The sequence below is a fragment of the Podarcis vaucheri genome (assembly GCF_965113315.1).
Source record: "Podarcis vaucheri genome assembly, chromosome: 12".
In the NCBI taxonomy this organism is placed as follows: Eukaryota; Metazoa; Chordata; class Lepidosauria; order Squamata; family Lacertidae; genus Podarcis; species Podarcis vaucheri.
Window position 1 is genome coordinate 14,611,253 of NC_138750.1, and position 576,716 is coordinate 15,187,968.

Genomic DNA, 576,716 nt, shown 5'->3' on the forward strand with positions numbered 1-576,716 from the left:
CATATCTAGTTCTGTACAGGTTCATATATTTTTTCCACTCTGAGCTGCATTCTGTACTTTTCTCTTGCGAAAGCAATGTCGTGCCAAAGAACGGTCCGGTGATTCAGAGATTGCATCTCAAATTTTCTGTTTGAGATATTGTTATTCAGTGTATTTATTGCTATCTTCGTGTATTACTACCTGTAGATTAACAGAGATGCATTTTCTTGGTCCACTCAGATATATTCTGGTTATATCTCACAGCGAAGGGACTTTATCCATGAGAGGGTCAACTGAAGACTCTGTGACCCAACTGTTGCTTGACATTTTTTTATTTAATAGGCTATTTCTGTAGACCTTTTCTGTAACATTTTTGATGGAGAAGTCATGGTCAGACAATAGATAAATCCTCCCAGAAAACACAAAACAAGGTATACTGACATAATGCATTTTAAAATTACTCATGTTCATACTGATTGAAAAACCTATATTTATATTTTCATTTCAGATCCTTACCACTCATTGCTTTCTGTTTAACTGCTTTTGCGTCATTCCAGTGCCCAGTCCGCTAACCAGACCCAAGCATTGTTCCCCCAAAATACCTAATTTACCGTTTATACAGAAAACCTATGATAAAAATTAGTGATGTTTAGTCTCCTACCTATCTTAACCTGCACAAAATGATAGCATTGAATGTAAAATATTAACCAGAGTAAATTGAACTACAGTGGTATCTTGGTTCTCAAACCTAATCCATTCTGGAAGTCCGTTCCAAAACCAAAGCATTCCAAAACCAAGGCACACTTTCCCATAGAAGGTAATGCAAAATGGATAAATGCATTCCAGACTTTTTTTAAAAAAAACCTAAAACAGCAGTTTAACATGAATTTTACTATCTAATGACACCATTGATCCCTAAAATGAAAGCAATAATCAATGTACTGTACTATAAAATGACTAAGACAGTATGGAAGATGATAAAATTTAAAATTATTTTTTTTTCTTACCTGCACTGATGATAGTCATTGTTTGGATGGGGGACTTCTATCCATTTCTGCAGTCACACAATCAATCAGTAGCCGAACTGGGCTCCACACAGTCACAAAAACAAATGAACCGAAAAGCCTCAAAAACACAAAATAAATAGTAAAAACAAAAGTGCCAAACTTAATCCATTCTGGAAGTCCATTTGACTTCTGAAATGTTCAAAAACCAAGGCACAGCCTCTGACTGGTGTAGGCGCCCTGGAAACAATAGACGACAACAGCACAAGACGTTTGGCTTCTGAAAAATGTTTGAAAACCGGAACACTTACTTCTGGGTTTTCGGCGTTTGAGAACCAAGGCGTTTGAGAACCAAGGCACCACTGTACAGTGATCTGCCATTTTGTGCAGTTGCTAGTGATCCGTCAGTACAAAGCTTGCTGGACCCACACACTCCAAGGTGGTGGTGGGTGATGGTATCTTTCCCTTGGAGAAAAAAGATTCCCCATCCGTGATAAGCCTAGTGATTTAGCTATCCTTCACCTATTAAACCACCCCACCTACCTCTCACAATGTCCTCCTCCTTCCCCCATCCTCTTCCTCTGCTGCTGTAACCATCGTCTCCTGGGTGACTCTACAAACACCAAGCTCCAGCACTGCCAACTGTAACCTTCCCACTTATGCTCTCTGTTGACCATTGATATACTTCTAGCCCAGCATCAGCCAATCACGCTGTTCAATGAGCATTCTAAACCCACGTGCACCAATTGAAACAGTCCAACCAACCGTTCTTTTGCATACTGAGAATTTTAACCCTTCTTCACAGCTTTTGGTTCAGACCCAAGTGACAGTTAAACTGACTTTCAGCAGACCAGGCAGAGATCTCCCTACATCAAATACATTACAATGTACGCTACAATAGAGAGAAGACATGGCACAATGCCCATTAAAACCTGATTCAGATAAACAGGACTCCTTTGCAGTGCCCTGTGCGACTGAGTTAAAATGATTCAACGGCATATCCCTCTCTTTTGGGAATGTACCGTATTTTTCGCTCTATAACACGCACCCGACCATAACACGCACGTAGTTTTTAGAGGAGGAAAATCCGTAGGCATGCCACCCGTAGGCATTCCCTCCATAACACACACACAGACATTTCCCCTTACTTTTTAGGAGGAAAAAAGTGAGTGTTATGGTGCAAAAAATACGGTAATTCTTTGAGCAGCGTAGGAAACCTTGATGAATAAAATAAGCTTTCATTGAGGAATGCTCAGGAAACTGCAAAGGAATGTAAAAGAAGACACAAAAGACCAGCTGAACAGAGAATCCAACTTCCCCAAAATGCATTTACAGTGGTGCCTCGCAAGACGAAATTAATCCGTTCCGCGAGTCTCTTCGTCTTGCGGTTTTTTCGTCTTGCGAAGCACGGCTATTAGCGGCTTAGTGGCTATTAGCGGCTTCGCGGCTATAAACGGCTTAGTGGCTTAGCGGCTTAGTGGCTATTAATGGCTTAGCGGCTTTAAGAAAAAGTAAACAAACTCGCAAGAACTCGCAAGACGTTTCGTCTTGTGAAGCAAGCCCATAGGGAAATTCGTCTTGCGGAACGACTCAAAAAATGCAAAACCCTTTCGTCTAGCGAGTTTTTCATCTTGCGAGGCATTCGTCTTGTGAGGCACCACTGTATTTACCATGTATACAGAAAACCTACGATAAAATACTACATTCTGAGTCAGATGTAGCATATTAGCAAAGTTACCTATCTAACCTCTCCAACAAAATGACTAAAACTTTGAACTAACTTACACTATACCTATAGAAATAAAACAAAAAATCAAATCCTACCTGTGAATGTAATTCACTTAATTCATTCTGGAGGTCCATTCTTAACCTGAAACTGTTGTTAACCTGAAGCACCACTTTAGCTAATGGGGCCTCCTGCTGCCGCTGCACCGCTGGAGCACAATTTCTGTTCTCATCCTGAGGTAAAGTTCTTAACCCGAGGTACTATTTCGGGGTTAGCAGAGTCTGTAACCTGAAGCGTCTGTAACCTGAAGCATCTGTAACCCGAGGTATCACTGTAATTAACCAATTCAGATTAAGTGAATAGTGGACATATTCCAAAGCCACAAAAATATGTTCCTCAGCTATCAAGTGGCTGTTAGGAATGAATACCAAAGGCTGCTACACATGAGGAGCAGCAACTGAGATGGCATCAGAACATTGTTGAGCAACCATCATTGTGACCTCAGAGGTATTCTGCATGCATTTATTTAAGGGTATATAAGCCTACAACAGTCTGTTAGGCAGCTTGGAGACGTCAAAAAAATATCACTGCCATAGATAATATTTTTGGTTGACTTGGCTTTGGTTGTCTCCTGAGCCAAGAGAGGCAGACCCCAACAGAGGTGGTCTGAAGAGGCAGGAGGTGGAGTTAGCACTTAACAGGACAGCCCGAATTGGCCCCCTCAATATGATCAAAGGCTGAGCTTCAAACCCCAAACTGAGACTGACTCCAAGTAATTCCAGCTGACCTAATTGCTGTGGAAGCCTCTAAAGAGCGATCAGTCAACAAGACAAGGGGTGAGAGGTGGCAGGAGGAGGCAGGATCTGCCTTGAAGCCAAGCTGTAAGCTAAGCGCATTCATTCTTGGCAACTCATTTCCACAGCTGCTGCTCATAGCGATCACTGGCTGTTGCCCAGACCCCATTTGGGTATGGCTGCTTGCTGTAGCCTTCAGGCCCTTTCCATGCTCTTTATCTGCAACAACAATCTTTTCACCAGTTCAATCTCTTTCATATATATATATATATATATATATATATATATATTTGCTTTCGTAGATTTTCACGGGTACAGGAATGCAGGTTTTGGTGTCTTCGGGTGTCTTCCCGTGTAAGAGTCGGGGTGTCTGTGCGACGTTTCGACAAGGTCTCACTCGTCATCTTCAGGCTGGTGCTTTCGGCTTCTTGTTACTGGAACAGAGCAGAGTCTGGTGTTTGAGTTCCTATAAATACTGTTGAGGGGTGTGGTGTATAGCCTCCAACGTTCTGGGCAAAGAGGAAGTCTGCAAAGTCTGCCCAGCCACGTACATTGGACAAACAAACAGACGAATAAATGCACGTATCGCAGAACACAAGAATGCCGTCAAAAAAGAAGAAAAAACTTCCTCTCTTTTCCAACACATGAAAGAAACAGGACATGAAATTAATTTTGCAGATTCCAAATTGCTCTTTAACATGTAACATCACCACAAGAGAATAATCATGGAAGCCATCGAGATAGAGAAACACCCTCACAACATGAACAAGCGTGACGACACGTCCCGCCTGCCAGACATCTGGAAATTAGCCCTCCCCACAAAAACCGACACCAGAACCAGAGGCACACAGAACGCCGTCACCAATCAACCACACCAGACCCAAACCCAGACCCTCTCCACAGACATATTACAGACTCCATCCAGTAGCCAAACTATAGTGGCACCTCCGGATGCTGCACCCCCCTGCAATCCCTACACAGATCTGGCTGGCACAAGGCACAAAACCATAGCTCGCCCCTATACACGAAGCCAAGCCAGAGCACAACTAAATGCAGCACAGCCATCTTCTCAGAAAAACTCTTCACAAGCTCAAGAGGTCAAGACACGAAAGCTTTAGCAACTAATCTACACTTAATGACCCACCCAGTGATATTCTGAATATCACTCATGAAATCACCCAAGATATCCCTCAAGTAATTAAGGAACAAAAGAAGAAAAGGCACACTAATCTAGGAACTTCCTCTTTGCCCAGAACGTTGGAGGCTATACACCACACCCCTCAACAGTATTTATAGGAACTCAAACACCAGACTCTGCTCTGTTCCAGTAACAAGAAGCCGAAAGCACCAGCCTGAAGATGACGAGTGAGACCTCGTCGAAACGTCGCACAGACACCCCGACTCTTACACGGGAAGACACCCGAAGACACCAAAACCTGCATATATATATATATATATATATATATATATATATATATATATATATAATTTTCAGTTTTATACATTTCACTAATTTTAAAATCATTTTAACATTTCCAAACTTGACTTCAGTTAACAGTTAACAATTCAGTTAACAATTCAGCTGTTTATTCACTGATTTTCTCAACAGTACCTCTTCTAGTAAAGTGGTTTAGTAGGAGAAAGTAGACCGAGAGAAACCCCAATGGTTGGCCACATGTTTACACCTGAACCTCAGAATATTCTTCCTTAGACGCATGACTGACAAGCGTTTCCATTCCCTATGGAAAAAATGCTATGCATGTGGACACAGCCCATTTCAGACTGATACTGATCACGTGTCAGCCAGGAGGTGTGGCTAATACGCACATTGGGATCTAGTGGGTGTGGCTGGCCCTGCTAGATTACAGAAGTTTTTAATGTTTGATGTTTTATTCTGTTTTTAATCTGTTGGGAGCCGCCCAGAGTGGCTGGGGAAACCTAGCCGGATGGGCAGGGTATAAATAAAATAATAATAATAATAATAATAATAATAATAATAATAATAATAATAATAATAATATAGTTCTTTCATGTATTCAATGTGCTCATGTACCATATATCTGACTAGAGCTACTACTATTGCATCTTACGAATGTTTCCCTTCGCCGTCGCCCCCCCCCCTCCCTGCTTGAATGAAGAGAAGATGGGTGACGGGCCAAGTTTTAAAATGCAACTACAGTGGTACCTCTAGTTACAAATTTAATTCGTTCTGTAGGTTCCGTTCTTAACCTGAAACTGTTCTTAACTAGAGGCATGCTTTCACTAATGGGGCCTCTTGCTGCTGCTGTGCCGCCAGCACACAATTTCTGTTCTCATCCTGGGGCAAAGTTCTCAACTCAAGGTAACTCTTCCAGGTTAGTGGAGTTTGTAACCTGAAGCATTTGTAACCTGAGGCACCACTGTATCTGGGTTTCGAAATGTGAAGACCTGCAGAAGACTTTGGTTATAAATTTACATACTGTTCCACTGCATGAAGTAACACAGTAAAATGAAGATGTCAGCTGTAAATAACTAAAACACAGGAACTGCCTTCTGGAGCTATATATTGTCTTCATCTTCTCTTATTGGAATTATTATATGATAGGGGATGTTTAATGCAACCTCTAATCTTGTCAAAAAGTGCAGCTTTCCTATGGAAAAAAAGAAACCATATAAACCAATTTACTCTTTGCAAATTATATTTTCAAGCACCTGCACATAACTCCCACTCATAGCAGAACTAATAATTCATTTCTATTTTAAAACCACAAACTGTGAATACATTTTATACACAATAAGATGGTGAATTATCTCAGATTTCTGTTTCCCAGCTCCACCTGCAAGTTAACTGAGGACACATCTACATTGCCCTCTTGGATTAAGGGGAGGGAACTGGGTGCAATTAAAGATGCAAAGTTCAGAAAACCACACCTGAGTTCAATTCACATTAATGCTTGCCTGTCTGCACTAGAGATAAGAAAATTGGGAGTGGAGCCCAATGACTGCAAAGCCTTTGCAGATGATCCAGATCTCACACAATCAATTAATAATACTTACATTTTCTTTCTGTACGTCAGGATCGAGATAGGAAGTGCTTCTGTTGCAGGGATATTGCATTTTCCCAGCACTCAAACAGCAATAATTTCTGGCTTGGAAAACATAATTTCCCCCAGCAGACGCATTCACAACAGTCACAAGTCCCATGTAGAATGTGGCTGCATGAACGCAACAGAAGAAGAGGCAACTTGTCGCCAAGTGATCAACATGCATATACATTAAAAGTTCACATATTATGGAGTTCTTGTGAAGGATTGTCACCAAAGATTGACCTCAAAGGAACAATGTATTATTGTGCATGGATCTTTCCCCAATCATGTCTATGCCGTCCAAAAAATAAAAAATAAAAAGGACCTCTCTCTCTCGGAGTATTCTCTACAATTTTATATGATTACACAAAGAGAGGCAATAAATATGGGTTGCACATTCTGCTTCTTTCACAATAGTTCAGAAATGGGGCTCTTTTGTTTCATTGTGTTCTTTATCTCTGCTTTTATCTAAAGATAGTATTGTTGTGGGAAGGGGGAGGACACTCAGAGACCAAAATAAATTGGCAATTCTGCAGCACGGGCTGTTGTGAAAGAGTAACAGCATCATGCATGAATGGTGCTAGTTTCTGGGCTGGTTCCAGGTCCAGTTTTGTTTCTTGTTAAATGTGGTGTAAACAATAAGTGCTGATACAAAAGAGGCCTGATGGAGGGTTTGGGGGTGATCTGATTGCAATTACTGAGTTAAATAGATCTGAGAAAATTGATGGGGGGGGCGGCGAAATAAGCTCATCAACGCTTGCCCATGGAAACGTTGGAAGAATAATGAATGGTATCATTTAGAAAGTTCTGAAAGCCCATCTATTAGGGGTTTGGTCCCACTACATAGACATTTTATAAAGTTATCTGGTGCCAGAAATACACACAATGTCACTTGTCTGTTTCCACGTGCCAGTTTTGAAGAACAGGGTTGCCCTAATTCCTGGTATCATTTGATTAAAATCCAATGGAGCTCTATTACTGACACAACCCAGTGTACTTTCCTAAAGTTGCAAGACATTCTGAAAATACCAACACGATTAAGAATACTACACTGTAATGATATCGAATGGATTTGGCTGTTCTTTTTTGCACTCAGTTTGCCTTCGTTCTGTATGTCTGCCATCTGGTTGGTTCTCTAAGGGCACCTCTCTCCCATATGCTCCCAGTTGGCAATATATCAGCATATCAGCATATGAATAACTTCAATAAGTGGGGGGCCTACCTGAGCCCAGATGCTGGCACGAAGTAGGTTCATGCAATCACTCTTTTTGTGTAAAGCCAGAGGGAAGAGTTATAGTTAAGTAGTTCTGAAGGAATGGGTTTCTGTGCAGTCAGTTTGAAAGGGGACCCAAAAACCCCTTTTCTTCTTTCTCCAAGGGAGCATTTCTAAAATGCATTAACTTGAGCTGTTGAGCAAATGCATAACAAGAACACAGCTGTATAAACAAAGCTCTCTCCTTTATCAGTCACGGCAATGGATGACCTTGGCTGTTCCAGTGGAGTAGGGTTGACATGTCTGGGTCTTATCTAACCACACTCTGATGCACAGACCTAGTCTGGGAACAGCGCCAGAGTGTGTTCTTGGAGTTGGTGACCTCTTGCTCCAAGATAAGAGTATAGGAACAGGAATACCCTTTTATGGTCAGAAGTACAGGAAGGAAAACCCTTTTATGGTTAAGAGTACTGGAGCAGGAACATCTGTGATGTCAACCTCCGTGTACAAGCTGATGTGACTGGATTCCTGGGGAAGGAGGGAGAGGGTGCCTGGAGGATATATATACTGCATGAAATTTCTCATTTCTTTGGACTTGCTGTGAGCTGACCACACAAGTGCCTTCTGCTATCTGGAGAGCAGAATAAACTCTTTCTCTGAACAGTATAGTGTTGCATATATCAGTGAAGTGCTATAATATGGATAGCCACACAGGTCACTGGCTTTCCAAGGCATTTCCACTTAGAAAATGAAATATATCAAAAACTAAAGGGAGGAAATCAGAGGCTACTCTCTTCTTGTACTGGTGTGGGGAATCTTTGACATTTACTAATGGACATTGTTAGGCTACGACCGATCATTTAATTTCTTTTGTTATCGGATTGAACAAAAGTTTCTTCTTTGCTTCTCATTTGGAGTTAATTTAGCCATTGTTGCTTTCAAGCCATGAAGAAATATGCGTTCTCCATCATGGTGGTGATCTCATTTGATACACTCATCGTATGAGAAGCAGTACTAAGGATTGGTTCTTAACAATAGACTTCTTTACTCACAGCATATTCAGCTCCCTTCTTTTTGTTTTGACCTCATCCTCCATGACAAAAGCCGATGGATTTAAAAGAGCAACAGATTTGTTTGCTGACACCAACTCCTTTGAAAATATTTCAGCTGGCAAATGAAAACGGCGGTCTTTCTTATTATGGAGAATAATTTAACTGTTTAAAAAAACCCACAACTATTTTCCCTGTGACCGAAATCAGAAAAAGCGATCGCTTGCAAAATCTAACCTTCCTGAAACTACTACTTTGTCTCTCAAGTTTGCGTCCTATTCATCAGTTGCCAGAGCACTTGGGGTTAAATGCACATGATTGGCAAGCTATGCTTGAATTTTGGCCCTGTGACCAGCACTGAAATTCATATGTTTGCCTGCTTTCTCTCCCATATTCTTCAGTAATTAAAGATCAGAACTTCCTCCAGCACCACTGTGCAAATGTGTGGGATCATCTAGCCTTGTCCACCCAAATGTGCCTGTCTGAACACTGAAATAAAACAAACAAATTCACAATAACTATTAAATAACTGAATTGTATTTATTTATTTATTTAACAGAAGTTTTATACTGCTTAATTGCAAATAATAATAAAAATTCTAAGTAGTTTACTTATGTGGATCTTGTCACTTGTAATGACAGATATTGCCATTATAAAGGTAAAGGGACCCCTGACCATTAAGTCCAGTCGCGGACTACTCTGGGGTTGCAGCACTCATCTCGCTTTATTGGCCGAGGGAGCCGGCGTACAGCTTCCGGGTCATGTGGCCAGCATGACTAAACCGCTTCTGGTGAACCAGAGCAGAGCACGGGAACGCCGTTTACCTTCCCGCCGGAGCGGTACCTATTTATCTACTTCCACTTTGTGCTTTCGAACTGCTAGGTTGGCAGGTGCAGGGACCGAGCAACGGAAGCTCACCCCATCGCGGGGATTCGAACCGCCGACCTTCGGCAAGTCCTAGGCTCTGTGGTTTAACCTACCTCACCATCCGCGTCCCTTTATAGCTTTCATCAAATGGGTGGGGGGAGAAGAGAAAAGATGAACATAAGATGGCAAATGGATTCAGAAATATTACAGCCAGCATGGTGCTCCAATATGTGCTTATGACTGAAACATCCTCACATTAATGCACCATAATGTTGGTTTGAGATCATACAGAATGAAGCTTGATCTGTTATGGAGCTTCACACATGCATACAAGTATATGCTTTCAAAATTAAACTGACACATAGTGTACTTGTTTGTGTTGCTTCTTTCCTGCCATAGAAAAATCCAGCCTTTCGCACCCCAGGGACCTCATTATTTTGAAAGGGCTCTTTACCAATATCTCTCTGTAGTTGTTTCTATATGCTTTCTATTAAAAATGCGCTTTGGCTGAGAACCTATGTTCCCCCCCCCCTTTCCAACCCAGTCATTGTTTGTCGACCCCCTGAACTTTTATTTGAAGTATCGTATTTTTAAACAGGTGTTATCACATCAGGCATTGGGGAAGATGTAGCTTTATTGTCAAAGCATTTAGAGCGTCACCTTTCAATCTTTTTCTGAGCAACTGACTTTCTAACTCGCTGTTGCATTGGGTGCACCCAAATCATAGCTGTCAACTTTTCCCTTTTCTTGGGAGGAATCCTATTCAGAATAAGGGAATTTCCCTTTTTTTAAAAAAGGGAAACGTTGACAGATACAACCCAAATGCTATGAAAATAATAATAATTACAGACCACAGTTCAGTGGGAAATCACACAGAAGGTCCCATTTTCTTTGAAATCTCCATACAGGACTGAGGAAGTCAGTTGTCCCAAGCCCTGGAAAGCCACTGCTAGTAGACAAAAAAAGTTCATATGCCATCAGAGAGCAATTGATGGAGGACGTCTCTGCCTATGGCCACGGAGAATAATTGCCAAACAAAGTAAACTGTACAGGGTTAGATAGGTTAGTCTGAACTGCCATAAGATTGCATGCACACAGCACATGTAAAGCACTTTCAAAGCACTCTCACCCTCTTTGTAAAGCATTGCTGAGAATTGTCACTCTGTGAAGGGTAAATGACACTGGCCAAAATTATTTGGGGGGGGGATGTACTTTGAATGTGTTTTCAAAGTACAGTATATACTGAGACAGCATTCATAGCATCATAGAATTGTTGGAATAGACCCCAACGGTCATCTACTAAAAAGGTAAAGGTCAAGGACCCCTGGATGGTTAAGTCCAGTCAAAGGTGACTATAGGGTTGCGGCACTCATCTCGCTTAAGGCCAAGAGAGCCGGCATTTGTCCACAGACAGCTTTCCAGGTCATGTGGCCAGCATGACTAAACCGCTTCTGGCACAATGGAACACTGGGACAGAAGCCAGAGTGCATGGAAATGCCATTTACCTTCCCGCCACAGTGGTATCTATTTATCTACTTGCACTGGTGTGCTTTCAAACTGCTAGGTTGGCAGGAGCTGGGACAGAGGAACGGGAGCTCACTCCTTCGCGGGGATTTGAACCGCCAACCTTCTGATCGGCAAGCCCAAGAGGCTCAGTGGTTTAGACCAGAGCACCACCCGCGTCCAACACCTTGCAATGAAGGAATCTCAACTAAAGTGTCACACTCTAATTGAAAACTTCCAAGGAAGGAGAGTCTGCCACCTTCCAAGGGATTCCATTCCACTGTGAAACAGCTCTTATCCTCAGAAGTCCTTTCTGATGTTTAGTTGGAATCTCCTTCCTTGTACTATGAATCCAATGAGAAAATACTTGCTCCATTTTCCATGCGAGAGCCTTTGAGATATTTGACGATGGCTATCATATCACTTAGGGACGCGGGTGGCACTGTGGTCTAAACCACTGAGCCTAGGGCTTGCCGATCAGAAGGTTGGTGGTTCAAATCCCCACGACGGGGTGAGCTCCCATTGTTTGGTCCCTGCTCCTGCCACCCTAGCAGTTCGAAAGCACGTCAAAGTGCAAGTAGATAAATAGGTACTGCTCCGGCGGGAAGGTAAACGGCGTTTCTGTGCGCTGCTCTAGTTTCACCAGAAGCGGCTTAGTCATGTTGGCCACATGACCCAGAAAAACTGTCTGCAGACAGACGCCGGCTCCCTCGGTCAGTAAAGCGAGATGAGCGCCGCAACCCCAGAGTCGTTCACGACTGGACTGAAGTGTCAGCAATCTTGATCATTCCATAACATCTTCAGATCTTAAAAAATGCCAACCCTGTTATGAATTTAAAAAGTAAGAATAAGAATTTGCATTGCCGGGGCAGAAAATCAAGAGTCTTCAAATAAGCTGTTCAAAGGAGATGTATAGTCAAACTGGATCTCGCCCTCTCAATCTCTTGTTCTGTGCTGTCCATAGTACTGAATATGGGGGGATTTTTTTTTAACAGCCAGACAATTCAGAAGTAAAGTGAGAGAGAAGTATTATGCTAACCTGACTAAAGATGGAAGGGAAGAAGGAAGGAAGAACTCTTTTTCTAATATCTGATAGTCAGAGGTTTGTAGAAATGACTTATAACTTACCTCTCACAGTTGTTTCAGTTGGCTAAGAAATCTATTGTCCTTGTTCTTTATCCCAGTAGCTCAGTGTCTCACACCTGATCCAAGTTCTCAGGGCCATAACAACACAACAATAAGAGCTGTCAAAAAGTTTTATTCAGCACAAGCTTTCATTGTCTATCATTTGCCTTTTCTTTTGCTACAACAATCTATAGTGCAGCCTGCTGAAAAAGGAGATACATTTGTGGAGACTCTAAAGCATATCCTCTTCTGGGTTATAATGTCAGCAGGAAATAGAATTTTCCTACTTGAAAAGAACCTCATAGTACCTTATAGTATTCATGGATCCTTTTTGTGTGTGCCATTGTATAGACAACCCTACCAGATATATCTGACAGGCTGTGCTAAATACTGACATGTTTTAATCTCTCACAGGTTCATGTATAAGATTTAGACTGCCATCCTATACCTTGGAGTAAGTCATACCAAATTCACTGGAACACGCATTTGAGTAGATATGCATAGGACTGTGTTGTTAAAGTCATTTTGTTAAATTTCCATGCAGGATTTGCTTACAGATGTGATCATATGGATGTAGCTATTTTTTATTGCTGTTAATTGTTTACTGAAGCAATCCTTTGCATTCTATTTGTTCATTAAACAGCCCGATAAGACTATATAAATTAACTGAATAAATTATTAAATTATAATAAAGACATGGTATTCATTTCATTTTGTCTCCTTTTGTTAGGTATTAAACCAATATAGTAATTCTTACACAGCGGCCTAGGGAATCTGGTGAATATCCCTCATACATATTAAGAAATTAGGGATGATTTGATGTTTACTAATGATGAAAATTAACTCACTAGGTTTCCCTAGATCTTTTTTTTAAGCATGAACATAACAGAAAATGATAAAATATGTAAACTACAGGAATAAAGTGCCAAATTGCTGCAAGCAATACAGTCCATCATCTGTAAAAACAGGACACCGGTTCTTTGATATTATGCCTTCAGAAGGTGGTGAATGCTTTAAAGCTTGAATATGTATGCCTTGGAGTTTACATTTATCCACATGACAATATTATTTATTTATTACAATTGCATCCTGTTCTTCCACAAAGGAGCTCATGCATAATTCCGCCCTTTTATTCTCATAGCATCACTCTAAAATAGGTTAAACTGGTTGCTGGTAATTGAACCAAGGTCATCTGACGAACTTGTTGGGCCTCCTCAATGCTACTCCAACATTTTACATGCTACACCACCCTGGTGATCAGTTTGGCTCCCATTTCAGTCACAGCCTTGTTCTCCTCCCACCCACTCCCCAAGTGTAGCTCAATGAATGCCGGAAACAATGCTAAAGCTAAAACAAATATCGAAGACACAAGATTTACTCACACTGGAAGAATGGCAGATGAAGGTGATGGACTACATGGAACTGGCAGAAATGACTGGCAGAATTCGAGACCAGGGAGAAGAGGTGGTGGAAGAAGACTGGAAGAAATCTAAAGACTACATGCAGAAATACTGTAAAATTAATGAATGTTAAAGGGATGTTGGATTGAAAATAAGCGGTATTGGTAAAAAGATTAACAAGAATATGTAAATATGGATTGATAATGGTGGAAAATATATATTTATAATAGGTTAAGATGTTGAGCAATGATAGAGGGTAAGGACTTGCTGAATTAAATATCTGAACTGGAATACAAAAAGGGAGGAGGTCAGGAAACTAGTAAATGAAGTACAAGATATGAAAATATTGGGGTTTTTTTTCTTTTTTCTTTTTGTTAACTGCTTTCTATTTTGTATTTTTCATGTGTTTTGTTTTTGTACCTTTGTAGTTCTTTTTTTCTTCTATTAGGGTTATTCTTTGTTCTTATTTTTTATGTTTAAACTTTGAAACTTTTTATTGTTTTTAAAATTTCAATAAATATTACTTCAAAAAAATAAATAAAGTTAAAACAAATATCAGCTTCTACCACAGAAATTGGTTTCTACTATGTAGCAGGCCCTATCATGCTCCAATGTTGACCTAAAGAACTTGGTGCAAACTGCTCAAGGTTGAGCTCGCCGGCTCCCACAGTGCAAAATGAATACTTAAACATGATGAACATAATTACCATATTTTTCACTCTATAAGAAACATTTTTACCCTCCTAAAAGGCAAGGAGAAATGTGTGTGCGTCTTATGGAGCGAATGCAGTCTCTGCAGCTTTCACTAAAGCCAGGAGAGCAAGAGGGATCGGTGCGCATTGATCCCTCTTGCTCTCCTGGCTTCGCTTCGCTGGAGAGGCACTGCGCAGCTTTCTCTCTCTGCGCAGCGCCCCTTCAGCGAAGCAGGAGGAGAAATGGAAGGGGCTCCTTTTCCCCTGCCGCTTCGCTGAAGAGGCACTGCACAGAGAGGGAGAGAATATTTATTTTCTTATTCTCCTCATCTAAAACTAGGTAAGTCTTATGGTCGGGTGCATCCTAGAGAGTGAAAAATACAGTAATCACTTACACATATGTGAGGGGCCAAAGCTTTCCAGAAGGTGGGGTCTCATTCTAGGTTGCATTTGAAGAGAGTGTGAAAGAAAATTCATGAACAGAAAGGTGGGCAGATTGCACGGAATTATGTAGAGGGGGCGACTGTGAACTTCAGGGCGTATGAACAAGCCATAAATGAACTTGGAAGTTTCTATTACTGAATTTAAAAAACATAGGTTGTCTTTTGTCAAGTGATAGGCTCTGTCTTACCCACGAACAGAGGACGCTCGATACCTTATCATTTGTGTACAGTGGCACCTCGGGTTAAGAACTTAATTCATTCCAGAGGTCCGTTCTTAACCTGAAACTGTTCTTAAGCTGAGGTACCACTTTAGCTAATGAAGCCTCCTGCTGCTGCCACGCAGCCACCGCACGATTTCTGTTCTCATCCTGAAGCAAAGTTCTTAACCCGAGGTACTACTTCCGGGTTAGCGGAGTCTGTAACCAGAAGCATCTGTAACCTGAAGTGCCTGTAACCCGAGGTACCACTGTACCTATTTAATGTCATGTTCAACTTAATATGGAATGTTTCCTGATTTTTTAAAAAAATTAATTCTCATCACCATTTTGAAATGGTTATATCCCAAGGAATCGTTGTTTTTCTAGTAGTGAAACTGAGTGCCCTTCTTCTGGGACCTCTCCTCAATTTTTGATTGGACAGTCAAAGCCAACATTAGTAACACAAAACAGTAGCAAGCTCTACAACTCGGGTTACACTCAACAAAGTGGTGCAATGCCATAAAGAGACAAACACTGGCAAACCTATGGGTACTGGGAAAGGAATGGGAACCAGATCTGCTCTGCAAAAGTCCCCCCCCCCTTTGAATCCTATCCAGTTAACAGTATGCATGTATGATCACAATAGATTACTATATCCTATCTTCATGACAATGTTGGTTCCTGGACCTTCTGCCCACTGTATATTGTTTTCCTACTGTAGATTTTGAACCTTCTAGGCTAGTGGTTCTTTACCTTTTTTGGGTCATAGACTGCTTCGACAATCTGATAAAAGCTATGGACCCCCTCCCAAGGGGGCAGAAATGCATAAACAGCATTTATTTGATTGCAACATTTCTTTTGCACCTAGTTCACAGGCCACCTGAAGACCATCCATGGACCCTCGAGTTGTCCATAAACCACAGGTAAAAATCCCTGTTCTAGGCAGTGGTGTCTGGTGCCTGTTGGGGACTGATGAGGCAGAAGGCAGGGAGAGCACCAGTAGGTGGCGCTGTTAGGTTTCTGTTTTGCCACTGTGCAGTGCTTGGAGTCACAAGACTCTGTTTACATTCCAGAGATTCCAGACTGTTGGAAGTCTCATGGGAGACGGGAGATGGATGTTGATATTACTGGTTTCCTGTTTCTTTGTACCAGTTGCCTCTCTGCTCTCACAGAGAGAGGATGTATATTCTTTTCTGTCTGCATAGTTAGAAATAAAACTCTTAGCGATGTAGCTCATATTTCTCGTCCTTCTGCTGCTGCTTGTATACTCTGCGTAATGGGAACGTGCCTGGAGCCTCATCAAAGGCTCAGGTCGTTAATCAACATCGGAGGAGATTCTGGAGGACTCGACCGGAGGAGCAGCTCAGTCGTACGGAATTCCGACAGGCCCTACAGTCAATGACAGGGCTGTGCTACGCCTTCATTGGTTGTAAGTAAGCAGGCAGGCAGGTGGGGGCTCTCTGAGGGCAGACTGAGGTTTTGGGGGCAGTGGCCCCACCCCCAATGGAGCAGCCTATACTGCTTCTAGGCACACATCATGTTACCAGAGTTTTATTATCAGAAAGGTAATCAATTTATTCCTGCGGCCAATCAGATTTTTCAAACAAAAGTGCAAGCCCAGATATTCTATGGAATCCCGCTATGGATTCAAGCATATAACAGTGATTTAAATAAGATTCACTCCAGCTTTCTGAGACGTATTCTTGGACTCCCAGCTGCGATCAAATATGAAACAATGTGTGCAGAAATAGGCATACACACAATGGAATACTGGGCCTGGTCCACCTCAATAAAGTACTGGTTACGCTGCCATTTTCGCTGCTCTCCATCAAGCCTGCTCGCTGATCTGCTCAAAGACTCTTATAAATCAAGATGGTATCAGTACCTCGAAAAAAAGATTGAATCTTTAGGCATCGAGCTGGAGCCCCTGTATAATTCTAATGAGCAATACATTTTCCATAATATCCTAGCTAGACTAAAGGATGTGGAGAGACAAAATATTATGGCAGCTGTAAACAAAATTTGCTCCCCCATATTCTATGATTTAAATATCTTAGATAGCAGAGTCAATTACGTCACTAAATTAATAATCCCAGCCCAACGTAGGGCTTTTATGCTGGCCCGGTTGAATGTCTTTCCCTCAGCATTTGTCTGGGGAAGATATCAAAACATCCCTAGAAACAAGAGATTCTGCAGATGCTCTATGAATGTCCCGGACACTGTAGAGCATATTCTCTTTCATTGCCCATTGTACAGTACGCTCCGTCAACGCGTGCTGCCCCCTCTTTTGGGTGGTCTGGAACCCCAGCAAGGTGAATGTGCGGGATTCTGCCTATCCGACGTTGACCAAAGGGTAACGGCGGGGGTAGCCGAGTTTTTGGCTGCAGTCCTCCAAGGAGCAGGCTAACAAGGAAAACCACTGATTTTATATGTATATATATATATATATGATTGTAGCCAACTGCTGCCTTTTTATATATATTTCAAGGCTTTTACATGTTATTTTCCTTCTTACGGTTTTTATTTGCATAATGCCTAATAAAGGTTTGATTTCAAAGTTACCAGAGTAGCTTTCCAGCACCCACATCTAAGATGCTAAGATGCCAGTGTGGTGAAGCAGTTAGACTGCTGGACTGGGACCTGGGAAACCTGGGTTCAAGTGCCCCCTCAGCCATGAAGCTCCCTGGGTGGGACCTTGGGCCAGTCACTCACGCCCCGCACAGGATTGTTGTTGTAAGGAAAAGATGGGGAGGAAGCAGAAGGGGAATTATGTACCCCACCCTGAGATCCTTGGAGGGAAGGTGGAATATAAATGTAATAAATAAATGGATAACTAAATCAGCACGGACATAAATCTGACATCAAGAATCACAAAACAGAGAAACCAGTAGGAGAACACTTCAATCTCCCAGGACATTCTATACAAGATCTCAAAGTAGCTGTTTTACTACAAAGGAATTTCAGAAATAGACTGGAAAGAGAAGCTGCTGAATTGCAACTCATTACCAAACTCAAAACCATGGAGAGACCTGGTCTGAACAGAGACATTGGATTCTTATCTCATTATACATGACTAAGCCATTTCTCACCTCCTCACCCCTTGCCTTTTCCTGTAAGACCTATTACAGTCGTTAAGAGTCGTCAACAGGCTCATCTCAGCTATCTGCCAATCTCCCATTCCCACCACCCTTCTGAGTAATACCCCTCCCCACCTTCTCACTATATAGAAGGGTCTGGCAACTTCTGTTTCAGTGTATCTGAAGAAGTGTGCATGCACACGAAAGCTCATACCAAGAACTAACTTAGTTGGTCTTTAAGGTGCTACCGGAAGGAATTTTTTTTATTTTAAATCAGCAGTGGCAGACTCTGGGCTTTAAAACTTCAGCAGCGTCCTGCGCAGCGCCAAAATTCGGTGACACCTGCACATCTTGCCTTCCATTGTTTGGCAGCTGCCCTTGGGGTGGGCAAATTGCTGACACATTCATAAATTCACCTCTGAAATGAGTGCGGTGTAGCAGAAATAGATAAGATGGTGCAGTGGTTAGAGTGTTGGACTAGGACCTGGGGGAACAGCATGCCAATCCCCATTGAGCCACGAAGATCACTGGGTGACCTTGGGCCAGCCTCCGTCTCTCAGACTAACCCACCTCACGGGGCTGTTGTGAAGATGAAACGGGGAGGGGGACCATGCGAGCCACCATAGGAGCCAACTCATAGGGGCTGAGGTCCCTTCAGGGGCCCCCGATAAAATATTTGAGGGTTATTATGGGCCCTCCAAAGTTGATGGGCATTTCCATTCAAATGGTGTGTATGCGCCGCATCCTGTGATGGATTATGTGGGGTGGGGCTTACTCCCCCCCATATTAGGGGCTGAGGTCCCTTCAGGGACCCCCAATAAAATATTTGAGGGTTATTATGGGGCCCCCCAAGTTGATGGGCATTGCCATTCAAATGGTGTGTATGCACCACATCCTGTGATGGATTATGTGGGGTGGGGCTTACTCCCCCCCATATTAGGGGCTGAGGTCCCTTCAGGGACCCCCCAATAAAATATTTGAGGGTTATAATCCCCCCTATAATTGAGGGTTATTGAATGGGCATTGCCATTCAAATGGTGTGCATGCGCCGCATCCTGTGATGGATTATGTGGGGTGGGGCTTACTCCCCCCCCCAATATTTTATTGAAGTTGGCACACCTGCCGGCCACCTTGAGCTCCTTGGCAGATATAAAGGTAATTAACTAATTAATTAGTGGAAGGACTAGAAGAGGCCCCGCTGTCCCCCCTCCCCAAGTTCTCCCTCACTCAGCAGCGTATCGCCTCTACCCCGCAGCTCCTCTCCCGCGTAGCGTCTCGGGAGGAAAGCGCAGCGTCTGCACTGGCAGCCAAAATCGCTCTGGAGCCTCTGAGCACTGAGCGAGGGCAGCGGGCGAAGGAGCTGCGCCAAGCAACTTCCTGGGTAAAAGAAAAGTTCGAAACACAAAGGGACAACCGGGCGAGTTCAGCGAGACTCCCTACACCTATCCGGGGCAGAAGGAGAAGGTAAGCGGGTATTTTTTCTTGGAGAGGACCAGAGGGAGGGGTTTTCTTTTCTGGAGATGTGAGCCCAGGGCACTCCGGAGTTTCCCTTTTTGCGGCGCTGCGTTTCCAGGCTGCAGAACCGCTTCCCCCTTCGACCTCCCCCGACAGACGGACGGGAATCCAGCGCTGGGATCGATGCCTCGCTGCGAGATCCCCTGGTCCGCCGGCGGCGCCAGGGCGGATCAATGGGCGGGCGCCCGGCCCCGGGACTGTTTGCTCGCTTCTTAGCGCCCTGAACCCGCCCGGGAAGGAGGCGAGGTTTCAGCCGCGCGGCTGTGTTTGCATTTCTCTCTTTCCTTTTTTTAAAGCGACGGGTAAAAGCCCCGTCCAGGCACCTCGGGGCTCTAGCGAGCTTCCAAGCAGCACTCATGGAGAAAAGAGCCCTAGCTCCGACGAAGGGGGTGTCCGGTCCCCCGTCCCAGGTTTCAGCCCTCTTAGCCCCGGAAGAACCGGGTCTGAAACCCTGGGGACGAAGGGAAGCCACTCCCTATGTACCCCATAATCCCTCTCCCCTCCGACGTGGACCCCAAAAAGTTGCACGATCCGGACGGGGAAGCCTAAAAGCCGAAAGTCAGGACTTGGCTGGGGCTGGTTCAGCACCCTGGAGAGCTCCGCCGTGGGCAAAGGATGGCGACGAAGCGGCCAAGTTTATTATTATTATTATTATTAAAATAAAAAAATTCCTTCCAGTAGCACCTTAAGCTCATGCACACGAAAGCTCATACCAAGAACTAACTTAGTTGGTCTTTAAGGTGCTACTGGAAGGATTTTTTTTATTTTGACTATGGCAGACCAACACGGCTACCTATCTGTAACTGGAATTATTATTATTATTATTATTATTATTATTATTATTATTATTATTATTATTCCGCCCATCTGGCTGTGTTTCCCCAGCCACTCTGGGCGGCTTCCAACAGAATGTTAAAATACAATAATCTATTAAACATTAAAAGCTTCCCTAAACAGGGCTGCCTTCAGATGTCTTTTAAAAGTCTTGTAGTTGTTTTTCTCTTTGACAATATTTATTACTACTACTACTGTACCTTGTCCTAGCCAAAGATTATTGACGTTGTCCTCCTTGCTCATTTCTGCTTTCTGCTTATTATGCTTATTATTATTGGTGGACTTCTATAGAATTGGGACCCCAAGGTTCATCTAGTCCCCCCCCCCTGCAATGCGGGAATCTCAACTAGATCATACATGATAGTTGGCCATCCAACCGCTAATTAAAAACCTCCAAGGAAGAAGAGTCCACATCCTCCGGAGGGAATCTGTTCCACTGTCAAGCAGACCTTACCGTCAGGGAGCTTTCCCTGATGTTTAGTCGGAATCTGCTTTCTTGTAGCTTGAATCCATTGAGTCCTACCCTCCAGAGCAGGAGAAAACAAGCGTGTTCCCTCTTCCATGTGAAAGCTCTTGAGATATTTGAAGATAGCTATCAGATCTCCTCTCAGTCTCCTCTTTTCTAGGCTAAACATACCCAGCTCCTTCAACCATTCCTCATAAGGCTGGTAGTTCGAGCTCACCTAGGGATGGCTGTGGGCAGGATTCCTGCATTGCACTGGGTTAGAATAGATGATTCCCAGGGTATATTTCAACTATAATTCTATGACGCTATGTCTTGCAGGGGGGCGGGTGGCCGTCATCCTTTCTTTGCCCCCCACCCACCCACTTCTGAGATCCCTTCCTGCTCAGTAAAGAGTCTATTACTCACAGCTTCCCATACTTCACTGTCTGGAATTTTATTTCATTTTTTAAATTAAAAAGTGGAAAGGGTTTTTGAAAGGAATCAGGAAACAACCGGTGCTCACCTGGAAGCGTTCCATTCTTTTTGTTAACCATTGATCGCCGTGGACTTCCTTTCCACAACATTACAATTACGTCTCAGTGGCAGATCTTGGAGACTCAGATTTCAGCAGCATGCATCCTGTTTGATGCCAAAATTCAGCACCACCTGCCTCTTACATTCCCACTGCAACCGAACCAGTAGCTTGTGCCCTAAATCCACCTCTGCACATCTGTATACATTTTTAGGCTGCCAGAGGAGGAGGAGAAATGAATCAGTCCAGTTGGCATCAATACTTTCTTAGATAACTATTATTAAACCCCTCATGCAGCAGATACAACCAGAAACCATTTGTCTTCAGAGTAGTCGCTTACCATTGGACCCAGACTAAGTTTAACTCCCCCTGAATTCAATGTGGCTTGGATTAAATCATGGAAATCTCACTCTGGATTCCAAACCATAGGCTACAATGGATCAGTCCCACATATACTAGTTGGAGGGTGAGTGGCAGACAATATATGTTAATATTCATCAGCTCAAACTGGCACACAGGTTACCCATCAAACCCCAAATGGTGCTAGGCCATAAGACATTTAATTTATATAATTAACATAAGGTATATATCAACTGGGTGGCGCTGTGGTCTGAACCACTGAGCCTAGGGCTTGCCGATCGGAAGGTTGGCGGTTCGAATCCCCGCGACGGGGTGAGCTCCTGTTGCTCGGTCCCAGCTCCTGCCAACCTAACAGTTTGAAAGCATGCCAGTGCAAGTAAATAGGTACTGCTCCAGCCGGAAGGTAAATGGCATTTCCGTGCACTGCTCTGGTTTCGCCAGAGGCGGCTCAGTCATGCTGGCCACATGGCCCAGAAAAACTGTGAACAAACGTCGGCTCCCTCGGCCAGTAAAGCGAGATGAGCACCGCAACCCCAGAGTTGTTCATGACTGCACTTAACTGTTGGGGTCCTTTACCTTTACCTTTTTATATATCACTTGATTGTAAGAAAACCTCTGGCCAGTTTACAAAAAAAGGCACAATGTTCAGCTTTACAAAGCACACATTGTGCAGAACTCTTTTAGCTTCTCAAAAAAGCCAAAAGAACAACCCACCCTATATTATTAGAGAATAATAATAATAATAATAATAATAATAATAATAACAACAACATCAGCCATCACATTACTTTGGGAAGTTCCAATGAATTTGGTACAACTTGCAGCAAGGGTAGCCAATATGGTCCTCTACAAATGTTGTTGAGTTACAACTTCTATCAGCCTCAGATAGAATGGTCAGGGGTCAACAACATTGAAAGGACATCACATTGGCTATTCCTTGCTCTTATAGATCAACTGTAAGTAGCTTGTTGTTCTTCTTAAGATCACAAGACAAGCCATGAGTAGTTGTTTCAAATGTGAGCACCTGCAGGATTCCACGGAGTAACAAGACTGCACCCCAGACTCCCAAATCATTTGTTTGGTTTTGATAGTCCAGGGGCTGTTAACAAAGTGACCTCCAGATGTTACAGATTACAGTTCCCATCATCCCTGACCACTGGCTATGCTGTCTGGGGCTGATGGGAATTGTAGTACCCTGGGAGGGCCCCATGTTACCTGTTCCAGTGTTAGATTGTGCACCCAAGTGAATCTGTTTAAGATTGCAGGCTGGTGAACATATTCAGGAGAGAGAGGTGGGAGGCACCATAGGATTTAAAGCAACAAAAATGCTAAAACTATCACATTTAAACCTAATCTTAACCCAAACCCTATGCATATTTCCTCAGAAGTAAGTTCCTCTGCGCCCTTTTAGACTTATTCCCAAGTGAATGTGCATAGGATCACAGCCATGCAAAATTTAGGATTGTGCTCAGTTGCTTTGGCTGTGTACCTGTGAAAAGACTTGGATGCCTAATCAAGATAGCTTCATTAATTCTAGTTGCCGTTCACCACAGCTCTGCATTAAAGTCACTCCAGCAGTGCCCCTGAATTAACGTCGTTCTCATTTCTTCTCTCAATACATAGTCAAAGTCCCTGCAACATTGCTAGGCAGAAGTATATGTCAGGGAAGCAAAGCCCTGCTTGCTGCAGAGACAGAACTGAACCCTTTTGTTTGGCAACTTCTCCCACCCCCCAACCCTAATACAAGTGCCTTTCCTCCACCCATACATTGGAGTGCGTGGTGCTCCCATCCTTGCGTCAGAGCTGTGCAAACAGATGACACTGGACCAGACTATTTAAGGGGCAGCACTGAAGGGCTCAGCTACAACCTCTAGCCTGCCTCTGTTCTCTCGTGCACAGCTGCAACCTGCACCTCATTTAGAAGGTAGGAGATGATTATTTCACTGAGAAACTGCTTTTAGGATGTGTGGGGGAAGGAAACAGCTGGTGGCTGGCTTCTTTGCTTCATTTTCTTTGTACTTAAGGGTTTCTCAGACTGCACTGAGTTTTTCTTAGAAACTGTAAGAATGAAATCAGCGATGGTCTTCCAAACTGTTGCAGGCAGCTTCACAGGCACTTTGAGTTTAAAAACTGTTCCTCTCTGCCTTTCTTAACCTTTTACTAAACATGTACAGGATCAATTCACTGCATTTTGAGGAAGCATCTTGGGCAACAAAACCGAGTTTTCAGGCTGTTGCTGTTTTCAGTTACAGCTCCTGCTGGGTGGTGTTGCCTGTGCTAAACCAAGAGGCAATGTTACAGTAACTTTTTATATGGAGCAGGCTGTGAAATCTCTTTGAAAACCCAAACCCAACATTTATCAGACAGAATTCAGGTGTCTTTTAAAAATCTGAATGGCATTTCTACATGCAGTGAAATCCTATACATGCTTACTCTTCAGAAATAAGCCACATTTAATTCAATGAAACTTCCGGGTAAGTGTCTATAGGATTTTAGTGGCATATGTGTTATGGATGGGGAGCTGGAAAGGTTGTATAATTTGAATTTTAGTCTTTACACCATAATATTAGCAGCTGGGTTATTTAAGTAACACTTTTTTAATTTTCTTTTTTCGTATCTCACTTACAATTTGTTACTTGGAGATTGGATGTTGCTACCTTTTTTATCATCACGGCAGCTGAGTCTCTGCTGAATGATTTTGGGGCTGTAATTTCTTTTTAAGTTTAAGGAGCTTGGTGATTTTAGCATGTAAGAGACATCTTGACACATTCCAGCCCAATGCAAGCATTTATGTTTTCTTGCTGGGTTAAACCCAGGATGATAAACAAATGGGACTTATTTTTAGGTGTACCATATTCTGATTTCTCAGATGTATGTGAAACAGGTGTTGTATTGAAACCTGTAATGCATGTGAATTTAATAGATCTGTCAAGTTGTGGGCTCTGCACAAAATCAAGTGTTCACTTTACATTTCTTACCCTCTCACAAAAATATCTTCAGACGTGTCTACTTCACTCCCTCAAAGCATCCTCACTCACTCACTCACACGCACACACAGCAAAAGCATTAGTTGTGTATTTCACACACATGTATTCTGAAGGGACACATAGCTAAGACTGCTTTAATGGCAATCAATACCTTTTATTCTGAAATCTTATGCATGTCTACTAAGAAACAGGTCCTGATGAACTCGGTGAGACTTATATGGGATTGCAGCCTCAGTTGCTCTGCCCGATTCACAGCCAGGATGCTGAATAAAAGTTCTCTTTCTCATAGGTGAATTTGGCTTTTCTAGTTTTCTACTTACCAGAGTGCAAACCTGGAACTGGAACAGCGAGTATACATTTACTCCAGATAAATTAAGGCAGGGTGCAGAAAGTGTGATCTTGTGGTGTAGATCCATGCATTCACATTATCCAGGAAGGAAGTCAACACCTCTTTGTATTTTCCCCCTAAGATGTAGAGATGATATTCAGTGACTCGGAGCAACCGTAACCATGCTAATATATTAAATATTTCGTTGCCTTTCCAAAGCAGAACATCTCACTTTCAAAAGAGGGGAAAGCGCTTTCCCCTGCCAGCACTGCAAAAGGGAAAGCAAGGAATGGTTTTCAGCTGGTCAAAGCAGTTGGTCCCCCACCCAGTGATTAACTGGTTATCTTTGCTCAAGCTATAATCAACCAAGGGCATGGATCTCTGTGGTCTTTAGTCTCCACGGGCAGTTAACTGCATCTCTTCCTTGTCTAATTGAGCTGCCAGAATATTTGTTGGTTTGGAGGTAGACTATGGGGGGGGGGTTTGCGTGTGAAGGAGCCTTTTAGCATCTTTGACAATCTCTTCTCCCTTTTCCTCTCTAGCTATGTACAGTGGGGTCTGCATCTGCCTGCTCCTGGCTGCGTTGTCCACAAGCTCCTTGGGGCAGCAGACTTCAGGATCCCACAATGCCAATCCTGTGGCTACTGATCTCGAGAAGAGCTTGCTGGAAAACTACCGGCATGTCCGTACTCCAGGCTCTGGGAAATCTATCCAGCAGCTGGACGGCAACGTTGACCCAAAGGCTAACCTGGGAGCTCTGCTGGCCAAATATCTCCAGCAAGCCCGAAGAGGTATCTTTTGAATCATTTTTCTACCCAAGTGCACTATGTCAAAGAAATACCCCTGTGAAAATTCAACATGTGAATAGCTTCAAATGGAAGGCAGGGTGACCTCTCTCGTCATGATCTCCCCCCCCCCCTGCAAAGCCCAGGCAGTGAGGTTGCATCTTGTTAGTCCAGCCAGTGGAAAGGGATCTTGTTGATTAAACAGGTCAATTCTTCAATGCATACAAGAGTGGCTGGTGCCTTTAAAAGAGGGGTGTACAGGTTTCACCTACTCCGACAAGCCTTATCACACCCTTGCTCAGTTTCACCTGAAGAAAGTATCAAGCCCTTCCGACCAGCAAAATAGAACCTCCTAGTGCAGCAGCAGTCTATCTCTAAAGATCAAACGCTAGAGAGAGGAAATAGGGCAGGGTTATTTCCTTCATGCCAACGGAGTACAAAGCAGAGACATCATCTGAGTCCAAATGACTCTCTTGAAGTTTCATTTGCTGTCGCAACATTCATCCTAACAAAGGCAAACTAGAATTCTAGAATTGTGGGAAGGGACCCTGAGGGTCATCTAGTCCAACCCCCTGCACTGCAGGAATATGCAGCTGTCCCATAAGGGGATCAAACCTGCAACCTTGGTGTTATCAACACCGTGCTCTAACCAACTGAGCTATCCGGCTGATAAGGCAGAGAACAAGCAGGCTGTTATGTAAGCAGGCAACAGGGCCAGCCCAAGATATTTTTCCACCTGAGTTGAAGGATGAGATGGTGCCCCCTCCTCGTTCTGCATTCAGTAGCTGACTGGACTAGCAGTTGGAAATGGGCCGTGCGGCAAAAACAGCTCTGTTCTCCAGCAAAGGGGAATGGTCCCTCTAACTTTTGCCACCTGAGGCAGTCGCCCCACTTTGCCTAATGGTAGGACTGTCTCTGGCAGGAAGCAGAGAATATGGGAAGGGGGTAATATGGCAGCTAAGAGGTAGCCCAGAGAAGGGTGGCTGCGGGTGATGAAAGGTCAGAGAAGACCTCTGTCTGGGCATGAGGTGTCTACCCCTACCTTGTGGAGCAGATCAACTTGCCTTCCCCTTGTCTGGAAGGCTCTGTCCTTCCTTCTTCTTCAGATAACTCCCTCTGGAAACCACTGCCCGGCAGATGGTGCTTAAACTGCCTGGAAAATACCTCGGGGCTTTCCCCGTCTCTGCGGTGCCATTAGGTAATTCTAGACTCAGGACTTAATGGCTGTGCCTGTATTAATTCACTTGCTTCAAAATGTGGCAAGCCAGCCCTGTGTTCAGGACAAACCTCCAGGGCTTCACACAGTACGGGGAGCAGGAGGAGCTTTGACAACAGCGCAGCCCTGGACTTGAGCAGTTGTCTGGCTCTCATTGAGCAAGTGAGCCTCAGTCCTCAGAGTTGTGCTGTTCCAGAGTGTGGCAACCAACCTCCCAGTGTAAAGAGGGCTTGGACCAGGCACACAATTTAGGGGATGCAACAGGCAACATCCAATGTCCAGTGGGTTAGGCAGCCTACGTCTTATCCTTATTTTGCAAAACTGTTCTACATTCCGCACAGAGATGCTTCTACAACACTGGCCCAAACTAAACTAAACTAAACTAAACTAAACTAAACTAAAAACTAAACTAAATCTGCTCCTTCCTTCTTGACCAGATATGTGTATTGCCTGCATGGCTACAGATAGTAATTAGCATCTTGGTTGTGGTGCTTTGCCGACAGAGCATCATCTGGCATGGGATAGACCAGTATGCTCCCACATCCATGGGCTCGATGGCTCTGATGGGTAAAGGCCATAGATCAATGTTGGAGTGAATACTCTGGATGTAGAAGGCTTCATTCATGGCATCACCAGAAACTTGTCTGGAACCCAGGCAAGAAACTCCTGGGCAGTGTAGACAGCCAGCCAAGGGCTCCCTCTGTTGGTAGAGCATGAGACTCTTAAACTCTGGGTTGTGTGTTCGAGTCCCACGTTGGGCGAAATATTCCTGCAGTGCAGGGGATCGGACGAGATGATACTTATGGTCCCTTCTACCTCTATGATTCTATTATTCTAATACAGAGCTAGCTGTGACTTTGTATACTCAACGTGTTCCTTTACCTCAGCCCAGTTTTGTATGTGTTTAAGGCACCACCCCATAGTCCCTGCATATACAGTGGAACCTCGGTTGTTGAACGTCATCTGTTCCGGAAGACCGTTCGACTTCCGAAACATTTGACAACCGAGGTGCAAAGGGCTGCCAGCAAGTTCAGTGGGGGAAATTGAAAAACGCGCCTTGGAAGCCATTCGACTTCTGAGGTGCGTTCGAAAACAGAAGCAATTACTTTCGGGTTTTCAGCATTCGGATTCCGAATTATTCAGCTTCCAAGACGCTAGAAAACCGAGATTCCACTGTATAGAGATGAGGAGCACTATTTTTCTGGGGAAAGGGATGTCAGAACCCACCACAAACACCTCCCTCGTTCTCTTAGAATGGTAATGACGCCCACTTAAGAGGTGCCAGAACTGAGTTCTGGCAAATTCTGGCTGCAAGACTCTTTTGTTGTTAGAGTGTGTGTACCTCTATTATTTCAATAGTGAGCATGTACTTCCATTTCTTTATTTTCTTGTTTTCCCCAAGGTGCTTCTGGAAAGGTCTCTGTGATGGGATTGCAGAGTTTTGACCCGACGCACAGAATAAGAGACAGAGACTACATGGGATGGATGGATTTTGGACGCCGGAGTGCTGAAGAATATGAGTACTCTTCTTAGAGAGCTTCAAACTATGCTCAAAAGAAATGAAAATCAAGTCCCATTTCTGTACAGGGTGGGGGGGAAATTATCATCCTTTTCGAATCAGTGTTTTAAAAGAAAACATATGTATTTGATGTAAATTTGTCTGTAAAACTATACAATGCAATATATATTATATAAACATATGCAGAATTTTCCAGAAAAAAAATACTATCTTTCTCCTATAGTTTCTTACCACTCGGTTGTAGACATATTAAAAAGTATTTCATTCATCCCTCTGTTGTCTGATCGCCAGAATTGTTGATGTGTGTCACAATCACTGCAGAAGGAAAATACCCTCACATCTTTCATACACTGTTAATTTTCCAAAGGAGCACATTATATAAACCAAAAAAATTTCTACGGGCATTAAAAGGCAATCTGTCCAGATATCAACATGAAAAGCATTTTTCAATGGTTATGAGAATCCATTTCAAATTCAATTCTGACAAATCTCTGGTGAAAAGAATGAGCGCCTCAGCAGCAGCTAAGCATTTTCACCTTTAGGTTCTATGCCCAATTTTCAATGCAAAGGTGATACTGATGTTAAATTTCGGTGTGGAAATCTTGGATATGACATATCTTACTAAAATAGCTGCTTTTTGCATATGGTTTCAGGGGGTTCAAAGTCTACCCCCATTTTATTTAATTAGAGCAGCGTTGGACACGGAACTGATTTCTGATTTAACATACGTGAGGATGGTTCGGTTATTTTCTTTTGTGAAGTGAATGTGAACATTCTGCTACAGTGATTAATCCTGGAATAAACAAAACATTCCTTGCCTCATGGTGACTTATACATTTGTTTCGAAATACGAAATGAAGATTCTGCACCTCCCACCCCAAATACGGTTAGAGTGATTACGGTGAAGCTCATTCAGTAGTTTGCAGTGCAATCTTACTCAGAGGTAAGCCTCCTTACATTTAATGTGACTCACCCCCCCAGGTGTGCAGGATTGCAGTCTTAAGTATGAGAACCTTCTTGCACTGGGAGCAATCAAAATGGTTATTAAAAACAAGAACAAACAAAAAACAGCTTTAATTGACTCCAAACATGAGCAAGGTATTATAGGCACACTTATTTATTTATTTTATCATTTATTTATTTTATGATTTCCCACAGGAAAAAATGAATTTAATTAATAGGGCAACCTACTGCCCCTCAAGAGATCAACAGTATCACAGAGAAGCATGACAAATTTAAGGAGGAGAATATATGTTTGGATTCCGGGGGACAACTCACTTGTGTTAGGGAAGAAGCCAAGGGAGATACTAACCCATAATATTTTTCACTGGCATTCAAAGTATAAAACAGTTTCCAGTTGCTGCTGGAGTAACTGCATTGTGGAAACCTACCTGCTAGAAGGGCGTAACAACCCAACGCTCTTCTTTTTGGAATCTCATTTGCATCAGATATAAATAAGCAAAGCACATATACACCTGAGTACTTTCGTGCTATCGGGCAATTTTATAGCACTGAAGTGCCTCTGGCTTCAAAATCAAGGAGAACCCAGACGTGGCGACGGCAATTATTTCGCTAAAGAGATTTGTCTTGTCCATTACAGAGTGGAATTCAACAGAGGGTGATCTGCTATCGAACAGCTGTGGGCAAAAGGTGGCTCAGAATCTACTGGTAGATTTCTGGGAGACTTGAAGATCAACAAGGATTTCTGACTCCCCAAATGTCTAACACTGACAACAAAATGACTCCCCTTCCCTTAATGATGTGCTGAAATGAAGAAAGCTGGGGGTGGACTGTATGACAAGGAGTGTGCAGATCGAATGTGAGTTGTGTTTAGTTCTGGTACTCCAAACAAATCCTCAGGCCCCAGGTTCTGTGATTGTAACTGTATTTCTTTCACAACAGGCTCCATCTTGGTGTCCTAGTAAAAAGCAAGTCCTAGTAAAAAGTAAATTAGATCCTGCAGCCTGGCATGAACCCATCCTTACAGTAGCAGAGGGGATTTTAAGAGACATCACTTCTCCTACATGATATGCAGTACCTGCTGAAATTCCCGCTTTTACATTCCATATTTTTCGCTCTATAAGACGCACCAGACCACAAGACACACCTAGTTTTTGGAGGAGGGAAAAAAGAAAAAAAATATTCTGAATCTCAGAAGCCAGAACAGCAAGAAAGCAGCAATCCCTCTTGCTGTTCTCGCATCTGTGATAGCTGCGCAGCCTGCATTCGCTCCATAAGACACACACACACATTTCCCCTTACTTTTTAGGAGGGGAAAAGTGAGTTTTATAGAGCAAAAAATATGGTAATTACTAAAAGGGTGAGGGAGGCAGAAATCCATATATTTGGGTGGCTTAAAAAGTGTCTATTTGGTGCAGGCCCCTCCAGAGAGCAGGACTGAACCATATGTTCACCAGCATTCTTGGTGGGGGGGGGATGTGCTAATGAAACCCACCTCTGAAGAGTGCAGGATTGAACCCTCCACTTGTCAGATGATGAGCAGAGAGTTCAGTCCTGCTGGGTGCTGCTTCACCAGTCGAACACGACCAATCCACCTTCTAAATCCGGCCCACGGACAGTCCGGGAATCAGCGTGTTTTTACATGAGTAGAATGTGCCCTCTTATTTAAAATGCATCTCTGGGTTATTTGTGGGGCCTGCCTGGTGTTTTTACATGAGTAGAATGTGTGCTTTTATTATATTTGTGGGGCATAGGAATTTGTTCATTCCCCCCCCCCAAAAAAAAATACAGTCCGGCCCCCCACAAGGTCTGAGGGACAGTGGACCGGCCCCCTGCTGAAAAAGTTTGCTGACCCCTGGTCTATGGAGATCAAAAGTGGCATCTCTTTCCCCCTTTACATTGCATGCCACTCCCCATTTCACACATGCAAAGGCATGGCTCCGCCGGTGTCACAATTGACCCTGAATGAAAGAAAGCAATTCCTGGGCAAAAAAAGCAAGCACATAACACAGAGAGCTTAGGAGAGAAGTTTCTTTCCAGACACATCTTGATATACACAGAACTCTGCCTCATAATCTGCATGTCTTTGTATTTCGCTGCTTTTAAAATTCTGCCGTTCGTTCACAGACATTCAAACAAAATGCGAAAGCTGCTAAAATATCAACAGCTAGCTGGTTCTTCTAATTATTTCCAGACCTTTTGGTGCTCGGTTTGTGCCAAAGTTTGCCTAGGGTTGATCAAAGCAGGCAAGCAGACTAGATAGAGCCACAAAGGGCTTTGCATTGACTCATCTACAGCCAAAATGAAATTGGGAGAATATATTGAACTCATTAACTCGTTACTTATTAAAGTATCTTTCAGAGGTCATGACAGAACAGTATACAACTAGTTCCCCCAGCTAATCAGCATGAATATTTGCAGGGGAAGGGATGGTGTTACTTGCGATACCCAATGAAGGCGAGGGGCTAATCATCCGTTCTGCTGCTCCAGAGAAGATAACCCTTTATTATTTCTGTTGAAGCAATAAAAACTCAGCACTGTAAATGCGAGGTTCTCAAACCCTGGAACGTTAGCGGGTTCCTCAGTTGCACCGTTGACGGGCATGCGAGTATAATTTTTAAAGGCACAAAGGATTTTCAGCAATTCTTTGCAGCAAAAAGAAATTTATTAGCTCTCAGGTTATTGGAGAAGCAAATCATTCCCCATAACCATCGCTCCTGCCTCCCCAGTCCCCTACACGATCTCTCAAATGTTTCACAGTTGGGTGTTAAGAGTTCATTATTGAGGAGAACTTTTGCAGCGGGGGGTTTTCTTCCTAGGCTGTTTATATATCCTGGTATTGCTTGGTCAAGCTTACTCAGATGTTGAGTAATCTAGACAGCAACGGGTAACAGATCCAATGGGACAGGCGCTTGTAGGCTCAAAGCTGATCCCTGTCACACAACTTCTCATGGACCCAGAAATATTGTCCCACTTCTAGCAGTGCCGGCACCCAATATAAAACCTGGAAAAGTTGGGGAGGTTTTTTTTTATATATAAATGTTTTATTAGTTTTTTAACATATCATTTTCAACAGTAATTAAACATACTTTTATATCTTATTCAATTTTTTTGACTTCCATTAATCCTGTCTGAAAATTTTCCAGTCTAATCTCTTAGTATGCATTTCTTATCTTCCCTATTACATTTCAAACTCATAACCAATATATCTATCTTTTTCTACTTTGTAAGACTTCATATATTTCTCCTTACAAAACTTCTTGTAGTCCTACTAGCGTAATTTGTTGATTACAGTTGCTCTTCAAATAATTCATGTACTTCTTCCAATCTTCTGTAAATCTCTGGTCCCGCAGGTTTCGAATCCTTCCTGTCATATTGTCCAATTCTGCATAGTACATTAATTTCGTCTGCCGTTCTTCTTTCATCAGAATTTCTTCTTGTTTCCATTTCTGGGCTAACAATACTCTTGCTGCAGTTGTTGCATATAAAAACAATTTAACATCCTGCCTATTAATTTCTTGACCTATAATACAAAGTAAAAATGCTTCTGGGTTTTTAAAAAATGCATACTTCAACATCTTTTTCATCTCATTATATATCATTTCCCAGAAGTGCTTCACTTTTTTACATTCTTCATTTTTTTACATTCCCACCACATATGATAAAATGTTCCTTCTTTTTCTTTACATTTCCAACATTTGTTACTTATTTTATACATTTTAGCTAATTTCGCTGGTGTAATATACCATCTATACATCATTTTCATCATATTCTCTTTCAAAGCATTACATTTGAGTTTTTATATTGTGATTTTATGTTGTGAACTGCCCTGAGACCTGCGGGTATAGGGTGTCGTACAAATTTAATTAATCCATTAATTAAGTAATGATAAATGTGGTCATGGTGTAGAGAGCTATATTTAAGATCAGATCTATACTTTATATACTCTGTTTTCCTATATACTAAAGAAGACTATCAGCAACATAAATTAATGATGGGTTTCCCTCGAGTATGGAAACTGATTTATGCAAATAGGTTAGACAGGCAGCTCTGACCCAGATAAGGAATAATTTTGTTTTATCAGGCTTTACTTGACACATGCACCCCTCCCGCACAAAATTGTGGTTACACTTCACCATCCTGTCTCTGGCATGGTAGCTGAAGATTGCAGCAGTGAGCCACGACTGATAAGGTGTACCCTTGCAAAGAGTCAGAAAGTTCAGCTAGATTTACTGACCATGAATGCATGCAGAATTCATGCCATGATGTAGCCAACTTCCCCCATGTCATTCAGTGGCTTACAATTGCAATAGCATAAGCAGCGGCTGCTATTCTGTAGCGGGCCACCCAAAAAAAGAAGCCCACGTTCTTCACTCCCAGAATCCTATAACTAAGCATTTATGATGGTGATGAGCAATATTCTTGCACATTTCCTGATTGGCACTGCACGTGTTTTTTGGAATTAGCAGGCAACAATTTATTTCTCGTTACATTTCTTTATTCCCAAAAGGTAGGAACTGAATCACCACCAAGTATGCTTCTACAGGTGGTCTAGACAGGGCTGCGTTCTTTTACATTCAGTGGCTGGTGTTTCCTTTTCCTTGGCAGAGGGACGCGGGTGGCGTTGTGGGTTAAACCACAGAGCCTAGGACTTGCCGATCAGAAGGTTGGCAGTTCGAATCCCCGCGACGGGGTGAGCTCCCATTGCTCGGTCCCTGCTCCTGCCAACCTAGAAGTTCGAAAGCATGCCAGTGCAAGTAGATAAATAGATCCAGCGGGAAGGTAAACGGCGTTTCCGTGCACTGCTCTGGTTCGCCAGAAGCGGCTTGGTCATGCTGGTCACATGACCCGGAAGCTGTACGCCAGCTCCCTCGGCCAATAAAGTGAGATGAGTGCTGCAACCCCAGAGTTGGTCACAACTGGACCTAATGGTCAGGGGTCCCTTTACCTTTACCTAAAGTAAGGCAGACCTCCACAGCTTGTGATGCACCAAGATGCTGCACAGTCCACCCACCATATACTGTGGTCTACCAGGTAATTTTCTCCATTGCATTTATATTCTAAGGTAAAGGGTAAAGGTAAAGGACCCCTGGACGGTTAGGTCCAGTCAAAGGCAACTATGGGGTTGCGGCGCTCATCTTGCTTTCAGGCTGAGGGAACCGGCGTTTGTCCAAAGACAGCTTTCCGGGTCATGTGAGCAGCATGACTAAACTGCTTCTGGCACAACGGGACACTGCAATGGAAACCAGAGTGCATGGAAACACCATTTACTTTCCCACCACAGCGGTACCTATTTATCTGCTTGCACTGGTGTGCTTTCAAACTGCTAGGTTGGCAGGAGCTGGAACAGAACAACAGGAGCTCACCCCGTCGTTGGGATTCAAACCACCGACCTTCTGATCCGAAAGCCCAAGAGGCTCAGTGGTTTAGACCACAGCGCCACCCAGTGTCCCAAGAGCCGAAGGTGACATACACACCCCTCTTTTGTTTTATCCTCACAACAAACCTGTGTGTTGGGTTAGGCTGAGAGCTGGCGATTGGCTCAAGGTCACCCTGTGAGTTACATGGCAAAGTGAGGATGCAAGATTGGGTCTTCCACATCCCCTAGTCTAAAGCACAAACCGCTGCATGATGCTGGCGGGCTGAAAACAGGGGAGGTTATCAAAGTATCTGGCAGGGAGTGAGCACAGGCGGTTGGCTGGAAGAAAGATTAGGAAGCAGGTTGCTTTCTAAGGGAGAAAGCTCTGAAGTGTTTCTGCTGTAGTTCTAGTCTTGCACAGGTCCCAAAGCGCCCTCTTGTGGCACAGTGAAGGTGTAGCGGAATGGACCCAGCTAAAACACATTACATCTAAAATAATTTACAGATGGTATTTAACTCTGAGTGGACTTGCTAAGATGTACAGTGGTACCTCGGGTTAAGAACTTAATTTTTTCTGGGGGTCTGTTTTTAACCTGAAACTGTTCTTAACCTGAGGTACCACTTTAGCTAATGGGGCCTCCCGCTGCCGCCGCCCCCCGATTTTTGTTCTCATCCTGAAGCAAAGTTCTTAACCCGAGGTACTATTTCTGGGTTAGCGGAGTCTGTAACCTGAAGCGTCTGTAACCTGAAGCGTCTGTAACCCGAGGTACAACTGAATCAGATAAGTGCTGGAGATGTAATGAAATCAAGGGTACTTTCTTTTATATGTGGTGGGCCTGTAAAAGGGTAAAAGAGTAACGGGAAATAATTTATAATGAACTGGGGAAAAATGTTTAAAAGCACCTTCTCCCCCCCCCCAAAAAAGAGTCCTTTTTGTTGGGGATAATTCAGATGGAAATTCCCAGGTGTCAAAATATTTATGTACACCACTACGGCGGCCCGTGTTCTGTTAGCCCAAAAATGGAAAATGAGTGAGGTCCCAACCAAAGAAAAATGGCAACTTAAACTGTTGGAATATGCGCAGCTTGCAGACTTAACAACAACAACAAGAAGAGAACAAGAACATACATTTAGAGAACATTGGAAAATGTTTATTGAATATGTAGGGGGAGATTATGTAAACTTGAAAACGTGGGCAGCATTAAGATAAATTCAACAGTGTAAATAAGTTTTGAGGGAAGTAACAATGGAATACTGAATGGTTTAGTTTATATACGCTATGCAAAAGGAACCATGGAAAGAGAAGAAGTGATTGATATTTTGAGGTTGTCTAAATGAATATTCTAAATTGTAAAAGAATATATATTTGTGTGTGTGTGTAATTTTACATCTATACAAAAATGCAATGATACATTATTATGCATGTGGCCACTGGCAGATGGGATTGGCTGTAGCCCCCAATCACATGTGTACAATGTGAAATGTGTTTGCCTCTGCCCAAAGTATGTGAAGTAACTTACTTTAGGGACAAAAGTCATAGAATCATAGAGTTGGAGGGGACCCTGAGGATCATCTAGTCTAACCCCCTTGCAATGCAAAAATATGCAGCTGTCCCATACGGGGATCGAACCTGCAGCCTTGGCATCATCGGCACCAGGCTCCAACTAGCTGAGCTATCCAGGCTGACCCTGCTTTCTTCAAAATTCCACTGGTGTTAAAAACCACCTTTTTCATCTCAGCGTCTCCCCATACCTGCTTTCCTTATTACGGTTACTGTTTAAAACAGCCACTCTCCTTTTTAAACAACATTTCCCCATCTCTCTCTCCTCCCCCTACTTCCCACCCCTATCCACCTTATCGCTTAAATATTCGTTCCATATTTCTTCATATTTATCCATTCTTATTTCACATCGACATGCAATTCGTTCGTATGTAGCTAATCTGTCCATATTATCAGTCCATGTGCTCAATGGAATCTTTTTGCGGCTCTTCCAATTCATCAAAACAAGGGTTTTTTTTTTGCTTCTAATATAGCACGGTACATCCAATTTTTTTGACCACTTGAAATCTCCCATGTTTCAGGAATATAATTTAGAATTAAATTCAATTCCCCTAAATAACCATTTCTTTTTATTACTCTTGCTATAAATATCCTCACCTCACACCATCGTTAACAAAGGTGTAGTCATAAGTATATCAGTGTATTCAAATCTGAATCGTCAAATTGTGTTATTATTGTTGTTATGGTTTTTGTTGTATGTGTTTTTTGCGGTTGTTGTTTGTATCGAAAAAATGATTAATAACAATTATTTTTTTAAAAAACCAGCCACTCCCCGCCCCCTTTCACCCTCTCTCCCTTCAAATTGTACTCAGAACTTCTCTTCCGTTCCTCAACTGTCTCATGTGAGAGAAAGGATGCAGAGATCTCAAATATTCCATAGTATGGAAGCTACCTTACACAAACTTCTGCCATTGGTCAAAACTCTCATTCTCCTCTCATTGCCTCCAATTCGGCTTTACTCAAAGTTCTGCCAATCTTTTAAACTATGACTTCCCTCCCTTTCTCCCTTTTGGCTCCCATGCCATGGTCTATAATGAAGCTGTTACTTCACATTGAGATACTGGTACATTCTGAACTTCTTTCTTCCCCTTTCCTGTGATGGGTGATCAACTCTGCACAGCCAAATGCAATCAGCTCGACAATCGCCACCCATCTCCCGGGCTTAAGAAATAATCAAATCCAATTCCAGCAGGAGCTCCTTCTGGAGGGCAGTGCACGCATTTGAACCTTAATTCTTAGTTTATTTCCTGCTTCCCCCTAAGGATTAAATCAGGAGTCCCTCATAACTGCATTGAAAGTTATATAAAGCTTCTACAGGATTATAAATGCCCTCTCCAGCAAATCAGGCACGTTTGCAATCCGACTGTTGCTCTTCTGAGTTTGTTGTCCAGAGTTAGGTCAAAGCAGGAGAAAACACAGGAATTTTCCCCCTTTACCTGGCCAGCCTAGGAAAGCAGCAATGTATCTCCGTAAATTCATTGATCGGGCTTATTACTGATATATTGAGTTCTGTAAATTCATTGATCTGGGCTTATTCCAGTGAGAAGAGTGCTGGGAAATATTCCCAAATCGTATTTAGCTGGCCTGAGAGGGGAAGGGGAGAGAGTCTCTCCAGAGCACATCTGGGTCTGGGTTCGTTTGGGGGAAAACCTGGCCTATTTGTGTGTGCAGAGAAAAACGGGTTAGTGGAAGGTGTGTGAATGTGTGACTCTGTGGAGGAGCAGGGCTGGTAAAAGCCAGTCTTTCTGGGCTTCTTGTCTCTCCAAATGAAGGCAAGCTTCCCTCCACAGGTGACAAGTCGTTGCATTCTGCTCTGCTTCCCAGACAAAAAATTATTTGGAATCTGGCATCCAATTTCACAACTGAAGTAACAAGTATTGGAAGACAGAAACAGGGGGGAAATGCAGGAAACACAAATCCAGAAAATAATCCACAATATAACCTTTATTGGTTTATTCAATTGTGAATAAAATAGAAATGTAATTCTTCAATGCCTTGTGACCCGATTTTCCAGTGGTTAGACACCTTTATTGGTTTATTGATATTCAATTGTGAATAAAACAGAAGTGTAATTCTTCAATGTCTTGTGACCTGATTTTCCAGTGGTTAGACACCTTCTTTTATTTAAAAAGAGTAAATAATAATACTTTCAACTTCATTGTTGGGTTTTTACCATTTTATTCCACAAATGAGCTCATGGTCTCTTGGTACACGAAAAGGTCCTCATACATTCGTGATTTATTTTTTTTCACCTATTCAAAATTGTTAATTTATTGGTTGTCTTAAGATACATTCAGATAAAAAGATTTAAGTTATGTTCTTGCAAATTGCAATTAAGTGCACACAGACAAACAGCAAGTAGAGGCAATGAGGAAGTGCTAAAATGTCGGTAGAATAAATAGAAATCTAGAAGCCCATGCACTCGCTAATGATCCCCTCCCTTGCTGTCCTCTGACATTCTCAATATTCATAGCAGAATTGCAACTAGCTAATAACAGATAACCGGGCTCATCTGTCGCTCATAAAAAACGACAACCGCACAGTTCCACTACTGCAAATATTTATCAGTGCTAATGATTTAGTAACAGTCTGGCACAACGGCAATGCACGGTATGTAGTGAGGTACTGGCAATAAATAAATAAAGTGGGTTTGGTTTTAAATCAAGTCAAGAACAAGCCACCCACACAACTAGGCACACCAACTGCTTCAAAACATAAGCTCAAAAATAAACCTGACCTGGGACAGGAAGTTCTGTTGAATAAGCCCCCCCCCCAAAAAAAAAACCCAATGGAAGTTGCACAAGAATGCTCTGGCCAATCTGCCATCTTCTTGGCAGAAGAACTTAATGGTGCCTTGTGCCCCTCGTTTGTTTTCAGTTCTTTCCAGATGTTGTTTCAAGTTTCTACGTACTGGGTCATTTTGGACGCAATGCTACAGCGCTAAATTATGATTTAGCGTTACATGAATGAACCTTGGATGCAGCCTCAAGGTCACAAACATCTGCTTCCACTTTCAAACTAACCAGAGCTCCCTGTGAAGTCCAAAGTTAGGGAAACTCTTTCATTAGTTTATCATTATGGTTAGTGAACAAGCCAGGATCATAAACCAGTCTGATCCTGATTTGTGTGAACGAACCATTAAAAAAATATGTAATACTAAATAATGAACTAGCCTTACAATTAGAAAAGTCTTTGGGGGAAGAAAAGTCCAAATACTGAAGATTTCCAAAAGGTATTAGGGCGGAAGATGTAAAACCATTTGCTAGTAGCTCTATCACATGGATCGGATGGAAACAGATATGTATGAAAGACAATTATAACGTCACTTAAAATAGCAATGGTCTAACCCTGTTTATGAAGTGATCCACTGGGTCATTTTAAATACCTCAAAATCTGGAGGTAAAGAATAGATGGAAATATTTATCCTTCACTTGTACCACTCTTACTAAGCTATTTTTGAAATTATTCTCTTAAGGACACATCTTTTGGCAATACTGTACTACATTTGTTTAAATTTAGGCTTTTAAACATACCTACAATCAACTCTTTCAGTGACTTTGGCTCCTCATGAAAGCACGATACAAGATTTTGTTTTGTTTCTGAGAGGTGTGTGTTTTCAGTGTCTGCAACAAAACAATATTTAAAGCACTTTTCCTTCCACATTCCAGTGCAGCATTGAAAATAATATTAACACAGGACATGAAACAGCAGCAGTAGAGGTGTGTTTTCTTCCTGGCACCTAGCAGACTTAGCAGTCACTCTCAACACATTATTACTTCAAGTTTATTTTGTAAGAAAAAAGATCCTTTGAATATTCCCCCTCTCATCCATAAAGGCAGAATAAGATGTTCAAGATGCTAATCTACTTGCTTTGATGAACTACAAAAATTTCTTGTGTTTATAGGGGTTACTATGTGTGCTGATATCCCACAGTTTGGAAAGCATGATCTGTAACCCTTGCTAGATGAGGCTAGTTCCAATATCAAGCTAGGCTAACTAAGAATTCTTTATTTTTATTTTTTCTATCCAAGGATTGCTCTTTTTTTTTTCAGTGCAAAGAAAAACAAAAAACACCCTTTCCAAAAGGTTAGCATGTTAAATTGTCAAAACAGTGTCATGATTCACTTATAATACATCTGGTACATATTTACATCCTGTACAAAGTTTACACTCTTTCCCCCCACCCCCACCCCCATTAGGCACAAAGTTGATTTGTCAAACTCAATGGTAAATGGAAGAAGAAAAATCTGTTGTTGTTTCTTTTTTTAAAAAAAATGTCTGAAGAAGGAGCGCTTTCGTTGTCTCCTTTACAAGTTCGGCCGCATCTTAAGCCATTCACCGTAAGCTGGTTTGCTTAGGAAGCTTTGCTCCCATCAATAGGCCAGGAGTAAAAGACGATGGCGCTTTCATCTGCATGCTGGAACCCACCATCGTTGGAAAACTTCGGTTTCTCCTAATGCCGCTGTTCAGCTGAAGACCCCCAATGGCACTTGTTACAGAAGGACCGCCCAAGGCCAGGTCTTCTGGTACCAGGCTCCCAGGAGCAAAGGCTTTCATTGGTCTTTGTGCCCCGGGAAGAAGAGGTCCTTGCATGTCCGCCAACGCAGGGGCTTGCGGCTGCCCCGAGCTCACCGCTTTGGCAATCCCAAACTTTTTCACTTTGTCCACGAGGTTGAGGTTCGAGACGGACACGTCCGTTTGGCTCTCGCTGCTGCGGATGTTCTTTTTCTCCCGCACCTCCTTCAGAATGGAACTGGCCGGCTTGGAAGCCAAGAAGTTGTCGTATGGGGGGCTGGTGCATTTGAACTCAAAAGATGGCGGGGAGGAAGAAGGCGTCTGCATAGGTGAGTTGGGGGGAGTGGAAGGAATGACGGCCATTCTGGGAGCGTAGGTGCTCAGGAGGGAGCTCCTGCCAGCGCGGTCCCAGCTCTGCGGGTTATACACTGCTGCCGATATCCCACGCTCTTTGAGTAGCCACACCAGACCCAAGGATGTGCTCATGGTGGTGGTGGACTCCCGGAGGTTGGTGAAGGATTCGACCAAACTCAGGCGCCGTGGGGTGCACGGCGTGGCCACCGGGGTGCCTTTCAAATTGCCAACGCTGCTACAAGCTGGAGTAGGTGCTGCGTTAAGGCTGGCAGGGGGAAGAGAAACAGAAAAACAAGTCAGTGTCTTCATCGGAATACTGACTTTCAAACTGCCACCATTTGATAAACCCACATATAAAAACGTACTTGGTACCGATTCAATTGCCTCAGATTAGTAGGTCAGCTAGAGAGACAAGGTAGCAGGAAAAATAGTTCTCAACCACCATTCTCAGGAATGATTTGAGTACAGTCGCACCTTGGAAGTCGAACGGAATCCGTTCTGGAAATCTGTTCGACTTACAAAACGTTCGAAAACCAAAGCACGCCTTCTGATTGGCTGCAGGAAGATCCTGCAGCCAATCGGAAGCAGTGGAAGCCCCATTGGACATTCTGTTTCCAAAAATAGTTCGCAAACCGGAAAACTGACATTTGGGCATTTGCGGCATTCGGGAGCCAGAACATTCAAGAAATAAGCTGTTCGAAAGCCAAGGGACGACTGTACAGTGGTACCTCGGTTTTTGAACATCTCCGTTGACAAATGTTTCGGTTTTTGAATGCCATAAACCCAGAAGTAAATGCTTCAGTTAACAATCTAATAATAGGATTGCAGCTGTTTCTAAGTGTACCAACAGAACTTAAGGGAGCTACACAGACAGAACATATTCCAAACAGTTATGCTTTATCACTAGCTGTGAAAAAGGAATGCCTGTCTTAAACTCCCTCCTTCTGAAAATTTTAATGTTTGTTTTATTTTTTGTAAACTACCTAGATTCTCCAATTACAAGCAAGAGGTACATTAGTTTTGTTAAATAATAAAAAAGAGGTGGAAGGAATATATTCACTATTTTATAGCAGATGTTATGAAATGCAAGCTTCCTGCAAACAGGCCACATACTTGTGAATCTAAAACAAGGTTTCCCAAACTTGGGTCTCCAGCTGTTTTTAGACTACAACTCCCATCATCCCTAGTTAGCAGGACCAGTGGTCAGGGATGATGGGAATTGTAGTCCAAAATGACCCAAGTTTGGGAAACCGTGGTCTAAACCCTAGTCTACTGTGCACCTTTCCGGATGATATTAAATTTGGAAAATTCTTATAAAACCAAATGCACATTCTAGATGATGCAAATTGGCAACATGATGGTTGAGGAAACGGGGGGAAACTCCAGACAATGTGATCATGTACAAAAGCTACCTTAGTCTTGTGGCTTTTTGTTCTCTATGCACAATGGGGCAGCAACATTATATCAATTTCTTTCACCAGCTTATTTCCATTTAACACACAGCAGAAAGGAAACCCCACAACTAAGCAAGTATGTGTACAGAGACCAATGCTTACATTTTTTGCTCCTACCCACCTAAAAGAGGTCTGGTTATTATTAGGGGAGACTGCGAGCTCACAGCTTCTCACACACACCATGCAATTGTTTGATCAACTGCTGATTAGTTGTTTTATTTTATTCTACCTTCTGATCCTACCAGGTAAACTCTGAACAACAGGTCAGAAAATAGCCATCAAACGCCATTCCCATGAAATGATGCAGAGCAGGCAATATGCACACTGAAAATGCATGCGGCTTTACCTAGACGCTTGGTCAATTTTTGCAAGTTACAATAGCTGCTTCTTCCTCTAACAAGGGCAGATTTAATGAGGTTTCCATTATCAAGACATTCTGATTACAGTGATGGGAAGAGAAACTGTGCAGAAGAGCATGAATTATGACGCTCACAAATCCCACTACGTAAATCTCTGCCATGAATACTTGCTACAAAACAAAATTGCCACTGAAATCAATAGCTGTATTCCCGCTGACTCAGTTTCATTTTGGAGCAAATATAAAATTGGGGAGGGGGGGCCTTTAAAAAAGAAAGCAGTACACTCTGTTGATACAAAGTATATTGGTGAGAATTCATTTGGGGAGCTATAAGACTAGTGTGAGCAGATTGTCGTGGGGTCCGCTCACACAGCTGCTGTTTCGGCATGGGTTAAAGAGGGTCTTGTAAAAAAAAAGTAATAATTCTACCCTGCTATAATTCTGCCATTGAAAACTGGTGTGGGAGGCTTGTGAGGGAGCTAAAAGAACATTTATTTGAGGTGTAATCCCATGCACCGGCTGCTATGGGGCCATTACTGAAATTATGGTGTAGTTAAAGCACACTTTATGAACATTCAGGGACACATCCATATCACTGCATGTGATACATGGCGACATATCCCAAAAAGTCACGTTGATTGGGCTGTGTGTTGAACAACTCATGAAGCCAGTTCAACATATGCACCTATGTGTATTCTTCCCTCCCTAATAATAAATAATAATAATAATAATAATAATAATAATAATATTGTCATGAGAAGCTACCTCGGGAGAAGCCAAAGAGAGTACACAGAACTTACTCATCACAGCAGCGTGCTCCCTGCTGCATAGCAAATATCCCCTCTTGCGGCTGTAATTCCAGTTGTTTGATAACAGCCAACCAACTTGGTTAAGAGCGCTAAGGGACAATTATCCACATGGCTTGTTTGACATGGCAGCTGGGGTGGAATGAACTCATGTCACCACCATATCGTACACATGCAGGGGAAAAGTGGCAGAAAATATTACATTTCCCCCTCAGGTGAACAGGAAACCAACATCCTTTGTGCTAGGCCAGGCATAGGCAACCTTCGGCCCTCCAGATGTTTTGGCCTACAACTCCCATGATCCCTAGCTAACAGGTACAGTGGTCAGGGATGATGGAAATTGTACTCCAAAACATCTGGAGGGCCGAAGGTTGGGGATGTCTGTGCTAGGTGCTCTCAACAAGTGAATGTCACTACAAGTCACTGCAAACTGCTGCAGCCCTGGGGAAATGTTTTGTCACTTGTGAAAGCATTGCACATGAAAAATACAAACGTGTGCCTGCAACAGTGAGTATGTGTTCGCACACAAATGTTTCTTTTTATAGACATTGCCTATGATCTTGCCCTAGGTTTAGCGACTTATAGGTCTTGTGGCTCTTGAATCGGTCCTTTGTGCAGAAGGAAAGTTTAACAAAATCTGCTCTAATGTGCTAACAGAGAAGCTTGTCCATTCTCACCCATTCCAGGCTTAAAATACTCCTTGATATTAGTCCTAGGCTAGGGCTGGCAGGTAGACTGGAGCATTTCTGCAGCAGTTACTGGAAGGGAAACATGATAGCTTCCACATAATCCCACACTTGGAAGGAGCAGGCAGTTTCTTTTGCATATAGGAGGAAGCAACAGAACCCAAGTGAGTCACTAAGGAGCCTGGAGATAACCATCCCATTCTATTTTCAAATAAGTAACTTGCAAAAACTCTTGGGCATGTGATGCTGTATAAGATTCACAAAAGAGAGCTGACTGTGTTCTAATATTCCAGGAAATCCTGATTTACTTTGTTTCATGAATAAAAATAGTTGGACTAATTTAAAAGGGAGTATCACATCAAATCTGGGATAAAAAAGGTCCTTTTCTGTTTAGTATCTGTAAATGGCTGCAGCCTTTACCCTTGTCTTTTCTACCCCAAAATGGATTTATGGATTAGTCTTCCTGATCAAGCAATATACGTGCTAACTAGGTGCTTGGGAAAGAAGTTCATTTTGATACCTCCATAAGAGTTGCTGGGCATCTGGACTGAATCTTACCCTCTCTAACCTTTGCCAAGAGTAGCCTGTTCTCAAAATCTTTAAGAATGCCTACTTAAGAGTAGGTTACTATACTCATATTGCCTGTGCAAGGGGCATTTATGTCAGATTCACTAGCGCTCAAGACCTGGAGCAGGAGCTACCAAACATATCAGATTTAGCAAAGGCTTAATTTTAAGGCAGGTGCATAAACATTCCCTCCCAGTAAATATTTATATAGCCTTAACACATTTTTTATTTCCTGTACTTCTTTCAATCACCACACTCCCCAAGATAAATTGCTAACTACTTTCAACTGCAAACTCCTTGGGACCAGACCCTGGAATGTCTACCTGCACTCTTCTCCACAGCATCAAATAAGCTGAGGTTGCTGCACAAACAACAAAAGGTACATTTCAGAGACCATATAACACTGGTCCTGAAAGACCTACATTGGCTCCCAGTACGTTTCCAAGCATAATTCAAAGTGCTGGTGCTGACCTTTAAAGCCCTAAATGGCCTCGGCCAGGTATACCTGAAGAAGCGTCTCCATCCCCATCGTTCAGCCTAGACACTGAGGTCCAGCTCTGAGGGCCTTCTGACGGTTCCCTCACTGCAAGAAGTGAAGCAACAAGGAACCAGGCAGAGGGCCTTCTTGGTGGTGGCACCCACTTTGTTGAACACCCTCCCATCAGATGTCAAGGAAATAAACAACTCTCTGACTTTTAGGAGACATCTGAAGGCAGCCATGTTTAGGGAAGTTTTTAATGTTTAATATTTTATCGCTGCATTATTATTATTATTATTATTATTATTATTATTATTATTGAAGTTGCCCAGAGTGGCTAGGGAAACCCAGCCAGATAGGTGGGATATAAATAAATTATTGTTATTATTATTAAGATTATTGCAACAAGCGTCCCTACGCTAAAGTCGACCAACAAGACAATGACAAGGGGGGAGGTGCCAGATGTTTCCAAAATTGGTAATCGTCCCTATGCTAACAAAAGCAGGGCCTTGTTAGAGGGAGGAAGGCAGGATATTCAAAATGTGTCCTGAAAACAAAGGCCAAAAAAAGAGAGTAACTGTGCTTTCAAATCAGTGTTAAAACCAGCACTTCACTATATGGAACTTATAGTGTTTTGGTTAGAATGCCACCTTGTGTTAGGATGTTAGGTTAGAATGGAAAGAGGGAGGTGGGACTGATCAGAAGTCTTTGAGTTAGCTGGTGCCATAAAACACTAACATTCCTTCTACAGGACTCTGCCAGCACAGAGGCTGCTGGCAGCGCTGCTCACCCCCCGTCACGCTGGTCATATTGTGTGCCCTACATCTCCTCTCAGCACAAGGTGACATAAAGCAGTCTCATCGTCTTCCTCACATGACCTGTGAAGAAGCATCATTCAGAGTTTAAGGAGCTCCACTACTCCATCCCCTTGCATTGGTAGCACTTTGGTTCTGAATCCACAGTGAATGTCACAGTACCGTATTGGCCTGAATATAAGCCTCACTCTCCCCCGCCCCGGGAGGCGCTGTGGGTTAAACCACAGAGCCTAGGGCTTGCCGATCAGAAGGTCGGCGGTTCAAATCCCCATCACGGGGTGAGCTCCTGTTGCTCGGTCCCTGCTCCTGCCAACCTAGCAGTTCAAAAGCACATCAAAGTGCAAGTAGATAAATAGGTACCACCCTGGCGGGAAGGTAAACGGCGTTTCCATGCGCTGCTGTGGTTCGCCAGAAGCGGCTTAGTCATGCTGGCCACATGACCCGGAAGCTGTACGCCGGCTCCCTCGGCCAGTAAAGCGAGATGAGTGCCGCAACCCCAGAGTCGGCCACGACTGGACCAAACGGTCAGGGGTCCCTTTACCTTTACTCCCCCCCCCCAATTCCGACCGCGAAAAGTTAAAAGTGCTGCTTAAATTCACCACATTACAAAATTGGCTTTTACGATACCGCTGCTGAAACAGACCTACGGTAAAACGGAATGGGTGTGAGTGCCTGCAGAATTTTAAGGGAGCGGCTTATATTCCAGTATTGTTCCCCTCTCCTTGAATTTTAAAGGTGCTGCTTATATTTGGGTGCGGCTTATATTCAGGCCAATACAGTAAATAAAAGAGACAACCCCCACCCCACCCTGGCCATCAGAGAGAGCCCACTATAGATATCAGGCTAAGCTAAGGGAAGTAGCAAGTGCGCTTTGCAATGAAATTAATGTCACAATAAAAATTCACATCTTAAGCAATAGAGATTTCCGCCAGAAGTTCAATAGGGAAGATGGAGAGGGAATTGCAGCTATCTCTGTAGCTTTTTGCAGCACCTCACAGCATGGGATCAATGGCAAAATTTATGCGGGCTGGGGAAATAAAAGGGTGAGGCAGAGCAGGAATTCCAGAAACTGAAGACAGTCCATGTGAAGGAATTAACATCCTATCCTCTGGCTTGTTAGGACAGGTGCCCCTCGTAAAGTGGGGCAGTGGCAGGTTTCATCATGGTATGTGTTAATATTTCTTCAATTTCTTCGTTAAGGCATTCAAAAGACCAGCCTTATTTTTGCATGAAGCAAGGCTCGACAACATTTTTTAACGTGGAGTCAGCCGGCCATGCTTTCTTTCAGAAGGCTCTATTCCAGGTCTCCATGGGACTTTGGAATAGAAAAATCTATCAATTTATTAACTCTTTAATTTTACCTTGTGTCGTGGTGCCATTTAAACTGCTACAAAAGAACTGTGTGGACGACTGTCTATTGTTATTACATGAGTTTTTGATAATGATAACTCATTTCAAACCCTTGGACATATCTATTTTTAGGAACTTGAGGGACTTTAGTGTGCAATTACATTTAACAGACAACTGTAGTACTTAAAAAACAACAACAAAACTTCACACCTGGCTAATTCTTACTGTTAGGAATCCCTCTCCTCAGATTCGTAGATGATGCCAATTTTGCCACACTAATCTACAGTGGTACCTCGGTTCCCAAACGCCTCCATTGTCATACGTTTCGGTTCTCAAACGCCAAAAACCCAAAAGTAAATGCTTCCGTTTTTGAACGTTTTTCGGAACCCAAAAGTGTGATGTGGCTCCCGCTGAGCGCAAGAAACTCTTGCAACCAATCGGAAGCTTTGCCTTGGTTTTTGAACGTTTCGGAAGCCGAGCAGGCTTCCAGAATGGATTATGTTCAAGAACTGAGGTACCAGCATAGTTTCAACTATTTGAAGACTTGACTACTGTTATCTTTCTTTGACTGTAAAGCCACTGGCTTTATTAAAGACTCTGAGGCACAAAGTGACATTAATTTCATCGTGTCCTCCTTCCATGGACATTGACATTATTACTCTCCACAGGAGCTGCAATCAGCTTGGGAGACATGCTAGATTTCTCGGATGATTCTGGAAAAATAAGTGCCATGAGCCTACGACTTGCCGATCAGAAGGTTGGTGGTTCGAATCCCCATGACAGGGTGAGCTCCCATTGTTCAGTGCCGGCTCCTGCCAACCTAGCAGTTCAAAAGCACATCAAAGTGCAAGTAGATAAATAGGTACCGCTCCGGCGGGAAGGTAAACGGCATTTCCGTGCGCTGCTGTGGTTCGCCAGAAGCGGCTTAGTCATGCTGGCCACATGACCCGGAAGCTGTCTGCGGACAAACGCCGGCTCCCTCGGCCAATAAAGCGAGATGAGCGCCGCAACCCCAGAGTCGGCCACAACTGGACCTAATGGTCAGAGGTCCCTTTACCTTTACCATTTATATTTAAGGCAAGCTGGTGATGTGATCTGATGGGAAGTTTAGAAGGTGCCGGACCTTGAAATATATGCATCTCTCCAAATCCCCTTGCCTTCTAGGCTAAGGCACTCCCCTGCCCCAGGGAGCACGACAACTCTCTGGAAGCCCTTACCTTGGAGTGACTCGTGTGAGCTCATCGGAAGGGTGCAGAATGCGGCAGGTGGTGAAGGTGAAGGTGGAGTTGGTTTGTGACATGCACTTCCCAGGATGATGTACTACATCAAAAAGAATAGAACATTCTTTGCATTTATATATAAAAGGGGGGAGAAAAGAAAAGTTCTGTGCACTCAAACAGATGGACAAGCGATGCGATACTTCTCGTGGGATCGATGCAGGGAAGGTGAAATATACCAGGTATCGGATTTTATTCACTTCCTTTAACACAAAACTCTCCAGGAGGAGAGTTCATCATCAGAGCTAACGCCTTTTCGGTTCTTGTATTCTTTAGGGCTCAAAAACAGGCTCTGGTGCCTGAAGGATTAGGAAGCCCAGTTCTCCTAGCAAGTTTAAGTAACTAATGTGCTCACAGACCAGCTGAGTGGCATGGTAGCTCCTCTCTCGTGGTGGCTTATCATTAACCCAGACTGGTGGGTGGGGTATAAATATTTATAAATATAAATTATAAAGTTGTTGTTGTTGTTGTTGTTGTTGTTGTTATTATTATTATTATTATTATTATTATTATTATTGAACAGCAAGATCATTTGAGAGGGGCTAGTGATGTGGTTACTTAATATGCCGCCATTTCCCCCAGTAATCACATTGCCAACTTTTCCCCACTGATTTAGTTGTTCTAACACTGCCAAAGTTGCTGACAGAGGAGCCACGGTAGGAGTGGTAACCATGCCGCGACCGTAACTTTAAGAATTGGTCACAATATCCATTTCCACATTTGCCTTTTCTGAAGAGGCACCGCAGGTAGGAGATTTAAACAAGTCCAGCCGATAGACAAGACCTTTGTGGCGTGTGAAAGAAATCAGCAAAGCCCGGAGTGATTACGCATTTCAACTTCCCCCATATTGATCCGGGCAAAAGTATCCCGTCATCTTTCGTTTCAGTAATGGATCCCAGTAGAGAGGCAGCAATAAATATTATGTACATTAAAATATGTACATAACAGTACACATGTGTTTCTTTTTGTGCCCGGAGACTGGTGTAACCATTTTGGAACCACTACTGTCCATCTGCGACATTTCCTTGCCTTTCCCCCTCCTCCCCCATCAAAGACAGAACCATCTGCAGCTGCACAAGATAGCAATTATGTCATATTAATTCATAAAAATATTGCCATATGTTAAGCAGAAAGGGAAATATATTTGCCGTAATTTTTCAGTGCTGCAGCAAGACACATTTGCCGGCACCCTAGATCATAACAATATTTTTAGTTTATTTAACGAGTCCTTAATTTGTGTTTAGAAATTGCTGTAGAGTGCATCTGTAGAACGCAAACTGGAACTAGCCATGAAGTATGTCACACTGTTTAAGATTCTCTTAACCCCTGTCCACATTTTAACACAATGCGTATTCTTACATACATTGTAAAAACATGCCTTTGTATTTTGTCAAGCCTAGAAAGATGTGTGAGAGAGCGAGGCAAGCACTGTGTAGTTCTCTACTATCCAATCTAAACAGATATTCTGCTGGATCCAGAGTTCCAGGAGTAAAGTTCCATGCACGGAATGGGATATCCTGCGGTCAACAGAAGACCAGTTATTCAGAAGACCAGTAGACCTTCAGTATGGGAAATGGTGTAGGGAGCTACAGAGGGAGCTGGAGAAAAAATCCCCCACCCCAATTTGTGGAAGCCTCTGGCGGGTCCAATTTTCTCTGTGAATGGAAGGAGCGCTTTTTGGCATTAATGCTCTACATCAGCCTCGCGCATAACGAATGCAATGTAGCCTTTTTTCAACTTGGGTCTCAAGGTGTGGCGGGACAAAACTCTCACCATCCCCACCAATGGTCAGCGAAGATGGGAGCTACAGTTCCAACAAAATCCAAAGAACCGCAGGTTGAAGAATGATGATATAAAGAAAGCTGCAAGTCTTAGGGCCCGCCATGTGGAGTAGCAGTTTATATCATCTTCCAGGGGTCTATTTCCTACATTGCATGCCTCAGAATATAGGCTGGGGTGCCAGGTGTCAACTCACCTGGACAAATGCACCCTGGCCTCAGTAATTCATGCTCAAATGCACTACAGTGGTGCATTTTTTTGTGGCTGTTAACTGGACTGAGCATTACAGTTATGTCACCCCCTGTGACATATTGCTTTGAATCCAGGCTCAATGCAAAGAGCTCTTTTTGGCCTTTAAACAAACCTGCGCATGACTCGGGATCAGGACGCTCGAGGAACTGTTTGTCTCCAGATGTGCCTGCCTATAAACCAAAATCCTCAACAGAGGGTCTTTTTGGGGGGTTCCCTGTCATCTGAGTGGTGGCAAAGTGGCTACTGGGCAAGACCTTCTTGGTGGTGGCATCTTAACTATGGAATGAATGCGCTCTCCCCCCAGGGAGGGTCATCCAACTCATCTAACACCTACTTTGATGTAATTTCAAAATCAGGCAAAAACAAACAAACAAAAATCTCTATTTTCCCAGGACTTTAAATGTGTAATTTTAATTACTGGGAATGTGCTTAAGGGTGAGCATCTAAAGTCCTGAAAACAACAAAAAATTAACACACACCCTGCTGTATAGGGCTATGTGCATGCCTGTGTGTGTCTTTATAGTATGCAGGACAAATGCAAGAAAAAAATGGGAATAGAATTTGAGAATAGGGAAGCAAATATGTATTCAACACAGCCACGTGAATAGAAGATGGCATACGAGGAAGGAGGATTAAGGCAATTTAGAATTTATATGTATGAGACGAATGGGGAAAAGGAGAGTACTTGTTGGTATCTTGAAAGCATGGGCTGTGGCAGAGAAGCCGTAAGGGTGCCGCCACATTTTAACCAAGACCACTTCCACACCCCTTGTGTCCTAGGCTGCTGGAGCTGTGCTAATTCTCCCCCTTCTGCCACGTGACATACTTTATGGTTAAGTCCCTTTGTTGCAAAGCGATTCAGAAATTCGAAGGACGTGCATCCAAAATGTTCCTTGAAGTACAACCCATTTTGTTACGACAGCAAAGATCTCATGATTACATAGGTTCTGATTCACTAAACAAGCCTTAGTAAGTTAGTGGTGTTAAAACATGCACAAAAAAACATGCCAGTGAGGTTTCCTGTGACTGTTGATCTTCCTCCTCCTTCTCTCAACATTTAACACGTCCCCAAACACATAGTTTAGGGTGAAAGGACATATACAACGGTTTGACACATGGTTTTGAACAGAGACATCACATCCACATGCCACTCCAAACTTCTAGAGAGGCTGAGAAAACGCACAAGATCCTTTTCTCTTGTCACTACCGTTTAGTGTATGACTTGAGGCATGCACACACAACACAACTAAGAAGACTCATGTGTAGCTATGCAGGCCTTGGAGAAGGAGAAGGGAAACTTTGGCCTTCCAGATGTTTGGCTACAACTCCCACCAGCCTTTACTGTTAGCCACAGTGGCTGGGGTTGATGGGAAATGTAGTTCAGAAACACCTGGAGGGCCAGAGTTTCCCCATCCCTGCCTGAGAGAGGAATTGCCTGGATGAAAGTGAGACAGCCTGACAAGTGAAGGGGCCTACGTAGGTGAAGAGTGACTCAGGATTTGCCCCATCACACACAGTGTTATGAATTCTATTAATGGTTAACACATAGATCTCAGGACAATGTTTTTTTAAAGAAATCTCTACATCACCTCTAGAACTGATGCTGATGCTTCAGGGATTAGGGTAAGCAAGGTAAATTAGTTAATATATAAGGGAGGGAGGGAGGGACTGGGCCTAGCAATCATGATTCTCTGTGTATCATGGAGAATAAGCAGAAGGTTAAAACATGCTGGAGAAAATCTCAAATAACCAAAATGGAGAGGAAAAGTTATTGGAGAAAAGTATCTGAACACTTGAGATGTAAATTAAAGTAAGACAGGAAGCGTAGCACTAGATGACAAATTAAAATAGACCAAAGCAATGCAAGTTTTAGATTAGGTGATTGTTCCAGCTGTGAAATGCAGAGACTGTTGTCCCCGCAAGATCCACTTTATAAAAGACACCAATTTTGTTTTCCCGTAGAATTATATTAGAAGAATTCCAACTGCCCTGATAAAAATTAAATTAAAACTCATTGTTATGAATGAATAAGAAAGATAGGAAAAGGCTGCTAAAAGTAGCAATTGAGCCCAGTAAGAGGAGTGTAACATTGAGAACCAAAGGGAAATCAATTTCTAGAGCTCAAGGACGGATCCTGCAAATATACCACTAGGGAAACCTTGAAAAACAGCATCCTCCAGCAGTCAACAGCGGAGCTTTTCACATGTCCGTAGCATTCTCTGTCCTTTGAACACAATAGGAAATAGTGAGCTTCCTGTAAATTAACAGTCTTTCAAAAAGAAAAAGAAAAGAGACAACCCAAAGGTTTCATCCTATGCAGTCCACAAAAAAACACATCTTATTACAAGGTCAGCTGCTATAAAACAGGCAAGGAGAATCAGGTCTTGCCATTGTGATTTGAAAGACAAAGCACAATAAAGAGCTAAACATCGGTCAAATGAACAGTCACAAATCTGTTGCATAGAAGAGAACGAAACACCTACTTTTGTAGTATTAAGATTCTGGACAGGCCTATACAGATACGCTAGCCAGGGAGAAGCATGTGAGTCTCTGCACTGGCTAGGATACTCAGAAGAACAGACACCCCAAGTTCTCCAGGAACCGCCGAGAACTCAAAAGGCCATCTTAAGTGCTGCTCCAAAATCTGAAGCAGGTACAAACTTCCGTCTACTCTAAAAGTTCACAATGTCATGAGACACCCCCTCTCAAGTCATCAGGCGCAGGCAGAGGATTTGGGGGAAGATCTGATGTGCTGGGATTTGCAGCAAGCAGAATCAGTGCAAAACGACACCTGCTTCACCTGCTCAGTGCAACTGAATTAGCATACACAAGGGCCGATGAAAAGCACTGGGGACTTTCAGATTCTACGATGTGTGTGAGGAAACTAAAAAGCAGCAGTCACACATATTCTTCAACTGACACAAACACTTTCTGATATACATTTCATATCTGGGCAAATAACGTTCATTCTGTGGAAGCAGCACTCGATTCTGAAAAGAGCTGTGCACTGAACTACAGTCTCACTCACCCACCCAATAATTTTATGGCTTAAGGCCACAACTTGATTATTATTTCAGCTAATTATATAAGCTCAAGACCTGAAGGGTTTCCCTGAGTAACAAGATACATCAATATTCCCCTATTTAAAATGTATTTTGGTTTGTGAATTAAATAATAATAATAATAATAATAATAATAATAATAATAATAATAATAATATATTTATACCCCACCCATCTGGCTGGGCTTCCCCAGCCACTCTGGGCAGCTTCCAACAAAATATTAAAATACAGTAATCCATCAAACATTCCCTAAACAGGGCTGCCTTCAGATGTCTTCTAAAAGTCTGGTAGTTCTTGTTCTCTTTGACATCTGGTGGGAGGGCATTGAGAGTACTGTTTTATTCCAGAACAGTTAAAACTATCAATCTTCTCAGACAGGACCAAAGTTCATGTTATAAGCATAGAGGCATGGCAGCACAGAAGTGAAAATTCAGTTGCCCAACACCAGTTCTCCTGCAAAGTGCCTTAAGGGGGCACCTTCTCCTGTTTTGGTCTGACAGGAAAGTGGCGAGAAACCCAGTCTTGGCACTACAGAATTATTTCCCCTTCCAAACCCAAACTCCTTAAATATTGGCCCCGTCAAATACCAGCTGAGGGTGCTGCCAGGACAGCTATGCTAGGAAAAGTTATTTTAAAAAAGCCTTCCAACCCAGACTGAGGCTCCCACCAGCGTGCAAAAGCATTATATGTACAGTGGTACCTCGGGTTAAGTACTTAATTCCTTCCAGAGGTCCGTTCTTAACCTGAAACTGTTTTTAACCTGAAACACACTTTAGCTAATGGGGCCTCCTGCTGCTGCCGTGCCGCCGGAGCATGATTTCTGTTCTCATCCTGAAGCAAAGTTCTTAACCTGAAGCACTATTTCTGGGTTAGCGGAGTCTGTAACCTGAAGCGTATGTAACCTGAAGCGTATGTAACCCGAGGTACCACTGTGGTTAGAATCAGAATTGCCGAGTTGGAAGGGACGACAAGGGTCATCTAGTCCAACTCCCTGCAATGTAGGAATCTTTCATCCAATGTGGAGCTCAAACACACAACCCTGAGATTTAAGAGTCTCATGCTCTACTGAGCTATCCCTCAGTTGAGTCCTAAGGAATAACTGACCTGGAGGGACCTAATCCTACATACTGTATTTTTCGCTCTATAGGACACACCGGACCATAGGAGGGGGAGAACAGGGGAAAAAAATTCTCCCCCTCTCTGCTCAGCGCCCCTTCAGCGAAGCGGCATGAGAAACAGAGTCCCTTCCATTTCTCCTCCCGCTTCGCTGAAGGGGCGCTGCGCAGAGAGGGAAAACTGTGCAGCGCCTCTCCAGCGGAGCGGAGCCTGGAGAACAAGAGGGATCGGTGTGCACTGACTTCTCTCGCTCTCCAGGCTTCAGGCGGCTATCTGCAAGCCTTTGGAGCGCAGCGGGAACTCCTGCTGCACTCCGAAGGCTTGCGGATAGCTGCCTGAAGCCCCCGGAGTGCAGTGGGAGTTCCTGCTGTGCTCCGGGGGCTTCAGGCGGCTTCAGCGAAAGCAACGCGAAGCCAAGGAGCGCGGGGGGAGCTCTCCCTCTGCGCTTCGGAGGCTTCGTGTTGCTATCGCTGAAGCCAAGGAGCCTGCATTCGCTCCATAAGACACACACACCTTTCCCCTTAATTTTTGAAGGGGAAAAAGTGCGTCTTTTAGAGCGAAAAATAGGTAAATAATGAGACTATGCTTATGTTCAATCACTAGGTCCTGTTTGCTTCCTCTTGCGATGAACAGCACTTCAAGAGCAACTTAGAGAAATAATATAGGCGCTGAAACCCAACTCCTGCTTAACAACAACAAAAAATGATGTTTTTTTTAACACTGTAGCTTCCATGTGGACACATGTATATGCAGACACGCAACACAAACATCTCTTCTCTCGGGACCTTAATTGAATCACATTTAGCAGCCTTCTCTTATCAAAAAAAGAAAACCCAAAATGAACCATGCACTTTTTTTTTTAAGTACAGCAAAATCAATGATTTGTTAGAAGCAATCATTTTGGAAATGGTCTCGTGTTAATTCCTGAGCACACGATTGTGCAGAAGCTACACATGAAGCAACACTATGGATGCTGCTCTGGAGAGACGTGAGAATGGCCCAATAATCGACATCCTGCAAACACGGCAGTTGTGCTGGACTTAATGAGGTTCCCTCACCAGACCCCTCATCATCGTCAGTCGCCGGTTCCTGCATCTCCTCTGGGGAAGCCTGAGAGCGACTTGGGGGATTCTCGCTGTCTGAAACAGTCCCTTGCGCTTGTGACCTCTCACCTGAGGTCTCGGTGTGGTGCATCGACGGCGAGGTAGTTAGGCCCTTGTATGTAATGTCACCTGACTCGTCTTCTTCAAAATCGTTAAGGCAGTATACTTCGTCCTGGTCGAGGTCAAGAGTCCGGAAGCCCTTAGTGACAACCCCGGGCCGTGGGTCGAGGATGCCCCCAAGGTGAGGCTGCGCAAGCTGTTGCCAGTGGTGCAAAGTAGCAGAACCTTACGGGGAAACAAAACAACAGCAGAAAGTCAGGATATTTGGGGATTTCCCGTTGTGAACTAGGCTGCTTAAGGACATCGCCACATTAAATCTTCACTTGCTTCAAACTCCCCAAACTCAAACTTGTTCTGTAAGGTAATTATAACAATGGGAAAGTGCATGTTAAGGTATTTCTTATGTACTTACTAAAAGAAAATTAAAAAATACTAGTGGGTGAAGAAATGGTTTTTGCAAAAACCCTTGCCAAAGGGAGAGACTGATGTCATTCAGGTATTTTCAACAAGATTAACGCTAACTGTGTGTGTGCACCTATTTATGAAGGCCTATAACCTAAAAGGGAAAAAAATAACTCCAGGTGCAAGGAATAAGGTGCATTCCTGATCTGTCAAAAGTTTTAGGGAGCAAACCTTGTACAGGGGCATGATTCTAGCAGTAACCCTGAGATTCAAGCAACACTATAGGACAGGAGTCACTATGAGATTACAGTGGACGCTCGGGTTGAGAACGTGATCTGTGTGGGAGACATGTTCGCAACCCACAGCACCCGCAACCCGCAGCGCCGCGTCCGCGCACGTTGCAATTTGGCGCTTCTGCACATACGCAAAGCGCAATTTAGTGTTTCTGCGCATTGCCAAGCGCCAAAACCCAGAAGTAAACAGTTCCAGTACTTCCGGGTTTCAGCGCGTCCACAACTGGAAAATGAGCAACCTGAAGCATCTGTAACCCGAGGTATGACTGTATTTTACAGTGTCTTGTGCTAGAAATGTGCCCCTGAGGAATTAATTTTTCCTGAAATGCATTGGGCCTGAAATAAATAAACACCTAGAATTTGTTCTTTTTTTGCTTTCTGATTTGTTTCTTTGTTGCCACTTGTTTTTGTGGTTGGCTTTTTGCCTTTAACCTAAAAGCAGCAATAAATAAATAGTAATATAACCTAGCAAAATAAAAATGGAACCAATATGAACATTTGTGGGGAAATGGCATACTAAAACCCATAATGGGAAATAGTCAGAAAGTATGAACATCAAGTATTTCTGGATTAGTTTGTGAAGACTGAAGGGTTGTGAAAGAAGCTAAGCAGTGTGCTATGAGAGGGTTCTAGAATTTAGCACTAGATGCTAAAAGGGGAACTGCTACACAGAATGGTGCAAACTACATCAACTACAAATATCTTTTAAAAACCCACACCATAATATCATTTTCTACTTGCAAGACTACCAAACAAACTTTTTTTTTTTTTTTTTGCACAGAAAATATGTTCCACTATACCTGTAGATTTGTCCTTGGACTGGAAATATTTTGAGTGAGGGGGGGGGAAATGTGCAATATAAAGAATATCAGTACAAGTATTTTATTTTCTACTAAGATTATAATTTCTGGTGTGGGGCTAAAATTCTGGTTAAGGAAAATGGGAAAATGACTGCTGTGTAGCCTCACATTAGGAAAAGGCTGAAACCCCTGTATTATATGAAACTCTGCAGATTCTACTAAAATTGGCCTCAGAAAAGATAATAAATTTGGTGATATTACTAGAAAAAATGAAAGGGTGGCCACATGAGCCAAATGCAGCTGTTTTGAGTCAGTATAATGCTAAATACTTTAGACTATGGGTAAAGTCTCCAGATGCTGTTGGACTACAACTCCCATCATTGCTAACCACTGGTCATGCTGGCTGGGACTGATGGGAGATGAAGTCCATTAACACTGGAGAGCCAGAGATTCCAAAGCCCTTCTTTAGATACATTCACAGTGCAATCTTATGCATTTTTACATGGAAGCACGGCCAGCCAAGGTCAATGTGGCTTACTTCCAAGTAATCATGGTTGGGTGGCAGTCTTAGTTATTTCGATTTTTAAGAAGGAAGGGGAAAGATTGCTACTTTTTTGCATTTGTCCAGAATAAGGATGCCTATATAGGTCTAAATAAATGAATAAACTCAGGTGATTCTGTGTGCCCAAGGGGAAATGTGGGCTTTGTGTTTCAAATGTCTTTTGAAAGTTTCAAATGTCTTTTGAAAGTTTCAAAAGCAGTGTGGGACATAGCATGCATATCTGCCATTCAAAAGACGGGGAACCTTAAGAATTTTACTGGGCTTCCTAAAGCCATTGGCCATGTAATATGAGACATTCAACCGCTCTTTAATACACAGATTTTGCTGCAGAAGGCAAAGAGATAAAAATTACCTTAATATCAAAAACAAAACCCAAATGAAACAAGCCATACAATTCCAGTGTGCTCCTGCAACTTTGAAAACCGCCTAATCTCTGCTGGCAATCAGTTTGAGCCCTTAATCTATATACTTCTATATAATCTATATAATCTATATACTTCTTATATAAGACAGTTCTTCGCTATTATTATGTCTCCCTAAAAAGGAACAAAACTCTTTCCTTTGAAAAGAAAAACTGGAAATACAGAATGAAGGTTGCAATCCTATACACACTCACCTGGGAGCACATCCCAATGAACTTAATGGGGCTTGCTCTGCAGTAGATGTGCATAGGATTGTAATGCTAGGTTTTTATTAATCAACATCAGTTTGAGGGTTTGGCAATCATAGCGCCTGGCCCACTCGGCCTGAGCTTGGCTGGCGGAGCTTCGGCGGCGGCGCCACAAGCAGCAGAGACCCGAAGCAGCCCGAGAGCCAGCGCACACGTGGCACCGCGCCTTCGCCAGGCAGACCCGGGACTGCGCCGCCATGGGCAGAGGGGTGAGCAAGCCAGGCGCCGGTGGCGAGGGAGGGAGGGCAGTGTTGCTTATTGGTGAACAAGGAACAGCAAAGGCTTTCAGGTAACCATCTCAATTTAGCAAAACGACCCAAACGCATGATGACCCAAGCTTACATAATCCCATGTTCAAACATGTACGTGAGTGACGGATACTTTCTATATGTTTCTGATGCTTTAATGGCGACTCTAGTTTCTTCAGCATTGCTTGTAAAGGACCAGGAGAGTCATCACAAAGATCACTAATGGCTATGGAACTTAAGCTGTCATATTTGACACCAGAGTTATGGCATCAGCTGGCAAACACTGCTAAAGCAAGGGCAACATTATTCCCTTACTTTTGCAGGCATTGTTGTACAAACTTTTTAGATGGTATAATATGAGTTTCGGAGAGTTGGAGGGGCCCATAAGCAGTTTCCCAAGCATGTCATTCTCATTCAAGTGTCAGTCCAGTTTTTTGTTTCGAGACAGTGAGACAATGGTGGAGGAAAAAAATCAGAGTTCCATGCAGAACATTCACTTGAACAGGAATTGCACCAAGAGAAACTTGGCGTTTTCCCACGTATGGGGCTGTGGCAACTGAGAGCCTAATATTTATTCAGTGTCTATAAATATGCAACCCAGTTTCATAATTTATAAATAAATATTTGAATAAGTATACAATGATCACTGGACTGATAGGTACCTTTCTACTGACTTCATTATATAGTGCCTGCAGTTAAGTAATATTATAAAAAAAACAATTATGCATGGCTTTTGGAGATGATGGTGGGAGGGAGGAAGCATGTTTAAAAGACAATATTAAAAATGTTAAAATAATGAAAACTTCTCTCATAGAATCATAGTTGGAAGAGACCCTTAGGATCATCTAGTCCAATCCTCTACAATACAGGAATATGCAGTGGTCCCTGACAGGGATTTTTACCTATAATAAAAATGGAACTAAATAATCCACTACCACTAATAAAAATTAAAAAAACAAAACAAAAACACCCCTCACTGAATTTGTTTTTGTTTGCTGCTGTAAGTATTTCCTTAAGAAACTGACAGGAGTGAAAAGTAATAAAAAGAAGCGTAATGAATTGCAGTTGGGTGAGAAAAGGTCCGTGTTTCTTCCAAATTACTTTCCCTTCTTCTCTTGCAAATTTCAATATCATTTCCTCCCAAAATAAATGTTTTTTTAAAAATTATAAGGGCTCAATTCACTCCTCAACAATGAATGCATGGTAAATATTTTTTAAATGTGAAAGATGGCCAGTAATATGAATGATCTATACAAGAAGAAGAAGAAGAAAAGGTTCAATACACAAAGGGGGGTGGAAATAAAGTGAAAAATCAAGAGAGACAGAGAAAATGGAGACTGAAAGTTTATTGAAGAAGAAAGCAGAGAGATAAGTGGATGACAGAAACCTATTACAATGATAAGAACCAGTAAAATGAAGGTTGGTTGTCTGGAGAGATTTAAGAATTTTATGTGGGCATCTTAAGAAAGCTACAGAGGGTATTTCTTTCTTGACTTATTTGAGCTGCAAGCACATGCTACTTTTATGCACACACACAAAAATTATTTTCTCACATAAAAACGAAACATAGTAACATGTTCTATGTTGTCAGACTGGTCAAAATAAGATTGATATTGTTATTGACCTGAAATAGCTTATGTATTAAAAAATGAAAACAAGTAATGAGCAGCTTTACTTAAGTTAGAAACCCCATGACTGCAATTCAAATACACAACTAAGCATTTCTGTGCGACCTTCAATTAAGTGGGACTTAAATTTATACCGGACTGCAATATAAACGTCTCTCAGTGCCTTGAATTGAAAGAATACTGACATCCTAGTCCTGAGTTCAGCCTGACAAACGCTGTGAGATTCGTTTGTAACAGCCACTCTGAAGGCAGCAAAACAACTCGGATACAGTGGTACCTTGGTTCTAAAACGCTGAAAACCCGAAGTAAGTGTTCCGGTTTTTTAATGTTTTTTCAGAAGCCGAACATCCAAAGTGGTTGTCGGCTATTGTTTCCAGGGCGCCTGCACCAATCAGAGTTTTTGAACATTTCGGAAGTCAAATGGACTTCCGGAGCGGATTAAGTCTGGTGCTTTTGTTTTTGCTATTTATTTTGCATTTTTGTTTTTGAAGCTTTTTCGGTTCATTTGCTTTTGTGACTGTGTGGAACCCAGTTCAGCTACTTACTGATTGATTGATTGATTGATTGATTGTGTGACTGCAGAAATGGATAAAAGCCCCCCATTCAAACAAGGACTATCATCAGTGCACGTAAGGGAAAAAAATTCATTTTAATTTTTATCATCTACAATACTGTCTTGCTTATTTTATAGTACAGTACATTGATTATTGCTGTCATTTTATGGATCAATGGTCTTGTTAGATAGTAAAATTCATGTTAAACTGTTGTTTTAGGGGTTGTTTTTAAAAGTCCAGAAGGGCTTAATCTGTTTTGAATTACTTTCTATGGGAAAGGAATGCTTTGGTTTTGGAAGGGACTTCTGGAACAGATTAAGTTTGAGAACCAAGGTGCCACCGTGCAAGTGATTTGGAACTGTTGCCTAGACACCTACTGGTAGGACTACCGTAGCAAGTAATTGAGTAGCTTGCACAGAATGTAAAGAAAAGAAATGGTCTTCTACAAGTTGCAGTTTAATGAATCACCACACGCCTCTACAGGTCTTCTCCATATCAGTGCTACTTCCCCCACTCTGCAGTGTTCTACAAATATGTGAATGAAACTAGGAATTCAAATGCCATTTACTGAACTATAAAAATATACCACTGAAATATCTTAAGAGTGTACACAACACACTTACTCCAGAGATTGCTTATTCAAAAGCAACAAAATCTTTTTCTCAGAAGAGTTTAAACAAGCAACGTGGATGGCTGTCTCTAAAGTAAAATGAGTATGTGTTACAAAGATTTCCCGCTTCCTGCTGATGGAGAAGAGACCATAGAAAGTCACTAAGGAGAACAGATAAAGGCCTAGGCGCTTTGTTATCACCTTCTAAGGGCTTCACAATCTGAAGCTTCTCTGGGAGGTAAGAGCGACTGCTGATGGACATTCCTGAATAGCCAGTAAATTCGGAAAACCTGGAGTGAGTTCCCAACGACATGATACTCTCCGTTGGAGTGATGGAGCCACTGTGGAGTTCACCCTTCTCGGCCAGTTCCCTCAGCTTCCTTTCCTGCTCTTCTTCAAAGAACCTCCTCTCGGACAGGTAGTTCTCCCTCCGAAGAGACAGCCTTCGAAGTGCCGTTTCCAGGTCGCTAGAGCCAGGGGTTCCTGGGGTTCCAGGTTTTTTGTTCTTTTCTTCATTTCTAAAACAAGGACAAAACACACTTAAATTTACACTGTGTGTACAAGCAACAGGAAGGGGGGGGGAGACACCCAAAATTCCAATATTTGAAATGCCATCAAAACTGCTCTGAGCTCTCCGTAGCCAATTAACTGCTTCACCAGCAGAATATAGTAGTCTAGATTTGAAAATATAAATGGCAGGCCTAGGAATGTGCGAGGTTGACATCTTCATAGAGCTATGCGCTGTATTTAGCAATGTGTTTCTCAAATTCTTTTTAGCATCTCTTATCTGCTTGCATTTTTTTTTTGTTCTCTAAAATTGTCATCAGAATTTCAATTTTGCAGCTATGTAAGCTAAACACACACACAATATGGATATAAATATAGATCTCCATGTATGCGAAAGGTAGGTCAGGCATTTCCAAGCACAGAAAATCATTTTGGGGATTGCACACATTTCAAAGTAACCAAATCAAGTTGTACTCGGGGCTCAATGTGGATGATGGACAGATAATTAGAGAAGGAAAGCCTCACAGTTACAAAAAAGTCAAGAATTACAAACCCCAAAAATGATTTAAACAATTCTCTTACTAGCAGGGCGATGTGTCAATAACAGAAACCAGTTAACAGCAATTGTTAAAGGAAATATAGTCATTAACACAAACATGATTTGCCTGAACCATACCACACTGGTGTTAAATTAGTGAACATTAGTTTGCAAATTTTAAGGTGTCCAGTAATTTAAGACAACCCAATAGAGTTCATTTGTCCTGTGTTAGGAGGCTGCAGCACAATAATATATGAAAATCAGGTTTCTTCTGAATATCTCACTCAGATATAGCAAAATTGATCCTTCTTACAATGTTAGGCTAGCAATATTGAGTATCCTCATAATGTACGGATAGTATAGCAGCCAACATATAGCACAAGTCACTGAACAGAAGAAAAGAATTAGGAAGTTCTTGTTCTGGAGATACAGCTAAACTCTAAGTATACATTACTGACCCAGAGTCAGTAGAGTCAGTTTCTAGGATGATGCTATTAGTCTTGTTGTCTATCACAAAACTGGAAATGTCTCCTCCATAGAAGCTGGATCGCGGTGTGCTGACACAGCTAGAAATGACCGAGTTCATTGCCGAAGACTGGTTAGACCCAGGGATGTTCATTGGAGAGGGAGTTAGAGATCTCTGCTTTACCACTTGGTTGATGTTTCGCACGGTGTCAAAGACTCTCTTGTGATGGCTGACAAAAGACACAAGCAGTTAGTAACCAGCAAAATAAAACCCACCGCAGAGAAATTGTCTGGGGGGACATCATATTATATTAAGCTCAGCTTTTGTAAAAGAAAAACATGGTCTCAGAGATTAGCTTTGTGATTATGATCAAGAGAGAACAAAATCGGACAAATGGTTAAAAGTCGTTCTACGGAAAGGGGAAGAGCTGTAAGATCCTAAAGTTTCCCCAAACAATACTTCCCATTTTCCAGATCACTTACTAAATGACCCTGCTCTCTTGAAACTTGGCCAAGACTGTACCCCAGGATGAAACGGGGAATAATTATTGGGCTCAAATGCTTACATGCTCCATACCAACTATCCTGAGAGAAAGCAATTAACCGAACCGGAAGATCCTGTATTGATCCTGGGATCTCTCTTACCCTGCAGCATAGCTCTGGTTAGAAAAGCAGGTTTTGAACAGCCAGGGAGATCCTCTATGGAAATAAAATGTCCTATACTCGTTGCATTCTCCCTGTAGCAACAGTAACATGCAGTAGTGGTTTGGGGTTTCTTGTTTGGTTTTTAAGGTAAAAAATGCCCACAAAATGCGCTTGTGCATAAAACGATACAGCAGTAGGCGGTAGGCAGCTTGGTCAACTATTGCCAGCAATGACAAAAATCAAGCATTTTCTTGTGACTTCAGGATAAAGCAGATGTTCCCACATCACAATTTTAAATGGCTGGCAGCACATGGTGAGCATGATTATATGAACTTTATATAACCAGCACCACGTGGTGAGCTACATGCATACTGCAGCTTTGCCACATGGATCAGGAAATTTTTTCTAAGCTATCATAGATATTTTAGGGACCATTTCCAGTGACCTGATCCTGTGGTCAAACACTACGGATACCACCACACAGCTGCCTCTGCATGCCAGCCAAAGCATATGCAGTGGTCCTGAGCTACTTCAATGTTGTATGAATAAGCACATTTTTCATATCCTGCCTTTGCTCCAGGGACCTCAAGGAAGTACACAATGGACTCCCCGCAGTTTCCCATCTAAATACTGATCTGACACCTGTAACTTCAGCTATACATCATGTCTCTTGAGATAATGCTACTATAAAGTTGTCTAGTGTGTCCACATATACAAGCTTAAGCACTCTGACACTTAGCAGCTCTGTTTTGCTATTTGTGAGTTCCACTTTCTTACTTGTGCAGAATAAACATAGGAAGTTTTTAATTATTTCCCCCTCGCTATTTAGCTTGCAGATTGAATTTTCATCTGTGCTAAGAAGACGGATAACGAAAATAGTGATTTAACTATTGCAAATAGCTTGTTTATTTTTTCAATTTCAACTATAATGCTTCTGAAAAACATTTTATTTAACTTCCCCAAAAGCTCCAAAATCCTTTAAAAATTGGCCTTTAAAATATCCCTCAGTTTCTTCTCAATTGCTTTCCTCTCCAACAGAGAGAGGACCATTTCTAAGTAATGAGTTCAGGTCTACCTTCCTCGCTAGAAAGAAATGAGATGGCATTCTTAATTTGGGGTTGCATAAAAAGGTTTGATTTCTACTTTTCTTATTAAAATATCACAATGCATCAGTCATACGTTAAGTCAGGGCTGTCAGGATCATCCAGATGCAGTTCTTTTCGCATTGACCCTTCAATTTCTGCTGCCAAGGAATCCTGTTAAGACAATTTTAAATGGTGTCACAGCATGACATTAACACGTGTGTTTATTTTCGTAGTATGCACGGATGCTGATATACTTAGGGCTTCTTTTATGGAACAGAAAGGAACCATTTAGCTAGTCTTCCCCTATTAATAGCTCCAGCCATTGCTTGCATTTCACTATATCACCAATACTAAAATTATTTCCAAAGTGTGTTTAGCAGCACCCACAACCTCAGACCCTTCTTCTGTTTAATGGAAGATTCAAGGCAATGATCCAGATTCTCCTCTCAATATGTGCTGAAATTACCGTATTTTTCGCTCCATAAGGCGCACTTCTTTCCTCTTAAAAACTAAGGGGAAATGTCTGTGCATCTTATGCAGCGAATGTGTGGTCCCTGGGGCTGGGTGGGGGGAACCCGGGCTTCCCCCACCAGCCCCGCAAGCTCCGGGAGCAGAGGCAAGACTGCGCGCAACCTTGCCACTGCTCCTGGACCTGTTCTGGGGGCTGGGGTCGGGGGAAGCTCGGGCTTGCCCCAGCCCCGCGGCTAAAAACAAAGCCACCCCGCTCCACCCCGCTCGCTGTCTTGGCTTCTTTGCTCTTTGGGGCTGAGGGGGGGGGGCTGGCTTCCCCTGACAGCCCCAGGGGCTCTTTGGGGCTTGGGGGGGAAATAAGATTATTTTTCTTGATTCCCCCCCCCTAAAAACTAGGTGCACCTTATGGTCCGGTGCGCTTTATGGAGCGAAAGAAAAGGTAGTTTGGGGATCTATTTCCTAATGCTAATCAAACTTGCGGCACTGCTGGCATAAGATGTGTTTCTCAGAAATGATTTTATAAGGTTTATTACCATGGGGAAAAGGCCTAAGGAGTGGTAACGGCGTGATATGGCATTTGGCATCGTCTTGTTCCGAAGGTTCTTCAGCTCTTCCTGCGCCTCGTGAAGCATCTCCATGCACTCTGCATACTTGTCTTCCAGCTCTCGTAACTGCAATGCACACAGAATGGAAATTATTTCCAGGAACCTTGGGCTAGCTAAAGGCTACAGAAAACTATGCAAATGAGGAGGGGGACACTTTTAAATAAATAATAAAAAGCTAAACATCTATGAATTGTACGTTCCACATGTACGTTTAGTTCTGTCTGTATCTATTTTAATTATGGTCCCAGCAATTTGCCATTGAAGAGACTGGGATTCCGTTGGGCTCTACAAGCTGAACAACTGATGCAAATTGAATAGAATAATCGTCTTCTTGCAAAACTTATTAGATAAAAAGCTCCGCAGAGCCCAGAAGAGCCATCACTTGATCATGGAGACTGCACAGGTTTCTTTCGGCCTTGCAGACAAATTTTAAAGCTGTCCATCTGGCAATGAAAGACTAGCGCCTTACTTTTAAATGAAAAAACAGAGAACGCAAGAAATCAGAGTCTATCCTTACATACACACACTTGGTTTGGAACTCTCCTAGGGCCATGTTTTCAAAGAGCGAAGTCCAAGGATTGAACAGTTAGAAGAATATACAGCTTGATGCTGCGCCAGGTTAAGTGTACTGAAAGACCACTGACATCTCTGGGCTTAAGCATGCTCACATCTGCACAGAACTGGCTGCAAGCTATCCACTTTTACTTACAATTCTTACAGCAAAGAATTACATACATATTTTTTTGGAAGTAAATCCCATTGTGTTCACTGCAATTTACTCCTATGTATATAGGATCACAATGGATGTGGGCGGCGCTGTGGGTTAAACCACAGAGCCTAGGACTTGCTGATCAGAAGGTCGGTGGTTCGAATCCCCGCAACGGGGTGAGCTCCCGTTGCTTGGTCCCTGCTCCTGCCAACCTAGCAATTCAAAAGCAAGTCAAAGTGCAAGTAGATAAATAGGTACCGATCCGGTGGGAAGGTAAACGGCGTTTCTGTGCGCTGTTCTGGTTCGCCAGAAGCGGCTTAGTCATGCTGGCCACATGACCCAGAAGCTGTACGCCGGCTCCCTCTGCCAATAAAGTGAGATGAGCGCTACAACCCCAGAGTGGGTCACGGCTGGACCTAATGGTAGGGGTCTCTTTACCTTTTATATAGGATCACAGCCTTAGTGTTTCTTTTGTTTTGCAAATCCATTTATCCTGGAGATCTGTGATCCTTACTTAATTCATAGCACAGAAGGCTCAGCCGTCAGAGGCCTGTCTGGGTGTAGGCCTAATCTTAAAAGTCAAAGGCTTGCACCAAGGAAATAGTCCATTGCCAAGTCTACTTCTATGCTCAGTTTCTTATCCAAAATGCCATTAAGCTTTCCAAGGACAAAAAAATCCTTGCATATATCAAAGAAGAGGTTTTTTGATTTCAGATGAATACTGTATTTAAGGTTTTAAGCAATTTCATTCCTATAGGTCTGAAAGGACACTGTGTAGACCCAAGGAAACTGAATTCAAAAGCTATCACAAATATGCTCATCTTTTATTCAAATTACCGTATTTTTTGCTCTATAAGACTCACTTTTTCCCTCCTAAAAAGTAAGGGGAAATGTGTGTGCGTCTTATGGAGCGAATGCAGGCTGCGCAGCTATCCCAGAAGCCAGAACAGCAAGAGGGATTGCTGCTTTCACTGCACAGCGATCCCTCTTGCTGTTCTGGCTTCTGAGATTCAGAATATTTTTTTTTTCTTGGTGCGTCTTGTGGTCTGGTGCGTCTTATAGAGCGAAAAATATGGTATTCTTCTGCCATGAGACCAATGCAACGAGGCTACAGCATTTCAAGGCTACTGATATCAACTGAACTGAAAGCATCTCCCTGCTCCACAACCACATGACTATTAGAGAGGCACACTCACTTCTGCTGTGAGCTGTCTTTGGGCATCTTTAGCAGCTCCCAGATGTTGGACGAGTTCTTCATTTTCCACCGTACACTGAAAAAAGACAAACATCACAACAGATTAGCCACCCCATGCTTTCTCTTCCTTTAAAAATATTTTAACAGGCATTGGAACAGAAGAGGCTCATCAGAAAGGTGGCACTACATTAGCTATTTTGCTTGTTACTTTAATGAACCTTACAGCTTTTGCCTTTTTCTGCAAATCCACTATCTGAGAGAGAAGGTGAGTGATTTCCTCCTGCTGTCGGGCAGCGTCGTCAGTTTTCTTGGCCAACTCTTCAGAGATACTTGCAATCTGGATGTTCGCATCTCCTTAAATAATTAAGAAACAATTGTAAGAATGAGCTGGCATGGAAAAATATTTGGCATCGCAATTGCTTGCTAAATCAATATAAACAAGGTACTACTATAAGCTAAGAGGGACACGGGTGGCGCTGTGGGTTAAACCACAGAGCCTAGGGCTTGCCGATCGGAAGGTCGGTGGTTTGAATCCCCACGACGGGGTGAGCTCCCGTTGCTCGGTCCCTGCTGCTGCCAACCTAGCAGTTCGAAAGCACGTCTAAGTGCAAGTAGATAAATAGGTACCGCTCCGGAGGGAAGGTAAATGGCGTTTCCGTGCTGGCCACATGACCCGGAAGCTGTACGCTGGCTCCCTTGGCCAATAAAGCGAGAGGAGCGCCGCAACCCCAGAGTCGGCCACGACTGGACCTAATGGTCAGGGGTCCCTTTACCTTTACCTTTACTATAAGCTATCGTTGAACAGAGAGGCAGAGAAAGAGAACATGCAATCTGGCATTAGGAAGGTTTTTCCAACTGCTGCAGAGCCACATAGAAAAAGCCATTGCCATAAATATTGTTGAAGTGTTACTGCAATTGCAGGGTGGGTTTTCTCAATATACAAGAAGTGTAAGGGAACAGGGACAAAACAGTTCTGAAACCAAGTGTTGTAGGTGCATTAGTTCTCAACCCAAGTGCTGGGGCTGCTGATAACTTAAAGCAACACACACCAACTCCCTTGCATTGCACACAAAAATGGCACAAACTCCAAAAGAAAACCCTTGTATCAGAACATCCTGATTATTCTGTCAAAAAGCAAGGAAAGAAGAAAACGTACTGAGCTCCTTTACACAGTCGTTGACAAGCTGCTGTTCTTTCTCTTCAAAAGAAATGGTTTCGGTCTGCAGCTGGCAAGCCTGTATTTTTAAAAAAATAATAATCCAAAATTAGCATTGTGTTAACTTCTTGCTGGATCTAGCCTTGTAAAAAGGGGAGAAACTTTCAAGAGCAGACCACAATTCCAGGACATCAGCAAACACAGCCTTTCTCAACCTTGGGTCCCTAAATGTAGCCAGCATGGCCAGTGGTCAGGGATGATGGGAATTGTAGTTTAAAAACGCCTGGAGATTGAGAAAGGCTGAGCAGGCAATTCATAGTCTCCCACATCCCTCTTGTGACTATGTGGAACAATGACTCATCACGACCACTAGGTGTCATCATTGATTTTTGATATATACATAGGCAAAGCTTAAAAGATTAACATCAAATTTAATGGCTGGAAAACATATTCAGGGGAAGAGTTAAATGTTCACTATTAAAAACACACCCCAAACACAACACACACAAAAAGATTCAATAGAAACACAAGTCTGTAACATACTTTGGTAAATAAAGCTCAAGGGAGGTTTGTACTTGTAACTTCCAGCCTGATAAATAGCTTCTTAACATTTACGGTGCTAATCTTGGGAGCAATGCTTAGTTAAGAAGCTATCACAATCTTGACTTTTTCAGCATGACTATCAAATGAGTGTCCCTACTTATATCAGATGCTGTGCATTACAACGTGCTCATTCCGGCTCTCACAGTGGGGAAACTGTTTTCAAAACTTTGCATGAACAGGAAAACTCTTTCCTGGCCATGAAATGAACAGTAACCTTGATATACTAAGGGGAATTCCAAAGGGGAGCAGGCTAGGTCCATAACACACACTGAAATAGTCTCAATTTCCACTGGTGCAGGATACATCTGCCTTGTGTCTTTAGGTTTATGGAAATGTAGGCCTTCAGACACAGAGCGAATCACCCTTAAGCTAGTGTACACAAACAGATGGGGTGGCAAAGCCATTTGTAGATTCAGTATGGGTGGCAAGTTTTTCGGGGGGGGGGGAGAGAAGGACCCTGTCAGGACAATATATCTATTCTGTGCTCCTTCTTCTCCTCACTGGTCTCCACTCCCCGACCCCCAATTGCTCATAGTCAGTGGTAGTTATTCCTCATTCTTGCCATGATTGCCATTGGGGTCACTTGTTCTCTCCCGAGTGATGATCACAGCCTGGAAGAAAAGGAGACCAGAACCAGCGGATAAGCCAGCAGATCCCTTCATCTCACCCTCATAATTAGTTGTCCAGTGAGAGAGCAAGAGTGAGTGGAAGCAGCACAGAAGATGAACTACTCGCTTCTTTTGCCCTCTCCTTTTGGGTCCATTGAGGCAGAGAAAGAGAAGGTAGGTGCCAATAGCAGGATGGTGGAGCAAAAGAGCCAGGGGCCTTGATGGAGCCGACCCAAAGCCAGCACTGCTTGGACTGTAATGATTGCAAGGGGAGCTCCAAACATGTAACCATCACCACCATCTGTAGCCTGCAGTCAAGGAACGATCTTGCCACCTCACTTACTGTTGGTGTCAGGCTTCATAAACACCATACATTTAAAGCACACCCCACCCCCAGGAATCCTGGGAACTGAGCTATAATTCTCAACACCCTTAAACTACCGTTCCCATGACTCTTTGAAGGAACGTGCTTTAAATCTACGCCTTAGACAAGGGTCAATACTGTCACGCAATATTTGCAAACATTCATTAGGGAAGCAGGGTGGGGTGGAGAGAATAATCTAGAGATTACACAGAATTTGTGGAGTAAAAGCTTACTAATCAATCAGTCCTGATTCCCGTGGGAAAAGAAGCAAACTTATGGTAGGCAAAATACTGGGATATGTTTTACCTCTGATCTAAGCACAACGTTCTCCTCTTCAAGGTCCTTAAGTTTCTTTTGAAGGGAATCTAAATGAAAATAGTTCTGGACAGATGAAGACGACTCATTCCTCTTCAACCTGGTAAGAGGCCCATTAGACACGTTTATTTTTGCTCCCTTTTGTTTGCAGTTTTGCAGCGGAGCTGCACAGCAAAAGTTCCAACACCCAGAGCCAAATGAGATCTAGCATTTTCATAGGTTGTCAGAGAGTTAAAAATAAAGAAAGAAATGAAGCCATTGTGTTTATTCTGCCCATTTCTAACGGAGACCTTTAGCTACAAAATGTGGGGGGGGGGGACTTCAGCTCTCTGAAGGAGATGGTTTGCAAAAAAGTAATCTTATGATTCCATGACTGCTACAACACATTAAATAATAAAAAGCTGCAGCAGCAGAGGCACAAAAAAAAGCAAAGTGGCAAGCAGGGATTGTAATGTACTGTTAACCGCCTATGAAACAAGACTTTGGCTTTTCGTTGCTCAAGAACTGATTTGAACTGCTGATCAGTCTTTGTTAACATGCTGTTGTGTTGCTGAACAAAATTCTTCAAAAGGACAGGATTTGGTTCAAAACTTTGTCCCTGTTGGATATAGCAAAAGTGACATATTACTGAACTAAGGAAGAACTTCCCTGTCAGGGAGGTAGACTGGTTATCCCATTTCTTAACTGGTGTGAGCCTGCTATGAATATCAGGTTCTGAACTGGATCTTGTAGCTCAACACTGGACTTCCATATTGCTGCACAGATCAGTTGGGTCTACTGTCAGTCAATGGAAGCCCGAAACATCTAATGCTGGTAACCAAACTGTGTGTATGCTGTATTTTTGCACTATTTACCAGAAAGGTCCAAATGGAGCAGCACGTTACAGAATGAACCCAAAAGGAGACTAGTAAAACCACAGCTGAGTACTGTTGGTAACACCTACTCATGATCAAGAGTGGTGAGATAATACAGACATGATTTGACCATTTGGTCCTTTCATTGGGAGCTGAGGCTCACCTGCAGCCTGGATGCAAAACCCATGTGGTGATGCCAGATGCTGAATACAAAAATCATGTGGCTGTGCCAGATGGGGCAGAAGGATGCAAAATGGACAGTATAGCATGACCTATGTTTCCTGGCCCAAACTTACGGAGTTGAACAGATGGATTCCGGCTCGCTCTCTTCAGCAGCACTGGTGTAAAACTGAAGCAGCTCATCTTTCATGGACAGCTCATGACGTAACTGAGAAACCTGAACAAATGAAGGGGGGAAATCTGTCATACATTTGTTTTCAAGCTCATCTTGGATAGCAAAATTGCATGTTGGGCTTTGTGTGGTTCTGCTAGCCAATGGATCTACTTCAAAAAGGACATAGGAAGATTCCCTCTGTTGGAAGAAAAACACAGATCAAGAATTCCAGTGCCTGCTACGATTAAAGGAGGGTTACTTCTCTGTATCTTTTTCATTTCAAAAGTTGCAAATTCATCACTATTTTATCATAAGTGTTGTTAATTAAATAGTAAGACACCAATGGAGAACTCAGAAACCTGGTAGTGAATCAAACAAGAGGACTTCAGCCACTTCAAGCAAGATATAACAAAACGCCATTCCTAGCTAGACACAATCTAAGAATGTAAGTTGGAATCCTTTCCCATTTTTGGAAGGGAAATGAGGATGACTCTGAGGTTGCGGCGCTCATCTCGCTTTATTGGCCGAGGGAGCCGGCGTACAGCTTCCAGGTCATATGGCCAGCCTGACTATGCCACTTCTGGCAAACCAGAGCAGCGCACGGAAATGCCGTTTACTTTCCCACCGGAGTGCTACCTATTTATCTACTTGCACTTTGATGTGCTTTTGAACTGCTAGGTTGGCAGGAATAGGGACCAAGCAACAGGATCTCACCCCGTTGCGGGGATTCGAACCACCGACCTTCTGATCAGCAAGCCCTAGGCTCTGAGGTTTAACTCACAGCGCCACCCGCTGGTGCTTGAACTGATAATACTCAAGGATGGGCAGAATGCTTTTTTGTTTTGTTTTGTTATGTATTCACAAAAGGGTATTGCCGAGAATAGATGAAACCTTTAGCCATTAAAGCAAGACAACAGACATCAAAATCATATGGTCTCCTCTATACTAAACCAGAATGAGAATTTATTTAATAGAAGCTCCTATATCATATTTCCAAAGGAGACAGGATCTGGTTCCAAAGACTAATGATACCCCTCAGCTAGATACTTAAATACTGGAACATAGCAAAGACCAGCAGTATTTGCTAAGATGATACATTTGCTTTTGCTATTAGAATGAGCATTTCTTCTCACAAAGTCAATTTACAGAAAAAAATAATCCATTGCAATCCACAACTCAGAGACTATGTCTGAAGCAGTGAAATGTTGACTCCAGTGCACTCACCTCGTTTTCTTTAGTGCCTTACACTGCGTCTGAGTCTCTGTTTTCATAATTTAGTACTACTGGAAAGAGTTGCATAGGGTAGAAGTTAGTAGCAATTATTTGAAGTTGGGAAAGGGGAAAGGCTCTGTCCTTGAGACAGAAGGAAAATCAGATTTAAGTAGGTGGTAAGGGAACACAGAAAAGCATGATGCCACAGGATGAAAAGGAAAGTTAGGTTTTTAAAAACTAAGCAAAAGGAAGCAGAGGGAAAAGTTAGGTAACTGCACTTCTGGCAAACATCTGCCCCATGGGGATTAAGATGCCTACCCAAGGACATTTCTAGCCTTGAATCAGAAAATTCAGTCAAATTAGAAAATTCAGCAAGCTGAGCATGGGAAGGCAACCTTTACTTATAAGCCCAGTTGATATACTACACTAAAGCATGATTGATTTATAAAAACATTTATACACACACACACACACACACACACACACACACACACACACACTGCCTTTCAGCCTATATCAGCCCAAGGCAGTATAATAAAACACAATCTTCATACAGGAGAGAGGAGGGCAGAGAGGGAGGGAGGTAATAGTAAAACCACTGTAAAAACAAAAGTAAAAACCGGCTAGCAAAATTTAGGGTACAGCAGAACCCGTTACAAGCCTGGTGGAATACAATTTTTTTGACTGCCCGTCTAAAAGCCCTCCACAAGGAGTTTGCCAAAGGAAAAAATGTTCCACAGTCAAGGTGTTGCCACTAAGAAGGCCTATGTGTATGCCTTGGGCACAAGCCTGAAAGAGCCAGAGTCAAGTGTTGGACTTGTGTGTTTTCCCTCCCAATCTTCCTCTCCTACTGCCAAAAGGAGAACCATACTGTACCGCTCAACCCCCCCTGATTTAAATGGGACATCCTGGAATAATAGAAGCCATCCGGGCTTCTGCTTGGATCCCAGAACTTTCTGCCTTTTGGTCCTGTGCTCTGGCGCAAGCCAGCTGACACATGCCAGAGTGCTGGACCACAAAGTGCTCATTTTGGGTTGAGCACTCGGTGCAGGGGGGGAATCAGCTGAGATATTTGAGATACTGAGAGTGGTTCATATTTAGATACCTGGAGCTCCAATATCATCCTCATCAGTTTGTTTCTTTTTTAAATCCCATGGCAACTAGAAATCACCATTTTCAATTACTGAACTGAATAAGTTGATGTGAAGCAACATACTGTATGTCCTGTTAACTGAAGCGCCAATATTACATAAAAGGATCAATTGAGTTCACCATTACATTTATGGATTCACCTGTTAAAATTCTCCCTCTTTCTCTCAGATTCTTTTTGTGCAATCACATGTGCAGATTCATTCATTATGTCTCCCTCACATGTTCTGAGACACATGATCCTAACACCAATCTTCACATTCTAAAACAAAATGCTGTAAAATAGCAAAGTAGACTTTTACAATTCCTAAAAGAGTGGCAGTAGTCTTTGGTATTCTATTTTCTTAGCACATTTTTCCTTGCAGCAACAAAGTCTCTTTATAATGCTTTTGGATGTGGTCCACAATTCAATGCAAGTGTCAATCCCAAGGTGAATGGATATAAACGATACCTCATTCTAAACTATTGCAACATCTTTTGGGCAAGCAATCCCGCTGATAGCACATGAATATATGATGCTACTGAGGTACACAAAGCCAGAACAGTAGGTTGTGTCAATCAGGAACAAAGAAAATTTGTGTGATTATGAAAAACCCATTCTTAATTAGGCCGTGTGATGAAATATTTGATCTATAAAGAAAAGCAAAGTGTTAAGAGTTTTTTTCTTTTAAGAAAAAACCCTAGGGACAGCTGTAAATTAACAGCAATATATAATTGCAAAGACAGTCCAAACAATGTTTTAAAGAGATGATGGAAAGTACAAATGCATGTTAGGCAAGACTTAGTTCAACAAAACAAGTAGCCAACCAAGACCTCTCTAGATTACACTGATGGAAACTGCAAACTAAGATGCAAAAGACAGGTGAAGAATAGGCCAAGGTTAGAATCATCACAAAAAATCTTGTCCGAGAACAGCACATGAAGAGGATTTTGCTTTCCAGTTATACTTTAGTATACAGTGGTACCTCGCAAGACGAATGCCTCAGAAGACGAAAAACTCGCAAGACGAAAGAGTTTTTTGTTTTTTGAGTTGCTTCGCAAGATGAATTTCCCTATGGGCTTGCTTCGCAAGACGAAAACGTCTTGCAAGTTTGTTTCCTTTTTCTTAAAACCGCTTGAAGAGGTGCAGTTGCGACTTGACCGTGCTTCGCGAGACAAAAAATTCGCAAGACGGAAAAACTCGCAGAACAAATTAATTTCGTCTTGCGAGGCACCACTGTACTTGCTTTTCCTGTTCAGTAGAACATGTGGATAATGAAGGAGGAAAAGGCCTGATACTACAGGAAATTGGGGTTACAGTAGCAAAGACTCCAAAGAACACAGGTAGGAATGGGGGAGCAGGTGACCAAGCAACAGTCAACATCCGTAAGGTGTCAGGGTACCTTGAGAGGCGAAGGGGTGGGGAAAGGAAAGAGAGAAACAAGGAGAGTGCTGGAGTCCCGGAAAAGTGAGAGAAGCAGCAGAAGTGTGGGGTGAAAGAAGGATCTAGAAGGGCTCTGTTTTAATACGCTGCCTAAGTTTGAAGCCCACATAGTGCAATTATTATTATTATTATTATTATTATTATTATTATTTTATTTTTTGTACTCTACCCATCTGACTGGGCTTCCAATAAAAGCATAATAAAACATATGGAACTGACAAGGAAGAAATGGCAAGATACAAGGGCAAATAAAACCAAACAGGTTGGGCTTAGGGCAGTGGTGGGATGAAGTTTACTGAACTAGAAACATGTCAGTATTAGGCCCATGTGGATGCCCTCACCTCTTCCCTGATGTGTTCTACTTGTTCTTCAAGGAGTTCATTTCTCTCAGTCAGAGTCTTATTCTTCTTTAACAAGGACTGGCCAATCCGAGCAGCTAATTCTAAATCCCGCTCTTTCTGTAAAAAATAAAAGGGACAAAAAACCACAAAGGGTCTCAATTATTGGCTCATTTAGAAAATGACTACTTTCTGAAAGCACATGTACGTTCAATCAGTGTTCTAGGTAAGACGAGAAAGTCTGCTTTTCAAAACGAAGAAACCCATAATTTGTGCTTATTTCCTTTTCTTTGTACTGCAGAGGAAACACCCACATCATCTGGGAGACCTGCTGTGTACAGTATTTCAACTATGCACAGGAAAGTACAGCCCAAAGTTCAAGTGTGAGAAAGTTAACGAAATCCAGATCTTACTCCTTTATTTGAAAACTGTCAGCGAGGGTGCAAATATAAGTGGCGTACATTTTGCAAAGCGCTGCGCAGGGAACATGAGGATATTGCTACTTGATGCCTTTTAACAACACTTAGTATTTATATACAAAAATAAAGGCAGCAAGAAAAATTCTAATTATGTCAACAAGCCTGATGAAGAGTTCTAGAGAACTCAAAAATTTGCACGGAATTTTGTAACATATACAGGTATTGCCCTAATATGAATGTAAGTATATAAGAGGCATTCTTTCTAAGTGGTCAGTGTGTGTCATCTACTCAGGGCAGGCACCCCCAAACTCGGTCCTCCAACTGTTTTGAGACTACAATTCCCATCATCCCTGACCACTGGTCCTTTTAGCTAGGGATGATGGGAGTTGTAGTCCGAAACAGGTTGGAGGGCCCAGTTTGGGGATGCCTGACTCAGGGTTTCCCAAACTTGGGTCTCCAGCTGTTTCCGGACTACAACTCCCATCATCCCTAACCATAGAATCATAGATTTGGAAGAGACCACAAGGGCCATCGAGTCCAACCCCCTGCCAAGCAGGAAACAACATCAGAGCACTCCTGACATATGGTTGTCAAGCCTCTGCTTAAAGACCTCCAAAGGAGGAGACTCCACCACACTCCTTGGCAGCAAATTCCACTGTCGAACAGCTCTTACTGTCAGGAAGTTCTTCCTAATGTTTAGGTGGAATCTTCTTTCTTGTAGTTTGGATCCATTGCTCCGTGTCCGCTTCTCTGGAGCAGCAGAAAACAACCTTTCTCCCTCCTCTATGTGACATCCTTTTATATATTTGAACATGGCTATCATATCACCCCTTAACCTCCTAACCACTAGTCCTACTAGCTAGGCATGATGGGAGTTGTAGTCCAAAAAGAGCTGGAGAGGCGGCAATACTTACCAGTGCCCTGTGAAATAGGCTGGTAATCATCCCAGCACCATAGGTGTAAAATTGAGGCTAAGAGATAATGAATAACACCTATCCAGTTAAATCCTGTGGGAGTGGAATACAATACAGTGACTAAATGCAACAAGAAGAAAATGATCATGCCAAGGAGACTGAACGACCTGGAAGAACTGTGGTAAAATGGAAGGCATGTCATCATCTGGGGGTGGAGGCTCTGCAGCAATTACCATGTAAGAAGCCGTATAACTGTTGCTGTGTTTTGCTATGTAAGATAAGCAGCACTGTTGCTGGTCTGCCCTTCCTACAGAGCTTGCTCTTGCCACTGTTCCTTCACCTTGGACTTAAAGATGGGGGAGATATCACTGGATGGAACCTTTGCATATTGTAAAGGTGGGCTGTCATCCTGGCACAGACGACGATGGTAATAGTAATTTTCAAAACGCCACTCAATCAGCTTTATAGTTCCATATTTCAACCTCCCCGCTAGATTGATATACACTGAAGTCTCCCATGGTTTCAATACTGATGGCAGCAGGGTATTACCAATTTCCATTCGGTCTCAGTGAAATAAATGCCACGTTTGCTGTTGCAAACATTCCGCCTAGTTGCTTTAGTTGGTGTTAATATACTTCCCTACCCAATTCACTGAAGACCCTCTGGCATCACCCAGTACATGACACCGGGGGAGGAATCATGGCCAGCAAGGGTGCAATGAGCAGCAGAATTCTGCTGTCCCCTACATATATAAATGCAATGGGTGAAAAAGGCTCAATTAACAAGGCTGAAAGTAATAGTTTCTGAAGATGACACACATTCCCCAAGGCACATATTGCTACTATTATTCAATGATAAGATGGCATACTTGCCTCTTCAAGAAGACGTGTAACAGCATCAATGTCATTGTATGTTTTAGTCATCTGGCCCACTCTTTCAGCACATAAAACTGGAAGAAAAAAGAAAGGGGGGGAATCAGTTTTTGTCCACTGTATTAAAAAGCGGTGCTTGATATAAACATAAAAGACGGGGAGAATTTAATGTTTCATCAAATAATCACTGTATCACTTAGCATAAGTACCTGCATTCTACACATGCTCACCAAGTGTGTTCAGTGAGGATCGGTCGCAAGCGTGCATAGAATTGCTGTCATTTGCTTCCAAAAATATTTAAAGGGCTCTGAAATTAAGATAACAACTCCCTTCTATACAGCTGAACGTAGTGCTTGCAATATAAATGAGGTCAACATGTGACTCCTTACAGAATTTTGTTTTCTAAAGTCTACAGCTTGGATCCTAAGATATGTTAACTTAAAGAAGTTCATGGAAGGAATACTGACAGGGGGCTGTTTGGGAGAGGAAATTCACTCAAAATTTGGCATGTCATTTTTTGTTTGTATGGCTTCAGCAGTCCCCACCCTCCATCAAATACTGTTCAGGAGGACTCCCCCCCCCCTTTCTGGAGAAGCTTGGGGCAGGGAGGGGGACACAGCAATGAGGAGCAAATGGGAAGCTTTCCTTTCATAAGCTTCCTTAAATTAACATCTTAGGATCCAAGCTGGCGAGTTTATGTATATAATGCTATAGATTTAAAGGTGCCAGAATTTAATTAAGGTTTGGGGGCGTCAAAGCTAATTTGCTTGGGGGAAGCAGCCAGACCCAAGTGTGTATTTAAGCTAGTAAGGGGAATGATGGACCCACTGCTAAGCCTCTGTTCTTAGAAGATGTAAAAGCTTCCGAGGCTGTGTACTGGACATTGTAATCCCAGCCAAATCAACAAGTGTTGATGAAATCAGGCAAGCTTTACTGTGAGGTGACTGCCTGGGGTGGGATTAACCATTAGGAGTTCAAAGTGTCAAAGGAAATAAGTGTTAGAATGCAAATGACAGGAGTCCTCCCTTCCACTGTAGATAAAAGGGAAAGGGGTTGGAAGTGATGTACTGTGTCCAGGAAGAAGAGAGGAACAGTTGAGCTGGGATGTGCCCTGCAGAGCAAGAGAAGGGGCAGAGAAACTACTATGGAGGAAGCTGGTGAATTTTGAGGTGCTGCTACTGCGAGATCCTTCATTGAAAAGCTTCAGGTTATATATACAGTGATACCTCAGGTTACAGACGCTTCAGGTTACAGACCCAGCTAAGAGTTAAGAACTTTACTTCAGGATGAGAACAGAAATTGTGCGACAGCGCAGCGGTGGGAGGCCCCATTAGCTAAAGTGGTCTCCAGGTTAAGAACAGTTTCAGGTTAAGAACGGTCCTCCAGAACGAATTAAGTTCTTAACCCGAGGTACCACTGTATGTGTAAATAAACCATATATCATAAAGACACGATAGCCTCTGTTGTGCCTGATTCTCTAAAGGAAATACAAATCCTGGTTAAGTGCCGAGACCCCTGAATTCTCGTACACTGCTCGGCGAAGATTGGGGTGGCCTGTAACTGTATGTGGTCCAAAACGCAGTCCTGCTATTGTTCCGTGCGAAAGTTCTCTTCCTTGTTTTTGCATCGTCAATAAAGCAAGATTTAAAGTGTGCTGATTTACTGGTGCCTTTCAGAAATGTTGGGAACAGCTCGTGCAATGGCTCTCCAAAGTACTGGCCCTGACTTATCAATGGGAGTCAAAGGTAAGAGCTTGTTTAGCTTTCATTTCCACCAACAGAGATTGTCGCCAAGTGCATAGAGATCATGAAAATCAATAGAGAAGGAGTCTCGGTCAGTATACAGTAGTGAGCCACAGAACACGCCTTTCCTCACTTCTCTGGTTGTTGCCATGTGGCACGACCTTCACTATTTATTGACATTTCATTTTATACATGAACGTCCTGGCGCTGTTTCTTCAGAACTCATTATGCAAACATGAAAAGGAACAGCAGCACATACCAAGGCTTATCCATTTTATCCCAGGCGAATGGCCTTGCGCTGCCCAAGGGAGTGTCACTTCTGTAGTCATTGTTTGAGTTGTGCCTATCAATGATTAAAGCATTGGCATTTCTAATAAAAAAAAAGTCTAGCTGCCACGGCTGGACTGTGTCCTTGTTATTCAGTGAACTGCCCTGAGATCTTAGGGTGAAGGGTGGCACAGAAATTTAATAAATAAATAATAATAATTTAAGTAGAAATTGCTGCTGATAATCCAAATATGATTATTTTTAGGTGTAATTGAAAATATTTGGGGGAAAGAACGGTGAGGGGGAAGAAGAACACTGAAACCAGGAAAGCAGTGTCAGAAACTTTTTTTTTTTTTAAAAAAAGAAGCATTTACATTCTTGGTATGCACTTACTCAGAATACTTTGTGCAGATAGGCTTAACCAAGTACCATAAAATGTCCAGCTTCCCACTTGTTCTCCAGTTTACTTCAACTGCATTAGAATTTTCAGTATGTTAGGAAATTCCATGCAACCAATGTGAGCAATGGCCATGTCTGACAACTGGCATGGGGTTTAAAACCCCCCTTTTCAAACACTGAACTGTATGTCCAAGTAGGAATTTTGATCATCTTTGAATGAAACAGCCCCTACTTCAGTGGCGGTGATTGGATTTCTAATATGGCTAGCCAAGCATTGTGAAGAGTTTAAAAGTATTTTAAAATAAAAGCCATAATGACATGAAAGGATAGAAACTGCTTCTGGGCTGTGTCCGGGGCTTCCCAAATATCTGCTAAGAATGACTTGTGTGCATGATTCTCTTGCTCTGTACAGCTGGCAGTGTGACCCAGGTGGTCATGCTGTTCTCTGTATTTGTCTAAAAAAAGAAGATCAAAGGCTACAAATGTGTCAACAAAAATTAAAATCAATACAGGCAGTGCTTTCCTCTACGGACATGAACTTTTGCCATTTTTAGCTTGGGAAAACAACAAAATGCCTTGGGACCCCATTTGTCAGCAGCTATAATGCGAGCACGCCACTGGCACTGAATTTCCTCCGTCAGTGAATCACCACTTAAGATATGGGTGGCTAACCTGCGGGAAGATGTGGGCAGCCTCCTAACTCCCAGAACCTCTAGCCAGCATGGTTATAGGCCAACCACATCTGGCTGGGTACAGGTTGGCAGCTTCGGCCTGAAGACATTTCAAGTGGTCAGGGACAAGTAGGAGTAACAAACTACTAGACTGGTCACGAAAATGTTCTCTTAAGCCACAGTCCACACGTATAACAATCCTTAGTGGAATAGCACTTGATAATAAATTACCATTTGCAGAGGATGAGAGTGGCTGGGGTATAAATAATGGCATTATTATCATTATTAATACCCCACACCAGCTTAACAGGTGTTACCAGTATACCTGAAGGAGCATCTCCACCCCCATCGTTCTGCCCGGACGCTGAGGTCCAGCGCCGAGGGCCTTCTGGCGGTTCCCTCATTGCGAGAAGCAAAACTACAGGGAACCAGGCAGAGGGCCTTTTCGGTAGTGGCGCCCGCCCTGTGGAACGCCCTCCCATCAGATGTCAAAACGATAAACAACTACCTGATATTCAGAAGACATCTTAAGACAGCCCTGTTCAGGGAAGTTTTTAATGTATGATATTTTAGTGTTTTTTTGGCTTCTATGGAAGCCGCCCAGAGTGGCTGGGGAAACCCAGCCAGATGGGCGGGGTACAAATAAATTATTATTATTATTATTATTATTATTATTATTATTATTATTATTATTATTATTACCATATTATACATTCCTGCTAAGAAATAAGTTGAGGATAGCTCCCAAGTAAGCGGCTATAGGACTGCAGTCTAAATGAAAACACCTTCAGTGCTCTTTGGTCTTCTGGAGACATGTTACTAGAACCTCAATGTGTTAGGAAGAGTGCAACTGAAATATTTCATTTGCATCACTGTTAGGCCTGGGCGATATATCAATATGTGGGCGCAGACCGCGATGACAGCTTCACTCAGCGGTATATCACTGGTGAAACCATCACCGCTCTAGAGTCCTTCTGCCTCCAGCGTGCTGAGGGAGAAACAAACCCGGTGGAAACTGGAAGCAGAGGGACTCAAGTGGCAACGGTTTCACCAGCGATATACTGCTGGTAAAACCGCCATTGCACTCTGCCCCGGCAGAGGGAGAAGTAAGCTGAATTGGGGAGCCAATACAGCTTGTTCCTTCCTCAGCTTCTTTAAACTGCTTGACTGAGGAGTGCACAGCTGCCCTTGCCTCAGCCAAGCAGTTTTACGGAGCCCCTGACCCGCCACCGGCTTCCACAAGCCAGTGGTGGGATGGGGGCTCTGTTAAAGCGCTACCCCTCCCCAGCTGAGAGAGTTCCGACCCTGCTCCTGATTGCACACGAGTAGGAGCGAGAATGGGGCTGCTCAGCTGGAGACCCCGCCTGGCTGCCTTCTCTGGGAGCGTGGGCTGTGTCTTTTGTCCCAGAAAGATAGAGCCCAGGGGCGTCTTACCCAGAGATGTTAGTGGCGCGAGGCACCGGGGCACAGGCTGAGTGTCCGGGAAACAGAGTCAGGGCGCGCTCCCTTCCCCGCTCTGGGGCAGCCCGTTCCTCTCCTCTCAGCCACCCATTGGAGTGTGCTGCATCCGGCTCAGGGAAGCCCCTTCGTGTCCCCTCCTGCTGGAGCACCTAATGGGCGCGACTGGGGGTGGGCGCAGGGTGCCCCTCTCTGGCCGTGTCGCTGCCTGCACGCCTCCCTGGGGAGTCTGCGAGTGGAGCAGGGAAGTGCCCTGTGCGATCCCGGTGCCGAGCAAAGATGGCACAGCCGGCAAGCCACCTGATCTGCTTGCCGGCCCTCCTGTGGCGCAGACTCCCCCAGATGGGGGCAGGTAAGGGGCACTGGGCGCTTAGAGGGAGGCTTCGCAGGAGGCCATCTGGGCTGCGATTCGGGCACCTCTTACGTGTAGCACCGAGCGTGCGTTGGACCACGTGATGCAAACGAGCCGGACCCAAGTCCCCCCCCCCTTAAAAAAGGTTGACAACACTGGGAAATGGTGGGCCGTCAGGCACTGGAGAGATATTTGCACCACGGCGCCGGATACGCTTAAGACAGTCCTGATGGAGCCCACACTCCTGGTGGAAGGCAGCCAGGCATTGTAGGAGCTCTTTGATGCTACTGGCGGGCCCAGAACTTCACGTTGCAGACTTCACGTGGGAGGGTGGCGGGCTGCATCATACCTCCTGGGGTGAACAACCCCCCACCGGAGGAAAATGATGGCGCAAAGGCCATCAAACGCACAGAGCCTGACAGGTCCCTTGCACTTGGCTACTGCCGCTTGGTCCATCTTTGGGGAGCTGGGGGCAAGAGGGGAAGGACAGCTCGCCCGCCCCCCATGCCAGCAAAGGCAGAGGGAGCTTGGTCAAGGAGTCCCAAGGTCCTTGCTGCTCCAGCCCAAGCAGCAGGGGACACGGGGCCGGCTCTGCTGGGAGCAGGAGCTCTCCTGCCCCCAGCGGAGCCTGTCCAAGGGGCCTCAGGTCTCGCTCAGCTGGGGGCAGCAGCCTTTCCACACACACACACACCCAGCTGAGCAGCAGGCTGGGGCCAACTGTATTGGCCACAGCCTGCAAGGCACTGGGGTGAAAGCACCTCAGCTCACATGATGAGAACTGTGGCAGTTTTACTTGGCATCTCACTGGCTGGGTCCAATGCAGCTTTTTTCAACATCACAGTATATCACCAAACGACAATGTTTGGCTGGCGATACATCAGAAGAAGAAGAAGAAGAAGAAGAAGAAGAAGAAGAAGAAGAAGAAGAAAAAGAAGAAGAAGAGTTTGGATTTGATATCCCACCTTTCACTCCCTTTAAGGAGTTTCAAAGCGGCTAACATTCTCCTTTCCCCACAACAAACACTTTGTGAGGTGAGTGGGGCTGAGAGACTTCAAAGAAGTGTGACTGGCCCAAGGTCACCCAGCAGCTGCATGTGGAGGAGCAGAGATGCGAACCCGGTTCCCCAGATTACAAGACTACCGCTCTTAACCACTGCACCACACTGGCTCTCAACATCATGATGTTGAAAACCCAACATAGCCCAGCACTAATCACCATTTCCCCCACCCCTTTATGAGGCTCAACTAATTTGAATTTAATTTGTATTTAATGCATTAAAGTGTAAACATCACTGATCTTTGTTTTCGCACCCCAACATTAACTGAAACTTTGTAAAAGATAATTTCAGTTCAAACAACTGCTTGCTTTACAGCAGTCTTGGTGATCAGAAAACAATTTAATCAGCTACTGACCAATACAATTTACAATTCCACACATCCCTGAAAGGTGTTTGGCAACCATAAAATGCCAGAAATCTGTCCCAGGCAAATCTGTTTTGGCTTGCTGACTCTTATGTGCTAACAAATACTCTTCAGATACACGGAGTTGTTCCAATGTTGCTAGCTCTGCAGTAAGCATCAAGCCTTTAGAATACACCAAACTTTAGCACCTACCACCGCTGTCAGTTAAGGAAAACTTTACTATCAAGTGCTTTAAGTATAAGCTGATACAGTAACGGGAAATTAAGGGTACAATATTAAATTGCCACTGGAATAACAGCCACCCTAATTTCTGCCAAAATATTAGAAAAAACTGTCCTAAGAGTCAATAAGATAGATGCTATTCCTTCTCCCTCAATATCCAGCAGCATCATCAGAAGTTCTTTAAAAAACAAAAAAACCTTCATGCTTAACACAAATTACACAGTTTGTAAAGGCTCATCACAATAAAGAACAACTTTTTAAAAACACTGTAGTTGTTTTCATTTGCTTCCCAATCTTAAAATAACGCTGCTACTGCAATTTCTGCTTCAATAGTTTGCATTTAGGGAGGCCCCAAGATTAGATATCATGCTTCATGATTGGTGATCTCAGTCTGCCAGAAACAGGAGGGCTTGAAAACAATAAAAAGAATTGCATGAGTCGTGTGTGTGTGTGTGTGTGTGTGTGTGTGTGTGTGTTGGTGCCATTAAGCAGGAACATTGTTATGGGGCTGTTCAGAGGACAGCCCACTTTTTTGCACTGGACCCTAGATCTCCTGGCCCTTCCCTTAACAAAATTAAGGTGGCAGGTTGCTGGGGTCCCACCAGGGCTATGCTTTGCAGCATAGCCACCCTGCAAGCGAAAGTAAGGGAAGAGAAATATAAAGGAAGTCCTTCCCATTCATGCTTGCTAGGCTATGGACAGGTGGGAGCAGAGCGACCATAGACAGCCATGGGGGTGATGGGCTGAGGGTGCTTATGTGGCCTTGAGGCTTACAAAGTGCCCTTGCATATACCCCGCAACTGTCCTGCTTTAAGTGAGACATCCCAGTTTGGGGCGCTGTGTTTTCAGCACGGTGTCCAAAAACATGCAAGATCTTGACCTTGTACGAGATCACAAGAGCATTTTCTGGCTCCGTGATCTTCTGCATCTTGCCCCAAAACATGCGCTTCTGCTCCGTGATCTCATGTGGGTCACGTGACCCACACAGGAGTGGGGCTGGGAAGATGCGTGTCCTGGTTTCTGGCATTAACTACCTCATCAGGGTTGCTCTATGAAATTAACATTTTGGACTCACAGCTGTCCATGGAGGCACAGGTCAAATCTGTGTCCAGGGCAGCTGTTTACCAGCTCCATCTGGTACGCAGGCTGAGACCCTACCTGCCCACAGACTGTCTCGCCAGAGTGGTGCATGCTCTGGTTATCTCCCGCTTGGACTACTGCAATGCGCTCTACGTGGGGCTACCTTTGAAGGTGACTCGGAAACTACAACTAATCCAGAATGCAGCAGCTAGACTGGTGACTGGGGGCGGCCGCCGAGACCATATAACACCGGTCTTGAAAGACCTACATTGGCTCCCAGTACGTTTCTGAGCACAATTCAAAGTGTTGGTGCTGACCTTTAAAGCCCTAAACGGCCTCAGTCCAGTATACCTGAAGGAGCGTCTCCACCCCCATCGTTCTGTCCAGACGCTGAGGTCCAGCACCGAGGGCCTTCTGGCGGTTCCCTCATTGCGAGAAGCAAAGCTACAGGGAACCAGACAGAGGGCCTTCTCGGTAGTGGCGCCCGCCCTGTGGAACGCCCTTCCAGCAGATGTCAAAGCGATAAACAACTACCTGACATTCAGGAGACATCTTAAGGCAGCCCTGTTCAGGGAAGTTTTTAACGTTTGATATTTTATTGTATTTTTGTTTTCTTTGGAAGCCGCCCAGAGTGGCTGGGGAGGCCCAGCCAGATGGGCGGGGTATAAATAATAAATTGTTGTTGTTGTTGTTGTTGTTGTTATAACATGTGCAAACCATGATCATTGCCCTGAACTCCTTGGCGAATGGGCAAGATAAAAATGTCATAAATAAAACCCAGTAAGTTTACAAGTGGGACTTAAGAATAACAGCACGCCCGTTGTTTGTTCCTACCATCTGGCATTCAGAAAGCGAGAAGGCTGTTTGTGTAAAAAAATCCCCCAGGCTTTTAAAAGAATATTTTTACATTTCTCCGTTCTCAAACACAAGTGTTGAGTTTTCATCCGTAAAATAGGCAGATGGTTTCTGCATAGACTTCCACGTGCTTAATTCCTTTATGATGTAACACACACCAAGTGTGGGCTGACTAACTTTTTTGAGGTATCTAGTCAACATATAGTGCATTTTCTTGCTTTCCCGTTGTTTTGATCTGTGGTTGCCAGTTAACATGTGTTTAATGGGTACATGCAATAGATGGATTGGGGGGGTTGCAGGAGTGAGAGAGGGAGATGTCAGATGTTGAAAAAAAACCCGTTTTTACTTTGAATATGTATATAAAAGCAGCAGTCATCCCTGCCAACAGATTCTATGTAGATTTGGCCTTCTACCCCACCTGCAATGTAGAAAGCCCTGTTAGCACCTAAAAACCTCAGTCAGCCTTGCAGCAAAAACCTACATTTGCCTGGAGTTTGGTTTAAATTCGAACATAAGCATCTAACTAAGCATGTACAAATGTACCCTGAGTTTTTAAAGTACCTAGCGATGTTCCTGCCTTTAAGTTGGTCATTTAACTAAAAAAAAGAAGTAATCAAACAGAATTTTAAAAGCCACAAAGCAAAACAGTGAGGTGCCAAACAAGCATTGCTGTTCTAACTCTGGCATGGTTGCCAATAAATAATCACCCATCTCTGAACGGGCAGCTTGTTTATCAAATCTCCACAGACAAGGCTTAACAGAGAGATAAGAATTACATGAGAAATATTAGAACAAGCAATTTGGCCAGGAGATTTGCCCTTTGTACGATATAAAGTACAGCTCCCAACGTGACACTTGACACGTACTGCGTTTACAGTTTGAAACTACAGTTCAAACTAAGTCAGAAAATGCATTTAAGTCAAGAAGGGAAATGACTGAAATTCTTCAAGTATGCATTCAGTTCTTGGTCATATTATCATTCCCCCACTGCCACCACACACGTTTAATATTTTACTGATTTTGTTTAAAAAAACAACAACCCACAAAGAAGAAAAAATGTAAAATAAAAATGTAAACCATAAAGTGTCACAGACTGCAAGGGCAAAAGTACAACGATACAGGGCAGCTCCAAAGAATAATAAAGAATTGACTCATACAAAGATTCCTTTTACAAATAACCAAGATATGTGCAAATAAGTATTCCCCACCTGTGAGTGCCATCATTATTCTGGATGAAGGTTCTAGAAAGTCTTAGATGAGCCAGACATTTGCATATATGAGCAAACTGCATAATAAATAAAATAATGCAGGACAGCAAAACAAAAAAAAAGGACACTAGAGCTCTCCACTTCAGATATTTTTTAATTTATGAGATATATTTTCAAGAAGGGCTATTTGCCAAACCCTGGAGTACCAGCAATCCAAATTGTTAAGACTGAAAGTCTTCCAGGATTTGACAATGAAGCCTCAGGCTGCTGTTAAGAGATGAGAAATAAAGTTGTTTACTTTTCAAGTCCCATTCTGTTTCCAAAAGCACCAGGTGTAAAGATGGAGCAATAGCTTGTTTAGTTATCAAAAAGAGCTCAATGAACACCTTACTGAAATTCTTTAAGAATAAATTAAGTTATTGGTGGTGGTATTATTCTTATTCTTATTATTTTACTAGATGATTTTACCCTACAGTTGTCACGCTTCCCCAGCACATCTGGAATATTGGCTTCCATCACTTGTGGCAGTCTTTGGAAGAATCTCTTCAAAAATAATGGTTTCTCCCCCACTGAAACAGATTGTGGGCTTACGGCAAAAAGAAAAGTCACATTGGTTGGCAGGTACCAACAAGTGACAAGAAGGTGGGGCAGGGCAATGTTCACTTATGGAGTTCCTTAACATACAAATCAAAGGGAAGCTTGTGAAAAGAAAGCAGAGTACACCCCCCTCCTTCGGCAACTGAGCGTGCCTCCCCAGGTTTGTTGTTGTTATTCGTTTAGTCGTGTCCGACTCTTTGTGACCCCCTGGACCAGAGCACGCCAGGCACTCCTGTCTTCCACTGCCTCCCGCAGTTTGGTCAGACTCATGTTTGTAGCTTCGAGAACACTGTCCAACCATCTCGTCCTCTGTCGTCCCCTTCTCCTTGTGCCCTCCATCTTTCCCAACACCAGGGTCTTTTCCAGGGAGTCTTCTCTTCTCATGAGGTGGCCAAAGTATTGGAGCCTCAGCTTCAGGATCTGTCCTTCCAGTGAGCACTCAGGGCTGATTTCCTTCAGAATGGATAGGTTTGATTTTCTTGCAGTCCATGGGACTCTCAAGAGTCTCCTCCATCACCATAATTCAAAAGCATCAATTCTTTGGCGATCAGCCTTCTTTATGGTCCAGCTCTCACTTCCATACATCACTACTGGGAAAACCATAGCTTTTACTATACGGACCTTTGTTGGCAAGGTGATGTCTCTGCTTCTTAAAAAGTCCCCAGGTTTAGTAGACCTCAAAACCATAGAAAAGGCACAGTGATCTATCTGTACTAGGGAAAGTGTGATAATTTCTCTCCCACTTCCCTTAATCTCAGCACACCCTAGTGTAGTTGTCCCTTTTGTTTTCCTATCCTACCGGAGATGTCATCGGATACGCACAAAGAAGCAGGCAAAAAACAGCCGTTTCCAGTGTATTGCACCCCCTCAAAGAAAGGGCAGCATGCCGGAGAGAGAAGTCTTGAGTCAAGTGGGAACTGGTGTGAGGTTGGGTGGGACAGGAGGTACATGTGGCTGAATTCGGGCAGGCAGGAGAGTTTGTAGGAAGTGGGTGTCTCTGCATAAGGATCGCAAAAGAAAATGGGCTGAATACACAAGCTAATTGCTTGCTGAGGGGGCAGGGTAGGATGAGATGGATAGCAATATGCTTTTGCAGAGAACATATTTAATCTAAGGGAAAAGGGACAAAGAATGAAGGGGTAAGGAGATAACGAATTAAAATAAGAAGCCCCAGAGAACCAAATATGAACAAGAGAGCTAAAAAAAACAAAACCCCAAAGGCCTGCTTTTGAAAGCAGAGGCATGCTACTTCAACATACCTCTGAAATCCCCTCACTAATTTATATTCCCATTAAAACAAGCATAAATTAAACTCTGAACTGCACATCTTTAATGAGTTCAGTGAGTATCTCACACTGGACTTTTAAGTTGAAAAGAATGAGGCCTTAAACTAGCCCCCTTCTCTGCATAAGCTAGCATTTACATGTTTGTTTCCTATTATTCTTACTTGGTAAATTGGTGTTGTAAATTCTGTTGGCTTGGACTGGCTTGGTAGGATGGCCTGCAGCAGTAGCTACTGTGTGAAACAGAATCAAGCTAGCAAGTGCCTTAGGTGAATTAAAGGAGTGGGGAACTATTTTGGCACTGGGGACCAGATTTTTATCAAGGTAGGGCAAACTTTGCCAGGTGAGTGGCGCCATCCACCTATCACATGACACAACTATGACATCACATGACTGACAAATTGGCTACTCTGCCCACTTGCCAAAATCCTTTGCAGTCCCAGTGATCAATCTACCCCCCTCTCTCTGTGTGTTTGTGTGTGTGTCTGTGTGTGTGTGTGTGTGTGTGTGTGTGCATGCATGAAGGAGAGCGAGAAAGGGCCTGCCTCATCAGGCCACCAGTACGTTGCCAGCCCTGTCAGTATATAAATACATAAACAAATCCACAGAACAGCTATGAGATACGGAGAGAGCCCCAGGAGAGAGCTGTTCTGCCAGAACCAGTTTGGAATCTGAAGCAAGTACTTAGGAGAGAAGTTGTGTTCCCTCAGACATGCATTTGCTTGAAGATGCCCCTTGTCTTGCCAGTTTCTGTTGCATCTGGGGAACACACTTTCAGTAACCTTAAGATTATTAAGAACTACCTGCGGTCAGCAAACCATGCTATCATGCTTTCGCTGGAGAATGCAGTCGCAAAGCTAATAAATTATGCTGATGGAACTGATGACTTCGCATCTATGAAGGCAAGAAATACATTCTTTGCTTAGAGTTGCAATTCCTTTTGCACACACCTAAAGCAAGAGCACCAAACTTTGCTCTCATTTTGTTGTTTACTTCCTAACTTTTAATAAAAGTTTACCTCTCCGAGGTAAATTGTGCCAATTCATCACTGACATAGAACATGATTATTCTACTGCAGCCCCAATACATAACTTAAGAACAAAGTAATACCCTCCGGCATGGTTTAAAAGGCCATAGATTGTTTAACTGGCCAAATGCCTGGGAGAAGAGGAATGTTTTTGACTGGCACCTAAAGAGATGCAAGGAAGGCACCAGGCGAGCTTCCCTGGGAGAGCATTCCAAAATGGGGAGCCACTGCAGAAAAGGCCCGTTCTCACACTGTCACCCCCTGAACATCTCACGGAGGAGGCACATGAAGAAGAACCTCAGTTGATGATTGCAGAGTCTGGGTTGGTTCATATGGGGAGAGGTATCCTTGAGGTATTGTGGTCCTGAGCCATTTGAGGCTCTATAGGTCAAAACCAGCCCTTTGAACTGGGCCAGGAAAGTAATTTGCAGCCTGTGCTGTTGGGCCAGGGTCGGTGTTATGTGCTTAAACAGACTTGCCCCGGTGAGCCACCTGGCCGCTGAATTCTGCACCAGCTGAAGTTTCCAAACCATCTTCAGAGGCAGCCCTACGTATCACGTGTTGCAGTAATCTAACCTAGAGGTTACCAGAGTATAGACGACAGAAGTTAGGCTTTCCCTGTCCAGATAGGGGCACAGCTGGGCCAACTAGCCGCAGCTTATGGAAGGCATTCTGTGCTTACTGACGCCACCTCAGCCTCTGGAGACAGGAAGGGACCCAGATGTACCCCCAGGCTTTGTACCCACTCCTTCAGAGGGAGTGTACGCCCATCAAGACCAGGAAGCCCTCCAGCCAACCAGCCAAGGGAACCACCCACTAACAGTGCTTCAGTTTTATCTGGATTGAGCTTTGGTATTTAAATAACTATTAAAGATACAGGAGTCTTCCTTTTCAAACGTTGGCCCCCTCTGCCTCAGCACTTGTTAAAAGAACTCTAGTAGCTCATGAAACTGGGTAGAAATTGTTCGTGGCCCTTTCCACTGAGAACATTTATGTGCCTTCTTTTTAAGAGTCTGGGTAGTTTCTGACCAAGTCATACTCTGCGTAGCCCCAGTGGAATCAATGAACTCAAGTCCGGCATGGTTGACTTAAGTCCATTTACTTTAATGGGCCTACTCTGACTCAGAAGGTAGAGGGTGGTTTCCGACTATATGCTTCTTAACAATGGATCTTTGTTAAAGAGGCTTTTGTGCTGTTTGATTTGCTCTTCCTTTCCCCCAGCTTTTGTGGAACTGTTAGAGCCCTGGTAAACTTTTCTTCTTCTTTTTTTTAAGCTTGCGTGCTTTTTTGCCCTTTGCATAGCAATGAGCATGGCTGGTAGTGGGCAAGGCCATTAAAACGCAACCTATTTAACACAGAGACAAGCAAAATTATTTTGCACTGGAACATTTGCATTCCCAAGATTATCACAATATTGCTATGCAACACAGCTACACACAACACTATATTGATTTGATTGGGGGGGGTTTACACCTTATAAGCAGAATGAATGCAGTACATTTTTTTATAGCACTTCCTTATGGAAACAAGAAAGAAAGAGAAAAAGAAAACCTGATTTACCATGTGCGAGTAAGGCAGTAGCAGGGATTGAGATTCACCAAATGTTTACTGAAATGAGAATCACTGGCTTACAAACATTAGCAGCCTGTCTCGGGAGTAATCTATTCTTCCCATGCCATATGTTGCACTGTTCAAAAGAAACCACTTTTTAGTGCTCCTTGCGTAATGAACTTTCAACCCCAGCTCCAAGGATCATCTTACTCTATCTTTCCTTTACAGCTGCGGAAAGAAACGCAGTCACAATGTATTGCCCATAACACATTCTGTGTTAGGGCTACAAGGAGCACAGAGGTTTGTTCCTCGCTACTTCCATTACCCATGTTATCTATACTGCTCCAGAAAATGCACCTAAGTAGCTGCCTCCTGCTACTGTCAGTTTATGGATCCCTTTACGTTGTTCACTCCCACAATCATCGGGTTGCGGAGCGACATAAGAATCATTCTGCGAAGGGTTAAGTGTCCACTAACAATGTGAGAGTGTGCATCACATGTGCAAAGCTACAACTACAGCAGCACGTAGAGCTTGGCAGAAACATGTCAGATAACACCACATCTTGTCAGGCAACCCAAAATCATGCTCAAACCCAACTCATAAATGATACTCTAAGAAGAAGAGTGGTGGAATTCAGAAGGATCATCTTCTCTTCCTTGCCCCTACAGAGCATATAGCTATTTTCTCTTGTCTCCTCTCTTACGCTCTTCCCAAACTCCAGGTACACAGGGGAGTGTCTGTCTGCTTAGGGACCACGGAACCCAAACGCTAAGGAGCATGTGGTACACTCTCAATTTGTGCTGGGATTTGTCTCTTGCCAAAGATAACCTGCTCCTACACAGAAGCCACCCACTGCTATCTGATTATAAAAGACAAAAAAAGCACCTGGTCTTCAGTTCACAGGAGCGTCAGACAACCAAAGGACTAAATATTCAGTCACATATTTCTATAACTTATTGGTACATATTCCGCTACTCACTCTCTCTCTCTCTCTCTCTCTCTCTCTCTCTCTCTCTCTTCTGGCCAAGGTATGTGTTTCACCATTCAGAGACAAATGATCCAATAATTGAGAGAAAAGTTATAATTGGCCCTTAGAATGTAGTCCACCTAGAGTGAACTACCAGAATTAAACTACAAGTAAACCACAAGGTACACGTAGCATCAAATCAGAGAATATTAATACTTTAACATTTCAAGGCAATAAAAGTTTCATTTTACAGGCTAAAACCACAATCTCTGACAAAACGTCTGAATAAAGTTGATTTGAAGAAGACTGAAAAGAAGACTTTTCTTTACAATCCCAGTGCCAAAATAGTGTGATTGGGATAAACATATTGAGACAGAAAACCAATTTCATGCATTAAAATATAAGTAGCAGGTAAGTAGTACCTTCTTCCAAGATATCAAGGTTGTCGCAACATCTGTGCTTGCATTCAGCGACATGATCATCGTATTCAAAGCTTTCTTCTTCATTTATTGATTCGTTCAGTGACATGGCTAAAATCATCCTTGAGAAGGAGCCCTGTAGTCTAATGCCCTGAAAAGGGACAAGCCATCTTCACGGAGGCTACATCCACAGAGCAGTTCAATTAAGGTTTCCACAGAGCAGAAACCAACCTCCTTGCTCAACATACTCCAACTAGAATGGTGAGTTAAGTCTGCATACTATGATCACCGTAACACAGCTGGAGAAAATAATACAGAAGGATGGGGGTTGGAGAACCATCTGTCTAATTGATACTAGGAGTAATCCATGCACTGTTTACAAAACCAGATTAGACTCCAGTTACATTTCTTTGGATGCAACTGTTTCAACACAACAAAATCAACTGCTAAGCAAACTCTCCCTTTAAAGCAGTATCTGCTTAAACCTGTCGTATTTCCTCCCCACGCCAGACACAAATGGTAGTTTCCTACAAGTTTCATAGCAACCGTACCAGGAAATACACACAAATAAAAGGAATGTTACATGTCCTGGTGAAGGTAGGGAGGGCGGGGGAATTACCTTTGGAATACATTGCCTAACCTTCAAACGACAGATTTCTAAAGGGAGGAAACAGGAACCACGTACAGGTGCAATTTGGGACTTAATACGATGCAGGGCTTCAGAATATGCCAGACTGAAACTACTCAATAAAGAATCTACCTTTACATTATCACTATGGTTTCAAACTATCATGGGAATAAGAAACTCCAGAATTTATGCTGTTTTCTACCACATCTTACATATATAAGTGGCCACACCCCTTTCTGTCATTTTTTCCCCAAGAGCTCAATGTAACTTCCTATTTTTTCTCCTGGAAGTTATATTCAATTAAAGACTACGGTGCTTAAAATTATTCTATGTAGCTGTCTTAACCTGGGCCACTTCTCCTGCAGAATGAGGAAACTCTTCCACAAATTATCCAGAAGGTAATTAACATGATTGCTACAGGTGAACAAAATAAGCAAGTCTGCAGAATCAAAACTCATTTTTTGACATAACTACAGGAAGAAATAATTATAAAGTCTTGGGTGCAAAGAACTACTTAGCTACTTTAGGCAAGCCCAAAAGCTTGGGCATGCACCGTGGGATTTCTGAAGTATTTGACTTAAATGGAAGACTCCTATGCTGTCACAAATTACTTTTGGAAGTCTTCTCGCGTGCAAAAATGGTTTGGCATGCGGCACGGCTGGGCTTCTGTTTAAGACATGTGAATGCAAAATTGTCTGGGGTTGCATGGTTCTTTGTATCTGGGTCTGAGTAAAGGCAATGTAACCATGCAGACTTTTTTTTACAGATTTTCAACAAGAGTTGCTGGCATTTTGTTTTATATTCTGTTTTAAAAGCTTCTCTCTTACTTTTCTTCTTCTAAGACACTCAAAACAACAAGCAGGATAGAAATACAAGAGAGATCAAAACACCACAGTAGCACTATAATGATAAAATCAGCTGTCAGAACAGGTAACAACAGTAAAAAGTAAAAATCCAGTTGCTCAGAAGTTTGGGAACCTATCTTTCGTCAAAAGGCAGCATATATTTTTATTAAATAAAAAAATATAAAGGCTTTGTGCAATATTTCATTGTTTGTTTGATCCAAGCGCTGTTTGCAAAGCTCAACACAGCAGCAAGTGAAGCAACAAGGAAACTGGTCCATGACACCAGCAGAGGAAATTCAAATATATGCACTTAATAGACTGTTAACTTTCTGTAAAAAGAAATGTAGTAAGAAATGGAAATCTTTCCAAACAATTGCACTGCATTATGTAGCCCAGCTCTTCAAAGTATTTTGTGCAGCCACCCACGTCCTTCTGTTTAGCTCTTAAATAAGATAATGGGTGCTTGTTTCCCTGTTACTGACACACCTTCTTTTGGTATGTGTAGAGGATGTTGTTTGCTTAGTGCTGTCCCCAGTGACGATTTGCAGCTTCATGTACCATGTAAATATTTCATTATTTGAAAAGATAAGCAAAGATAAGCCATAAACTTTCCACAGTTTAATACCGAAAGAGACGACATTCAAGAAGCTGGAAATAGCACGTATGTCGATCATATGTACACAGAATCATAGAATTGTTAGAGCTGGAAGGGACCACAAGAGTCATCTAGTCCAACCCTCTCCAATGCAAAAATCTTCGGCCCAGTGTGGGGTCAACTTGAACCCATGACCCTGAGATTAAAAGTCTCATCTCGCCCTTCTGAGGGAACGCTGCATATTTCAGGTTACACCATTTTATTCTCACAGGAGTCTTAAGAGGAAGAGATAGCATGATTTTTCAAAAAAGGAAGCTTAAAAACACACACACATACAGCTTGTGAACTATTTCAAATTGACACTCAACACACACTGCAATGGGTGACATGAAGGCCTCACATCACTCCCTTGTCAGTTCCACAGCTCTGTAAGCAAAAGATTAAACTGCAAAGTTTATCATTTAAATGATGGTTCCAAGATTCTGCACAGAATTGTCATTTCCTGCAATTTTCTTGAGGCAGATGGCTGATATCTGAAACAGAGTCTTTCTGTGGTGGTACAGAGATTGTGGAATATATCCTTCCCAAGGAGGTCTGCTGATGGTTGATGGTTGTTGAATAATTTTTGTTTGTGATTGTGTCTTGCAATTTCCTGACTGAGGTTTCTAAATCTGTGACTCATTCACATGCTCCACTGTTAATTTTTTGTTTGTTTGTTTGTTTGTTTGTTTGTTTGTTTGTTTGTAAGTAGTGCAATATTAATGTTTTCGTTAATTTTTGAAACCACTTTGCGGTCTAGTATGACCAAGGAAAAAAACCCCAGCAACAATGTGGGATAAAAATAAATAGATCCCGGTGGGAAATGACAGTTGTAAGCATGGGTCAGAACCATCATTTCAAGTTGTGGAGCTAGACAGCAACCCGACTTGCCTCCTTGGGAGTGGGCTGGACTCTTTTATACCCCTGTTTCTCTTCCTTACAACCGTGTTTTCTGGAGTGAGAGTATCTAAAAAAAAGCCCTTGAGGATTTTCAGCCATTTGTAAGGAATGATCCAAAACCTCAGGTGGCTGTGAGTCAAAAGGTGGAGTGTTTTCCTATCTCTGTTGTGAGGAAGGAGAGACAGAGAATAAGTGTGGCAGGCCTACCTTGGATACAAGTAAAAAAATTCCTTCCAGTAGCACCTTAAAGACCAACTAAGTTAGTTCTTGGTATGAGCTTTCGGGTGCATGCACACTTCTTCAGATACATTTCGTGCATGCACACGAAAGCTCATACCAAGAACTAACTTAGTTGGTCTTTAAGGTGCTACTGGAAGGAATTTTTTTATTTTGACTATGGCAGACCAACACGGCTACCTATCTGTAACTTGGATACAAGGTGAGGAAAGGCAAAATGCAGAGTTGACGGAATGCAAGAATGAAATAAGATAGGCCACCTAGTGGGATTGAGAGGTCTGAACCTAAATGTGCCTGCTCCAAGCCCAACACTCAAACACCACGAGCAACAGTTTAATGTACAAACTCAATAAGCATTAGCTTTAGTAGTGTGTTGGATAGCTCTGGTGCAGATATGCTAAGTATCCAAACTGGAGAAAACAGACAAATTTGTTTGTCTCAGAGGATCCCTCTGAGGTATGTAGGAAAATCAGGCAAACCTGGCTGGCTGGCTGCTTCCCTTCAATCTAGGTTCTATTGTGTATTGTATTCAGAACACATATGCCCTCAGGTGGATTGGAGAGGAAGGGTAGACATAAATAATAATAATCCTCCTCTTTGCCTCTACCTCTTCTTCAGGTATGGGACAAGGCCAAAAAAAAAAAAAAGGCACAAAATACAACAAAGCCTAATCTTCTTTTCTGAAGGCCTACACGTTAACATGATTTAAAATTTATTCATAAAACCCCATTAGGCAAGAGTTGCATTTTATCAACTGCCTCATGTACAATTCTGATAGAGATCTGTTTTAAACACTATATTGTATATTTAAATTGTTGTCACTTACCTTAGGACCTCATGGTAAAGGACAAGTAATAAACAGAATAAATGATAGCAACAACAATTTATGACACAACAAATATGAAAGTTTGCTTGTTTGCTTCCAGATGTCACATCAAAGAAAGCTTGATATCTGGCTACAACAGTGAAGTTCTTCTTGTCTGAGTGCCATGAGACAGGAAGACAGTTTTCCTTATATTCATAGATAAGATAGTAACTTGCCAGTAAGTGTGTGTCAAGCAAAGCATGCAAGAATTACCTAAATCCACTAGGCCTGAAAATGTCCCCGGGTCAAGTAAAATTTAGTAGGTTATCTCAGAGAGTTGAGCAAAGTGATCTGAGCTACATGTCACATAGGAGGCAGCAAAAAATTCAAAAACAAAAGGAACTTTTTCAGCATCAGTAAACATATGAACCTTGGGGAAAACAAAACCCATCTGCTCTGCCTAGAGAAATATATTTAAAATAGTTCTGACTGCAGTGAGATGAAAGTGTTGAAGAGAAAACTTAAGATATACCGTAACTGAATTGAAATAATAAAAAGTAGGAAAGTAGAATATTATCTTCCTGTTCTAGGGCAGGGTCCTGTGCCAACCAGTCCTTTCCTAAATTTCACAAGTAATTCAGAGTAAAGATTAACACAGGATTAGCTCACCTTTCAAATTCTGACACATAATAATATATGAATGGGTGTATAGAAATGTATGGAGAAAGGCTGGGCTGATGAGAACCACCAGTATGGAGGTCCCTGCATATACAACTTGGTTTTTGCTAGATTTTCTAGGGAACTATGTATGTTACATTTAAGGATTTGGCAGTGTTCCAGCCCACAAAAGAGGGAGCAAACAAAATGTATCACACATGCGTCAGAGAAGGCAGAACGAAACCAAGCAATGGTGCAAAGCCACAAGCCAAAGGAAAGGCAAAAGAAATGCTACAGTTGTGCGCCCAGAAGATCATCTGCCAGCAGGAAAGAACACAAAAGCTGGGACAACTGGGGAGAAGGTTTTCCTGTTTCACTCCACCTGGGCCTTACTCCCGTAATAACTACCATTGAAGGCAAAGTTGGCAGGAGAACCCATACCCACTGCTTGATTGCCATCAGCCAGCCTGAGAAGGCCAGAACGTGAGTGGCAGCTGCCCTGAACTGTCCGCTCTAGATGGGGTTGCATATCTGTAGCTTCTGAGTTTTCCTGAATTCACTGCTATCTTTGGAGGCACAGGTGGCCTCAGTGGTATGGAGTGCCTTCTACAAGCTATTTCTCGCCTTTAAAATTCAAGTGATCTTTATATCATTTTCACCAAGTCATACCATATTTTGAGCACAAGTATTCTGGCGTATGTGTACCACAGTGCTGCAAATCTGAATTAATGAAGAAATCATTTAAATGGAAAACTGATGGTTCCTTGGACATCCCTAAATAGATGCATTTCATCATGTGCATTTGAAAATTAGGTCAAACTCCTATTCTTCAAAGACAGTAGATACAATTCATGAAGCCAAACTTATTAAAAAGAGGAGTTTGTCCTTTTCTCTAATACACGAGACTTTTGAAGCTATTAAGATTTCGGGGGGACCCTGACCAAAGTTTTGTTATCCATGGCACACTAGTAATACGTGCCATTTATAATGTCTGTATAAATTCCTTTACTAGATATATATTTTGAATTGTTTAGTAAGCATTATGGAGGGTGGAAGAAAGACAATCTGTTCAAGAGACAAAACCATAACCCTTGGCTGGGCCAGTTTAAAACCAGCAAAGTTGCAATCCTACTAATCCTCCACCCTGTAATTTATTACGCCTATCGCCCAGCATACTTTCAATTAACAAGTTCTACATGGTCAGAAATTCTGAAAAACAGGACAGTGTAATTTTGACAACAAAACTGTTGTAGTGAGATTTAAAATAGGGAAGAGTTCACGGTTTTATTTCAACAGCATCAGCCATTTCACTTTCAGTTTATTTCACCTAAAATCTCTCAGAAGGTTTCTGAAAATCAGCTTAGCGATGTGAATGGAGAGCAAAGAAAAGGAAAAGTGTAGCTGTCAGAGTATTAAGCATTCAAAACAAGGCCAGTAAACCATAAGAAATTATATCAGCCAGATTAACTCTTCAAAGGACAAATTCATAGAGAAAACAAATGATATAACAAGTATTTTCCCCTCACATATATGCATTCTAGGTATGGATCTTTTGCAGACATTGAATTTAATATTGACATGAGGAGCTCGTCAGTTTCTCAAGGCTTGTAGGCAGAAAGGTTTTTTTGTGAAATTTAGGCTAGTACTCTTAATATTTTACCTGTGTATTTGAAAGTTAGCTCTTATCCTAGACCACGCTAGATCTTTGCACTGAAATGTAATTCCTGGTTATTGATATGCTCATCTCAGTCACCACCTTGCCCTCGCTATAATCATGGTCCTCCTTTATTAAAACTAATATCCAGGCCAACAGCACAGCAATACCTTTGTGGCCTCTGTATCTCCATCCTGGGCTCCCATTCAGTTCTGTGGCCAGAATGAGAAGATTTGACTTTCCGGCAAGGCGGGTGGTGCAGTTCCAGCCCCTCCTCCTCACACCCACCTTGATCACGAGACTCATGATCACATCCAGGGTTATGAAAAAGACACTGCCATCCTGGCAGAAAACGGAAAGTTCGAGAGGAGCTGACAAAGGAGACCTGACCCCGACGTTCAAACCTAACGATTTAGGCAGAAGCAGTTGCTCTAATCATTTCCCACAATGAAGATTTTATATGCGAAACTAAGCTGTCTCTGCCTGGCAGCCTTTAATATATGCCGTGCATCTTGCCACATCTCACAATATGATATGTGCCTGTTATAATACAGGCTTCCCATTCCCACTCAACGTAGCAAATTGAGTGTGTATTGAAGCTTGAGCTGTAGTAGTGGCAATCACAATAAGCATTTAGCAGTCATTTTCTTTTGCTGAAAAGATATTCCAGTGCGTATGGACTGCTGCCACTCCCACTGGCAAAAAGCCCTACAGCAGTCTCCTGTACCATGCCTTCAATGTATGATAGGAAACGCCAAAAGCTGCCTACCTTAGCTGCACAGCCCCACAGCCGTTCTCCCAGTATAGAAGACAGAAAGACATACATTAGAAGGTAAAGCCCCCTATTCACAGGCATGCCATAAAGAGCAGATAATTACCATCCGTACATTCCTCATAATACCAGTCCAGCTCATAGTAATCCGCTTCAATGAATTTCTGCATAGTCCGCTATCTCCTTGGGCAACGTAGGAGAGGAGATTTTATACAGATGCTACAGAGGTCAAGTGAAGCACAGCCATGCCTCCCTGCCTTTGCAGAACTGCATTCTGCCAAGGAGCTGGGAGACTGCCGGCGAGAGGCTGGACATCTTCAGCCCGAAGCAGGAGCCGAAACGGAAAGGAACAGACAATGAAAAGGAGAAAATAAAAACTTCGAAAAATAAAAAGGGAGAGGTTTGTTGCAGCAGCTGCACCAGTGCCTGCTCTAATAAAGAAGGCTTTACACAGGAGCTGGGAATGGGAGTTAACAAAACCGTCCTATCAAAAGGCTCAGACTCTGACGTTGGAGACACACAGCACCACTTGGGGGTTCCTAACTCATTCCTTTCCCGCTCCACTCCTCGCATCTCTTTCGGTCCAATATGTTGCCATGGAGACCAGTTGGCTCCGAAAGAGATGCAGCGATGGAGGGAGGAAATGCAATTCTGCTGTTTCTTACTACGCTGGCTAGGATGTGTCTCACCAGAAGACACAAAACAGAGAGAAATGCTTCCCACTGCTATAACACAAAGAGATCCAAGTTAAGCTCCAACTAGTTACATGGCAACTTCAGGTTTTGATCACTTAACACATCACCGTATCTTAATATGTACACCTAACACAATGCTGTAACAAACCGGCGTGGGTTGTGTGTGTGTCCCACACCCAGAAATGTGGGTGACTAAAGCTCTTTCCTTTGAACCAGTGATCCATTTTATCAAGTGCCTAACTTCTGCGAGAGCACAAAAAGGATTACAGCCAACTACAGCCATTTTGTACAAACAGGAATACAGTAATCACCTCCTTCCTCTCCCTTCTCTCTCGAAATATTCTTAAAAATCTAAGCTTTCCATTAGTTTGCAGATGAAATTAGGAGCACGCATCTGTTCAGATATGCAAACTGATGATCTGTTGCAGGAGATTAAAATAGAACTTGGATAAGCAGATGAATAAACACATCCTGCTGGACAATATAATGAAGTTCTTAACCTTTAATGTTGTTATATACACTCTGTGTTTATTTGGCTTTTGCTACAACACTCCGCCCCTCAGTAGTTCGTGTGTGTGTGTGTGTGTGTGTGTGTGTGTGTGTAGATTTCACAATCATCTGGAGCGTTTGCTCTGTTTAGATGCAGAAGCAAAGAAACCCAAACAGATCCTTTTTTGATATACAGTGGTACCTCGCAAGACGAATGCCTCGCAAGACGAAAGAGTTTTTCGTTTTTTGAGTTGCTTCGCAAGATGAATTTCCCTATGGGCTTGCTTCGCAAGATGAAAACGTCTTGCGAGTTTGTTTCCTTTTTCTTAAAACCGTTAATACCGTTAAAACCGTGCTTCGCAAGACGAAAAATTCGCAAGACGGAAAAACTCGCAGAACGAATTAATTTCGTCTTGTGAGGCACCACTGTACAAACAGAACAGGCAGAAGCAGAGAAGAAGCCAAAGAAGCACCGTGGGAACAAAGGCGGAGGTGGAAGTGGCAAAAAGGAAAAAAGCAGTGGCAAAAATCAGACTAGACTTGACAGAAGGATCAGGGTAGGGCTGCCCAGAGAAGTGCTCAGAAATTGGGTGGTTGGATACTCGTAATGGTGACCAGAAAAATGAAAAAGGTGATGTCTAAAATGACAAAGGAGCTGTGCAGTTTAATCCTCTTCTCTCACATGAAACTTAAAAAGAGAGGGGAAGGAATTGGAACAGATAGGGGAATTCTAACAGTGCAGGCAGAGTGGTTACTAGAGGAGCGAATGATGGGCTGTGACTGACTGCATGTGACATGTTGTGAAAGGCGTGGCGAGCCACAGACCCCACTCCCAATTGCTGCTTTCCTGTGATGGGAAGAAGCCACAGCAAGGCTTTGACTAATGTGCATCCTCTTCCGGCACAGCCACAAAGGATTTGGAAGGTTTAACATTTGGTTTCTCTCTCTCTCTCATATTATTATTAACCCCAGTTTACCTTATAGCCAACCCCTAAGTGATGGCTAACAAAGCATAGTTACGATTAACCACAGACTGTCCGGTTCCGAAAAAACGGCAGGTGTGGTTAATAAAAACCGAAAATGAAAGTAGCTGTGCTGGAGGAGGAGAGGGAGAAGCCCAAGTGCACAAGGCTCACTGCAGCTTGCTCCTGCCATTAATGTGGTTGTAAATTGTAGGGACACGGGTGGCGCTGTGGGTTAAACCACAGAGCCTAGGATTTGTTGATCAGAAGGTCGGCTGTTCGAATCCCCACGACGGGGTGAGCTCCTGTTGCTCGGTCCCTGCTCCTGCCAACCTAGCAGTTCGAAAGCACGTCAAAGTGCAAGTAGATAAATAGGTACCGCTCTGGCGGGAAGGTAAACAGCGTTTCCATGCGCTGCTCTGGTTTGCCAGAAGTGGCTTAGTCATGCTGGCCACATGACCCGGAAGCTGTATGCTGGCTCCCTCGGCCAGTAAAGCGAGATGAGTGCTGCAACTCCAGAGTCGGTCACGACTGAACCTAATGGTCAGGGGTCCCTTTACCTTTACCTTTTGGGTCCATTGAGGCAGAGAAAGAGAAAGTGGGTGCCAATAGCAGGATGGTGGAGCAAGACAGTCAGTGGCCTTGATGGAGCTGACCCAAAGCCAGCACTGCTTGGACTGTAATGATTGCAAGGGGAGCTCCAAACATGTAACCATCACCACTATCTGTAGCCTGCAGTCAAGGAACGATCTTGCCACCTCACTTACTGTTGGTGTCAGGCTTCATAAACACCATACATTTAAAGCACACCCCAGCCCCAGGAATCCTGGGAACTGAGCTATAATTCTCAACACCCTTAAACTACAGTTCCCATGACTCTTTGAAGGAACGTGCTTTAAATCTACGCCTTAGACAAGGGTCAATACTGTCATGCAATATTTGCACACATTCATTAAGGAAGCAGGGTAGAGTGGAGAGAATAATGTATAGATTGCACAGAATTTGTGGAGTAAAAGCTATGGAGATGAGCACCGCAACCCCAGAGTCGGCCACGACTAGACCTAATGGTCAGGTGTCCCTTTACTTTTACCTTTAAATGTAGACTTTATACCATCTTAGTGTGATAAATAAATATAACTATGTGTTTAAAACATGTGTCAAGTGTCCTAAAACCTGTGTCACAGTCAGCTGCAATTCAATTAAGTATTCAGTGTAGCAAACCTGCACATCGATTTCTAAAGAGCAACTAGTGCTCATCTGGCAAGGATAGGATCTCCATATGCCCTTTACACTTGCCCTTTTTCAAACAATGCAGCTGCCTCCAGGAATAAAAAAAAAAGATAAAGCCTATGAAATAAATTGAGACGATAATAACACCCACTAAAAATTATGAGCTGCAACAGTGTAGTTCCGATTCTTACTCCACCCCTCCCCAAAAAGCAAGAGAGGATATACAATTATTTTAGGAAGACATATTTGCTGCTTGCTTGAGTATGCAAGTGAAAGCCCAATGTAAAATCCCTTCTGTTCTTCCTGCCCCTACCCCCAAATTCTGGATTTAGATCATGATTTCCCAAACCTGGGTCTCCAGCTGTTTTTGGACTACAATTCCCATCATCCTTGATCCTGCTAGCTAGGGATTACTGATTGATTGATTGACTGACTGACTGACTGACTGACTGAATTTATATACCGCCCTATACTTGAAGTTCCAGGGGGGTTGTAGTCCAAAAACAGCAGGAGACCCATGTTTGGAAAAACCTGATTTAGATTATCAGACTTCTTCAGGCACAGATTTCTCTTTTTCCAGTTCTCTTTGAAGCCAGCGGGAGTAGCAGTAGCAGAAATAGTGCAGTACTTAAACCTACTAGCAACACACTTGCATTTGGTGCAGGTTAATACAGTGGTGCCCCGCAAGACGAATGCCTCGCAAGACGAAAAACTCGCTAGACAAAAGAGTTTTCCGTTTTTTGAGTCGTTCTGCAAGACGAATTTCCCTATGGGCTTGCTTCGCAAGACGAAACGTCTTGCGAGTTCTTGCGAGTTTGTTTCCTTTTTCTTAAAGCCGTTAAGCCGTTAATAGCCGCTAAGCCGTTAATAGCCGCTAAGCCGCTAATAGCCGTGCTTCGCAAGACGAAAAAACCGCAAGACGAAGAGACTCGCGGAACGGATTAATTTCGTCTTGCGAGGCACCACTGTATTATCACCCCGCCTTGCCAAGAAGGCAAGGGCAATGAGTCATTCGCATCAAATTCAATTATTTGGAAACCTATCTTTAAAAATGGCATGACTAATTTCTGGGATTCAAGCCTACCTGGATGCAAAACCCTCCCACCCTGAAGAGTTTGTTTCCTGTTGAGGCTGGTTTCGGTGCTAGATCACTTTATTTCCGGGTTAAGGCCTAGTTTTGGTGCACAAGCTGCCTTGGTCACCTTTGCATGGTTACCGTTGGTCAGAGAGAGGCAGAAGGAATGTGCCCCTGTTAATTCTCCTTGATCTCCTACCTATCAAGCACAAACCACACTGCTCCTAAAGGAACTGCACTAGCTGTCTATATAAGCTACTGAGCCAGATTCAAGGTTTTAGTTTCAACCTTTCTCCTTACTCCCTCTTCAAGCACTGCAGCTGAGGAGAGTCTCTTGATTGTGCCATAATCTCCATTATTAGCAGCAACCAGTGGCAGGGCCTTCTCTCTAGTGGCCCCCATTTAATGGAACTATATATTCTCTGACCAGTGACAAATGCCAACAGTGTTCAAAACACACTCACGTACTCAGGTTTTCTGGAATTTTATCAATGGCAACCTTTGAGCAACTAACTGCATTTCATTTATTACTTTATGGTGTACTTTTTTCTTTTCATTTTAATTTGTTTTATTATTTAGGTATATCATGGATTGTCATAGACAGCTTATACAGTGGTGCCCCGCAAGACGAATGCCTCGCAAGACGGAAAACTCGCTAGACGAAAGAGTTTTCCGTTTTGGAGGTGCTTCGCAAAACGAATCTCCTATGGGCTTGCTTCGCAAGACGAAAATGTCTTGCGAGTTCCTGTGGTTTCCCCCCCTTTTTCTAAGCCGCTAAGCCGCTTATCAGCTGATCCGTAAGCCGCTAAAAGCCGCTAATAGCGCTAATCCGCTAATCCGTTGATGGGCTTGCTTCGCAAGATGAAAAAACCGCTAGACGAAGAGAATCACAGAACGGATTCTTTTCGTCTTGCGAGGCACCACTGTATGTATTTTTTGTAAACAAATTAAATATCCATAGAAAAGGAGCACCTACAAAAAAAGCTACTAAAGACTAACATTCCACACAATCCTTTACATGCTCCAAACTGACACTCAGTTGTTTTAACATTAGAAAACCAAAGTAGAGTGAATTGGGAAAGGACTACTTAGCAGTCTTTGGTCCCATCATGGCATTTAGTAGAGTTTAGCCATTTATAGCATCTGAGGGTGTCACACTAACTATTCCCAGCTCAGATTTTCTCACAACTGGGGGGGTGGGGAGCCAATTCAGATTGTGGAATGCAAAGGTTAAATGCTTGATGAGCTAGAATAAGTAGCTAAGCGATCACTGGACTTTGCTTCAGTTAAGAACTAAACAAATGAAGAAGTTGGCTGCCTTCTAAGAAGATTGTAAGCAAATGTTACTTTCTGAGGTCTAATGAGACTAACATTTGCTTTTGTGAGTGAATTAAATGCACTACTAAAAGATCAAGTACCTCTTTCAAAAGGGCATATATGCTGCCTGGGTTTAGCTTTTGTTAGCTCTGGTATAGGATGAATTTACTAAAATATCTCGTCATCTATTACAGCACACTGCTATTACACCAAAGCTTTCAGATGGGATGGATATTGAGTCAGATTCTCAAAGGTTCAGAGGTCCTTCTGTGTGAGCAGACGGCACATTTGCATGCACAGTAGGTGAATATCTCTCCAAATTCTGCAAATCATCTTCTCAGCTGCAGCCTCAGGCCCATATCCCATTCTGTTTCAGAGGGTCCTCCAACTCTCAGAATTGGCTTTTCAGAGGGCACAAGTGATGGAAAAGCCCCACTGCATGCTGAGAACTCCACTTGTTTCACTGGGCAAACTCAAGAGGAAGAAAAACTAATATTTATACAGAAATTCTTAAGACTATTGGTAGTCTTATCTTCACATAAATGATATGTAAAGAACAAAAAAAAATCACCAACACATAATTTAAAAACAGTTGGAATTGCTTCACCCTCAAGACATAGGGTGGCCCTAAATGGCCTTTGCTAGAAGTTACTTGGGCAGCAGCCACTATCTTTAGAAATGAAGGATCAGAGGTGAAACAATGCACAATTCAGAGCATCACTACGGCTATATATACAGTGAAGTTAAGATACCAACTTTTAAATGAACCTTTAAAAATATTATCTAACACACAAGCTCCATGAAAAAGCTAAGCAGCAATAAATATATTTACACAGATTTAGTCAAAATGAGCGGATCAATATTTCCATAATTAAAAAGGAGAGAGGGAAGACCAGGTCCTATTTATTTGAAAAGTAATAGTTAATATACGTAAGGCCAAACAGTATTTTAGAGCACTCCATATACAGGAGAAACGTCATTTTTCCTTGCTGCAAAAGACAGGCATTTATTTAAAATAGCTCTTCTGAAGCATGGGAGGCTTGAAATAGATTACTCAATTGATTCTGACTCACTATGTTGATACATCTTACATTGCTTGGAGCAGGGGTCAGCAAACTTTTTCAGCAGGGGGCCAGTCCACCGTGCCTCAGACCATGTGGTGGGCCGGACTATATTTTTTGGGGGGGCGGGCGGGGGGGGGAATGAACAAATTCCTATGCTCCACAAACAACCCAGAGATGCATTTTAAATAAAAGCACATATTCTACTCATGTAAAAACACCAGGCAGGCCCCACAAATAATCCAGAGATGCATTTTAAATAAAAGGACACATTCTACTCATGTAAAAAACACACTGTGTCCGTGGGCCAGATTTAGAAGGCGATTGGGCCAGATCCAGCCCCCGGGCCTTAAGTTGCCTACCCATGGCTTAGAGTCTGCCATCTTGCATGCCCTGTACTATACACCAGTGTTTTTCAACCTTTTTGGGCAAAGGCACACTTGTTTCATGAAAAAAATCACGAGGCACACCACCACTGTGTGCGGAGAGGGAGATGTCAGAGCCCCGCTGCTCTCTATGGGGAATCGGATGAGAGCGGACCGCCTGTCCGCTCTCATCTGATCCCATCCGATCTGATCCCCACCCAGGACGGATGGAAAATAGGGTGGACACAGTCCGGCGCCCGCCTAGTGGGCGAAAATTTGACATTTATTTTTTTAAAAATCTTTCGAATTTTTCAATTTTTCCCACGGCACACCAGGCAACATCTCGCGGCACACTAGTGTGCCGCGAAACAGTGGTTGAAAAACACTGCTATACACAACTGACAATGGCACAAAGATCACAAAGCACAGGGCATACAAAGTTGTGCAAGGAAAAAAACCTATTTAGTGGCAAACAGAAGATTTGACTGAAGTTGCAATTCTTTCCAAAGAGAGACTCTGCCAAACTCCTGCAACCATACGGCGGGGATGTGGCACTTTGCATGAACTGCTGCTAATATTTTAGTAGACATAGGGAATCCAGTGGAACTTCAGTAGAAGTAATAATTCAATTAAAGACAGAAGGCATGTAAGCTAAGCAAAGTGAGCCTCTTCCCTAACCTTATGCGCTCCAGACATATTGGACTACAGAGGTGTGTGGATTAAGCTGATGGCAATTGTAGTCCAAAATGTCTGGAGGGCACCAGGTTAGAGAACGCTGCTTTTCAACAGTAGCGGTAGTTAAGAAAAAGAAAAAGAATTCCACATTTGTAGCGGGAAAGGAGGCAGCTGTCTCCATTCAGACCCAAATTAATTAGCGCTTGACTGCTGGATGAATTGTAATTTAATTATTCTATGCTGCAGCCTCCTCTGAAATTCCTTTCTTCATGTACGGCCATCTTAAAATCAGTGGCAAAACGTTCTTGTAACATGAAACATTCTTCTATTGGTTTATGAAATATTAAAAAGTAGCAAAATAAAGAAAACTTAGAAAGGAAGTAGTCAACTCTAAGCTAAAGTAAAAGATCTACAATGTTGAAAAATAGTAGATGAAAAGTGATAAACCATTCTACAAAATCAGCATAACAATATTATGTAACACAAGAGCCTTAACAGCGCTTTGACAAACCAATAACCTACTTGGTCAAAGTTGTAGAATTTATTTTTGTGCAGATTTTCAAATGGACAGCTTCTCAACATTTGTCTGGTACAGAACAGCTTAGAAAATTCTATTGCTTCAAGGGATCAGACAAAAATGACTCATTAATTCTCTTTACAGCCGTATAATTCTGTTCAGATACTTCAAATGCCACTTATATATTAGATCATCCAAGGATACAGCTACATGATACAAGGAACCTGTGACTGTCACACACAAAAACCCGAAGTGCTTTTCCAAATTGTCCCCATCCCTCTTGAACATCTTGCCTTCTTCCCATTAATGTTTCTCAGCATGCAGGCTGCAAAGCTCCACCGATCATCAGTCAACCTGTCCCAAGTCTGGATCCTTGTCCTATGCCAAGACAAACTGTCCTATGCAAGTTTTACCCCCCACCCAAAACAAAGCCATGGCCATTTTTAATCTATATCCTGTTTAGGTACGATTCCAGCTCTCTCTGCTTCCACTTACCCTAAGGATGCAAGTTGTACTTGAAGTTATGGAGGAAGAAACACTGAAATAGTGAGGCATGTGACAGAGGCTAATGGAAATTAACAGTAGTCATGTGGCTTTCAGTATTCACTAAACAACGCGTGACAAGAATCATGCTAGCAACAGTTATGAGAACACCAGCGAATCTTTTTTTTTAAAAAAAAAAAATTTTATTGGTTTTACAAAGCTTTTTTATAACATACAGACAAATAAAAAGACAAACAAACAAGCATTATTTCATAATGTTCTTTCATAAACTTCTTTCCTCGGACTCCCCCATACCTCCCCTTTCTGCATCCTCATGTCCAAATTTTAATAGCAACTTATAAATGTTTTTTCGGCCCTAATTCATCATAGTTCTTTTTTAATCTGATCTTATATTGCTGCAACCCTTTCTTTCTATAAAACCTCGACATTCTAACATTCAGTAAGTTTATAATAGTCCTTAAGATAAGTCTTGAATTTCTTCCAGTCTTCTTCCGCAGTCTCCTTTCCCAGCGAATCTTAATGCATTTTTTGTTCTTGCTTCTGAATACAATACAATGTTATCAAACCAACATAAGCAGAAAGTGCTTAAAGGTAAAGGTAAAGGTACCCCTGACCATTTGGTTCAGTCGTGGCCGACTCTGGGATTGCGGCGCTCATCTCGCTTTACTGGCTGAGGGAGGGCGCGTACAGCTTCCGGATCATGTGGCCAGCATGACTAAGCCACTTCTGGTGAACCAGAGCGGCGCACGGAAACACCGTTTACCTTCCCGCCGGAGCGGTACCTATTTATCTACTTGCACTTTGACATGCTTTTGAACTGCTAGGATGATCCCTGAAATACCTTATTTTTCCATGTATAAGACTATATTTTTCCCCACCTTTTTAAAGTTTAAAATTGGGGGTCGTCTTATACATGGGGACGTCTTATAGACAGAAAAATACAGTAAATAACAGCAACTATGGATGAAACAGCGGCTGTGGATCAGCGACCTGGAAGCAGTTAATGCCAGATTTAGATTATTTTCCTTAATGCAGACTATTGGTAGCCCATTGGCAGCCCATTCGCTGTCAGTTACTACACAATCAAGGATTATATCCACCACACCCATAGATTATTATTATTCAGCCAATCAAAAGATGTAAAACTGCATGGAAAACATCACCTACTTCTCCAACCCCACCACAAAATGGCGACATTTTAGGTGCTTGAAAAAACAACATTGTCATAACATTAAAAAATGCAATCTTGGGAAAAGATGTGTACCCAAAAGGCAAGCAAATGAACATACATTGGGCAGGAGGAGTTGATTGTACAGGCCCACACTTCAAATCTAGGTTTAATCTCTTGGTACTTTTCTCTGAAAGTTTAACTGACCCACTTACAAAAGGATAAGACATTGTGTGTGTTTAAAAAACTGTGCTGATATTTTAAGGGTATTTCTTAATGTCACAAGACATTAAGCTGTAAAGTATGGTACTATTTAGCCATATTCAGTCCATCTGAACACAAATTCAATGAGTCAAAAAACACTTTATTTAAGGTAGATAAGGACAAGATGAACTTAAACAATTAAATATAAATATAGATGGGAAACAGCTATGTATTGTGAGTACTTATCTACTTTAAAAAATTTTCACCTATGATCTTTTTCTTTTACTTCTTTATTTTTTCTTTGTTCTTTTTTTCTTTTTTTCTGATATCTTATCTTTCATTTCACGCCTTTATTGTGAATAGCATTTTACAGAGGTATAAATAACTGTAAATATGAAAAGAGACAAAATATTCTCTAATTTTTTCCCCTTGGTTATATGTATTTTCTTTTTCTTTTGTATTTTCTTTTGTTGTAAATATGTATGTTTTCTAATTTGTACTTAATAATTTTTTTTTTAAAAAAAAGAGAGATTTTTCAAGGCCACTCCAATTTTTGCTTTAATTGAAGTTTGACTCCCATTTGCTTTTTGGTCACCAACTGGGTTGCGATGGCTTGCAGGTTAGCAACCTATGCTGCTGTTTTTCATTCCCACCAGAGCCAACTAGAGTTAAGCAGCTTGCCTGTAGGACTGCAGCCTCAGCATCTTAGCTTGCCGCTGTATTACAAGCCAAAGGAAAGTCATGCACTTCAAGGAAACTGACATATGCAAGCTACATTCCAAATGCTTTTAGCTGGGTTTAAAATGTCACATACAGCCTACAACAGAAATGTGATTATGAGTGGTATATTTTTCCCACTATGTTTTCCACCTGCTTTGCATATATTATGCAGTGCTTCACGGAAGGACCAGATACACACTCATGATTTCTATTGTACCAGTGACAGTTTTCAGGGTGATCCATCCCACATATTGCATTATTTATCCAAGAATAACTGCTAAACTGAGGAAATTTGGGGTACATGGGGAGAAGGCAACTCATAAATTCTACAGGTAATTGCATTTGAGGACAAATGAATACGTTTGGACTTACGGAAGTATTTCAGCGTCTCTTCTATTTGCTCTGTTGTTAAATCAATATTAGCATCAGGAGAAAGGAGAGGTGTATGAAGCCAGTCGTCGTGGTCATAACCATAGATGGTGTCTGCTCTTAGCTTGTAGTGTGGTAGCTGCTCTTCAAGCAGACTGATGATTTCAACTTCGGGAAGATTTGTACTATTGCACACATCTAAAGAGAGGGGAAAGGCAAGCACAGAAACTGGGTTACACCGCTTTCAAAATAAAAATAGAAACACTTGTGATTTAATACAAGCCACATCAGCAAAATCCCATCCAACGCATTCCATCATTTCCAGAAAAATTCCATCAGAAAGAGGAGGGTGTTGCATTGCTTAGAAGCTCTGACTAAACATTTCGTAAGAAACCGAATAAGAAGCTTTTGTCTCAAAATGTGGGCATTTCGCTGTTTATGAGCTACAACTACAGAAACCAGAAACTATAACATTAAGCATTTCTGTCAACAGGCTTTGCTTCCATGCAAGTTTGCCTACTGGAACGCTTGCCCAAGATGTAAAGCTATTCCATGTGCTTTTTTTTTGGTAAACAATATTTATTCAATTTTCCATTTTAACAATCCAATCAAACCACACTAAACATTCCAAATTATTCAAATTATCCAGTAATCAAACAATCCAAATATTATGCCAAATTATAAATTTTTGGGTGGACTTCCCATGCTCCGAAGTCGGAGTGTGTGTGTTTCTATATCATCTCATATTTCTGCTATTCTATGTGCTTTAGACAAGAAAAGATTGACCAGAGACTTTAAACTCTGATGCTATTATTAGTATGTACATATGGGCTACCTGTTTACCAGCATTAGCTGTGAGCTTTTTGTTTCTGATAGAAGAAATGTATTGCAATACTCCTAAAGGTTTGCAGTCTATTTCATCCACAGCAACCACACCACAAAAACCAGCACCACACAGCCTTGCTTTCCAGGAGCAAGATGACAAGCAGCTGCTAATATAAATTGCCTAGTAATTGCATGCTATTTGTTCCTGTTTCATCTCTGGTTCAAGGCTTTTATCACTTCTACCCCAGCATTACTAGGGAAGAAGTCTCCCTCATCCTTTATGACAAAGCAATGTTGCTGGGAATCAGTGATCTCATTGCCATGTGACTCAAGGAAGCCTCAAAAGAAAAACGTTTTACAAAAAATAGCTCCCATGTGCTAAGACAGGGAATGAGAAAGATGCCAGGCATTATCTTCAGCTAAAACACTTTACTCATTTTGTTGCATTTTTTTTTATTCCAAAAGCCTACATTTCAAAATAAAGCCATCCCACTGAAGCCAGTTACATGTGCTTTTATGGAGCTACATTTTTTAAAAGCCTAAATGCATTGACTATAAATACATGCCAAGGGTTGACAGGATGTGTGTCATAATTATTTTAGCTCTCAATGCACAAAACCTCTCCCCACTGTGCCTGGGTCTTTTGTGAATGCCAAGAATACTGCACCAACGTGAATGAAAAACGGAACCATGCTTGTGCTACGATTTTGGTTTCACTGTCAAATTAGATATGCTGGTAGTGGACTAAGAGAGAGAACTTGCCAACACTGATTTACTATGAATTGGGGAACAAAGTAAATTTAGTTTCATGATCACAAAAAATCCAGTTAAAATATTACTAATAATAATAACGATAATGATGAAGATTATAAATCTTAGATTTGTTTGTTTCCAAAATAACCAGCAATACCTGTACTTTCCCTTGGATTATTTAAAGCTTTCTTTGTCCGTCCGTCCCCCGCTAAAATGCTCATTGCGGCATACATACTTCTCTACCCATCCATTTCATTCTTACAACAACACTGTGAGGTAGGTTGGGAGTTCATGACTGGTTCAAGGTCACCAGGTGACCTGGAATCTGAACTTGGGCATCCCTGTCCTGAGTAAAACACTGAACTATACTCCATAGTGACTCTCTCACCCAAGATGGAAGCACATTTTTCTAGGATATCTTACATCAGCAATTGAATTGAGTGGGATAAAATGTATGAATGCAGCAGATATAAATGGCATTAAGGGTGCCTCAGAGCAAAGGACAAATCTTCCTGGATTCTCAAAAGTGTGCGACTCATTCACAGTATCTGCACCCTGGTCTCTTAACAATGCCTATTTGATAAAGAGTCTCGCTGCTTGTCCTTCCGTGAGCTCATTACACCTACCGAAAGCTTCTTACTTGACTTATTTTCAGCCCAAAGAGAACAGCCAATTATCTTAATAAGGAAAGAAAGAGCTATCGGATTTGTTGAACTGTGCAAAGATCAGTTCTGGTACTTGCTATCACATTCATCCTTCATCCCATTAATGCTTACTGAAGCTTTCACTAGTCAATTAAAAAAAGATTTTGCACAAGGGGCACAGATACAGCACATGGGTGCCAATTCTCAATGAAAGCCATGGCTATGTTTTCTACTGCAAATAATACAGCCTTTAAAACAGCGTTGTTGGGGAGAGCTATTAACACTGCCCAGTAACCAGAATCCTAAAGGGACTTAAAGCTTTTTGAAGTTTTAATTTGAAAGACTGTTTAGAGCCAGCAGGTTGCTTCTTGGGATTAGGGGGCAGGAGAGAGAAGAGATAACCCTCCCTTTCCAAACCAAACAGCTTACCAGGGGAGCCAAAGTAAATGCAGGATGTTTTAAATGAACACCTTTCCCCCTTGTTGAACATCTCATGTTATTAGTACTGTACTGCTGTGTTAGGAGGGTAAGCTAGTGCCACCTGGTGCTCAGTAATCTCAATGACTCAGAATTCAGGCACAAAAATGGTCCTCTATAATAAAAGTTGCATCCTGGACCAGAAAGGCAGCAGAAAGGAGTAGGGAATGACACAGATCTGTACACCTGACAATTAATGGAAGCCCCACCACTGCTTGAAGTAAAGGTAAAGGGACCCCTGACCATTAGGTCGAGTCGCAGACGAATCTGGGGTTGCGGCGTTCATCTCACTTTATTGGCCGAGGGAGCTGGCATACAGCTTCCAGGTCATGTGGCCAGCATGACTAAGCTGCTTCTGGCAAACCAGAGCAGCGCGCGGAAATGCCGTTTACCTTCCCGCCAGAGTGGTACCTATTTATCTACTTGCACTTTGACGTGCTTTTGAACTGCTAGATTGGCAGGAGTTGCGACAGAGCAACGGGAGCTCACCCCATTGCGGGGATTCAAACCGCTCTGATCGGCAAGCCCTAGGCTCTGAGGTTTAACCCACTGCTGGTGCTTGAACTGATAATACTCAAGAATGGGCAGAATGCTTTTTTGTTTTGTATTGTTATGTTATGTTTTCACAAAAGGGTATTGCTGAGAGTAGATGAAACTTTTAGCCATTAAAGCAAGACAACAGACATCAACATCATATGGTCTCCTCTATGCAAAACCAGAATGAGAATTTATTTAATAGAAGCTCCTAGATCATATTTCCAAAGGAGACAGGATCTGGTTCCATAGACTAATGATACCCCTCAGCTAGATACTTAAATACTGGAACATATATAGTGTGTGTGTGTGTGTGTGTGTATGTGTGTGTGTGTGAGAGAGAGAGAGAGAGAGAGAGAGAGAATATATATATGTATACTAACAAGGTCCTCTGAGTTCCTGAGAAACGCATTAGCACGTAAAGGTCAAAGGCTTTGCTTTTTCACAGCAAAACATGGCCCCACCAGCTTCTGGAGGACGTGGGCCCCAAGGTTGCAGGAATATCCATCGTTATGCAGGACCCTCCCTCCTAACCTGTAATACTCTGTTCTAAGCTTAGGGCACCATTATCAGTGGCGTAGCGTGGGTTGTCAGCACCCGGGGCAAGGCAAGTAATTTGCGCCCCCTAACCCGTGGATTTGTGCCCCCTAACCCTAACCCCCAGATGTTGCGCCCGGTGCGGCCAGGCCCCCCTGCACCCTCCATGCTACGCCACTGACCATTATTATTATATTTATTCATTTAATTAATTAATTTCTATACCACACTATACCTGAAGATCTCAGGGCAGTTCACATAAAATAATCAAATACTGTACATAAAATCAAAACAAAACCAACAACTTAATAACCCCACCCCACCCCACCCCACAAAGAGCCAGTATTTTTAAAAAGGGCATAGGATGACGATTGAGTCAAGCAAAGGCCTAGTTGAAAAGGAATGTTTTTTGCACCATGAAAGTGACATGCACGCATCACTTTTTCAGTGACGCATCAGCTGCCACAATGAACTTCATGATATGCTCCACTTCTCTTACCCACTTAAGACAGCGTGCACTAATTTGCAGAGGATAGTGACCCTTTGCAAAAAGGAATGGAAAGAGCACCTCAACAAGCTGGCACGTGAGGAGGAGATTTGTAGTTCAATTAACATTTCCATTAAATCATTTTCAAAAGACAACTAAAAGGGCTTTTAAAGAGAAGTAGAAAAGTGAATCATAGAATTATAGAGTTGGAAGGGACCATGAGGATCACCTAGTCTAACCCCCTTACAATGCAGAAATATGCAGCTGTCCCATACAGGGATCGAACCTGCAACCTGGGCATCATCAGCACCATGCTCTAACCACCTGAGCTATTCAGCTAAAGAAAAACCACCCAAGATGGGCTACCCAAAGCAGACCTTGGGCGAGGGTGGCCATGCGTCTTTCTTTCCAGAAAGCAATTCTGCATTTGAAGCGCTTCCTAAGTGCAATTTAAAGATAAAATAGTCATAAGGAGCGAGACTTGAAGCACTTGGCAGCAAACCAAGCAGGCTCACAAATCGCCTCACCACAATCTTCCACACTACGGTGAGATGTACTATATTTCTAGTTAAATTATAGTAAGTAACAATTTCTAATTTTGTTTCGACACATGTATATTTGTTGTTGTTGTTGTTTAGTCATTTAGTCATGTCCGACTCTTCGTGACCCCATGGACCAGAGCACGCCAGGCACTCCTGTCTTCCACTGCCTCCCGCAGTTTGGTCAAACTCATGTTGGTAGCTTCGAGAACACTGTCCAACCATCTCATCCTCTGTCATCCCCTTCTCCTTGTGCCCTCCATCTTCCCCAACTTCAGGGTCTTTTCCAGGGAGTCTTCTCTTCTCATGAGGTGGCCAAAGTATTGGAGCCTCAGCTTCACGATCTGTCCTTCCAGTGAGCACTCAGGGCTGATTTCCTTCAGAATAGATAGTTTTGATCTTCTTGCAGTCCATGGGACTCTCAAGAGTCTCCTCCTTCATGGATCACTGCCTTGTTGTGGCGAAGGGGCTTGAATAACTCAGAGAAGCTATCAGCTATGCCATGCAGGGCCACCCAAGACAGACAGGTCATAGTGGAGAGTTCTGACTAAATGTGATCCACCTGGAGCAGGAACTGGCAAGCCACTCCAGTATCCCTGCCAAGAAGACTCCATGGACAAAGGCATGTATATATTAAAGGTAAAGGTAAAGGTACCCCTGCCCGAACGGGCCAGTCTTGACAGACTGTGGGGTTTGTGCGCCCATCTCACATTTATTGGCCGGGGGCCAGCGCTGTCCGGGGACACTTCCGGGTCACGTGGCCAGCGTGACATCGCTGCTCTGGCGAGCCAGAGCCGCACATGGAACGCCGTTTACCTTCCCGCTGGTAAGCGGTACCTATTTATCTACTTGCACCCGGGGGTGCTTTCGAACTGCTAGGTGGGCAGGCGCTGGGACCGAACAGCGGGAGCGCACCCCGCCGCGGGGATTCGAACCGCCGACCTTTTGATCGGCAAGCCCTAGGCATTGAGGCTTTAGCCCACAGCGCCACCCGCGTCCTGGCATGTATATATTAGCATATGCTAAAAGAGTTTTTTTTTGGGGGGGGTGTTAGGAGATGCATATCATATCTCTTTTTTTGGTAATGTCCATCCTACTCTGGGCAGCTACTTTGACATAAGGCAAGATGAAATTAGGGTGGGGGTCTTCCTTTCCTAAGGGATCTCTGTATTGCCAAAAGCTGCCTACTGTCATGGGAAGGGGGGGGGGAGAAGTCCGCCAATACATTGGAGGGGGGGAATGAGGCAGATTGGTCTTGCTATTAACTGATCGGTAACCTGACAAGTGAGAAAGGCCATCTGTTGACAAAACAAAGTGAAGTGAGGAGACATATGGACACCACCATTCTTACAACAGTGGCTTTGTTACTAGAATCTGCTGTATACTGAGCAATTACAATAGGAACTGACTTTTTTATTTTTATTTTTTTAAAAAAAACCTTCCAAGAAGTATACCACACTTCAGTGCACTTGAGATAAAAGCTACTTTAAAATAATCTGGAAAAGACTGGTGCACAATATATTATAAAATCAAAAAGATGTCAGAATAACATGCAGGTATACTCATTAGTAGGGTTTGTTTTCCACCAATATAGATCTTCACTCCAGTCAAAAGGAAATAGAAAAGTTAAACAGCAAACCCAGAAAGAAAAACAAATGGTGCTTTTTATCACAGTTCCTCTTCTGCAATAACAAGACATATTCACCAAAAAAATAAGATTGCACCATCAGAAAGAATAGAGGTTTTTGTTATCCCCTAATACTTCTACAACCTACACTGTCCAGACAGATGGATGGAGACGCTGAAGAAGCAAGACGCTATTCATAGAAAGCGAAGAACATAACTGTTAACAGTGAGCCTTTTGTTCATTTACCATTGTAATTCAGCATTTAAGCTGAACCACAATACAATTAAATATAAACTGTATTAAAAGATTAAAAAGCCGTCTTGGAAATCAAAAGTAAAAATGATTATGATTTTTTATAAAGCACCTAACAAATCCACAAATTCATTGTGGTTTATATCTTTTGATATTTTAGAAGTTCCACAAGAGTCTCTCTCTCTCTGTCTCTCTGTCTTTCTGTGCATATGTGTGGTCCTCTGGAATCTGTCACGTGTCAAGATAAACGTATACTATACTGAACCCTGCTTTGAAAAAAAAAAGGCTTGCACCTCCAGATTTGGGCTATTTGAACAAGTAGCCTACTTCATGGCCAGGGCATCCCTCCAAAATTTCTCCTAGAAGTAGAAAATCACACTGAAGGCAATAACACTAGATGGTGCTATAGCTTCATATCATCAACTTGTCACCTTCTAATGCAAGGCAGAATGCAAATAGAGCAACTTCCAAATAGAGACAAAGGAAGTAGCAAACAGGTTAGAAAAAGGTATATAAAAAGAAACAGTGACAAATATTAGTGGGAGGAGAGGACAAGGTTAGGACAAGCATTTAATGCGCTCCATTCATTAGCGCTCCTTAGCCATATCAAAATCATTCAGCATATCAATAGAGTTAAGCTTCATTCTACTTTCCCACTGAAAGTCTGATAGAAAATCCATACCTCTCTCAGTGAGTGAAAACATTATGGACCAGCCAGCAGACTACTTTTTTTGCTGGGGATTATGGGTTCCCAATTACTCACAAATGCGGAGTGCAGTTGAACCTGGACACTGAACTGTTTTGCGGTAAATAGTAAGCACATTAAATGAAAACTATAATGTGAAACATTTAGGAGAATATGTACCGTATTTTTCGCCCTATAGGACGCACTTTTCCCCCTCCAAAAATGGAGGGGAAACGTGTGTGCGTCCTATGGGGCGAATGCAGGCTTCAGGAAGCTCTGCGCAGAGCTGCCTACATTCTGAAGCCTGGGGCGTGCTGAAGAGCGTGCCTGGGCTTCGCGCAGCTCTCCGCAAGCCTGGGGAGACTAGCGCGACTTCCCGCCAAGCTCCCTAGGCTTGCGGATAGCAGGCTGTTCTCGGGGCTGGGGTTGGGGAAAGCTTGGGCTTCCCCCACGCCAGCCCTGCACCTGGGGGGGAAATAATTTTTTCCCCTTTATTCCCCCCCCTAAAAAAAACTAGGTGCGTCCTATGGGGCGGTGTGCCCTATAGGGCGAAAATACGGTATTTGGAGCCTCTCAGCATGCTCCAACATGGGGTGGGGGAATGGCTATTCAACAAGACTTCTAAGTGGAGACATTTATCCAATTGTTATCTATACTGGATCTACATTTATTTCATATGTGAATTGTTGTTCAACATTGCCTTCATACATGCAAATGTCTTAGAAGTTTTTATATATGAAATTCTTCTATGCATGGTTTTTACTGCATTATAAATCACATAGATACACATCCCGGGAATAAATAAATGAAATTAACCACAACAATAATTATTTATGCGTGCTATTTTTATAGCGAGATAGATCTACATTTGGAAATTGTGATGCAGCTCTAACGCAGCATCTCACGAGCTAAGTGCTTTCCATATATCTGGCTCATTCCAAGTTGCTGGGGAAAGAGAGCTTTTAGGTGCTTCTGGCTACTAATTACATGACAGACTGTTCCCGTCACCAATGAGACAGAGAGTCAAGTTGCAATTGGAGCTTAGAGAAAGTGATGGTTCAGATAAGCTTTCCCTAAAGGAATGGGACTTGGGGAGATACTGGCAGAAGAAGCAAGGGACATGCAAAAAATGAGGAATTTGATCTAGACACACTGAAGAGGATGGTGGCAATAGTCACAGAGGTAGATTGCTACCCCTGCCACAGTCTGAAGTGGTACAATCCAGCAACAGACACAGCAGCCACCATTTGAGGCGGGGGGTTGTAGGAGAGATTGACAGTGTTAGAATGAGAAGAGTTCCAGGAGGCCAGTCCAAAAACCAGTGAGAGAGAACTTTTAGTAGAAACACTGGGAAATAAGTGAAAAGAGGGAAATTCAGTAAGAGGCAGTGCAAGTTCAATAGTGCAAAAATCATTGTGTATAACACTGCTTAAGTAAAAGAAGTTGGTTCTTGCAGATTTTGCAGAAGGAAGAAGCAATATAGATATGACAGTCACCTGGACGTGGGGAAAAAATGAAAATCCCAAGAGAACTGCAAACTGAGAAACAAAGAAATTGCTTAAAGAATGGTGGTGTTGGACAGAATGCTCAGGAGATTATTTATCAAACCAATATAAATGTTAGCCCTAAGGAGGTCAGATTTCAGTTATTTAACAGCACATTTATAATTTGGCTAAAAAGTTTCATGAAAACCTTGTGCTGAGGACCAAAAGATAGTCCAGTGTAGGCTTACTGTGTGTCCCCCTATTTTGTACAATCTGTATCAGTCCCTGAATGAACCTCCATTCAAGGATTCCCTGCAGGATGTTATGAAAGAAGGAAGTGTATAAAATAACACTGATTTTAGCTTATTAGGCGGTGAGAGAATCAAGAAACCTGCATTTCTGTTATATGGCACATTATCAAGAGATAATCTGTGGTCAGATGAGCTGCTCTGACACTCAAACAGAAGGAGGATATTGAGTTAAATTCTTCCTGATCTTGGAATACTTAGAAAGAGGAGTCATAAGCACGATTTTGTTGCAACATGCCCAGCGCACATGTTTCCTGTAAGAAATTCAGTTTCTTGATGCTGTTTACCTGCAAACTTTTTAAAGCAAAACAGAAATGCCTGAATCATCACAGGGATGTTTGGGGCGCACATAACCCCAAATCCCTATGCTTGAACTGAATCCCGATGAGATCCAGTCAGGACCTGCAAAAAAATACTGAATTCAAGATTTTTTATGGGAATATGCCCGCTACTTTTCAACGGCCTGAACAACCTTTAAGAATAAAAAGAAAGCAATTGCAGCCAAAGACAGTAACCACAAGCACCTATTAAAATTCCAGACTTTTACAATTAATGGAGACTGCATCACACTTGGAGAGAAACATTCTCCCCATCACTCTCAAACATCCATGTGCCTTCCAACCCAGGGAGAACTTACCTTGCGAAGTCAAAAACAATTATTTCATTCCACCCAATCACAAAAGTGAACTCGTGTGTGTGTGTGTGTGTGTGTGTGTGTGTGATAGGGGTGTACATGGTGTGGCGAAGGCGTGTCCTCAGGAAACAGTTCTGTGTATGCTCAGACTGCCCCTCTCAGCACCCCTATGAGGTCAACACTGAAGCTGCTGGTTCGCCTCATGACAACAGATGGAGCATAAGCCTTCATACTGGAGCTGACTTCTAGGCAGTCTGATCAGTCACTTGTTTTCTTCTGCTCAGAGACATATGAGAGAGCCCTATCTGCCCTAGGTATACTTTTGATTAGGACTGGCTGAGCACTGCAGAGACCTTCCTGGCCAGAGAACAACAGATTGACAGTAATGTATATTGGACAGGAAAGAATTTGTGGCTTTGAGATCTTGGGGGATTATTTATTTATTTATTTATGAGGGTGGGGAATGAATAAATGAATGAAATGAAATATAACAACAGCAACAATAACAACCACCACATCATCATCATCCTTGGGAGGGCTGTGCCCCAATAGCCCTAATGGAGCAGCCCCCACCATCCCCCACAATAAGGTCACGTGAACGTAATTTCAATATTGAAATTAAAATACTTTATTGCCACTTGTACAACTTGTATACAGTGAGATTACACAAGCACCTCCCACTCAGCTCTCTTAGTCTTAATTCCCCTCGTTTACTGACGCACACCCACCAGACCCGAAAGTCAGTTGCCCTGTTGTTATCTTTTCCTTCAGCAGCCTAACAGCCCACGGATAGAAGCTGTTCTTTACCCTGTTGGTGCGACTAATCATGCTTCTATATCTTCTGCCTGAGGGCAGGAGATCAAGAAAGTGCCAGTCAGGGTGTGAATCATCCCTGAGAATTTCCCTCACTCTCCTGAGGCAACGTTCTTCGATGTTATCCAGCAGATCCACGGGACAGCCCATAATAAATTGTGCTGTATTCACCACCCTCTGTAGGCACTTACTATCAACTGATGTCAAACCAGTGTACCACACCGTGATGCAGTATGAAATATGTAACGCAAAAGCTAACATGTATGATTTGTTCTAGAATCTGCTCCTCAGACAAGGGCAGGTTTTTGCTTCCTGTTCTCTGGATTAAATCTGAATAAAGTTTCACTGAGAATACTAGAGTTCCTGTGCTTGTCTGCATGAGGCATTCCCATAAGAGAATCTAGAGCTGTGTCAGTAGCCCTGCAAGAAGATGAATCTTTTCTGGAATCTAGTCAAGTATGCCTAATTTTAGCTCTGCAAGAAGCAATGTTGTTGGCTTCTGCAGAAGAGGCAGGCTATTACCTCCAAGGAGATAGACAGAATAGCCAAGTCAACAGCCAACTGGTCAACAACCTACCAGTAATGGTGCCAGCATCTCTGTACTCCCTGTAGTCTGATGGGTCATTTTCCACGGCTTCGCTTACATAGTGCTCTTCATGACAGGCTAGGACTGCATGGTCGGTTGTCTCAGGAAAGGGCACAGTGGCAGCCAAAGTGCAGTCGTTCAAAGCTGTGGCGTCCAGCTTGGCAGGTTTTACAGGGAAGTGCCAACTGCCATCAGGGGGGCCAGCGCTGAAGACTGGGTCTGGCAGAGGTAGAAAATGCAACCTTCCTTCTTTGCAGTAGTTGGCTTCCTTGGGAGGTCTGTAAAACATACACCGGACAGAGAGAGAATGTGAGCAAGATTCAGGCAATCACAATAGAGTTAATCAAAACAGAACTCTTAAGCTGTTTGCTCTTTTTCAGCAATTCTAAAGTACATGGCAGCTGTCGGCGTACAAACAGTCTCTATTTTATTCTTAAATAGATGCATTTGAAGGTTAGAGCCTGGGGATAAAGTCAGAGGTTGAGGAAATCCCCAATTTCCAGTTTCAAATATAAACAAACAGAAGAACCCATAAGGGTGCCTAAGACCGATGAATATGATGCAATAGCATCTTATCATTTGCCACATCAATGGGAGCCCAGGCTCAGGTGCCATAACCAGCACCACCTGTTGTCCAAGATTTTATTTATTCACACATGAAAAAGGCCGGAACTGCCACCAATTAAAATGAAGATTAAAGCATGGCAATGGCTGGCAGGATTAAACCAATTATGGTGTTCGCAAGCACAATCACTACATCAATTCCTGCCCTAGAGACATACCCATTTTCAAAAGTGACTATGGCAGTCAGTCAAAAGTCACATTTTCTCCCCCAGTTCAGCTATATATCAGGCACTCCATTTACTACTGGGTACTTCTTGCATGGCAAGAAGAAGCCAAAGACCTACAGCATACACTGATGTCCCTTAAAGCAAGCTGACTTTTATTGTGAGCAACAACCCACATGCTCAAAAATATCTCTCTGCCAGGTCATATCCTTAAATACACTGAATGCATCAAAGGGCATGTCTAAATGACTCCAACTCATATCAGTCTTTCAATAACCACAGTCCAGACATTCTTCAGCCCACAGTGGCTCCCAATAGTCTGTACCTCTGCGGATTACAGTGGTGCCCCGCAAGACGAATGCCTCGCAAGACGGAAAACTCGCTAGACGAAAGAGTTTTCTGTTTTGGAGGTGCTTCGCAAAATGAATCTCCTATGGGCTTGCTTCGCAAGATGAAAATGTCTTGCGAGTTCCTGCGGGGTTTTTTCCCCTTTTCCCCCTTTTTCTAAGCCGCTAAGCAGCTTATCAGCTGATCCGATAAGCCGATAAGCCGCTAAAAGCCGCTAATAGCGCTAATCCACTAATCCGTCAATGGGCATGCTTTGCAAGACAAAAAAACCGCTAGACGAAGAGACTCTCAGAACGGATTCTTTTCGTCTTGCGAGGCACCACTGTACCAAGTTCTCATTGTGAGAAAATGTTTTAGAGAGAAGGCAGCCTCATCCTCATCATAGAATACTTCCTTAACTCCCATGTATTTTTCTGTATGGAATCGGAAGCAAATGTTGTATGGATCTTTAAAGCTTTACTCCATTATACAAAGTCATTGGGAAATGAGTCCAGTCCTCACCAAACACATGCTAGAAATCCTTTGACCAGATTAATTTGACTTCCTGATTGGTCCTGATCCACCACTTCAAAGCACAGCTTCTATAAGTAACCAACACAAAAGAAGGGACATTTAGTCCTTCTATTTGAGGAATGGACACACTTTAGGCCTGTTGGGTCTCCCCTGTTTTTTGTGGGGGTTTTTTACTAGAACCCAAAACCTACCAACACAAGAGTCAGGTGCAGAAAACATGTAGTAAGGGTTTTTTTGAAACATGCAGTAAGAATTAAAGGGCATGGTACCTCTGAGCATATACTGAGCCTAATAACTTGTTTTCTCTTCACAAACACACCAAAAGTCCGCAACTAGTTAGCTTTCTTCATTTCAACAGCTTCATTTAGCTGTGAAAACTTGCTTAGTTGTTAAAGGTATTTAGGAGTCAGAAACCTTTGATGATCTACTGCAAATTGTCCAGAAATCTACTAGATTTCAAACCTACCTTCTAGCCACTCCTGTTCTGCAGAGTACGGTTAGCCCTTGTGTGGGGCACACTTTGATGAAGCCTGTGACTTGGCTTCTTTAAGCTGGGTACATGCGTCAGCCAAACAACATGAGTACTGCAGTGGTCACATTCCTTTCTGCCTTGGGAGGGCAAAGCAAAAATCCCTAAGCCTAAAGCTTTGGGAGGAGCTCATGCTTTGAATCTTCCGCATGTCAAAATCAATACAGTTTTTAAAGTGCCATCACTGACTCAACAGCAGCACTGACTCTTCATGTTAAGCCAGTAGAATGGGAAACAGTGGTACAACTGTTGCTCTCCCATTACTGTTTACCTAGCCTTAATCTTCTGCCCCAAGTGAAACCAAGCCTAAGCAAATGCAGCTGGTTTTGCTAATATTTATCCACTGTAAACTGTTGTTCCCCTTCCTCTGTCACAACTTAGGCAACCACTGCACAAGCAAGGACATAATATCTGCACAGCCAGAGGCAATTTTGAAGGCCTGTATCACAGCCAGTCCTGGTGCAATGAGCAAGCAGCTTCTCATTTCTTCATGTCTATTCAGAAATAAGTCTTACTGCATTCACCCCAAGGTGAATGGCGTTAGCAATGAGAGGCATTCTGCCTCCTCTTTTTGTGCTTTGGAAATGGGCTGCAAAGTGTATTGTCTTGCACAGGTGCAGCATATATAATCTGAGCGTGAGGTATCATGATCCGTTGACATTTGCTGCCTGAGTGTGTCTGTATGTGTGCACATGTGCGTAACTGATTGAATGCAACCATCAACAAGGCATGTGCCCCTAGGTGAAAATTTTTGCTGCCTGCCCAGTGAGCTTTCCAGGTATATTCCGGTGCTGGTGCTCGCTCCATCTGGAGTTCATCCAAATGGGAATCTGGAGTCAAAGAACCTTGAACAATTTGCTTACAAAGACTCATTCGCTGAACTAGAAAGTTGTTCTCTCCTTCATCCCTCCCACAGACACTACTGAGAGAAAAGCTAGTTGTGAAAGTATTGGCTTTAGGGACTTGATGCTTAACATGATTATCTTAAACGTTTCTTTTTATTGTGTATGTTTTCTTTCATAAGTATCCCTCATGGTTGAACTTCAAAAGTAAAGAGATCAGGGGGTTTTTTTAAAAAAAGTTTCACCTCTAAAGCTATAGAGAAACCAGATGTGGCACTGGAGAACTTACATAGGTGTTTTGTTTTGTTTTAATTACTGCATAAAACTCATCACTTGTGAGTTCAGGGAGAGGAGGGCAGCAGTGCAGACGTTTGCCCTCTACAGAATAATTTGTACATCTGCCACTGGGTGCCGGTACTCATAACTTGATAGAAGTGCGATGGGTGCCATGACTGCAGCAAAAGAAAAAGAGGTGAGATCCATTACAAAATGAGATCTATTATAAAATAAACCCTGGAAGTAAATAATAACTTACTAAATCTCAGCTGAATCATTTATGTCCATTACAAATTTGTCTGACAAAACCATACATTTAAAACATAGCTCTGCTCACACTTTTTCTCTCTTTAGTCACAATCCCTGCCAGGCAACAAGACAATTGTAGTCTAGAGAACAAATCGCATATTTAAAATGTCAACGTTCTAGACAATAATATCTTACTGCATCCCTTCTGGACCCTCATTTTTAAGGTTATCTTTCTTGAATGGTAGGAAGCCACCGTTTGAAAGTCTCATGTTCTTAGATTCCATATCTTTGTTTAAATTTCTTTCCTGTCCCACCCATAGGCAGGGGTATATCTTTTATTTGCTCAATTACTATAGTAACTCAGCCAGTCCTTCAACTCAAAATACATACATGAACAATAGAGGGCCTTGTGGCTGTCAGATATATTGTGGCACACACAGTAGGTGTGTACACACACACACACAGAGAGAGCGAGAGAGAGCGAGCAAGAGAGAACATTTTTACAAGAAGCCCAGCAACGCAAGACAGAGAGAGGTGTGCCACATTACTATGTACAGCAAAAACAAAAATGAGATTCAGTCAAGAGTGCATATACATCTAATGACCAAGACAACATATTATACTGTTACATATGGCTCAATATTTTATTGTCATTTGATTAAGAAAATTAATTTTTAAATTGGATTTAAAGGGATCTAGTGCTACCCATTTCTAACTAGTTATGAGTTGGCAAGCTAAGAGGAATTCTGTACGTAAACATCTGTGGGAGGACAATTATCTTATCCTCTGGCTGTTATTCGCCAGCAACAACCCAGGACTTTGCTTCTGCCACAAATCCTGGTGTCAACTCTGTCCTCATCTCTAATCAAGGGAAACTATCATTAACAACGTTTGCCATGCTATCAGGAGCTCATTAACTTGCACATCTTCCAAAACAGCATATGCTGCCATATGCCAGCAGTGCCCTTCTGCCATATATATAGTCCAAATCAGACAGACCCTCTTTAGATGTTTGTGTTCCCTATATCTGTGCCTGCTTACTATTTTGCCACCAGTTGGGAGTCGGTCACACACATTCTTGATTGAATCTTTTACTCTTTTGAGCTCTGCCCTGTAATCTTTGGTATTATTCAGCCTTAAACATCCCTACACCTCCTTCTCTCTATTTCCACATATTTTATCTCATTATCTAGCCATATCTATCTATAAAACAGTCTTGAGAAATACAATTAACAGCCATAAGCTTACTGATTACTTTCTTAAAAAAATATCTAATGTTTTATGTGCTGTAAGCCGCCCAGAGTGGCTGGGGAAACCCAGCCAGTTGTTGTTGTTGTTGTTGTTGTTGTTGTTGTTGTTACTTCTTCACATCATCTTTTTTCTATGACCCCGGTTCACATGTAATACTAAGCCAAATCATGTCTACCTAGGTGTGAACATGCAGGCATGCAGATACTCACAACAACAAATCATAGCAGCTTCATTCCTCCCCGTCTTGCTGTTGCTGTGCTATTTGGAGTTAAACTATGGTTTGACTTAGTGTTACATCTTAGTGTTTTGCTCCAGAGAAACCATGAGCTGCAGCCAAAGCTTGTTCTTAGCTTACCACCAGTCATTTTCTGGGAGCGAGGCAAAGCAGAGCCCAGGTTTGCATGCAAGGCTTAGCTCTGGATAGCATAGAAGCAGGAAGTGATGCAGCTACAATTTTTGCTCCAAGTACACATTCGTTCCGTTAGCCATGGTTGGCTTAGCATTGTATGTGAACTGGGCCTCTATCTCTCATATACAACAATGTTGCAAATGCAAACCTTTTTTTTAAAAAAAAGAACCATCAAAGAAAGGTGTTCATAGGATTTGTATAGATGACTATTTAACAGCCGTTCTAATATTGCTTACAAACCACAGCTGCAAGCTAAGTCTCTGGGGGCGGTTTGATATCACTCCACCAAAGCACACAGCAGCATTTCCATGACAAGCTCAGATGGAAAAAGAACCATCACCAGAACAGTTTGCATATCTTAGAAAGGTCTGTGATATTCACTCCTGTAACTCCAAGCTGTTACCATATGCATAGAAGCACTAAAAGGCTGCTTAGGAAGGTTTAGGCAACTAGTCTTGCTAACCAAAATTGCTACCTAGATTATTCCCTGACCACTAGCTGCCTGGTCATGAACATGGTCTTTCAGTAACAACTGTAATTATATTTAAGTGTGTGTGTGTGTGTGTGTGTGTGTGTGTGCGCGCGCGCATGTGCATGCGCACAGACCCTACAAGATAAATTGTAGGGCTGAGCTAAAAAGGAAGTGTTTGATTAATCCTTACATGGAGCAGCAAATTAAGTTTAAGTGCAAATACAAATGTAGCATGGCCCATTCCTTAACCATAGCAAATTTCTTTCCTCAAGGAAGTCAGAGATGCATACATGGTCTCTTCTGCCTACTTTAGTCTCATAGTAACCCTTCCAAGTTTTATTAGGTTGAGAGATCATGACTGGCTCAAGACCTCTCAGCAAGTTGCACATCCATCAGGGATTTGATCCTAGGTCCCTACATTTTAAGATGAAGGAATGGGAGTAGGTCACAGATTGCATGCTCCCAATCCATCTTCTTGTTTTTCAAGGACTTAACTATGGTTTGGTCCTATTGTTACACCAACTTGTTTTGAAGCGATTTACAATTCCTGATTATGCATTAACCATGGTGAACAGTGTACAGAACCATGAACCATATTTCAGAGTTGGGAGAATTCATGCTTAAGTAGGAAGGCAGAGTGTGATAACACATCATGTTCCTAAATTCTAAAAAATGCAGCTGCCATAAGAGGCAGCATGTTCACATCCAGCTGAAAGATCAAAGTCCAGGAAGAGTGACTAGAATTATATTCAGACCACCTCTGGATATGAAACTGGACTCAAGAGTTTCCTTTGCAAATAAAACAAGCTCAGTTTTCTGATTGGTGATGCCTCTGTGAAGGAAGTTCAGTTTAGGACACAAAGAGGGACAAGGAAAACAAATGATTAACAAAATCTGGAAACAGCTGTACCACTGAGAGTACGGAGAAAGTTGTGTGCCTAATGGATGTGCATACACAAGTGCACAAAAACAAGTTGACTTAAAAACAAATTAAATGAACAGCACTGTGTGAGAAACAGTGGAGGTTCATTTTTTAGCCACCTACAGAGGAACTTGATGACACTTCTTAACTATAGAAATCTGAAATGTAATCATATGTTCAGAGCAACTGAGTAAAGTTACACAATTTTACATAAAAGATAGCACAGGTGAAAGTGAGACCATGTACCACAAAGGTTAGTGAAATTATCTGGGTGTGATGAAATATAGGTAACAGTAAAAGTAATAATCTATTGAAGGGATTACAAGAATGCTTCCTTCCTTCTTGAAACCTAGAGATGTTATTTCGGAATCTGTTTCATTATTTCTTTCATATTTTCATAGTGACTCGTGGAAAAGGATGATTGTTGGTAAAATCTGCAGATTTAAGCAAATCGGTAGGGCTCATGGAGAGAATGAAAGTGGTTATGCAGGATGACTCGTGCAGTAATAAAGTGGGGTGAAATTGAATGATACAGAGCCATACATTAGAGAATTATAAAAGTCATCTGACGTGACAGATGCAGGATCAAATCCAAGCAGCTTTAGTCTTTCGAGGTGGTTGGAAACAACAGCACAACTCAAAGTGCTGGTGCTGACCTTTAAAGCCCTAAACGGCCTCGGCCCTGTATACCTGATGGAGCGTCTCCACCCCCATCGTTTTGCCCGGGCACTGAGGTCCAGCGCTGAGGGCCTTCTGGCAATTCCCTCCCTGCAAGAAGTGAAGCTATGGGGAACCAGGCAGAGGGCCTTCTCAGTAGTGGCACCCACTCTGTGGAACACCCTCTCATCAGATATCAATGAGATGAATAACAATGTAACCTTTAGAAGACATCGGAAGGCAGCCCTGTATTGTGAAACTTTTTAATGTTTAATGTTTTATTATGTTTTCATATATGTTGGCAACCACCCAGAGTGACTGGGGCAACCCAGTAAGAGATGATGATGATTATATTGTTTTTCAACACTAGATCCAATCCAGTGTCAGAAATACAGTTTAGGGAAATATGGTGCTCTATTGCGTGGAGACCACCTTAGAATTTGTAATATTTATTCATGAAGCATGGTGTTTGAGAGGCCTCACTGACCCCACTGAATATGGGTGCAAGGATAGAGAATGGATTTCCTTTACTTGAAACCTGGCATTTTGAATTCAAAAAATGAACTAGGAAATTGCATTTTTAAAAATCTATCCTAGAATGTGGGATCATCCAAGCTATATACAGAAGTGGTTTAAGAGTAACTGGATTATATCTGGAAGATTTGGGGAGAATCTCAGCTTCAAAGAGCAATATTATTGTAATATTGCTAGCAACATTAATTACTTTAAATGCTGTACCTTCTTTTTTTAAAAAGTTAATTAAACAGGTGACTCTCACAATGTGTGCAGAACATTGATGTAATGGACTGAAATCAATCCTGACCCTTCTTTCCTCCCAGAAGAAATCAATTACATGCTGGCAAACTCTGCCACTCTGGTTTAAACTTCCAATGGCTCTACCTCTAGTAAATTAATTACTCTAATTACAAGTTCATTTTGGGTACACAGGATGTGAAAAACAGACAGTCCACAATTTTATGTTGGGATACTTAAAGCAATAGGCATCCTTTACTATGAAAAGTACTTTCAGGTCAAAATTGCAATGTTCCAATATATTTTTCACAGTTAGAAGCCCAGATATCCACACCACCACCCCAATTATGGAGAGGATGCAAGTGTTGAGTGCATATTAAAACAGAAGTGGCTGGCAACATATTTTCGAATTGTTCTAACTTTCCCGCATTGCAACAATATGAAACTAAGGAATAATTTGAATGTTTAAATAACAACAACTAAATTAGCCAAAATGTATAAAATGAGAAATAAGAATGGTTGGAAATATAATGTTAAAGAAGGAGATTTTTACCATATGTGGTGGACCTGCAATAAAGTCAAAATATTCTGGGAAAATATATATAATGAGTTTTTTTAAAATGTTCAGATATACTTTCCCTAAAAAACCGGAGGCATTCCTGCTGGGGATGACCAGAGTGGAAATATTAAAAGCTGACCAGAAACTGTTTATGTATGCCACTATGGCAGCCAGAACCTTATTAGCCCAAAAATGGAAACAGCAAAAAGTAGAGGAATGGCAGATGAAGATGATGGGACTATGCAGAATTGGCAAAGCTGACAGGGAAAATCCAAAACCAGAGTGGCCAAGTGTTCCAGGGAGAATGGAGTAAGTTTATTGAATATACAGACAGTTATTGTAAACATATAAAGACACTAGCTGGACTGTGTTAAAATTCGCAATGTTTAAAAGAAGAAACTTTCTACTTGTGCTTTAAGTTTTTAATAAGTTAAATGTAGAAGTCAGACAGTATAAATGTGTGGTTTTAAGATGTGTTTTATAAAAAACAGGTGATGGAACGGAGAGAAGTCAAAAGCTTGGTAGAGCTAAAAATTTGTAAAAGGTGATATGATGTTATAATATTGTTTAAAATGGAAAATTAATAAAAACTATTGTAAAATAAATAAATAAATAACAAAGCCATCTGCAGTACCATAGAATTCTAGAGCTGGAATGAAACCCAAGGGTCATCTAACCCGATTTCCTGCACTGCAAGAATCTCAACTAAAGCATCCATGGTAGACAGCCATGCAATCTTGGCTTAGAAACTTCAAATGAATGAGAGTCCACAACCTCCTGACAGTCTGTTCTACCGTTGAACTGCTCTGTCTCTGTCAGAAAGGTTTTCCTGATGTTTAGTCAGAATCTCCTTCTTGTAACTTGAAGCCATTAGTTCCAGCCCTACACTCCAGAGTAGGAGAAAACAAGCTTGCTCCATCTTTCATATGACAGCCCTTCGGATATTTGAAGATGACTATCCTAGCTCCTTTCAGTCTCATCTTTTCCAGGCTAAACATACCCAGCTCCTTCAACCGTTCCTCATAAGGCTTGGTTTCCAGGCCCTTGATAATCTTGGTTGCCCTTCTCTGCACACATTCCAGCTTGTCAATATCCTTCTTAAACTGTGTTGCCCATAACTGGATACAGTATTCCAGGTATAGTCTAACCAAGGCAGAATAGTGGTACTATTTCTTCCCTTGGTCTGCACACTATACTTCTGTCGATGCAGCCTAGAACAGCATTAACTTTTTTGCTGCTGCATCATTGTTGACTTACGTTAAGCTTGTGGTCCACTAAGACCCCTAGATCCTTTTCACATGTAGTACTGGTAAGTCAGCTGTCCCCCATCTTATATTTATGCAGCTGGCTCTTCTTGCCTACGTACACAGAAAAATCATACTTGTACCCTAACTTCTGCAATTTATTGTCAAGTCTGATGTCTCCCACTTCCTTTGCTCCGTTGCACTTTCCTTTTTGCTTCAAACAGCCACACAATTGTTTCTTTCCCTGATCTGGTGCCCTTCAGGCTACAACCGCCATTAGTCACAGCTATCACAGCCAACGGTCATGACGGGAGCATCATCCGGACAGCACCAGACTGAAGAAGGCTGCCTGAGGGCCCTGGAACCTTCAATAATAGGGTTTGATACAGCACAGGAAGACAAAAATCCAAAACTCCCTGTGCATAAGAGGAGCCAAGCCTTTCAAATACCGTATTTTTCGCACTATAGGACGCACTTTTTCCCCTCCAAAAATGAAGGGGAAATGTGTGTGCGTCCTATGGTGCGAATGCAGGCTTTCGCTGAAGCCTGGAGAGCGAGAGGGGTCGGTGCGCACCGACCCCTCTCGCTCTCCAGGCTTCAGGAGAGCCCCACCGCCAGCCCCACAAGCTCGGGGGACAGTGGGAGAGGCGCAGCGCGCCCTTCCCGCTGTCCCCCAACTTGGCTAGAAGGCTGGCGGGGGGAGAAGCCTGCTCCTCCCTGTCGCCAGCCCCGCAAACTCGGGAGACAGCGGCAGGGGCGCAGCGCGCCTTTGCCGCTGTCCCCCGACTTGTCTAGAAGGCTGGCGGGGGGAGAAGACTGCTCCTCCCCGTCGCCAGCCCCGCAAACTCGGGAGACAGCGGCAGGGGCGCAGCGCGCCCTTCCCGCTGTCCCCCGACTTGGTTAGAAGGCTGGCCCAGCCCCGCAAACTCGGGGGACAGCGGGAGAGGCGCAGCGCGCCATCCCACTGTCTCCCGACATGGTTTGGAGGCTGGCGGAGGGCTTCCTCCTCCCCCAGGCCCGCAAGCTCCCAGAGCGATGCCAAAGCTGCGCGCAGCTTCGGCATGGCTCTGGGTCCCATTCTGGGGGAGGGGGAACCTCGGGCTTCCCCCGCCCCAGCCCCGCGCCTGGCGGGGGGGGGAATAATTTTTTTTTTTTTGCCTTTATTCCCCCCCCCCCCAAATCTAGGTGCGTCCTATGGACCGGTGCGTCCAATAGTGCGAAAAATACGGTAGTTTGGCAAGCAGCTTCTATGCACTATCCAAATATATAAAGATGATAGATTCCCCAAAACAACTGGTGTGGTGCAAGCTGGTGTCACACAGCAGCTGAGCGGAGAATCTAGAATTGTGGAACTCAAATCTTGAGTCAGTCTTGCTGCAACATGTGCTCAACCTCAGTATTATGGGGATACCATAGGAACCAACTCCCAGCCTGAGGTTCCTTTGCCACCTCTCCTCCCCCCCAAATAAAATATTTGAGGGGGCCAAGCACCTCCAAAGTTGATGGGCATTACCATTCAAATGCTGTGCGTGTGCCACGTCTTGTGATTGATTACGTGGGGCTCCCAATATTTTATTCAATTTGGCACTTCTTGGATAAAGGGGGGTAAAGGGGACCCCTGACCATTAGGTCCAGTCATGACTGACTCTGGGGTTGTGGCACTCATCTCGCTTTATTGGCTGAGGGAGCCTGCGTACAGCTTCCGGGCCATGTGGCCAGCATGACTAAGCTACTTCTGGCAAACCAGAGCAGCGAATGGAAACACAGTTTACCTTCCCGCCGGAGTGGTACCTATTTATCTACTTACACTTTGACGTGCTTTCGAACTGCTAGGTTGGCAGGAGCTGGGACCAAACAACGGGAGCTCACCCCATTGCGGGGATTCAAACTGCTGACCTTCTGATCGGCAAGCCCAAGGCTCTGTGACTTAACCCACAGCGCCACCCGCGTCCCTACTTCTGGGGTATACTAATACTAATCTACTACACTGCAGGCTGATTCAAATAGTTTTATGCATCTTATGTGAATTCACCCTGTGGCTATTGTAAGGCTTAAAAACACAATGTATATTATTTTTTATCTACCTAGCAGTCGTATATACATGCAAAGCATTACTGCACTAAATGCAAAGTCATTCTTAAAGTGAGAGATTCAATCTTTAAATTAAACACATGCTGTTAAAATAATGTCATTCTGCTTCCCCTTCCCATATGTTTCCTCATAAATCACCTGGGCAGTGAGCACAAACTATTTTTAAAAAAGGGAATTGTGTGGTACTGTTTTGTTTTCGGTGGCCAGTCCACAGTTTGCAGCCACCAAGATTCTGCCTTCCCTGCAAGGCTGGAGCTGGTGGGGCAGGCAGATGGAGCACATTAGTAATGAAGAGCCAAAGTAAAAGAAACCCCAAAGCATCTCAAACAGTGCTAACTCCAGAAACTTGTCCCACATCTCTGACTTGGAGCTTTGACCTTGTGCTTTCAAGGTACTCCAAGCACCTTGGAAGCATCCAGTCAAGTTGGCAGGATTTGGTTCCCCTCTTGAGTGCCAATATTCAGAGTTCCAAAAGTCCAGGCCTTGTCAGAGGACAGCAGAACATTAATCACAGTGAGCATGAGCAAGAACAACATTGTGAGCCCCTTTTGATACGAAGTCCCATGTTGCTGACCACTGTTCGAAATTAGCCAGGCGCCAGGCGCATTTTGCACCTAGCATTTTGCACTAGCGACCACGTTAAGATGCCTGGGTGAGTGGATGGCACCTGACATCTCCACCATCTGGAGGTGAATGCCTGGGGCTCACTGGATCTTAACTGTTTTCACACACTAATGCCCCATCCTGTAGAATTCTATCAGTTATAGTTTATCAGTGCAATTGGAATGAATTTTAGGAACCAAAATGTTTTTTTCTGTGCAGCCTGAGCAGGAGCAGTCACCATTAAGAAAAAGAGGTCAGAAAAGGTCAATATATATGTGGGCTGTCCTTGGATCAAGTTGACTTTTCTTCTTTAAGTTCTCAAAGCTCTTAACCAGGGGTCAGCAAACTTTTTCAACAGGGGGCTGGTTCACTGTCCCTCAGACCTTGTGGGGGGCTGGACTGTATTTTGAAAAAAATTTATGAATTCCTATGCCCCACATATCACCCAGAGATGCATTTTAAATAAATGGACACATTCTACTCATGTAAAAACACGCCGATTCCCGGACCGTCTGTGATCTGGATTTAGAAGATGATTGGGCCGGATCCAGTCCCTTGGGCCTTAGTTTGCCTACCCATGCTCTTAACCTAGCTCAAGGTTGTCATCTGAACTAGCCAGATGTTTAACGGATAATCAATCACAGACAGTCCATCATTTGAAAAATAAGACTTTAGAGCTGTCTTACCCCAAAATGGCAACTAGACATTCCATTTTGGCGTGTGTAACCCTGGTTTAAGGAGCCATTTGGCACTTAGTTTATATACCTGAGTTTCTAACACTGCTGCTGACATTATGACTGTTAACTTGAACACGAATGAACTTTGAAGACATCTGGCATGCAACTGATATTTGAAATAGTCCCTGGTTTTGCAACTAATCAATGCACTTAAGGGCAAGAACTGTCTGCCAGATGTGCATATTGGATTCAAATAGCAGTGACCTTAAACACAAGACTATAAGGCAGCAGTAGTGGTGACCTTGGTGCAGTCCTAGCCCATCTGCCAAGTCCTTGAGTCATGTTTCGCAGGAGGTTAGTAAAATATGCCAACAGATGACAGGCAACTCTTCACGTGTGTGTATGCTTGGGAGTAGGGTGTGAGGCTCAAAGACAGGACAGAGCATGATACCATGCGGGAACACACCATTATATTTCCTTCTCCCAAAGATAAAATCTTCCGCATGACCTTCACTGGAGAAATAAAACCAACGAGAATATTCTCAATGGCTTTTTATGGAATATAGCACTGTCCCAGGCATTGTAGCTCCTCAGAGCAAATGCTAAGCAATGCTATAAATAGCTCTTCCCTCGTGCGAGGCTCATGTTCTATTAAGCAGGCACTGTCAGCTACTTCCGTCTTTGGCTCTGTAGAAATTACTCCCCGTTTCAAAACCCCAGACACCTTCAAAACAACTGGAAAACCTGAAACCATTAAAGTGATTTCCAGCCAGGTTTGAGGCCTACTCTGCTCATTTAAGAGCACATAAGCTCAATTCAGCGAGCCACAGACATGAAAAGCAATATATCCCCTTTACACAGCAGAAGGGTGTGGTGCGAGCAGTAGCAGCAACAAGTGGGACAAAATCAAGTATTTTGATGTGCTGATGGGTCTAAGATAACTGCAGCAGTGCTCAAGTCAAAGGGTTATCAAACATGGTTCAAGGAACTGGAAATATCAAGATTTTATTTATTTTTATTTTTGACAGACATATTTATACACCATTATTCATAAAAAAAAGGGACGCGGGTGGCGCTGTGGGCTAAAGCCTCAGCGCCTAGGGCTTGCCGATCGAAAGGTCGGCGGTTCGAATCCCCGCAGCGGGGTGCGCTCCCGCTGCTCGGTCCCAGCGCCTGCCCACCTAGCAGTTCGAAAGCACCCCCGGGGGCAAGTAGATAAATAGGTACCGCTTACCAGCGGGAAGGTAAACGGCGTTCCGTGTGCGGCTCTGGCTCACCAGAGCAGCGTTGTCACGCTGGCCACGTGACCCGGAAGTGTCTTCGGACAGCGCTGGCCCCCGGCCAATAGATGTGAGATGGGCGCACAAACCCCAGAGTCTGTCAAGACTGGCCCGTTTGGGCAGGGGTACCTTTACCTTTACCTTTATTCATAAAAAAATCAGCAGTCTGCAACAATTCTACATAAAATTTAAAAAACTCTCTCTCTCCCTCTCTATATATCATGATATAACTATCATTGAAATATGTATTCTTAACTGCCTGCATAAGCATGACAGAATTCTTTTCAGCAGACATTCAGAAGCTGAAACACAAGGCGCCTGCTAAATCTCTGCTGGCAGACTCATTCCAGAAGACTGGGCTGAAGACACTAAAGGCTTGGTTTCTTGTTGCTGTCAAATGAGCCTTGCCAACTAGGGGAATGGCCAACAAGGCTCCTGCAGATAGAATCATAGAATCTTAGGGTCATCTAGTCCAACCCCCTGCAATGAGATGATCTCAGTGACTTAGCTGGGATAAATCAGGGTTCAGTCAGTCGCTAAGGTACCCTGGGCCTAAGATGTTCAGGGCTTTGTATATTAATACAAGGACCTTGAAGATGGCTCAGTAGTAGATGGGCAGCCAGTGCAGATATTTTTTAAATGGTATTGCATCACTCTGGCCGCTGGATTCTTCACCAGTTGTAGCTTTCGAACCAGGCCCAAGGGTGCACTGCAGTAATCCAGTAATCCAGCCTCAAGGTTACCAACCTATGGACCACAGTGGTCTGGCTGAATCTTTACTGATTAAAATACACTCTACAAATGCATTTCACTAATGCTGCATTATGGATGTGGATGTCAGAAATATTCTGCAAGCATACAGATGGAAGGGGGAAAGGAAAGCCATGTGGAGAACACCATGAATGAGAGAGAAGGAAACTGGGTGGCATGTGACCAGGGTCAGGGAAGGTAGAATCACAGGAGGACTTCACTCCTGGCACATCAGAGCAACACTGGAGCAGGTGGCGCTGTGGTCTAAACCGCTGAGCCTCTTGGGCTTGCCGACTGGAAGGTCGGCAGTTCGAATCCCCGTGACAGGGTGAGCTCCCGTTGCTCGGTCCCAGCTCCTGCCAACCTAGCAGTTCGAAAGCACACCAGTGCAAGTAGATAAATAAGTACCGCTGCAGCAGGAAAGTAAACGGTGTTTCCGTGCGCTCTGGTTTCCGTCCCGGTGTTCCATTGCGCCAGAAATGGTTTAGTCCTGCTGGACACATGACCTGGAAAGCTGTCTGTTGACAAACACCAGCTCCCTTGGCCTGAAAGCGAGATGAGCACCACAACCCCATAGTTGCCTTTGACTGGACTTAACCGTCCAGGGGTCCTTTACCTTTTTACCTTTTATCACTCCGGGCACATCATAACACCACCAAGCTTCAATTTGTACGTCTTCTGGGTGGCTTTATTTGTGACTATAAAACAATCAGATGGCTACAGCAGCTGGAATCTTATTTACTGATGAAGTTAAGTGTAAATGAAAGTGGGGTGCAGCTTTGGATTGAGAGCAGCTGAATACCAGTATGAAAGCTCATTTAATTTTAAAAATGCCGCTGCCAAGTATTGTGCTTATGTTATTTTACTGAAGCGACCGTTTGCAGAGCACCAAAGAGATTTGTTTTCACCCGCATTTCTCGAGTTGCAATAACAGCGTACACAGTATGTAGGCTTTGGTTCTTAGAAGTGTGTCATACCATGACTAATCAACCAGATGGATAAAATATCCTGGGCACAGATGTGCTCTAGGCTTTTATGTCATGAAGAGATCATGCACCATTGTGTACGTGTCAGTGGACACTTAAAGTTGAAATGATGGGTGCTTTCAAGGAAAAGCAGCGCTGTATTAATGAATTCCTACAGAAGGTCAAGTGATCCAATTTAGAGATGGTGCCTTCAGATTGTTAGTCCTGCTTTTTGAATATATATTTTTTAAAACACCAGCTGTCAAATCCTGGAAATCCTGAAATCCAGAAAAAAGAGAAGGAAAAAAACCCACTAGTTTCCTATGAATGTGTGGGGTACAAATGGGGTGTCATATTGCATCTTGTTCAGTGGCACCCTGTGGTTTGATTCAGAAGTAAGACTCTGCAAATCATGGCTTGTCTTTCAAACATACAGCCAAACCATTGCTTGGGCAGCTTCCCTCTTCCCTGACCTCTCTCAAGATGTCCCAAATGCTACCCCAAACAGTGACCCTGCCAGAGTAGAAATGGTTTCCTTGTTCAGACGTAATGCCAAACTCACTTTAACTTGTGGTTTGGTGCTAAATCTGAATGCAGTAGTAATTGCTAAATTACTAACTTGAACAGGGTCAGCCCAATACACTTTAATACTTGAGGCAAAAGAAAAAATGGTGCTTCACCCCTGTTGCTGCCAATGTCTGAGGCATATCAAAGGCAGTTGGGGCTGGAAGAGGTCAGAGAGGAGCAGGTGGTGGCCCCACTCTTCCCAGGCGGCACATGGGCAACAAGCACAAGTAGTGCGCTCCTGGGGCCCCCAGATCTGCTACCCTTCCCAGCTGTCCTCAGCCTGCTGCCTGAGGTGACTGCCTCATTGAGCCTAATGAGTGGGCTGACCCTGAACTTGAACCACAACAACAAATTGTTCCTATTTAATTGTTCCTACACAACAAATTGTTCCTACACAACAAAAGCACTCCTGCACTTTTTAAAAAAACAATACAATTCAACATAGAACCTTATGCCCTACTATATACTATTCAGACTCCTGTCCTACAATTATCCTGAACCCATTACATTAGAGTAAATATGAGAAATAGGACTAATAATGGAGATTAACTTCAGTTTTATGCAATAAAATGTTTACGGGCACTGAGAATATGAGTTTGTGCTTTATGGCCAGGTCAGCTTACAATCATCGATGCCTTGACCTGCCAGGCGGCTTCTGGGCTAATGCAGAAACCCCAAAACATGGGCAGAAGTCTCTGCCCTATATTATATGCAGCCTTAGTTTAGTGGTCCTGTTACACGTGCAGACAACGTGATCAACATGCAATTGTAGTAAAAAGTAATCCCAAGCACAACCAGCTAGGGTTTTACACTCATTTTACACTCATTCTCGGCACTAGTCTCTAATAGAAGCTCTAAGCACACACTTACAGGGGCAAGCAAGTATTTGATTTTGGAAGTATGATGGGAGATTACATTACAGTTAAATTAGGCTGCCAAGAAAACAGAGTGGAATTTTTTTTTGGGGGGGTGATATATGTTCTGAATGGCATTGGCCAGAGTTATTTCTTCTCTTTCCCTCCCCTTTCCAGGTACTGCACATCTGATTGAGGGTTTAGCTTCACCACTTTTAGTCTCTCTCTCTCTCCCTCTCTCTCTTTAAGTGCTCATTATTGAGTTTAGTCTCTGCCCCTCCTTTCAATCCATTATTTTCATAGTCCTATCATACCTTTCAAAAATAACTTCCTAGTAAAGCATGTGCATGCACACTGAATCTCAAAAGGGAAGAATTTCAATTGCACTGCAACCTTCAATTAATAAGAGTTCCACAGGCCATAAGCTTTCTGCCCAACCTGCATCCTTCAGATGGGCAGAAGTACTCTTAAGATGCCAGTGTCCTCTATTTGATGGGTTATCCAGTTTGAAAGGTAAGAGAACCATAAGAAGGGAAAGCAGGAGGGGTCTTGTAGTTACCCAACAACAGTGAACAGCTGAGTAGCAGATTGAGCAGACGGAAGGTGGCAACAGGAGAAAAGCGTTTTTTGCGGAATGCTCTTCCCTGAGAGGAATGCTGGCATCATCATTTACCCAGGCCTTTGGCCATTAAATAATCTATGGCCTGTTAAAGCTGCGGGTGGGTGGAGACTGTTATTAGGGTTATTTTATTATTATGCTATCTATTATTACGCATTTAATATTGCACTCCGTAAAATGTTTTCTTAATGTTGTAGACTGCCCTGATATCTTTTGATACAGGGCAGTATATAAATCGAACAAACAATAAAAATAAACAACCGTCCTTTAAAGTGTGTAATCTGTACAACAGCTGTACAAGTTGGGGCCATCACTTGTAGTAATAAATGCCATAGTTTAACTATGATGCTGTGTTAAAAAGTAATCCTCTTGTCTGTCACCTAGGCTGGACATGCTCTGAGCTTACAGGGAACGAGATCAGGAACTAAGGGATTTCACCTTTAGTTATATCTGTGATAAAAGTTTTTATATAGTAAGACACTCTCAGACCTACCCTTTCACACTATAGCTATGTAAGAAAATTTTGGTTTCAATTTGTTGTACTTATTTTAGCTGATGCAATTTGATCTTCATAAATCTGCATATGAGAAAACTAATCATTCTAAAAGAAAAACACATGCTATACTCTTTTTTTTTTTAATGGGACACATTTAGGTTGCAACAGTCATTTTGTTCAAAGAGACTCAAACAAGGAGACAATGCCTTCCATGGAGTGATTGCAACCTGGATTTTTATTAACTACTTGCCCTATTCCCCCCCCCCCTTTTTACAGGTTTAAAAGATGCTGCTCAGTCATTTGGAAGTAGTTTTCAGTTCATAAAAGGTTTTCTAAATAATTGATCCAACTGATTAATTTAGTAAACACTGCAGCCTTAAAAGCTAGACCATATATGCAAAAATGAGTCATTGATGTAGTTCCTTCAATTCACAAGCTGATAATAGGTAAAGTAGCAATTGGAAAGGGTGGGGTTCACCATTCCGAGGGCTCTCTTGCCACAGTCTAAATGCCTGCATTTAAACTGCTTGGAAATATGACTTCACTTTCACCAGTCTCTTTTGTTCCATCTGCACTGGCTTCCTACAGCCCCAATCTCAGCCAGGACTTTGTCAGTGACTCTAGGGAAGAAGTAGACGCCAGTCCTGCAAATGCTAAAAATAGCCCCTTTGCTAGAAAGGCATGAACATTATCAGCAAAAGACAGTCATGCTAACTTGGGAACAGCCCAGCAGGCCTAGATGAAAGCACTGTACACGGGTTGAGGAAGGAGGACAAAAACTTTTCTCTAATGCCTGAAGAAACATGGAAGCATAATGAGGTGCTAGATCCCATAAAACACAGAAAACAAGGGGGGGAATTAAATTATTAAACTAAACTCTTAAAAAGCAGTATTTTTAAGCAGAGACATGGATTTTTGCTTAGCTTTTTAAGCCACCGGAAGCAGAAGCTGCTGTTGTGTGACCCTGTTAAGCAAGGCTTCAGGGTGGGGGAAGGGGGACAATGGCAGGGGTGGCAAAATGGGATGGGCCACCCCTGGTTTTGGGGTGTATTCCTGGCTCAGACAGTCCTTCTCCCTTCTCTCCAGCTGTCTCCTTGCACACATATTCTTTCTGGGAGGCAATAATGGTTGGCTTTTTTCTCATCTACACTTGTGTGAACATGATTTGCAAATCTCCTTTTAACCATGGATGCAACTGTGGCCTGGACTACACATGGTTCATGAAAATGCCAAAGTAGATGTAACGCTATCCATGATTTGCTTCAAAAAATGGCACAGAGACAGGAATTGCCATTGAGAAGAGAGGATGCAATTGGAAAGAATTTGCAGGGTACTCCTGATCTAACTGGTCAGAAGAGTAAAGACAGGGCAGATTTGGGGATACAGTGGTGCCTCGCAAGACGAAATTAATCCGTTCCGCGAGTCTCTTCGTCTAGCGGTTTTTTCGTCTTGCGAAGCAACCCTATTAGCAGCTTAACGGATTAGCGGCTATTAAAGGCTTAGCGGATTAGCGGCTAAAAGGCTATTAGCGGCTTAGCGGCTTAGAAAAAGGGGGGCGGGGGAAAATCGGAACACTCGCAAGACGTTTTCGTCTTGCAAAGCAAGCCCATAGGGAAAATCGTATTGCGAAGCAGCTCAAAAATGGAAAACCCTTTCGTCTAGCGGGTTTTCCGTCTTGCGAGGCATTCGTCTTGCGGCGCACCACTGTAGAGGGATAAGTGGAAAGGTGTTGTTTTTTAATTAAAACCCCCCGGCTAATCTAGGGAAATTGTACTTTGTTCAAACTGTTATCCCCACAATAGCTGAACATTCTTAATATATTTTGAAAGACAGACAGCGTAGGGCTAAAAAATCATTTTAAAATGGGGTTTAGAGCATCCTTTCCCAACCTAGGGGCCTCTAGATGTTTTGGAATACAACTCCCATTACCCATAGCTGGCATGGTTTCCTGGCAGTGGCTGATGGGAGTTGTAGTCCAACAATGGGCTACAGATGTTGAAAGAAACTATGCTAGGAAACATTTATATATAGAACAAAATCGGACATGTCATCCCAGACTCAACAAATAAGGAAAAAATATTGCCAGGTCACCAAAACAATACTGGTGAAATAAATATTTCTAATAGAATGAAGGGTGGAGAATGCATCCCTCCCCCGATCTTTATGTCAATATTCCTTTCTGAATTATCTCAATTTTGTATACCCTTCAAACACTCACTTAACTTAAAATATTGCTCTCACTAAAACTACCAATAATGAGGGTTGGGCCTGCTACTGTTGCCAATTAAATAAACCTCTGAAAAATGTAACATTTTATGAATAAAAGGTTGCTTTGCTTGGAAAGATTGTTTTGTGTAACATTTATAATGTTATAGTCTGAAATTTGCAAATATTTACATCATCTTGAACTTTAAGAATCAACTGACCTCATCCTTAATATTAACTGCGTAATAAAAAGTTACTACAGAACTGCAAGTGAAAAAGAGATCGATGTTCTTCCACATTAGATGCATTTTATCATTACCACCACAGCAATCTTAAATCCAAGACAAATAATTTGAGAAAATAAAACACTTTAAAATTAATAAACTTAGAAATGCAATTTAAAATGTACGATATGATTCACTATCAAAAAATCAGAACGAATCACTACAATCCAAACCAGAATTTAGGAAGGGAGGGGGGGAATGCTATTCGGAGTATCCTGACAGTCTTCCAATTTATTTTTCCCATGACACTTTTGTTAGAGGGCAAGCTACATTAGAAACAAACTGAACTTTCCCCTGGCTAGATGCTAATGACAACTCCAGAAATAAATTGAAAATGCTTGAACTATGTTCACAATTACAGCACCGTTCACCCAATGTACAGGATTTCAATTTTAGAGTGTGGGGAAAGATCAACTTGCTTCCTGCCTCTCTAAATGGTTACATAGGACTGACTCATATATAATTATTATATATTTATTCATAGCCTGCCTTCCTCCATGACAGGAACCCAAGGCAACTTACAGATAAAAACAAGAATCGATAAAAACCTTTTTATTGACTTTACTGTTTATCTTTTGTAAATTGCTTTGAAGTTTTCTGCAATCAAAGTAGTGTATAAATTTTATAAAATAAATAAGAAGGAATTAAAAAAATAGAAAAACCCATCATTAAAATACAAAAGCTGATTTATACACACATATAAAATCTGTTTAAAACATACCAATAATTACAATAAAAACAGCACTGTACCAGCCCTTTCATTAAAAGAGGTCAATTCCTAAAGGTTTGTTGGATAGAATCATAGAATTGTAGCGTTGGAGGGGACCCTGGGGATCATCTAATCCAACCCCCTGCAATCGAGGAATATGCAGCTGTCCATACAGGGACTGAATCTGCAACCTTGGCATTATCAGCACCATGCTGTAACCACCTAAGCCATCCAGGCCTGTCAGGGAACTGCCATCAGTGCCAGAGGGAGAGAGCAAGCTCCAAGGGGATCCCAGAGAGCGTCCCAGGATTGGGAGAGGCAGCCCATCTTCTGGGGAAGGGAATCCGCGTAGCTCCAGTGGAGAAGGGGGGCAGATGGGGGAATCGGAGAGGCGGTCCCATGACTCCTTGCCGGGGACCAGCGGGGAGAGGAAGGGTCCTCCGCTGCCTACGCCCTCCTTGCGCAGAAGGCTTCCGCGCAGTGAGAGTAGGAGGAGACTGGGCGTCAAAGAGCTTCTTTGCTGGAAGAAGTTCAAGAAACGCCCACTGATGGATTCTGCCAGCGATTGAGACAGCCACGGGTGAGTGGCTGCTCGGACAGGTAAGGTTCACTCAGGCAACCCAGCAGGTGTCTGGGACAGGCTTACGCACGAGCAACCCCTAGAACCCTTACAAGGCCCATATATAACAACTATAGTGCTCTCCGTGGACCAGTATATCAGGCAAATGCATTCCGTGCTAGCAAGGTGCAACATGAAGACAGAACCAGCTGTGATAAGTCTGCATTACCCTGCAGAGATTCATTGCTCTCCTGGAGACTAGAGTACCAGGTGTGTTCCTCACAATGACCCTTTAAATACGCATCTCAGCCTGGGAGGGAGGGAAACACTGCAAACACAGTTACATGGGTAAGGACTGAACACACACATTCATTATTCCCAAATCCTTGTGAAAATGTAAATTACTAGAACTAGGCTGCTGCCATCCAGTTTCCCCAACCATACATCTGGCTAAATATCTAGTTTACAGATAGATACAGGAAGAACACAGAGCAGCTAGGGGGAAGTCGCATTTCTGCTTTGCCAGGGGCAGAAATAAACAGAGATTCCTTTATAATAATGATACATGTCTAAATTGGAATTTCCACATGATAACTAAGCTGTCTATATTAAGCTGATCCCACAACAACTAAATTAAGCTCCTGAGCGTCTTATAGTTCATCTGAGTTTTAGAGCTTTGGCAGACAGCTGACTGTCCTTGCTGTATCTTCTGTATTGGACTCTTTCCTATCAGTTTCATTTTCCAGCTACTTTGTTCTATAACAGTCACCGCACCAAAGCAGAGGTGTGATAATTATTATATTCAGGCGCCAAAGTACAAAGATACCTCCCACCCTGTGAGATAATCCTAATAAAATTAAGCCTTGACCAGAAGTTCAAAACGGTGAGACCAGATATGTTTCCTTTCTGAAACTTGCCAGCTGAAAAGAGTTTCAGTCAACTGCGAATCTGCTATTTTCCTAAAACAAAGACATGCTTCAGGAATGTTTTTAAAAGGCTTTGAAGTTACAGCATGAATGACAAGCACCACTAGAATTTAAAATGTGGCTCTGCTTATTCTCCTTTTCCCTATTGGATTGTAAACCTTACAAATAATAAAATAAAAGAAGAGCTTTAAATGGTGTGCTTTATTTGGAATGTTTAGAAGTAGATACCTTAGCAAATATTAGAACTGAGATTTGATAATTGACAACGCCCCAAGGGGATCATTGCAGAGATAATACGGTTCAAATATATTATTAATTCCTTCCCACCCTCCATTCTTCATTTCTCACTCCTACAATGTTTGCAGTAACATTACTGGAGAGGAAAATGAGATGTTCCTGTGTACTAAACCTTATGTTAAAATAACCTAGAGCTGTCTACCTCACCACTGGTATATGACTAAACCTTTCAAGTTCACCCGTAGCTTCCCGTTCATTTCTGATTTCCTGCTAGGATGTACATGTCATCATACTGGATTTGATTTTACAGACTTTCCAACACCGGGTCTATTTGGTACACATGTTAACCAGGTGCTGCCCTCCAACAGTATACAGATTCAAAGCATCTCAATGTCGACCACACACATGTATGCAACAAGGTGCTCATGCTTTGAATCAAGTAGGAAAACTGCTGCAAATTTCACTTCTGATATTATCCCCTAGCTTAGAGAGTAAGTACAAAACTGAAAAGTTTTCAAAACTTTGTATCCAGCAATGGTGAACTATACATTAAGTAGTGAGTATGAATATATTAAAAGAATTTTATGAATCGCCAGCCACAAGAATCTCAGAGATTTACAAACATACCATAAAAACTGAAAATAGTTTTTTTGCTTTTTTTAACCCAGCTAAAGAGATTTTTAAAACAATCCAATCAAACACTATGGATGAGACCTTTTCACCCAGCTGGAAAATTTATCTATCCTTACTGATTGTACAGTTTTATAATAGTCAGCAATATCAGTGGGGAAACTGAAAGAGACACACGCTCTAACATTTGTAACAGATTAAACACAGTAAGCACTGCCGTCACCTGCCACTTTACTTCATAATTAGGCTCAAGTCTGGTTAAAGAGTTAAATGCAGGTTTTTTTGCTCTTTATCCACTCCTGCCACACTTCCAGGAGCTAAGCTATGGTCTTGCTCAGCACTGAATCCAAACTTGGGCTCGTGCTTTGTCTCGCTCAAACAAACCACATGTTGTGACCAATATTTGTTCTTGATGGTAAAATAAACCCCAAGCCCAGGCTTGGAAGCAACACTAAGCTGAATCAGGACTTTGTTCTGGCAGCAGAGGTGAAGCTGCATGTTTTGCCTTTAAACCATAGTTAAGTTTAAGTTTAACTATGGTTCAAAAAGTGGTGTACAAACACTGCCAGTGTGTATCATTTCAATACCTAATGTTCCATTTTATCTGGCAGAGGTTATGAGCCAATATTTCTTGGCTTAAATGTATCAGCCAACACTGTTATACCACTGTGATGTTCCATTTGCAAAATACCATATTCAGTGTTAATGAAGTGACCATGTATATGCTAGTGTTGGGTAGGGAGTGAGGGGAGAGCCCGGTCATGTACCTACCGCTACAAATTATCTCATCATATTTTTTAAACTCCTTTCAGCATTACAGTGAGACTCCCTAGATTTTTACCAAGCAGGAGACAACAATGGTGCAAGGCCACAAATACAAACGTACAGTTCAAAGGCAAATAATTCAGTACTGAGTACTACAACAAAACTTCTCACCCACTCTGAGATTTGCATGATGATCCGCTTTCAGTCTACTGATGCAAAGCTTTTGTTTATGAACTATTCCTGTCTATTCTCTCATCAGGCATTTGCACTTTCAATACGAAGTTATTCGTACATGTGCTTCCCCCACTCCAACTCAGCAACCTCTTCCCTCCCCCACGAGCAGCACTATATTTTATTAAGGTCATTTCAATGTAACTGTACTTTGGCTCCCTGTCATGCCATTCATTCTGTGGCATTTGGCTCTTGGGAGAATATTTATACAGGCCAATAGCAACACTCAGTCTGCAGTGTTGCTGTTCTGTTGCCGTTCTGACATTTCGCTTCAGTTCATTCCTCCCACCATAAAAAGAATCTAAATCTAAATCATCATAGTGTTGGCTTCCTCAAAACAAAGTCAACAGAAGAAAATTAGAACAGCTAATTGTGAAAGATGGGGCCAGAGAGGGCAGCTCTCATTTTAATCAAGACGCTAAATGCAGTACACATTAGAATCAACTAGAGGTTTGGGGGTGTTTTGTTTTTTTCAAATCAAAGAACAACACAGAAATATGAAAATGACACCAGAGCCAGAGAGAGGTAATTGATCTTAATTAACAAGGCTTATTGGCAGAAAATCAACAAAATGTGTATTTAAACACAAAATTTGAATTTGCAACGATATAAATGTTATTAAGTACAATTTTAGTCCACATTTATCATGTGATCTGAAGGTGCATTACAGATTGTGTAAAACATTAAGAATTCTAGGCAATTTAAAGTAGATAAAAACAGTGTTGAAAAGTTCTATCACAAAACATCCCAAAATTCAGCAGCAGTTAACAGCCCATAAATGCATGGGCAAACTGATAGTATTCACTTGGCACTGAAACAAAGTATCAGTGCTGGTCAGATTTACAGCAGGAGGGCATTCCAGAGTCAGGACGCCACCACAGAAAAGGACCCATGCTATGTCACCTGTGCTATGCCAAAGGAATGGTTATTCCTGTGGGATAACCAGCCACATATAACCAACATGCTCAAGTCTAACTAATGCATTAAATACTAATACTACTACTACTACTAATACTACTACTACTAATGGTGTCATGGGCTTTGAAGACACTGGAACTCAGGACGCAAGGAAGAAACATGCTAGGAGGAAGGCACGCTTGACAAATCTACACCGTGATCAACTCCCACCCGGAAACCAATGTCCCCACTGTGGAAGGATGTGTGGATCCAGAAATGGCCTCCACAGTCACTTACGGACTCATTGTTAAAACCATGTTTATGGAAGACAATCTTACTCGGCTACAAGTGGTTGCCAAAGAAGAAGAAATAATAATAATAATAATAAATTTTTATTTATACCCCGCCCTTCCTGGTTTAAAAACCGAGCTCAGGGTGGCTAAGAGCAAATATAAAACATTGATTAAAATGCAACTTTAAAACAGCATAAAATACAACATGAAATTCAGGGATTAAAATGTAGAGAACTGAATGCATTAAAACAGACCATGCCTCAAACTGCAAAACCACTAAGCATTTTAAGAATAATTGCAATACATGAGTGTATATATAGATTTAGAAGTGTACCATATGCATTTACAATTAGGGTTTACTTGCAGTGTACAACCTCTTGATTCTAAAACAATTTTCCTCTTTTCGGTAAATTTAATTATAACTGTATGCAACAAAAAGGCACCAGAATGACATGCATGAAACCCTAAATTTTCTAAACTGTAGAATGCTTTTTAAGAACTACCGGTAACTTATTTCCATGTCCATAGTATAATTTTTAAAGTTACATATTCGGGTGCCCCATTACTAAGCAAAAGCTTCTTTAAAAAGAAAAGGCAGTGGGACACAGCAAAGTATCTTTGAAATAAGAAGTAGGACATAAGGCGGGCAGGCTGGCTGGCTGTGTTCAATTATGCAGGTTTCTTACAGAATTGAACATGTATTTAGTGGATAATAAGGTCCAATACTTGAGCCTGCGGTGACTCCCTAGCCTCTAATAGCAACAGCTGTGGAAGGTAAAATTTTAGGCCTTCAGCCTAGATAGAATCTGGCAGCTACAGATGGCAATCGGCTGCTAGAGCAGTCTCTGGACAGCTTTGTGGGTCAAACTAAACAAAGTACTAATCTTCGCCAAAATGTAAACTGAGTATAAGCCAACAACCTTAAGAAACATTACAATGGCTTTCATTGTTAGCGTCATCTGAAATAATCTCCAAATGACAAGGAAATCAAAGGAGAATGACGTAGATGAATCCATCAGTTTATGTTCATCATATGTTGCCATCAAGAAAGTTTGTTGTATCTATAACTGCACAAGCTCCAATGCATTCTATATAAATACTGTAGGATCTTCACCAATCTTCCCATTCAGGAGGCGCAAAGTATAGCCTGATTATTTAACCTCTTTCAACAATTAACTGATCTAGGTGATGTGAACTTTCTGAGTACAGGAATCCCACACTTACACTCTGTGCATACACATGAAATTGCATAAAGTGGGGAGGGTGCTGTTGAGAGAGAATGGGAAGCGGCCATCCTGTCCAACTTCCTCATTGACCCGGGGGTCAGTGGGTGGCTGGGTCCCAGTGCCCAGAGCCACTGTGGGGCCTCTTGACACTCTCCATTTTAGTATTGGAAGTTGATGGAGACTGTTTCTTTTTATCTAGTTTCTGTTCCACCTCCAAGAAATAATGTTGCTGTCTGCTTGTGGGAGAGGGCGATGGTGACTGGAGGGCAGAGGGATTCTTGGATACTGCCTAAGGAACAAAACTGACATGAGTGAGCAAGTGAGGGAGGGAAGGAGGGGACAGGGAGGCAGGCGTAGGGGTGGAGCATCCCCCAGACAACAACAACAATAACAATTAGAATTAGAATTTATATTGCCAGGAAGCAAGTAAAGGAGAGTGGGGGGAGGAGAGATACTCGGAGAGGCTGTGCAAGCTGTTTACCCCTGCTCTCCAGCTCTCTCCCACTTTGGTGCCATTTCCTGGTTCCAAACATTTTTTTTTTGTTTGTTTGTTTCATGGAGACACACATGGCTGTGCACAAGTGGAATGCACATAAGTGGAAGGGGGGCTGTCTGTCTGCGGGCAGCCTAAGTTTTCTTTCAACTCTGAAAGAAAGTAGAATTTTATCACACATGATTGTAATATACTACTGCCAGGACATCAGTAAAGGATTTGGGTAGAGAGCAATTGTGGCTAAGGGATGCGGGGCAGTGATTAAATAATTAAACTGAGCCAAAGCGGGTGGGTGGTCTCAGATAAAATTTGGTTTAGAGACATTTTAAAAATATTGCTGCTTTAACATTCTCATTAAGACAAGGATTTTTATCCTTTTCACTATTTTATGATTCAAAAGTCGTTGCGAGCTTTTCCGATGCCTTATTTGGCAAGCTTGGCAAGAACCTGAATTCTAACAGCTTACCATAATAATGTGGCAGGCTGAGTGATATTATGCCAACTCTGACCATCCGCTCTCCGCGAATATTATCTCGCCAATCAAAACACAGTGTTTAATTTCTGTCACAAAAACATTCTAATTATTAATCAGATCATCACTGGGGAAGAATAGAACAGTTAACGGCCCATTGCTCAGGAATGAACACCGTCTTGTTAGGCTTGAATACATTTACTGTACTGAGTAAGTCAGGAAGCAACAATTACCAGCGAATTATTAAAGAGAGCCTGTAACTGCCTATGCAGGGCCTGAGGGGTAGCTTCTTCTGAAGACTGAGCAACATGATGCACCTTGCCAGACAGTAAAGTTTCTGCAAAAATACACTAATAGCTTTGACCTTCTCACTATATAGAAGGATCTGGCAACTTCTGTTTCAGTGTATCTGAAGAAGTGTGCATGCACACGAAAGCTCATACCAAGAACTAACTTAGTTGGTCTTTAAGGTGCTACTGGAAGGAATTTTTTTATTTTGACTATGACAGACCAACACGGCTACCTATCTGTAGCTTTGACAACTGTGTGACAAGGAAAGGGGGGGGGGATATTTGCAATGCACTCATTGCAAACACAGGAAGCTGCCTTTTACTGAGTCAAACCAATTGATTCACATTGTTGGGTGTTGTCTAGGCTGAATGGCAGAAACTCTCCCAAGAAGAGCAGATTAACATAAAAATACCTGGCATGCCCTATCAAACTTGTGCTGGTCACAACAGTAACTAAGTGCATGTGGGTGGTAGGGCTGGGCGATATGATGTATCACCAGCTAAACATCACAATATAGTGATACATCACAATGTTGAAAAGGAAGGAGCACTGGCCCAGGCCCCGCGGGGTGAAGCTGCCAGTGCCTGGCGCAGGGAGGAAGGAGGCAGCCCACCCGCTCAGCCAGAGAAGGAAGTCAAGGTGCCAGCCGGCAGGCAATATACCACCAGGTCAAAACACCATATACCACAATATACCACTGTGGTCTGGCCCTCAATACAGTCCTGGACAATGTATTGATACATCACCCAGGCCTACTGGGTGGCGTCTTTTCTTGTTGTGGGTATCTATTATTATTTAATTGTCTTCCCATTCATTCCAATACAATGGTACCTCAGGTTACATACACTTCAGGTTACATACGCTTCAGGTTACAGACTCCACTAACCCAGAAATAGTACCTCGGGTTAAGAACTTTGCTTCAGGATGAGAACAGAAATCGTGCTCCGGCGGCGCAGCGGTAGCAGGAAGCCCCATTAGCTAAAGTGGTGCTTCAGGTTAAGAACGGTTTCAGGTTAAGAACGGACCTCTGGAACGAATTAAATACTTAACCCAAGGTACCACTGTACAGGGAGACTAGTTACTCCAATCTCCAATATTTGGTCCTCTCTGAACAGAGCAGCGCTGGATTCAAGGCCATCTCTTAATCACCCGATAGCGCTGATTTGGGGCCTATTGTCAACCCTACACCTGTGGAGCTATTTGAGGGGACTGCAGGGCCCTTTGCACAAGATATGTTCCTACACTCCTTCCTAATCTCCTCCACCCAGCGGATCTAGGCGTTATAATTGCAATTCCCATATGCAAAAAGACATGTTCTTAAGTCTCCTTGAATATTAACAATGGAATAAAGGCAGCATACATTTTAAAAAAATAAATAAATCCAATGTCTCTGAAGTCAGATCACTCTTCCGCAGGGGAAACTAAACTGGCTGAAAAAGAGAATGTGAAACATGTTGGAGCTTGATAAACTATTCTAAGGAACACCTTTTGAAGCTTCGGCTTCACTTCACTTCCTTGCCCCTGGGCAACCTGTCTCAACTAACTGTGTAAATGGTCTCAACGATCTTTTCTGCAAACAAAGGCATTGTTTCACACCAGAGGTCTCAGCAGACCTTCTACACCATGGGTAGGCAAACAAAGGCCCGGCGGCTGGATCCGGCCCAATTGCCTTCTAAATCCGGCCTGTGGACGGTCCGGGAATCAGCGTGTTTTTACATGAGTAGAATGTGTGTTTTTATTTAAAATGCAATCTCTGGGTTATTTGTGGGGCCTGCCTGGTGTTTTTACATGAGTAGAATGTGTGTTTTTATTTAAAATGCATCTCTGGGTTATTTGTGGGGCATAGGAATTCACTGTGGGGCATAGGAATACACTGTAATAGTATTTTCTTCTCCTTTCCATCTTGGTCCACTGCCCCCCCCCCCAGCAGATAGCTGGGGACTAAGAGAAGATTACAGTGGTACCTCGGGTTAAGTACTTAATTCGTTCCAGAGGTCAGTTCTTAACCTGAAGCACCACTTTAGCTAATGGGGCCTCCTGCTGCCGCCGCGCCGCCACCGCATGATTTCTGTTCTTATCCTTAAGCAAAGTTCTTAACCTGAGGTACTATTTCTGGGTTAGCGGAGTCTGTAACCTGAAGCGTCTGTAACCTGAAACGTCTGTAACCTGAAGCATATGTAACGCGAGGTACCACTGTGCCTAACTTTTACATTCAGGATTCAAAAGAACAGCTATATTCCTAGCTGCTCCAAATGTTCTTCTGACGGCTGCAAACATTTTCATTCTAAACCATTTTATGCATAAATTGTTATTGTACTCGGTATTACAGAAGGCTCGTTTTCCCTAGTTCAGCTGTTTCCAAGTGAAAAACAAGGAATTCCCACTTGCTCAAAACTTCACCCACTTCAGGGAGAAAGAGTAGCAGAGGCTTATAGAAAATGAAACATTTTTCACAGTTTTCCAGGAGAATATTATTCAGAAAGACTTTCCAGTTAAGCAGACAAGCTTAAGCCAATGCTCAGTGACTAATCCTTTTAAAACTTCCCTGGCTCCTGCATTTTAATAGCAATGGTGTGGCAAGAGGAGACATTGTTATTTTCAGAGGGACTCTAAAACAGCAAATGGCGCATATTCTAATTCATAAACAGAAATTCTATGGATCACCCCCATAAGAGTACCATTCAGCAAAGTTATTTCCAATAGAATCGATAAGAGACTCAAAACGTTCATTGTTTTATAATCTTGTTTATACAGCAACTCCTATGCTAGAGCATGCTACCTGTATTTTAATAGCACCACAAACTAGGTCAATCACCAAAAGGTTTGGTTTACAGTATTAGCCAATGGGGACAAACATTAAAAGAGGAGCTGGTATTGATTAAAGGACAGAGGTGTTTATTTGAGGCCATTCTGTCGCTGGGAAGATAGAATAGAAGACCACTTTTTCCTCCTAAAAATGCATGGTAAATTTATTTTACACTTCCTTGATTAACTTCAGAAGTACACATAATATATCACCTGGACTAAACAACTTGCAATCACTGGAGCAAAAATAACTGCATCCAAATATTCTCCGGCTATAGCTGTGGCACAGGTCTACACAGTTGCACTATTGGACTCATCAAACCACTTTAGGCATGGCAAGTAAGACCACACAAAGCCACAACAGTTGTATTCTACGGAGGGGAAAAGAATCATGGAGCAAACTGGTTACTGGTGGCTACTAATCAGCTGTTCTCAGTGACCATCTCTGGCTTTTGTGGCTGCATTCCAGAAAGCCTGCTCTAAGCTACAGATCCCGTAGACTCACCAGCAACAGGAAATTGCAGACAATGATAGCTATAGGGAGATGCTTGTGAACTCAGGGCTCATTGGAATTACCATAGGTCTATTCAAAAGTATAGCACTTATTTCCATTCATTTCTCCGTCTTATATCTAGGTTACAGACCAGCTTTGAAGCTTTGGGACTATACAATGGACTTGCCTTGAACTGCTCTTTTTTCCTTGTTTTTGTCACTCCCAGGATTTTCTCATTTAACACGGAAGGGTTTGATTTCTAACAAATAAAGAATACTCTCCTCCTAAAATGAGCACAAGAGGAAGGGAAAGACAAGGGAAATCTGTTCCATGGAAAAGCCATTTGGCAGACATCTCTCATTTTCCACAGACTCCATTACACAATATGCAAGGAGTCTGGAAAAGAGCCCAAAAACATCCAAGACAGACATTTAAACTGCCTAGTAATAGGCCAGCTGGTGTTCCCTGCAGAGTGATCTCATCACCACATCATGTGAATATTCCTCCTTCAAAAATTCACCATGAGAAGAAAAAGGGACTGAAGAATCACCCATTCATTCTCATACAACTTTATTTTAAGTGCAAAAGAAGTTTTGTGCTGAGAGAAAATAAGTGCAGACATATATGGGCATGGTGGGAAATCTTTCTATCTTCAAAAAGGTGAGTTGTAACTAAGAGCTTATAATCACATCGATCTCTACAGGTCTTGGTGTATCAGGCTGTAAGCAAAGAGGCAAGATTGTGTTACTTCCCAGTCTGTCACCCTGAACTCCAACCTACAGGCAAAACTTTCCCAGAGTAACTGTTAAAATGACCTTCTCTGCTAGGAAAAGCAACTAATGCAGGAATTAGTACAATTTTCTTCATCTCAGAATGAATTATTGTCTGAAATTAGGAAGGGATAGCAGGAAAACTGCACAGAACACCCCACTCTTCTAAATACAACTATGTTGCTAACAGCTTAATGAAGGAGGGAATAAGCAATGGCGGCAGGTTGGCAGGAAAAGTGTGGGAATTTCTTTTTTTTTTTTAAGTTAGCTTTGAGTTTAATCTCTTTTTCAGCTGGACATCAACCGTGACCCTTCAAGGGGAGTTTTCAGAATTTGAGGACTGAGGAGTCCCAATTAATAAAATATCTTATAGAAAAGAGAAGACAGCTTTTCTTTGGGGTTATAGTCCATGAGGAAAGCACAAAGAAGTTAGTGTTTGGCAGCCATGGTTTCCACAGTAACTTAGACATACAGATCGTCTCCGCTGAAACCCTCGGCACAAAGGAACATCGTACTTCTGATTCACTTAAATAGCTTGTTTTCATTTCCCAGAGGTAAAAGAAGTAGCAGCTATGAGCATGGAAAACAGAGGGAAATAAATAGAAATATTAATCTGCAGAAATTATATTCAACCATTTTCCTATTGTGGAAAATGCATTTCTTTGCATACACGTTACTGTGGCTTCCCCTTAAAACCTTGTCATACAATTATTTTAAAAACATGTGCACACTGAGTTAACATAATTGTGCTGAAGAGAGAAGACAAGCCACAGGATTTTTGTAACTGCCAATTTGGCCATTACATAAAATGCAGTTTGTTGCGTAATGTGTATCAGGTTGTATGTACAGTGGTACCTCGGATTACATATGTTTAAGGTTACATACGCTTCAGGTTACAGACTCCGCTAACCCAGAAATAGTGCTTCAGGTTAAGAACTTTGCTTCAGGATGAGAACAGAAATCGTGCTCCAGCGGCGCGGCAACAGCAGGACGCCCCATTAGCTAAAGTGGTGCTTCAGGTTAAGAACAGTTTCAGGTTAAGTACGGACCTCTGGAACGAATTAAGTACTTGACCTGAGGTACCACTGTACTTGTGTTATTACACAAGTTAAGCTGAACTGACCACCAACCTCCAATTCTGGAGGTGAGCTGCAAAGCAGTTTTATTTCCTTATGTAGTACCTTTTATTTTTTAACCTCTAACAAACAATTCCGCAATACATTTGTTGCCTGTCTACAAGTCATTTAAATTGGGCATTTCAGAGGGGAAGTAATGTTGATTTATTGTAATAAAGCAGTACAGAGTCTTGTAGTGCCCCAAAACCAACAAATCCATTGTGGTATAAATTTCCATGGACTAGAAACCACTTCCTCAGATGTATCTTCAGATGGCAGATTACGGACATAGAGTCCCTAAATAGTGGGGATAAAAGGCCATACAATGCCCCCCCCCAAAAAAAACAGTCATTCTGCCACACTTTTATGCCGAGCTAAAATTTATAGAAGATGGGAACTGTGACCCATTCGCTGGAGTTAATAATCCTGCGTAATAAGCATTTAAATCAGCTCATTCTAAAGTGAAATTCATTAGCAGCTAGAGACTAATGTATGCTTGCTCGAAAGTGGGTCTGAAAAGGTTTTAAAGTACAGTAAATCTGAGACCTGTGTGTTTAAATTGTTTGTGGCTCAGAGCCATAGCTGTCCAACAAAGGTTCCAATCCCTGGATCACCTACAAGTGTTGATATTAGATCAAGACTGTTCACCTTTTGGAAAAAACTCTTCAATGCTAGAAATTTAACAAACATGTCAGTAGATAAAAACTATCAACATGCTATTGGCAAGCTTTATGTCATGCCTGTGATTGATAAGGAAGTGGTTTTGTCTGCCAAAATGGTTTTGGACTGTGGCAATTTCACATGCACCTCATGTTGGTTGTTCATGTTGAGACATTAATCAGCTGCTCCGTTTCCTCTTTTCTTTTACTTTAAGCCCACACGCCTGTCTACAATCCCTCCACAAATCAAATGCCACCCATAAATTGGTCACTTTCTTGATTGAAAGAGGATTTCTTATGAATTCAGGAAATCCTATTTCAATAAATAAAGCGATCAAGTTATGGGTGGCATAAATGTATTGGTGAAATTATTATTGCTGCAAGTTTCCGTCTGAGACAAATAGCAACGAATCTCTCTCTCCACATTATTTATGCCCTTCTACTTCAGTCCCGATGATTCAGCCACTAGCTTCCTCTCTGGTACACTTAAGCTTGCCTGGTGTAATGTGCGGTAAGTTGTAAAGAGAAGACTTTTTAAAAAGTAAACCAAGTCCATGGTTTTAGTCTCAAAACCAGTTTTTGAAAACAACCGCTAACTTTATATCACAAAGGTTCTTTGATTTGTCTCAACTCCGAGGTGTTTTAGAGACTTGATGCTAATTTTTAGAAGGCTATATTATTTATTTATTTATCCAATTAACTTACATCCCATTTTACTAATGGAGTTCAAATCACCTTATAATAATGCAGATGTTGCTGGACTCCCATCAGCCCCAGTCACCTATTTATCTCCTTGCACTTTGATGTGCTTTCGAACTGCTAGGTGGGCAGGAGTTGGGACTGAACAACGGGCGCTCACCCCGTCGTGGGGATTCGAACCGCTGACCTTCTGATCGGCAAGCCCTAGGCTCAGTGGTTTAGACCACAGCGCCACCCGTGTCCCATTAGAATTGTATATCATCTTATTTCTGACATTCTGAATTTCTAATGGTACGTTTTGGAGTTTTGCTGCTTCTTGGGTGTGTTCAAGATGACAGTTTAAAGCAAGAGTCACTCCAATATTGATCAGTTACAAAAACGAGGCAGATAAGGCCAAGGAATGGATTGAGGTGCTCCTGCTCCTATCCACTCTTCAATTACTGTATTCTCACTGCAAAGACTTAAAATCTGGGTTTCAGTTTCGTCACAATCCCAATGTTGGCAGCATATGGTGGCTGTGTGTTTGTAGTGATCTAAATTCTATCATTTGTAAGAGAAATAAATATACAGAACATTCACTTCACCTGCTTCATAGGGATTATTGTGACCAGAGGACAGTATAAATATTTACAGTATGTTATAAATATAACATACTTCAGTATGTTAACTTGGATGCAACTTTTACCAAACAATAGCACTTAGCTTTAAGTACATATTCCTAAGGACTGGACTGCAATTCAAACTAATGATGCAATCCTACGCATTGCTATTCGCAAGCAATTTCTGCAGTCGAGTAAGACTACAGCCCAAGTGTACACAGAATAGTAGTCTTAGGCTTAGATCCATGAGCCCTAAAGTTGAAACCTCATTTTAACTAAGGCCACCCATTATCATCTCTGATTCTCTCTGTATCATTTCTCCGACTTAAAAAATGTAACAACAGCACACCTCAATTTGGGAGAATTAGTGAAATATATATATATGGTCACTCCCCTCCCACCTTAGCAGCAGGTTGGGCTTCAGATCTAGTTCATTTTTAGGAATATCCACTTGCTAAACAAAAGAGTTCATAATTTGAGTGGGAAAGTTATAGAGGAAAGACTGCCTTTCCCACAAATGAAACATAAACTTTTAACTAACGTGCTTGCCTTAGTTACAATGTTCATGAGAAAAACTTTGACTTACTCTACTACTTACACTTATCCAGTTAAGAGGCTTATTGTTACTACGTACAGAGATTAGCCGTGAGATAATGCTTACAAGTTAATTATTTTGGCGGCTTAGGCTCTGTAACTTAGTAGAGATTACTTGGCTTGCTTTGCAACAACCTGGGAAAGTTTTCTGTCTTGAGATGCTTTAACCCAGAAGTGGCTAACCTGGGCCCCTCCAGATGTTACTGACTACAACTCTCATAATCCAGGACTATTTATTGGCTGAGGATAATGGAATATGAAGTTGAACATCTGGAGGACATAGCTTGCCAGCCCTGCTTTAGCTATAAGAAGCAGAAAGATACATTTAGCCTTACAGTAATGCAATGTGTTTTGATGGATAGCATAAAGGACTCTGCTTCTCTTGGTGGTATCATACCATAACTGTTGGGTGAGTCTCACTAAGATTAAAATGGTCAGAATTTGTCCCTTTAAACAATACTGTTGCACTTCAGTATGAAACAGCACACTAACTTACTGATGGAAACAACTACTGTATAATGTTAAGTTTTTGCATACTACAAAATATCAACCATTCAGGGCCTAAAGTTAAGGTTTTGACAAAGCTATTGTTCTCTAACACAGACAGTCCCCAAGTCTGAGACAATTCTTTATCAATAAGCACACCACAGGATCAACACATCAAGGCAACAGATTCTGCACTAGACTTAGAGGCCAATGGTGTTTCTTAATTGACACAAACAGTACAATTGCAGTGTCAAATAACTACATCTTACAACTCCATTTCAGCATATACATTGTGCTGAAAATGTCCCTCAACAGCCTACAATGTCCAAACAATGTTGTCATTAAGGAAGCAGATGAAAAGATATAAATCTTGTATTAAAAGCAGAAACACAATGTAACTTGTGAAGCAACAGTTCAGCTTTCAAGGACACTCCAAAATGATCATTCGTAAGAAAATTATTAATTTTCTTCCTTAAGGAGCATAAGGTGTGAGAAGAATTTATACAATGTTGATCTAGCACTACAGAGTCTTCTCCCATTTTAAAAACTGAGTGAACAATTTATCACTATAAGCTCCTTACATTCCTTAGAACTTGACATACAGATTATAAACACACTGCGTTGCAATGCTTGTTGCCAACTATCCAAGTTTTTCATATGAAGAATCATGTAACCTATGAACGCTTGTGCTGTTACAAATTTGTCATCTCAAAGAGGTGCCACTGAATTGATATTTTAAATACTTTAACTGAAAACCAGAGCTGACATTAAATAAGATTTTCTTTTTTGTATTTTCAAGAGAAGCCTTTAAAAATCAGCATTCCCCTCCACAAATACACTACAGTCACATGGGACTGCTTGAATTTCTGTAATCCCACTAACTAGATAGGTCTTATGTTTATAATGCTTGCATTTTGCTGTCACAAGAGCAGTGCCAGGTAAAACTTATGAACAATAAAATTTCCTAGAGGAATTATGGGGACGATATATGAATAAGTCTGCTGTGATTGTGTAATACAGACCAGGTTAATGAATGCATACATCCTGCAGGAAATTAGAACTTACCGGTAATTCTAACACAACAAATTAAGATTCCAGATGCAAAATACATCATCTAGTAACATTGTAGGAAGTACCGTAATTCTCACATAGGAGGGAAGAACTTCCCAGTCAACATATTGACAAACAAGCCAAACCAGACCACAGTATCCAAAGAACAAAGAATGGGGTCATAACAAAGACTGCGGCTACCTAAATATCTGGCGAGAAGAACTTTAGAGAAGTTAAAAACCACTACTAAAATGTGCTGTGTTTGGTCATGGAAATGCTCTCATACTACACAGCATAAATTTTTACATGTACAAGATGCATGGGCATCCAGAAAATTAGAAATTAGAGCAGAATGTAAACTTAAAATTGCAGCTTATCTCCTGATTTAAACATTTATTGATGTTAAGAGTCCTAGCAATAAGAGTTTTGTGCCAACAGAGCTCAAGCTGGCACAGAGAATGAAATGACAGAGAATCTCTACAAAACTTTGCTTAACTCACATTAGCCAAAGTCACCTTTAGACACAAGGCCATTTCTGTGCGACAGTGGTCTCCAGCACTATTTTGCAAAAACAGCCACAACCAAACGTAAGGTGATACAGCTTATGAAGGATTATTTATGAAACAAGCCATACGTCAGTGCTTTAAGAACGAGGAAACATATGATATGGAGGAAGTGTTTAAAAGGTCTTAAAATTTGCCACAATTTATTGACAAACATAAAAACGTAGCTCAGTGGGTACAGCATGAGACTCTTAATCTCCAGGTCGTGGGCTTGAGACCCACATTGGGCAAAAAGATTTCAGCATTGCAGGGGCTGGACTAGATGACCCCCGTGGTCCTTTCCAACTCTACAATTCTATGATTCTATAAGAAGAACCATCCTAGATCAAGCCAAAGGCCCAAACAATCCAACAGGATTTTCTTGCTTGTGATACTGCTTCTGCAGGAGTCTCCCCTCTCCTAGAGAAACATTTGTCTCCCTCCTTATTGAGCTTTATGCATGGCAGAATGAAGCATCTTTACAATCACGCTTCTGGGCTAGAATGCTGCTGCTTGGTTTTCTCACTTAGATTTCCCACTGTGGCTTGGGATGATTGGGCGGTTTTCAATGGAATATTTATATTTTAAAAGAAACCCGATTCCTAGTTTAATATATTAATGCTGTTGGAGGTGGGGAAACCTATTTTCAGCTTGAGGACTGCATTCATTTGCAGTCAACCTGCCAGGGTCACATGCAAGTGGTGGGCGGGTCTGACACAAAAGGGGATGGAGTTACTGAAGCAATTATTTTCTGTAAAATGGGTGACATTCTAGCCCAACATAATAAATCAGAGGTTTCTATATACACCTATACCCCTCTCTCTCCATCCAGATAAGGAGGCGGCATATAAGATTTCAGAAAAAAAGCATTCAAGAAGGGTATGGAGTGGCGGAGAGGGAGATTAAGGAGAGAGGCTTGGATAGAGTCCTGAGGGTCATGCTGGGAAGCCTAATAGGCCATAATTGGTTCTCAGGTCTGAAGTTCCCTGCCCCTGATTTGTACCGATAGGTAGACCACTCTGGGATCCCTTTGATGGTAGAAATTGCAGCATCAATAAAATCAGTCCATTAATAATCTAGACCAGTACTGTATCTTGTTCTCACAGTGGCCAATGAAATGCCTATGAGAAGCCTGCAAGCAAGATATGAAAACAACAGCTCCATCCCCACTTGTTGTCCCACCCCAGCAACTGCTATTCAGGGACATAATATCTCCAAAACTGGAAGTAGAACAGTCAGCATGACCAGGAGCCATTGATACCCTTATCCTCAATGAATTTGCCTAATCCCCTTTTAAAGATGTCCAGTTTGGCAGCCATTACTGCATCCTGCAGATAGCCAATTCCATAGATTAACTATGTGTCATCAGAACGCCTCACATACCATCAGCGACTAATCAAAGTTATCTCTCAAAAAAGATACCTTTGACATTATCTGCTCTACCTTTTTCTCTTTTATTGAAGAAGAACAGGATATTTCAATGCCATCATCATCACAGAGGTGTCTGTGGAGGGGATTATTATTATTTATTTATTGAATTTATATACCGCCCTACACCCAGAGGGATATATTGACTGAAAATGTATTGTAACTGTATTGTAACTTTTGAATAAATATTATTAAAACAAAAACTATGTATTGTACTTTAAGACCAATCTTTTGGTTTATGAATACGTAAGATTTCAGATGGCACACACACAAATCACCATCCCCCATGTTTTACCTTGAAAGCTTACACGCTCTTGCACCACCAGCAAGAGTTGGCTCAATAAATGGCATCACCTACAAACCTTGCATTTCTTATTCTGTAGGATCTTGGTTTTGGAAATCCCTGGCTTTTCTCAAGTACAGCTGGAACCAACTCTCATAAGTTTCCAAAGCAAGCTGCAGACTTATTTGCCTATGCATTTGTGTGTTTTATCTTAATGTAGCCCACTCTGGGATTCCTTCAGCAATGAAGAGTGGGTAAGGAATCTTTTAAACAAACAAACAAGGCAATGAACTGTACGGCATATCATAATAAAGGTTAGCAAAAGCTGAGAGATCAGTAGGCTCTAGGGTTTCATTTATGGCAGCCAAAAAAGGCATGGGCCTTAGGAGCCCCAGCAAGGCCTCTGCTGGAAACAATAAATCTAGCACAATGACCTTAGAAAACCTTACTTCTGGTTTAAAATTCTGCCTTTTATAAATAATGTTCTGAGACTTTTTCAATTAACTCTATAAAAACACATCCATTCGTTATAGTTTTGGAGGTCAGCTGCATGCTTAGGTCAAGTATGATTTCAACTTCCAAGGGCTGAAACAGCAAATGACTGGTTTGATGTACCGGTAAGTCTTTACATTACCATTTCTTCTCTGTACCGTTAAGGGCACATACACACTCTTCCAGTTACTAACCTATGCAAAATACATTAACAAATCAGGATTAAGAGCTGAAATGTTCTGGAATTGGGTAGTGACTGCTGCATAGAAGCCTTTCCCCCTCTGCTGTAAATAATTCACAAGGTCTGCCTCTGCAAGCAAATTCTTGTGTAAACAGGCTGAACTGTTCTTTTTAAGAGGAAGCCAAAGAAACCAGGGAACGTGTAAAAACCGGGCAGAGTTCTGCCAATTTACAAGCAAGTCTCCTGAAGGTCATATCCACTGTCATGCAGTGCATGCAGCGGTTCGCGGAAAAATTGGGACAAACCGTAAGCACGCAGGGGCACATCCCGCCTGCAAGCTAAATGAAGGCAATTCCTGCCAGCTTCCTGAACCTGAAGCAGCTCATCTGTCTGTCCAACGCCACATCTGCAATGGCAGCTTCCATTGGCCCTACCTGAGCGCACGCAGGTCAGGAGAAGAGAGGAGAGGACGTCTCGCAGGTCTTCCCAGGCGGCCAGGGCTTACCCAAAAGAAGCAGCGTAGAAGGAGACGCGAACGAGGAGGGCAGAAAACTGCGCCGGGTTTTCCTCCGGAGCGCGGGACTGTAGAAACAAGCTCGGGACTCCCGCTCCCCCGGCCACGACCAGCGCGCAAAGAGACGCCACTCACCCAGGCGCAGGCTCTCCAAAACGCGCGCAGGCTCTCCAAAACGCGCGCCGTCCCTTGGTGGCGCGTCGGTTCCCGGGCGCTCGCTTCGGCTTGTTTTCCGGGCTAGTGTAAACGGATCCCCCTCCGGGCGTGATGGATGGAGCGGCACATGAGCAGCAGGGCCGGCGATGGGGTTGTGACTACTTCCTACTTCCTCGCCCCGCCGCCGCCTCCGCCGCCGAATCGCCTTCAGGCTGAGCCAAGCGCGCGCGTGGAGACGGGCGATCCGGCCGCCAGGCGATCCAAAACGGCACCTCCCCGGCTGGAAATGCCCCGCTTGGGCGGCATACAGCCAGCCCGCTCCACACGTGGGAGAGGCGAGAGAAGGAGAGGAAAAAGGCCGGCTGCCGCTGCTGTTGCTGCTCCCTTTTCCAGCCGGCGCTGTGTTGCGGGGGGGCGCTGCTGCTCCCGGGATCGCTGGCTGCTACGTGCCGGGATCCCACGCCCTGAGGCTGGCGGAAAAAGCCGGGATCTTCAGCGCACACGTCCTCCGCTCCAGGGCCTCGCGACCTTTTTCCCAGCGGCGAAGGCGCCTTTGCCCTTTTGGCTGCGGATCTCCGGCTGCTGCGGGCGGCGCACCTCGGGCTTGGGAGAGGTGAGCGCGCTCAACGCTGGTTGCCGCCAGGGCTTTCTTTGCTGGCTGGGCGGGCTCTCGGCTGGGTTCCTTAAGCTCAGGCCCTCCTCCCCGCTTCTCCGGCTACACAGGATTACCTCATCGCCCAAGCCCCGCTTGCTGGGGAGGCGGCAGCGCCCGGGTGCCTGAAGTTTCCAGGCAACGGACTCGGGATAACAAGCCACGGCAGCTGATCCCACTCCCTGCATCAGGAGAACTCCGCCAAACTTAAAAATAAAACGGCGACCTTCAGAGCGTCCTTTTTTTTTGTGGTTCCAGAAGTTTACTTTTGGAACCCTTTTAAATTTCGGCAAGCAAGTGTGGAAGGGTGGGCAAGTGCAGTAAACGGCAAAAGGGTGGTAATTAACATGTGTTAATTGGTTAATAAAAACTTTTTTTTAAGTGACGGTGCTCCCCTTGCATGTCACAGACAGCATTTTAAACTCATTCAGATCTGCATACTCCTGCCCCAAGTGGCTAGGACACAAAGGCTGCAGTCCTAATGCACTTTTTTTATTTATTCGTTGCATTTATATATCATTCTTTGTGCATTCTTCTGAAAGCAAGGCCCACATAATTTATTGAGAGGACTGGACTGTTTACTACTCCCTCAGATACAAGGCTGAAGCTAACTTCTGGCCGTTGCCTCATTGCGAGAAGTAAGGTTACAGGGAACCAGGCAGAGGGCCTTCTCGGTAGTGGCGCCTGCCCTGTGGAACGCCCTCCCAGCAGATGTCAAAGCAATAAACAACTATTTTACTTTTAAAAGGCATCTGAAGGCAGCCCTCTTTAGGGAAGTTTTTAATGTTTGAAGCTGTACTGTTTTTAATATTCAGTTGGAAGCCGCCCAGAGTGGCTGGGGAAACCCAGCCAGATGGGCGGGGTATAAATAATTTATTATTATTATTATTATTATTATTATTATTATTATTATTAGGTAAAGGTAAAGGTACCCCTGCCCGAACGGGCCAGTCTTGACAGACTCTGGGGTTTGTGCGCCCATCTCACATCTATAGGCCGGGGGCCAGCGCTGTCCGGAGACACTTCCGGGTCACGTGGCCAGCGTGACAAAGTTGCATCTGGCGAGCCAGCGCAGCACACGGAACGCCGTTTACCTTCCCGCTGGTAAGCGGTACCTATTTATCTACTTGCACCCGGGGGTGCTTTCGAACTGCTAGGTTGGCAGGCGCTGGGACCGAGCAGCAGGAGCGCACCCCGCCGCGGGGATTCGAACCGCCGACCTTTCGATCGGCAAGCCCTAGGCGCTGAGGCATTTACCCACAGCGCCACCCGCGTCCCATTATTATTATTACTTTGTCATTAAACAGAGCCCCCAGTATATCAGCAGATGCAGTAATGTATGTAGCATGCATACTGCACAGACATACAAATTTAGGCCAGAGGTGATTTCAATTTCCTAGTTCAAAGGCAACTTATTAGGCAAAAGGACCAAGCTACAATCTCCAGCTCACTGGTTGCAAGCAGGAATTGACTTGTCCATTGAAGATTGTGATTCTATGCTTACCTGCAAGTAAGCTTAATGGAACGCTGGCACTTACATCTGAGTAACTAGAATCAAGCTGGAAGTAAGGTGGATGTGCTCCCATCATCACTTAGGCTAAAGTATGGCATCCATGTGACTGTTAGTTTGCCCATGCACTGCATGTTCCAAATTACTGTGTTACACAAACATTCTCAAAGTAAGGCACTCGGTAGTGGCACCCGCCCTGTGGAACGCCGTCCCACCAGATGTCAAAGAGAAAAATGACTACCAAACTTTTAGAAGACATCTAAAGGCAGCCCTGTTTAGGGAAGCTTTTAATGTTTAATAGATTATTGTATTTTAGTGTTTTGTTGGAAGCCGCCCAGAGTGGCTGGGCAAACCCAGCCAGATGGGCGGTGTATAAATTATTATTATTATTATTATTATTATTATTAACCCTTGTGTAAGTGGCAATTTTCTAAAGAGGAAATTGATCCAAATAGGAAAAGTGCAAACTTCATGATCCAAATCGAAATCTGGAAAACTAAACTAGTGTTACAGATGACATAAGAATAATAGGGTAAAATACTCTTAAGGCTGGAACAAGCCCAGAAAGACTCAATGAATTCAAGTGAATTCTAAATCAGAATTGTTAAGATTCTGCTGCAAGTTTCTGTTTAACAAAACCAACCTACATATTTTACTCATCGTCCACATCAACTGTAAAGAAACTGCATGATTCAGCATTCCTAGGATGTTTGTTTTCTGAAAAACCATAGAAGTTTACGAAGTTGTTGTTTTGGTCAGTTATTTCCCTACTGCTGAAAATTGTAAAATGGGTGGACGTCAATCAGGAAAAATGGGTAAACAATACAATCTGAAGTATCCTGTGATACATTTTGTATAATTTGATCTGGGTAAGCTTATGTCACAAGAACAGACATGGCAGAGAAGCATGGCTCATACATACATTGTCAGAAGGAAATTTCTGCAACTAAAGACCATATGTGCAAAAAAAACTCAAACCAATAAAAACATATCCCATTTGTGTTATAGAGTATTATTTTGTAGCTTAGACAATACAAACACCACTCTATACAATGTTACCGGGGTGGAACTAGATCATTCCCACGGTCCTTTCCAACTCTACAATTCTATGATTCTGATTCTACAGGCGGCGTTGGTTACATATACTAATGAACTAATCCTATTGATTACAAGAGGAGTAAAACCAAGATCCTAAATTCAGTACAAGGACACACTCCAATTTGACAATGCCCTCCTTAAAACTTGGCACCCAGAAATAGGCACAGTACTTCAGATGCAGTCTGACCAGAGCAGAATACAGTGGAGCTATTACCTCTTGTGACCTGGACACTATGCTTTGGTTAAAGCAACCTAAGACTGTATTAGCTTTCTTAGGCACTGCATTACACTGCTGCCTCATTCTGAGGTTCTAATCGACTAAGACACCGAGACCTTTCTCATAGGACCTTTCTCCTATCTTTGTGCCTCCAATTCTCCGTACCTAATTTCTCTGCTGAATTTTATTTTGTTGCTTTTGGTCTAGCATTCCAACCTCTCAAGATCATTTTGAATCTTTATTTGATCTTTTCGGGTGTCAGCTATCCTACTCTGTGGCATCTGCAAATATGGTAAGCATCCCCTCTGCTCTTTCATCCAAATCATTCATAGAGATGTTGAACAGTACAGGGCCTATGACAAAGTTTTGTAGCACTCCACAGTGATGACTAGGGCTGGAGGGGGCAGGGAAGTGGCATATATACAGTAATTCCCTGCAAACAAAAGGAAACTCCATTCTTCAACTGCAAGATTCAAGAGAAGTAGGGCTGCTGACAAGGGAGGGAAACATGGCCTGGTTGATGGTGGTTTTTTCTCCCTCTGGGCTCATTGCCATAATTGCATGTGTTAAAGCTATGACTCCAGGAGTAAAGATAAGTTATTAATTTTAGTCAGGGATGGGAAACCTGTGACTCTACAGTTGTTGAACTACAACTGCTATCAGCATCAGCCAGCATACCCAGCAGCTTCATATAGATGTTGAAAAGCATAGGGGAGAGGACACAGCCCCAAGACACCCCACAAGTGAGTGCCCAGGGGTCCGAACACTAATCCCCCAACACCACTTTATTGAAATGGCTCAAGAGAAAGGAGCAGAGCCACTGCATGACAGTGGTCCCCAGCTTCCAACCTCCCCAGACAGTCCAGAAGGATACCATGGTCAATGGTATCAAAGCCGCTGAGAGATCCAGCAGAACCAAGGAACAGCTTTCACCTCTGTTTCTAGCCCTAGCTTTAAAACCTCACTCTATGCTAACCCATGATGGTTAAGGTGGCATTGTTTTTCAAAGGCATACAAATGTATAAACACTCTGCTGCTGCCCCCCACCCCCACAACAACTTTTCTAGGCAAGTGAGGAGGTAATTGTCAAGCTGTGACTCTGAGGCCTACCTGAGAGCAGCCCAAGGTCCACTGGTGCATCCTGGACTCCTAGTCTACTGTCTGAGAAACACTGGTCTATAGGACTGTAGCCACCTTCTCCCTGCAGTATGTAGGAGTTGTATATTTAATGCCTGCACACACAAAAAAGTGGCCAAAGCAAAAGGGTGAGGGGAGGGAATGTAGATTTGTTATGTCTTAAGGCAGTCTTAAAAGTAAAGCGAATTTCTTCCAGTTGTTAATCTCAGTCATCTCACACTTATAAATAGCTATCCACCTGGCTAATTTAACACTGTAATTGTTGATTATGCATCTGTATAACTTTTTGAATCAAGTGCATAATAGCTATCGATAATGTTTTGTCATAAGTAGCTAAAGACCAGTTTTAGAAACTGAGATATGAAAGCTAGAGCTAAATGGGCCCTTAAACCTAGGTTATGAGTGCAACAATGTCTAGTACACTTTTTATAGCAAGAATACAAAGCTGAAAATGAACAAGCTGCAGCTAAAATATGTTCATTTTTCACATGGTTGAGTCCTTCCCCTGCCCACTCCCCTAATATTCTTAAGAGGGTCTTTTCTCCAGTCTTCAGAGAGTAGCTGGAAGTGGGGAGGCAGAAAAAGGTCCTCCTTTCCTTCCACACTGCAGTTTTAATCTGAAATCTTAGGTGCAGTACTGTGCCCAGAGCTCAGAAACTGCTTGCACTAATGAAATTGTCACAAAATGCGTCTAGAACAATGGGAGTTTCGAACACTGCTAAAGACATGATTCTTAGATGAGGATTTTTATTGGTCCACATTAGATTTCTGAGATTATTCCTTCCATGGGTCCCAAGCCACAGCTTTTTGTACTCAGCAGCATGCTGCATGCAGATAATTGCATGAAAGGATCTCTGCATGTTCATCTGTGGCATATGCTAAATGGGGGAATTCAGCAGGTGAATATTATCCCATCCTTCCATGGGAGGAGAAACTTAAATTGTTAACCCCCACCCTTAGATACACCATTGAAACAAAGATTTAAAAAGCATGGTAACCCTAGGACCATAACACTTATCATATCTCAATGCTACGCTAACCTGCTGCTCTCAAGTGTAAAGGAAGACACTGTCCTTTTACCAGCACTGGAGTAGGGTTCAACTACAGTTCAAATACAATTTCTATTATGTGCCCTGGAATAGGGTCTGATCTTGTGCTTTGCACCAAGCAGAAGGTGATTATAGAGTCTGAACCCGATATATCTTACTCTGTATCACTTTCTCCTTCATAAGCCAGCATGGGTGGGTTGCAAAAAAAGAACGGTTTCTGACAGTTCGTAAATGACTACCTAAATTTTAGCTAATGGCTGCTATCTGAGACAATATGGCTCCACTTTGGTTCCTTTTGGTACCTGTCATCTTCAACCTATTAAAACTAGGCTTGGAACAGTGGGGAGAAGAGGGATGAGCAGACAGAAGGGGAGGAGTTGCTTGTCAATGAGTTTTCTGGGAAGGAGAAGCAGGAAGTGGGAGATAACTCAATGCAGGGGGCTGAAGAGCAGACACCATGAAGACTGGTTGGAGACAAGCTGGGGCAGAGGCACAGAGATGGTGCTTAGAAAGCATCTGAAGGATAAGCCCCTCTGGAGTCACGGATGCTGTAAACTCTGTGCTCCCTCCATCTGCATCAGGTTGAAGTGGGACACAAGTGGCACTGTGGCCTAAACCACTGGGCCTCTTGGCCTCTTGGGCTTGCTGATTGGAAGGTCGGCGATTCAAATCCCCATGACGGGGTGAGCTCCCATTGCTCTGTCCTAGCTGCTGCCAACCTAGCACTTTGAAAGCATGCCAGTGCAAGTAGATAAGTAGGTACCGCTGTGGCGGGAAGGTAAAGTGTGTTTCCATGTGCTCTAGCTTCTGTCCAGGTGTTCCGTTGCACCAGAAGCAGTTTAGTCATGCTGGCCACATGACCTGGAAAACTGTCTGCAGACAAACGCTGGCTCCCTTGGCCTGAAAGCGAGATGAGCACCGCAACCCCATAGTCGTCTTTGACTAGTCGTCCAGGGGTCCTTTAAAGTTTAACTTTTAAACCTTTTGCACCAGGTTGTAAATATGTGTTAATAAACCATATTTCTGAAAGACACAGCAGTCTCCGCCTTGTCTTGAATGGAAACACAATATACCTGGGATCTTGCTACTATTCCACAGAGACTGGGGGGGGAGGGGTGACCTTTGTCTCCCTACTATGGCACCCAGAGAAGGAAAATCTCACATGCATCCCTGCCTCTCCCTTGCAGGAAAACATCACCACAGTAACAATAGCTACCTACGTGCTGCAGTTTCATACAAAAAGCAGAAAGGTTTTTTGCAGCACTGCAAATTGTCTCCCTGAGGCTGCTGCCTCCTGCTGCCTAACGGTGGGGCCGGCCACACAGAACAGATTCTGGCAGGCGTTTCAACAGAACTTTGGAAAAGGGCTTTCGCTCCGAAACTGTCGCCCCACTAGAGGTAGCAACGCAACGAAACGTAAACACGGGAGGGTGTTGGCAAAGGGGGCTTAACCATGGCAGCCCTCTGGGAGGACGGAACGGTAAGAAGGGCCAAAGGTGAGGTAGAACAGTCTTCCTCAAACTCAGCCCTCCAGATGTTTTGAGACTACAATTCCCATCATCCCTGACCACTGGTCCTGCTAGCCAGGGATCAAGGGAATTGTAGGCCAGAAACATCTGGAGGGCCAAGTTTGAGGAAGCCTGAGGTAGAAGCAAGTCTCGCACTACAGTGGTACCTCGGGTTAAGTACTTAATTTGTTCCGGAGGTCCGTTCTTAACCTGAAACTGTTCTTAACTTGAAGCACCACTTTAGCTAATGGGGCCTCCTGCTGCTGCCATGCCGCCAGAGCACGATGTCTGTTCTCATCCTAAAGCAAAGTTCTTAACCTGAGGTACTATTTCTGCGTGGAGTCTGTAACCTGAAGCGTATGTAACCTGAGGTACCACTTTACTCTTAATCTGTTCCCTCACCTGCGGCGGGAAGGCCCCATCCGGGGCGAGGGGTCCAAGCCGTAAAGGCCAGGTTTCCATAGCAACAGCTTGCACAGGGCGGCGAACATCCGGGTACCCCTGATATGAGGGGGCGGATCTAACGCAGAGAGCGCGAGCCCAGGGTCTCTCTCTCTCCCCCGCCCCGCCCAAACTCCCCTCAGACTGTTGTTTCCGGCGTCCTGTGCCGTATCTAAGATACTGAAGGGGCGGTTAGGACTAGCCCACACGATGGCCCAAAAGGGGGGGGGAGGAGAGAGGAGGAGAAGGTTCCAACCACACCGTGTCCCAGAGAAGTCAGTTGACTGACGAATGACTTTCTCCCGGTAGAGTGTTACCCCAACCCTACGCGTCCCGCCGGGCAAAAACACCCGCTTTCCCTTCAGCCGGAAAGGCCTCAAGAGGCACCCCCCCCCGCGAAAATAGAGCGGCCTGCGGAGGGCGTGGTCTCTCGCGGATTTCAGTTAACGGTTGCGGCAGAAGCGGCTCTCTCGCGCCCCGCCCCGCGCGCGCTCCTTTTGTGTTCTGAGCGGGGCTGGCGCGTCCTCCTTCCCTCGGAGGAGAGCAGGTAGTCCGTCTTCTCTTCCCTTCGAGGCGTTGCGGGATGAGGCCGCGAGCGAGCTAGAGGTTCCGGCGTCGTGTCTTCCGCGCCCCTCAGCCCTTCCTTTCAGTGGGAGATATTATTATTATTATTATTATTATTATTACTACTACTACTACTACTTCGCCCGCCCATACGGGCTCCTCCCCGCGTACCTCAGGGGTGTCGTTGGGGGCTGAGGGCGGGAGCTGCTTCCCTCAGCGAAGAGGCAGCGTCCGGAGGATTTAAAAACGCGAGTGTTTTTTTTGGTTTATTTTTTGCACTCAGCGGTCCATTCCGAGGAAAGGATTAGAAATACGCCGCCTCTTTTGCCATCACCTTAACCATCTTCTTTCTCCTCCTCTTGCTGCTTCTCCCCCTTCCTTTCGCAGAGACTCGGCGCCTCTAATAACTGTAACAGGCAGGCATTCAACAGGTGAAAATCCCTTGCTCTTGGGATTTCCGCGAGGGGAGGGGGGAGAAACTTGCCCCGCGTCTCTCCCTATCTTTGTTTCTTCTTTTTTCCTCCTCCTATTTCCAAAACCGAAAAAAGAAAAATTACAAACATCGAATTCAACATCCATATTCATTTTCTAACATAAACCTATTACATAATTAGCTAAATTAAAATATACCTAGGTTTCTCCCTATCTTGTTAAGAAGTCCACCAAACGTAGCTGAAAGGGGATGGCGGAAGTGCCGGTGGTTGCTACACACACACACACTGCTTTTTTTAAAAAAAGTTTAGGGGTACTCTCATTTTGACTCAAGAAAATCATCATTTTATAGTTCAAATTGGGGGAAATAAATACAGCAAATGGACAAAAGTACAAAAATTCAGAAAATGTTCAGAGGTGTGCGTACCCCCAGAAAAGCAGACATACATATATATATACACACACACACGCATATATATGTACACACACACACATATATATGTACACACATATATATAAAAGCTGCTTTTGCTGCAAGAGCAGCTTGCTTTCTAAAATATTTTGAACTCTTGAAATCCCTTTCTTTTCCCACATTTTTTAGTTTATGCAAACATAATTACAATAAAAACAGCACCAGCCCTTTAATTAAAAGCCATCAGTTCTCAAAAGCCTATTGAAACAAGAAAGTTTGCATCTGCTTGGGAGGGAGTTCCAGGGTCTGGGAGCACCAAAAAGGCGGTGATGGTGATGATAATAATAATAATAATGTTTTTGTATATTTCCCAGGATCCATAAAAGTTGCCCTATAATCTATCCCAAATTGAATTGGGTGTTGCAGACACTAATTCTCACTGTAACAGTTCTATGGGCCTCCTGTAAAGCTTTCTGGCAAAACTTCCTAACTGATGGATATGGAGCCAAGAACAGAGCTTGGCGCCACCAGGAACGACTTTTCTTGCAAGAGCAGCTTGCTGCTTTCAAAAATAAATTGAACTCTTGAGATCCCTTTCTCTTCCCACATTTTTTTAATTTATGCAACTTCTTAACATGTAAAAAGGTAAAGGTACCCCTGCCCATACGGGCCAGTCGTGTCCGACTCTAGGGTTGTGCGCCCATCTCACTTAAGAGGCCGGGGGCCAGCGCTGTCTGGAGACACTTCCGGGTCACGTGGCCAGCGTGACGAAACTGCTCTGGCGAGCCAGCGCAGCACACGGAAATGCCGTTTACCTTCCCGCTTGTAAGCGGTCCCTATTTATCTACTTGCACCCGGGGGTGCTTTCGAACTGCTAGGTTGGCAGGCGCTGGGACCGAGCAACGGGAGCGCACCCCGCCGCGGGGATTCGAACCGCCGACAATGCGATCGGCAACCCTAGGCGCTGAGGTTTTACCCACAGCGCCACACGCGTCCCCTAAACATGTAATTGTAATCTAATGTATAATCTGCACTGCTAATTAGTTAATCCCCCCTACTCCAGAAGAGAAATATGTTAGTAAGTTACCTATATAAATAATTAACAATTAACAATGGCTTTTATCCTAGTCCTTTAGAAAGAAGGTATAGCTCATTCTTTGGTATTATGTCACTTTGTATACCATAACTGTCACCTAGATTGAGTTCTCAGGCTCTCCTCATAGACATTAAAGTCATCATATGTAAAATATTGTGTTGCTCAGGTTCCCTTAGTTGTAGGTTGTTGTGCATGTCAGGGATGAGAAACTGGTGGTCCTCCAGAAGTTGGCTCTGCTAGCTGAGGCAGATGGGATTTGGACTCTAGGTACCTCTGCAGGGCCACAGGTTCTGATTCTCTGGTGTAAGTTATTCTCTTAAAGACTATATAAAACTACATGCCTATAAACATTTTGTAGGTTATGCTATTCAAAAAATCAAGGTGTTCATTCTTATATTAAATTAGAGGAGTTTTCTTTTCATTTTGAGGTTATAATTTTGTGGCTTTGATTTAATTTATCTATACAGGTTTTATTATGGAGAACTTTATTTTGTATGAGGAGATTGGAAGAGGAAGCAAAACAGTTGTATATAAAGGGAGAAGAAAAGGAACTATTAATTTTGTGGCTATTTTGTGCACCGAGAAATGCAAGAGAGCTGAAATAACAAACTGGGTAAGAACTACATTAATTATTTTAGAAAGAGATGTAAATGAAATTATTCAACATATTTTCAGATATTTTCAGATACAAATGTGCCATTTGGTTGAAAAAGTCCACAATAATTTTGAACAAGATCCATGTTCCAATTAGCTGTACTTTAAAGGGGTTCTTTAGCAGAATCTAGAAACTTCTTTTTCCTCTTAAATTTTGGGTGTGCTCAGATTGGATAATTATGGTGAGTACCCTGAGTGTTCATTGTATGCTTCGTGACTGTTTCATAAGAAATCCTTTACATTCTGGAAAAATCATAAATGCAACAACTGTTGGTTTTTGACTTTTATGAGGTAAACAGTCATTACATATATCTCTGGAGAATTCACTACGGTTGTAATTCAGATGTGCTGGAGAAAGATGTGACTGCTGTATAGATCTATTACAATAGTGTGAAGAGAGCTTGGCACAAAAACACAGCAACCCACAGGATTTTTGTGTGCCACAGTTTTGTCTGAAACTGATTTGGCAATTGCTCAATCAATCCCTATTTTACTTAACCCTGAAAGGCTCTTGTCTTGGGCAGTTCTCTCTCTCTGAAATAACTTTGTTGGGGATGAGAAGCAAGAGTAATATATGGTATATATGGGTGGATTTGGTTCCCATTTCACCTTTGTTACAAAGACTAATCAGGTTTGATCAAATGAAGTGTTCATGAAGAGGCCTACAGGGCAATTTATGGTTTCAAAAATGTTTTTAATTGACTAATCTCAAACTTTTTAAAAATAGCTATAGGCCTTCAATGTTTTGTTCAATCCTTTTCTGTCTTGAAAATTCACAATCTGTAAACCATCCATCACACCTTTTGTTTTGTACTTTTCTTGGAACATAATGAATCCACTCCAACATTTTTCACAAATGTATTAATCTATTACCATCCTCTTGTGTCTTTCCCATGGGGACCGGGGGAATCCTAGTCTGCTACATTGCTTTTTGCATAGACATCTCTTGAATTCCAACTTCTTAAGGGCTACTGTTCCATTTTGTGCCTGTCCCATCCTCAACCGAAACCAACTCATGTGTGGATAATCTGTTGCAGGTGCGCCTTACTCATGAAATTAGGCACAAGAACATAGTAACATTTCATGAATGGTATGAAACAAGCAATCACCTCTGGCTTGTGGTGGAATTGTGCACAGGTAAGCAGCTGTTAAACACAATGTTTTGTGGCCGTTGTTTCCCAAGGGCCATCTAGAGAAGCCATGAGGGATGGATTTAGTCCCTAGACTCCCCACCTCCATTTTACTAGGTCCAATCAAAATTTCACAAGTGGGAAGCTACCACAGAAAAGACCTGTTCTCATATTGCTGCCAGTGCAATCAGGCCAGGATTGGTGTTATATGCTCAAGCAGGCTTGAGCATATAACACCTGATCACTGAATGCTGTGCCAGTAGAAGTTTCCGTACCATCATCAGAGGCAGCCCCACGTATAATGTATTGCAGTAATCTAACCTAGAGGTTACCAGAAGATAGACAACAGCAAAAAATAAAACTTACTCCAGTGCCCCACTTTTAAATCTACACTTAAGGTAAGACCAATCGTTCTTTCTACTTCCAGCGTCAGAGGCATTATGGCTCTGAATACTGCATGCTAGGAATTGCAGGTGGGCAGTGTAGATCAAAGCTTTTGTATGCCTATTTTGTCAGAAAAAGCTTACGAATAAAAATTTACATAGTACTACAGAGGTCAGTTAATTTGTTGTTGTTTTTTTTAAAGAAAACACTTCATAGCAGAATATCCATAAATGCCTTACAGGTGGATCACTGGAAATGGTAATTACTCAAGATGAATGTCTACCTGAGGTGGTTGTGAGAGAATTTGGTGTTGATTTGGTTACTGGACTCCATCATATTCACAACCTTGGAATTCTCTTCTGTGACCTTACACCTGGGAAGGTAAGAGGGAATGATTTCTGGAAACAACTTTAAAAAATAATAATTCAAGAAATCACTAATTGATATACCTTACAGATTCTCCTTGAAGGACCTGGTACACTGAAGTTCAGTAACTTTTGCTTGGCTAAAGCAGAGGGTGAAAACTTGGAGGAATTTTTTGCTTTAATTGGAACAGAAGACGGAGGAGGTGATAGTGATGAAAACTCAAGACAAAATGTGAAGAACAGATTCAGAGGTACATTGCAATATGTAAGGACAACAGTTGCAAAAGACAGAGTTGTAATTAAAATTGTGTAATGGTTCTATTTTCTAAAAGTTGAAATGGGGGAACTAATTCAGTGATATCTTACCCTGTCTTATTGAAAGCAGTGATTCTACATTTGAGGGCATCTGTGACCCTCAGTATGTTGCTACAGCTTCCATCATTCTTCACCTTTGGCTGTGCTAGTTAGTGTCAGTAGTAACCCTTTAGAGTCATTTCCTCAGTGCAAAGTCATACCAAGCAGTTACGTTTTCAAAGAGCTGAGTTGTGTGGCTGTCAGTTTCATCAGATAAATGCTGGGTGCCGTATTACCCCAGTCTCCTTCCCTGAACTCTCCAGTTTTTCCACTTTGGGGTTACCTTCCTGCTGTTGTAAGGTGCAGGGCTAGACAAAGTAGAGTGCACTCAGTCTTTGTGTTTACGCTTCTTCCTGGTTGCTTGTTGCTCTGCGATTATTGGAGCTGCTCTGGGTATGTTTACTGTACCCTGCTACATTAGCAAAGACTTAGAAGAAAATCAGTCTGAAATTCCTTTTGAGTATCCCAGAAATGAGTTTAAGATTAAAACAGTAGTGGACACCAGGGTGGGACACCACCAGTCAGTTGTGTTACTGCTGTTTATCAGGAGGTATAAAACGAGGGGCGAGGTTGGCATGGTGTAAATGGTGGAGCAAATCCAGCGCACTTGTTGCCAAGCTCCCCATGGCTTCATCTCTCCCCCTCTACCTCCCGTAAGCAGTAACATTACTAACTGGAGGTCAGATGAGTGATCCTACCCTGCAAGACCATCCACTATTGGATAAAAATGTTGGTGACTTTTGAAAGGATGTTTATTACAAAATCAGAGCAAATCACTATTCATGACTTTATTTTGTAGGTACACTGTCATATATTGCTCCAGAAGTGATAGAAGGAAGCGACTTCTCTATAGCCAGTGATCTATGGGCATTGGGCTGTTTGTTATATGAAATGTATTCAGGTATTATATTATTTATACTAACATGTTTAACATTACGTTACAATGTTAATTATTGTTACAAATGCTAATACTAACATTAAGATGGAGATGTTGTTCCATTTATGAACCTGTGTAGGTTCCTTTGCTGTTAACAGAGCTGTGAACATCTAATTTGTATAGTCATTAATACAGTTACTTAGTAGAATAAGCAGTGAGACATGTGGCAAGACATTGGAATGTACTTTCAGTGTAAAGATTATTGTGTTTTAAGGAACTGAAATGTATGGAGAGGCAGGTAGAATTTAATCTCAGAATCAGACTAGAATAATCTCAGCCCTTGGTTTTTCCCTTCGGTTAGGTTAAAGTTCTTGCTGCAGACCTTCTTCATTATAAATAAAATTTTAATGCTTTATTTCATATTCATGTAAATCACTTAGACAGTTATTTTTATCACGTGACTTATTAATTTTGTTAAATTCATAAAAGTAAAATAAAATGAACACTCTGCTTAAATTTCAAATCATATCCCAAGTGACTGTTCCGGCTACAGTAGGTAGTCATCATAACCCACTTTGCTGGTCTATGGTTGTCTTCTGTGGACGTTTATTGTATGATAGTGAGGAGTAGCTGCTGCAGCCACAGCATTTCAGAGTGGAGATGGAAGAAGATGATTAACTGACAATCTGTTAGGGCCTCACTGAATGAGATGTGAGTAATTTGTGATTTCATCTTCTGACATTAACTTTTTAGCTCTTTCCTCTCCCCCAAAAAAGTTGTCTTCTGCCAGCAGGTCAAATAGTATAGGGTTTTTTGATGGGTGGGTGGGTGTTTAAACTATGAGAATGGCATAGAGGAAAGATTCCCCCACCCATTCTTGCTTCTGCCCAGATCCCTTTCTGTGGCTGCTTTTTCTTCCCAAAGGAAATGTCTCGGGATGTGATCTCAGATCTTCTGCATCTTGTTTGGTTTGATTTCCCCCCCCAATTGTATATCTTTTTATGAATTATAGGTGTAACTCAGTGTTTCTTGCTGTCAAGAGGCTTAAGCAAAACAGATGAAAAAATTTATAAATCAATTGGTATAATTCTGCCAAGTTTCCATTATTATTATGTTCTCTTAAATGGACTTGTAATAACTCTTGGCTGATGCAAATAAAATTATTACTTAATTGTTCTGATGCTTATTCAAGTTTTACTGAAATCTTATCTACTTATGTTTCTAGGAAGACCTCCGTTCTTCTCCAAAAGTGTTACTGAATTAGCAGAACAGATTTTACATGAAGATCCTTTCCCACCTACACAGAAAGGTATTGTTCCTTAGATAAATGATGGTGAAAATAATTATATAAGCTTATAAAATGGGACAAATGAGTGAATGATTCCATGCATTCCCTCCTTAAGAAGTTAATATATGAATTCTTTTATGTTGCTGTTTGTAGATTTTGGTAGTTAGTAGAATCATATTTGTTTCAAAATAGAATAGTTTCATTATCTTACAGGATCAGCATCTCTAGAACCATCTTCAGACTTCCTTAACTTGGTTGATTCTTTACTTCAAAAGGATCCTCAGAAGAGGTAAAATTATGATTTGAAGATCTGGCTATTTATTAATGATGCACACTGATTAAAAAAAAATCTAGAAGTTTGTGGAATTTAAATTGGTACTATTTGAGAGGATTGTATATGTATTTTATTTAAAGATTGACTTGGGCCAAGCTGTTGCAGCATCCTTTCTGGAAAGATGCTTTTATCCAAATTCCCAGTGACACGATCTCCAGCCAAGAAACAAGCTCCAGGTACAGTAGACTCAGTTTAAAATTAAATTGAAATTTTGAATTCTGTTGCTTAGCAAACTTACTGTTAGAAGGATGTATGCATGAGGCTAAAGATTTCTGACAAAGGGGGTTCTGTCTCTTGAATGCTTTTGCCACAACATTTCTAGCTTTTAAGATGTCACAAGATTCCCTCTTTTTGCTGCAACAGAACAATATGGCTTCACCCTTGGCTATAGCCCTGCTTTTAGAGAGCTGCTGTCCTGCAACCCCTTAGCAGTGTAGCTGATATCCTTGGACAAGAAGAGTGGAACATAAATAAATTAAATAAAAAATTGCTTGTCTGTATATAAATAAGTAAAAAGATAATTTTGCAGTTGTTTAAGGATCTGACCGGAATAAAATGCAGAGAAATTTGCATTGCCTGCAAAGTACATTTCATTGTCAATTGTTTGAACAGCAGGAAAAAAGCCGAACTGCTTGAACCTGGAGAGTCTGAGATTCAATTAGAGAATAAAAGCCTTCCAGAAATAATGTTGCCAAGAACAGAAAACAATCAACTTAACAGATCTTTCAAGCTGGGTAAGATTGCACCTTCGTTTTATGTATTGGTTCAGGAATTGGGAACTGTTTTGGTTTCTTGAGCCAGATTCTTACCAAAATAGGCCTCATGGGCAAATTTGACAGCCACTTACCTGCTAGTCACTATTATGATAACACATGATTGACAGGTGTGTTGTCCTGCCCACCTGTTACAATCCCTTGTGCAGGGTCCTGTCGGGACCTGGGGAACCACTGCAGAAGTGGCTTGTTAGCCCTATTGCTTGGCACTTCCCAAAGCAGCAAACATGGGGCTAGCAAAGAGATTCTTTTTCCATCTTTATGAGGCATGGGGACAAGGAAGCTGGTATTCTATAGGCATCCACTGTGTGCAAGAGAGGTCCATCTCACTGCTGATCTAAAAAGTAGGTTTCTTCCCCCTGCGTTTCACAGATCAGCTGAGAAAAAGGCTTTTTCTCTCACACAGAGTACCTTGAATAGCAGTTATTTCTGTCAGTGCAGGTTCATGGAGGGCTAGTGGAAAGTGTGGGGGCAAGGAGAGAATGAACAAAGGTCTAAGAAGAGGGGGTTCAGAGTGAGAGATTCAAAAGCACCTGCAAGGAAATTACATTTGTTAGTCCTGATTGAGCAATTGACATGTGGATGTTGGTTAATGAAAACAGCTTTGGAGGCGACCATGTACAGTCGTACCTTGGATCTCAAACGCCTTGCAAGTCAAACGTTTTGGCTCCCGAACGCCACAAATCCGGAAGTGAGTGTTCTGGTTTGCGAATATTCTTTGGAACCCAAACATCCAACGTGGCTTCCGTGGCTTCTGATTGGCTGCAGGAGCTTCCTGCAGCCAACTGGAAGCCGCGCCTTGGTGTGCAAACATTTTGGAAATTGAACGGACTTCTGGAACGGATTCCGTTCGACTTCCGAGGTACCACTGTAGTGTAAAACTGAGAACTAAAATGTATGCTTGAAACATTACAATTGTATACATAGTTCATGCTGGTAAATAGTTACAATATTTTCTTTGTCAAGAAAATCCAGAAGAACTACGCCCTAAAAGTGCTGTTGATGGTGAATCAAATGAATCTATATTTCTACTCAGGTATGAAGACAGCACAATACTTTTAAATGAAGTTGTAGAAAATAATTCAGATAATTTGCATTTAAGTATTCAGTTTTGTATAAACATGTGTATATTGTCTTTCAGTTCTCGTCCCACCCCTAGAACTACCACCACAGTGGAAATAAACAATGCTGCTGCTGTTCTAGCTACAAATTCCGCACACACAGCATCTCCAAGTCCTTCAGCAAAGGTGAGCATAGTTTGAAGGAAACGGAAGCAAGAGACTGAATTCCATATGACTGCTATAGAAAAACAGAAGAGGAAGAGCTGTCAAATCACAACTAGGAAAAAATTGTGTTACTGAAGTCAAGGATGGTGATAAAATAATTGACAGTGTCAGAAGAGGCACACAGATTGAGAAGAGTGAGGATGATGATGAGGCCCATATATTTAACTAGAAAACAGCAATTGGTAATTCCTGTTAAAACTAGTTTTGGTGGAATAAATTAAACAGAAACTAGTAATGGAGTTTATCAGAGAGGTGAAGGCAAAGAAGCAGTAGTACAGCCCAATCTTAGTGATTTGTGCAGAAGGAAATCTCATTTATTTCAGAGGGGCTTATTTCTAACTATAAATGTTTAGGATTCCGTAATGGTGAGCTCCTGTTGCCTTGTCCCAGCTCCTGCCAACCTAGCAGTTTGAAAGCATACCAGCGCGAGTAGATAAATAGGTACTGCTGCGGTGGGAAGGTAAATGGCGTTTCCATGCACTCTGGCCTCAGTCAAGGTATCCCATTGCACCAGAAGCGGTTTAGTTATGCTGGCCACATGACCTGAAAAGCTGTCTGTGGACAAACACTGGCTCGGCCTGAAAGCAGAGATGAGTGCTGCACCCCATAGTCTAATTCGACTGAACTTAACCATCCAAGGGTCCTTTACATTTTTTACTTTTAGTATAAAAGTTGCACCCTCAATAAGCTTTGAAGGGATGGTAGCACGAAGAAAACAGGAAGTATATTCATTCCAGCCTGAAAACTATGTTATATGATGAAGAAGAGAGAATATAAAAAAGAGAAGAATGAGGGGTTACAAAACAGAAGGTTGTGGAGTAAAGTGTGAAAAAAATGAAGCCATTGAATGAAATAAGCAAGAATACTGAAGGATCAGAATATATTTAAAGTGGAATAAATCTGAGTGATGTTTTTTACACAACGAGCAAATTATTGCATAAGATTATGATAGTGTTCTTGTACACCAGGAAATGGTGAGAAAAAATTCAGCTGTTTAATTAATAGGTCCTAATGTACTTTTCTAGATAATGGTATTCATTACTTTCACACATATTTCAAGAATCAATATTGTCACTCTAGGAAACCAATGAATTAATTCTACTGCCTGCATTAATATCCTTTGGAGTTGACAAGGAAGCCTTCTGGTGCCTTTTAATAATAAATGCAGGAATTGCACAATGTTTGCTGCATTTAAAATATATGTCATTGTAAATACTACTACTATTTCCTTATATTCTAGGATAAAAACATATGCTGCAGCCAGCAGGATATAGAGTCCAAAGTGAAAGAGCTTATCTTCTTGGAGTCTGACCTTATTGTCACCCCTGTAATTGATAATCCAAAGGTACTATTTGAATTTACCATACATTACTTTTCAAATAATATGTTCAGGAATTTATAGTGTTTTTTGTTATCCGTTACACTAGCTCAGTCGGTAGAGAGTGAGACTCTTAATATCAGGGTTGTGTATTGAACCCCATGTTGGGCAAAATGTTTCTTCATTGCCGGGGGTTGGACTAGATGACCCTCTTGGTTCCTTCCAAATCTACAATTTTATGGTTCTACAGGGATTTTATGGTTCTACAGCGCCTAGGGCTTGCCGATCGAAAGGTCGGCGGTTCGAATCCCCGCGGCGGGGTGCGCTCCCGCTGCTCGGTCCCAGCGCCTGCCAACCTAGCAGTTCGAAAGCACCCCCGGGTGCAAGTAGATAAATAGGGACCGCTTACCAGCGGGAAGGTAAATGGCGTTCCGTGTGCTGCGCTGGCTCGCCAGATGCAGCTTTGTCACGCTGGCCACGTGACCTGGAAGTGTCTCTGGACAGCGCTGGCCCCCGGCCTATAGATGTGAGATGGGCGCACAAACCCCAGAGTCTGTCAAGACTGGCCCGTTCGGGCAGGGGTACCTTTACCTTTACCTTTATTTTACTCCCACCTAGTGGCCATACCTGGTTCTGCAGGTTTACACTAAATTGTTATGCTAAGCAAAATAGCACTCACATTAATGCAAGCCTCCACTCCAGCAGTCACAAACCATTTTTTCTCTGGGGGCACAACTGGAATTTTGAGAAGGTGTTGAGGGCAACCAGTCACAACACAGCTACTTTTGGTATAACACAAAATGGCTGCCACTACCAAAAGAACAGAAAAAGAAGATAGACAGGAACATAAAATAGTTCAAATATGGAAAAACATACTCATTTTATTTTTATTAGCAAGAAAAATCTTCTTCTTTTACATATGCTATTAATTTTTGGTGGTTGTCTGTTGCTGCCGTACTGCTGTGGATTAGAGCTAGAAAATAAAAGATAACTGAATAAGTTAAGGAACCTAGAATCAAGAATGATGTTTTCGTTTGTGGTAATTAGGTTTTTAAATAGCCTTGGGCAAAATGACAGGTTCAGATATATTGGATCAGATATGGCATTGCATATTCACAAAAGGTCTGGCTAAAACAATCTGTCAAAACGTAGGTGAGAATCATTACAATATATAAGTGGTATTGACTCTAGATAACTTGTTAAGAATATACCAAAAAAAGCCACAGATCAGTGCTGGAGGTAAACTCAAAATATGGGCCTCCCTGAAAATTAACTTATTTTGGAAAAAGTTAACCATACATTGTTCACATTAACTGTATTATCTAGGTTATACCCACTGTGGAGAACCTAATTAAATCTGGCACAGGTCCTAGTTTGGCCTATGAGACCATTCCCCGGAAATCAATCCCACCCGTTGCCATATATGATGTCAGGTGTGGGGCAGGTATGGATTTGGCTACAAAGAAATAATTGAGAACTTCATGTTTTCTCCCAGTTGTTCTTTGCCTGTGGGGTTCCCTGTCAGTGCCATTGAGCTATTAACACAAACAGGGAACTCCACTGGAATTGGCTTCTCTGAGGAGTTTCTCCATTTTGAGGAAGTGTTTTGGAAATCAGTCTGCTTCCTTTTGTAGCTTGTTCAGTGACTTCCTACTGGTCATAAAGTTTGTGTATTTATAGCTGAAATATTGACAGCTCATCGTTTATTATGGTAGAAAGTGTTCTATTTGAGGAGAGGTGCATAGTGTACCCTTGGTCTATGAGATATTCAGAATTGCCTCAAGTCAAACATTTTTTTTCTCAGATAGTGAAGCAAACACCAGTGAGATTTGATGTGAAAACTTTACACGTACCAGCACATTCAGGTACAGTTTGCTAAAGTAATTATAGGTAACTTGCCATTTAGAAGAAAATATTATTCTTTAATACTCAAAAATGTCTTAGCATTCATTTAACACTGTTGTTCTCATGTCTGTGTGTTTTGCATCTACTCCCAACTCTCACAAATGTTGATATATAGGATGCATGCCCAAGCAAGAGGGGACAGCTGCTATAATTAATTGTCATTTTAAATTATATTGAACATAGTTTTGAGATCACAGCTGGATGTGTCATTGCAGACCATGTTTGGCATGCTGTATTTTTGGCTCACAAGGAACAGTGTAACAGGACCAGAGTAATAATCCAATTCAATATAAGCTAGCAAAAAAAGTATTTTTTTCACAATGTACCGTATTTTTACATCTATAAGACACCCCATGTATAAGACGTCTCCTATTTTTGGGGACTCCAGTTTAAGAAAATGGGGAGGGAGATCTATCCGTGTATAAGAACCCCCCCCCCCAGTTTTGGACATTATTTTTTAGGAAAAACCCTAGTCTTATACACGGAAAAATAAGGTAATTTTATATATGCCTAGGTAGAAGGAAGTTCTATTGAGTTTTGTTGGACTTATTTCTGTTTCTAATACAATTGCAACCTAAGTCACTTATACCTCTATTTTATGCTTTACTCAAATGATTATGGGTCAGGTGACCTAGTCACACTGTGGTGTGTCCTGCGTGATATATTTATACCTAAAGCACATAGTCTAAAACACATTTATAGGGTAGATTCTTACTGACCATCACTAAGTTTTATAACAGTTACAGATAGGTAGCCGTGTTGGTCTGCCATAGTCAAAATAAAAAAATTCCTTCCAGTAGCACCTTAAAGACCAACTAAGTTAGTTCTTGGTATGAGCTTTCGTGTGCATGCACACTTCTTCGTATCTGAAGAAGTGTGCATGCACACGAAAGCTCATACCAAGAACTAACTTAGTTGGTCTTTAAGGTGCTACTGGAAGGAATTTTTTTATTAAGTTTTATAAAACAATGATGCTGCTCCAGCAGCTATTGCAGCATGTTTTTAGTACTATATTAAGCTGCTGTTTATAGAAACAAAAGATCACTATCAGCATACTAACTTTCTTCCTGAGGAGCACTTCCTTACGTACTATTTAGAAGCATTGTCAAGATTTTCTGCTATGTGGATTTGAGCCAAAGTTTTGGGGATCTTGTGACAAGTCAGATCCTTTCTTTGTTTTGCTTCCTGCCTAAAGGCAAGTCTGGAATAATAATATATCTTCTTTTTGTTGTTTCTTTATTTTGCATACCACCCTCCATCTGAAGATCACCCGGGGGGGGGGGTGTGCTTCACAACGTAAAAATACAAAACAAGAACACAAAATACGTTACAGAAAACAGAAACAAACCAATAACCCCCTCTACCACAAACACATTTAAAAGGCCGTAAATGGTTTAATCAACCAAAGCCCTGGTTCTTGAGAAACATTGCCATCTGGCTCCCAAAGAGATATATGAAGGAGCCTGGCGGACTTCCCTGGGGAGAGCATTCCACAGATGGGGAGCCATTGCAGAAAAGGCCTATTCTTGTGTTGCCACCTTTCAGAACTCTCATGAGGAAGTCACACGAAGAAAGACCTCAGATGATCACAGGGTGCAGGTTGGTTCATTTGAGGAAAAGCAGTCCTTGAGGTATTGTGGTCCTGAGCTGTTTAAGGCTTTACAGGTCAAAGCCAGCACTCTAAACCGGGCCCAGAAACTAACTGGCTGCCAGTGCAGTCGGGCCAGGACATACATTGTATGTTCACAACAAGCTTTTTCAGGGCTTCAAGTAGGGAGAAAGAACTATACTATGTTTCAGTATTGGGTCTTGGAAATTATATTCCCAATAACCAGACACTGGAGAGACCTGTCAGGAGTAAGCATGGACCAATGGTACCAAATAGTATGGGAAACAGCCCTACTAGAAAAATTAACTAATAAACTGAAACTGACACGGGGACAAACAGAAGAAGACGCCTTCACCCCGGTATGGCTCTCCTTTATCACATACACAGCCCAACAGGACAGTGACAATAATCCACCAACAGCATACAAATCAATATGGCTAACCTGATCCAAAACACTCACCCACACACGAAAACAAAGATCACCACAGCCAATCACAAGCAAACAATCACACCCTAGGCCAACCCCAACCTCTCTCACCACCAAAGGAACACAAGCGAACAACACAAGCAACGCTGACACCAAACTCTACATACATTAAACATAATAGAAACACCGCCACCCACCCCCACCCCCATCCATCTTCTCCCTCTCCACCCCCCTTTCTTTTTTCTTTTTTCTTTTCTTCTCCCCCTAATGCCTCAACAAATGAAATGGATTTGTAAAAATGTTACATTAAAAAAAAATATGCGAGGCACTACACTTCTGTAAAACAAGAAAATCCTGAATAAAATAAAAATTAAAAAAATAAAAATAAAGAAATTATATTCCCAACAAATGCTCTTATTTTTCTTTCCAGCTGATAAATTGTTGATACTAAAAGAAGATGACTGGAACGACTTCTTACACCAAGTATGTCAGCTGACTGACTCCCCAGAGAAGAGCACAGGGGCAGCCAGAGTTAAACTGAATTTACTTTGCTACCTCTGCACTGTTGTTGGCAATAAGGAAGTAGCCACTAAGTTAATCAGCACACAGCTGGTAAGTAACACTGCTAGAGCCCACAAGCTGACATGCCAGCAAATATGGCAAAAGTCAGCTACCTTTTGCTAGGGTGCATTTCACTGGTATTTTAAGAAACTAAGGCTGCAATCGTATGTACACATACCCATGAATGAGCCCCACTGAACACAGTGAAACTTGCTTTTGATTAAAAATGCCTAAGACTGTACTGTAAGAAGAATTAGTGCATAACAAGAATGAAGAATGTTAACGTTCTAATCATTGTTGTTTAGTCGTTTCTGACTCTTTGTGGCTCCATGGACCAGAGCACGCCAGGCACTCCTGTCTTCCACTGCCTCCCACAGTTTGGTCAAACTCATGTTGGTAGCTTCGAGAACACTGTCCAACCATCTTGTCCTCTGTCGCCCCCTTCTCCTTGTGCCCTCCATCTTTCCCAGCATCAGGGTCTTTTCCAGGGAGTCTTCTCTTCTCATGAGGTGGCCAAAGTATTGGAGCCTCAGCTTCAGGATCTGTCTTTCCAGTGAGCACTCAGGGCTGATTTCCTTAAGAATGGATAGGTTTGATCTTCTTGCAGTCCATGGGACTCTCAAGAGTCTTTTCCAGCACCATAATTCGAAAGCGTCTAATCATACTTCTGGATAAAGCATTGTATACATTGATTGTGTGCAGGCTGCCAAATGACTTTGATTATTTGGGATGGATAGGTTGAACAAGGATTAGAAATACTAAAATACTTTACACTGTTCTGCATTAATTTTTTAAAAAGCATGAGCACAATCAAGAGGACTGTGTGCCTTTCTAGTGCACACATGGAGCTCTTGGTATGTTGTGATATGGCTGATTTCATCAATTTGGATAATCATTCAAGGTCATTTTGCGAAACTGTGTATGAGCATCATCACTATGCGTTCCTAGATTGTGGCTTAAGTATGAGGTAAGGGGTGTAGGTTGGATGTGGGTGGCGCTGTGGTCTGAAAAATTTAAAAGCAGCCCAAACAAAGCAGAAAACCTGGTACCACAAAAAGGCCAGAGTAAGAACTTTTGAACCCAGTAGTGAAGTGTTGCTGTTGAGACCAACCAAGGAAATAAAATGCAACTAGCATGGTAGGGACCGTACAAAATCGTGTCCAAAATGAGTGATGTAAATTACGTAATCCAACAAGGGGAAGAAGGGCGTAAGGTGGTTCATGTGAACATTTTAAAGCCTTATCTTGGAACAGAAGGCTGGACACTGTGCAATACGTGATGATGCAGATGAAGCCGATATAACATGCTGGGAAGGGAGAGGGGAGCAACGGCAATCTACAAGAAATAAAGGTAGCTCCTACGTTAACCCTTAATCAGCAGGTGGAGGTTAAACAGATCCTACAAGAATATAGGGAAATTTTCAGTAATACTCCAGGTAGAGCTAAGGGAGTTGTACATCATATCGACACTGGGGATGCCAAGCCCATTGCTGTAAACCCCTATAGGATAACTGGAGAGTATGTGGGGAATGTTAGCAATGAGGTAAGGGAGATGTTGAAGGCAGGGATCATAACCCCTTCAGAAAGTCCCTGGGCAGCACCCATAGTGTTGTTAGACAAACCTGATGGATCTATCAGATTTTGCCTGGATTATAGAAAGCTGAACCATGTCACTAGAGCAGATGCATATCCAATGCCACATTTAGATGACCTGACTGAAGCTATAGGTCATTGTCATTACATCACCTGCCTAGACTTGACAAAGGGATACTATCAAGTAAAAATGGACTCTAGGGACCAGGAGAAAACTGGATTCAGAAGTCCCTTAGGGCTGTTTGAGTTTAAAGTAATGCCCTTTGGCTTAAAGAATGCACCAGCCACTTTTCACCGACTGGTGGACAAAATCCTGAACGAATTAAGAGGGTTCAAATTCGCTTATTTAGATGAAATTGCTATGTACTGTTCGACTGGATAAACACAAAGAGCACTTAGGGTTAGTACTGCAGTGAATTAAAGAGGTGGGTTTAACCATCAAAGCTAGCAAATGCCAGATGGGGGCTCGACTGTTCAATACCTGGGACACATGGTGGGAGGAGTAGTGATGAAACCTTTAGAGACGAAGGTAGAAGCCATTTCAAACTGGCCTACCCCTACTTCTGAGAAGAAAGTCAGAGCTTTCCTAGGACTAGCCGGTTATTATCGAAAATTTATTCCAAAATTTAGTGAGTTAGCGCCTTTATCTGACCTAATTCGGAAGAAGGAGCGAGATAAGGTCAAATGGACAGCAGCGTGTCAGCAGGCCTTTGATGCCTTAAAAAATGCCTTGACACCAGGACCAGTCCTTGTTGCTCCTAATTATGATTGGGAGTTGACCGTCTTCACTGATGCATCCAATGCTGGGATCGGGGCCATACTGTGTCAACAGGGAGAGAAGGATGACCTCCATCCGATCACCTTCATAAGCAAGAAATTACTTCCAAGAGAAAGACATCTTTCGATCATTGAGAAGGAATTCCTTGCCATCATGTGGGCATTACAGAAACTGAAGCCGTACATCTGGGAGGATTACCAAAGGAGGGGATCAGGCTGTGCCTTGGCCAAAGGCCTGGTGGAACAGCTCTGTCTTGCAGGACCTGTGGAAAGATGTCAAGTCCCACAGGGCCCTAGTCTATTGTTACAAAGCGTTCCACCAGATTGGAGCCACAGCCGAAAAAGCCTTGGCTCTGGTTGAGGCCAGCCTAACCTGCCTGTGGCTCGGGACCACCAAGATGTTTTTGTTTGAAGACTGTAAAGTCCTCTGTGGGACATACCAGGAGAGGCGGTCCCGTAGGTACGAGGGTCCTAGGCTGTATAGAGCTTTAAAGGTTAAAACCAGCACCTTAAACCTGATCCTGTACTCCACCGGGAGCCAGTGCAGCTGATATAGCATTGGGTGAATGTGATCCCGCCGCGAGGACCCCGTAAGGAGTTCTCGCCGCAGCATTCTGCACCTGCTGGAGTTTCTGGGTTAGTCTCAAGGGCAGCCCCACATAGAGCGAGTTACAATAATCCAGTCTGGAGGTGACCATTGCATGGATCACAGTGGCTAGGTCAGGGCGAGAGAGGCAAGGAGCCAACTGCTTAGCTTGGTGGAGATGAAAAAATGCTGCCTTTGTTATAGCTGCAATCTGCGCTTCCATGAAAAGGGAGGTGTCTAAGATTACACCCAAACTCTTAACGGATGGTGCTGTCACTAATTGCGCCCCACAAGAGATGGGAGTTGGCCCCCCCAATCCCATATCATCCCAACCCAGCCAAAGGGCCTCTGTCTTCGAAGGATTTAACTTCAACCGGCTCCCATATAACCATCCAGTCACAGCTTCCAAACATCTGATCAGTGTGTCTGGGGCCGAGTCAGGTTAAGTTATCCCTCCTGAGTCAATCTTCTTAAAGGGGGGGGGGTATGTGTGTGACATCATACTGGGTTCATAGGGAAAGGGTGAACTAATTGTAAAATGACTAACCAATGGGAACCCAGGGGGCAGAGTTAATTGTGTATAAGGTTGAAGCACAGAGGTTTTTTCGGGGAGGAGTTAGAGTTGTTGAGAAGACAGTCTGGAGTTAGAAGAGACAGATAAGAAAAGTCTGTGAGTTGGGCTAGTCTGGTGGGAGAGAGTGAGAGAATTTGTTAAGTGGGGTCAGTCAAACAGTTGAGATAATCAGTCAGAAGGTATTAGGAAGATGTAAGCTGGTAAAGAAACTAAAGTTAAGATACTGACAGGAATATTACCTGAGAAACCAACTTGTTAATGTTTATAAAATAAACTTGTTTCTTTTGGTTCACTTTTAACAACTGACTGGACTCAGTGTTTCACCAGAGAGTAACTGGTTGGTGGCAGCGGGGAAGCGAGCACAGTGGTGGCACAGGGATCAGTAGACGTGCGGGGACCCTGTGTGATTGCCACACTAACCTTCTGCAATATTATATACAACAGCAAAGGTGCAATAGAAAATTTAAGTCCCATCGCAAATAAAAACCAGTCATTTTTTGCAAGGTCTTTGCGCTCTGTAGGTAAAACTATTAACACTAAGTATGCTATACATTTTGGTGGTGAACTAAATCACAGTGATTAATTTTGTACTTTTCTGTGTGTTTGTTTATTTTAAAATCTAGTTCCCTGTGCTACTACAACAGTTGCGGATAGCTCCAAACTGGGACATGTAAGTGACAACCAGCATCTGTCTGGGTATCTTCAAAAATTGGCCACAAACCTGCCTCTGCTGAGTTCATGCAGGAGAACAAACCACATACTGTGCAAAGGATCAAGGAAAGGCATATATGTTTCCTTCATTCTGGTCTCTGAATAGGGTAGGCTTGCTACCAAAGCAAGGACTGCCACCAACACTGTCATACAAGAACCTGGGCCTTGGCTCCTGCATGTGGTCTGTTATTGTCTGGAGCAGAAATAGTATCTTCCATGATACAATCTACCAGTGGTAGGCTGATTGTTGATTGAGAAGAGTCCAGGAAGGGCTCATTTACTTACTGAGAAACAGTGGGTTAAACGAATATGTGTAGGCTGGTTTACAGTGCCCTTACTTGACAGGTTCTCTGAATCGCTCTTCATATCTATTTAACTTTGTGGTAAGTTTCTCAGTCCCCAGCTGGAGACAGTGGCCTGATAGTTTACCTCTCTCAGCACTGTCTTTGAATACAAAATAAAAAATTCCTTCCAGTAGCACCTTAAAGACCAACTAAGTTAGTTCTTGGTATGAGCTTTCGTGTGCATGCACACGAAAGCTCATACCAAGAACTAACTTAGTTGGTCTTTAAGGTGCTACTGGAAGGAATTTTTTATTTTGACTATGGCAGACCAACACGGCTACCTATCTGTAATTTGAATACAAAAGGCAGGGTTGTGTCTGCTTTTTGTGCTTCTTCAGAATTTTAGAAGGCTGCGTATACCTTGACAGTACTTTGCAAGTGTTTACTACGAAAGAGAAACTTGTAAAGCTTATTTAAAGCAAAGCAGTTCAACTAACGCATGTCTAATTGAAATTAGTGAAGATTATGGCAGCAGTGCTTTCTGAAATGCAATCTCTGTAGTATATTATTACTATTATTATTTTGTTATTTATATGCCAACCATTTGACTGGGTTGCCCCAGCCACTCTGGGTGACTTCCAACAAATTAAAACATCAAACATTAAAAACTTCCCTATACAGGGCTGGCTTCAGATGTCTTCTAAAAGTCAGATAGTTTTTCATTTCCTTGACATCTGACAGGAGGGCGTTCCACAGGGCAGGTGCAACTACCAAGGAAACCCTCTGCCTGGTTCCCTGTCACCTCACTTCTTGCAATGAGGCAACTGCCAGAAGGCCCTCGGAGCTGGACCTCAGTGTCCAGGCTGAATGATGGGGGTAGAGACACTCCTTCAGATATCCAGAGTACTTGAATATTTTCCATATCTGCCATTAAAATACAAATATTTTAAGTAAGAGCTTTCAAACTTTCATGTTGGTGACACAGTTTTTAGACATTCATCATTTCACGACACAGTACAGTAATTCAGTTTTACTAGCAAACTAGAGGTTAAACTAATCCTTTTCCAGCCCCGGGAGAAGAGCAGGGAGCATTTGTGCAACACACCCACACCCTGCAGCCAACACGCTAACGTCTTGTGACACACAGTGTGGAAAGCTCTGATTTTAAAGAGTCAAGGATTAGTTTGACTTGCTAATCTTCATTATTTAATTTTAATTGTCTAAATAACAGGAAAGGAGATGTACTATATTTGTTCATTAAAGTACTTAAAATGCTGTTAGGGCTATATATCTATATATATGGCTCTTATCATGCTTGAGAGTGACAGGAATTGTGCTGTGACTGGAGGCCAGCGCTCATAGAGCCACTTTCCTGGTAACTCTCTTCCTGCCTGCACTGACCGTGCTGCATTGCAAAACCTGAAAAATGAAGAAAAAGAACAGGAAAAGTTAGAATTAGGACAGAGAGAAATAAAACTGGAAGTAATTCAGGAGAGGCCAAAGGAAGCACTTCTTCATGCTACATGTTTCTAGAATTCACCATAAAATGTGCTAACACACAACTAGAACAGAATACATGGGGCAACCTTTGCTAGGCTGTACTATTTCAGACTGCAGGCAAAGGAATGCTTTTAGATATTTTAAGAGAAACCTGCCAGAAGCTGCAGCATGAACATGCTCTATATCAAAGTCTGATACTGACATAATTTTGTAATGTTATGTAACTTCTCATTCTTAGTGGGAAGCAATAAGGAGGGCTAGAGGCAGGGTTTTGGAGAGGGGAAGAAACTTACCCCAAAAGAATCATTCAGCTATGTCCACCTGTCAGATACAGTGGTACCTCGGGTTACATACGCTTCAGGTTACATACGCTTCAGGTTATAGACTCCGCTAACCCAGAAATAGTGCTTCAGGATGAGAACAGAAATCGTGCTCTGGCGGCATGGCGGCAGCAGGAGGCCCCATTAGCTAAACTGGTGCTTCAGGTTAAGAACAGTTTCAGATTAAGAACGGGCCTCCGGAACGAATTAACTACTTAACCCGAGGTACTACTGTACAAGGGCTGTTATTTAGTGAATAATTTCTACAAAATAATTGTTGATTGAAACGGATTTATTTTCCCAAATTTGTTAAATACCGGTATGTTTATATGGAAAAGAGAATATTAGAATATATTGAAATCTGATAGTACTGTTTTTGAATGTGCATTGAATTTCCTGTCTGCTGCATAGCCTTCTCTATTCACTGTTCAATCTCCTTTGCTGGCTGCTTTTCTGTAATTTTATAAAACAGAGTAAGTGAACCTCAAGTGTTCTATCATAATGCCCTCTGCTGGCTACTTTTGCAAATAGCTGTATTGCATTACTCTTCTCACCCCCACCCCACAAGTAAGATCCTTGTATATCCCCATCACCACTGTGAGTGAAAAATAAGTTGGACATTTTTAAACAGGAAAATAGAAGCAAGGCAGATATAAATGGCTCTTCTGTATTCACACATGTATGCACTTAATGAAGCACATATTACTTTCTGTAAATTGTTCCCTTTTTTGTGTTAAGATGCAGGCGACAGATTTGCATGGCAAAATGTATAACGTATCTGCTACCAGCCTTCTTGGTTACCATTTTTCCAACATTCATTCCATTTTTTCATCTGAAAGAATTAAGTGCAACGCTTAGTCTTCCCATGCTTAAAAGTTTTCCCATGCTTAAAAGTTTTTGTGGTCATTCTATCAGTTTAAAGCGATTCGGTGCTAACGAAGCTTATATTTAAGCTTAATTTAATTTACTTGTGATCACTAACTTATATTACATTTTATGTAAGGTGAGCCTTTTCATAGTTTTGCATTTTCAGATTTGTGGCTTTCATAAAGTTAATAAATGCATTTAATTACAGACGTGCCAAAGCAGCTCGAGTGATTGGTTTACTGGCATTGCATACAACTGAGCTTAAAGAGACTGTTCCCGTTATAGAGGTAATATTTCTTGCTAATACAATTATTGGAGTTTTCAAAAGCAATGTTTGGGCATTTTATTGCCTTGGTTTATGAGTTGCAAAAGTTACTGATAATTATGTGTTTAATAGTTTGCTCCATTAAGGCATACTGCTTCCTCTGCTCACTCTACAAACACCTTTGGAGGAAGTTTGCAAGGCTGCAACTTGGTCTACACTTAGCACATTTGTGATTGTAGTTTATATTAAACTGTTTTTACTGTTGCATTTTACATTGTTATGACGTGCCCTGGGACAGATAGATAAAATCTTTATTTGCGTCAGCCAGAAGCCATAGCAAAGGAATCAAATGCAATAAAATATGCAATAAAATACAGATATAGCTAGATGGTTGGCTATTCAAAATTTACCACCATACAAATAAGAGTTAATAACTGTCCTTGACCACAAATAAAACATATGAATGAGTGAGCTTTCTTTACTAAGCATTAAACAGATTAGTCAGGTAGTAGAGCTAATTCTAATTGCCCCAGCTAAAATTTCTGCCATGTTTGCTTCACCTGGTAATCTTGGTCTGCAAGAAGGAAGGACACTATAGCAGTGGATGAACGACCTGGTATGGATGATAGAAGAGGGATAATAATAGCTCTGGGACTATTAATAAATAGTTAATAAATAAATAGGGTAATAAATCAGTAACCATAGCAATAATTGTAATTTGTGGGGTTTGATCAGATTTGTTTTGTGATTAATAATCAGTTACAAAATGTCCTAAGAAAATCTTAGTGTTTGGGGATCTTTTAGTTTTGGCCTGGGTTAAACCATCTGAAATTAACTTTTGAATATGAATATTACGCTTCTCTCATTTCTAGAGTTGGCAAAGGTACTGAGATACAGAACTGAACATTTTAATATTCTAAGGAAGACACTGAAAACTGAATGAAATAGTTTAGAATATTATTTCTTTTCTAAGTTCTTCACAACTAAAATCTTATAAAGGTTGATAGCCACATCAACAATAAACTTGATGGCTTGGATAAAATTCATTTCTGGGATTTGTGAAAGCTGTGTGCCGACAGCAGAAGAGGGGATGGAAAGGGAATGGGCTATGGGTATATGTCACAAGGGTCTAATGTTTCTATCATCTCTATTCGGTAATTTTAAAGGTATTCAACAGATCAGTGTATTGTTATAGAAACCTCCACTAGAGGTCACTTGGATATTAAAATTAAATACAGGGGTGGTGAGGAGGGAATCCTATTTTTAATATGGGGACTCAATGTACACTAGGCAAGGATGCATATTAAACAATATAATTATGTTATTACTATATAGTAGATGGTGTTCTAGTCACTCAAGAGTATTTTGGTTGAAATAATTGGCCATTTCCCAAATAATGTAGCATTTTACGATTGGGATTGCATTTGGCCTGCATTTAATTGATTTAAATAAAAATAAAAAATTAAACTGGTCTGGATTACCCACAACCTTAGCATGTGTCTTTTACCCACAAGTGAGGTGTAGTCAAGCTTACACTCCCCCCCCCCCCCGGTGCCTTCTGATTATAAGATAGTTCTTGAATCTGCCTTCCTTCAAACCATTCCATATTTAGTCTGTAATAGGTTGGCTTTTTTCTTTTTTAAAAAAACCAGTTCATGTTCCAAACTGTTTTTCAATTAGTCTCTTATTATGAGTAAACAATAACTTCATATTGTCATAAGTTTTAATGTTTTTGAAAATCTAACATCCCAGCCTTGGTTGTTTTATAAAGTTTATGAGCTATGACTTCAGATCTTTTCCTTTTTAATATGAAACACAGAAACATTTTGCCATTCTTTGAAATTTCTGTGAAAACACAGGAAATTTTAATAAAAGAAATAAGAATATGAGAGCATTCATTTCAAAAACAGAAATTCTACCCAGGCAGAGAATTCACATTTTTAAATAATAAAGAGTTAGATTCACTGGGTAATATAAAATATTGAGAGGAGGGTATATGAGGTGATAATAAATTAGGGTTACCATATATTTTTTAGGAAAATTCCAAAGTAGTCATAAGAAATTATGCAACCTTAAGAGGATGCACAGAGTTTGATATCCAGTAATCATTCTAAAGGACTCTTATGCCAAATTTATAAAAATCTTATGGACTTGGATATTGTAGGGGAGCAGCTGGTTCTTTACATGTCTTTGACTGAACAGATATGACCAGTGCTTTTTTCCAAAAAAAATAAAAAATGTTTAGGGGTACTCTCATTTTGACACAAGAAAATCACCAGGAAAGAAAATGAAGCCGGCGTCGGAGGTGGTAACAACGAAACTGACCAGTCACCGTGCTAGATTCCAACTCCTACTTTACATATTAAACACTCGCTTCCGTCTGAGACTCGGGAAACACCATGACAGGAAATGAGGCCGCCATCAGGGGCAGCAATGGAACTGACAATTCACTGTGCTAGAGAAGAAACTAAATTTTTTAATTTTTTTTGTTTCTTCTCCCGTTAGATTCACAAAATGTTTAGGGGTATGCATTCTCCTGTACACCCCCCCCCCCCAGAAAAAAGTACTGGCTGTGGCAATCTGTGCCTTTGCAGAAAGGCATTCAGAAACTACCAGAGAAAATTTATTTTGTCTTCTGTAGCTTTTACTTTCTTTCCTGTAAAGTTGCATAGTTATCATGCTTTTCCCTGCTGTATCCCATTTGTGCTAATAATGTATTCATTGTTCCAGGCAGTCACACTCTTAACGGAACTGATCCGAGAAAATTTCAGGAACAGCAAACTGAAACAGTGCCTTTTACCTACCCTTGGAGAACTGCTTTATCTTGTGGCCAACCAGGTAAATTAAACAGTTGTATAAAAAATATCTTACATTTGCAAAAGTAAACAAACAAGTGAGCAGCTGGAAATAAATAGAGATAATAGAACTCTTGGAAGTATAGCTTGTTTTTCAGTTTATACGAGATAAGCAAAATATGCTAATTTTAAGACACAACAACAACAAATTCTTGTTGTAATTTTAAGATACAGACATTTGTGTGTGGGTTGGGTTCTGAGTCATTACGCGCTTGCATGAAATCGTGTATAATCATAGCATCTATTGAGAAAGCCTGCAAACACCTTGTTTGGCTATTCCCCCCCCCCCCCCAATTCTGCAACACTTGGTCACTTCCAGATTCGGTGTGATGCACGTGTGTGTGGTTACACACATATCAGACGTGTCTAAAACAATCGCTTCCTGCATTTGCCTGTTTTTAAGTTTGCCTTGCATATCAAAAGTTTCATCCTGACGTGTCTTAAAAATAATTTTAACAGCTAGCCTTTTTATAGTGATTTTCAGCATCCTATAAATATGGCAAATACAAAAAATAGAGTTAAAAACCCACATTTTAGAGCAAACAGAGAATGTAACCAAAATTGTACATGTCCTACTCTTAAAGCATAAATGGGCTTTTAAGCCCATTCTTAAAAGTAGGATTTTTGAATTATCCTATTAAAAATGCTATATAGAAAGACTACCGTTCTGACTTTTTAGGCTGTATTCCTTTGAAATGTTACAGGATCTGGTTTCTTAAAGGTTTAAATTACAGGAAACTCCCTATTTATGCGGGGAGTTGCGTTCCAAGGCACTGTGTGTTTTAAGTGAAATCACATATATTTGAAACACCATTGAAAAACCTGCAAACACTCTGTTCCACCTCCACCCCATTCCTGTTCCATCCCTTTTTGTGACATTTTCAGGTTCAGAATTATGTGTGTGGTCACGCACAAATTGGACATGCCTAAAGCAGTCTCTGCTTGTAGCCTCTTGTAAGAGAGTTTTACGCCTTTCCCTAAAATTTCCAGAAAGTTAATTCTTATCCTAAAGTGCTGGGGTATACTTGTTACCAGTTACCAGACAGGAGGTGGGTGAAGGAGAGTGGAAATTAGTCACAGTTAATATGACTAGACCAATTAAATTACTTTATTAATTAATATTCCTTATACAGTACTGCTGTTGAGCCATTCAAAAGTTTTCCTTGAGAGCCAGGACCCATTTGGAAGTATTTACGTGGAGTCTTTAAATTATGGTATGAATACAGATTCCTTGTGGTTTGGGTAATTTTTACATTGAACATTGCATTCATATAATAATTAACTTACTACAGTGGTACCTCGGGTTAAGTACTTAATTCGTTCCGGAGGTCCGTTCTTAACCTGAAACTGTTCTTAACCTGAAGCACCACTTTAGCTAATGGGGCCTTCTGCTGCCGTGCCGCCGGAGCACAATTTCTGAAGCAAATTTCTTAACCTGAAGCACTATTTCTGGGTTAGTGGAGTCTGTAATCTGAAGCGTATGTAACCCAAGGTACCACTGTAATTTGACTGCCCTTACAGTGCAATGCTGTGCGTGTTTACTCAGAAGTAAACTCCACTGTGTTAAATGTGAGCTGGGCAGAGAAGAGACTGGAAAAAAGGAGTGTTTTGTAAGACAAGGACAAAGGTCTTGGGAAAAGAGAGAAGGAATCAAAGACAGTGGGTGCAGTTATCTGTGTGCAAGTGGAGTAGACGTCCTCTTTCTTGCCTCTTCCCCCTTCAACCCTAAATGTGCCATCAAAATTTATCTTAAGGGTTGGTGACTCCCTCCAGAACAGATATGGGGGCACACAAGGGAAAGATAAATCTCATTGCATGAGCAGAGGCCTGTTTGTATGACATTCGATTTCACTAAATTACAGGGAAGTTAAGAAGGATAACAAAATTTACCCCAGGTAACTTTCCTCATCTAGATTCTAGTACAGTACACCTAAGGCCGAATGCTAGCTAGGATGTCATAAATTATCTGTCTTAGGAAGACATTCTCTTCCCTGTCATAAAGCTGTTAAGTTTATGTCCAAATGTGGTGGTGGGTCTTAAAGTAATTTTGATTCGGTTTTCTTGGATTCCCTCCATGTATACTTAAGTTGCCTCTCCCTTTTATTTTCTTACAATTGTAGAACAAGAGGGAGTGTTTATTTACAGAGCCAGATAATAGTTATCAGTAGAGATGCATGGGTTTTTAGTTCCTGATTATAATATAAATTGTTTTCTCTTAGATGGCTTCAGAATGGAAGTAAAGCCTAAAGAGACGTGGTGTCTGGTTCCCCAGGGGACATATCTGTTAACTGTCATTTCTAGAAGTTCCTATATTAGTTTTCTAGTCAGTTCCTAAGGTCACTGGCTGAGGGCATTAAGCCTGAATAAAAATGAAGCAGTCATATGAACATAAGATAACTGCATTTACATTTTGAGCATACTTCCATTATGCTCTAAAAACTGAGAGGTTGTTCACCTTTCTAGCTTTGTTTCTATAATTGAAATAAAATACAGTGAAATACAGAAATAGAAAATATCTATCAAACAGTTTGGTTCATCTTTTGTTCAAGCTTTTAAGAGCATAGGAAAAACCATCTAATTATTTGTACAGCAGTTGTGTTAAAGTCCGTAGTCACCTTCACAAACTGTCTAATCCATTATGCAAGTTATGGTCTGTAGATGATCATGAAAGTGTGCTCATTCTTAAACAGGTATGGCTATGGCATACATATTCCTAAATGTTTTAGGAAGATCATGTTTTTGGTCTGATTTTTTAAATTTAAATCTATAGAATTACAGTTACAGCAAAAATACATTTGATTCATCTTCTTACAGTATCCAACATGAGCTGCTCACATATTCTGTTGTATTTCAGTAAAGAATAAAAGGAACTGTCAGGGGTTCAGGAGCAGAGGCAAGGGCAAGGGAGGAAACAGAGAGCGAGGGGGAGGAGGCAGAAGAAAGGATGAGTGATGACGACGACCCGAGATCTCCGAGTCTTTCCAGTGAATCAGAAGATTCACAGAAAGGAGCACCAGTGGCCAGGGCAAGGGGGGAGCCTAGGGGGACACCCCAGGAGGAAAGGGCCAGAGGGAGCTCAGAGGGGAGCAGTTGGAAATCGGGACCAGCGTCACCAACAGAGAGCAGGGGAGAGGAAGGGAGTCAGGTATCAAGCGCTGGCAGCTCACAACAGGAGGGAGGGCACGAGTCAGGAGTGGCCACACCTCCATCAGGGAGCGAAGAAACGGTCAGACGGAAAGTGAAAGGTTGGGCGCGCGCGCCAAGTTCAAATGCACAGGAAGGTGGCGCAGTAAGCAGCCCGGAAAGGGAGCCAGGTCCTAAAGCCCAGTGCAAGGAGACAGAAGGGTCCGGGGGGTCAGCGTCAGAAGAGTCCCGGAAGGAAGAGACCCCGGGGGGCAGAGGGACCCAGAGAAGAACAGTCAGGCGGAAAAGGTGGAGTAAGGCTAGGATATTAAGTTGGTGTACAGGAGGCGGGGACCCAGACAGAGCTTCGCCGATCTAACCATAAGAAGTAGAGTTGCACGCAGCAGCTTGAGAATGGGAACTGTAACTCAATAAAGACTTTACTAAATGATCGCTGGCTAGCGTGATCCTCTGTGAGCTAGGATCGGGGAGCAACTCTGACAGTAAGCTCTGTCTCTTAAATTGTGGGCATCTACGGCCTCACGGAGAGGAGAGAAAGCGGGTGCCTACTAGCGAGCTCACGAACGGCAGACAACATGACGGCTGAACAGCAGATAGCGGAACTCAGAGAAGCAGTGACACGACTGAATGCCGAGGCACTTGCATCCAGGAAGAGAGAGGAGGACGCAGCTGCCGCCTACAGGGATCTCCAGGTCAGGTTGGAAGTGCTTACGAAGCAAGGGGAACTGACAGCCAGACGGGAGGGGATTGGATTGGGAAGAAGAACAGGCGGTCTGGTCTCTCACTTCGATGGGAATCTGCAACAGTACCCCAACTTTAGAGCAGATGTAATGTGTGCACTGCAACTGCTGAACAAAGACTTTAGAGATGAGCAAGAGAAAGTGGGGTTCATCATGTCCCATTTGCATGGAGATGCTAAAGCATGGCTGCGCAATTTGTGGAGGGATAAGGATCCGGCGCTCCAAAATGCGGATGCCTTTATTAAAGCGATGGATGGGTGTTTTTTATCAAGCATTGACGTGGATCTTGCTCGGCAGCAGATACATGGACTGAAGCAAGGGAGGGCCAGCGTAAGGCAGTACCATGCCCGCTTTTTCGCCTTGGTCAGTGCCCTGGAATGGGACAGAGATTCGGCTCCTGTAAGAGACCTGTTTTGGGAGGGCTTGCACGGCTCGGTTAAAGATGAAATTGCGAGGGGGGAGAGACCCCGGACCACGCAGGAGATCGTTCAGAGGGCGCTGGCGGTGGGGGTGCGGTTGGAAGAACGTCCGTGGAGCAGGGACGAAGGGCGTGGAGGGCGCGAACCAGCCAGGGGCTCCTCCTTCCTTCCCAGAGAAGCAGCGCGTGCGCAATCCACGCCTCCGCCAGGAGGAAGAGCGGAACCTATGGAGGTTGGAGGTGCAAGGGCTCAGTCAGCAGCCAGAGCCCTAGCACCGGGAGCAGTGAAAGCGAAGCCTCCTAGAGGGAACAGGAAGTGTTATATCTGCGATGATCCACAGCATATGGCGAAAGAGTGTCCCCGGAGGCTCCACAAGCACACTGCAGCCTCAGCAATGGTAACTGCAGCAACGCACCAAGGAGAACCACAGCAGGGAAACGACGCAGTCTGGCTGGAGGAAGAGGCACTGGGGCCCAGCCAGACGTGTCAGTGAAGCAGTCCCCAGAGATTTTACAGCCCATGGACCCCCTCCCGCCCAAGCCAGTAGTGAGGCTCACCGCATCGCTCCAGCTGCCCAATGGAATCACCATGGACGTGCCAATTACCATCGACTCAGGCAGCAATGCAGACTTTATAGGGCAGGAATTTGTCGACCGGCACGCCATACAGTTGCTGCCTGCCACGCTGCCCCTGCAGGTTGTCACGGTGGATGGCAGGGAGCTGCTCGGGGGGCAAGTGGTGAAGCAGACGCCACCAATGGTGATGCGACTTGGGAATCACAGGGAAATCATCAGCTTCAACGTCACTCAACTATCGGACACGCCCATTGTATTGGGCATGAGTTGGCTGGACAAGCACAGCCCGACGCTGGCTTGGTACCAGAGGCAGCTGACCTTCGGCTCTTCCTTTTGTGCTGAACACTGCATCGTGCCCCGGCAGGAAGGAGAGGAAGAGGAGTCACAGCTGCAGCTAGGCACGCTGCAAGCGGTTCCCCACAAGTACGCAGAATTTTTGGAGGTTTTCTGCGAGAAGGAGGCAGACAGGCTACCCCCCCACAGACCATATGACTGCACAATTGACCTGCTGCCGGGGGCGGCGCTGCCCAAAGGGAAGCTGTATTCCATGTCTGAGGACGAACTGCAGGAACTCAAAGAGTTCATAGATCATAATTTGGAGCGCGGTTTCATCCGAGAGTCCAAGGCAGCGGGGGGCAGTCCTGTATTCTTTGTTAAGAAGCGGGACACGCCCCAAAAAAGGCTGGTCGTGGACTATCGCATCTTAAACAGTGTGACCAAGCCATCGGACTTCCCCATGCCCCGAATCGACGACCTCCTCGCAAAGGTACGGAAGGGCAGCGTGTTCACCAAGTTGGACCTGCGAGGGGCGTACAACCTCATTCGCATGCGGGAAGGAGATGAGTGGAAGACAGCCATGTTCACGCCCCTGGGTACCTACGAATATAGAGTTATGCCTTTTGGATTGCAAAATGGCTCCCACGTGTTTCAAGCGTTCATGCATCACGTGTTGGCGGGGCTCCTCTACAAGACGTGCGTCTGTTTCTTGGATGACATCCTGATCTTTTCGGAATCGCAGCAGGAGCATGACAGACACGTCAAGGAAGTGCTGAGCAGGCTACAGCAGCATAGGCTTTACGCCAAGCTGGAGAAGTGCCAGTTCGACGTGACGGAGGTGGATTTCCTGGGCTACAAGTTGTCTGACAAGGGACTCGCCATGGACAGCGCCAAGGTTCGAGCAGTGTTGGATTGGAAAAGCCCACGCAACCGGAAGGAGGTCCAACGGTTTGTCGGCTTCGCGAACTTCTATCGCAAGTTTATCAAAGGCTTTGCTATGCAGACGGCGGCCATCACGGACACGCTCAGCTCCAAGAAAAAGAAGTTCATCTGGACAGAGCAGGCGGAGCAGTCCTTTCAGGCACTCAAGCGGCTCTTCGCGTCGGAAGAGCAGCTGCTTCATGTCAACCCCAGCAGGCCGATGAGGGTGGAGAAAGACGCCTCGGACAGAGCCGTGGGAGCAGTCCTGCTGCAGAAAGACCCGCAGGGGGTTTGGAGGCCGGGAGCGTTTTACTCCAGGAAGCTCAGCAAGTCCAAACAGAACTACACCATCTGGGACAGGGAGTTGCTGGCCATTCATGCAGCGTTCAAAGCGTGGAGGCACTTCCTGATCGGCGCCAAGCACACGGTGCAGGTCTGCACGGACCACAAGAATCTGGAGCACTGGCGCACGGCACAGTTCCTGAACCAGAGGCAGATACGTTGGGCTGAGTTCTTTGCGAACTTCGACTTCCGAATAGAGTATGTCCCAGGGGACACCAACATCATGGCGGATGCTCTCTCCCGTAAGCCGCAGTATCTGGAGGAGGCAACGCCAGCGGCCGCCATGCACATCTTCGCACCAACAGTGTGGGCGTGCGCTGCGGCAACAGTTGACCTGGAGGCGGTGCGACGAGCGTTGCAGGATGACTCCTTCGCGCAAGCAAAGATGGCAGAGGTGCACAGGGGCACGGCAGCGACCGACGAGTTCCAGCTGCGAGATGGATTGCTCATCCGTAAAGGGGCCATCTACGTGCCGGGAGACGAACTTCGCGCCAAGGTACTGCAGCAGCTGCACGACGCGCCCACTGCCGGGCACTTTGGCAAGGAGAAGACGATGGAATTAGTCGCCAGAGACTTCTGGTGGCCCGGAATGAGAGGGGAAGTCGCGGACTATGTGGCGAGGTGTGACACCTGCCAGAGGGCCAAACCAGTGCACAGACCGCCGGCCGGACTGTTGGAACCGCTGCAAACTCCGTTCGAACCATGGGAGAGAGTGGCCCTGGACTTTGTCACGGATCTGCCCAGCTCGAGGGGCAATACGGCCGTGCTGGTGGTGGTGGACTTGTTCTCCAAGATGGCACATTTCATTCCGTGTGCTAAGGTGGCCACAGCGGAACAAACCGCCGAACTGTTCATAGACCACGTGTTCAAGGTTCACGGTCTGCCGCGGTCTATTCTGTCCGACCGAGGGCGACAGTTCATCTCGAATTTCTGGCAGAAGCTGATGGGCTTCCTGAACGTCAAGATCAACCTGGCGTCGGCTAGACACCCGCAGACCAACGGGCAAGCGGAGCGGGTCAATGCCATCATGCAGCAGTACCTGAGATGTTATGCGAATCAACAGCCTGCGACGTGGGTGGATTACCTGCCTCTCGCCGAGTTCGCCTACAACAACACGAAGCACGTGTCCACGGGGGTCACGCCGTTCTTCGCCAACAACGGGAGGCACCCCAGAACCTTCCCGGGACTGGAAAGAATGGGGGAGGGGGAGCCGCAGACAGCAGATGCGTTCGCGTCAGAGTTGCAGGAGGTCCACGATCAGCTGCGGCGGCACCTGGAGCTGGCCAAACACGCATACAAGGTACAAGCGGACAAACACAGAAGGGTTGGCGAAGAGATCCATGTGGGAGACTGGGTCTGGTTAGCAGCCCACGCAGTGCCGGTCAGGTCGTTGGCGAAGAAGAAACTAGGGCATAAGCAACTGGGGCCCTACCAAGTCGAAGAGCAGGTCAACCCGGTGGCTTTCAGGCTGGCGCTTCCGGAGGGTTCCAGGATGCATCCGGTGTTCCACAGATCGGTGCTCACTCCCTACAAGGCACCTCACAGATTTCAGGAACCAGGCACGGCACCAAGTCCACTCCGAGAGAGAACCGAGCAAGGGGGAGTGGCACAGGAGGAGCGCATCAACGAAGTCACAGAGATTTTGGACTCTAGATGGGGGGAAGAGGGGGTAGAATACTTTCTCGCCAAGGAGGGCACCCCGGCCAGTGCCAACAGCTGGGTGCCAGGCTACGCTCTAGACGAACCTCTGCTCAAAGAAGAGTTTCATGCCCTCTTCCCACACAGGCCCATGCCAGCAGACTTTTTCGACGACTGGCTTTTCACGCCCACGCTTTCAGCCAGCACGTTCCGGGGGTTCGACTCGGACGAGGAACCGACACGCGACGCACGTTCCCCGGAGGGGTCACCCTCGGGATCTGCCTCAGAACCTTCGTATTGGTGGGACGATAGACCAGAGGAGCAGTGGCGCAGGAAGTGGCTGGAGGGTCCAGGCCGAGCAACGCCCCCAGGAGGAAGTGAGGGAGAGACGGACTTGGACGTATTCGGGGACGACCCGGGTTTCGAGCACGGCGGCACAGAGATGGAAGCGGAAGTGACCGTCGTCGACGAGAGCAGGGAGGAAGAACCGGAAGACTTCAGATGCAGGCCCGCCACGGGAAGCGAACTGTATCCGACATTCGTCCCCATGACACGGCAGCACCCAGCTCCCGCACCGGAAGGAGGGGAGGGGGGAAGAGGGGGCTTCGAGGGGGGGATGGATGTCAGGGGTTCAGGAGCAGAGGCAAGGGCAAGGGAGGAAACAGAGAGCGAGGGGGAGGAGGCAGAAGAAAGGATGAGTGATGACGACGACCCGAGATCTCCGAGTCTTTCCAGTGAATCAGAAGATTCACAGAAAGGAGCACCAGTGGCCAGGGCAAGGGGGGAGCCTAGGGGGACACCCCAGGAGGAAAGGGCCAGAGGGAGCTCAGAGGGGAGCAGTTGGAAATCGGGACCAGCGTCACCAACAGAGAGCAGGGGAGAGGAAGGGAGTCAGGTATCAAGCGCTGGCAGCTCACAACAGGAGGGAGGGCACGAGTCAGGAGTGGCCACACCTCCATCAGGGAGCGAAGAAACGGTCAGACGGAAAGTGGAAGGTTGGGCACGCGCGCCAAGTTCAAATGCACAGGAAGGTGGCGCAGTAAGCAGCCCGGAATGGGAGCCAGGTCCTAAAGCCCGGCGCAAGGAGACAGAAGGGTCCGGGGGGTCAGCGTCAGAAGAGTCCCGGAAGGAAGAGACCCCGGGGGGCAGAGGGACCCAGAGAAGAACAGTCAGGCGGAAAAGGTGGAGTAAGGCTAGGATATTAAGTTGGTGTACAGGAGGCGGGGACCCAGACAGAGCTTCGCCGATCTAACCATAAGAAGTAGAGTTGCACGCAGCAGCTTGAGAATGGGAACTGTAACTCAATAAAGACTTTACTAAATGATCGCTGGCTAGCGTGATCCTCTGTGAGCTAGGATCGGGGAGCAACTCTGACAGGAACCATTTTTTTCTGAAATACTTACGTTAAATAGATTCTTCCATCCCATATTTGTTTATATTGTATTGTTTCATTCAGCACCATTAAGTCCCAGATTTTCCACTTCCAGTGGTCTATTGAACGTATTCTGTTTTCTACACCATTGCAATCAATATGTGAGTAGCTCATGCTTTTGATGAAATGTAAACCTGGTGTAAAATTTATCATGTGACTTGGGTGTGGTTGTTCAGGAACGTAGCACCAAAGTAGGACCAAAATATTTCATTTTTGGCTTCCAGCTGCATATTATAGATGTAAGTAGTTGTAAGTTGTAAGTAGATAGAAGACTGCGAAATAGTTGAGAGACAGATGGAGAAGGTAAGATTTACCAGATGGAGGGGGATGCCATTCCTGATAGGAATGACCCCCAACTAGACACAGGCAGAGTCTTCAACTTGAAATATCCTCTCCAGAGTGGAGTAGTCATTCCAACCCTGCCTACTGCAAGGGATGGTTGGGTCTTCATGTCTCTCTCTTTGTGTGGAGAGAACCGTTTGCTTGAGTGTTTGTTTTGTGTAGATTTTCCCTTTATCTAGTCCTCACCTTCATCTGGTTTGCTAGATCATCTTTCTGAGTTTTTCCACTGTGCTTTCCTGTTGGCTGCTCCCCCACAAACATCTTCATTTCTACTTCATTCTCTTCATTTTTCTCTCCCCCACTCCCGGTTGTCTGGGGAAGGGAAGAGTGTAGGGGGCAGCTGGATTCTGACCTGACTGCCGGGGAGGCACAGGAGGAGTCCACAGAGGCAATAGGGCCAGGAGCTTGCATTTCCTGCCCTTTTTTGAAAAAGGCAGGAATGTCATTTTGTTCCAACAACTCAGCATTTCTTCAGGAGGCCCCAACAGCACCTAGAGAGGTGATCGCTGCACCTGTTGGTCTAGTGGCTTTCATGTTCTCTGTGATCTCTCCCTGCCTTGATTGGCCGCATTATTGCTGCACCTTCGGGTTCCAGCACCAACTGGGAGTTGGAGCAGCGACAGCAGTGTGCTCAGTCGCATTGATTTCCTGCCTTTGCGCTGCATCTGCATGCGGGATGACTTCGCCTTGGCAGGACAGCCTCTCTCCTCCCAACGGAGGAGGCCTATACATTTAGAGATCCCAGGCAAAGTGGCCTTTGGTGATTCTCCAGGTTATTTATCAGAACAGGCGGAGGTGAGTATGAGGCCTTCCTTAGTTCAGCAAATTTCCCAACATTGCCTTCATGGACAAAGGGGGTTATCTCTTCAGATATTAATGATTCCCTCAGGGGGTTTTTTACACCCAGACCAGCTTGCTTCATCACCATAAGAGTAAATGCAAGCACAAGCGGTCCACATGCAGGCGTAGGGAAAAGAGGGGCTATTCACCTGATAAAGCTGGATGTTACGCCTCTTTCCTCTCACACCCGGGGTCCTAGGAACCTTTTCTGGATGGCCCTCCCTTGCCACCCAAACAGGCTAAGACGTCTGTTCCTCCCACTCAGGCAGTAGTTCCACAGGAGAGGTCACACCTAATCCCCCCAAGCCTCAGGGTGCCACTGGGGCTTAGTGGGAGGCCTCTAGGGAACTGTCTTCCCAGTCGAACCCAGACAAGAAGAGGAAGTGACTGAGGTTAAGAACCAACCTAGGGTGTTCTCTGCTAAGGTTTTTATGCCTTTATGCCTTGTTGGGTGCTGCGATTGCCAAAGGAAGAGACAGACCCCACTGAATCCCTTGGAAGTAACCAAAGCTTTTCATACAGCAATAGCTAAGCCTGCCTCTGTTCCCTTCCCCAAGCCCTTTGAGGAACCTTGGGATGCAGAGTGGAGAACCTCAACTAGAGCTTAGGCTCCTTGCACACAGGGAATGAAACATTATATTGTATCTTCTAGATAAGTTTATGAATTGCCTCAAAGGTCCAGTGATTGATTTCAGAATTCATAGTTAATGAAGCTCTCACAACTGTCTTGTTTCTTTCTGTTGTTGTCGAACCCTTTAGAACTCTGATCTCCCTTGCATAGTCTTTGCAAACTGAAAAAGAGATACAAGTAATTGCCTTGGGGTAGGGCAGCGGGAAATATTAAGATATTAACCTGTCTATTCAGATGCTCAAAGTTAAAAAAATATAAAAATGGTCCAGGAGCTTCTTCTACCTACATGTGACTGATCTGAAAATAAATATGCCATTGATTTAAAAGGTTGGCAGAACTGTTGTTAATTTGTGACTAAAGTTAACATATTTAGCAAAACCAGTTCCTTATGTGTATGCAGTGACATAAGAGGCATCATTTAAAAATGGACAGGTTCACAGAGAATGTGTGCGTATAAAATTGCATTTCCCCCCATAAAGATTTAACATAATTTATACTGTTCACTTCATTTCTGGCCCTTCCACATCATTTACAGGAAGGGAAAAAGGAGCACCCCAGAGAATCCTGGGCCCTTCCTTCAGCTGCTTACACTGTGCTAATGAGGTGCCTTCGGGAAGGGGTAAGTTTCTTTTGTTGTTCTCAATAGAATTTCTCCATTGTAATAACCCTTTAGGCATTGTGTGAGGATTGTAGCCTGCAGCACTGCAGTGCCTTATCAACCAAGGATTGCTCGTGAATTTAAATAATCATAAGACCATGACCCACAGAAGAAGAAAGTGCAAAAGGGAGAAAAAGTGTTCTCCGATATGCTTAGCATTTATAAATTATCTTTTGATTTTGGAAATAAAATTAGCTGGTTAATTTTAAGTTACGGTATTTTTTAAAGGAAAGCTTTGACAACAAATACAATTTCTTAGTTTTATACTTGGCAAGTTTTATTCTTTTACTTGTTTTTATAGACATTAGTTGATGAGCTTTTTATGTTCTCAGTTGTCATATCCTTAGAATGGCATATTGGGTTGGGTTCAACTAATTTTGGTTTGCTGTTTTGTGTATTTGGTTTGGGGATAATTTCCTTAATTTATAACCAAAGATTATATAAAATGGAAAACGTTGGATTAAAGCCACAAAGAAGACTACATTTGCTATTTTCATGAGGCCAGCTGGCATTACTAATGCCCATGGCAAATGTGGAGGAGTGAAATGCTTATAGGAAGAAAAACATCAAGCAAAACATATTTCTTCTTCTTTGGCAATCACTCGTAGCCGAGTAAGATTGTCTTCCATGAACACAGTCTTAACAGTGAGTCCGTAAGTGACTGTGAAGGCCAATTCAGGATGCGTACGTCCTTCCACAGTTGGGACATAGGTTTCTGGATGGGAGTTGATCATGGTGAGGGTTTGCCAAGTGTGCCTTCCTCTTAGCACAATTCTCCCTTTTGTCCTGAGATGGGCATCTTCAAAGTCCATGACACCTTTGGTAAAGGCTGTTCTTCAGTTGAAGAGCTTGCAGGCCCATGTTTCCCAATTGTTGGTGTTTATACTACATTTTTAAATGCCTTGAGAGAGTCTTTAAACTTCTTTATCATTTACATATTTGTATGAATGAAAGATAATGTCCAAATAACAGGGAATGGTTGGATTATTCTGAAAATCTGAATGGATTCTTAAAATCCAAAAGTAGAATTCCTCTGGAGTCTATCATGGGCCCAGTTACTGTTAGAATGCCTTTTATTTTAAGGCTTTGATGAACTAAGCAATAGAATTGAATCATTGGCTAGACATTAGAAATAATCTAAAGATATATAACCGGGAAAAGGAGGCTTGACTTGAACGTCACTGTGAATGAAAAGGCTAACTTTTTCTGGCTCGATGGCCACATTAAGGATTTGCCACCTTTCTGAGAGTTGCATACCAGCCAGAGCTCATTTCATATGTGAATACTCTCATATCAACACATTTTGTTTCATGTGCATGCACACATTCAGCAGAAAGATGGGCAGACATTCAGCTTCCATCTACACACCCAGCAGAAGAAAGGAACAGACAAGATCCTGCACACACAGGCACAGAATGTGTGTGGGGAAACAGACTCAGCAAACACACACACGTTCAACAGCATTTGTCCTCTTTAGGGCAGGACTAGTGTACTAGGGTCTCCTGTTGTTCCAGCGTTTCACTGGAGAAAAGAAATATAGGCCCTTTGTACCTTTGAAAAAGGCCCCAGTCTCCCTCTAGTGGCACCATTGTTAGGTATTGAACAGGGAAACAGAAATAAATGTTTCATTTTTCCTAAAGAGCTTTTAAGAATGGCCGTACGCCAGAGTGAGTCCCATTGATCTCAGCAGGGCTGGCTTCTGAGTAGATTTGATTCAGATTGTACTGTAAATTGGTGAACGTGCAGCACAATGACAAACAAGATTTTTAAACAATGATTATGTGGAGACATGATAGACATTTATGAAATTATGCCTACCATGGTGAAACTGAAAACATTTCCTCCCTCTAGTCAAAGTCATTCAATGAAACTGATTGACAATAGATTCAGAAGAGACAAAAATATGTTCTTTCACACAACACACAATTAAGATATGGAATGCAAGGTGTGGTGATGACTGCTAGTGTAAGTGCCTTTGGAAGTGAACTGTACAAAATGATGGCACCATCTTGCAACTGGAACTTCTCTGGAAGTACAGTGGTACCTTGGGTTACATATGCTTCAGGTTACATACGCTTCAGGTTACAGACTCCGCTAACCCAGAAATAGTACCTCGGGTTAAGAACTTTACTTCAGGATGAGAACAGAAATCGTGCAGCGGCGGCACAGCAGCAGCAGGAGGCCCCATTAGCTAAAGTGGTGCTTCAGGTTAAGAACAGTTTCAGGTTAAGAACAGACCTCCAGAACGAATTAAGTTCTTAACCCGAGTTACCACTGTAACTGTCTGGTCACTGTCAGAGAGGGCAAGATGGAGCTATGTCTGGTCCATTGGTTTTTTCTTCTTCTTTTCCTATGGAGGGCAGTCTGGCAATGATGTGGAAGAAGTGAAGGCGCTGCCACTATCACTGCCCACCTGTCCTCCTCCTCCTTCCTGACTATGCCCACTGCAAATGTTGGACCTGAGTTTAGAATCCCATGATAGTTGGAGCTGGACTGCTGGCAGGATGAACAGACTGTTGCTTCCCTTCTCCTAAATTCAGCTTTCAGGATGACATATTTGTCTGTTGTTGTGAACAATTAGGTGGTGCCATGCCATTCCCTACAGCATTTTAGTTTCCTAGTTATCATGAGAAGCAGGTGGTCTGATTTTTCCCAGGGCTCTATTAGGTAAACGTAAAATATGTGATTGTTTTGAACATTTTAACTTCTGCTTAACTAATAGGTGTTTAATATCTCCTGAATTTGATTCTTAATATTAACTAGAATCTGATTTAAAAGTATGTTTAACATTCTATTTAGTCGGTGTTTATGAACTATACAGGACAGACGAAAGGTTTGAGGAAAGCTATATAAACATGTCTTACAGATTCATTTTTGTCAAGCAGGGTAGCTTATATGCTCTTGTTATGACAAAATGAACCCTTCAGTATAAGAGACCAAATATTAGTTTAGGTCAGTCTTCTTTTCCAGAAGCTAATTAAGCAGAAAATGGCACAATCTTCCTGCGTATACACTGTTTGATAATAGATCCCAGAGGGGCTTCAGAGAGCCTATCTCAGGTGGCAGCAAATTGAATTAGTCTGACAGCCTCATTGAGTTCATGAAACGCAGTGACAATCCATGACCCTTTTCCAGCCAAGATGCTATGGTTATCTGGTCCAGGGCATGCTTCATCTTGTCGTTGGCTGCCATATGCAAACTAAAGAGAACCTTAAGGAATACATTTGACTGTACATAACCTAAATTACTGCCTTATGTTGCTGGAGATATATTATTTATAGTAACAATTGCTATCTGTTAATTTTTTACTTTGGTTTTGATCTGTTTTGAAAGTAGTTTTAATTTGTGCTGAATTAAAGCAAAATTAGAACCCAAATGATTTAATAATTACACTTTAAAGATTCATAATATTAAACACTTTCTCTCTCCCCCCCCCCCATTTTTCTTGGTGGTTATTGTTTCTCAACAATACAGTCATACTGGGAATGGCTCACAGCAATTTGTAGTGCTGTGTCCTATAGTTAAAATAAATACAGTCAGAACAAAACTAAAAGGGGGAAGCAGGTTTATAAAATAATTTATTTAATTAAAAATATATCTTCCTCCCTCTGCTTTCCCACGAATAGCTCTAAGACTCCAGTGCCAAAGAGACGTGGTCTTCCTTCATCCATTTGCATCCTTTTTGCTGGAATCTATGAGGCAAAGAAATGACAAAATAATCTTAGGACAGTTGTCAAAATTGTTTGGCGAAGTGCTCGCTTCGGCAGCACATATACTAAAATTGGAACAAAATTGTTTGGCGAAGCAATGCTAAAATGTCTGCTTTGCCAACTTGTATTAGGATAATCCATTCCATCTTGTTGAAATGAGGACTTCTTTGTTAAGAACTGGTGTAGTAAACTAGAGTTGATGCTTCATTAACGGTTGATAAGTGGGAGTCATTTTACTGTAGAAATAACATGTGAAGCAAAGTGGTTTGAATCTGCCCTTATGGAAAAAAATAGAAATAAATTATTATCCAGAGGTGGGGAAAATCATGCCCTAGGGATTTCCTACATTTCCCTGTATCAGTCAGCAGTTGCTATAGTTTGAATTTAATTTTTACTTAGTGATAGTTAATTTTTTAAAAAATTCTCTCTTTCTAGGAAGAACGAGTTGTAAACCATATGGCAGCAAAGATTGTTGAAAATGTATGCTCCACCTTCTCTTCTTATGCTCAGGGATTTATTACTGGAGAAATTGGACCAATATTGTGGTATCTTTTTACGCATTCAACCATAGATTCTTTGAGAATAACTGCTGTTTCGGTAAGCAGATTTTGTTCTTTAAAAATAAAGGTGTACATCATTCCTAATTTTTATGCTTCATTTCTTCTCATTTTTTAAACTACGATAGGTTGGAAATATATTCTTTATACTAAGGCAAAACTACCTTTGGATGTAACTCATACTCATTTTGAAGAAAATGGGTGGTTATTTAGTTGACTCAACAAAAAAAAAATGCTCTTCCAAACTGTCTCTCATCTTCCTTATGGTTGAAATATACATAGTAGGGCATATTACTATTGTCTTGGCATTTGGCTTTTTGCTCAACTATTCCTAATTTCAAAATGAATTCCTGCTTTGCAGGGGGTTGGACTAGATGACCCTCATTGGTTTCGTCCACTTCTACAAGTCTGTGATTCTGTGTAATTGTTGTTTTTATTTGCTGAGGTCTTTACTTGATTTCCCAGGAACTACTCCTGCTCAACTTAAAAGATCTAAGATCTGATTGTCCTTTTTCCTCCCCCCCCCAGCCCCCTGAGATGAAATGGTTAACTTATTGATTAAAATTAGTTTGTAGGAAAGTAGAACTTCATTAATGTAAATAGCATAATCCTGGTTCTGTTCATCAAGCTCTTCAGTCTATATTCTTTATAATATATTTGATTCCTTGCTTTTATAGCAAAGATTTCTTAACCTGTCAGAAGCTAAAGTACAGTTTAGAAGTACAGTTCAAGATACAGAACTGCAAAATCATTTTGATATGATTAGAAATCCTCAGCTTTCACCTTTGTTCTCCTGCATTAAGCAACATTATTTTGAAAAATAGCCTGCACGCCTGGGCACAGAGGTAGGGTACTCATTTTTTAATAGACCTGTGTTTTCAGACAAATGTCATATATATGGAACAACAGGTAGAAGGGAATGTTCCCTACTGAACTTTGCAGGACAGTGGTGAAGAACTGCTCCATCATTTGTTGAAGCATCAGCTGTGTAATAAACATCTTAAGGTCCTTCTAGGTTCTCTTCTCAAAAATGGTGCATTTTTGTTCATGCTGTTTCTTTGGCATGGCTTATTGTAAATAGCAACTAAAATGGAGTCCAAATTTGAGGTTTTATTTTCTACCCTTTTTCAAAATAATATGCTAAAAGTAAAAATGAGTTACTTTTTATGTTTCCCCGTTAACTTTATTGCATCGGGGTAGCTAAATAAAAACCTTCAATATGCATTTTAGAATTACAAAGTTGAAAATCTCATTTTAATTGTATTTGAACAGAAAATTAGGGGAATTATCACTGGAATTATCCTTGTTTTTAATGCAATAAGAAAAGTTAAGGTACCACTTTTTCAGGTCAAACTGAATATGCTGTATGCTGTTTTGAAACCTCCTTATAAACTAATGCCATTTTCTGCATTTAGGCTACAGTGTTTTTGTATAATACTGTTTTCCATAGGGCTTGCATTGTAGTTTTCTATCCCCCCCCAAAAAAAAATTAAGTTATGACATTTTTATGTAGTATTTTGAGAAGTTTCCCCTGATAGCTTTGGCAAGTTTACTTGGAGAAAGTAGACACTGTGTTTTCTTAGAGCAATGTTTATATTAAAAGAATCATGCTGGTGGTGTTATTATTTCTTAAATCAATAATAAAAATGTATTTAGGAAAGTCTTTATGCCAGAAGTACTAGGTATGTAGCCTGTGGCTTGAATAGCAAATATCACTGCCCTCTGCAGTCTTATCTGTCATGGTTGATAATCCAGAACTATGTCACAACATTTTCTGTTTGCTTTGCAGTGTAACCTGCCTCAGGTATGTGTCACAGACATACCCTCTAACAAGACTGAATCTTTCATCATCTTGCTAGTGTCAAAATCCAAAATTATTCTATTAAATTTTAGAATCATTATTACAAAGATGGATTGTTATGATTTGCCTCTAAATAAGTAGCATATGTTTGCCCTTGTTAGTCAAAATCCGTTTGAAGCTATAATCCTTTAAATCTTTTTAATAGCTCCCCCTATGCAAGGGAATCTCATGGTTTGTCAGCTCACTAAAAATATAATAGTCTTCTACATGTACATATGTGCAGTTGAGTTGAGGAGCTGTCAGTAGATCCAAGTAGGTGGCCTTATGCAAAATATTAATGTAGAAATGGTCTGTGGCTTACTATTTTTTATTTCTTATTATTTTTGTTACTGTTGAACTTCACTAAGTTTCCAAAAGAAATACAATTTCATACAAACTTTAATCTAAAATAGGATCCCAAACAATGTTGCCAAGATTTCAGATGGAACTCCTCTACTAACCCTCTCAATTCTGACTGGGAGCCACCACAACATTTTACAGCAGCCTCTGTTTCACTACACAACAAGATTTTCTTCTTAAAATTGAATAGGCATACTGTATGTCTATGTCCAATATGGAAGAGCAACGGGAGCTCGCTCCGTTGCGGGGATTCGAACCGCCGACCTTCCAATCGGCAAGCCCAAGAGGCTCAGTGGTTTAGACCACAGTGCCCCAGCTTCTGCCAGCCTAGCACTTCAAAAGCATGCCAGTGCAAGTAGATAAATAGGTACTGCTGCAACGGGAAGGCAAACGGCGTGTCCGTGCGCTCTGGTTTCCATCACGGGGTCCCGTTGTGCCAGAAGTGGTTTATTCCTGCTGGCCACATGACCCAGAAAGCTGTCTGTGGACAAACGCCAGCTCCCTTGGCCTGAAAGCGAGATGAGCACCGCAGCCCACTAGGTCACCTTTGACTGGACTTAACTGTCCAGGGGTCCTTTATCTTTTACCTTACCAATTTGTTGTTTAGTTGTTCAGTCGTGTCCGACTCTTCATGACCCCATGGACCAGAGCACGCCAGGCATTCCTGTCTTCCACTGCCTCCTGCAGTTGGGTCAAACTCATGCTGGTAGCTTCGAGAACACCATCAACCATCTCGTCCTCTGTCGTCCCCTTCTCCTTGTGCCCTCCATCAGAGTCTTTTCCAGGGAGTCTTCTCTTCTCATGAGGTGGCCAAAGTATTGGAGTCTTAGCTTCACGATCTGTCCTTCCAGTGACCACTCAGGGCTGATTTCCTTAAGAATGGATGCGTTTGATCTTCTTGCAGTCCATGGTACTCTCAAGAGTCTCCTCCAGCACCATAATTCAAAAGCATCAATTCTTTGGAAAACCTTACCAATATGGAAAACCTTACCAATATTGGAAAACCTTACCAATATGGAACCTTATTTAAAGGAAAGGTATAAGCAACCCGGTCAAGTAACAGATATAAACAACTAAGGGATGCTTAAGTAGTTAAAGGAAGGAGACTGTTCCCATTGCTTTGCTGGAACAAGGCTTAATTATATCCAGCCTGATTTCTTTTAAACCTGGGTTTCTGGCGCTACAGGATGAAGAGGAACAGAAGGCAGCTCTGGTGACAGGCTGCCTCTCAATGTCAGGAACTGCCATTGTCAAAGAAATAGAAGACAGGTTGCGCCAGCGCCGGAAGAGGAAAAAACTTAAACAGATAGCACAGTTCCCCTCAAAAAGACTAGAGGCAATTGTACTTCATCCAGCAGAGCTTTACTTGCTACTGAAGGCAAATGAGCATAATGGTCACAAATCAAATACATTCAGGATTGGCACAGTCCATAAAATTCCAGTTGCAGCACTTACAATAACTTACAATAAGTCTAAACCTTAGCACTAAGCATCCTATGTATGGAACACCACACCAGAAGGAAGAGAGATAGAAAGAGAAAGTAAAACCCAGGCTCCTTCTGGCCTCTATTTATAGTCAGCATGACCTTAATTGGAAGAGATAAGAGAACCAGATCAAGCCAGCTGTACACTCAGCTTCTCTGAAGGTATAACCCAAACAATCATGAAGCTTCTTTCATACAGAGAAGCTTCCAGAAACCTCTTGAATGAATTAGAATAGGAAAGACCTCTACACATCAGATCAGTACTTTCTGTACTAAGAAATGCAAACCGACAAGTTAAACAATGGTGTGTTTTGTATTTCAATACACTGTTCAACATGTTAAAATTAAACATAGATTTTTGAAGAAAGCAAAATGCCAAGTTAGGAAACAGTGTTGTTTCACTACTGAAACCTCGGAGCTGCTTTGAGGGTTCTTAAGACTATAAATTAGCCTATAAATTTAATTAAAAGAAAAAATATTGCTACAAAGTATGTATTTACATTTGTTAAACTGAAAACATTCAACAGAGTTTTTTGTTTTATACAGGCGTTGTGCAAAATTACTCGTCACTCACCTAGTGTTTTCCAGAGTGTGATTGAAAAGGTGGGATTACCAGCAGTGATACATTCACTTGCAACTGGAATATGCAAAGTTCAACAGCACATGATGACTATGTTCTCCGCTATGTTGTCATGTGGAATCCATTTGCAAAGGCTGGTTCAGGAAAAGGTTTGTTTAAACATTTTCTTGTGTTACAAATATTTTTCATAAACTTTTTTTATTGACTGTTACTGTGTGCTGTACTAGATTTTAAAGACATCTCTATAAACCGTCTATAAATTTTACAGTAGCCAGTTCATATTTTAGTTTTAAATAAGCAGGCGTAAGTGACCTTTCCATTAAAGTGATCTTCAAAAAATTTTCATACAAGAAAAACAAAAAATCATAAAATAGTAGCACTGCAAACATAAACAGCAGGGGCCAAAACAAAGTAAGAGAGGTGTGTTTTGCTTGCCTCCTCCCTGCCCTAGATGCCTAGTGATACGTGGGGTATACTGCTGTTTTTCACCACCCTTGGGAATGTTTCTCTATGGAAGCAAATAAATTATGAGAGAGAATAAAAACAAAAGAAGTTTTCCTGCATCTGATATTATTAGATATGAAGGGGGGCTACCACGGCTAAGGAACTGTGCTCAGGACTCAGCTAAGGACTGACTACCTTGTAGTCAGTCTCATAAGCAGGCAGGCAGGTACCGTATGTGGTTTCAGAAACCCCTTATTGGAGAGCAACAAGAAAGATGTTCTCATCAGAGGAAAATTGCTGTGGTTGGTTAAAAAAACAGATTTATTCAGGGAGGTCTATCTTAGCCATTGTATGATTTCCCCTCCACACAATTTGCAGTGGTATCACGATTCATTCAGTTGTGTTGCGTTTGTGTTTGTATAGTTCTGCTCCAGTGTAGAAGGAATTCTCAGTAACGTAAAAAAGAAAGCACTGGGGAAATTGACAGGGATTTTCTCCTTCTCTAGAGAAGTCCAGGGAAGCCTAGTGAAACCTTAACTAGTATTGCCAGGTTTAAAGGACTGCATGTTAGCTGCCATTGTCATCTTACTAAGGTTATTGAAATGTTGCTTGTGTGATACTGCTGTGCACCGCTGTGTTGGTCTGCATGCCTGCCTAGAAAGAGAAGCAAAGTTCCAGCCATATGTATTTTCTACTTGTGAGCCTCCAGCAGCACTCACTTTGCTATTCTTAGACCGTTTTTATGATTGAGACATTAAAAGAACTTCCTAGGCTTTTCTAAAGTTTGCTCACTTCCCACTTAACTGTTTTGGGAGCGGTTTTCTCCCTTTGAGAGACTAAATTTTTCGGACTTGCATACGTCTGCATGCATACCTTGTGGTTGCCTCTAACATGTAGCTTCCTTCCTCTTTCTCTAAGCTCCCATATTGGCTCCAATCCTGTCACCCCATCCCCCCTTTTGTTTCTTGGCATCAGCCTCTTCACTGCTTTTGCCTCCAGAAGAAAGTGCCTTTCGCTGCTATTCATAAGATTTTCAGCAGCTCTTCCCAGAGGATTGGTGGCTTATGGATTCTGCAAATCAGTTTGCTAGGAAGGGTTTGCTAGGAAGAGGGTACAGTTGGCCATGTCCTGAGCTCTAGAGGACATTGTTGGGCTTTTTTCCATACTGCTTACCCCTTCAGCTTTCTGCACAAATAAATACCTGCATATGCAGACTTTTTTCCAGTTTTGCTGTTGGGACCTCAACTTCTCCTTTCCTTTCCTTTCCTTTCCTTTCCTTTCCTTTCCTTTCTTAAATAACATACTTTCCCCAAGCCTGGTGCTAATGTTCTACCTACATAAATATCAGCATACACCCTGAACTTCACTAATAGAAGGAATAATAACTGAAATAAGCTGAATATAAAATAATGAGTCACAGAATTTGACATGATTTCTTTGCCAAGTCCCAAGAGGTAGAACTAATCTATACTTGAATTGCTGCTGAAATTCAATAAATTCAATGAGCTGTAGTATGCCTATAGATAATGGCCACAAGGAAAAAACCAATGAGAAATGTATGAAGACAACTACTTTAGCATGGTCCTTCCCAGACACCTAAAAGGAAAAAAAATGAGTGCAACAATTGCAACTAACGTTGTACTGCGATTATTCTATCCTTAAAGGACCTTAGGCCAATTTGTAAGTGAAATACACAGAAAAAACTTTTTAGTAAACTGGACTCTTCTTCTTAACCATACAAAAAAACCATAGCCATGAGTCCATGAAAATGGTTGTAATCTCTGTAATTATTTGATTAGATGTTGGTAAATGGGTGTTTTTTTTGTAGCTTTTTTTTTTTATTTTAGAAAATATTTATTTTAGGACTTTATCATAGTTCTTCAATAATAAAATAGCTTACTCTTCATACAAACTTTGGCCTAAAGTGGGTGGTTTGGGGGGGAATTTAAAAAGTTTAGGGAAACTATACTTATACTCTTATTTATAGCATTTAAAAATCTCACTATTTTAAAGATCTCAGGAGTAATGGAGTACAAGAGATTTCAGGGTAATTGCATACTGAGATAATAGAAGTTTCCAATGCAAAAGACCACTGCATATCCTTGGCATAATTAGTATATATTTATCTACCACTTTGTAGTTTGGTGGGGGCAGGAAATCTGAATAATGGCCATAATTTTCTTTCTACTTTGTATACATTGTTAATATGCAGATCATAAAATATAGTTTGAGGTTTGTTTGGACCCAGTTGTTGGGTCTTCAGCTAGTCAGGTGACAGGAAGGAGGGCATGATTCACTCAGGCTTCATGTTTCTATGCTTGGTCTGTCTGATTCCATACATCCCACACATTACTTTCTCTGACCATGTTTGTTTCACATGCAGAAACTGCATGGCACAGACATGCCACATTCTTACCTTTAAGGTCTTTCTACCCAGTTTTTCACAGTGAACCTGTCAGGCTGCCAGAAAAGCCCCTCCATCTGTTGTCTGACGCTGTAAGCAGAACCAGGCTCAGTGCTTGCAGTAATTAACTTTATTGCTCAGTAATCAAGGAGTCAGCACACAGCACATCCATCAGATAAGCACGTCATTTGCAGAAGCTAAAGTTCTGTCCTCTCCCTCCCTTATTTATACCTCCCTCCTTGCATTTTTTCACTGTGTCTCAGCTTTTCTTAATTGTTCTCGCCTTTTCTCGACCCGTCTTTCCTGAATCAGGACTGTGTTGCAGAGCAGGAGACCCAGCCCCTGCTCCTTCTTTATCAGCACCTGTGAATACCTCAAGCCTCTCCCCTTCACTCTCACTCTCTATTGATGATTCCTCCCTGTCCCACCAGTCTGAACCTGGTTCAAAGTCCCCTTCCACCTCACATACCTCCTGGACTACTGGCTGCCACCACTCTTCCTCATCCAGCCAGTCCCTGAAAAAAACCCTCAGGCCATTCATCAGGATCTCCCGATTCTAGATACATCTGTGGGGAGAGGGATCTGTGTGCTGATGTGGACAGAAGGAAAATGAAAAGTTAGCTTTTGCCTGTCCCCATCCCCGGTTCCATGGGAGGCTATAATTTTAGAAATTTAATTAAATAAATCCCTTCAGAGTCATTATAGAACATCTAGTTTAGTGTATTACGAATTGGAGGCAAGAGACCAAGTCTCTTCCTGTGCTTTGGAATTGCTACCTATAGTTCAGACTGTAAAAAGTCATTTGTAGAACGTATTAAAATACCACTCAATTATATTTTTTAAACAACAGATTTATTGATATAATTACCAGCCCCTTTTCCTCCTGTATTGCTTCTGTATGTTATAGTTTGAGAGTTCCAATGACCTCTGTGTTACATTAAAGACAATGACAAGTCTGTGGCCTGCTGTTTAATTTACCTGCCAGCCTACATAGTATGCCACACAGTGACTGTACATCTTTTCATATTTCTGTATAAAGGCATACCTCCCGCCTAACAATCCAAAGTCACATGGGATTGCTAAGGATTTTCTTTGCTTTATCACTATTGTCTGCTTACGGGATCTTTGGCAATGTGAATTTTGAAAAATACAATTTACAAAACAGAAATTTATCTCAAAAAAAGTAATTCATCCCTTTATAGTCCAAGACAACACTGCCAATAAAGGTTTTTTTTATCTTGTAACACATTTGCAAAAAAATCAATATCTTCAGTTCTATAAACTAAAGAGTTGCCAACTTGGTCTGCTAAACTGCCCTTAATTTTAACGCTGGAATAGCACCTTTTAATTTGTGCATTCATTTGCTGTGTTCACCCTTGTATCTATTCACTACATTGCGTTTAGTAGAAGAGGAATCTGATGTTATCTGTTAGTTTTCAGAAGATAGTGTATGCAGTTTCCATGAAAGACCCAACTTCATGGAAAGTGTTTGCATTACAGTTTGTGATGTCACAAAAAGAAGTGTGGAAAACAATTTGAAGGGAAATCATAGCCTCCTACCTGTGGGTTGTGCGGACTAAAACTGGTGATGTCTATAAGGTGGACCACGGCAGGACAGGCATCTGCAGATACCATGAAGGATGGTAAACTGATACTGGCTAACAAATAGCAGAACTTTTATCTCACAATTTCCTTCTGTAGTTTTGACTTGTGAAAAAATACCATTAGTAATGCACTATTTTAATTTAAAATGATAGGGAGAGGGGAAGAGTCACGTTATATGTATTCTTCTCATTGAAACTGTGTTTCTCTCCCCCCCCCCACCCCCAACTTTCCAACCAGGACCTTGTGACTACAGTTATTCGAATGTTTGAAAGTCCTTCTGCCTCCATTCGAGCAAAGGCTTTTCTAGTCTTGTTACAAGTTTTGATTAATAATAAAGAGATGCTTCTTCTGAGCTGCCAAGCGAGGTAAAGTGATGCTCTAAGCTATTATTGGACCGAAAGGTGTCTGCAGTTAAAATTTTACTCTGGGAATTGTATCACGTTTCTATCAACAAACTTGTTACCTTACAATGCTGGCGGCATGGTTGCTTATCTGGTGGATTACAAGGCAGAACTATGAAATCACTAGTACCGAGTGAGCAGCCTCTGATTGATCAGAACAAAGGAGAAACCTTTATAGACATGGGAAAGACTGCCAAGCTACTCTGAGCAAGTCAGAAATTGAGCTGTGAAGTGTTGATACGGCACTTGCATGGCCCAAGAAAATCGGAAGCTCATTTTGAATCTCACTACCTGATATTTGACAATGGAAAACTTAATACAGCTACTGGCAGCTTATTGGTCTGGGCAGGGGGAGTTGCAATATTGAATCTTCCGGCAGCACCGTCCTTTCTGCTTACTGGTAGGGACAAGGTAGCAATGGTGTTAGGGTTGTGAGGCAGCAACAGCAGACCCAATTTGGTGTCGTTGTGCCCATACAGCCTAACCTCATCACTGCCTTTCCTCTCCCCTTGCTAGTAAGTGGCAGCAGTCAGTGGTGGAGCTTCATGCTCCAGCACTGGGGGCAGAGAACAGACAGGGGGGGTGGCTGGTGCACATCCCAGGGCGTGGCGCACTGTCCGCAGGGGCGTGGTGCCCAGTGCTGGTGGGGAGCTGCGATGGCACCCCACCAGGATCGTGGGGCCGGGGGCGGTGCGCTCCCCCCTCCCCCCTCTTCTTCCGCCAGTGGCAGCAGTGCTGTTCTCTGGAGGCTATTGTTGCAGCTCCACCCCGCCATGCAAGCCACTTTGAACATACTTTCTGTTGCTTCTTTTCTTTATCTTTTTCTTACTACATACAGTGGTACCTCGGGTTACATACGCTTCAGGTTACAGACTCCGCTAATCCAGAAATAGTACCTCGGGTTAAGAACTTTGCTTCAGGCTGAGAACAGAAATCGTGCAGCGGTGGCGCAGCGGCAGCAGGAGGCCCCATTAGCTAAAGTAGTGCTACAGGTTAAGAACAGTTTCAGGTTAAGAACAGACCTCCAGAACGAATTAACCTAAGGTACCACTGTACTTGCCTTGCCCTAGCTGGTTACTAGCTTCTAATTTCTCTCCATCCTGCTTTTGCTTATACTATAAATTCTCACTGACTGATGATAATTAGCTCAATGGACTTTTTGCTTTGTTCCTACTTTCAGTGCTTAAACTTCATTAGAAATAAAGTCTAGAAGAAGTTGTTTAAAATGTTAAAATCAGTAAATCGTTTCAAAGACTGTGCAATCAGTTTTAGATCGCTGCATCTGTATTAAAGTTGGTTCAGATATAACACCAAACTAAGGTTTGGTGCTATTATCAGGCTTGCTTACTTCTTTTGAGCTACTGTTGGCTTTTTAGATGTGCGAGTCATCATACGTATAGCCAAAGCATTTTCAAATGTGAAACATTCAGAAAAACATAGTAAAATTTAAAATACAGTGGTACCTTGGGTTAAGTACTTAATTCGTTCCGGAGGTCCGTTCTTAACCTGAAACTGTTCTTAACCTGAAGCACCACTTTAGCTAATGGGGCTTCCTGCTGCTGCCGTGCCACCGCCGTGCGATTTCTGTTCTCATCCTGAAGCAAAGTTCTTAACCCGAGGTACTATTTCTGGGTTAGCGGAGTCTGTAACCTGAAGCATATGTAACCTGAAGCGTATGTAACCCGAAGTACCACTGTATATATTCTCTTTGCTATGCATTCTGTTTCACCATTGCCTAAGGGTCTATTGAAGTGATTCTCTTCCTGAATGAATAGTAATCACAGTGGAGGGGTTTTTTAGATGCTAAGGGATTACTCAGCCAATTAAAGCCTGTAAGAATTAGTACTACTTTCTGTGGAATGAAGAAATTATAAATTAACTTGTTAAAGAAGGACTTTTATTCCTCTTCAGTCTAAAATGTGAAAACAAGTTGATACAGTTACATGCAATGAAGGTTCACTTACGTAGAATAGATTTTAACAGCTTATATGCCATGCTGTGGGCTAAAGCCTCAGCGCCTAGGGCTTGCCGATCGAAAGGTCGGCGGTTCGAATCCCCGCGGCGGGGTGCGCTCCCGCTGCTCGGTCCCAGCGCCTGCCCACCTAGCAGTTCGAAAGCACCCCCGGGTGCAAGTAGATAAATAGGTACCGCTTACCAGCGGGAAGGTAAACGGCGTTCCGTGTGCGGCTCTGGCTCGCCAGAGCAGCGTTGTCACGCTGGCCACGTGACCCGGAAGTGTCTGCGGACAGCGCTGGCCCCCGGCCAATAGATGTGAGATGGGCGCACAAGCCCCAGAATCTGTCAAGACTGGCCCGTTCGGGCAGGGGTACCTTTACCTTTACCTTTATGCCATGCTGCAATCCTATACCCACTCTCATGACAGCCTTCACCAACCCACTGCCCTCTAGATGTTTTGGGTAGCAATTCCCATCAGCTTCAGCCAACATGGCCAAAACATCTGGAGGGCTCCAGAAAGGGGTATGCTGCCTTACGGAAATTCTTGTAGCGATCTTTTGAGAGAAGTATCATTGTTTTGTTATATAAGATGAATTTCTATGTGTGTAGATTGGTGATGTACATTGAAAGAGACAGCAGAAAGGCCATGCCAGGAAAAGAGCAGCAAAGCAGCAATGAATACCTGTCAAAATGCCTGGATCTTCTCATCTATCACATTGTGCAGGAGCTGCCACAAATTCTAGGTAAATTCTGCTGCCTCGCTATAAAAGGAGGTAGAGGTCCCTTTTGCTCTTTTCTTGTGAAGCACTGTAGAGGATTAATGACAAAAGCAAACACAGTTCTTGCCTCAAGACGCTGACATTCCAAAAGCAGTAATGGCATGAGTTACAGTAGGAAAGATAACATGCTGTAATGGGAGAAGTATTAGAGGGCTACAGTTGTGGTCCTGTGGTAATAGGAATGAATTTGCTGGATTGCATTCCACCGTTATAATTGGAAATGGTGGAGAAAGGGTAGTAGGCTCTACAGTTTCTTGGGGAGCTTCCACCACTGTGGCCGCTCCCTCCACGCCCACATTTAGAGTGGAACTACAACATCAGCTTCGACATCCATGATCCCAGCATCTTCCTTTGAAGGTGGCCTGGAAACTACAGTTAATCCAGAATTTGGCAGCTAGACTGGTGACTGGGAGTGGCCACCAAGACCATATAACACTGGTCCTGAAAGACCTACATTGGCTCCCAGTATGTTTCCGAGGACAATTCAAAGTGTTGGTGTTGACCTTTAAAGCCCTAAAGGGCCTCAGCCTAGTATACCTGAAGGAGCGTCTCCACCCCCATCGCTCAGCCCAGACACTGAGGTCCAACTCCAAGGGCCTTCTGACGGATCCCTCCCTGCGAGAAGTGAGGTTACAAGGAACCAGGCAGAGGGCTTTCTTGGTAGTGGTGCCCGCCCTGTGCAACACCCTCCCATCAGATGTCAAGGAAATAAACAACTATCTGACTTTTAGAAGACATCTGAAGACAGCCGTGTTTAGTGTTTTTTTATGTCTTACTGTGTTTTTAATACTCTGTTGGGAGCCACCCAGAGTGGTTGGGGAAACCCAGCCAGATGGATGGGGTATAAATAAATTATTATTTATTTATTTATTCATTTATTTATTCATTCATTCATTCATTCATTCCATGACTCAACCATCACCAGTCTGCTGGAGCAGAGGGAGCAGTGATGTAGAACAGAGCACAGAAGGCGATGGGCACTGAATTTTAGCATTGCATGGGGCACCACTGACATTTGAGAGCCCAAAAGCTGCCACTTGCTGGAGCGCTACAAGATTATCTTAGCATTACTTGATATACAAGGATTTCATTCAAGAAAGCAAGTGCTAGAGAAATTAAGTGAGGCATAATGTCATAATTAAGAAATGCGTTTTGAATTCTTGCTGAATATATAGGGCAACAGCAGGTTTAAGAGAACTTGACAACAATATTACAGTGCCAAGATATCTTCTTGTATACGTGAGGATATAAACATTTTGTTAATTTATATTCAGTTTTAATGGCAAAGATAAGACACAAACATGCTTCTCCCATCATTTCCTTAAAAAAAAATGGGGCTCTCTTACACGTGTTTTATGAATAATATTTAGTTAACCCTTTATAATGATGATGATAATCATTTATTTATACCCCACCCATCTGGCTCTGGGTGGCTTCCAATAGAATATTAAGAACACGTTAAAATATTAAATATTTAAAACTTCCCTAAACAGGGCTGCCTTCAGATGTTTTCTAAAAGTCAGGTAGTAGTTTCTGATGCGAGGGTGTTCCACAGGGCGGGCGTCACTAGCAAGAAGGCCCTTTAATGTCCAAAATAATCAAATTGGCACATAAAACTAAATTAAAAAGTGTTCAATTGCCGATCTAGTTTTTTGTAGATTTGAGAGGGCCATTTGCATGTAAACAATATTGAAATTTCAGTCTCTTCCAGCAGATGTAGCTGTAAACCATATATATTAAAGTACTTATTTTTAAAAAGTAGAAACACATTTCAGAGGTACATTTTTCAAACCTAAATCATGTAAACTATAACAATGCTTATTAAAAACTGGTTAACCTCCTTTTTGTCTGAGCTTTAGCAGTACAAACCATGAGTTTTTCTGCTTCATGGCATGTAGTTTCAGAGAATTCTCAGGCATGTCCTCATTTAGCAGGGACCCAACAGAAATCAGTGCAATGGTGTCAGAAAGGTATCTTGTATTCCATTAGTCTTTTCACCAGTGCAGCATAGGAGTTGTTCTGTGGCTCCAGTATAGGAAAGGTAGTGGCTGCAGTTTGATGCTGAGTCCGGTGATGGATGTCACTGGAAACTTACAGGTTACCTTGTGCCAGCACTGAGAGTCCGACTACACTTCATGTTAAATATATTGTTCTCCCTTGCATGTCTGTTTTTTCTTGTTAAATTAATAGCTGTTTTGTCATGGTAGGGGTAAAAGGACCCCTGGACGGTTAAGTCCAGTCAAAGGCGACTATGGGGTTACGGTGCTCATCTTGCTTTCAGGCCGAGGGAGTTGGCGTTTGTTCACAGACAGCTTTCCGGGTCGTGTGGCCAGCATGACTTAACTGCTTTCTGGCTCAGCGGAACACCTTGACAGAAGCCAGAACCCACAGAAATATTGTCAGGACCATACCATTCCGCAGGCAAAAATAAAAAATAGATCACCCATCAATGACAGATTCCTTCCTGTGTCATCTTGACTGGTGTTATAACGATTTTCATCAGGATTTTTGAATGAGGGTTCAATTAGCCGTCTTGGACATGCAGTCCCAATCCTGGTGTCTTATTTATTCCATTTTTATTTTTTCAAGGTGCCACACATGGTTCTCCCCCTCCACAGCAGTGGGGTATTGCTTTGTTTGTAATTGTGTTATGCACTTTTGTGATTTTATATTTTAAACTGCCCTGCCAGCTGCTATTTTGAAAAGCAAAACAGACATGCAAGGCCAAATTACCTACTTAATGAAATATCATTTGGCTCTGAGACCTTTTGCCAACACTGTGTTGCTGTGCCAGGATTGAACTATTGGATTCTACCTAAGAAAACTATTTTCTGTAATTTAAACAATATTACCTGTGAGAGACTGGTTGAGTCACCTATACCTGTTGGAGTATCTGTCTGCATGTTGAGTAGCAACTCTGCCCACCTGGGTTCTAAGAGGTGTGGCCAAAAGGCATTGTCTATTTTGCCTATTTGGTGTCTTAGGGGTTGATCAACTTTTAGCCTGAGTCTAATACTGAGATACACACACACAGCATCAGTGGTGGCTGGTGTTCACTAGACCTGGTATGGGTGTTAGGAGGTTATGGGGCTTATATAGTGAGCAGTTATCCCCCCATTCACAAAAATAATTGCAAATGATTAAGCAAAAAACATATACTGCACCATTGCACTCTCTTAATCAATATAATTATAAACTGAGCTGCTCAAACTAGCAACCACGCCCTTCTTCTGGCTAGCAGCAAAGAATGTATTTTGAGGAATGGGCCATTTAGGAAACAGCTCTGTGTCTGCTGTAACTACCCTTCAAGGCAGCCCCACTAGGTCAATACTGAGGTTGTTGGTTAACCTCATAACAGATGGAGTTGACGCCTTCATAGTGGTGCTGAATTTTAGACAGTCCAGTCAGTCATATGGTTTTTCTGCTTAGAGAGACACGTAGCCCATCCTAATCCAATAGTATATCTGAGTTCTGTAAATACTTGATTGGTCAGAGAACAATAAGTTGACAGAAATGTTTGCAGAACATCTCTGAGTTCAAGTAGAAGTATGAAAGGTTTGTGCAACAGGAAAAACCCACAGGGCTTTGAGATTTTGGAGGATGCTTGACATTTTCCTTGGGAGGGCCATGCCCCAGTAGCCCTAGTGGGCAAGCCTCTACTTCTGGTAGCGCTAAAGTAAGCCTGTAAGATAATTAGGTAGCGCTAAAGTAAGCCTGTTTCTTTATTTAGAGCACCAATAGTGGAGCATTGCATACAAGGTTAAAATACTGAAAACCTGAAAAATTCAATTTTAGCTGGGACCTTCTACAATCAACTTGTACTGTATTAAAAATTCAGACACCGATATGATTTATTAATGAACATATTTGGAGGGTATTACATAACTGGAACAATGCTCCTCTGTAAAAAAAATGTTATCCATTGCAGAAGGGAGTTATATCTTACAGCTTTCCCTTTCAGTTAGCAGATAATAATTGTAAATAGATATAATTATAAATAGGGCATGAAGGTGCTCCTCTTACTTCATAATAGCCCCAGCCAAATGGCAGACCGCAGGACACTCATGCTCCATTGCAATCACAGTGTCTGACACCACAGGAGTTCAGTTTGTACCAGCCCAGACTTTGTCGGAAGAAAGTCTAACTGTTAAGTGGAGTTTATCCTCAGTAACTGCAAAGGACCACAGACTTGCTAATATCATGCAATTTGTGCTTTGTAGGTGACATTCTTTCTGCTTTAGCAAATGTATCAGGACGTAAACATCCATCAACAATTCAAGCTAAGCAGCTGAAAGGGTGCCTTCCAATGATGCCTGTGGTACTTCATCTTGTGACATCCCAGGTATAATTTGTTAAAGAAAAGAAAATGAAGACTGTTGCTGGTTTCTGGGTTGTTTGCGTTTTCCACTTTATTGGTTATAGTCCAAAATGTTGCCTTGTTGTAGATTGGCATTAATTGATGCCAGTGAGTTTTGTTACAGAGTTCTTACACTTTCATTTTATTCTGCTAATTAAAGTGAAGCATATCATGCTTTTGTGGCTTGTTTCTCCAACCTGCACCCCTGCTGCCAGCCCTCTCCAGTTCTACATCAAGTATGAGTGGAGCACATGAAGACCAGGGTCTCACCAGTCTGTACAGTGACGTAGAGAACAGAAGATTCTGCTCCCAACTTCCCTCAGTTCTCTTCCTGTTGCATTTCTGAGTACTGGGCAGAAGTAGAAAATGTGCAAGACATTTGCCCCATAAGGCATGCAGTGATCTGGCAGGACACAAGCCTTTTTAACTCTCTCCTTCAGTGTTACATTTGGGTGGGAAAGTGTCTGCTCCAGACGGAGCCCAGGAGTAGTATAAAGTACCAGTTGATTCAAGAGGTGGACAGGTGCAGTGCCCTGAAAGAGGGTGATGGGTGGAAGAGTGGGAGAGACAGCCTTCTCAAACTTCACAGAACTCATCTAAAACATTGCTTTAATAAAATGAAAGCAGAGGGCAGTAAAGAGAACACACCATGTTTCTACCTGCCATTGTTCCTGGCACCCCTCTACAGTGGTACCTTGGTTTGCAACCGCTTTGGATTTACAACCGTTTTGGATTACAACCATGTCAAACCTGGAAGTTCGTGTCCCATTTTTTGGATTACAACCCAATTTTTTGGATTACAACCAATATGGGGGGGAGGCCCCATTGGCGAAAGCGCGCCTTGGGTTACAACCTGTTTTGGTTTACAACTGGACCTCCGGAACGGATTATAGTTGTAAACCAAGGTACCACTGTACTGGAAATATCACAGTATGTAGTATTTTGTATCAGAGGCATAGCGTGGTGGGTACTGTGGCCCCAGGCACAATTTTGAGAGGGGGTGCAAATAGGCATCCCCACAGCAGGCTCCTTCATCGGAGCCTGGCTCCACACCAGAATAAGCAGGGGAGCGGGCAAGTCTGTGGCAGCATTGCCACCCACCCTCAGCCGCGCTACACTTTGCTCCCGGCAGTGTCAGCTGTGGCGCTAGCTCACTTCTGACCCGGCTGCAGAGATCGGGGGGGGGGGAGTGGGCAGCAGCTTCCCCACCCCTCTCCTACCCTGAACTGTTGCACATATGCTCCACCACTGTTTTGGATGAAGATAGGGAAGGAGACAGTCAGCTTCATGTTGTAACATTGAAGCCCTTATCTAAGCCCTAACACCGTTATGTCAAGTTGCTCCTTCCATCTCTGTCACATTCTAAGGTGCTTAATTCAAACTTGTCATACATAAAAACATAAGAAAATCCCCATTGGATCAGAACAATCTAATCAAACAATCCTGTTTCCAACAGCAGCCAGCCAGGTACCTATGGGAAGCCATCAAACTGGACATGAATGCAGTAGCAACTGGTTTAGTGATGTAATACCTCTGATCCTGAACATACCGTATTTTTCACTCCATTGGACGCACCGGACCATAGGAGGGGGAGAACAGGGAAAATTTATTTTTTCTTGTTCTCCCCCTCTAAAACAAGGTGCGTTCAAGGTACATTCACCAGAGCTTGTGGGGCTGGCGGTGGGGGGGAGCGCTGCTTTCCCCCACCGCCAGCCTCAAAGATCCCTGAAGCCTTTGGAGCGCAGCGCCCCGCTGCCCTGCAGAGGTTTGCGCGCAGCAATCCCCAAGCTAGAGCAGCAAGACGGAGCCCTCCGTCTCGCTGTTCTGGCTTGGGAACAGCCTTGCTAGCTTCTGCAGGACAGCGGGGTGAAGGCACCGTCCCCAAGCTAGAGCAGCGAGATGGAGCGCTCCGCAGTGCTCCGTCTTCCTCTTCTGGCTTTGGGCTTAGCGGCGCAGCCTGCATTCGCTCTATAGGACGCACACACATTTCCTCTTAATTTTTGGAGGGGGAAATGTGCATCCTATAGAACGAAATATACGGTACATATAGCCATAATTAACAAGTAGCCAAAATTACCCTTATCCTCAACAAATTTCCCTTATTCCATTTTAAAGCCGTTTAAGTTGCTCTTTTTGCCACATCTTGTGGTAGGGAACTCTTTAGAACTATGCAGTATGTGAAGAAATACTTCATTTTGTCTATTCTGAAACTTCCACCGTTGAGCTTCAGTTGATACTGAATTCTGGAATGAGAAGAGAGAGAGAAAAATTCTCCCTGTCCACTTTCTCTACAACATGCATAATTTTATATATCCGTATCATGTCTTTGCCCTTGCCTTACCTTTTTTCTAAACTGAAAAACTCCAACTATTGTATTATCTGTCTATTACTAATCAACTGTGACTCAAAAATGTCATTTTCAATTTTACTGCATGCTACAGCATATTTACCATGTCTTCCAAGTACTTATTATTTTTCAATGTTATATATCTCATAGGTATTTCGTCCCCAAATTGTAACTGAGGAGTTTCTGTGCAGCTTTGGAACTTTGCTGGTAAGTAATGGTTTCAGGTTGTGGAGAACATGCATACATAAAACTAATACAAAAACAAGCTACCGGTATATGCAAAATGGAATACCTACAATTTTAGCAGTTTTTATTTTAATATGTATTAGATATATATTAAATTTTTTAAAAAGGGACATGGGAGGCGCTGTGGTCTAAACCACTAAGCCTAGGGCTTGCTGAGCAGAAGGTCAGTGGTTCGAATCCACGCGACAGGATGAGCTCCCATTGTTCGGTCCCAGCTCCTGCCCACCTAGCAGTTCGAAAGCATGTCAAAGTGCAAGTAGATAAATAGGTACCACTCCGGCGGGAAGGTAAACTGCATTTACTTGCGCTTCTCTGGTTCGCCAGAAGCAGCTTAGTCATGCTGGCCACATGGCCTGGAAGCTGTCTGCAGACAAACCCCGGCTCCCTCAGCCTATAGAGCAAGAAGAGTGCGCAACCCCAGAGTCGTCCGCGACTGGACCTAATGGTCTGGGGTACCTTTACCTTTTTAATTTAACTTAGTGATACATGATTCCCTTCTGAAATATGCATGTTCAAGAAAAATATAATAGTGTTACTTCCCCCCCACACATAATGTGTATACTTTAAAAACATATTTAGTTAAGGACCCCCACAAGAAGAACTCTGACGTTAAAATCTATAATGTTTTAAAGAACTGCACTAAACTGTCTATGCATGTTACATTAGGTTCTGCTGTTACACATCTGGTAGCTTGTTTTTTACTGAACATCACATGTCCAAAGACAGCCCACAGCAACTCATCTTCCTTTTATCTCTTGTACCTGTCCTTCCATAAGACAGTTCTCTGTTAAACAAGTTCACCCATAGTGGCATCTAATAATCTTAGGACCACAGCACCCCTATGATCAGAATCAGCATACATTACCTTTCTATTCCTTTTGCTGCCAACTTCTACACAGTTGCTGTTGGAGCTTCATAAACTTTATATAGCCTTTGTCGACCTACCAGAAATCTCTCTTTCACTTACATCAGGTCCCGCAAAACTTAAGGCTAGCTTAATTAAGGATAAGAGAAGTGAGTGGGCTGAGTTTTTATTTAAAAAAAGAGAGATTTTGAGCACAATGTAATTATTATATTCTTTTGTTTAGTGTTTCTTTGTCTAGCAATGTTTTAGAGGGAATTATGAACAGAATTTTTAGATCATTCTTCATAGCTCGTTCAATTTAATATTGTATTTACTTTGAAATATTATTTTTCTTGCTAGGACAGTTGTATTATGTTTAGTTGATGAAATGCTAAGTTGCATAAACTAGAAAGCTGAGACATTTGTCACATACAGCATCAGCATGCTAGCTTTGATATTAACAATAAAATCTGTATTGGGATTCCCAATGCTCCAGAGTGCTGCTGTTAAAATGAAGTAGTACTTCTGCATTGTATTGTTAGTTTTCACCATGTCTGCAACAGCTGCTGTGAAATGACTCTATTCTAAGAGTACCATTTTTTCCTTTGAAACCAAATATGGTGAGTACACATGTTTCAGTAACAGGTGCTTAAATTAATGATTTACTTATACAGGAGACTACAGTACTTCCTAATGGAAGCAGTATGGACCTCATGTTCACTTTTGTTGTGTTCCTTTAATTCCAAGAAAATATAAATTATTTAGCTGCACCATTGTATGATTTCACAGAGACACTGAAATGTTTGTGAAGGAAATATTTTTAGAACCACCATTATAATAAGTTGTAAGCTCACGTAAAAAAATAAAATGCAAAGCTTTCTCTTCTCTTAAATATTTGATTACTTTGGGTTTTATCAGAGGTTGGATTAATGTATTGAGCTACAAATTGCTGTCAAAAAAATTTCCACAGAACAGATGCAATGCAGAGGAGGACAGTATCTATTTCTCATTTCTGTCCTGCTTATTCTTCACTAAAACAAACTTTATGAACAAAGAGTACAAGATATGAATGTTTAATAAATCAGCATATTTGTATATTTCTGTGCAAGGCAAATTGTGAAGAACCATTTCTGTAGTTGCTTTGCAGAATGGCGGTTTAAACAGGATGTCACTCATTACAGCTTTACATCAGCCCTATAGTTTTTGTCTGATTGCAGTTGAGGATATGGGTTGTAACTGAATGTAAATTTATTTATTTTAATGTGTAGTAGTTGAAAAGAAACAGTGGTACACTGCTAATATGTAGGCCTCCTGGAGATTGAGATTTGTAATGTGAAAGAGTCTTTGCATAGTGTCTGGAATTCCATATCATGTCACCTCTCAGGTCTCATCATTTAACAGATGCTTCCTTCTTGTCTTAATAAAAGGTTCCTTCCCCTCCACTCCCCCTTTAATAATGAGGAATAGAGGATAAATTGAGAGCAAAATCCAGCTAAGGTTAAAGTATGTGCTTGTTTTCTTCCATTGAAATCAAATGAGCTTTAAACACCTTGGGTTGGAGTGGATCATTCTGATTATCTTGAGCGATGCAATGAATTTTAAGATTGACATATGGTAAAGCTGTCAGCCTTTAGGTTTGTAGTTCGTGAACTGCTATGTCAAAATATTGGCAATCGCTGGAAAAGGTGTATATGTTTTTTTGTCCTTCTGATGTTGCCTGTGATGAGTAAAAGCAAACCTCTTTGACACCTGTGGAACCGGTCACTTCTATGGGATGGGCATTGTCATTTACAGAGAGTGCTGCAAATAATCTCAGGCATTAAATCCCATATTTGACATGCTGTTTGAATCAGTGTGGCTTTCTCAAACTTTCTCATTCTTCCTTGTAGCCTTAATCTCTGGAAGAGACAGAGAATCATAGAATTGTAGAGTTGCAAGGTACCCCAAGGGTCGTCTAGTCCAACCCCCTGAAATCCTGCTCACAGTTGTCTCTGGGTAGGCTTGAACCACCAACCTTTGTGTCAGCAGCTGAATGCAATCACCCATTGTGTGCCTGAGTTGCATGACATTAGGTGTTCTGCTATAAATGTTGCACATGCAGGTCCTACTTGGTTCTCTTGCAGAAAAAGCCATCAAACCGGGCAACCAAGGCAGTTTACACCCAAAACCCAGGCCTGAAGCCTGATTTTAAACTGATGAAACAGATTACTAAGATCCAAGAGTGACTGATCATAACATCTTCTGGATCCAGGCTAGGTTTTGACAGGAATAATCGATTTGTTGCCTCTTTTAAAGAGGCTGGAACAACTCCCTCTCTCAAAGAGGCCTTAACAACCCCTTGGATCCAGCTGCCCACCCCCCTTCTTGCTATATTTAAAAAGCTATGATGGACTTCCGGAGGCGGCGCGTTCAGCAATGGCGGTCCTCTTCAGTTGCTGAAGAGGGGCTCCGCGGAAAAGGGTCGTGCGCTGCGGCACAGCGACGACCCAGTCAGAAAAACCACGGGTAGAGTGAGCTCGTGGCCGTGGGGTTCGGCGGGCACCAGGAGCGACCTCGGAAACGCAGAAGAGACCCCGTAAGGGGTTTCGGAACGTGGAGGGGGCAGCGGTGCTGTGAATCCATCGCTCTTTCCGCGGAAGCGAAGCCGCGCGGCTGCTGCTGATCGGCGCTGACCTTTCTTCTTTCAACAATTGAATCGAAAACAACATACTCGTGAGTAAGAAATTTGAGGTTTATCTGAACTTAAACTTGGCGAAATTCGGCTGAAAGCGGGAGACGCTAAAAAGGAAGTCAGTCTTCCGGCTCTGTTTAAAGTATTAAGCAAAGACTTTCTAAAGCGGAAGCGTTGAAAGGAATTTAAAAGAAGCTGGAATATACTTTGCAAATTCGGATTTGATTGCTTAAAAGTTAAAGAAAAGTTATACCAGTTTTATAAGTGGATAAAGACTGTGATTCTTTCTTCCATCTATCTTTCTGTGGATTATAAAGTTAAGAAACCCTGCTCTCGATCTGTCTGGATACAAAGAAACATCGGACTGTGGTAACTATGGATAAAAAAAATATAAAGTTACACTGGGCTACTTTGTAAGCTGTAAAAAAGGAACTGTTGCATGCACCTTTGTAAAGAACTTCTACTCTCTGCAGTTAAAACTGAACTTGGAAGGTCCCCCCTGTTTTGGATTTTGTTTGATTTTCCTTCTTTTCTGCTGGAATTTAATGGTGGAAATTTCCTATCCTTCTTCCTAATTTCTTGGGAGCTCCCCCTGCTGGATTGTGGAACTATTAGTCTCTGAGAACTGCTGTTTGATTTGGAATTTTTATGTCTGGATGTTTACTTTTTTTGGATTGTCTTTCCCATGGGATTTACAACTTGACCTTGACGCCTGGACAGCTGTGGAATGAGTGGTGCAGGAAAAACAAGGGCTGCTAAGAAAGCAAAACAAACTGAACTTTTGCAAACAACTTTGCCTGTGCAGCCACGCAGATCATCTGTTCCTATTGTGATAGGTCTGCAAGAAGGACAACCCTAGCAGCCAACTTTTGGGGATATGGCCGCAGGAGGGCTAGACCCTGTATCTAAAGAAATATTGGATCAGTTGGCAGCGTTAAATAAAAAGGCTGATGAACAAGCAGCTAAATTTGAGGAGCAAGCGGCTAAATTTGATAAGGTGACAGCTACAATTAATAAACTGACAGACCAAGTCGCTCAAAATACACAGGCACTAGGGAATATTGAAAAAACTACAACAGAAAATCGAAAATTAGCTTTGGAAGCAAATACTAAAGCAGATCAAAATAAAGAAAGGATTGAGGAACTAAGAGGAGAAGTAAGACCACTGAGCAGACAGGTCACTGAACAACAAGCGTACCTGTCCATGGCGGAATTGAAAAACAGGGAGAGCAACCTTAGGCTGAGAAATATCCCAGAATCAGAAAAAGAAGATTTGACTGGTTTTTTGACAACAGAAATATCCAAGTTCTGGGATCTGACAGAAGAGAAGGACTTTAAAATTGTTACCGCTTTTAGATTGGGAAGAGTGGCCAAGAAGGACAAACCAAGAGACTGCTTGATCATTTTGAGATCTAAGCAGGAAAAAGACAATATACTCGGCCTACATTTTAAAAATTCATTGGTAATCCAGGGAAAGACAGCAGAAATCTTCAGAGACATACCAAAACAGCTATTGGATTTAAGAGTTACATACAAAGACCTGGCAAGCCTATTGAGGAATAACACAATACCCTACAGGTGGGAATTCCCTCAAGGACTATCTTTTTCCTGGAAAGGGAAGAAGGTAAGAATCAGAACAGCAGAAGAGCAAGAAAAGTTCTTAAACGATCACGGGGAGGACCTCCGGAAAGGGGTAGGAGCCTGGCCACCTCCTTCGTTTGGCTTTAACCCGGTTCCACCTCCAGTCAAAGACGATAAAGGAGAAGCCCCTACCGGCTAATAAATTGATCCAGGATGTCTCTACAGCTTCTCAGCTGGAATATTAATGGCGCAAATTCCCCTGAAAAAAGGAAAAAGATTTTTCACATATTGAGAAAAGAACAATTAGATGTCACTTGCCTTCAAGAAACTCATGTGTCTATGCTCCACAGGAGAGTATTAATTAATAAGAGACTAGGCCAAGAATTTATTTCATCAGACAAAGTTAAAAAAAGAGGAGTAGTGATTTATGCAAAAGAGAGCCTAGCACCAAAGTTGGTGTTTAAAGACGAATTTGGAAGAATTTTGGCAATTGAAATACAAGCACAAGGAGAAAAATTTTTGATAGTAGGAATCTATGCACCAAATGATGGGAAATCGGAATTTTACAAGAAGCTGCATGAGATAATGCTGGACCATATTGACTATTCTAACATCATCTTGATGGGAGATATGAATGGGGTTGTCTCCACTTACATGGACAAGTCACAAAACCAAAATTTGACCAAAGATGGCAGACTCCCAAAGACTTTCTTCGAACTTACAGACAATATGGACTTGACTGATATTTGGAGAACAAAGAACCCTTTAGGTAAAGAGGGAACATTCTTTTCTGAAGCCCACCTATCTTGGACAAGAATCGACCAAATCTGGATATCTAGAGGACTGGCACCTAAGACTAAAAAAATAGAGATCTGCCCTAAAACCTGCTCCGACCATAATGCTTTGAAAATGGACTTGAGACTTACACCAGCTGGATCCTTCAGATGGAGAATGAATGACTATTTATTTAGAGATCAGGAGATTGTGAAGCAGGCCCAAAAAACGCTGAAAGATTATTTTGAAATAAATTTGAATACTTCGGTGGAAAAGAGAATAATCTGGGACGCGAGTAAAGCTGTTATGAGAGGGTTTCTGATACAACAGAATTCTATCAAGAAAAAACTTCGGAATGGTAAAAAAGACAAGATCTTGGAGAAGATAAGAGACGGAGAGAAAAAATTGAGACTAAACCCAAAATCAAAAGAGGTTTTAAGAGAAATAAAATTCCATCAAGCACAATACGCGAAACTAATAAATCAAGAAGTTGAATGGAAAATTAAACAGATGAAGCAAAGATCATTTGAATCGGCAAATAAATGTGGGAAGCTGCTGGCATGGCAGCTGAAAAAGAGACAAAAATTGAACTTTGTTACCAATCTCGAGGTTGAAGGAGAATGTATCCAGAAACCAGAAGAAATTAGAAAGTGTTTCCAGAGATATTTTAAAAAATTGTTTACCCAAGGACACCAAGCAGAGACTGAGATAAACCAATTCTTAAAAAGTCATGGCCTGCAAAAACTAACACAAGATAAACAAACAGCCCTGAACTATAAAATAACACAACAGGAAATTGAAAGTGCCATTCAGAATATGCAATTAGGCAAATCCCCAGGTCCAGACGGGCTTACCTCCAAGTATTATAAGACACTGAAGGAATATTTGGTTCAGCCACTAATGGAGGTATGTAATCAAATTATGGAAGGGAAGGGGGCACCAGAATCGTGGAAAGAGGCATTCATCACCTTGATACCAAAATTGGAATCTGAAAAGACCCAACTTAAGAACTACCGTCCCATCTCACTCCTAAATGTGGATTACAAAATTTTTGCTGATATTCTGGCAAATAGACTGAAAAAAGTCTTAAACGAAGTAATACATAAAGACCAAGCAGGCTTTCTCCCGGGCAGGCACTTGTCTGACAACACCAGGAATATTGTCGACGTTTTGGAGTTATTACAGACAAATATGAACACAAAAGCAGCTTTGATTTTTATAGACGCAGAGAAGGCCTTTGATAATGTATCTTGGAAATTTATGAAGAAAAATTTGGAAGGAATGGGAGTGGGAAGGGCGTTCCAAAATGGTATTGAAGCAATTTATTCAGAACAAAAAGCTAAATTGATAGTAAACAATGTGGTGACAGAGGAGTTTAAAATTGAAAAAGGGACACGACAGGGATGCCCCCTATCACCCTTATTATTTATTTCTGTCCTGGAGGTGCTGCTGAACTTGATTAGGAAGGACCAACAGGTGGAAGGAATACAGGTCGGAGAAAAACAATATAAATTGAAGGCTTTTGCAGATGATTTGGTTTTGACAGTACAGGAGCCAGAAACCAGTACAAAAAGAGCTTTAGAGTTAATTTCTGAATTTGGTCGGGTGGCGGGATTTAAGCTGAACAAACAAAAAACCAAGGTTTTGGCAAAAAATATGACTTCTTCAGAAGTAGATGGGTTTCAGAAGGAAACAGAATTAAACGTGGTAACAAAAGTGAAATACCTGGGGGTTAACTTGACTGGAAGAAATTTAAATTTGTTTAAAGACAATTATGAAAAATGTTGGTCTGAAATTAAAAGGGACTTAGAAATTTGGTCAAGATTGAAACTTTCTTTGTCGGGAAGGATTGCAGCAGTCAAAATGAATGTATTGCCAAGAATGTTATTCTTGTTTCAAACCCTCCAGATCGTGGACAGAGTGGAATGCTTTGGAAAGTGGCAGAAGGATATTGCTAAGTTTGTCTGGCAGGGCAAAAAGCCCCGAATAAAATTTAAGATATTAACAGATGCAAAGGAAAGAGGGGGATTTGCCCTGCCGGACTTAAGATTGTATTATGAAGCTGCATCCTTCTGCTGGATGAAGGATTGGTTTCTGTTAGAAAACACAGATGTCCTAGATCTGGAAGGGCACAGCAACGCTTTTGGGTGGCATGCTTATTTGTGGTACGACAAGGCAAAGTCTCATAAATTGTTTAAAAACCATATTGTCAGGAAAGCTCTATTCATTGTCTGGACTAAATACAAGGACTTACTTGAAAATAAGACCCCGAGGTGGCTATCACCGACGGAGGCCAAGGCCATTAAACTACGTAACATGGAGAGTGGCTGGGCAAAATATTGTGAGTTAATAGAAAGAGTTGGTGATACTTGGAGGTTGCAGAGTTTCGAAAAATTGAAGGGAAAGGTGCGAGACTGGTTTCATTATGCCCAAATTCTAGAGGTTTTTAAAAAAGATAAGAAAATTGGTTTCCAGGTGGAAAAATCAAAACTAGAGACAGAATTACTTGAACCTAAGACTAAAGTGCTTTCAAGAATGTATAACTTGTTGCTTAAATGGAATACTCAAGATGAGACAGTTAAATCAGCTATGATAAAATGGGCACAAGACATTGGGTACAACATTATGTCTGAAGACTGGGAAAGGTTATGGACCACCGGTATGAAATTTACGGCATGTAGTGCCCTAAAGGAAAACATTATGAAAATGGTATACAGGTGGTACATAACCCCAGTTAAACTTGCAAAGATATATTATCTGTCTGACAATAAATGTTGGAAATGTAAGGAGGCTGAAGGTACCTTTTTTCACCTCTGGTGGACATGCCCAAGGGTGAAGGCTTTCTGGGAAATGATTTATAATGAGTTGAAAAAGGTGTTTAAGTACACCTTTCACAAGAAACCAGAGGCCTTCCTCCTGGGCATTGTGGGCCAGAGAGTGTTAAAGAAAGATAGAGTTTTCTTTTTATATGCAACTACAGCAGCAAGAATCCTTATAGCCAAACATTGGAAAGCACAGGAGCTACCCACGCTGGAAGAGTGGCATTCACAGCTGATGGACTACATGGAACTAGCTGAAATGACCGGCAGAATCCGAGATCTGGGAGAAGAAGCGGTGGAAGAGGACTGGAAAAAATTTAAGGACTATCTACAAAAACTATATGAATGTTGAGAATTTGTCAAGTTTTCGGGAAAAACATGCTTCAGTATTGAGATTTGTAAATGGTGGAAATTAAGTTAGGACTCTGAAAAATATAAATTACAGACTATATAATTAAATGAAAGCACAAAAACACATAAAATAAGGTATCAATTTGCTATTTATTTCATTGTAAAGAAAGCAGGGGATGGAAGATGTGGGGAAGTCCAGTTGATTATGAAAATAGATCTGGAAATGTGACTTTTTCTTTCTTCTTTTATAATTTCTTCTTTTTTCTGTAAAACTGCTTTTGTGGTGTTAATGACGATGTATTTTGACCTTGGAAAAAAAGCAAATAAAAAACTATTTAAAAAAAAAATAAAAAGCTATGATGGACAAGGATTGAGTGCACAAGTGGTTTGCCAGAATTGACCGAGCATACTGTCCCCATCAGTGTCCAGTAACTAAAAGGCATTTTAACAATATTGGACCAAACAGTGCCACCAAAACCAGCATATCTAATTACCGTATTTTTCGCTCCATAGGACGCACTTTTTCCCTCCTAAAAAGTAAGGGGAAAAGTCTGTGCGTCTTATGGAGCGAATGTGTGTTCCCTGGAGCCAAATCGTTGTTGTCTTGTGCCCCTGGGCTGCTCTTTGGGGGTGGAGGGAGGAGCCACGGTGCTCTGCCGGCAACCTCCGCTTTCCCCTGAAGCCCCGGCAATGTTTACAAGCAGCGGGAAGGCTGTGCGCTCCCGGACTGCTCTTTGGGGGTGGGGGGAGGAGCCATGCGGCTCTGCCGGCCGCCTCTGCTTTCCCCTGAAGCCCGGACAAGGTTTGCAAGCAGAGGGAAGGCTGTGTGCTGCTGGGGTGCTTTTTGGGGGTGGGGGTGGGGAGCTACACTGCTCTGCCTGCAGACTTTGCTTTCCCCTGAAGTCCCGACAAGGTTTGCAAGCAGAGGGAAGGCTGTGTGTTCCTGGGCTGCTCATGGGGGTGGGGAGCAGCAAATTGCTGTCTCTCAGTGCCTCCTAATTCAACTGCAAAGGATTGCCTAACTGGATTCTGAGCTCCATTTGAAGTTTAAAAATAGTAAGTTTGGGGATTTCTTCAAGTAGCAGTTTTGGGGAAATAGTCATAAATACATGCAAAGCATCTCCACAAACCAGTAATAGTAATTTCAGCTAAAACAGAGCAGGTATCTGGCTCAGGAACAGTTTAAACTGCACAGCTATAACCAGACATCCTGTGTGTGTGTGGACCATGTTCCTAGTAGCTAATCTTTACTGCTGAAAAGAGGCTCTGATATTCCACTCCAACTCTATAATTCATTATACAAATTCTTACAAGTACAGTCCACCTATACTAAACCAAAAACATTGTGTTCTCTTGTTATTGAATGGAAGCTATTTATTTGCCCTCTTTTCCTCCTCTGTTCTTTGCTCAGTCACTCCATTTTGAATCTTCCTTTCAAAACAACCAGGCCTGTTTTGAGAAAACTTCAGAGATTTAGGAACTGGAGCACAATCATTTGATCTTTTTGCTGTTCCTCCATACTCCAAGCACTTCTCATTTGCACAGCCCTGGTTTCTCTCCCTGACTATTAATATTCTTGATTAATAACAGTAAAATGCTCAAATTTTAGTTTTTGTGACTGCTGCCAATAATGACTTCCCAGTGATAATGAAAACAGCTACATTATAATGGAATGTGTCCTTTTTCCATTCTCATCATTATATACCGTTGCTCGCTTTAAAGCAGCAAAGTGGACAGGAGCCACACACACTTAGCTGTTTTAAATAGTTTAGTACAACATTTGAGTCAGAATTTTTCCATTGTTTTCCTGCTCTAAAAACTTGGTGCGTCTTTTGGTCAGGAGCGTCCTATGGAGCGAAAAATACGGTATGTATCGGTGGGAATTTGGTTGTGGTCCAGTTCTGTAATATGGTACATTTAGCAGCCAATGTGACTGTGCTACACAACAACAACAACAACAACAACAACAACAACAACAACAACAACAACAACAACAACAACTTATTATTTATACCCCGCCCATATGGCTGACTTTCCCCAGCTACTCTGGGTGGCTTCCAACAAAATATTTAAAATACAATAAAACATCAGACATTAAAAACTTCCCCGAACAGGGCTGCCTTCAGGTGTCTTCTGAAAGTCAGGTAGCCTTAGATTCTGGCTCCAAGGTCTAATACCTTGGAAACCGCCTCAGTAAAGCATCCATGTCTCCCAGTTCTCCCTCTCCCCCCCCCCCCGGTGTGTGTAATTTTTAAAAATAGTTTTCAACATCAACCTAACAATAACAGTCAAAAGAAATAAAGGTAAGGACAATAGAAATTACAAGTATGTGCAAACACATGCAAGAGCAAAATGGAAAGAAACACCCACTCAGCAAAACTACTGTGGAAGGGTGGGTTTCCTGAAGATAACAAAAACTTAGTATCTGGGATTATGGGCTGACCAAAACAAAAAGTGGCCATTTGGTGGACGTCTAGTAGATCTAGGTTGCTTTAGAAAGGTTAGGAAAGGCCACCGGGTTTCTTCAAATTTACCCTTCTTTATTGTCCCTTTGCTGAGGTTGTTCCTGGGGGTGGGGGGGGTTCACATTCCCACACCTCCTCTCATATGAGGCAACTGCTGAACACCAAAAGTGGACGAATGAAGGAGATCTTGACTTTACAGAAAACCAGTAACTTCCCTTATGGTTCAGTATAAGTTCCTGTTTTAATCAGTGATGTAGCCAAGGGCAGGTATTCATCCACATATCGGACAGATTGCAGCTCCCATGTTGGAGTCAAAAGGAAAGTCGCTGTAGTTAGAAAGAGTAGGCTAACGCAATGAAAGACAATAACTGCTGCATGTTTGTTTGTGAAAAACTACTTTGTGCATGTTCGCATATGACACAGTGATCTGTGTGTTTGTTTGATTTGTGATGCGGTGTTGCATGTGTTTGCATGTGTTTTTGCATGTGAAATGGGCTACTGGATATGCAGTTAGATGCTGTGCATTTTTATATGTACCCTTGATACTATTCCTCTGTGGAATGCCATCCGTGGCCAATCAATTTGCAGAGATGGGAAATAGTGTCCCTTCTATTGATCTGCTTTGACCCATTTCTGTTTTATATTTCTTTTGTTAAACAGTTTTAGGTTTTTTTGTTGAAAAAGAGAGAGGGCTATAAATAAATGTATCAAGTTGTTCCTCATTTATCATCAGTGTGCCAGGATCATTTTTTTAATCAGATGATGCTTTCCCCAATGTATCTCTCAATACTGAAAAGGTAGCCATGTAAATGACCTGATAATTTATATATAACGTATATATTTAAATTATGTGGATTACTATTTCTGTGGCATCAGTGACATACCTCTTGCATCCCTATAAAATGTCTTCTATGTATTAAATTGAATCAGAAAAATGGAAATAAATTAAGTGGCACAAGAGAAGAGGGAATAATAGCAAAGTATTTACTTATCCCAAAGCATTAATATTTTATTTTTGCTGCTGCTCAGAAGGATGATTTATTTAGGTTATCCTTAAAATGTAGTAGGGTACAGTTTTCTCTACTTACATGTAAGTCTACCCATAAAGTATGAATTATGTGGGGAGATAAAAAAGATGGCACAAATAAGAGAAAATTGTGTTTTCTAGAAGTCTTATGCTGAATTTGAATAATTAACGTTGCAGTCTTATACTTAAATACCTGAGAATAGATCCTGTTGAATTCAGTAGCTCTTGTGTAGACTTGGATAGGATTGCACTGTACTGTAAATGTGCTAAAGAGGCTTAAATTATGTTCTCTCTGTGGAGATCCTGCCATTGTGTCACAAAACCTTTAACCTTAATCTACTGTTATTGCTATGTGGCCTTTATTTTATACACATTTATTTAACAAAGCCATCAGTCTTTGTTAACCTTTCTTTTTTTGTGTCTTATTTTTCTCTTCAGGGTTTTGTCAAATTAATAGATTCAGGAGAAACTAACTTAGATGGAGCAATAGGTAAGTATAACTAGGATATCAGTCATGCCCTTTCTATAAAATCATTTTTCTTCTCTTGCAAAAGAGATGTACTACAATTTTTCCTTGTCTCCCAACAGGTCAAACAGCTTCAGAAGAACTAGTTAAGACTGCTTTGTCAGTATTTGAAGCAATAATGCAACATCCAGTGTTGTTAACGCTTTACCACTCAACGGTAAGTTCTGATGCCACGTGCGTGCTTAGCGCCTCAACTGTCACTAGTGAATTTAGTATTCCCAGATCATTAGGAGTTATTAGGGTCATGGCTTTAGAAATGAAGCGCTGGGGGTAAAAAGGAAAGTGATTGAACTATGTTTGACTCAGGTGGAGAGGGGGTGGGGCAGTTGTGTATAATTTTATTTATTCCTTTAGAAGTACAGTGGTACCTTGGTTCCCAAACGGCTTGGCTCCTGAACGCCGCAAACCTGGAAGTGAGTGTTCTAGTTTGTGAACATTTTTTGGAAGCTGAACATCCAACACGGCTTCCATGTCTTCAGATTGAGTGCAAGAAGTTCTTGCAGCCTATTTTTTTTTAACCATTTTGGGTGTCGAACGGACTGCTGGAATGGATTAAATTTGAGAACCAAGGTACCACTGTATTTATATCTTTAAAGGTAAAGGGTAAAGGGACCCCTGACCATTAGGTCCAGTTGTGACCGACTCTGGGGTTGCGACACTCATCTCGCTTTATTGGCCGAGGGAGCCAGCATACAGCTTCTGGGTCATGTGGCCAGCCTGACTAAGCCACTTCTGGCGAACCAGAGCAGCGCACGGAAACGCCGTTTACCTTCCTGTGGGAGCGGTACCTATTTATCTACTTGCACTTTGACATGCTTTCGAACTGTTAGGTTGGCAGGAGCAGGGACCGAGCAGTGGGAGCTCACCCCGTCACGGGGATTCGAACCGCCGAACTTCTGATCGGCAAGTCCTAGGCTCTGTGGTTTAACCCACAGTGCCACCCGCATCCCTTAGAGGGTCACTATAGCCTTCTCTCCCTTTCTCTACCCAAGAGCATCTCCCTCCCTAACACACAACACACACACACACACACACACACAGAGACCCTCCTCTGTCTCTCTATCCAAGAACAGGGGAATTGAAAAAAAGAAAGTACCCGCAATTCTACATGGCTGAGGGGGTGGGCAGCTTAGCTAGGCAAATGGGACTGTCCCTGTTGCTCTCCCTGTCTCACCAAGTCCTTGTTCCCTCCTATGGGCCTCCCCCTCAGTCAACAACTCCTCAGCCTCCTGCTCTTTTCTTCCTCAGCTTCCTCACCTCCTTCAGCCCCCATCCCTCCTCCTCGTCCTCCTCCTCCTCCTGCTGCTGTCATCTCACCACCACCACCTGTCCTTATCAGCCTCTTCTTCCTCACAGTGTCACACTGTAGTTCGTAGGGCAAGCACCATCTCTTGGCAGTCACACAAACTACCACGTGGTGACAGTCTTCTACAAATGTATACAGTGGTACCTCGGGTTAAGTACTTAATTCGTTCTGGAGGTCCGTTCTTAACCTGGAACTGTTCTTAACCTGAAGCACCACTTTAGCTAATGGGGCCGCCAGCTGACGCCGCGCCGCCGGAGCCCGATTTCTGTTCTTATCCTGAAGCAAAGTTCTTAACCTGAAGCACTATTTATGGCTTAGTGGAGTGTATAACCTGAAGCGTATGTAACCCGAGGTACCACTGTATTAGAGAAATGATACAGAGGTCCATAATGACTTGTTCATGACCTTTCCAGGTGTTAGTTAGTGGCATGAACTGCAGTAGTGCTCTATCACTCAAAAGGTGTGTAACTGTAATTATTGGAATATAAGTCTTAGCAGCATTGTGCAGTAATTCATTTGCATGATATATATATAATGTTGGGGTTCTTTTAAAGAAATACTTTCACTCCTGGGATGTCTTCTAATTGGTGGTGGTTGAGCATGACTTGAAATCCATGAATATAAATGCTGAGCACCCAAAGGAGCTTAGTGCTTTCTTGTTAAATTGAAGCTAGACATGTTCAAGGTTCCAGATCAATACTTCAAATATAAAACTTCTTAATAGGATATCCTTTTCTCTGACTAGAAATGTGTGTCTAAGATTAGTCCCAGAGGTTAAGCTAGTTAGTGTCAACAGAGTTCTTTGTTTTCATGAAGTAAAATAGTTTTTAAGCTACCTTGGGTGGTGAATAATAGTTTGTAGAGAGGAGCAAAATTGCTTGCAATAGGAAATTAAGGAAATGGGAATTAAGTATATGGACGTGATGTTCTCTTCAAACTAATGGACCAGAATGATAAGGTCTGCAGCCAGTAATTGAGTTAATCTATAGGCATTTCATGTACGTATGAGCATATTCAGTATTATGTAATTAGAGTTGATTATTTGGATTTTTTTTTCACACTACAAAACCTTGTCAAGGAAAATTACTTATTAATTAAGTACAAATTAGTACTGCTTAAGTAAACATCAGTAGAGATTTACAATCATTTATTTGCCATCATTTTGTGCTACCATGCACAGGAAAGACCTGGGGTCCAAGGAGCAATACACAAGAAGAGGTTTGTGTTGGTTTATTTAGGCTACAACTGTAGTTTAGTTCCAGAGCACTAAGTCATGCATGATGCAGGGCACAGTTGCTGGGCTCACCAGTAGGGCATTGGACTGAGGTTTTGAGCCCACCAGAGCACGGACCAATGTGTCAAGCCCTTTAGGGGAGCTGAGGACCTTTGTGGCCCAGAAGCTCTTAAACTGGGACTTTGGGTAGAAAGTGGCCACTAAGATCCTTTATCAGAATATATAGCAGAAGCAAGGAATCCATCCCCTACTTTGCCCACTTATGCATGCGAGCCAATTCTGCCACAAGAGATGGGAGGTGAATTGCTCCCCTGACTCACTGCTACAACTGTTGCTTTAAGGACCACCATGTTTCTGGCAGGCGGACTAAGTTCTAGCTGAGGTACTTCATTTCCAAACTTTGTGAGCTGTATCTTAAATAAGCAACATTGTGCCACTGAAGTTTGTATTTTCTTTCCTAAAAATCAATGCCAATTACCTTGCAAAAATGATGGTTGGAATTCTATGTTGGTGTTCAGTTAAGAACTGGTACATTATTTTTTTTTTAAAAAAAGAACATATTCTTATTTGTTATACTGAAACAATTTACCTGAGTGAAGTTGGTTTCTCTATTTATGAATTGTAATTTATTATAATTGGGAAATAAACGTGGATTGCAGTTTACATGAAATATCGTTATGTCTGTATAATTGAAGCCAGATCTTTATCATGCCTTCCTTTAGGTTATGGATTACATCCTCCCACCCTTAGTTTCTTTGGTCTCCAGTCAAAATGGTAAATATATGGCCACATCAACTGAAATACCCATTTTGCTTTAATTAAGCATCGGTGCGGACACATTCTTGGCACATTGATTCCTTTCTTCTTCTTTAGTGGAGTGGAGACTCTTCAGCTTGCGGTTGCTCTCAGAAACCACATCACTGCTTGTGAGCCACGAGGTCATGGCTGAAGAGAAAGAGAACCTTAACTCAAACAACAAACTTCTGTCTCTCATTAAAGACTCATTGCTGCCTCAGTAAGTACAGAACAGTTTTTCTAATCAAAACTAATTCTATAACCAATCTGTTTTGGCTGCACATTTCTGAACTGCAGTCGGATTAATAAACAGTGTCGCACATTTTTCTGCCAGATGTCTCAGTGTAAGAGATTTTATACAGTCCTTCACTATATTTATTGTAGAAACAACACAGCTGCAGGACACCCAAGTTTGCATAACCCTTTTACAATCTGCCTGGCTCTTCCTAAAGAGAAACAAGGTTTCCTCTAATCCTCTGAGTGTGATTTTAAAAAAACACAAGTTATTTTGCTTCTTCAACTATAATATATATGGGTTGTCCTAATTAGTCCAATTTTCCTTCAACTGAAAAGTGTTGCAGAGTGGTTTCAAGCATACATCAACTATGAGTAAAAAAGAGAACAAAAAAAGCAAATGATAATTACAAAAAATATACTCAAATTAATAATAAAATCTACTGCTGAGCAGATAGAAAATTGGCTTGAACTTTAGAAGCTGCCAAGGCAAATCCTGCCACTGCTAATAGGGTCATCCTGTTACAAAAGACTAGCAGAAAATTGATTTTTCTGCTGTTCAAAACACATAGCTTTCCCTTCAAAAAATTGTACAAGTAGATAAGTCAGTAGAAGGATGTATGAGTGGACAGATTAAGGGAAGGTTCACTTGATCAACTGCTAGCATATTTTCCTACAGAAAATGATGGGTGGAATAGTTACATTTGTGTTTCACAAGGTTGTTCTTTCTTTTGTTCTAGGTTTCAGCAAATTCTAATGGCACCTGACCCAGTACCTGCTTATGGTCTAAAGCTGTTAGTTGCCCTTACAGAGTATAGCCCCGTTTTTACAAGGTAATCCAATTGTACGTTCACTACTTCTGTGAGCCAGAATCCAGAGAGCTTGACCTTTCCTCATCTTAGATCAGTCAGCTGACCCTTGATATGTCATATTATAAACTGCTTTTGAAACTTCCTTCAGTTTTAACTGTAGTGAGCCATGTAGTGTAGGATCCTGCTGTTTAGAAAAATGAGTCTAAAACCCTCTTGAACTCAAAGAACTAGTATTCTGGCCATCAAATTACATTTTCCCGTATTTTCTCAATCATAAACACATTTGCTACGAAGTAAACATCACTGAATATGGTGGGACTTATTTCTGCATGATCATCTTTAGGATTGTACTGTCACTGACTTAAGAAGAGAACTATTCTTACCGAAAGACTCAAACTTAATTCTAAGTAGAAATATAAATTTGGATCTAAGGGTTATTATAGATTGAGGGGGTTTTAGGGGCAAAAAAATGTGACGCACCCACCAAAGAACAGCTACAAATGGTGTCTCAAGGAATGAATGGCCATTGGGTGGTTTCAATTTCATCAACAATTCTGTGGTCCTCATACATGCTACACATACTCTTTCATAATTAGAGAGTATATTTTGAATATAGGCCCCCACGGGGAAAGAGCTTGTTGCAGCTATGTACAACGCTTTAGTCAATATTAAGTTTGGAGATATGAGTACTTTGAAATCTACATGCAAGATTTGGTGAGACTTTATTGAATATATCAACAAGGAACAGTTACATCTCTCCCCCCCCCCCGTTTCACGAGGCACTTGAGGAAAATGAATCTCTCAATAAAAAACGAAATGTTGTATAAATTAGTCTTCTAACCGTGCTTCAAAATTCTGTTCAGACTAAAGTGTCCACCAGACACGAGACATTGCTATTTAATGACTTGATCTACTTTTTTTGGTTAGCCTGTTTTTCCATATCCATTCCTTTGCCCACCACTATACAACAGCTATTTGGGCGTCTCTGATGTGCTGTCACCCTCACATAAATCGTGCTTGTGCAAGTGTGTAAGATTTGCTTTTCTTATGTTGATTTTTGATTATTTTTCTCTGAACTCAGGTAAAATTCATCTCCTGAATTGTAGGAGAGCACAGCAGAGTCAGAAAACTAGGGACAAATGAGGCAAAATAAGGAGTAACATGGCAAAAGAAGGGAATTTGGAAGCACATTTGAGGTGGTAGAAGTTTAAGGCCAATTGGTCAGGTTTCCATATTTAAACAGTTTTTTAATGGCTTCTGTAGCTCTCTGTTGTCATAAAGTTGAATGTCCTTTATCTGAAACCTGGTGGTTAATCACTTCTCAGATACACAGTATGTGATTCTAATATACTTGAATGTATTAAAGCAGAGAAGATAAAATAGCTAATGAAGCATACATAAAAAGCTGCTTCGGTGTATGTGTGTTAATTTCAGTATATCCACTGTAGCCTATTACTTCAAATTATTTTACTGCCTCCATTGCCCATTTGATGGACTTAATGCATTTTAATAACTGCCTTTAAAAAATATTAATTTACTTACTGTTCCACTCACTTGCTTCACATCTGTAAGGTAGACCAAGAAGTAATTTTTAAAGCAGTATTGGATTTCTTATGTTTTAATAGCTGTGGTAGAACTTATTTAAATGAAGAGGTAGTCAGGGGCTGAGGTTCTGGGTCACAGATTTTAGCAACAAAGACTTTGTCACACTGTTTCATGTTCAATGGTTTAATTTGGGTTTCTGGTTTTTTTTTACAGCCTTGTTGAAGAAATTCATCTTGTTCCAACTATTTTTCAAGTAATTCTGGTGAGAATATATTTTACAGAATTTGATTTTAACATAACCTTAAAGCATTATTTAATTATGATGATCTGCTTGTTAATATGCTACTTCAGTGGGCATGTCATTATTTGAAAAAGGCTGTGCAGTCTTATTAGACTGATTTTGTTGTGATACGTACTAGAGAAAATTCTTTCATATTCTTGGTATACTGTAGATTGTCATGCCTAAACCTGACTTGGAGCCAGACTCAGACTCTTTTGAGAACAAACTGTACCACCCACTGACTGAAGATTTAGGGAAGCAGGCAGAGGGAGCAGTCAAACCACCCCCCTGCCCTCAAAATCATAGATGCATAAAGAGTCAAGCCTGAGCTGCAGGCCCAGAATGAAGTGAGAGCCTGAGAGCCCAAAGTTGCCATGTGGCTCAGGAGTTGTGCTGTTGGCATCTGTCTCAAGAGAAAATGAAATGTGCCTCTGGAAAGGAAGTCAAACAGCTGCATTAGCAGCACATAAGTGACCTGTTTTTGAATTATGGTGCTGGAGGAGACTCTTGAGAGTCCCATGGACTGCAAGAAGATCAAACCTCTCCATTCTTAAGGAAATCAGCCCTGAGTGCTCACTGGAAGGACAGATCCTGAAGCTGAGGCGCCAATACTTTGGCCACCTCATGAGAAGAGAAGACTCCCTGGAAAAGACCCTGATGTTGGGAAAGATGGAGGGCACAAGGAGAAGGGGACGACAGAGGACGAGATGGTTGGACAGTGTTCTCAAAGCTACCAGCATGAGTTTGACCAAACTGTGGGAGGCAGTGGAAGACAGGAGTGCCTGGCGTGCTCTGGTCCAGGGGGTCACGAAGAGTCGGACACGACTAAACAACAACAAAAGTGACCTCCTTGGGACACAAACCTGAGCAGTGTGTATGGAGGTCCTGGGTACCCAGACAGCAAGACCCGCCTCTCGGCCTTGCTGATGTGGTTCAAAGGAAAGCAGAGCAGCGCACCAGCTTGGCTGCAGGAGTTGCCGGAAGGAGGCATACAAGCGCCATCCAACCGTCTTAGGGACTTTTCGTGTGAAAAGAAAGCAAAAATCCTGCAGTTTTCCTGCAAACTATGTGCCAGGCAGTGGAAGCTGTTCCATTGCCTGGCACATGAATGGGAACAAAACTAGAATTAGTTGGCTCTGCCTCTCATTGGCCACCCTGCGTTTAACCCTACCAGTCCTGCCCCAGTCCCTCTGGAGAGTAACATCACACCTAACTTTGCAGACTGACCTCTTGCTGCACAATGTAGTATATATGGCTTGGAGCAGGGGTGAGGAGCTGTCCAGATGTTACTGGCAGTGTTAGCTGGGGCCCTCCAGATGTAACTTAGAACATCCCTGTAAGTTGTGGTGAGCCAGGCAATTCATATTACATCTTAGCTGTGTACCTATTTCATGGGAAAAATACTTCCGCTTGCTTGCTGCATGTGTTACCAGCAGCATCACTGCTTATAGGGGCTTGCACTACCTAGAAGGCCTGGTTGGCAGCTATGCTGGTGGTGGTTCCAATGAGAAGGGAGAGTAAACTGAGGGCAGAGGATTGATTGCATACATATGGATTGTTCTATCCAGAGAACCATGTTCCTTCTAATGAATGAGCAGGTTAGTCGTAACATCTGACAAAAAGAGTATGTTTCCAACATGTTTCACTAGAACTAATTGACAGCATTATTTATTCGAATTGCGGGGTAGGGAGTGGACAGACTAGCTAAATTACTAAGGTGCTATAGTATGCAAAACTTTCAGAATTGGAGTAACTGATAACAGCACAGCAAGCAAAAAATTAATTGGAGGTTTTGGCTTTTGGAAAATAATTTAAAGATTAGCAGAATATTTATTTCTTTACAAAATCCGCTTGAGTGTTTTGTTGTAAATTTGCCTTTCTGTTCCTTGAGCAATAGAATTCTATTATGTCTTCCTTGGTACTCCTTAAATGCTGTAAAATTACAATGACTTTCTCATTTCATGGGTACCAAGCAAAAGTTTGCTTTTTCTCTAGGGAAGTTGGAAGGAGGGAAGTGGTAGCAATAATTATTCCAAAGTTAATTATATTTTCAAATTAAACTACATCCTTGGGGGAAATTCTTTCAAATCTCTAATTTAAAGCTCTGTCTATGAAAAGGTTGTAACAAGGTAAATTAAATGTTCTTTAAAAAGCTCATTTTTTCCTATATTTATCATCATAGCCTGAATGATGGCCAGCCACACCCAAGATCAGAATAACTTGAAATAACGGCACCTCACTTTTTCTTAATATGTGTTTTTATGGGCAAAGCTTTATTTGTAGTTACCACAAAAGTTCACTGAATTTTGAAAGGTTCACAATAAGCCCAGTGACATCATTCTGTTATACATTGTATGTATAGGTTTGGGACTGGATCAGCTTTGTTTGCCCTGATGGGAGTGCAACCCTGCTACTTCTGCATGATCCCCCAGTGGCCTTCAGCACCATTGAACATGATACCCTCCTGGACTGAATCTGTGGGCTGGGTATCAGTAGCACTGTGTTGCAGTGGTTCTGCTCCTAGCTGCAGGATTGTGTCCAGAAAGTAGTCTTGGAAGAAGGCTCTTCAGCTCCATGGTGTTTTCACTATGGGGCACCACACTATTTTGTCAGCAATTCTGTTCGGCATCTCTGTGAAGCTGTTGGGAGCAGTCATTGGGTGTTTGGGAGCAAGGTATCATCGGTACACTGATGTTACCCAACTCTTATTTCTCCTTTACATCTGAGTCGGGAGCATGTTCATACTGGTGCGTGGATGCAGTGTTGGACTGGATAAGGGTCAATAAACTGAGCTTGAATTCTGAAATACTGAGGCCTTGTGGGTCAAATTACCTGTTCTAAATGGGACTTCACTCCCTTTTAAGGTACGCAGTCTGGGAGTCTTCCTTGATTGATCTCTGTCACTAGAGTGACCTCTGTGGCCAGCAGTGCTTTTTACCAGCTCCAACTGGTACACCAGCTGCAACCATTTCTGAACCATGATAGCCTGACCATAGTGGTACATGCATATTGGTTTCTCAAATATTGATTTCGCATCATGTTTTATGTGGGGTTGCCCCTTGTATCTGGTCCAAAGCTGCAGGTTACTGGCAACATGTTACTCTGCTGCTTAGAGCTGCACTATTTGCCAATTTAAGGTTCAGGATTCTTGTGTTCGTTCACTTGGGCTCAAAGTACCTTTAATACTGTCTGGTCTCTTATACTCCACCCAGTGGGGAACTCCCTAGTGCAGCTAATCTCAGTGCGCTCCCTGTCACTCACCTTAAGCTCCAAATTGTTCCTTTGTAGCCACATCCATACCTGCCCCACACATGATGTCAGGGTATGGGGAAGGCAGGTGTGATTTATGTGGGTCTAATTGGGATTTAGACCACGGCAACATAGGCCTGTAGGCTAAAGGTTCCACGCCACAGCCTTAAAGTGTCAGTATTACTAGTCTTCATATTACAGCTGCGGATGACTGAGACTGGGAGAGAGTGCCTTGCCTAAGATGATCTACCGTATTTTTTGCTCTATAACACGCACCCGACCATAACACGCACGTAGTTTCTAGAGGAGGAAAATCCGTAGGCATGCCACCCGTAGGCATTCCCTCCATAACACGCACAGACATTTCCCCTTACTTTCTAGGAGGAAAAAAGTGAGTGTTATGGTGCAAAAAATACGGTACTTAATTTGTGACAGATAGCAGATTTAAACAGGGAACTTCCCAGTTCATAACTTAGTCTAATAGCTGCTATGATGATCATTTGATACTGTGTTCTCAAAGAATTAACATTTGTTGTGTGGATAGATGTTTCAATACGGGAGAAGTTATGAGCTAATTATAAACCTCTCAATCTTATTAAACCTTTTGTAATTAAGTAATACCTGGGATAATGTTTCCAGGTTAATGGTGCTGCCATTATCTGAACAAATTTCTGCGTTATACTTCAGTTAATTATCTTTATTTTGAAGTCTGGTAGAATCCAAATGGTATGCACCACTCTAAATATATTGCATAGAGGATTCAATAATTTAGAGGGAGATTTCATTTTCGAAAGGTCAGGCACATACCAAGTACCTGTGTACATACAGAAAAGGTGCATTTGCACAGATGACTAGATGCCTTCCTCGTCATTTATGTGAAGAAGGCATCTGTCCACAGATTATATTTATTTCTGGTTTAATTTCACTAAAACGGAGAAGTCAATTCTAATGTTATTTTCTAAGATGCAAAAGATGCCTTGGGCCTTAGCATTTCAACATACTAAGAGCCTAACTACGCATTGTATTAAAATCATAGTATACAGTAGCATCTGTGGTTTCAAGCAAATTGAGAGAAGGAGGAAAATGTTAATTGGGACAATTGTGCACAGGGAGAGAATATTTAACTCTTCCCTCTCCAACCACGATCCCAACAAAAATCCCACACACACATCAAGTACTGTGTGTGGTTAAGCTTTCAACTCTGCCTTTCGTAAGGCTGACTATGGGCATTGTTTGTCAGGTTGGTGGCTGGGGAGGGGAAGGGTTAGACCTCATCACCCTGCGTCATTACCATCGTTATTTCTGCTAGTGATGATTAGTCTTGCTACCTCGGTGAAACCCAGCAGGATTGTGGTGACTTAGTCCACATTTAGCAGTTTTCCTTGAGACCTCTGTAGAGCGCTGGTCTTTGATCACAGCAAATCTTTCCACAATTCTAGCTCAATTGGGGTGATTTCCCTCAAGCTCATCATAGCTCCTTTGCCATAGAATTTTGTGAAGCGCTTATCAGAGGGCTGCTTCTCACTCTGTTGGAAAGAGCTTGGTTTTGGCAGGCATATGTTCTCTTTGGTGGCCTCCTCTGTGTTTCATATACAGTGGTACCTCGGGTTACATACGCTTCAGGTTACAAACTCCGCTAACCTAGAAATAGTGCTTCAGGTTAAGAACTTTGCTTCAGAATGAGAGCAGAAATTGTGCTCTGGCAGTGTGGCAGCAGCAGGAGGCCCCATTAGCTAAAGTGGTGCTTCAGGTTAAGAACAGTTTCAGGTTAAGTACTGACCTCCGGAACGAATTAAGTACTTAACACGAGGTACCACTGTAAAGGTAAAGGTACCCCTGCCCATACGGGCCAGTCTTGCCAGACTCGAGGGTTGTGCGCTCATCTCACTCTATAGGCCGGGAGCCAGCGCTGTCTGCAGACACTTCCGGGTCACGTGGCCAGCGTGACGAAGCTACTCTGGCAAGCCAGAGCTGCACACGGAAACGCCGTTTACCTTCCCGCTAGTAAGCGGTCCCTATTTATCTACTTGCACCCGGGGGTGCTTTCGAACTGCTAGGTTGGCAGGCGCTGGGACCGGGCAACGGGAGCGCACCCCGCCGCGGGGATTCGAACCGCCGACCATGCGATCGGCAAGTCCTAGGCACTGAGGTTTTACCCACAGCGCCACCCGCGTACCAGTGCCCAAAACAGAGCAATTTCTGAAAACAGCACTTCTGAATATGGACGGTCTGATTCTGTACACAGCACATCTGAATTCCAAAGGCAGCAGTCACACCACTGAAGGGATGAGTGGCTTGCCCTCACTGGTGCTCCTTTTCCTGGGGAGGTCATTTCTCCAAATTCCTGCAGTGGATAAGAGAGTTGTTCTCTGAAGAAGATAAAGGATTCTCTTCCTTCTAAATCTATTAGTTTGGCTTGAGGGAGGTCTTTCACAAGCAAGAAATGCAAAAAGAAACAGAAGCTTAAATCTGAAAGCCACAAAAGGAGGAGATGCCAGATCTCCACTGCAGTTCTGTGGGATCTCTTTCCTCAGTATCCTCCCCTGGTTTCTCTCCAGTTGAAGGGCAACATGTGGGTCGTGGCGGGAGCTAAGGCAATTACATAGAATTCAATTTAGGAGAAATTGTGGCACCAACAGAGCAAACTAGAGCCAGATGGGAATGCACTTTCTGAATCTGAGCAGTCGGTTGCTATGGAAGGCAATGAAGTGGGAGAGTTATCTGAGGAGGAGCTAGAGTCCACTAGCTCTCAGGGCAAGCATTTTTCTTCAGATGTTTATCCTGCCTTGTTGGCAAAAGCTAGACAGATTTTACAGCTTAATGAGGAATTCCTTGTTGAGCCTGAATCTTCTAATGAGTCGTTGGCTTCTGGGGTAGAAAAGGTATTTCCTTCAGCTTCATCTAAACCCGTTACAGTGCCCTTTCCACTAGCCTTTGATAGTGTTTGGAAGGTGGAGTAGATCAGTCCTGATAAGCTGAAACTGAACCTCAGATTGGCTGGGAAGCATTATACCTTCCCCAATAAAATTATGCAGCAGATCAATTTCCAGCACTGAAATAGCCTGTGGTTGCCCTGGTTTCTTCTCTTGTCACTCCTTATGAGGGGAAAAGAGGGATGCAAATGATTTCTTTGATAAATTAGTGGTGGACACATTGTGCAGGAATTTTGAGGCTGGTGCCTTCAAGTCTTCAGTCACCACTTCAGTCTCTGCTAGGGCCAGATATATGTGAGCCGAGGGGTTGGGATCACAGCAGGATATCCGTAAATAAATTAAGGATGGCCTTATGAAAGCCTCTCATATGTCAGCCCTTATGCCTGTTGCGTCTCTGGATACGCTGCAGTTCAAAGCCAGGTCTATGGCTGCTACCACTTTGGCATGTTGGGACAGTTGGTTGTGAGAGTGGAAGGTGGATCCCAGGCACCTGGTGACCACCCTTCCATTTTCAGGCGTCAAACTATTTGAAGAACCACTGGGAGAACATCTTGTGGAAACACAGGATGAGAAGAAAGCTCTTTCCTCTGCCAGGAGAGAGGAATGCAAGGGGAAATGGAACCAGTCCACTTTCCCTTCCATGTCCCTTTTCCAAGTCTCGAAAGTATTTGGGTTACAGGCCAAGATGAGATAGTCAGGGCAGGGCAGCTAGAAGACCCTAGCCCTGATCTTCTCAAAATCCTGCATTCTCAGAGGGGCCAGGAAAACACATAACAGCTTGCTATCAATCTGTAAATATGTGAGAATGTGGTGGTGGCCGGGGCACTACATTTTATCAACCAGTGAAGAAATATCACAGATAGATGAGTGTTGAGCACTGTGGCAGCAGGTTTTTTTTAGGGAAGCATCATCTCAAGAGGTTAGGAGTATCCACCATCATCTTCAAACATAAATTCATTGTAAAATAGATTTCTGGAAGTGTTGGCCTGACTGCAGAAGCTGCAAGTTTGTTTCTGGGCTCAGCTCAAAGAGCTGGATTTGATCTTTAAAGCCTTATATGGCTCAGGACACCTATGGCTAAAAGACCACCTTTTACCACATGACTGGACCCTGAGATCATCACTGGAAGCCCTTTTCTGTCTGCCATTTCTGAAACAGGCCTAGAGGATAGTAACAAGATCATTGATCTTTTCTGTAGTAGTTCCCTTACTCATCTTCTGTCTCCTTGTTTGTCCTTAAGGTTTGACTTGCTCTTCAGTCCTAACTTTTCACTTGCTTTTCACTAGCCCTGAGGTTCTTCTGACTTGCACTTCTGGGCTAGCTACTGTCATATCCCATTCTTCTTTCTCCTTTACTATCCAGGCCCCAGCTGTGACAGGCAGCTGGGGGACAAATCAAAAGAAATGGGCAATCTCCTGTTTGCACAAGCAGGTGTGGCTTTTTTCTAACACTAGGATAGCATTGGATCCAAGCCTCTGGCTTCAGGAAAGAAAGTTCTATTACATCATTTTTACCATTATTTTCCCTCAGCATAGCAGCAAAAGTATTAAAATGCTGGTTTAAATTCTAATTAAAGTCATACATTTTAAATCTAGAACTTTTTTTGTAGCGGGCGGGGGGGGCAGGGTTAGTATTGAGTTTTAAAAACAAGACCTACATATATTTATACTGTTTCTGAAAGAGCCACGGGTTATTTTGTAAGTAGACTGGTTTGCCTTTTTCTGTACAGCATAAGTTGCTTGTGATCAGTTTCAGACAGGGTGTGATTAAAATTCACCACACGTAGTTGTCGTTAGGACTCACATCTGGGTAGCAGTGTAGCAGCATATTGCTGAAAGCAAATAGTCTAGCAATTTTGATCGATAATAATGGAGTCTGAGAAAACACTGGAGGCATGAATAAGATTCCATTAATAACAAAAGAGGGAGAAAGAGATGTCTAGTGCAGTTCATTTAATGCAGAACTCCCCTGAGACTGAAGTGGGGATTATTCTTGCTGCCCTTCATATTCGACACAGGTGCAGAGGACGCTGATTGGATGACTGGCATCTCCATAGCAAGGATGCTCATACTCATGAATAAGAGTCTAATTATATCTTAATGATCTCTACTGCAAATAGGAAAACAAAATCTTCGCCTCTGCAAATTGTTACCTTAGTATAGCTGCGAGACTGGAGAAATTTAAATTATCCTTCTCTAATCTCAGGGGGATGCATTGTGAAAAATGAGGGTTGTTTATAGTAGAAAATTAAATTGCTGTAAAAGCTTATTTCAATAGACGGTAGAGGAACCATAATAAAATAATTTTGTAAAAATGGAAGTGAGAGCATGCTTAATGGAACATGATTAGATTTAATTTTCATGCTATCACAATCATTAAGGTGCATTATCATTCCTTACACCTAATTTAGGCTCTTTACCAGTCTCACGGAGTTACTTTTCCATGAGGCACTGAAATACATGTTGTGCTGGAAATAAAAATGACTAATAATGCAATATTGATATGTCCTCTTGAAAACATGGTTGCAGATCTTAAGTTGAAAACATCCTTAAGTGCAATCATCTGTTTATATGAACAAATGCTTATAGGGAAAATGAATTTCATGGAATAACACGAAGTTCAACATTTATGTGAAGGCTTCAGGTGGTGGTTTGTTTCATTAGCAAGGGGAGTCTCAATCACCAGTGCACATTTTCTCTCAAATTAGATCTGGCTTACCGTGCTTCCCAAGTAATCAAAGTAAATATTGTTGTCTACTCCCGAACAAAAGCCAATTACTTGCATTGATTCCTTACTTGTTTTACTGATTTGCAATAGCTATTGAGTATATAACTTTAGAAAATGGAAGTTTTTGTTGTTGCTTAGTCGTGTCCGACTCTTCGTGACCCCATGGACCAGAGCACGCCAGGCACTCCTGTCTTCCACTGCCTCCCGCAGTTTGGTCAGACTCATGTTGGTAGCTTCGAGAACACTATCCAACCTTCTCGTCCTCTGTTGTCCCCTTCTCCTTGTGCCCACCATCTTTCCCAACATCAGGGTCTTTTCCAGGGAGTCTTCTCTTCTCATGAGGTGGCCAAAGTATTGGCGCCTCAGCTTCAGGATCTGTCCTTCCAGTGAGCACTCAGGGCTGATTTCCTTAAGAATGGATAGGTTTGATCTTCTTGCAGTCCATGGGACTCTCAAGAGTCTCCTCCAGCACCATAATTCAAAAGCATCAATTATTCGGTGATCAGCCTTCTTTATGGTCCAGCTCTCACTTCAATACATCACTACTGGGAAAACCATGGCTTTAACTATACGGACCTTTGTTGGCAAGGTGATGTCTCTACTTTTTACTTATTCTTTTTTTTTGGAATGGAATTTGAAATGGAAGTTACCTTGCCAATTTATAAGATCCATGTTGCACTTGACTACAAATCCTCTGCTTTCAAACAGATGTTCTTGCTAAGTTGCCCATGAGTTTGTAACATGGTTGTAGGTTTCCAGTGGTGAGTAACTTTACTACCTCATGCTTCATTGCTTACATCTTAGCAGAGGACCAGAGCCTTTCCACATGATGTAGGCCTAGTTAAGTATTTCCATTACTGATCACTTATATAATCACATTGTTGAAATCAAACATTTATAAATCCCTTATGAGGTGAAGTAACCATCTGCACTCTCTTTCCCCAGTATTAACTTGCACCATAAAATCAAAAACAATAATAAACAATACAGTTTGGGAATCCAAACAGTTAGTCATATATTTTGGTTCTGGATAGGCAGCAAAACCTGAGCTCATCTTATACATAGAACAGAGCTACAATCTGGGTAGAACAGACAACTGCCACATCCATTGACTGAGATGGCTCAGTTGGTAGAGCATGAGACTCATAATCTTAGGGTTGTGGATTTGAACCCCCATTGGGCAAAAGATTTCTGCATTGCAGGGGGTTGAACTAGATTAGTCTACGGGTATAGGGCAGTATGGACGCGGGTGGCGCTGTGGGCTAAAGCCTCAGCGCCTAGGGCTTGCCGATCGAGAGGTCGGCGGTTCGAATCCCCGCGGCGGGGTGCGCTCCCGCTGCTCGGTCCCAGCGCCTGCCCACCTAGCAGTTCGAAAGCACCCCCGGGGGCAAGTAGATAAATAGGTACCGCTTACCAGCGGGAAGGTAAACGGCGTTCCGTGTGCGGCTCTGGCTCGCCAGAGCAGCGTTGTCACGCTGGCCACGTGACCCGGAAGTGTCTTCGGACAGCGCTGGCCCCCGGCCAATAGATGTGAGATGGGCGCACAAACCCCAGAGTCTGTCAAGACTGGCCCGTTCGGGCAGGGGTACCTTTACCTTTACCTTTTATAGGGCAGTATACAAATAAATAATTTTTTTAAAAAATAGATTATCCTCATGGTACCTTCTAACTCCACAGTTCTATGATTCTATTTCACTGTGGGCAAACTAACATACAGTTGCATTACTCTCTTTCATCATGGCTACAAAATAATTTATTTCTCAGACTTTGCTAGAAACTATTGGTGGAATTCAACATTGCACTAATATGGTAGTTCCATCAGCGCAAGTATTTCTACTTGCCAGACGGAACTATCTCCCCTCTCCTCCCCCTAACCCTCCAGAGCGGATTTTGGGAAGAAGAAGACACCTGCAATAAAACAAGAGTCTGAAGTCTTCTACATTACTAGGGAGAAAAGGAAAATTAGTCATGGAAGTGACGTTTTAGCCCTTTGTCACAAACCAAATGTAGATTCATTCTACAATTTTAATTAAAAATATAATATTAATTTATTACATTGATATATAATATATAAATAACATATATAAATAATACAAATAAAATCTTATACAATAGAATAGCCACCTATCTTTAGACTGTGATTTTGGCTTTCTGGGTGCTGGTAGGAATAAGGTAAAGGTAAAGGTACCCCTGCCGGTACGGGCTAGTCTTGACAGACTCTAGGGTTGTGTGCTCATCTCACTCTAGAGGCCGGGAGCCAGCGCTGTCAGAGGACACTTCCGGGTCACGTGGCCAGTGTGACGAAGCTGCTCTGGCGAGCCAGCGCAGCACACGGAAACGCCATTTACCTTCCCGCTAGTAAGCGGTCCCTATTTATCTACTTGCACCCGGGGGTGCTTTCAAACTGCTAGGTTGGCAGGCGCTGGGACCGAGCAACGGGAGCGCACCCCGCTGCGGGGATTCGAACCGCCGACCATGCGATCGGCAAGTCCTAGTTGCTGAGGTTTTACCCACAGCGCCACCCGCATCCCTTTGCTGGTAGGAATAATGTATACCAAATTCAGCATAAAACATTGCTGCTGCTTATTTTTTCCATAGACAACCAGTAGAGACATTGATGCTTGCTATATTAGTTTTCACACAAATGCTACACCAAATAACCTTTTAATATGTAAGACATAACCACCACCCCCACACCACTTCTAGATTACTGTATCTGTAGAAGACGATATGAGGACTTCACTCCCCCCCCCCACACTCCCAATAATTATCTTGTTTGCCAACAAAGGTCATGTAGAAGCTCAGAGAGAGAGATGCCCCTAGTAACTGCAATTTAACCAGTGTAATTTCATTAAGTGGAATAACATTACTGTGTGAAATGTCATGGCACCCTATGATTTAGTTAAATTATATACCTGAAATTAACCCTTACAGTGTGTATTGATCTGTCAAAGTTGAAAGATAAATACGAATCTATTCTCTTAGGAGCTTAAATTGTTTCAAAACTCAATAGTACTGACAAATGTTAAGATCTGATTCATTAACGTGGAATACATAGCTAGGTTTCCTGGGGCAGGGATCCCTATTTGTTTCAAAATCTTAAAAATAATTTATTCCATCATTCTGTGCTGCTTAAAATGGAAATAAAAAGGCTAGTGCCCTAAAAAGTATTAGTTTTGGTGGGGGGTTTTTTCCTGAATTCCAATTTATTTATTTATTTTCCTTTCCTTGTTATACCCTTGGTATTTCATAGCTGGCCTGTTCAAGCACTGAAGCAATTAGTTTTGAGAAGGCTGATTCTTCAGGGTCCAGTGCTTTCTTGCCTTTCATTTGCTGAAGCTGTACATTTTAATGAAGTTGTTTCATCTGTGTTGCCAAACACTAGAATTTTGCTGCTTCAGTTCTAATTATCTCTGCTGGCAAATGCTATGTTTTATTAAAGCTGTCAAGAGCACTGTTCATTAAATGTCCACAGTCTGTGGTGTCGTACACACAAATTAGATCAGCTTTGCTCATTGATGGATTGTGTAGAACTTAAATACTTTCTACACAAGCCTTAGAATCCAATGTAACAGCCACAAGCAACTCTATATGTACATATGAGAAATACCTATGACTTCATGATACTTAGGGCCGATTCAGACATGCAGAAACTGATGTGGCGGTACTTTCACAGTACTGTGTCATCTCAGATTTCATGCGGTGGCTCAGTTGCCACTTTCCTCAGACTTTTTGTGTTGTTCCAGGTTGTTTTCAGCACTCCACTGCTGGCTCAGTGTCCACAAACATGCTTCATTGTGCACTGGTAGAATAAAACTATGTTTCTCTCCATAGCATATTGGTCTAAACCATACACAGCAGGCACTGATGGAGCAAGTATAAAGAGCACTACGCCATGTCTACTTTGAGACAGGGCTGTTTATGCAATCTTAATGCAATCTTAATATTTTAAACAGCATCTATACAACATTATTTCATTAGACCGCTGTGTAACCGTTGATTGATTTTTGTTCATAGAAGTGTGGTATCATTAAATGTTGTCAACCTTGTGAAAGAATTGGAGAGCTGCACATATTTTTCTATTTTATACTGATACATTATAAAGTTGGATTTTATTATCTTTTTATCAACTATATGGTGCATTGGACACAGACTGACATATTTATTACACCAAATTGAAAGTATTTAAGGCAGGGGTCAGCAACCTTTTTCAGCCGTGAGCCGGTCCACCGTCTCTCAGACCATGTGGTGGGCTGGACTATTTTTTTTGGGGGGGGTAACGAATTCCTATGCCCCACAAATAACCCAGAGATGCATTTTAAATAAAAGGACACATTCTGCTCATGTAAAAACACCAGGCAGGCCCCACAAATAATCCAGAGATGCATTTTAAATAAAAGGACACATTCTACTCATGTAAAAACACGCTGATTCCTGTTCTGATTTGAACATGCCCCTGCTTGCAGTTGGTAATAGACAGAAGCGTATCAGAGTGGGCAACTGATGGACACACAGATTACTCACTAACTTTACTTGTATTTCTGTCTTATGACTTGAAGAAGTGCAGGGGAGGTTAGTAGAGACAAGTTAGGACTATTCTACTCTTGGGAAGCTTCAGTGTGAAGGCTTCAGACTATTCCCACCCCTTCTTTCTTCCAGAAGATGGGATCACAACCATATGGGGCCCATCATGAAATGCTTTCCAAGTAACAAATACTTTTGTTTGACAATTATGAGGGTTAGCTTTCAGAAATAAATCTGCCAGATTATTCACCTTTTTTATTTTAAATGTTTATACCCGCTTTTTCAACTTGGGCTTCCAAATAAGTAAAAATAAATATACAAATTAATATAAAGTGCAGTTAAAATACATCAAAGCAGCAGCCCTAGTCCCTAGACACACCATCCCTGTATTGGTACTGTCTTGCTGTGTCTCAATGGTGTTCATTTCCCTCTAAGAACCTCTGGGGAAAGCAAAACTTTCTTACCTGTCAATTTCTGTTCAGAGAGGCTTCTGAAGGGCATTCTTCTTGTTCAGGGTTCCAGGAGAGTTTAACATACTGCTGGGTGATCTAGATCCTTATAGCTTCTGCTGCCACCATATATGGGGGAATGTAGAGGGGGTGTTTTAGATTCACTTCCATACCTTGTCTCCCGGGCTTCTGTTTGCCTACAGTTGATAATGTATGGTTCAATGTATAATGTGTAGTAGTCTTGAGTTTTGTTTTATATGTTGTTGATTTTTGAGGGGTTTCCTGATACTTCCAGTTTTGCCTGGGGAGTGGTGGGTGGTTTCTCCTAGCAGAGGAAGCAGGTTTGGATGGCTCTGTCTGTGAGCTCCAATAGGAGGTATCGTCCCACAGGTATTCAATAGCTCTGAACACATATTCAGAGGTAACAAATTTATGTTTTCTTCTGATGTTCACCACCCCTTCCAGCTTCTTCCGTTGTCCTCCTTTGGAAAATTTTAGATCTGTAAAGATCTGTTTTATAAAGTGTTGTACACCTTGATGATACAGCGGTAAGGTAAAGGTAAAGGGACCCCTGACCATTAGGTCCAGCCGTGACCGACTCTGGAGTTGCGGTGCTCATCTCGCTTTATTGGCCGAGGGAGCTGGCTTACAACTTCCGGGTCATGTGGCCAGCATGACTAAGCCACTTCTGGCGAACCAGAGCAGCGCACGGAAACGGCGTTTACCTTCCCACCGGAGCGGTACCTATTTATCTACTTGCACTTTTGACATGCTTTCGAACTGCTAGGTTGGCAGGAGCAGGGACCGAGCAATGGGAGCTCACCCCGTCGCGGGGATTCGAACTGCCGACCTTCCAATCAGCAAGTCCTAGGCTCTGTAGTTTTAACCCACAGCGCCACCCGCGTCCCTGATACAGTGGTATAAACATTTAAATAAATAAATCATATCAGTAAATGGGCATAGTCAGTGTTGTGATACACGCTTCAAAGTATCAGTAAAATTAGTTGAGTTCTAAACTGCTGGTGGACTATTTTAAAGTTTTGTTTTATTTGCTAATATTATGCTAGGTAACCGGGCAAGACTGAGTGTGGGACACATACATGAACCTGAAAAGTGGGGAAACTGTCAGAGAACCATCAAGAGCCTCTTCTCTCGTGGGGGTCCTCAGGAAGTCATTGGGGAGTGGGCTTTGAACAGCCGGATAAAGATAACTCCCTGGAAGGGTTCAGGAATGGCTGTGAAGTGTATAGATTCCTTTGTTCCTTTTGACAGCAACCCCCCCATTTGTCCCCCCTCTTTTTCCCTGAGGCAACTTGGATTGTAGATTGCCTGGTATCCAAGCACAAAGCACTTGCTTCATCAATTGAAAATAACAGAAAATATCTAATACTTTTTTTAGGATTGGCAACAGATTTTGAGTTATCATATAGGAGGAAATACATTGCCTACTTATTTAGTTTATTGTATTTTGTCATCACATTGGGACACCATTTGGATTTACGTCCTCTGCTACAAAAATGGCTTGGGCTGCTCCTATAGTTTTGATTGTTTACTTTTGTTGCAGTTAGAAAATAAACACTAAAAGCGCTGCTGTTTAAATTAATGGTTACAGGTGGCAAGTATCTTATTTGATTACATCTATACATTTTCTTCATATCTGTGATTGTAGCCACAAAGTCAGATCTGGAAATATACATCAGGACTGTATATTGGAACTTTGCTTGACTGCCATTCTTTGTATTGTAATATGTGCAATAGCAAGTTTCATTATGGTCAAAGTTAATCTGTTGCATATCTAGAATAAACATTAGCTAAGATAGGCAGGTAGTATCAGCTATTTTCAGCATCAGGTGTTCCTAGAGTCTTCATCACCTGCTGGGCTTCCTTTTCAATGTGACTTAACCTTTTGTACTCTTGGAAGGAAAATTCTTATACAGATATGTTTTCATTGCAGGAACACCAAGGTGCACTTCTGGGGAATACAATGCAAAATGCAGTGGCAGTCTTGAATAACCTGGTTTCCTGTAGGAAAGCAAACATGACATTACTTTATGAGCAAGGTATGTATTTTAACACTGTTTCACTGTACACCTATTGTACAGAAATATTTGGCAGTACAGTGGTACCTCGAGGTACATACGCTTCAGGTTACAGACTCCGCTAACCCAGAAATAGTGCTTCAGGTTAAGAACTTTGCTTCAGGATGAGAACAGAAATTGTGCATCGGCAGCGGCAGCAGGAGGACCCATTGTCAGGTTAAGAACAGTTTCAGGTTAAGTACAGACCTCCGGAATGAATTAAGTACTTAACCCGAGGTACCACTGTATGTTTCTTCAGAATGTGACTTAGGAAGAATAATCATCTCAGAATGGCTTCCATCACTGGTGATTTCTCCTTAATTCCAGAATTTAGTATGCTGTCAACACTTACAGAGTCAATAACTTTTAAAAAATTCCCCACAATTGCCCTAGCTTAAGGAGAAGAGACTCTAGGCTTGTGGGATCTACTTTCCTTTTTACTAGAAACACAAGATCCACCAGTAAGAGTCAAGTGTAAAATAGTGGCTGGTGTGTATGAATAGAACTAAACTCATAGCCCATTTAAAAAAAAGCACTCCCAAGTTTTCCTCCATGTTTTCTTTGGACTTCTCTGCACTTGAGTTTACTGTGTGTATCTGAAGCTGCTTGTGTTCCCATTTAAACAGCATCGTCTACATAATGTCTCACTCAAACAGTTTTAAAACATCATAAAAATTCTAACAGTTTAAAAGCAATCTCAGCCAGTGACCTCGGGGTTGCCAGGTGGAACCCTCACAGGGATGTTATTCATATGTCTCTAGAGTGTTTGGTTTCTTTTTTTACTTAGATAAAGTTTTGTTGGTTTAACCCTCAGATTTTGTCTGATGTGCTGCTCTGTCTTGCTGCCAAGCAACTACATTTGAAAAGCAAATCAAAGAGCCTAGTTAGTTTTTGCATTTCTTTCTTTCTTTTTGTCTAAGAATTTGTGTGCATCAGATGAAGGATATTATAGCATGACATCCGGTTTACCTGTTACACACATTGCATGATGCATCTTGTTTCTTGACTTTCTGAACTTTTAATGTTTGTCTGTTCAACTGCTCTTACAGCTATAACAGGGGGGGGGGCACAGGACTTTATGCTTTTACCATGCTGTTCAAAATGCACTTTTTTCATCTTGAGCAACTCTTGATGTTTGAAGAACAGGGGAAAATTTTTTTTAAACTTTGTGAATCAACGCTGAGAACTGTATTCAGCAATGTTCAAAAGCACACTGTCTCATCTGAAATTAGTCAAAGCCAAGAAGTCAAAGGTTACCAAGACACTTGGAGAAAATAAAAGAAATCATTTTAAATAGTACCACTGTGATTCTGTTTAGGAATTTGAGTTATCTAATTATTTAATTAATAAACTCCCTTTGAAGAGATTTAAATAAAATTGCATATCATCAGAGCCAAAAAAAATGCTTTCTTATCATATAGAAAGATATGTAAGATAACTTACAATTTATTAAACAAAAGCTACCAGTCTACAATGCCTGCATGACAGTAACACACCAAGCCCAAAACAGCATCAAAAATTAATATGCATGTTGCTAATTGGCACAAAAAAGATTGATGGAGATAGTTGGAATATATTTTAATTGCATGCAATACAAATCTAAGCATATTAACTCAGAATTAAGTTGCACTGAGTTCAATGGGAGGTATTTCTCAGTAAGTGTGCATAAGATTGAAATCTCAGTCACTCAGAAAAAAAATGTTTGTCTACTCCTTGCTTATTGACAAAGGCAATTTTGAATTGGGATATTATTTAAGGGTACTTGGTACCATTGCTACAGTGACTTCACTTGTACCATATGTGAAATGTTTCTCTACCAGAAACTGTACTGAATTTTGTGCACACAATAGAAGTTAAGATATGTTGCTTAGTGCTTGTCATGTGAAGTAGCAACCTTATCAACAAGCCTACAATCCTTAACAACAACAACAACAACAACAACAAACAACAACAAACAACAACATATATATATATATTCAATATCCCACCCATCTTACTGTGTTTCCCAAGCCACTCTGGGTGACTTTCAACATATATAAAAACACAACAAAGCATCAAACATTAAAAAACAAAATATCCTATACGAGCAACAAACAAACCAACAAATCAATAGAAACCAATAATAACAACAATAATAATGAGCATTGTACGTGGAGTCAAGCCTATGAATTTACTCTAATTAGTCACTTTTTAAAATCAACTAATACTTTAAAAACAAAGTTTTAAACAAAATATTTTGAAAACAGTGCAGCTTAAATGCAAATAAAAAAGGGAAAAGAAATCAAATTCATCCGAATAATAAATAGTGGTATTTATCTTTTAATCAGTTGTTATTTTGGAAGGTGAAAGATGTAAATCAATGCAGGAATAGCCTGTTGGTGTCATTGATATTAAAGCAATGGAGAGAAGTTAACTCTAATGTGTTACTTTTTATCTTCAGAAATTGCTGCACAATAAACCATGAATTATAGGCTGTCCCTCTATTTTAGAGTTGCTGTACCTGCTGAATATTGGATACTAAAATAAAATTGAATTTCCAGAGTATCACCTAAATTGTCATAACCATCATGTGGCTTGGAAAGCGGTTGTGTAAACAAGCATCTTACACACATTACTGTGTTAAAGCTTCCAAAGGCAACTTTCAATAGAAATGACTTGTCACAGCTGTAAATACATGAAGAAGACCTTTAGTGAAATCACAAATGAGAGCTTGCAGCAGTTGTTACATCCAAGATTGTATTAAGAGAAAACAATAGGCTCTTAATGCATGGGCAGTTATTAAAAAGAGGATTAGGTCTGCAATAAACCTTGGTAGAAGACACTTAATAACTCATTTACACCTCATGAAAGAAAGATAATAGTAGTCAACCTTCACGGGTGAGGTCCTCTGTTCCATCTTGTAGTCCACTGCTTTGACTTTTAGTCAAATGTCAAGAGATTAATTAGATTTCAAATGTCTTTGTGCCTGTCATATTCTTAAAGTCTGTTAAATCTTGCATCCTTAAAGTGACTCCTCTGAGAGCGGCAATCTAGCATTAACGCTTTTAATCAAAAAAGGTCATGTGTCAGCCTTTTATATTTTTAATATATAATGGGCAATTTTCAAAAGGTTCTGAGATCCTGATAAGCCCCAAAGAGAGTACAGCATGCTTAAATGCTTGCAGGACCCTTCCTGTATGTATAGGTAATTTTATTACAAGTCCAGTCTCCAGAGTCAACTTTATTTTCTCTTCTGTCAGCCCTTACCCAACTCCTACATTACACTGTCATTGTTGAATAGATCTTGAATCCCTCATGATTTCCCATGCTTTCCATTTCCATCCGTTAAGCACAACCTTCCCTTGAAATAATATATACTATTTTGAATATCTTACATTAAGAATGTAATATTTTGTGGGCCACATTGTGAATGGATTTAAAGAAGAAGAAGCATCAGTTCAATAAAGGGCCTGATTAATATGCCGTTTGGTCCAGAATCATAGGGTTTTTTTTCTTAAACAAAGGAGTTCAAAAGTTGCAACGGAGAGACATAGAGTAACACAGAGGGCCATTAAATAGGTGACTTTTGTAGTTATCTAATTGGGAGCAACTAAAGTGTTTTGCTTTTCCAGTAATTCCTGCTTTTCAGAGATTAATACTATTTTTAATACTATGTCGAGATTTTTAAAAAGTTTTAATAGTGGAGGTCTTGACTGTTTGATCTTTCATCATGGCTTGGGCACAATCTGAACATGTAAATATCACATAGGTGATATGAAGTTTCTGACTGTGTCTCTTGTACCACAATCCTAGACCAGGCATATAAGTGGACAGTGCTTTTCATGCAGAAGGTTCAAATATTAATTTCTGGAATCTTCAGTAGTTCTGGAAAAAGATCAGTTCTAAAACTGTGGAGAGGAGCTGGTATTCTGTTAAATGCAGGCATGGCCAAACTTGGCTCTCCAGCTGTTTTGGGACTACAACTCCCATCATCCCTAGCTAACAGGACCAGTGGTCAGGGATGATGGGAATTGTAGTCACAAAACAGGGGGAGGACCAAGTTTGACCATGCCTGGTTTAGTTGATGATACAGTGAAGTATGTGTGCGTGCAGATATGCTTCTGTACACATGGTTTTGCTTTGTATGTGGCTGCCGCACATGCCAGTTGGAGAGTAACCATTCTCAGTTTTTGAAAGAATAAATAATGGGAATATTTTTGTTGAAGTGTAGTTAAAGGTTATACGTTGGAATCTAATGTTGACAGTGCCACTGTGTAATGTGTCAGATATAATTATAAAAACTCTCAGAAGTTGCTGGAGAGTAAATTCAAAATGTGGTTCAAAAGTTATCTAGAACAATCCCTTGTAATACCTGATAGACAGCTTTTATGGTGATTTTTGTCCAAAATATACTCTAAATCCAAGATCCATGTGTCAGAGAGCAATTAAGGCTTGCATAAAACTTTGAAGATGAAAAGTGCTAAACATAGTAAGAATTAAGTACTGTTAATTACCATTCTGCCATTCCACCTAATATCTTTATTCTGTGATATTTAATTGGCTCTACTGGAATTAGCACGTTTTGTAAAGCATTGAACTCAAACCATCCTTTAGAAGGACAGTTCACTTCAGTAAGGAGAGGACTTTTTATCCCATTCTTGCATATTTCTTATTTGAATTTGATTGTGCTCAATGCTTATGTCCTCAGAAAAGAAATGTTAGTGCTCAGCTATGTGTGGGAACAAGGGACGCGGGTGGCGCTGTAGGTTAAAACACAGAGCCTAGGACTTGCCAATCAGAAGGTCGGCAGTTTGAATCCCCATGACGGGGTAAGCTCCCGTTGCTCGGTCCCTGCTCCTGCCAACCTAGCAGTTTGAAAGCACGTCAGAGTGCAAGTAGATAAATAGGTACTGCTCTGGCGGGAAGGTAAACGGTGTTTCCGTTCGCTGCTCTGGTTCTCCAGAACCATAGTCATGCTGGCCACATGACCCAGAAACTGCACGCCGGCTCCCTCGGCCAATAAAGTGAGATGAGCGCCGCAACCCCAGAGTCGGTCACGACTGGACCTAATGGTCAGGGGTCCCTTTACCTTTTTTATGTGTGGGAACACTGCCCTCTGATCTGGGAACCTCTCCCTGCTAATCCCTGTGTGCTGCTACTCAGTAGTGAGTGAAATGTACTCCGTACCTCAAAGGTGGGGACCTTTTTTTCAGTCCGAGGGCTGCATTCCCTTATGCGCAACCTTATGTGGGCAGGATGCCAGTGAAAGGGAGGGTCTGGCAAAAAGTGGATGGAGCAGCAGGTGTGACTCTTGCTCTGTACACTCCAGCTACACAAAATTCAGACACATCATCGTCAAATTTATTACCTGCCCTTTAGCAGCAGAACCAAGGGCAGGTTACAACAATTTAAAATTTAAAACAAACATTTAAAACAGATTACAATAACAGGAAGAGGTGAGACGCGAAAGCACATCTCAGGTGTCAAAGAACAGGGGTATCAAGGTGAATCTTGAGCATTTACCAAAAGCTGTATAGTGTATAGCCAGGCGCAGCTCTAGGGAAGGGAATTCCACAACTTTGGGGCTGCTCTCCTGGGCCACCTCCACCCCCAAATCTCTGAGAGAGAGACAGAGCTACCAAGAGGGCCCCCTCTGCTGATCTTAACACCCAAAGAGGGTTTGTAGGGAAGGAGACAGTTTTTCAGATGTTTGGAACCTAAGTCATTTAGGACTTTAAAAACTAGCATAAGCATCTTGAATTGGGCCCAGAAACTCTCATTCCAGGCAAGCAAGGGGCATTAGTAGAGATCAAAAACATGTTACAGCCAGGCAAAAGCCGCTGAGGAGGGTACAGAGCAGGGGTAGTTTTATAAGGAGAAGGTGTTGCCTGGGAAGAGAAAAGTGATGGCCCACAAAGAGATGGTTGGGAGGTCCTGAGGTTCCTCATTCCTGCTGTAGCTTCTTGGGAGTACTTTGCTCTGTTTTTGCTCAATATGTTCTAGGGTTCACCATTGTAATGGAAAATAAAGTAAAACCAGATTATGAGTTATTCTGGATTTCAGATAAAACACTGCTTTGTGCCCTTTGATTTCTAAAACCTGATCATGAATAAATATGCTTCAATATAATAAATTGAGAATGTATATAATGAGAGGCTTAACTCTTTCCCCCCACCCTACCCCACCTCACTGAAAATAAAATAAAAGGAGGGAGAATTTTATTTGTAATGTGAGGAGGGGACATAGAAGTACCTGTATGATAACTACTTTTACAAGTGTCTCCCAGAGTAAAATATGTTCTTTGCCCTCCAGATGCCTCTGTGAATAATTAACATGTCAGAAATTTATGTTTTTTTTCTATCCATAGAGCAAATTGTGTGTGTGAAGGGGCATGTTAATGTAGGCAATGTCACCTTAGCAGAAAGAGCAATATAAAACTCCAATACTGTTATCCCAATCTAATTCTTCTCCCTCCAGTTGCTATTAATTTATTTTTCAGATGCATGGTATTATAATCACAAATCTCCCACATTGTGTCTGTTTTGGCCCTCAAGAAAGTGGATGTGGCATTCCAAGATAGCCTTTTAGACAAAGGCAGCACTTTGACCCATCAAGATAATAAAAGTTGGGGAGAGCACTTTGAAGAATAATAAAGCACAGCTGGGGCACTGTTATTTTGTCCATCAGTGAATGTACAAGAAGCATGATTTAAAAATTATTGTAATAATAATAAAACCTACTACTAAACGTTTCTTCATCAAAAGGAATACACATAGAGGTCACGTTAGTCTTCTATCTTTTCCTAAATAGGAAATTGTGTAAGTAATATTAAGTGCTATGTTGTGAATAACATTAGATAATTTTCTGTACTCAATATTAGTTTGTGTTATTATTTTTAGGCCAATACTCTTGTAAATACAAAATTATTTAGGGAAAACTTCTTAAGGGGTGGTGCCCCCAAAACAGCACAATGGACACCAAGTGCTGGCTGACCAAGAGGGAGAAATTGTACATTTTAAGGGTAGTGGAATGGGGGGAAACGATAAAAGAGGAAGGGACACAGGTATTAGAATGATTAAGAGAACCTTTATACCATAAAATTTGACACAGAATCATAGAATTGTAGAGCTGGAAGGGACAACAAGGGTCATTTATTGCAACTCCCCGGAATGCAGGAATCTTAAGCCCAATATGGGGCTCGGACCCGTGACTGAGATTAAGAGTCTCATGCCCTACCAACTGAGCTCTGTTGCAGCTTCATGTACTGGTTGACACTGAGAGCTGTTTTTTAAATGTCCCTGTGACAGAAGAGAGCTGCCTCTCGAAATCAGTGGAGAAAACTAAGATTTAAATGTAGCTGGGTTTAGGTATTTGTTTCCCCCCCACACACACCCATATTTAAAAGAACAAAAACAAAATGTAGACAAACCCAAAACAGCCCAATGAGGACTGTGCATGCTCAGTGGGAACAGAATGTTGACTCAGTGTTGGAGTAGGGGAGGAAAATGTGGGGATGGGGGGTTAGGGAATAAATTGGAGTACTGGAACCAAAGAAGTACTGAACAATGGTACTTCTTTGGTTCCAGCACTCCAATTCATGACAAAGATCGGGCAAGAATACATACAGAGTTCATATGTGGCATGTATAAGCAATAACTGAACTGGGACTGAAACTTCCTTGGTCGCACTGGTCAGTGATCTCCGGCGGGCTAGGGACAAAGGTGAGAGCTGTTTCCTAGTTCTGCTGCATCTCTCAGCAGTGTTTGATACCATCAACCATAACATCCTTCTGGACCGTCTAGAGGAGCTGCATTAGTTGCACTGTCATACAGTGGTTCCGCTCCTTTCTCCTGGGCCGTGTCCAGAAAGTGGTGGTGGGGATGAGTGTTCAGACCCCTGGGCTCTCACTTGTGGGGTGCCTCAGGGTTCTGTCCTCTCCCCCATGCTTTTCAACATCTACATGCAGCCGCTGGGAGAGATCATCAAGGGGTTTGGGCTGGGTGTTCATCAGTATGCGGATGATACCCAGCTCTACCTCTCTTTTAAATCAGAACCAGTGAAGGCGGTGAAGGTCCTGTCTGAGTGTCTGGATGCGGTTGGAGGATGGATGGCGGCTAACAGATTGAGGTTGAATCCTGACAAGACAGAAGTACTGTTTTTGGGGGACAGGAGGCGGGCAGGTGTGGAGGATTCCCTGGTCCTGAATGGGGTAACTGTGCCCCTGAAGGACCAGGTGCGCAGCCTGGGAGTCATTTTGGACTCACAGCTGTCCATGGAGGCACAGGTCAAATCTGTGCCCAGGGCAGCTGTTTACCAGCTCCATCTGGTATGTAGGCTGAGACCCTATCTGCCTGCGGACTGCCTCGCCAGAGTGGTGCATGCTCTGGTTATCTCCCGCTTGGACTACTGCAACGCGCTCTACGTGGGGCTACCTTTGAAGGTAACCCGGAAACTACAACTAATCCAGAATTTGGCAGCTAGACTGGTGACTGGGAGCGGCCGCCAAGACCATATAACACCGGTCTTGAAAGACCTATTGGCTCCCAGTACGTTTCCGAGCACAATTAAAAGTGTTGGTGCTGACCTTTAAAGCCCTAAACGGCCTCGGTCCAGTATATCTGAAGGAGCGTCTCCACCCCCATTGTTCAGCCCGGACACTGAGGTCCAGCACCGAGGGCCTTCTGGCAGTTCCCTCACTGTGAGAAGCCAAGTTACAGGGAACCAGGCAGAGGGCCTTCTCGGTAGTGGCGCCCTCCCTGTGGAATGCCCTCCCACCAGATGTCAAAGAAAACAACAACTACCAGACTTTTAGAAGACATCTGAAGACAGCCCTGATTAGGGAAGCTTTTAATGTTTGATGTATTTCAGTATTTTAATATTTTTTTTGGAAGCCGCCCAGAGTGGCTAGGGAAGCCCAGCCAGATGGGCGGGGTATAAATAATAAATTATTATTATTATTATTATTATTATTATTATTATTATTATTATAACAAAAAAAATTGCTGGCCTCCCATGCTTTAAAAAAAAGTGATTTGTTGTTGTTGCTTATAAATGCCACATGCAAACTCTGTGTGTATTCTTGCCTGATCTTTGTTATTATTCTAACAATATCTCACCATTATGTGAATTCCTAGATTCATGAGCGACTAAAATGCACAGGACAGCTGCTTTATGCCATAGAGAAAAGAAGCTGTCTAAGCAAAGTCGTTACACTGCATAAGTCTTACTTTGTTGTCTTCAAAGTGGATGGCTTGGAAGGCTTGTTTCGGTGCTGCAAAAACAAAACACGTCTGCTTCCCACCACCAGAACAACCCCCAGTCTTTAGCTCAGGAAGGAAGACAGGATCTAAGTACACCTTGCAGATGGAGGTGATGAAGAAAGACAGAGGTTATTGTCAGAGTCTCACTGAGCTCTCCAAAGTGAGCCTAACTCCAAGGACCATGCCTGCTTTTCTCTCCAGCACCAAAGTTGAAGCTGTGGGAGGGAGCGTGGGTTTGTCTGCACAAGCTCAATGACCAAACACCCAAGCCTGCAATCTTATATTTGCTTACCTAGGAGTAAGTCCTGTTGAATACAGTGGGATTTCTGAGTGGCCATGCATTAGTTGCACTGAAGGAGATAGGAATTCATGAAGCCTCACAACCACCTACCGAAATTAATTATTATTTTTTCCATTGAGTTAGATTGCAACACAAGATTTCAATTAAGTATGGCTGGCTTTACTATACTAATAGTAAAATGTTCATATATAATGGAAGAGTAATATAAAACTCCAACACTTCTATCCCAATCTAATTCTCCCTCTAAAATATAATGAAAGAGTTAGTACTGTACATCATTTTGGAATAGCAACTCCATCATGCACAAAAGACCCTATTATAAAGTGGTAAATGGAGTACCAGCAATTATGAACAATGTAAGCAATGATTAAATGTATATCTGTAATTTTGCAAAAGGTGCAGATTAGAAAACTTATAAATGGACTCCATCTGCAGAGCAAACTAGGAACTATGGGTAACATTACCTATGGTTACTTTAAACAGACCAGCTTGATGAACCATGGTTTGGAGATAATTGAATGAAAATTACCCATAGTATAACCACAGTTGGTTGTACTAGACAGTACAACAAACCACAGTTAAATGAAAACAAAAGCAAGCTCTTCCAAACTCCTCCTGGCCCCGCGGGAGTAGGGGTAAATTATGCATCCCAGGGACCAGGCTGGGACAGACTATGAAACACCTGAGACTTCAGCTTTTACCACCCACCAGCTGATTTCTGTAGGCATTGGCTGAGTGAGTGAGTTCCCTAGTAGACCTAGCAGACTTTGGCTCTACCACCCATCAGTGAATGCAGCCTAACATATCTCATATGATTGTTCCAAGGATAAAATGGATAGGTAGAGAATCAAATAGCCCCCCCCCCCCGAGTTTGTTGGGGGAAGGACAGGATAAAAATGTATTAAAATAAATAAGATGCTAAAAAAGGATTAGAACTAGAAATATACCAGTTCTCTGTTTATTGTTAGTTTTAATACTCACAGAGCCTCTTTTCCATTTGTAGGCTGTTTCCAATTAGACAAACACTGGGAAAGGAGGGGTACATTTCAAGAGCCCCAAATTTGCAGTATGCTTTGTAGCACCATTGTAAAAGCATGCTTCACTGAAGAAGGAAGTGTACCTGACAAGCATTACATTTTGCCACCTTTGAAAGATTCAAGCCACGTGACAGTTCATAAATATTGCCATTATCTCTATTGGCCCCCTTGAGTACAACCTATCTGCTTTGAACAGTTCACTACAAGTCCTACAAGTCCCCAGTGCTGATTTGCAGGCACTACTAATTTGCATACTACAGCAGAAAACAAGCAATTAAAAGATAAAATATGCTGCATCATAAAATTCCTCAGTAAGCTTTACTAGGTTTTAATTATTTTCATATTTCACTAGTAACTGAAATATTAGGTTGAAGATCTTAGTACAGGCCTTTCCTTTTAATTCTTGGTAGATGAATTTCAGCAACTAAATTTGTAGGTCGGAGGCGGATTCTAAATATATTTTCATTACAGTACTTTAATTACAAAAGGGTGGAGGGGAAAAAATATTTACCCATCATACAAATAAAGATACCCCATTAAAATTGGAATTATAAAAGTATGTGTTGTAAAATCAGACTGAGAGTTCTGAAGTGGAACCAGTGCCATGTTGAACCACAGCATGAGACCTCAAGAATCAGTGTAAAGTTGTTTTAAAGTGGTAGCCATCAGGTGGCAGTGTTTTATAAATCACTATCTGAACATTATTTTTTTTTGTGAAGGGCAGCATCAAAATCTCTAAATAAATAACCAGCAGTTCTCCTAATTAATTTAGTAGATTCTATAAATTAATTAGGCAAGTTATAAAGGTCTGATTCTTCTTCATCATCTGTCCCAGTATAATTGCCAGCCTGTTTCATTGCATGAGTCAAGGTTCTATTGTTTTGCCAGAGGAAAACATAAAAATAATTCCAAGCCCACTAAAAGTAGCAGGCAAAATCATTATAGCGTGCCAAAAGGGACATGTCTGCTTCTGAAAATCGCTGGCACTGAAAAAACGGCAACAGTATCACAGTACCGTAAGCATCTGTGTCTTGCCATTTGCTGCCTACTTGCACAAATATGTATCTCAACTTCAGTGTAAGAAAAATACTGTATGAATGTCAAAGCTGGACAAAAACAAGTTATTTAGACTTTGTATTGCTGAAGCACTGCATAGGAGCCAACTCCTAGGGACTAAGATCTCTCTCCTCCCCCCATAAAATATTTGAGGGGTCTGGGTCCCCCCCCCCAAAGTTGATGGGCATTATTTAGGGAAGCTTTTAATGTTTAATAGGTTATTGTATTTTGGTGTTCTGCTGGAAGCTGCCCAGAGTGGCTAGGGAAACCCAGTCAGATGGGTGGGGTATAAATAATATGTTGTTGTTGTTGTTATTGCAGGGACACGGGTGGCGCTGTGGGTTAAACCACAGAGCCTAGGGCTTGCCAATCAGAAGGTCGGTGGTTCGAATCCCCGCGACGGGGTGAGCTCCCGTTGCTTGGTCCCTGCTCCTGCCAACCTAGCAGTTCAAAAGCATGTCAAAGTGCAAGTAGATAAATAGGTACCGCTCCGGAAGGGCGGAAAAGGTAAACGGCATTTCCATGCACTGCTCTGGTTCGCCAGAAGCGGCTTAGTCATGCTGGCCACATGACCTGGAAGCTGTATACCGGCTCCCTTGGCCAATAAAGCGAGATGAGTGCGCAACCCCAGAATCGGTCACAACTGGACCTAATGGTGAGGGGTCCCTTTACCTTTCTATTATTATTATTGTTATTATTATTATTCAAATGGCATGCATGCACTGCGTCTTGTGAACGATTTTGCAAGGCAGGGCTCATCTAGGCCCTCCAATATTTTATTCAGCTTGGCATCCCTGAAACATTCAGTTTCTCAGCTGCGAAGCAAAGCAGCAAACCAAAGCCCTTTTCTCCAGCTTTGAGCTGCAGAACAGAGCAGGGATCTTCCCTGAAGTTGTGTTGCATCCTCTGAAGCTCAGCACAGCTGTAGAGGATAATTCCCACCTGCGCAACTCTGAGCTGGAGAAGAAGGCTAAGCTCCTTTCATCACTCCTGCCATAGCAAGAGTGACAAGCAGGGTTGCGCACCGCAACTTGATGTGGTGAGAGAGCATAATTGTAGTGGCCTTGCATAGGGAGCAAACCATAGTGCAAAGGGTCATCTGTCCACATTTGCAGCTTTCTATTCAATAGGCACCACTTTCTGCTGGATTGTTTACTTCGGCTTACTGAATGTTCGCTTTGTAGAAAGAAACTGACTGATGACAGGTTTTGAGTAGTGCAGATATGTAATTATGTTTTTGCAGTTTCTTTTTGTAGGCAGTGGTGACATCACCTAAATATATCTATGTACAGTCTGTTATTTGTGCTGCATACTCTAAATGCTAACAGAAGCAGTCTACAAAGAGAATGAAATCAAATAACAATTTTATTTAAATGCTGAGATTTTGATTTAAGTAGGGGGGGTGTCAAATATGTAAAAAAATAAAAAATGGGCCCATTGCGGAAATAATAAAATTTATATAACATAAATGTTTAAGAGTGGATTATGAATGTCCTGCCAGTGCACAATGGCTTCAAGTAATGTTTCTTATTTAACTACTTTATGAAACGAGTATGATAAAATACTGAAACGTATCAGCAGAGTTTTTAATAAATTAATGAATCATTTTGCAGTGTTTGGTCTAAATTTATGTACTCAGCGAGTCTTTAATGGTCTTTTCCTGCGAGCACTTAGCTCTGATTGTAGTGAGATTCTGATTATATATATTGCACCTTTAAAAAGAATGTAATACTTGCAAAACCTAGTAACTTAGAACAGGCTGAATTTGCCTGAAAAATATTTAGTGAAATTAGTATGTGCTGATTTAATGACTTGGGATCCCCTTGCTTATGTTTTGAATGTTAATAGTTTGCCTTCTAGATACCAAACTTTATAATCTTCAGCTTTATTATCTTTATTCCCATATATATAAGCATCTTGCATTTTGAATACCGAGTGTGTATGTGTGTGTGCAGTGATTCATAAGTCACTTGCTAAAATGCCTGTTTGTCTTCTGGGCCTTATCTGTTTTCTGGAGGTAGTATAAAAGGGCTAAGCTGCATATGGATTTTATTTGATTTTGAGCCTCACAATGGATTCTCTGCTGGAAGTTTTATATGTGTAATGTTGCCATCCAGCTCAGAGAATTCTTATTAATTCTTCAGCAGGTGCTCTGCTCACAGTCCAGTAAAATAAAGATAGGCTTGGTTTTTGAGGCTTCCTCAGCTTCTAATGACAACATATTGAATCATTTGCTAGAGTCAAATATCTCAGTTGCCCCATGTTGGCAGGAAAACTCATCTTTGCAGAAAAAAAACAACCCTCCTCTTGCTTGCTCTTCTGGGAAGCCCTGGTTTGCCTTTGCATTCAGTAGTGGGCCTTGCCAAGCCAAAATGAATGCTTGTAGCAGCCAGAAGACACTGACTGCAGCTGTGTCCATAACTGAAGTTGGTTTTTAGTGTTATGTTTTCTTTTAGAAGGTCACAAGTTTGCAGGAGTATCTGCTTACGGGAAATTCAGTAAGCTAGTTAACTCTCGGATTGCTGGATTGAAGGAATCAGTCTAAGAAAGAGAAAAATGTTCAAGCTCTTCAGCATAATTTTTTCATAGAATCATAAAATCATAGAGTTGGAAGAGACCACAAGGGCCATCGAGTCCAACCCCCTGCCAAGCAGGAAACACCATCAGAGCACTCCTGACATATGGTTGTCAAGCCTCTGCTTAAAGACCTCCAAAGAAGGAGACCACCACACTCCTTGGCAGCAAATTCCACTGTCAAACAGCTCTTACAGTCAGGAAGTTCTTCCTAATGTTTAGGTGGAATCTTCTTTCTTGTAGTTTGGATCCATTGCTCCGTGTCCGCTTCTCTGGAGCAGCAGAAAACAACTTTTCTCCCTCCTCTATATGACATCCTTTTATATATTTGAACATGGCTATCATATCACCCCTTAACCTCCTCTTCTCCAGGCTAAACATGCCCAGCTCCCTTAGCCGTTCCTCATAAGGCATCGTTTCCAGGCCTTTGACCATTTTGGTTGCCCTCCTCTGGACACGTTCCAGTTTGTCAGTGTCCTTCTTGAACTGTGGTGCCCAGAACTGGACACAGTACTCCAGGTGAGGTCTGACCAGAGCAGAATACAGTGGCACTATTACTTCTCTTGATCTAGATGCTATACTCCTATTGATGCAGCCCAGAATTGCATTGGCTTTTTTAGCTGCCGCGTCACACTGTTGGCTCATGTCAAGTTTGTGGTCAACCAAGACTCCTAGATCCTTTTCACATGTACTGCTCTCAAGCCAGGTGTCACCCATCTTGTATTTGTGCCTCTCATTTTTTTTTATTTTTTGCCCAAGTGCAATACTTTAAATTTCTCCCTGTTAAAATTCATCTTGTTTGTTTTTGCCCAGTTCTCTAATCTGTCAAGGTCGTTTTGAAGTGTGATCCTGTCCTCTGGGGTGTTAGCCACTCCTCCCAGTTTGGTGTCATCTTTCTTGGGGTTATTCCTCCACGCTGTGGAGCCCAAGAGACCAGAGTGATGCTGATTTATTTTTCAGTAATCATATGGTCTTGCAATGCTTCCTCCTCATCTGGCATCTTGATTTTTATTACTAAAAAGTTTTACTAACTTAAAGTTGACATATCGCATGTCATTGTGTAAAGTTCACCCATCTTACCTTCATTATGCTACCTGCAGCCACTGGGTTTCCTATAAATGTTGTGTTTAATCACAGTGAACTTCTAACATAACGATAAACAATTATTCCATTTCTGATACTTACTATGATCCTAAGCTTTTTTCAATATGTGTGCATAGAGCAAGTTTATTGTAAAAGGAAGAACAAATGGCAAATTTATTTTCCAAATTTATAGTTAGTTAAGAAGGGTAGTGCGTTTGCAACTAAAAAATATGCAGTAATTTAACAGCATATTTTCCCATGGTTTTTAATATCATTCATGCTAGCACAACATGTCTGTTTCACTACAGTGAATAGACCAATAGAGGGAGGTTTTAGTCTGTGGTTGGTCTTGGCTTAATGAATGTGGACTTTACATCAGCAATGGTTCCAGATAATTGAGAAGGCATTGCAAAATCAAGCATAGGATAGCATAGCCAAATTGGTTCTTCTTGAGGTAGACCTATTGAAATGAATGCACCATGTTAGTCGTGTCCATTGATTTCAGTGGAACTAGTATTACATGTGAAAAGGATCTTGGGGTTTTAGTGGAACACAAACTTAATCAACGGTGTGATGCAGCAACAAAAAAAGCTAATGCTGTTGTAAACTGCATCAGGAGAAGGCTAATCCAGGCATAGGCAAACACGACCCTCCAGATGTTTTGGGACTGCAACCCCCATCATCCCTGACCACTGGTCCTGTTAGCTAGGGATGATGGGAGTTGTAGTCCCAAAACATCTGGAGGGCCGAGTTTGCCTATGCCTAGGCTAGTGTCTCAATCAAGGGAAGTAATAGTACCACTCTATTCTGCCTTGGTCAGATCACACCTGGAATACTGTGTCCAATTCTGAGTGCCACAATTTAAGAAGGATATTGACAAGTTGGAACGGGTGTAGAGGGGGATGACCAAGATTATTAAGGGTCTGGAAACCAAGCCTTATGAGGAACAGTTGAGGGAGTTGGATATGTTTAGCCTGGAAGAGAGGAGACTGAGAGGAGATATGATAGCCATCTTCAAATACCTAAAGGGCTGTGACATAGAGGAAGGAGCAAGCCTGTTTTCTCCTTCTCCAGACAATGGACATGAACCCATGGCTTCAAGTTACAAGAGAGAAGATTCCAACTAAGCATTTTTTCGTAGGTCCATATTTTGCCAAATGGGTGGTCAATATTCTATGCGTATGTCTGCAGATATATATACTGTAAATATGCTAGCAACTTACATATTTTTAGATTACTATCAATATATCAATCTGAAAATAAATTGAATCAAATTTGTTACTAGGCCACTGAAAACTCATGTGTATCAAAAAATAGAGTGTCTTTTAAAATTCAAAAAGCCATGATCGTATCCTGCCCTACTCTTTCAGGTGCATGCATTCAGCTCTCAGCTGTAAACCAATGCAACTTCTCTTCTCTTTTTATGTTACAATCACAATTGCACAGATGAATATGATTCTTTACTGTCCCCCTGCCCTACTGTCGTCACCCGTGTGAATGACTTCCTAGTGGGAATCCACTCTCTCAATTGTCAATTTGATACTAGGCTGCTTGTTCCCCTGCCCCCACCTTAAAGCCTGAGTTTTATATAAAGGAAAATGGGATAATAAATATAATTGATTATATGGAAATACATTATTCTGGTTAATATCCTTTTTCTTCTATATACCTATTTTCTTTGCAAATACTGTGTTTATTCATTCTGTACGCTTGTCTGTTTAGGTCTGGTCCATCACATCTGTAATCTTCTAATAGAAACTGCAGCTCTTTGCTTGGATGCAGATGATAAAAGCAACATCAAGACAGCAAATATGTTGCTTCTGTCCTTGCTTGATATTTTGCACCATATGCTGATCTACACTGCAAATATTGTCCGCCTAACACTACAGGTATATAATCTGTTTTCTGGTAGAATGAGGGTCATTGCGTATATTTTCTATTGTTCTGGTTGAATTCCCCACTATATATACAAATGAAGTTGAATAGATTAATAAGTGAATGTCTACACCAGGGGTCAGCAAACTTTTCCAGCAGGGGGCCGGTCCACTGTCCCTCAGACGTTGCGGGGGGCCAGACTATATTTTTTTGGGGGGGGATGAATGAATTCCTATGCCCCACAAATAACCCAGAGATGCCTTTTAAATAAAAGGACACATTCCACTCATATAAAAACATGTTGATTCCCGGACCGTCCGCAGGCCGGATTTAGATTGGGCCAGATCCAGCCCCCAGGCCTTAGTTTGCCTTCCCACGGTCTACACAGTTCCACTGACAATGGTTAATTAATTACATGGGAGTTAATTGAAGCTTAAGTTTTTCTGGCTTATGTAGTAAGTACCCATAATGGGTTCTTTGATTTTTACCAGTCCCTTTATCCAAGACGATTTGAACCCTCATATATTTTGCATGTTTCAGAGACAGAAAAATAGTACATTTCTAGATAAGTACTGTTGACATCCATCAGGCTGAAGAGACAATGGATTGTACCTCCAAGGTGAAGTCAAACCTCTATGTTTGCAACACCAAAGTGATCTCCCTGAGGTACAATCCTGGGCATTGTGTTTGGAGGTCCTAGGCTGTTCCACAAATGGGGCTGCCACAATGAAAACCCTGTTCCAAGTTACTGTGGAGTAGACTTGTGATGTATACTCAAACAACTCTTCCCTTTCTAAAGTTGACTCACTCAAGGACATATCAATCAAATTTTAAAAAAAGATTTATTTTCAAAAATTAATGCTTTTCAAGGGAACCCTTGATCCTGAAATGACTGTGGTAGTGATATTTTTGATGTGTTCTTTCTAATATTGTGGTTAATTACACTTTTTTCTCATGAAGGCACAGAAATCTGGCACAGGAGGGGACACTCAAACCGCTGAGGACCTTCTGCTTATCAACAAACCCCTGACAGATCTAATTAGCTTGCTTATTCCATTGGTAAGAGCTTTATTATTTTTAGTTAGAATGATTGGAATGAATTATAGTTTATTTAGATCATCACCACCCCCATGTGAAAGGTTCAGATCAGGTTACAGGATGATTAAAAAATAATAATCCAGAAAATATATTTCCACTTTAAAAAAGTTGCCAGTACTGAGGAACAAGATTAAGTTGCCCTCTCCAAATGTTCCTCAAGTGTATATTCTTCTTTTCTTGTATTATCCATTTGCTCCCATTCTCTTGGCCCTGATTAAGAAGAATGCCCTTACTGCCCCTTACCCATATCTTTTCCTGAGCTTGTAACTTTCATTCTCAGGATCAATATAGATGTATCAATAGTTTTATCTTTACTTCAGGTAAAGGATTGATTGCTGTCTGCACCTCCAACCATTTAGTCATTATCCATAGTTAACACAAGCCCAGGGACACTGCAAGCCTATGGAAACCTTGTCAGGGATATGGGTACTTACAAAATAAACTTTGTGTCAGCCACAAGTTGGACATCTTCTTTCATGACTAACTTGCTTATTTTTTAAAATGCTAAGTATTAAAACTTAGCAAAACTCAGTTTCTTTAAATAATGCACAGAATAATGTCCTTGATGCATTTCTGGAAAAACTAACCAAAATAATAAACTCAGAGATAAAAAAAAATTATTAAATATTTCAGTGCAAAATTTGTGCCTGCATACTTAAAGTTTTTGTTAGCTTTAGCTTTAAATAACGTAAAACAATGATGATTTAGCTTATTTTAAAATAATCCTTTGAAGTTTAATAACTATTAATTTTCCACACTCGTCCTTCCGTTCCCACTTATGTCAGATAACTAATTTGAACCATCACTTTTTATTCAACTGTTTACATTTTTCAATTATTTATAAGCAACTTTTATCTATTATTTATAGATAACTATTACATTACATTTCATACCGGGTCAGTTTTGATTAAGTGAGGGAAATTTGGTTGTGAAAAAACTCACTCAAGGTCTAGGACACGGGTGTCAAACACAAGGCCCGCGGGCCAAATGCGGCCCGCCAGACCTCATCATGGGGCCCGTGTAGTCTGGTCTATATATATCTGTGAGGGAAGCTTGGGCTACAGCGCGCACACAGGGCACCTCGGGTCCCTTCTGTGCAGGCGGAGGCCTCCCCCTCCTCCAGCTACCTAGCCGAGACTTATTTGACACGGCGAGGGCGGGGTTGGATATGGGAGGCTGCTGCTGCTGCTCTCAACTTCTTTTTGGGCTCGCTGGGGTGAAATAAGTCCCTGCGCGAGGTGGAACACAGAGAAGGGCAGAGCCGGCTTCGCGCACGTTGGAGAGAGGGAGACCGAGAGTGCGCTTGTGTTTCAGGAGCGTGCCCTGTGAATACTCGGCGCGGCGTGCTTTTGCTTTTCTTTTCTTTATTTATTTCTTTAGGCGCATTTCCGCGCTGCCCAATGAACAGCATCCTCTGCCTCTGGGGATTCGCGATTCAAAAGCAAATTCGATACGCAAGTGCATGTTTTGTAAATAACGTTAGGCGCGGCTTCCGCAGGGTGCGCATTGCAAAAATTTATATATGGAAAAAAAGCTGATAAGGAATTGGTTTATTTTTTAGAGTATTTACACATCATGCAATTTTTTCCTCAATGTTATTAGAGGGTCTGGCCATCAGTTCCCGCCCTCCTCAAAGGTTTAGGGTAGGTAGCAAAGGGGAAAAAATCCAAACAAATGCTCGATTAAAATTTGAGGAATGAGAAAAATTAAAACCTGCACATTTTGTGTAACTTAAACACCAAGCCAAACAGGAAACAATTTTTATATTCATATATGTATTCAAATGAAATCAAGGTGTAGTGTTCCATGAGCCAGAAGCTCTGCATTACTTAATCCAGCTGTTAAAGGTGTCATGGGCTTTGAATCATAGAATCATAGAATCATAGAATCGTAGAGTTGGAAGAGACCACAAGGGCCATCGAGTCCAACCCCCTGCCAAGCAGGAAACACCATCAGAGCACTCCTGACATATGGTTGTCAAGCCTCTGCTTAAAGACCTCCAAAGTAGGAGACTCCACCACACTCCTTGGCAGCAAATTCCACTGTCGAACAGCTCTTACTGTCAGGAAGTTCTTCCTAATGTTTAGGTGGAATCTTCTTTCTTGTAGTTTGGATCCATTGCTCCGTGTCCGCTTCTCTGGAGCAGTAGAAAACAACCTTTCTCCCTCCTCTATGTGACATCCTTTTATATATTTGAACATGGCTATCATATCACCCCTTAACCTCCTCTTCTCCAGGCTAAACATGCCCAGCTCCCTTAGCCGTTCCTCATAAGGCATCGTTTCCAGGCCTTTGACCATTTTGGTTGCCCTCTTCTGGACACGTTCCAGTTTGTCAGTGTCCTTCTTGAATTGTGGTGCCCAGAACTGGACACAGTACTCCAGGTGTGGTCTGACCAGAGCAGAATACAGTGGCACTATTACTTCCCTTGATCTAGATGCTATACTCCTATTGATGCAGCCCAGAATTGCATTGGCTTTTTTAGCTGCCGCGTCACACTGTTGGCTCATGTCAAGTTTGTGGTCAACCAAGACTCCTAGATCCTTTTCACATGTACTGCTCTCAAGCCAGGTGTCACCCATCTTGTATTTGAAGACACTCGAACTCGAACCGGCCCTTTGAGGGTGACCAAACTGATGATGCAGCCCCCCAATGAATTTGAGTTTGACACCCCTGGTCTAGGAACACCTGGAATGTCATACAATTCAGGAAGTGGGAGCAGAAACAGGGTTGTTGTGCAAGAAGAAAAACTGTTGGCTGGGAAGTTGAATGGGAAGTTGACCTAGAAATTGACCAGGGGAGTTAATGGCAGATTTGAGTATTTAGTGTGGTAGCTTAGTGTTGGGAAATCAAATATGAAATAGAATTAAAAGATGGGAGCCAATGAACAGGCCTCTAGCAGAGAAGGCTCTGAAAAAAGCAAGATACATTAGACAGAGAACTGAGAAACAGAGCCATGAGAGAAGGATAAGAATAGGAGGCAGACAGTTGAGGTAACCAAATGGTGCGTTAGGTGGTAAATTGATGTACACTGTCATGTAATTTTTTTAAAAAACAACAACAACAAGACTAACATGTTGGGATATGATTACATGCTAGGAGAGGATATATTTGCTAGATATTATCCCTCCTTCCTTATGTTTGTGAATTCAACAGAGTGCCATCCTTTTGCTTAAAAGGGCAGCTTAGGCTTGTTTTAGCCTTTTAGTTTAAGCAACCCAGGATGCTTTAAGGAACACTGGATTCTTCTAGTATTTCCCCCTTTTCTTCCCCTTAAATTAAAACAACAACAACAATTTATTTATTTCCTGCCCATCTGGCTGGGTTTCCCCAGCCACACTGTGCGGCTTCCAACAAAATATTAAAATACAATAGTCTGTTAAACATTAAAAGCTTCCCTAAACAGGGCTGCCTTCAGATGTCTTCTAAAAGTTGTTTTTCTCTTTGAAATCTGGTGGGAGGGGGTTCCACAGCATGGGTGCCACTACCGAGAAGGCCCTCTGCCTGGTTCCCTGTAGCTTGGCTTCTCGCAGCGAGGGAACCGCCATAAGGCCCTCGGCACTGGACCTCAGTCTTGTAATAACAAATATCACCAATTGTAGCTGGATCAGAGCACAGTTTATGGAGTGAGAGTCACAGGAACTATGTTGGCCACTAATTTTGGAGTTAGGCGGATTACTCTGCTCTCCCCTTGGTTAATGGTTGTAACTAGCAATGGGCAAATATCTCTACACTCAATTTAGATCGGGATAGGCAAGTTTGCAAAATATTTCATTGTGTACGTGAGCTGCGTGGAAAAGAAAAAATGTAGAGGAATAGAAAGCTATAAGATTAAAACATGCATGTGCACATGCACTCACACCAATAATTTTTTTTTAAAAAAAGGAAATAGGTAATGCATTTCCAAATAAAAGGAAATAGGTATGGATCCAAACTACAAGAAAGAAGATTCCACCTAAACATTAGGAAGAACTTCCTGACAGTGAGAGCTGTTTGACAGTGGAATTTGCTGCCAAGGAGTGTGGTGGAGTCTCCTTCTTTGGAGGTCTTTAAGCAGAGGCTTGACAACCATATGTCAGGAGTGCTCTGATGGTGTTTCCTGCTTGGCAGGGGGTTGGACTCGATGGCCCTTGTGGTCTCTTCCAACTCTATGATTCTATGATTCTATGATTCTAGGTAATGCATTTGTGGTGTTTTGAATACAGAAAGACAATTAGAAATCAAGGATGAAATTTGAACGTTTCCTAAATAAATATGAAGGCATAACAAGTAAATGTTCGGATGCAGGTCTCCAATATAAATTTGTATGAACACTGCATAATTTCAGAAAGATTTTTTGAGAAAGCGATGCTAATAAAGTTTTTCTTTTTCTTTTAGAGGAGGGAGATATTTGGAAGCCAATAAACAATATTGTTAAGATATTTCAGTCTTTATGGGTTGTAGCCACCTAAGTTCTATTCAGAGTAGATCCACTGAAATTAATTTCAATGTGTCTATGCTGAGTATGACTAATGTTGGATACCTTATGTGTCTTCTAATAAGTGAGATGAAATAAAAAAAATTAGCAAATTTAATAATACTGATGAAAATTTGCTTTTCCGTTTTGTCTAATATTTGTTGAATGATCATTCTCATAACTTCCAGCAGCCCATCTGTTACAGTTTGTTCTGTTGTCATATTTCTAATGTAACAAACATCTATCTGTTCTAATAAGCTCTCTTTGTGCATAACCTCATTAATGTGCTGAAATAGACTTCCCTCTGGCTATTAGATGCATTATCAACTCTATCCGTGCAAAAACTGCTGCTTCAACTCAAGTACTCATACACCTTTCTTGCAAGAGTTTGCAATTCATAAATGCTGTGTAACTGAGGCCAAAACAAAAGGATCATATGACAATTACTACATTTCTGTTTTAGTCAGAGGGGAGAATTATCTCCCATTCTGTATTTACATCAACGTATGTTCTGCTCTTTTTCTGTTATAGAAATCAATGAGGTTTCCAGGCATCAATCAGTCCCAAACCTGTTTTTTTCCCCAAAGGGGTTATTTCAAAATGTACCTACAGACCATGCTTTGGGACCCTTTCTATATACTGTATATATTTCCAGTGCAGTATATAAGGGGAAATTATAATTATTTTATTGTAATAATAACTCCCATATTATTAATTTTGTTCAGATCCTGTACACACATGCTCTGTGGAATTCTTTTTTCTTTATGCTCCCCCTTTTCTTGTGCTATAGCACTAGTAAGGTGCCCTGGCAGTATGTCAAAGTGAATTCACTTCTTTGTGACAGCAGCACTCCCTGTGGATTTTGTTGTGGAAAGGAGCAAAGGTTTAGCACAGCAATCAGCCTTTAAAACAAAAGTATAAAGTGGTGTCATAGAGCAAATAACTCACATTTGGGGGGGTGGGGACAGGGAGAAGATTACACTAAGTCAGCGGCGTTCAACTTCCAAGAGTCTGCGTGATCTACCCAAAGCCGTTTGTTAAGCTTTTTTTAGGAAGTCAAAGTTTTTTGGGGGGGGGACGTTTTCATGGGGGTTCCAGGATCGACCAGGGACACCCCGCGATCGACCAGTAGATCACGATTGACCTAATGGACAACCCTGCACTAAGTGAATCCTTTTGAACTCAGAGGAAACCTCCTTAGGCTCATGTTAACTTGTAAGCTTATCTATTGGCAAGTTTCCTTACAAGGGTAAAATACCTGTCTGGAAGTGCCTTGAGAGTGAGAGAACATTAACTGGATTGTGTTGGACAACAGTCTATACATATGGTGACATTCTGTGTATGGATGTGACAAGCAAGGTCTTGAAGCTTTGCCTTCTCTTTCTGAGGGAGGAATCATCCTACCCTCGAGATATTACCTGCCTCCGTTGGGATAGGTCTTTTTGCCTCTAAGGTGGGAAGAAATCTTAGTGAGACTGAGATTTTGTGAGATTGTTGTCATTTCTTTACTTGTTAGTTTCCTTGTGTGTCTTCTCTTAAAAGAAGATGTGTCAACGTCTGTGCGCCCTGTCCCCTCCCACAGTTGGAATTTTCTTTGGGGTGAGGGCAGGGAAGGTATTCAAGGAAAGCAATTATTCCCCTATTTCTTCCCTTTGTATTTTGGTCCCTGGTGGGGTTAGAGAAGGAGAGCTCTGAGTGACCGTTGTAAAGCGGTCAGCCATTTTTTCTTAGTTCTATTGCACACTCCTGCAGCAGCAACGTGAGCAAGCCTCACACAAACTAGATCAAGTGAAACTTCTGCTTTCTACCAAATCTCACGCGGGCTGGGTGTGAGCATCTTTTACTGCTGGCAGCAGGTCTCATAGTACACGTGTGTGTGTGTGTGTGTGTGAGAGAGAGAGAGAGAGAGAGAGAGATATTGCGGAAACTATCGCGGCATCTCTCTATTAGCTGCGGCTGGCAAAATTCTTGCAAGCATCTTAGCAAATCATCTCTTAACAATATCCGAGGTGACCCTTCCTGAATCCCAAAATGGTTTTCAGCCTTCTAGGGGGATAGTGGACATAATTTTCACCGCTCAACAGCTTCAGGAAAAATTCAGAGAGCAAAACCAATCCCTGTATTATCTACCTGACTAAGGCTTTCGACACTGTAAATTGTGATGCCCTGTGGACTGTCCTTCTGAAAATTGGCTCCTCCATGATAATACGACAGCAACAATTGCAGATAACAATGGCTCTCAAAGTGAACCATTCACAGTAGGACCAGGTGTTAAACAGGGTTGTGTTATTGCCCCAACTCTATTCACTATTTTCATTGCCATGATCCTACACTTTGTCAAAGGGAAGCTCCCCACTGGGGTAGAAATCATATATCGAACAGATGGAAAGCTCTTCAATCTGAGCAGGCTGAAAGCAAAGAGTAAGGTTACTGTAACTTCCGTCATAGAGCTTCAGTATGCTGATGACAACGTAGTGTGCACATGCTCAGAGGATGACCTCCAAACCATCCTAAATATCTTCGCAGAAGCTTACAAAAAGCTTGGCCTGTTGCTCAACATCCAAAAAACCAAAGTGCTGCACCAACAAATACAAAGTAACCCCTCTGCAGTGCCACAAATCCAGCTCAATGGTGTAACGTTGGAAAATGTCAATCATTTCTACCTAAGCAGTTATCTTTCCACAAGGGTCAACATTGATGCCGAAATCCAGCATCGCCTGAGCTCTGCAAGTGCTGCTTTCTCCCGATTGAAGTGCAGAGTGTTTCGCAGGGAAACCAAAATGCTTGTTTACAAAGCTATTGTAATACCAATCTTACTGTATGCTTGTGAAACATGAACCACTTATAAACACCATCTCCAACTTCTCGAAAGATTCCATCAACGGTGTCTCTGAAAAATCTTACACATCACTTGGGAAGACAGGCAAACTAATATCAATGTACTGGATGAAGCAAAGATCACCAGTGTTGAAGCAATGATTCTTCAACATCAACTTGGTTGGACTGGTCATGTTGTGCGGATGCCTGATGATCGTCTTCCAAAACAACTACTCTATTCCGAACTTAAAACTGGAAAGTGTATTGCTGGTGGTCAACAAAAGAGGTTTAAAGACTGTCTCAAGGCAAATCTAAAAAATGTAGTATAAACACCGACAACTGGGAAACACTGGCCTGCGAGCGCTTCAGTTGGAGAATAGCCTTTACCAAAGGTGTCATGGACTTTGAAGACACTCGAACTCAGAACGCAAGGGAGAAGCATGCTAAGGGGAAGGCATGCTTGGCAAATCCACACCATGATCAACTCCCACCCGGAAACCAATGTCCCCACTGTGGAAGGACGTGTGGGTCCAGAATTGGCCTCCACAGTCATTTACGGACTCATTTTTAAAACCATGTTTATGGAAGACAATCTTACTCGGCTATGAGTGATCGAAGAAGAAGAGTGTGTGTGTATGTGTTTTCTCACACGGGGGTTCCATTCCTGCCCCCTGCACGTGTTTGCGAAGGGAATATAAGTGTGTTCCACCCTTTTAGTGATGTGTTTAGTGACATTTTCAAATCACTTCCTGGTTCACCATGCACGGTATGTCATTCAGACATGCATTAACCAGTTGTTGCCTGTATTATGCATGTGTACTTGGTTTGCAATGCAGTTTCATAAGTTTAGTAAGTGCAGGTAATAGGACAGAGGTGTTGTTTGGCTCTTCCAGTTGGATCTGGAAGGTAGGACGACAGCTTTCCCTGGATGAGGAGGCAAAGCCTGTCATGTCCAGAGGAAGGAAATCATCCTATTGTGACCGAAGTTTTCAGATTATGTTTACGAAGGAACCCTTAGCCTTAACTGTGGTTAATGCCCGTGATGACACAGAATTAAATCAAAGAAGTTCAACTCAGAAGGAAGGGGATGGACAGGGTATGTGATTAAACAATTGGAAGTGTTCCATGTGTATCCATATCTATGCTATGAAACAAGTAGTAGAATAATTGGGCTCTAAAGCACTGTATTATAATTGCCACTTTATTAAAGTAAAATTAGGGTAAGCAGAAATTGTTTAAAGTTAGAAAGTGAATTCTGCTGCTTCATCTGAAACCAAGGATACTGACTTCAGGAAAGTTTGCATTTCATTTACTATTTTCATTTTTAGCTTCCAAGTGACGACAATGAAATATATGTGAACGCATCACAGTGCTTGTCTTTGCTAGTGCAACTCTATGGTGGGGCCAATGTGGATAGTATGGCTCCAGAAAATATGGACAGCTTTGCTGAAGTACTACAGTTCAAAAAGGAAGTGAAAGATCAGAAGCTTCTGCTGAGAATCATTAAAAGACTGGTAAGTCGCCTACTTCACATCTACAATTTTCATGAAGTATGTCTAATGCCCATTACCTAATCTGCAAACTAAGGGGTACAAATAAAGTAAATATTTATTTGAAAGGTAGATTTTTAGGAGGTGATTTTTCTGCTTATACAAGTATAACTATTTTATACAAAGGCTTACTTTGTAATTTAAGAGGCACAAGTTGGTTAACAAAAACAATATAAATAGCTTAAAATATGCTGTCACAAAATAATGAAATATGTTTTACATAAAACTAGTGTAGATTCTCAAATGCTTATGTGGACATCATCACCTTTATGTGACTTCTGAAACTGTACAAAATTGTGCTCTGGTGGGTCCCTTTAGGGAGCAAATACTAGAAATGGGCTAGATTCAGACACAACTTGAAAACATAACTTGTTTTAATATCTGAATCTGAGCCCAGAAATCATAGTTTAAGGTTCTGAAACTATGGTTTGAAACAGGTTTGCACACTGCAATTTGTGCTTTGGTTTGCTATTATGTTTTTTTCAGATTTTTAAAATATTTTTATTAAGTACAAATTAGAAAACATACATATTCACAACAAAAGAAAATACAAAAGAAAAAGAAAATACATCTAACCAAGGGAAAAAATTAGAGAATATTTTGTCTCTTTTCATATTTACAGTTATTTATACCTCTATAAAATGCTATTCACAATAAAGCAGTGAAATGAAAGATAAGATATCAGAAAAAAAGAAAAAAAGAACAAAGAAAGAATAAAGAAGTAAAAGAAAAAGATCATAAGTGAAAATTTTTAAAAAGTAGATAAATACTCACAATACATAGCCGTTTCCCATCTATATTTATATTCAATTGTATAATTTCATCTTGTCCTTATCTACCTTAAATAAATTGTTGTTGTTTTTTTAAAAAAAGTCTTCCACCGTTTACCTCACACATTTTTAATAATCCGTTCGTCAGAATCTCTGTCCTTCATATTTTCCCTTTGGATTTCCTTAATGTCTCACTTTGTATTTTTTTATATTATGCACAAGATTATTCTAAACACAACCAGACTTTTGTAGCTGAGCCCTGGTTTTGTAAATAATCATTTAAGAACTCCCATTGCTTCATAACCATAGTTTTGGATTTTCTCCTTATTATATCCGTCAGTTTTGCTAGTTCCAGGTTCTCGCAAAGTTTCCCCAACCATTCTCTTTTTGTTGGGATGCTGTCTTCTTTCCAATAGCTAGCAATCAAATTTCTTTGCTATTATGTTTAGATTCACAAACCATTGACAAGCTGCTCTAAATCAAACCAGGATTTGCTTGTTGTACATCTCAGATAAGAGGTGGCTCTTTAACTATAGTGAATACAAACCATTTAATTTGATTTTTTCATTTCACTTTTAATTCGTATTCTACCTTTTGTACACAAGGCAGATTACAAGCCATAGAAACCAAGCAAAATATAAAACAAAGATCACAATCCTATAACAATCTGACCCAGTGCAAATAAGTCAGGATAGAAAATATGACTTTAAAATAAAGTTATATTTAAAAAAATTAAAAATTGTCTAGTAGCACCTGTGACGTTAACATATGAGAGTGCTGGAGGTGAAATATTTAACAGGTTACCCAACCACGGGGGTCGGCAACCTGCGGCTCCAGAGCCGCATGCGGCTCTTTAAAGCCTTTGCTGCGGCTCTGGGGCGGAGGCGCGGGGCGGGGGCGAGGGGAGGGCGCGAGGGGAGGGCGTGAGGGAAGGAAGCGAGGGCGCGAGGGAAGGAGGCGAGGGGCGGGGCCGAGGGGAGGGCGCGAGGGAAGGAGGCGAGGGCGCGAGGGAAGGAGGCGAGGGGCGGGGCCGAGGGGAGGGCGCGAGGGAAGGAGGCGAGGGCGCGAGGGAAGGAGGCGAGGGGCGGGGTCGAGGGGAGGGCGCGAGGGAAGGAGGCGAGGGCGCGAGGGAAGGAGGCGAGGGGCGGGGTCGAGGGGAGGGCGCGAGGGAAGGAGGCGAGGGGCGGGGTCGAGGGGAGGGCACGAGGGAAGGAGGCGAGGGGCGGGGTCGAGGGGAGGGCGCGAGGGAAGGAGGCGAGGGGCGGGGTCGAGGGGAGGGCGCGAGGGAAGGAGGCGAGGGGCGGGGTCGAGGGGAGGGCGCGAGGGAAGGAGGCGAGGGGCGGGCGTGAGGGAAGGAGGCGAGGGGCGGGGTCGAGGGGAGGGCGCGAGGGAAGGAGGCGAGGGTGCGAGGGAAGGAGGCGAGGGGCGGGGTCGAGGGGAGGGCGCGAGGGAAGGAGGCGAGGGGCAGGGTCGAGGGGAGGGCGCGAGGGAAGGAGGCGAGGGGCGGGGTCGAGGGGAGGGCGCAAGGGAAGGAGGCAAGGGGTGGGGTCGAGGGGAGGGCGCGAGGGAAGGAGGCGAGGGGCGGGGTCGAGGGGAGGGCGCGAGGGAAGGAGGCGAGGGGCGGGGTCGAGGGGAGGGCGCGAGGGAAGGAGGCGAGGGCGCGAGGGAAGGAGGCGAGGGGCGGGGTCGAGGGGAGGGCGCGAGGGAAGGAGGCGAGGGGCGGGGTCGAGGGGAGGGCACGAGGGAAGGAGGCGAGGGGCGGGGTCGAGGGGAGGGCGCGAGGGAAGGAGGCGAGGGGCGGGGTCGAGGGGAGGGCGCGAGGGAAGGAGGCGAGGGGCGGGCGTGAGGGAAGGAGGCGAGGGGCGGGGTCGAGGGGAGGGCGCGAGGGAAGGAGGCGAGGGGCGGGGTCGAGGGGAGGGCGCGAGGGAAGGAGGCGAGGGGCGGGGTCGAGGGGAGGGCGCGAGGGAAGGAGGCGAGGGGCGGGCGTGAGGGGAGGAGGAGGCGGAGGAGTTAGTTGCCTGAAGCCACTGTTCAAAACTGGTCACTGTTTTGAAGGGGAGTGAAGAACACACACTCAAAAAAAGGTAACTTGTTAATTTAATGTTTATTATGTTTACTGATTTGTGCTTTGTGACTGTTTGAGGTGGGGGTTTTTTCTTGGGAGGCTGGGCGGCGCGAAGAGAGGGAGGCTTGTGGTAGCGTCGGGGCTTGTCTCTAGCAAAGTAAGTCCTCGCTATTTGGTCACATGCGTAGCATTGTGGCTTCGGAGCTCCAACACTTGCTTTGCCGGCTGCTTTCAAAAGCGTCGGTATCAGCTGTGCTGTTGCTGGGTAACCGGATCGTCCCAGCAGCCATCTTATCTGCCCATGTGGTCTTCTGAGGCGGCCGCCATCTTACTATAGGAAATTCCACGTGGGAGTTAGTTGCCTGAAGCCCCTTTTTAAACTTAAGCAGGGGGAAGTTTGGTGAATTGTTTTCCTTAACGTTATGCAACAGCTTATTGCTGGTCTTTGTCGTCCCGCCTTTGTAAGCAGGCTGCATTGAAAGGGGGCATATACACTGGTCACTGTTTTGAAGGGGAGTGAAGAACACACACTCAAAAAAAGGAAACTTGTTAATTTAATGTTTATTTATATGAGGAGGAGTAATTCTGAGGGGTCAAACAAAGAAATAATAAAAAGTGTCAAAAAAGGTATTTTTATAATGACGAATGCCTCATTATTATATATTATTTACATCAGGCACTGATTATGATTTATGGTACACTGGGGCCCTGATTAATTTTCTATGGCATTTTGGGGCATTGGTTATTGGGCATAGCAAGTTGTGGTCGCGTGGAATTTGTGCTTTGTGACCTTTTGAAGTGGGGTTTTTTTCTTGGGAGGCTGGGCGGCGCGAAGAGAGGGATTATTTTTATAATGACGAGGATGACATTGGGCCCTCATTATTAATTATTATTTACATCAGGCACTGATTATGATTTATGGTTCACTGGGGCCCTGGTTAATTTTCTTTGGCATTTTGTGGCATTGATTATGCAGTCGCGGTCGCGTGGAATTCCACGTAGAGTTAGTTGCCTGAAGCCCCTTTTTAGTTGCTTGAAGCAGGGGAAAGTTTGGTGAAAGTTTGGTGAATTGCTGCCCAGGAGTGTGGTGGAGTCTCCTACTTTGGAGGTCTTTAAGCAGAGGCTTGACAACCATATCTCAGGAGTGCTCTGATGGTGTTTCCTGCTTGGCAGGGGGTTGGACTCGAGGGCCCTTGTGGTCTCTTCCACATATGTATGTGAGCAGGTCTTCTCCAACATGAACTATATTAAAAACAAACACCGATCACGCCTCACAGATGACAGCTTGCAAGCCTGTGTGAAAATGAAGGTGACGTCTTACAGCCCTGATGTGCAGGTACTGAGCACTGAGGTTCAGGAGCAAAAGTCCCATTAACCTGGTTACCTGGTTGTAAATTAAATATTTTAATTAGCTATTAATTTGTCCTTTTTTCTTGAGATTGACAGCTGACTGCACGATCCTGTATATATAGCATTAAGGCCAGAAACAATATATGCAGTGTTATATTTGTTTTAAATGTTGCAATGTTTTTGCGGCTCCCAGTTGTTGTTGTTTTTTTCGGAAACGGGTCCAAGCGGCTCTTTTTGTCTTAAAGGTTGCAGACCCCTGCCCAACCAGAACCCAGGGGGCTGGAGTCCGAGGGAGGGGCAAAGGGGGTAGTTCGTTGGGAGTTGGGTAGTTGGTTGGAGTGGGAGTGAATTGGGATAGAGTCTGTGGGTAGGTTGAGTTAGTGTGGCGAAATAAGCTGAGTCAGGAACAGTTAGGAGCTAGGAAGACAAGTAAATATCTGAGAGGTAGTTTAGTGAGTGAGAGCAGGTAGTGGAAGTTATAGGTCTGGATAGGCACCCCATGAATGTAATACCATTTATGAAACCACACGCTTGTTAGACTGCAATAAATAAACAGAAGTTTATGTTCCAATTTAACCCTGACTGGATTCAGTATTGTACCAGGTATGGCCTGGGTGGTAGCAGCGAGAAATAAAGTGGTGGCACGGGGATCAATAGACGGTGGAATGTCTGGGGACCCTGTGTGATCGCCACAGCACCTTAGAGACCAACTAAGTTTGTTCTTGGTATGAGCTTTCGTGTGCATGCACACTTCTTCAGATACATTGAAACAGAAGTCACCAGACCTTTATATATAGTGAGAGGGTGGGGAGGGGTATTACTCAGAAGGGTGATGGGAATGTGGGGGATTGGCTGATAGGTGTGGTAAACCTGTTGACGGCTGTTAACGACTGCAATTGGTCTTACAGGAAAAAGCAAGGGATGAGATGGCCAAAAATAGCTTTATCATGTATAGTGAGATAAGAATCCAATGTCTCTATTCAGACCAGGTCTCTCCATGGTTTTAAGTTTGGTAATACGTTGTAATTCAGCAACTTCTCTTTCCAGTCTCTTTCTGAAATTCTTTTGTAATAAGACAGCTACTTTGAGATATTGTATAGAATGTCCTGGGAGATTGAATTGTTCTCCTACTGGTTTCTCTGTTTTGTGATTCCTGATGTCAGATTTATGTCCATTTATCCTTTGGCGTAGGACAATTTTATATATTTATATATATATATATTTCTACTGCGTCAGACTAACATGGCTACCTACCTGATTTTTAAAAAAAATATGTGGTTTAGGCATCATATTATATTTAAAATAAGCTATGGTTTAATGTGAATGATCAACATACCGATGCAAGCTGCCCGAAAGTTCCTGCAGTGCTTCTCCCACTGCTAGTGCTGTGCCATTGATGAAGCAAGTCAGAGTTTGGCATTCTGTTGTCCATTGTTAAATGGTATGTTTCTTCCAAACACCGAGGTATGTTCTTGACTTGGCATTCCTGGCTTATTTGGGGGAACAAGCCATGAGCCCAGAGGACACAACAAGCTGGACTCTGGCTTGTTTCATCTATGGTGCAGTGGCAAGGATGTGGGAAAAATGCTGCACAAAAACAATCATTGGGATGTGTACATAGTTACTTGAGGAGAAACCTGGTAGTCAAGAGATGTATTTAAACATGATTCAACTAATGAGGAAAGAGTTTCATCCGTTAAATTGCACCTTAGCTTTTACTTTGCATAAGTAAGACATGTCAGAAACTGACTTTTAAAACATGAACATGAGTTTCTATAGCAAAAATGAGCATGAGAAGAATTATTTTTCCTTGAGTAGGTCATAGACATTTCTCTATTCTGCAATGTGAAACACTTCATTTCCCATCTTTTTAGTAATTCTGTTGCATTGCAGAACTACAGATTATTGATTGTTCTCATCAAGAAAGAAAAGCACTAATGGTAGAGTGGTTATAAGATGCATTAATTATCAACAAAAAATACACTATCACTTGTTAGTGAATGGAAACTAGCTGGCATATAATGACTTTTCATTCCTCTCACACTTCTCCCGCTTAAGTGGCAAATTAGTTTCTTGGAAATAGATTGAACAGGAATACATGGCAATTCACATGATATGCACACCGCTTATCATACTTCTCACCTTGAAGTCTCATGGGAAGATCCTTTAGCTGTATTTTCAGGTAATTAGCTCTTCCTCAACAATAGCAACCAAGGAAAAGTATTCTGCCCTAATAGGGATATCTGCTCTCTGAATTTGTCATCTTGGTTTTATTGAAGACAGACAGCAGCTTCTGCATGGTTTGTGAGAAGTGCAGCTAGGTGTGTGCATAGTACAGATGCAAAACCCATGAGAAAGAACCATAATTCATTGGCTGGCATTTAGACTCTGGAGCTGTGCAACTATAGAGTAGATACATCAGTTTTGGTAGGATCATCATTTTTATTATTGCTAATCTGTCTGGAAGGGTAAAATGGGATAGTTTGTGAATACAGTCTGTTAAGGTGTCATGAGACCTTTCTTCAACACAATAGTATTGTTGTAAGTTGTGGCGGGGGGTGAGGACACGTGTTAGGCTGTATGCTTGAAATCCTTCTAATTCCTGGATCCAGCAAGGGTTAAAATCCAATGGAGGATTGAAGTAGCCAGGCAAGCTTCTTGGTAACGGTCCCCTAAATTTAGGTCCTGGGGGTAACAAAGGAAGTGGCTCTGTGCCGGAAGACAAATGGGTGGGACCTGCCTGCCTCAACTGGTTAGTAAGGTAAAGGGACCCTGTCCATTAGGTCCAGTCGTGACCGACTCTGGGGTTGCGGCACTCATCTCGCTTTATTGGCCGAGGGAGCCGGCGTACAGCTTCCGGGTCATGTGGCCAGCATGACTAAGCCGCTTCTGGCGAACCAGAACAGCTCACGGAAACACCGTTTACCTTCCCTCCGGAGCGGTACCTATTTATCTTCTTGCACTTTGACATGCTTTCGAACTGCTAGGTTGGCAGGAGCAGGGCTTGAGCAACGGGAGCTCACCCCATTGCGGGGATTCGAACCACCGACCTTCTGATCAACAAGTCCTAAGCTCTGCGGTTTAACCCACAGCGCCACCCGCATCCCCAGCTGGTTAGTAGTTAGAAGGAAAAAGCCAAAGTTGAGTTGTGTGGGAGAGCTGGGCTAGAAGAAGCAGACTGCAGTAGAAAGAAGCCTGAGAGGGAGAGAGATGCTTGATTTCTGTTTGAATCCAAGGCTGTGACTATAGGAGAAGCAAGACCCTTTTTGGGATATTGATGCTGTGAGCCCCTACATTGTAGGCTCAGGTTGTATATATGTGTAAATGAAGCATATATCATAAAGACACCATAGCATCTACTGTTCCTGATTCCAAGGAAAGAGAACCCTGGGTAAGTGCCTGGAACCCCTGGAGTCTTGCACCACTCAGAGATGCATATGGAATGCACATGGCAAAGTTACACTGAATGTTATATTCAACTGAAGGGCTGCAGGGAGAATTGTTTCTATTCCAATCACTCCCGATCCCACTCAACCAGATACAAAAGTGGCAGAAAAAGAATAATTAAATAGAAACCCATTGGCGGCGGCTGCTCAACCAAATCCACACTTTTTTGGCTAACCCAGTTACCAGTAAGGCAGCCACAAGACCACTAACCTCATTTGAAAGACTTGTAATATACACAGACAGATAAGGCCCAAGTATAGCATCCACAACCTATAAAATTCTGATCTGGACATTGGTCTGGATAAAGAGGAATGTTTTTGCCAGGCGCCTAAAGATATGTAATGAAGATGCCAGACAACCCACTCTGGGGAGAGCATTCAACGGATGTGGAGCCACCACAGAAAAGACCTGTTCTCATGTTGCCACCTTCCAAACCTTTTGGATGACAAGCGCAGGATCCAGGTGGGTTCAGATCGGGAGAGGCAGTCCATAAGGTATTGCAATACTGAGCCGTGTAAGGCTTTATAGGTCAATACCAGCACTTTGAATTGGGCCCGGAAACTACTGTAATTGGCAGCCAGTGCAGTCAGGCCAAGATTGAATCATATTGGATTGGATCATAGAATTATAGAATTGTAGAGTTGGGTCATCTAGTCCAACCCCCTGCAATGCAGGAATTTCAACTAGATTATACATGACAGATGGGCCATCCAGCCTCTGCTTAAAAACTTCCAGGAAAGGAGAGTCCGCCACATCGCATGGGAGTCTGTTCCACTGTCAAACAGCTCTTACTTGTCAGAAAGTTCTTTCTGATGTTTAGTTGGAATCTGCTTTATTGATCACAGGCCTCCCAAGTTCTGTTTATTTTCTTCCTAAAGCTTGCTTCAGAAATAAAAAGCTAGCTTAAGACTAAGGTACATTTATACATATAAGAAACAAGTTGTGAACCCTATGTTTTTGTTGCAAAAACACTGTTGATAGTATTAATGCCACAGCAGTTTTTAAAAATCACATTGCTAGTGTCGAGAAGCCTTATTTGTATGTAAACTCCACCCAAGGTTTTTGTATAATAGTTACAAGCATGTTTTAATGAAATTTGAGACTCTTGAGAGATCATAGATACCAAGGCCTTTACTGCTAAAGAGTTGCTTAGCAACCTTAAACCATTACATTTGCAGGCACTGTAATGGTATGATACACTTCTCTATTGCCAGTTTCTGATGAAAAAGTAGTAGAACTAATCACATTCTAAAGGTTATATTCTGGTGGTGGGTTAGGAAACTATGCTGTGAAAGAAGTCTTTCCTCATATTGACACCAAGGTAGATTTTCACCATATTAAGCATATATATATATACTGTTTCCACACAGCTGGTTGAGTTTCATACAGTGGCGTTTCAAGCTGCAAAAGCCATTGTTGTTCCTTGTTGGCATGACCTGACTTCAAAGTACCATTATTCATTTGTAAATAAACATCACAATTGTAACAACGGTGTGGTCATTGTTGAGCAAACACCACCATATTTGGTTCTTATTGCTCAGTGATAAGTTCCACATTGTAAGCCCATGTGATCCTGCACACAGTTATTTCCAGTAAAGATCGCAAGCACTTCTTTGCTAATTCCTCAAATTACAACTTTCTGTGAAAACACATGTAATATGCATGCATGTTTGTACAGGACACACTAGGAGATCTGGTAACACCACCTACTGTAATATCAGAAGACTAGCAATAACTTTTCAATATATCTGGACCAGGAGCTGAGGGGCGGGTGGAATGGAAAGTGTCTTTTGTAATTTTATATAGGTCTCAGTGCTTAGTTTCTGTTGTCGGTTTTGCTAGGTTGGGGATAGGAGATGCGTTTGACAACAGAATTCCATTATGAAGCATTCTTTTTGAAGATCTGGGTATCTTGAGTTTGTGTTGAATGGCAGATCTAGATTTGTAATGTTAAGAGTTACAGATAGGTAGCCGTGTTGGTCTGCCATAGTCAAAATAAAAAAAAATTCCTTCCAGTAGCACCTTAAAGACCAACTAAGTTAGTTCTTGGTATGAGCTTTCGTGTGCATGCACACTTCTTCAGATACAGATCTGAAGAAGTGTGCATTCTTCAGATTCAGATCTGAAGAAGTGTGCATGCACACGAAAGCTCATACCAAGAACTAACTTAGTTGGTCTTTAAGGTGCTACTGGAAGGAATTTTTTTAATGTTAAGAGTGTTTAACATGTGCATACTTACTAATTACTCTTGAGGATTCCCATAAAAGTGAACCACCCTCTTGAATTAAATTCTTACATAGGGAGGGAGCAGTAAAAAGGAGAGAGAGAGAGAGAGAGCCAACAACACATGACGAATCCATGCTTTGAAAAGGCTGCTCATCTGAACCTCAGGTTTGCAAGTGATGTCTAAATATAGCACTTGGAATGAGGTTGTGCTTTCAGTGTATTTCACAGTAATTGACTTTTTTAGGTTTAGATGATGTTGTAATTCACATATTCAGGAATGAAACCTAAACATTTTGAATTATGAAGGATCACCTAGTTAATCATTTATGTACGTGCCCACTGCTGTCATTTCTTTACAAACTATTAAAATGTATTTTTAATATGAATACTATTATAAATGTATAACAACCATAATTTGTATAGTGATGATGATGTATTGGTCTATGCATGAGTTGTGAATTACAGTTTCATATTTCATACTGCTTCTTTCTGGGATATGAAGTCCTCTTGATTAGAACAGCCTGCCAGAATATATATTCAATTGAGTGCTTGACCTTAGGCATCTGTTTTCTTTATTTTCATATTTTGATGTATTCTGTGCTTGGACTTTTACTTTTGCTATCTCCACTAGTTTATTATTGGTTGTAAATTAGGGGTGTTGTTGGTGTTCATTAGGACCTTTGGTCCACCATGAAATACATTTGATACATTATTAAATGCTTTCCTACACAGTTCCTCAGAATTGCACAGTAGTTTTAAATTGCCCATGCAAAATGCTTTCATGATTTTGAGGGTATGCTTTAGATTTGGAATTAACTGTCATTATCCACAGAAGCTGAATATCTATGTCCTTGAATTCCAGGTGTTAATTAACTGCGTGCATGCACTCCATTTTGCCACTTGATTTCCAGAAGAATCAGAACTAGTTAGCCCCATGGCAAAACTGTATATGGTATGAAGAACAGCTTGTTTTCCACAGTGATCAACTAGATGCCTATGGGAAACACAAAAACGAGAGCATTTTTCAGTGGAATAAGTGTCACTTAGTTATGAATAAACAATGAAAGGGGGTGGGGGTGTGGATGTAAGATATAGTGACCTCATTTACATATCACATGTGCAAACCAGAACCATTAAGGCTTATGGAAAATAGTTGCCTCTTGTTGTTGTTGTTTAGTCGTTTAGTCGTGTCCAACTCTTCGTGACCCCATGGACCAGAGCAGGCCAGGCACTTCTGTCTTCCACTGCCTCCCGCAGTTTGGTCAAACTCATGCTGGTAGCTTCGAAGACACTATCCAACCATCTTGTCCTCTGTCGTCCCCTTCTCCTTGTGCCCTCCATCTTTCCCAACATCAGGGTTTTTTCCAGGGAGTCTTCTCTTCTCATGAGGTGGCCAAAGTATTGGAGCCTCAGCTTCGCGATCTGTCCTTCCAGTGAGCACTCAGGGCTGATTTCCTTCATAATGGATAGGTTTGATCTTCTTGCAGTCCATGGGACTCTCAAGAGTCTCCTCCAACACCATAATTCAAAAGCATCAATTCTTTGGCGATCAGCCTTCTTTATGGTCCAGCTCTCACTTCCATACATCACTACTGGGAAAACCATAGCTTTTACTATACAGACCTTTGTTGGCAAGGTGATGTCTCTACTTTTTAGTTGCCTCTACCCCTGCCTTATTTCTTTGTGTTTGGGGAGCCTATGTCTTCAACTCTCTGCGAAAAGGAGGCAGGTGACATAGTACTGTGGTTTATGGATCCTATGGAAATAAAATACAGTGGTACCCCGCAAGATGAAAGCCTCGCAAGACGGAAAACCCGCTAGACGAAAGGGTTTTCCGTTTCGGAGGCGCTTCGCAAAACGAATTTCCCTATGGGCTTGCTTCGCAAGACGACAGCCCATAGGGAAATCTCAGGGACAGCGGGGAAGCGCAGGGCGTCTTCCCCACTGTCCTCGGACCTCCTCCCGCCGCCGGGCATCGGAACGAAGCTCCGATGCCCGTGCGGGGGGGAACGCCTCCTCCCGCCGCCGGGCATCGGAACGAAGCTCCGATGCCGGGCGACGGCGGGGGAACGCCTCCTCCCGCCGCGCGGCATCGGAACCAAGCTCCGATGCCGGGCGGCGGCGGGGGAACGCCTCCTCCCGCCGCGCGGCATCGGAACCAAGCTCCGATGCCGGGCGGCGGGGGGAGGAACGCCTCCTCCCGCCGCGCGGCATCGGAACCAAGCTCCGATGCCGGGCGGCGGCGGGGGAACGCCTCCTCCCGCCGCGCGGCATCGGAACCAAACTCCGATGCCGGGCGGCGGCGGGGGAACGCCTCCTCCCGCCGCGCGGCATCGGAACCAAGCTCCGATGCCGGGCGGCGGCGGGGGAACGCCTCCTCCTGCCGCGCGGCATCGGAACCAAGCTCCGATGCCGGGCGGCGGCGGGGGAACGCCACCTCCCGCCGCGCGGCATCGGAACGATGCTCCGATGCCGGGGGGCACCTTCTCCCGCCACCCGGCATCGGATGGCTTTCCTGAAGAGTTGGGGTGGGAGGAGGGTTTTCCTTCCCACCGCCAACATTCAGAATGCTGTTCTGAATGTTGGCGGTGGGGAGGAAAAACCCTCCTCCCACGCAAGCCCCGGGAACAGAGGGAAAGCGCTGCGCACCTTCCCCTCTGTTCCCGTACCTGTCCTGAAGGCTTGCGGTGCGGAGAAAAGCCCTTCTCCGCACCGCCAGCCTGGCAAGCGGTTTCCCTAGGAACGCATTAATTGATTTTCAATGCATTCCTATAGGAAACCATGCTTCGCAAGACGAAAAACTCGCAAGAAGAAAAAACTTGCGGAACGAATTAATTTCGTCTTGCGAGGCACCACTGTACCCCATTAAAACCAACTTTATTGCATATTCCTTGACTTGGACTGGGGGGGGGGTGTCATTTGCTGCTCCAGCAACAAAATGTCTCAGGTTGACCCTCAAGGTCAAAAACTTGAAAAACAGATCCTGGAGAGCCAGGGACTAGATAGATAAATATTCCGTCTGGGTATAAGGCAGTTTCCTATCTCTTTGTAATGATAAAAGGTTCAGATTTGGAACCCGTGGACAGGTGCCTGAGTGCTGCTTCTTTTCCCTCAGTTTTTTTTAATGCCTGAGATACAGTAATAATTACAGTCATACCTTGGGTTATTAACGCTGTGAGTTGCGCGTTTTTGGGTCGCGGACCATACTGAACCCAGAAGTACTGGAACAGGTTACTTCCGGGTTCTGGCACTCGCGCATGCACAGAAGCACAAAATGACATCACGCACATGTGCAGAAGCACCGAATTGCGTCACACGCATGCGCAGACACGGTGTTTCAGTCTACGAACGCTGCGGGTTGTGAACGTGCCACCCGCACGGATCACGTTCCCAACCGGAGGTATGACTGTATTATGAACCATGGAAACATCACCAAGCAAAGGAAGATTTAAAAATGTTACCAAGAAAAGACTTTATTCCTTGTTGGTGAATGAAAAAGAGCTAGAAGGTTCTGCTTAGAATTAAAGTATCTGATAAATAAAACCCTTCTGATTAAATTGGTGCTTGACTCTAAAGGTTATCTCATTACGTATTTGAAAAGAATAGTTTTCAGATGCCAAAAATCTATCTGTTCTTTATGTTAGTGGCATCCAGATTAGCCACCAAATATTGGAAGAATAGTAAAACACCATCACTGGAATAATGGGGCATGCAGAGCAATCCTAAGCATATTTACTCAGAGGTAAGTGCCACCGAGTTCATTGGCGTTTCTTCTCCAGTAAGTGTGCTTTGGATTGAAGCCTTAGCTATTGTGATCCTGGTAACAAGCAATATACTGATTAAAGAAGGACATTGAAAGATTAACCTATTTTGAAGAGAGGCAGAAATTGCTTCGATATTATTGGAATTCTCATTATGCCAATATCAAGGGAAATCCCTTCTCTTCGTTGTGGAATGATGAGTTGATTTTCTTTCCCTTTCACTTTTTTAAATATGAATAATTCTGCTCCTATTTTCCTGTCCTTTTGTGCCTTGTTGACTGCAACATGTATTTATTTATAAATTTGTTGCTATATCATTTTTAATTTATGAGCCACCTAAAAAATGTGCCTGGTAGAAGGATAGAGTGAATTCTGTTTCCTACAATGCTAGTTTTGTTTGTGCAATGAGTTTTGTAGATGAGGGAGCATTCATATATGAAGCCCCTTAACAGCAGCCCCAGTTAGTACAATCCAGGGAATAAAAACTTCACAAATTGATGCTGCTGTGTCTACTGAATATCTAAATCTTAACCCTGAATGAATACATTCACATCATGTGACAAAGGCCTACTGCCTCTTTCCCCTCTTCTCTTTAAGGAAATCAAAACTTTTGTTCTGGTTCCCACCCTCCAAAACAAATTCAGAGCGTATCTTGACTCCTTCTTAGTTGTCTCCTGTGCACATTCTTCTCTCTTCAAATACGTTCCCCAGCTTCTGTAGTCCAACCATCCTTCCCCTGAATGGTGATGTTTTGGTTTCTTATTTCTTTCAAGATGTTTCAGATCATTTCTTCTCCAATAAAACCCAATGTTACACATGAACAAAACAAAGTTTTCTATATCAGTTGGGTAGTAGTTGGTAAGCTTCAGAACAGGTGAGCATTGTGAGCCCCACTAGAAATAAGGTATACAGTGGTGCCTCGCAAGAAGAAATTAATCCGTTCCGCGAGTCTCTTTGTCTAGCGGTTTTATCGTCTTGCGAAGCAACCCTATTAGCGGCTTAGCGCGTTTAGCGGTTTAGCGGCTATTAAAGGCTTAGCTGCTTAGCGGCTAAAAGGCTATTAGCGGCTTAGCGGCTTAGAAAAAGGGGGGAAGCGAAAAAAATCGCAAGACTTGCAAGACGTTTTCGTCTTGCGAAGCAAGCCCGTAGGGAAATTCGTCTTGCGAAGCGCATCGAAAAACGGAAAACCCTTTCGTCTAGCGGGTTTTTCGTCTTGCGAGGCATTTGTCTTGCGGGGCACCACTGTAAAAACTTCCTAATAAAATCACCTTCATGCTAATCAAACACATTTTCATTGGTCAGAAAGACTTTCTAACCTGCTCCAGTGGCTCTGAATGAAGCTCAGAATCCCACTAGGGGGCTCCGTGGCTGTAGTAGTGTACAGTACTTGCATGCAATGGAATTTGCACCCTCCTCAACTAGCTAGCAGCTGGCCCACAACACATTAAAAGGATGGATATGTTATTTTTGCAGTTAAAGACTTGCATTGACCTGTACTGCCATCTTTGTGTCACACAAAGCGCACTAAGATGCACATTCTAATCTAAAACATTCATGGTTGAAGTAATAGTGTTCCTTTTATCATCCAAACCAATGTCGTGACTTTTAAAATGTATAAAATAACTAGATGTGTGTCATATCCTGAATGAATTTGCATCCAAAACATAAGGGACGTCTTAAGACTAACTGTGCATTTTCTTGGGGAATAGTAACTTATAAGGGGTCTTTTTAATCTTTTATTTTGTTCCAAAATAACTTTGACACTTAATCATATTTGCCTCCACAAAATTATTTCTAATTTTGGCAGCTGCAGTAGTGTATAGGGCCACTCAATGAGTTGCATATATACGGCTATCTGCCAGGGGAAAGCAAATCTTCTGCTTTGCATTCTGAAAGGCTATTTTATTCAGTAGTTGAGAAAGCAATTTTTCCATAGTAAGTGCACAAGGAGTGCATTTCAGTAAATAGCTTGACTCTTCTTCAATCACAGTGGGCCTACAAGTACAGTGGTGCCTCGCAAGATGAAAAGAATCTGTTCTGTGATTCTCTTCGTCTAGCGGTTTTTTTCGTCTTGCGAAGCAAGCCCATTGAAGGATTAGCGGCTTAGCGCTATTAGAGGCTTTTAGCGGCTTATCTGCTGATCGGATCAGCTGATAAGCGGCTTAGTGGCTTAGAAAAAGGAGGGGAGGGGGGAACCAGCAGGAACTCGCAAGACATTTTCGTCTTGCGAAGCAAGCCCATAGGAGATTCGTTTTGCGGAGCACCTCCAAAACGGAAAACTCTTTCGTCTAGCGAGTTTTCCGTCTTGCGAGGCATTTGTCTTGCGGGGCACCACTGTACTCAGGGTCAGTTCCCTTGTATCACCAAACCATGACCTCAGACTCATGCACTCTCATCTCCTCCCATTGTGTGCCTCAGTTGGATTATTTCCATAGTTATTACACCCAGCAAATTGCAGTTTGTGCTAGCCCTCCAAACCAGGATTATAAATCATGGTTTGAAACCGGTTGGTTATCCTTGATTGCAGCCCTAACATGGACCATAGTTGGCCAATTTGGATATAACATCAGGCGCACGCACAAAAAATGAAATGAACACTTCTGTGAAAAGTTTACACCTGCTCCCAGCTAAGCATTAGTTAATATACTACTAGAAAGACAAATATGTGATTTATTTTATGTGAAGTATTTTGTAGTGAACATTTTTTGTGTTCGCTGTCTTCTAATCTGTTAAGGTATTTCAGATACATGTTTCTCCAGTAAGGTAGTGCTTTTGTGGATGATTTGCACACTGGCATGTTAGCATAGCAGCATGCAACACACACACTAGGTAACAACTGTGCCGATCTTGATGGAGATGGCTGCTGGTCCTAACCAGAGAATGTTCAGCACAACGGCAATGAGGTTCTAAACACCTATGATGATGGGAACCTTTACACGGCACACATGCTGTATTTATGGCTACCGTTGCTAGGGAAGTTGGCATCTGGAAAATCCCTTAAACTTGTTCCCCTCCCCAGTTCCATTTTTGTTTCTGAAGACTTTAAAAAATCTTTTTTACCTTACTTTTCCTCCATCCTATTGTTAAACTTCCTTCACATTTTTCTGATTCTTCTCTCATCCTTTGTCCTAAGGCACCTACCTGACAACTTTCCACACTTCATCTTCTACAAAATGAAGCTGACAATCTGTATAAGAATTGGAATAACAGCAACATCTTGAATATTCATATGCCTTATCTTACATTGCACAGTGACCAGCATACGTTTCCCCACCCCTAAGAATGCTGAGTGAATACTTTTGGTTTTTGTTTGTTCTATCCATGGATATAAATGGTCAAGTTTTTCCACAGTGACCAGTGACTGTAGGCTTCTGGGGTCTGATTTCAGCAGCTCTTTTGAATCATAGATCTTTGGGAAGTATTAAATATTTATGGAGGTATGTGTCAAGGTTAGGCAGTAAAACTAGCTTGCTGTTTTTGAAGATGTTGGCAAACTCTTACTAGTGATTTGTTCTGCCCACATGAGGTGGGGCATGTTGCACCAGCATAGCTTCTCCAATTGCGTCATATTTTGGATGGAAGTAATATGTACTAGTACCTAGCGCTGACTTGGAATATTTAGGATGAGGAAATTGCACCGCATTCAACAGAACTACAAACCATTTTACTTAATTAGAAGAGGGAAAGACATAGAACGAGGAATGGAAGTGAGATTCAGAATCCCATAGGCATTGGACAGGGGTGGGAAAACCTTTTGCACAAGGTCCACATTCCCCCTGTGTAGCTTTCCAAGGGCCATGTGGCACCAAAGGGCAGAACAGAGGCAAAAGTGGGTGGAGCAATGAATGAAAATTTTACATTTGTAGGGTAGACTAGTTTCTACACCACCTCCATACCTATTCTCCATCCAAGGAAGGAAGAGGCATTAACACTTGGGGTGCAAAGCAAGGCAAGTAAGGGGTGTGACCTAGGGGGAGAGACCTGGAGGGCTGCATTCAGACCCCAGGCCTGAAGTACCACAAAGGACCATAGGATGTTACCTTTGAGTGGTACTGAGTAGCCCTGTAACTATGTTCACAGTGGTTTATGGAGAAGTAGGTGCTTGTAATGTTTTGCATTGAGGATATCGGAACGCACCTCAGTGTAATCTATTGAGTTACAGTGTTCTTGGGCTAAAGATTCCTCCCGAAGCATACTTGAATTCTGGAGGTAGATAGGTTTGTGGTTACTGACAGAGTGGCATCTGAGGCTGTACTGTGCTAAACACACACTGCTCACATTTATACATGTCAGCCACAGTTTAAGTAATAAATTATTGTTAGTGTTTGAGTCATCCTATGGACAATCAAACAAGCCTTTCTTTGTTACATCAGAGCATGGCTTTTCTGCCTGCCCCCTACCAGCCCCCAACCTCTCACGCTATCTTCCTTGCATTGTGCTAGAGTAGAAATTTCCCAACACAAGATCCAAAATGTGATATTTGGCCTTCTTTTATTCCCCCTGCCCCAATGTTAAGAACAGTTTTTCTACACCAGGGGTAGGCATCCTAAGGCCCAGGGGCCAGATGTGGCCCAATCACCTTCTCAATCTGGCCTGCGGATGGTCCAGGAACCAGCGTGTTTTTACATGAGTAGAATGTGTGCTTTTATTTAAAATGCATCTTTGGGTTATTTGTGGGGCATAGGAATTTGTTCATTTCTAACCCCCCCCCAATAGTCTGGCCCACCACATGATCTGAGGGATGGTGGACTGGCCCACGACTGAAAAAGGTTGCTGACCCCTGTTCTACACATTGCTCAGGGCATTACTTCAGGCAGTGGGAGCCATTAATGGCTAGGGAGAACCAGTGAGGAGTGCAGTGGCATCAAGGTATATTAAGGATTATGTGTTAACCCCATGGGGATAAGTGACAGCTTTCCTAAGGAGTATATTTTCCTCTCTCTGTTTCTCTGTGGAATTACCAGGGAAATTAATAAGAGCGGGAGGCTCCTGCTGTAGTGGTTCAATAGATTGGGAGTGGCAGCTCCGTGGTGCATTGAAGCCCTGATCTTGCACGTATTAGTGTGCTGTTGAGTCCAGAATGCACTCCAGAACAGCCCCAGAGCAGCTTTTGCAATTTTGATGAAAATAACCTCAATTAACTACTTGCTGGGCACCTTTTAATTGTGTGTTGCTGCTTTCCTATTGCTCCTTTCTAGATGAAGCCTGAACAGAGTGGACAGTGATCCCTTTAAATTTCCTTCACCTTGCAACACAGGAGCATCAAAATAAAGCTAGAAAGTGCTTTTCATAGAGGAGAGGGCAGGGAATAATGCTTGTTGACGGGCAGAGTTTTGATGACTGGTCACCTTCAGGAGAAGTGCCAACAAGAGCCACTCAATCTTCTAAGTGGATTTAGCTTCTAGCCACTCTTTCCTCACAGCTCTGTGGCTTTGGGGCAAGACAGGTGCCCAAACCATGGTTAAGGAGAGAGGTTTACAGAATAAAAACACAAATACATACTATAATAACAAACAATTACCTAAAAAAACCCACACTTTTAAAAATATATCATGAAAATCTTCATCCTGCACATTCCAAAAGAAAAATATTGCAAATGAAGGGGTTTCACTGTTCCCCAGTGTTTTTCAGTTATTCTTTCAGAGAGAAAAATTAAAGTCTTTAGGAAAGAAACCAATTTCTTTCCACCCATATTTTATTTTTTTCTTTGCCTTCATAATGCCAGCAGGGTATCAGAATGAAATTTCTAATAGTTTAGGCAACCAAATATACTCATCTTTTCTGTTGAGAAGATTTTCTCTTTTACTTTACCCCATTTTCAAGTTTGCCTAGGTGCTTGTTTTCCTGCTGCTTCCTCCATTTGCCTCACTTTTCAATTCCCATCATGTGAAAGTTAATTCCTGTCATGATATAGGTGAGCTCATGAATCCCTAGTGGTTTAAACACGTCGAAAATAAAACAGGCTTGTCCACCCCATTTGAAATAATAACATTGCAAGTATAGATTATAATTACTGATATGTTTTTCATAAGCATGTTTTGCCTTAGGGCTCTTTCTAAGGGCCAAACCTATTTATGGTGCAGAAAATCTGTGAACAGGTATGCATGGTACTTGTATGCTTTCTCCTGTGGAACAAATGGCTGCTGATAATCTTTCCTTCCCTACAACCTGTGGTATTGATCCAGTTCTCCTATGACTAATTCAATCTTGAGAAACACAAACACACACACCAAAGGGCATCCCACAGATCTCCTGCATCTTGTCTAGCCTGATTCTAAATGTCATTGGGTTCCTATTGAAATACTAGCTGAAGGCCCATCAGTCTGCTGGATTGTCCAACCTTCTGCATCTCCTCCTATCTGCTTGTTCTGTGTCTCAACAGCTTTTTAACTATTTGTATCCACACCCACCCACAGCTGCCCCTGTAACAAAGGGACCACCCACATTTTATCAGCTAATTGATTGTTCACATAAAACTTTTCCACAACAGTCATTAAGTAGGGTTGCCATATGTCTGGTTTTTCCCAAACAAGTCCTCTTTTTCTGGGTTAAAATTTTTGTCCGGGCGGATTTTTAAAATATTGCAAAATGTCCGGAGTGTGTTTGTATGGTACCACTTTTTGGGGACACTGGCAGCTGGCGGTATGAGTCGGCTCGGTTCCCGCAGGAAAGCGCCTCCAGAGCAGAGTGGCGGCTTTCCTTCGTGGAGCAGTGGAAAGGCAGACACGGCCGCAACTGCTGCTTTTCATGCGCCGCCTCTGCCATGGCGTTGCCCTCCTCCCTGGGTGATCGGCTTTGACCTGGACCACATGCTACCACCTGAAGGAGAGCACCCAGGTGAGTGGCAGCCAAGGAGCCAGGGCGGGCCGGCGCTTGCTCGGTTGGTTTCAGGCGCTACTTGATCACCTAAGGCAGCAGCTCAGCTGCTGATGAAGTCGGCAAGGCAAGCAGCAGGGCAATGGGAGCAGCGGCTGCTCCTCATAGATTCCACCGTTGCCTCCACCTCTCCATGGGAATGGTGTCGCAGCCTCAGCCAGCCGCTCTGCCATCACCGGCCGAAAGCGGTGTTGTGACATGTGCAGGCAGAGGAGGAGAAGGCGGGTGGCACAGGTACAGGAAGGAACAGGACTCTGTGGCTGAGGCGGCAGAAAGAAAGAGGAGGAGGCAGGGTTTTGGCAGGCCGCAGCGCTTCTGACAGGCTTGATGGCGAAGTGGGAAAACTCCCACCCCCGAGTCCTTTGATGCAGCAGTTCTGGGCAGTCAGTCCCCCTGCTCAAGTTCCACTGAAGTCAGTGAAGCCTGCTTTCGAGTAGACGTGCAAGAGTCTTTCAGTGCAATTGTGCTCATGCTTACTCAGGAAGTGCCACTGTCTTCTGCGGAGCTTGCTCCCAGATAGGTAAGTGTTGGATAAGGCTTCCTTTGGCCTTGGTGGAGAGAGTGCTATTGAGCTGGGCCCAGTTTGTGAGCTGCCCGTAGGCAACTGGCTGGCCGCTGTCAGTACAGACTGCTGAGCTTGATATGCCAAGCAACTCACGTTTGTGTTTCCAGGCCATTTTCCTGAGGCTGAATATGTCGGATGCCTTACAGTTCCGTGTTTCCAAGCTTTATTAATGTAAGCAATGTATGCACATTATTATTATTTTTGTTGTTGTTGTTGTTATTTTGTTGAAAGTTAAGAACATTGCTACTAGCAATATATCACAGCTTCTATAGAGAGCCGTATAGCAATCTGTAGTTAAAAGTAAAAATGCGTCCTCTTTCTTGCTCTTCCAAATATGGCAACCCTACTTTTCTGTTATAGGGACGCGGGTGGCGCTGTGGTCTAAACCACTGAGCCTAGGTTGGTGGTTTGAATCCCCGTGATGGGGTGAGCTCCCGTTGTTCGGTCCCAGCTTCCCACCTAGCAGTTCGATAGCACGTCAAAGTGCAAGTAGATAAATAGGCACCGTTCCGGAACTAAGGTAAACGATGTTTCCGTGCACTGCTCTGGTTCGCCAGAAGCAGCTTAGTTATGCTGGTCACATGACCCGGAAACTGTCTGTGGACAAACGCCGGCTCCCTCGGCCTATAGAGCGAGATGAGCGCCGCAACCCCAGAGTCATCCACAACTGGACCTAATGGTCATGGGTACCTTTACCTTTCTGTTAAGTAGTTCAACACCATGCTTCTTTCTTAGCATTGCAAAGCTTTTGTATAAGTTAAAGTGCCAAAGACCTCTGAGAGGACTGTGCTACAGTCAAATATAACCTTGGGTCAAGTGGCAGCACTTGCAGGTCAGGTGTGTACGCTTGGGCCTTTCATTGAAAAGGCAGAATTCCCTTCCTGTATATAAGATAGAATTGTGTTTCAAAAAGAGAGAGACTAACTCTTAATTTTTACCTTGTTTCTTTACCTTGTTTTCTAAAGTTCAGTTGAAATTGCATTTCTGTGGTCACCATAGAATGTATAATTCTCATCTTTTTTGTTTCACGTTCTGGTTTTTGAAACCTCAGGCTGTTCCATTACTATTGTCAGTTCCTTGGCTGCTACTTTTTCTGTATGCAGTGTGATGACATTGTGTATCTTTTTAGAATAGTGAAATACGTTTTTTGAAGGGGGCTCAGAAATCTTTGGCAATTTTGTATAAAAACGTAAACCGACAAGCAGATACAAAGCTTTAATTTGAGCACTGGCTGCCCCATATAAAATGTAAGGTAATTGTAATATATGCAAGCAGACACTTGTTGTGGCAAGTAAGGTGGAAAATTCTGCAGAACACACAGGTCCAATGCAATAGAAATAAAGAAGGATGAGAAATGTAAATTGGAAGCCTGGGAATATATAGTGGTAAAACCAGTCTACTTCCGATGACAGACACTGGGGATAGCATGGTGAATACTAGCCCTTTGGGGCAGGAGCTGTCTCTAAGAATGTGTCTTTACTATGACTAGCCCTGATAATGAGCTGAGCCTGTGAGCACTATTGCTATATATTTTTGCACTACTGAAAAAAGAGAAAGAAGCCACCATCATAACAACCAGAGGATAAATCAAATGTGGGAGTATGGCAGTCTAAAATTCTGTACATAATAAATTGGGCATTACGCCGGAACTTTTCTGTACCCAATCTATCATACTCTCATTGATATTTTGAAACTAGGGTAGGAAAGGATTGTCCAATCATAACATTTTGGGCTAGATGACAGATTTTGACACATGTATAGCCCATCTATACAAATAATTATTTGCAGTGGTTGTTGTTGTTGTTGTTTTTTAAAAAGTTACAAATTAAATTTAAAGAACAATTCCCCTTCAACTGTGAGTACCAATAAATTAATTCTTCCTAACATTCTCCAACATTAAAGGCTACCCTCCTCTCTCTGACAGGGAAACCAAGTTTTTTCTCTGATTGTTTTTTTTCTCTCACACACACCTTTCTCTGGAGATGCAAATCCTCTGCATACTTAGTAATCTTTTCTCAGAGAGAACCTGGCCAAATAGGCTAAGTAGAGGAAGAGTGAGATTAGCATGTATGAATACTAGAATTAAACTTCCACTTTTACTTTAAAAAAATCTAAAGTCACAAAATAGTGAGCAAATTTTTGAGTCTGCCAGAACTCTTCAGGCTGAATGCTAAGCAAACCAGGAGGATGGATGTGGGTGGAGTGATGGTGAGATAAAGGATGGTTTGATAATGGAACCACAATGTCTGCTTTGGTCAAAATGTCATTTTTGTTGTGCTTCTCGTGATGAGCTGCTGTACTTCAGAATTTACCACTGTACCACTGCCCATGTTCAAACAAAAGTTGAACAGCAGTTGTTTAAAATCTGATTCTATAATACTAAACAGCATTATGTGCCTATGTTTGGTTGTTCAATAATTTTAAAGAGGAGGTTTTAGGCCAATGTTCCTCAGTAATAATGCCTTGTTATTGTCTGATATGGTTGAACAAACATGGCATAAATACCAAATAGGGTTTAACTATAGACACGGATCAATCATTTCTGTTTTTAAAGTATTGCGTTCTTGCTTTTGTGTTTTCATCTAAGGCTAGCAACACTGACTACAATCCCTCGTTGACATTAATTAAAATGCTGCATCTGTTGACTAACCACATAGTTTACATAGGGGAATTGAATGTTGTGGTATCATAATAGTATGATTGCTGCTGGTGGGTAATTAAAGCTTATACAATGTTTAATAATTTTTAGAATCATAACACATTATGTGTAGTGTCAGTCATTCTCCTAGTTTTTATTCTAGGCATTCTTGGTTGCTTGTTAGTGGCTCACGTACAAGGGTTTGCATATCTTTAATAGCTGTTGATCATGAATCTGCACGCTAATTTTTAGATAACAGAATAGTGGAGAACATCCTTTCAGCCAAATGGAGATCCGCAAAGCAAAACAGCACCATCATTTTTGCATTCTCAACAACTGAATAGTGGGCTGAACAAACTAAATCATACATCATATTGCTTTCTGCCCATTATCTCTTAAGTACTGCACAGCCTCACTTAAAGTGCAAGCCAATTTAATAATAAGTTTAAATGTTAATTAAGAAATGAAATATGATGGAGGAGGAAGATAAATGAATCAGGCTGCATCCAGATGGCAGCTTGCTCTAAAAACTGAACTACGAAAGAGGAAGTAGGGCAAGAGGTACCTCTAAAAAATTCTTGCCAAAATTAAGAAATTAATGTTTCTTGAGTTGTTGAGCTTCCTTGGGGGGGGGTGTCACCCTTCAGTTGTTGAGCTTTTTAGTGGGACGTTAGCCAAAGTTACTGGTTTTTTTAGAGGGGAGTTGTTGAACTTTTGCGGGGAGGTTGCCACTGCCAATCACCCACCTGCTCACCACCAATCGCGATCTTATACAGTCATACCTTGGGTTGAATATGCTTCATGTTCAGTGCGTTCGAGTTGCGCTCCGCAGCAACCCGGAAGTAACAGAGCGTGTTACTTCCGGGTTTCGCCGCTCACGCATGCGCAGATGCTCAAAATGACGTCATGCGCAGAAGTGGTGAAAAGCGACGCATGCGTGTGCAGACGTGCCATTGCTAGTTATGTTTGCTTCTGGATGCAAACGGGGCTCCGGAACAGATCCCGTTCGCATCCTGAGGTACCACTGTACACAGAAAAATATGGTAATTCAAGCATTTAGTTTTGAGTTGCCAATGTAGTGCCCAGTGGTGCCCAGAGAGTCACCAGAGCAGTGCCACCAGACTGTTCCAATTCTTTGATAGGCCTTGTTTTTTTGCGCTGCTGGGGTTTCTACTTGTGTGCACTTCCTTCCATCCTGACTGGACAGCAGTGATAGGTGTTTGAAAGGCATGAGAGAACAGAAAAGAAGAGGAAGCTGAGATGTGCAAAGTCAACTATTGTATTGGTGGAAGGAAAGGAGGACCAGAGTGACTGGAAACAGAAAAGCCTGAAAGGGAAAATTTAAAAAAAGGGAGGTGTAAGAAGGGAGGTGTAAGAGAAACCCAGGGGCCTCAGCAACCAGTGAAGTGGGTCCCTAAGATTGAACTCCAAAGCTTTTCTTTTCCCCAGTCAGAACTCAGCAGAACTTAATTCCAGCACCGGCATTATAAGAGAACAAGGGAGGCGTTCATTGTGAGATCTGACACCTCTTTCTCTACAAAGAAATAGCATGGTTGAGCTCCAAATGTAAGAACAGGAACATGGCCAATGTAATCCCAGTTTTTGTTTTGTTTTGTTTTGTTTTGTTTTAAGCTTCTTGAGAGCCAGTGTGGTGTAGTGGTTAAGAGCGATAGACTCGTAATCTGGGGAACTGGGTTCGCGTCTCCGCTCCTCCACATGCAGCTGCTGGGTGACCTTGGGCTAGTCACACTTCTCTGAAGTCTCTCAGCCCCACTCACCTCACAGAGTGTTTGTTGTGGGGGAGGAAGGGAAAGGAGAATGTTAGCCGCTTTGAGACTCCTTAAAGGGAGTGAAAGGCGGAATATCAAATCCAAACTCCTCTTCTTCTTCTTGGGGAATCATATATTAAGGGTCAGTTTGTTTAGCATCTCTTCCAGGCCTTTGATCTGCTCTCAGAGGGCTTCTTGTGTTCTAATCCTATAGGAAAAGTTGTACTTAAGGCTACCCTGCAGCAAGAAAGCCAAATGAAGTTTTTAAAATACTAAAAAAGAAGTACTTGATTAATTTATTCATTTGACTTATGTATTTCCTTTCAACTGAAATTCCTAGGGTGACGTACAACACATTAAAAAACAATAAAACATTCAATAATAATAATAAATAACAAATCAAAGCTTTGGCAGATTAAAACAGCAGCAGAAATAAAAGCAACGTTTTTCATTTGGCATCTCGACACCAGTAAATTCTGTACCAAAAGAATGATCATGAGCTTTGGTGCATTGCTTGGAGGGCATTCTGCTAGAAAACAGCATATAAATAGTTGCATCAGAGGTTTGAGGTGGACTGGGTTAAACAGAGGGGACGTGGGTAGCGCTGTGGGTTAAACCACAGAGCCTCGGACTTGCTGATCAGAAGGTTGCGGTTCGAATCCCCGCGACAGGGTGAACTCCCGTTGTTCGGTCCCTGCTCCTGCCAACCTAGCAGTTCGAAAGCATGTCAAAGTGCAAGTAGATAAATAGGTACTGCTTCAGCGGGAAGGTAAATGGCGTTTCCGTGTGCTGCTCTGGTTCGCCAGAAGCGGCCTAGTCATGCTGGCCACATGACCCAGAAGCTGTACGCCGGCTCCCTTGGCCAGTAAAGCGAGATGAGCGCCGCAACCCCAGAGTCGGTGATGACTGGACCTAATGGTCAGGGGTCTCTTTACCTTTACCTTTAGGTTAAACAGATTAGTGGGTTTACTTTATTAGCAGGCGATATATGAGAACTAAAGTTAAAAGAAATGAACATTGAGGATAGCTTGGTTGTTGGCATCCATCTGTCTAGTGAGACAATGGAGTGTGACTCCTCTGTCAGCAGCACCAAAGTGACCTCCCCAGGGTGCAACCATGGGCCATGAATATGAAGGTCCTGGGCTGCTCAGAAGACAAGACTTTGCTCTCAGCCTCATTGATGTTGTCTAAAGGAAAGCAGATATGTTCGGCGCCAGCTTGGCTGCAGGAGTTGCCTGAAGGAAGTCTACAAGTCGTCATCCAAACGACTTGGAGACTCCACTCTGGATTTGTGTAGGGTTTATGCCTTATTCTTTTATTCTCCTGAGGATATCCCGCAAGGCAAAAGAGGTTTAGGATCAGAGTTTTTCTTCTCCTAGATGGGCTACCTTCCCAGGTTGACAAGCCCCATCATATAATATCATCTGTATTCTGAAATACAAAGAGATGGTTGCACCAAACCTTGATATCCTGAAGATGAAGACTGTTTACAACAAATGTGTTTCAGAAAACATGCCAAACACATTTTGATACATATAAAGTTGCATATAGCTGAAAAATGGCATATCCATGTGTGTGGTTTCAGAGGTGAAATTCTTAAATATATGTATATAAAATGATTTTTTCTCCCACTAACATATCATGTTCTAAAAAACAAACGTTAATCATTCAAAATTTTCTTCATTAAATTTTTTATATATTATGCTGCTGCGAACTTCTGCATTTTAAAAAGATTAGTCTGAGGCTCTTCTGCAGTACAGCAATTTCCAGTCCCCTGTGGAAAATATTCCCTCTAGGTTATAATTATTCAACTAAAAAAAAAGCTTTTTATTGAAAAGCACTGTCCCCTTAGAAAAGAAAGTACTCAGTAGTGACTCTCAGTCTTCACTTTTGTCATAAAGATACACTGTATGCTGCTCTGAATCCACACTCTAGGGTTTGATTATAATTGTCTATTGTATTGGCCATATGCCAGTAGACTTTTTATTTGGTAAAGTTTTAAAATCTTTTTATAGCTATGTTAAAATCTCTAGGTTTGACAGATCTGTGAGCCATTCGAGCACAACCACAGTTTACTTCAGCCATCTGCCACTGTATACTTTACCCAACCCATCATCTATTTCTTTTATATTATATCTCTCTTTCGTATGTGTGTGTCACACATACATACCCTGAACCCACACCTGTCCCATTCATTCCAAGTAGCGTTTGTTGTTGTTGTTCTCTTCATACACATTCCTCTGTGAATACAGAAGCATTCTGTGTTCCCAGTACCTCAAGGCTACCAAACATTTTTGCTCAGATTGTTTTTCCTCCAGTGATCACTGCTGTCCCAATAATGTGTAGTTTAATATTAGGAGACATTGCTGGATAGAAGAAAAGGACCAGGGGGAAACATTTTTTAGTCTCCATCTACTCTTTAGTTGCCAGATTGATTTCTTCTCTATAATGCCAACTTTGTTTAGTCGTTTAGTCATGTCCAACTCTTCGTGACCCCATGGACCAGAGCAGGCCAGGCACTCCTGTCTTCCACTGCCTCCCGCAGTTTGGTCAAACTCATGCTGGTAGCTTCAAGAACACTGTCCAACCATCTCGTCCTCTGTCGTCCCCTTCTCCTTGTGCCCTCCATCTTTCCCAACATCAGGGTCTTTTCCAGGGAGTCTTCTCTTCTCATGAAGTGGCCAAAGTATTGGAGCCCCAGCTTCAGGATCTGAACTAGACTAGAACAAAGAGGAAATTACATGCAGAAGTAATGCAGTGCTCAAAACAATTTACAAATATATACCGAGGCATCTAGGCAATTTTTAAGCCAATTTCACTAAATATAGAAATGGAAAAATAATGTTTGTTAACGGAATGACAGTTTGTGAATTCTTCAAAGACTCTCTTTTGTTTCACCACTCTGGCATCTGCTTATGAGAAGGCCTAAAGTAACTGGTGGATTTTATTGTTATTCAAATATATTAAAAGACTCAGAAATTATCCTGAGACGTATACTTCTCCATAGAGAAAACCTTCACTGTAGATTTTAAACATGTAAAAGTTGGGTTATCAGGTGTTGCTGCTTTTATAGTCTACTACGTTTAGAATAAATTATATGCCGTAAAACGAGAGAGAGAACTAGTAGAGGTTGAAAGGAAGTGTAATTACTACACAGTGCGGGGTCTTGGATGAATGTCAGGAAAAAATATGCCACCAAAGTTTTCTTGGAAACAGCTGTTTAAGCTCTTTCATGCCACTTGTACAGCCAAGTGTACATCTGACCACCCACAACCCATGCAGAGTTTTAAAAGATGCAGCATACAATCAGGGCTGGATTCAGGTTTTTGTGGTTCTTGAGCAACAGGGTTTGACACCCCCACAGCACAGATGCCGGTCAAGACTGATTTGACTCTGAAACGGCCCAGACTGAACTCTGTCTACATAATCAGTTTCATCTAAGAATGTTTGCAACTGCTCTTGCTAACGTCATGACATCAACTGAAAAAGGACGCAAAGATTTACACGAGTTGTTTCTCTAAACTAGGGAACTTTTTGCATAATTTCTTTTAATTCTACAATATGTTTAAAGGTGGCATCTAGTTGTAGCTGCATAGCACAACAGCCAGATCTAATGGGTGTCTTGCGAAAGATGTTTCACAACTGCTGTTACTTGGTGACAGTTAGGCTTGTGCGTGACGGGGTGAGCTCCCGTTGCTCGGTCTCTGCTCCTGCCAACCTAGCAGTTTGAAATCACGTCAAAGTGCAAGTAGATAAATAGGTACCACTCCTGCGAAAAGGAAAACGGCGTTTCCGTGCACTGCTCTGGTTTGCCAGAAGCAGCTTAGTCATGCTGGCCACATGACCCGGAAGCTGTACACCGGCTCCTTCGGTCAATAAAGCAAGATGAGCGCGCAACCCCAGAGTCGGTTACGACTGGACCTAAAGCTCAGGGGTCCCTTTACCTATTGTTCGTAAAGTATCAGCTGTCAAACTTTGTAGACTACTGTTACACTGAATCTCATTCTAAGTAATTTGCAGATTTGGAGTGCTTAGTATAAATTAGTATTTTGGTTTTAACATAGTTACTATATACTGACTTAATTGTAGCATCAGATAAGGCAGTGGTGGCCAAACTCGGCCCTCCAGCTGTTTTGGGACTACAGCTCCTATCATCCCTAGCTAACAGGACCAGTGATCAGGGATGATGGGAATTGTAGTCCCAAAACAGCTGGAGGGCCAAGTTTGGCAATCACTGAGATAAGGCATGGTCTAAATGGAACTGTTTTAAAATAATATATGTGGGAAATAAGTAGATAATCTTAGGGTGAATTCATATCACCATGTGACTTGGTCAAACATTAAAAGATTTTATTGTCACATGCAAAAAACAAAATACTTATGCCTATAATTTCAAAAGATCAAAGCTTCATTAGCCTCTTTATACCAGTATACCAGTATTCCTTACCATTGAACTAAAAGTACATGCAGTCTAGCACTTTGGAAATGAATGCTGGGTTTCCAGCAGTCTCATTTCTTCTGGAAATTGAGAAAGATTGTTTTCTGACCATTAGTGCTTTAATTAACACATCTTCTCTTTTTTCAAATGAGCCTGCAGGAGTGCTATTGGAGCTGTGGAAGCTTGTGTGCGAAAATCTCCTGGTGTGAAAGGCTGCAGCATAAAAGAAAAAGGGAGGGGAGGAGGAGATAAGATGTAACACAGAACACATTTAATGGATTTAATGGAATCAGATAATTTAAAGATGTCCCAAAACAGAGAAGGATAAATGCTGTTAATCCCAAAGCCAGCTCTGAAGTGCACATAATTTTAAATGGCCATGTTGAAGCTAATGAACGTGGACAGGCTTTTGTCAGAATCTGGCCCTTAAGTTCATTTTAATAAAAGAAAATATGAAAAGGGTAGTTGGAGACAGAGTAACACTGCAGCTTCTATCAACAGGGATATTTCTTTAAGTTGATGGTCCTGAATAAGGTGCTGGGAGGGGACCCTATAACTGCATCACCTGGTTATTCTTTCTGGCTGCAGCTGAGCCTGACAGAACAGCCATCTCTCTAATCTAGGTAGCACAGGTGAGCTGCATCCATAATCAATAGCAGAGTAATGCAGTGAGAAAGTACATTAAAAGCTTTCCTTTTCCTATTTTAGCTACCTCCTTGAAGGTAAGGATTATACTTTTGGATGAATTATGATAATTCTGAAATATGTGAGGCTGTCAGTGTATTGGCTGACGTACAGTGTCTTGCTCTGCTTCCCTATGCTGAGATAAAACATCATTTTACAATTTCTTCTTATTTGCCCATTCTTTTTGTGCAACATCTCATGCCAATTTATTTACAATTATTATTGTAAATCTCGTTTGTTCATGATATTCTTAAGCCTCCAGTCATTATACAGTGTTGTTATTACAGTCCTTTATTTATTTTAAAAAGGTGTAATAGTAACATACGAAGCATCAAATTTGGAGCACCATTGTATTAAATCATGTTAATCCACCAAACCATCTGCAGTTCACCTACCATTAGAGGTTTCATAAAGCTTCTGTCTGTGCTGGTTGCTTAAGGCTACAAGAACAAGTATGTCAAGTAGGCCGCACTAGACTTGGAGGTTCACAACCTGTACATGTCAGTCTCATCATTTATATATAAAATACTTTTCTGCTATGTAGTTGAAATGAACTAAGAAGTATAAAATATAATAAGAAATATAAAATCGCTTCTTTATGCAGTCTGTCTTCATTTTGCCCATCTCATATCAGTAATACTAATGAGGGGAGTGGCATCAGTTCTTGTTTTGCTATTGAATTTACAGTGGTGCCTCGCAAGACGAAAAGAATCCGTTCTGTGATTCTCTTCGTCTAGCGGGTTTTTCGTCTTGCGAAGCAAGCCCATTGAAGGATTAGCGCTATTAGCGGCTTTTAGCGGCTTATCTGCTGATCGGATCAGCTGATAAGCGGCTTAGCGGCTTAGAAAAAGGGGGGGAAGGGAAAAAACCCGCAGGAACTCGCAAGACATTGTCGTCTTGCGAAGCAAGCCCATAGGAAATTCGTTTTGCGAAGCACCTCCGAAACGGAAAACTCTTTCATCTAGCGAATTTTCCATCTTACGAGGCATTCGTCTTGCGGGGCACCACTGTATTTGTAGGAACACTATCTCTCAAAAGGCTGCCACTGAAAATATATATGCTTTACTCAACAACAGTGTTTTGGAGAGAGATTGGGATTTCTTGATGATAAGATCATTGGTATATGTTAGCACCAGTGCTTAAATTCATTTCATAGCCACCTTGTTCCGTGTTCTTTCTCCCAACATATTTTTAAACCTGTTATGTCACCTATGTCAAATTTTGTTAATATTTTCATACATTTAGGTGATCTGCTCTTTGGCATTAAAATTATGTGCTCAACTGGCATTAATTTTTACTTCCCACTTAGCAATATATTTTAGACTGAAAGAACTAACATGGAATGGTCAATAAACACTTTATTTGAGTTGCAAAATGTAAAGCCTGTCAGTATGAAATTGGGCTTGTTACCAGGGTTTTGCTGTTCGCACATGCGCAGACGCCCAAAATGATGTCAAGCGCATGTGCAGAAGCGGCGAATTGCGACCCGCACATGCACAGACGCGGGTTGCGTTCTGCTCATGTTGTGAACGGGCCTCCGGAGTGGATCCCGTTCGCAACCAGAGGCACCACTATACTACCAATAGCAGGCTACTCAGCAGAGAGCGGTATCAAGGATGAAAGTTTTTCAGTCATAGTGGTGGGGAGAGCATTCAACAGGGCTTTGTCTGTTTTGTTGCTATTTTGTTAATGTTGTTAGTATTGTTCTATAGATATTAACGCTGTAGCACTTTGTGAATCCTATAATATGATTTTTGGTGTAACTGATGTTTAGCTTATTTTTTTAGTTGTTTTGTTAATAGTGTTACATAGATGGTCATTGTTTTATTTGTGATTGTTTTACTGATAATTTGTTAAGGATTTTGTACGATTTATGCTGTATTCGTGAGGTTCCATTATGCACTATGTTATTTTTATCTTTTGTTTGTAAGCCACTTTGGGATTTATTTGAATAAAAAGCAGCATAGAAACAGAATCAATTCAAAACAACAACAACAAAAAAGGAACCACGTACCATATTACCTTTGCCTTTCCATTCACTCTATTGACACCATCACTGGACAGACTAACATCAGCCTTATTAAAAAAGTTTTATATTGTAGTTTAATTTATAGACCTCTCTTCCATCTATAGTTTTAGAAAAAGGGGTTTACACCAGAAACTGAAATATAAAATAAGAGACTCAAACATTTCATCTTAAAATTAGCAATTTGGAACAACAAATAACATCACATTAAACTTTGGGATTGGGGGGCGGGGTTGTAAAACAAATGTGTTCTCACTAGAAACAAACAAAAACCTTAGTGGAACATGCTGTTCATTTGCAGACTACTGACATATCTGTGTAAATTCAGAATGCATTCATCACGTTTGGCGTAAGCAGTAATGATAAATATGATACAAATAGGACTGAATTTTGGGATTACACAGGTCACATGCATGCACACACCTTCTTTCTCCACTACAGGCATATTTCACTTGATGGGGACACGGGTGGCAGAGCCTGTTGAAAATACTGCAGAGTCCATTGCCAAGTTGATTGAAATTTAGCAACGCCTCAGAATATTAAGTTGGATCTCAACCATACCTCGAGGCAAGCCAGTATGTCCTATATTGCTACAAGCCATAGTTCAATATACCTTTGATCACTGCTGGAATACTCTTCCATTGACACAGATAAGTAGCCAGAGATGAAAAGATGGCAGTCACTGAGATTTACCGAGCACCATCAATACTGTCATTTTTGTCATGTATAGTAAGGGTTGTTAGAAAAGACTGGCCCGTCATTGCAATGATGTGATGCTATGGGGACAATGCTTTTTGCAATAATAATTCAATTTAGGGAAGAGCTAAAGCCTAAGTGTGTTAAAAGACTGGGGGTGGGGGGAGCTAAAGTAAATGTTGCATCTTAACATATGCCATTGGTGACCTCAGACCTGTTAGTTCCTCGGGGGGGGGGCAGGAGAAGGGGGTTGTGAGCTTGCACTGCAGTCATGAATAATTCACTGTAAACCGTGAACGGCAGTATCAGAAACCGTCTATTCTGGAAAAGTGGCAAACTCTATTTTTCCCCTGGGAAGAGAGAGAAGTTAATTTTGATTTCTTTCCGTCACTATAAGACGCTGAGCAAAAATAATTGAACTCCGTGTCCTTAATTTCTGAATGGGAAGATCCATCTTGTTATTGTGGCATTTTTATTTTTGCCCTGCCCTTATCCTTTTTGGATGCATTTTAGCATATTGGAAAGCACCAGTTTATAGGGCTGGATGGCACGGTGCTTTGTTGTAAATCAAAACCCTTAAATGTTACTAAATTTCCCCCTCGGGAGTTGCAGCTTCACTCAAGTCATTTATCCTGATGTTCCCATCATAATAAAGTTGGTTATTCATTTGTTGTTTAGAAGCACAAATGACTTAGATAAGAAAAATAGCTTGCTCCGTTTTGGCTACTTTGCATACTGAAAGAAAAGCCGTTGACAAAGATGTACAGCGCTGCCTCCTCCCTGCACAGCACTGAGCTCCTTTGCTTTATTTCCCTAATATGCTAATAATCATGCCATAATTTCAGATTGTTTTTCCCCTCCACTCCAAAGCATTGCACCTATTATTGTCCTCTTGGTATTTCCACCTCCCTCAGAAGTTCAGGGCCTAGCAGCTTAGGAGAGGGCATTCTCTCTGGCTGTGGAATTTCCTCTCCACAGTGGTGTGTCTGGCATCTGCATTATGTAGTTTATCTCATATGCTGAAGGCACATCCCTTTGACCCTTGAGATAGATATTTAGGGACCTATCCTAATCTCTTCATTGTAATTAGTTTTAAAACTGTTTTTAATAGGTTTTTTCACTGTTGCCACCCGTCCTGAGACACGGTGAAGGGTGGGTAAGAAATCAAATAAATAAATAAAGATAATAACATCTCAGCATGTTCTTTGCATTACTATTGCACTAGTACTGATTTTGGCTTGTTTCTAATACACCAACATGGCTAGTTTAAAAATTGAGAACGTAGAAATTAGCTGTCCTGGCTCCTAGCACTGGAAGACATTTGAATCCTGCTATTGAACTGATGGTTCTTTGCCTTCAAGGTTCTTTGCCTTTCCCTCCTATTCAGTTTGGTTTCTGTTGATACTTTTACCACTTAAAATCTTTACCTTTTTGCTGCTAAAAAGAATAGCATGCTTTCCCTTTAATTATCCTCTCTGGTCTCTGTTTTACAAAGGACCAGAGTGTTCCACTTAATGCTACAGGCAGATTCAGATAGCAATTGACTTTTATATTTTCCAACAAAGAATATCCATTGCTGCTTTAGTGCAGCATGCCATGCTAGAACCTGAAATATTTTTGCAGTAGGCATGATTTAACCTAATTACAGCTGCAAAACAAGTCCTCCATTAAACATTTACAGTCCGCAGATTAGGATTTCCACTCCCATCAAATAATTCCTCTTCTCACCACAAGTGTTTGGTTTCACCAAAGTAGGAGTTCTGGTAAAATTGAAAGTATGTGAATCATTCTGTGATGTTTCAGTTGGCCCAAATAAAGCCATTTGCTTCTTTTGCTTTGGGATTTTTTTCTAACTGAGCAACACACCAACACAAAATAATATTTATCTTCCATGGTGGTTTATATTTTAAAATAAATATATGTTTTTTAAAAGGATTATTATGGTTATGATTAGATCTGCAAAGACCAATAATTAATGAGACCTTGGGAGTCAAGAATAGCTATTATGTAGTATGAAATAGAAGGAATAAGCATTGTCCTAGAAATATATTAAAAAAATAAAAAAATGTTCAGTAGCACCTTAGAGACCAACTAAGCTTCTTCTCAGAGACACGGGTGGCGCTGTGGGTTAAACCACAGAGCCTAGGATTTGCTGATCAGAAGGTCGGCGGTTTGAATCCCCGCGACGGGGTGAGCTCCCGTTGCTCAGTCCTTGCTCCTGCCAACCGAGCAGTTCGAAAGCACAAAGTGCAAGTAGATAAATAGGTACCGCTCTGGCAGGAAGGTAAATGGCGTTTCCGTGCACTGCTCTGGTTCGCCAGAAGCGGCTTAGTCATGCTGGCCACATGACCCGGAACCTGTATGCCGGCTCCCTCGGCCAATAAAGCGAGATGAGTGCCGCAACCTCAGAGTCGGCCACGATTGGATCTAATGGTCAGGGGTCCCTTTACCTTTACTTTTAAGTTTGTTCTTGGTATGAGCTTTCGTGTGCATGCACACTTCTTCAGATACACACGATACACACATGCACACGAAAGCTCATACCAAGAACAAACTTAGTTGGTCTCTAAGGTGCTACTGGACAATTTTTTTGTTTTATTTTAATATATTTGCACTGCATCAGACCAACACGGCTACCTACCTGAATCAGGAAACATTGTCCTGATTATCTGCCATTAAAGTGCTCCATAAATAAATGGCTCCTAAGGTGTTCTGTATTCACTGATATTGTAAAAGGAAAATATTTCATAGCAGCTGGGTACCCATTGCCTGATTTAAGAGAAAATGTGTGGTGTTTCATGGTTGTTATGTAAGAGTCTCACCCTTCATTTTATCCTCACAAGAACCTGTGAGGCTAACTGGGCCAAGGTTACACTGTGAGCTTCCTTGGTGAGTAGGATTTGAACTTCAGTCTCTCTGGTCTTCATCCAGTGCTCTTTCCACTCCACTCCTCCGTTTCTTTCTGTGGAGCAGCTAAGCATCTCTTGTATGGTGTTAGGAGAGAGGTGCATGGTGCCTTACTTTTTATTAATGAAAACTACAATCTACCAAGCACTTCCTGACCAAGCCTCAGTGCAATTAATGAGAACACAAAGGTGTTCATGCTCATTTGCCATACACTGCAAAAGGGATTTGTGCAAAAGTTCTTGATGGGTAAGTCCAAAATCATATAATGTCTACCAGTATTTCTTGGCAGATTTCGGAATTGCCTTGGTTACAGCAGCAGCCAAGGCAACATTTTTCCACCTTCGCCGCATCAAGCAGTTGGTCCCTTACCTTTCCCGCCCTGACCTGGCCGCAGTGATCCATGCGACGGTCACCTCCAGGCTAGAGTACTGTAATCCGCTCTACGCGGGGCTGCTCTTGAAGCTGTCCCAGAAACTCCAGCGGTTGCAGAATGCTGCAGCGAGGCTCCTCACGGGGTCTCTGCCATGGGAGCATATTCACCCAGTGGTTTTCCAGCTTCACTGACTCCCGGTGGAGTACAGGGTCAGATTTAAGGTGCTGGTATTGACCTTTAAAGCCCTTCACAGCCTAGGACCCTCGTACCTACAGGACCGCCTCTCCTGCTATGCCCCACGGAGAGCCTCAAGGTCCATAAATAGCAACACCCTAGTGGTCCCGGGTCCTAAGGAAGTTAGATTAGCTTCAACCAGAGCCAGGGCCTTTTCAACACTGGCTCCAGCCTGGTGGAACATTCTGTCTCATGAGACCAGGGCCCTGCAGGATCTGATTTCTTTCCGCAGGGCCTGTAAGACAGAGTTGTTCCACCTAGCCTATGGCTTGGAGCCAATTTGATTCCCTCCCCCTCTTTCTTTTTTCCTTTTACTTTCTCCTCCTGTGATGAGGCTGCATTTTAATACTTTAATGTTTCAATATTTTATTTTAACCTTGTTTTTAAGTTGTATTCATTCAACTTGTTTTTATTATTGCTTGTTAGCCGCCCTGAGCCTGGCCTTGGCTGGTTAGGGCGGGGTATAAATAAAAATTATTATTATTATTTTACAAATGTAGTAGTGATCATCTGTACTTTACTATGGGTGGCCAATTGTTTAAGACAAATTTACCATCACGTGCTGTGACAAAACACAGTCATTTCTTAAGCTTTGTTGTGCATAGTATATTTTTTTTCTTTTGTATGCAGATTGCTTTTCATAGATGCAGATATTTGAGCACTGCTCTCTACTCATCCTAAAAGAGAGGGGGAAATGGAAAAGTAAGATGAGCATTAACAGCAGGTAGAGAATATGGAATAAGAATACAGTCCTGAAGCTAAAATTGTCCTTGCTGTCAGTTGCAAATATACACACTGAATGGAGGTCATGCTATTCTTTCTAGAATTCTGGAGGAGGCTTATATTTTTATTATAACTGTTATCGTGCTGTCACTTCTCTTCAGCAGAAAATCTAAAATTGCTGAGGACATGGACATTTCCCTGTCATGGCTTGAAGGCTGAGTTATTTTTGTACTTCATTTGCTGTGGATTTTTCTCGCTGTTTTTCAACCAGAATCTTGAAACTCCAGTGTTCATCTAATAATGTTTGGCTGACCTATAATTGTTTGTCTCGTTTACATCAGTTGTGTTTCTCACTCTGAAATACTAGCATTGGTTCAGTAAAACAGAATGTGACACATCCTCAAGTCCTGGTCAATGTCCAGCGGCTCATGTCAGGTGTATGCTAAAAGCTGGCAGATCAAAACATTACATTCATCATCTGCTTCCAGATGGAGATGGCTAAGCAATGGGTCAAAGTGCTTGGGACACTGGGCTTACAATTCCTTTGTTCATCTCTAGATTTATTTCATCAAGCTGTAGAGGATCTTCTGACAGCTAACTGTTTTTCATAGAGAAGCAGTCAAAACATTAAGATAGCAGGACTGGTTATATTAGCCATATGGCTTTGAAGTTACTGGTATTGGACAAAGGGTGTGTATGTGTTGTTTGGTTAACAAATACAGTTCCCTCAAAAGCTGAAAGAGGCTAAAATGACAAACCTTTGAGTCGTCCTGCCAATCTCAGCTGCTGCACAACCCTCACGACATGGCAAAGTCTTCCTGTCAACAAGCTTGACACCAAGCCCATCGTCACAAATATAAGTTGCTGTAAGGCATAATTTGCCTCCAAACTCTGATACTTGATGGAAAGGACCAAAGCACACATTACTTTACCCATGGACAGTTCTACTTGCCCAATCAAGTGTTTTGCAGTTGCACTACTGCTCCAAACATATTCCAACCAATTATAGTTTGCTTTGGAAAAGTTCCGAGATGGGTAGCAATGCTGACAGATGCAAACATATACACACTGGTCTTCAAGTTCAGTTATGTAGAGAACGCTGTTCTCTTGATAGCCAGTTGAGTTCTAGTGCCACCATAGGAAGAACAGCATTGAGTTCTGTTTTCCTATTTTGTGACAGCTTACTAGATCTCACAGACTACATAAAAAAGGATAAAACAGAGTTGCTTACCTGTAGCTGTTATTCACCGTGTCTTCTGAATAACTGTGTTAACTGAGTCCTGCCTCAGGGCAGATAATAGGTGTATATCAGTGGGAAATGTTTCATGAAGGTCACAGTTGCTAAATTAAAGTGCATTAGGTTATTGACCCAAAGGAGCTGCAAACTCCTTTCTGGGAGCTCGTACATTTGCATAGTCCTAGTGAATCATAATTTGGCTTACTGTGTCATGTAAACCAGACCACTGAATCACCAGGTGCTTGTAGTCTAGATCTCTTCATTGATTGCCAAATCCATTGCCCAGATTGGTGGATAGCAGCTCTGCATCCTTTTTAGTGAGGTTTAAACTCCCTGATTTGAAATATGCCTTAGCCCTGAACAGCCAAGTTTTAGCCCACCTGATAACAAGCAACATTCCTTTCCTCTCTCTGCTACTATTGTATACTGTGGTTATCTTCTGTTTATAGCTTCTGCAATTTTCCTTTTCAAGCGGACCGCATGAGTACTGTCCTTTACATGGGCTTCACCTCCAGATTAATCTCTGAGCAGTATTGATGAATTCCCAGAATGTAGTCACTTTAGAGCAGGTATTGTTCCATGCCATTCCATGTGTTCAGCATCAGGAGCCAACAAAATCTCACCCAAATGTATTTTATTTATTTAGTAGACTTTTATGACAGTCATCAACTAGAGTTCCCAGGTGGGACTTGTAGGGCTTTTTTAAAAAATTAAAAACTATGATGTGATTTAAAAGCATTCCGTCGCCTTTGCCCCAAGAAAATGTACCCACCCTAAGTTCCCTGACAAAAGGAGTCTTTTAATATAAGTGTGAATCAATAGCAGCTGGAAAACAAACTAAAAATGTTCATAAATTTCTTCCAACATCAGCACAGGCAAATCTCTTCCATATGGTGGAAATTATTTTATATATTATGGAAGCCCTCGCAAAGTAATAGACTCCTTTACATTCCTACTTCCTGGAAGTAGGAATAATATCTTATTAAGCATGAATATTTGAATTATTATTTTATATATACACACACACACCTCCTGTCCTTCAAAAACTAGGTTTAGGTGTCTTGGTAACATGGGTTAGCAGGGGGATGCTACTGCTTAAAAATGCTAATGCAGTTAACAGAAACACAGTCCAGATCACAAAAAGTAATATTTGCTATTCAGGCTGCTTTTGGGATACTGTTGCGCAATTCTGAGTACCACATTTGAAGGAGGACACTGACAAATTATAGCAAGTCCAGAGAAGAGTGATCGCCGTGGCTATGTGTGCATAAGTCCTATGAGGAACACTTGAAGGAGCTGGGTATGTTTAGCCTGGAAAAGAGCAGAACTCCAGAGCAGGAGTTCTGATAGCCACCTTCAAATATCTTAAGGGTTGTCACATGGAGGAGGGAGCATGCTTGTTTTCTCCTGCTCTGGAGGGTAGGACTCGAACCAATGGCTTCAAGTTGCAAGAAAGGGAATTCCGACTAAACATCAGGAAAAGACTTTCTGACAGTAAGAGCTGTTCAGCAGTGGAACAGACTCCCATGATAGGCGGTGGACTCTTCTTCCTTGGAGGTTTTCAAACAGAGGTTGGATGGCCATCGGTCATGGGTGCCTTAGCTGAGAGTATTACATTGCATGGGGTTGGACTAGATGACCCTTGGCGTCCCTTCCAACTGTGTACCAGTGATAACACTTGTTCTGAACTGGATATAGATCCATCATTTGAAGGTGTAAGAAAGAGCCCATATCCCTGATGCACCTGGACGGGGCGGAAAGAAAATCTAGTATCAGCTGTTCCTTAAACACCTGGCTTTTACTTCATCTCTGACATGATGAGACTTTTCCTGCTGCTACTCGGTTCTTCAATAAATTCAAGTGAGCTTTGAGCTTTGATCATGAAAGTATTTTTTTTAAAAGGAACTAGTAATTTTAGATGTTGTTTTCACACGTCTGATAGTTTGCCAGAGAATAATCCAAATTTCATGTAGGGGACTAAAGCCTTCAAAAATTGAACTCGTAGCCAAATTTGATTGATGTTAATACTTCAAATTGTTTTTACAAAATTATTCTTTAATGTGAAAGATTATTTCTAACCTGACAGAAAGGTACTTTCAGGTATCTTAATTCCATGAAGAAGGATCACAGACTTGGGGGGAGGGGAGAGGGAGATGATATATATCTCTAGAAATGCCTATTAAAAACAAGGCAGTAAATTATTTAGATTATATTAAGCTTTTGAACATTTTTTAAAAACCCAATGCTATTACTAACTGCTTGTTCAGAGGCTTTCTTTAATAATATAGGTGAAATTTGAGTGAAAGTCAAGAGTCATCAATTTTAACTATGTCCTATGTTCAGTTTGCCAGTAGGTAACTAGGTATTCAATGCTGATATTACATGTATATGACACCATTAATATTTGCTATGTGATAGGATTAGCAAGGGCCTGGTCTTACAAGAGCTAGTGATAGAAAACGGAACCAGGATTTTGTCATATGCCTGTTTTAAGAACAGTAAATGCCAGTTTCAGAGAACTTTTGGGTGTAATGTTTATTCCAGGGGTTGCGTCTTGGGGGTAGTGTGTGAAGCCAAAATCACATATAGTCAAAACACATTGGGTTCAATGGCAGGTGGGATTACCAAAGTTATTTTTGCTAGAACCCTGCCCCCTTTCATTCCCTTTTCAATTTTTCAGATTGTTTTGCAAAGTATGTAAAGCTGAATGCACACAAGTTAAATGTGCAGAAGTTGCAAGTTACTTGTATTATGGTGGCTGAAGTGATTTTGACTAGTTAATTCCTCCTTATATCAGATAATTATGCTGCCACAGCATATGTCCAGGGGCATTGGGGCAACAAAGCAGGACAAGCTGCCCCGCATATGAAGAATTTTCGAGAAGCCAAAATAATTTTGAATAGACTGTTGAAATTTCTAAGGGGAGAGCTGCAAAAACACAGTATTTTTCTTATCCAGAGAAGCACTGGTGGAGGATTCTCCAATCCTGTGATGGAGAGGACAAAGAAAGCCATTTTTTTTCAGTTTAGAAAATATAAAAGAAATACTTTCTCCTGCTTCCTAAGCCTCTAAGCCATTCCTAAGACTTACGAATGGCGCTGCACCGGAAGCAGGAGGGGCCCTTTTGCAAAGGTAAAAAGAGGTTATATCACACACACACCTTTAACAGGCCTAACAGAGACTTCTCTGTGATGTTAGGCGCATTAGATGCTGCTTTGCTCTTAGTCCATGCAGGGCTACTAACAGTGACTTCCCCAAAGACTTCAACAATCGAGCAGGAATATAAGCGATTAGGTTGTCCTAAAGATATCCTGGACCCAAGTTGTTTTGGGCCTTGTACATTAATACAAGAACCTTGAACCTGACCTGATAGTATATGAGCAACCAGTGCAAACTTTCAGACACTAGAGTTACGATGTGCTGGCAATTGCCTCTCCCCATCAGTTGTCTTGCTACAACCTTTTTCATGAGCTGGAGCCCCTGGACCAGACCCAAGAGTAGCCTCAAATAGAGCACGTTACAATAATGGAGTCTTGAAGTTACCAATTGTTGTAGTCCAACAGCATCTGGAAGGCCACAGATTCTCCACTCCTTATATAGATAAATGGCAAAGAAGTGAGCAGTGTTGTTTCGCATCATTAGAAGAGTTGCTATTGTACATCCTTTAATTTAACATTCATGTTTTCTTTGTTTCTATAGTTGCAGCAATTAAAATCTGCTCTTAACAATTGCTTGTGTCTTGAAATAACGATTCAAGAGAGTAGCAAATAGGCATTATGTTGGGGACAGCTGCAGGAATTTGTACACCCCTACGCACATATCTTTCCAGCACTGGGGTGGATACAAGCATAGAAACTCAATTTCCTTTGTACACATTTGCTGTTGTCAGTCACTGATTGAAACTGGGATAAAGTTTGGGGGTGGGGGGAAGTAGGATGTGGGGCAGCAGAGGAAGAGTCTACATATTTATGCACACACACTCTATATATATAGATAGTTAGAGAGAGACGGATTTGTATTCCAAACCTATGTATTCCAAACTGAAGACAAAATTGCTGCATGTATGGCGCTATGTAAATGTGCCATTGACACATGCTAGGGATTCAATGGTTGCATTCCCCAACCTTGGTTGGACCTCCCCGGTCCATTCCATATTAATAAATGCGCATATCTGTTGGTGTTTGCCACCTATTGCTAAATAGCACAATTCACATAAAATATTTTCCAAAGCAACTCGTCTGGTGTCACAGCTTGGATTGGGTATTTCAGTACTTCACATTGCTTTGTTTTTCCTTCCCTGCAAGGCCTAAGACCATCTGAGTGCACCAAGGCACTTCTATTCATTATTTACATAGCACCATCTGTGTACGTAGTATTACCGCCTCCTTCAACTTTTCTTTAGAAATTGGCAGATTAGAGCTCAACATAATGCTTAGTCATTTATAAATCTAGTTTCCTTTTCTTGGCATACAGATTATAATGATAAAAAATTAACTGATGTGTGAATACTCATTTACTGGGGTTTGGTACTTGCATGCTTGATAATTCATAACCTTAGTGGTTTTCTTTCCAACCCATACAGTAATAGCAGTACATTCTAGCATTAAAAGTGTAAAATTGTATTATTAAAAACAATATTGCTGCTTACAGTGGTTTAAAAAAACATCACTTAGTTTTGTTTGTTTTTCATAACAGGTTTAGTACATAGAACATAGGAAATCAAATTTTAAATTTCAGTAGTTCAAGTGTCTGTATGTTTGTGAAGAGATGCATCTCAGTGGTAGAACAAGTGTTATGCTTGCAGATAGATGGTCCTGGTTTCAATGTCTGGCATCACTGGAAATCTCAAGAGAGGCCTGGCTGAAACTGGATAGCTGATAGCAGTGCTGATCTTGACAGACCAATGTCTTGACTTGGTATAAGGCAACTTCCTGTGTGTGTGTGTGAATGTGTATAAATGTGAGATTTGTGGGTTTTGATGACACACTGATGAATTCTAATATCACAAAATATATTTTACATTTTCATGCAAGCGATCTAAGTCTAGAAGGACTATGGACGTCATACAAGTTCTGTTCCTCTTCTTCCCCCATCTTTTCTTGTTTACTGCCTGTCTACTGTCATAATGATTTTACTGTAAGCTATATTTGAATTCATATTTGAAAATCTGACTGCTGGAGAGACATAGTTATTTTAAAAAATCCTGTTAAAGTACATTCTTGGAGACCATTATGTTTTCATAATGTTCTTAGACAATCATATAAAAAGAGCCCTGCTGGTTCAGAATAAAAGCCTGTCTAGTCCAGCATCCGGTTACGATGCCAACCAGATGGCTGTGGGAACCCCACAAGCAGATCTTGAGTACAACAGTACTCTCCCCACTTGTGCTGTTTAGCAACTGATATCCAGAGGAATACCACCTCTGATACTGGAGGTAAAGGTAAAGGGACCCCTGACCATTAGGTCCAGTTGTGGCCGACTCTGGGGTTGCGGCGCTCATCTCGCTTTATTGGCCGAGGGAGCCGGCGTACAGCTTCCGGGTCATGTGGCCAGCATGACAAAGCCGCTTCTGGCAAACCAGAGCAGTGCACGGAAACGTCGTTTACCTTCCCGCCGTAGCAGTACCTATTTATCTACTTGCACTTTGACGTGCTTTCGAACTGCTAGGTTGGCAGGAGCAGGGACTGAGCAATGGGAGCTCACCCCATTGCGGGGATTCGAATTGCCGACCTTCTGATCAGCAAGCCCTAGGCTCTGTGGTTTAACCCACAGCGCCACCCGCATCCCTTTTAATACTGGAGGTAGTACACAGCTATTGATAGCCTTATCTTCTAAGCCACTTTTAAACCCATACAAGTTGAGGACCAACTTTACAACCTGTGATAGCAAATACCATAGTTTAACTGTACTTTGTGTCCCTTTTTTGTCTGTCCTGAGTCTTCCAACATGCAGCTTCATCGGATGATATCAGGTTCTAAATTTATGATCAAGGAAGAAAATCTTTTCTTTCCTCCTGCCATGCATAGTTTTATAATCTCTGTCTTAACCCACACACCCCTTACATACCTTCTCTCTAAACTAAGAATCTCTAATGATGTGTAGTTTCTACATGGATGAGTTGTTCCAGCCTCATGATCAAATTAGTAGTCCTTTTTTTTTTTTTTTTTGCACCTTTTCCAGCTTTACAATAATGCTTTTTTAGGCGTGGCAACCAGAACTGCACAGCCTTTGGGAATTCTGTTCCTTACGTAATCAAGCCATTTCTTCATCTCTCTCAAATCTGTGGCTTGCATATTTATTCTGCAGAAGTCAACACTTTCCAGTTATCACATCATGGCATCTCATATTATCAGGTGTTATGGCCATAATTGCCTAAGTTGTTGTCACACTAGAATGCCTCATTGCCTGAGACATGAAGCCTTAACCCTTAAACAACTCTTTCTTCTCTGGGTTTGATGCTGGTCCACATGTGGAACTGGACTTTTGAAACCTGCTGGGAAGCTCAAATTTGAAATGCTTCAATCAAAGAGGTCAAAGAGAATGAGCAGAGTTGCACTCGCCTCTCCCATCTCTGTTTCAACAAATGTCATCATCAGGAACACTTTGGTAGTAATTTCTAGTCTTGGGATTGGTGCCAAAAGGAAAAGCTCACAATCATGCTATTTGGAAGAAGATATTGGGAACTTTTAGGGACGCGGGTGGCGCTGTGGGTAAAACCTCAGTGCCTAGGACTTGCCGATCGTATGGTCAGTGGTTTGAATCCCCACAGCGGGGTGAGCTCCCGTCTTTCGGTCCCAGCTCCTGCCCACTTAGCAGTTTGAAAGCACCCCTGAGTGCAAGTAGATAAATAGGTACCGCTTTATAGCGGGAAGGTAAACGGCATTTCTGTGTGCTGCGCTGGTGCCGGCTCACCAGAGCAGCTTCGTCACGCTGGCCACATGACCCGGAAGTGTCTTCGGACAGCACTGGCTCCCGGCCTCTTGAGTGAGATGAGCGCACAACCCTAGAGTCGGACACGACTGGCCCGTACGGGCAGGGGTACCTTTACCTTTACCTTTATTGGGAACTTTGGGGATTGACATTCTTTAAGCTAGTGAAGCAGTCTTTAGATTTTGGTGAAGTCAAAGTTTGGGCTTGTTTTGTAAGGAATTGACAGTATAATGCATTGCAATATTGCATTCTAATATACTTTGAGCACAGTTATAATTAAAAGAGGCATACAGTCCCATATTTTATGCAAACATACACAGTATCACTGACATCCCTTATCAACAGTATTAACCTTGAACATTTCTAATATAATTTCTCTATTAGTGTGTGTCAAGAATGGATAATAGCTGTTGTATTTTCTCTCTAAAGGGAAAAAGAGTGAGTTTTCATTTATAAAAAGAGTGAACGTCTGGTATTTCCATTCTGAAAACATTTCTCTTAAATAGTGTGTCTGTGAGAGAGAAGAGAGGAGATACGTTTTTTTATTCACACCCTTCCTCCAAGGTGTTCAGAGTGATGTACATGATACACATGCTCACATAGTCTTACAATCCTATGAGATGGGTTAGGCTAAGAGAAGGTGTCTGGCCCAAGATCACCCAGCAAGCTTCATCACTGAGTGGGAATTTGAGCTCTGGTCCCTCCAGTCCTGCTTTGCACAATTCACCACCATACTGGTTCCTGTGTGTGTGCATTTATGCATTATGTATGTATATATAAATGTATGCATACACTCAAGTATCGCAAACCTTTGATTATTTAGCCCACTGAAAATATGGAATTTTTTAATGTATAGTGATTTATTTATTTTTACTCCTCTGTCAATATAAAATACATTCCAAATGAACAACACACAGAAGACCCTGAGGTCAAATGAAATTCTCAAAGGAGATTTTTGAAGGAGCCGCTTTCAGGCAGTGCATGCCTTGCCAAGTTACAAGTGCAAATTACTTTGAACTCCTAAAAAGATAAGTCCTCTCATAAATAAGAGAAAATAAGTTCAGTGTTTGAAATGTGAGCTCTTCTATTTAGGCTTTGATTCTTTTCTTTTCCTTGCTGAAGATGATCTGCTTGTTCTAACATGTCTTTGTTGAGATCTGTATGTTACAAATCTCCATAATCTGTCTGAGAATACACATCTATAATGATATATGCCAAAGAACACCTGGAATACTCTGGCTTTTTAAGTACATGGTTCAGGTTTAAATGGCCCATTGTCATTGCCCAGGCTTGTTTGTATGAGTCAGCAACTGACAGTCTCAACTGAACTTGTCTAACTTGCTTTCTTCTTGCCATACACAGACTGCATTTATATCTTTGCCTCTCCATACAATATGTTGCATATGACGTATTTCCTGAAGGCAAGGAGGTAGAACTTCACACTGAGACTCAAACCTGCCCACAAACCACACACACTGATTTTAAACTTTGATATTATATATCTTGCCTGACCATGACAGACAGATGTTCGGAGGGGGCTCAGTTTCTGATATTCATTAGTGAAGGAAAGTCACTTTGGACATGCTTGTGAGATACTTCTTTATGATTCCTGAACTCTGGCTTTGAAAATAGGTTAAGGTTGAGCCTTGACTTAAACCTGGTACCTGGTACCTTTTGTTACGTCTGCAAATGGAAGCCTGATGTAGGTTTGAGTACTTTCTTGACGGTTTTGGATGTGCAAGCCTTCTTATTTTTTTGTTGGACACAGGTGGCACTGTCGGTTAAACCACAGAGCCTAGGGCTTGCTGATCAGAAGGTTGGTAGTTCGAATCCCTGCGACGGGGTGAGCTCCCATTGCTTGGTCCCAGCCAGGGACGCGGACTTATAAAAAATATTGGGGGGGCCGGGAAAGCTCGTGAAATGTAAATAAGCTCATGAATATGCAAATAAGCTCATGAATATGCAAATGAAGTGGCGCCGCCCCCTCGTGAGCGAATAGGGGAGAGCGTGCTGCTGCCTATTAATCAGCTCCGGAACAGCTGATATGCGGGAAACCTGGGGCTAGAGGCAGAAGCCCCCGCCCCCGGGGATTCCCCTGTTCTCGCGGGGGACGGCCGGGGCTCTCCAGCTAGGGCGCGCGGCTGGCTGGCTGGCTGGGGAGGGAGCAGGTGGGGAGGAGGCGGGGGACGGCAGCAAGGGCGCCCGAGATTATTGGGGGGGCTGAGCCCCCCAAAAAATTTTTTTGAGGGGGCTCAAGCCCCCTCAAGCCCCATGGAGTCGGCGCCTATGGTCCCAGCTCCTGCCAACCTAGCAGTTCAAAAGTACAAAGTGCAAGTAGATAAATAGGTACCGCTCCGGTGGGAAGATAAACGGCATTTCCATGCGCTGGTGATTCACCAGAAGTGGCTTAGTCATGCGGGCCACATGACCCGGAAGCTGTACGCCGGCTCCCTCGGCCAATAAAGCGAGATGAGCACCGCAACCCCAGAGTCGGCCATGACTGGACCTAACGGTCAGGGGTCCCTTTACCTTTACATCCAAAGAGAAACCAAAATGCTTAATAAGAAAATGGTTGCCTTCCTTATTACTAGAAATTAGGTTCCACGTTATTCCACATTCTGGATGTGATTGCTTCATTTGTGGACTGTGGAGTATTTACCATTGTACAGTGGTTCCTCAGTTGTCGAACATAATCCTTTCCAGAAGACCGTTCAACTTCCAAACCATTCAACAACTGAGGCGCAAAGGGCGTCAGCAAAGTCAATGGCAAAAATTGAAATACACACAGCAGAAGCTGTTTGACTTCCAAGGCGCATTCAAAAACAGAAGCAATTACTTCCAGGTTTTCAGTGTTCAAAAACCGAAACGTTCAGCTTCCTAGACACTCGAAAAATGAGGTACCACTGTATATTCACACAGTCACAGTAAACAATAGTATGTTCACTTATGTCCTGTGATCCATTAAAATGTGTGATCCTGTTAAGAATACAGAAGAGAGCACATAAGAATTTGTATGTTACAATCACAGAAATGTGTGGACTTTGAAAACGCTTGAGAAAGTGGCCTCAATTTTCAAAGAAAAAGTTAACTCAGCTTTTTAGGATGTCCATATTAAGAAATAACAAAAGCTGCTTTGACAGCCTTTTTGGCTAAAGGGAGGGGTATAAATGCCATAATTAAAGAAATCCAAGGAATGTGTAAAATACTGGACGTGCTATCTGCATTTGCATGTGTGTGTAATCTGACTTCAGTGGTCTGTGGGAAATGGTCATTATCCCTGAGAGTAGTTAAGTCCATCTAATTTCACATGACATTGTTATTCAGTTGCACAATTGCTCTAAAGTGCAGTTAAAAGGGGGGCTACAGTTGCATTTGGACCAAGCAAAACTATAAGCTCTTTGTTGAAAAAGCTCCTGTTTTGCAAGTAGCAAAGAGTTTTCCAAACCAGGCAGCAAACTCCCAACTTAATTGAAGTTGCAGTGGGGCAGGAGAGGAGGAAACCATCCCTTTCAAAAGCATTAAAGTAATTCATTCTTCAGGTTAATTGATTTTGAAAGTTCTTGTAAATTGAAAACTGCAAGTTGTGACTAATGGGGGAAGGAACTAATTCAGTACTATGAACACATAAACCTTGAGCAGCCGAGACCCTCTTCTTCCCTTTTAAACTAGAAAATATGGATTACTATTTCTTGTTCTAATAATTAACTCAGTCAAAAACTGCCATGTAAATAGACCTTCTGACTCCACACAGATTAGAAGAACAATAGCATAGATTTGTTCATGAATTTCTTTTTCTTCTTCATTGTATGTGAAATGTAATTTCTTCCTAAAATGCTGTTTCACCTGCACATTTATGCTATATTTGAGAAACTTGGATATTTACATATCAATGATGTTCTTTATAACTCATCTTTGTTTAATTGTATTAACCAGGGAAGCTGCAATGCATTTTATTGGCTTCATAAAGAAAAGTTGTTTTGGATTTCTTATTCAGTTGCAATGAATGCACGCTACATCAAGATTTAATTAAGTATTTAATTAAGGGAAGAGTTAGTGATTGTAAAGAGTTCAACATGTGCTTATTCCTCATAACAATAACCTGATATAAGTTAGGGGAAAGTCTTAGAATCCTTTCCAGCTGAACCGGTGAGATGATGTTACAAGTTTTATATGAAGTGTAAGAGAATGTGCACAAATGAAATACTTGTTGAGGCACATAATTAAAAGATGCTTTCATCTGAAAACCAAGCAGAACATAAGATAGACCCAGAGGCTGCTTAATAACATACCCAGTCCAGCATGCAGTTCTCACAGTTTGGCCAACCAGATGTCTATGGGAAGCCCAAAAGCAGGCCCTCAGTGCAACAACCCTTTCCCCACCTGTGATTTCCAGTAACTGGTATTAAAACTGGTTTACTGCCTCTGGTAGTAGAGGTAGAACCTAGCCATTGTAGCTAGTAGCCATTGGTAACATTCTCTCTCCTGGATTTATCTAATCCTCTTCTGAAGCAACCCAGGCTGATGGCCATCAGTACCTCTTGTGGGAATGATTTCCATTAAATATGTGCTGCGTACAGGACTTCTTTTTCTTTGTTCTGAACTTTCCAACATCCAGTTTCATTTCATTTCCCTGAGTTCTTCTAGTGTTACGAATGAGGGAGAAAAACATTTATAATCACTTTTACATTACATTACATTACATTACATTACACCTGCACCATGTTTCTTCTTACTCACCTTTGTGCTGAACTAAAAAGGCCAAAATGTTGTAGCCTTTCTTTGTAGTGGAGTCGCTCCATCCTCTTCATCATTTTGGTTCCCTTTCCATCACTACAACATCCTTTCTAAGGTGAGGAAACCAAACCTGTTTGCAGTGTTCCATGTGAATAGGTATGTATAATAGCATTATGAGATCTGTTTTATTTTCGGTCCTTTTCCTAATGATCCCTAACATGGAATTCACCTTTTTCACAGCTGCCACACACAGTCAACATCTTCATTGAGTATCCACTATAAATCCTGGCCACTGCCAGTTCAGACCTCATTAGTGTATATGCAACATTTAGACTTTACACTTGCTTACACTGAATTGCATTTGCCAATTTACTTCCCATTAATTGAGTTTGGAGAGATGCTTTTAAGCTCTTTGCAATCCCTTTTTGTTTTAACTATCCCAGGCAACTTGGTATCATCTGCAAACTTGGCTGCCTTGCTCTTACCCAACTCTAGATCATTTATGAATAAATTAAAAAGCACATGTCCCTGTACCAGTCACTGGCGACTCCATTTTATACCTCTCTACATCTGTAGAACTGTCTGTTTATTCCTGATCTGTGCTTCCTGTCTTTTAACCAATTACTCATCCACAAGTGGACCTATCATTTTATTCCATGAGTGCTAAGCTTATTCAGGTGTCTGGTGTGGTACTTTGTCAAAAAGCCTTCTGAAAACCTAAGTATGCAATGCCTTCTGGATCACCTCGTATCTCTTTGCTTGTTGACGCTCTCAAAGAACTCTCATAATTCTGTGCTTGCATTCACAACAGCTTCAATGCACACAGGGTACTCATACATATGATGTAGATGCCCTACTCAAGTGCACTATTAAGAGAGCATTTGTGTGCAGTAGATACACTAACACAGATGTGCATTGTGTGGAAGAAGTATACCTTCATGCATGTAGAAGCTCCATTATGTGTTATCATTCAATTCAAGGTGAAGTGTTTGTGTTTGCTTTCCATTAATAGTACTGTTCATTTTTTGACAACTCGCCAGTGTAATTTGGGGAAGCTTCTCTGGACTCTGAAAGGGGCTGGCTTTTGTGTCAGTTCATTGATCACAGTGAAAGTTGCTAACTACTCTTTCAGGTAATGTGATTTACTTCCTAAGAACATTGAAACAGTCACATCACTGTAACACTTTAATATCGTAGACCCAAATTTTTATGTTAGTTATTTATTAAATTTCTATACTGCCCTTCATCCGAGGATCACAAGGTGCTTTACAATATAAAAACATAGCATATTAAGAAATAAAAAGAATATGCAACTGATGTACAAGATTTACAGGTCAGCTATCGCCAGTCCCAACTTGCCGAGGCTTCTGCACATCCCTCATTCATTTTAATGGCATGAGATGGTAATCATGTGATAGTCCGGTGTTTTGTTGGACATCTTCTAACATTTTCCCACCATCAAAATTGTGCCCTGAAGTTTAATTCCCCATCGGTTTTTCTTGGCCATTTTGACAAGTTTGAACACCAGGCTATAGGGATCCCTGTGATCCTAAAGAGCTGCTGTTTCCCCCTCTTTTTCTGTGGTATCCTATCTCCAGTGACTACAGGACTAAGATACCTTCTCTTAGGTATCAATCCCCTGTGGGACATGGTGCTATTTTTCTAGAAAAAGAGGTCCTGGAACTCACTGTGAACGCCTCCCTTGTTCTCTTTTATAACGGCAATGGCAGCCACCAGAGAGGTGTCGGGACTGAGTTCTGGTGGGTTCCAGCTGAAAAAAAAAAAGCCCTGGACTTAGGCATCTTAAACACGCAGCAGTTAGGCCACATGGGGATTTGTTGAAGCCTTGGAGCTGTAGCACTTTGCAGGGGGGCAGGCAGAAAAACACGGCCCTTTGTAATACAGAGATGCCTCGGATGCAACAAGCAAGTCCTCTTCTGTAGCCATTTCACGCCTTCCTCTGCATCTTCACAATAGGCACAGTGAGATAGGTTAGGCTGAGAATTGGTGAGCAAAAGCAATGATTCCCCGAGTTTAAAATATGAAGCTATACATGCTCAGAGTATTTTATTTCCATTTAGCGGTGGGGGGGGAGCAGAGGTGTGTGTTTTGTGAAACTCTACAGGCTGAAAGCTTTGTTCGTAGTCCATGTAAGCATATATCAAAGTAAATTTGTTAGTTTTTAAGATACCACAAGTTGTTCTGTAGTACCTTATTTGTGTTTTCCTTTCTGGGGGTGGGGGAAGGGGGACGCTATTTTTATAAGTTGCTTGGGGTCACTTTTGTGAAATAAAGAGGCTAATTAATGCAAGCTGTTGTGTGTTGTATTAAGTGCCTGTCAGGGAAAAAGGCTGGGTATAAGTAGTAGTAGTAGTAGTAGTAGTAGTAGTAGTAATGCATATTAGGGGCAGGTGGGGCTTATCAACCAGGGAAAGTAGCACATCTAGAAACCTCCACTGCCTTGCAGGGTATCTTCAGGAAAAGAAAAGGCTAAGGCGTAAACACTACATAAATCGTCCCTAAGATGGTTGGATTGTTTCCTTGCATGCCTCCTTTCGGCAAGTCCTGCAGCCAAGCTGGTGCCAAACATCTCTGCTTTCCTTTGGACCACATCAGCAAGGCAGAGAGGGAGTTCTTTTCTTCTGGGCAGCCCAAGACCACCAGACACACTGCCCATGTTTGCACCCCAAGGAGGTCACTTTGGTGCTGCTAATGCAGTGGTTTGACTGCAGTCACACTCCATTGTCTCTTGAGACAGATGCCAACAACCACTACTTATTACTATCGTCACCACCATCAATATGCAAATTTTGTGTTGCTATTGTTTTGGGAATTCAATCTGGCCTCCAACCACCTTTATCCAGCCCTGAAGACATACAGGAATTTAAGGTTTGAGTTCTCCTGTCATATTGCTCTTCCCAGTAGCATTGCTAGTTCAGCTGTGGGCAGAGCAGCAAATCTGCAAAGAGGCAGAGAATTCTACGGCTTCTATGACTGTGGTGGAGCAATAGGAAGAAGGTTGTTCTCCCATTGTGCCAGGATAATTGGCTGTTTGGCTTGTTAATCCCGAGTTCCACTTAACTAAGTTGTTTCTCCTCCGCACCTGACAGAGAAGAATGTCTTTCTAAACCTTTGATAGCTGTTCTTTTGATTGCAGATAACTTCAAATGAGAAGCACTCTGAAAGCCTGAAGAATGATGGAGAAACGCTTGTTCGCACACTAGAAAGATTGGCCCAGACTGCCAGGTGAGTTCCCCTTAGGCTTCCTGGAATTTCCAGGCTGTGTGTACATTCCTCCCCTTTCATCTGTCTGCAATCACCTCCCGCACTACAAGCTTCTTGTATTACCAGCCCACCCCCTCCTACACAATACTACCATCAAAATTCCTTTCATTCAAAGCTTTCTAGCTTTCTCTCTCAGCTACTTTTCTTTGGATCCTCTGATGTGGCAGACCAGAGCTATGTGGCACATTTCCTTTCCTTTCTTTCCCTTCCAACATTGCACCACACATCCCCATACTAGTCTGAGAGTCCTGCATGCTGCCTGTGCCTTCTTTGAGACAAATGACAGTAGGGGGTCTTTAAATCCTTTGAGGTACACAGAATGGTGTGTCTTCTTGCAAAGTAAATATGTGACGACCTGGATGTCCACTGATAGTTCTCAGTCATCCAGATCCGCTAATGCAAGCAGCGTCTTATTCCACAGCAGCTAAATCCTAACTCCTCCTGGCAGCACACAACCGCCAACCCCCAGTGCTTGCTTTTAGGATTGCTGCTAGTTAAGCCAGCCACTCTTTGCCACAGTAGTTACTGCCAGCCACTGTTACTGCAGTAAGGCATGGCAGCTGCTGAGCCCACAGCAGAGCAGGAGACAAGTCCTGGCGCCTGCTTGGCTGAGCTAAATGTTCCCTTCCTTGTGGGAGGACACCTAAGTTTGATTCTGCTGGGGTCGTTGCCGTAGGATCCAGCTGAATGACATATTTTGGAAGATTAAGTGCGTGGATTCTAATTAGGGATATTATCTGAAAACCTCCATGCCAATACTTGTGCTAATACTTCTGAAACTGATATACTAACACGTGGGCCTCGACTCCTTTATCCGTATTGTATGTATTTTTGTAATATAGAATTGTTGCCCATTTGTGGGGAGGAAAAAGGAAGTGGCTTGGACATAAGCTGTTTCAGATTGATTCCTCCTCCATCCCTAATCCCTAAGCCTAATAACCTAATTGTGGCATAGCTCATTATGTATATCTCATTTCCCTTAGTTTCAACAAAATGTTTACTCTGATTTTCAGAGAAATGGCTGTTAACTGGGTATTGGCAGTGGACATGTGCTCAGATTTTAGTGGAGTCATGACTTAGGCGTGTCACATTCTCTTTGCCCCCGTTTCCTGTCTGTAAAATGAGAATCTCAGTTTACTGCACCTCATTATTAAAAACATCTTTATAGTTTCTACCCGTCTTTAAAGCATGTTACCCACTGTGTTTGCCTTAGGGTGGGATATAGATTTAATACATTGATTAAAGAAAATCTCTGCTTAGTCATGAACTTCTTGGCGGCCTTGGGCAAGGCACCACTTTGAGTCATTCCCCGTTGCATTGCTCATCTGGTACACAATGAACTAGCAAGACGTGTGGCGCTGCACCTCCTGATAGGAGGCCTCAGTGCTTCCCCATGACTAGTAATTCTAGTTTCTCTTGTGGCTAAGTAGCCAATAGTTTTTTTCAAAGAGCACTTAATTCCAATGAGCATTGGCTTTTTAGGATTCTGTATCAAGCCCTTATGAAGCAAAACCTCTTTGGTTTAGATAAACAGGGCTCTTTCTTCATGCCCCTCCCTCCAGAGCTGCCCTGTCTCTACTGCAGATAGGTAGTTCTTTTTCTCTGTAGAAAAATCTTTTTGAAGTACCTTTGGTACCTTTTTACCTTCTGCCTTGTTTTTCCCTCCCTGCATGTACATGCATGTAGTTCATTGGATTGTAGTCTCTTCCCTTGTTTTTTTTATAGTGCCCTTCATCTGTGCTCTAGGTGTTAATTAAATAGCCTCTTGCTGTTTTTAAAAATGTTGTGCAAGTATGGTTTGATTCCTGCTTATGCCTGAAGACCATGCATCTAAAAAGCAGGCAGCACCTCAACTTTGATCTAAGCCAACTTGCTTTTTCAGCTAAGCCATTTGCCTGCATTCCTATATTACATGAGTAGTTATTGACTCAAGTTATCGGCAACACATTTTCAAACTACATAATTTGTGTGGAGTATGCAACTGTCGGACTCTTAATTCTCACTGGTCCCAGCAACTATTGCCAATGGTTAGGCATTGTGGGGGTTGTAGCAACAACTGGAGGGACACAGATTACATTATGTGGATATTAGGTTTGTACAAAGTACATTGATTGAATGTTTACATTTTAGGGGATGATTTCCAGGCAGAGCTGCTGAAGAAGCCTATGGGGAAGCCAATGCTTTCTCCTAATCCTTAACCCTAAACATCAGTCCCATCCCACTTTTGATGCCTTTTTTCCATTTTTGGTCGGGGTGGGGAGGGTTGTCATTGTTACTACATCCATTTTCTGCTAGTTTTCCACTTCAGTATCAAAAGTATTAAGTGAGGCACAGTAGGCAGACCCTGTCTTTTTTCCTACATGCATTTTATGCCTCTTTGCTTAGATGCTGCCAACATTCATCACTCTCACCCCCCCTACCCACCCCAAATTCTCTTTTCTCTTCCACGAGAACCAGGTACTTTCCCTGGGTTAGCTACCAATTCATCTGTGTTGCAACTGATATAAGAATCACTCTAGGCTGCTAAGCCAAATGCTGTAACTATATTATGCTTATTATGCTACATGAGCTCACCAGGAAAAGAGCAAATCGTGCTGCCTAGATTTTAGAGCACTGAAACAATTTTGCAGAGGGACAATGGCTTTTTAAAGGCAGGAAAATTTCTTTAACAGATAATGTGGCAGCTGTGGGTCGAGATGGTATATGGAATTAAACCTGCTCGTAGTTCTCTGTCATTCCTCTTGCTGTATGATGCTAAACTGGCTTCCCTCTTCCCTTTTTTAGCTTCCACGCTGATATGGCAATTGCTTCCTTGGCAAATGAAATCCTCAAGAAAATTGAACACTATCAAGGCTCATTCAGCTAAGACAGTTGTTGCTTTAGAAATAACTTAAGTGAGAGTAATGAGAATTTTTATTTACGCTATCATTTGTCTTTTTTCTAAAGGCTGTGATGAGTAACTGGAATCAGCTTCCACTGCTCTGAATTATATCTAGATTCAACCGAAATATTAAAAAAACCCTGTTTTATGTGTGTAATATAATGAGCCCCATTAATTGCAGAACCATCTTTTCTCACCAAATGCTCACATAGACAACAGCGTTAGCTCTCCTACCTTTCTGCTGAGAGCACAAAATATGAGATTGTTGAAGAGTCTTGTGTCTTTTGCTGTTCCAAATATAAGGGACTATTGCAAGTGGGGGAGGAACAGGAATAATGCACACCTGCAGTTGCCTAGCTCCAAACTTCGTTTTCATTAGTCATACTAGAGGGGCACTAGGAGTATTAGAAGATGGGTAGTTTTTAAAAAAACGGCTTACCTAGGAGCCCTGCTGCCTACACATTTCCCCTTAGCTTCAACCGTTTAATCAAGCCATTTAGAAAACGAAGCAAGTTAATGGTGTGTTGGTAATAAAGTAAGTAGGCAGCCAACAGATATCCTGGCAGCATAACAATGTACAATCACTACCAGTTAAGCCAAATCCTGTATAATTTTAAATTTGCATGTGTTTCCATTAGTAATGTTACACAATGATCTTTGCTCAAACACAAGTCAATTTAAAAGCTCTTTCCCCCCCAGGAAACTTATGCTCAAGATGGGAGGAACTGTGGGTGAGTGGCTTGTTACTTATCAGATAGGCGCTGTCTACTGACCTTTTGGCACACCTACTGAAGGCCTTTTGCATAGGTATTGTTATCCCAGTCTATATATGAAATTAATGAGAGATGTTTCCTAATTTGCCAACACATAAGGAAACATTACTCACTGGTTACAAAGTGAATCCAAGATGCTATTTTTGACCTTTAAAAATTGGAAGTTGCCTGAGGCAACTATCACAAGACACTTCTCTGTATCCCTTGCCATAGATACTGTATTAGATGGATGTTTTCTGGATTTTGTAACAAACCTGGAATAATACTCAAAGAGGAATATGGCCAACTTCAAAGTGGCAATTTCTGAAATGTTGCTTTTTCTGCATCTATAAAACTTCTCAGTTACATTTTATCTGAGATTAGAAATGTTAAGATCCTGTAATGCATCTATAATCCTGGACAAATTTAGTAGGAAGTAAAAACCCCTTTGAGCACGTGGTACCAAGGCACAGGACTGCACTGCAAATGGCATTACATGAAAATATCAAAAGATGGAAGTTCATACCTCCCACCCTAGCATTTTGCATTTCAGCAAAATTCGTTCATAGAGAATAACTGAAATAACACAGCAAAGTGAATTTAAAAGTTTACTTTAATTTTGAACCATTTGTATAACTGTTCTCATGAAGCATCTGTATCACAGCAGGCTACAATAACTTTGGATAAAAGGCAACTGGTAAACTGTCCAATACAAGGTTCCATACAACAGTTCTTACTGGCCCCTACCCAGACATCTCCAGATAAGTTTTTGATCAAAAACATGAAATAGATCCACCTGCTTATTTTAAGCATATTAAAAAGGAAACTAATTGGACCATTTCTATTTGTCTAATTTTTATACAAAAAGGCTACACAATGTTACACTTTTCAGAATACGATTAGAGTGATTATGAATTAGTGTTCTACACCATTACTCGATCCTTAAAAATCAGAAATTGCTGTAGCAGGTTCACTATAACTTAAAAACACAGAGACTTAGAAACCCTACAGTTACTGCAAAAAAAGAAAACTACTTTAAAAGCAAGCAAGGTCAGTACCATTACAAGAGATTTAAAAATTAAAAAAAGTTTTAAACAAGCAAGGCTAGAGTTTGATAAATTCCATCTTGTGATATTCATTCTTGTGCATTCTTCGTTTCGTGAGTCACTCTCCAAATCCATTTGTTACTCCTCGACCAAAAGGACCAGAACAAAAAGTTTACTTCAGTTGTTCCCATAGGAAACTCAGCTTGGTTAGTGTGTCAGGCACTTTCTGAGATACTAGCCCACCCCTCGAGCCCTCTCAGCAACTCTACAGGCCAATCACAATGCAAGATCATTCAGGCAATACAGCTGTGTAGGAGGGAAAAAAATAAATCAGGGTTAAACAACAGGAATGGTTACTCAGGTTAGAACTGCATCATGACACACCTAAGTAAATCACTCTGACAGACCGTAATCATGAGTTAGGTTGAAAGCAGACACTGCAATTTTGAAACGCGCGTCTGTGACCAACACGAACCAACCCAAAGCTGTTCCCTCCCTGCCAGCCAAATTCTCAGATTGGTAGGTAGGTGGAGCTTCTTACCTAAAGGACGATTTACAGGTCAGTATCGAACCAGGCCAACTGATTACTGTCACCTGGAGGCAGCCCATCCATAAGGTCCTGGGCATGTCCTAGATCTGGCAGCCCATCAACTGGGTAGTCAGCACCAGGGTGGTGGCCCCCCATGTCATGTTCCATCATTGGGTCCATACCCAAGGCATCCTGACCGTATCCTCCAGAGTGGAAAGAACGGTAGCTAGGATCTAAGAAAGTTAAGGATGGCAGAGGGGAGAAGGGGGGGAAAAGCATGTTAACATGTTAGGCGCACCAGAAGCTCCAAACATCAGTGGGTGAGATTCCATAACCCAGCCACACTGAAGTCACATTTTCTAGCCCGGAAGTTGTACGGACAAAATGGCAAGTCATTAGCATGCTACTATCAGAAGCATAAAGCAAGTTCCAGCCAAGCCATTAGTCTGCATACTGCTGAAAACCCAGAACAGCAATACTGTTACAGTGCACACAACTGAAATGCAGACTTTTAAATATGCAACTAGAAACGCTTATAGCTTGCTTTTTACCTGCCCATAAAACAGATGTGTCTATATTTACACAACCAGCACATTTTTATATACAAAAACGCTTTACAACAGGGAACTTTCGTAGCATTTGAATATGAGGCAATTGATCTAGAATGACTTGGTGAGGTGCTCTCACACAGAGGCTGCTCAACGCGTGTTTTGAGTGGCATTGTTCCACGGAACAGCGCAAATCACAAAGGTTCAGTTAAGATGCTACCATCTTAATGTATTCTTAAAGGCATTCTAAGTATATTTGGCTTTACTGCAATTGATACATACCATCTGGGCGATAGCCAAGAGGTTCTCCTTGGGCACCAATATCAAGTCCCAGATCTGCAGTCTGTAGGGAATATGCAAAGAATTAAGTCTCTCAGCAGAGGCAGGAAATTAATTCCAGAAGCACCCATCATCTATGAATTTGTTCAAAGAGTTACTTAATGTTATATATGCCTGCACTGATTTGGTTAGAAGTACACAACAGTCAGCTCCAGCTATTTTTCTATGTAGCTAGCACATAGGAAGCAGACCAAGTTGCCATACCAAGGCAGAGTCCTCTGCAATAGTCTCATTAATAGAAACTTTAATATTGGGACACTTCTAGTGTATGCGACAATCAGGTGTTTAACAGGAACATTATATGGTTTCCGTTAATTTGCCATTAAAAAGGTAAAGCAACCCCTGACCCTTAGGCCCAGTCGCGGATGTCTCTGGGGTTGTGGCGCTCATCTCGCTTTACTGGCTGAGGGAGCCAGCGCACAGCTTCCGGGTCATGTGGCCAGCATGACCAAGCCGCTTCTGGCGAAACCAGAGCAGTGCACAGAAATGCAGTTTACCTTCCTGCCGGAGTGGTACCTATTTGTCTACTTGCACTTTGATGTGCTTTCAAACTGCTAGGTGGGCAGGAGCAGGGACCTAACGACAGGAGTTCACCCCGTTGCGGGGATTCGAACCGCTGACCTTCTGATTGGCAAGCCCTAGGCTCTGTGGTTTAACCCACAGCGCCACCCATGTCCATTAGTGATCTAGCAACATTGAACAGCATTTAGGAATCCAAAGGCTCACTCACATCACAGAAAAGTTTAGGAACAGAACTAATGGCCTTTATTTGAAAACTGCTCCGAAACCCACTGCAAAAGTCCAAGCTTAATGTTATTGTTTGCGGGCATATGGTGCCATGGGCCAGCGTGTCTGGCTGTTAACCAGGAGGTTGGTGGTTCGAGCCCACCCAGGGGCAGGATTCTTGCACTGCAGGTTTGAACTAGATGACATTCGGGGTCCCTTTCAACTCCATGATTAAAGGAATACTGTTAGCTGTGTATCTAGCCGTTTAACTGACCTCATTCCAAGCCATTGGTTCAGTCCTGAAGAGGGAGCTCGTCAGTTCGACCGAAAGCCGTTTCTTATAATCTTGTGGTTTATCTTCGGACATCCTAAACAACACTGCAGCTGCGTATGTCGCTGTTCAAGGAGAAGGGAGTTTTAGAAGAGGAATCCAAATACCACCAAGCCCAATTCTCTCTTCCTCCACTTACCCACACCCTCATTCCTAGAATGAAGAAGTTCCGTCAGTGGTGCTGTAGCTCCCTCTGCTTCAATTGCCTCCGCTGCTTCTTTGTCCTGAGCCAATTCACACAGTACACCTGCAGCCACTCTCTGGATGTTCTCGATAGGGGAATACAACAGCTAGAAGGGAAACATCAAGCAGGACAGACATTGTAAAGTATGCTGTTTGAGCACAAACTACAAGCATTGTCAAGAAAAACCTTCTTTAGGCCTTGACCAAAGTTTGGTTCCTGCAGGCCTCTAGGTAATCAAACACTACTTTCTGGTAAGAAATTCAACTTTCACTAATGAGGACTAGATCGCGAATTCAGTGCACGTGTGATGTCTGGTACAAGCTGGGTTCCAAGGCCACTGACACCTCGACTAATTGGACCAGATGCCTTCCCTTATTTATTTTTTTCTGGAAAATTACAGCGAGTCTGATGGTCCTGAAAGTGAGCAAAGGTAAATATCCAGCCCCTATTTTTCTGGGCAGTGGGCACATTACTACATGAATGTAGTGACCCTCCTCAGTTTTATAGACTCCTGGGCACCATACCATCACATTTTCAACCACATTTGGCAGAAGCCAAATTCTGCACACAATGCCAAATTATTTATTTCTATGCAAATATATAGTATATTGACTAAAACTCTGCCAATACTGTGCTCAGATAAGACTGCAGCTAGAAAATAACTGGGCAGTTTCTAAAAATTGTTTCCCACACTCTTCCATAAGATCACAACTCTTCCAAGTATTTTCTTGCTCAGGAACTTTACCTACCTGCACAAATAGTGGAATGGTGTTTAGACCCCTAATTACAATTCGATTGTGGACATCTCTAGCCAGAATATGAAGGGCTCCAGTGCAGCCTTCAACTATTTCTTCCATACGAACGCCCTCCTGCACAAGAAACATTGGGGGGGGGGGTTAATTACTACACAGGTTAGTTACAGAAATCCTGACAAATCAAACATGCCTTTGATACCTAGTCTGCATCAGCATATTTGTAGTGCTTTTTCAGTGAGCAGTCAAGTTTTGCAAGTGCAGAGATAAGAGTTAAAACCACCTTTATAGTGGAATAATGTATCCCTCCCTGAATAGCAGGTATGGCAATAAGTTTAGTGAACACTTACAGACGTCTACCAGTAAGTTCTTCCTGTCTGCCATTACAGAATCAGCCTCAGCAGTAAGCCGCCTACAGTATTTTAACACAATAGCAGGAAAAGCAAGACAAGTAGTTGCATTATTTGAAGCTTTTGGTTAGACAAAGGAGATCCTGCTGCACTTATTTCTGCCATTCTTCATTAAGAGTCACATACCACAAACTGTTGCTGTGTGCCACCCATTGACGTACGGCGTTGGGTGTCTTGATGTGCTCTAACCAGCAGCTGGACTAGTCTTGGAATAGCACCTTGTTCGCGCAATGGAGCATGATTTGCTGGACAGAGAGCAAGATTGCGGATCAGACCAACGGTAGCCTGAAATTACAAGGAAGGCCGTTAGAAAGTTTTAAGACATCCTGCAAGGCACTCAAAAACCTCGCTTCAGCATTTGAAAGTCCAACTGGATTCCCTCCGTCCTCTCCCACCCTCGAAGACAGGATTATACTTTGAATTCTGTTACCTTGATAAGAGGCCAGTGAGATGGCGGATGCAGGAGTTTAACCACCACTGGAAGTCCATAATGGAGACGCACTGCATTCTGCGCCATCTCAGCTTCTTGGTGCCGACTAGTGAGGTGACGGAGCGCACAGATAGCTGGCTCGGTGATATCTTCCCTGTCACCAGCCCGGAGAACTGTACGCACAAGAGCCTCAATGCCACCCACTTGGCACACCATCATTTTATTCTTGTAGTTGTTGCAAGTAAGGTTAGACAGGATACCAGCTGCACAGGTTACAACGTTGATGTCGTCTGACCCTAATAGCTGCACAAGGGTTCCCAGTAGACCCTCCATACCTTCCTGTAAGAAGAGAGCATGCATTAACACCAGCTTCTTTGTACCTGGCTGCTTATTAATGCCAAGTTTCTGTAAGAGCTACTTTTACTATCTCACCTTCCTATCTGTGGGTTGTATTAATCCAGATAGGAAATTTAAAGGGAGGGCTTCTCAGCAAAGTACACAACAATGAAAAGGACCAAGGTAGATCCATTCTAGCAACACTGATTACCAGAAACTTTCTTCCTCCTGTAGCATCTGCTTATACAATGGGAAGCCTTAAAAAGGCCCTTTTGATCAAGCCCACAACTAAATGTTTTCCCAGAGGTGACTAGCGTTCTTCCCAATGACGATTTGTTCTCCAACTAAGGGTACAGATGAAAAGCACAGGTCCACCTACCACATTCTCATTAGCATGTAACTAACCCTCTCCAAGGCTAAAATTGAGGGGGGAATAAGTGAACCCTTAAGAGTTTAACATGTAGAACTGGCACTTTGAAAAACAGAAACATGAACAGCTCATCCAAAATATGGGATGAGGCAAGAGTATTGGCTGAATCAGCAGTGCAATCATTAGAAAGCATCTCTCTTCATCTCTTTCTATATATTTCCCACATTTGATTTAAAACAATCCTGGGGAAGTATTTGCATATCCATAGGCAGAATTTAATTTAATTTACACTAGCCTGGAATATGCTTCATTAAAGGACAGCATATAATTTTAAATAAAAACATTGTAAAAATGAGGAAGAAAGCCAGGCACCTCAAATTCTTCCTCACTCATTTCAGTCTGTCATAAGAATTCCTCACCTGGACACAACATCATTATTTCTTAGATCATCTCTTCCATGCCCCCACTAACAAATGGTTGTTGCAATATGCCTCTATCTTGTGTTAATCAGCATAGCATCCCTATGCTTCAATACTAGTCTCATGGCTCTGTAATTCAGGGGCCAGGCAACATGCAACCCATGGTTTACTGCAAGGAGCATGCACGGTTCAGGCTCATGCATGCTCCTCCGTTTATTCATGGTGACTTTTATCAACCTAGCTTGACACTTGAGAACACTTTATAGCTTTGGCGTTTATGATAACCTTTAAAGTTCTTGTTCCTTACCTGCTTAGTTGCAGCATCCGAAAGATTTCTAAGAGTCCAGAGACAATTCTGAACAAGCCGCTGGCTTGGATCTGTAAGGTGGAGTCCCAAAGCCTGCATTCCACCTAAAGAACATTTAGGTATATTAGGTTTCACATCATCATGTATCCTTCTTCCAACCTCAAGTCTTTACATGGGACATTCAGTCTTTCACTTAAAAGTACCACACATGTGCCAGATTGCTGTTCTGAATTTTCCTCACTTTTAAACCATCTAACTCTTCTGACAACCATGTTTCATTTCAGAGCTAAGTTTTAAGCCACTGAATGAGGACACATTCTCTCTCTCTCTCTCTTACTCTCTCTCTCTCTCTCTCACACACACACACGGCCAGAATCACAGTGTACTTCTAATTTTATTACCTCTTCAGGATTCAGACACATTAACCTATCCACCAGTTTAGAAAGTCATGAGGTCTCTAATTATACAGTAGTTGGGAAATGAAACCCATTTTAAAGTGGCATGGCATCATCTAACTTTTGTTTTACTTCTATGTGGCACTTTAGTTAAAAGTACTATCTAGCAATAATTGTCTAAACACGAAGCATTCCAATTGATTTGAAACACCTCCCATATCCATAAGCTTTGGCACAGAGGCAACACAAAATGTGATGGTGTTGCCATAAAAAAGATACTTACCAGCCTCTACAATTGCCGGTTTGTTACTAGAGCAGACTGACAGCACCTTTAGCACTCTACTTGTGGTCCACAGTAGTTTCTCATAGGTGTAGGTCCTCATTATGTTTACTAGAGCCTGGGGTCCACCACTGGCCAGAATGATAAGCTGCAAAAAGTTTAAAAATAAAATAAAAAACAAAGCAGTAATTACTCATTTCATTTATATCCTACCTTTACTCCTAATAACTATTTATTTAAAATATTTATAACCTGCCTTTCATCTATATAGATACCAGGGTGAGGGACAACCAACTTTGCAATAAATTTAATTTAAAAATCCATGGATAGGGGCAGCTAAAATTAAAGAAATACGGAAGAAGAACATCTAACAGTAAGACCTTCTGGGTGCCCCACAAAGAAGACCCTTGGAAGATGCAGCAAGTCACCAAGTTGGCTTTTGATGGCTGTGGCAATTTGAGCCTGGTTTCGCCAGCCCAACACTAACCACTGTGCCATGTGGGCTCTTTTGACATTTGTGTCATTCCCTGCCTGCATAGACATATTGGGTTCTTGATCACTAAAAGAACTATGGAAGGTGTTTCTTCCTCTGTTTACTGCTTGTGTTTCTGAGCTGCCAGACTCATTTACATTTGCGCAAATCTAATGCGCACCCTAATTTTTGCATCGTGATTTGGCCAAAAAAGGTACGTGTTACATTTGAGTAAATACAGTACTATTTGTCCTTTGCATACGCAAAACACTTTAAAATGTTTCGATAGTTACCTTGCTTTCTTGGTTGCCATATGCAAGAATCTGCAGGCAGTCTGTTGTGATGGCCAAAAACTTAACATTTGTCTTGTTGAGCAAGGCAACCATTTTCTGCAAACCACCAGCTAGACGAACAGCCATTTTGGCGCCTTCTTGATGCAAGAGAAGATTATGCAGAGTAGTAATGGCGTAGAAGAGCACAGAATCCACGGGAGAACTATGAAGAAAGTTTAGGTTAGCAAACCTCCAGTCCAAGGCTGACAGATGTTGGAAAGGTGTGTCATGTCAACGATCTACATACCCAAGCATCTTAACAAGAGCAGGAATCCCTCCTGATTTGAAGATTGCCAGCAAGCCTTCACGGTGATGAGAGAGGTTGTGTAGTGTACCCGCAGTACAACGGGCTGTTTCCACATCATTTGTATTCTGCATAGTACGCACAATGGCAGAAACCATTTGAGGAGAGCGCATTATCGCATGGCGAGAGGCTTCCTTTTTGGACAACTGATGAACCATAACTGCAGCCTTGTTCACCACCACCTACAAAAGGCATTTGAAAGAGTTACTTGTTTTGATGTTCATGAACTTTTCAAGGTATGAAAAGATCACTAAAACACTTTCAACACAGGAAAACTATGAATGTTGGAGGCACAATTTCCATGTGAAACAGCACAGTCCAACTCGAAGTGTCCCTTGTGGGGCTCATGGAAAAAGACTCATTACTTACACGCCAATAATTACATGTACATTACCTGGTCCTCATCGTTCAAGAGTTTGGTCAGTTCTGGGATGGCCCGAGTTGCAAGTTCTGCATCATCTTGGTAGTTTATCAAGTTAACCACAGCATGTTTTAACATCTGGGATGGTTCAGCCAGGCGTTGCACATTTGTTGGGTGAGCAGCATCAAACTGTGTTGATGGGATCTGCATGCCTTCGTCCAATGTTTCTGGGAACATGGCAGCACGCACCCTCTGTGCTCTCGTCATAGCATACTGTCCATCAATATCTGGAACAGGAGCAAGCCTTTTTTAACAACTTGACTAACAAGGAAGTAGGCGGTTATTTAGGTAATAAGACTGTACTTACCAGCAACCTGTTCCTGAGTGAAGGACTGAGAGAATCCCTGTTCCCACTCATATAGAACTTGGGTGGTATCAACATCTTCCTCCTCAGGGTTTCCCTTGCCACTCAGAGAGGGAGCCGTTGTTGTGGCACCAGAGTGGATACCAGAATCCAGGTATGATTGTTGCTGCCAGTGGCTGACAGCTGCTTTTCTATCTGGCTCCATTGCCATGTCCAACTCCATCAAGTCAGCTGCAAGAGATAAGGTTAACAATGAGTTTGCTTCAACATTACACGTCATTTTGGCAAAATCCTGGATTTGGACAAATACAAGTTATCTACACTACGCGTTTATAATGGTCACCCCATTTAAGACCTCCTGGAGAGGCTCTTCTTTATATCACACACCAGAAGAGTTATTGGTTAGGAGACAAGAGCCTTAGTCGAGGAAATCCCATTTAAGAGAATTCCACATTACCCCTTCCTTGCTGTTTGTTTCGCCACTATTGTGGAAACCTTTTTGTTTCAACAAGCCGTTCAAGCTCATACTTTCATACTCCTTCATCTGAGCTTTTATCTGCAGCCCCACAATTCAAGTTTTCCATCTGATGCCTACTGGCCATGTTCCATAAGCATTCAAATATTTACTGATCTCTTCTTGCCATTCATTATTTTTGTTTTACAAACACATTAAATTCTAGAAACAAAAAAACCCTGAAATTTGATTAACAGTATTGTTCTTCCTGTAACAGTATTGTTCTTCCTGTAAGTACAGGCTAACTAAATGTCTGTTGGGCAGGGAGAAAAGACTGGAATTTTGGAGTCGTGTCAAGCCCACTCAGAAGCCTGCAACTCTATCACTTTCTGTTCAAAGTACAGTGGTGCCTCGCAAGACGAAATTAATCCATCCCGCGAGTATCTTCGTCTAGCAGTTTTTTTCGTCTTGCGAAGCAACCCTATTAGTGGCTTAGCACTATTAGCGGTTTAGCGGCTACTAAAGGCTTAGTGGATTAGTGGCTAAAAGGCTATTAGCGGCTTAGAAAAAGGGGGGAGCGGGGAAAAAATCGGAACACTCGCAAGACGTTTTCGTCTTGCAAAGCAAGCCCATAGGGAAAATCGTCTTGCGAAGCAGCTCAAAAACGGAAAACCCTTTCGTCTAGCAGGTTTTCCGTCTTGCGAGGCATTCTTCTTGCGGGGCACCACTGTAAACCTAAAATCAGAATCCAGTGAAACCACCAGAACAGGCCAACTCCATGCAGCCTTAATTCCCTGGACACATAGAGTTGTTATTTGCTAAGTCTTGAGAATTTATGCCCACACCCAGCAAGATCAGAGTTGAAATAATCACAATGAACCATCAGTAACTTGATGGCTACACAAAAGACACACCTTGGGTTGCCATGATCCTTGATGTGCTCCCAGAACTGTGGTCTACTGCACTTCAGACCCTAAAATACAATAAAATATATAGTTCAATAAATAAAATATATTTCAATAGTAGGATCTAAGGTACAATTCCACTAAGTAATGAGACATAGCTTTGCTAAAGAAACTAGCATAATATTTGTAGGCCATCCTATACTCTGAGCTTGGCCCTGTCAGCAAATAGCAATTTGAGGAACTGCCTCTCTAGAAATTTGATGTGGGAACAGTGGACTTCAGCTGTTTAAACTGTGCCTTAACCTGAGCATTTGGAATAAATGCAAATATTACAATACCAATACACACCCAGCTACTTCCTTCCAAAGGAAACCAAACCCAGGCATAAACTACACATCTGGATCTTCTTATTGCTCATTTAAGTGCAGTGAACATTAACACTGTTGTTAGAAGATTGTGTTTCCTTGCAGGGAAACTGTGAGCTGCTGTTAATGAACTACAGCAGAGAAAGCAACTGCCACACTCCTAGCCCAAATGTTATTGGGTGATGGAGGCCTTGCGACAGCAACTCAAAGGTGACCTTGAGAACAATGCAACTGCTAGGCTATGACCTATGATCTAAAGATTAGTTTCTATGAAGTTGAATGAAGGAGTTGCATCTTTGCTAGGTCAGGGAAATCTTTAAAATAGAGCAGCAATAAGGAAGCTCAGGCTAGGGGCCAAATGTAGCCCTCCTGGCTTCTCTACCTGGCCCTCAGAACTCTGCCCAGGCCACACAAAGCCACAGCCCTCAAGGGCTCTGCTTCGCACTTGGTAGTATTTCCTTGAACTCAAATAATGCTTCATCTGAATTATATACATGAAAGCCCAGTAAATAAAAGCAGGAGAAATTCGCTTCCCCCCCCACAGAATTTTATGAAAAATAGAAAAAACTGGATTGTTTTAAGACAAGGTATGCATATATTTAGGCCCCCCAAATGTTTATGCAAGTCTGTGTACAGTATCGGATCATAATATTTCTGTACACAGAGCACAAACAAATCCTAAACTGTACACAAAAAGTACACCTCTAAAATGTAAGAGCAAGATGCTTTCTGCCTCTTGGAGGGCACTGTCATTGTCACAAGAGAATGAAGAATGATTCACTGCCTTCTTTGTTTGTGGCCTTCTTGTTGACATAGGTAGTGGACCTGTCTCTGTCCTGTCCTCTGGACTAGCTTAGTTTAATCTGAGCAAATCATCCATTTTTAGAACTGCAATACGAAGGAACAAATGGAAAGTGATAACTTAGAAAAGGAGACCAATTGAATTTCATGTGGTGTTCATTGAGGTTTGTCCCCCCCCCCCATTTTTATGGAAATGAGTGTTTTATGTTTGCTTGAAACTGCGGGAGAATTGGAGGAGACATGATAATTTTCAAAATAATGATTTGTTTTACTGTAATGTTGATGGCTCCTGTTTCTATTGTTACTTTGCCTGCTCCTCAAACTAGCAAAAGCAGAGGTGCTAGCTTCCTTATACGCTAAGCTGTAATAAAAACTTATTTTTTTAAAAAAATCAATGTGAAATTTTTTTCTGACAAAACTGTACTTTTAATACATGAGACACAATAATCCTACAGTAAACCAAGCTATACATAATGCATGTTATGTTCCTACAGTAACAAACTGACTTTCAATATGTAGAATGCTTTTTTTAAAAGTATTGCATTTTTTTCAGTTCCCTCTCCCCTCCACAAAAAACAGTGAGAAAAGCATACACACACCCTCACCCACCACCCTCAAAATATCTCAAAATTTTACATCTCTAGTCTTGATAGAAAGATGTGTGTGTATAAACTAGCCTACTGTAAAAAGATAAAATCTGTGCTTATTGCTTGGCCCACCACTGGCATGCACATGCTGACAAGAAGGCAATCTGGTTCAGGGTGGAAAAGATTCCCCAGCTCTGAATTAAGAGTAGTAACTGACAAGAGTCAGTGATAAAGATCACAAGAGGGTTAAGCCTAAATACTCCAATACATCTGGATACACACTTACCAACATAGCTTTCTGGCAAGATACAATTATGCCCTCAACTTTGTCGTGGATGAAAAGGCCAAACAGTGTCTCTTCTGTTTGCTGCCTTCCCTCCCCCACATACCAATTTAAGACTATCACCTGCAATCCCTTTTGAAAAACTACAGTGGTACCTCGGGTTACATACGCTTCAGGTTACAGACTCCGCTAACCCAGAAATAGTGCTTCAGGTTAAGAACTTTGCTTCAGGATGAGAACAGAAATTTTGCTCTGGCGGCGCGGCAGCAGCAGGAGGCCCCATTAGCTAAAGTGGTGCTTCAGGTTAAGAACAGTTTCAGGTTAAGAACAGACCTACGGAACGAATTAAGTGCTTAACTCGAGGTACCACTGTACTGGCATTTGTGGAAGTATGCCATATAACAGAAGCCAAAGGAGTGAGATTTATGGAGATGCAACCATTAACTTAAGTTCAGTTGTAATACAGGTGACTCTCAACTTATGTGGGGATTACATTCCAGGAATAGTGGCTAAGGCCAAAACTGTGCATGGTCAAAACACATTGGGTTCAGTGGTGGGTGGGATTGCCAAAGTTTTTCTTCCTGGATACCGAGCCCCTTTTAATTTTTTTAAGCAAAGCACGTAAAACTGAATGAGCACAAATTAAAAGGCACGTAAGTTGAGAGTTACATGTACAACTCCAGCATTTTTAGAGTTGAATATTTTCTTGTTGGTGAATGTGCTATGTAGTCTTCCTGCTTCATATCAAGCAATACTAGTTTACTTGCTGCATAACTAGTTCTGCAAGCTTGCGATTAAATGCTAAACATTTCTTTTCCTAATCTGTTGTGCTGGGTAGAGCCCCCCTTCAAAAGAAATCACTCACTGCTTCATTAAGTGTGGAAACTGGTATCTGGAAGGAAGTGGTCAGACCTACTTATATTTGGGCTTGTTCAGTGCTCACCCTTCAGGATGCCAACCAACAAGGTTAATGAAATATAATGGATGTAGTCACACATGCTAGAACGGTGGTTTAATAGTGTAACACACCTTCATGGAACTGTCTGGTAGTTCAAGTGAAGGAGGACTGCAGCTATTCTGTAAGTTTAAACAGAGATCAAAGTGTCTACATAGATGCTCTGGAGATGTCCTGTGCACTGTGCAAAATCACTGCTATGAATACAACTATGAATACCAAGCTGTTTCAAAGGAATTTAAAATCTGGTTCTATCACGCAGACATTATTTCTGCCGTAGGGTTAGACAAGTTTGCAGAAGTTTTGCTTTGTCTGGGAATCATATTTCCTTAGCATGAATATCCATTTGTTTTTCTAAGGCTCCAGTCTGTTTCAGCCCCCACCCCAGATGTGCAAGTAAGGTTAGTACAAAATAATTTTGTATACATTATAGAACTGCATGTATGGTTCCAACAGATAACTATAATTTCAAAATACATTTATCCCTTCTCCCTACACACCACCTCTTCAGGTACCAATTTTTGCTATGGCTTGTATACATTGTTATAACCTGTTCTCAAATATATATATAATCTATAATAGTCATTCATCAATTTTGAAACATTTCCTTCTGATAGCTCGAGTAAACACTTTGCCTGAGAAAAACAGATCTTGCTTCCTTCCGAGACGACATACACACATTTCTCCCTAACATAGCCAACAGGTTTTAAGACAGGTTTCTTCCCCTTCTGTTTTACTAGCTATTACTGAATGTACATCCATGTTTTGCTTCAGAAATCAACAATTCAAAATCTAATGTGCTCCGATGAAATTTAGTTGTTCCAATGAACAGCTTATTAGCCACTTCACTAACCTACAGTCACAAAAGCACATGCCTGTAATGTTCCCTTATAAATAAGACTCTCCAGCAGAAAAACTGAAATTGTTTTCAATCTAGTTGTGAACTCAAGTAATAAAATGTTTACAAGTCTTAATAGCATATTCAAAAGAATCAAAACTGATGAGCCCAGGGTACTTTAACAAGACTCAACAAAAATTGTTGTTGATCAGGCAGCTATCCTGACTGAAGCAGTAGCCTAAACACTTTCAGTGCAAAGCAGTCAGTTACATTTAGGAACTCTCCTAATGCAGGTGTAGCCAACATTTTAGGGCCTATGGGCACATCTGCAAAGTGCAGAAACTGTCACGGGGGCCACACAGCAACCAAGTACATGCCACAACCTGTTCTACTGGCTATAATAAAGCTTAGTTTCAGCAAGGAGGGGAAATCCTTTGGGCACATGCGTGCCTTGGGCGCATGTGGCAACCCAATGCATGCAAATATATTAATGAAATTACATTTGTTTTACTTGTATTCACTTTATAGCAAAAAGGATGCTGCTCTCTAATGTGGGAGTCATAGCCTCAACTAATATTTTTATGCTATTTCATCAGTTGCTGGAATCTGCTCATATTAGCACCTTTCAGGTTCTTAACCCAAGACAGTTGATTAATGAAATCCGTATCAGATGGCATATAATGGAACACAAACTGACTAATAAAGCTTTACCAGACAAGACATACAGGCAGAGCAACTTGCATCAAAGAACCGGTGCACACAGCAGTACTGCTGTGTGTGTTTTAATGCAGAAAATATTGGACTCACTAGTCTGATGGATGGCAGGCAATCTGTGACTACAGCAATGTCCCATTCTTCGTATGGACAGGTTTGGACACCAGCCAGTTCAATATGCAGACCCCTTTCTCAGTAGCTTTTTGCAAGCTATGAAGTTCTTAATTAAAGACTTGATGCTCATATGTGTGTGTATACATAGACACACAGAAAGAGCCTGGGTTATACTGCCAACCTTATTTTCTTAAAAGTAGAGCACAGACTTCCTAAATGTTGGTGGAAAACATTTTGGGAGATGAGCAGATGAATTTGTTCTGCAGGCCTAACAATATGCCACCTATCAACCAGATTATCTAAAAACTTGTACCTAAGTGCACTTTTGGGCTCTTAGCACAACCCATAATATTAATGCAAGCATGTGTTTACACAGCTTCACCAAAGGAGAGGCAATTATAAAATACTAATGGAATAAGCAATACTAGTAGCATCAAATAACAAACTTCTGTAGAGTGCTCAAGTGTTTAATTCACAATGCATAATCAGTATTTCCCTCCACATAAGATTAGGACTGAGGCAGAGAGAGTAGTTTCCTTAAGGCCACCTAGTGAGCTCATAACAGAGGCAAGATGACAACTTAGAAGTGGGAACTTATCAAATTCATAACTCAGTCTCTTTATCCGTTACACTACAGCAGCTCTATTTTATTGTTTTATTAAACAAAATTTATATACCACTTGATTGTAAAAACCTCTAGGCAGTATACAAAATATGCTCTGGAAATACTCTCAATTCAGGAGTCAATATAAAATTAGACAGCCATATTTTTAAGAAAACAGTTTTATCATTTAACCATTTCCTGGGGCAAAGGCAGAGATACCTGTTACAACAAACAGGTTTTTTCGCTTACATGTCTGTTTTGAAAATTAAAACTACACTGGCAATGCCGTCCACTTTAGAATAGCTACTGCTATTCTAGGGTGCAAGGGGAAATGGTGTCTGATGGTTTGTGGTATTGTGGTTTAATACATCTACAGCAGGCTCAAATTTTGAACTTCTGTCCTACGCGCAAATAACCCTACGTATTGCATTTCTATTCCACTAATTAAGCAGCTGCTTATATGTACATACAGCCTTACAAGTTACAGCCCACTTGTCTGTGTTTGTGTTATTTGACATAAAAAGCAGTATCTTTGAAGCTTGCCCATCTGGTGCAAATTCTAACAGGCATAAGCTATTTTAAAGCCTCTTTTCAGGCTCAGGATCAACCTGGCACAAAATGTAATGCAGTACAGGTTAAAAAAACACCTACCCTCTAGCACTGCTAGCAAGGGACAATCCTAGCTTCTAGTCCACCCCAAAACAAATGGCACCTATATTGCCTCAGAACCATCTAGTCACCTATGTATTCCTCTAGGTTTCTTCTTAATTTTGTTACTGACTCAGAATGGGGCATGAACTAAGTGAGCATTCTTCTCTAGGACTGATGCCTTTCCAGCCAAAGCTAAATATGTGCTCAAGGCACACTCTTCCAAAGACAGATGTTCCAAGTTACAAGACTGGCCAAATGGAGGCTGCTTTTGCTGCTCAGTCCCTGGAAAGCTACTTGGATTAATAATAATAATAAATGTTATTTATATCCCGCCCTCCCCAGCCAAAGCCGGGCTCAGGGCGGCTAACAAAATTTTTTCTCTTTTTCTCTTAAAATTTGCAACTTTTTTCTTTTATGCAGAAATCTGAATGTCTTGAATGTTGATAGCAAATTCCAGAACCGTATCTGCAATCTGCTTAGGGCATGCTACTAGTACAATCACACTTGGAACAGCTCTGTAAACATACACAAAATATGTATGATGGCACCAGGCAAGCCTTCTAGGAGAGAGCATTTCACAAGTGGGAGCCACCACTGAAAAGGTCTGTTCTTGTGTTGCCACCTTCCAGATCTCCCATGGAGGAGACAGACAAAGGTGGGCCTCAGATGATCACAGTGTCCAGGTGGGCCATACGGGCAGAGGCGGTCCATGATGTATTGGATCCTGAGACACACAGGACTTAATAGATCAAACTTTTTTCTGGGCCAGAATTGTGCTGAAACCACCTTGCCCCAGTTAGCAACCTGACCACTGAATTCTGTCCCAGCTGCAGTTTCCAAACAATCTTCAGAAGCAGCTCAATATAAAAGGCATTCAATAAGACTACTACTACTATTACTTTATTTTAAAGTCTTTATTTATACTTGTTCACAAGGTCTGTGAAAATAACAGACCTGTTCTTAGGCTGATCTACCCACTACTAACAGGGAAGAAAGACTGCATATGCTACTTATGTCAGTGAATCAGCTGAATATCTTACTCTAAACAGGTGTTTTTCAAATATTCACTGACCGACACAGTTTATACACCTGACTGAGGTACCGCGCCAGAATCCTTTTCTTCACTCTCTGAAAATAGAACTATGTGCCATATAAAAAAGCTTTAGAAAAATTTACAATAAACCTGGCAGCATTCAGATAAATAAATAAATTTGACTCAGGCACCTCCATAATACTTTCAACACTATGAACTGCGGTGTTGCTGTGTTGAATCTCGAAACTTAAAAGCTCCAAGACCTCAGTGAAAATTTGTTCTGCCATGTGGAGAAGTGAAAGAAATGTTACTACATATTCAGTTACTATCATATGCAGGTGAAAGTTTACTATTACTCCAGTGACTCACTAATTTCTATTACAGTGCTTCAAAGAAAGCAAGTTTATCTAGCCTCAACATCACCATGTTTAAACTTGCAATATTAGTAGTCTAGGAGTAGGTTTCATTCCCCCCCACACTTATATGTAACTTAAAGAATTATTTTCCTGTTGTAGGAATAATAAATATTTACTGAATACTTATGAAACACCAAAGTAAGGGTCCTTTCCAGACAATTAGCTTGCACTGGAAATATTAGTTTTCCTTCTCCCAAGCTAGAGCTTTAGTTGAAGCAATATTTAGTTTTAAACAGCAAACGGCAGGTGTTTTTGTTCCTCATACACACACTGCTTCCAATACATTATGCGAGTGCAAAATAGAATGATTAAACACTCCTTTTCCCTATCCTCCTGAGAATTCAAGGTTGCATTTTCTCCCCTCTCCTTTTATTAGAAGCTGTGTGCAGTCTCAGCTGTACTGTTCTAGCTCTCCCCCAAGTGAAAAACTGGTGAACACTAACAAAACTATGCCCTTACTTGCTTTCTTTTTCTTTTAATTTACTTTAATATTACACTCAACAAGCTCTGCAGTGTATACTGTTTAAAGAGCAAAACCTAAGACACCAAGGAAATTCCCCTCACAGAAACACTGCCCAATTCTAACTACCACCAGCTAACAAGGAAAACCACTGACTCTATATGTATATATAAATATATGTATGTAGCCAACCGCTGCCTTTTTATATATATTTCAAGTCACTTACATGTTATTTTCTCTTTTATGGTTTTATTTGTACAATGCCTAATAAAGGTTTGATTTCAAGCATCAACTACCACCAGCCCATCATATGGGAACATGTTAGCCCAAACAGGTCCAAAATTTTATTATTAAAATTACAAAAGTACCTAATTTTTTTTTTATGTCCAGAAATAAAACCTGTTTTTAAAATGAAACTAGAGAGGGTGTTCACATGCAGGTATCCATTCAGACAATTTGCTCAGAGGGTCTGAATAGTTAATTTGGCAAATTAACTGCAACTGAAGTTGGGTATATAATTTTCAACTCCAATTACTTAAGGACAACTTCTCTAACGAACTATCAAATTGTCTAGTGTTATCAGCTAAATTGTTTTCCTCCTACAGAGGAAGTGCAGTATAACAGGGTGAAGAACTTTAGCAGGCCAAGGAAGTTAGCCAGCCTTCCTGCAGGTAATAAATTACAGGAGAAGATGGTCACTTCCACATCATCCACATGGTTACTTCTGTTGTTGTGCCATTCATGCATACCAGCATTAACATTTAAGTAGCAACATTCTATCAAGCAAACCTGTTTGAGCATAGTAGTTTCTACTATGTCAGAGTGTGAGTTGGATGCATCTTAAGTTCTGTCTATACACACAACCTGGGGAAACACAGCCAGATGAGCAGGGTATGTGTGTATGTATGTATGTATGTATGTATGTATGTATAAATATCATAATCATCATACCCAGATTAATATATTCTTATAAGAAACTCATCTAAGTGAAAGAAGAAAGCCGCTAAGCCTGGTTTGGGGCAGGGGAGGGAGTTTTTTTTAAAAAAACAAGTTTGCTTGACGGAAGGTATACTATGCAGTGTGCACGTTTCCAATTTGTTTTTCATAAAGAAGGATACATTCATTGGGGGTTTTCTTCAGAAAATTTCATGTTAAAAGTAGATCCTGCAATGGGAAGCAATGGTTAACTGTAGGGTCCTGATTTGCTTTCCTGTTCTCACAAAGTGGAAACAGAAATGATTACATGTAGGTGCATGGTGCTTATTAAGTTAGGATCCGATTGTGTAAACTAGGCCCATGTCTTCTTGGGGAAGAGAAACCAAGTCCAATAACTTAATACACTTCAGGGATGTTGAAAAAAATCTTGGCCAGGGAAGTTCTTAAGCAGTTGACAGCTACTTAAGTTCTTGGTCTGCCTAGTTACTGCAAAAACTTTCTGTGATATATTGAATTTATGACAGGCTAGAGAGCCAGTTCAGCTATAGTAAGAGGCCCTTCATGGAAAGATGGCTGCATGAGTGTAAGCAGTTTGGTGCTAAATGAAGCCAATAGACCAGTTAATGCTTTATCTATCAAGATTTCTATTCCAACTGGAGAAATAACCAATGATGCCTAACTAAGAGACCATAAACTCCCCTCTACTTTGCAATGCAGACCAGAGAACTTACGGATGTTCAGCACTGCTGTATTATTTTGAAACATTGTTCAGATAACTTTCTGGAGTCTATATGCTAACATTTTAATTCACTATTTAAGAACTAACTCATGGTATTTGTCATGTTACAGTTTTACCAACTTCTTGCTAATTAAACACACATCACTGATCAATTCTTGGCTGAGTCAGGCCGGGCATGCTACACTCATTCCCTCACCACCACCCCACAAAAAAAACACCTGTATGATTGCCTTCAGCAAGCTTATACATTTCCAACTCTCATAATTCCTATCTTAGACCCTCACCTGATTTAAGACCATCTCAAATTATGTATGCCTGCAGAACTTAATGTGCATGCAGTAAGTATGTTTCTGACAATACAAAAATAGTGTCATGCTGCAAAGAACTAGAATATGGTGCAACCAACAACACATGGACATGCAGTGAAATACCTCTACATGTTTCAAGGCTGAAGTTCCGATGGATGGATGCGTTAGTATCTTCCTATAAAACCAACAGGAAATCTGGAATAGCAAGTTATTTAAATTTGCCAAGGCTTCTACTATGAAGTTTCTCCTCTTCCTTTTTTAGGTCTTCCACTCAGAATCTGCTGTTCCAGTAAGCTCTTATACTACAGTTCCACCTACAGCCTTTAATTACTGACCATCCCAGTTTAACATGCAACTACTTGCTAAAGACACCAAGAGCGTTTTAGTGGAACATTATATCCCACAACTTGTGTCATAAATATTCATTACTTTGTCATAAAAGTACTTCTAATGTCACCATTCTGCTTTTATCTCCAATTTATTGTTGACAACTGGTTAAGCTACCTATGCACCAACTTTATGGTAAGATGTTTAGGAATGGAATTACCAACTATAATGAGGCATTCAAACTCAGGACAGCTGTACTTTTCTGTTACAAACCCTAACAGACAAGTTTAAAGTTAAAACTCAACAATAGAAAGCTAGGATTGGCCTAGATTAAACACCTGTTAGAAACAAATATCCAAGAATTATTACACAAAATTACTTACACCCTAATATCTTACATTTAATTTTGTCAAGCCCCATCTTGCAAGTACTTTAGATCTGTTGTTTGAAGCACAATTGTTTATTAGCTATGCATGCTTTTTAAAATATTTGTATTTCTTACATATTAAACTACTGAGCTATAGAGTACTAGAACTGTACTCTACTTTCTTAATTAAGTTATGAATTAGTTCATAAGACTTACCCTGCCTAAGAACCAATATGCAATATTGTCCCCCTCCAACACCAAGCATTTTTAAGAATCTAATTTGAACATTGTGTTTGCAAAGCTCTACTGACAACTATTATTAACTAGATGTCTAGCCCAGCTTTTCACAATACTGTATAAATGTCTATATTCATTAAGGTTCAATATATAGGCCTGGAAGCATGACTTTATAGAAAGCATACTCACATGGCAGTATACACATCTGATCACCATACTAGCTATCCTTCTATCCACTATAAACTTGTTCATGCTAACCACAATCTGCTTCAAAAGCTGAAATGCCACACTAATGCTTAAAATCCATCACCTAACTTTTTAATCCTCCCAGAAAAGAGCAGCAAGTGTAACCCAGATGTACCATATGGCGCCCTTTTGGTACATGCAGTATTGGCTGTTGGAAAGAGCAGGGCAGAGCTGCAAATTTAGATTCAAATACCAGCTGTGCCATAACTACTTGCTCTCACCTGAATTACTACAAACAACAATTATTCTTTAGGTAAAGATTTTTGCAGCATTTAGGGTTTTACCAAAATAAATTAAGTTCCCCATTTTTCCAATGCAGGAATCACTTTACGTATGAAACAGCTCACTTATGTTATGCATAAACCCACATAGGTTTGTTATGCAGAAGTGAAGGTATCCATATGAAATTGCAGTGATTTCTTCATATACGTTATTTCTACAGAAGCAAAGCAGCCTTTTTCCTTTTGAAGTTATACAAAATCGGATCAAACGTTGTCAACATTAGACCACAGAAGCCTGTATGAGGGCTAGAAGTTTCAGAAACATAGATGGCAACATCTATAGTTTTTAGGCACAGTGACTAGGCACTAAATATTTGCTCAATTTATAACAAGCTCATACAAATTTTTTAAATGGGGAAAATTCAGTATGGTAGCCAAGAAAATCCCAACTCAACTTTCATTCCCAAACAAATTAGATCTCATGGACCATTAATGCAGAGGTACAAGAATTAGGGTATACAGAAGTTATATACAGGTAATGGCTGTCAACACAGTTGTCACAGAGTACCCCCCTCAATGACATTCCACTCAGAATGCACTTCTTAAAATATTAGCCTCAATACCCAGATGCTGAACAGTTTTAGCCACTCAAAAGCATTCACACTACAAGTTTGTTATCTGCCACAGAATAACTATTCTTTAAATTTTTGAGATGTTCAAGCTCGTGTCTTAGACCAGTAACTCTAGATTTAGCTGCCAAGGGTACAGTTATGTATTTTGAAGGTGCGCACCCTCATATATATTTTCACATCTATAACATTAACACAAGTTATGGCTTGGCCTGAATTAGATCAGATGGCAGAGATGCTCCACAACATGCTAGATTTTAAATTTAAACTTCAACAGAAACATTAAACTGGAATATATGCCCTACAGTCATAAGGGTCCTAAGTCCTCAATACCTGGATACAAGTTACAAATTTAAGATACAAGCATGCCCCCACTCTGGTTTAGAAGTTGCATTAGATGCCAAAACACTTGTGAAAGCTTTGCATTTACTATCTAATTTTATACAAATTTACTTCAAGCCACACAAACTTCAAATGCCTGCAGTTTTAGAATTTTCTAAACTATGTCTTGTCATAATATTCGAAGTTCAGGGATGAGGAACCTGTGACCCTTCAGGTGTTTTAACTCCAACTCTCAGAATGGCTAATAATCAGGGATTATGGGAGCTGTAGGAGGGGGCACAAGTTCCCCATTTCTGCTGCAGTTCTTAATTAGGATTTGTATTCTATTCAAAACAGAAATTATAGTTTGTTGGAAGACTTAAGTAATAACGCCACTTAGTTTAAGACCAAGGGATGTAGTTGGTTGGCATATGTAATCTTTGTGAAACCAAGAGGAGATAAGTTATGAATGTGCATTTTAACCTTCCTTCTCAAGTCCCAGCTTGTTTTCTGGTATGTCATGTTTTGAGGGTGCTCAGCCAATTGTACTAGGTCTCTAGGTTTACTTGTGTGAAATATTTAAAAGCATGGATAATGTTTATGAAGGAGCCTAACCCAAAAGAGTTAAATGCCAAACACCATTAAAGCTTCACAGTAGTTTAGTATGCCCTGAACCAACTGGAACTTTAAGACAAGTCATGTATTTTGGGCTTACCTCTGCTATTAAGCTCCCACTGGGTTTTTGTTTTTTTTAAAAAAGCTCTTTTCTACATACTTCTCATACCACACACTTCACTGTACGCATTTGGAAGGCAAAAAGAGGAAAACGCAGGATGGTAAAGCAATGCCTGCTCAAACACCTAGAATCAACAGAACACCAGCATGTACAATAGTTTTGGAAGTTCTAGATATTGTTGAGCCTGTTTCTTCTCAAACCTCCAAGAGACGGGGTATCAACTTTCTCTTCTAATGCTATCTAGAAAAATGGCAGCGGCAGTTAGCAGTGTCAGGATTTGGTTAAGTCAGCCCTCGGTGTAAGAACAGGAACCGGAGGGGAAATTAACATCTTCACGAGGGGAGACCCGAATAGTACATTTGGGAAAGCCTACAGCCTTCATCGTTCCCCCGCACCAGATTCAGCAGCGCGCACTTTCCCTTATCAAGGTCGCCTCCACCCTTCTCAAAGATCCTTGTGCCACCCAAGATGTTTTGCAAAGAGCTCCTATGCAATCCGCCCAAATCTCCGGCACGCCTTGCTTTTTCATTCGGATCCAAAGCGGCGGGAATCTGAGCCGCCCCCCACTTTTCACAGAGCTGGACAAATCAAAAGAGCCTCTTTGCCCTGCAAGGCCAAAAAAACAAAAACCCACCCCACAATGCAACAGATATCTGGTGCTGCTGACTGCAGCGAGGCGGCGGAGTTAATTCCACACAATCCAAACAAACCCGAGACTTCGCCCCCCCTCCCTCTACCTTCCCAAACACCCGCTTCCTCCACCATCCCCCTAACCCGAGCCTCGGGGGCGAAAACCCGCCAGCAAGTCGCTCCACGACCTCGGCGGAGAAAACAAGCCCACCACGAGACGCCGGATCGTCTGCAGGAATCCCCCACCTTCCCGATCCCCCGGGCGCTTTTTGTCGCACGTTTCGGACCTTACGGCGCGCTCGCCCCTTTTCTCTCTCTCGCCTCCCCGCCCACCCCGCTCCCCCCGAGGTGTACATGCCAAGGCTCGCCCCAGAACAAAATAAATAACCCACAAAAACCAGCGTCGCGCACGCCGCCTACTTGCCCGGCTCGCGGTCCCGACCTCACCCGAGCCGACAGGGAAAAGAGGTCCCACCTTGTGGCCAAGGCTGCGAGTTAAAAACCCGACAAGTTGCGCTCCGCCCTTAACACAGGAAGTGGGGGGGGGGAGGGAGAAAAGAGAAAACATTCCCGCAACCTGATCCCAACGGTGCCCCCATTTTAAATCTTGGGGGGTGTCTATCCCCCCTTCCACCTCTCAACGCAACGCCGAAATTACAGAAACGCCTTCCGGGTCTCCTTTGCTTTCTGCCTTCTTTTTTTACGCGCTCCCCCCCCCCGAGAATAAAACCCCGTCGTCGTCGTCCCCTCACTTTAAAAAAAAAAATCCAATCAATTTGTGAGGCAAAAATACAGCCTCCCTCGGCCCCCTCCCCAACAACACACCATAATACTCTCTCTCCCCCCCCCTCAGAAGTAGTAGTGCTGGGACCAAGGCCAAGTTTCGTGTGAGGAGGGAACAGTCGGGAGCCCCGAAACGGTACTAACACTGGCGGTGAGGCGAGAGAGCGCAAGGTCCTCCTCTCCTCGCGGCTCCTGCTCCCCCGGCCGCTGCTGCTGCTGCCGCCGCCTTCGCCCCCTTCGCTAACCGCCGCAGCGCGGGCCACGCAGGCGCCTCCGCCAGCGCTCCTTTCGCCCGTCCTCGCCTCCTCCTCCTCCTCCGCCGGCCACCGAACACCGAGAGCGAGCGAGCGGGCGGGCGGGCGAGAGAAAGCGAGCGTGAGGGAAGCTTAAAATGGCGCCGCTCGCCAGGAGCTTCTTATAAGCGAGGGCGGCGGGAGCGCTCGCATGGTATCCTGCCGCCGACGCCGCGCGCAGCATTCCACACGCAGGCGAAACCCACCCAGCAGCAGCGCGCGCGCGCGCGCAAGGGAGGGAGGGAGGAGAAATAGTGCCCGGCCGGCTTCCCCTCAGCCAGCGCGCGCACTCACACATACATACACACACAGAGAGAGCGCGGCGGAGGGAGACAGGAAAAGTCGCTGGCGAAGAGAAGGGAAGAAGGATGAGGGATTGTGGGAGCTCGGGGGGGGAGGGGCTGGGGAGGGACGAGGCAGGACGGGTGCAGGGATCCGGCGAGGTGTGATGAGGCCCTCGAGGAGGAGGGGGGCACAGAAGGAGAGGCACCCTCTCCCTCCCCCCCCCCTCTGATCTTGGAGAGGCTAGGAATGAGGCGCGTTCCCGCAGCCTGGGAGAGAAGTTGCTGCTTTTTCGGGGGGGGGGGAGCTGCCTGCAGGCTGTTTCCCCCCTGACACAAACCCCTTGCAAACGTAGCATGCATGCTTCTCCCCCTTTCTCTCCATTGCAAATACTTTGGGGGGGGGAAACGTTATCCCTCCCCCCCATATTTGCATCCAGCGAAAGTGACTTTAAATGCACCCCCTTGGTTATCCAGACCGGCCCGGGAATCAAGAATTCTTCTGCTCCGGGCTTCCAGTGTCGCGTCAACTTACTGCTCGCTTTCTCCCTTCCCGAAGGAAGCCTGGTCTGCAGAGTCGGGATCGTGGGGCTCGGCGTCGGGCTGGGAATTGTCCTCCTCCGGCTGCTGCTCTGGCTTCCCTTCCCTTCCCCTCCCCTCCCCGCAGCAGCAGCAGCAGCAGCCACTCCTTAAAACTTAAAGTTACTACGACGGAGGGCCGGGGAGGAGATTGTGGGGACGGGCGGAGGCAGCGGGAAGAGCCTGCTCTGCAGTTCTTCTCCAAACAAACGCGCCGCGGAGATGTGGGCCAAAGCAAACACCCCACTTTCTCTCTCTTCCCCCCCCCCGTGGTTTCTGGTGAGCGAAAACAAGCCCGAGGAGCTTCGAAGACGGTACCTGGAAGTGGCTCGACGGTGCAAAAGCAACCCTATAGGGTGGCGTGTGTGTGTGTCTCCCCACACAAGTCGCCTAGGCTTGCCAAAGTGCATTTTCCCTATGCCAGATTTTCCCTACCAATATAGATGCTCCCAAGTTTTAGGTCCGGTGGCTGCGATCCCTTGCACGCTTTCCTGGGATCAAAGCTTGCTTTCCAAGGTAACGTGCAGAGGGTGGCACTCCCCGCCCCACCGATGACTGCGAGGTGTTTTGTGTTGCACCCACAACCACTTGCAAAGGGGCCTCCTAACTGGCGGGGGCCGTGATTTTGTCTTAGCGAGTTGTCCCATCTTAGTTTCCTTTCTAGGCTGCGCCGAATATTAATATGGGCGAGTTCTTAATAGCCTTAACTGATCAGACACACGCCTATTAATCGAAGCACTCGGCTGCTTTTTTGCCTCCTCCAAACTCCTTTCCCAACTCGGATCTGCGTGGATGTTGCAAACATCGGGACGCCCTCACGCTCACAAATGTTGCGCGTCAACTCACAAAACATCTCAACTTGCGCCGGGCGAGAGACTCGACTTGCTCCGGCGCAATCCTGAATAAGACCCGACGTGAATAGCTGACGACGGAGCCGAAGTGACTCCGAAACGTGGAGGAGGGGCGATTAGGTCTGCCTGGAAATTTGGGCAGGTTTCAGTAAACGATGAGGGACGATCCCCGTGTGGACTTTGGGAGGCAGGAAGAGTCTAGAAAGGGAGCCCCTTCCTTCAGCCCCTTCCTCTTCTAACCGCAAGCTACCTACCCTCCTGACAGCTGAGGAATCGGAGCACCCAAACGAGCTTGGCTTTTCGCGAGCTTTTGTTTCTGCCTTCGCTCCGCCTCTTCTCCATCTTCGCAGAACTGGGAGGAGGAGTCCCAGGCTGGCGTCCCCTCCAAAGGCCACGTGGGGAAAGACCTCCCCACCGACCTCATCGGGTGGTGAGACTTTGCAGGAATGTTTTTTTTTTTTGGGGGGGTGACCTAAATCCCCAGAAATTTATTGATCCCAAACTGCCATCATTTTCCCGGTAGTGATGTATGGAAGTGAGAGCTGGACCATAAAGAAGGCTGATCGCCAAAGAATTGATGCTTTTGAATTATGGTGCTGGAGGAGACTCTTGAGAGCCCCATGGACTGCAAGAAGATCAAACCTCTCCATTCTGAAGGAAATCAGCCCTGAGTGCTCACTGGAAGGACAGATCCTGAAGCTGAGGCTCCAATACTTTGGCCGCCTCATGAGAAGAGAAGACTCCCTGGAAAAGACCCTGATGCTGGGAAAGATGGAGGGCACAAGGAGAAGGGGACGACAGAGGACGAGATGGTGGGACAGTCAGTGTTCTCAAAGCTACCAGCATGAGTTTGACCAAACTGCGGGAGGCAGTGGAAGACAGGAGTGCCTGGCGTGCTCTGGTCCATGGGGTCACGAAGAGTCGGACACAACTAAACGAGTAAACAACAACTGCCATCATGCATACTACTTGGAAGGAATTTCCCACCCTCCCTGAATACAGGGGGGCTTTCTTCTGCGAGTTAGAAGGCACCGCAAGGGTTATATAGTCCAACCCCCTGAAATGCAGGAAACTTCCACCCTACGTGGGTTCAAACCCACGACCCTGAGATTAAGAGTCTCACGTTCTATCCACTGTCGTCCTGTGTGTCTTGGATGCTTACCTGGGAGTAAGTCCCACCAAACTCAGCAGGAGCAATAAGCAAACTGGCTGCCCTGTGTATCTTGCCAGCTTCAATGGTTTGTGGGTTACCTGTAAGCTGCCAGAACTTTGTTTTGAGTACCTAACACAACATTTGTTCTTTATACCCCCAGGGTATTATGCAGCAAACTCTCCCAAGTCACTTCCTCCTTGAAGCTGTTCTCCCAGTAACTTGTTTAAGTATCGAAAACCAGCATCTTCCAAATCATAATTAATTCAAAGGTGAAAAAGTTCTAAACTTCTGGAAGCCCAATCCAAAATGTGCAATGGTTTCAATGAAATGCATTGCTGAGGATTTGAAACTAGCGTGCTATGTTTTTTTAAAAAAGAATGGGTAGTTCTTAATTATTACGATATGAATGATCAATAATGTATTGTTAAATTAGTTTAAGGATCTGTTGCTACAGCTGGAAACTTTTGACACTGTGGGTAAGAAAATAACAAGATCCCATTATAAAGAATCTTGTTTTTCAGCTTATGAACGAAGATGGCCTGGGTGATTCCACCATGAAATGAAATCCTAAGAGGAGTATTTCAAGTGAGTTTTGCTGTTTGTATTCAAGCTATGAAGATTTCAGTGCCTGTGTCAAAACAAATCGCCTAACTGCATATATTTGACATGTGAGATGGTTAAAATGTAAATTATTAGAGAGAGGTACACAGTTTTTGATATTTTGTGATTTATAGCCCAATGCTAGACATGTTCAGAGGTAAGTCATAATGAGAAGTCCTCCTCAAATCATTTACTTTTGAGATGAGACTGTCTTGCTTTTGAGATACAGTGCCATAACCTTGATTAACATTTAAGAATCCATAACTAAAATATATATTTTTTTTCCCAGAGTAGCTGGGAGCATGAATATATCTACTCACTTAGACTAGATGGTTACCCTACAAGCTTTTACTCAGGAGTAAAAATCTTAGTTCAAAGTGCATACAAAGTTCTTAGCCCTGGGTTCAAAGCGTGGCACTGAATTGGCATGACACAATGTGGATTTAAAATTATCCCAGGATAACTGCTTAATTTAATGATTAAATTAGCGGCAAAAAGTAAGGCATATGTATTTGTGTGTTTGTGCATGCATTTGTAGACAGATAGATAAAAATAATGGCCAGTATCTCCCCCCCACACACACACCCCAAAAAAGCCCAGTGGTGCCTGAATTAAGGGGTGTATTTTCTGTTTATTGGAGTCTGCAGCCATTATTTTAAAATAAGGAACACCTGATAATGCTGTGAGTACGGACCCTGTAAACATATACAACTTTATCCCCCAATTCTCTCCTTCCATTTGGATCAAAATGGTGCTGTGTGTAATTGTGAAGATGCATTTTTGGAATTGGGAATTGACTGTGGTCTCAAAGGCCGTTCTACCTGAGAAGCTGTTTTAACCCCAAGAGCAAACAGGCAAACAAACAAACAGGTTTTCTCACTTTAGGCCCTCTTTCGCCCCCAGCAAAATGGGGATAAGGGCACAGCATTTAGGCCCGTTCCCCCACAATGTGTGCAGAAAATTTGAAGTGTTGGGGGCTACAGGACACCCCCCTCGAGTCGTCTGCAAGTAATTCCACTGGGCATTTGATCACAACAGGAGAAATTGCCTACTACCCTTGAAGCATTTCATGGTCCCCGTTACCTTTCAGAGCCTCTTTGTGTGTGCCATCCCACCCTCTGAGGTCTGAAGAGCTGGGGCTATTGAAGTCTGGGTATTGCTGCTGGAGCAGGAGGAATACTGTCTGTATCTCATCCTCTGGTCCTGGAAACATGGCAGAGGGAGGAAGAATTGGGCACGATGCGAGTAGGTTTCTAAACTTTTATTTCAAATATACTTCAAGAGGCTTGTGATTCCCCCCCCCCAATCCCCTTGTATATTTTAGCAATTCAATCTGCATCCTATTGCAGGCTCTTTAGGGCATTTTTTTTGCATGTAGGCAATGTGCATATGAAATGTTTAGTTGGTTTCATTTACACTTTTTTTGGGGGGGGAAGAATTCTACTTGGGTATTTTGTGCTTTTTTAACTGTTTGTTTTCTAGAATCCAGGCTGACCAATTTTGGGCATAATACTCTAAGTGGTCGTTATTAGACTAATGTCTAATAACTGCGTTTTATGATTGAATTGCTCAACCCCTCAATGCAATACAACTTATACCCAATGTAAGGCAATTTATTGTGGTTCTGTTGTTGTTAACAAGCGAGACTGGAGTTAATAGATGTACAGAGCTGTGTATAGAAATTAGCCACTGGTATTTTCAAGCAATGTTCATAGTTTTGGAGGTTGCAGTTTTTGAATCAGAGATGATAGTTTGAAAGTGTTGTTATGGTGACCCTGCAGAGATTTATCTTTCCCTACCAAAACCAGGGTTAAGCTACAGTCTGATATCATTATCATCTATCTGCTTTTGTAATTTGCTTAAAAATAAAAGCATTTTTCTTAGTTTGTTGGGCCGTTTTATTTGTTGAAATCCGCTTCAATGCAGCAAACAGATAAAATGCAGAAAGTTATGCTTAAGGTAATCATAATTGGCTCTTATTTACACTCAGAATATTAAATTCTAGCTATTCCTGATTCAGAAGCATACTGAAGAATTAAACAGTACAGTAGTGCCCCTGATGGAGCAAAACTACATTTAAAGAAACATCAAAACAGTGGGCCTTAGCCTTTGATGTGCAGCCTTGAAAGATACGTAGAATTAACTTATAACATTGTGTATGCTAGGAACAGATTTCAAAATCATCCAAATGCTTATTTTTTTCCTGAAGCAGAACTTTATTTTGAATGCTACCTAACTGCAGAACAACACTCTCTTCAGTATACAAAATATTTTCACACTTGCAAAAGTAAAATTGTTACATAGATGGCATACTCTAGCTTCTCTGATGGGATAAAGTTAGAAATGAATACAAAAGAGGAATATCTTGCATTTCTGTATTATGCTTCCGCCTTACGAGTAATAAGTGCAGTGTCACCTTTGCAGTTGATAAATATATTTGACGTTTGCCACAGTAGGTGAGTAATTATTCTGGCCAAACCTTAGATTTATAAATATTACCACTAGGAGCAGCTTTTGTTTAGGTTTTTGGGTTGTTGTTTTTAGCTCATGTTATACATAATGACGATATTCTTTTTAGTGTTACTTAAGAAGCATACGTAAACATTATATTTAAAACACACATGCATTTTCATGTATACGTGTACAATGCAAATATACCCGCATACCTTGTTTTGGGACTGTTGGTGATCCCAGCCAGATTTTGCAAATGTCTGAAAATTAGAAACACGTAATACCCCCAGAAAGAGCGAAAATAGGTATTTAATTTTTTTGGACAGTCACCGATTTCATCTTGGATTGTCAGTGTTCGAGTGTGAAAGTTGACATTCGCCAAACTTGTTACAGTGAATGCCCAAAAATCTGATTATAATTTATTGTTTATTTTAAATACTAGTGGTAAGAATCACTAACCATTGCTAGAGGATTTTTTTTTGGGGGGGGGGAATAGATTCATAAATTAAAAATTTTGAGCATGAACGTTCCTCCCCTCAAAGGTAAGTACAACATAGGACTAGTTACCATCCTTCTTTCAATTTATATAGGTACCCTAACCATTATATTTTCAAATTCCAGTGTGGTTGTGTGACTGAAAGTCTCCTAGTGATTTAGCAGGAGAGACATTAGTCATCAAAGTATGCAATAAGGAAGCATGAATGGGAGGCGGCCCCCTACCAAACAGTAACCTGAACATGAAAATACAAAGGTTGGTAGGCATTTCTGATTTTTATTGACATCAAAATGGGGGAGCGAGGGAATACAAGGATCATTCAAACTAATAGGATTGCACAGAAGTAATGGGATTGGTGTCAGTGTATGTGGCCTTCATCCCAGTTTGTGCCCTTTCAAGCATCCCACAGACTCAAAATGATCATTAAATATATACGTATCCAGTCCTTTCTGAATTATATTCTTCCTCTTGTCTTTTAAATCAATATAGGATTTCTGTGTTTAGCCAGCCTTGTAGGGGAGGAATTGTCTGAAATCGAATGGAAAGAAATTGTAGCAGCAACGCATCTTTCCTCCAATTCCACCTACCTGGTCCCAATATTTTGAATAATGCGCAACCCCTTAAATTCTGCCACTTGATTAAGAATAAGAAGCCTGGAAGCGGGGCATAACGAGTTGATAGGCTGCTTTGAAAATATTCTGCTGCAGCTCTATTTATTTCTTAACAGACTGCAGCCAATTCCTTCATCAACCGAGGCAACGTAATGAATGGTTAATTTGAAAATACTTGGCAATGGGGATGAGAGTTTTATTTCAAGAGACCCCCAAACAGGCAAAATCTGGATTTTAGATTTGAAGGGTATGTATTTGCTTAGTTAAATTGTTAATGTTCTTTCCAGCCCTAGCAGCTTAAAACTATTCTGAAAAGAAGTTGTCAGACTAGTTGCAAACAAGAATACAAACAAGCCATGTAAGTGTCCATTGGGCTGTGCAAACAAAGCAAGTTTCTATCATCCTGTATCCAGTGCTTTAAAAAATTTTTTAAAGGGTACTCTGATTTTCCTGCTCATATTGAAATGCTGCCCCTCATTGAGGCCAAACTTAGATTCAGAAAAGGTTATGGGGTCTGCGTCCTTCCCCCCCCCCCCGAAAAAAAGCTCTGTCTGCATCCATGTTGCAACTGCTAAGGCTGCGATCCTAAATGCACTTGCTAGGGAGTAAATTCACTTATCACAGTAGCCCTTACTTCGGAACAAATGTGCAAAGGATTGTTCTGTGGTAACAGTTGTGCCATTTTTTGCAATGTCAATGCTGCACATATCTCAGATCTCAGCTTTCAGTTCCTAAGCAAATGCAGTATTGTTACAGTTCTATGCTATAATCATGCTCCAATGATGGGAGATGACGAGCAATGGAGGTGACCGCCAGAAACCCAAAAGGATATAAAGCGCTTACAGTCTTATTTTCTTTCCCGTTTTCCTTCACCGAAGAGCCAAAACCACTCCGTCCCTTGGAATTCGTCAGTCTTCCCCTCCCTTCTTTAATTTCAAAATGGGTGCAGATTTGTTTATTCACGGAAAGGTTAAAGGCGTTTCCCTTTCGCAAGGGGGATTATCTTACCAGAGGATTCTGGGACTGCAGATGTACACTGCGGCAAAATCCTAAATTCACCGGTTAAAAAAGAAAAAAAAGAAAAATAATTTCCAGACCCCAGCTGTTTAAAATAATAGAATTATAGTAAATCATTGATAAGATTAAAACATAAAGCTCTTTTACACTCCAAAGCGTCCTAAAACACTGGGCTTTTTCTCTTATTTCATTACTTAAATAATGCAAATTTTAAAGTAGCTTTTCTATCCCGAGCACGCAGCGCCATGAAATCGATAATTTTTGATCTTTTGGTTAGTAGGCAACATGGTGAGCTATTGCGGTGACTGCAGGCAGCAGACATGTTCTTGTCAGCTCCAAATTTTCATATTGTTTTTGACTCCATGGAGACTTGTCATGGGATGCAGAGCCAGTCATATCTTCACGCTTCCTACATCGCTGTAGGGGTGTTAAAATAAATTTTAAAGAGGCACGGTTTTACGTACCTATATACAAATGTAGTTCTATATTTTAAATAATAATAACAATAAAGATTTGCTGGGTTTTTAAACAAAAAAAATGTAAAAATAAAAATAAAAGATTGGCCGGTGTGATTATAATCACATCATGCAAGGTCCACGGTTCCTATTTAGTAAAATTGCGCAGAGGGCAAGTTCTTAAGAACATCCCTGCTGTGCAGAGTGAAAAGCATGAACAAACCAAAGACAGAATTCATCTGTGTTTATATTTTACAGACAATGAAAAACCTACTCTTTGTATGCCTCTTTTTCCTCCACCTTATTATTTCATGAAAACTGCAGCATTTTCCCCGCCCCCCCGAACACTCACCCCCCCAGCATTGCAGTCTTTGGGATTTCTTTCTTTCTCCCTTCCCCACCTTCTATTTTTCCTCGCACAAATTCTGCACGCGCCATCTTTGTCTATTGTTATCCTTTTCTGATGTTGCCCAATCCCTCCCCGAGTCGGTTAATAAATGGAAGGTGAAATGCCTGACCAAAACATGTTTTTGTTTATTTCCACGCATGCACAGCCCGGAAGACGGGGAAAGGGGGACCCGCCCCAGTAATTTTTCCTCGAGACTGCCGTAACCTGTTGTAGACAGTGGTGCTGGAAATATTAACATAATAGCAACAGCTGCAGCCTAAATAGAAGCTGTGAGATAATTAATGTGCTACAACAAATTAATTTGCTGCAGGTGTGTGAGATCTGAACTGTATAACCCAAGCCGTTTCCTCTTGGAATATAATTATGGCCCCCCACCCACTCTTGCACCAAGCAAAAAATAAAATAAAAATAAATGCAGATTTAGGTGTCCTGCTATTAATACCTCATGTGCCTCTGTTGTCAAGGACCATCTTCCCTGAACGTTTTCATCATTGGTAGAGGACAAAATTAGAGGATTTTCGACCATCACAGAAGTGGGTGGCATTTTTAAAAGTATTTAAAGAGACTCAATATCTCCAGCCTTGAAGATAAAACACCTCTTAGCTATTCTTGTTTTTAAGATCCTTGCCGGTAATGGCGTTGCGCTGAGGCAGAGGAAGGACATGGGGGGGGGCGTGCGGCAAGTCCTTCTCAGTGGTAGCTGAGACAAGTTCAGATGCCTGCAACTTCCATTAGAAGACAAAAGGAATTTAAAGTCTGGTAATCTGAAGCTTAAGAGGGACACGGGTGGCGCCGTGGGTTAAACCACAGAGTCTTGGAGTTGCTGATCAGAAGGTCGGCGGTTCAAATCCCTGCAACGGGGTGAGCTCCCGTTGCTCAGTCCCAGCTCCTGCCAACCTAGCAGTTCGAAAGCATGCCAGTGCAAGTAGATAAATAGGTACCGCTCTGGTGGGAAGGTAAACAGCGTTTCCGTGTGCTGCTCTGGATTGCCAGAAAACGGCTTAGTCATGCTGGCCACATGACCCGGAAGCTGTACGCCGGCTCCCTCGGCCAGTAAAGCGAGCTGAGCATTGCAAACCCAGAGTTGTCCGTGACTGGACCTAACGGTCAGGGGCCCCTTTACCATTAATCTGAAGCTTGCTATTTATGGCCAGGTGATGTGCCATTCAATACAGTGAGGCTGGGTACCGAGTAATCATGTTTTGGGTTGTAAACTGTATTTAATTCTCCATGTGTCGAATCTGCAAGTGAGCCTCTGGATGACTATAGTCAATGCCGAGACTGGTGATTAGTCAACTACCTTATGGCTGGCCACCAGTGATGCAACACAGTAACTCAAAAGCGCACAAAAGCTGAAGGTGAAGGGAAGCTGTCGTGCCCAGAAGCAGCTGCCCATATTCATCCCCCAGCCAGGAAAGCAACAGCTCTCTTGTGCAGGTTAAGGAAGCATCAGCCCAACTTGCAGACATGCCTACTCAGGAGTAAGCCCAGTGGGGCTTGCTCCTATAGAAATGGGTATACCACTGCAATCCCTTACTGGACTGAAACTTTTAAGAGGCTAACCACATCCTTGGAAACTTAAGGCTCAAATGTTGCTTTCTCCCGGCGAATGTTTTCTTAATTTGATTTTGCCTTTTAATTTTGCTGCTGCCACGCGGTGCATTCCAAAGAGAAGCTGCGCGACTAAAGCAAACAATTATGTACTATGTATTTTAAAAGGTTGCTCTGCCTTACGGAGTTAACCTTGAGATGTTTCTTCTTTGATCTAAAAACCAAAGCTCTGTGCGTGCCTATAGGTTCCGAAAGATGTTCTAAACTTAATTTCTTGGAGCTTGATTAGATTTCATTAGTGGTTTTGATTTAACTTCGCAGTGATCTGAATATCAGGGGAAGATTAGCACCGAATCGTATTTTTTTACATTGCAACAATTCCAGTGGCGTCATTTCTTTCCAGCGTATTATGAGGACTCTGGGTGAATGATGATCATGTGCAGATGTTCCCCACTGTGGTTAAAGTTGCAGTCTTAAGCAAACCTTTTCTGAAGGGCAGTTGCCCCATCCCAGCCCCTTTGCCCACACAGCCATGTGCTCCTCTTCCCCACTGGTGTCAACGATGGAGCAGTTCTGCAGACAAATCTCCACAGAAAGTTCCTCTTCTCAATATTGAAATGAGAATTTTTGTTCCCTTTAAAATCAATGAGACATAAGGCCCCTACGCAACATCCAAGAGCCCCCAGGTGTTTGGGAACTTAATGTCCCTGCACCATAGCTGTCAACGTTTTCCCTTTTTAAAGGGAAATTCCCTTATTCCGAATAGGATTCCTGGCAAGAAAAGGGAAACATTGACAGCTATGCCCTGCACCAGCTAAAGGACAAAAGATGCTCTTACTATGTTTCAGAATAGAATGCCTTACTGGGTTAAGGCATTGGAAATTTTAAAAAGAAATCAAAATTTGAATGCTAATCGTCCAGTCCTAAAACATGCTGTACACAGCAAAAGTCTCACACTGATGCTTAGAGAGACCTATCAGTAACAGAACTGAGAATTGGGGAAGACACATTTAAAAAAAATAAAATTATTTACTGAACATTGTATTGTTGTCAGGATGTCGTCTTCAGACAAAGGCCCCCTTCAGAGGAAACAATTCCATAAGATAATGGGATAAGGAATTGGGCAACGCAATTTTAATTTATTTAATGCACATGTCTGTTTCTTGTCCTAGCATCCTTGACGTTGTCGTTTTCTAACATCTATTCCATGGTATGTTGCATTATCCCCATCCTCTCTCTCTTTCCTTGGCGGAAGGTTTTTATCTCTCCCTTTTCTGATACTATATAAACCTTTGTGAATTCTCCGTTTCTGCAGGAAATTCCAAACCTCTCCCTCTTCATCTCTGCTCAAGGCAACATATCTTGCTTTGGGTGCCGACTCTCTGACAGGATAGGATCTCCATTTTCCAGTCAGCCATTGACTAATCCTTACTTGTCATTGCCTTTTTTGTATTTCTTCTCCTTCTTCGTGCCATCCTGCCGATCTAATCCTTAAGCCCTTAATCGGACCAAACTTTCATTGATGTCAGCAGCTCTTTTGTCTGGATAACAACTGCCAAAACCACTCCCCATAGCTGCACCGCTCTGGTAATATTCGTAACAGGGAGCTATAATGTCTGCATGGATTTTTAAAGAAGCCTCCCATTTACTACAATGAAGAAAACTATATTATGGTACATCCAGCACAGGGGGGGAAATGCCGATAATTTCTTCTTCTTGCTTCTGAATTAAACACATTTGCTTGACTAAAAAAAATGTGTTTCACTGCAAGAACAGGCCACTTACAAGTTAAGATACTCTCTTTTCAGTGGTGTAAGTGGCTTAACAACAAACTATTCGCTGTAAAAGAGACCTTCTTCCAGCTCATTCTGAGAACGTTTCTTTATATTGAGCACTGAATACTTTTATATTAGTTTCATTTTCATTAACCCTTGTTAAACAATAATGAGTAATTGCATAGTTTTGCAAATACTGAGAGTGGGAACGTCTTGAACTTGGGTCAGTTTTTCATGATCCACTGCAAATACCTTCTGAATATTTATATTCTGTATTTATATTCTTTCTAACAAAATATTATTGAAACATGAAAATTCAGTGGTGCCTCGCAAGACGAAAAGAATTCGTTCCGCGAGTCTTTTCGTCTTGCGATGTTTTTCGTCTTGCGAAGCACGGTCCGTCGCAACTGCGCCTCTTCAAGCGGCTTTAAAAAAAAGTGCAAGACGTTTTCGTCTTGCGAAGCAAGCCCATAGGGAAATTCGTCTAGCGAAGCAACGCAAAAACGGAAAACCCTTTCGTCTAGCGAGTTTTTCGTCTTGCGAGTTTTTCGTCTTGCGAGGCATTCGTCTTGCGGGGCACCACTGTTTAACAAGAAAGGCTGAAAGCAAGAATGTATACCTTTTTGTCCTCCCATGTTTATTATTGGCAGGATCAATAAAATTATACATTGTTTTGCCCTTGGCGGTTGGGGCTAACACCTCAAGCCACAATTCAAAGAGGGCTTAACAGAATTTCAAAATATTATGGGCAGTATGATTTTGCCATCTTTATTTATACACTGTCCATCTGACTGGGATGTCCCAGCCACTCAGCACAGCTTACAACATATATAAAAACATAATAAAACATTGAACATTTTTTTAAAAAAACTTCCCTATACAGGCCTGCCTTCTGAAGGCTCATGGGTCGGATAACTCCATACCCTCCAACATTTATCTGATGAAGATAGGGATAACCTACCACACCATCCAATATTTCTCTGATGAAAACAGGGATGTCCTGAAGAAAAGGGGCATTCTGGGATCAAATCAGAAACCGAGACGGCTTCTGTAAATCTGAGACAGTCCCTGGAAAATAGCAACACTTGGAGGGTTTGAGTCATTGTTTTGCTCAGTGTACTTGTGAAGCCTCGACCCAGTATATCTGAAGGAGCGTCTCCACCCCCATCGTCCAGCCCAGACACTGAGGTCCAGCGCCGAGGGCCTTCTGGCGGTTCCCTCCCTGCGAGAAGTGAGGTTACAAGGAACCAGGCAGAGGGCCTTCTTGGTGGTGGCACCCTCCCTGTGGAACGCCCTCCTATCAGATGTCAAGGAAATAAACTACTACCTGACGTTTAGAAGACATCTGAAGGCAGCCCTGTTTGGGGAATTTTTTAATGTTTGAGGTTTATTGTGTTTTTAATATTCTATTGGGAGCCACCCGGAGTGGCTGGGGAAACCCAGCCAGATGGGCAGGGTATAAATTTTTTCTTCTTCTTCTTCTTAGCAGCCTGCTTGGATGATTTTCTGTACAGCAACTGGCACGCTGCATTCTTTTCTTCCAACTACTGGAAATTGCCCGAGACAGGATTTTTTGCCTAGGTTGTGGAATGCCCTGTGAGGAAGGCCCGAATGGCAATTTTGCTGCCCTCCTTTCCAGTGAGCAACCTTTTGAGAAGGCTCTTCACCTGCATTGCTTTTATTTTATTTTCTGTTTCCTTTTCGACTATTACAAATTTTACCTCACGACTGCTTTATAGGATTTTTTTTTCTTTACATAAAAAAAAGAAAGAAGAATCGTAAGCTGCCTGCTCTGGCCTTTGTCCAAAGGGCTGAATGGGACTTTAAAAATAAATAATGGAACAAAATGGAATCTTTGCTTGGAAATTGCTCTTCTAGACATTTCCTGCACCTCCCCTTTGGGTTAAATGTACCTTTGCAGCCCCCCAACCTCAACATCTGGCAATGGGGGATGTTTTTTGGGCAAAGCACACAGGTATACGCAATCTGTGGATATTCCAGCATAGGGATGCAGGAAATCGTTTGGGGCTGCCACATAAATTATGCAGCAAGGCCTCCCAATTTGACGTGGCTCAAAGTACAAGAGACCTTGAATAAGGCTAAGCTCATATTCCGGAAGAAAGAGAGCCAATTAGGAGTTCTGTCAGGAGGAGGGACTTTCTTTGTAGATGGAGAACTATCCAAATAGAATGCTAACCAGGCTTTCCTCTACGATCTTTGCATCCAGGGTGGTGGTGCTCAGGTTTATGTGTGTATTAACAACAGTAAAAACCCATTAACAAGAAACCATAAAACATAAATATACAATCAAAACGATGTCAGAACAAAACTGGCAGCAGATGAAATAGTGGTGCCCAAGGTCTAAAAAGCACTAAGATGCTTTTTTAAAACTCAGAAACAAAGGAAAATTAAAACAGTCTTGGCTAAAAAGACCATGCCGTAGGACCTAGACCACCTTTTCTGGGGTCATACAACTGCGGTGCTGCCATGTGGCTCACCCTCATTTGGTGTGGGCAGCCATGGAAGGATAATAATAATAATAATAATAATAATAATAATAATAATAATAATAATAATATATTTATACCCTGCCCATCTGGCTGGGTTTCCCCAGCCACTCTGGGGGGCTTTCAACACACATAAAAGCATAATAAAACATCAAACATTATAAATTTCCCTAAACAAGTCAGATAGTTGTTTATTTCCTTGACATCTGATGGGAAGGTGTTCCACAAGGTGGGCACCACTACTGAGAAGGCCCTCTGCCTGGTTCCCTGTAACCTCACTTCTCGCAGCGAGGGAACCACCAGAAGGCCCTCGGAGCTGGACCTCAGTGTCCGGGCTGAACGATGGGGGTGGAGACGTTCCTTCAAGATCTCTGAAGATAATATCAGGGGTGTGAGAAGGACATCTATAAGGAGACACTTTAGGTCATGTAGCCCAAGCCATTGAGTGCTTCAAAGGTTAATACCAGCCTAGAAACTGAGTGGTAGCCAGTATATCTTATACACCAGCTGGATAGCGCATGTGGTTAGAGTGTGGCGCTGATAATGCCAAGGTTTCAAGTTTGATCCCAATAAAGGGCAGCTGCATATTCCTGAATTGCAGGGAGTTGGTCTAGATGATCCTCAGGGTCTTGTCCAACTCTGATTCTTTATATGGCAAAGCACTAGAAAAACATATAACGTATTTTTCACTCTATAAGATGCACCAGACCACAAGACGCACCTAGTTTTTGGAGGAGGAAAACAAGAAAAAAAAAATATTCTGAATCTCAGAAGCCTGAACAGCAAAAGGGATCACTGCACAGTGAAAGCAGCAATCCCTCTTGCTGTTCTGGCTTCTGGGATAGCCGCGCAGCCTGCATTCGCTCCACAAGACGCACACACATTTCTCCTTACTTTTTAGGAGAGAAAAAGTGAGTCTCATAGAGCAAAAAATACGGTAATCGTATTAGCCCATCACCCAAGTTAACCTTGCTGCCCTCTTATGAACCGGCTGGTGTTTCGTGCCAGTTTCAGAGGCCTGTTTCGGTCCGACCAGTTTCCATGTCTTATACATTACTGTAATCCACATGCTTATAAAAAAACAAAACAAAAAAGCGACCTGCCTTTAAAGAGAGAAGATTGTCAGGCCAGTACTTCCAGTTCTCTACTGCTTCATTCTTGAAGCTGTAAAGTTGCTGGCGTGGTCAGGCTCAGGGATATTTCACATGTGACTCTTTCTTTTTCTCCTACTGAGGTTTATCTGTGAAGGAATGGTTGTTGTTGTTTAGCCGTTTAGTCGTATCCGACTCTTCATGACCCCATGGACCAGAGCACGCCAGGCACTCCTGTCTTCCACTGCCTCCTGCAGTTTGGTCAAACTCATGCTGGTAGCTTCGAAGAACACTGTCCAACCATCTCATCCTCTGTTGTCCCCTTCTCCTTGTGCCCTCCATCTTTCCCAACATCAGGGTCTTTTCCAGGGAGTCTTCTCTTCTCATGAGGTGGCCAAAATATTGGAGCCTCAGGTTCACGATCTGTCCTTCCAGTGAGCACTCAGGGCTGATTTCCTTAAGAATGGAGAGGTTTGATCTTCTTGCAGTCCATGGGACTCTCAAGAGTCTCCTCCAACACCATAATTCAAAGGCATCAATTCTTTGGCGATCAGCCTTCTTTATGGTCCAGCTCTCACTTCCATACATCACTACTGGGAAAACCATAGCTTTTACTATACGGACCTTTGTTGGCAAGGTGATGCCTCTGCTTTTTAAGATGCTGTCTAGGTTTGTATAGAATTTTTCCTTAGGACGTCCCTATTTTCATCAGAGAAATTTTGGAGGACATGGTAGGACATCCTTATTTTCATTGGAGAAAGGTTGAAGGGTATGAACTTAGGCGACTCCTGAGCCAAGGAGATAAGTAACTCTGCAACCTTTAGAAGACATCTGAAGGTAGTCCTCTATAGTTTTATTATGTTATTATATATGTTGGAAGATGTACAGGGTATAAATTATTATTATTATTATTATTATTATTATTATTATTATTATTATTATTATTAATATCAGCCTATAAATTGCTTAAATCCAAGTCGTCAGACAAAACTAATTTGTGGATGGCTGCCAGAAATGTCTAAATGGCCTCATCACTTCTGAAACACAAGCTTCAATGTGCGAGAGAGATTTTTGGGTTTGGTAGGCATCGTTCTCAGAGTTATAAAAACACAGTACCCTTGAGGGTCAGCTATATTTAGGATTATATGAAAATGTTGCTAAAGAGATAACAATCATAGTATTGAAATACTATTGTTATTGTTACTGAAACCGAGATCCAAAGAAAATAGCTCTTACATTACAGAGAAAAAATCAAAGCCAAGGCTGTGATAATAATGACTATGGAAAGTATTTTTATCCTTCTTATAGGCGAAAGAGCCCAGAGTCCGAAGGAAAAATACATGATAGCACGATCGTAAAAAAATCTCCTAATGCACAATAAACACATTCCTTTCCCTGCATTCTAACTACAGTGCATTCTTCTTGAAAGGTTTGAAACAGGTTTTAAAGACTGATTAAGAGGAAATTCGGTAATCATTGACCATCATTTGTGTCCGTGCAGGTGAGATGAAAAGGAATTGGAAGAGGAGAGAAAATAAAGAGAAAGGCAAGCCAGAAGTGCACTCTGTCCTAAAAACAATCAGACTGCAGAATCACCCACATTTTGTGTCAAGCAGGCTGAATTCTGCAGCTTCGATAAATGTTGAAAAATTGCACAATTGAGGAATTTGTTTGTGATCTGCCAAATGCGGGGATGAGCTATGAGGTTGTTGCAAATCAAATTATCTATGGCCTCTAAGCTAGCCTTTCTCAAACTTGGGTTCCCTCGTGGTGTTGGACTACAACTCCCATCATTCCTTACCGCTGGTCTTCATAGCTAGGGATGATGGGAGTTGTAGTCCGATAACATCTGGGGACCCAAATTTGAGAAAGGCTTCAATTACTGGGAATCCCCCCCCCTCTCAAACATACAAACACACACTTTCCACTCACTCCGGGTCCCAAGATTTCACTGGATTTTTCACACCCCCATGGAGAAGGTCTCCAGATCAATGACAGAGCACATACGTTGCATAAGATCTCAAATTCGGTTCTCAATGTCTCCAATTTCAAAATTTCAAGTGGCCAGGAATGGAAAGGACCTTTGCCTGATACTGTGGTGAGTCCCTGCTGGCCAAAGGAAATTATCTACCTTGGATAGATGGATCCGTCATCTAATTCTACACAAACCACTCACACATCTGCACTTTTCAGGATACCTTTGCTTTCTTAAGCTAGAAGCATTCACAAAAGAAGTATTATATATTGATTCTACTGTATACCCATCCCTTCTACCCAAAGGAGCCCAGGGCAGTAAACAAATAAGAAAACTAAAAACAAAGACAAAGCAAAAACCTTATAAAACAGTTAAAACGTCTCCACGACTATCGTTCTGCCCGGACACTGAGGTCCAGTGCCAAGGGCCTTCTGGTGGTTCCCTCCCTGCAAGATGCCAAGTTACAGGGAACCAGACGGAGGGCCTTCTCGGTAGTGGCGCCCGCCCTGTGGGACGCCCTCCCACCAGATGTCAAAGAGAAAAACAACTACCAGACTTTTAGAAGACATCTGAAGGCAGCCCTGTTTAGGGAAGCTTTTAATGTTTAATAGACTATTGTATTTTGATATTCTGTTGGAAGCCGCCCAGAGTGGCTGGGTAAACCCAGCCAGATGGGTGGGGTATAAATAAATTATTATTCTTATTATTCTTATTCTTATTTAAGAAACTACAGTTAAAATCTGCCTTCCATCTAGCCATCTTGCGCTTGCCAGTATTATTTGACTACCAAATGCCTGAGCAATCATGAACATATTCAAATTCTTCCTGAAATTTAATCATAATGGAGACAGGCACACCCTACTAAGGAATGCATTCCACAAGTGGGGAACCACCACTGAAAAGGCCCTGCCGTGGATTAGTGCCAAAAGGGCTGCAAAAATCAATAGGGGATATTCTTCACCCAATACTCAATTATGTGCTACCTTGGTATGATAGCACAGTGCTTGCTGTGTGGTTTATGATCATTTTGCCCTGTTCTAGGTAGCTCAAAGGATTTGTTGTGCCCAATGAATTCTCCTTTAGCTGTTAAGGAAGCCCTACAGAAATTTGGGGTCTCTCTCTCTCTCTCTCTCTCTATATATATATATATAGAGAGAGAGAGAGAGAGAGAGAAGGATAGATCATCTACAAACTGTCCCAGAAGACGGGGAGCCTAGAAAACAATTCACGTCCAACTCCCTCTAGTATCCCAAAGCACCACTCTGTTGCATCAGGAGAAGAGATTTACACATATTGAATTCACTGTTATTACTTTGACAAATAAGATAATCCCTCGGAGCTACTTCCTGCATAATCATTTTGGCATGTTTCCCACTGACCTTAGAAACAGAGATAAGAGCATTTGAGTAGATTGAAGTCAGCTTCTTAGACCTTCCTTTGCTTGTGGACTGATAGCTTCTGGGAAATGTCATGAAGAGGGCTTTAGGGTTTTCGCTCTTGCCGTTTCAGAAATACAGGCAACAAAGAAGCCCCAAAGTAAACTCGGCATTCTGTGGTATGCCAGCTAAACACGCAGCAAATGGCTTCATTGGAATGCTTTCCCCCTGTAATAAACAAAAATCTGCCCTTATGGGGAACACAAGAGCCATTGTAGAGTCCTTTGTAGGTTCTCCATCGGCCGGAGAAAATAACAGGCCAACCAGAGAATATTGAGAAGCAAAGCAGCTCGTAAGCCTGATCTTTATTGAACTGTTGCAACAGGGTGCCCCCTTCACACGTAGGAAAGGAGGAGGACCTAGAACAAAGGTGTGCCCACACTTATATAGACATTTTAAATTCCCTGCCCTGGAGCTCAAGACCACCCCTCCATACATCATACATACATCACAGAAGGGGTGTAATCCAAGACCACCCCCCACAAACATCATACCTACATCACAGAAAAGGCGGTCTACAACAGAAATTTGAGTTCGTTGTTTATCTCCTGTCTGGCAGGTTACCTGTTAATGGTCACTTGATTGGATACCCTGGGGAGCCTGGCCAGTCTTTTATAATGATAAATACTTAGTTCCTGAGCCAGGTCACAGGCTCACCTTATTCATACACAGACATACCCTTAAGACGGGATTTGTGAACGAAAAGACAATGGGGGGGCTTTTCCATTTTCCTTCGACCTAGTAGAGAAATATTTGAGGTCAATTTGGGAGGGACAAAATGGTTCCAGGACTTTTTCGGGGGGGTTTCAGACATGTGGTTTATATATGCAGTTATGAACATTTATCTTTTGTGTGTGTGTGACCTTGAATTTTTTATTTCACCCCGTAGCGATATTTTGAAGGAGTGGGAGAAGCAAAGAAACTGCGGGGAGAGGAGGGAATGACGCAATTAAATCAAGACAGAAACCTAAACAGAAGCACTTTACGCTGCAACATTTTGTTGTGGAACTATGCCTGTATCTTCTAAAATTACAGAAAACAGAAATATAGCTTGTAATGGTGTTAACAATAGAAAAGGTGGTTATAAAACAATGGACGAAACGGAACTGCCCCCACACCAGGCTTCCCTGGGCCTTCAGTAGGGTTCAGTGTGTTTAGGAATGCAGTCTTAATATTTCTAGTGCTACAGACCTCTTTCTCTTTCACACACACACACACACACACGGCTTCTCACATTGGTCCTTACTGGGATCTATACCTTTTAAGCCCCAATGTTCAGTCCTCATCATTATTGTACCTCGCCGGAGCATCCATTTGTTCAATGAAGAAAAGTATCGTACCAATAATGAAAGACTGATTTGAAATTCTGATTCCTCGGCACTGGTAGCAAATTGAGTGGGCATGCTATTTATACGGAGCCAGTTCCTGCAGAAATGGCCCCATTCACCGTCAGATCAGTGGTTGCTTCCAAACCTTTAACACCGGAAGCATTGCTTTTAGAAACTAGCAGAGTTAACTCTGCTTGGCACTTAATTACAGTGCTATATTCTCCATAAACGACTAGCAATGCCCTTCCTCACAGGCACTTATTCTCCTATTATGTTTACTCATAAATAAGTCCCGGCCAGCAAAGGCGCCATTTCTCCCCGCAACTGGCTCTTTAAGTAATGATTTCCTTCTTGCCCCATTAGTGGCTTCTGCCCATTTAATTAACTGCTTTCTGTTCACTTGTGTGAACTGGCCCTTGATTAGTCAGTTCCTGTTCCCTGTGAATGGTGCAGCATTATTCATTGGCTGAATTTGCAGTCGAAGCAATTGCCCATAATTCCCCACCCCCTATTGCTTATGATTTCAGCAGTGGTAATATCCATCATCCATAGTTTCCATTATTTTTAAGGTTGCCATCTTTAATTTAATTTATTGGTTGAAACGGATTAAATTGGTTAAAACGCTTGGTTTAAAAGCCAGTTTAAAACAAGACACAGTACCATCATATCCATGTTTTATTGGAAGTAATTTATATTGCATTTAATGAAGCTTACTCCTGGGAAAGTGCATATAGGACCACAACCAGCAGGTAGCATTCCTCTTTTGGTCCAACATGGAAGGGAATGTGCTTTCTAAGACATGTGCATGCACCATCTTAAAGGAAGGAAGGTTTTTTCCTCTCTCTTTCTAACTCTTGTTGACTCAGATTCAGCTGAATCAGATTCAACAACAACAATCTTTATTACGGTCCAGAGACCCAACAAATCGTTACAAAGCAATGCACAATTCATACAGCCTACCTCCAGGTTAAACAAGCATTTTGTTCAGAATATAGGGATCATTGGTTCTTGCAACCACCGATAAAAACTTTGCCACTGCTAATGTTCTAGCATTTGTCCGGTCTTCCACTAGGAACCTGACATAGTGATCCTCTGATTTTTCCCGGGAAAGGTACCAGCAAGGGTAGTATCAGTTCAGCCCTGGCTTGCTCATATTTTGCACAGTGCAACAAAATACGTTTTATGGAATCGATGTCTTGAGCACACGAGCAAAGTCTGTCCTGGTAAGGAACTCCTCTCAACCTGCCATCCAACACTGCAGAAGGAAAGACGTTTAGTCTGGCTTTGGTGAAAAGGCTTCGATAGTTTGGTACTGTCAGGTTTTTAATGTAAGATGTTAACTTAAAGACATGCCCATATTGTACTCCTACTGCCAGCGGACTACAGACTGCGTGTGATCGAGATCTCAAGTCACTGTGTGCATTATCCCATAATCTTTGCTTTAACGTCTTTAGGGCGCCTTCATAACCCAGGTAATACAGTTGGGGGTTTTGTGCCATTTGCTGACAAATTCCTCATTGGTCAGGTGTTGGTACAAATCCTTCCCTTCAGAGTCACTTGATTAATCAGCTTTTTTCCCCCAACTGGGTGGCAGTCCCAATTCCTTTGCATTGCGCCAAACTGTTTCAGGAAGCTGAATTAAAATCCAGGGAGAAACATTTGTCTACATCCTCATTAAAGGGACTAGAATAAGTCTGATCTTAAAATTGCCCAGTTCATTTTAATTAGCATGACCACCTCTCCAGCATGACTCTCCCCATTTCTTTTGCCTTTTCGTTACACTACAGTAAAGCTGGGTTTTATATTTATCTTTCCTGTTGGCTTAACTTGTAAAAAAAACCATCGCTGCTTTTTCTCTGAGCACTTTGGATGCTTATGAAGTCGTTCTCAATAAAAATTGGGTTCTATGTGACTAAGTCTGCAATCCTAACCCTATGTACAAGCCATGGTAAAGTACTTAGAACTTACTTCTGAGTAGATGTTGTTAGGATTGCACTATGAGTCATACTCCAACTAGGCTCCCTGAAACATGGACTTAACTTAGTCATGACTAACTTACATCCAGTTATTCAGTAGGTCTATTCTGAGTCGTGGTCGTAGCCAGGATTTATGGGGGGGGGCACAACATAACATCGTCCTCTGTCTGGCTCTGTCTAGCAGATTCGGAATGAAATGTCTCAACAATAGTTGTTTTAAATTACTTTCTTTTGACCTCAGTGCTGAGAAAAATCTGTCAAAATCTTTCTACAATTTCTACTTTTACTTATATATTTTTATTTATTTACTTGATTTTTTTTGAGGGGGCAGCTGCCACCCTGGGTATCCCCTTGCTCTGAGTATGATTTATTTTGATGCAACCAGTGTTTTTCCCCCTAAAATAATATTTAGGGGTACTCTCATTTCGACTCACGAAAACCACCATTTTATAGTTCCAATCGGGGGGAAAAAATACAGCAAGTGGACAAAAGTACAAAGATTCACAAAATGTTTAGGGGTATGCGTACCCCTGTTTACCCCCCAGAAAAAAGCACTGGATACAAACAATTAAGAATCATTTCTGAAATGTTCAGCATCATTGTCATGAGATATTTTGTTGATATTTCACAATGCGTGAAATGGGTTCTTTAATTTAGCTCATTGTTTCTTAAATCTATTTTAAAACATTGCAGGACGACGATGTTTGTTGTATATTTTGTCATTTCTATGAGTTTCAAACTACTCGAAACGTGGTAATATAGAAAGTGGTACCTTGGTTCTTAAACTTAATCTGTTCTGGAAGTCCATTCCAAAACCAAAGCATTCCAAAACCAAGGCGCGCTTTCCCATAGGAAGTAATGCAAAATGGATTAATCTGTTCCAGGCTTTTAAAAACAACCCCTAAAACGGCAATTTAACATGAATTTTACTGTCTAATGAAAGCATTGATCCAATTGCCTTCTCAATCCTGCCTGTGGACGGTCTGGGAATCAGCGTGTTTTTACATGAGCAGAATGTGTCCTTTTATTTAGAATGCACCTCTGGGTTATTTGTGGGGCATAGGAATTCGTTCATTTTCCGCCCCAAAATATAGTCCGGCCCACGACATGGTCTGAGGGGCGGTGGACCGGCCCACAGCTGAAAAAGGTTGCTGACCCCTGAACTAGTTCAACCCCCTGCAATGCAGTAATCTCAGCTAAAGCATCCATGACAGATGGCCTTCCAACCTCGGCTTAAAACCCTTAAAAAGAGAATCAGGCAGACCAGGAGCGAAGCCAACACAGAACCAGGAATGGAGCCTGAAAGCATCTCGCTGTTCGTTGGGAAGAACTGGCTTTTCAGGCGTGAACACTGCTTACCTGTCTGAAAGGTGGGGTGTTTTTGTAACCGACAAATCAGTGAAACGCTGGCTGGCAATTCAAGGGAAAGTAGCCGAGACCTGAAAGAAGGATATTGTTGAGAATTTATCGTGAGAATTTAGTAAAGCAGCCAAGTTCAGATCATTCATCTCTGCCGTCTGTCAAGGGATGACATCATTGCACCGCTCAACCTGGAGAGATTTCCTGTTGACAGTTTTTTCCCCTGCCCTTATTAGTCAGTGCAAAGCCGTTGCGCAGTAATACAGGCCAGAGTTTGTGCTAAAGGTCTGTCAACATTCCCCGGCCCACTTTGTGGAAGAATGGGCAAGTTTTTCCTCAGAAGGGCAGCACAGGCTGATGGCACATGCAACACCCCAGGGTGACATTCCCTGAGCCTCCATCACAAACTACCACAGCTGAAAGCTCAGCTCTGTAACTGCTTCATGTGGTGAGGCAATATGAAGCATCTTTATGAGCAATGAAGTGTCCTGAGGCTCTGGGCTGGTCCCACTGATCACTTCCTAGACAGGAAGGAATATATAAGACCTACATTGGCTCCCAGTACATTTCCGAGCACAACTCAAAGTGTTGGTGCTGACCTTTAAAGCCCTAAATGGCCTCAGCCCGGTATATCTGAAGGAGCGTCTCCATCCCCATTGTTCAGCCCGGACACTGAGGTCCAGCTCCAAGGGCCTTCTGGCGGTTCCTTCCCTGCAAGAAGTGAGGTTACAGGGAACCAGGCAGAGGGCCTTCTTGGTAGTGGTGCCCGCCCTGTGGAACGCCCTCCCATCAGATGTCAAGGAGATAAACAACTATCTGACTTTTAGAAGACATCTGAAGGCAGCCCTGTTTAGGGAAGTTTTTAATGTTTGCAGTTTTATTCTGTTTAATATTCTGTTGGAAGCTGCCCAGAGTGGTTGGGGAACTGAGTTTTTGCCTGAGGAGCAACAGTTTTCCTGGCTGTGTAGTGTTTTCATGGGTTCTTCAGATCCGATTCCTGGCTTTATTCTTCATCTCTGACTTGTGGCCGGGCCCCTTGGCTCTCATGCCCTGGCACAACTCCTGGCTCCCTTCTGACAGCGGCTCAGCCCTGAAAGTCTTACCGTCCCAGAACATCTCTCCCATGAGCAACTTGTGTTGCTCTACAGATTGAGACCATGCAGGTGTTAAAAGTCCCAGCAGTGAACACTGAGCAACCAAATGAACCACAGCAGAGGATGCAGGCATACCTGTCCGTATCGCATCCTTGTTGAGAAATGTCCCTGTCCTTTGGAACATGCTTTGTAAATGGGGGGACGGGAAACGTGCGACTACATCTCCCAGCCAACATGGTCAATATTCAGGGATGGTGAGAGCTGGAGAGCCTCAGGGTCCTCATCCCTTTTGTAAAGAGTTCTAGCGTTGCCTACAGTGGTCCATGATGAAATAGAAAAAGGCCCTGAGCAGTCAGCCCTGAGTCCCAAAACACAAATCGCTTTTTGTGAAAACATCTCAGCCTTATTTAGGAATGAGTGGTGCTATTGCTGTGTTATCACTTGATGGCTGGGACCAAACTTCTTTGCTATAGCGAAGGGGCGGCTTAATCAACCAGTAGATTCCCACCATGCTCGTTTATTTATGTACATTTATTATTGTCTGGTATATGCAAAGGGGGCTTTAAACACCTGTGATTTCTAATGAACTTCGCCGTAACTGTGTAGCTATAGGTTTACTGCATGCTACGTAAGTTCTTTGCCATAAAAGGGGTTCCTGTAGAGGAGAGTCGCGTTTTTATTTCCTTCATTTCGTAATGTGCTTCGTAACTCATTTTTAAGCAAATGAATGTGATTTGTAATTGTCACCAAGAAAGATACGCTGGTCATTTCCACTACGGAAAGTGCAATGATAAACACAGTTATGTCGACATAAGATTCCATTGAACTCTGTGTCGCGTATGACTCAATCTGAATTCGCTTGCGAAATTAAGGTTTACAAATCCCAGAGGGGATACAGTGTCTAGAACCACTAGACTTCATCTGCACATGCAGAAACTACAGTGGTACCTCGGATTCAGAACTTAATTTGTTCCGGAGGTCCGTTCTTAACCTGAAACTGTTCTTAACCTGAAGCACCACTTTAGCTAATGGGGCCTCCCGCTGCCGCCACGCTGTAATTCTGTAATTCTGTAAGCTGTTTTGGTATGTCAGCTGATCCATGTGCTAAAATCAGGGCCTACATACAGGTCAGTCGACCCTCCCAGTGTCCCTATTTTCCAGGGACAGTCCCACATATACAGAAGCTATCCTGGTTTCTGATTTGATCCTAGAATGTCCCACTTAGGATGTCCCTATTTTCATTGGAGAAATGTCTGAGGGTAGGGTATGGAGTTATCTGACCCTTGGGCCATCTGAAGGCAGCTTTCTATAGGGAACATTTTAAATGTTTGATTATGTTTTTATATCTGTTGGGAGCTGCCCAGAGTGTCTGAGATAACCCAGATAGATAGGTGGGGTATATCAATACAGTTGGTACCTCGGGTTACATATGCTTCAGGTTACAGACTCCGCTAACCCAGAAATAGTACCTCGGGTTAAAAACTTTGTTTCAGGATGAGAACAGAAATTGTGCTCCGATGGCGCGGCGGCAGCAGGAAGCCCCATTAGCTAAAGTGATGCTTCAAGTTAAGAACAGTTTCAGGTTAAGAACGGACCTCCGGAACAAATTAAGTTCTTAACCCGAGGTACCGCTGTATCAATATTAATAATAATACAGTCGTACCTTGGAAGTCGAATGGAATCTGTTCCGGAAGTCTGTTCAACTTCCAAAACATTCGGAAACCAAAGCATGGCTTCCTGCAGCCAATTGGAAACCGTGGAAACACTGTCAGACATTCAGGCTCCACAGAATGTTCGCAATTGGGAACACTCACTTCCAGGCTTGTGGCGTTCGGTAGCCAAAATGTCTGAGTAATAGTAATAATAATAATAATAATAATAATAATAATAATAATAATAATAGGACATCTTAACTTTCATCGAAACATTGTTGAAGGGTATGTGAGAGAAGGGTTGGTCTGGCCCCAGATTCCTCTCATATTTTATACCCAGTTTCCGGGTACCAAATGCAAAGCAAAATAAATGACAGAACTAGCTTTTTTGGAGATGTGCTGAATTGAGGCCTCGGGTGCATGTGTTGCTTTGCACTGCTACTACCGAGGCCAATCAGTGTCAACTGCAGCCTGTAACAAATGCCGCCCGAAGAAGTATCCTTGAAAAGAAAAACCAAAAATTCAGCATTTTACATGGTGCCATTAATGGTATCTGACGGGAAGCTAAATAAACTCCCATCATGTATTACTAATTTATAACAAAGCACAGATAGCGTGGAGAACCAATTGCTTGGAATCAATAGAGATTTAACGACCTGTAGAGGGGGAAATAAAGCATTCTGTCAAAAATGCAGAAGGCGCTAATGAAGTATGTATTAGGGCACCAAACAAGAGAAAAGAAATTATAAGAGAACCTGTCAGCGTTGTAGATGGTAGAAATGCACGGATCCATCCAAGGAGGGAGATATTTTGCTCACAGTCAGAGCCGGCCCAAGCATGAGGCAGGTGAGGCCAGTGCTTCAGGAGGCAGAAGACCTTCAGGTGGCAGGCCCTTGGGTGCCCTGCCTGCCCCGCTGCCTCCACCAGCACTGGAGAAGTGCTGCCACCTTTGGCACCGATTCTGAGAGATTTGGGATAAGATCTCACCTGAAATCACACGAGATCCTGTGGAGTGTGCAAGATCTCACACGATTCTAGGCAAGACCTCGCCCCAAATCAGTGCAGTCTTGGGGCAGTGGTACTTACCTGACCTCATATTTAGAGTCTCCTGTGAGTCATTGCTGCGTCCTGGGAGTGGCTGGGGAAATCCAACTAGAAGGGGGGGGGGGTATAAATATATTATTATTATTATTATTATTATTATTATTATTATTATTATTATGGAAGGAGAGAGGAGGTGGCAGGGAGGCTTCTCCTTTCAAAGAAACAGCAGTGACTCAGTCAGTGCTTTTTTTCCTTAAAAAAATGTTTAGGGTTACTCTCATTCCCCTACTCTACAGTAGTACCTCGGGTTAAGTACTTAATTCGTTCCGGAGGTCCGTTCTTAACCTGAAACTGTTCTTAACCTGAAGCACTACTTTAGCTAATGGGGCCTCCTGCTGCTGCCGCCGCGCCGCCTGAGCTCGATTTCTGTTTTTATTCTGAAGTAAAGTTCTTAACCTGAAGCACTATTTCTGGGTTAGCGGAGTCTGTAACCTGAAGTGTATGTAACCTGAAGCGTATGTAACCCGAGGTACCACTGTACTGCCCCTCACTGAGGCCAAACTTAGATTCACAAAATGTTTAGGGTTATGCGTACCCCTGCATCCCCCCCCCCGAAGAAAACTGGACTCAGTTGTCAAGAGGTCAGCTTTGTGCTGTCATTTGATCATGCCATCCACTACTGATTGGGCCAGTAAGCCTAACCATGTAACAATATAATCTGATTCACCTAATATTGGGTTGGGGAAAACAGAATTTCTTTAAAGACTCACTGATTTTATGGGACCCACAATTCTGCTCACATTTATTTATCTAAGTTTATTCCCTTCTGTCTCTAGTAGAAGACAGTTGGTGATATACACAATAACAATTCAAATAAGTAGAATATTGTGTGTGGGGGGGTTAATGTCAGAGTGATTTATCTACCTTTTTTCCCTTCTGTCTCCAGCTGGAGACAGTTGGTGATATACACAATATCAATTCAAATAAGTAGAATATTGTGTGTGTGTTTTTTTAATGCCAGAATGATCCTCCCTTCTGCTTAGGATGGGGAAAGGGGTGTGATTTAGAGCAGAGAAATGGCAAGTGGACAAAGGGTTAAACTCATTTGCACTCTCCACTGTTGGTCTCCTTTAAATTGCCCACTCCCAAAGCTGCATTTCCATAGAAACAGAAAATTGTAGGGGAAACCTCCTCTAGATGCTTTGTGAGCCTCGTGACTCATTTTACAATTCTTAATAATAATAATAATAATAATAATAATAATAATAATTTATTATTTGTACCCCACCCATCTGGCTGGGTTTCCAGTTTATCGACATCTTTCTCCAGTTGTGGCACTAGCCTGGGAGTTCCCCAAATGCTAAAGATTGCTAGAAGTTCAGAGAGATCTGGTGGTCCTTTTGTTTCATTTCTGTAGATTTTTAAGAAATCTGGCTGTGCTTGTTAAATCCAAAACTGACAGGGTTGCCATACATCCAGAATTTTCTGGATATATCCGGAATACTGCAGTCAGCAGCAGTGTCCGGGCAGTGATCACCCAAATGTCCAGGGAAATCTGGACGTATGGCAGCCCATGTTGACAGTGCCTTTGTTTCCATTTTTCCATAAAATCGGTCCAAAACGGCATTTTTTTGCAATTTTGCCAAAAGAGCTGAACAACTTTGGACAAAACTAAGAAAAGCTCCTGCCTCCCTCAAGCTCAGCAGCTTTGGCCAAAAATGCTTTTCTGTCCGGATTTTCACTGTTTGAAATATGGCAACCCTGAGCTTATTTACAGGAGAGATTTCTAATTTCACAAGGAAGGAGTTAAGTTAGTATGGTTTGGTTGCAAACGTAGCAATGACTGCAAGGAAGTGTGTGTTTTATACATGTCAGGAAATCCCCAATTGAACAGGCCACGCCTCTTCCTATTTTTGTATGGCATAGTGAATACAGTCAGAAGAAAGATCCCATGTAAAGAGCTGTAAGATATAGGGATTACTCACACTTACCTTTGCTCTGCTCTTTCCAGGCATGGTCAACGGCCAAGTTCCTTCTCTGAGCACCACTCCTTTTTGTCGTTGTTCCAGAGCTTTCCTCCCTAAAAACACTCTTTAAAGCTCAATCGGAGCAAATGTCAATCCGTGGAAAATCCGAATTGATGTTTGCTCTGATTTGGCTTTAAAGAATGGGTTTTCATGGGGAAAGCTTGGTTGGGGCAAAAGAAAAGAAAAACCCCCACACTCGGACATGGAACATTAAGGCACAGGTTCCTGGAAAAAGCAGGGCAAAAAGTGTGGATAAACCCACAGGTGGTGATAGACATTAGGCAAATGGCTTGTCTCAACAAACCAATTGGGATTTCTGTGCATTTTTTATACTTTGGTATCCTGTTCCTTGATGGGTGTCGCGCCCCCTTAATATTCCCAGGGAAGGCTGGAAAAGCCATACAGTGGTACCTCGGGTTATATACGCTTCAGGTTACAGACTCCGCTAACCCAGAAATAGTGCTTCAGGTTAAGAAATTCGCTTCAGGATGAGAACAGAAATCATGCTCCAGCGGCAGCAGGAGGCTCCATTAGCTAAAGTTGGGGTTAAGAACAGTTTCAGGTTAAGAACAGACCTCCGGAACGAATTAAGTACTTAACCCGAGGTACCACTGTATCTGGTGCCTCTCTTGTCTTCCAGTTCCTCAGCACACTTAGAAATATTGTTCTTACCATGGGAATTGTAATTTGCCCTGCTCCCTGGATTGAATTGGGAGGCAGGAGAAACTGCAGATCCCATACTCTCTGGCATAATTTCTTGCAGGGAAGCATAGATTTTATAGCACTCTCCACATGCCATTTTAATGGCGGTTGTGTTCGCAATATGGGCTTAAAACACAGCAAAAATGGAAAGAAGTCCCAGCAAAAGAAGAATGGATACAAAAACTTATGGAATATGTACATAGCTGTCAACTTTTCCCTTTTCTTGCGAGGAATCCTATTGGGAATAAGGGAATTTCCCTTTAAAAAAGGGAAAAGTTGACAGCTATGAATATGTAGAAATGGTGAAACTTACCGGAAAAATAAGAAATCAAGATAACAAACTTTTTATAAAAGAATGGAAATGGTTTATAATGGAATATTTACAAACAAACTGTAAACAGATAAGAACATTGGCAGGATTATTGTAATAACCTGCAGCTTTACAAGAGTATATATTTAAAGTAGATGAATGAATGAACAAATTAAGTTAATTTGGATATGCAGTAAATATTAAAAATAAATTGAAGGAACCGCAGAAAGAGGGGGAAGGAAGTCGAGTTTTGAAATGCTAAAATGATTGTAAAATTATTGAAATGTATAAAATTGAAAACCATAAATAAAGTATATAAATAATAAAAATAAAAAGCACAGCAAGATGGTCTGCCTCCACTGTGTTTCAAACCACATTTTTATTTTATTTATCTATTTGAAGGTCAGTGGTTCAAATCCCCGCGATGGGATGAGCTCCCATTGCTCGGTCCCTGCTCCTGCCAACCTAGCAGTTTGAAAGCATGAAGTGCAAGTAGATAAATAAGTACTACTCCGGCGGGAAGGTAAACGGTGTTTCTGTGTGCTGCTCTGGTTCGCCAGAAGCGGCTTAGTCATGCTGGTCACATGACTCGGAAGCTGTACGCTGGCTCCCTCGGCCAATAAAGCAAGATGAGCGCCGCAACCCTAGAGTCGGCCACGACTGGACCTAATGGTCAGGGGTCCCTTGACCTTTTTATTTGCACATTTGCCGTGCCCATCTGCATGGGTGGATGTGCTTCCAAGTTGTCTGATCTCAGTGCACACCAGTGGGCAGGAATACTTTCATATGGCTAACATTCTCCAATCGGAGTGAAGCTGTATGAAGTCTCCAGACATGAGGTCTGAGGCATTGTCTCCATTATTTTACATCTACAGGGCGGAATGAATGAATGAATGTTTATTATTAGGCTAAACAGCCAGCATAGTAATAAACGGAATTTCAGGTTAATTTTTACATAAACATTAAAACAGTCAAAGTGGAATTTAACAATCAATATACTAATTAAATAGATTTAAAATAGGTGTCCAAGGAAATATGGATCCCATTAAAAGTTTGTTTTTAAAAAAGAGGAATTTGACTGTGAGCTGTCTCAATTTATGACTGGTTTGTGGAACTGTATAATCTTTTGCTTTCTTTGACTTGCGGCTATTGCACAAAATCTAGCTATATTTCCACAGGACAGACAGGTCTTCATGTGACAAAATGTATTCATATCCTGATTTTATAAGCTGAGATGTCATTGGGAGGGAAGTAATTGCTAAAACCAAAGTGGAAGAATGAATTTATGTGCTTTATACACAAGGGTACAGTGTGGTGCTTTGAAGAATCTTGATCAGGGTTCTGGGTTTCAGCTCCAAAGCCAAAAAGAGAAACTTCCCTGGTCTTGAGGTCTCACTGTTTTTGCTGCTACATTCTCTCCAGATCAGCATATCTGCTTGTTATGAGGAGACACATTTTAAGACCGCATTATCCATTTCCAAATTGAAACAGAACTGGAAATCCTGAATGTAATGAGAGAGACTGTTGGGGGAAATAATTTCTTGACCTGCCTGGCAAAACTGTATTATCAGGCTTAATTAGCTGGTATGGCATGAGGTATGTCTAACACCACCTGCAATGGGGATCTTGATAATAATAAAGGTTAACGATTCGATGCAAACCTTTAAACTAACACAGTCGATGCCAAGTGCTGCAGCTAATTCACAGAGATGGCATGTCTTGTTTTCGGTAAAAGGCTTAATGCTGGGAAGCACCGTAAACTGCTTCTTTATTGCCCTGTATACAGATGTCTCCATCTTTTTTATTTTCTGACAGGTCCTTACAACTTTACGAGGACACAAGGTTTTGGCGAGGCAGGTTGACCTATGAATAGAGGATTCCGTAGCTGCCGAAGATTGTGGCTGCTCACAGTGAAGGCCTTCAACTTTGCCCATTGACTTTGAGGGCCCCAGCCCCCACAAATATATTATTGTGGGTGCCAAAGTACCCACAGGCCCCCTGGAGTTGACTCCAGTGGAGGATTCAATCGTGAAACCCATCTCTTTGTAAGAAAAGCACACAGAATGCCTAAGACATCAGCTTTTCCCTTGGGTCCAAGACACTATGGTTTTAACAATTGCCAATGAAGGCATCTTCTTCTATGTGTCCCTCTGTAAGTTTCAGTTAGTTTTTCTAATAAGGCTGTTTCCCATTGTTATGGAAATTATGGGGGGGCACATCTTTAAAGTTGTTAAATGTTACAAATATTATGCATAAATGTATCCTTTCGACTTAACAGCTCAGGGAAGTTACCTAGCTTTAACAATCATATAAAATCAACTCCTTGGCCAGTTTCCGCCATTTCAACATTATTTTGACCTTGGAAAAAATGACTCTTTTCCCTGCACGCCTCCTACCCCAGGAAGTGCCCAGAGGTGACAATTGCTGAGCTGATTGTTGGCCAAGGAAAGCCCAATCTCATCCCCAGACTTGCCAAGGGGTCCAGACATGCAAAGGAAGTTCCATTGTACTTTGGGTGGTGGGACTTTAGAGATGTTTGCCTATGCTAATCTTATACCTGGGTTTTGCCCTGACATGTCTGCTTATGCTAATCTTGCACCAAGGACTTGTCTGGACATGTTTGCCAAGGTTAAACTAGTATAACCCCTGTCTACCCCTCCGCTTTTGTGACATATAAGTGATGTAGCAATGATGCTGTACGAACTGTATTCTGGGATATGGTGGGAAAGTTTTAAAAGTCCTTGTCACCCCATCCTCGGGGTTCAAAATTCCTCTTTGAACCTGTTGTGCAATAAACTTTGGTCTACAGCTGTTTGCTCCGGTTGGTGGCTGGACTCCTTCCTTTATTCCACAGGGACCCGCGGGCTCTGCCCGACGAGCTGGGTGACTGAGCAGCCTCGCACCTAGATTTTTCCGTAACACCCATACTGTCTGATACCATTGGTCCATGCTTACTCCTGACTGGTCTCTCCAGTGTCTGGCTATGATGTTTCTGGCTGCTGAGAGTAGGTGGGTTATGAGCTCTTTGTGTTGTGAGTGGGCAGTATTATCTAGGACTGTTAATGTGGTATGAGTGCAGGTCTGTGCTATAAAGGCAAACACAATGGCAAACATTGTAAGTTTTATTCCAACCCTAGCAATGCCTTTTATGTTTGGGAATGACTCAATACTGTGGATAACTCAGTGAGGATCCTAATCAGCCAGGTGTTAATTGGTGTCCGGATAGCACTTACGTGATGATGAAGCTAACTCCAATGTGTTAAAGCCGAGTTAAAACAATATTAGCTTTTGTTAATTGTTGAGTTCAATTGCTGAAAGGCACCTAAAAAAAAACATTGTACAGGTACTAGATTCAGGTAGATAGCCATGTTGGTCTGACGCAGTCGAAATATATATTTTATTTAATTTTTAAATTGTCCAGTGGCACCTTAGAGACCAACTAAGTTTGTTCTTGGTATGAGCTTTCGTGTGCATGCACACTTCTTCAGATACACATGATACACACATGTACATGAAAGCTCATACCAAGAACAAACTTAGTTGGTCTCTAAGGTGCTACTGGACAATTTTTTTATTTTTTATATATATTTCTAGGACAATGCTTATTTAATGGAGACACCATTGATAGAATCTTTCAAGGAGTTGGAGGTGATGTTTATAAGTGGTCCATGTTTCACATGCAGACAGTAAGCTTGCAACAACTTGCTTCCAACAACTGGGAAAGTCACAGTGTGGATTTCATATGCCCTTCATTGCCCGGGAAGATTTCTTCCTCTGGGGAAAATGTTTTATACTAGTACAGTCCTGATTAGGAAGTGGTTAATAATAATAATAATAATAATAATAATAATAATAATAATTTATTATTTATACCCGCCCATCTGGCTGGGCTTCCCCAGCCACTCTGGGCGGCTTCCAAAAGAATATTAAAATACTATAATACATCAAACATTAAAAGCTTCCCGAAACAGGGCTGCCTTCAGATGTCTTCTAAAAGCCTGGTAGTTGTTGTTCTCTTTGACATCTGGTGGGAGGGTGTTCCACAGGGAAGGCGCCACTACCGAGAAGGCCCTCTGCCTGGTTCCCTGTAACTTGGCTTCTCACAGTGAGGGAACTGCCAGAAGGCCCTCGGTGCTGGACCTCAGTGTCCGGGTAGAACGATGGGGGTGGAGACGCTCCTTCAGATATACTGGGAACAGTTTAGGGAACTGTCACTTCCTCCTGCTCATTGGGAACCAGGGGTGCCAACTTAAATAAAATATTGGGAGGGTCCAGACAAGCCCCACTCCACATAATCGATTGCAAGATGTGGCACCCCCCCCCCATTTGAATGGCAATTCCCATCAACTGGGGGGACGAGGACAGTTCCCTCAAATATGTAATGGGGGGGGCAAAGGGATCTTGGCCCCTAGGAGTAGGCTCCTATGTTGGGAACAATGCACATCACCTCCCTATGACTGGGTCTTTTATTGTTGTTCAGGTCAGTTTGACGGCTTTGATGTTGTGGTTGATTTTGTTTCCTTTGGGCAGTGTGGTTTGCCAAGCCCACGCCAGATCCTCTAATAAATCTGGCGTCGCAGGATATGTCCACTCCAAAGAGGAATTGTCTTTCCTGCATCTTAATTGTGTTTTATTGGCTTAATTTGGCTTTTATCTGAACTCCTTGCATTTGAGTGCCTTGTAGCTTAATATTTGCTTCTCGTGTGGTTCCAATGAACCTTTCTGTGCTGAGACTCTTAAATGCACATATGCTTTTCTGGGAGAGAGAGAAAAGTCCAGTTTCTTTCTCCAGCGTTAAGAATCCTGTGAGAACTCACCAGTGATGCTGTGTGCATAGCACATTATTTTCAAAATGTCACCACCAAGTTAATTCACTATAATTACCCTTGCACCTAATCAAAGGTTCTCAGTGAGAAAGCTTGCTAATGGGGAGGTGAGCTTTACTCTGAACACGGCCGCCCCATCTCCAAGGATTATGCCAGTAGATCGCAGAAAGGTTTCCACATTGATTTCTTCAGCATCTCTTTCCCCTCCTCATCCTGATCAAACCTCGGTATCTGGCGTCAGTCTCCAATATCTCCAGACTCCTGCTGATGCCTGTCACTGTTGACAGTATTGAACTGAATGGACAGGTGGTTTGGCAGAGTACAAGGCAGTTTCCCCGTGTTCCTAAGCTGCAACCGAAATTGTTTCTTCACTATCAGAAAGAAGTTGTATCTGCGGCTGACGCTTGCAATTCCCAGGTGCAAATCCTTATTAAGAAGACGCGATAGCCCCTGAAGTCGAGAAAGAAAGAGATAAGTGTAGTTGTTGCTTCTGAATGTATGGGATGAAAGCAACGCGTATTATTTTATTTTTGTGTGTAATCTTGGGAGTGGAAGAAGTAACCTATTGTTTGCATCTCTGCCAGGGTTTAGCTAGATATCTGGTCAGATAGGGCTTTTTTTTTTTGTATGATCTGGCTGAGCTGATAAAAATAGACCTGCCTGGCCACATGGAAACTCCCTCTCTGGAGATTTGGAAGAAGTTGAATAGTACTTAAGCGGCACAAAAGCCTGTGAAATCAAACCATTAGAAAACCATCTCTGTCCCCTCCTTTCCACTGTGATAAAGAAGCTGGGATGTTTCCTTTCATCCTGCACAGACTGATAGGTGGTGAGTACTTCTTCTCACAACATTTACTATGTGGGAAGTGGGGGGGGGGGGAGAAGGAGCTCCCAGGTTTTCAGTAGCCCTGCTTTCTTCTCTTCCCCAATCCCCAGCCCTATTATTACAGGGGAGAACATGTGAGTGCTGATAGCGTGGCCTGGGTTTGGAGGTGTTAAACCTAAGGGAGCAACAGCAGCTGGCTCCCAGCAGAATTCAGGTGAGGGAAGGAGGACATAGAAGAAGGAAGCGGGGAGGCCCTTTCTTGTGCCCTAATTCTGAGCCGCATTTTTCTGACTGCAGCTGGAAACAAGAGGAAGAAAAGGTACCGCAATTATTCGCAGTGAACTCCTGATTGCAGGAGCTATTCCGCTTTCAGAAGCACACCTAGTCCTTCGAAAAATGCCTCCAGACTCCGTATTTTGCAGGAAGGATCCAAGCGCGTCCCAGAACTTTAGATTTGCATTTTTAAAGCAGATTAAAGATCACCATCCTTGCCCAACATAACCCACCTTTTGAAAAAATAAAATAAAAAGTTGCAGCTTGGAAACTGATAGGGACAATGGGTACAGGGGAAGGCTCCCAGGTTGGTTTAAAGGTAAAGGGACCCCTGACCGTTTGGTCCAGTCGCGGCCGACTCTGGAGTTGCGGCGCTCATCTCGCTTTACTGGCCGAGGGAGCTGGCGTACAGCTTCCGGGTCTTGTGGCCAGCAAACCAGAGCAGCACACGGAAATGCCATTTACCTTCCCGCCGGAGCAGTACCTATTTATCTACTTGCATTTTGACGTGCTTTTGAACTTCTAGGTGGGCAGAAGCTGGGACCAAGCAACGGGAGCTCACCCCGTCGTGGGGATTCGAACCACTGATCTTCTGATCGGCAAGCCCTAGGCTCTGTGGTTTAGACCACAATGCCACCCGCATCCCCCCAGGCTGGTTTACAGATCCTTAAATAGAAAAAAAATAATACAGTTCCTGCTCTCAGGTTTAGAATCTAAAAAGTCGCGGCATGAAAGGAACATGGATTGGAGGGGAGGAGGAAATAAGCAAACTCAGGTACATTTCTCCCAATGAGCAGCTGCAAGGGGAGATTGTGCCAAAAGTTACTGCTCTGCATCCCTTTTCTTCCCTCCTCTGTAATAGCGAAATGTACTTCCCTGCCAGGAGACAGTCTATGGAGTGATAGTTTTACCCCTAATGAATGGTGCCCCTACACTTAACCTCCATGAATTTCTCTATGAGGTCATTTAAGTTTGAGCCTAGCCCATTAATACAGGGGCACAAAGGCCCCAAAGCTGCCATAACTCAGTGGTACATCATCTGTCTTGCCTGCAGAAGGTCTCTGGTTCAACCCCTGACACTTCCAGGTAGGGCTGGGAGACTCCTACATGAAACCTTGAAGAATCACTGCCAGGCATTGCATGCAATATGAGCTAGAGTGACCGGTAGGTCTGCCTCAATATAATGCTTTGTTTCCCAAACCTAGGTTCTCAACTGTTTTTGGATTACAATTCCCATCATCCCCATTCCATGATGGGAATTTAAGTTCCAAAGCTGGAGACCCAAAAGCTAGAGGCCTTAGACCCATCCTCACAGCTGGGCAAGTTATTATTATTATTATTATTATTATTATTATTATTATTATTATTATACTACCCTATACCTGGGGGTCTCAGGGCAGTTCACAAAATAAAATAAAGATATAAAACCACAAAAGACATAATAAAAATAAAAACAACAACCCAATAGCCCCCCCCAAAAAACCCACGTTTTAAAAGGGCATAGAAGAAGAAGAGTTTGGATTTGATATCCCGCTTTATCACTTCCCAAAGGAGTCTCAAAGTGGCTAACATTCTCCTTTCCCATCCTCCCCCACAACAAACACTCTGTGAGGTGAGTGGGGCTGAGAGACTTCAAAGAAGTGTGACTGGTCCAAGGTCACCCAGCAGCTGCATGTGGAGGAGCGGAGACGTGAACCCGGTTCCCCAGATTACGTGACTACCGCTCTTAACCACACCACCACACTGACTCTCAAGAATAGGATGTAAAACAGATCAACCAAAGGCCTGGTTAAAAAGGAACGTTTTTGCCTGGCACCTAAAGGTGTATAATGAAGGCGCCAGGTGAACTTCCCTGGGGAGAGCATTCCACAGATGGGGAGCCACTGCAGAGAAGGCCCCGTTCTCATGTTGACAGCCTCTGGACCTCTTGAGGAGGAGGAGGCACATGAAGGAGGGCCTCAGAAGATGATCTCAGGGTCCGGGTAGGTTCATATGGAAAGAGGCAGGCCTTGAGCTATTGCGGTCCTGAGCCATTTAAGGCTTTATAGGTCAAAACCAGCACTGTGAATTTGGCCCAGAAACTAACTGGTAGCCAGTGCAGTCGGACCAGGATCAGTGTACAGTCATACATCTGAAGTCGAACGCCTTGTGAGACGAACGTTTTGGCTCCCGAACCCGGAAGTGATTGTTCTGGTTTGCGAACGTTCTTTGGAACCCGGACGTCTGTTGTGGCTTCCGATTGGCTGCAGGAGCTTCCTGCAGCCAATTGGAAGCTGTGCCTTGGTATCCGAATGTTTTGGAAGTTGAATGGACTTCGGAAATGGATTCTGTTCGACTTCCGAGGTACGACTGTAATATGCTCAAATTGTATTGCTCCAGTGAGCAAGCTGGCCGCTGGATTCTGCACTAGCTGAAGTTTCCAAACCCTACGTATAACGCATTGCAGTGATCTAACCTTGAGGTTACCAGAGTGACAGCAAAGGATCCAGGAAGACCCCCAAGCTGTGAACTGCAGATAGCAGTCTATCACCAACATAACTAGCTGACACCAGGGGAATACTATGGGTTGTAATTAACACCAGTCTCCTTATTTTCCAAAGTGAGATGAAAAGATAGCTGTAAATTTGCACCCAAGTTGCACTCTACTCATGAAAGGCCATCTAAACAGTAGCGGACATCTCAGTCATTTAATGCACCTCAAGGAAACAACAACAAAACAAAGTCAAATCCCACTCCCAGCCTCCTCAAATCATTTCTCAATCCACAGAATCTAGTGCTTTCCAGATTACGAGTAACAGGATTAGGCAGATAAGTGTGCTTGTTTCAATATGCTCTCTCTTCACATACACATGCCCAACTCCCTGCACTTTCTGAATTTTTCCTGGCGAGCATAAATCCACTTAATTACCCCTTTAAAGCACATAGGGAGAAGGATCAGGGTTCAGAAGCACTCTTGCTACTTTAGCACTGAGCATCACGGGGGAAGACAGCAGTTTTCCCCCTCTCCTGACTTTTCCTGGTCTTCCAGCAAAGGCTAGATAGAGAGCCAAAGCAAAACCCAAAGCAAAAGGGGAGTTCTGTTATCATCTGTTTCATGTTGCCAGAGAAATGAACGATCGCTATAAACTTCAGGAGGAATTAACGGGAGAGAAAGAGCAGAGCACACAGAGAAATTATACCAGGTTATTTAATGCCTGGATAATCATGGGGTTTGCTTTTGAAATGTTCTCCTCTTCCAAAACAAGACAATCTCTTCTCACCTTAATGCGCCCCTCTCTTCTTCAATTTGAATAAAAGGCATTATTAATTATAGGGGTTATGACTGGAACCATTTGAGCTTTTCCACACACGACACAGAGGCAATCTTAGGTTTCTTGTGGAATGGGCGTTCAGCAATCAGGTACAGTGGTACCTCGGGTTACATACGCTTCAGGTTAAATATGCTTCAGGTTACAGACTCAGCTAACCCAAAAATAGTACCTCGGGTTAAGAACTTTGCTTCAGGATGAGAACAGAAATCGTGCTCCGGCAGCGTGGCAGCAGCAGGAGGCCCCATTAGCTAAAGTGGTGCTTCAGGTTAAGAACAGTTTCAGGTTAAGAACAGACCTCCAGAACGAATTAAGTTCTTAACCCAAGGTACCACTGTACAACCAACTGCTGCTCCCTCCCTGATAAGGCCACCTGGACGATACATAGGTTTACAGGTGCATTTGTCATATTTACTCTTTGCATTTTTAGGCGTGCACCTAAAACAGCTTCGGTATAAACCCATTTATTCCATTCCTGTTCGGCTCTTCCTCCTCAAGGGGGTTGGTCAAATGGTTGGTTTCCTCTTTCTCTCTTTATATTCACAACAACCCTTCATGTCGGACCCCAGCACAAGAGCAGTCTCATCTTCCTTGATTCCCAGCAAACTGGTATTTAGAAACATGCAGTTAATATGCTATTCTCTGTGAATGTATCTAATTATCTTTTAAAGTTGGCAGCGGTCACTGTGAAAGTGAGTTTTTCATAGTTTAACTATGCTCTGCATTCAGAAATACTTTCTGTTATCTCGAGTCCCATGAGGGGTGGGGAGGCGGAGTATAAATAAATATATTATTATTGTTGGCATCCGTCTGTCTCGAGAGATGATGGAGTGTGCCTCCGGCGGTCAAACCGCTGGAGAATCACAGCACCTGCTGTGGCTGAAGTGGCTGCCTCCTGCATTGTTTTAGCAGCACCAAAGTGGCCTCTCTGGGGTGCAAGCCTGGGCAGTGTGTTGTAGTGGTTAAGAGCGGTAGACTTGTAATCTGGTGAACCGGGTTCGCTTCCCCGCTCCTCCACATGCAGCTGCTGGGTGACCTTGGGCCAGTCACACTTCTCTGAAGTCTCTCAGCCTCACTCACCTCACAGAGTGTTTGTTGTGGGGGAGGAAGGGAAAGGAGATTGTTAGCCGCTTTGAGACTCCTTAAGGGGAGTGAAAGGTGGGATATCAAGTCCAAACTCCAACTCCTCCTCCTCCTCTTCTTCTCCTCAGCCTTTCTGATGCAGCGGCGTAGCGTGAGTTGTCAGCACCCGGGGCAACGCAAGTAATTTGCGCCCCCTAACCCGGGGCAAGGCAAGTAATTTGCGCCCCCCCTAACCCCTAACCTGCGAGTTGCCGCTGGCGCTGCCGCCCAAACGACGCCGCTTGCCCGGAGGAGGAGGGGGGCAGAGAGGCGAGGAAAATGCAACGGCCCAGCAGCTGCAGCAGCACCGGCGGAGGCGGGGCTGTGAGGAGGGGCTGCCTGGCGCGTCCTCTGCGGCGAGCGCTGAGAGCTGCTGCCTGCCGGGCGCCTTCAGCCCGGACGTGCGCACAGCTCGTCGCTTCCGCGAGACATGCGGCTCCGCTACAGCCTGCGCCCGAGGCTCTTCGGCGACTCCGGAGGCAGCGAGCGCGCCCCCCCCAGATGTTGCGCCCGGTGCGGCCGGCACCCCTGGCACCCCCCACGCTACGCCCCTGTTCTGATGTGGTCCAAAGGAAAGCAGAGCAATACATTTGGCACCAGCTTGGCTGCAGGAATTGCCCGAAGGAGGTGTACAAGTTGTCATCCAATCATCTTAGCAACTCCACTCTGGATTTGTGTAGAAACTTTTTCTTCTCCTGAAGATGTCCCACAAGGCAGCAGGTAATAATATTGTCATCATCACCATCATCATCATCTGTCCTGAATCTTCCAACACTCATCTTTTTTGGATGTTGACTATTCTTAGTGCTATGAGAGAGGGAGAAAACTTATCTTTGTCTGCTTTCTCCAAGCCCCATGCCCTTTTATTCCCTTCTCTCAAGTCACCTCTTACTTGCATTTTCTCTAAATGAAAAGCTCCCAAACACTGCAACCAGAACTGTACACAGCATCCCAAATGCGGTCACACTGTAGATTTGCATTATAGCCTCAGGATATTGGCAGTTTTATTTCCAATCCCTTTCCTAAGGGATTGAAATGTTGAGAGATGACACCCAACAACATCTGGGCACCAGGTTGGGAAATGCTGTTGTATGCAAACATATGGTGTGTCCTTTTTGAACAGGAAAGGAGGTTTCCAAAGGAAGAGATTGGGAGTGGTAGGCCCCTTTCTCAGCCTGCATTTCCCTAGCTCCAGATCATTTCCCCAAATGAGCTTCCCCTTCCACAGAGTTTCAAAGTTGTGCCCCAAAAAAGGGCAGAGACAATTGCTGTGTAATGTGTAGCTTGGCTCTCTCAGACGAACTTCTGGGCGAAATCATGGTATACTGTGGGAGAAGCATTAGGTTACAGAGGGGGCCATATTTCCATTCTAAATCTCAGATAATAGAAGGTCATATTTATCTCTTGATGGCACAGAGTTGAAATGTTCAATAAGACCAAGCAAAGATACGATCTGAAGCCCATTCTTCTTAGCTTTGGAACAAATAATAAAATACTGGCTAGAGGTTGCCTGGCAGTAAACGTCGATGCTGAAAACACTGTATTTATGGCACTGTATCTTATCGCCTTATAGATGAGAGCCAAACAAGGTATCCTTAAATTGCACAATAGGTCTGCTGCCAAGGGATGGGATAAGAATGTGAATGTTCAAATACAGTAGTACCTCTGGATGCGAACAGGATCCATTCCAGAGCCCCATTCGCATCCTGAAGCGAACATAACACGCAACTGCGCAGGTCATGTTTTGCCGTTTCCGCGCATGCACGTGACGTCATTTTGAGCGTCTGTGCATGCGCGAGCGGCGAAACCCAGAAGTAATGCATTCTGTTACTTCCGGGTCGCTGCAGAGCACAACCCGAAAATGCTTAACCTGAAGCGTATTCATCCCTAGGTATGACTGTATCAGGGACCAGCTTTGCAAAACCATGAGACCCCAGGAGAAGCTGTAACATTTAAATTGGGGTGCAGGAAAATTCGCCTTTTCTTTCTTTCCTTGTGTACGTAGCTCACTCCATCTTAAGCATAGCTGTCAAATTTTCCCTTTTCTAGTGAGGAATCCTATTCGGAATAAAGGAATTTCCCTTTAAAAATGGGAAACGCTGACAGCTATTCTTAAGGGGTCGGGGCAGGTAATGCATGGTGCTTAGCACATTCGAATGACATAATTTTCCTCATGTGCTTTAAATGTAGGTGAATATTTTGGTGGCTGCATTACATGTTCCTTTTTGCAATATCAACAAATTTCTCAAATGCTATATTGTGATTACGTTGCATTTTGATGTATCAATGCATTTTTAATGTTTTGTATACGATCTGCATTTCTGGTTTTTAGTTGTTTTTATTGTTTAGAGAGATTTATCTGATTATGTTACTTAAAATGTGGAATTGCAGTGACGACAACCGGTAGCAGCATTTTTTCCTTTTGAATGTGGAATTTGTTTTGTATTTCTTACATTAATTCCTTTCCGTTGGGATTTGTAAACCGCTCAGGGATTTGTATTGGAGTATGAAGTGGTATATAAATTAAATAAATAAATCCTTCAAGACCAGGCCAGTTTTGAGGTCTGGCTTTACAGGTTTCACACAGCCCTTTCAAATTAAGAACAAGACAACGGTACACCCGTAAACATTTTTTAAAAATATATATATTGAGTGATTGCCCCTAAAGATAGGTCTTTTTCATGAAGTTAGGCAGGAAAAAAATGTTAGTTCCAGGTTCAGGTTTTGCACAGTTCCTACAGGGCATTTATTCAACTTAGCCTGTGTGATTGGAAAGCTGGTGTTCTCCTTCAGAAGACAATACTGGGCACAGAATGATTAATTTATCCGGTTTGCTGACGACCATCCAAATGAGAAATCCCATTGCAGTGGAGGTAATGAACTTGACCAGGAAGAAAATATAATAAACAAATCTCCCCCCTCTCTCTCTCTCTCTGTGTGTGTGTGTGTGAAATGCAGTATCTGTCGTCGCCTTTGTTTCTCAGGCAACACTCTTATTTCTTAAAATGAGAGTTTAGATTTTGGTTTAAAACAATTACTGTCATTCACCCAAGGCACTTTATTTCCAGTGTAATGCTATGCAGCAACAGAGATTGAGAATTCATGTCTTTACAGGGTAAACGGCTGCAAATAAAATATCTCTTTATACCACTTTTCAAGACCTGCATTTATTTTCACATTAGCCGAGCGTCTTCTTACTTCCCCAGAATCTCTTTATTTTAAAAGACTGGTGTAAAATCCGCCAGAGTTTTGTTTTGTTGGGGTTTTTTTGCAAAAAAAATTATTAGTTTTTACAATATCAATGACAAACAAAAACATAAAACAAACAAAACATAACGAACATAAATCATAACCTTATTGAAAATAACAGTTATTTACTTTGCAAAACGACTTCCTCGTTTCCCCTTAGTTGAATTTCATTGCATATCCTTATAACGGTTTTCCAAATCCCAATTTTAATACCGTTTAAATTAAACATTAACATCTTTAAATCTTCTCCTTCTTGTATTAAACATATTATTTTATCAGTTAACATAGATACAATCCTAAGCCCTTTAAGTATCTGGATGCTATTTCCAGTTATTTTAGCTTAACAAATTTAACTAAGTAATCATTAAATTTCTTCCATTCTTTATGGTGTTCCTCCTCCTTCTGGTTGTGGACTCTTCCGGTTAGATCGGCTAGCTCCATACAGTCCATCATCTTCATCTGCCATTCTTCTACTGTTGGTAATTCTTGAGTTTTCCACTTTTTAGCTAACAAAATACAAGCCACAGTTGTGGCATACAAAAATAGATTAACATCTTTCTTGGGCAGTTCCGAACCTGTTATTCCAAGAAGAAAGGCCTCTGGTTTCTTTATAAATGTATATTTCAAAAAAATTTCAATTCATTATAAATCTTTTCCCAGAAGTCTTTCACCTTGGAGCAGGTCCACCACATATGAAAGAATGTTCCTTCCTTTTCTTTACAAAATCCGCCAGAGTTTTGACTGTGGGGCTGCATATAGTCCTCTATATCTCAGTCAGCTGATATATCAATAATCCTTATAAACAGAATTTGATAGATTCTTGTGTTGGGCATGTAACTATGTTGTTATGAAAGCATACAAATTGTGTGGATTTAATGAACTGCCTATCTGGCTCCTAGCAAAAAGAACACACACAAAACCTAAAGTTCTACAGATTTAGATTTAGAGCACTGGCAATTCTCATTTAGCATCCTCCCAATTTTATTTTATTTTTTATATTTTTGCTTGCACCGTGCTTTGTCGAATGGGGATGCAGGCTGGGGACTTGGGCTGTGCCAGGGGGTGGAGCCGACGGACCCTTGGACCCGCCCCTTGCCCCATTTGAGCAGCCCACACCTGGGGCACTACCTGTTTGTTCCTTTGCCACGATTTCCCCCACCGACCCACCCTTGGTTTAAGCTGATAGTCAATGACTTTCCTGTGGCTACAGTGGCCGCCACTCTTTATGGGGCCAGGTAGGAATTTGCCTACTGGGCTAATTGGCACTGACCCAGTGGTTTTGCCTACTTCATCGCACTCGTCACAACTGGTTGGGCATTGGGGCAATCCTTTGTTTTTATCTACTTGCACTTTGATGTGCTTTCAAACTGCTAGGTTGGCAGGAGCAGGGACCGAGCAACAGGAGCTCACCCCGTCGCGGGGATTCGAACCACCGACCTTCTGATTGGCAAGCCCTAGGCTCAGTGGTTTAGACCACAGCGCCACCCGCGGCCCTTCCTCCTCCATTAGTTGGAGGGTCAATCTGCGTCACCATGTCCTTTTTACAAGGCAAGCTCCATTCGCCACATTCCCTACATCCCCAACCAATCACTGTGTTATGCATGAGAGGGCACCTACACATACCATCATCACCATGTCAGAATCAGACCTACCCTTTGGAACTCCCTCCCACTGCCTACCAGACAGGCAACTACGCTATTGTCTTTTCAGTGTCTGCTAAAGATATTCCTCTTGCAACAGGCCTTCTAAAACCTTTATCCCTTCATTGGTATCTGTCTTGGACCTGAATTGATTTTTGTGTGTAAGCTGTTGTTGCTTTAAACTGTTTCTATAAAGTCTTTTTTTTTCTGTGCAGTTATTTTAACTGTTTTTATATGTTGTCATGTTGCAAATCGCTTCATGGGAACTGATTCGTAAATGAAATAAATAATTTTGCAAAAAGGGCTTTGGAGAATAGACATCCGAGTTTTCTTGCTTTGCTGTTCCCTCTGCATTGTCTCCATCCCATTTTGTGTCATGTCTATTACACTGCAAGTCAGCTGAGAGCGGCCCCTCTCCCTCTCTCTCTCTCTCTCTCTCTCTCTCTCTCTCTCTCCATCTTCTCTAAAACTTTAAGTGTTCCACAAATGGCAAGTGCTAATAACAGCTCAAGTAGCAACAATGGCTCATCTTGACTCGTACAGGGGGGTGCACAAGCCAGTCCCTTGCTATGAGTCGAGCCTTTGTGTCACGGGATCGTTTTCTGCTGTGTTTTGCAGATAGAAAGCCCGCTAGGCAATAAGGGCAAAAATAATTTCCTTCCTTTTCCATCAATTGAACCCTTTGTAATTCATGCCTCCATGCTTACAGCATGTGATGTGGAAATAAGAGAAGCCTCCCTGTATGATTGGCTCTAGGGTGCTTCAGTGAGAGAGGCAGTCTAAGAGGGTGCAGTTCGCCAGCTGAGCAAGAGAAATAATTTGTGTGAAGGAGATGGAAATGGGGACTTCCAGTGCAATGGCCGTAGCTCAATGCATGCAGGATAAATTAATATAATCTGTTTTGTCTGCGAGACCTGACCTTGATCTGATGGTTGTGTGGCCTAGCCATTAAATTATACAGTGAGAAAACACTTGCTTAGACCTGTTGTGTTTGGTACCACTCATCAAGCGGCATTATGTGTGTAAAAGGGCTTATCCACATTTACCTTTTGAAGTGTAGGTGGGTTCCCATGGGGCAAGACACAGAGATAACAGCAAGAACCTTTATTGAACTGCATAACTGGATAACAGGGGCAAAGCAACTGCTTATATACATTTCTGAAGGCCTGGGCCACTCCCACTCCCAAACGTGATTGGCTGTCTAAACTTCCAAGCTGCGAATCATGACTCAGAGTTTAAGGGCCAATGGCAGAGGCCCAAATCCTGAAATGTTCTGTGATTGGATATCATGTTTCGAATCAGAACACAGGAGCTCAGACTCCTTAGTCCAGACTCAAGCTTAGGCAAACACAGACCACTGAATACATAACACCTTTCCTCCTCCGCTCTTTCGAGGCCCAATCCTTGCTTTAAAACTCCACGCCCAAGCACACTTTTTTTCTGCTCCAGAGCTTTCCCCCACAAAAACCCGTTTTTTTAGTGTTCCATTGGAGTAAACATCAACCCACAGTAAATCTAAATTGACGTTTGCTATGATTGAGTGTGTTTTCATGGGGAAAGCTCCTGAAGCAAAAAGCACAGATCTGTGCCTGGAATGAACTGTAGAATCACAGAATTGTGGAGTTCGAAGGGTACATCTAGTCCAACCCATTTGTGGGGCGAAAAGTAAGTATGGATAACCCCTTAGTTAGTAGTTTTTAAAGGAGCATGCGGCTTCTCCCAGGCCAGCTACTGACTTTCAGATTTCAAATACTGCAGCTGCAGACGGAGGGCATTTCTTCTTCCAAGCTGCAGATTTGCTGCTAAGAAAGGAGTAGGGGACAGGAAAGTGATCCCAGGCAAAGCTAAGAGCAGCTAAGGGTGGGCAAGTAGGGTTTTGTGCGTGTGCACTGCAGCAAACCAGGGCCGGCCCTTTCATTGGGCACAATGAGGTAGGTGTGGCAAAAGATTGCAGGGACAGTCAGGTGTTGAAGGATGCAGCGGTGTCTGCTTCACCCGCTAAGTCAGGGGTTAGAATAGAATCATAGAATCATAGAGTTGGAAGAGACCACAAGGGCCATCGAGTCCAACCCCCTGCCAAGCAGGAAACACCACCAGAGCACTCTTGACATATGGTTGTCAAGCCTCTGCTTAAAGACCGCCAAAGAAGGAGACTCCACCACACTCCTTGGCAGCAAATTCCACTGTCGAACAGCTCTTACTGTCAGGAAGTTCTTCCTAATGTTTAGGTGGAATCTTCTTTCTTGTAGTTTGGATCCATTGCTCCATGTCCGCTTCTCTGGAGCAGCAGAAAACAACCTTTCTCCCTCCTCTATATGACATCTTTTTATATATTTGAACATGGCTACCATATCACCCCTTAACCTCCTCTTCTCCAGGCTAAACATGCCCAGCTCCCTTAGCCGTTCCTCATAAGGCATTGTTTTCAGGCCTTTGACCATTTTGGTTGCCCTCCTCTGAACACGTTCCAGTTTGTCAGTGTCCTTCTTGAATTGTGGTGCCCAGAACTGGACACAGTACTCCAGGTGAGGTCTGACCAGAGCAGAATACAGTGGCACTATTACTTCCCTTGATCTAGATGCTATACTCCTATTGATGCAGCCCAGAATTGCATTGGCTTTTTTAGCTGCCGCGTCACACTGTTGGCTCATGTCAAGTTTGTGGTCAACCAAGACTCCTAGATCCTTTTCACATGTACTGCTCTCAAGCCAGGTGTCACGCAGATCAAAATCTGCTAGTGGATCCCTGAGTGGCTTGCAGCAGATTAGCAGGTGATTCTGACTCCCAATTGTGGTGTAGTGGTAAGGACCTGGAAGATCGGAGTTCAGATCCCCTCTCCGCTACTCACTTACTCTCAACCAAACCTACCTCAAAGAGTTGCCAGGCAGACCATTGGACCAAAAGGGATTACTTTTGATGCAAACTCTAACGGTGGTGGTGGTGGAAGTTTCTCATGAGGTTTCCTCAACCTCTGCTTTCAGAAATTATTTGTCTGAAAGCACAGATTTGAAGTCAAAACACACCATGACAGTGTTCTGACATAGTACGTTTCCGAGCACAATTCAAAGTGTTGGTGCTGACCTTTAAAGCCCTAAACGGCCTTGGTCCTGTATACCTGAAGGAGCGTCTCCACCCCCATCATTCAGCCCGGACGCTGAGGTCCAGCGCCGAGGGCCTTCTGGCGGTTCCCTCACTGCAAGAAGTAAGGTTACAGGGAACCAGACAGAGGTAATGGTGCCTGCCCTGTGGAACACCCTCCCTTCAGATGTGAAGGAAATAAGCAGCTATCTTATCTTTAAAAGACACCTGAAGGCAGCCCTGTTTAGGGAAGTTTTTAATATTTAATGCTGGATTGTTTTTAACACTTGATTGGGAGCCGCCCAGAGTGGCTGGGGAAACTCAGCCAGATGGGTGGGGTATAATTAATAAATTATTATTATTATTATTATTATTATTATTATTATTATTATTATTAGGCTCTATGTTCTCAAGGGGGTGCTTCCATTGGATGGTGAAGTCCCGTGAGATGACTTGATCAAGTTTTTGAGACTCCACCAGAAGCTTTCTTGATAGGAATTTTATGACAACTGCCAAAAGAAAAATGGACATTATTTATGTATGCTACAACAGCAGCAAGAATTCTGATAGCACAGAACTGGAAGACTGGAGAAGTACCATCAAAGGAACAATGGCAAGAAAAGTTGATGAACTATGCAGAGCTGGCAAAGTTAACAGACAAATTGCATTAAAAGGACAATAGTGACTTTGAAAAAGAATGGGAACCTTTTACATTATATTTGCAGAAATAACAACAAAAAAACCCATGAACTCATTGGCAGGATTTAAATAAAGATACAATTTTTTTTACAAAAAAAGAAGAAACTTAATAGTATGACAATATAGAAGCATATATAAACAGCAGAATGTAACATGAGATGTAATAAACCAGGGATGGAAGCTGAGGGAGGTCAACATGGAAGGGGGAAACTGAAATGTGATTGTTATGTAATGATTATAAATACTGTTATGAGAAAAGAAAATCAATAAAAAATATTTTACAAAAAGGTTTCGAGACTGCAATGGGCTCCAGTTGGGGAAAGTGGTAGGATGTAATTAGGATTTAGGAATGGAAGTAATATGATAGATGGAGGACAAATCAGGGCTAAGCAGGATGGGGAAAGATGATAAGTCGCCAGCTTTCAGAACTTATAAAGAGGAGTTAACGTCCCACTGAGGGCATCACAGAGCCCAAATCTCAACTTATATTATTCTCTCCCCCCCCCCAATATCCTTTGATTCTGTCTCCATGTTCTGAACTTTCCCTGCCCACACCCTTCCCTGCCAACATAACACAATTTATCCTGTCCCTAGGCTCTATGTGAAGCTTTCATTCGGGGCAAATTGACCTTTCATTTCGCTCACAGGAGTGCACTGTTTATCGATGTTCCATCACTGACAACTCCTCCCAGGAGCTGTCAAAAATATTTATTAAAGCTGGAGCGTGTGGCTCACAGGCGACAGGCGGGCATCCGGCAAGTTTATAATCTCTTAAATATGGGCAGAAGAAATGCTTGCATTATCATGAACCCCTTCACAGTTTTTTGTAGAAATCGGATAAAGCATTTGACCTCTACACCTCATGGCTTCTGGGTCACCCATGCGACTGGCTTTCGCCTATGTGGTTGGGTCACCTGAGACGTGAAGGAGCCACTTGTTTCACATTGGTAATGTTAAAGGTCCCCATTGACCCCTTGTGTCAAGGCAACTCCACAACTGGTCAGGCAAGAGTGAAGAAACACTCAAAGACGATAAATGCCATCCTATAACAGATCAGAATGAATTGTGTGGACATTTTGCATCGTGTAGTCCTCTCTGACCATAGTGATGGTGTGGGCGTCTGTCTGTCTCTGGAGGAGTGAAGTCAAACTGTTAGTCTCTGGGGGTGAAGTCAAACTGTTAGAAGGGTATACAGTGGTACCTCGGGTTAAGTACTTAATTTGTTCTGGAGGTCTGTTCTTAACCTGAAACTGTTCTTAACCTGAAGCATCACTTTAGCTAATGGGGCCTCCTGCTGCCGCTGCGCTGCCAGAGCACGATTTCTGTTCTCATCCTGAAGCAAAGTTCTTAATCCGAGGTACTATTTCTGGGTTAGCGGAATCTGTAACCTGAAGCGTCTGTAACCTGAAGCGAATGTAACCTGAGGTACCACTGTATACCCTGCTGTGGCTCTAGAGACCGATATGGGAGAGATATGTTTTGTTGCAGCTGGGGCAGATGAAGGCATCTGGTTGTGTTTCAGATTGATCGTGGTGTTGCTTCTCTCTGAGCTCCTCTTAGCTTGTCATTCCTCCTCCGGTCGTTGCTGTTGATGCATGACCTGGCTGTCTCCAGTCACTGTGGGCATCTGCAAGGGATTTCCACATGGCGGGGTCGGTGCTGCCAGCCTTCATGTCCCGTTTGCAGACCACACTGTGGAAATCTGGCATCGTGTATTGTCGGTTTGCATTTCTTAGTGCAGAAAGTATTGATCTGATGTGTAGAGATCTTTCCTCTTCTACTTAATTCAAGAGAGCTCTGGAAGCTTCTCTGTGTGAAAGAAACAAGCAGAAGGTTCATGATGTTTGGGTTATTCCTTCAGAGAAGCCGAGTACAGCTGGCTTAAACTGATTCTCTTATCTCTTCTGTCAAGGTCAAGCTGACTATAAAAGTAAAGCCAGAAGGAGCCTGGGGTTCACATTCTCTTTCTATCTCTTTTCCTTCTGGTGTGGTGTTCTGTACATAGTATGCTATAGTGTTTAGACTTATTATAAGTTATTGTAAGTTTTAGTTAAGTCTGCTGCAACTGGATTTCTTATGGACACTGCCAATCCTGAATGTATTGGATTTGTGACCATTATGCTCATTTGCCTTCAGTAGCAGTAAAACTCTCCTGGATGAAATACAATGGCCTCTGGTCTGTTTTTTTTTTTGGGGGGGGATCTTGCAATGTGTTTCAGTTTCTACTCTGCTAACTATACATTGGAATCTACTCTAGATCAATATTCAGTAAAATTTCAATGACATGTACACTATTTCTAAAACTGCAAAATACAGTGGTGCCTCGCAAGACGAAAAGAAACCGTTCTGTGATTCTCTTCGTCTAGCGGTTTTTTCGTCTTGCGAAGCAAGCCCATTGACAGATTAGCGGATTACCGCTATTAGCGCTATCAGCGGCTTTTAGCGGTTTATCTGCTGATCGGATCATCTGATAAGCGGCTTAGCGGCTTAGAAAAAAGGGGGGAACCCCCGCAGGAACTCGCAAGACATTTTCATCTTGCGAAGCAAGCCCATAGGAGATTCGTTTTGCGAAGCACCTCCAAAACGGAAAACTCTTTCGTCTAGCGAGTTTTCCGTCTTGCGAGGCATTCGTCTTGCGGGGCACCACTGTAGCGGCAAATACAGATGAGGAACTAGAATATGTATCTTTGGAGATAGCAGAAAAAGCAACGGCAACAGAAGCTTAATAGACCCACCAACCTCACCAGTCTGCCCTGAGACAGCTTCCACTTCCTTGTCTTATTCCTTACAACCAGAGTATGGCCCTGCCTGTCATTTGCTCTGCTGCCCCCTACTGCTGGCCTCCCAGCCTTCTGCCCCATCAGTCCCAAGGGGGACTAGCCATAATTGGCCGGTTCTGAAAAGGTGCCTGAAACAAAAGCACACGCCAAAATGTGGCAAAGTGGAAGTTATTACAGTGGAGCTACAGACATTTAAGCTCTTAATGCACTTCAACGAAGGGGTGGGGAGAGGAGAGATAAAGCTCATTTAAGAATATTAAAAGAGTTGGTGCATGAAATAGGAGGCCCACTAGCAGAGATTTCTCATAAATCAATTAACTCCGGAGGCATACCTGGTAATTGGGAGAACATATAATGCTGTCCTAGTATTTGAGGGTAGAACATTGACCAGGCTTGAGCTGGACTTCTGTTTTGTAACAGAAATATTTTATTCAGCAGCAGTTGAGTTTGGGACTGAATAACAGGAAGGAAAATGTAAGCAAAGTGCAATAGAGAGCAGGGGAAATTTGCCAAGCGCATTCTTAAATATACATATTTGGAAACTGCTGGGCCCAGTGTTTTCTCAAATTCAGATATGTCATGCTGTTTATTTTGGGTTTAAAGTTTATAAAAGATTAACACGGATAAAAGCCTTCTGCTGGTCGCGAGCAATCTTGGGATCCATTCCAATTCATTAAGCAGCAAGTGCCATTGTTGTTAGATCAGAAGATTGGGGGAACCAAGCAGAACCTGAAGGTTTTGTTTTTTTTTTTTTTTTTGTGCAGAAGAAAAACTCTCCTCTCTGTTTACTTTACAGACTTCCTTTCACTGCATGTTTTCCCAGGCTGGTTCCTTTGAGATGTTTTGGACTACAACTCCCATCACCACTGGCAAAGAAGGCTGGGGCTGATGGGAATTGTAGTCCAAAACATCTGGTGAGCACCAGCATACGTAGCTTTACTGACTCCAATATAGTCTGCCTCTGAATGGGAACAATGAATCGTTACCCTTAGGTGAAGTATTGTGACAATACTTAAGAACTATAGTTTGGCATTCCTTCTTATTTTTAGCTGAACAGCTGTCTTGCTGGACAATAGTTTAAAGACACCTCTGGCTGCACATAAACACAGCAATGGATTAAAAGAGGAATCATGAGAATGGGAGCGTCCTAACCTCTATTATTCCACCCCTCGCCCCTGTGCAGATGACAACTGCATGCTCTAATCGGGAACTGGGTCGGCTGCCATGTTGTCTCTGGTTCCAATGGGGCAGGAACCAGTTGGAAACGGTCTCCAGGAAAACAGTTCTGGACTGTTTCGGCAAACAGGAAGACACAATCCGGAGGTAACAAGGTCCCCGTATAGTTCTCGGTTTATGTGTGTGTTTGTGTGTGATTTCCATTCAGATCCATGGGAGTTTTATGCATGAAACGGGGGCCCTTAGGATATAAGGAAGATTTGCTAACCTTGCTTCCTACTGTTCACTCAGATAAGGAGGCCTCTCCCTTCCGCTCCAATCAGAAGCCTGTATTATACAGTACACTCCCAAAGGCCATAATTACTTCCAGAAGCAGAAATTTGAATGACCCAGATAATTAGTTCAGTGCAGCGGGTCTAGAAATTATTTACATAAAAGCCAATTTACTTTAAGAAAGGAGGAAAATACCCTAGCCACCCAAAGCAAATGACCCAGTTAGTTCAGTCGTGCAACGAACTCAAAAGAGGGTGAGTATTGAAGTGGAAATTTGCAAAAGATGTCTGTTGATTGTGTTCTATCTTGTTTCACAATGCATTAGTTCTAAGGTGCATTAAATTCTCAAGGAGCCAGCTCTATAGATGTTAACATTATCTCCCACGGGGTCGCACAACCTGTTTTACTGAAGTAGTAATTTTTTTTGGGGGGGGGGGTAGTTGGGAAGAGGTTCAAAGAGTGATGCATTCTGGGCAAGAAACCGCCTGCAACGCCACCACTTTGCCGCTGCGGCTGGAAGCTTAAATATCTTAATTTACATTTTCGCCTTAGCTAAATGTCTTCACCTAAGAACCAGCTGTACATTTTAAACCAAGTTTAAGCCAGTTTTCTGGCCGCGTTGCCCAGAATGCACCACTCTGAGGAAGGAGTTGTGACGGAAAAGTTTCTTTTTGCTGGGCAAGTTGAGTCAACAAGTGAGAGAAGAGAGCAAGTGCCGGATTTACATATAAGCTAAACAAGCCCTACTCTCTTGGGGGCCCCCAAAAAAACTAAAGAAAAAAACCTGGATGTACATTTCCAAAATATAAGATAAAAAACAAAATAAAACCTACATACAGCAACAGTGGCAAATGGCTTTTGATAACTATTAGGTCCATAAATTACCATATAGCAAATATTCAGCACAAAAAAACCCAGTGACAATGTGTTGTTGACAAAGGACAGCTGGACATATAAAGGGCCCCATTCAGTAGTTTAGGGACTCATCAAACCTAAATCCGGGGCTGGGAGAGAGAGTTGGTTCTGGGTAGAAACATCCACTTTGAGGAAAATGTCGCAAGCCAAAGAAAGGAGTCTCTGAGCTTAGTGCAAAGGGCAGTGTGTGGTGTCCTGTGAGAGTAATAGGCCAGGAATTAACTGGGAGGCTGAGGTTGAGATGGGAGAAGTAGAAGCTGTGAGGATACAGCTTACAGTGGTGCCTCGCAAGACGAAAAAGAATCCGTTCTGTGATTCTCTTCGTCTAGCGGTTTTTTCGTCTTGCGAAGCAAGCCCATTGACGGATTAGCGGATAAGCGCTATTAGCGGCTTTTAGCGGCTTATCTGCTGATCGGATCAGCTGATAAGCGGCTTAGCGGCTTAGAAAAAGGGGGGGGGAACCAGCAGGAACTCGCAAGACATTGTCGTCTTGCGAAGCAAGCCCATAGGAAATTCGTTTTGCGAAGCACCTCCAAAATGGAAAACTCTTTCGTCTAGCGAGTTTTCCGTCTTGCGAGGCATTCGTCTTGCGGGGCACCACTGTACTTAAGTCTCATTCCAGTCAGGAGGGGAGAGATTCTTCTACAAAAAGTGAAGACTCCCAAATCAGTTAAGAGGTGTATGGAGACCTCTTGGGTCTATTACTTGGAGTACCTCAGGAGTCGGGTTGCCAAAGGGGTGTGCAACTGACAGAAAATACCACCTTGTTTAAGAACCAAAGTATCAGGCGGCAACAGCTGTGCAACAACTGAGGAAGAATGGTGAAATAACTGGAAATAAGCTGAGCATTTACCGTCGAGTCTAAAAGCCTGTAACATCTACCTGAAGCGAAGTAGCTGAACATAAACAACTGAAGTTTAAAAGAAGCTGTGCTTGATTAGAAGTCTATAACATCAGTTAGATTGAGTGCAAATATTATTAAGTGAACGGCTACCTGAAATAACATTATAATCTGAAGTATCCTGTACTGTTTTTAACACTTGATTGGGAGCCGCCCAGAGTGGCTGAGGAAACTCAGCCAGATGGGCGGGGTAGAAATAATAAATTATTATTATTATTATTATTATTATTATTATTATTATTATTATTATTATCATTATCATCATCATCATCATCCTTTGGTTTACCCACTTTGTGTCATTGTCATGGGCTCAGGGACTGAGCCACAGGGGAAGGAGGAGATGGAGAGCGAAGGGGAACAATCTGAGGGGAGTTCAGGAGGGTATGCCAGTGATCAGAGAGATTCCATGAGTCTCTCCAGCGAATCAGAGGATTCCCAGAAAGGGGCACCCAAAGGCAGGGCAAGGGGGGCCAGTGGGGAGTCTCCAAGCGGCAGCTGGAAATCAGGGGTAGCTTCCCCACCAGAGCGTAGCGGGGGGGGGGGGAAGAATCCCAAGGGTTAAAACAAGAGCCTCCTGCAGAAGGAGAAAGTGAGGCGGGACTGACCACGCCTCCGTCAGAGAGTGGAGGGGCGGAGGGAAGAGCAGGTCCAGCCAGCCTCCCTGAAGGAGAAAGCAGTGGGGGGAGCAGCGTAGCCGTTAGGAGGAAAGTAGGCAGCTGGGCGCGCGCGCCAAGTTCAAATGTGGAGGCGCGCGGGCCAGCAGAAAACCCGGATTGGGAGCCAGGTCCTAAAGCCCGCCGGAAGGGTGGGGCGGAGTCGGAAGAATCCGCCTCTGAAGAGAGTAGGAAGGAGGTAACCCCAGAGGGCAGGAGGACCCGGAGGAGAAAGGAGCAAAAGGAGGAGAGGGAAAGGTGGAGCAAAGCTCGGCTCTTGAACTGGTGTATGAGCGGGGAGGAGTCAGACGGAGCTTCGCCGGTCTAAGGACTCAGACGTAGCGCTGCGCGCCACGGATGTCAAACCAACAATGAATCACAATAAAGACTTTTGTTTATAAAGAGCAACTGGCGTTGGTCCTCTGTGAGCTAGGACCTGAGGCAGCGCTGACAGTCATAAACTTCCTTTCTTTAATAAAATCTTTCTTGTTTATTTCATCAAATCCTGCCTGAGACTCCAGATCATTAAGTTTTCCCTCACACAAGTTCCCCCACTAGATAATTTGTAGGAATCTGATGAACTGGTTTTCTGTGAGGGGGGTGCACTATATTTAAGTGAGGGCTGGCCCAATGGCGTCAGGGGAAAAGTGTCATTCCTTGGAAGGGTGGAGGGGGAGACCAAAGAGGTGAGTGGCACAAGGGGGGCATTCCTGTTGCCAGAGAGAGAAAAGTGGTGACTTTTCTGCCTCAGGTGGCATGGACTCTTGCGCCTGTCACGATAGCTATGTCTGTGTATTTCACCAGTGGAGCAAACAGCCAGTTGGGAGGGATTTTTATTGCGTGTCAAGGCCCCCAAGCCACCCTCAAATAAAACACAATTCACACAGAATTTTAGTTTCAGTTTTTTGGCATAAATTTGGCCACAACTTTATTAAAATACAAAAAATGTGAGTGGTTGCTTAGGCATTGGTTGCGACTATCCGTCCCCGCATGGGGACAGACTGACATCTGCAAAAGTCAGAAAGGGAAAACAATTTGGGGAGAAAATGGAGCTGGGTGCCAGGCCCTCACCTCTCCCCAAATGCTCCCAGGGGCTCTTGCGTGGCCCTAGCCCCTTGCCAGGGGTTCGGACAAGAGCATGGCGAGACCCTGGATTCCTTTACCGGAATTCCCTTGCAGCAGCAGCAGCATTGGAGGGGCAGGCACAGCCAACCACATCCCCTCCACCAACCAAAAATTAACCAATGCCTAACCGCAACCTTACAAGTTGTGACGATTTGCTACGCAGTAGGCGAAAACCAAATGGCAGCAGCCAATCAGCCAAATGGACAAAATTCCTACCAGGCCCCTGCCCCCAAAGCAGACGACCCCATGACAGGCATAGCAAGGTCAATGTGAACAACCCTAAATATAGGGAGGGTTGGTGGGTGATCCGATGCACGCAGCGAAAAGAGGAAGCGCAGGGAATATAAAGCTAATAGGCTGTCAATCAGGAATAGCAACATTAAAATCTCCCCAACAACATAGAGGAGCCCAATTGCAAACGTGGCCATCTAATCCCGCCCAGCAACAGAGGAATGACTTGCTAGACCCCACCGCAACACATGCTCTCCATGAAGGAGAACATGCTTTGGGGAAATGACATGGGGGGGAAGGATAAAGGCCTCCTCTGTCACTCTCAGTCCGTTTTCTCCCGCTCTGGAGGGTAGGAGATTCAGACTAAACTTCAGGATGAACTTCCTGGCAGTAAGAGCTGTTCAGCAGTTGAACAGTCTGCCTCTGGAGGCTGTGGACTCTCCTTCCTTGGAGGGGTTTTTTAAAGCAGAGGTTGGATGGCCATCTGTCATGGAAGCTTTAGCTGAGATTCCTGCAATGCAAGGGGTTAGACTAGATGGCCTGCGGTGTCCCTTCCAATTCTACACTTCTGTGACCCCCACACAGACTCACACGCTTATCTGCTGTTTACAAAACGAGTTAAAAATAAGGAAATGTCTAGGAAAGTGAAGTCTGGTGTTCAGTAAAGATATTTTTACTGGTGTTCAGTAAAAATAGTGGTTATTTCACAGAGAGCAATGCTCTGACGGACCTTGGCAGGCATTGCGTCTTTGGAAGGGAAGGGGAAGAGATTTTAATTTGGAACTGCACAATTAAGGGGAGGTTACATTGTGCAGCCAAAAGTCATTGCAGTAACAAAACGACTTTGATGAATTTAGTTTCTCTCAGTTACTTAGTTTTCTAATCCTAAGGCTAGTTTGTCACGTTTCCACACAAATTTTTCATTTTAAACAATTGCATGAAGATTCATCTACATTTACATGCATTTTTATCCTAATATACACTCCCATTTTGCCTAATAAGCTCATTTTAGCAAACCATTTCCCCAAATATAAAGAAATTTGGGGTTTTTGGTTGCGGTTGTTGCTAATATATGCATTTTAACACACCCATTCCTAGCTAAACTGCTTGTATGCATTTTTGGGTTGGAGAACACCATCACGAAATTCAGAGGGGTGTGACTTTTGAAGGACAGCTGCGTTGCGGTCCACTTATTGCTTCAAGAAGAGCAAATCAGGCAAGCTTGCATGAAAATGGAAACCAAACTGAATTTCGGCTCCATCCCAGTGTACACATAAATAGGAGCATCAACGAGGTTTACCGATTGGCTTCATTGGGGAAAAAACATCTTCATATGGATGGTTTTCCTCCCTAGCCTTTGTGATGAAGGTCTTCGGTGTTCCAAAAAAATGCCACCTTGTTTACATTTCTTCGTACAGAACGGGGGACGGTAAGACTGACATTTCCTTGCAGAACATTCTGTCGTTGCTATCCAGCCTAGCATTTTCACAGCAGGGGAAGGGAGAAAAAGGAAACAGAAGAGATGGAAACAGCACATGCTTTGTGTTTATGCTACTGAGTGAGTGACCACACCCATCCATTAAACATCTGCGCTGTTGGAAGCAAGCAACCCTCTCTTTGTGGTGTAACCTGGCTGCTTTTCAGAGCGACAATTACACCCTCACGTTATGTATTCCAGGAGTGTCCTGACCATTCCCAGAGCTTGTTGGACTGGTGCTCGGAGACACCTGACTCCTTATTTTTCTTTCCAATCTCAAATTCAAAACCGCAGGCAGCATAGCATTTGCAGCAGAGAGAAAGGCAGCCTCCGAGTGCAGTCGCAACTCGTGTAAAATAATGAGTCCTGTTCAGTATTGAATTGAATGGAGGAAAAGAAATAATATTTCTCCCTTTAGAGAAATATAAATAGTAAAATTGATTGTTTTGATTCTTACATACCACATACCCTCCAACATTTCTCTGATGAAAATAGGGACGTCCCAGTTCATAACAATAATTTTACTAGATTCAGGTAGGTAGCCGTGTTGGTCTGACACAGTCTATATATATATATATATATATATATATATATATATATATATATATATATATGCAGGTTTTGGTGTCTTCGGGTGTCTTCCCGTGTAAGAGTCGGGGTGTCTGGGCGACGTTTCGACGAGGTCTCACTCGTCATCTTCAGGCTGGTGCTTTCGGCTTCTTGTTACTGGAACAGAGCTGGAAGGTTTCCTCCCCGTAGAGGTGAGATATTTGCTTTCGTAGATTTTCACGGGTACAGGAATGCAGGTTTTGGTGTCTTCGGGTGTCTTCCCGTGTAAGAGTCGGGGTGTCTGTGCGACGTTTCGACGAGGTCTCACTCGTCATCTTCAGGCTGGTGTTTTCGGCTTCTTGTTATATATAATGCGTCAGACCAACACGACTACCTACCTGAATCATTTTGCATTTCGTTTGGTGAAACATTCAGTTGTGATTCGAGGACCTGCCACCCGCTTGAGGATAAGAAAGACACATGGACACGGTATAGATCTGACGAGAAGCAGCAGCACAATGGCTGGGAAACGCTGCTGCGGCCGCGTTTGAGCAGCTAAACCCCGCCCCCAAGCCTCCAGCCGATTAGCTGGCCACTTGGGGGTGTGGCGCAGCAGCAGGAGCAGCTGGGCAGGAGGTGGAACGTCCCCTGCCAACGTGAGAAACGGCTCCCAGTCACAACTCCTCCCCTCCTTGAGGTGAGGCTTTGTTGTTAACTAACACCATTTCTATCATTTTTATTAACAGATTACAATTTCTGTTTAATAAATGCAAAGCTGAAAAGGGGCTTGTTAATGAGACCAAAATTTTTATTATGTAGAAGACACGTGTGTGTGTATAAGCTTTTGTGTGCGTGCCACACATCTGGCCGAGTTGCCCCAGCCACTCTGGGCAGCTTCCAACATATATAAAAACGTAATAAAACAATAAACATAAAAAACCCTTCCCTATACAGGATTGACTTCAGACGGCTTGGGGGTCGGATAACTCCATACCCTCCAACATTTCTCCAATGAAAATAGGGACATCCTAAGGAAAAGTGAAGGGGCGTGGGTGGCGCTGTGGGTTAAACCAAAGCCTAGGGCTTGCCAATCAGAAGGTCGGCGGTTCGAATCCCCATGACGGGGTGAGCTCCCGTTGCTCGGTCCCAGCTCCTGCCAACCTAGCAGTTCGAAAGCACATCAAAGTGCAAGTAGATAAATAGGTACCGCTCCGGCGGGAAGGTAAACGGCATTTCCGTGTGTTGCTCTGGTTCGCCAGAAGCGGCTTAGTCATGCTGGCCATATGACCCAGAAGCTGTATGCCGGCTCCCTCGGCCAATAAAGCGAGATGAGCGCTGCAACCCCAGAGTCGTCCGCGATTGGACCTAATGGTCAGGGGTCCCTTTACCTTTAAGGAAAAGTGGGACATTCTGGGATCAAACCAGAAACCTGCACACCTTTTCTAAATCGGGGTGCCCTGTTGTTCAAAAGGATGTCTGCCTCATTTCACTGCTATGCTTCATATAGTTGTGGACCCCTTCAGTATGATTACATTATTCCAAGACCACGGTCAGAAATGTTTGCAGAGTTTTGTGAGTCTTTTCTGTTGGATTTCCTGCTTGCTGTCATGGTTGGGGATTTCTGGTGGACATTGTGAAATCCACATATGCAAAAGCAGATGTCCCCAAGTCAGGTGACACATCTTCTGGAATCCCAGACACACTCAAAACAGGCAGCGGATTGCCTTTGCAATGACTGGAATTAGAACTGTTTGCAGATTACGGAGGATTTGCTCACAGGAAAATTACAACTCACTGAACCAAAGCAAATGGAGAAGGAGAAAGATTAATGAGAACCTCTGGCAAAATGATAAGAGCCTCGGTTGCTGAAGGGGAAAAGTGGAAACAGGACACAGAACAGGTTTCTACAACACACAATACACATCCTGTAATTTTCAACAGAAGTATTCTCACCGGGTTTATTTCGTTATGAACTAAATTTATATTGCTGCTCCGTAACGCAAGTTCTCAAGGTGGCTCATAAAACAAATGCAACATTTAAAATGCAGTATAGACAAGAAAAGCTATTGAAAACGAAAAGCAATCAAGACACAGAATTTAAAAGGTATCGTGGCCAGACCACAATATATTTACAAGGCCTGGAAAAACAAAATGATCTGCACCAGGGGTTGAAAGACCGCAAAGAAAGTGCCAAGTGAATCTTTCTGGCAAGTCTGTTCCACACCCAGTTGCCACCACTAAAAAGACCCCCAACCTCATGGTTATCTTACTGACTTCACTTCACTTGGCAGACGCAGTCAAAACAGGGACTCCGAAGAAGGTCTTAAAGTCCAGTAGATACATATAGGGGAAGGCGGTGTTTCCAGTAACCTGGTCCTAGGGCTTTAAAAGCAGCCCTAGAAACATAGCTGTCAAGTGTCCCTTATTTGAAGGGACAGTCCCTTATTCCAGCGCCATGTCCCGCTGCTGTCCCTTATTGATAGATGTCCCTTAAATGTCCCTTCAATGATGCCCCTTATATTTCAAAGGAAGCAGCTCCTCTCCCTCCCTCCCTGCCGGCCAGGGAGGCGGGAGGCTCCAACTGTGTTGCTTGGCTGTGTTGCTCACCCAATAAGAAGTCTAAGAACGACTGGGGGGTGGAGCTTGCATGCCTTGTGTGTGGCTAGTTAATGCAAGCTGAGGGGGTTTTTGAATGCTGGACGCCATTTTGTTGCACGTGCTGCTGCAAACTTTGCAGTGCAAAGCCAGACCGGGGAGCCATCTTAAGTTGAGACTGCATAGGCCTTGTGGTGCATGTGATTCAGATTCTATTCAGTTGAACCTCTGGTTACAAAGTTGGTTGGACAGTGTTCTCGAAGCTACCAGCATGAGTTTGACCAGACTGCAGGAGGACAGGAAGACTGGAGTGCCTGGAACAGGTGAGGCTGCAAGTCCCTTCTTTTGGCTGCTGGTCCCTTCTTTTCAAGGCTGCTGGTCCCTTATTTTCAAATCTGTAAGTTGACAGCTATGCCTAGAAAGCAGAATATTCTCTTCTCACACCATGTGGATTCTGATAGATGGAATCAGACAAACAAATGGATGACCAGATGAAGTTATCAGTGAAACTCTGTGCAGAGAAGAAACAGTCAGATAGGGAGATCTAGGAGGAAGACAAGGCACAATACATACAGAGAACCCTTTGTACCAAAACTGCTTTGAATTGATTTTTCTTGTTAATATGCTGGGCTGGGTGTTGTTATTGCTAATGATTCTGCTCATTTCGCATCGTTTTATTGCTGATTTCTGTTTTATGTTTAATATAAATGATAAGTACACATTTTGCATTTCATTTGGTGGAAGCTGCCTTGCGGGAGATTGCTCCTAAAATATGACCTAAAACTATCTTATATAATTTTTAAAATCTGCTTAATTTGGAGAGGGAGCAGCAGAAATGAGAGTGTTCTTGCTGTCTATAAATACAGGCTTGTATAATTGGTGGGTAGAGCTGGTTCTCTCTACTGGGTTTCTAGATTTTGGATCTGCTACCATTTATTATGTTCCCCATGTGCTAGTTTCCATTTATATTGAGGTTTAAGAGGGTATCATATAATTGTTATGTGCCCTGCTCTAAAATGTGGAATTTTTACTGTATATATTATTTTTTTTTGTATTTGAGGATGTTGTAAACTGCTTACCAATTTTGTTTGAAATACAAAGCAGTCTATAGATGCACTAAATACAAATATCATAGAGGATAGCATGGTCAGAATTTGTCTGTCGCTGCTGATGGTACTTTTCTTCAACCACTTACGGTACGCTACTTAGCCACTTACCACTTACAAAGAAGACCATGACAGACCCTGCAAGTGTTCCTATTTTCCAGGGAGAGTCCTGGATTTACAGAAGCCCTAGTTTCTGATATGATCCCAGAATGTCCCGTTTTTCCTTAGGACGTCCCTACTTTCATCAGAGAAATGTTGGAGGGTATGGAGTTATCCAACCCCTGAGCCATCAGAAGTTTTTTTAAAATGTTGAATGTTTTATTATGTTTTTATATATGTTGGAAGATGTATATGTACGGAAGGGGATGGAGTTATGCAACCCCTGAGCCAAGGAGATAAGTAACTATACAACCTTTAGAAGACATCTGAAGGCAGCCCTGTGTAGGGAAGTTTTTTAATGTTTTATTGTGGAAGCCACCTAGAGTGACTGGGGCGACCCAGTCTGGTGGGTGAGGTATAAATAATAGAATTCTTCTTCTTCTTCTTCTTCTTCTTCTTCTTCTTCTTCTTCTTCTTCCAGTGGTACCTTGGTTTACAATCATAATCCATTCGGGAGGTCCGCTTGTAAACCGAAACAGGTTGTAACCCAAGGTGCACTTTCGCCAATGGGGCCTCAAAAAAAAAAAAATTGTTCGTAATACAAAAAAAGGGGTTGAAATCGAAAAAAAGGTTGCAAACCAGGACACGCACATCCGGATTTGACATGTTTGTAATCCAAAACTTATGCAAACCAAGACGTATGCAAACCAAGGTACCACTGTATTATTATTATTATTATTATTATTATTATTATTATTATTATTATTGTAAAGGAACCCTGTACGGTTAAGTCAAGTCAATGGCGACTATGGGGTTGCAGTGCTCATCTTGCTTCAGACCGAAGGAGCCAGCATTTGTCCACAGACAGCTTTCCGGGTCATGTGGCCAGCAAGACTAAACCGCTTCTGGCACAACGGAGGCCAGAGCGTACGGAAACACTGTTTACCTTCCTGCCACAGCGGTACCTACTTAGCTACTTGCACTGATATGCTTTTAAACTGTTAGGTTGGCAGAAGATATTATTATTGAATAGACTTCCCTATTTTCATTGGCAGAATGTTGGAGGGTATGAAAATGATGAGGTAGTTGCAAGGGAAAACCCTTTTTTAATTAAAAAGGTACACAGTTAATCCCCAACAATATGCTCGCCATCATATTATCTGCTTGAAAAACCCAAACTCCCATGAACCAGACTCTCCTGGTAGGCATGTTGCCTGTCTTACCTGCCTGCCGACACCCCAGAGGCCACAAGACGAAAACTTCCATTCCCTGTCCCATTTGGATACTTAAGTCTGTTGTACACACACGTTTGGCATTTGAATGGAACAAATGGAACCGTATTTCAATACCCGTGTCTGCCGGAACCATATGCAGCTTGTGCCTGAGCGTGAAAACTTACTTTTGCAAAACGACTTGGAATTAAACACCAACAAAATATTCAGTGTTAAATCTTAAATATTCCTAAGATCTTATCATCACCTTCTCAAATCTACAAGCTGCTGTTCCCTCCTCCAGACTCCTACATACTTCAGGCTTTTTCACACTTTCCCATTGCATGCTGGGAAGAAGAAGAAACCCTTTGTAAAACAGTGGAAATGACTCAAAACTGTTGATTTGGGACCTTATTGGAAGGGGTTTTAGCACTAACCCAGATCCTGAGCCACTGTCGGCAAGACTTACAAGCCCATTTTTTGAGATATTCAAAGTTAATACGGAAATAAATTATTTCCAGCCTTTCTAGTTCTTTTTTGTTGATGATTTTGACAACTACTGGCCTGGGACATACAGGCAGCAGGTAGCAACTTACACATATGATCATAGAATTGCAGAGTTGGAAGGGACCCGAGTAATTTAGTCCAGCTCCCTGCAATGTAGGAATCTCAGCTAAAGCATCCATAACAGATGCCCCAGGTTTTACATACTGAAAATATTGCTATTGTCAGTTAAATGGGCCAAAGCACTGAGGTATGCATACCAATGGTATAAATTTGTGTTTTTTTTTAAGGTGGGGAAGTACTTCTTATTGTTGTCACCTGTTTTTTTAACTGCTCCAATGCCTTTTGCAGCAGCTCCACTTCCAGAAATCTAGCCGATGAAGCTTTTCCTGGAAGGGAGAAAAATTGCGGGTGTGTGGGTGAGGTGATTGCCCCCTGTACTCTCTAAATAGCGTTCCTTCGACTAAAAATAAAAATAAAACACTTACGTCATGGGAATTGTGTGTTCCAGCATTGGAGAGAGAAGTCCTGAGCTTTGAAAACTGAAAAGAGCAACTAAGGATATGGCTTATTTATTTATTTCAAGCAGGCCTATCGTCAAACAAGATTTTTCTGGGCCGCGTGAATGAAATCTAGAATAAAACCAGCCGTGTAACAATTTTGCTGAAAGTAACAAAGCAATTCCAATAAAAATAAAAATAACGCTAGTTGTTTATATCTAACCAACGCAAAACACCTTTAAGTCAATTGCAGAGATTTGAGCTAATGCTTAACTTCCCCATTGAAATCAACAGGACTCATTGAAGTGCTAGATTTTAGATCCATGCAACCCACAGTTTGTTAAAAAGCATAAACAAAAAGAAAAGGAAATACTAAACAGCAAGACTTTGCAGCAGGGGAATCGTCGTTCTTTTCCTTTAAAGGGCTAACTGAAATTTCCTTCATTTGCCACTGCTGGGAAGAAAAAAAACCTGCTCCTTTTCCCTTATGGGGTATCCAAGAGCCTGTATAGAGTCCTTAAGTGGGTTCCCTATCAGTAGGAAAAAATAACAGAGGCCAACTAGAGAATACAGTGGTGCCCCGCAAGATGAACGCCTCGCAAGACGGAAAACTCGCTAGACGAAAGAGTTTTCCGTTTTGGAGGTGCTTCGCAAAACGAATCTCCTATGGGCTTGCTTCGCAAGACGAAAATGTCTTGCGAGTTCCTGTGGTTTCCCCCCCTTTTTCTAAGCCGCTAAGCCGCTTATCAGCTGATCCGTAAGCCGCTAAAAGCCGCTAATAGCGCTAATCCGCTAATCCGTCAATGGGCTTGCTTCGCAAGACGAAAAAACCGCTAGACGAAGAGAATCACAGAACGGATTCTTTTTGTCTTGCGAGGCACCACTGTAGTGAGAAGCAAAGCAGCTAGTAAGCCTGATCTTTATTAAACTGTTGCAACAGGGTCCTCACTCACCACACTCAGGAGGGAGGAGGAACCCAGAATAATGGTGCGTAAGCCCTTATATAGACTTTTGAAATTGCCCGCCTTGTAGCCCAAGACCACCCTCCTAAAACATCATACATACATCACAGAAGGGGGCGGTCTACATCAAAAATCTTGTTTACCAGGATATCTGTTAATGGTCACTTTGTAAACAAGCATTTTGGTTTCCCTGTGAATGTCCTGGTCCTCAAACACTCTGCACTTCCATCGGGAAAAAGCAGCACTCGCAAAGGTGTCATGGGCTTTGAAGACACTCGAACTCAGGACACGAGGGAGAAAGGTCCTAGGAGGAAGGCACGCTTGGCAAATCCACATTGTGATCCAACTCCTGCCCGGAAACCAATGTCCCCACTGTGGAAAGACGTGTGGATCGAGAATTGGCCTCCACAGTCACTTACGGACTCATTGTTAAAACCGTGTTTACGGAAGACAATCTTACTCGGCTACTAGTGATCGCTAAAGAAAAAGAATTAATGGTCACTGATTGCATTACCTGAGCAGCCATTCTTTTGTGATGGTAAATACTTTAGTTCCTGAATCCAGGTCACACGCTCACCCTCTTCATACACAGATATGCCCCTTAAGACAGGATTTGAAAGCAAAAAGACAATGAGAAGTCATTCCCCATTTTCATCCCTTAATGCAGAGGAATATTTGAGGTCACTGGGGGAGTCAAAATGGCTTCAGGATTGCTCTCCTGTACTATTTCAGACACGTGGCTTATATCCTTATGTATGTGTTTGCCTTGTACATTTATGAACATTTATTTTCTATTTGAGACATTAGAATTCTTATAACAGTTTATTGAGAAGTGAGGAGAAGACTGCAAAGGCAGACACATTATTATTGTTATAGTATTTTGGGGGAGGACCCCCCAACCCTAGATATTGTAGGATTTTGATTAATTGGGATATGGATGAAAGTACAAGCTGCAGAACTGTGTTGGACAACTGTGTCCAAGCACAATTCAAAGTGTTGGTGCTGACCTTTAAAGCCCTAAACGGCCTCAACCCAGTATACTTGAAGGAGCTTCTCTATCCCGATTGTTCAGCCCGGACACTGAGGTCCAGCTCCGAGGGCCTTCTGTAGGTTCCCCCACTGTGAGAAGTGAAGTTACAGGGAACGAGGCAGAGGGCCTTCTCGGTGGTGGCGCCTGCCCTGTGGAACGCCCTCCCATCAGATGTAAAATAGATAAATAGATGACTTTATAAGACATCTGAAGACAGCCCTGTACAGGGAAGTTTGTGAAGGTTGATGTTTTATTGTGTTTTTAATACAGTGGTACCTCGGGTTAAGTAGTTAATTTGTTCCGGAGGTCCGTTCTTAACCTGAAACTGTTCTTAACCTGAAGCACCACTTTAGCTAATGGGGCCTCCTGCTGCCGCCATGCCGCCAGAGCACGATTTCTGTTCTCATCCTGAAGCAAAGTTCTTAACCTGAGGTACTATTTCTGGGTTAGCGGAGTCTGTAACCTGAAGCATATGTAACCTGAAGCGTATGTAACCCGAGGTACCACTGTATTTTGTTGGGAGCCGCCCAGAGTGGCTGGAGAAACCCAGCCAGATGGACGAAATAATAATAATAATAATAATAATAATAATAATAATAATAATAATAATGGCTATGCCATTGATGTATGAACAAATGGTCTAGGGAGTTGGACAGAAGAATTACATCTTCCCAAAATTAACTGCTGTTGGATTTGTTGCTGTTCCAACTAAATATTAGGAAGAACTCACTGGTGGTAGAAGCTGTTCAACAGTTTCACCTCTGAAGGTGGTGGACTGTTCTTCCTAGGAGGTTTTTAAGCAGAAGTTGGATAGCCATCTGTCATGGATGCTTTAGCTGAGATTCCTGCATTCCAGGGGGTTGGACTAGATGACCCTTGGGGTCCTTTCCAACGCCACAATTCTATGATTTAATTCTTTCTTCCCTAGTTTTGTACCAAGGAATTGAGAATCCATGGAACCAAGAAAGGAGAGTAGATCAGGGTCCTCTTCCAGTGAGTTTCTCATCATTTCTATTGAAGTCAAAATATCTACTGGGAGTGTGAATTGCATCCTTCAAACGGAATCAAGCATATAATCAGGTGATACACACACACACACACACACACACACACAATGACTCAGGCAAATAAATTATACATATTCCCAGTTGTCTCCCCCTTTTCAATGGCGGGGGGGAAATAAATGGATACTTCCATTGGGTTTGACTCTACAAATACTCTTTAGATCGCATAAATCTTTCAGGTTTGACTCTGCAAATAATTTCATGCAGGTGACTAGTCCTAATGAATAATAATATGACTCATGTTTGATTCAAGCCCATATTCTACAAAAATCTATATACTAACATGGAGCTGGCAAGTTATGTGTGACCACACCCCCGGGTGCAAGTAGATAAATAGGTACCGCTTACCAGCGGGAAGGTAAACGGCGTTCCGTGTGCGGCTCTGGCTCGCCAGAGCAGCGATGTCACGCTGGCCACGTGACCCGGAAGTGTCCCCGGACAGCGCTGGCCCCCGGCCAATAAATGTGAGATGGGCGCACAAACCCCACAGTCTGTCAAGACTGGCCCGTTCGGGCAGGGGTACCTTTACCTTTACCTTAATGTTAAAATACTTCCTGGTGATCCTACAAGGCTTGGTTGAGGTCTCAGATGAAATAGTGGAAGAGAATACTTCTCTGACTCCCACACAAAAACCTCTCTCCCAACAGTCCGTATTGTTGGGCAATATAGTGCTTGCGATAGCTCCACTTACAACATTTTCAAAATATCATGATAAAATACAAATAATAAAAAAGAAACTTGTTAAAAAAAAATAGCTAAATACACCAAAACAAGGTTTAGAACCAGCAGTGAAATACCAATTGCCCCGTGGTCTGTGCCTAGTTTGTGAATATTGAAAGTATTCCGTATTCCCAGAAATGTTATCATATCTCAGAAATATTTGTGGGAAGTTTTTAATGTTTGATGTTTTGTTGTGTTTTAATATCCTGTTGGAAGCCGCCCAGAGTGGCTGGGGAGGCCTGGCCAGATGCGCAGGGTATAAGTAAATTATTATTATTATTATTATTATTATTATTATTATTATTATTTGCACACAGTATTCAGATAAACAGAACATTTGTAAACAAGTTGAGATCTATGTGTCAAGGATTCTTCTCTGAAAGCTACAGCTAACACATTTACGCCAAACTATATATTTATTTATAGTTTATTTATAGACATCACCTTGCCAACAAAGGTCTGTATAGTTAAAGCTATGGTTTCCCCAGTAGTGATGTATGGAAGTGAGAGCTGGACCATAAACAAGGCTGATCGCCGAAGAATTGATGCTTTTGCATTATGGTGCTGGAGGAGACTCTTGAGAGTCCCATGGACTGCAAGAAGATCAAACCTCTCCATTCTGAAGGAAATCAGCCCTGAGTGCTCACTGGAAGGACAGATCCTGAAGCTGAGGCTCCAATACTTTGGCCACCTCATGAGAAGAGAAGACTCCCTGGAAAAGACCCTGATGTTGGGAAAGATGGAGGGCACAAGGAGAAGGGGACGACAGAGGACGAGATGGTTGGACGGTATTCTTGAAGCTACCAGCATGAGTTTGACCAAGCTGCGGGAGGCAGTGGAAGACAGGAGTGCCTGGTGTGCTCTGGTCCATGGGGTCACGAAGAGTCGGACACGACTAAACGACTAAACAACAACAATATATTTATTTATCACATTTGTGCAGTGCAATTTCTTGAAAAAGATGTACACTGGGGTTATTTTATCCTCACACCAACCCTGTGAAGTAGGCTATGGTGAGAAATACCGTATTTTTTGCACCATAACACTCACTTTTTTCCTCCTAGAAAGTAAGGGGAAATGTCTGTGCGTGTTATGGAGGGAATGCCTACGGGTGGCAGGGGGGATCTGCTGCAGTCGTGAGCAGAGGATCCATGGTTCCCCTTCCTTCCCTCCTCTGTGGCTCGCTTTGAAACAGCAAAGCGGGAGAAGAGCCACTGCCGGGGATGAGTGGGGAGGAGGGAGAAAAGCAGAGCCTGCTCGCTTTAAAGGAGCAAATTGGGAGAGGAGAGGAGCCATCTCCCCTTATACCCCTCTTCTTCATTATTAGCAGCATCCTTCTCCACCCACCCCACACGTGCTCCTTCTCCCCTTAAATCCCTCTTCTGCATTATTAGCAGCATCCTTCTCCACCCACCCCACGCGTGCTCCTTGTCCCTTGAGTGCTTTTCCTTCCCTCCCCACTTAAAATGTGGTTATAAAGCATGGATCCACATGGATCCTCAGGATTTTTGCATTGGGCTACCCCAAACTCACTGTCAGATCACATGTCTGTGGCCGCAGCATGAACCACAAAAATCATACATCCACTGTTTCATTTAGAATTTTTTTTTCTTGTTTTCCTCCTCTAAAAACTACGTGCGTGTTATGGTCGGGTGCGTGTTATAGAGTGAAAAATACAGTAGTTTACTGACCAAAAGCAGCCAGTGAACTTCAGGACGAAGGAGGGGTTTTGTACCACAGTTTCTCCAGTTGAAATCGGATACTCTTCCCCACACCACAGCTTCGCTCAGAATTTAGATTCTGAGGTCTCTCAAGTAGGGACTGCCATTATTGATGGCATGATAAAAGTGTTTTATGTTATCAGGACAAGTTACTTGTTGCTTACTGTTGTAACAAAATTTATCTTCTGCACCATGAAAATAAATAAAAACGGTAAAAAACAAAAACAAAAATTAATTTTACTTCGGAGGCCCTGTATTTAGTGATATTCTAATGAATATATTATAGAATGGCAACCTTCTTTTCCCATTTTGTTTCTCTTTTTTTAGTCTTTACAAACATATGGCGGGGGTGGGGGGGGTGGGAACAGATCGAAAGAGGAAAAGGTTGTTGCTAAGCAACATCACGGTGCTGGTGGAAACTGGTCAATACCGTACTGGATTAAAACTACAACCATCCACAAAACCTATTTAGAGAATCCGTTGAAGAAACAAGAATAGTTATGTCTCTGACACTCAGTCCCGAAATCCCTTTAGGTTAGGATGTCAGATACCTCTGAAACAAAGTGCTGGAGACATGGCTGAGGGCTTTTTGGCCTGCGGTGAATGAAAGCTCATCAATTCCACACGTAGGAGAACGGATACCTCACTTCTCGTTCCATAAAAAGGCTGGTTCAAGGGCTCCTTTTCAACAACATATATTGCCAAATTGGCCTTGGTGGTCCAGAGAGCCACCAAGTCACGTTAAAAACTTTTAGAGTGGAACGGGACAACTTTAAAAATGAAAATGCAAAAGGGTCTGGTGACACCTACATCTGAAAAGCTTTGGTGGCTAAAGCTGATTTCATCAGATACACAAAATGTTCTTCTCAGTTGGTCAGAGAGAGAGAGAGTAGGATAGGCAAGAAATAAGGTGTGCCATGTTATTATGCAAAGCACAGTGGAATGAAAGATCCATTCAAAAGCATTTTAAAAATCCAATCAGAGTGGGTGCAGTAGTCTTCTCACTCGTATTAAATTGGCAGATCAAGATGAATAGTGTCCTTAAAACACCTAATGAGAGGCAATTACTTTCTACAAAAAGCTAGCCGCTCCCATTCCTTATAGAGACCAAGTCCGATAGGATCCGATCTTCCAATAAAGTCCAGCTTAGCAGTTTCATGCTGGAGGCTCTTTGGGTTGTAATGTGGCAACTTTCCAATCTGTTTTTGAGCGTCTAGACCAGTGGCGTAGCGTGGGGGGTGCAGGGGGGGGCAGCCGCACCGGCCGCAACATCTGGGGGTTAGGGTTAGGGGGCGCAAATCCACGGGTTAGGGGGCGCAAATCCATGGGTTAGGGGGCGCAAATTACTTGCCTTGCCCTGGGTGCTGACAACCCACGCTATGCCACTGGTCTAGACCCTTACAGATTGGATTCTGGGTGCAACCATTCTTATGATCTGGCTTGTGTAGAAGTTCATTCTCTTGCATAGCATTAGACCATGGGTAGGCAAACTAAGACCCAGGGGCTGGATCCGGTCCAATTGCCTTCTAAATCCGGCCAGTGGATGGTCTGGGAATCAGCCCTATCTTTCAACATTGCCCTATACCTTTTATCTTTCCATTTTAATTTAAAAAATGCTAAGTTATGCTATAAAGCTGGATTGTTTTCATTATTATTATTATTTTTAAAAGCTCTGTAACACCTTAACGCAACCTTTAAACCTTTTAAATATACAGCGGTACCTTGGTTCTCAAACTTAATCCGTTCTGGAAGTCCGTTTCAAAACCAAAGCGTTCTAAAAACAAGGCTTGTTTTCCTGTAGAAAGTAATGCAAAATGGATTTATGCGTTCCAGACTTTTAAAAACAACCCCTAAAACAGCAATTTAACATGAATTTTACTATCTAGCGAGACCACTGATCCATAAAATGAAAGTAATAATCAATGTACTGTAATAAAAAATAAATAAGGCAGCATTGTAGATGATAAAAATTAAAATTATTATTATTTTCTTAGATGCACTAATGATAGTCCTTGTTTGGATGGGGGTCCTTTATCTATTTCTGCAGTCCCACAAATAATCACTCAATCAATCAATCAATCAATCAATCAATCAGTAGCTGAACTGGGTTCCCCACAGTTACAAAAACAAATGAACCGAAAAAGCCTCAAAAACAAAAACGCAAAATAAATAGCAAAAACAAAAGCACCAAACTTAATCTGTTCTGGAAGTCCATTTGACTTCTGAAATGTTCAAAAACCAAGGTGCAGCTTCTGATTGGTGCAGGCATCCTGGAAACAATAGCCAACTTTTCGGCTTCCGAAAAGCATCCGAAAACCAGAATACTTACTTCCAGGTTTGGGGCGTTTGGGAACCAAGGCGTTTGAGAACCAAGGTACCACTGTACTTGGTGGTTTTGTTGTCTAAATTCCCAGCCATTTGCTTTTAATGTAAAGCAATTAATCACATGGCTATGTTATCTATATCTATCTATCATCTATCTACAGTGGTGCCCCGCAAGATGAATGCCTTGCAAGACGGAAAACTCGCTAGACGAAAGAGTTTTCCGTTTTGGAGGTGCTTCACAAAACGAATCTCCTATGGGCTTGCTTCGCAAGACGACAATGTCTTGCAAGTTCCTGCTGGTTCCCCCCCCCCTTTTTTCTAAGCCGCTAAGCCGCTTATCAGCTGATCCGATCAGCAGATGAGCCGCTAAAAGCCGCTAATAGCGCTAATCCGCTAATCCTTCAATGGGCTTGCTTTGCAAGACGAAAAAACCGCTAGACAAAGAGAATCACAGAACGGATTCTTTTCGTCTTGCGAGGCACCACTCTATCTATCTATCTATCATCTATCTATCTATCTATCATCTATCATCTATCATCTATCATCTATCATCTATCATCTATCATCTATCATCTATCTGTTTTGTGGGTGGGTGGGGGAATGGCAGCCCACATTTCATGTTTATACTTTCTAAAGTCCATGAAGAAATGGGGCAGTTCATCCCTGGGTCACATATTGTTTTTTCCTATCATTTTTATTTATTTGGATTTCTTCTTCTTGTTTTTATTATTATAATTATATCATGGGTTTCTTACCTGCCCTCCACAATAAGGTCCCAGAGCAGGTTGCAACAATATTAAAAACAATACAAGGGAATAATGCAAAAATGAACTTAAAACAACAGCAACAATGTAAATTTTAAAAATGTACTGTGTATTTTGGGTCTATGGGCCACAAAAACGTTGTGTGTGTGTGTAAATAAAAAAACCAACACAGTGCCATTCATTCCAAATTCTATAATAGGATGGTGGATTTTTATTGTGGCCCTTACTGCTAACATAAAAAATAAGTGCGTGCCAAGTCAAAACAAATTTATTTGATTTCTTAAAAAATACCTCAAAGAAATATCATTTTGAGTCACTATTTCCATGAGGGCAAAATATCACACCTGTGGTCCAATGGCACACATTACAAGTCTCTCCAGTGTTTGGGAAATGTCAATCTGGCTGCAATGAACAAGTGGCCAATTAATTGTTTAGCTTTTATTTTTGATTTCAGTATCCAAGTGCTTTTCGCTTGCGAGGACAAAGGGAAGCCAGATGATAATACCAGACAAAGCCACAAAAAGAACAAACTCGGTTGAGAAGCTTTAAAATATACTAAATTTAAAAGGCAGAAAACAATATAGTGAGTGAGCCTGCACTGAACCTCTGAGGAAACATGCATAGCATTGCACTGTGAATTCTGTTGCTGAGAGAAGTTGCCACCAAGTTATAAGGCTGTCAGTACTTTCATTACTTCAAAATTGCCTAATCCCAGCCTCGCTCGGTCCACACCCTTACAGTCTCCTACCATAACTGGATGTAGGCAAACACTAATTTAGTCACCACTAATGACTAGCAAAAAGCAATTGCTTCAGCTTTAATTGCAGAGCCCAGATGGAATCGAAGCAAACTGGCTCCCACAAAAGGAGATGTAATAACTCCGAGAACAAGATCAGCAACAACAACTTCTAATTGTACCTTAGTAAGTCTGGTCTGTAGGTTTGCTACTCAGAAACACTCCAAAATTTCGAGGCCAGGGACTTGATACTCTGGTCTCCTGAGAGCACACAGTTCATCTCTCACTAGACATTTAATTTCTAATAAAAACATGCAAATTGCCATTCTTGGTCAGCGAGACCAGATGCCGGAGTATTTGTGTCACACATTACTATGGCGATAATTTAATTTTTTTTTGAAGAGCTCTCTATGTTTCCTTTCCCAAGGCAATTGCCACTTTAAGGACATGGATGGAGATTTCTGCGTTGGAAAATGTGGAATGTTAAGGGTGCCTGCTAAAGGAAGGATGAAAATATCTCGCGCTCTAGTGACAAGAAACCAGTAGCACATCAAACACGAGAAGTGGGCTGTGTAGATAACAGCTGGCTGACAAGGGAGTTGCTGAATGTGACTGGACGCTATCTCCAAAGAACGAGGACTCGCTCTTTGCTTATTGACCTTGAAAACAGAAATAGTTTTAGAGACGGCTTCCTCTCATTTGCAAAAGTTGAAGCACAGAAATGAATCTGATTTGACATTGTACTGTACATCTGAAGAGAAAATAATTCTCCTTTATCACAGCGCTTTATCTCTAACCCTCCCTTTCCATGAGGTTAGCTATAGGGTTTTCTTTAAAGACAAACTTTCCGCTAAAGTTCCACACACAGGCACACACATCTCCTTGGTTTACTAATGTCCTGAAGTGGAGCATTATTGAAATCCATCTTTTGAGCCATTTTTCCTGGTACATTGAGATATTTGATTTGTATGAAACAGAACTCCATTGGGGGGACTTTGCAGATGTTTACCGCTGTCCCATAATTCTGGCCTCTTAGCGTCCTTCAATGCATTTCCTCCCTCCTCAAAGAAAAGATATAGTTCTTTTCTTCAAATATTTTGCATTTTCTGTTACTCTAACATTGGAAAATGCATGGATTACACTGTTATTAATGTATATTTGAGACTGATCCCCCCTCCCATTCCATTAAAAATCTGTTCATTGCAAGGTTGGCAGAGGGGTAATGGTAGGATTAGGATGCTGTTCGTTCAGGCAGCAATTTTAGAATCCTTAGTTCTGTTCTCCCGGTGACCTCTTGTAACCTTTCTACAAATCTCAGTTTCAGATGAGGTGTCAGTGCATACACTGATAGCATTCCAGTCTACTGCAGCAAGGCCTTTGTCAAAACCAAGAGGGATGAGGTGCATGGGAAGATGAATGGCTGTCAAAGGAACACAGAGAGAAGCTGATGGCCTTCTATTATACAGAACAATTCCCAAGGCAATTGGCTGCCCGCTTATTCATGAACTAGATTCTTATCCATAGAGGAAACACAAGGAGCAGCCAGAATTCCCTTGAAACCCACGATGCCAATCAACCTGAGGTTCAAGGCCAGCGCATTGGCTCTGGGTTGCCAAGGAAAGTTTGCTTGCATAATCTCTGGAGTTCAGGTTCATGCGCTCGTCACTAGACGACCGCAGCACCAAGCAGCAACTTGCATCTCAGATCAAATGTCGCATGCAAAATGTCACCTCAAAGATGCAATGGTTTCTAAAAGCAGGGGGATCTCTTCTCGCGAACAGTTCATCAAGTGCTGGGAAAGTTAATGATCATGTGGGAAACAGCGCTCAGTTTTTACAGAGGCTCTAAAATAATAATAATAATCCCCTTTCCCTGCACGCCCACCAGCTGCACCCCGTCAACTATATGGCTGGCGGGCATGCAGCTTCCTTCCCAAGTCTCTGCATCTGCTAAAGAAGGCCCTGCTCCCGTCGTTGTTCTCCTCCTGCTTCCTGTCGAATGGTGGCGCGCAGCCTTCCCGGGCTGCCTTCTTGGGCCCCCCTATGCTGGAGAACATGTCCGCCAGCACGTTTTCCTGCTTGAACACCGCAACCACGCTGGGGATCGGGGCAGTGGGGGAGGCAGAGGACATTTTCTACCGCCCCCTCCCTTGATTTGGAGTTGCCGGAGGGATCTTTGCACCATGGCGCCGGATATGCTTAAGACGACCTTGGATTACACCACAAGTTAGCCATTTCAGCCTGAGTTTGTTGATTGAAATTATATTTGCTTACTTCAATGCCAAGTCAATCACTCTGAGGACTCCGTGACTCTACAGTGGTACCTCGGGTTAAGTACTTAATTCGTTCTGGAGGTCTGTTCTTAGCCTGAAACTGTTCTTAACCTGAAGCACCACTTTAGCTAATGGGGCCTCCTGCTGCCGCCACACCGCTGGAGCCCGATTTCTGTTCTTATCCTGAAGCAAAGTTCTTAACCTGAAGCACTATTTCTGGGTTAGCGGAGTCTGTAACCTGAAGCATATGTAACCTGAAGCGTATGTAACCCGAGGTACCACTGTATATTGTTTTCCAATGTCTCTCTTATCAATAAAAAAATTGGTGTGGCACGAGCAAATCTTTTTTCTGAAAGTGTGGCCCAGAGAAGAAAAGTGTGAGAACCGCTGGCATGAGGCAATGGCACAGTCATTCTTCACACCCCATTAGGAGAAACTGCATATTCCACAGACAAAAGCTGAGTTCTCAGTACAACCACTACAGATTCAGAAAGTTTAGCTTGGTCTAATTGGGACTGACAGTCTGAGTGGAGGAAAAGCTACAAAAGTGTTTTTAGCACTGAGCAATTATAGCAACGATTACAGTGCCAGGGACACTAAGAGGATTTGCAGTGGATTATATCTAATATTAACATGATCTAATGCTGCATGAAATACAGCTCAGAATGGACCCGATTCTCAAAGACAGTTTCTTTATCCTTCAAAGTCACCCAGATTTTGAGGAAACGAAGGGGGGAAATATCAACCCATGCCTACGAAAATGAAGAAATCTAGCTGTAGTGTTTCTCGTCATTTCTTAATCTTAAGAAAGGGAAATAAAAAAAACTCTTAAGTAATAGAAAAATTAGATCTTGAGGCACTTTGCCATGCCAGTCAGGGGGGAAAAAACTGCAGAGTAAATCTGTGCTCAGCTTTTGCTGTGTAGTTATTCAGCAAATTTAGCAAATTTTAATGATATGCATCTATATATGGCAGTCTCTGTGAAATTTGCATGAGGCTACAGCTCAGTCTCCACTGCAGACCCTTCCAGTGTTGCTATTTTCCAGGGACCAGGGCTGTCTTAAGCATATCCGGCGCCCTCTGGCGCCCCCCTTTCCCAGAGTTGACCTTTTTTTAGGGCTGGAGGAGGCGGGCAGCGGCTGGAGGGTGGCTCCTCTGGCGAGGAAGAAGCAGAGGCTGGATGCGATGGCAGGCAGCACACTGAGTGAGCAAGTGGGCCTGCACAGAGCAAGCAAGGGCATTTGCGCCACTCCTGGCAAGCGCCGGCTCGGTTTTTTTTCCCTTTTGGCCTTCTGGCATCCCGCAGAATTTGGCACCTGCAGGCTAAAAGGGGAAAAAAATCTGAGCCAACGCTCAGTGGGAGCAGCACACACCCCCTCACTCACTCAGCGCACTTATTTGGTGTTCCCCAGACTCTCGCCTGGCGCTCTCCAGAACATGGCGCCCCGGTGCCCCGCGCCCCTAGCCTCAATGGGTAAGACGGGCCTGCCAGGGATAGTCCTAGAATTACAGAAGCCATCCTGGTTTCTGATTCGATCCCTGAATGTCCCGCTTTTCCTTAAAGGTAAAGGTAAAAGGACCCCTGACCGTTAGGTCCAGTTGTGACCAACTCTGGGGTTGCGGTTCTCATCTCGCTTTATTGGCCGAGGGAGCCAGCGTGCAGCTTCCGGGTCATGTGCCCAGCATGACAAAGCCGCTTCTGGCGAACCAGAGCAGTGCACGGAAATGCCGTTTACCTTCCCGCTGGAGCGGTACCTATTTATCTACTTGCACTTTGACGTGCTTTCGAACTGCTAGGTTGGCAGGAGCAGGGACCGAGCAACGGGAGCTCACCCCGTCACGGGGATTTGAACCGCCGACCTTCTGATCAGCAAGCCCTAGGCTCTGTGGTTTAACCCACAGTGCCACCGCGTCCCTACAGCGCCACTGCTTTTCCTTAGAACATCCTTATTTCATCAGAGAAATGTTGGCGGCTAGGGAGTTATGCGACCCCCGAGCCAAGGAGATAAGTAACTATATAACCTCTGGAAGCCATCTGAAGGTGGCCTTGTATAGGGAAGTTTTTAAATGTTTAATGTTTTATTATGTTTTTATGTACGTTGGAGTTTTTAAGAGGCCTCTATTCCCTTTCCAGAGCTATGATTTCCAAAGTGCTTTAACAAACCTTCTTTCCAGTGAATTTGGAGGACTGTGGCTCTGGAAGAGGATTCTCAGCTCACTTAATAAACTCTTCTTTGGGGGGAACTATGTCTGTTTATAGAGGTGTCGTGGCACTTTAAGTGTCTGGCGTGAATGTGGCCGAGGTCTTTGTAAACTTAAGTATTGTATCAAACTTTAGTTCTGCTTGAAGAAGACCCATTGAAATTAATGGAAGTGACACACAAGGACCCAATGGGTCTACTCTGATTAGAAGTTAGCTGGATACTACCCCAAGTCTTTCTGGGGAAATCCAGCCAGATGGGCAGGAAATAAATAAAGCATCATCATCATCATCATCATCATCATCATCATTAATAAATGTATTAGTCTTTAAGGCTCCACAAAACTATTCATCCCCCCAATATTATCAACATTATTAAGTGTTCTCCAATTACACCTAACTTTATTCCAGTCTTATTCCCAAGTACATATTGTTTCCCCCAGCAATATTTCTGCTCAAGCTCTTTAAAAAAACAACAGGTTTGGGGTTGAATGTGGAAGGCACCTATTGGCTGGTACTGTGACGTCATCAACCTCTTCCCAATAGCCAGAGCACCTTTGCAACTTTAAGTTAAACATTCGTGGTTTTTGTTTCTTTGTAAGGCCAAGAAAACTCCATGGACAAAAACAACAGGCATATAAACACGGAAGAATTGATGCTTTTGAATTATGGTGCTGGAGGAGACTCTTGAGAGTCCCATGGACTGCAAACCTATCCATTCTTAGGGAAATCAGCCCTGAGTGCTCACTGGAAGGACAGATCCTGAAGCTGAGGCTCCAATACTTTGGCCACCTCATGAGAAGAGAAGACTCCCTGGAAAAGACCCTGATGTTGGGAAAGATGGAGGGCACAAGGAGAAGGGGACGACAGAGGACGAGATGGTTGGACGGTATTCTTGAAGCTACCAGCATGAGTTTGACCAAACTGCGGGAGGCAGTGGAAGACAGGAGTGCCTGGCGTGCTCTGGTCCATGGGGTCACAAAGAGTCGGACACGACTAAACAACGAAACAACAAACAACAACAAGGCAAAGATAAACACAAAGAACTGCATGTGTGCATCAGCTGTTTTTATTTTTATTTTTATTTTTATGTTTTTTTAAAAAACGATGCTCAGATTAATTCTCCCGGATCTGACTTTCTCCCAGAACGCTTGAGAAAGCTGTGTGTTCATGCTTTCTTTTCCCCCTGTCTTTAAGCGGGAGCTAATCTGGTGGAGGAGGGCAGGAAGTTCACCGAAGCGCTGGCCCCCACAGGACTCACTCCAAATGCACCACACTTGCTTCCATTTAAAACTGGTACCTAAGAAATGTGTTTTCAGGGAAGAGATTGCTGTAGCGATGATGGTTTGGCTGAATATGACAGCCAGAACCAGCTTGGGTTCCCAGCCCCGTCTGCTAAGCCCAGGGCTGCCTTCTGTCTTTCAGAAATGGCTCCGATTGATCCAATACAACTTTTTAAAAATGGGGCCAGGGAAAGCAGATGGCCTGATGCCTAGATAAAACATACTAATTTGTAATTTTAAAATGTCAGTTTCCTGTGAAGGGAGATACAGCCACAGGGTCAAAGAGCTGCCTCGCTGTGCAAGTGTAGTACAGCATAAATTTTTCCACTTTAACACACCGACTGTTACAATGTACCTCACACCCGAGAATCAATAAAGTCAAGGCAATTTCCTTAACATGCCATCTAGACGAGATTATGGAAGAGGGATGGGGGTGGGGAGGGTTTTCCTTGGTGGTTAATGCCTTACTAAAGTTCAAATGAGGCAATATATAGTAAAATAAATTCAATCTCCATTTTCACTCCTTGCAATTTTAGTGGAGACTAAATGAAATGGAACGGTGTTGGTTCTAACCAACTCAATATATCCTCGCTTTCTAATACCCAAGGTCATTTTTACCTTCATGGAAAGAGAAGCCACATATAAAATACTCATCCATGATAAAGAGGGGGAAATATTTGCAATTTTTTGAAAAGCTGGATTGATGGGTGATATATTATGTAATTCATTCCCTGGCATGGTTGGGTTTCGTTTTATGGTTACTGTTTAACCTTGCCAATTTTACTCTGGGATAAACATCCTTTGGAGGATAAAACACACACACACACACAACTTTTAATACTATAAAAGAGGAACGAAGAACCCTTCAAAATATAAATCTGCATCACACAATTAATAGCAAGGAGGGCATTTATCTGGCAAGATGGCAATTAGAATTATTTTCTCCTGCCGACTCTTGTTATTAACTGGAGCTTGTTATGGTATTAATCAGAAATGCCAGGCGAAAATGCTTAGCTTGCATTTTGGGAGAGCTGGTAAAGGATGACAAAAACGCTTAGGTACCCACCAACAATGCATTTCCACCCTTTACTAATAGGATCGGGGGAAACACATGCATATAAAAGTTTCCATATTTAGCATCTCAGCAACTCCAGGACCAGATTGATAATAGGATATGTTTGGGTAGCTGCCCCAGGGCCCACATTTTCGGTTCGCCAGATTGTAGTTCCTGTTAATATTTGCAGCTTGCATGCCCTCCCACATTTCTCTGATGAAAACAGGGACGTCCTATTCAATAATAATAATAATAATAATAATAATAATGCCCCACCCATCTGACTAGGTTGCCCCAGCCACTCTGGGCAGCTTCCAACATATATAAAAACAAAATAATCACTGAGGGTTTGTGACCCATTGGCTACCCTCACCTGGTTTAGCCAGCCAGTCAACGCTGTTTTCCGGTATGTGGCCACTGTTGCATGCTGACAGCTTCTAGGAGCCACAGCTGAGAGCCAAGTGCAGGTTGGGGCCAAAGGTACGCAGATGTCAGGCTTCGGGGAATCGACTTCCTCCCTCGTGGCAGTAAACAAAAGATCAAACAATGACATATAAGCTACGGGACAAGGATAACTTCAAGAATGAATGGGAACCCTTTACAAAGTATCTGAAGACGCAACAAAGCGAACTGGACTCCTTGGCAGGTTTTGAATAAATATTCACAAACTTTTTATTGATAATAATCAGCTAAATAGTTTGAGGATCTATACAACTTTGTAACATTCAGAAAACAGCATTCTTAGAGAAACCAAAGACTGGAACTGAGGGAAGTCAGGGTGGGGTGGGGGGTTGGTGGGTTTTGTTTGGGAGGGGGGGAGGAAAATTGGGGGGGACAAGGATAATATGTTTTTGGATAATATGTCTTGTTATAATTTTGAATTAAAAAAAAACAAAAAACCAAACCAAACCAAAAAGATCAAACAAAAGGAGCGTCTTACCAGTTAAAATCTTTAATAATCACAGTGAGAGAACAACGGACTCATCTCCTAGAATGGTGATGCTCCCAGTTAAGGATTACACCCTCCTCCATCCCTATTAATCTACGTCACTCCTACGTCTTGTAATCTGAGCTTGTACCCTCTGCGCTTTCTGTTCCAAGACTTTCTGAGCTCTTCTCGACCTTGGGGAGAGCTGAGGAATGCTGTCCAACAACTGTGAATTTGTTACCCCTCTCTTTTCCAGTGTTTCTTCACCTAGCTGTTCCCTGCCAAGTACTTCCCAGCTTCTTCCTTCTGAACTATGCCCTTCTGCAAACCACTGTTCTAAATCTATACTGTCCTCCCGCTCCTGGGAAGATTCAGGAGCAGGAGCAGGGGGAGGGGTGGCTCCCACCATTCCTCCTCAGTACAGCCCTCCTCAGCACGGTCCCCGACCAGGTAACTCCTGAAAATAAAAAAGAAACTCCTCAAGAACATAGGACAGCTGTGTTTCAGTATGGATATTGCTTTGGAAAGTGCAAATTTCACAGATTCAGCTTTAAATGCATAGTGAACCACCTTCTCCTCCGTCCCTAACTGGGACTGTTTGCTGACAACATTGTAAAAAGTTATAAAAAGTGAGTGCGCAAAAGCATAGATATTGTAAAGTAAAATATATTGTCTGGAAACACCCAATTTGGCACCAAAGCCACAGATACTCTTCTCATATGTGCCGAGCTGCCGTATTCTGAAGTTGTTGTTGTTACTATTATTAACTGCCCTATATCTGGGCAGTTCTCAACATGAAATCACAATATAAAAACATGAAATACAAATTAAAAATAAAAACAAGAACAACCCCATAATATGTGAGAAACCCTTACAGAAGCCAAGTGATTTGGATTTAATTTCTGCAGAATACATCCTTGGAATATATGAGCAACCCGCTGCGAGTCAGACTCGAATGGCTCTTCAGAAACAGTAGGAGAGGCCAAAAGTTTGTTAGCCAACTAACAGAAGCCAATGGGAGTTCCCCGCAGCACAATTGTACCGTATTGGCCTGAATATAAGCTGCACCCACAAATACAGGCTTAAAATCGCTGTGGTTTGTAGAATTGTAACTCAGAGCCAATTTAAGGCTTTGATCTTGCAAGCCCACAAAAGTTGCCGCACGATCGCTATAAATCGCAAATCGCAATTCAATTGCCACAATTCCGCAGGCACTCACACCCGTAAATGGCAAATGAACAGACCTGAGTTTGCAAATTGGCAATAAAACCTTTTTTGTGTGTTCTGTTTTACTGTGTGTCTGTTTCAGCAGTGATATCGTAAAAGCCCGTTTTTGTAAGGTTGCGAATTTAAGCCGCGCTTTAGCTTTTCACGGTCGGAATTGGGAGGAAAAGTGAGGCTTATATTCAGGTCAATACGGTAGATCCTTTGTATATTATGGTACACTTTCTAGAACTCTCCTACTACTGCAGAATAATTGAGGCTGTGATCAAGGCCAGATTTAGGTTTGATGAGGCCCTAAGCTACTGAAAGTATTGGGGCCATTTATATGTCCAGCTGTCCTTTGTCAACAACAAACTGTCACTGTTTTTTGTCTTGAATATATGCTATATGGTAATTTATGGACCTAATAGGTATCTAAAGCCATTTACACATGCAGAATGTAGGCACCCTATATATAGAAATGAGCAAACCAGTGATATTTTAGGGAGCAGGCTAGCAGGTCGGACCCATTACTTACATCATAGGAGCCTACACAACACAAAACACTTACTGTATGTAGGTTTCATTTTATTTGTTTTTTATCTTATATTTTGGAAATTGAAATATACTCGGAGTTGAGAGTGGATTTCATGCTCTTTATTCAGCTCATAGTGGTGAGGAGGAATGGAAGTTCCCCCAGAATGTCTGCTTTATATACAGTATTTACACAATGGGCCCCACGTGATTGGCCAATTCCGGGATTCTCCTGTAGGCCAATCAGGTTGCGGATGCACTTCCACCTGGAGCTGGATTGGGTGGCTCCTGTGGACCAATCAGACTGCTACATTCTGGAGGCTATTGTTCTAGGACCAATCAGGCTGCTGCATTCTGAATCCTATTGTTCTAGGACCAATCAGACTGCTGCATTTTGGATCCTATTCAACTCAGTACATAACAGAAATGTACATCCAGTTTTTCCCCTTTAATTTTTTTGGGCCCCACAAGAGAGTGGGGCCCTAAGCTATAGCTTGTTTAGCTTATACATAAATCCGACACTGGCTGTGATCTGGGGAAGCAAGAGCATTTGAGAGCTGAGTGAAGCACACACCGATATTCGAGGCTGTGCCCTGTCCTTGTACATCTTCAGGTTTGTCGTCACCCTCCAATTCCAAAGCTGTCCTGAACGGTTAATCCTACAGTACGAGCTGCGGCACAGAAGCGGAGCCTGCAATGAAAACACAACACAACTCCCCGCTCCCAAACATCCTCGCATGTTCCGTTTGCAGTCAAAAAGAGTCCATATGTTTCTGTTTAGCAGGAGGCCAGCAGCATCTGTTTCCTGGCCGCTGAATGAACTACAGCCCCAAAAACCTAGACAAGTCTACGCAGTCAAAATAGTTTATCTTGCTACTGGTCCAATCACCATCTCCTCAGGCTCTCCACATGGTCTCTTCCTCACATCAGATTTCATATGCTTCTCCTGCATCATTTTCTGGGTCCTGCAATCTCCACCTGGTGCTTATGTTTTACTCTTTTTAAAACAAAAAAGCAAGTTTCTAGCCCTGTTGGTTGCAGAGGGGGGGGGGAACACAGAACAAAAGCCGAAGTAAAAAAATAAAAAGAATAACCAGATGGGTTTGTTTTCCTCCTGAGCAGGAACAGAAAAATCCTGATTATATAAATGTTTGAATAAATAAAATATTTTTTAAAAAAGAATCCTGACTCCCAATACCTGAGGAAGAGATATTCTTGTTGACCAGATGGTGCATTTGTGAGCAGGTCCCCAAAGCAAGATGGTATATTTCCTAATGTTGGTTGAACCCCAAATTACTGTTTTGCATGATCCCCCAAACACCTTATTTTATTTATTTGTTTCCCATAACATTTTCTGCTAGGTTTTTTTTTAAAAAAGGAAACCATTTCATCAATAACTATTTGGTCTTTGAATACAGCCTTCAAGAGTAATATTTCATTTATTGGCACTTTCCCGCAGCTCGCATGCAATTATTATTTAGAGTCATTTTGGTTTCTCTAAAAGCATTTGACCTACCCTATTAGTTCCCAGCGGCATTTTCCTTTTAAACGGCAAAGCAGCAATTTAAAAATAATCTTTTATGTCTAAAACAGAAACACCAATAGAAAATAAAACTCTGGGCTCTAAAGGAAAAGCCCACTGACTGCAATGGCGTGACAGCTGAGCTAACATAATATTATAGGTCTAATATAGATGACGGCAATCGCTGTTATCATATGCATCGGACAGAGAAGCATCATAAACAACATTAACTAATGATATTTCCCCTGGCACTTGGATCATGCTTTTCCTTTCGATCTTGGTGTTAATGGGATCAGATGAGATGCCAGCCCTCTCACGCCCAGCCTTGTTTTTCTGCTGCAAATATGAGGAACTGCAATTGACTTTCCACGCTATTGAGAATTGCACTTTTCCATGAAGGTGATCGACTACATGGAATTGGCAGAAATGACTGGCAGAATCCGAGACTAGGGAGAAGAGTTGGTGAAAGAAGACTGGAAGAAATTTAAAGACTATTTACAGAAATATTGTAAAATTAATGAATGTTAGAAGGATGTTGGAAAGAAACTAAGGGGTTTCCAGCTGTAATGCTTTAGGAGATACGGGGGAAAAAAAGGTTTACAGATGGGTAAAAGCTTAATGGTAAGGATTTGCTGAACTAACAAATTGAAGTGGAATACAAAGAAGGGAGGTATGAGGAGGTCTGGGGAAATAAGCTGTCAGGGAACTGACATCGGAGGAAAGGGAAGTGGTAGGGCTCCCAGAGACTGGGAGAGAGTCAACAGCTAAAGCAGGGACCAGTAGGGGGAGCGCGGGGTCTCTGGAGGAGGATCTCAGTAATGCTGAGAGAGACGCAGCAGCCCAGGCAGGAAGCAGAAGGGGAGAGAAAGGGGTGAGAGACACTTCGAGCGAAAATAGCGGGGAGGTGTCAGAAGCAACTGCAGGGAGACCTATGCTTCGCCGGAAGCTGTCACGTCGTGAGTCCAGGAGACGCGTTTCCGTTAAGGAACTTCTTTGCTGGAAGCGCTTCCGCAGACAGCCACTGTCGGACTCTACAAGTGACTAGAGCAGACATGTCTGAGGAGCTCTGTCACACACAGAGGTTTGTGGGGTCGCACAAACTCTGAAGGGGCACTATTTTAAGCACAAGCAGCTAATCATCCCCTGACAGCAGTCCGACAGTCTCTGTACGCTGCCTGTGCAGGAGAAGGCATCATGAGCGACCCAGCAGGAGCCGGAGCCGCAGGGGGTGGAGCTGGTCCAAGCTTGGAAGACAGATACCGAGCATTGGAGGTCCAACTTGCGCTGCAGACGGCGAGGCTCGAGGAGAGGAGGGCTCAAGATGCAGACAAGAAGGGGAGAACCACTCAGTTCCCAAGAAAGGTACCAGGATTAGTGCAGAAGTTTGGGGGGGACCCCAAGGATTACCATGCCTTTAGGACTGAAATGCAATATGCCCTGAATGTGCAGTTTGATGAGTTCCCTGATGAGGAATCCCGAGTTGCTTTCGTAATTGGGCATCTTGAGAAGGGGGCGCGGGACTGGGTTCGACCCCTGATGGCAACGCACAACGATATCCTGAAGGACGCTATGAAATTCTTTCGTGCAATGGATATCATGTTCTCCAGCGATATTGAGGAGGGGGGAGTGCGCAGACAGCTAATGGCTTGCAAGCAGGGAAGCAGATCTGTCCGTGAGTACTGGACTGAATTTACCATGCTGATTCACAGATTGGGGTGGGATTTATCGGCAGCACCCATTCAGATGCTATTTGAAGAAGGTCTTTCTTCAGCTGTGAAAGACGAGCTGGCCAGGAGCCCCAGGGCGGTGTCTATGGATCAGCTGACCAAATCTGCGCTGACCATTGGAGCGCGCCAGGAGGCAAGAGCCTTGGAGAGGCGGGAAGGGAGAGGGGAACGTTGGAAGGAGTTACGCATTCCAGACATTCCTGAGCCAGCTTTCCCGCCGGCAGAGCCGATGGAAATCGGAACAGCCCGCGCGCGCGCAGTTTCAAAGCCCAGTGAGGGGGCGAAGAAGGAGGGAAAGGGACCCCGGAAATGCTATCTCTGCCAACAGCCAGGCCACTTTGCCAGAGTCTGCCCCCAGAGGAAGGAATGGCAAGGGATGGTGGGAACTGTTGAGGGGGAAGAGCAGGGAGAAACGGAGCAGGTAAAAGCCAACGCCTGGTTGCCAGCAGGGCACTGCAGCCAGGCCAAAGAGCAGTGAAAGTGCCCCTTTCCCAAGTGCCAGTGCCAGAAGCTCCTCGACCTGCTCTAGTGATTGAAGTGTCGCTAGAGTTGCAAAATGGACACCCCCTAAAAATAAAGGCGCTGTTGGACTCAGGCAGCTCCTGCAATTTCATGAGCAAGGAGTTTGCGGCTGAACACCAGATACAGACTATCCCCTTAAGCAACCCCCTGCAGGTGACCACGATCGATGGCAGAGAACTGTTGGGAGGAGGCGTCAGCTTGCAGACCATCCCAATGATAATGAGGGTGGCAAGGCACACAGAACTGATAGCGTTTAATGTGGCCACCTTGGGAGGCGCTCCCATTATTTTGGGAATGAGCTGGCTAGCCCTACATGATCCGCTGGTGGGCTGGCATCAAAGAGTGGTTTCCTTCGGTTCCGCACATTGCTTAGAACACTGCAGGGGGGAAAAGGGGTCAGCAGGGGCCCAAGCCACCCTAGCAGGGACGGAAGTGATGGAGAAGGGGAAGGTGCCATCACAGTATGCTGATCTCAGCGACGTGTTCAGCGAGAAGGAAGCTGACCAACTACCCCCGCATAGGCCCTTTGATTGCCAGATCAATTTACTCCCTGGAGCACAGCTTCCTGTAGGCAGGTTGTATGCCATGTCAGACAGGGAGATGCAGGAGTTGCGAGCGTTCATTGACAAGAACCTGAAGAGAGGCTTCATCAGAGAGTCCAAGGCAGCGGGGGGTAGCCCAGTGTTTTTTGTGGATAAAAAGAACACGGACAAGCCGAGACTGGTATGTGACTTTCGGGCCCTAAATGCAGTGACAGAGCCGGTGGCTTTTCCTATGCCCAGGATTGATGATATTTTGACCAGGGTGCGAAAAGGAAAGATTTTTACAAAGCTGGACCTAAGGGGGGCGTACAACCTGATACGTATAAGGAAAGGGGATGAATGGAAGACCACCATGTTCACCCCTTTGGGGGCATTTGAATATCTTGTTATGCCTTTTGGATTACAAGCAGGCTCCGCGTGTTTTCAAGCCTTTATGAACCATGTACTGGGGCCTTTGCTCTACAAGAATTGCGTGGCCTTCTTAGATGACGTGTTGGTGTATTCGGAGAATGAGGAGCAACATGTGAGAGACGTCAGAGAAGTGTTGAGCAGGCTGCATGCCAATAGACTGTGGGTGAAACTGGAGAAGTGTCAGTTTCATACCAAGGAGGTGGAATTCCTGGGGTACCGCTTGTCAGACAAGGGGTTGGCCATGGACCCCGGCAAGGTTCAAGCGGTGCTGGAATGGAAAACCCCCAAGACTAAGAAGGATGTGCAGAGGTTCCTAGGGTTTGGAAACTTTTATCGTAAGTTCATCCGAAACTTCGCTCACCTGACGGCGCCCATCACGGACTGTCTCAGCAGCAAAAAGAAGTTTGTTTGGACGGGGGAGGCGGAGCGAGCGTTTGAGGAACTGAAAAAGGCCTTCGCCTCTGACGAACAACTTCTACATGTGGATTTACAAAAAAGCTGAGGGTCGAAACAGACGCTTCTGACAGAGCCATAGGGGCGGTGCTTCTTCTGCAGCCAGGGAAGGAGGGGTCCGAGTGGCGACCGTGTGCCTTCTTTTCGCGAAAGCTGAACAAATCGGAGAGAAACTACACGGTGTATGACCGGGAACTTCTTGCGATTTATGAGGCCTTCCGGAGATGGAGGCACCTACTAATTGGTGCACAACAGAAGGTGCAAGTACGCACGGACCATAAGAATCTAGAGTATTGGAGAACTGCGCGAGTGCTCAACCAACGGCAGTTGAGATGGGCCCAGGAGTTCTCCAAATTTAACTTTGAGATTTGTTACGTACCAGGCCAGGAGAACGTTAGGGCGGACGCTCTATCACGCAAACCTGAATATTTGGAGGGAGAGGGTGCACCCGAAGAGACCCATGTCATTCCCGAGGATCGCTGGGTGTGTGGGGCGGCACTGGTGGGGCTAAGGGAACTGATAGAGGGAACGGTGCAGGATGAATATGCCCAGGACAAACTCAGGGGTCTCAGGAGGGAGGGAGACAAACCCGGGGGTTTTGAGGAGAGAAACGGGGCGTTGTACTACAAGGGAGCGTTATACGTACCTGAAGGAGAATTGAGGGAAAAGGTACTCAAGCAACTGCACGATAGCCCCACAGCAGGGCATTTTGGGCAACACAAAACCATGTGGCTGGTTACCAGGGAATTCTGGTGGCCCAAGGTCAGGGAAGATGTGCGGGAGTATGTGAGAGGGTGTGACCGATGTCAACGAGCCAAGGGGGAGAGGCGGGCACCGGCAGGTTTATTAGAACCACTACCCACGCCGGAAAGACCATGGGAGGCAGTGGCAATAGATTTTATGACTGATCTGCCCAGGTCCAAAGGGAAGACAGCCATTATGGTTGTGGTAGACCTGTTAACCAAGATGGCCCACTTTATAGCCTGCTCACATGCGGTCACAGCAGAAGAAACCGCTAAATTGTTTGTGGAAAATGTGTTTAGATTGCATGGTGCCCCCTTGAGGGTGGTTTCGGACCGAGGGAAACAATTTACTTCCAGGTTCTGGAGGAAGCTCATGAGCTTATTGCATGTAGAGGTGAATTTCTCAACTGCCCGTCATCCAGAAACCAACGGGCAGGCGGAAAGAGCTAATGGTGTCCTCCAGCAATATTTGAGGTGTTATGTGAATGACAGAGAGAATGATTGGGTGGAGAAGCTGGCGTTGGCAGAATTTGCCTATAACAATGCGGAGAACGTGTCCACGGGAATGAGCCCTTTTTTGGCCAATCACGGGTGTCATCCCCGAGCCTTCCCAGGGGGGGAGGGGGAGAACTGGAGCGTTCCAGCCGCAGAACAGTTCGTTGAAGAAATGGAAGCGATCCATCGCCAGCTCCAACTTAATTTAAACAGGGCGAAGGAGGAATATAAGAGGCAGGCAGACAAAACCAGAAGGGAAGGAGAAAGCATTAGGGTGGGGGATCAGGTGTGGTTGTCCACCCAAGGGTTACCATTTAAAGGAGGTTGTAAGAAGTTAAGACCCAAAAGACTGGGCCCATTTGAAGTCACGCAACAGGTCAACCCAGTGGCTTTCAGACTCCGGTTACCTAACCACATGAAGTTGCACCCAGTGTTCCACAGATCATTGCTGTCACCGTATATAGGGGACAGAGAGGGGAGGGTCAATAGGGGACCAGCTATGGAGGAAAAAGAACACAGCTACCATGTAGCGGAGATTCTCGATTCCAGGTGGAGGGGAGAGCAAGTAGAGTATTTGGTAATGTGGGAAGGGGAGCCGGAGTCGGAAAACACCTGGGTCAGGGCAGAGGATGTAGATGACGAGGTTTTGATTGAAACTTTTCATCAGAGATTCCCTCGGAAACCCCAGCCAGTGGCGAGGTTCCGGAGGGAATACTTCGCCACCACCGACGAAGAAGAAGAGTTGGAGGGGTTCGCTGATTCCGAGGTGGAGGAGGATTCAGCGAGTCGGAACGAAGACCGATGGAGGGAAATGTTCGAGACGTCGGAAGATGAGGAGGATTCTTTTAGGGGTTTCAGCTCCTCACCGCCCAGAGGAGAGAGTAGGGGCGGGGGAGAGGGGGGCCCTGGAGGGGAGGTGGATGTCAGGGAACTGACATCGGAGGAAAGGGAAGTGGTAGGGCTCCCAGAGACTGGGAGAGAGTCAACAGCTAAAGCAGGGACCAGTAGGGGGAGCGCGGGGTCTCTGGAGGAGGATCTCAGTAATGCTGAGAGAGACGCAGCAGCCCAGGCAGGAAGCAGAAGGGGAGAGAAAGGGGTGAGAGACACTTCGAGCGAAAATAGCGGGGAGGTGTCAGAAGCAACTGCAGGGAGACCTATGCTTCGCCGGAAGCTGTCACGTCGTGAGTCCAGGAGACGCGTTTCCGTTAAGGAACTTCTTTGCTGGAAGCGCTTCCGCAGACAGCCACTGTCGGACTCTACAAGTGACTAGAGCAGACATGTCTGAGGAGCTCTGTCACACACAGAGGTTTGTGGGGTCGCACAAACTCTGAAGGGGCACTATTTTAAGCACAAGCAGCTAATCATCCCCTGACATAAGCGTAAGGAAGATATGTTATGGAAAACTATTTGTTTTTTAATTGTTTTTATGTTGTATTTTGTTTCTTTTTTATTTTTCATTTTCATTGTTATATTTTAAAAACTTTAATAAATATCTTTTGGGGGGAAAAAGAGAATTGCACTTTTCCTTTGTGTATATCCCTCTCTCCTCCATCCACAACTGCTGTGTGTGCGACAGGGGAAGGCCCACGTTGTGCAATGGCAGTAACTAAGTAGTGTGGCACAATGGTTAGAGTGCTGGACTATGAACTCTGAGAGCCGAGTTCGAATCCCCCACTCAGGCATGAAGCTCACTGGACGACCTTGGGCCTGTCAGTCACTATCTCTTAGCCTGACCTTCCTCACAGGCTTGTTGTGAGGATGAAATGGGTAAGAGGAGAACCTTGCCATCCTTGGAAGATAAAGCACCATATTTTTCGCTCTATAGGACGCACCAGACGATAGGACCCACCTAGTTTTGGGGGGAGGAAACAAGAAAAAAAATCTGAATTCCAGAAGCCACAACAGCAAGAGGGATCTGGCTTCTGGGATAGCCTCTTGCTCTTCTGGCTTCTGGGATAGCCGCTGGGATAGCTGGGATAGCTTTGTGCGAAGCCTTCACAGGGCACGGGGAGCCTTCATCCCCGTGCCCTGCGGAGACTTTGTGGGGCTATCCAAAAGCCAGGATAGCTAGAGGGAGTGCTGTGCACGCTTTGCGCAGCCATCCCCAAGCTAGAAGAGTGAGACGGAGCGCTGCGCGAAAGGAACCCGAAGCCTTTGGAGCACAGCGCAAGGTCCTGCTGTGCTCTAAAGGCTTCAGGCAGCTATCCCAGAAACCTGGAGAGCGAGAGCAACGCGTAGCCTCTGGAGCGCGGAGGGAGCGTTCCCTCTCCGCTTTGGAGGCTTCGCGTTGCTTTTGCTGAAGCCAAGGAGCCTGCATTCGCTCCATAGGATGCACACACATTTTCCTCTGTGGTCTGAAAAAAGGACAAAATAACCACAGGGAGAATACAGGATGAGAATAATTGGATGGTGCCGTGGTAAAAATGGATGAATGAAGAATTGCAATCCCACACAAAGTGCCTAGGCTAAGAACATCCATAGGCAAATAGAAATGATTTCTAGCAAAGACTGTAACCCTGCATGTAGGCTGAATAATAATAATAATAATAATAATAATAATAATAATTTATTTCATAGAATCATAGAATCAAAGAGTTGGAAGAGACCACAAGGGCCATCGAGTCCAACCCCCTGCCAAGCAGGAAACACCATCAGAGCACTCCTGACATATGGTTGTCAAGCCTCTGCTTAAAGACCTCCAAAGTAGGAGACTCCACCACACTCCTTGGCAGCAAATTCCACTGTCAAACAGCTCTTACTGCCAGGAAGTTCTTCCTAATGTTTAGGTGGAATCTTCTTTCTTGTAGTTTGGATCCATTGCTCTGTGTCCGCTTCTCTGGCGCAGCAGAAAACAACCTTTCTCCCTCCTCTATGTGACATCCTTTTATATATTTGAACATGGCTATCATATCACCCCTTAACCTCCTCTTCTCCAGGCTAAACATGCCCAGCTCCCTTAGCCGTTCCTCATAAGGCATCGTTTCCAGGCCTTTGACCATTTTGGTTGCCCTCCTCTGGACATTTATTTATACCCCGCCCATCTGGCTGGGTCTCCCCAGCCACTCTGGGCGGCTTCCAACAGAATATTAAAATACAAGAGTCTATTAAACATTAAAAGCTTCCCTAAACAGGGCTCCCTATACACACCATACAGTTGGAGCACCCTCTCCAAAAGTACCCTGGGAACTGCAGTTTACCCCTAAGAGAGCTGCAGTTCCTAGCAGCCTTGGTAGGGTTGCTTTAGGTGGCATAAAGTCCCATTGAAGCCAATAACAATGGAAGACTCCAAAAATAACAGATTGGCAAATCAAATTACAGGAGTTGGTGGAGACAGCTCAACTGACTAGTAAACTCAGAGGAAACTCAAAGTAAAAATTTGCAGAAAAATTGGATGGTTATAGAAGATATGTTCAAAAATACAATAATAGTTTTGAGTCCATGCTAGTATTCGAGTGATAAAGGAACTAAAAGGAGGTGGACAACAATTAAGGATTTATTATGTTTTCAGAATGTATTAGAAAAATTATATAGAAAGGTTTATTGTTTTGTGTCCATTCAAATGTAAGATAAAACATATGCAAAGGGACTTGACAGGAAGTCAAAGTTGAAGAACAGATTTTGGAAGATAAAAGGGGAAAAAATATTTACTTTCATTGTTATCATTTTCTGTGCAGGTGTGGGTGTGTGGGTGTCTGCACATATGTGTGTTGTTGTATGCAATGTTTGGGAGGAAATAAGACGGTAAATAACAAATAACAAACTAAATATCGATGCATGTAATTTTTATTTCTTAATTATATTTAGTGGTAGTATGGCTGTATTGTTTTTTGTAACATAAAACCATTCAATAAAAATTATTAAAAAAAGAGGAAGCCAATAACAATGTAAGGAACCAAATTCTATGCAGAAGCAAAGCCAAAATGATTTCCCCCAACACCTAAAAGCAATGCATGTTGCTGTTGTCCACCCTAACCACAATAAAACCTGCCTAGTTGATGTCTAGATTTTTCTCATAGCTATTAAGTGGTAACACGGGCAAAATATTGTCAATGTTTTTTCGTTCCCACACCCTTCCTTCTTCCCTTGGAATGTTGGCAGCCAGTGACTCCCTTCCTGAATCTAAATGAAAATTGTTTTCCAGGCACATATTTAACTGAATGGACGGCAAAGGCCTCAAGGTCACCGGTCTTTCTTTGATTGTGTGCTTCACCCTTCTGAAGGAGTTTCCAAGTTTATTACTCCCTAAAACAGCCTTCGGTTTCTATTGACACACAGGCCGGCGACTAAGTTGGGCTGAACGAAGCAAAAGGGAACACTAATTTTCACTGTGCGCCATGTTCCGGGTGTTTCCCTGCTTCTTTTCTGCAAGAACCCACGTGGACTTTTTGTTCTGAAGCGGTTAATCTTGCACATCTCTCTCCACAGAGTGGAAATATGCAACCCCAGGGGGGCAAAAGCGTTACTCCAAAAACTGTAGTTTTCTTATGCATGTTCGAGTCGCTCACAACTGCGTATATGCGCATCACCAGGAAATAATTCAATAAATCCGTTTAAACTGCAAAAAGGCGAGGGAAGAGCAAAAACGACCCAGAAAGAGTGGGGAGAACTGCAAAAATGGCAGGGAAATGGCAAACTCAGGACCCTTTGCACTGACTTTTGAGGCCTGTGGAGAGTTGGAGCTTGAGAAAGGAGATTTTGGAGGGAATGATTGTGGTGGAATTTGGGGGACTTTGGGTAGAGTTTGGCTTTTTAGGTGGTGTTTATACGTGGTTTCCCATGTATGTGCGATACCCAGGAACGTAACCCCACGTAAGTGCGAAGATACCTATTCCAAAACATTTTCTCTCTCCCACCCCCAAGTTTGCTCTGACAACAACCTGACAAACGGCGAAAACCCAGAAGTGTTCCGGTTTTTGAACTTTTTTTGGAAGCCAAACGTCTGATGCGGCTTCCGCTTGAGTGCAGGACGCTCCTGCAGCCAATCGGAAGCTGCGCCTTGGTTTTCGAACATTTTGGAAGTCAAAAATTTTTACTTTCCTTTAACATATTGTTAAAACTGTTATTTTATAGTACTGATACATTTTTACTCACCTTTCACATATTGTTATAACTGTTATTTTATCATACAGAGCAACAGAGGCAGACGGAATCATGAGACAAGCAATTACTAGCTTGACGGTTTTCCCCACATTGCAATTTTTTAGATAGCACATGCGCACATTGTGATTCACGATATATCGCCATGTCGAATATTATTAAACCCTTACCACGAAGTAGCCTTCACATCAACTTTTGACAATGTATCAATACATTGCCCAACCCGTGTGTGTTTGTGTGTGTGATGCAAAAATTACAATGTGAGGAAAACTCTTGAAGCCACCCAATGCCTGTACACAGCTCCATCCTTATTTCAGACATTGTGGTATATCAGGATATCACGATATTTAGCTGGCGATATATTGCAATGTTGAAAACCAGCCCTAGTTTTTCGGATACAGAAAAGTGACCTGTTAACAGACGCATATTCCTGTTCACAGAACTGCTGAGTCTGGGCGAAGATCTGCCTTCGCTATGATCAGCACAGCAACTTTTGCAGAACTATTCTCTACAAGGTTACCTTAATATATGAGCTTGTTAAAGGCAATGCAAAGAGACCCAGTGAGGCATTTTGCCTTGCATGGCTGGCCATGCCGATAGGACTTATGTCACCTGAATGAGGATAGGCCTGGGTGACATTCACAAGCAAAAGAGAGAGGCTTTCTCAACCCCCTCTGCCTGCTTAATGCCTCCACATGTAGCTGTATTTTAAAAGTGCTCACCTGGGTACAGTGGTACCTCGGGTTAAGTACTTAAGTACTTAATTCGTTCCAGAGGTCTGTTCTTAACCTGAAACTGTTCTTAACCTGAAGCACCACTTTAGCTAATGGGGCCTCCTGCTGCAGCCGCACCGCCGGAGCCCGGTTTCTGTTCTTATCCTGAAGCAAAGTTCTTAACCTGAAGCACTATTTCTGTCTTAGTGGAGTGTGTAACCTGAAGCGTATGTAACCTGAGGTACCACTGTATATGCTTTCGTGTGCATGCACACTTCTTCAGATACTTGCACACAAAAGCTTATACCCTTAGAGACCAACAAACTTAGTTGGTCTCTAAGGTGCTACTGGACAATTTTTTAATTTTTTAATTTATTTTGACTGCGTCAGACCAGCACAGCTACCTACCTGAATCTAGTACTCACCTGTACACATTAGGATGTATTACCTTATACAGTATAAGTTAATGCGCTCATATAGCTTCCTTCTTTTATTTCCAGGGATAAGGGGCTCTCATGATATAAAACATCTTAGTAAAGTACTTTTGAAGAAATCGGCATGAAATCAAGATTTCTGATGAAAGATAAAATCAAAATTTCTGATTAAAAGGATCGCCGGCACAGATAGATCTCGACATTTCTCCAGAAGAATCCTTGGGCTTTATGAGACAAGGGTCTCGCAGCTGAGGAAGGGGGTTGTCTGCAAAGGTTCTCAGGTAATTAACGAGATCAGAGGTTTTCAATCTTTTTGAGTCCATGGTTCCCTTAAAGGTAAAGGACCCCTGACAGTTAAGTCCAGTCGCGAACGACTCTGGGGTTGCAGCGCTCATCTCGCTTTAGTGGCCGAGGGAGCTGATGTTTGTCTGCAGACAGTTTTTCCGGGTCATGTGGCCAGCATGACAAACCACTTCTGGTGAAACCAGAGCAGCGCACGGAAACGCCGTTTACCTTCCCGCCGGAGCGGTACCTATTTATCTACTTGCACTTTGACGTGCTTTCGAACTGCTAGGTTGCCAGGAGCTGGGACTGAGCAACGGGACCGTTCCGGGGATTCAAACTGGCAACCTTCCAATCGGCAAGTCCTAGGCTCAGTGGTTTAGACCAGTGTTTCCCAAACGTTTTTGGGCAACGGCACACCTGTTTACCGGGAAAAAATCTCGCGGCACACCACCATTAAAGCCCCGCCCCGTGACGTCAGCGCGCAGCGTCACGCCGGGAGGGACGCACAAAAGTGAACGTTTTTTCCCTTCCCCTTGCCGGGGTGGGAGGAGGCAGCAGAGCGAGGGACTGAGGGACGGCGGCAGCTGAGGCGGCGGCGGCTGTTGTGGTGGTGGCGGCGATAGCGGGCGGAGGAGGAGCCGTCGCCGGGAGTTGCTGCTGCTGCTGTTGCTGCTGCTGCCCGGACATGCCGGCCTCCTCCTCCTCCGCTGTCTCGCGCTCCTCCCTTTTGCGCGCGCTGCCCCGCCGCTCGGCACCACCACCGCGGAGCCGCCCCCGGCTCGACGCGGATCCTCGCCGCCCCGCCTCTCGCCACCCGACTCGCCCGCCTCCCTCCCACGGCACACCAGCCGGTGTCTCACGGCACACTAGTGTGCCGCGGAACACCGGTTGGGAAACACTGGTTTAGACCACAGCGCCACCCGCATCCCAGGATTTCCTTAACCAACTACAATCTTTCCACGGCACCCCTGTGGGGCTCAGGAGCCCAGTTATGTCACCCCTTGCCTGCAAAACTGGTAGCCTCTCGCCCTTTTTCGGGCACCCTCCCTTGTGGAGTGTTCCCTCAGCCTCCTCTCCGCTCTCATTGGGGGTCCTCTGGGCAGCTGCTGCTGCCGTCCCTGGTCTCTGAGCTGCCTCCCTGTGCACCATCCACCTGCAGAGCTTATAGCCAGGGCTGCTGCAACAAACATCTGTGCAAGCCTTTGGGAGGCAGAGATAGGAGAGGGCATCAGAGGAAGGGAGAGAAGGAAAGAGGGGCAGAGTCCACTGTTGCCCATGGCATCCCTGAACGTGATTCAAGGCACCCCAGGGTGCCAAAGGACACTGGTTGAAAACCACTGCATGAGATGCTTGGGCTACCAGGCTGTTATGTACTGAGTTGAATAGGATCCAAAATGCAGCCGTCTGATTGGTCCTAGGACAATAGGATTCAGAATGCAGCAGTCTGATTGGTCCGCAGGAGCCACCCAATCCAACTCCAGGTGGAAGTGAATCCACAATCTGATTGGTTTACAGGAGAATCCCAGAATTAGCCAATCAAGTGGGGCCCATTGTGTAAATAATGTATATAAGGCAGACATTTTGGGGAAACTTCCACTCCTCACTACTATGAGCTCAATAAAGAGCATGAAATCCACACTCGACTCCGAGTATATTTCACAGGCACTTATTAATTGGGTGTTTGTCAGCCAATGAACGGGAATATCCAAACGGCTGAAAACCTAACCCAAGCTCTGTATGTGTGTTTCTGTGCCGGGCTTAATCCTTCCGCTCTCCTCAAAGCAAGCCCCGCAGAAGTAAAGATAAATAAATAAAAGTGAATTGACATATCCCACCACTTCTCGATTTCCATGTCCTTTTATCCCCCCCCCTTTCCGGACGTGCATTTTCAGTTATCCGCCATCACAGGAGGTCCATGATAAAAGACAACCCCTATATCCCCCCCATGTTTATATGCTTCTTTATTTCAACAAAGTATAACACACACACACACATATGCATCAGTTGATGTGCCAGACCCGTGTGCCGCAGTACGGTTCAAGGTTGCCTTGGCAACCAATGGAAGGGGTTTTGAAGAGCTGGCAAGGCCTGCGCTAATGAAAATGAGGATTTGTGGAGCCTCTTCTCCAGGTGGGTGAAAAGAGACACCCTGCTGAGCTCGCCTGCCCAAGCTCCTTTGAAATAGCTAGCTGTGTTTTTTTTGTAAAAAATAAAATAAAATAAGCCTAGCCCATTTCCTCCCTTCCCATAGTAAAATGCAGCCGCTGATTAAAAGTTCTGAGACAATTCTTTGAAGCCTCTGATTAATAGGTTCCTTTATGAATCCAAATTAGACATTCGACATATATTCTTCTTCTTCTTCTTTTCACACCCCAAAACTACTATTATAGAAATGTTTGTTGTCGGGGCTGCCGCCTCCGCTGCCTTTTACATGTTTAATCTTCCTCATGTGCATCTGTGCCAGATGGCTGTGAGAGGACCAGCGAAGATAATCTCTCTGCCTTTAGCGGGAGAAACTTAACACCCTCATTGCTGAAGAGCCACGCTGTTACCCCCTGATACGCAACTCAGGTGAACATACCCGCTTCTTTCAGATGTGGAAATCACCACTGGGGTATACAATAAGTCATTCTAGCCTAGCAGACATAGGCCTCCTTTTGCATCATCCCACAGAATGTTCTGTGGCCGAAGAATTGATGCTTTTGAATTATGGTGCTGGAGGAGACTCTTGAGAGTCCCATGGGCTGCAAGAAGATCAAACCTATCCATTCTTCAGGAAATCAGCCCTGAGTGCTCACTGGAAGGACAGATCCTGAAGCTGAGGCTCCAATACTTTGGCCACCTCATGAGAAGAGAAGACTCCCTGGAAAAGCCCCTGATGTTGGGAAAGATGGAGGGCACAAGGAGAAGGGGACGACAAAGGACGAGATGGTTGGATAGTGTCTTTGAAGCTACCAGCATGAGTTTGACCAAACTGCGGGAGGCAGTGGAAGACAGGAGTGCCTGGCGTGCTCTGGTCCATGGGGTCACGAAGAGTCGGACACGACTAAACGACTAAACAACAACAACATAATGTTCCTTTGGTACTGTGGTATCTCTTGGTGGTATGTTCACCCACAAGGTTTTGTCTTGTCTTGAGCCATGCCTGCCATTTTCAGTTTATTGAAGCTACAATCCATACCCTCCAATGTTTATCCAATGAAAATAGGCACATCCTATTCCATAATAGTGGGACGCGGGTGGTGCTGTGGGTTAAACCACAGAGCCTAGGACTTGTCGATCAGAAGGTTAGCGGTTCGAATCCCCGTGACGTGGTGAGCTCCCGTTGCTCAGTCCCTGCTCCTGCCAACCTAGCAGTTCGAAAGCACGTCAAAGTGCAAGTAGATAAATAGGTACCGCTCTGGCGGGAAGGTAAACGGCATTTCCATGTGCTGCTCTGGTTCGCCAGAAGTGGCTTAGTCATGACCCACATGACCCGGAAGCTGTACGCCGGCTCCCTCGGGCAATAAAGCGAGATGAGCGCCGCAACCCCAGAGTCGGCCACGACTGGACCTAATGGTCAGGGGTCCCTTTACCTTTACCTTTATTCCATAATAGTAATAATTTTATTTTTTATAGCCCGCCAGTCGTACCTTGGAAGTCAAACAGAATCTGCCCATTCAACTTCCGAAATATTCGGTTTCCAAAATGCGGCTTCCAATTGGCTGCAGGTAGCTCCTGCAGCCAATCGGAAGCCCCGTTGGACATTTGGCTTCCAGAAGAACGCTCGAAAACTGGAACAATCACTTCCGGTTTTCGATCAGGAGCCAAGGCATTCAGGAGCTGAGGTATGACTGTTTATAAAAGCATGATAAAACATTAAATGTTAAAAAACTTCCCTATCCAGGGCTGCCTTAAGATGTCTTCTAAAGTTTGTAGAATTACTTATCTCCTTGGCTCAGGGGTTGCATAACTCTAAACCCTCCAACATTTCTCTGACGAAAACAGGGACATCCTAAGTAAAAGTGGGACATTCCATGATCAAATCAGAAACTGGGATGGCTTCTATAAAACCAGGACTCTCCCTGGAAAATCAGGACACTTGGGAGGTCTGACAATGTAGAAATGGGTAGACGTCCTGTACACACACACTTGATCATGTCTCTGCAGTCCTTGGAAAATCTTGACATATCTCGGTAGAAATTCACATGTACTGAACAGGGACAAGCCACTAATGCGTTTTGGGCCTGTTGAAAAATGTGGTGAATTGGTTATCTATATTCCTCCAAGGCCATCCATTCATACACGGCAAGTGTTCTCAGCTGATTCCAAGCAAATGAATTGTATGGACAATCAACCACCACACCATCTGTAAAATATGGTCCTCTGTATCCACCTACTATTAAATGTGATGTTTGGAAGCAATGCTTATTAGGAAGTAACCGGAGCCTAGCAGATGGATTCAACTTATCTCAGGATCTTAAATTGCTCAGGCTGTATCTTACACTGGTAGGGCAGTGGTACCTTGGGTTACATACACTTCAGGTTACATACGCTTCAGGTTACACACTCCGCTAACCTATAAATAGTGCTTCAGGTTAAGAACTTTGCTTCAGAAATCGGGCTCCGGCGGTGTGGCGACAGCAGGAGGCCCCATTAGCTAAAGTGGTGCTTCAGGTTAAGAACAGTTTCAGGTTAAGAACGAATCTCCGGAACGAATTAAGTACTTAATCCGAGGTACCACTGTACACACTTTGTTCTGTAAGCAGGAATCATACATGCCACACACTGTTTCATTACCATGGATTCTTCCAGTGGGGCAACTAGGTGATATTAGACTCCATATTTAATTGTCCTGGGATAATGGGTGCCTTTAGAGGGTAATGTGTATTACCTCACTCACTTCAAAACGCTACTTTTGATGCCCTCCTGCTCAGGGCCAGCTCGCCCATGAGGCAAGGTGACCACCTCAGGCAGCAGGGTCCACGGGGCAGCAGATCCCAATGTAGATCTTTATTCCACCCCTTGTTCCTGACATAGTTCTTCACTCACCTCTTATTCCCTGGCAAGGAGGAGTGGCACCATGTTGTGGTTCGCCTCAGGTGCCAAAATCTCTTGGACCGACCCTGCCCTGTCTCCTGAGTAGGGCCCTGACTTCTACCCCGAAGTCTGAAACCAATATAGAGGCCCCTCAAGCCTGAATGGTGGTGCTGAAACTAGTGGGAGACTCGATTCCACAAAATGACTTTGTACATAACCAAATTCCGAGGTTGGGTCCTGTGCCAGAGTGCTGCATTGTCGCTGGTATTTATTATTTATCAAGAGCCTGAAATGACTAGGAGACGTGGAGAAGAAAGTAAAAATAGAAGAGGCCCCAGCCTATAGGCTTACGATCTGTGATTAAAGTCAAGAGGCATTAGGGAGAAAAGGAAAGCAAAGTGAAAAGGAAGACAGGTCAGCCAGAGTAAACAGATGTGCCTTAAGGAGATGCCGGAATGTACAAGCAGAAGAAGATGGTCAGATGTTGTATAAAAGGGCATTACAGCGATAGCTGAAAGAGAAAAGAGACATAGGCAGGGAATAGAAAGTTTTTTTTCCCTTTTTTTGCCTTAGCAGATGCATCTCATCTCCTGGGACACCAGTGGAATGGGGCAGGGGTGTTAAGTATAGTGATTTAATTTACTGGAATTGGGAATGCTTAAATGCATTAAAGGTAAAGGTACCCCTGCCCGTACGGGCCAGTCGTGTCCGACTCTAGGGTTGTGCGCCCATCTCACTTAAGAGGCCGGGGGCCAGCGCCGTCCGAGGACACTTCCGGGTCACGTGGCCAGCGTGACAAGGCTGCTCTGGCGAGCCAGCACCAGCGCAGCACACAGAAACGCCGTTTATCTTCCCACTAGAAAGCGGTATCTATTTATCTACTTGCACTTAGGGGTGCTTTCGAACTGCTAGGTGGGCAGGAGCTGGGACCAAATGACAGGAGCTCACCCTGCCGCGGGGATTCAAACCGCCGACCATGCGATCGGCAAGTCCTAGGCGCTGAGGTTTTACCCACAGCGCCACCCGCGTCCCTGCCTTAAATGCATTACTATGTGTTTAATTCTGGAATGTTCCCTAGTAACTCTTGTGTGATTGGTTAATTTTGGTCACATGGTCACTGTGGGTGCCCAACTATGAATTTTGTAATATATAGAACAAGGATGGACAAGCTGTGGCCCTCCAGTTGTTGGTATACTACAATTCCCTTCATCCCTGACAGTTGGTCATGCCAACTGATGGGCGTTGGAGGCCAACAACATCTGTAGGACTTCAGTCTACCTATCCCTCATATAGAACAAGTTGGGAATATATTTCTCTCAGGCTACCAGATGGGACAATATAGTACACACCATTTTGTTAAAAAGAAAGTACTGGAAGACTGAATAAAAGTTGTTACGAAGTCAGGATAGTGTCTGCCCATTCGTGAGAGACCAGAGATATAACATGGTGTCAGAAGAAAAACAGAACGAGAAGCTGAATATGCCACAGCGGAGAACAAAGATGGAATCTAACACTGGGCAAGTAGCCTCCATGGATCAGTATAACAGGTATACTGATGAAAATTGATTACTACATAGGTTTCTTCATATGAAGTCTCCACACTTTAGCCGCTGTCACCATCCCACACTGTATATTATTACAGATTTTTTTTGGGGGGATGGGGGACTACACTGTAGAAATTAATAAATAGTAGGATTTTTATTATTTGGAATATTGAAGGAAAGATTGCAGGTCATTGTGTAAAACTGCAGGCTAGACTTCCCTTCCAAACCAGGCCCTCACCTGGAATAGAGGCAGTAACAAAAGATGTTGATGGCCTATCCAAACACAAACTTGGGCCTGGGTAGAGAGAAGGTTGCCGAAGTAACTGTGTGTTTGAGGTGTCAGGGAAAGAGTGTCTTTAGCAAGGTGTGCTGGGAAAAAGAACAGGTGTGCGGAGAACAAAGACAGAGATCCATCTTGGGCAGGCTGGCTGAAGGCTGGCTGGAAGAGATGCATTGGACACCAGGGCTGCACTGCTGAGGGGAACAAGCCCCTCTTGAGATGACCATGCTGTAAGACCTCCACTCCATCCACCCAAACTCGGGTGTAAATATGTGAAGAAGTCATATTTCTTAAAGCTATGGCAGTCTCCACCCTGTCTTCATAATCCAAAGGAGCACAGGCCCTGGGTTAATGCCTGGACTGTTAGAATTCCTGTTCCATGACTGCAGTCTTGGGATTTTTGTCTTTCACGTGACGGTATATGTTTTGACTCCACAGAGTGGGAAGTGGGAAGACAGGATGTTTGTGTTACTGTGTTCCGTGAAGTGGGACTATTGTCCTTTGTTCTTTTTCTCTTTGCTGTCTGACGCTAGAGAGAGAGAGGGAGCCATGTTGCAGTGCTACGTGTGTGCTTATATGTAAATAAAGTAGATTAGCCAAAATGCTGAGTTGCTGAGGTCTGTTACGCAAGCTGCGAAGACTCGGCGGATCCCTAAGTGTGCCAATGTCTGTTGGCATCGGTCGCTGTGATGTTCAGGCTGAAGAAAGCTTTTGAAGCTCCCAAATGAAAGACCAGGAGGGAGAGAACATGACAGCCGGGCATGTGTCTCTGCCAGGGTCCTACTCGAGTGTAGGCTGAACTCCTGACATGGACCCCCCTGGACCTTCCTACTGCTTGGCAGAGAGTGGGGATGGCGTCCAATTTTTGTAACAATATTTTATGCTTTAGGCAATGAGGTGAAGACTTCTGGGATGAGGGTTTGGGTTTTCCGAGCTAAATGCAAGACTGCTCCCCTCTTCTCATGAGGATCTCATGCCTTGCTTAATATGACCAACTCACTATTTGCACAATTGCCATCGTGACAAAAATGTCAATAATAAAACTGGGGCAAAAGATAACAAAATTCTGCACATGAATCGTCCCACCAGATCCAAAATGCCAAGTCTTTAAGGCAATGCCCCACAGACGTAGGTTCCAGAAGGTAATAGTTTACTACTATTCATTTTGCCACTAAAGGCAATCTGTGTTGGAAGACCCTCACTGCAATAGGAAGGGATACCCAAGATCTTTGGTGGCGCTGTGGGTAAAACCTCAGCGCCTAGGACTTGCCGATCGCATGGTCGGCGGTTCGAATCCCCGCGGCGGGGTGAGCTCCCGACGTTCGGTCCCCGCTCCTGCCCACCTAGCAGTTTGAAAGCACCCTTAAGTGCAGGTAGATAAATAGGTACCGCTTTATAGCGGGAAGGTAAACGGCGTTTCCGTGTGCTGCTCTGGTGCCAGTTCACTAGAGCAGCTTTGTCATGCTGGCTACATGACCCGGAAGTGTCTGCGGACAGCGCTGGCTCCCGGCCTCTAGAGTGAGATGAGCACACAACCCTAGAGTCTGTCTAGACTGGCCCATACGGGCAGGGGTACCTTTACCTTTACCTTTTACCCAAGATCTTTAAATACATGGATGTGTATGCTATCGACATCTAATCACTCCTATCAGCGTCATTCAGGACAAGAGGCATTTAGCATGTCTGTTTCAAAATTTATCTCAGTCAAACTGCTGCTTGTCGATTCTGAAATTTGCAGCACTGTCCAAGCCAACAAAAACACAGAGACTTTGCTAAGCAAAGGAACAGCGAACTCAGCAGAAACAAGGGATTGTTGTTATATTTGCAGTGGAGGAGAAAGACGAAAAGGCCCTCTACCCACAGAAATGCAACTCCATTTTACTCCAGCAACAGGCAACCTTAGAATGGAATGCATCAAAATAACAGGGAAAATTGATTTAATGTTGGAGGAGTTGAAAGTACAGGAGTAGCTCCAAAGATTCTGTCTGGGCTGCAGGAAGTTCAGTGGGCCACCCTGCAGAAAGGGTAATCTGATTTTCTAGTGGCATATTGTCTTTAACGGCAACGGTTGACAGTAGCTGAGAAGCCATTCTTACCTGCAAAATATTCTGCTGGACTGAATGAGTATGTTCATCAGGAACAAAAAAAAAAAAAGGTTTTTTAGTTAAACTTAAAGCAGCTAAGTCTTTAAAAATCATTATTCTGCCTGATCCTCTCCCCTTTGGCTGACAGCGTACATGATCAACTTGGCAACAGCCTGAAGGTTGTTTTAAACACAGGCAGATAAATAGGCCAAGACTGGGAATGCAATAGAAATTTTCATTGGTTGTAGCTTGATTGAAACTGGACTTCTGGCTGCAATTAAATTTTCAAGGATCTGGAAATGGACATTTGGATAGCATAGCTGTCAACTTTTCCCTTTTCTTGCAAGGAATCCTATTTGGAATAAGGGAATTTCCCTTTAAAAAAGGGAACAGTTGACAGCTATGGGATAGTCATTAAGATTTTAATGTTTGATGTTTTACCGTGTTTCTAATATTCTGTTAGGAGCCGCCCAGAGTGGCTGGGGACCCAGCCAGATGGGTGGGGTATGTATGTATGTATGTATGTATGTATGTATGTATGTATAAATAAATAAATAAATAAATAAATATTATACTACAGTGTAGGAGCCACCATTGTGGACATTTTGCAAATCTCGCCATTAGTTCTTTGTCTAGTTCTAGTGTCTTTTGGACCCAGCACTTTCAAAAGTTATTTTGCACTAGCAAAATTGGCGAATTTTGTACCAAAGAGTGAAGGCTAGGAGTCAGCTGGGAAAACAGGTATATTTTTGCTGAAGATAGCTGCAGTTTTAGATGAAAGCTGCCACATGACACCAACGGATATGCAAATAGACTAAGCTGCAGCCCTATACACACCTGCCTGAAAGTGAGTCCCAAGGAACTCAATGGGACTTACTTACACATGTATAAGGTTGTGCCATAATTAATGAACCAGATAATCTCTGGTTCAAATCAAATCTATACTGTGTTTTCTAGGGGGCCTTAGGAAAGCCACTGAGCTACAGCCTCTCCCATCTGTAATATAGGGACAGCATTGATGTACTTTAAAAGATTGCTTCAGTGATGTAAATAAAGCCCTTGAGAAACTCTAAAGTGCTGAATATTCTAGGCATTGTCCACCTTGGGTAGGTACAGTTAGAAGGTATGCCACTGATTCAACAAGAGGTCATTCTCTTATCAAAACACCCAGTGACTCACATTGCCTTGCAGAATGGTCTCCTGCAGTCAGTCAATGTTAAACAGAAACCAAGAGTTCATCCTTTCACTCCGAGCCCAAGTATTTCCATGCAGCCCTTGTTTGGGCTTAAGTTAGCAAAGATCCCCTGACCTTTCCCCACCCCTCTTTAGAAGCCTATGACTCAGAACGCTGTCAAGAGTTTCCAGCACTGAGCCATTGTGCAATTCTTGAAGTAGGAAACTAAAGCCGAATGCTTAGAATGGGAAGCAGAGGAGAGGGGAGTTGTTGTTTTTCCAAAAGTGGGAGAATATCTGAGTGGATGAGGTCACTGGCTGTACTGTAATTAAGGAGGACACGTTAATGAGCTGTGTATCTCTTTCAGGAAACAAAATTATACATGTTTCTAGTATCTATCTACAAGGTGTGATCGGAAAGTTCGGTGAATGTTCACAGAAATAGGACAGTGAGAAATATTCGAACATACATACCTTACAGGCCAGGGGTAGGCAACCTAAGGCCGGGGGGCCGGATGTGGCCCAATCACCTTCTGAATCCGGCCCACGGACAGTCCGAGAATCTGCATCTTTTTACATGAGTAGAATGTGTCCTTTTATTTAAAATGCGTCTCTGGGTTATTTGTGGGGCATAGGAATTCGTTCATATTTTTTTCAAAATATAGTCCGGCTCACCACATGGTCTGAGGGACAGTGGACCGGCCCACGGCTGAAAAAGGTTGCTGACCCCTGTTACAGGCCTTCAGAGTAGGCCCCCTCTGATACAATGCACTGTTGGCAATGTTCATAGAACTGTTGGAAACTTCTGGAGAAGTCATCTTTTCGTACTGCTTTCAGTTCCCTCATCACAGCAGCTTTGACGTGTGAAATGTGGGAAAACCTGTGCCCTTTCAGTGCAGATTTCAAAATGACCTGGAAAGCTGTCTGTGGACAAATGCCGGCTCCCTTGGCCTGAAAGCAAGATGAGCGCCACAACCCCATAGTTGCCTTTGACTGCATGTAACCGTCCAGGGGTTACCTGCTTCAAAGGACCAACTTTGGAAGAATATTACAGCTGCAAAGGACTGACTTTGGGAGAATATGATGGCAGATGGTCACACACACTTTTGCTCCTTCTACCCTCTCCATGTTTAGCTGCAAGTTTCTGCGGTGAGGAGCCTTTTATGCTCTTGCAGCGGCTCTCTGCATGATTAAGGCCCTTGGGGGAGCTTCCATAAGTAGAAAAGGCTTTCCACTGCAGATATTCTCCCAAACACAAGGAAGACAGCGTGGTCAATGCCATGAGGTGGATAAATAAGCAGAGCCGAAATGAAATGCTCAGAGCAATTTGAACTCTGCCCAAATTCCAGATTTCACCATTTTTCATTGTGCAAGTTTGGAACTAGATGTGTGGTTTGAAGGTGAAATTTCACCTCCAAAGCTGAAATTCAAGTGCCTTAGACTTTTTGGCATCTCTCGGCAGGATTGATTTTGGCAGACATCAAGTATGAGATCTCATGTATTCTCAGCTGTCAAATACTTAATGCCATTGCATGGCAACTATCAAATACAAGCAAATACTAAACACCATATGTCAACTATCCAATAGTGTCAGCTGTCAGATATCAAATAGTGAAATCAAATATAACTAGATTGCGAACAACGTTGGCAAATATGTACGTGTTCAGAGAACATTCGTTTATTCTCTTTCTAAAACTCCTGTCCCACCTTTGAACCCTGATGCATCCACGAAGTGGCATGCAGAAATAAAAATGTAATAGTAATATAATTTAAAAGAAGGCACTAAAGCCCACAGTTAAAAATGAGTAAAATGAGCAAGTCAAACCTTCCACAAAGAACACTCTGTCCTGCAATATGCCCCCCCACACCTCTGATGGAACAAAGTGTCCACAGAAAACTTAAATGTGTGGGAAGTTTGAGAGAGTGATGAATGATACCTGTCAGGTATTCAAGACAATACTAAAATTTGCAGAGGGGAATTTTGAGGGGGAACTTTGAGAAGCAAATTAATTTCATTTTTATCTCTGACAATCCAGTCCCAGCTTCAGCGCATTCCTCCAAACTTCTCAGACCATCATGTCAACGTGACATCACAGGAAGTTTGTAGCCCAAGGCAACTGCTTAGGGATGTATCTGCACAGCCGCCCATCCTGGTACTAGAAAGGGGAATGCCAAGAACGTTGCTGTTGTTGTTTAGTTGTTTAGTCGTGTCTGACTCTTTGTGGCTCCATGGACCAGAGCACGCCAGGCACTCCTGTCTTCCACTGCCTCCCACAGTTTGGTCAAACTCATGCTGGTAGCTTCGAGAACACTATCCAACCATCTCGTCCTCTGTCGTCCCCTTCTCCTTGTGCCCTCCATCTTTCCCAACTTCAGGGTCTTTTCCAGGGAGTCTTCTCTTCTCATGAGGTGGCCAAAGTATTGGAGCCTCAGCTTCAGGATCTGTCCTTCCAATGAGCACTCAGGTCTGATTTCCTTCAGAATGGATAGATTTGATCTTCTTGCAGTCCACGGGACTCTCAAGAGTCTCCTCCAGCACCAGCCATGAACGTTACTTAGATGTATTTAGAAATACCTTGATTTAGAAGTAGAAGATGGCTTACTTAAGCTCTTCTGTCCCCTTCATTGCTGCTTTCGGGGAAAGCCTCGTCGGCTTGTGACATCCATGAAAGGCAAACACAGATATGGTGAGGGGAATGGCCCTCGTTCTACAGTTATCATCCAGCCACCTCCACTGGACACCTTGCCACCTCTGCTGGCTTCCACCCATGAATATCCAGTGGTTCATTCGCCCGGAGCCTGAAGGGCAGCCTATCTGAACATGCAATTCCCAGGCATACCTTGTTTGGTAGGTGGCCTCTATCCACTCTCCATTCATACTTACCCCAGCATCAGCCCACAAATATACACACAACTTTTGACAATGGTCTTCTGAAGGTGAAGTTCAACCAGCTTACGTGCACAAACTTCAGTCCTGCGGCATCCTGGGCTTCCACATGCTAATCACAGCTTCTGCCAGGTCCATCGCCAGCTTCCAACCATAGATATCTGCTGTTTTCAAGCCGCGGTCCTGCTCAGCAGGTACACTTGCCTTCTCGTTGCTCCACAGCATCTCATTGACGGATGATGGCCTCCTTCCATTTGCCACTTACCTCCATGCAGAAGGAGATCACCAAGTACTGAACGACACAACTGTTGTCCACTGTGTCCTTTTCAAGCTATGCCTTGGGTTTTCCCCTTGGGCAGCTTTTGTATATCTGCTAAGCTGCCATGTGCTTATGTGACATCACAGGGCGTCCACAGCCAATAAGAGCAGCTGGAGACGCATCATCATCACCACCTCCTCAGGCCTCACAATAGTGGGTGTAGCTCAGCGGCCATTTTCCCTTTGCTTATCTGTAATGACATCAGAGAAAGGCATGCCCTAAATTCAACTTCCCCCCCACTAAGGATAATTTATGTTGGAAATGTAAAGAGAAGGAGAAGAGAAAGAAGGTACGTTTTATCATATCTGGTGGATGTTGACTACATGGAACTGGCTGAGATGACTGGCAGAATCCGAGACCAGGGAGAAGAGTCGGTGAAAGAAGACTGGAAGAACTTTAAAGACTATTTAAAGAAACATTGTAAAATGAATGAATGTTAGAAAGATGTTGGATAGAAACTAAGTGGTTTCCAGCTGTAATTCTTTAGCAGACATGAAAAAAGGATTATAAATGGGTAAAAGTTTAATGGTAAGGATTTGCTGAATTAACAAATTGAACTGGAATACAAAGAAGGGAAGTATGAGGAGGTCGGAGGAAATAAGGGTATGGAAGTTATGTCATTGAAAATTAATGTGTGTTTTTAATTGTTTATTATTTTGTATGTTTATTTTTTATTTTTTTTCTTATATCCAAAAAAATTTCAATAAATATCTTATTTAAAAAATCATATCTGGTGGATGTGTTCCAAGGTGAAAGACTTCTGGGAAAAGATTTATAATGAATTTTTAAAAATGTTGAAAAATACATTTATTAAGAAACCAGAGGCCTTCCTGCTTGGAATAATAAGATCGGAAGTACCCAAGAAGGATGTTAGATTGTTTTTGTATGCCACTACGGCAGCAAGACTTTTATTAGCCAAAAATTGGAAATTGCAAGAAATACAATAGAAGAGTGGCAGATGAAGGTGATGGACTTTTTAGAGCTGGCTGACCTGACTGGAAGAATCCGTGACCAGAAAGAGGAGGAAACACAAGAAGACTGGAAGAAATTCAAGGAATATTTAGCTAGATATTGTAATATAAGATATTAAGAAAATCTTAGAAGTAACAGATTAGGCTGGGGGATGGGAAAAAGGTTAACAAATAGTGAATATTATGGATTACAATAGGGAGTAATGATTAGAAATTCGTAATTTTTTAAAAAAAGATTTTGGTGTTATAAAATATGAAATTGGGAACTGCTAAATATGTGATATGATGAAATTCGGATTGGAGGGTGTCGAAGAAGTCTTTTAGCAATGTAAATAAGAAGAAATAATTCTTCTTTCATTGTTTTGTTTTTATTGTTGTTATGTTTTTATGTTGTGTTAAGTGTAATGTTTTTCTTTTGTGTTTATGTTTTTGTGTTATAAGAGAAAATCAACAATTTTTTGGAAAATAAATAAATAAATAAATCCACCTTCCTATTTTGATTCTCTGGCATCCTATCTGCATAACCTAGCAATCCCAAAATATAGACGTGCTTTTACTCTCGCAAGATTGAATGTCTTGCCCTCGGCTGTACAGATTCCTCACGAAAAACGCCTTATGTCCCTGTGGAGATGGCAGTACCGAATGGGTGGCTTGTGCCCTTCTAGCTTACACTCTTATCACCCTTCTTTTATTGTCCATTCTGGGTTGCCCAGCCACTGCCACAGTGTCTTTTCTCTTGGCAGATCGAGATGAGCAGGTGACAGCAAAGGTTGCAAGGTTTTTAGCTGGGGCAATCAGAGTAAGATCCACCATTCAGGACCTTAAACTATGTTTTAGATAATCAACTTTTTATTTCTGTGTATATTGCAATGTTATTTTGTTGCTATGGCCTATGGCAGACGCAAATAAAGTTTCATTCATTCATTCATTCAAGTGCATTTGAAAGTCCACCATACAGACCTTCTCAAAGGTTGGAAGGAACCCTCCTAGCAGTTCTGCCAGTGGCTGCTCAGGAGAAGGGAGTTTTCCATGACAGCCCCTCAGCTGTGTGTGGCATTCCCTCTCCAAACAGATACACCTGGCACCTTCATCGTATTGTTTCTTTACTCTGATCTTTGACACCTAATATATGTTTTTAGAACCCACCCAAGCTTCTGAGTGTACGTTGCTTTAACTGATTTTCATACACCCCGGGGAAGGCTTTGACTGGCTTGCTAAAGCAGGTGAGGGTAGTTAGTGGGTCTCAAACCCTCCGTGAGTTAGGAACTTCCTCTGCATGCAAAGACAGACTTCAGAGGATTGAGTGGATGAGACAATAATTTCTGCATGTGCTGTAGAGGGAAGTGATGGGCAGATGGAACTTGTCCACCTGGGAAGGTAGACCATCTAGGAGAAGGAAAACTCTGATCCTAAACCTCCACTGCCTTGTAGGATATCTTTGGGAGAAGAAAAGGGTAAGGAGCGAACGCTACACAACTCTGGAGTGGAGTCCCTAAGACGGGTGCATGGCACCTTTTGTGTCTCCTTCCAGCAACTCCTGTAGCCAAGCTGGTGCCAAACATACTGCTCTGCTTTCCTTTGGACCCCATCAGCGAGGCTGAGAGAAGGGGTCTTGTCTGGGCAGCCCAGGACCTCCAGACACTCTGCCCAGGCCTGCACTTTGGGGATGCAGCAGTTTGACTTCGAGGCGCACTCCATTGTCTCTCGAGACAGCCAATAACAATCCATCCTGGGACCTTATGTTGAAGGCTAGGTAAGAATTTCAGGAAATAAAATAATAAAATAAAATAGTTTTTCCTTTTGGTGTATCTTTGATGATAATGATAATTAATAATAATAATGTCAGAGCTGCTTCCAGATCCCAGCTCACAGAGGATCACGCTAGCCAGCGTCCACTTTATAAAAGTCTTTATTGAGTTACAGTTTCCATTTCCAAGCTGCAGCGTGCAGCTCTACGTCTTAGAAGCTAGACCGGCGAAGCTCCGTCTGAGTCCCCGCCTCCTGTACACCAACTTAATACTCTAGCCTTACTCCACCTCTTCCGTCTTTCCCTTCTCCTCTGGGTCCCTCTGCCCCCCTGGGTCTCTTCCTTCCTAGACTCTTCCGACGCCGACCCCCCGGACCCTTCTCCCTCTTTGCGGCGGGCTTTAGGACCTGGCTCCCTTTCCGGGCTGCTTACTGTGCCGCCTTCCTGCGCATTTGAACTTGGCGCGCGCGCCCAACTTTTCACCTTCCTCTTGACCGTTTCCTCACTCCCTGACGGAGGTGTGGCCAATCCTGACTCAAGCCCTCCCGCCTGTGGCGAGTCGCCGGATCCCGATACCTGGGACCCTTCCTCCCTACTGCGCTCTGGTGGGGAAGCTGGCCCCGATCTCCAACTGCTGCTCTCTGAGTCCCCTCTGGTCCCTTCTTCCTGGGGTGTCCCCCTAGGTGCCCCCCTTGCTCTGACCACTGGCGCTCCTTTCTGTGAATCTTCCGATTCACTGGAAAGACTCGGAGATCTCGGGCCGCCGTCATCGCTCATGTTTCCTTCGTATTCCTCCCCTTCGCTCTCCGTTTCCTCCCTTTCCTGTGCCTCAGCTCCTGAACCCCTGACAAATAATAATAATAATAATAATAATAATAATAATAATAATAATAAAACCCCATCCATCTGGCTGAATTTCCCCAGCCATTCTGGGTGGCTCCCAACAGAATTAAAAGCACAATAAAACACCAGACATTAAAAACGTCCCTAAACAGGGCTGCCTTCAGATGTCTTCTAAGTCAGATAGTTGTTTATTTCCTTGAGATCTGATGGGAGGGCGGTCCACAGGGCGGGTGCCACAACCGAGAAGGCCCCCTGCCTGGTTCCCTATAGCTTTGCTTCTCACATTAAGAGAACCGCCAGAAGGCCCTCAGAGCTGGACCTCAGTGTCTGGGCAGAACAATGGGGGTGGAGACGCTCCATCAGGTAGGGATGGATCTAGCCCCAATTAGTTCCCATTGAAATAAAAAAGTTAAATTTCACACTGATTTCTATGGGATCGAAGTGTGACTGAGGTTGCAATCCTATTCCCACTTACCTGGGACTAACCCTCATTTAATTCACTAGGATTTGCCTCTGAATTGACATGCATAGGGTTGGTCTAGAACAGGGGTCTGCAACCCGCGGCTCTGGAGCCGCATGTGGCTCTTTTACACCTTTGCCGCGGCTTCGGGGCGGATACTAGCGAGGGGAGGAGGCGCATTGTGCGCCCCGACACTCCCCACTGTGGCGGGCGCTGTACTGGCTGTGACGTCGCATGGGGGCGGTGCGTGCGTTAGTCACGCACCGTCCCGACGTTGCCTTCCCGCCCGCCCGCCCGCTACATTGTAAGGAGCATGTACGCTGGTCACTGCATTGAAAGGGGGCATGTACGCTGGTCACTGTTTTGAAGGGGGGGTGAAGAACACACACACACAAAAAGGTAACTTGTTAATTTAACGTTTATTTCTATGAGGAGGAGTAATTCTGAGGGGTCAAACAAAGAAATAATAAAAAAGTGACAAAAAAGTTGTTTTTATAATGACGAGTTTTGCGGCTCCCAGTTTTTTTTCCTTCGGAAACGGGTCCAAGTGGCTCTTTTCGTCTTAAAGGTTGCAGACCCCTGGTCTAGAACATATAGTCTGGATCTTTCTCCTTCCCCAACAAACATAGGAAGCTGCCTCCTGCTAAGTTAGACCATTGCCCCATTCCATCTCTTTATTGTCCACACTGACTGATAGAAGCTCTCCAGGGTTTTGGACAGGACAGTCTCCCAGTCTACCTGGAGATATTGGGGATTGAACCTGAGATCTTCTACCAGCAAAGCAGATGTTCTACCACTGAGCTATGGCCTTCAAAGCTACTGTTTCAGACTTCCTAGCCGACTATTCTGCAGTTCCTCCATACTTACGCTGGCAATCTGCCTTCTGCCTCCCTCGAGGCACAGATCTGCTAATGTCTGTAGGAAAATGACTGTGACACTCAGAAAGTAGGGATGGATTTATTCCAAAATGAAAACACGAAGTCGGTGCAGTTTAGCTAACAAAAGACATGTTGTTTATACGCATTAGGGGGAGGCAGAAGGCGGTGGAGAAAGTGATGGCTTTAAGAGGTTATTAATCGAGGTATATAAAATCCTAATGGGCAATGTCATCCAAAGTTACAATTTTCATTCCATCCGAGGAGATAATGCTCGGAAGGAAAAGAACGCACAATGAGATACGAGAAACTGTCAAGAATCACTCGGTTACAGAAGTGGTAACTGACATGTGGAATGACCCCTAAGTCAAAGTCATCCGAAGCAAAAACATTAGGGTAATTAAGAAACACTTAGATGTTATACAGGGAGAAATGATGAATGGCCCTTGGCACAACATGCATTTGCCTAACCGGACTCCGCAGAGAAGCAAGCTCTCAGCGATGCTTCCGATTTAACCACTCTCCCACAAACTGTGAGAGAGATTCTTCTACATTGCTATTACATTCACAAAGGTAAATCTGTATTATGCAATTATGGCTGCTCATTTCTCAACCTTTTTGCTGTGCTGTTAGCACAGCAAAAAGGTGGGATCACAGATACCCTCTGCAGCCCTACTGTGCCCCACTACCAAGAAAATTACAACAACAACAACAACAACAACAACAACAAAATTTATTATTTATACACCGCCCATCTGGCTGAGTTTCCCCAGCCACTCTGGGCGGCTCCCAATCGAGTGTTAAAAACAATACAGCATTAAATTAAATATTAAAAACTTCCCTAAACAGGGCTGCCTTCAGATGTGTTTTAAAAATAGGATAGCTGCTTATTTCCTTGACATCTGATGGGAGGGCATTCCACAGGGCGGGCGCCACTACTGAGAAGGCCCTCTGCCTGGTTCCCTGTAACCTCACTTCTCGCAGTGAGGAAACCACCGTAAGGCCCTTGGTGCTGGATCTCAGTGTCCAGGGGAGGCTGCAGGAGGTGGTCATGTTGTTTCTCCAGGTGAAAACATAACCGATAGGAAAGCATCAGCTCAGTGACATATTGTGTTGCATATTGAGAGAATGGACTTTGTGGCAGCAGGAGCAGGACACATGTTATAGATCACAGTACTTGAAATGGGTTTCACAGCCTGAAGTGCATTGAAAATGTTTGAGGGTTTCTCATGTCCTATGGTTTCTCAGTAGCTCTTGTTCCCAAAGCTACAGGTAAGCTTGGAAGGTTCCTTGTGAAATATAAATGCTGATAGTGTGTATTTTCCAAAATGACCTTGTGAAATGCACAAAGGTTCCTTAGTGGTGGGCTAGAAGCTAGACCAGAGGTTCTCAAACTGGTCTGCAAATCTCCAGTGCTTTGTGGGCTTCAATCAGGGAGAATCATGAGAATATCTGTACTTGGATTCAGAAAGAATACCGTATTTTTCGCTCTATAGGACGCACCCGACCATAGGACGCACCTTATTTTAGAGGGGGAGAACAAGAGGGAAAAAATCTCCCCCTCTCTGCACAGCGCCCCTTCAGCGAAGCGGCAGGAGAAACGGAGCCCCTTCCATTTTTCCTCCCGCTTAGCTGAAGGGGCACCTACCCTTCAGCGAAAGGAACCCAAAGCCTCCGGAGCACAGCGGGAGCTCCCACCGCGCTCTGGAGGCTTCAGGCGGCTATCTTTGAAGCCTGGAGAGTGAGAGGGGTTGGTGCGCACCGACCCCTCTCACTCTCCAGGCTTCAGTGAAGGCAACCCGAAGCCTCTGGAGCGCGGCGGGAGCGCTCCCACCGCCCTTCGGAGGCTTCGCGTTGCTATCGCTGAAGCCAAGGAGCCTGCATTCGCTCCATAAGACGCACACACATTTCCCCTTAATTTTTGGAGGGGAAAATGTGCGTCTTATAGAGCGAAAAATACAGTATTTTCTGATAGCAGATCAAGGCCACTTGGGAGACCTGCGGATATAGAGTGGTATACAAATAATAATAATAATAAATAATAACAACAACAACAATAATAAATCAACCCATCCACAATGTAAGCTCTGTATGTTTCCTCCTTTCCCCCATCTATGGCTTCTTGGAATAGGTTCTGCAACAAGCAGGACACAAAAGGAGGAGGAACAGGCTTTCTTCTCCTGGATGAAGTAAATGAATCATATTTGGTCCTAGTTTGGAGGCCCCAGAACATTTGCTTCTCATTATGCTACAGGGCTGTAGACATGATTACATTATTTTGAAAAGCAAAAAAAGCAAAAGAAAAAAAGGATGTCTCTGGTGTTCTGGGAAAAAGAGGTACTGGGTGCATAAACTAGTATAAAATTACAGGCCTGATTAAAAGGAAGATTTTCAGCTGTGGCTTCCATGTCAGCTCTTCATTAGATTAAGATTGTATCTTACTAAAGCCAAGTACTGAAGCCAGCATGGAACATTCATTTGGCATATGAAAAGAAACATATATTTGGTCAACAATGCTTCAAGAGTGTCTCCGCTCACTGGCAGGATTCACAGGGGATGTGGGGAGATAGGTAAATGGGTAAGTAGGAAGGAAAGCCATTGCAAATGGCGTAGGCTGCAACCCTAAGCACATCTACTCAGAAGTACGTCCTATTTAATTCATTGAGGCCAGGTAAGTGGGTGTGGGACTGCAGCCTAAGATCCCAAGATAAGTTAACCTAAGGAAGTTCATGGAAGGTAAGTTTTCTCTTGTTGCCTCCTCCTCTCCAGCCTGCAGCCACCAGCACCCCTAGAAGTCTCTCCAGAGAACAGGGAACTCTTCTGAACAATGTTCTGAGAGAGGAGGGGCTGAGAAAGCTGTCTGTGGAGAAACGCTGGCTCCCTCGGCCTGAAAGCGAGATGAGCGCTGCATAGTCGCCTTTGACTGGACTTAACCGTTCAGGGTCCTTTACCTTTATTGTGAACCTACAAAATTAATTGTTTCTGGGCCGATCAATATGTGACAGTTTTCCTTTGCAATTCCCATTTCTCTGAATTTTATGAGGCAGTTTTCCAACCAAAAAACACATACCGAAAATTCAAATATTAGTGAAAACAATGTACAAAATTGTGTTTGTTCTGGATAAAAACGGCTTGCAAAAATCTATGCAAAAGGCAAGATTGCATACAAAAGTGTTTGTGGGAGGAGAAATGTGGTAAAAATGCGCAAGAATTTTCAAGTGGAGATTATTATTATTATTATTCACAAATGTATATGCAAATAGGAGGAACTGAACTTTAGAAAGGAGGGAAATGAGAATCTGAGGAACTGAAATTGGTAGATACATCTGGCTCCGATTAGGAACAGTACTTTGGACCCAACCAGTCAACTCTCATCTGTTGGGTTTACTAAGCCAGGAGGGACAGGGGTCAAGGGGGCTCATGATTTGACATTAGTCTCTAGCATCATATCCATCTCATCTGCCCCATTCAGGGTGGCAAAAAAGGAGGAATTGTGAGCCAGTGTGGTGTAGTGGTTAAGAGCGGTAGTCACGTAATCTGGGGAACCGGGTTCGCGTCTCCGCTCCTCCACATGCAGCTGCTGGGTGACCTTGGGCCAGTCACACTTCTTTGAAGTCTCTCAGCCCCACTCACCTCACAGAGTGTTTGTTGTGGGGGAGGAAGGGAAAGGAGATTGTTAGCCGCTTTGAGACTCCTGAAGGGGAGTGAAAGGCGGGATATCAAATCCAAACTCTTCTATTTGTTGACTTCCCATGGGCATCAGGTTGGGAAAATAAGGGTCTAATCCAGCAGGACTCCTACTATCTTCTTCTGTTCTTAAAATTATTGGCAGCAGGAGGGAAGAGTGAAGCTAAATGACCAGAATTGTGAAAATCTGCTCTTTTGTTTCCCAATCACAATTTAAACCTTTTAGCACGGAGTGCATGCAGTCCTGGCTATTGCTTCTGTGAACAGCCTTGCTAAAGTTAAACTTTATACTTTCTTGTGCCTGCAAGGTGTAGCATTCTGAGGATTCTTCACGGGAGATATTGGCCAAGACATCAATTCTGGAATTAATCACTTAATCAAACCATAGGTCCTCCCATAGCTTGTCAGCATGATTTCTGCTGCGATAAATCTTAGCAGGCTGAAGCAAAACACAACAGAAAGTGTTGTTTTTAGGGTGCAGGAAAGAGCTTGTGCAGTAGGCCAAACTCAAGGAAAACTGAGGATGTTGCAACCTCCAGCACAGGTAAGCCTAAGGATTATGTGGTTACAGATGCGGCAACTATGAAAACAGAAGAGTAATTTGTGAATGTTAGTGTAAAATTACAGAATGCTGAGAAGTAATAACAATAATAACAATAACAATAACAATAACAATAATAATTTATACCCCGCTCATCTGGCTGGGTTTCCCCAGCCACTCTGGGTGGCTCCCAACAGAATTAAAAGCACAATAAAACAGCAGACATTAAAAACGTGCCTAAACAGGGCTGCCTTCAGATGCCTTCTAAAAGTCAAATAGTTGTTTATTTACTTGAGATCTGATGGGAGGGCATTCCACAGGCTGGGCGCCACTACAGAGAAGGCCTTCTGTTAAGACATAGGCAAACAAGGATGTGTCTTCAGAAACTTACCGTATTTTTTACTCTACAAGACTCACTTTTTGCCTCCTAAAAAGTAAGGGGCAATGTGTGTGTGTGTGTTATGGAGCGAATGTAGGCTGCGCAGCTATCCCAGAAGCCAGAACAGCAAGAGGGATTGCTGCTTTCACTGTGCAGCGATCCCTCTTGCTGTTCTGGCTTCTGAGATTCAGAATATTTTTTTTCTTGTTTTCCTACTCCAAAAACTAGGTGCGTCTTGTGGTCTGGTGCGTCTTACAGAGCGAAAAATACGATATTTATCTTCCATTACCCATTACCAGTGCCTGGCGTGCTCTGGTCCATGGGGTCACGAAGAGTCGGACACGACTAAACGGCTAAACAACAACAACACCTAAATTACATGTTTATCTTCTGTTGGGATCCATCACTTGTAAGCTGCTAATTGGAGGAGAGGAGGAGGAATGTTGTTGCTGTTGTTAATAATAATATCCTGCCCATCTGGGGACAACGTAGGCTATGATTAGCTAAGGGTCAAGCAAGACAAGATGATGAATACAGTGGTACCTCGGGTTGCAGACGCCTCAGGTTACAGACTCTGATAACCCAGAAATAGTACCTCGGGTTAAGAACTTTGCTTCAGGATGAGAACAGAAATTGCGCGGCGGCGGCGCGGCGGCAGTGGGAGGCCCCATTAGCTAAAGTGGTACCTCAGGTTAAGAACAGTTTCAGGTTAAGAACGGACCTCCAGAACGAATTAAGTACTTAACCCGAGGTACCACTGTACAGGTTTGCATTTAACATGTCTCCTTATTTCTTCAAAATTATAAAAGTGCTTGTTATCTCTGCAAGAGAAACTTCCACCGCTACCAACAGAAGCTTCCTCCCCGGGCTAGTAGTTGGTTTGCAGGAGGGGCAAATTTTGGGGAGAATTATAATCCGCTTTCCTGTGGTCTGTGGTCCTGATGGTTATTGGCATGTGCTGCAGAAGATACTTGGAAGAAAAGAACCAGATGTGTGAAATACAACCACCCTTTTAACGTCATGTCTAGTTTGCCTGTCAGAGAATTGTCCAAAGGTTCGTAATGCAGTTGTACTGCAGAAATTAAATACCTACATGGATGGAAGACTGTATGTCAGTGAAAGACATTCTGAGCTACTTCAGAAGTGAGCAGAGTATAAGAGGAGTGATTCTGAAGGCACTCGCCTTAGTAGTTACGTGTAATGATTCTAGTGCAATAAATGTGAGGATTACTGAACAAGGTGCATTGCAAAACGCAAAATTGCAGGGCTGCGTGCAATTTTTTTTTTTGCAAGGGAGATGGAAAATATCTACCAGTGGAAGCAAGCCACTGTCTTCCCTGCTACACCACTGCTGAAATGTGTGCTTCTGCAATAGAATTTTTGAGATGGAGGAAAGCCTATAATAATATCACTTTTGTTTCAGTGCTATTTTTATAACTGTGTTACGCCTCAGTAGGGGGAAAAGCTCGTGGCGTAGACTGTTTCTATTTTCGCTGAAAGTGTTGTCAATAGACTTGCTTCTAGAGGAGAACCTCGAATTAATCCTTTAGCCTGTGCATGCAGTAAAGAGTCATCTGTCTGAATGGAAATACTTTAAGATACAACGGTGCTTTCTTTTTCCTGAAACAAAGCTGTGAGGGGAATTAAAAGCCATAAAATTCAAAGCTACTATAGGGACAACTCGCCTGCTCTCTGTATGGGTTGCGTGGGAGAAGAAGATGCAGTACCTTCTCCTTCCTCTCCTTCCTCCCTATGAAAGATCAGAAAAGAGAAAGGCTTCTTGCGTTGATGAGGAGATGAGAGTTTGTTTGTCTCGAATTAAAGGTAAAGGGACCCCTGACCATTAGGTCCAGTCGTGGCCGACTCTGGGGTTGCAGCTCTCATCTCGCTTTATTGGCCGAGGGAGCCGGTGTACAGCTTCCAGGTCACGTGGCCAGCATGACTAAGCCGCTTCTGGAGAACCAGAGCAGCGTACAGAAACGCCGTTTACCTTCCCACCGGAATGGTACCTATTTATCTACTTGCACTTTGACGTGCTTTCAAACTGCTAGGTTGGCAGGAGCAGGGACCGAGCAACAGGAGCTCACCCCGTTGCGGGGATTCGAACCGCGACCTTCTGATTGGCAAGTCCTAGGCTCTGTGGTTTAATCCACAGCGCCACCCGCATCCCTTGTCTCGAATTAGATCTAATATAAATGAGATTACCTGGGGAAAGCAAGCTCACACCTCCCATTGACTTTGCATGCATATGTAACAGGCTCATTTATAATTTTATTTTGGGAATGATTCGTGGTCTTATGTAACTGCATTGTTTTATGTTATCTGGATGTCCCATGATCATATTATAAAGTGGTTGTGTTCTAGGTTATAAATCAAGAACGGCTGGGAGCTGTTTCTTTTTGTTTTCCAATGTATTTCTTATCAATAAATATTTCAGTGTGACACGAGCAAATTTTTATTCTGAAAGTGTAGCCCAGAGGAAAAAAAGTTTGAGAACATGTCCTAATAGAACATGATTCCAGAAGGCATCTTAATATTGCAAATGTTTTTTTTTAAAGAAACAAAACTTAATTTTCTGCAGAAAGGACAAATGAGGATTAAATGATAAAAAAACAATACAGGTTGGCATTTTCATGCCGATTATGATGTGTGGACACTGTACAAAACTTGCATGCATGAGCAGCGTTGGTCTCACAAGAAACACCTGTCTGGAAGTATCTGCTTAAACAGGCAAGAGCAAAGTGGGACTGTGAATTTGGGAGGCATGGAGGTAAGAGGTCCCATGAACTCCTTGAGCCGGGAAAGAAGCTTGGAAGAGACATTTAGAGCAGAGAAAACAAATGGGAAGACAGACAGTGGAAGATAATAGCCAGAAAGTTCGTCAAAGCAAAATAAAAGCTTTTAAGTTTGTTATAGAAAATACCTGCTTCTTTTCCCTTATGGGGCATCCAAGAGCCCCTATAGAGTCCTTCAGTGGGTTCCCTATTGGTCGGAGAAGATAACAGAGGCCAATGAGAGAATACCGAGAAGCAAAGCAGCTAGTAAGACTGATCCTTATTAAACTGTTGCAACAGGGCCCTCACTCACCACACTGCAGGAGAGAGGAGAACCCAGAACAATGGTGCATAAGCCCTTATTTAGATTTTTGAAATTGCTCACCCTGTAGCCCAAGACACCCCCCCAAAAAAACCACAACATCATACACACATCACAGAAGGAGATGGTCTACAGCAGAAATCCAGTCTGCCAGGATACCTGATAATGGTCACTGATTGCTTTACCAGGGCAGCCTGGCCATTCTTTTGTGATGGTAAATACTTAAATTCCTGAATCCAGGTCACAGGCTCACCCTCTTCATACACAGATATGCCCTCAAGACAGGTAAGCAAAAGTCAATGGAAAGGGTCTCCCATTTCCTTCCTCCTTGCAGAGAAATATTTGAGGTCAATTTGGGAGAGCCAAAATGGTTTGTGGGAGAGTCAAAATGGCTTCAGGGTTGCTCTCCTGTACTATTTCAGACACATGGTTTATATACTTCTGAATGTGTTTGCCTTGTACATTTATGAACATTTATTTTTTATTTGGGACCTTAGAATTCTTATAACAAGTGAAACAGAACGAGTAGCTTCGTTAAGAGGAGCATTGCAAGCCCACCCGGAATAATATCCTGGGCTTTATAAACAACGTTGTCTACCTAGGCATCTCCCTCGTCGCATTTAGCAAGGAAACCTCCACGGTGAAACAGTTGCTGTGGGAGAGAGATGAGAAACATTAACTTAGCTGTTTCTCGACAAGGAAGAGCACAGCTGGCAAGGCCTGCTGTGAAGCGTGGCTTTTACAGCTTGACGCTGTGTGTATTTAGCAAAAGCAAACACATCCTGCCCAGGGTTTTAAAAACACAATTTGGAGGCCAGCCTCGTTTTGAAGGGAAACGGAGCGGAGATGGTACGGCTGAAGTGGTCCCCCGATAAAAATTGCGCACTGTTGTTGTATACTCCTGTCTTGGACCAGCCCAAACTGGGAAGGCCTCTCTTCAAATCCTCGCTCACCCATAAAGCTCTCCCTGGGTGGCCTTTGGGCAAGTAAGTCCCTCAGGCAGAACTGCCTCAGAGGAATGCTGCGAGCATCAGATGGGATAACTTCATGCAAGCTCCCTTGGGGAAAGGGTGTGATAAATAACATTGCACAGCAAGAATAGGACCGGAGCGAATGGGCTGTAGAATTGGCTATGGTTATTCCAACTTGCAACTTGCTTCGCCTCTCCAGGGGGAAAAAATATGAACCGGGTTTAGGTGTGCCAGCATCTTGTAAAATGAGCCTGTGTGTGGCATGGGGAATGCATGTTTTCCTGGCAGTGCGAGCGAGCCTCACAAGGATAAAAGAGCACACTGTCCTCTGAGAATATTCCTCACATGTGGCAAAGGCCTTTAGTGTCTGACATCTGGAATCGTACTGGAGGGGATGGCTGTGTTGGTTTTGGGGAGGGAAAGTGCTGTCGAGGCCTCTGGTTCTCTCAGTGCCTTAGGCTGGGTTGTTGTTGTTTAGTCGTTTAGTTGTGTCCACCTCTTCGTGACCCCCTGGACCAGAGCACGTCAGGCTCTCCTGTCTTCCACTGCCTCCCGCAGTTTGGTCAAACTCATGCTGGTAGCTTCGAGAACACTATCCAACCATCTCGTCCTCTGTCGTCCCCTTCTCCTTGTGCCCTCCATCTTTCCCAGCATCAGGGTCTTTTCCAGGGAGTCTTCTCTTCTCATGAGGTGGCCAAAGTATTGGAGCCTCAGCTTCAGGATCTGTCCTTCCAGTGAGCACTCAGGGCTGATTTCCTTCAGAATGGAGAGATTTGATCTTCTTGCAGTCCATGGGACTCTCAAGAGTCTCCTCCAGCACCATAATTCAAAAGCATCAATTCTTCGGCGATCAGCCTTCTTCATGGTCCAGCTCTCACTTCCATACATCACTACTGGGAAAACCATAGCTTTAACTATATGGACCTTTGTCGGCAAGGTGATGTCTCTGCTTTTTAAGATGCTAGCTGGGTTCCTTACATCAAACGGTGAGGCGTTACAGCCTCCTCTGGAATGGTAAACACTGACACTGGGAGCTGAGTGCTAATCCAGACCAGGATGGGCTCACAGGTGCCGATTTACAACCATGGTTTTTAAGTTAAGGAAGGGTTTTGATAATGTAGATGGAACCATGACGGCCTACTTTTTGTGTTCATAATGTGTTATTACCTTGTCTTTTTATCACTTAGTTTATAATCGTTTTATGCTGCTGTATTGATGAAACTCTGCTATTATGTCAGCCTCCAACGGTATTCACGGGACAGATAACTAAGGACATGGAGGGAGGGAGGGAGAATTAAAATGTGACACCAAAGGATGGAGCAGCGCAACCAGCGACCAAGAGCAGGAAAAGAAACAGCGTTTTGGAAAATGGTATGGCCAGGTATTACCTACATTTGATGGAAAAAAGCAAGGTAAAAGACATTTTAATTAACAAGTATGCCCTGTGTCATTTTAGAATGACATGAAAATGCCAACCTGTATTTTTTTTATCATTTAATCATTATTTGTCATTTCTGCAGAAAATTAAGTGTTGTTTTTTTTTAATTGCAATATTAAGATGCCTTCTGGAAGCATGTTCTATTAGGACATGTTTTCAAACTTTTTTCTCTGGGCCGCACTTCCAGTATAAAAATTTTCTCGCGCCACGCTGAAATATTTATTGATAAGAAATACATTGGAAAACAAAAAGAATCAGCTCCCAGCCGTTCTTGATTTATAACCTAGAATACAACTACTTTATAATACAGTGGTACCCCGGGTTACATATGCTTCAGGTTACATATGCTTCAGGTTACAGACTCCGCTAACCCAAAAATAGTACCTCAGGTTAAGAACTTTGCTTCAGGATGAGAACAGAAATCGTGCTCTGGCGGCACAGCAGCAGCAGGAAGCCCCATTAGCTAAAGTGGTGCTTCAGGTTAAGAACCGTTTCAGGTTAAGAACGGACATTCGGAACGAATCAAGTACTTAACCTGAGGTACCACTGTATAATCATGGGACATCCAGAAAGCATTTAAAGGGGTTCTTTTCAGTGTCCTGGCCTGGGGACCACAATTTTCATAATACAGTCTTGCTTTGTTTTGATGATGCTACTGTACCTGTGTTGAAGAGAATAATGTCATTAATATATAAGCTATGTTTGTACTTTGATTTGTAGAACAACAATAAGAAAAAGTTTATTAAGGGGTCTACTGAGACCTCCAGAATTTTCAAGCACCTGAAATTTTCAACCGATATTCGTGAGGTGGGAAGTGTGTTCGAGAGCTGCTGCCCTAAAGCTTTTTCCCAGGTGGTATTTTTTTAAAACACACACGCACACATCAAAATTAGAGTGTGTACCAAGTTAAGCAGGTTTAAGTGTGCGGTGGGCAAATAAGCTTAAGGATTAAACAGGCTAAATCGTTTCTACAGCTTTATAAGCTATTATGTTTTCTCTTTCTATTTGCTTTGCTTATAAAAGTTCAAACACTAACTATCAGGGTTAAGGTATTTTAATTGCCTGGGCTGTGTACTGAAACAGTTTCTCATAAGCAGTTTCACAGTAGGCACTTGTTAATAGTTTTCTTCTCCTTGTATAAAATAAGATGTCGTCGTGAGAGATCAAATAGTTTGTTCTTCATCGGCTGCAGCCACTATGAATGAACGGATTCCCAAACTGTAATCCAAAACCAGATGCAAAACACAAAATTTGATGGGTTGGAAAACGAAGCCCCTGTTTTATTAAAAGGAGGAAAATGCATCTAAATGGGCACATCACGGACAAGAAACCCTTAAGGATCTATTAAATATAGAGACAATCTAACTTGTGGTGGGTCAACAGCTTTCATAAGGCTCTTTAGTCTTGGGCTAGCTTACATACATTCCTTGAAACAAATTCTTTGCATGCCCTAAAGATGTCTGGATTCTGGCATCTGGGAATGTTTTAGAGACAGTCGTTTTACATATGCCAAGTTACTATTGAATGTCATGAATGTACTTCTGTTTCCAGTGATTTGCTATTTGCCGTTTAGTGCCAACTTGGAATGGTATGGTTCATGAGCCAGAAACGAATTTTGTTTCTCTCGCAGCTACTGCTTATTTAATTAGCGAGTACAGTGGACAGTTCTTGGTGGTTTTACACCCGGATCCGAATGTTACTTACTTGGAAGTCAGTTGCATTCATTTCAAGGGAACATACTTCCAAGTACAGCACTATTGCAGGAAGGGAAAATCTGCAGACCTTGGGATGTTATTGAACTACAGTTCCCATCATTCCTGACAACTGGCCATGCTGGCTTGGGCTGAAGGCAATAATATCTGTAATATCTGGACTCGGCTCAGGACCGCAATACCTCAAGGACTGCCTCTTTCCATATGAACTTACCCGGACCTTGAGATCATTTTCTGAGGCCCTTCTTTTTGTGCTTCCTCCTCGAGAGGCTGGCAACACGAGAACGGGGCCTTCTCTGCAGTGGCTCCCCATCTGTGGAACGCTCTCCTCAGGGAGGTTCGCCTGGTGCCTTCATTATGCACCTTTAGGTGCCAGGCAAAAACGTTCTTTTTTAACCAGGCCTTTGGTTGATCCGATTTACATCCTAGGCCCTTTAAAAAAAATTGTGGGGCTTTTTTTTGGGGGGTGGCTATTGGGCTGTTGTTTTTATTTTTATTACGTCTTTTGTGGTTTTATATCTTGATTTTATTCTATGACCCCTGGGTTTAGGGTGGGATACAAATTCAATAAATAATAATGATAATAGGTTCCCCATTCTTGTGCTATAGTAATTTCCCACAGCAACTACTGCCACTGCTGCTCTTAAATGAAACATGAACACAGCGTCGCCTTTAAGTGATATGTGCCACATTTCATCTAGTTTGGCTCAAACTCTATAAACAAAAGAAATGAAAACAAAACTATGTTTTTTTTATTAGAGGGTAACTAAATGGTTTCTTATCACTTCTCCAACGACAATGTGTCTCAGCATTTGATTGAAGGGAGATGAGCTGGAAATAAAAAAGAGAGGAAATTTAAAGCCCTGTCTTGTTGCAGAAGTTTAATTTAACTGGCTTGTCACTCTCGCTTTGGTAATAATGGTCCTATCGTGCTTTTCGAAGAGTAAATGTTGAATAAAAAAGTGGACTCAAGGCATTTGTCATTCTGTAATTCATTGCAGAAACCTATGAGTTTTATTGTGTCAAATTAGTCTTTTGTTAGTAGTTTTAAACTGTGCTTTAATTTTCTTTTAGAAAACCCTTAAATGCAATTTCTCCCTTAAACAATAGCTTTCCTGGAAGCTTAAAAAATGACTTACCTTTTTGTCCTTTCTTTACTTTGTTGAGGACTAATTATTTTGCTTTAATAAGGGATTTGCATAGTGATATAAGGCTGGAGATTTCAATTTTTTACGCATAACTCTACAAACACATTGACACCAACACATAAAGAAGACTTAACCAGTCGAATATGCAAAATGCACATTATCACATGTGCCCTAGTCTCCAAGCAGTGAGACGCTTCATACCTCGGGTTTGGAAGGAAGGTCACTGGAGATGGTGGTGTCTTTGTGAGATATGGTTCTATTTACATATATAGTGAGGCAGAACATAAGACAAAAGGACTCACAGCATTAATGGGACTATTGCAGTGGTTTCCAAGCAGTGTGTCGTGGCACCCTGGGGTGCCTTGAAGGATAGTCAGGGGTGCCACGGGCAAATCTGGCCTCTGTGCCTCTTTCCTTCTCTCCCTTCCTCTAATGCCCTCTTACATCTCTGCCTCCCAAAGGCTTGCACAGCTGTTTGTTGCAGCAGCCCTGGCTACAAGCTCCTCAGGCGAATGGTGCCTCTGGGACTGGCCAAGGGGTGCTTCCCAGGCTCCTGTGGGGCAGTGTGAGGAGGCACATCTCTTTGGGGCAGAGGGGGGCAGCTCAGAGACCAGGGGTGGCAGCAGCGACTGCCCAGAGGACTCCCAAGGGGAGGGGAGAGGAGGGGAGGCTGAGGGAATACTCCACAAGGGAGAGTGTTCGAAAAAGGGCGTGAGACTGGGGGTGCAGAGTAAATAAGGGTGCATGGACAAAACATGTGTATTTAGTGGTGTACCAGCTACAAAGTGTCAAGGTGCAGGATGAATACCCTGTCTGGTTTGGCCTTCTGCATCTCTGCAAAAGGAATAGTTGCGTGTCGAGGTCCCTAAGACACCCCAAATAAAAACACAATGACACTTAATTTTTGTTTAAGGTTTTTGGTATAATTTTGGCCACAACTTTATTAAATTACAGCAATGTGAGTGGTTGCTTAGGCATTGGTAGCACTAACTGACCCCGCACGGGGACAGCTCTGACATTCGCACCCCCTGCGAAGTCAGGATGGGTAAGTCACCTGGGGAGAGAGACGGGACTGGGAACCATGCCTCACCTCTCCCCAGAATGCTACCAGGGGCTATTGTGTGGCCCTAGCCCCTTGCCAGGGGGTTTCGGACAAAAGCATGGGGAGCCCCTGGGTTCCTTTAACGGAAAACCCTTGAAGCAGCAGCAGCAGCAGCAGCAGCATTTTGGAGGGGCAGGCACAGCCAAATCCATACCCCTCCACCAACCAATTCCCAAACCAATGCCTAACCGCAACCTTACAAGTTGTGATGATTTGTGACGATTTGCTACACAGTAGGCAAAAACCAAATGGCACCAGCCAATCAGCCAAATAGACAAAATTCCTACCGGGCCCCCGCCCCAATGGCAGACGACCCCATGACAGGCATAGCAAGGTCAAGCAAACAGCCTAACATTAGGGAAGGGCGGGCGGGTGATCCGAAGTAAGCAGCGAAAAGAGGAAGTTCATCGCTGCGAGCATTGTATTTAACAAATAGGGCTGTCAATCAATAAATGGCAACATATAAATTTCTCCAGTAACAGCCCGCCCCTGCTTAAAAGAATGGCCAAACCTTTTGCCTAGCAACAGTGAAGTGTCTCGTCAGCCCCCACCGCAACACATGCTCTCCATGTGGGAGAACACACTTTGTCACTTTTTCGAGAACCCACTGATTTTACCAGGATCAAACCCAAACGTAACATCCAAAATATACACACAGCCCCACTTGCAATGAATGGCATCGTCGCGAAGTTTCTCTGAGCTCAAAAGAGGCTGTGTTTTATTGCCATTCTGTTACACAGCGCTAGTTAGGCTCTGATGGATTATTCCACGTGTATAGACAATATTCCATATCTCCCCCATAATGCTTACATCCTGTCCTGTAGTTTTACAGATGTGTTATAGCTGGAAGTATTTTAAAAAAACAACGCGACGGAAAGGACGGGAAACATAAGTAATCAGGCAGAGGAGCCGCATAATGAACCGCTGTTGCAAACAAAATGAGTTTCTTCGCGAATATGATCAACTGAAATGGTTGCAACAAATCAGAGATTGCTGCAGCACCACTGCAGTTTCGAAGAATTATGTTTAATGGTCATATTTACCAGCACGTACATGATTCTTCCCATCCACTGGGCCTAAACAACTCCACAAGAATTAATTAAGCTTCCCATCATTTTATTTATTTATTTTAAAAAGCTATATACGGGGGTAGGAGGAAAGAATCTGAGTTGCTAACATTGTTATAGAGATGATAAGAAGAGAAAAAGACAGATGGACTTGTTGAATTTCACTGCAGAGTTTCTCCTACAACATAAGTATGGGAAAGAGGACATAATGGGGAAGTGGTAAGGGGAGGGTGAGCGGACTGCCACTCTGGCCCTCTCCTTGATTTATTTTCAGGAACTTCTTCATCTGTTGAAGGTGGTCAAAGCTGGTTAGAATGCAGGAGATGGCTTTCTCTGTGGGGTTGGCCCGACGCAAAAGAGGACTTATCCTGCCCCTTTAATAGCTGTACAGTGGTACCTCAGGTTAAGTACTTAATTCGTTCCGGAGGTCCGTTCTTAACCTGAAACTGTTCCTAACCTGAAGCACCACTTTAGCTAACGGGGCCTCCCGCTGCCGCCGTGCCACCAGAGCACAATTTCTGTTCTCATCCTGAAGCAAAGTTCTTAACCTGAGGTACTATTTCTGGGTTAGCGGAGTCTGTAACCTGAAGCGTATGTAACCTGAAGCTTATTTAACCCGAGGTACCACTATATAAGAAGAGAGAATTCCTTGTGTATTTTCCTGCATAATACTTACAATGTGTGTACATCAAATGTGAACGACAGTTTGTAGATCTTGAGTACAACTCGTATACCTCTCTCTAGGAAACAATACCCAAGCAGTTAGGTGTCATTTGAAGGTTTAAGGATGCATGTACACCAGTGCATGAAATCTCCGTGCAATACCACAAAGGACCACCTCTCTCCATATGAACTGCCCTGGACCCTGAGGTCATGATCTGAGGCCCTTTTTCATGTGAGAGGTTCAGAGGGTGGCAAAACAAGAGCGGGGCCTTTTCTGTGGTGGCTCCCTTTTGTGGAATGCTCTCCCTACAGCAGAGAGCAAGGCATAAATGTTCCTTTTCAACCAGGCCTTTGGCTGATCGGCATAATTTTTATTGTGTATTTTGTGTGGTTTTTTTAAAAAAATGTATTTTTATGCTGTGAACCATCCTGAGATGTACGGATGGAGGATGGTATACAAATTTAACAAACAAACAATCAAACAATTTGCTCTGGGAAACATCCTGATACAACTATAAGTGCTTGACGCTGCCCAGATAATGTGAACTACAGTTCTACTCGTTAAGAGACATAGAATTATTAAGGCTCTCTCAAAGTGTTTAGATTAAAAAGAAAGGAAGAAAGAAAAGTAAACGACACAGATGTAATCCTGTAATCAGTAACAAGGGGGAAATGCAAGATTTACGTATCCTGACATTCAGCTTGGAAAATATTCATGTGTTGTCAATGCCGCTCTAAAAATTCAAGACACACCACAAGTTCAGTCGAGCGTCACAATTCACTCTGAGGTAAACAAAGAAGGCACTTATCTGCCTAAATCTGGACAGCTTCCCTGCAGAGAAAATCATGTACTGTATATTACTGCAGCAGAAGAATGCAAACATTCATCACCCAAAGGTGTGCATTCACCTTCTAGTTCTACAGAGTAAATGGGACGCTTCTGCATACGAAGGTCTCATTAGACTGCGCTTATTACAGATGTAATCTCAATGGAAGGAAACATCTGCTCTGATTTTACAGCTGTAGGGTGCTAGCGCAGAGACTTCTCACCCAGCTACCACAGGGTATAATGGTGCAACAAAAAACAGCCCAATACAGGCAGCGTCGTTCATGTCGCAGTAGTCCAATGGCAAAGATATGTCAACTTTGACGGCTGGGTATTTATTTAGCAAACTCTTATTGTGCTCTTCCAGGGCAGATCTGCACTCAGGTTTTTTAACGTTAGGGAAGGGTTAAAGAATGGTTTTGATAACGCAGATGGATACATGATGTCTTCCTTTTTACATTCATAATACTTTGTCCTTTTTATTGCTTCATTTTTAATTGTTTTATGCTGCTATATCGGTGAAGAACTGCTCATGTATCCCTATGTAGTGTTTCTGAGTGCTCCGGTTTCCATCACAGTGTCGTGTTGTGCCAGAAGCGGTTTAGTCCTACTGGCCACATGACCTGGAAAGCTGCCTGTGAACAAACGCCGGCTCCCTCAGCCTGAAAGCGAGATGAGCGCCGCAACCCCATACTTGCCTTTGACTGGACTTAACCATCCAGGGGTCCTTTACTTTTTATGTAGTGTTTTACCTTTTATTTATTTTTTTATGTAGTGTTTTACCCGCCTCCAATGGTATTTGAGGGCATTCAAATTAAATTTGAAAGGCTGATGTGCACAGATAGCAAAGGACACAGAGGGATGGAGGGAGAATTTAAATCAGCGCCCCCCAAAAAAAACTTGGGCCTCCAGATATTTTGGGACTACATTTCCCATCATCCCTAACCACTGGTCCTGTTAGCTAGGGATCAAGGGAGTTGTAGTCCCAAAACATCTGGAGGGCTGAGTTTCCCTATGCCCGATTTAAATGTTACACCAGAGGGTGGAGTAGAGCAACTAGCGACCAGCAGGGAAAGAAACATCATTTTGGAAAATGCTGTGGTTCAGTATTACTTACATTTGATGGAAAAAACCAAGATGGATGCCCTGTGATATTTTAGAACGACATACAGTCCTATCTTGGAAGTAGAACGTAATCCGATCTGTTCAACTTCCAAAACGTCCGGAAACCAAAGCGCAGCTTCTGATTGGCTGCAGGAAGAACGTTCGCAAACTAGAATAGTCACTTCCGGGTTTGGGAGCCAAAACGTTCAAGAACTAAGCTGTTCGAAAACCAAGGTATGGCTGTATATCTAATACCATTCTAATGGGGGAAATAATGTTAAACAAGTTAGTGTAGACCCAGCCCTAGTGTATGTATGCTTCTCAGGGTGGCTTGCCTTAATTTAAAAACACAGCATCAATCTTATACAGTGGTGCCCCGCAAGACGAATGCCTCGCAATACAAAAAACTCGCTAGACGAAAGTTTTTTCCATTCGCGATTTGCCTTGCAAGACGAATTTCCCCTATGGGCTTGCTTCGCAAGACGAAAACGTCTCGCGGCTTTTTTTCTTTGACTAAAAACAAAGACATGTTTTGTTTATAAAGTTAATTTATTTTCCCTTAAATTTTTGAACTGCTCTTTACAGTATGTGTGACTTTAAAGAGCAGTTAATAAACTCTTGTTGTACCAAATTTGGCTTTGTTTGGACTTTTTTTGACCATAGGAACGCATTAATTGATTTTCAATGCATTCCTATGGGATTTCGTGCTTCGCAAGACGAAAAATTCGCTAGACGACAAAAATTGCGGAACGAATTAATTTCGTCTTGTGGGGCACCACTGTACTCCGTAAAATAAAATGCAGTAAAGACGCATCGTAAGAAGAGGCTGTAGATAAAACATAGCCTTAAAATACAAAATAAGGTAATTAGCAAGGCAGAAGCTTGCAAAAGGAATAAAAATGTCATCACGAACATTTGTGACAACAGCCAGCCAGAGATGGACTCTACCCTGCTTTTTAAGGTGTGTTCCACAATTGGTTCCAGCCACTGAAAGTCCTCACTGCTTGTCAACATCAGCCAATGGTTGGTGGTACCCAGAGGCAACGGCCATGACTCCCATCTTAGGTGAGACACAGAGAAAGGCCTTTCCATCTGATCTGAAGGAGCAGGCAGGTTGGTAAGGAGGATATAGTTTCAAATTGGATGAGGGACTGCATGTTGAAATTCCTACATTGCTCAGGGTTGGGCTAGATGACACTTGGGATCGCATCCAACTCTAGAATTCTAAAATTTTATGATTCTTCAGTGCTGCAGTCGCAGGTCCCATGATTCTAGTCTCAATCTAGAATACACCCTGTCTTTCTTTACCATCATCTTTGGAAATCACTTGTAGTCGAGTAAGATTGTCTTCCGTAAACATAGTCTTAACAGTGAGTCCGTAAGTGACTGTGGAGGCCAATTCTGGATCCACACGTCCTTCCACAGTGGGGACATAGGTTTCCAGGCTGGAGTCGATCATGGTGTTTGCCAAATATGCCTTCCTCTTAGCACATTTCTCCCTTTCATCCTGAGTTTGAGCGTCTTCAAAGCCCATGACACCTTTGGTAAAGGCTGTTCTCCAACTGGAGTGCGCACAGGCCAGTGTTTCCCAGTTGTCGGTGTTTATACTACATTTTAAGATTTGCCTTGAGAGAGTCTTTGAACCTCTTTTGTTGACCACCAGCATTACGCTTTCCATTTTTCAGTTCGGAATAGAGTAGTTGCTTCTGCGCAACATGACCAGTATATTCCCTGTAGCCCAGCCTTCAGACCCAAGGCCATCTAGTGAGGTCACCTGCGCCAAGTTTGATGTATGATTCTGTGTTTAAAGTGGGGACTGGCTCCTTTGCAACAGCTGGCTCCTTTGCAACAGCTACAGAAGAGGTGTATTTACCAAACCATAGCTGGCATGATTTTTTTTTCCTTGGGAGGAGTCAAGGCCAACTTTTTCTTGGCTGGGCTCCCCTTGCCCTTTAAACAGCTGCACCACAAGCAGAAGTTACGTCAGGGAAGTTTGGTTTGCCATTTGGATGCAGTGATCGGGATATCTCAGCATCTGTTGCCAGCCCAAGTCTCTGCTACCAACCCAACCAGTACAAGAGGCTATAGGGTCAGCTGATTGTCTTTCAGCCCCGGGGTTGCCTTTTTGTGAATTTTAAAATTAAGTTTCCCCAAATTTCACACATACATTTCAATACATAGAACCTTTTCCCATTTCCCATCCCCTTTTCCATGGTGTTTCTATTTCGCTCCCTGTTCTGCCCCCCATCTTCTATCTCTTAAACCTTAACGAAACTACGATAAGCTTCAATCCCTTCTGTCGATCATAGTTCAAATTCTGATCACATGTTCATCATATAATAGTATTTCTTCTAAAGATCCGAAAAGGGTTTCCGTTCTTCCACAAAACCATCGTCATTGGGTTCTCTTATTTTAGCTGTTAACTTGGACAGTTCTGCAAAACCCACCACCTTTCTTACACATTCTTCTTTAGCGGATATTTCTGCTTCTTCCCACTTTTGTGTGTAGAGCATCGCAGCTGCAGTTGGGGCTGCCTTGAAGATTTTTATTATTTTCAGTAAGGAAAGTGACAGGAAAATCCTGCAGAAAGTGTGGGATAACATTTGCTTTAAGCTACATTATGTAACCTCCCCGCAATGAAATCCAAATGAATGCTCAATAAACAGCCATTAACACCCAGGTTGCAGGTTCGAGCCCAGTATGGTTAATAACACCAAGGTTGCAGGTTCGAATCCCACACTGCAGGGGGTTGGACTAGATGATCCTCAGCGTCCCTTCCAACTCTATGACTCTATGATTCTATGAATAGACAGCCAATGTTGTGCAGACAAATCAGGATGAAGGCACAGAAGCCTTGGTAGTTAAGTGGATCAGACCTCAATCAGGCAGTAAAGTTAAATGTATATTGGCTAGGGGAACAGTGGTTTCAACTGTGATTCACTGGGCGCAACTGGTCTTCAGCAAGAGAGGATCAATTCAGTCATCTGGTAGGCAGGAATTGACAGCCAATTGATCCTGTAAGTTGGCATCCATCTGTCTCAGGAGACAACAATCCAAGGGCCAACATTGATGCCGAAATCCATTATCGACTGAGCTCTGCGAGTGCGGCTTTCTCCCGATTGAAGTGCAGAGTGTTTTAGGACCAGGACATTCGCCGGGAAACCAAAATGCTTGTTTACAAAGCTATCGTACTACCAATCTTACTGTATGCTTGTGAAACATGAACCACTTATAAACGCCATCTCCAACTCCTCAAAAGATTCCACCAACGCTGTCTCCGAAAATTTTTACGCAACACTTGGGAAGACAGGTGAACTAATATCAGTGTACTGGAAGAAGCAAAGATCACAGGTGTTGAAGCAATGATTCTTCAACATCAACTTTGTTGGACTGGTCATGTTGTGCGGATGCCTGATGATCATCTTCCAAAGCAACTACTCTATTCTGATTTTACAGATATAAATTTATAACAAAACCAAATACATATCAGTATAAAGAGATTTATCTGAATCTCCAGACTTCCCCCCCAACTCCTCCATTTCTTGAGCAGTTGCTGGGATAGGAACCAGGGAAAACCGGCTTGTTTCTCATATCGGCTGTGCGATGGCTGTGTCCCGTCATCATGGCACCAGCCTGCCTTTGTTTTCTATATTTTATCACTCCTGCCTATTTTCCTGTAAGTTGTCGGGCCACATGGCGCCGCAACACACTGAGGTGGGTCTGATAATCCTGTTTTGTGTGTGTGCAAGACTGCTTGTAATGTCAATGAAGCCTTACAGCTGTAATCGAAACGTAGAGTGCTTATCATCCCCAACCTCTTTGAGTACAAATATTATGCGGCGTGATTAAAGATAACTGCTATAGTAAACATTATGAATTAATTGGATGACACATTCCAGGGTTATGGATGGGAAATAATGTGAAGTTACCAGCTTTTGAAATTCCAGCTGTCTGAGCAACAGAAATGACCATACAGTGGTACCTCGGGTTACATATACTTCAGGTTACATACGCTTCAGGTTACAGAGTCCGCTAACCCAGAAATATTGCTTCAGGTTAAGAACTTTGCTTCAGGATGAGAACAGAAATTGTGCTCCGGCGGCACAGCAACAGCAGGAGGCCCCATTAGCTAAAGTGGTGCTTCAGGTTAAGAACAGTTTCAGGTTAAGTACGGACCTCGGAACGAATTAAGTACTTAACTCGAGGTACCACTGTATTATTAAATTGCTGCTGGATGGGGGACGGGGTTGAGAACTGACAGGAGAACCAGAAAGTGTCTGTTCCATTTTCACCTGAAAACACCTTGGCATATTTCAGTGAAATTTTCATTGTCCTCAAATTTTCTTCTATTTCCCATCCAAACGTGAGACAGAATTTTGTACAGCGTCCAAAGTCTCGGGGAGCAGAGCTTAAGGAACCTGCCCAGTCTTGGAGCAAAGTTGCTGTGCAATTATTGCGCTATTCAGATCAGGGAAATTTTCAGCCAGACTGAGATCATCTTTAGGCAGTGGTTCCCTCTATATATTTTTTCCCCTAGACCTGAGAGCCAGTGTGGTGTAGTGGTTAAGAGCGGGAGTCTCGTAATCTGGGGAACCGGGTTCGCGTGTCTGCTCCTCCACATGCAGCTGCTGGGTGACCTTGGGCCAGTCACACTTCTTTGAAGTCTCTCAGCCCCACTCACCTCACAGAGTGTTTGTTGTGGGGGAGGAAGGGAAAGGAGAATGTGAGCCGCTTTGAGACTCCTGAAGGGGAGTGAAAGGCGGGATATCAAATCCAAACTCTTCTTCTTCTTCTAGCGGCTAAGAGCCCTGCCCCTAACTCCGCCAAGAGTCCCATGGGTTTGGGATGCTCGGTGCTAAATAACACTTTATACAGACACTTTCAAGAGGCACAGATCTACCTGAGACTGTGATTATTGTGTCCCAGACTTTGGGTGAAAAGCAGAAACGCTTTGGATTTTCGTGTGATCTGCTGAAATCAAAGCCCGCTAACGTACAGCATTTTCAATTTTTGGGCTAACAAAACACGGGCCACAGTCGTAGCATACATAAATAACCTTTTTTGACAGCTGGGAATTTCCATCTGGATTATCCCCAACAAAAGGGACTCTGTTTGGGGTTTTTTTTTGAAAAGTACTATTAAACATTTTTTCATTAATTCATTATGAATTATTTCCCAATACTCTTTTACTCTTTTACAGGTCCACCACATATGAAGGAACCGCTTTCTTGACTGTTGGACCCACTCTTGTCTGTTTAGTCCGTCAAGGCCTGACTTCACATGCAGGAGGAATCCCAAACTCACCGAGAGTTTGAGACCAACCAACATATCCAATGTCAGCAATGAGCCAGCTCCCAGCAAAGGTTTGCAGCCAACTACAGAAAGCAGCCAGGAACAGAGAAGCTTTGGTGTTAGTCAGACAGGGGAGAGTCAGCAGCTGCAGACTTTGGTTCTGCCTGACCTTGACGAGCAGGCTGATAAGGCAGTAGCTAAGAGCAGGCTGGAACACAGCCAAAGCTCTCCAGAAGCTCAAATAGGCGCAGACAGACACAGAGAGAGTCTATTGGAAATGGAAGGGGTTGGAGATGATCTAATCAGTCCAAGAAGTCGGCGAATGGGAGGGCTTCTAGACAGGAAGCAAAAAACAAAAGACGTAAGGAGTGATAATGACGGCAGCTGCATTAGAGCTGTCCGGAGCTCTCTGTTTGTTTTTGCAATAAATCCTCCTTTTTAATTACCTACGTTTACTGTGTTATCAACTGGGAACCTGGACTCCTGACATCCGACAAGCATATTTTACTGTAACTGCCATATGAGCAGTTCCATAGTTCTGCCCCAAGAACATTCACATTCAAAACCCTTTTTGTTTTCTATTAAATGGGAGTGATTTAAGATTGTGGAACTCCTGACATGAAACCCACCTTTTCCTAGGCCTCACGAAGAAACATTCTGTCTTTCTGTGCTACTAATAGATGCGATAACAATAGCTAGCACAAGAAATCCATGGTGTCACTAGGGCGCGCAGCCTAATGGATGTGAATGAAGGGAAGCAGCAGCCCGTATCATATTGGAGGGTGAAGCAGTTAATTGATCTACCAGTATTCATTCTTCATCAGTGCACTGTCTGCAGAAATCCTCCAAGTCATGTAATTGAGGAGACAGTAGGGATTACAGTCTAAAGTGATAAGCATGGATGGAAAGCCTGAGACAGCAGCAATCAATGCTGGCGAGGCAGCCTCTCCCCCAAACCCCTGTAAGACTGAAGAGAGTTAAAGATTTGAGATGCCAAGTATTGACACCACTTCTCCATGAAAAGCCATCCCAGTACACTTCCTGGTTCTAGATAACGATGGCACTTCAAAGGAAGGAATCGCATAAATCACTTGCATTTATCCTGTGGCGCTGTGGCCTAAACCACTGAGCCTCTTGGGCTTGGCGATCGGAAGGTTGGCGGTTCGAATCCCTGCGACAGGGTGAGCTCCCGTTGCTCTGTTCCAGCTTCTGCCAACCTAGCAGTTCGAAAGCACGCCAGTGCAAGTAGATACAGTGGTACCTTGGGTTAAGTACTTAATTCGTTCTTAACCCGAAACTGTTCTTAACCTGAAGCACCACTTTAGCTAATGGGGCCTCCTGCTACCACCACGCCGCCAGAGCACAATTTCTGTTCTCATCCTGAAGCAAAGTTCTTAACTCAAGGTACTATTTCTGGGTTAGCAGAGTCTGTAACCTGAAGTGTATGTAACCTGAGGTACCACTGTAAATAGGTACTGCTGCAGTGGGGAAGGTAAACAGTATTTCCGTGTGCTCTGGTTTCCGTCACGGTATTCTGTTGTGCCAGAATCAGTTTAAGTCATGCTGGCCACATGACCCGGAAAGCTGTCTGTGGACAAGCGCTGGCTCCCTCAGCCTGAAAGCGAGATGGGAGCCACAACCCCATAGTCGCCTTTGACTGGACTTAACCGTCCAGGGGTCCTTACCGTTACCTTTTTTATCTTGCTTGGGAATTGATTATTGTACGAGTCACGTTTAAGATCTCACCGGTTTCGTGAGAAACTCAGCTTCATATTTTTTTGAAAATTTGGGTGGGTGGGTGGGTGGGGAACACCACCACCACTATAAGCATAGCTGTCAACTTTTCCCTTTTCTTGAGAGGAATTCTATTCGGAATAAGGGGATATCCCTTAAAAAAAGGGAAGCGTTGACAGCTATGACCGTAAGAGTCCAAAATTGAGCTACTGAAGGTGCATATTCTCCACAGTCACTGTTTTCTATGCCAGTTTCATCAATTTCGAGTAATTTTCCCTTTTGGAATCTACATTCTGCATTTACTATTTCAAACAGGATGCCTGAACACAAAATGGCAACGTGAAAAGGTTGTGTGGTGTTCTGCACCCTGGTCTCACCCTCAGTTTCCCCATCCATGCTGATTCTACCTGCACTTTGCCTCTGAAGATGCTCAGAAGCGCGCGCGCGCGCACACACACACACACACACACACAGAGGGAAACCTGGACTTTCAGGATTCCAGGATTCCCAGAGAGGCTTCAAAGTTTTTCTTTTTTTAACATCTTTATTGAAAATTCAAAAAGTAGATAATTACATGTGCACTAAACATGGTGAGATGTAAAGAAAAGAGAGAAACAGAACCCGTGTAGAAGAGAAAATAAAAGGGATGGGGGGAACCCAAAACTGTATATTGTACAAAATTATTATTGTACTTCACCAGATCTTAACCTATTACAGTATCTGTAAGAATGGATTCCAAATATCATTGAATTTGTCCATGGCAAGTCTGCGTTTATATGCAAGTTGTTCGTATGCTGCAAGTTGTATAAGTCTTCAATCCAATCGTAGAAGGGAGACACATTTTTATTTTTCCAATTCATCAGTATCAGTCTTTTTGCCATGATCAGGGGACGGAGAGTCCACTCGTATTGTCCTTTTGTAAGGTTCCATGTGCTGGGTATATAATTCAAGAGGACATTTTGCTCTGGGAAACATAAGCTTGTTCCATACAGTTCTGTTGATGGTTTCAGTTACCTTCAGCCAAAAATCTTTCAGTACAAGCCAATGAAAAAACATATGCTTTAGAGAAGCATTATACCTGTTACATCTCCAATAGATAGCCCTTTTTTAAACAAACGTAATGGGGTCCAGTATATTCTAAATATTGGGTTTGTTTGTTGTTGTATGAGCCTCAAAATGTTTCATGAGGGAAAGTTGAGGGAGGAGCAGGCAGGGATGGAGATGATGAGGAAATGGATGGCACACACAGAAACACCATGTGTACATTGCACACAGAGGCACAAATGGATCAGGAGCAGTACTCTTGTGACGGCCTGGGACTCGGGCTCGGACTCGGAACCAGAGGAGACTCAGTCTGCATCAGATCCTTTGCCTCAGGCGTCATCTGAACCAAGTCTGGGGCCTGATCCTGAAGAGTTCCAGTCTACACAGATTCCCCTGCAACAAACACCAGCTGGGGCCTGAGCCTGCCCGGGCTCCAGATGTGGGGATGACCTCGTTGCCTCCAGCTGGGCCATCGCTTACAGCTGCTCCACTACCGGTTTGGTCAGGGGAGGCTGAGGCGGCCCCTGGGTCTAGTAACCCACCAACGTCTCCCGAGCTGCAGAGACTGAGGTCTGAGAGAAGGAGAGACCTGATACTTGCAGGAGGAGTGCTTGCCTTCGGGCGAAACAGGGAGGTGAGTCGCAGGGGAATCAAGACCAGCCGCTACCCCAACAAAGATAAAAGTCTGTCGGACCCCACGCCAGGTTGCGGGAGCAACATTGCTGTATGCTAGATCCTGCCTGAGATCCTGTACCTGTCCTTGCCTTTTGTCCTGCCTTGGCCCTGTCGGACTGACTCCCAGCGGAACCTGCAGATTCTCGACTGGTCCTGGACCACGTTTCATGGGTTACCAGCACAACTCTGTGCATTATTACTGCTTGGAAAAAGTAATAAAGGCTCTTTATTACTGAGAGCCAGTGTGGTGTAATGGTTAAGAGCGGTAGTCTCGTAATCTGGGGAACCGGGTTCGCGTCTCCGCTCCTCCACATGCAGCTGCTGAGTGACCTTGGGCCAGTCACACTTCTGTGAAGTCTCTCAGCCCCACTCACCTCACAGAGTGTTTGTTGTGGGGGAGGAAGGGAAAGGAGAATGTGAGCCGCTTTGAGACTCCTTAAAGGGAGTGAAAGGTGGGATATCAAATCCAAACTCTTCTTCTTCTTTGGTTGCACAATAAATTTCCCACTGAGCCAATAAGGACACTCCAAGTGTCCTTATTTTCCAGGGACAGTTCACACAAATTCACCCCTAAAGACAGCCATACAATACGTTAAATGTTAGTACTGTCCTTTAAAAAAAATGTCTACAACTGGCTTATTGTTTTTATGGATTTATCATGGAGTCTGCTTGTCACACGTCCATCTGTATATATGGGCAAGTGTCTTACATCTTTTCAGATTTCAAAATTAAGCAATTCACAGATTTGTCAGGGAGCCAACCGTATTACTCATTCATGCAAGATGTCGGTACAGAAATATATCCCAAATTTTGGTTTATGTAAGTGAAGCAAATGTGAGGGTTTTATTTCTACATAACATTTCTAACCACATCTTCCATCTGCTGTTTTGAAGTCTGATCCCACCCCTCAACGCAAGGATGCAATTTGAAGGCAGAGTGTACAAAAATAATTGTACATCTTATCCTTTGGGGGGGGCAAACAAATCCATTTCAGATAATAATCTGCTCCCCTGCCCCCCGCCAATAAAACAGTCAGTCATGTCCTATTTAAAAAGTGCTCATTTGCACTCACTTGAAGGTGATATTTTATGCTGCACAGCTAGAGTGGTATCAATCTGCTTTCTGAACCAATTTATTCTGCCCTTGCTGTATATTCAGCTACCATAAACAGCTCCTTTGTAGTTGCCACAAAGTTAAAAACAAGCTATTCAAGGGCTGAAAAGCTGGTACAAGATTATTCCGAAGGGGAAAGAAAAAGGATATTGTCCAGTGGTGCCAATTTAAAGGAGGGTCGCAAGATGAAAACTTAAAGTTAAGATTTCGAAGGATGTTCTAATAATGAGATCATCTGAAACATGTACTGTGCTATTGTGCTGTTATAGAATTCAAGACATTGCCTTAAAATAATAATACCCCTTTAAAAACAACAACCAGAATTTGCTTTTGGGATTAAACTCAGCAGGGTGACATAAAAGTAACGAAAAGCCTTGGAAAACTTAGAAAGACAATTAGTATGAAATGTATCATTTGGGTTTCAGTAATGAATCCTGTGTTACTTCTGAGCGAACATTTGTTAGATTATGTGGTTAAGATGCGTGTTCATCACTTAATGCCTCCCAAAGTCCAATTATTATTTGCACATCAGGGATCTAACAACAGTACAGGGATTTCTCTATCACCTTAAGCAGTTTTCGGTGAAATTGGCACACACCTTTAGCTGTGAGTCTTCAAGTGATGAGAGATCAAGTGACGTCTACACACAATGTCACTAGCCCTACTTTTCATATTACCATTGTACATTTACAAACATGGGTTCTTTTCGTATCAGTTGGCATGACACCCAGGATGGGCAATAGTCCCTGTTCCAAACTGTTTGTACCATTAGGAAAGCTACACGCTTTTATTGTCTATTTATATTTTCTTTTTTAAAAAAAATTAAATTCATTTTTAAATTTAACAATTAGCATCATAAATAAGACATATTCATATGCATGTAGGATTCTCTGAATCCCTGGACTTCCCTCCGTGGTTTCCATAGTTATTCTTTTCCAACTGTATCATATAATATTCTCCATATTTTCTTAAAACTCAATTCTCATCATAGTTTTCATTACATTGCAAGTGTTTTTTAAAACCCTGCTAGTGTTTTTAATTGTTTACAGTGTCCTTTTAAGTAACTCATAATCCCCCCCCCCATTCTTTATTAAATTTAATGTCCTCGATCTCTGATCTTCCCAGTCATTTTTGCCATTTTGGCATAGTCCATCATCTTTATTAGCCATTCTTCTCTTGTAGGTATTTTATCTTCCTTCCATCTTTGGGCTAATAACATCCTCGCAGCTGTCGTAGTGTACATAGACAGTTTTTCTGCTCCTTTGGTATTTCTGGAGCTGGAATTCCTAATAGAAGAGCACTCGCACTTTACATTGTGGGTGCCCTTTGCGGGATCACGTGTGGTGTTACAGTTTCCAGGGAGCTTACTGGCAAATTGGGGCTGGCCTGCCTCTCAGCGTTAATTTTTGGAGGTTCACACCCAGCCTCAGTAACCAAGTTTCTTGTTGGGAGGTGGGGCCAGCCCCATTTATAAATACAGTGGTACCTCGGGTTAAGTACTTAATTTGTTCCGGAGGTCTGTTCTTAACCTGAAACGGTTCTTAACCTGAAGCACCACTTTAGCTAATGGGGCCTACCTGCTGCTGCTGCGCCGCCGGAACACGATTTCTGTTCTCATCCCGAAGCAAAGTTCTTAACCCGAGGTACTATTTCTGAGTTAGCGGAGGCTGTAACCTGAAGCGTATGTAACCCGAGGTACCGGTGTAGAGGGTGGAGCCAAAAATAGCCAGGCAGTCGGCTCTGGAGATTCACCTTCCCTACCCTCCCTTTGTTTAATGTTTATTGTTTGTGTTGGGACGCTGGCGGGGAGACGGGGGCTTTTGGCATGCCCCCAGCTGGCTCCAGCCACTGGCTGGCAGCTCTGTGATCTCCGGTTCCCGGAAGCTGTGCACGCTCTTATCAGCAGAGTGGATAAATCCTCGCAACGGAAGTGGCAGACAGAGACATGTGGAAGCATTATTTGCAAGCATTTATTCAGCAAGGAAAAACATGTCTGCTTCCCTTCGTGTCCAGCAAAACAGCAATAGCAAAAGCAATATACAAAACGGAAGTTCCCAGCAGACTTGTGCTGGAAGTAAACAGGCATGTGACACACAACAGTCATGCCTGTTCCTTGTAAGGTGGAACGGAACTATATCCTAACAGTTTGCAGGTTAACTTTTTCTTCCTGTTTAGCGGGCACTGCTACGGTCTTTGACTGGTTGCTGTTGAAGGACCAGGAAGAAATTTTCCTACATTGGCAGGTTTTGTCTTCCTGTAGCAATTCGTCACAACTTTGGCGGTTATGGCCTTGGGTGGAATCCTTTAGTCTTTTCTTCCCTATGTGGTGTGTGTGTGTGTGTGTGTGTGAAGTGGTGACTCACCCCCCTGCGGCAGCGATTCCAGGGTTCCCCTCTTAAAAGGGTTATATATATGGGTGACACTGGCGATACACTGAAAGGTCGTCAGTGAACTACCCTACCTGCTACACTTACATCTCGCAGAGCACCCCCATATCCCATTTACCCTGATGAGCCCCCGTTTCCCCTGGCTGGGGGGCTGGGAGGGCTACACGCCCAAGGCCTAAGCCAAGGTCTTCCTACATTTGGAAGTTTAATATAGTTGTGGCCTAATTTTAATTCCACATAACGCTGTCAGAGTCTTTATTCCTTCCTTATTATCCTTGGAGGCTGGGGCTGTTGCCGCCTGCTCATGCAAAAGTTTCTGGTCTATTTATGTTTTCATTCACAACGCTGGAGATGGTGAGCATTGTTACTACCCTTCCAGTGCATTCTCAGCTTGGAAGGAGGTCTGCAGAAAAAGCCATGGCTATGGAAAGGGGCCATAGCTCTGGGATAGATCACATGCTTTAAGGTCCACACCTTGGGACCTGGACTTAAAAAGCTCAGGCAGGGGGTGATATGAAGCACCTCTGGCTAAGAACCTGGAGAAGTCCAACTGCCAATCAGAGTAGATGATATTGACCTTCAAGGACAAAGCGTGTTCTCCTTAATAGAGAGCACGTGTCATTTAAATATACCTTCCTGAAGAAACCAGAGGCCTTTCTCCTGGGCATGGTCGGCCAATTGGTGTCAAAGAAGGATAGAACTTTTTTTATGTACGCTACAACAGCAGCAAGAATACTGATCGTAAAGTACTGGAAGACACAAGACCTACCCACTTTGGAAGAATGGCAGATGAAGCTGATTGACTGTATGGGGCTGGCAGAAATGACTGGCAGAATCCGTGACCAGGGAGAAGAGTCGGCAGAAGAAGACTGGAAAAAAATTAAGGACTATCTACAAAAATATTGTAAAATTAAGGAATGTTGAATGATGCTGGATTGAAATTAAGTGGTCTCAAGCTGTAACTGTGATAAAATGATTTTCTTTTTGTAAGTAAGAATTTAAAGCTACAATAATTTAAGATGTTGAGATAAGGATTTGCTGTATAAACAATTTAAATTGGGTATACAAGAAGGGGAGGTACGAGGAAGTCGGGGAAATATGCTGCAAGAAAATAAGTTGTGAAATTTATGTGTTTTTAATATTTTTATGTTTGTTTTTTCTTTTTTGTTTGCATAAAATTGGAAACTTTAATAAATATCTTATAAAAAAAATAGAGAGCATGTGTCGTGGGGGGGGGGTCTAGCAGGCCACACCACTGTTGCTGGGCAGATCCGTTTGGATGGCCGCAGGCTGTGATTGGGCAGTTGAGTTTCTGGGGAGATTTTGACGTTGCCAATTTGTGGGTTGGGCCCAAGGTCTTAAATACTGGACACACAGCTTCGAGCGGCCTCTTTGCTGCGTGCACCGGATCACCCGCCCACCCTCCCAGAATTGGGGATTTGCGCTTGACCTTGCTATGCCTGTCATGGGGTCGCCTGCTTTTGGGGCAGGGGCCTGGTAGGAATTTTGTCCATTTGGCTGATTGGCTGGTGCCATTTGGTTTTTGCCAACTGAGTAGCAAATCGTCACAACTTGTAAGGTTGCGGTTAGGCATTGGTTAAAAAATTGGTTGGTGGAGGGGTAGGTGCCTACCCCTCCAATGCTGCTGCTGCAGTGGAATTCTGTTAAAGGAATCCAGGGGCTTGCCATGCTTTCGTCCAAATCCCTGGCATGGGGCTTGGGCCGCGCAAGCCCCAGGGAGCATGCGGGGAGAGGTGAGGGTCTGGTGCCCAGTTTCATTTCTCCCCAATATTGTTTTCCCTTACTGGCTTCCGCTGGAATCCAGAAGTCGGTTCTGTCCCTGGGCAAGGACAGATCATCGTAACCAATGCCTAAGCAACCACTCACATTTATGTATTTAAATAAAGTGGTGTCCAAAATTATGCCAAAAACCTTAAACAATTTTTTGTGTGTGAATTGTGAGTTATTTTGGGGTGACTTGGGGACACACAAAGAGTTTAGCTTGGTTTAACTCAACTTCCTAAGTCTCTATTCCCTCTTAGCTACCTCATTCATTGGCTCCTACTAACCTTGAGTTCCCATTATATTTCCAGGTTGTTCCAACCGTTGCCTGAGCAACCATGTTTCTCAGTGTTTGTTGCTCTTATTCTTTACTTCCATAAATACACTCTGCTGCTTCTTGCCTCTTTATTGCATCTGTTCTGACCACTTCCTTCTTGTTATCCTGGTCTCCATCCCAGTCTTGCCCCCTGCATTGGGTCCAGATACATCTCTTGGCTCTAACCTTGGCTCCTCTTCCATTGCATCTGTGAACAGCTTTTTGGCACGGTTTTTCGCAGCTTCCCACCTCAGCCATAGCCTCTGTTCAGGCTCCAGGGCAGCGAATCCTTTGGAAGGATTTTCTCTATCCAAACCTGGAATGGAGCAGCTGGAGTTGCCTGCCCTTGCAATGCATAATTAAGAAATCAAGATTTCTTTGATTAGCAATGTTAATGTTATTACTACTTCTGAATGAGCCACAGGGAAAATGAAGAAAGTCACAGCAAAAAAGGGTCCCAGAATTGTGTGTTAAAACACTCTCGCCATTTAATTTATCAGCACAATCCAATATTTAAAACAAAGAATATGAATTATGGAAGAGAACAAAGGACGCCTGTTAATTTTCCAGTGATGTACAGTAAAATGAAAGCTTTCTTCTAAGAATATGGTGTTCTCGAGGCTCTGTCTGGGGATCTACAGACAAATAGAAATGTCCTTACAGCTTTTCTTTTCCTCCTTCTTTATACCGTGCCCTAGCCAGCTTCTCAAAATTATATAATATATAATCTGCCTGTGGTTTGACTGAATCCAAGACTGTGATTTAAGGCACAGCTCTGTCTTAGGTTAGCAGAGCACACTCTCTTTCCAAACAAAAATTATGCAAGGATTTGTTTATTTTTGCACCAGCTGCAATACATAAATTTAGTTCAATTCTTGTTGGCTTCATGTGTCAAGACCAGGCAAGGGAGGGCCATGAGCCATTCTGCAGTAATGCAGAGGCTATGGGTCTCCAACCATTTGCATTTAGCCATAAGTGGCATAGACAGTGGACATTTGTGGCACTTCTGCAAAGGGAGCAGGATGATAAGGAGCCAGGTCTGTGTTCCAGCTTAGGAATGGAGGAAGCTGCCTTATCCTGAGATAGATTTTTGGTCCATCTACCTCAGTACTGCACATCATTTACACAGTGGCATAGCGTGGGTTGCCAGTGTTCAGGGCCACACAGAGGGGGTGGGTAGGAGGGAAACAGATGGAGTATGCATGCACATTCAACTGCCTAGTGGCATCTGCATCACCCAGGAGATCTTGCCTGCAGAGATGATAATAATAATAATAATAATAATAATAATAATAATAATAATAATAATATTAATTTATACCCCGCCCATCTGGCTGAGTTTCCCCAGCCACTCTGGGCGGCTCCCAATCAAGTGTTAAAAACAATACAGTGTTAAATATTAAAAACTTCCCTGAATAGGGTTGCCTTCAGGTGTCTTTTAAAGATAGGATAGCTGCTTATTTCGTTCACATCTGAAGGGAGGGTGTTCCACAGGGCGGGTGCCACTACCGAGAAGGCCCTCTGCCTGGTTCCCTGTAACCTCACTTCTCGCAATGAGGGAACCACCAGAAGGCCCTCGGCGCTGGATCTCAGTGTCTGGGCTGAACGATGGGGGTGGAGACGCTCCTTCAGGTATACAGAAAAGAAAAGAAGAGTTGTTCTGTTGTCTGGAGAGTTCACTTCCTAGTTCAAATGGAGAAGTTGTTTTCAACAGAGTATGCAGCTATACTGAGGCAGCACCGAGTGTTGAAATTTTGTGCCCCTAACAATTTGTAGCTGTCCCTGTGACCCCCACACTGGAATTGTGCTGAAATTAATGGGGTGTTGTAATGTAATGACTGTATAAATTATCTGGTACGCAGGCTGAGACCCTATCTGCCTGAGGACTGTCTTGTCAGAGTGATGCATGCTCTGGTTATATCTCGCTTGGACTACTGTAATACACTCTATGTTGGGCTACCTTTGAAGGTGACCTGAAAACTACAACTAATTCAGAATGTGGCAGCTAGACTGGTGACTTGGGAATGGCCGCCGAGACCACATAACACCGGTCTTGAAAGACCTACATTGGCTCCCAGTACATTGCCGAGCACAATTCAAAGTGTTGGTGCTGAGCTTTAAAGCCCTAAATGGCCTCGGTCCAGTATATCTGAAGGAGCATCTCCACCCCCATCATTCTGCCTGGACACTGATGTCCAGCGCCGAGGGCCTTCTGGTGGTTCCCTCACTGTGAGAAAGCCAAGTTACAGGGAACCAGGCAGAGGGCCTTCTCAGTAGTGGCACCTGCCCTGTGGAACGCCCTCCCACCAGATGTCAAAGAGAACAACAACTACCAGACTTCTAGAAGACATCTGAAGGCAGCTCTGTTTAGGGAAGCTTTTAATGTTTGATGCATTACTGTATTTTAATATTTTGTTGGAAGCCGCCCAGAGTGGCTGGGGAAGCCCAGCCAGATGGGCGGGGTATAAATTAAAAATTATTATTATTGTTATTATTATTATTATTATTATTATTTGCAAATTATGCAATTTAACTGCTTCAGACAGTGAGACACATAGCATTTTGGCAGAAGATCAACTGCAGTGAAGTGGAAAAAATGTTGCATGCAATGAATACAGGGAGCAACAAATAAACAATGCCTTCTTACATCTGTAAGAGTGACCCACCTGCTGCAAAGCTAACACAGCAACTCTGCCCCATCCTGCGAGCCCCTTCTGCACATAACCCCAGAATTGTTCTTGCTTTGTGAAACTCCCATGTTCACACATCTGTCCCCACATTCAGGTTACTAGGACATATTGCTCTTTGTGCACTGGACTGTATCGTTCAACCAACATTGACCTGATGTGGTGTCCCAGAGGTCTTCTGAAGACAAGCCCCCCTTCCCCATTAGCTCACATTTTGTAACAGCTGCAGCAAACAAGGCAATGCCTTCTCCCAGTGACTGCCTATCCCATTTTGCTGCCTGAGGCAAAACGAGAAGGTGCCACCCCTGCCTGTCAGGCTTTGGAGAACAGATTCCTCCCCAGCTTTGGCCAAGCAGCACCAGAACAAAGCAATTAGAGTCCCTTACCAGTTTGAGGGAAGCGGGTGGTGCTGTGGGTTAAACCGCTCCGGCAGGAAGGTAAACGGCGTTTCCATGCGCTGCTCTGGTTCGCCAGATGCGGCTTAGTCATGCACCGCAACCCCAGAGTCGGCCACGACTGGACCTAATGGTCAGGGTTCCCTTTACCTTATCAGTTTAAGAGTGTTTAATGTTCACAGTAAAAGACCACAGCAGCCATTCTCGGAGCAAAGGTGCTCCCAATTACCGTATTTTTCGCTCTATAACACGCAACAGACCATAACACGCACGTAGTTTTTAGAGGAGGAAAACAAGAAAAAAAATATTCTAAACGAAATAGTGGATATATGATTTTTGTGGTTGATGCTGTGGCCACAGACATGTGATCTGACAGTGAGTTTGGAGTAGCCCAATGCAAAAATCCTGAGGATCCATGTGGATCCATGCTTTGTAACCACAGAGGAGGGAAGGAAGGGGAACCACGGATCCTCTGCTCACGACTGCAGCAGACCCCCCCCCGTCACCCGCAGGCATTCGCTCCATAACATGCACAGACATTTCCCCTTACTTTCTAGGAGGAAAAAAGTGAGTGTTATGGTGCAAAAAATACGGTAAGTTTTCCTCCCCCCCCCCAGCCTTCTGCATAGCAACCTTATCAGCTCTCCTTGCCTTTGGAGAGATAGGCAGGATACTTTCTAGTGAAGGGGAGTCCGTTATCTTCCTGTGTTCTGCTTCTTCTAGCTCAGGCATGGGCAAACTCCGGCCCCCAAACTGTAGTTTGGGACTACAATTCCCATCATCCCTGACCACTGGCCCTGTTAGCTAGGGATGATGGGAAATGTAGTCCCAAACATCTGGAGGGCCAGAGTTTGCCTATGCCTGTTCTAGCTGTTCCCCACTCAGCTCTGCCCAGCTGTTGCTTTCCGAACTATGCCCCTCTGCAAACCAGTTCTCTGAATCTATGCTGCTCCGCTGTTCCTGAGCAGCTTCAGGATCCTGGTCAGGAGAAGGAAGAGGGGGAGGTTCCAACCATTCCTCTTCAGAACTGTAATCCTCAGTCTGGTCTCTGGTACGGCTAGTGCCTTCCTTACCACGGTCACCACTTACAGGGCATCACCCAGCAGGATTCTGCCACCTGAGGCGGCTGCTTCAGTCTGCCTCATGGGCAGACAGGCCCTGCTTTTTCCAAGAACACAACCACCCAAGATGCAGCTTGACATGTTTCTGGAGGACTAGAAAGCCTCTCCAGCAGCGACACAATGGAGGAACACAGGCCAGGAAAAATATAGAGGAAGAGGAGATGCAACATTTAGAAAGAGTCACATATTCTTGGGTATGTCAACTACTTCTTATATAAAGTATGGATAGACCTGTTAACCTGTTCAGGTCACTGAATAGTTCCCACCTGGAAATTCTGATTATCATAAATGTCTTTTTCTTCCTTTTTTTAAGGCTTCCAGACATGGGCTTACTGTAGTCTGAACAAGGTGAACTATACGAAAGAGAGAAAAGCTCAAAAGAAATGCTGGTGGAAATCTGTCATAAATCACCTGAGGCTGGAAGAAAATTAGGTTTGGTCACCTGAGCCAGCCTGAGGCTATTATCCTATTCACTTTGTACGCTGACAAGATATTTATTTGCCTTAACATGTTCCATATAAAGTAAGCATGCGGCATCATTTTAGGACATCACAAGAAAATAGGAAGCAAGTCCAGCATTCTTGGGCAGCTGCCAGAGTCCCACCGCCTCTGCCTGCCCCCAAAATTCAACAATGTTCGGGGTGTCCTGGTATTTACTTTTTGAAATATGGCAACCCTGGTGGCATGGGTGTGAAAGCAAGAGAGATAGAAGTGTATAGCACAGTTCGCTATCTAAACAATCCTGCAAACTACCTATTTTGGGGTCAGGTCTTGCCCACCACCCTGCCCCCTGACAGATTACTCCTGAAATAACGTGTCCTTCAACTGAAACGTTTAACAACAACAACAACAATTTATTTATACCCCGCCCATCTGGCTGGGCTTCCCCAGCCACTCTGGGCGGCTTCCAACAAAAGATTAAAATACAATAATTCATCAAATATTAAAAACTTCCCTAAACAGGGCTGCCTTCAGATGTCTTCTAAAAGTCAGATAGTTGTTTATTTCTTTGACATCCCACTAAAGCATCAAATCTTTGATGCTTAGAGCATCAAACCTTAGAGCAAATCTTTGATGCTTAGAGCATCAAACCTTAGAGCAACACACCCTCCAACGTTTCTCCAACATGGAAATAGGGACGTCCCATTCCACAAGGATGATTTTACTATTTATACTCCACACATCTGACTGGGTTGCCCCAGCCACTCTGGGCAGCTTCCAACCTATAAAAAAACATAATAAAACATTAAACTTTTTTTTTTAAAAAAAACCCCTTCCCTATACAGGATTGCCTTCAGACGGCTCAGGGGTCGGATAACTCCATACCCCCCAACATTTCTCCAATGAAAATAGGGACGTCTTGAGGAAAAGGGGGACAGATACGTATCTGCTTGGCTCGTGGCCAGCATAACTCCATACTTTCCAAAATTCATCTGATGAAAATAGGGATGTCCTAAGGAAAAGGGATAAAATCAGAAACCGGGACGGCTTCTCTAAATTAGGGATGGCCCTGAAAAATAGGGACACCTGGAGGGTCTGTAGCAACCGTCACTGGGAAACACAAAGATAATAGCAGCGGCCATAAGGAAATGGCTTCTCTCTTTCCTCCAACCATATCTTTGATGGGACTTTCAGGTAATATTTTATAAGCAGGTGTGCACTTGTGCATCCAATTTCCTTTGCCTTTGTTCACAGTAGGGGACACACACTGGGACTGACCATCATCGAGTGCTTCCATATGTTGGCAAGCCTCACACACAAGCTTTCATGTTCAAAGGGGCTGGGAAGTTTGAAGGTTGAGAGGCCGTCGCAGAATGTTGAGGGACTTGTCTTTGATCTTCCTACTCCTCAGTTCTTACAGGCAAAGCCAAGCTAATTGCTGTTTTTTATATATATAAAAAACCCTATTTTAATTTAACACCCTTCCATATTCTGTTTGCTATCTCGCCATTGCTTTTTATCGCACCCTGTAGGAAAAATAGTAGCAAAACGGATAAAAAATGGACCCACATAGCTGTTTAAAATGACCATTGAATTCAATGGAGCTTACTTTTGTCTCTACGTGTACAGTGGTACCTCAGGTTACAGACGCTTCAGGTTACAGATGCTTCAGGTTACAGACTCCGCTAACCCAAAAATAGTACCTCAGGTTAAGAACTTTGCTTCAGGATGAGTACAGAAATTGCGCAGTGGCGGCGCAAGGCCCCATTAGCTAAAGTGGTACCTCAGGTTAAGAACAGTTTCAGGGTAAGAACGGGCCTCCGGTATGAATTAAGTTCTTAACCCGAGGTACCACTGTATTGGATTGTGCTGTTAGACTGAGGCCACTGTCTGGGGGTTAAAAAACAAGAGACATCCCTTGAATCTTGGGAACAGGTGGCTATAGCTTTTTCAATGGTTCTGTTGAGTGCAACTAATGTATATGCAACACGTTGAAGGGGAAATAATCTGCAGTTTGGATTAGGTCTGCCAACTAATTATTTAGTGTAATCAGCAGACTTTTAATTGCTCAGTTAAATTTAAATCAATGTGCATATTACCAAACCTCAGTAAATGGTGGGGTTAACAAAAAAGAAAAAAGATACTGAAGCAAAGGCACAGTTTTGTCCAGAGAAGTTGAAATTTAATAAAAAGCCACCCCAGATCGTTGCAGAAAGGAGTTGCTTGAAGTAGTTAGAGGGCTAAACTATATGAGACGCTAAATGTGTCTTTGTATTTAATGTGCACTTTTTAAAAAAAATGCATATAGCGTTGTAAATAAAGGCCTCAGGATAAAATGTCTGTGTCTTTAAGAATCCAGTGCAGCTAGCACAATTGCCATGACCCATGTATTTCACTTTACAGAGGGCGGTCCTCTATTTGAAGTTGGGTTGGCTCTGGGGGCAGGGGTAGACTTTAGTAATCTTTTGTAAAATGTCGCCTTATGTGGGCCCAAAATTTGGTCTTCTCTATTATGGATCTTCTTGGTTCAGAGCCCCCTCAGTTCAGCGCCCTGTGAGGGGCAATGGCCTGCCACACTCTAAATCTGGCACTGATGGGAGACCTCCATTCCTCCCAGGGAGCTACCATTCATAGAATCACAGAATTTTATAGTTGGAAGGGACCCAGAGAATCATCGAGTCCAATCCCTGGCAATTCAGGAATATGCAGCTGATGGAACTTCCAACCTTGTTCTTATCTGCACCATTCCCTAATCAACTGAACTATCCATTCTCAGAGTTCTTTGGGAAGTGGGATCGGTTGTTAAATTGCTCTGGGGACGGTAGATCTGTGAGGGGAATAGGGGTCCCCCCCAAAACCTTATAGAATGAGAAAAATTCATTGAGCCAGTCTCTTGCTTGCTACAGACCAACCCAAAGCCTAGTGCTTAGGTTATTATGCCAGTCATTCACATAGCTATTGAGTGAGCAACACCATCTGATTATTATTTTTTTTAGCAAAGTCAGGTCATGTTACTTGGGTCTGATGTCTTCGTAAATGTGGTTAGGATTGACGCGTTCCTCCATGCTCTCTTTTTATGTGATAGCTTGACAGCGTAGTAAGTTAAGGCTGAAGTTCACGATAGAAGTTCATGTCAGTTCTAATTGCTACTGATGTTATTGTTATGTCCCCCCAGAGTTACATTTGGCTTGCTGAGTTCACTCTGGTGATGTAATGGGACCTTCATGTAAATGTCAATGAGCTACTTTAGTCTCTCCCTATGATCTGTAACATCAGAATAAACCTCCACTGCAACCTTTGGACTTGCTGTTCTTCCCCTCCTCAAGGGGGAAAATAATTTAAGCTGAAGGGAGTAGTGCAGAAATTTCAGCTGACTATTTTTGGTGTCACTACAGCCGTACCTTGGTTTTCGAACAGCTTAGTTCACAAACAACTTGGAACTCAAACGTCGCAAACCTGGAAGTAGGTGTTCCGGTTTGCAAACTTTGCCTCAGGAACTGAACATCTGGCGCAACTTCCACAGCTTCCGATTGGCTGCAGGACACTCCTGCAGCCAATCGGAACCCACGCCTTGGTTTCCGAATGCTCCAGAAGTCGAAAGGCCTTCTGGAATGCATTCTGTTCGAAAACCAAGGTACGACTGTATTATTATTTTTTTTAAGTCACTGTGAATCAGTGATGAAATAAGGTTGTGCAAACCATATTTTGGAAATAGTTCTGAAGACAAGTAATATTGCTAAGGATGCAATACAGTTGATTCTTACTAGTAATTTTTGTAAACCTTTTTCAGAGGATATTGACCATTATATTACTGAGTATGGATTTTATAAAGATTCCCATGGAAAAGAAATTACCAGAGTTTAGTTGCAAGAATTTGGTGACACACCTAGTGAGTTTGTATGCTTTTTGATAATGAAAACTAAGTGACGTGGGTTTTTTTTTTTATATTTACACTGGCAACCAGGGAATTAAGAGCTACATTTGTGGCTCAATTCTGAGTATTCTTTCTGTTTGATTACGGCTTATAGCTAAACAAATAAAAGCATTTGCTAGTCATCACTGAGTAAGTCCACCTGAACTCAATGTACTTACTCTCAAGGACACAAACAGCACCAGTCTTCAGGTGTTTCTTAGTCAGAAATATTTTATTAGGGGTTTTGTCCTAGTTTTTGTGGATCTGGTATGCAGGAATAGATTGATAGAGATGGATTCAGGCAATTTTCACTCAGCAAAGGATCTTCCTTGCCATTAGAGGGAGGACGTTTCTCTGCATACAACCCATAAAATCAACATTAGAACCTACATTTCTCTTGTTGGAGCAATTATGGGAAACGAAACCTTTTGACAAAATATGCTTTGTATTATTGAAAACTTGTAATCCATGTGTTTGCATATGTGAAGAAAAATGGGATGAATAAGGCAACAGATTTTGAAACTTGTTGAAAATCTGCCAAGATATGTTCATCACTTTCTGCTGTAGCAACACTGTTTTGCCCTTTTCCTACCATTGTGTCATGTGTTTGGGGTCGTGTTCCAAGCGGGTTGCCATGCGTGTTGTTCTGGGACATGGGGGGCAAAGCAGGAAGTTCTCCAAGTCCAAGAGAACAGGATGATTGTATGATGAAAAATGATAAGTTGTCTAGATAGTGGTGTTTGAAACAGCAGATGAAATTGTGCTTCTTAAGCATCCCCGGTGATAGAGCACAGATTTAGACATGGAGATTGAAATGAAACCCACAAATTCTTTCAACTTTTGTCCTAATACCTTTGTAAAGGTAAAGGGACCCCTGACCATTAGGTCCAGTCGTGGCCGACTCTGGGGTTGCGGCGCTCATCTCGCTTTATTGGCCGAGGGAGCCGGCATACAGCTTCCAGGTCATGTGGCCAGCATGACTAAGCCGCTTCTGGCGAACCAGAGCAGCGCACGGAAATGCCGTTTACCTTCCCGCCGGAGCGGAACCTATTTATCTACTTGCACTTTGATGTGCTTTCGAACTGCTAGGTTGGCAGGAGCAGGGACCGAACAACGGGAGCTCACCCCGTCGCAGGGATTCGAACTGCCGACCTTCTGATCAGCAAGTCCTAGGCTCTGTGGTTTAATCCACAGCGCCACCCGCGTCCCTTTGTACCTGTGCTAAATCCTCCCTGTCATTTTACGATGCCCTTTTTTGTGTGAGATTGCTTTGGAGCCATTATTATTTCCTTCAGATTTAACAGTCCTGGCATGATTTGGTGTCATCTGCAAATATGCATCCTGCCATGAGATGGTTTTATCTCCAGGTCACAAATAATTTAAATATTCTCACGAAATGGATTGTTGGGGGTTTTGCACTCGTTATGAAAACTGTCAATTTATTTCCACCTTCACAGGGTCTCTCCCTCCCCCCACATTTAACCAGTTACCCATCTGTAAGAAGACTAGGCTTTGCTTTCCAAGACCGATAGGTTTATTTAGGAGCCTTGGAGTTTGTTGAAAGCTTTTAGAAAATCCAAAGTATGCCATGTCTACACAGTAGACCTCCATGTGTGCCCATTCTGCCATTCTAGATTGGTTGGTGTCCCTTTGTTGTTCTCGTCATTCGTTCAGCTGTTGAGAACTGATGAATGGTGTCAAGAGATTAGGGCTCAGTTGAAAAATTCAGAACTAAGCTGCTAGGTGAAGCAGTTGCATTTAAAATGCAAAGCCACATACTCTGACACAGTGAGGAGCTTGTCTCCATAAGACATTGGATAAGTACCAATCAGCCTTCCCCCACCCATTCTGAAGTTTATACACCCTCCCAGGTCCTTAAATTATTACTTGCAAACAGCTACGCTTTGAAGCATGGCTAGACCCTACTTGACAGATTCTCAAGCCGCAATCGGTTAATGTGAAGACAGTAGCAAGTCATCTTTGGTGTAGCGCAATGACCCATGTGTTGACAAAGGCTGAACTTGAGTAGGAAATTTCAGCATACCGTTTTATTTATTTATTTGTTGAATTCATATTCCTCCCTATAGCCCGGGGTCTCAGGGCAGTTCATTATCAATTATCATACAGTCCCAGACACTTACAGCAAATGAGAAGCAGGAGACCCTGAGCTTTCTCTTTTTTAAAAAATATTTTTTATTACATTTTTCAGATACAAAGTCAGAAATATACACAAAGTATAAGAAATATAAGAAAGAAATAAGAGAAAAGAAGAAAGAAAAAAGAAAGAATCCAACTTTCCAAAGCATTTTTATACAACCAACTGGACTTCCCCACATCTCCCTCACCCTGCGTTTTTTACAATAAAAATATCAGCAAATTATTACCTTGTTTCATGTCTTATTTTATACCTTTCAGATATTATATTTCTGGATTTAAAATACTTTTTATCAATTACTTATACCTTGAATTAAACATAATATTACTTTAAATTTCAACCTTTTCTTACTTATAACTTAGTTTCCTGTTTCACCAAATCTAATTGCTGAAGCTAAAATTTCCAAATCGTGCAAATTCTTAACATTCATACAACTTATAGTATTTTTGTAAATAGTCCTTAAATTTTTTCCAGTCCTCTTTCATTGTTTCTTCTCCCAAATCTCGGATTCTGCCAGTCATTTCAGCCAGTTCCATGTAGTCCATCAATTGCGTCTGCCACTCTTCCAGTGTGGGTAAATCTTTTGTCTTCCAATATTTTGCGATGAGTATTCTTGCTGCTGTGGTTGCATACATAAATAAAGTTCTATCCTTCTTTGACACTTTCTGGCCAACAATGCCCAAGAGGAAGGCCTCTGGTTTCTTGGGAAAGGCATACTTAAATACCTTTTTTAACTCATTGTAAATCATTTCCCAGAAGGCCCTCACTCTTGGACAAGTCTTCAGAGGTGAAAGAATGTCCCTTCAGCCTCCTTACATTTCCAACATTTGTTATCAGACAGGTGATATATTTTTGCAAGCTTGACTGGGGTCATGTACCACCTATATATCATTTTCATAATATTTTCCTTCAGGGCATTGCATGCCGTGAATTTCATTCCGGTGGTTCATAACCTTTCCCAGTCCTCAAACATAATGTTATACCCAATATCCTGAGCCCATGACCCTGAGCTTTCTCTACCATCCAATGCCACCCTAAGACCATAAGCAATAAGAATATCCAAAAGTTCTATACCTTCCATATCAAGATCTCCAAAGGGATTCAGCTCTGTTGCATCAGGATCTACAAATGGATTTGATCTGGAATTGTTCCTCTTCATCCAAAATATTAAGCTTGTTGATAAGCACTGTAATTTTTGCAGCCTTTTCTTCCTGGTTCATTCTGTTTTCTTCATCATCTTCATTATCTTCTTCAAAATCATCTAAATTTCCAATATCTGCTTGCTTCATACTCATCAGACTTGCCAGGCTTTGCATGTCTTCATCCGTTGCTTTCCCTTCCCTCAGGAAAATACATGATAATGAGAACTGAAAGGTAGCAGATATCACTTTTCTTAGACAGAGGCTTGAATTTTAACTTGACATCACCCTGTGTAGGCATTGGACTTGCATATTGTTTCATGTTAATATTGCTGGTAGAAAAAGCTTTCCAGCGTCCAGAAGGAGATTCATTTTCTATGAGAAATGTCCACTCTTTGTCTTCAAATTCCTCAGCATGGGGATCCTTCCAAGCCCATGACAACAAAAGTGGGTCGCTCTGAAATATTGTACAAATAAGCAACAGCACAGCTTGCAATTTCTGAGGGTGGAACTATGGGTTATGAGGAACACAGAGCTGCATGAGATCTTTAGGCCAGTCAAGCCCATTGCTCATCGCTACATGGCAGCCAAATTTATTAGGACAGTCCTGACTACATCTCCAAAGCTTAAAAGGGGAAGTTTGGTAGAGACCCATACTGGAGCAGAAGGAAAAGACAGAGAAACCTCGAGTAATATTTTCCAGCAAGTATAGAATCATAGAATCATAGAGTTGGAAGAGACCACAAGGGCCATCGAGTCCAACCCCCTGCCAAGCAGGAAACACCATCAGAGCACTCCTGACATATGGTTGTCAAGCCTCTGCTTAAAGACCTCCAAAGTAGGAGACTCCACCACACTCCTTGGCAGCAAATTCCACTGTCGAACAGCTCTTACTGTCAGGAAGTTCTTCCTAATGTTTAGGTGGAATCTTCTTTCTTGTAGTTTGGATCCATTGCTCCGTGTCCGCTTCTCTGGAGCAGCATAAAACAACCTTTCTCCCTCCTCTATATGACATCCTTTTATATATTTGAACATGGCTATCATATCACCCCTTAACCTCCTCTTCTCCAGGCTAAACATGCCCAGCTCCCTTAGCTCCCTTAGAATTAGGAAAACAAAGCAAAATGGCAATAATACTGCACCCATATTATATTTTTAAAATTACTGACATTTAATGAATTTGCACTCAGAAGCAAGTTCCACTGTGGTCCTGGGAAAGTGTTCCCAGAATGTTAACCAAGAAAAAAAAGTATTGTACTGTAACATTGTGCCAGCATTGGCCACAAACCTGAGACACAGGTAAGGAAGTCTATACAGTCATACCTTGGTTTTCGAACAGCTGAGTTCTTGAACATTTTGGCTCCCGGAAGTGACTGTTCTGGTTTGCAAACTATTTTTGGTAGCTGAACGTCTGGCTGGGCTTCCAATTGGCTGCAGAACCTTCCTGCAGCCAATCAGAAGCCATACTTTGGTTTCTGAACGTTTTGGAAGTCGAATGGACTTCCGGAAAGGATTCTGTTTGACTTCCAAGCTACGACTCTACTGGCAGCTTAGAGTAAGTTAGAGAATGATCTCAGGTATCGGCTCCCCGCTACGCCCTTGATGGTAACACAAATCTGTCCCCGTAGTTGAAAGTCACTTCCAGCTCTCAAGACTATTGGGTACAAACCAACTCCACTGATATCAGCAAGAATCAATGATGCCCAAACTAACTTTGATAGGGCTATTATTATTTTAAAAATTAATCCTGTCTTTCCACACAAGGTGAGTCTGAGGCAGCTGGCAATACTAACAAAAATGCAGTAACACTAACTAAGATACAGCCTAATAAAAACAAGTATAAAGAAGCCCTATAAAGACGATAAAAAACAAGAGGAAGTCAAAAGTGAAAGATAAAAGCAGCAGCAAAAACAGAAGCATATGTCAGTGGAAGGAAAAGCAACCAACCTAACAGGCCATAATCTTGCCCAACTTTACAAAGTCTTTATCCCTGAGCAGAAAACCATAGCCTGGAGAGGCCTCTCTAGAAAGAGATTCCTACAGAGGAATTCCCAGAGAGATTCCTCAAGCCTGGGTGCAGCCGCTGAGAAGGCCGCTTCGAGCATCCATAGAGATGGGCCTCTCCCAAATATCTAAATACCGTGGCTGCTTTATATTAAAGAAGGATGTGGACTGCAGCCTTACTGCGTTTACTGTTTCATGGTAGTTAACACCATAAAACAAACATGTCCAATGAAGAATGGTGACATGGTCAAAGCCATCTAGCCATTTTCATGACTGAGCATGGGTTTAATCTGGTTTTCCCTGCTCTAGCCAGTTAAAAAAAGGTAAAAGGTAAACGTAAGGACCCTGGGTGGTTAAGACCAGTCAAAGGCGACTATGGGGTTGCGGCACTCATCTTGCTTTCAGGCCAAGGGAGCCGGCGTTTGTTCACAGACAGCATTCCAGGTCATGTGGCCAGCATGACTAAACCGCTTCTGGCACAACAGGACACCGCAACAGAAGCCAGAGCTCACAGAAATGCCGTTTACCTTCCTGCCACAGTGGTACCTATTTATCTACTTGCACTGGCGTGCTTTCGAACTGCTAGGTTGGCAGGAGCTGGGACAGAGTAACGGTATCTCACCCCGTCATGTCGATTCAAACCGCTGACCTTCTGATTGGCAAGCCCAAGAGGCTCAGTGGTTTAGGCCACAGCACCACCCACATCCCTTCTATCCAGTATGCCAGACTGGCTACCATGAAGCAATTGATTCAACAGAGCTGTGGTAGGACTCTTATAACTAATAGTTGCACTCCAATGAAAATTGCTACAGGATCATGAGTGCCTGGTGCCTTGGCCTAATAACTCACCTAAAAGGTTCTCTCTGTAAGATATCTTACAGTGATGAGGATAATATAATGTCCAGTTAGATGGACAGAAGCATGGGGCCTCAGCACCATGCTAAGGTGTTCCTTCAGTACTAACTCAGAGGAAATAATGTCACCCGCACTGTCACCAACTCGACTTCCCAGAACACCTTCCTTTCCTTAGAAGTTTCCTACTTAAAGGTTTAGCCTGACCAGGCCTGACCTTACTCAGCCTGTGAGATATAACAAGTTCAGTGCCTGAGGTGAGGAATGACACAAGAATGGAGGTCACCATCTCAAAGCAAATCCCTTCATCATCTTCTTGCGGCTTAATACTTGAGTTTCCTTGGCTTCTGCATGTGATTAATCACAGGAACTGGCGCACCATGTTTGTGGAATACCATTATGAAAATCGGTCCCATTGACTATGCGAGCGCATCCACTTTACCTATTTGTGCATATAGATATAGAGAGCATCCATTATTTCCTATCCTCGCCTCTCAGTAGCGTAACAATAACAGTTTTTTGGCTCAGTAGACTTTTAGAGCCTATAGATGGGCAGTCAGATCAACAGCAGCATTCTGAATAATGAGGACCAAGTACCAAATGGATAATGCAGAGCAAATGATACATGCATTTAAAGAATATGAAGAGCAAAATGTTCACACTACATCTAGTATAAGGACAGGTCAGTTCATTTTAAGGTGGAGAAAATTCCATTTCACATGCTATACAAAGCAATTGTTATATCCACTATCACAATTTATTTATATAGTGTCATAAATGGCTTTTTTTTCCAGAATAGCATAAGCAAAAAAGGCCCCCAAAGTTTACAATTTAGATGTTGACAGCTGAGCTGAGAGGTGGGGACTTAGGCTGCATTTTGTTCCTGATGAGGATGACTAAGGTGTTGACCCAAAGACTCCATGGATCAGGTAGGTTTTGAAAGAACAGGGATGCTAAAACCCTGGCAATCTGAGGCCGAGTGTGCTTGTCAAGTCTGCATTCTAGATAAGGATGACTACTTGAACTGGCATAAAACCACAGCATCGGCCACAGATGTTATCTCTTTTCTTGGCATAGAATTTACAGGAATTATAGCATGCAAAGAATCATAATACATGACACGTCCTACTCGTATTTTTACGAAAGCCAGAAACGCATCGTGCTTTCTTCTGCCACAATACATAATCAGCTCTGGAAATGGACACCATGGTGCAGGAGGTACAAAGAGAAATAATGAGGCATCTAAATGCAAATATAATTTTCTCTTGAGTAATTTCTATTTTTAAAAAATCAATGCATATTTAAGGAGGGCCACTCCGCTGCATGTTAGATTCAGATCCTTCTTGACTTTGGGCCTTCCCAAATGACAAGTTCTTAAGAACATAAGCAGAGCCCTGACTGATCAGACCAAAGGCTCATCCTGTTCTGAGGTCCATCAGATGCTTTTGGGAAGCCTGCGAGCAAGACATGAGAACAACAGCAATCTCCCCACTTGTGTTTCCCAGCTGTGAATCCCCCATAGGTCTGTAAATTGATGTCGTGGGTTGGTTGAACACAGAGGAATGGTGGGAGAAAGCAGCTGGGGAGCCACCAAGGGAAGAAGGCTCAAAGCCCGGCGCGTGGTGGTGGGATGACGGTGAGTGGTAAGAGGAATACTGGGAAGAGGAGGTATCGGAAGCTGAGCTTAGTGAGCGGGGCGAGTCTGTGGCAGAAAAAAGTCTAGAAACAGAGGCAGAAGCTGATGCAGGAGAATGGGAGGAGGGAGGGCAGAGATGGGTCAGGCTGGTGAAGAGTCATGGTGTGTGTTAAGTTGTGGGTAAACATATCAGACGACACAGCGATTCTTCAAACAGCTCTTGTTTATTCAGAGGCCAGAACAGAACTGAACTGAAGGATTCAGCCAGCCTGCTTATATAGAGCTCCACTAGAACGCAACAGTAACCATTTTCTGTAACTATCCAATCACTGAACGCCACTTTCAATCCCTTATTTGCATAACTATCTACAGTAACCCCCTGCTGGCCCAGGGTGAGAACTTCAGTACATAACAGTGTGGAAAAGCCATTCTTTTCTCCCTCCATAATCCTATAGTGCACAAGTATGGGCAGAAGGTAGATCAGCGCCTAGATCTCTTGGTGATTTCAAGGATTTATGACTACCAATCATTAGCATGCAAAAGGCAGCGGGTCTCATCTTTGGCATCTATAGAGACCCTGGTCTGAACTTTGGAGAGCAGCTTTCAATCAGTGTAGACATGGACAATGCAGAGCTGCAGTAACCAATGGTCTGACTTGCAGTTCCCTATATCTTGATACACTAGCTTGAGTCCTCTCCCTTTGCCCCTCTACAAATATGGTCACCTTATGGGACTATTTCATAGCTGTCAACTTACAGATTTGAAAATAAGGGACCAGCAGCCAAAATAAGGGACCTGCAGCCTCACCTGTTCCAGGCACTCCAGTCTTCCTGTCCTCCTGCAGTCTGGTCAAACTCATGCTGGTAGCTTCGAGAACACTGTCCAACCAACTTTGTAACCAGAGGTTCAACTGAATAGAATCTGAATCACATGCACCACAAGGCCTATGCAGTCTCAACTTAAGATGGCTCCCCAGCCTGGCTTTGCACTGCAAAGTTTGCAGCAGCACGTGCAACAAAATGGCGTCCAGCATTCAAAAAACCCCTCAGCTTGCATTAACTAGCCACACACAAGGCATGCAAGCTCCACCCCCCCCAGTCGTTCTTAGACTTCTTATTGGGTGAGCAACACAGCCAAGCAACACAGTTGGAGCCTCCCTCCTCCCTGGCCGACAGGGAGGGAGGGAGAGGAGCTGCTTCCTTTGAAATTTAAGGGACATCCATCAATAAGGGACAGCAGTGGGACATGGCGCTGGAATAAGGAACTGTCCCTTCAAATAAGGGACACTTGACAGCTATGGACTATTTGAATTGCTCAGGTAGCCTTATTTGTAGTAGCTTAAGTCATAGATTAAATCAGGCATAGGCAAACTCCAGCCCTCCAGATGTTTGGGACTACAATTCCCACCACCCCTGACCACTGGTTCTGTTAGCTAGGGATGATGGGAATTGTAGTCCCAAACATCTGGAGGGCTGGACTTTGTCTATGCCTGGATTAAACCCCAGGAATTCACAATGCCAATGTTGCTTTGCTAACCCCAAGCAGCAATTTTACCCTGTATTCTTCTTCTTTTTTAATGTGACAAACTGGGATAGATTGTCTCATTTGAGTAGATGGATTTCATTTACAGCAGATGTGAACCAATATATATTTAAGGCACCTGGGAGTAAGTCCCCAGAGGTGATTATTTAAAGAAGCATACAGCTATCATTCCACTTTGTCTAATCACTAGATCATCCACGAAGACATATGCAGAAAGCTGGCATTACTTTAATGGCTGAAGAGAAACTTTGCAACTGCTACAAGATCCCTTCCAAGGCCTGTAACTTGGTGCTGTGATGTTCCTTTCACTATAAAAGAGACAACAATGTCATAAACCAGTTCTTGCAATAAACATAAAGCAGTGGTGGAGGAAGAGATGTTCAGTGTTAGCATCTTTGGAAGAACACAATCATTTCAAAGTCTATAGCATTTCCTGAGCTCTATTCCCACACTGATGGGCCCTGTTCTATAGCAAGTTATTTAGATTAGTCTTTATATTGTGATGATTTCTCCCTCCCACCCACCCTAAAAATGATAGATACAGAATTCAGGGTGGTGGTGTGTTGTTTTTTAAATGCCTTTAAGGTACACCTTAGTCATGTTACTCCACTGCGGTCCCTAAGTTATGAGTAAACATAAAATGACTGCAGCAGTGCCAAAATCTGTTTAATGCATCATTTTTAATCTACTCTTACAGCAGTTGTGAAAACAGAAATTGTATCGGGAATCCACAGGGGGGTATGATGAATGGTTCCCGTTTCCTTTTGGGTTTAGTTCGTGAAAACATTCCTGTGATTAAAGTTAATTGCCGCTGGGAAGACAGGTACAAACAAATCATTACTACTTAACAACCACAATCTCATTCATAATTTGACTTCACCCCCAAAGGCACACTCCTCCATTGTCTCCTGAGATGGATGGATGCCAACAATGGCTACTGTTCAGCTGATTGGTCCAACCATTCAAGGTTACAGGTCAGAGAAAGTGGTCTTCAAATAACTATGGTCAATGATATACAGCTGGACCCATTAACTTGGTACCAGCATGATATATTGTGCTTCCTCCTAAAGCAGTGATGGCCAAACTTGGCCCTCCAGCTGTTTTGGGACTACAACTCCCATCATCCATAGCTAACAGGACCAGTGATCCGGGATGATGGGAATTGTAGTCCCAAAGCAGTTGGAGGGCCAAGTTTGGCCATCACTGTCCTAAAGGAATCGAGGGGGCTTCAACAATCGTTCCTGCAACAATCTTCCTGTTGTTTGTTTGACAAGGTGTTTTTCTTTTCTTTTTTTAAAAGGAAAGATTCTGATAGGATGCAAAAGAATTAATGCTCCAGCAGTAGAAAGAGTATTTCTTGTCTCTTCATGGCAACTCCAGCTGCCCAAATTACCCACTGTAGGTTGTAGTTAAAGGTCCTTAAAAATTAGAACACCGATCTACAGCCTATTGAGGATAATGAACTTTACAATTTTGTCTGTCTTCCATCAGGTGAAAATAAATAAATCTGGAATTCAACCGACAGAAACCACCGGGGTAAATATGCATTGAACTTCTTGTGCCAGCAGAGAACTTCTTGTAAGACAACAGCATCCCATCTTCATATCTAACTTTTCTTAAGAGAAGAAACGAGCACTAATTAGGAAGTATGTTTAGTTATTAAATGCACCACTGGGTCCTTTAAAAACCACTCAGTGGATCATAAATTTTGATTAACCTAGATATTCAATCTGCAAGAGATGAATACCGTAAAGTGATGTGTCTTTACACAAACGCCACCCTTTAAATCTGGCTTTTTATTCGTACAAAGCAAGATGATGTTTCTTTGATCCTCAGTTTTAATTCCAGCCCTGTGTTGTATTAAACAAAAGGTAAGATTATCTTGCGTATTTAGAGCTCCCTCCCATTGTTCATTTTGACTTGCATAGTTTTTGTTTTGACTCCCACGCAAGTAATAGCTTGTCATCCAGACAGCAACTCTTGGTTAGATGCTGTTGTATGATCCAGTTGAGATTCCTTCATTGCAGGGGGTTAGACTCTATGAATCTACGATAAGTACTAGAAGGGGAAGTACCGTATTTTTCGCTCTATAAGACGCACCAGACCACAAGACGCACCTAGTTTTTGGAGGAGGAAAACAAGAAAAAAAATATTCTGAATCTCAGAAGCCAGAACAGCAAGAGGGATCGCTGCGCAGTGAAAGCAGCAATCCCTCTTGCTGTTCTGGCTTCTGGGATAGCTGCACAGCCTGCATTCGCTCCATAAGACGCACACACATTTCCCCTTACTTTTTAGGAGGGGAAAAGTGAGGCTTATAGAGCAAAAATTACGGTAACTTTCCCCTGGGGACTAGGAGGTTTGGGGGAGATGGGGAAGATTCCTGAGTGACACATTTTAACAAGAGTTTTTAACCACAGACTAGTCAATAACTATTAATTAGGGATCGCCAAGTCGTTCCATTCAATAATTAAAATCCAAACTTGTTTTAGAGCTTAATAAAGTTTTTAAAGAAGTTTGCAGTGCAGCTTGTTTAAAACCAAAGCTAATTAAAGCACACAACAAAAATCATGCATAAGCAATGTAATTCATTCATTACCCAAACTGCAGTAATTGATTTGTTGCAAACAGGCCCTGCAGTGGAAAATATCCCAATGTTCCTCATTAATGGATTTTTTAAAAAAATCCATGGATGCATTGATAGCAAAATGGCTTGCTCTTTGCAGTCTTCAGACTTCTAAATAGCTATTTCTGTTTTGACCTTTTAGTCATAGTTTCAGCTAGTTAAGTATTGTATGCATATATGCATGTATTGATCTACCTTCATATCATCTTTCCTCCAAGGAATTCAAGGCAGCTTCTTCTTCTTCTTCTTTCCATAAATCCGGGACCGTCCCTGGAAAATAGGGACACTTGGAATACAAAAGGTTGTGCCTACATGGCCAATCTGTGGTTCCCAGGATCTGTATTTGAATGCCATTGGTCCCTTTCAGAAACAGTCCACTCCACGACTCAGCTTGTAGATCCTGGTGCAAGTTGACTATTTTCTAAGTGAAATCTCAGATCAATCACAGTAGGTATCTATACCAGTTCAAGGTCGCCTTGGTTTACAGGCAAGCAGAGGCCACCTAGACTGAGAAGCTGGTCAGTAGATAAATGGAGGCAGTCTCTCCTAATACCATCCACAGCAGAAGTCATCATGAATGCACACTAAACAGAATATCTGAAGAGGTCCATATTACATTACTGTCTAGAATTTGCGGCTTCCTATTTCTTAACTGCACATTTCTTAACTTTTAAAATTTCTTCTTTGGCGATCGCTCATAGCCGAGTAAGATTGTCTTCCAAAAACACGATTTTAAAAGTGAGTCCGTAAGTGACTGTGGAGGCCAATTCTGGATCCACACGTCCTTCCACAGTGGGGACATAGGTTTCCTGGTGGAAGTTGATCATGGTGAGGGTTAGCCAAGCATGCCTTCCTCTTAGCACATTTCACCCTTTTGTCCTGAGTTTGAGTGTCTTCGAAGCTCATGACACCTTTGATAAAGGCTGCTCTCCAGTTGGAGTGCTCACAGGCCAGTGTTTCCCAATTGTCAGTGTTTATACTGCATTTTTTAAGATTTGCCTCGAGAGAGTCTTTGAACCTCTTTTGTTGACCACCGGCATTACGTTTTCCATTTTTCAGCTTGGAATTAGTTGCTTTGGAAGACGATAATCAGGCATCTGCACACAACATGACCAGTCCAATGAAGTTGATTTTGAAGAATCATTGCTTTGATACTGGTGATCTTTTTATTTATTTATACCCCGCCCATCTAGCTGGGTTGCCCCAGCCACTCTGGGCGGCTTCCAACACACATACAAATAAAAATAAAACCTCAAACTTTAATAGTAAAAATCAGATCCTATATAAAAAGTCGCAATTACTTTAAAATAAACAACTTGTATCAAATAAATCAATATTCAATAATCCATTAGAATCCAATAGTAAACCGATATCAAATAGTTTAGTATAAAAAAATCCTCCATGAAATCAGATGCTCTAGAGATTTTATGTATTTGTAACATGACAAATGGGACACGGGTGGTGCTGTGGGTTAAACCACAGAGCCTAGGACTTGGCGATCAGAAGGTCGGCGGTTCGAATCCCCGCGACGGGGTGAGCTCCCGTTGCTCGGTCTCTGCTCCTGCCAACCTAGCAGTTCGAAAGCACGTCAAGTGCAAGTAAATAAATAAATAGGTACTGCTCCGGCGGGAAGGTAAATGCCGTTTCCGTGCACTGCTCTGGTTCGCCAGAAGCGGCTTAGTCATGCTGGCGCCAGCTCCCTCGGCCAATAAAGTGAGATGAGCACCGCAACCCCAGAGTCAGTCACGACTGGACCTAATGGTCAAGGGTCCCTTTACCTTTAACATGACACAAGCAGACCCTTTTTTAAGGTGAGCAAGGGGTAAATGATAATAAATATAGCATTCTGGAAAACAGAAATACGGACCCTAGCTCAGATTTCATTTTCTGACAAGCCACAATTTTCTGAGCAGCTTGTTATTTGTGCCTGTCCAGCCTTGATGTGTGGTTTTAGGTGGCGTAACTCTCCTCTAATGCTTTGCCCAACAGTATTCATTTGAGACCATTATATTTCTATGCAAGATTATATCCGTATAGGCAAGCAGGATCAAACAGGAAGTGTGTGTGTGTGATTGGGAGTCAAATCTCACTCCCAAGCACTCCAGAAAGCCTGCAGAGAGGAGTCACGAGTGAATTACTTTTGCATTGTTCACATGAGTGGGGCAAGAACAACAATGAAGGGGTGTGGTGCACATTTTACAATGAGAGAACGAAAAAGTCTTCAAAGCTCGACTGAATGGATCAAAGCACTCACATTCCAGCTTTATATAGAAGTTTCATTGGTAGTTAATTCCCACAGAACACCCAATAAAAAGACAAACAAGAATGCCCCGGAAGATCAAAAGAGGGATATTCACAATGGGGATTTTTCCTTTTAAAGACAATGTTTATCCATTAAGAAGCATTCTCTTTCATTGCTGATGTCCTTAGTCTTAGAGCCAATCCACAGGATAAGAGATGCTCATTTTATTTTTTTATTATAACTTGTGCCCTCGAGGATTGAACAGCCAGATGCTGTTTTGAGACAATGTTCTGACACCCAGATACTCAGGTAACGTGCTACCTGAGCTTTGCAGCACCATGCCAAATTGTAAGGCAAGTTGGTGACTCAAATGACTCGGACCAGCCTTTCCCAAGCTGGTAACTTCCGGTTGTTGTCAGATTCCTATTCTCATCATCTCTGGCCATGACCAATGGTCAGAGCTGAAGGGAGCTGTAATCCAATCCCATCTGGAGGGCACCGGATTGGGCAAGGCTGGCTCAGACAAATCTTCCAAATTGTATCTGTCAGAGCTGCCCAAGGTCCCAGCTCACCAAGGACCAACGCCACTTCGTTGTTATATACAAAAGTCTTTATTGAAGTTCAGTTTGTCTTTTACATCCGCAGCGTGCAGCTCTACGTCTCAAACTCTAGACCGCCGAAGCTCCGTCTGAATCTCCTCCCCCCAGACACCAGTTTAAGACTCTAGCTTTGCTCCACCTCTTCCTTTGCTCTTTCCGCCTCTGGCTCTGCCTGTCAGCTGGGGTCTCGCCCTTCCTAGACTCTTCTGACGCTGAGTCCCCTGATTTTTCTCCTTGCCTCCGGCGGGCTTTAGGACCTGGTTCCCAATCTGGGTTTTCTGCTGTCCCGCACGCCTGTACATTTGAACTTGGCGCGCGCGCCCAGCCGGCAACCTTCCTCCTGACCGTTACACTGCTCCTGTCACTGCTTCCCCCTTCGGGGGGGCTAGCTGGACCCGACCTCCCTTCCGTTCCCTCACTCTCCGATGGAGGCGTGGTCAGCCCTGCCCCATGGGACTCTTCCCCCCCACTACCCTCTGGTGGGGAAGCTGGTCCTGATTTCCAGCTGCTGCTTTGGGAGTCCCCGCTGGCCCCTTGTTTCTGGTGTGTCCCCCCCCTTGCCCTTGCCCTGACCATGGGCGCCTCCTTCTGGGAATCTTCTGATTCGCTGGAGAAGCTCATGGAATCTCTCGGGTCACTGTCGTATTCCCCTATGCTGCCCTCAGATTCTTCCCCTTTGCTTTCCATTTCCCCTCTCCCCTGTACCTCTGCTCCTGAGCCCCTGACAGTATCCATTTCCCAAAACACAGCAGCCAGGTTGGTGCTGAGCTGTAAGTGTGGGTTTGTGGTTGCTGGAGCCCTTGTCAAGCATTCGTTCTGCCCAGCGCTAAAATGTGAATATGCTCACAGCCTGTAGGGACAGTTCACATACATATGCACTGTATTGATTGCTTACCACAGACACAGCGATGGAATCGTCTAACTCCCCTGTCAACATGAGAAGAAGCTGTGTCGTGCCAGACAGATGTGTAGAAAGCTGGTCACGGCTCAATTCGGGATGTTTATGTGGCTTGTGGCAACCAAGTGTCCAATTCTGGACACCACAATTAATGCAGGATGTTGACAAGCTGGAACATGTGCAAAGGAAGGAAACCAAGATGATCAAGGGTCTGGAAACAAAGCCTTATGAGGAAAGGTTGAAGGAGTTGGCAGAGAGGAGACTGAGAGGAGATATGATGGCCATCTTCAAATATCTTAATATCAAATCAGTGGCTTCAAGATACAAGAAAGGAGATTTTGGCTAAACGTCAGGAAAAACTTCCCAACAGTAAGAGCTGTTTGACAGTGGAACAGACTCCCTCCAGAGGTTGTGGACTACCCAGTCTTGGGAGGTTTTTAAGTGGTTCCCTCACTGCGGGAAGCAAAGTTACAGGGAACCAGGGGCCTTCTCGGTAGTGGCACCCGCCCTGTGGAACGCCCTCCCACCAGATATCAAAGAAATAAACCACTATGTGATATTTAGAAGACATCTGAAGGCAGCCCTGTTTAGGGAAGTTTTTAATGACTGATGTTTTAATGTATTTTAAATCTTTTGTTGGAAGCCGCCCAGAGTGGCTGGGGAAACGCAGCCAGATGGGCAGGGCAGAAATATTATTATTATTATTATTATTATTATTATTATTATTATTATTACTGCCATCTGTCATGGATGCCTTAGCTGAGATTCCTGCAATGCAGGGGGTTGGACTAGATTACCCTCACGGTCACTTCCAATTCTACAATTCTATGATTCTAAGTGCAACAAATCTCCCCAAAAAGCCTTATGCAGTCTTCTCAGTTTCAGGTCTTGTAGAACTGTGATAATTCTATTCAGTGAAATCATTTTAATATGCAACAACAATATCCTCTTCTGACGTTTAATATTGCACGCCTTGCATAAATATAGAGCCCCCAGCAATATAAAGCTAACAGTTGCCTTCCTTTTCTGAATATAGTGGTACCTCGGGTTAAGAACTTAATTCATTCTGGAGGTCTGTTCTTAACCTGAAACTGTTCTTAACCTGAAGTACCACTTTAGCTAATGGGACCTCCCACTGCTGTTCTCATCCTGAAGCAAAGTTCTTAACCTGAGGTACTATTTCTGGGTTAGCAGAGTCTGTAATATGAAGCGTCTGTAACCTGAGGTACCACTGAAGTCTTTGCATCTTCAAAAGTGGTCAGAGCATATTCATTTGATTAGCCTAGAGATCAGGCGTGACCATTGCAATGGACTGGACTCAGGAAGGGCAATATTGGTGGCCTTCAAACTCTGGGAAAGTATGAGCTTCTGAAAAGCCTCGACTCCATTTCTATAATGCCAACAAGCCTGAGATTCGAGGCACTGGAGGCAAGTTCCATGGAATGGTTTTCATATTAACATTCAACCAGTCCGCATGACAAAAACCCCTTTTGTTCCCATGTGCCATATCAAAGGAGCTTCTGTGTTCAAAGACAGGGATTGCAAAACGTTGTGTGCCCTCAAGTCGCTCGGCTCCATTCACTCCTTGTGCCCTTTTGCGTTCTCTCTCTGCCAAAACATTGAGGCTTCCTATTCCCGAAATAGTTGTCCGTGGCGAGAAATGTTGCCGAGTTCTCAGCCTGAGATATAACAGAGCTCGCTATTGAGCTGAATCACCAAGAGTGGGATTGTGTGTGAATGAGCTTTGCTGATGGTGATAAAAGCGAAGCAGATAGGAAGAGAATGAGAGAGAGAGAGAGAGAGAGAGAGAGAGAGAGAGAGAGAGAGAGAGAGAGAGACTTCTCGCAGGAACCCTCAGTGGAGCAAGCATATTTAGAAGCATGAGAAAGACTGGTCTCCTGTGAGTCATCTGTGGCTATTCATACACTTGCTATACTTGTATGCCGGGAACACTGAGATTCGGTTATCAGCAGGAGCTTTTCGTCACATCTGTGGAACAGGGGATGGAAAGGAGGGAATAGAAGCATGGACCAGGGGAGGAGACATTGCTACACCCTTAAAAGATGCAGGGCATGAACCCATGACAAAAACACTGATATCTTGAGCAAATTAAGAGGGTGAGCAATGGCACCGCAGCACGCAGACCCTCCAAGTGTGCCTATTTTCCAGGGATAGTCCTGGTTTCTGATTTGATCCCAGTATGTTCCTCTTTCCTAAAGGCCCATCTCTTCCTCTAGCCACCAATGTGAACTAACAATAGGATAATTTTCTGAGAAAACTGCAGACCCAGTACAGTGGTGCCTCGCAAGACGAAATTAATTCGTTCCGCAAGTTTTTTCTTCTTGCGAGTTTTTCGTCTTGCGAAGCACGGTTTCCCATAGGAATGCATTGAAAATCAATTAATGCGTTCCTAAGGAAACCACCTTCAGACCAGGTCCGGGGACAGTCTGTCCCCCGACCTCTTCTGAAGGCTGGGGGGGGGGACAAGGGCTTTTCTTCCCACCCCCAGCATTTAAAAAAACCCCAGGACAGCGGAGGACTTCTCCGCTGTCCGGGGCGATCTTAAAATGCTGGCGGGCGGCATTTTAAAATCGCCCCGGGACAGCGGAGGACTTCTCCGCTGTCCAGGGCAATTTAAAAGCCTCTGGGAAGGCAGGCAGGGGGGACAAAGACTTTCGCCCCCCGCCAGCCTTCAGAAGAGGTCCTGGACCTCTTCTGAAGGCGGGCGGGGGGCGAAAGTCTTTGCTCCCCCCCCCGCCTGCCTTCAAAAGCCGTCCGGGATAGCAGGAAGCGCTTCCCTGCTATCCCGGACTGCTTTTAAAATGCTGGCGGTGGGGAGCAAAGCCTTTCGGCCCCCGCCGGCCTTCCTGGACCTCTTCTGAAGGCCGGAGGGGAGGGGAGGCTTTGCTCCCCACCGCCAGCATTTAAAAGAGGTCCCCGGAGATTTCCCTATGGGCTTTCTTCTTGCGAAGCAAGCCCATAGGGAAATTCGTCTTGCGAAGCAACTCGCAAACGGAAAACCCTTTCGTCTTGCGGATTTTCCGTCTTGTGAGGCATTCGTCTTGCGGGGCACCACTGTAAGTGTCTCTATTTTCCAGGGACAGTCCCGGATTACAGAAGCCGTCTTGGTTTCTGATTTGATCCCGAAATGTCCTGCTTTTCCTTAGGACATCCCTTCACTGCAGTCCAGGTGAAGTCCTGGAAGCAGAAAGGAAGAGGGAAAAAAGAAAGGTCTGGAAAGGTCACATACCGTGCTCGCTTCGGCAGCACATATACTAAAACTGGAAAGGTCACATACCTACTGGTCACATGCAAAGGAAGGATGTTCCAGCCAGGTGCAACAGGAAGTTCGACTGGCTGGACCAACATTCTCCATGCATGTCCACTCTAGCAAAACAGGTAATGTTGTACTTGACTGCTCCAGTGGATTACATCCCACATTCCTGAGCTCAAACAACTTTCCTGGCTCCTCTTCTTATGAGAGTGAAATATTACAGCCTTCTGTATCTGTGGATGCTCCTCCTCAAGCAAATTAAAATTTTCAGTGGAATCATATGCTGTATCTTAATGACTCTATCTTCTGAATCAAGCTCATCAGTTTTCAAAAGATGGCATTTAGAATCCAAGATCTGAAGAACTGTGATATGGCCGTAATTTGGAGCATTTACGTGACTGTTTTTTAAGGCATCAAAATTCGCTTTAAGAGGCTATTTGTGCTAGATACCTTTTTCTTTTCTTTTTTTAGCAGATAACACTTTCGCTTTACAATTTCCCTTGCAACCAGGAGGACTAGAAACCTGCTCCGAAAAGTAAAAACAGAGATTCTCCGCTATCTGATGATGCACTGGACACGTACAAAAATTAGAGCTCTTGCTTAGATAGTCTGTTTATATGGCGAGCCTACAACTCAGGGATGTTTGGAAACCCTGAAAAGCAAGCAGAAACCCATTGGTTGGTCTCATGCTGCGAAGCAACAGCCGTGCGTTGTAGTGAAGATGCGCCAATAGTTTTATTGCAGGAGGACTTGTTTTGTAGCTGAATGCTGAAAAATGAGGATGCATCCCGGCAAGGAGTCTGCCAAGCTCATTCTAAAATGCCTGTCGGTTTTCTGTCTGGGTCTGCTGGTGCCCCCAGGTTGATCTATCTAATATTAATGAGGCATTTATTCTCAACCAAGGAACTCTTTAAGAATGTGCATTTACTCCTAATGGATCGCACCTTTCAATGAATTAATACCATTTATTCTTTATACTTTAGGTGGCTGATATATGACACCCCCCTTTCACATGATGAAAATATAATAATAATAATAATAATAATAATAATAATAATAATAATAATAATAATAATAATAAATTTATTTATACCCCACCCATCTGGCTGGGTTTCCCCAGCCACTCTGGGCAGCTTCCAACAGAATTAAAAGCACAATAGAACATCAAAACAGTATCAGACCAATTGTTTGTGCTGCCCATGAAACTGATAATTATTCAGGGCATGGTTTAAAAAAAGGAAAAAAAGGAGCAGGAAACATAAAGCTGCCCCTAGGTGAGCATGTGCCATGGGACATGAGATGTAGCTGTTAGAATTCCATGAAATTAATGGCTGGCATCTTTGGTACTAATAAAAGGAGAGGCAGTTTTGCCCAGCCTACAGAATTCTCTCCCCTAGACCCATCATCATTCAGTCAAAGCGTTCTAGCTGAGGGATTTTCATGACCATTAGTAATTCTGGAAGCTATTATGCTAATAAACGTTAGTCAAGAATCATATTTCCAGCTTTAATTGCCAACTTTTCCCACGGCAAGGTAATGGCTGCAAAATCACGTACCTGGAGAAGCAGAGGTGCTGACTCATGCTGAAAGCCAGAGGGGGGTCTTGTTATTAGTGACAGTGCAGGCTCGTGGCAGATCCAAGGAGTGAACAGTGGGTTTTACGCTGCATGGTGGGGTATCTGGTATTCCTTGGAAGTATATATTAGGAATTCCTCAAAAAGAAGATCAGCAGCAGCAGACAATCTTTGCTTGAAGATATATAGCACGTCCACCACTAGGTAAAAAAGATAAATGTAAAGGACCCCTGCATGGTTAAGCCCAGTCAAAGGTGACTATGGGGTGCGGTGCTCATCTTGCTTCAGGCCAAGCGAGCTGGCATTTCTCCAGCTTTCCGGGTCATGTGGCCAGCATGACTAAACTGCTACTGATGCAATGGAACACCATGACGGAAGCCAGAGCGCACGGAAACACTGTTTACTTTCCCACCATAGCGGCACCTACTTATCTACTTGCACTGGTATGCTTTCGAACTTCTAGGTTGGCAGAAGCTGGAACAAAGCAACGGGACCTCACCCCACTGTGGGGATTCGAACCGCCGATCTTCTGATCAGCATGCCCAAGGGGCTCAGTGGTTTACTACCAATATTCAATCAGTGACTAGCAGCCACAGGGGAATGTGGAACACATTACGTTGGGGTTGGCAACTTTTTCTGCCTCAGGCCAATGAGGATTCTGAGGCAGGGACACATCACTCTTGCCAGAGGTCTGAACTGATGACTTGCAGAGGACTTTTGACATTTGGCCAAAGGGACACATCTGTTGAAGCCTAGCGTGTGCTGTCAGTTCACACAAAGCAATGGTGAGGTCCAACAGAACTGACCAGAGCTGACAGGAAGAGCAGGTCATTCACAGGTCAGAGAGAGAGATGTGAGGCTATCTTTCAGTTATTTATTAAGGAAAGGAAGAAATACAAGGCCCTCCAGATGTTTCTGAAGCCCCACTCTCATCATCTACGATGACTGGCTATGCTAACTTGCACTGACAAGAGATGGAATCCTACAGAATCTGGAGGGTGACAGTCCCTGGCTAAGTGTTATGTCAAATCCAGGCTTGTGGTTTGTCTCTCTCTGCACCAACCATGAGCTGTAACCAGCTTACCACGCATGGTTTGTTTTTTTGGGGGAAGGACATGAACAAACCAGAACCCTGAATTCAAATATAATCCTAAGCCAAACCATGAGTTGGCTCCAAACAGCATGGCAGCAACACTAGTGGGGGGAGAAGGAAATATCTGCAATTTTTGCCCTGTCCACGAACATGCTGAACATTCACCTTTAAAGCACAGTTAAGTGTAAAGAATTGTTAATCCAACTATATGAGGCAGCACACAGATCTGCCATGGTTTGCACAGAACCATGTAGCAGGTCACACATTTCCTTCCTTTAATTTCAAGATTGTTGGAAGTGCCATTGCAATTCCCAGTTGTTGTTTAGTCATTTAGTCGTGTCCGACTCTTCGTGACTCCATGGACCAGAGCACGCCAGGCACTCCTGTCTTCCACTGCCTCCTGCAGTTTGGTCAAACTCATGCTGGTAGCTTCGAGAACACTGTCCAACCATCTCATCCTCTGTCGTCCCCTTCTCCTTGTGCCCTCAATCTTTCCCAACATCAGGGTCTTTTCCAGGGAGTCTTCTCTTCTCATGAGGTGGCCAAAGTATTGGAGCCTCAGCTTCACGATCTGTCTTTCTAGTGAGCGCTCAGGGCTGATTTCCTTCAGAATGGATAGGTTTGATCTTCTTGCAGTCCATGGGACTCTCAAGAGTCTCCTCCAGCACCATAATTCAAAAGCATCAATTCTTCGGTGATCAGCCTTCTGTCTTTGTTCATGGTGTTTCCTTGGCAGGGATACTGGAGTGGCTTGCCGGTTCCTGCTCCAGGTGGATCACGTTTGGTCAAAACTCTCCACTATGACCTATCCATCTTGGGTGGCCCTGCACGGCATAGCTCATAGCTTCTCTGAGTTATTCAAGCCCCTTCGCCATGAAGGGGGCAATTCCCAGTGTCCCCAGTTAAAAGGATCAGCTGGTGATGGGTGATGCCAGAGAAGATGGCTATTGGGCTGGAGGGAGACATCATCTGACCTGGTATAATAAGCCAGTTTCCTATGGGAACATTGGGTGCTGCCTAGGTCACTGGTCCATCTAGCTCAGTAAAGTCTACACTGATGGGCCGTTGCTCTCCAGGTCTCTCCTAGCCCTACTGTGATGGCCTGGGAATCTGATTCAGAGGCTGAACCGGAGGAATCCCAGCCTGCACAGGAGTCCTGGCCTCCAGGGCCGGCTGAGCCGGGGCAGGGGCTTGAATCTGAAGGGCCCGCACCTGTGCCTGATCCTCAGGAGCAGACACCAGATGAATCCACTCTGGCTCCAGAGGTGATCAAGGACCCATTGCCTGCAGGTACCCCTCTCCCAGCCCTGTCTGGGGAAGGTGAGGTTGCCTCTGGGTCCAGTAACCCTCCAGCCTCTCCTGAGCTGCAGAGGCTCAGGGCAGAGAGGCGGAGGGAACTAAGTTCTCTCAGGAGGAGTGCTTGCCTTAAGGCCAGGGGAGGTGAGTCACCTGTGGGCCGGGACCGCCCCTGGCCTCAGAGGAGACAAAGGCCAGTCAGCCCAGTCCCAGGTTGCGAGAGCAACATCGTTGGTATCCCGTTCCTGCGGCCACCCTGACCTGCTCTCCTGAGTTCCTGACCACGCCCAACTCCTTGCTTTGGACCTCGCTTCACCCCTGACAGACAGCCTCCTTACCCTCGACCTAGGACCGGACTTAGACCACGCTGCACGGTAACCCCGCCCCCCGGGACCAGCACACCTACCCAGAGAAGCTGGGGGTGAAACCTTCTGCAATACAAAGTAGATGCTTCGCCACCAAGCTACAGCCTCTTCTCATATGACCATGGGATTGTATGCAACCAAATAAACACAGCCTTCCATTTCTCACACCCCCAAATACACTGGCAAGGGACGATCCTGCGACTGAATCCCTTACACAGAAATGGCATTGCCATCTGTATAAGCCACACTTAGCTCTCATAAATCCCTCTTTATAAGGTGAGCCCTGTAACCTGCTTTTTATGGCTCAGTAGGAGCCTGAGTTTCAATCAGCGACAATCAGTAGCAGCAGTATACGGGAGAAGCTCCTCGCGCAGAATATTGGCCCCTCTGTAATTTTGGTGGCTGCTGCAGAGAGAATACTTCAGCAGAATGACAATAGGGCACTCCTGAGTGTGACTGTCAGACGAGGTGCATTATACATTGCCGGAAGGCAGGAAAAGCTGACTCATTTTTCCTCCTGTTTTTTGGTGTGTGTTTTTAAAACCAAGTAATTTACTATGAAAATGGATGTTTAGGAAGCTAAAAAGTCCGCAGAGTCGCAAGACCAGAACAAGTGAAACACACAGAGAGAGGATTCTACAATTCTGTGATTCTGTGATCTTATACAAGCTGTCCCCTATTCTGCTCCTAGCTTGGGGGAGAAAAACACCGGGTCTACCAGTAACCATAGCCAGCAGCCTTCTACTGGTAATTAAACAACAGCAGACAAGAAATTAATACCAATAACCCCCCTTCCTCTCCCACCCCTCATCCAAGCATGACAAGTGACAAGTAACGGGCATGTCAATATGAGTGATCATTATGAGTCATTGAACCGCCTTCCTGAGAGGCTTGGAACCAAGCTACTGAGTGGTGCAATATCCAACTTGACCTCTGACCTCCCTGCCGGCCTGCCCCCTCCCCAATCTCTTGATGTCATTGGCTGATTTACTCTGATATTACACAAAGGTTAGGCAGCCTGGGGCAGGCAGCTGAGTGCTTGGGGGCAGGGATCATTGGAGATTCATGCATTTGCTGTGAATGATGTTTGCTTTCAAACTTTGCAGTTATATTCCGCACGCTGCTTTTGGAAAGGTATTTCAGCTTTGAAGTATATGAAAGAGAAACGAGATTAAAAAGAAATACATTTGCAGTCCAAGTAAAACACAATAATATTAAAACTGTTTGAAAGAATTGTACCCATAGATTTTGGAATGACCCATTGTTTGTGCAGATCTGTCTCTTTTGACCATGAGGCTTACTGCTAGCAGATTCAGTTTTACAGAGCTAACTGCCTGGCGCTGGTGTGGATTCCCCCTGAAACTTATAGGAAAAGCATCCTTTATTCCAACCGGACATAACATGGACACTGGTACCAGAGCCTGCAATAAACCCAGATGCCAACTTTGCTGCCACATGCACCCAGACAACACCATCACTGGACCCAACAACATCAAACATACCATCTCAGGCCTATTTAATTGCTCATCTTCTAACATTGTGTATGCCATCAAATGCCAGCAGTGCCCTTCAGCTCTCTATATTGGACAAACAGGCCAAACCTTACGCCAAAGAATAAACGGACATAAATCTGACATCAGGAATCACAAGACAGAGACTGACTTCCGGGTTGGCGCGAACAGCTAATGGCGGATTCCCTCCAAGCTCCGGAGGGAATCGGCTCCGCTGGGGACGGGTCTTGCCGCGATGGCGATGCGGAGACCCTCAAAAACCGTAGGCATGGATGCCTGCGGACCTGGTGACTCGGTGGGCACCTTAAGCGCCCCCGACCCACGAAGAGCCTTTTTAAAGGCTTCGGAGAGAGTACGGAGAGCGGCGTGGTGCTGGGAGTAGACCGCTATCCCAGAGGAGTGAAGCTGCATGCCATGGCTGAAGAGCGCTGACTTTTTTCCTTAAATTCGGACCCGAAAAAGAAGCAACCCATGAGTAGACTGGAATTCGGATTTTAAAATATCTATTTGCGAATTTGGTACGACCGGGGGATGTGTCAAAGGGAAGTCCGCACCCCCCCTCCTGCAGACGATTTAAAGCAATAGCAGAAGAACTAAGTTGGAGAGCCTACCCTTTTGGGGTGAGTTAAAAAGACATTAACTTTCACGATTTGACAAAAGAAGTGTGGAGCTGGAGTGTAAGAGTGGATTTTCAGAAGTTTGTCTTTTGTTGTATGTAACCCCCCCTCCCGGGCCCAGGAGCGTCCTGTTTTTGAGCCTGCTGAAAAGGAAAGGAGTTTGACAGCTGTCAAAAGCTGTCAAATGGGAAATTTAAAGTGAAAAAGCTTGTTATTTAAGACCTCTCGGAATTAAATGTGATACAATTAAACTAAAGTGGTTGGAAACAAAGAAACAAATAACGAGGTAAAGGACTGTTGGGAAAAGATCACTAAGTAACTAGATTCCCCCTGGGGGGAATTCTGAGACATTACAATGGCTGCGGATGGAAATTTACTAGCTGAGATAGAAAGAATGTTTTACCTCGTGGGAATTCTACAAGAGCAGAGTCTGGCTATGAACAAACAACTTATGACCTTGACTTCTGGAATAAGCAGCTCTGCTGAATGTATTGAGGATTTGAATGAGAAAAAATCTGCAGCTGAACTGGAAGAGATATTGCAAGAAGTGAAGGAGACTAAACAAGTTAAGGAGAAAGCACAGATGGAAAGCACCAATCAGAAGCCTACACAAGTGGACTATAAACAAGAAGACCCTTGGATTACATGGATTACAAATCTGCAAAAGAAGCGAAGGACGAAGGAGGAGGCTCCTGGAATACTTGGAATTCAAGAACTTAAAAGAAAGAAGGAATATGACTGGGGCCTCCATTCTCATTTTTATTTTGATTCTGAATATGAAGGATTGGTGGAACTTTTGCAGCAGCTGTCTTTAAGTTCTCTTGTGGGAAGAAAGCTTGGCTTGAGTGGGACAGGACTCCTTCGAGATCCGAAGACCAACATGAAGGATGACCAACAAAACCGGCGGAGAGGGACTGAAAGAGACTTGAAGGCCTCGGATGTGAGAAATCCAGGCTAAGGACTGTTATTTTGGGCATATAGTTGGGAAGGGACGGAAACCGGGGATGGGAGGGGGGAAAAAACAGAATTTTAAAAAAACACTTATGACTTTTGGGTTTAGTCAATATGATTTATGTTTTATAAAAAATGGGAAATTGATGGAAGGGAATCTGAGTCCAACTTAGGAAAGAACTTAATTTCTTATAAAAAAGGTAATATTAATATGGTAAGGAGGGAAAATAATAACTTGCTGATATAATTATGGGAATTGGGATGTATGAAGGGGGGTGGGGGGAAGTCAAGGACCAAGGTTAAGAAAGTAATATTTTTTGAAATTATACATGTTTTTGTCTTTGTCATTTATGTGTGTGTTATGTCTTTATAAAATGTGAAAAACCAATAAAAGAATTATTAAAAAAAAGGAATCACAAGACAGAGAAGCCAGTAGGAGAACACTTCCATCTCCCAGGACATTCAATACAGGATCTTAAAGCAGTTGTCTTATTACCAAAGAATTTCAGAAATAGACTTGAAAGAGAAGTTGCTGAATTGCAACTTATTACTAAACTGAAAACTATGGAGAGACCTGGTCTGAATAGAGATATTGGATTCTTGTCTCATTACATATGCTAAAAGCTATTTTTGGTCATCTGCATACTACCCCTTGCTTTTTCCTGTAGGACTAACTGCAGTCGTTAAGAGTCGTCAACAGGTTTACCATACCCATTGAGTCCATCACCCATCTCCCACTACCCTTCTGAGAAAAACCCCACCCTCCCACTATATATAAGGGTCTGGTGACTTCTGTTTCAGTGTATCCAAAGAAGTGTGCATGCACATGAAAGCTTATACCCAGAACATGCTTAGTTGGTCTCTAAGCTGCTACTGGACAAGTTTTTTATTTATTTCGACTGCATCAGACCAACACAGCCACCTAAAGGTAAAGGTAAAGGGACCCGTGACCATTAGGTCGAGTTGTGGCCATCTCTGGGGTTGCGGCGCTCATCTCGCTTTATTGGCCGAGGGAGCCGACGTACAGCTTCCGGGTCATGTGGCCAGCATGACTAAGCCGCTTCTGGTGAACCAGAGCAGCACACGGAAACGCTGTTTACCTTCCCGCCGGAGTGGTACCTATTTATCTACTTGCACTTTTACATGCTTTCAAACTGCTAGGTTGGCAGGAGCAGGGACCGAGCAACGGGAGCTCACCCCGTCGTGGGGATTCGGACCGCCAACCTTCTGATCAGCAAGCCCTAGGCTCTGTGGTTTAACCCACAGCGCCACCCGCGTCCCTACCGCAGCCACCTACCTGAACCTTATTCCAAGTTCATGATATGCATCATCATCACCATTTTGCCACCTTTTTAAGCTCACTGTTGCGTTCCCCTTGGGAAATGCCTGCCAGCTGTTAATCTTCATTCTTCCAGAGGGTAATTGCCATTTGACACAACAGAGTTGCCAATTTCTGCTTCCAACCCACCTCTTCAGTATACAGAGCCATTGCAGCTTTCTTATATACCATATATAATTCCTATGTTCTTCCAGGCACAAGAAATAGTACACAGGGCATAAAACATACGAAGTCACCCTGAATATGACAAACAATTTCACAGGATTCTACACTTTTCACAGCCAAGATGGACTCTTTTATAGCATTCTTGACTCTGAGTTACAATGGAACTTTCAGGGCCATGAGAGTAACTTAAATTTTGCTTCCGCAGGTAATATTGACATGAGAAGAGAAAACCATATAGCCCCATCAATTTCAGTGATACTTTCTCCCAAGTATGAATACAGAGTTGTGCTGGACCGCCAATTTCTCAAAAAGCCTCCTTTCCTTCTGTTTTCCTTCCTCATATGCAGGGCATTTTGGAATTTCTTTATCATTTTGGTAGCTGCAGAGCTGAGCTTACCTTACGGTTGGAAGATGGCCAAGGGTGGTATAGGCATTTATATTTCCCTCAAACTTTTATCCAGTGCTCTGTAGCCTTTGTAGTTGTCCCCTCTTTCTGAACTGAAAAAACAAACAAACATGGAAATAGTTATCACTTGACAACTTCTCCCAGGCTGACATGAACTCCCACTGGAGGTTGTGCAGTTGGCAGGGCCTTCTTGGTGGTAGCTCCCCATTTGTGGAATGCCTTCCTTCATGAACTGCATGTGTCTCCCTCATTATTAACTTTTAGGAATAATTTTAAAAATGATTCCCATTTACCCAAGCTTTCGTTGGCTGAAAGAAGTGTTCCTGGCAACCCAGAAATTATTAGCTGAGAGAGTAGTGTTTTTTTAATAATAATAATAATAATAATAATAATATAATAAGAATAAGAATAAGAAGAAGAAGAAGAAGAAGAAGAAGAAGAAGAAGAAGAAGTTTTATTTATACCCCACCCTCCCCAGCCAAGACCTCAGGGCGGCTAACACCAGGTATAAAAACAATTGATTAAAATACAACTTGAAAACAAGATTAAAGTACAACATTAAAATGCAGCCTCATTTCAGTAGAAACTCAAAACTTTTTGGAGATGAAAACGTCAAGTCTTCACCAAGGCCAACTATCTAGACTGGTCCTACGTGAGCCAGAAAAAAGCCAGGGAAGTCCCCAAATAGGAGTTCCATCACAGAAGGAGAAAGGAAAGAGGGGGAGGGGAGGGGATAAAGTTTTTTGTTTAGTTTTATAGTTTTTTACTGTTTTTAGATGTTTGAATTGTATTATTCTTATTCATTAAGTCTACATAAAATATAAAACACAAAAATACATACCATGGTCACAAGCAATTATTGATGTGTTTGACACCCTGGGCTTCCTAAGGAGGAAAGGCTAAATATAAATTTAATAAATAAACAGTAAGTTGGGCAGGCTGGCAACCAAGTGCCTGAGGCTGGAGTACTCAATGATTTTCCTTTTAAGGCAAGTTCTTCCTCTTAGCTTAAAAACAAAATTTTCCCATGCTGATTTCTTCAAAGGCAACATATTTTTTTAAAAAACAGCAGCAAACAGCTGTTGGTCCCAAGGCAAGTACCTTCACCATCTTTCTGGGCATTTGAATAAAGCCCAGACAAGGATGTCATGCTGTTGTCTGGAAATGCCATCCCTGTTTCTGATTTGATCCTGGACAAATAGAAAATAGAGATGTTCCTTAGGACATCTCTATTTTCATCGGAGTAATCTTGGAGGGTATGGAGTTATGCAACCCCCAAGCCAGGAGTGCCAACTTGACCTGACGCTGTGGGTGCCTTGCAGCGTGCATGGCCCTGACACCAAAATTTGTGGGTGCCCAGTCTCTTCATGAGGAATTTTGTGGGTGCTCAGACACCCGGGGCCCAAGAGAGTTGGCACGTATGCCCTCAGCCAAGGAAATAATAGTAACAACAACAACAACAACAACAACAACAACAATTTATTTGTACCCCCCCCATCTGGCTGGGTTTCCCCAGCCATTCTGGGCAGCTTCCAACAAAGATTAAAGATACATTAAAATGTCACACATTAAAAACTTCCCTGAACTTCAGATGTCTTCTAAATGTCAGTTGTTTATCTCTTTGACATCTGATGGAAGGCCGTTCCACAGGGTGGGTGCCACTACCGAGAAGGCCCTCTGCCTGGTTCCCTGTAGCTTTGCTTCTCCCAGTGAGGGAACCACCAGAAGGCCCTCGGAGTTGAACCTCAGCGTCTGGGCAGAACGATGGGGGTGGAGACGCTCCTTCAGGTATACCAATAAGCAACTATGCAACCTTTAGAAGACGTGTTGGCCATCCCTATATAGGGAAGTTTTTTTTTTTAATGTTTGATGTTTTATTATGTTTTTATATATGTTGCAAGCTGCCCAGAGTGGCTGGGGCAACCCATTTGGATGGGCGGGGTATTATTATCTGAGGCCACATTGTTCTTTCTTTTATCAGATCGAAATGATCAGACCACAGCAAAGGTTGCTAGGTTTATCGAGGATGCAGTGAGATTAAGGGGCACTATCTGAACGATAATCTTGGTTATTTGATTGCCCTTTTTACCCATTGCTGTCTTTTTATTTGTGTATATATTGCTTGTTTTATGTTGACATGGCCGTTGGCTAATGCGAATAAAGTTTTATCTATTGCTATATTATTATTAAGGGACGTGGGTGGCGCTGTGGGTTAAACCAGAGAGCCTAGGACTTGGCGATCAGAAGGTCGGCGGTTCGAATCCCCGCGACGGGGTGAGCTCCCGTTGCTCGGTCCCTGCTCCTGCCAACCTAGCAGTTCGAAAGCACATCAAAGTGCAAGTAGATAAATAGGTACCGCTCTGGCGGGAAGGTAAACGGCGTTTCCGTGTGCTGCTCTGGTTCGCCAGAAGCAGCTTAGTCATGCTGGCCACATGACCCGGAAGCTGTACGCCGGCTCCCTCAGCCAATAAAGCGAGATGAGCGCCGCAACCCCAGAGTTGGCCACGACTGGACCTAATGGTCAGGGGTCCCTTTACCTTTGCTTTATATTATTATTCCCTATTTTCATCAGAGAAATGTCGGAGGGTATGTAGGTATGGTAAAATTGACAGCCACGTTCTGAAAAGGGGCCATTCTAAAATCAAAAGGATGAATTGAAAAAAATACATCTTAAGAACTTAAATGTCAGAGTTAGCTTTCGAGGGAACTAGGGAACACTTGAAGGCCGACTGAACATCGATTCTTTTATCACCGACTCTCCCTGTATCGCACAATTGTTTGCAGTTGTGTGGGCATGGTGTGCTTGACTTTTAGATCCTTGATTCTCCCGGCGCACGCACAGGTAATTCTTTCCGTATGCAATTTCCCGTTCCCAGGAGTCTTTCCGAACAAATGAAGTCTTCAGCCACAGCCATACCTTCCCATTAGATCTCTCAGCCGGAGAGTCAAGGCAGCCTGATTATCTCTCTTTCCCCCATTTCACCTAATGATCATTCATGGGATTTGAGATGAGTCACGGAGGGGCCTTTGATCATGCCTCAGTCCTGCAAACAATCTTGCTGGGTATGATGGGATGTGCACGAGGCCTATGAAAAGTATTCCAATTGCTTGTGAAAGTCTTACTCGTTCAGCTGTAATTATGTCTGTAGCCGTTGCCAGGGGCAACAGGGACAGGTGTTGCGGCTTGGAAGGCTTTTAGGTGTGTGATAATGGAGAAATGTTCCTGGATGTTCAATGTGCTCCGGCTGTTTTGATGTCAGCTAAATGTATCTCCCCTTGGTTTAATTGGTTAACTGCATACCTCAGCCGCAGAACTAACATGTACAGGAAGCTGTGCATCTAAATGGAAATGGAGTGGGAAGGGGGAAAAATTCAGGCTTTGCTCCCTAATGAAAATGGCCATAGCCTCAGCAGGCTCAGAAGGCAAGGGCCTTAGGTCTTGTTTGGAAAGGAGGGTTTCCAGAACTTCAGTTTGAAAACAAGAACAACACGAAAATTCACATCTAGATCTGCCTCTTTAGGGGATAGGAAGGAGAAATTCAATTAAGTCAGGGGTCAGCAAACTTTTTCAACAAGGGGTCAGTCCACTGTCCCTCAGGCCTTGTGGGGAGCCAGACTATATTTTTTTTTGGGGGGGAGAAAAGAACAAATTCCTATGCCCCACAAATAACCCAGGGACGCATTTTAAATAAAAGCACACATTCTATTCATGTGAAAACACCAGGCAGGCCCCACAAATAACCCAGAAATGCATTTTAAATAAAAGCACACATTCTACTCGTGTAAAAACAAGCTGATTCCAGGACTCATCCACCGGCCGGATATAGAAGGTGATTGGGCCAGATCCGGCCCCCGGGCCTTAGTTTGCCGACCCATGGATTAAGCCTTCGCTTTCCAAAGCAATAGGCGAACCAGAACACCGAGCAAAATTTTGCCATGCCGTTCTTTGGCAAAGGCACACACTATATTAGGGGCAACTGCTCTGCCAAAAATATGGCATAACTGGTCTCCCGAGCCCCACAGGGGTGCCACAGAAAGAATGTAGTTGGTCAAGGGAGCCATGGACTCAAAAGGATAGAAAATCTCAGGCTCAGTCGGTAAGCAAGAGACTCTTAATATCAAGGTTGTGGGTTTGAGCCCCACATTGGGCAAAAGATTCCTGTACTGCAGGGGGTTAGACTAGATGACCCTCGCGGTCCCTTCCAGCAAGGGACCTTTCGGGGGCCGGACTATACTTTGGAGGGAAAAAATGAACAAATTCCTATGCTCCACAAATAACCCAGAGATGCATTTTAAATAAAAGGACACCTTCTACTCATGTAAAAACACACTGATTCCCGGACCGTCCGCAGGCCGGATTGAGAAGGCGATTGGGCCGGATGTGGCCCCCAGGCCTTAGTTTGCCTACCTAGTGAGCTTCATGGCTGAGGGTGAATTTGAACCCTGGTCTCCCAGGTCCTAGTCCAACACTCTAACCGCAACACTTGCTGCTGACCAGAAAGCAGCAACTCAATTATTATTAATAATAAGTAATAACAAATTAATAAGTGTTGATTGATTGATTGATTGATTCATAAATACAGTGGTGCCCCGCAAGACGAATGCCTCACAAGACGGAAAACTCGCTAGATGAAAGAGTTTTCCGTTTTGGAGGTGCTTCGCAAAACGAATCTCCTATGGGGTTGCTTCGCAAGATGAAAATGTCTTGCGAGTTCCTGCGGGTTTTTTCCTCCCCCCCCTTTTTCTAAGCCGCTTATCAGCTGATCCGATTAGCAGATAAGCCGCTAAAAGCCTCTAATAGCGCTAATAGCGCTAATCCGCTAATCCTTAAATGGACTTGCTTCGCAAGACGAAAAAAACCGCTAGATGAAGAGAATCACAGAACGGATTCTTTTCGTCTTGCGAGGCACCACTGTATATATAATAATTAATACATATTGGCAGAGCTAATATTTGGGCATAGTTCAAAATGTGTCATGCTAATAACCGGCCCTCAGTTCTTAGCCCTTACTAAGCAGAAAGGCGTTAAGGAAAAAAACCTTCCCTACAAGATATTTTATGTGGTGGTGCTGGTGGTGCTAAGGCAGGAGAATGAACAAGGTCTGACTCTATAGGCACATGAATGGATACATTTCTCTTTACTGCTGCTACTGGGACAAGGCACTTTGGTGAGGATGGTGTGCTTTCTGTTCCAAAATTAGCCCTGTGGCATGACATACTGGATGTGCTAAGGAAAAGATGAGAAATGGAGGGAGGGGGAGGGAGAAAGTAGAGCTTAGGCTAAAGAGAAGAAATGTTAAAAGCAACTTAACAAGACTGGAAGAGCAGAGATAGTGTACGAGATCCTAGCTAGATGTTGGGGAAATAAAGGAATGCTAGAATTAAACCAGCAATCCAGAATTCAAGCTGTTGCGAGAAGACAGGCACAGCATTAGAGTATGAACAATGTAGGCATTTGCAAAACACAGAGAAGAATTGCATGCTGGGGAAGTTTTGCTGAGCCATCTTCAAGATTTTGATTTTTCAATATAATTTGATTCTTCAGGCAGAATCTGGGACCTGGAAAATGAAGGAGGCAGCCCCAATTTGTGTTTCTGTGCTCACTACACATCTTCTAGATCAGTGTTTGCCAAACTTGGGTCTCCAGTTGTTTTTGGACTACAACTCCCACCATCCCTAGCTAGCAGGACCGGTGGTCAGGGATGATGGACATTGTAGTCCAAAAACAGCTGGAGGGCCAAGTTTGGCAAACACGGATCTAGATGTATGAGTGCGGGATTCTCAATCATCATCATGGATACTGTGAAGTCTACACTCAACATGTCACAGAACAATGGTTTAAAAGTGCTTCTCCTCCTCCTCCTCCTCCTCCTCCTCCTCCTCCTCCTCCTCCTCCTTCATATATTTATACCCCGCCATCTGGCTGGGTTTCCCCAGCCACTCTGGGCAGCTCCCAACAGAATATTAAAAACCCGACGAAACATCAAACATTAAAAACTTCCCTAAACAAGGTTGCCTTCAGATGTCTTCTAAAAGTCAGGTTGCAGTTTATTTCCTTGACATCTGATGGGAGGGAGATCCGCAGGGGGGGGCGCCACTACCAAGAAGGCCCTCTGCCTCGTTCCCTGTAACCTCACTTCTTGCAGTGAGGGAACCGCCAGAAGGCCCTTGGCGCTGGGCCTCAGTGTCCAGGCTGAACGATGCGGGTGGAGACGCTCCTTCAGGTATACCAATAAGAACTATGCAACCTTTAGAACAGTGTTTCCCAACCACTGTTCCGCGGCACACTAGTGTGCCGCGAGATGTTGCCTGGTGTGCCGCGGGAAAAATTAAAAAATTCGAAAGATTTTTTTTAAAGTCAAATTTTCGATTGGGGCGCCGTCACTAGATGACCCCTGGGGTTCCCTCCCTCCCTCCCGCTCTGCGCCTCCCTCCTCCTCCTCCTCTGGGGAGGCCCTTCCTGGCTCTTGGCCAAGGCTTGGCGGCTGCCACTCACTCACTCGCTCGCCCACCCGTCCCTCCATCCCTGCACCCGGCCTCTCCCCCTCCGTCCCCGGCACGGGGGCTGCTGGGATCCGTAGTCCCCTTGCCCTTGGGCTCCGCGCCCGCGCAGGGTGCGCGAACTACGTTTCCCAGCGTGGCCTGGCGGGCCGGGCGTTTTGTTTGAAGCGCTCTTCTCCCGGCCATGGAATGAGCGCGGTGGCGGCGGCCGGGCGGGCAGGGGCTCTTCCACGCAGACCCCGCGCAGCCTGCCTGCGCCCCCGCGGAGATCGGGCGGCAGGATGGAGCCCGGGGATCCCCGCGGAGGCGGAGCGGCGGAGGCGGAGGCTGCCCCCCAGGTAGGGCTGCGTCGGGGGGGGAGTTATTTTTGCAATGCTGCATCCGCGCCGGAGGGGACGCATCGGACCACGGGGACACCCCTTGGCGGGCGTGCAAGGCAATGCATGCGTGCAGGCGTTGCATGGAGTGCAGTGCAATGCAATGGCAACGCGGTGCCCTGCATGCATGCATGCAACTTCCACCGGCGCTCCGGATTTGGCAGGTGAGGGGGGTCCCCAGTGGGCGGCAGAGAGAGCCGGGAGGGCGAAGGGGAGCCGGGGGGAGCAGCGCTGCTCCCCAAGCCGAGCCCGGGGGGAAACTTCGGCGTCGTTGCACCGGGTGTTGGAAGCGGAGGCTGGCGGGGGCCCCTCACCTGCAAAACCTCATCGCCTCTCATATATTTCATGCATTGCATTCATCGCCCGCTTTCTCCTCCAAGGAGCTCCCGGGGGCGCACGTGGTTTTCCCCGTGTTATCCTCGCAACAAAAGCCCTGCGAGGTGGGTCAGGCGAGTGGCCCAAGGGAGCACCCAGGGATTGTCCTGGCCAGGTGGGGTGATTTGAACCCTGCTCTCTGCCCGGTCTTCGTCCTCATTTAGCCCCCACATGTGCATGACTGTGCATGACTGAGGTTTTCCCCCCTCGTCTTGGCTATGGTGTGAGTCTGTGCTGTTAATTAATGGGGTTCTGCCTTCGGAGAAGATCAGCCAGCCCTCAAGGAGGTGATTATGTAATTTGCTGGCAATTCATGTCCCTCCCGGCGTGACGCTGCGCGCTGACGTCACGGGGCTGTAATGGTGGTGTGCCTCGAGATTTTTTTCATGAAACAAGTGTGCCTTTGCCCAAAAAAGGTTGGGAAACACTGCTTTAGAAGACATGTGGGCCATCCCTGTATAGGGAAGGTTTTTTTAATGTTTGATATTTTATTATGTTTTTATATATGTTGCAAGCTGCCCAGAGTGGCTGGGGCAACCCATTTGGATGGGCGGGGTATTATTAGCCGAGGCCACATTGTTCTTTCTTTTATCAGATCTAAATGATCAGACAACAGCAAAGGTTGCTAGGTTTATCGAGGATGCAATGAGATTAAGGGCTACTATCTGAACGATAATCTTGGTCATTTGGTTGCCCTTTTTACCCATTGCTGTCTTTTTATTTGTGTATATATTGCTTGTTTTATGTTGACCTGGCCGTTGGCTAATGCGAATAAAGTTTTATCTATTGCTATGTTGTTGTTGTTATTATTATTATTCCCTATTTTCATCGGAGAAATGTTGGAGGGTATGTAGGTATGGTAAAATTGACAGCCACGTTCTGAAAAGGGGCCATTCTAAAATCAAAAGGATGAATTGAAAAAAATACATCTTAAGAACTTAAATGTCAGAGTTAGCTTCCGAGGGAACTAGGGAACACTTGAAGGCCAACTGAACATCAATTCTTTTATCGTCGACTCTCCCTGAATCGCACAATTGTTTGCAGTTGTGTGGGCATGGTGTGCTTGACTTTTAGATCCTTGATTCTCCCGGCGCATGCACAGGTAATTCTTTCCGTATGCAATTTCCCATTCCCAGGAGTCTTTCCGAACAAATGAAGTCTTCAGCCACAGCCATACCTTCCCATTAGATCTCCCAGCCTAACAGCCTGGTTCCCTGTAACCTCACAGTGAGGGAACCGCCAGAAGGCCCTCGGAGCTGGACCTCAGTGTCCGGGTAGAACGATGGGGATGGAGACGCTCCTTCACGTCTACTGGGCTGAGGCCATTTAGGGCTTGAAAGGTCAGCACCAGCACTTTGAATTGTGCTCAGAAACGTACTGGGAGCCAATGGAGGTCTTTCAGCCTTTGCCAACAGTATAGACTGGACCCATAGGTGCCGGCTCCCTAGGGCTGTGGGTGCCCGAGCTCCCACAAAATTCCCCATGAAGGGGCTGGGCACCCACAAATTTCGGCGCCAGGGCCATTTTTGCTGCGTGACACCCCTAGCCCCAGGCACCCATGATTGCGGGGCCAAGCTGGCACTCCTGACTGGATCCTTTCCTACAAGTTGCACATGAACTACCTAGAAGGTTTGGTCACACACCAAGAGGTTCTGGAACACACCATGAACACCTCCCTTGTCCTCTTAGAACGGCAATGGTGCCCACCTGAGAAATGTTGGAATCCACCCGAGAGGTGCCAGAACCGCACCTCTGTCCAACCACAGAAAGAGTATCCATGCCTCTCGTCAAGAACATTGGCTGTTCTTCTATAGTTCTCCACAACAAATGGTTGTGAACAGAGATTTTCAACTCTACAGTAATACCTCGGGTTACGAACTCTGTCGGTAGCTCGTTTTCGGATTGCGGACCATGCCAAACCCGGAAGTACCGGAATGGATTACTTCCGGGTTTCGGGGCTCGCACATGCACAGAAGCACAAAATGATGTCATGCGCATGCGCAGAAGGCCAAATCGCATTATGCGCGTGCGTAGACGCGGCGCTGCGGGTTGCATCCCTGCCTCCCGCATGGATCACATTCGCACCCCGAGGTATGACTGTACATGAAAGAGAAAGGTTTCTTTGTGTCAATGAGGAGGTGAGAGTTTGTCTCAAATAATATAAATGAGATTAGCTGACAAAAACAAGTTCACACCTCTCATTGACTTTGTATTCATACTTAAGGCACATATGCAAGAGGTTCATTTATATTTTGGGAATGATTCATGTTCTTATATAGCTACATTGTTTTATACCTTCTGGATGTCCCATGATCATATTATGAAGTAGTTGTTTTCTATGTTATGAATCAAGCACTGCTAGGAGTTGTTCCTTTTCATTTTCCGACGTACTTCTTATCAATAAAAAATATGGTGTGGCACGAGCAGATTTTTATTCTGAAAGTATGGCCCACAGAAAGAAGTTTGAGAACCACTGTTGAAAGCAAATGTACTTTGTTCTGCCTTGCCTCATGTTCGTGTCCACTTCAGAAGTCTTTTTTGGAATCTCTGTTCCTTGAACTAAATGTGGTATAAAAATTCTCAAATAACTGGGCATTCCTAGAAACTGCCTCAAGAAATATCCTGAGGTTCACTAAAAGCGGAATTTGCTAATGATGTCTAACAAATTTCATCCACTGTTTTCCGAACTCACATTTTTCACTCCTATTTTTTTCTTACTTTCAGCCAGGTTACTTCTGCTTTGCATCTTCCGTTTTTCTCTCTCCCTCCTCCAAACTCTTCCCTTCTTGTCTTTAAAAATTTTCCCATTCACTCACCATTCTTGTAGCCTTGTTTGCCCTTATTGCTCTCAGTACAAGGAGGAAAGGCAGAACGGTTAGACCATTTCAGAGAAGAAGTATAAACTCTCCCTTGCCCTGCCAAATCAGGAAGAATCAGAGCCCTAATTATTCCACATCCTTGTTTCAAAAACTTTAAAATACCCATATCCAGGTATCTTGCCAAAGCAAAAATGAAGCATTTTTTCCTCCCAACTGGAAATTATGGTACAAGATTGTCCAGAGAGGAGTGTACAAGAAAATATCACATCCTCCTTCCTGTACTTCATGCTAATGGGTATATTATGGGTTTGGAATCCTTTAAAAGCTTTACATGTTATCAAGCAAGGATTCTAGAGTTTAATTTGCAAAAGAAACTTGGTGAAATAGAGGGTCTTTCATAGCTCTTTCTCACAGCTCTTTGGAGGTGTATTTTCTGTTACAAAACTACTGTACAGTGGTACCTTGGGTTAAGTACTTAATTCGTTCCGGAGGTCCGTTCTTAATCTGAAACTGTTCTTAACCTGAAGCACCACTTTAGCTAATGGGGCCTCCTGCTGCTGCTGTGCCGCCGGAGCACAATTTCTGTTCTCATCCTGAAGCAAAGTTCTTAACCTGAAGCACTATTTCTGCTTTAGCGGAGTCTATAACCTGAAGCGTATGTAACCTGAAGCATATGTAACCCGAGGTACCACTGTATAAGATATCTGCCCATTTACTGTTTATAGTTCTTGCCAGGCAAGTGGAGGTAAGTATTATTATTACAGTGGTACCTTGATTCTCAAACTTAATCTGTTCCGGAAGTCCCTTCCAAAAGTAAACCATTCCAAAACCAAGGCGCGCTTTCCCATAGAATGTAATACAAAACAGATTAATCCATTCCAGACTTTTAAAAATAGCCCCTAAAACAGTAATTTAACATGAATTTTACCATCTAATGAGAACATTGATGCATAAAATCAAAGCAATAATCAATGTACTGTAATATAAAATAAATAAAACCATATTGTAGATGATAAAAAATTTACCGGTATTTTTTTTTCTTACCTGCACTGATGATAGTGATTGTTTGGATTGGGGGGGGGGGCTTTTATCCATTTCTACAGTCACACAAATCAATCAATCAGTAGCTGAACTGGGTTCCACACAGTCACAAAAACAAATTAACCGAAAAAGCCTCAAAAACTAAAAACGCAAAATGAATAGCAAAAACAAAAGCACCAAATATAAGCTCCAATTATCACCTCAGAACACTGCAATCAGAAACGGAAGACTTCAATTACAATGGGGGGACGCAAATTAGCAGCGCAACAGTAAAAACGGAAGTTCGGGACTCAAAATGGAGCACGTTCGGCTTTCAAAGCAAAGTTCACAAACTGGAACACTGACTTCTGGGTTTGCAGCGTTCGAGTTCCAAGTTATTTTGGGAACTAAGCTGTTCAAAAACCAAGGTACCACTGTATTATTATTATTATTATTATTATTATTATTATTATTATTATTATTATTAAAATGTATATACCACCCTTCATCTCAGGATCACAGGGCAGTTTGCAATATAAAAACACCAAAATACATTATTTTTTAGTAATAAACGAAAACAATAATTCCCCCCGAGTTTAAAAGGCCATGGAGAAAAGGGATGTTTTTGCCTGGCACCTGAAGATATGTAATAAAGGCACAACAGGGAGCCACCTCAGAAAAGACCCATTCTCGTGTTGCCACCCTCTGGACCTCTGATGGAGGAGACACATGAAGAAGGGCTTCAGATGATGATTGCAGGGTCTGGGTTGGTTGATATGCATGTTTAGGAAAAGTGGATAAGGAGTAGTTTTTCTCACTCCCTTATAACACTAGAACCTGGGACCACCCAATGAAGCTGAATATGGAAGATTCAAGACAGAAAGCACTTCTTCATATAGTTAAACTGTAGAACTTGTGGGATAGCCAGCCTCAGCTAGCCGACATGCTGAAGTCTAATTAATGCATGAAGGGGTTAATACCACAGAGTAAGCTGTCCTGCCAGGCTTAGCCATGTCCACTTCCCCTCACTTTGGGAGGAACTAAGTAATCAAGCCTTTGTCATCCCCATTTTTATCGGAGAAATATTGGACTGTATGGAGTTATGCAACCCCTCAAGCCAATAAGATGCAACCTTTAGAAGACATCCGAAGGCAGCCCTGTGTAAGGAAGTTTCTGAATATTCAATGTATTATTATATTTTTATATATGTCGGAA

The 576,716-nt window shown here is 43.0% G+C and overlaps 4 protein-coding genes and 4 long non-coding RNA genes across 32 annotated transcripts in view; 4 read left to right on the forward strand and 4 right to left on the reverse strand.

Moving 5' to 3' along the window:
• The window catches only part of LOC309515369, a 2,668-nt gene extending 670 nt beyond the window's left edge, over positions 1-1,998 (reverse strand). Inside the window, exons 1-3 of one of the 2 annotated variants that reach the window (XR_014212427.1) lie at positions 1,527-1,998; positions 987-1,448; positions 1-341 (exon numbers count right to left, since the gene is read on the reverse strand). The exon at positions 1-341 is cut by the window's left edge and continues 34 nt beyond it. This is a non-coding gene — a long non-coding RNA (uncharacterized lncRNA). Of the gene's footprint in view, positions 342-986 lie in introns of both variants that reach the window. The other variant, XR_014212428.1, reaches the window with a different exon arrangement.
• Positions 1,999-19,386: 17,388 nt separating this feature from the next.
• CCK (cholecystokinin) lies at positions 19,387-29,473 on the forward strand. Of its 2 annotated transcripts, none has more exons than XM_082193182.1 (3): positions 19,387-19,598; positions 25,678-25,926; positions 28,539-29,473. In XM_082193182.1, the coding sequence occupies exons 2-3, from the start codon at positions 25,680-25,682 to the stop codon at positions 28,667-28,669; spliced, it is 378 nt and encodes a 125-aa protein (XP_082049308.1). In that variant the 5' UTR covers positions 19,387-19,598; positions 25,678-25,679; the 3' UTR covers positions 28,670-29,473. The 2 variants fall into 2 exon arrangements, with proteins under 2 accessions (XP_082049308.1, XP_082049307.1); XM_082193181.1 differs by lacking the exon at positions 19,387-19,598 and adding an exon at positions 23,497-23,744.
• Positions 29,474-38,693: 9,220 nt separating this feature from the next.
• Positions 38,694-173,778, reverse strand: TRAK1 (trafficking kinesin protein 1). Of its 14 annotated transcripts, none has more exons than XM_082192983.1 (17): positions 166,081-166,252; positions 124,295-124,581; positions 113,122-113,316; positions 79,116-79,192; positions 76,914-77,030; positions 72,751-72,851; positions 71,592-71,700; positions 69,711-69,789; positions 68,778-68,908; positions 68,556-68,630; positions 66,579-66,716; positions 65,669-65,745; positions 63,838-64,074; positions 62,536-62,852; positions 56,463-56,792; positions 49,136-49,238; positions 38,694-41,669 (listed from the first exon to the last, which is right to left on the reverse strand). In XM_082192983.1, exons 4-17 carry the CDS (start codon positions 79,164-79,166, stop codon positions 40,871-40,873), a joined length of 2,664 nt encoding a protein of 887 aa, XP_082049109.1. In that variant the 5' UTR covers positions 79,167-79,192; positions 113,122-113,316; positions 124,295-124,581; positions 166,081-166,252; the 3' UTR covers positions 38,694-40,870. The 14 variants fall into 14 exon arrangements, with proteins under 14 accessions (XP_082049109.1, XP_082049105.1, XP_082049110.1 ...); XM_082192979.1 differs by having other exon boundaries at positions 165,866-166,181; XM_082192984.1 differs by lacking the exon at positions 166,081-166,252 and adding an exon at positions 165,937-166,074.
• Positions 173,779-173,877: 99 nt separating this feature from the next.
• ULK4 (unc-51 like kinase 4) lies at positions 173,878-355,353 on the forward strand (the record flags this gene model as incomplete). Of its 6 annotated transcripts, none has more annotated exons than XM_082192968.1 (37): positions 173,878-174,018; positions 176,685-176,830; positions 177,909-178,008; positions 178,627-178,766; positions 178,842-179,001; positions 179,904-180,005; positions 181,207-181,290; positions 181,483-181,558; positions 181,684-181,779; positions 182,216-182,337; positions 183,343-183,412; positions 183,518-183,623; positions 184,903-185,007; positions 186,785-186,845; positions 189,352-189,533; positions 193,635-193,681; positions 196,902-196,980; positions 199,689-199,796; positions 211,649-211,732; positions 215,917-216,078; positions 220,269-220,451; positions 224,993-225,120; positions 227,722-227,855; positions 232,112-232,233; positions 234,746-234,802; positions 247,812-247,863; positions 247,962-248,056; positions 251,162-251,213; positions 251,313-251,454; positions 252,209-252,301; positions 254,039-254,087; positions 269,942-270,047; positions 287,078-287,244; positions 288,191-288,289; positions 296,930-297,115; positions 350,758-350,846; positions 353,670-355,353. In XM_082192968.1, the coding sequence occupies exons 2-37, from the start codon at positions 176,693-176,695 to the stop codon at positions 353,749-353,751; spliced, it is 3,858 nt and encodes a 1,285-aa protein (XP_082049094.1). In that variant the 5' UTR covers positions 173,878-174,018; positions 176,685-176,692. The 6 variants fall into 6 exon arrangements, with proteins under 6 accessions (XP_082049094.1, XP_082049093.1, XP_082049096.1 ...); XM_082192967.1 differs by lacking the exon at positions 173,878-174,018 and adding an exon at positions 174,054-174,260; XM_082192970.1 differs by lacking the exon at positions 173,878-174,018 and adding an exon at positions 174,054-174,260 and having other exon boundaries at positions 182,219-182,337.
• On the reverse strand, positions 355,114-381,732 carry CTNNB1 (catenin beta 1). 5 transcript variants are annotated; one of them, XM_082193021.1, is made up of 16 exons: positions 381,672-381,732; positions 365,122-365,180; positions 363,757-363,984; positions 363,423-363,676; positions 362,972-363,210; positions 362,686-362,887; positions 361,924-362,068; positions 361,246-361,349; positions 359,814-360,152; positions 359,510-359,668; positions 358,971-359,090; positions 358,177-358,327; positions 357,981-358,102; positions 356,924-356,984; positions 356,106-356,326; positions 355,114-355,870 (listed from the first exon to the last, which is right to left on the reverse strand). In XM_082193021.1, the coding sequence occupies exons 2-15, from the start codon at positions 365,132-365,134 to the stop codon at positions 356,118-356,120; spliced, it is 2,346 nt and encodes a 781-aa protein (XP_082049147.1). In that variant the 5' UTR covers positions 365,135-365,180; positions 381,672-381,732; the 3' UTR covers positions 355,114-355,870; positions 356,106-356,117. The 5 variants fall into 5 exon arrangements, with proteins under 5 accessions (XP_082049147.1, XP_082049146.1, XP_082049145.1 ...); XM_082193020.1 differs by lacking the exon at positions 381,672-381,732 and adding an exon at positions 380,523-380,677; XM_082193019.1 differs by lacking the exon at positions 381,672-381,732 and adding an exon at positions 379,558-379,886.
• LOC309515388 lies at positions 373,230-373,967 on the forward strand. The gene is made up of 2 exons (XR_014212449.1): positions 373,230-373,523; positions 373,565-373,967. It is a non-coding gene; the product is annotated as an uncharacterized lncRNA (long non-coding RNA).
• A 2,558-nt stretch (positions 381,733-384,290) lies between the features above and the next one.
• Positions 384,291-402,184, forward strand: LOC309515372. Its single transcript, XR_014212430.1, has 5 exons — positions 384,291-384,415; positions 386,243-386,372; positions 386,845-386,975; positions 396,842-397,034; positions 399,834-402,184. It is a non-coding gene; the product is annotated as an uncharacterized lncRNA (long non-coding RNA).
• Positions 402,185-415,121: 12,937 nt separating this feature from the next.
• On the reverse strand, positions 415,122-418,508 carry LOC309515392. Its single transcript, XR_014212453.1, has 2 exons — positions 418,448-418,508; positions 415,122-415,712 (listed from the first exon to the last, which is right to left on the reverse strand). It is a non-coding gene; the product is annotated as an uncharacterized lncRNA (long non-coding RNA).
• Positions 418,509-576,716: the final 158,208 nt, after the last annotated feature.

Excerpts from the sequence above, each read along its gene's own strand:
- CCK (XM_082193182.1), top strand. The coding sequence starts at position 25,680 with ATGTACAGTGGGGTCTGCATCTGCCTGCTCCTGGCTGCGTTGTCCACA. Across the intron at positions 25,927-28,538 it reads TCTCCAGCAAGCCCGAAGAG|GTGCTTCTGGAAAGGTCTCT; the intron begins GTATCTTTTGAA and ends GTTTTCCCCAAG.
- TRAK1 (XM_082192980.1), bottom strand. The coding sequence starts at position 94,756 with ATGATTTTAGCCATGTCACTGAACGAATCAATAAATGAAGAAGAAAGC. Across the intron at positions 65,746-66,578 it reads CCTTAGGCCTTTTCCCCATG|GATTCCTTGGCAGCAGAAAT; the intron begins GTAATAAACCTT and ends TTGTCTTAACAG. Across the intron at positions 64,075-65,668 it reads CCTGACAGCCCTGACTTAAC|CCATCACAAGAGAGTCTTTG; the intron begins GTATGACTGATG and ends GTCTTTTGTCAG.
- CTNNB1 (XM_082193021.1), bottom strand. Across the intron at positions 362,888-362,971 it reads GCTCTTGTTAAGATGCTTGG|TTCTCCCGTGGATTCTGTGC; the intron begins GTATGTAGATCG and ends CTTTCTTCATAG. Across the intron at positions 360,153-361,245 it reads CGGATGCTGCAACTAAGCAG|GAAGGTATGGAGGGTCTACT; the intron begins GTAAGGAACAAG and ends CTCTTCTTACAG.